At 40.3% G+C, this 526,575-nt stretch overlaps 3 protein-coding genes, 2 non-coding genes and 3 pseudogenes across 10 annotated transcripts; 7 read left to right on the forward strand and 1 right to left on the reverse strand.

The window, feature by feature from the left end:
• Nucleotides 1-49,946: 49,946 nt before the first annotated feature.
• Nucleotides 49,947-446,203, reverse strand: Ophn1 (oligophrenin 1). 4 transcript variants are annotated; one of them, XM_087599762.1, is made up of 27 exons: nt 446,039-446,203; nt 440,541-440,680; nt 439,189-439,293; nt 423,648-423,820; nt 321,293-321,388; nt 301,794-301,855; nt 291,398-291,469; nt 248,241-248,342; nt 240,747-240,857; nt 234,569-234,673; nt 232,837-232,966; nt 224,090-224,190; nt 218,727-218,818; nt 214,758-214,836; nt 211,550-211,583; nt 210,982-211,044; nt 209,512-209,586; nt 157,285-157,369; nt 153,975-154,033; nt 153,084-153,189; nt 131,736-131,895; nt 89,921-90,068; nt 71,663-71,986; nt 60,504-60,669; nt 59,334-59,384; nt 55,292-55,333; nt 49,947-54,102 (listed from the first exon to the last, which is right to left on the reverse strand). In XM_087599762.1, exons 4-26 carry the CDS (start codon nt 423,799-423,801, stop codon nt 55,300-55,302), a joined length of 2,409 nt encoding a protein of 802 aa, XP_087455888.1. In that variant the 5' UTR covers nt 423,802-423,820; nt 439,189-439,293; nt 440,541-440,680; nt 446,039-446,203; the 3' UTR covers nt 49,947-54,102; nt 55,292-55,299.
• Nucleotides 255,615-271,950, forward strand: LOC108349108 (60S ribosomal protein L7 pseudogene; annotated as a pseudogene).
• Nucleotides 326,443-335,310, forward strand: Sp3-ps2 (Sp3 transcription factor, pseudogene 2; annotated as a pseudogene).
• Nucleotides 336,328-340,495, forward strand: LOC134484061 (uncharacterized). Its single transcript, XM_087600982.1, has one exon. It carries the CDS (start codon nt 338,164-338,166, stop codon nt 340,165-340,167), a length of 2,004 nt encoding a protein of 667 aa, XP_087457108.1. The 5' UTR covers nt 336,328-338,163; the 3' UTR covers nt 340,168-340,495.
• On the forward strand, nt 337,521-337,626 carry LOC120099429 (U6 spliceosomal RNA). The gene has a single exon (XR_015647147.1). It is a non-coding gene; the product is annotated as a U6 spliceosomal RNA (small nuclear RNA).
• LOC120099474 (small nucleolar RNA SNORA48) lies at nt 439,162-439,306 on the forward strand. Its single transcript, XR_015647211.1, has one exon. It is a non-coding gene; the product is annotated as a small nucleolar RNA SNORA48 (small nucleolar RNA).
• On the forward strand, nt 442,103-442,918 carry Phb1-ps11 (prohibitin 1, pseudogene 11; annotated as a pseudogene).
• Nucleotides 446,204-489,109: 42,906 nt separating the features above from the next.
• Yipf6 (Yip1 domain family, member 6) lies at nt 489,110-499,579 on the forward strand. 3 transcript variants are annotated; one of them, XM_087600339.1, is made up of 7 exons: nt 489,110-489,283; nt 491,022-491,150; nt 491,360-491,438; nt 491,937-491,979; nt 493,604-493,732; nt 494,282-494,439; nt 495,626-499,579. In XM_087600339.1, the coding sequence occupies exons 3-7, from the start codon at nt 491,360-491,362 to the stop codon at nt 495,739-495,741; spliced, it is 525 nt and encodes a 174-aa protein (XP_087456465.1). In that variant the 5' UTR covers nt 489,110-489,283; nt 491,022-491,150; the 3' UTR covers nt 495,742-499,579. The 3 variants fall into 3 exon arrangements, with proteins under 3 accessions (XP_087456465.1, XP_087456464.1, NP_001020918.1); XM_087600338.1 differs by having other exon boundaries at nt 489,110-489,207; nt 494,371-494,439; NM_001025747.1 differs by having other exon boundaries at nt 489,146-489,207; nt 495,626-497,410.
• The last annotated feature ends 26,996 nt before the right edge of the window (nt 499,580-526,575 follow it).

Raw genomic sequence — 526,575 nt, forward strand, 5'->3', positions numbered from 1 at the left:
ATATATATCTAATAAAAAAAACACCATTAAGAGGTTGGTGTCCTAAAAGTGACCTGCTATTTGTTGAGATGATACTGATGATCCCACGTCCTTTCATTCTGTAGGTTCTACAGTCCATATCCTGAAGCAGTGATCCTGTCAGAACACACATAGAAACACTCAACACTGAGGGCTGAGAAAATGGCTTGGTGGGTAAGAGCATTTGCTCTACATACATAAGAATCTGAATTTAAATCCCCAGCACCCACAATTAACTTAGCATTGTGACTAGGGACAGGCAAATCCCAGAGACTGCCTGACTGAATTGGCTCTGACCTATCCATGAATGCATATGGGCACATGCACCTGCATATTCACATAAGGGCAACCTCCCCACCCAAGAAATGTCCAACCCTTTTCATCCTTGGCTTGTGAGGTAAAGCATCTGGAGAAAGACTGGCTTCAGTGCTCCATGCTAGCTCAGTCTTAATCCTCCACTGTCTGCTGGACATTGGACTTCCTTGTCTGGCTCCCAGCCCTGGAGGACCCAATACTTCCTGCTTCTTGTATATCCCTGTTTCTTCCTTTTTCTGTCCCACTCTCTCCTCCTTCCCCTGCCCCCTTTCCCTCCCATTCCTTCCTTCCTTGCTCCAGGAGAGATTCTCAGGGACACATAGTTTCTGTATCAGATTGATTTTATTTTCACCAGTGTCAAAGCACTGTGTAGTGACTACTGCATCTACACAGTTTGACATTTTCCAGATGCCAGACCTTTGAACGGATTTCTAGTTTGGGTGGCTTGCTCACTCTATTGGCTTTCATCATCACTAGTTGACACAGTGGAGCTGTCTGCACTGCTCTGTTCTGGTCCCATTTCATTGCTAGGCATCACGACGGCGGTAGCGTCCGAATAGTTCTTCACCTTTGGCGGGTTTAGTCTTCTTTGTGGGTGGTGCGGTTTTCTCTGAAGTGTTATTTTCTGGAATTCTTGGCAGGGTTCTCTTGGCCTTCTTTGTCGTCTTCTGCACCTGGAAGTTCAACTGAGTAAAGGGCATTTCAGTCTTAGACAAGCTGGAATAGTGAAGAGAACTGTAGGAGAAGGGCTATGGGCTAAGGGGGTAAATGTCAGGCCAAGAAAGGGTTAGGAGTGCTGGGGGAGGGAAAATCACCAGAGAAAAGACTCTATTTAACTTAGGCCTTCTTACCTTCCCACTACATTTGGAACCGGACTCACGACTCTTCTCTCCAGTTCTGGTTTGGGCTTGACGGCAGTTTTTAGCTTTCTTGGGTTTCGCACTTGAAGTTGATGGCTGGACATCTGGTGTATTATTCTGTGATTTTTTGTTTGCTTTCGCAATGTTGAAAGCTAGCGTGTTCTGGTCCAGAGCTCTCAGAGGCACAGTCTTATGAACCTACCCTGAACAATGGGAGGCCACACCCCTGAGTCCTGATTGGTCAGCAAGTCCCTTCTCAGCTAATCATGGTGGATGAGCTGCTTTGATATTCCAAAGCACCTTGCTGCTGGTGGGAGCAGGCGCTGGGGTGGAGATCACTCTTGTTTGGGGGGATCCTATGAAGGAAATAGTGTCTGGATACAGACCTGAGGCTTTTCTTGAACATCTCCAAGGGACTCGTGCCACCCTTTTTTATATTCCCATCTTTAGTTGTGATAGAACTTTATGTGGCAGAGGGTTTTCCCCCAATCAACTCTTCCATAAACGCCCCTCTCCCCTGCACTCAACGGTTCATTCCATCATGTCTCATACTCCTTAGTTATTAACAATTAGCTAGACTTTTGGCCTATTATACCTTCCAAATTTAATTCCAAATCCTTCCAAAATTATTGAAGTGTCAGTGTTTATGGGAATCACTGTGTAAATGAAAACAAAAAGAATATATTCATGAAGAATATCTTCCTACCTGGTGAATTTGGCATTCAAACCTGACACTTGGTAACATGGTGTGATGGCTAGTTTTTAAAAACTATTTTATTTATTTATGTCTCAAATGTTGTCACCCTTTTCCAGAGTTCCTGACCCAATTCATGTTCCTTTTCCCTCTGAGAGGGTGCTCCCCTCCCCTGTGGCCATCCCCCTTTTCTGGAGCATGAAGTCTTTACAGGCTTAGGCACATCCTCTCCCACTGAGGCCAGACAAGGCATTCAGTCCTCTGCTACATATGTGTCAGGGGCCTCTGACCAGCCAGTGTATGCACTTTGGTTGGTGGCTTAGTCTCTGGGAGCTCCCAGGGGTCCTGGTTAGTTGACACTGTTGGCCTTCTTATGAGTTTGTCATTCCCTTCAGCTCTTCAATCCTTCCCATAACTCTTCCATAGGGTTCCACGATATCAGGCTAATGCTTAGCTGACTATAAATATGTGTATCTGTCTCAATCTGTTGCTGGTAGAATCTCTCAGGGGACAGCCATGCTAGGCCCCTGTTTGCAAGAACAGCATATCATCAGTAATAGTGTCCAGCTGTAGTGTTTCCCTGTGAGATGGATCCTAACTAAATTGGGCCAGTTAGTGGCCCACAATTCCTTTAGTTTCTGATCCATTTTGTCCCTGCATTTCTTTTAGACAAGAACAATTCCAGGTCAAAATTTTGAATGTGGATTGTCGTCCTCCTCCCTCCACTGTATAACCACTGGAAGTGGACTTTTCAGGCCACATCTCCTTACTGTTGGGTATTTTGGCTAAGGTCGCCCACATTGAGTCCTGGGCACCTCTCACGTCCCAGGTCTCTGGGATGTTCTAGAGGTCCCCCCACTGATAGAAGCTGCATATATTCATTTATTCTCCTGCCCCCTCCCCTGGGCTTCTCTTCTCTCCTGTCTCCCCTGTGAAGGTTTGTATATGCTTGGCCCAGGGAGTGCCACTATTAGGAGGTGTGGCCTTGGTGGAGTGTGTGCCACCACATCTGCATCTGGAACATGCTTTGTTCCAGGCTGACCTTGAATTCACAGAGTTGCTTGCCTCAGTCTTTTGGGATTAAAAGCATGTACTACCTTGCCTTGGCCTAATCTTTTCATAGCCACTTAGCCTCAAGGTCACCATGTCAAGATCTGGGTCAGAAGCCTGTGTCTTCCAGCCTCCAGATCTGTATCACAGGTGTGCCCTCCATTTCTGGATTGTAGTTCATTACAGTTGTAGTCAAGTTGACAACTAGGAATAACCATCACACCCCCCATATCTGATCCTGCCCCTATTTCCTCTCCCCTCTCGCACTCCGGTCCCTCCCTCCCTCTGCCTCCCATGATTATTTGATTCCCCATACTAAGTGGGATTCAAGTATCCTCCTTTGGGCCTTCCTTCTTGTTTAACTTCTTTGGGTCTATGGGGTGTATTTTGGGTATTCTGTACTTTATGACTAATATCCACTTACAAGTGAGTATATACCTGGATGTCCTTTTGGGTCTGTGCTACATCACTCAAGGTGATAATTTCTAGTTCTATCCATTTGCCTGATAAATTCATGGTGTTCTTGTTTTTAATAGTTGAATAGTACTCCATTGTGTAAATGAACCACATTTTCTGTATTTCTCTGGTTGAGGGACATCTGGGTTGCATCTAGTTTCTGGCTATTATGAATAAGGCTGCTGCAAACATAGTGGAGCATGTTTCCTTAGAATATGGTGGAGCATCTTTTGGGCATTTGCCCAGGAGTGGTATAGCTGGGTCTTCAGGTAGAACTATTTCCAGTTTTCTGAGGAACTGCCAGATTGATTTGCAAAATGTTTGTACCAGTTTGCAATCCCATCAGTGACGGAGGAATGTTGCTAGTTTTATGATAACTTGGCAAGCTAAAGTCATCTGAGAGGAGGAAACCTCAATTAAGAGAAAGCCTCCATAAGATGTGTCTGTAGACAAGCCTGTAGTGCATTTTCTTAATTAGTGAATGAAGTGAGATGTCCCAACCTATTCTGGGTGGTGGTTCTGAGCTGTATAAGAAAGCCGGCTAAGCAAGTCATGAGAAGCAGGCAGAACCCCTCCATGGCCTCTGCATTAACTCCTGTCTCTAGGTTCCTGCCCTGCTTTAGTTTCTGTCATGACTTCCTTCACTGACAGACTACTGTGTGGAAGTGTAAGCAGAATAAACCCTTTCCACCCCAAGTTGCTATGGTCATGGTTACAGCAATGGTAAGCCTGACTAAGACACATGACTCTCCATTTATAAACAGGGATTGGGGAGAACTGGCCACTCTCAAAGACTGTACATTTGCCTTATTTGTTCTTAGACTCTGGCTAGACTATTATTGAAACTGACACTATTCTTTCTATTTTATTTTAATTTACTGTATTTTATTTTACTTTTTATTGGATATGTTTATATTTACATTTCCCGATTTCCCCTCCATACACTCCCTCATTTGCCCTCCCCCTTCTTCTATGAGAGTGTTCCCCATCAAACCACGCACCCCTTCCTGCCTCCCCACCCTGACATTTCACTACACTGAGGAGTAGTCCAACCTTGGCAGGACCAAGGGCTTCTCCTCCCATTGGTGCCCAAAAAGGCCATCCTCTGCTACATATGCAGTTGGAACTTCCGGTCTGTCCATGTGTACTCTTTGAATGGTGCTTTAGTCCCTGGGAGCAGTGGTTGGTTGGCATTGTTCTTATGGGGTTGCAAGCCCCTTCAGCTCCTTCAATCCTTTCTTTAACTCCTCCAATGGGGACCACATTCTCAGTTCAATCGTTAGCTGCAAGCATCTGCCTCTGTATTTGTCATACTCTGGCAGAGCCTCTTAGAGACAGCTATATCAGACTTCTGTCAGCATACATTTCTTGGCATAAGCAATATTGTCTAGGTTTGGTATATATATGGGTTATTATATATATGGTTTGGTATGTATATGGGCAGGATCCCCAGGTGAGGCAGTCTCTGGGTTGCCTTTCCTTCAGTCTCTGCTCCTAACTTTGTTTCCACATTTCCTCCTATGAATATTTTTGTTCCCCCTTCTAAGAGGCATTTGCACTTTAGCCGTCCTTCTTGACCTTCATGTGGTCTGTGGATTGTATCTTGTGTATTCCAAAAAAGTTTCTCTCCATTTAATTTGATGTTAGCTACTGGTTTGCTGTAGATTTTACTATATTTGTATATGAGCCTTGATTTCCTGACCTTTCCAGGACTTTTATCATGAAGGGGTGTTGAGTTTTGTCATATGCTTTCTCAGCATTTAATGAAAGGATCATGTGGTTCTTATCTTGGAGTTTGTTTATATAATAGATTGCATTGATGGATTTCCATGTATTAAACCATCCCTGCATCCCTGGGATGAGGCCTACTTGATCATGATGGAAGATTGTTTTGATGTGTTCTTGGATTTGGGTTGCAAGAATTTTATTGAGTATTGTTGCATCAGTATTCATATGGGAAATTGTCCTGAAGTTCTCTTTCTTTGTTGGATCTTTGTGTGGTTTAGGTATAAGAGTAATTGTGGCTTCATAGAAGGAATTTGATAGTGCTCTGTCTGTTTCTATTTTGTGGAATAGTTTGGATAGTATTAGTATGAGGTCATCTATGAATGTCTGATAGAATTCTGCACTGAACCCATCTGGACCTGGGCTCTTTTTGGTTGGGAGACTTTTAATAAATGCTTCTATTTCTTTAGGAGTTATAGGGTTGTTTAGATCATTTATTTGTTCCTGGTTTACCTTTGGTACCTGGTATCTGTCTAGAAAATTGTCCATTTCCTCTAGATTTTCCAGTTTTGTTGAATATAGGCTTTTGTAGTAGGACTTGATTTTTTTAATTTCCTCAGACTCTTGTTGTTATGTCTCCCTTTTCCTTTCCTATTTTGTAAAATTGGACACACTCTCTGTGCCCTCTGGTTAGTCTGGCTAAGGGTTTATCTATCTTGTTGATTTTCTCAAAGAACCAGTTCAGTTTTGGAGAAGGTACCATGAGGTGCTGAGAAGAAGGTATATCCTTTTGTTTTAGGATGGAATATTCTATAAATATTTGTTAAATCCATTTGGTTCATAACTTCTGTTAGTTTCTCTATGTCTCTGTTTAATGTCTGTTTCCATGATCTGTTCATTGATGAGAGTGGGGTGTTGAAACCTCCTACTATTATTGTGTGAGGTGCAATGTGTGCTTTGAACTTTAGTAAGGTTTCTTTTATGAATGTAGGTGCCCTTGTATTTGGAGCATAGAAATTCAGGATTGAGAGTTCATCTTGGTGGATTTTTCCTTTGATGAATATGAAGTGTTCTTCCTTATCTTTTTTATTGACTTTGGTTGAAAGTCAATTTTATTTGATATTAGAATGGCAACTCTAGCTTGTTTCTTAGGGCCATTTGCTTGGAAAGTTGTTTTCTAGCCATTTACTCTGAGGTAGTGTCTGTCTTTGTCTCTGAGGTGTGTTTCCTGCATACAACAGAATTCTGGGTTCTCTTTATGTATCCAATCTGTTGGTCTATGTCTTTATATTGGGGAATTGAGTCCGTTGATGTTGAGAGATATTAAGGAATTGTGATTGTTGCTCCCTGTTACTTTTGTTGTTAGAGGTAGAATTATGTTTGTGTGTCTCTCTTATAGTTTCATTGCAAGGAGATTATTTTCTTGCTTTCTATACACTGTAGTTTCTCTCCCGGGTTGGAGTTCTCCATCAATTATCCTTTGTAGGGCTGGATTTATAGAAAGATATTGCATAAGTTTGGTTTTGTCATATAATATCTTGGTTTCTCCAAGTATGTGAATTGAGAGTTTTGCTGGATACAGTAGCTTGGTCTGGCATTTGGTTCTCTTAGGTTCTGAATGACATCATCCAGGATCTTCTGGCTTTCGTGGTGTCTGGTCAGAAGTCTGGTGTAATTCTTATAGATCTGCATTTATATTTCACTTGACCTTTTCCCCTTACTGCTTTTAATATTCTTTCTTTGTTTTGTGCATTTGGTGTTTCAACTATTATATGATGGGAGGAATTTCTCTTCTGGTCCAATCTATTTGGAGTTCTGTAGGCTTCTTTTATGTTTATGGGCAACTCTTTCTTTAGGTTAGGGAAGTTTTCTTCTAAACTTTTGTTGAATATATTTGCTGGCGCATTAAGTTGGGAGTCTTCATTTTCTTCTACACCTATTATCCTTAGGTTTGATCTTCTCATTGTGTCCTGGATTTCCTAGATGTTTTGGGCTAGGAACTTTTTGCATTTTACATTAACTTTGACAGTTGTGTCAATGTTTTCTATGGTTATTTCTGCCCCTGAGATTCTCTCTTCTATCTCTTGTATTCTGTTGGTAATGCTTGTATCTATAGCTCCTTGTCTCTTACTTAGGTTTTCTATATCACGGGTTGTCTCCCTTTTGTGCTTTCTTTATTGTTTCTATTTCCATTTTTAAATGGTTTTGTTTAATTCCTTCACCTGTTTGGTTGTGTTTTCCTGTAATTCTTTCAGGGAATTTGTGAGTTCTTTATGTCCTTCTTAAAATCCTCCATCATTACCATAAAATGTGATTTTAAATCTAAATCTTGCTTTTCTTGTGTGTTTGGATATCCAGTATTTTCTCTGGTGGGAGAACTGGGCTCTGATGTTGCCAGGTAGTCTTGGTTTCTATTGCTTAGGTTCCTGCCCTTGCCTCTAGCCATTGGGTTGTCTCTGGTGTTTGCTTGTCTTGTTGTTTCTGATAGTGTCTTGACCCTCCTGTAGGCCTCTGTGTCAGCACTCCTGTAGAACTGTTTTCCTGTTTTCTTTCAGCCTTTACTAAGAACAGATGCTCTGATTTCAGGAGTGTAGGCGCTCCTGGTGACTGTCTTCCAGCTCTAGGTGCCAGCAGGAACCAAAAAGGTCCTGCCTCTGATTGCTCCTAGGTCCTTGCACCCAGGGGGCACAGTTGCCACTAGGCAATTCCCTCTTGGGTCTGGAATGTGGGCACAGGGTAGTCTCCTCTGACTTCTCAGGAGTGCCCACTTCTGAGAGTCCAGTTCTCTCCCACCACGGGATTTGGGTGTAGGGAGCTGTTTGGCCAGTTCAGTTCAGTCCTGGGTGCAGATCAGAACCACAGGTACTGGTGACTGACTGTTCCTATATTCCTTTGTCCAGAGGCACTGTGCATTTTTCCCTTGAACCAGGGATGTGGGCAGAGGTGTGCAGAAGTGGCAGTCTGTCATGAGGTCTCAGGATGTCTGTACTTCTGGGTGTTTGGCTCTCTTTCCCACTGTGGGATGGTCCTAATGGTGTTTTTTATACCCTACTCTAGATTAAGCAATTTAAAGACTTTCAGAATGGCCAAACACACCAATAAAACAGATCAGTAGTGGCAGTAGTGGCAGCATATGTACCTAGCCTAGCTAGCATGAAACCCTAGATTTGAACTCCAACACTGCATAAACTGTTTGCATATTAGAACCCCAGAAATACACTTGGAAAGTAGAAACAGCAAGACCAAAACAAGTTCCAGGCTAACTTGGATACCTGTCTAAATAAATAAAATACTCAATAGCACCCCCAAAGGAAAATATTAGTGTCTAGAAACAAAAAATATGTGGCACTGATAGCCCAAAACCTTTAAAACTTTGGACTTTGGAGGCAGAGTAAGGCTATGGATTGGTCCACCTCCAATGCTTTCAAAAAAACAAAGAGCATGAACTAGACACTATAGCAAACTTTCAAATACTATACCTGCCCTTTCAAATATCTTTACACTTTAGATTTATTTTTTTCATCCATAGGTGTAGTGTCATCTTAGAAAAAGAAAACAACAAAATGTGCTTGTTTATAAAATGTGTAGTGTTTGATGCATTTTGTCACATGTAGACATTACCTAAACATTAGGTAACATTACCTAAAGAATAAGAGTGAGCATCTTCTTTGAAAAGATAACAGTTTAATTTTAGCAAATTACTTAAATAAATCATAGAACGTCTCAAATATTTATTATTATTTCCACACTATAACTGATGTAGGATAAAGTATAAGTTGCCTATAAAGTTACTAACTGAGAGCATGTGAAAAAACTAAATGCACTCACTTTATAAAGAAAAACTCCATCAGAGTCCCTCTTGATATCCATTGCAAGCACAGTTACCTCCCTTTTCTACTCCTGGAATTTAGGAAACTCTTTTGCTACAATAATTGGGTATTCCAAAAATGTTACCCAAGTGGAACACTTGATTTTTAACCTAACATTAGTCTTTTCACTTAGTACAAGCCCTCTGAGACTCACATATGCTGTATATAGTAGTTATGGGGAAAGAGTATGCATTTTGTTTTTGAGAAGTAGTACAAGGTATCCATATATCACAACTTAATCACTTTTTTATTTGTTGAGACAGACTCAAGTTATATAGCCCAAGACAGCCATAACTTACAATCCTCCTGCCTCAGACACCTAAGATTGGAAGTTTAAGCATATATGAGAACACCCAACCCCATTATTCATTTAAGACACTGGGTGCCTGGAGCTGGTGCTGAGACACAGGTCTCTGTATCTAGATCCTGTGGGTAGAGAGCTTGACTCTCAGAATTATGGACAATCCTGAGAGCACAGGTGAGACCACCACTTCTGTTCACATTCCTGGCCCAAGAGGAAACAACCTAGAACCCCCTGGACACAGGAACTGAGGAGCAGACTGGGACAGGATCCTTTCAGTTTCCAGCTGCACTCAGAACTGATGCTGAAACAGAGCCCTGTGTACCCAGATCTGGCTGAAAGAAAACAGATCTACAGGAGTACTGACACTCAGGCTTACAGGAGGGTCAAGACACTGTTAGAAACAGCTAACTCTAGAGACAAACAGATGATGAGAGGCAAGGACAAGAACCTAAGCAATGGAAACCAAGGCCACTTAGCATCATCACAACCAAGTTCTCCCACCACAACAAGCCCTGGACACCCCAACACACCGGAAAAGCAAGATTTGGATTTAGAATCACAACTTATGATGATGTTAGAGGACTTTAAGAAGGACATAAATAACTCCCTTAAAGAAATACAGGACAACACAGATAAACAGGTAGAAACTCTTAAAGTAGAAACACAAAAATCCCTTAAAGAATTACAGGAAAACACAACCAAACAGGTGAAGGAATTGAACAAAACCATCCAGGATCTAAACAATGGAAATAGAAACAATAAAGAAGTCACAAATGGAAACAGCCCTGAAGACTTTTTAGAATTTGATGAAAATGAAGGCACAACATACCCAAACTTATAGGGCACAATGAAAGTAGTGCTAAGAGGAACACTCATAGCTCTGAGTACCCTCAAAAAGAAACTGGAGTGAGCATTCATTAGCAACTTGACAGAACACCTAAAAGCTCTAGAACAATAAGGAGCAAATACACCAATAGAAGCACACAGCAGGAAATAATCAAACTCTGGGCTGAAATCAACCAAGTAGAAACCAAAAGAACTATACAAAGAATCAAAAAACCACGAATTGTTTCTTTCATAAAATCAACAAGATAGATAAAACCTTGCCAGACTAATCAAAAGGCACACCGAGTATATCCAAATTAACAAAATCAGAAATGAAAAGGGAGACATAACAACAGAAACCAAGGAAATTCAAAACTTCAGCAGATCCTACTACAAAAGCCTATATTCCATAAAACTGGAAAATCTGGAGGAAATGGACAATTTTCTAGACAGATACCAGGTACCAAAATTAAATCAGGATCAAATAAACCATCTAAACAGCCCCATAATTCCTAAGGAAATAGAAGCCCAACCAAAAAAGTCTCCCAACCAAAAAGAGCCCAGGACCAGATGGGTTTAGTGCAGAAATCTATCTGTCCTTCATAGAAGACCTCATACCAATACCCCTCAAACTATTCCACAAAATAGAAGCAGAAGGAACACCACCCAATTCCTTCTATGAAGCCACAATTACTCTTATACCAAAACCACACAGTGACCCAACAAAGAAAGCTTCAGACCAATTTCCCTAATGAACATCGGCATAAAAATAGTCAATAAAATTCTCACCTACCAAATCCAAGTAAACATCAAAATGATCATCCATCATGATCAAGTAGGCTTCATCCTAGGGATAGAGGGTTGGTTTAAGATTCCATCAACATAATTCACTATATAAACAAACTCAAAGAAAGAAACCACATGATCCTCTCATTAGATGTTAAAAAAAAATTGACAAAATTCAACAACCCTTCATGTTAAAAGTCCTGGAAAAATCAGGAAATCAAGGTCCATAACTAAACATAGTAAAACTAATATTCAGCAAACCAGTAGCCAACATCAAACAAATGGAGAGAAAGTTGAAGCCATCCCACTAAAATCAGGCACTAGACAAGACTCTCTCTCTACTTATTCAATATAGTACTCAAAGTCCTAGCAAGAGCAATCAGACAACAAAAGGACATTAAGGGGATAGAAATTGAAAAGGAAGAAGTCACAATATCACCATTTGCAGATGATATGATAGTGTAATGAAGTGACCCCAAAAATTCCACCATAGAACTCCTAAACCAGATAACCAAATTCATCAAAGTGGCTGGATATAAAATTAACTCAAACAAACTGTTAGCCCTCCTCTACTCAAAGGATAAACAGGCTTGGAAAGGAATTAGTGAAACAACACCCTTCGCAATAATCACAAATAATATAAAATACCATGGTGTGACTCTAACCAAGCAAGTGAAAGAACTGTATGACAAGAAAATGTCCCTGAAGAAAAAAATTGAAAAAGATATCAGAAGAAGGAAAGAGCTCCCATGTTCGTGGATTTTCAGAATTAATATTTTAAAAATGGCCATCCTGCCAAAAGCAATCTACAGATTCAATGCAATCCCCTCAAAATTCCAACTCAATTCTTCATAGAGTTAGGAAGAGCAATTCGTAAATTCATTTGGAATACCAAGAATCCCAGGATAGCAAAAACTATCCTTAACTATAAAAGAACTTCTGGGCTAATCACCATCCCTGACCTCAAGCAGTATTACAGAACAATAGTGATAAAAAAATTGTATGATATTGGTACAGGGACAGGCAGGTAAATCAATGGAATAGAATTGAAGACACAGAAATGAACCCACACACCTGTGGTCATTTGATCTTTCACAGAGGAGCTAAAACCATCCAGTGGAAAAAAGATAGCATTTTCAACAAATGTTGCTGGTTCAACTGTTGGGCAGCATGTAGAAGAATGCAAATTGATCCATTCTTATCTCCGTGTACAAAGCTCAAGTCCAAGTGGATAAAGGACCTCCACATCAAACTAGATACACTCAAACTAATAGAATAACAAGTGGGGGAGAGCCTAGAACACATGGGCAGTGGGAAAAATTCCCATCAATGGCTTATGCTCTAAGATCAAGAATCAACAAATGGGACCTCATAAAACTGCAAAACTTCTTTAAGGCAGAGGACACTATCATTAGGACAAAAAGGCAACCAACAGATTGGGGAAAGATCTTTACCAATCCTACATCTGATAGAGGGCTAATATCCAATATATACAAGGAACTCAAGAAAGTAGACTCCAGAGAGCCAAATAACCTTATTAAAAAATGGGGTACAGAGCTAAACAAAGAATTCTCAGTTGAGGAATAGCGAATGGCTGAAAAGCACCTAAAGAAATGTTCGTCATCCTTAGTTATCAGGGAAATGCAAACCAAAACAACCCTGAGATTCCACCTGTACTTTAGCTTTTAAGAAGCACTGCAACCTGGGAATCTATCCCATATACAGTCACCAAAACCAGACACTATTGCTGATGCCAAGGAATCTGATATAACTGTCTCTTGAGAGGCTCTGCCAGAGCATGACAAATACAGAGGCAAATGGTCACAGCCAACCATTGAACTGAGAATGGGGTATTTAAGGAATTGAAGGGGTTTGTAACCCCATAAGAACAACCATACCAGCTAACCGGAGCTCCCAAGGACTAAACCACCATCCAAAGAGTACACATGGACAGACCCATGGCTCCAGCTGCATATGTAGCAGAAGACAGCCTTGTTGGACACCAATGGGAGGAGGAGCTCTTGGTCCTGCCAAGGCTGGACCCCCCAATGTAGGGGAATGTCAGGGTGCAGAGGTGAGAAGGGGCGGGTAGATTAGTGGGAGAACACCCTCATAGAAAAAGTGTGAGGGGAGATGGGATAAGGGGGTTATGGATGGGATGCTGGGAAGGAGGATAACATTTGAAAGGTAAATAAATAAAAAATATATCCAATTTAAAAAAAGAAAATACACAAAAGTGAAAAAAAAAGTCACAGCATTTTTGCTGGCATTCATGGTTTCCAAACCACAATATCTATGTCTTTTGAGTGTGTGTGTGTGTGTGTGTGTGTGTGTGTGTGTGTGTGTGTGTGTTAATTATGGGAGTGAAATATGTGGCCTCATGATGCATGTGCTCTGCCACTGACCTACATGCCAAACCATCAACCAAAAACATATATATGCTGATAGGAGCCTGATATAGCTGTCTTCTGAGAGGCTCTGCCTCTCAGAGGAATGTGTGTGTGTGTGTGTGTGTGTGTGTGTGTGTGTGTGTGTGTGTGTGTGTGTAAAATGTCACCTGTATGTCTAAAACAGGTCTACTGAATTCTGTAAAGTACTTCTGCTGACCAAATTATATAATTATACATATGTACTCCACTGAATATCTATATATTCCATATAGAATGTGTATAGTACACAATAATTAGATATATTATATAAAAATTATATACATAATCCAGTGGTCAGTATTAATTTTTTGTTTGTTCAATGGTCCCTGACTTTGTAAAGCTAAGCTCTCTCTCTATTTTTGAAGAACATAAATATTGCTGTGAACTTATCAGTGTTCTAGACCTATCACCACTCCTCTGAATCTCCTGACAAAGATTTGATAGCTGTTCTTATCAATTAGCAGGTTTTTCTGGCACTTAAGTTTCCCATAGATAATCAATTCTCCATCTTCAGCCTTGTAAAAAGTAGGCTTTCACCTCTCATGTACCAAATATTGAGGTCATTAAAATCCTATAAGCAAAACAGAGCCAAAACTAGATACATCCACTGGGATCAGCATAGCCATGACAATTTTCTCTTTTTGGAAACATGCAAGATTTGTTTACAGAGACTGCATGATTTAATGGAGGAAATCCATTCACAAATGACATAACACTAATTCATGTCTATTACACTAAATTAATTATATATATATATACATATATATATATATATATACATATAATCTCAATACAAGCTGTGCTCCAACAAAATAGTATTCCTCATGTGAATATCAGGTTTCTATCTATATAATATACAATGTTTTTTTTCTATCAGGGGTAATTAGAGATTTCTAGATATCTGAAACTACTGCCCACCTACCTGGTAAATGATGTTTCTATCAAAAATGGCTAGAAGACTCCAAAATAAAATGAGGTCTAATTATTCTAGAAAACTTCCAAGAGGAATAATATTTCTCACATGAGCTCTAACCTCTCAACTGGGCATTATACAACAGAAAAGATGAGTAAGTCAATACTTGTCTCTGTAGCTGAATTCATGAAATTATAATACTCTTTTCTAGAAATCAAGAAACTAGTCTAAATTCATTAACTAGAATTATCATGAACAACTGTATAGCCTTTTATTTTCTCTTAACCAACAAAGAGAAAGTTTGTGCTCTTGTCAACCTTTTGTTGCATTTGTATAAGTAGTGACACCCAGAACAGTCTATAACTAAGATGTCTCCTATATGTCTAAAACAGGCCTACTGAATTCTGTAAAGTACTTCCGCTGCCCAAATTACATAAGCTAGGACTCTGGCTAGGGACTAATAGATGTTTATAATAACTGATTATGTTACAGTTGCCTGATATAACATGTTCATACTCTTAAATACTAAAAATAAACAGTCAAAGTCATGTCTGATGGTCCAAAAGTTCATCCTACAACAGAAGCAAACTTAATGGTGGTTTACCCACAGATGGCAGCCAAAGGGACATTTCTGAGCTCAATAACCAAACTGTTGGCAAATGGTGAAAATCTAGACACTATCACATTGATGTCTTGCAACCTGGATTTATATATCTCTATCCATAGGCAAAACTGAGAAAAATAATCCGTTTCTGACATCCAGAACTCATCTGGCATTTAGATAGACCTCAACACTATTTAAAACTGGTCTGACATCATAACCAGGCCATTTTGTTCTCCTGTTGAGCATAAACAATGTCAAAGAAAACAACCTGAGACAAGGTTACTCTCACAATAAAATGAAACAAAGTAAGAGCACTTAATAATTTCATCTAAGTACAGAATGAAACATGGTCATAAAATTGCCCTTACTTTCTGGCATCATCCAATCTGGATGGAATCCCTACTTCCTTCATCCTTGCAAAAATCACCCAACAAAGCCCTAATCCTGGGGTAGTTTCTTTCTACCACATGTTTCCCTCACACCCTGCTTACCAGTGGTATACATTCTTCTGAACTTGTTTGTGCCAAGATTTGATCCTAGTGAGTTTTTGTATAAAATTGATTTATATCCCATAGTAGATATTGAGTGGATATTCGTTGGGAACTAATGATCTAAAATTTGCTTTCCCTTCTCGCATATAACATTCAAGATGAGTACTGAATTGCCCAGTCTGGTAGCTTTTCCTCATGGTAAATTCCTTTTAATCCATCATATCCTACCACACTGACAGGTAGTAGTACTTCCACTCTTCTCACTATCCATGCTTCTACTCCTTCCTAGTCTTTGTCAGTCCATTCTACATCATTGGAGATTCCCAACATTTTATATTCTTCCTCTGAGGAGTTATTTCACTTATTCTTACGGTTTTGATAAATATAAATATGTGAATGATTCCAATATTTATATTTCCTACTAACATCTTTACTGTCTGTCCATTAATCCCATCCAAGTATTTTCACATTTCTTGATTCTATTCTCAGAGTAGTGCTAAATATTATATGCAGTGCCCTGAGCTATCAATACTACCCTTTGGTCTAGAGGAGAGAAACTATACTTTGGTCCTAGTGTAACCTAGACTCACTAGAATATTATGTTTCAGTTGAGAGGGTTCGGGGGGGGGGGATTTTAAAAAATCTGATTAAGGACCTGATCTCAATTATGCAAGATCCAATGTGATAAAAACCAGAAACATGAGGGCTAGAGAGAAGGCTTAGCAGCTAAGAGTACTGACTGATGTTCCAGAGGTCCTGAGTTCACATCTCAGCAACCACATGGTGGCTCACAAACCATCTGTAATGGGCATCCGATGCCTTCTTCTGGTCGGTATGAAGAGAGCAATGGTGTACTCATATACATAAAATAAATAAATTAATCTTTAAAAAAGAAACATGAAAAATCATGATATTCATCTTGAATTGTATATGTGAGAAAGGAAAGCAGATTGTGGATCAGTAAATAAATATTCATTCAATACCTACAGAGGGAAATACAACAGCGGGAAATCTCAGACATCCAAAGGAATGTTCAATGAAGTCAAAGAATCAATTAAAAAAGAATTCAAATAAATTTCTTGCCGAAATCAGGACATTGCTAATAATGTTATTGAGGAATTCAAGAAATAAAATATTAAAAAATCAATTTAAAATTTTAGAAATGTAAACCTCAATGTCAACCTCGATATTCAAAATTTAAAAACTTTGTAAAACGTCATCAATAAATAAGATCAATTAGAAAACAGAATATCGGAGTCACTCTTCAGGGTGCTGTGAGAGGAGCTCAGAATGCCCGACATGACCCAGTGGGCACTCCTGAGGCTGCAGAGCGGAAGAGACCACCAACACTGCTCACCCCTGCCTACATCCCTGGCCCAAGAGGAAACTGTATGAGGCCTCTGGGCTCCCGTGGGGGAGGGCCCAGGAGCCGCAGGACCCCTGCCTGAGACACCGCCAGAACCTGAGGGAAACAGACCGGATAAACAGTTCTCTGCACCCAAATCCCGTGGGAGGGAGAGCTGAACCTTCAGAGAGGCAGACAAGCCTGGGAAACCAGAAGAGACTGCTCTCTGCACACACAACTCGGACACCAGAGGAAAAAGTCAAAGACCATCTGGAACCCTGGTGCTCTGAAGCTCCCGGAAACGGCAGCACAGGTCTTCCTGGTTGCTGCCACTGCAGAGAGCACGTGGGCAGCACCCCACGAGCGAACTTGAGCCCCGGGAACACAGGTAAGACCAAATTTTCTGCTGCAAGAAAGCTGCCTGGTGAACTCAAGACACAGGCCCACAGGAACAGCTGAAGACCTGTAGAGAGGAAAAAGTACACGCCGGAAAGCAGAACACTCTGTCACCATAACTGACTGAAAGAGAGGAAAACAGGTCTACAGCACTCCTGACACAGAGGCTTATAGGACAGTCTAGCCACTGTCAGAAATAGCAGAACAAAGTAACACTAGAGATAATCTGATGGCGAGAGGCAAGCGCAGGAACCAAAGCAACAGAAACCAAGACTACATGGCAGCATCGGAGCCCAATTCTCCCATCAAAACAAACATGGAATATCCAAACACACCAGAAAAGCAAGATCTAGTTTCAAAATCATTTTTGATCATGATGCTGGAGGACTTCAAGAAAGACGTGAACAACTCCCTTAGAGAACAAGTAGAAGCCTACAGAGAGGAATGGCAAAAATGCCTGAAAGAATCGCAAAAATCCCTGAAAGAATTCCAGGAAAACATAAATAAACAAGTAGAAGCCCATACAGAGGAGACACAAAAATCCCTGAAAGAATTCCAGGAAAACATAAATAAACAAGTAGAAGCCCATAGAGAGGAGACACAAAAATCCCTGAAAGAATTCCAGGAAAACACAATCAAACAGTTGAAGGAATTAAAAATGGAAATAGAAGCAATCAAGGAAGAACACATGGAAACAACCCTGGATATAGAAAACCAAAAGAAGAGACAAGGAGCTGTAGATACAAGCCTCACCAACAGAATACAAGAGATGGAAGAGAGAATCTCAGGAGCAGAAGATTCCATAGAAATCATTGACTCAACTGTCAAAGATAATGTAAAGCGGAAAAAGCTACTGGTCCAAAACATACAGGAAATCCAGGACTCAATGAGAAGATCAAACCTAAGGATAATAGGTATAGAAGAGAGTGAAGACTCCCAGCTCAAAGGACCAGTAAATATCTTCAACAAAATCATAGAAGAAAACTTCCCTAACCTAAAAAAAGAGATACCCATAGACATACAAGAAGCCTACAGAACTCCAAATAGATTGGACCAGAAAAGAAACACCTCCTGTCACATAATTGTCAAAACACCAAACGCACAAAATAAAGAAAGAATATTAAAAGCAGTAAGGGGAAAAGGTCAAGTAACATATAAAGGGAGACCTATCAGAATCACACCAGACTTCTCGCCAGAAACTATGAAGGCCAGAAGATCCTGGACTGATGTCATACAGACCCTAAGAGAACACAAATGCCAGCCCAGGTTACTGTATCCAGCAAAACTCTCAATTAACATTGATGGAGAAACCAAGATATTCCATGACAAAACCAAATTTACACAATATCTTTCTACAAATCCAGCACTACAAAGGATAATAAATGGTAAAGCACAACATAAGGAGGCAAGCTATAACCTAGAAGAAGCAAGAAACTAATCGTCTTGGCAACAAAACAAAGAGAATGAAAGCACACAAACATAACCTCACATCCAAATATGAATATAACGGGAAGCAATAATCACTATTCCTTAATATCTCTCAATATCAATGGCCTCAACTCCCCAATAAAAAGACATAGATTAACAAACTGGATAGGCAACGAGGACCCTGCATTCTGCTGCCTACAGGAAACACACCTCAGAGACAAAGACAGACACTACCTCAGAGTGAAAGGCTGGAAAACAACTTTCCAAGCAAATGGTCAGAAGAAGCAAGCTGGAGTAGCCATTCTAATATCAAATAAAATCAATTTCCAACTAAAAGTCATCAAAAAAGATAAGGAAGGACACTTCATATTCATCAAAGGAAAAATCCACCAAGATGAACTCTCAATCCTAAATATCTATGCCCCAAAAACAATGGCACCTACATACGTAAAAGAAACCTTACTAAAGCTCAAAACACACATTGCACCTCACACAATAATAGTGGGAGATTTCAACACCCCACTCTCATCAATGGACAGATCATGGAAACAGAAATTAAACAGTGATGTCGACAGACTAAGAGAAGTCATGAGCCAAATGGACTTAACGGATATTTATAGAACATTCTATCCTAAAGCAAAAGGATATACCTTCTCCTCAGCTCCTCATGGTACTCTCTCCAAAATTGACCATATAATTGGTCAAAAAACGGGCCTCATCAGGTACAGAAAGATAGAAATAATCCCATGCGTGCTATCGGACCACCACGGCCTAAAACTGGTCTTCAATAACTATAAGGGAAGAATGCCCACATATACGTGGAAATTGAACAATGCTCTACTCAATGATAACTTGGTCAAGGAAGAAATAAAGAAAGAAATTAAAAACTTTTTAGAATTTAATGAAAATGAAAATACAACATACCCAAACTTATGGGACACAATGAAAACTGTGCTAAGAGGAAAACTCATAGCGCTGAGTGCCTGCAGAAAGAAACAGGAAAGAGCATATGTCAGCAGCTTGACAGCACACCTAAAAGCTCTAGAACAAAAAGAAGCAAATACACCCAGGAGGAGTAGAAGGCAGGAAATAATCAAACTCAGAGCTGAAATCAACCAAGTAGAAACAAAAAGGACCATAGAAAGAATCAACAGAACCAAAAGTTGGTTCTTTGAGAAAATCAACAAGATAGATAAACCCTTAGCCAGACTAACGAGAGGACACAGAGAGTGCGTCCAAATTAACAAAATCAGAAATGAAAAGGGAGACATAACTACAGATTCAGAAGAAATTCAAAAAATCATCAGATCTTACTATAAAAACCCATATTCAACAAAACTTGAAAATCTTCAGGAAATGGACAATTTCCTAGACAGATACCAGGTATCGAAGTTAAATCAGGAACAGATAAACCAGCTAAACAACCCCATAACTCCTAAGGAAATAGAAGCAGTCATTAAAGGTCTCCCAACCAAAAAGAGCCCAGGTCCAGACGGGTTTAGTGCAGAATTCTATCAAACCTTCATAGAAGACCTCATACCAATATTATCCAAACTATTCCACAAAATTGAAACAGATGGAGCACTACCGAATTCCTTCTACGAAGCCACAATTACTCTTATACCTAAACCACACAAAGACACAACAAAGAAAGAGAACTTCAGACCAATTTCCCTTATGAATATCGACACAAAAATACTCAACAAAATTCTGGCAAACCGAATCCAAGAGCACATCAAAACAATCATCCACCATGATCAAGTAGGCTTCATCCCAGGCATGCAGGGATGGTTTAATATACGGAAAACCATCAACGTGATCCATTATATAAACAAACTGAAAGAACAGAACCACATGATCATTTCATTAGATGCTGAGAAAGCATTTGACAAAATTCAACACCCCTTCATGATAAAAGTCCTGGAAAGAATAGGAATTCAAGGCCCATGCCTAAACATAGTAAAAGCCATATACAGCAAACCAGGTGCTAACATTAAACTAAATGGAGAGAAACTTGAAGCAATCCCACTAAAATCAGGGACTAGACAAGGCTGCCCACTCTCTCCCTACTTATTCAATATAGTTCTTGAAGTTCTAGCCAGAGCAATCAGACAACAAAAGGAGATCAAGGGGATACAGATCGGAAAAGAAGAGGTCAAAATATCACTATTTGCAGATGACATGATAGTATATTTAAGTGATCCCAAAAGTTCCACCAGAGAACTACTAAAGCTGATAAACAACTTCAGCAAAGTGGCTGGGTATAAAATTAACAAAAATAAATCAGTTGCCTTCCTCTATACAAAAGAGAAACAAGCCGAGAAAGAAATTAGGGAAACGACACCCTTCATAAAGACCCAAATAATATAAAGTACCTCGGTGTGACTTTAACCAAGCAAGTAAAAGATCTGTACAATAAGAACTTCAAGACACTGAGGAAAGAAATTGAAGAAGACCTCAGAAGATGGAAAGATCTCCCATGCTCATGGATTGGCAGGATTAATATAGTAAAAATGGCCATTTTACCAAAAGCGATCTACAGATTCAATGCAATCCCCATCAAAATACCAATCCAATTCTTCAAAGAGTTAGACAGAACAATTTGCAAATTCATCTGGAATAACAAAAAACCCAGGATAGCTAAAGCTATCCTCAACAATAAAAGGACTTCAGGGGGAATCACTATCCCGGAACTCAAGCAGTATTACAGAGCAATAGTGATAAAAACTGCATGGTATTGGTACAGAGACAGACAGATAGACCAATGGAATAGAATTGAAGACCCAGAAATGAACCCACACACCTATGGTCACTTGATTTTTGACAAAGGAGCCAAAACCATCCAATGGAAAAAAGATAGCATTTTCAGCAAATGGTGCTGGTTCAACTGGAGGGCAACATGTAGAAGAATGCAGATCGATCCATCCTTATCACCCTGTACAAAGCTTAAGTCCAAGTGGATCAAGGACCTCCACATCAAACCAGACACACTCAAACTAATAGAAGAAAAACTAGGGAAGCATCTGGAACGCATGGGCACTGGAAAAAATTTCCTGAACAAAACACCAATGGCTTATGCTCTAAGATCAAGAATTGACAAATGGGATCTCATAAAACTGCAAAGCTTCTGTAAGGCAAAGGACACTGTGGTTAGGACAAAACGGCAACCAACAGATTGGGAAAAGATCTTTACCAATCCTACAACAGATAGAGGCCTTATATCCAAAATATACAAAGAACTCAAGAAGTTAGACCGCAGGGAGACAAATAACCCTATTAAAAAATGGGGCTCAGAACTAAACAAAGAATTCACAGCTGAGGAATGCCGAATGGCTGAGAAACACCTAAAAAAATGTTCAACATCTTTAGTCATAAGGGAAATGCAAATCAAAACAACCCTGAGATTTCACCTCACACCAGTGAGAATGGCTAAGATCAAAAACTCAGGTGACAGCAGATGCTGGCGAGGATGTGGAGAAAGAGGAACACTCCTCCATTGTTGGTGGGATTGCAGACTGGTAAAACCATTCTGGAAATCAGTCTGGAGGTTCCTCAGAAAATTGGACATTGAACTGCCTGAGGATCCAGCTATACCTCTCTTGGGCATATACCCAAAAGATGCCTCAACATATAAAAGAGACACATGCTCCACTATGTTCATCGCAGCCTTATTTATAATAGCCAGAAAATGGAAAGAACCCAGATGCCCTTCAACAGAGGAATGGATACAGAAAATGTGGTACATCTACACAATGGAATATTACTCAGCTATCAAAAACAACGAGTTTATGAAATTCGTAGGCAATTGGTTGGAACTGGAAAATATCATCCTGAGTGAGCTAACCCAATCACAGAAAGACATACATGGTATGCACTCATTGATAAGTGGCTATTAGCCCAAATGCTTGAATTACCCTAGATCCCTAGAACAAACAAAACTCAAGACGGATGATCAAAATGTGAATGCTTCACTCCTTCTTTAAATGAGGAAAAAGAATACCCTTGGCAGGGAAGGGAGAGGCAAAGATTAAAACAGAGACTGAAGGAACACCCATTCAGAGCCTGCCCCACATGTGGCCCATACATATACAGCCACCCAATTAGACAAGATGGATGAAGCAAAGAAGTGCAGACCGACAGGAGCCGGATGTAGATCGCTCCTGAGAGACACAGCCAGAATACAGCAAATACAGAGGCGAATGCCAGCAGCAAACCACTGAACTGAGAATAGGTCCCCCGTTGAAGGAATCAGAGAAAGAACTGGAAGAGCTTGAAGGGGCTCGAGACCCCAAAAGTACAATAATGCCAAGCAACCAGAGCTTCCAGGGACTAAGCCACTACCTAAATACTATACATGGACTGACCCTGGACTCTGACCCCATAGGTAGCAATGAATATCCTAGTAAGAGCACCAGTGGAAGGGAAGCCCTGGGTCCTGCTAAGACTGAACCCCCAGTGAACTAGTCTATGGGGGGAGGGCGGCAATGGGGGGAGGGTTGGGAGGGGAACACCCATGAGGAAGGGGAGGGGGGAGGGGGATGTTTGCCCGGAAACCGGGAAAGGGAATAACACTTGAAATGTATATAAGAAATACTCAAGTTAATAAAAAAAATGTAAAAAAAAATTTGTAATTTCACATCACATATCAAATAATACATGTAATAAAAAAGTATATTTGTGGGTATTTAATTTTGGAAGATGAGCTTGAGACAGTGGATGATAAATTCCTATTTCAGGACCCGTAATATAGAGATATGTGCAATCTTTGTTTACAAACTTAAATCATCCCCAAATTGTATAGCTCGTGCCACCATCTGTACCTTGGTGTGTCATGATATAGATCTCAGCAGTTAACATTTCACACAGGGACAAGGATAATAACTATCTTATTAATGCCATTCCTTCTATGAAGAAGACCTGCTGTTTTTCAGAGTCACTTGTATTTATCTTTGCATAAAGTCAATTTTGATTATTACTTTATAAATTTCACTATTTATGCACAGATGCTATATTCCTGTACTTGTTTCTATTCTCCAATGTTTCCCAGGAATTAAGAATTGCCTTCTTTAGCCTAGTAAGAGCACCAGTGGAAGAGGATGACCTTGGTCCTGCCAAGACTGAACCTCCCAGTGAACATGACTGTTGTGGGGAGGGCCGTAATGGGCGGAGGATGGGGAGGGGAGCACCCATATATAAGGGGAGGGGGAGGGGTTAGGGGGATGTTGGTCTTGAACCCGGGAAAGGGAATAACAATCGAAATGTAAATAAGAATTACTCATGTTAATAAAGAAAAAAATTATTCTTTCTTCTAAAGAGAAAAAAAAAAGAAAAAAGAAAACAGAATATCCAGAATTGAAGACATGGTAGATGAACTAGATATTCAAACAATAAAAACAAAAAAAGAATTAACAGAACCTGGGAAATGTATGGGACACCATGAAAGGACTAGGTTCTTTTTATTTTATTTTATTTTGTTTTGTTTTGTTTTATTGAGGGGGATGTGTGAGAAAGGGTTTCTCTGTGTATTGTTGTAGCCTTGGTTGTCTTGCAACTCACTGTAGAACAAGCAAGCCTCAAACTTAGCTATCTAACTGCCTCTGCCTTTCAATAGCTGAAATTTTAGGCATGGGCTACCACCACCAGGTTAGAAAGGACCAATTTTTAAAGCAGAAATATAGAAAAAGGAAAAACACAAAGGGATATTTTACAAATCATAATAGAAAATTTCCCAGAACTAGAGAAAGTGATGGCCAACTAGATATAGGAGACATTTAGATTGCCAAATAGAAAAGACTAGATAAGAACCAGTTCCAATTGATACATCTGCAAAACAGCTCAGGGAACATTGTAGAAGAGGGAGTGGAAAGACTGTAAAAGCCAGAGGATTAGGGAGTTTACTGTGAAACCGTGTCTCCTAGTAATGTCAGAAGCTACATCCAAAAAGTCTTTTCAATATGACTGCCTAAAGATGAGCTGAACAAGGACAACTACAGATATGCCAAAGTGGACAGGAGAAAGCTTATGAGGCTTCAACGGTACATCTAGAACTACAGGCAACTAAGGAGTACTGAGAGTACTCCCTCTTGGGAGGGACACACCAATTGAATATCCAGTACCAAAGGATGAGCCCTGAAAACATGTACATACAAGTAACATTATATAGACTGAGCAGGTTATATTTATGAATATATAGATACATATAACAATGGTTAATTTAAAAAAGTGTCATAAATTTGAAAAGGATCAAAAATGATGTAATTATAATTTCAAAAAGAAAAAGAATAAAAAACTACTGACTTTAAATTGCAGTTAAAACACTGTAAAGCTAAAAGAGAAAAGTATGAAGTCATATACAAAAGCAAACTTATCAAAATAACAGCATATTTCTTAGCAGAAACTTTAAAAATTAAGAGGGCATTAGACAGTTGTACTTAAAAATTCTGAAAGAAAACTGTCAACCCATATTACTGCACTAGGAAAACTATCCTTCATAATTGAAAGAAGTAGAAGAAGAAATATTTTTCATGATAAACAAATTCAAGGAATTTTAACCATGGTACTACATATGGTACTGGAAAGAATTTATGCTCTAAGAAGTACAATAAACACTCACATACACATGCAGTAACAGAAAAGAATAAATGAGGTTAATGTGAATAACTATGTAAGAAAATGTGGATTAGGAAAGTGAAAAATATTTTTAAAGTAACAAAATGACCAGAATTGATACAAACTTTCAAATAATAATAACATTGAATATTGATGGTATAAGTTCACTGATCAAAATATGCAGTTTACTATATTGGGTTAAGAAACAAAAACCATAAACCAAACTACTTATTACCTGCATGAAATTCAACTAGCTGAAAAAATAAACCTTAAATGAAAGGATGGAAAATGCATTCCAAATGAACGGAACTTAAGGCAAGCAGGCATATCTATATTAGCACCTAAAAAAGTATATTTCAATCCAAAACTGGGCAAAAGAGATAAAAGTCAATTCATAATGATTAGTGAACCAATATATGAGGAGGACACTATAATTCTAAACATAAAAATGAGAAACATAATTTCCTAAACAAAGGCTACTTGGTTATGAAGATACAGAGAAAACAACACAATAATAGTGGTTGATTTTACTACCCCATTCTCACTAGCAAACAGGTAATCCAGGTTTTAAAAAAATCAGCAAAGAAATAGCAGAAATAAATAGATCAAAGGGACTTAACAAAACATCAATAGAATATTATACATAAACAAATTCCAGTGCTGGTAATCCAGTGTTGAATGGTGACTGACATGTTAAGGGAACGAGGAGGCAAAAAATAATACATCATGAAATTGAACGAGATGAAAATAAAGCATACCAGAACTTGTGAGGTTCAGTGAAAGTGGTTCTAAAAGGGCAACATGCTCAGAAACAAAGTAACTATCAACAGATACAGAAAAAATGGAATAACTCCCTACCTCCTATCAGACCACCACAGATTAAAGCTGTATATCAACAACAACAGAAAGCTTACCAACTCATGAAAACTGAAAAACTCTCTAATGAATGAAAAGGGGGTCAAGACAGAAATAACAAAAGAGAAATTAAAGACTTGTGAAAATACACTTCTATCTAGAAAATGAATATACAGCATACCCAAACTTATGGGACACAATGAAAATTATTTTAAAAGGCAAGTTTATAGCACTACATGCCTACATAAAGAATTGGGAAAGATCTTATACTAGAACTTACTCTCTAGAACAAAAAGAACTAATCATTCCCAAAAGGAGTAGATGACAAGAAATAATCAAAAAACATAGGGCTAAAAATCAATAAACTAAAACCAAAAAGAATAATACAAAGAATTATTAAACAGAGAATTGGTTCCTAGGTAAAATCAATAAGACAGAGAAATCCTTATTTAAACTAAGTAAAAGATAAAGAGTATCTAAATTAACAATATCAGAAATGAAAAAGTGGTCATAACATCAGATACCAAGGGAACCCAGAAAATCCTAACAACATACTTTAAAAACCTGTATGCCACCAAATTGGAAAATCAGAAAATAAAAGCTGGATTATTTTCTCAATAGGTATCACTTACTAAGTTAAATTAAGACCATATAAACAATTTAAAATAGACTTAAAACCCCTAGTGAAATAGAAGCAGGCATTAAAATTTCCCCATGATCAAGTAGGGTTTATCCCAGAGATACCAGAATGGTTCAATATACAAAAATCAATAAATGTAATCTACCATATAAACATTAGATGCAGAAAAGCCTTTGACAAAAACCAATACACGTTGATGATAAAAGTCCTGGAAAGACTAGGAATACAAAAGACACACCAAAGAAATCTAGAGAATCATATGAACATACTTTAAAAACCTGTATGCCACCAAGTTGGAAAATCGGAAAAAAAAAACCAGAATAATTTTCTCAATGGGTATCAGTTACTAAACTTAAATCAAAAGCATATAAACAGTTAAAAGTAGACTTAAAACCCCTAGTGAAATAGGAACAGGCATTAAAATTCTCCCATCCAAAAAAAGAAAAAAGAGAAAAAGAAACAGAATAAGACAGTTTCTATAAGCCTATAGTCAACATCAAATTAAATGGAGAGAAACTCTAAACAATTCCATTAAAATCAGGAATAAGACAAGGCTGTGTACACTCTCCATGCCTATTCAATAAAGTACTTACAGTCTTAGCTAGAGCAATAAAACAATTTAATGAGATCAAGGGGATAGAAATCAAAAAAGAAGTTACAATATTACTTGCAGGTGATATAATAGTAAATATAAGTCATACTCAAAATTCCGCCATGAAATTACTATGGCTGATAACCTTTCAGCAATGTAGCTGCTTATAATATCAAGTGAGAAAAATCAGTAGCCCTCCTATATTCAAATGACAAACAGCCAGAGAAAGAAATCAGGGAAAGAACACTTTTCATAATACCGTCGAATAACAGAAAATATTTTGAGGTAACTCTAACCAAGCAAGAACTGTATGATTAAAAGCTTCAAGTACTTGAAGAAAGAAATCGAACAAGATTTCAGAAGATGGGAAGGATCTCCCATGCTCATGGATTGGCAGGATTAATATAGTAAAAATGGCCATTTTACACAAAACAATCTGCAGATTCAATGAAATCCCTATTAAGGTTCCAAAATTCTTCTTCACAAACCATGAAATGATTCTCAACTTCATACAGAAAAAACAAAAACTCAAAATAGCTAAAACAATCTTGAATAATAAGCAAAAGAACTGCTGGAGGACTCACCACTCCTTATTTCAAGTTGTACTGCAGATTTATAGCAATGAAAAACACATGATATTGGCGTAAAAACTGACACGTTGATCAGTAGAATTGAATTAAATACCCAGACACAAATTCACACACCTATGGACACCTGATTTTGCTAAAGTCAGAAATACACACTGGAAAAAAAGAGCATTTTCTACAAATTGTGTTTGTAAACAGGTTGTGTGCATGTGTAAGAACATAAATAGATCCACATCTATCACCCAGCACAAAACTCAAGTTCAAGTGGACCAAAGGCATCAACATAAAATTTGATACTGATAGAAGTGAAAGTGAGAATAACCTTCAATGTGTTGGCACAGGAGACAACTCTCTGAACATAACACTAGTAGTACAAGGTACAAACAATGACAATTAATAAATGGGACCTCATGAAACTGAAATGCTTCTCTATGGCAAAGACACCATCAATAGGACACAACAGCAGCCTACAGAATTGGAAAAGATTTTCACCAACTCAGCTACTGATAGAGGATTAATATCCAAAATATATAAAGAACTCAAGAAATTGGATATCAACAAGCAAAATAATTTAATTAAAAAGTGGAGTACAGATCTAAACAAAGAATTGACAATAGAGGAAACTCAAATGGCTAAGAAACCCTTAAGGAAATTTTCAAAATCCTTAGCCATCAGGGAAATGCAGGTCAAAACTACTTTGACATTCCAAATCTTACATCTGTCAGAATGGTTAGATCAATAACACAAGTGACAGCCTACGCTGACAAGGATCTAGAGTAAGGAAAACACTCATCCATTGCTGGTGGGAATTCAAATTTGTACTGCCACTATGGAAACCAATATGGCATTTCCTCAGAGAGTGTACTTGTTTTGCTTCATTTTTATTTCTGTTTTATTTTATCTGAGGTTGTCATTATAATTTATACTTTATGGAGTCATGGACATTTAATTTTTTAAATGTTTTAATAATAACAACGGTATGGTAGTTTCATCATTTTTAAATTATGACATTTTATCCCTCTCCTACACATACTCAAGGTCATGTCATAATGGAATGTGTTCACTCCAACTTTGAAAGTCTCCACAGTAACATTTTCAACATTGTTTAAAAATTAGCTCTAATATGCCTTCTGAGATCTATGTCTATCTCTTAATTTTGAGTCACTAAAACCTAATTAACAAGTTATCTAGTTATCTAAACAATGGTACAAAGTTAACTTTTTTTAATTGCGTATTTATTTATATTTCAAATGTTATTCCCATTCCCAGTTTCTTGTCCATAAGCCCCTAACCTCTCTCTCTTCCCTTCAATAAGGGTGTTCCCCTCCCCATCCAGCCCCCTTAACCACCCTCCAACACACAATCCCCTACACTGGGGGTTCAACCTTGGCAGGACCAAGGGCTTCTCCTTCCATTGGTGCCCAGCAAGGCCATCCTCTGCTACATATGCAGCTGGAGCCATGGGTCAGTCAATGTATAGACTTTGGGTAGTGGTTTAGTCTCTGGAAGCTCTGGTTGGTTGGCATTGTTGTTCTTATGGGGATACAATCCCCTTCAGCTTCTTCAGTCCTTTCTCTGATTCCTTCAACGGGGGTCCCGTTCTCAGTTCAGTGGTTTGCTGCTAACATTCGCCTCTGTATTTGACACATTCTGGTTGTGTTTATCAGGAGAGATCTATATCCAGTTCCTGTCAGCATGCACTTCTCAGCTTCATCAATCTTATCCACTTTTGGTGGCTGTATATATCTATGGGCAACATGTGGGGCAGGCTCTGAATGGCTGTTCCTTCAGTCTCTGTTCTAAACTTTGCCTCCATATCCCATCCTATGGATATTTTTGTTCCCCTTTTCAAGAACTGAAGCATCCACATTTTTGGTCTTCCTTCTTCTTGAGTTTCATGTGGTCCGCGGATTGAATTTTGGGTAATCTGAGATTTTAGGCTAATATCCACTTATCAGTGAGTACATACTATGTGTGTTTTTCTGTGATTGGTTTATCTTACTCAGGATATTTCCTAGTTCATTCCATTTGCCTATGAGTTTCATGAAGTCATTGTTTTTGATAGCTGGGTAGTACTCCATTGTGTATATGTACCACATTTTCTGTATCCTTTCCTCTGTTGAAGGGCATCTGGGTTCTTTCCAACTCCTCGCTATTATAAATAAGGCTGCTATGAACATAGTGGAGCATGTGTCTTTGTTGTATGTTGGAGCATCTTTTGGGTATATGCCCAGGAAAGGTATAGCTGGGTCTTCAAGTAGTGCAATGTCCAATTTTCTGAGGAACCTCCAGACTGTCATTAGGACAAAATGGTAACCAACAGAGTGGGGAAAGATCTTTACCAATCCTACATCTGATAGAGGGCTAATATCCAAAATATACAAAGAACTGAAGAAGTTAGACTCCAGAGACAAAATGATCCTATTAAAAATGGAATACAGAGCTAAACAAATAATTCACAGCTGGGGAATATCAAATGTCAGAGAAGCACCTAAAGAAATGTTCAACATCGTTAGTCATCAGAGAAATGCAGATCAAAACAACCCTGAGATTCTGCCTCACATCAGTTAGAATGGGTAAGATCGAAAATTCAGGTGACAGCAGATGCTGGCGAGGATGTGGAGAAAGAGGAACAGTCCTCCATTGTTGGTGGGATTGCAAACTTGTACAACGTCTCTGCAAAGTTAACATTTCTAATCCAAAAATCAAGGAATTAGAAGTATGATATGGAAAGATGACCACAGAAAGGTTACAGTCAGCAAGGACATCAAATCTTTCTAGACCATGTCTGGTATCTGAGGATTGAGATGGAATCATCTGGGTTCTAACATTAATGAGTAGTTCCCATTCCAGTTTTTTTTTTTTACCTATAATACATGTACTCTCTTTTGTACACCAGTTCAATACCCTCCATGGAACTTTCTTTGGAAGATATTCCACAGACCTAGTAGCTCCAATATCCCGAGTTCTCCATTGCAACATGGGCTTTGCATTCACAACTCCACGCAGTGACACCTTTAGATTAGTCTTGTTGCAATGAATCTGATCTGCCACATTCTGCCTAGGCTCAACAACTTTCTGTGAATGCAGTAGAAACTTCTGTAAAATTGAAACACTTGACATTTGCGTGCTTTCAGAGCCAATATCATATGGACAACACTATCAAGTTCTGCTACTAGCAATTAGGATCCCAGATGGCAATTGGAAGAATGAAGCAGGACTTAAAGCCGTGGGTTACATAGTGAGTTAAAGCCTGGGCTACTTAACATGACCTTGACAGAAAAGAAGAAAAGAAAGGAAGAGAAAAGGAAAACACAATATAGATTATATACATTATGACAAATATTATTAAATAAAGAGTGGTAAATTGTTTCACAGCAATGAAATCACCGTGTTGAAAGCAATTTTCTGGGGCTGGAGAGATTGCTCAGATGTTAAGAGCACACTGACTGCACTTCCAGGGGTCTTGAGTTGAATTCTCAGCAACCACGTGGTGGCTCAAAACCATCTGTAATGGTATCCAGTACCCTTTTCTGGTGTGCCTGAAGAGAGCAACAGTGTATCCACCTGCATAAAATAAATAAATAAAACTTTTTCTTCTTTGTTTTCTTTTTTCTTTTCTTTTTTTCTTTTTTTCGGAGCTGGGGACGGAACCCAGGGCCTTGCGCTTGCTAGGCAAGCGCTCTACCACTGAGTTAAATCCCCAACCCCAATAAAACTTTTAAAAATAATTTTTCGAACAATTTTGGAATTAAAAGATAAGAAGGAACTAATACAAAGAAATAAAGGTGGGGGCAAGGTTCAACCCGAAAGTTGTGCAAAGTGTAGAGAGAAAGAAGACAATAGCTATTTGATGATAAGGAGGAAGGGGAATACAGCTGGAAGAGTATGAATATTATGGAAATAATATGGTCAGATGAGACTGGTAGAAATGATATTTAGAAAGAGGATAGAGGGGTTTTTTTGCAAGGCTTATTAAGGATCGAGATTTCAAGCACAATGGAAACCTCTTACAAGCTTTAAGCAAGGAGGCAGCATGACATGGTTTACATGTTATCAAAAGATCTGCTCTTGCTGCCATCTCTCCTGAGGTGAATTCTTCACAGGATGAGAGAGAATATGCATAGTTAGGGAGCCGTTAGGAATTCAGGCAAGAAATAATGATGGCTTAGAGCTGAGCTTGGTGGCCTATCTGTATAAACCCCAGCACTTGAGAGGGTGATACAGGAGGATTATACATTTGAGGCCTATTTGGGCTGTGTAGTAAGGAGGAAATAAGATTAATAGATGGCCATGGAGAGAGATCAAGTACACATAGCTACATTTTGCAAGTGGAATTGAGAAGGTTTGCTGACCACGAATGTTAACTAAAAGAGAGGGACCCAAATGATACCCAGGAAAATTCTCTCTCTCTCTCTCTCTCTCTCTCTCTCTCTCTCTCTCTCTCTCTCTCTCTCTCTCTCTCTCTCTGTGTGTGTGTGTGTGTGTGTGTGTGTGTGTGCGTGTGTGTGTGTGTGCGTGTGGTGTTTGTATGTGTTTTGCTCTCTTTCTTCTGTCTCTCTGTGTGAATAGTGTGTTTTGTCCATGAGTGTACACAACCTATGCGAAGGTAGTTGTGGATCTGCAGAATTGGAATTCCAGATGGTTCTGAGCTACCTGGTATGTGTGCTGCCAATTTAAGTAGGGTCCTCTGAAAGATAAGAGGCGGTCTTAACTGCTGAACCCTCTCTTCAGCTCCATGCACAGAGATCTTGACATGAACCATAAGACAAAGGTAAAAACAGAGTAGATTTGTACTGTAAAAAAAAAGGAAGAAAAGCTCAGTTTTTACTACACTGAATTTGAGGATTGGAAGAGACAATGGAATAGAAATGTCAAGTAAATAATTGGACAGATAGACATGGAACTCAGACAATGAGACACAAGTGAGAGAGAGGGTTAGATGGAGGGAGAAAATGATTAAGGGAGAGCGAAGGAGAGAGAGAGAGAGAAACAAAGAGAGAGAGAGACAGAGACAGAGACAGAGAGACAGACAGAGAGAGAGACAGAGAGACAGAGAGACAGAGAGACAGAGATGGCAGCAACACAAGAAAGATAGGAGAAAATATTGATGGAGGTAGAATTTGTATTAGCAATCCTGCATAGAAATGGTAGGTTTATAGGCTCCATTAGTTTAGTGTATTTAGGGTGTCAGGTATTGATACAATACTTAATTGGTTTTTCTGTTACAATTTCAGATACTCTCTCTCTGAGCCTACCAGTTCTCCCAGGTGTTATTTTTAGCCATTTCCTAATGGATCAATCTGTCTCCAATATTCTTTTCTTCAAAACATTTTTATTTTTTTTATGTTAGCAGTATTCCAAGTAATACCCATGGTCTTCTTGGACTAGGCAATACTGAGGGTTTTGTGGGGTACTAGATAGAGCATAGAGGAGTTAGAGAGATGACTAGGGATGAAAATAATTAAAATACATTAAGTACACTTATAAAATCGCCAAAAGAATTAAGAAAACATGTTAAAAAGAATGTTCTCCTATTAAACAGTAAATTTATTAATTTTGTTGAATTTCAACCCTTGAATACACAACTAATACTTTGCTCGACACAATGGAGAGAAATGTAGTAATATGTCTCTGCTATACAACAGAGAATGCTGTTGATGCTTTTCATGGGAAAAAAAGACTGAGAGTTCCATATTGAACTAGAGGTTTTTCTTGTGGAGCACATATTTTGAATGGCAGTACTAAGTGACAGATGAACTATAATCATTCAAAACTTGAATATTTGGCAGGTATTTTCTTGCAAATAAATGATGTAATTCTTGTCTTAAGGAAAATAACTGATGATATTTTTGCCAATGATAAAAATTTGCTCTTTCAAGTGAAAATGTTAGAAAAATTTTCTGAGCCTGAAATTTTAAATGAACATAAAATGTTTACATGTGATTTTCCTGATGACTTTGGTGGAGCTATTAACCCACAACTTAGAAAAATTAAAATCATATTATAGAGTAAACATACATTCAATACTGGCATGATTTGGTACCAAATATTTTCTAAATGACAGATCCATGTTGCTGCTAAAGCATGCATAAGTAAAGCACACACACCCTAATGCATGAATAAGTTATGGAAGATTCATTAAAATTAGAAGATAGATAGATTTAATGTGGCAGAATATGCCAAGCCATTAATATGGCTTCTGCTTCCATATGGCAACTAACTTTTAAGAGACTGAAGTTGTTGATCTTGGGTGTAGTCTCAAAGAAGAATATTCACATGCTAGGTATCCCATTTCTTCTAACAAAACCAGATGCTTAAACAGGACACCAGAGAAAGCAGTTATGTTCTATTAATAGAGCCTGACAACGAAAAGGTTTAAAAAATGAAAATTATATTATTCCTTTTCCTTTATTTCCTTTATTTCCTTTATTTATTTTCCTTTATTTCCTTCAAAAAAATCAATTCTACTAATGTGCTACTGATTTGTTTATTTACATTAATTTTAAATGAATCAATCAGTTTTTAAATTCTTGGTTTCAATGAGCAACATGGCAAAAATGAACAGATATAAATTACAGACACAAGAGCTCTTTGAGATTTTTCAACAATTTATTAAGAGTGTAAAAAGTTCCTGAGACAAAAATACGTGATGACAGTTCTTTTGTAACAGTCGTGTCATCTCCCTGGTTATTAGGCTTCAAATGGTCTACACACATTCAGGACTTTTCCCAGACAGACTTAAAGCTTCTCTGTCCAAGTCTGATGTCAGTCACTCCCCTACATGCCCCATATCTGAATCTGTACCAGGTAGCCTGCAGCTTCCTCCCGCTGCCATGCCTACTATGGTGGTTAATCTTCTTGGCCAGCTTGTCTGAATCTAGAATCAACCAAGAGGCATGTGCCTGAGATGCTCCTGTAGATAGTTCCTGGGTGTCTTGCTGCTGAGCTCTGCTGCCACAAATGCTACCATTCGACCCAGCTTCTTTGGCCTTCCAACATGGATGGAAGAGTAGTGGGATTGCTGAGGTACCCACCATTGTGGACAAAGGAAGTACCAGATTCCCAGCCTTCCCAGTGTGAAGGTAGCCATTGATATCCTACCAAGCCCATATAGTGTAAGTCAATCTAATAAAGCCCCCTTTGAATACATATTCATTTTGTGGATTCTATTCTTCTAGAGATCCCTGACTAATCTACACACCCACACTTCTATGTCTAATATATCTAACCCAATCAAATACCATGTTGTGTCTAGAACCTGTTTTTCCACTGCATTTGGATGACCCTTTTCTTTCCTATTTATAATCATCATTATCCTAATTTGCACACGAAGAACCTTTGGGGCAAAGAATAAAAGGAGTTCCACTACAACCTACAGAGTGACAGAGCCAGTGCCTACATTCCTAGAATTCTTTCCATAGTTCCCGCTATAGAAGCTGTGGCAGAGACTCAAATGTGAGAGGGAGTAGAAGGATTAAATTAAACTATGAGGAAAAGACTCTGGAGATGGAGGATGGAGCTCAGTGGTAGAACATTGGTTTAGTATACACAAGGGTCTTGGGTCCAATGCCCATGCCATTCTGTGTTGGAATGGTTTTGAGGAAATAATTCTTGACTTGGTCTTGGTAGAAGGACAGCCTTTGCAAAGATGGACAGAAGATACAAGCAACTTCTAGGTGGTACCCTTGTTCTTTTGTCCTTTGCAAATAGTCATTTCTATTCTACTCCTTGCGAGTCATTATCCTTACTTGGAGCTGCTCTGGAGGCTACAGGTGCTCTAGAGGCCATCGAAAGAGAACTTCTCCCACTAAAAGAAGCCTACTTGAACTAACATTTGTCACAATAGCTCCTCATTTCCACAGCCTTTATTTGACTTCCTAGGCTAGGACAAGTACTCCAAGCAAGGCTTAAAGCACAATTCAGGAATTGGTGGAAAATGTAGCTGCCTGTTTCAAAGCATTGTGGTTTTCCTCTAATTTTTCAAATGGTAAATAGTGGGATTTCTCTTTCGAGGAAAAGTAGTTTAAAAAGCTTTGTTTGGGAAACTACCAAACAATAATTTCTGTGAGGCCTCTGAATAAGACTCATTACATAATATAATGTGCCATAGCATTTGGGCTGCCTGGAAAAGAGGCAGGTGCCTAGAAAATGATGGGCAATTTTATTGTTCCATGCCAAAGCTTTCGGGCACCTTTTAAAAATGTTATTGATTCTTTGTGAATTTCACATCATGCACCCCAATCCCACTCATCTCCCCATCCCTCTACATTCACCCTCTTCCCTTGCAACCTCCTCCCCAAAGAAAACAAGAAATAAAAGCATCAAAATGACAATAAATTAAAAATAATTTTAAAAAACTCACTGTGAAAGCTGTGGTGTATCACAGTGTATCACACAGTATACCCTTTTGTTTACACAATTTTTCTTGCAGTGAGTCATTGCTGTGGTTCTGAGCCTCTGGCTCCTGCTATACTATCAATACTGGATCCTCACCTGGACTCCTCTCAAATACCCTGTGGTTGCCCTGTGTCATGGAGATCTTGAAGCTTTGGATCTGCAGGATGGGCCCCTTCAGGTGCTCCAGCAGTCCGTAGATGGGTACCACTGATTCTGAGAATGTTATGTAAGGATCCAGCTGCTGCTTGGGTCACTATACTGTAGCAGCCCTTCCTTTCTGGAAGGCACTAACAGGCACCCTGCTGAGACATTGCCTCTAGCCAACAGGCTTCTAGGTACCAATATCTCACACCAGACAAGTGAGTTTACATCCAAGGGATATTAGTGGCCACTCATGATGCTATTCCCCACCCTGTTCTCTGCCACCTGCTACAAAAGAACCTGCAGCTACCTTCATGCTGTGAAATCCCCCTTTCCTCAGAGAGCCATAAGAAATAATCTGGAATCTGCCACATGGGCCCTAAATCTACTTCCCAGAATCCTCACCAATCTGTTTGTCTCTGGCGCTGCAGCCTGAATTCTTCTGAGTCTCTGCCATGCTATTAATCTGTCTGTTCACGACATTACTAAGTCTTCTAATAATTACTTACTCCCAACAATCCATGTCATGTCCCTCTTGAACTTATACCTTAGACCCTTCAGTGATCAGTTCTATTATTCAACTGTATTGGCTACACGTGATACAGATTCTGTGCTATGAAATTAGAGCACAGAGTTAAATAAAAACAGGCCCTCTTTGCCTGATAAATGCATAGTCACTTGAGAAAAACAGGAAGATAATAGACTTACAATTAGTATTAGCAATGGTAAAATGAGTATCACTTGGGAAGTAGTGACTAACAAAATGAAAGTTTGCTTTTGGGAGTTGCTGTTCACAGATGATTGCAGGCTGAGGTACTCATATGTGAAAGGTAGTAGCGGAAAATAATCTGCATGTTGATTATTCTGAGGTGATTATTTCTGACACTAGATCCTTTGTCTGCCCATCTTTTCCATATTTTGTGTCCTAGGAAACTGTCTTTGTGAACTATATCAATTAGATATTCATAGCTCTAGTTTTAGACTTGTTTTAAGATTAATGGGTGGAATCACCAGAGAGAGAGAGAGAGAGAGAGAGAGAGAGAGAGAGAGAGAGAGAGAGAGTCATCAGTCCTGGCTTCCCCTTTCCTCCTTTGCTTTGGGACTCATAGCTCTCTACTGACTTGAATATTCCCCGAGTGTGACTCCTACTAGGAAACTCTCCACAAGTTCAGGTCTTATTTGGACATGGGAAAAGTGTTCTATGCCTTTACCCCTCAAAGCTGAGGATTTAATAGCTTCTTACTGCTCATAGATCTTAAGTGTTTCCCTATCCCTTGGTTCACTTTACTGCCTACATGCCTTGAATTGCAGGCTCAGTTTTCATCAAGTCTTACTATAAGTGAGACCATCCATGGATCCATTTTCAGAGAATGTAAGATATGTAAGAGGGGTAAAGAAGGAGGGAGAGGAGCTGAGACAGGAGATACATACCAAAGAGTCTTGTATGGCATTTTGCATGACAAACTGTGCCAGGGGAGCTTGAAGGGCCTATACAAGAAAGATTTTCTTCTTAAAGTTTTACTTTGAGACATCATAGAATAAACTCACATGTCCATATAAAACACTAGAGACATAACCACTGAAAGAAGATAACCTAATCAGAAAGCCTGCAAGCCTGTCAGCTAATGTTGAAGCTGAAGTTGTGGAATTTTGACATGCTGAAAGGAATGGATTAGCATACCTCTCCTGTCTCCTCCTGCTCTCATCCAACAGAATTCATACCGGTCTCCTTACAATCCTTCTCTAGGCTACATCATGTCCTCACAAGACTCTAAAAGCTGCCCTTCCTTCATGCCTTCACCCACCTACCAGTACACAAAAACATGTTCCACAGACATTGGGTCAAACTTGAGGTCTAGGTGAACCCTGGCATAATCAATGGCTGTGATGTCACTCAACATGTGCACGGTTCACTTTACCTTTAGCTGGGGCTCCACCAAGCACTTTAGTGAGAGACTGAAGACATTCAGGCACAAATCTACAACTCCGATACTGCATTCAGTTTTGATGGTGAAAATATCAGCATCTGATATTTTTTTTTTAAGTAATGTCAGTGTTTTCTTATGCACAGGTCAATAGGCTTGTTCATTTATCTCTTTTTTTATTTTTTCCCATCTTTATTGAATTGGGCATTTCTTATTTACATTTCAAATGTTATTCTCTTTCCTGGTTTCCAGGCCAACAACCCCCTCACCCCTACCCCTCCCCTTCTATATGGGTGTTCCCCTTCCCATCCTCTCCCCATTACCGCCCTCCCCACAAGAATCCCATTCACTGGGGATCCAGCCTTGGCAGGACCAAGGGCTTCCCCTTCCACTGGTGCTCTTACTAGGCTATTCATTGCTACCTATGCAGTTGGAGCCCGGGGTCAGTCCATGTATAGTCTTTGGGTAGTGGCTTAGTCCCTGGAAGCTCTGGTTGGTTGGCATTGTTGTTCATATGGGGTCTCAAGCCCCTTCAGCTCTTTCAGTCCTCATTGTCTACCATATAGGTACAAACAGCATGCTCCAGGGTAATGGGAGTGCTAAGGATAGAATTATAGGCTCAACAAGAGTTCTGGAATCCTGGGGGACTTGGTAAATGAAGAACTCCAGCTTACACTTCTTCCCGCCATCAACAGAGAGCTATTCCATTAGCAGGGATGTGAACCCAGAGCTGATTCCCCCACCAAAGCTGTGAAGAATAAGTCCTGAGGATCTATGTACTGGTTAGCTTGTAGGTTTGTCCAATATTAAGCCAATGCTGTCCTATCTAAGGATATATTGTCCACAGCCATAGTTATTAACAACATTCTTGTTACTTTTGATGAGCTCTTCAGGGTAGAAAGCTGGCAGTAGGTACCAATGCAAATTTATTAATAACAGTGGGTTCCAGGACTACAAACACTACTCTGGGCATGTGATTGCCAGCAACTGTCTCAACGAAGGAAGTGTTGAAGGAGTCTTCTTCTTCCTTAATGGTTTTGTCACTTGGCATTTGGCCATCCACCTGGATGCTATATTACAGGCAGAAGAGTCCCAGAAAGCATTGCCAATCTGGATACTGGCTTGGGCAAGTTGAATAGAGATACACTCATATATGGATGGTATAGACTAGGAGGCAAAGGCAACAAAGGCAGACCGATGGTCCTGGTTACTGTACCCAATAGCCTACAAGTGAAGGTAAGTAACTCAATGAGTTTTACAAAACAACTTATTGTTTTATTTTTATTTTTTATTTTTTGCCAAGAGAAGTCTGCTGAAAATTTTGGTGACCTGATGCATGCATGATGTCAGAACACCATGTGTTCCCGTGTATTGCAAGTTTTCTATAGGTCGAAATCTTTGTTTTACAGTATCTTAATGAATCTTCACAACCTCTTAATAAGAGAATGTGTTCATCTGAAAAGTGACAGGGACAGGATATAGTTCAGTTAAGATGGAGATGTCCTAGTCTCAATCCCCAGTATTGCTAAAACAAGCCAAAAATGCAAACCACAAATTTCAGGGGAAACTAACATATTCAGTTGATCACTTGAGTGAAAGAAGAAAGATTTCAACCCATCACTATCTAAGTCATGAACCTAAATGTGTCACTATACTGATTATAATTATGATCCTGAGTTTTAATTGTCAAATTAACTGGATTTAGAATCATTACAGAAACATGGTTCTCGGTCTACTAGGGTTTTCTTTTTTAAAAATTTTCACTGAACAGGGAAGATCTGCCCTGAGTGCAGTGGTTCCATCCCATGGTTATGATCCTTAACTAAGTTAAAAATGGAAGACGACTTGAGCACCAACATCCATAGCCCTCTGATTCCTGGCTGTAGCTGTAATGTGAGCAGCTACTTCATACTTTTGTTATGACGACATGCCTACCATAATCAATTTTACCCTCAAACTGGGAAAAATGAGCCCTTCCTTTCTTAACTCGTTTCTGTCAGGGATTTTGACACAAGTGAGAAAAGTGAGATTGTGAATCAGTCTATATTACCATTTAGGTTATCTTTCAGCTCTACAATTCCATAAATCTCAAGGCAAGCAGGCATTTCAGATTAAGCCCAATGGTTCATCCATTAGTGAAAGGTGATGGTGACAGATTTATGGCCAGAGGGTTCTTTCAGCAGTACATTCAGTGATATAAATAAGATTTCTTTGTTTAGGACAATGTCATCCTTGTTTTCAAATTCTGACCCTCACTCCCCAATGACTGGGTAAAGAGAGAACCTATGGCTAATTCTGATAGATTCCTCTTTTAGAAATGGCAGTACCATAAGCCCTGCCCTGCTGGAAATCTGGCCTCTCAGCAGGTAGGAATGCAGCATTCACAGTCTCAGCCATGTGCACGCACCAAGCACTGGATACACTAGATTAATTTTGAAAACAGTATTAGAAACCAAACTTCAAGAAAATGAAAATCATCAACTTGCAATGCTTCCCAATGATTTAGCACTATAACTCAGAGACGTATGTCATTGCCACTCAAGGAGCTGAAAATGCTACCCCCTTTCTAATTTGAATTAGAAACCCAAAGGTCCTTCTCTTTATTAAGTAGGCATTCATAACTTTATAACTCCTTCTTAGTGAGTCACATAGGAAAATACTTCGCTGTCTTAGCACTTGCCAGGACCTATGAGTACCATTGTGATGGACACATGTAGGGATGCCTCTCAGATTTCTGAAAGGTGTATGTGTATTTATGATTTTCTAGCAGATGGTCATTAAAGCTACTGAGAAGGGAGAATCTTCTCCAAACACAAGGTCAAAGACACCCTGTAGATCTCTCATCCTCAACTTATTTCAAGCACGGATCACACCTTTATTTACTGCTATGGTCCAACCTCCGCAGCACAGAATGCACCAGTAAAAGTTTCTCAATCATAAGTCCAACACTTAGCTTGAGAGGTGCTGGATATTCTGATGGTAGATAGAATCACGGAGAAGAACATCTGGGCATGTCTATGACAGAGTCTCTAGATCAGGCTGAGTAAGGAAGATCTGCCATAACTGTGCATAGCACCCTTGCTTGGACTAGAATCATGGACTGAATGAGGAAGCTCAGCAACTGCGTCCTCACTCCTGATTCTCGAACACAGACACAGGGTGACCTGCCTGAAGCTTCTGCCAATGTGTCTTCTCTATTGTGACGGATTGACTGTACCCCCAAACTCTGAGACAAAATAACCCTTCCTTGAGTTATATATTCTTAAGATATTTTATCACAACAAAAGGAGTTTGCAGCATTGGAAGTCTTTTTTTATAGCCTCTGGAGCCCCATAGGCTTTTATTTCTACTTTGGTTTTCATTATTTACTTACTGTGACTTTGAGCAACTAATGATTTTTATAAATCTCATCTCTTTATGTGAAAAATGGGACTAAACCGAAGCGGCACGATGCTCAAATAAAACTCTCTCTCTCTCTCTCTCTCTCTCTCTCTCTCTCTCTCTCTCTCCCTCTCCCTCTCCCTCTCCCTCTCCCTCTCCCTCTCCCTCTCCCTCTCTCTCTCTTACATGTATGTGTGTATAAAAACAGTATTTTCTTTTACCAACTTACTTTTCTAACTCTAATCCTAGACCACTGTGAAGTCCCAAGGATTTAGGCTTCTCCCACATCATGCTTGTTATATAAGTGGTACTTAATGATATTTGTTTCCTTTAGAGTGTTATTGTTCCTTATAGGTTGTTTAAGTCAAGATTCTGAACAAACTCAGAAGCTCTGAGTCTTACTCTCATCCCTTGTCTCCATGTCAGAGCTAAGACTTGCCCATCCTTTGTCACAAACAGACTGGCATAACTCTTTAGTCTGTCTGTGTCTCTTTCCTAGAGCTTTGAAAATTGATTTAAATTCTATTTAGACTCGCTTCCTAAAGCATTTTTGAGATGTCATCTCCACCTCAGAGAAAATAATGCGATATAGCATAGATAGCCAAGAGTCCAGGGTTAATTTCCAATTATGGAAGAAATGACCTAGTAGTACACCATTTCTCATCTCCTTTCTCCTCTCTTGGACATAGCTAGATCCTTGTTGAGTCATGAACACCACAGAGAAACTGTTATGACAGCAGTAGTGCAAAATGTCAAAAAAGAAAGCAATAGAGCATTGGGGGTTGGGGGTCAGTGTTACTTCCCAGGATATTAGGTGGGATTGTCAAGAGGTTGAAGGTACTCATTGTAGGTTTAATAACTAGTGCCCACTGAAGGGTTATTATGGGGTCCTGCGCTGCCACAGGACTCGGGTCCCTTGGGGAGGTAGGACAGAGAAAGTCACTGGGCAGTGTTGGGCTGAGGGAAGCCACCACCGGGATACCGCTCCAAAGTGGGAAAGCAGGATCTGTGGCATGAGACACAGTTGGAGCTGGCTCAGGGGTCCCTGGGCCTTTTAGGAGGCCGGGGCCATTGGGTTCTCAGGCTCTTGGGCATCCAGGCACCCCTGGGATGCCACAGAAGAACTGAGAACAGAGTGGGGGCCAGATCTAGCCCAGGGCTGAGGAGAAAGAGGGGGAGCTGGTCTGGCAGGGAGAGTCCTTGGCTTGGTGGAGGTGGCAGGCTTGGTGGTAGAGGTGGCTGAGAGTGCAGGGAGGCCCTCTTTGGGAAATTAGACATAAGTTCTGTAGGCGAAGGCTTTCTCTGTGGCTCCTCTCAGCGAATCCCAAATTCCGATGAAAAGAGGTAGTCCTTGGTTTTAAGGTGTTTATTATCATGGCGGGAAGTAGATGAGTAAATTCTTACCTCACTTCTCAGAGTGGGCCTGAGATTAAATACCTTTTGCAGGAAGGAGTGTCTGGGAAGGAAAGGTTTTTGGCTAAGCCTCCAGGCCTTTAGGCACCTCATTATAATTAGAGATCTGTCTTGAGCCTAAGTGACCTGTGTTCTTCTCCTCTACCTGTGGAGGGGTTTGGGGCGTTGCCCTTATGTGACTGATGGCCATAAATCTATGGTGGGCGGAGGGCTGTGGGCTGGTGACAGGCCTGGTTTTCTGGGAGTCAGGCCAAATGTCTGCTATCCCATTCAGGGTCACCAGGATTTCAAATCTCCTCAGCCAGGAACCAGAGTGCCTTTCACAGTTCCTACAACCCATGTCACATCACTAAGAGCTAAGCTATAAAAAAATAAAAAAGAACTCTTGTCAGATTTTTTAAAAACGTAAGAATCTTCAAGGTGTCGTTGTTGGCAAATACACAAGGCCAATTAGGTGGGCCTGAGTTCTAAAAAAGAATTTCTACATGGTAGAAAAGCACAAACTTACTCAGCTATAGGCATGTATAGTTGATACAGCTGGGTGGTACGCACAACTCAGAATAGTCAGTCATGGCTGAAAGACATGAACTTTTCCAGTTGAAGTAAGTTAAAACACATTAAAGAATCAAAAGATTATGTGGTGGTCAGAATTTGGGAATGTCTCTTTGTGTGGTAGAGCTCAATGCTCTGGTCCACGGTAGTTACAGAGAAGACTTCATTCCTAGAAAGTTACTGAAACACCACTGTCACTGCTGATAATGATAATGACTAATACTGAATTCTTATTAATGGCCAACAAAACATTGAGAGGGACTTGCTACAGTGGCAGCTATTAAGCACACAGGCCTGTTACTTTTATTCATACAATAAATTTAGATCATGTTTTCCTCTCCCCCCAACTCCTCCCAGATATTACCCACCTCTCTACCTTCAACTTCTCCCCCTGCCTCTCTCTCTGTCTCAAAAAATCCAACCCAAACATAAATCAAAACAATTCCAAAAATAATACAGAATGAAACCCTACCAAAACAACAATAAAAACAAGCAAACAAAACTATGAAATTTGTTTTGTGTTGGGCCTGCCATAGAGTGGCTGACATACCCAGTGATTTACTGAAAGACTGAAAGAGACTTTGGAATACTGACCTAAATAAGATGTTTATATCAAAGCTCTCCCCTCAAGGCTCAGGGATCTATGTAGAAGAAGTTGAAAGATTGTAAGAGCCAGAGTGATGGATGACTCCAAGAAACACTGTCTTTCAGACATAACAAAAATGATTCACCTTTGAACTAACAGAGACTATGACAGCATTCCTAAAACTGTACAGATTTAAGCCAGACACTATCCCAGCACTGAAATGTGGGAGTAGATATAAAGTCCCATCCCAACCAAGAACCTATTTTGCGATTGATATTTGCTGGGAAAAGGTCTGTTACTCTTAATCATAGAAATCCAGAGAAACATGAATACCGAAGGCAAAGATTATTATCTATGGAGATTGTGTGTGTGTGTGTGTGTGTGTGTGTGTGTGTGTGTGTGTGTGTTTGTATATATGTATGTTACTCATTGCTTCTGGAGTGGGCACATAAACATGAGAGTCTAACTAGTTTAGAAAATAAGTTGAGGAAGTAATAGAGGGACTCAGTATCATATTGAGTCTGGAAGATCTCTGGCCGAGAAATGAAAGAGAATTCTGAATCTTCCATGATAATTGTAAGTTATGGAAGAGATGAGAGACAGTCATGACTGAGATTGGCCATGTCCCACCTATCTCACGTCATGTTGTGTCTGGGATTAGCAGTAGTAGGGTGGTGGCACCTTCCAGGACTTTGTGTAGTAGTAGTTAGGAAAGAAGAAACCAAAGAAATAAATATAGGATTGACAAAACTAGTAGAAAAGGCAGGCATGGAGAAAGAAGAGCCCTGTGTAGCTTTATGAGAGCTAGAAAAACTATTTCATCTTTATTTCTAGGTGAAATTTTGGCAGGGATTCTGAGGGCCTGTGTAGTGAGACTTTCTAGAGTTCAGAGAAATTAAGAGAAACTGGGTATAAGTTCTTTGGATATAGAATGTCTTCCAAAGGCTCACATGTTAAAGGCTATGTTCCCATTATGACACTGTTGGGAAGTGATAGCTACTTTATAAGTGGGTACTAGTGGAAAGTTTCCATATGACTAAGGGTATACTTATGATTGATAAAAGAACGTCTTGAGCATTTTCATATTCTGCCTAATTTGCTGTATAACAATAAGATAGTGGCTTGGCTCTGCCACGTGCTCCCACTTCCCCTATGATGTTTCATTCAAAGCAATAGGTTCAAATGGCCATGGACTGAAAACTCTAAAAGTGAAACAAAACAAAGTTGATTATCTAGTGTTTTCTATCCTGACATACAGCCCATACCAGAATAGGAAGATTCTTTTCTATTCATGGAAAACCTTCAAATGGAGATGCTGCTCAATGACAAATTCCTGGTGCTTTTCCATTTTGACTTTACCAATCACAAACTATCATCACCATTGACGAGAGAGAGAGAGAGAGAGAGAGAGAGAGAGAGAGAGAGAGAGAGAGAGAGAGAGCACCTCCACTCCATAGAAATTTAACAGAAATTTGTATTGGCTGTATTATCAAAATGTAAGGACATAGAACACAAGATTAGAGCATCCTTAAAATCAAATTTGCTTCTACCTCCTTTCTAGAAACTCCAGTTTCCCATGTTTATACATTAGAATTTTCTCAGTAGATAATAAAAAGAATTGTCTAGATTTAATCCTGAATCCACTATATCCTTACTGTGGGAACTTGGATAAAAACTTGGGGTCTATGCCACCTTTTTCTCCTTTATCAAATGGGCTAGTCAAGGGATACCACATAGGAATTATATTAAGACAAATTCAAAGAATTTCCAACACATTTTCATTTAGTAAGAAAAGTGTTACAGCCTATTAGTATGGCAATAGAAAGTATACTTTACCATCTCACATCTTTAGGGAAACTGAAAGGTAGGAATTCTGTAGGTAGTTACTTCATAGTTTTTACAAGAAAATTCCATATACAAAACTGATTTATTACAAAAGAAATATTAAGATACAATTAAAGTTGATATAGATAATAAGATATGGAGAAAATTCTGATTGCACCAGATTCAACAATTGTTTTGAGGTGAACCCTAAACAGAAGAGGCAAAAGGAAGCAAAGGAAAAGCAGAAGTAGAAACAAAAGAAGGATTTGGGTAGCTAGATTAAATATGGAGGAGGTTTTGTCTTGTTACTTTTTATCTTAGTGGGGTTTTTTTTTTGTCTCGTGGGGTTTTTTGAGACAGAGAACATGAAGTTGAGTAGACAGAAAGATGAAGGAGGATCTGGGAGCTGTTGGGTGGAGGAAAAGAATGTGATCAAAATTTTATATGTCAAAAAATAGAACTAAACAAAGAATTCTCAACTAAGGAGTATCGAACAACTGAGAAGCACCTAAAGAAATGTTCGACATCCTTAGTCATCAGGGAAGTGCAAATCAAAACCACCCTGAGATTCCACCTTATGCCAATCAGAATGGCTAAGATCAAAACCTCAGGTGACAACATATGTTGGCAAGGTTGTGGAGAAAAAGGAACACTTTTTCATTGCTGGCGGGATTGCAAACTGGTACAACCACTGTGGAAATCAATGTGGAGGTTCCTCAGAAAATTGGAAATAGATCTACCTAAAGACCCAGCAGTGCCACTCTTAGGAATACACCCAAAAGATGCCCCACCATGCCACAGGGGCACATATTCCACTATGTTCATAGGTTATTTATGATAGCCAGAAGCTGGAAACAACCCAGAAGTCCCACAAAAGAAGAATGGATACAGAAAATGTGGTTCATTCACACAATGGAATACTACTCAGCTATTAAGAATTAAGACATCCTGAGTTTTGCAGGAAAATGGATGAAACTAGAAAAATATCATCCTGAGTGAGGTAACCCAGACCCAAAAGGACATGCATGGTATGTACTCACTAATAAGTGGTTATTAGCCAAAAAAGAAAAAAAAAGTACAGAATACCCAGATACAGTCCACAGAACTCAAAAAATTCAACAAGCTGAAGGGCCCAGGTGAGGATACCTCAGTCTCACATCAGAGGGAGAAGAAAGCAACCACAGGAGGGGAGAGAGGGAGATGGGGGGGCAGGGGAGAATAACATGTCTGGTATTGGGTGGAGGAAAAGGATTGAAGCCCTGAGGGTCAGCAGAAAGAATAGAAACAGGTGACCTCAGGAGGTAAGAGGTTGGTAGGACCCTCCAAAATGGATCAGACCTGGGATGTGAGTGACTCTCAGAACTTAAAGGGGGGGACCCTAGATGAAATGCCTTCCAATGGGGCGGGGGACCTTGTAGAGCTCACCTCCAGCAGAAAGACAGGTCATCAAGTGAGGAATGGGATTGCTATCCCATAGTCAAAACCCTGACCCATAATTGTTCCTGTCTGAAAGAAATGCACGGATGGAAATGGAGAAGAGCCTGAGGAAAAGAAGGTCCAGTGTCAGACCCAAGGTGGGATCCAGCTCAAGGGGAGGCCCCAAGGCCTGACACCATTATTGAGGCTATGGGGCACTCACAAAAATGGACCTATCATGACTGCCCTCCAAAATACCCAACAAGCATCTGAAAGAGTCAGATGCAGATATTTGTACCCAACCAATGAATAGTAGCTGCTGACCCCTGTGGGCAGCTGGAAGAAGTTGAGGAGGGCAGCAATCCTGTAGAAGGACCAGGAGTCTCAATTAACCTGGACCCCTAGTTATCTCAGACACTGGGCCACCAACCAGGCAGCACACACCAGCTGAGATGAGGCCCCCAACACATATAAAGCAGAGGACGGCTGGATCTGGGTTCAATGGGAGAAGATGCACCTAACCCTCAAGAGACTGGAGGCCCCAGGAAGTTTAGAGGTCTGGTGGGGTGAGTAGGGTAGGATATCCTCTTGGAGACAGGGGTGGGCGGGGAGGAGGTATGGGATGTGGAAAAGTTAGAGGGTGGGCCAGGAACAGAATAATATCTGGAGTGCAAAAATAATTTTTTTAAAAAGAAATTTTAAAAAAGTGTAAAGACTTCAGTCTCACTAGAAGAAATTAAATTATGCCAATAACCTTGAATAATCTCAAAAAACTGTGTAGCTCAGAAGGTAACCATTCAAGTAATTGAACCATTATGTGATTAACAGAAACAGTGAGATAACACTATATGGGTAATAGCATGCTAATTTTTTGATAATTAAAAAATTGGGTTGTTTATGCATGTTTGCGAATGTATATGTGCATACCACATGCTTATCTGGTACCCACAGAGGCCAAAAAAGGACAAAATATCCCCTGGAATTGGAGTTACAGTTATCAACTACTCTGTTGCTACAGAGAAATCAATCCAGATCCCCTGGAAAACCAACAAGTGCTCTTAGCCTCTGAGTCGTCTCTCAGCTATAAATCTGTGATAATTGTGAGATAACAGGAAAAGACTAATAAAGCCATATTGCTGCGTTTCAAGTTGCCTGTCTGTCCAAATGTGAAGTACTTTGTCTCCTGAAGTGGCTGTTGTGAGGAAAACTAAAGTAAAGAACCCAAGAGTGTTCCTCTGCAAAACTTTATGTCAGGCAACTGTTATGTACTCCAATATGAAAAGCAACCAGCCTCGTCTGAAACAACGGATCTGAAGTAATTAAGAACTTAGAATTCATGATATTCCCCCAGGAGAAAGCTTAAGGTTCCCTAGAGAAGTAGCACTGCATAGCACTGCATAGGAAAGACTGAAGGCCCACTCCCCTTCCTATGCTGTGATTCCCCCTCTCTGAGCATCAACAAAATGGGAAAATCACACCTTTGATAAGATGATAAGCTATGTGAGACACAAACAAAGCAGTATTTATCTGGCAGAAACAGAAAAAAATCCTGGATGACACGTATGGGAGTTCTCCTCTGTGTGAGTGAGCATTGTTGGAAGCCAGTGTCTAGACTAGACTCTGGCATACAGATTACCCAAGAAAAGTCCTTTATGATGGTACTCTGAATGCCTTGTTTCTATCCTTGGCTATGCTGTGTAGACTTAAGCAAGTAGTTTTCCCTCTCTGAGCTTGTTTCTCTGGCTATAAGAAGTTACCTTGTAGCCAGTGGCTTTCATATTAGACTTTCCAGCATTAGACTCACCTGGAGAGGAAAGGAGCTGATGATGGGGAACAGGAAATTCCCTTTTGTTGATAAGTTCCTCTCTCACCACCAAACCGTCCCCCAAAAGGCCCGAGGCAAGGAATCTTTTTATTAAATCATGCAAGAAAAGCTTTAGCCACAATATGAATCAGTTCATCAAGTACATGGCCTGAAGCAGCTGAATCTCAGTATACTTTGTCATACTTTAATTTGAAAACTAATTTCCAGCCATTTAACTAACCATGCTCCTCCTGGTCTTTTGCAATTTCTGTTAATGCTGCTTTGCTATGATTAAAATTTCCTCCCAATCTTCCCCTTCTTGTGTGAAATGAAGATGCTAAACTGGCCACAGACCAGCAGAGTTGTCCATTTTCATTGTATCAAGGCCTGTGTATAAATGCTGACAGGATCCTTTGAGACAAAAGTAGACATGAATGACGTGCTCAGCATCTCAGAGAGGAAGTGACAAAGCTCAGTCTTGACCATAGAGATCCTGAGAAGAGTTCTAAGGGCCACATGCTGCCTTTCTACTGCTTCCGTTGCAGTCTGACAGCCAAGTAACTTTCAGTCTGTTTATTCCCTAGACTCCCTCTGCTATTCTTAGACATAGAGAAACTTCATTCGCTTGTCAGCAAAGTTACAGGCCACGTGCAAAGCAATGCAAGAAGCAGAAAGTTATGGACTCTCAACAGATTAGATCAGACAAAGCCAAGTGTTTCTCAAAATTTTAATGTGAATAGAAATCTCTTATGGGGTCTTGTTAAAATACAGATTCTTATTTCAGATGTCTAGGGTAGATCCCAAGAATCAGCATTTCTAACAAGCCCCCAGGTAATGTAATGCCAACACTTGTGTTTTCATTAGTCCTATTTCTAAACGTCCTCAGTTTCATTTGGGATTCATTTTCTTTTGAAGATGTATTTATGAATTTGATGTACATGGGTATTTTTGTCTGCAGGTAAAGATGGGGGCATTGAATTCTATGGAGCTACATTTATAGATGGTTATGAGTTGCCATGTGGGCACTGGGAACTGAACTCGGGACCACTGAAAGAGCAACCAGTACTAATTGTCGAGCGATCTCCCTGGCCCTGGGATCCATTGTCATAACTGCTTTGTGACAGTTCGGTAAATGGAAAACTCTCTCTAGTTTTCAATCCTGGATTTTTATCATTTCTAGATTCTGCTCATGGACAACTCATCTTCTGCTCTCTGGGCCTCATGTTTCCTTACGTACATGACAGAATCGCCAGCCTTCATGTACAGATGCTGGGAGGCCTGAGAGAATGACAAAGCTGTGTTGCAAAGTGGAGAGTAAATTAAAACTCGTGGATCCAAAAGAATTTTGTGCTGAGTTCTCTTTAGATATCTTACAAGGCGGTGTAAGTAGTAGGTAGTGGGTGGACCATCATTCCTGATATGTTGAAAGACTATTTCCGTGATGAGACTGCAGAGGGAGGACATTTATACAAGAGACTCTGCACACTTAATTGAAAAGCACATGAATGGGCTCAGGGATCTCATTCTTTTCTCTGATTTCACACACATGGTACATATAGGCAATCTTTTAAGGCCTCTATTAGTGTCCTTGACATAAAATACTGCATTTCCCTATGAAAAATGAAGGCTTTTCTTCATTGAAAATATCTTGTCAAGTTACTTTGCTTCTCAGGATTTTCTGTTGCTGTTGTTTCAAAAGCTTTTGTAGGCTTGGAATGTGTCAAGGCCACTTGTCTGCTGCTACTTTAATAACAGCTTCACTGATCTATGTTCTCTCAAAAGCAATTATTTTACAAGTTGTTGAACTAATTCCTTTATTTTTTTTGTAGTTCTTACAGAATAAAGGAACGTCTTGAAAAGAGAAAGATGTTTCTCTATCGTAGCCCATTATTTCAGAAGCTCTCTGCATGACACTGTTTTACTATTTAAATCAAATGCTTAGTTTTGTCCCATGGTGCTGGATACTCCATAACACCTCTTTTTCATTTTTCAACTTGAAATACAAAAAAAAAATTCAATGAAATTTCTTTTATTAAATGACCTCCTGGTTTTTGCTTTCACTGAAGAAAATCTTTGTAGGGATATGACCCCAGGGCATCCAATTCCACAGAGGCACAGAGAACTTTCCTCTTCAATCTGCATGTTTGCATGCCATCAGCCTTCTGAATGAAACCATGACATACTGGGAAAGCACAGAATCACCTAGGAAAACACTTTCTCTATCAAAAAAAATGACTAAGGCAAAGAATTCACAGCTACTAATGACAGCAAATTCTTCACTTTACAAGGAGAGGTGGCATGATCTTTTAAAATATATTACCAAATGGGTAAACCCAGAGTGAAAAGAAAATCCAAATCTGGAGTATAGTTCAGTCTATATTTTACTACCTTATGAAATGGACTTGTACCATTTTCCCCCAACCCAACTGCTTTCCTTTCCATATTTGTAAGGAACATGGGAATCAACTGTCCATCCACCTCCAGTCATGTGTCCTCTATTTAAATACCTACCTCAGCCCGGCATAGGGAAAATTGCACAGGGTGCAAGGTCAGAGAGGCTTGGATGCAAATCACATCTCTGGTATTTATGTCTGCGTCCTAGACCCAGTAACTTAATGCACCTAGGTACTCTTCTGATCTGGGCAAGACGAGTACTTACATGATTGTTATAGGGATGAAAGAATAGGGCATTTGAAGTACCTAGTCCTTAGTGGGTGATTAATAAGTGCTAGCACTTCTGTTGTTACTGTCTAAGACTTAACAGTTCTCACTTACTTGCCAGGGTTGCTGCTAATTTCTCACAGTTACCACACACACCATCATGTCTTCTGAGTGAGTGCCTATGCATCATGCACAGGTCAAGCCAATCCCATTTCATAAGAGTATGTTTCACCACAGAACGTTGTGCTTTTCCAAGGGAAATGGTTTGTTTCAGTCTTCAAAGAGAGTTAACTGAAGAAGCAGAACTACCCCCACCAACTGCTCCCTGGCCTCCAAAATTGGTGCCCCCACCTTCCCCAGCTGAGTTTTCATTCATGCCCCCACATAATACCGCAATCATAGAGCAAAGTTTCTAGATACTTTTTCGATTGGGATTGCAATGTCTTTCTCTGCCTTTCAATAGTATTCTAATATTTTTAGTGTTTACCATGGTATTTTTCCTCATAAAATCCAGATCCAAACTGTCTTTATAATCATTCATGGATCTAAAGACCTAGTAACCCACTCCTGTGACCAAGTTCTGCCCATATGCTTGCTTTTCACTCATTAACAGAGAGGGAAAAGCTTTAAGAGCAGAGCTCAATAAGAGCCCCGAAAGCCTTGGAGGCTGCAGCCTAGGCATCCGCCCAAAAACAGAAGCATCAGCACTCTGAAAAACAGGGTTCAAAACTGTCTGTTCCTCAGACTCCTTACTTACTGCAGGTACTGCTTTTGCTTTAGTGCACTTTCAATGACTCCAGCAGTAATGAAAGGGACTGGGGCTTGTATCTTGAAATTTTCGACTTGCTGGCAAATATGAGAGGCTCTAGAAAGAGGATAAAAGCCAATACCTCCCAAAAGGGCCATTAAAGCCACCACCTACAAGGCCCCTTCCTAGATAAATGTGGTGTACTAAAAAGAACCTTATGTAGGAGCTCAGACACCTGGGATCTTGTCCTGCTGTGGTCACTAACTTGCTCTTCATGTAAACTAAGCTGTTGTTAGTATAAATGCTTTTGAAAGTTCCTTCTAATCCAACCCTTTATGGGCTGTAAAGAGTCTTTTATCTCAAGGGCTGTGGTTCTTAACCTTTATTGGGTTGCAGTCCCATTTGAAATTCGGTAGAATGTTAGGAACCATCTGCTCAGAAAAGGCATTACCCTCATGGAATTGTATATGTCATCTTGGGGGCATCATGGAGTTCCAGAATCCATAAGCACCTGGTTAAGATCTGGTTTCCTGTGTTTGTGGCTTTGTTTGTTTGCTTGGGTTTATTTTGGTGGTGGGGGGGGGGTGAAAGGGCACGTCATAAGCTAGAGGCAAATGAGAAGCAAGAGCAACAATTCCTTGGACTCAGTCGATCTTAACCATTTTTCCTGACACTTGACCCCCTCCCCTTTTTACAGAAAATGTTTTCTGTTTCGTTTTATTTGTTGATTGCAGGAAAAGAAGCTATTGGGAGAAAGGAAGGAAACTCCAGAGAGGCCCAGGCTTTGACATGCAAAACATGCTTGGCAGATTTGTCCTCAAAGGCAGGAAGCAAAAAGAGAAAAGTCTATTTTCCTAAGCCCATACTGGGGAAGGACTCTGGGTGTGAATCATTCATGCAGTTTAGCCCTTCTGCATTTCAGTAACATGTCACGCTACCAGGGTGCCAAGCTGGAATTAGTCCTTGAAAAGAGACATGACGTAATTCTCCAATATTCACCTAACACCTCTACCCCTTCCAAATAAGGTAAGCAATGGTCCCAACTCAGGTGGGTCTTTAGATCAGGGTAAGAGACCTAAGTACAGTCTTTAGCCCTGAATCGTGCAGAATCCAACGACCTTCGAGGAAACACGCTGTTCAGAGAAGAGTGGGAAACCAGGTTGTACGCTTGGATACAGGTCAGTGGGTCTTTCCCTTCAGTAGAGCTTAGAGCTTCAGAGAATCCAGCCATCCAGTGTCCTAGAAATTGCTCACAATCGAAATTCTGGGGAGATGAAGACAGAATGCAAAGGAGAAACAAACACGTGCCTAAGACATGTGCTCCTTATTTTATAGGTTCCCAGACACCGAGTCTACAAGGCCAGAAAGAGCTGCTCTTCAGCACCAATAGCTCGCAAGGGTTTGAAGGAGACCCTTTTCCCAGCCAGAAAAGGGTCCTACAAGACCAAGTCCTTTCAAACCTAAAAGAAAAAGAAGAAAGTAGGAAGTTAGCTAGGTTTGGGTAACTATTTAGCAGACATTGAGCATTGGGGTGTCTCTACTTACCCTGTAACTGGTACCTATCCTGGAAAAGGGACTTTACTACTTCAGATCCTATGCAACAGGCCTAAGACTGCTGAAATTAGAAGTAGAGACTGCACCTTTGATCCCACCTCCAGTTCCCTAAAAATCTATCAGCAGGGGAAGCAAAATCCTGAGAGGAGAACTTCTGAGGCTACTGGCCTACTCTCTTCCCTTGCACCGTAGCCACTGCCTTTCTGGTCCTTTCTGGTCCTTTCAGTATCTCCAAACTTCCTTTGAGCAGGCCTTCATTTTTTAAGCTGATAAGGAAAGGTTTATCTATCTTGAGGTCATGGAGGACTGGCAGTGACAGGAAACAAGAGAAGGCTAAGGAGCACATGGCAAGCCAAACTCCAGAGACTTGAACTTCATTAATGTGCATATTGGTTCATGTCATGCCAGAGATCTGATAACCAAGCAATCAAAAGTCCTACGCAGAGAAAGACATTTCCCTGACCCCCAAGTCTCCTGTGACCTTAGCAAGTCACTTATCCCCTCTGAACTTCAGTTCCTTTGTTTGTTGATTTAGAACACATAGTATCCTCCTTACTCCTGGCATGTGATGTGGATTAAATGAGATCGTGGATATGAAAGTTCTTTGTGCTAGAAAAATACAAAGGACTTAAAGACGACAGGGTCAAGTAGGAAGGACCGAAATAATGACTTGGTCTAAAGGAATGAAATCCCACTACAGACATCTTGACATTTGTTATACTATCAAAAGGGAAGTCACTAGTTTCTTTATAGACTCAAAGGGTGTCAGAGTAACAAAGTTCCATCTATCTCATTTTACAAACAGAAATTGAGACTAGGGGAAAAAAAAAACGTGCTTGGCCAAAAAGTTACAGCCTGAGACTCCTAATGAATTCTAAAAATAATGTGGCTGAGGAAGAACAGAAGGAAAAGATAACTTTAAATCATATAAAACCTCATGAAGAAGTTAAGTTTAAAGGATATATATAAGGTAGTGGCTGAGGCATGGAGTAAGTTCCCAGCCTCTGGACTTACGTAGTACTCTAGTCTTCAAAATCTTAGATGCCATGAAACAGGCTTATTTGAAGAACATTTTGTAATGTAGAAATAACATACCTGTGGCCTCAACTCTCATCTCCAGGAAGTTTTCCTTGAGAACTGTAGGCAAAAGAAAGATATTTCAATAAAGCTCTGGAAATTTAGGACTTGAAAAGGCTAATGGCAAAACCCAAAAAAGTCACTTGATTAATAAAATTTTCTGATTAGGAAATTATTCTGCTCAGATCTTTTACTACATGCAGTTCCATTCCTCTAAATTGGGCAGATTTTGAGAATTCAGTATTCTAGCCACAAAACCACAATTCAGTCACCAAAACAATTTTTGAGTACTAGAATACGGCTGACTGGATACAAATCAAGAAGTTGGCCTAAGATCATAGTTTACATCCTGTGATTATCATTACTGGTCAGAAGGGCAAGAAGGCAGAAGTACAATGGAAAAGATAAATCCTCTGTCTTAAAAGCCAAATCAGCTCTGTTCAGACTGTTAATGAGTTTAGATCATCCGCAAATTACTTACTCAGCTGAGAACAACTGGGAGAAAGAGACAATTCCAGAGCCTAAAACCCCCAATATGGCCAGAGCATCCACAGCTCTATCCATAGCCTTTTGTTTTTCTCTCATCTCTTGAAACTGCTTAAAACAATTTGCCTAAACTATTTTATTCCTATTTGTGGTTTTAATTACCACCAAATATTAGAACTCATCTTCCAAAGTGTCACTGCTCATATTGCAGTATATATAGATGTCCCACACTAGAGTTCTATAATATTAGTTATACCTAACGGTTCTATTACTGGATCTATATAGGCCCCATCCTGGCAACTACTTTTAAGTTACAGTTACTCTCTGGGGATCTCTACCTGGATATCTTGCAATGTCTTCAAAGTCACCATTTGAAATTGAACACAGCAAACATCTCAGAAAACCTGTTTATGATAATATAGAACCATCTACCAAATTGCCAAAGTTAGACTTTTCTCTCTCCCCACTTCTACAATGTCTCACATTTGAAAAGCCAGCAGGGTCTAATTGAACTGATCTCAAATCTGCCCTTGTATTCCACTCCTACAGCAACACCTTAGGTCAGGACTTTGATCAACTCTTGCCAGCAAGATTTGTTTCCTAATTGGTCTCCTTGCTTCCAATCTTTACCACCAGAGTAATCTTTTTACAACTCAGCTAGCTCAGAATGTGCACCACCACTTAAACATCTTCCATGACCTGCCCCAAGTAGACTATAATACAAAGAGCAAACACGTTAATATGTCATACAAGACCTTTGCAGTCTGGCTCTCATCCATTTTCCTAGTCTTATGGTCAGCTAAGTTTTCTCCTCTCACTCCTACTTTGCAGACAAAGGGGAACACTGATCACTTCTGAAGCTGCACTGCCTTATTCTCTTCTCCCTTCTTTTCCTGACAAATCTCTAGTAAGTTTTCCTTTGAGTGTTTCTTTTTTAATTGTTGACAAGGGTAAGGGAATAATAAACAGATGCTATAGAAATGATAGGATACAACCAAGGATGCAAATGGAAAACTAAAAGGGACAAGACAATAGTTAAACAGCTCAGCACTTTTTATTTTTGATGGTAGAAGTTAGCAGCAATGACCAAATAAAGAATTGGCCATATGACGAGTAACATCTGACTCAGTGGCCAGATAGACATGGTGGGTTCAAGGTGGGAGGAATATTTTTCCTCTGTGGCTCCTAAGAAAGAAGACCCTATAAGTAGTTAGGATAATGTGTTGAAGGCAGGTATATTTACCCACATTGCTTCCAAGGTGTATTCTTAGGGCAGAGAGGATTAAGTCTAGGTTCTACAGGCCCAGATACAGAGTGGATAGAATAGCATAGACTGAAGTGCCTGCTTTGGACAAGGCCTTCAGGGTTTGTGGTTGGTCTAAGTCTGCCCTGAGTACTGGTTGGCAAATCCCAGCCCATTGGCAATGTTATCAATCTTTCCATGTTCTCAAAATCAATTTGGCTAGTAATGAAACTCATTCCACATGAAGAATTTTTCTAGACTTTGTTCAGGCTTCTCAAATATTCCCATCTTAATGCCTTATAAGATACAGATTAACCCTCCGGATTTTGCCGTGTACTTCTATTTCATCAAGCCCCAGCTCATATATTAACTCTTCTCAAAGGCTTTCTTTTCAATATGCTCAATCGTTTCTGTTCATTCTAGTTTATTTTTCTCTGTTTCTTTGGTGTTTATTTCTCAAATCATTTATCCTGGGAAGGGATAACGGATGCTTAGAAGTAGTGCTGCTCATAGGTGGCAACCTTATTAATAATTTCATAATCTTTCTTAATCTATCTATCCCTCTCTCTCTCCCCTCTCTCCCCTCTCTCCCCTCTCTCCTCCCCGCACCTCTCTCTCAACCCCATTCCATAGAACCCAGGGTTGCAAGCATGCTATGAAAATAACTCAGCACTGAGCTACAACCCCAAGGTTTAGATCCAAAACCCTTTCATCTTTTGATACTGGTAAAATAAATCAGTGGCTTGACCTCACTTTCACTGGTTATAGTAGAATTAGTGATAAGTTTTGGTCTAAATCAAATTTGGCTAAGCCCAGAGCTGCCTGTGGCTGCCAAACTACACTTCGGTAACTCATCATATAAAATCACATCTTAGTTAATTAGTTTCCATAGTTTTAGTAAGAGGATGTCAAACCTATCCTGGCACCTTATCAATGGGTAAAGGTGCATTGTTCTGCTTTTAACTGAGCATGTAGAAGAGTTTGCTCTTGTTCTCTGCCAGAAAGCACGAATTTAAAGCTCTCTGATTAGTCACATAGAACAAACTCACAGCAAACACTCTGAAGACTATGCAATCATTCCTCCAGGAGCTTTTGTCCAAATGCTTCCAAATGCCCAGGGCTTGAACAGCTTGTACCAGCATTTGAGAAACTTTAAAAATGAATGTAAGGGTGAACAGAGGAAAACGAAGGAGAGGGGGAACCAGGGAGGGAGGAACAAAAGGAGAGAATAATGACCCTGCTCTAATAATCAATTTTAGTGAATCTAGAGTAGAAGTCAGGAATCTGGGATGATTAATTTTTCTTTTACACATTTTGAAGACATTTAGATGGATAATAGTCAGTGTGATAATCATTGATTAGGCCAACTATTTACACTGACTCCAAATCTACAGATACTAGAATGTTATATTCTATAGGCCATTGTCAGCTGACCTATACATTATGAAGTCTAAATGAGCAAAATAACAAAGACAAAAAGACCTTCACTGGGTGTAAGGTAGCTTGTGATGTGTGCTGGCTAGTTTTGTGTACATTTGACACACAGCAGAGTCATCTGAGAGGAGGGAATATCAAGTGAGAAAAATGCCTCCATAAGGAATATCAGGTGAGAAAAATGCCTCCATAAGAGGCAAGATTGTGAAGTGTTTCCTCAATTAGCAATTGATGGAGGGAGGCCCAGCCCATTGTGGGTGGTGCCATTCTGGGTTGGTGGTTCTCTAGGTTTTATAAGAAAGCAGATTGAGCAAGGCATGAGGAGTAAGCCAGTAAACACCACCCTTCCATAGCCTCTGTATGAGCTCCTGCCTCCAGGTCCCTGTCCTGACTTCCCTTGATGACAAACAGTGACGTGGAAGTGTAAGTCAACTAAACCCTTTCCTCTCCAATTTGTTTTGTTCCTGGTGCTTCATCACAGCAATGGAAACCCTAACTAGGATAGGATATGAGTACATACAACAGTGTTTATATGTGTGAGTGTATGTCTGTGAAAGAGAAACAGAAGAAAAGCAGTGGAAAGTATTAAGAAAGGAGACAATAGATAGGACAAGACATGAGGGAAGAACAATAAGAAGAGTGGCTTAAAGAGAAACAAAACATACAGAAAGAAACTGAGAATGTTAGAGACACAAGTAAGACCAAGGAAGAGAAAGTAGCGGAACACAGATAAGACATAGAAGCTGCTCTATAATAATTGCAGAAGAAGGAAGGGAGAGGAAAAGGGGGAGAGAACAAGAATTATAGAGAAACAGAAAAGGAGATGGGGAGAGCAGAAACAGATGGGATGCTATCAAAAATGCATTTGCTTTCTCTTCTGTCTCCTGTTTCTTTTACCTTCCAGTTTTTCGGGAAGCTGTTTCAAAGAATCTGGTCCTGGATGCCACCCTGCAAATAGAAACCAACCAAGATGATGAGTTGTGGTGAAATGCAAATGAGAACCAAGGGTCAATGGAAAGGTCTTGATACTCTGGACCACATAGGTCACCAACACCGGCCCAAATTTTGTTGGCAAAAAAAGCCAAGGGTTTGAGAAAATAACAGAATGAGAAATGGCTCAGAAGCCATAGGCACCCTGAGGCAACAAATAAGACCCTTTACTTCTTATTGATCCAAATGGTCAGAGTCTGTGGCCCTCTCAGACCTGTCTTAAAAATAAATGAAAACAATCTTTAGTTTCAAAGTGTAGTTTAGGGCACTTTATAAATATGTTTTGCTGATTTAGATGAAGCTGTGAAAGCCTTGTTCTTTCTCTAATTTTACAATTATGGAAAACAAGAGACACTCGAAGAAGGTGGGTCAGGAGGCAAAATGCTAAGAAGGGTCCAGGTCACTGGATATGGCCAAGCAAGGCAGGTCCCTTAGGCCTGCTTCTTCCTTGGCTCCCCAACTTACTGCCAGGCATCAGAAAGGCCTGGATGTCCGCTCAGCTCCTGTCCTGTGAGCCATTTTGGAAGAATTTTGGAAGAATTTTTTTTTTTCGGAGCTGGGGACCGAACCCAGGACCTTGCGCTTCCTAGGCAAGCACTCTACCACTGAGCTAAATCCCCAACCCCTGGAAGAATTTTTTAAACGTACCTTTTCCTGGCAAGAAAGAGAGAGGGGAGGGGGCAGGCCCAAGCACAACTATAATTGGGGGAAAAGGTGTTCATTAAATTACTTGAAAGCCAGTAGCAATAAGACAAAATAAGGCAAAGATTTCTAGAGCAAAAAAAAAAAAAAACTAAAAGTAATTTTTCTACTCTACTGATATCAGGGCAGCTAAAAAAATGAGTCTCCATATAAAAAATTTCAGAGGTCTTTCTCTTTAGTGAAATAGCTCAGCTCTGGGTATTGAGTGGAATACTCCAGATAGGGATGACACGGGATAGTACTCCAGACTATGAAATGAATGATGCTCCAGAGTCATATGCCCTGTATACATAGCAACCAGAGATGGTGATCCTGAAGCCACCATCTAGTGGACAGCCCAGGCCTTAGGCCAAGTTGATAAAACACATTACTCACACTGATGATGGGATTTCCTCTGCATTGCTGGACACTGTTTCTGGCTTTGACTCTGGCTTTTGTGAAGTGCTGGACCGGCAAGGAGGGTCTGGGGGCCTCACTGGAGGACGGATGATTGTTTGCTTTTCTCCTGGGGGCCGGACTTTGCTGAAACAGTCAGTATCTCCTAAAAGAGAAAACAATAACCAGAAGATAAATAGTCAACCAACTAGAACACCGAGCATTATTAGGCACCTTAACTGAGGTTGTCTGGACCATCTTTTCTGAGAGCCATTTCCTCTTGGCTAACAACTGCTCGCTCTTTTTGTCTTAAAATGCTTCTGGCAGCTGCTCCTTCCTAATTCTACATTTGCTTGGCTTTATAACTCAGAGGAGTGACATACCAGTTTCCAGAAATTGAAGAAATTAAGTTAGGAACCAACGTGTCCACTACAGAGCCAGCTACACAATAGTGATTGATGAGAAACTTGAATTCAATAAATTCATCGACACTAAAATTCAGATCCTGAAACTGGAGAAATGGCTTAGCAGTTGAAAGTAAGGACCCAGGTTAGGTCCCCTGTACACGTGTCAAGAGACTCGCAATCATCTGTAACTCCAGATCCAGGTGATCCAACATTCTCTTCTGAACTCTGTGGGCGACCACCCTCATGTGCATCTACATGCATATGCACATAAAATTAAAAACAGAATCTCAAAAAAAAATCCCAGGGAATTTTCAGTATTAAAATACTGTCCTAAATCACCTTCCTACCTGTATTTTTTTTATTTTTTTTATTTTTTTTTCGGAGCTGGGGACCGAACCCAGGGCCTTGTGCTTGCTAGGCAAGCGTTCTACCACTGAGCTAAATCCACAACCCCTGCTGGTGGCACTATAAACTGGCCTATTTTATCCAGATACCCATCAAGTATTCTGGAAAATCTGGATGAAATATAAAATTGTGCATAGGCAATGATTCATACTTGTTTATGCAGTAATCCACTTTGAAGAAAAAGTGCAAAGGAATTCATCCAAGGTAAAAATAAGAAAAACCAATTGGCACAAAACACATACCTTAATAGCAAAATGTTAGACCTAACCACAAAGGCTAAAAATTTGGGCATGGTCAAAACATGTATTGGAGTTCACTTCTGTAACCCCAACACAGGGGAACCTGAAGCAGAAAGATTGACATTAGCTCAAAGCCAACTTGGTCTACATAGTGAGTTCCAGGCCAGCCTAAGCTACAGAGTAAGATTCTGTCTCAACAGTGGTAGTCAAGGCGTGCTTCCCCTTCTCTGAAGAAAAGGGTAGGGGCTAATACGGTGAGGATTTTTAAGGGCAGGACTGAGAAGAGAGAAGAGAAGAAGGATGCGATCAGGATGTGAAGTGAATACAAAGAGAAGTTATTAAAAAAAAAAAAAACAAGAAAAAATCCACAAAAATCACTTATGTCCCAGTGAAGACAAAAATAGCCACATGTGTACCAATGCAAGTGCATTAGTAGATCTTAATATTTGCTTAATGTGAGACTATCTTGAATTTCATTCATTCTGCAAGATGTTTAAAGGAAAAATATATAAGCATTAAATTCCATTTATATTATACTACTATAGGATTTACTGACGTTTACACAGTTTGCCTTTTGTTCAAGTCCTTCTCAGTAGCTCTAAGATGCACAGGATAAAGTTCAACATCCTCAACATAGGTTCAAATCATTGCTACAGTAATCACCACTGGACATTATCTACCAAGTCTACTCTATCAAACTAGTTTCTTCACCACCCCATCAAAACAAGTCTTATTTTTACTTTATGTAATATGCTATAGAAGAAAGTATAGAGGGCCTAGAATTATGAAGCCCTGGATGAGTGGCTTTTCCTGCTAATTCCAAGCACTGGGAACCTGGACAATCCCCTTGACTATCATTTTCTTATCTGGGAAATGGATCTTTAACAATGTCTTTTCACAAGGTTAAGTTAGGAATTAAGTTAGATGGCATATAATGTCCAAGACAAGCAATGGTAAATAAGTGTTAGACATTCTGCTTCCTTCCTTCTATGGATTCTGAGCTCACATCACCGGCCTGTAATATATCTACTCCTTAAGAATGGGTACGAGGGGGAAATGTCACATTAAGAATATTTGAAAAGACCATATGGAGATCTATTTTTTATAAATTTCTTAAATACATGAAATACTTTAATTGGAGTTACCATACACAGGGGATATAGTTCCTCCCAGATGCTATAGGTTACCAACTAAAAGGCTCATCACCAGGTGTGAGATACTTCCTCCTCAGTCTCTTGGTTAGAGGTGTCTTGGAGACTCCAAAACAACACAGTCTATGGCCACTCTTGGCTTTTCACTACAACTGGATGGCAAGACCCTACTGCTGAAGATACCACCCACTTTGGGCACAGAACATGGAGAAATCAAGTTAGTATGTTCTGGAAACCTCCACCCTGATGGCTAGCTTTCATAATATCAGAAGGTTTTATGTAGGCTGCTGGGGGTGACACTTATCAGCAGTCACTACCTAGATATGAATCCTATAGCTAAAATAACAACTGGCCTAGAAAGATAGGCTCTTAGTTGCAATAATAGCCCAAATATTACAGGGCAACCAACTATTTCCTGATTTGATTTAGGGTAACTACAAGAAGAAGCACATGCCTGTTAATGCAAGTATATCCTCGAATCCATGGTTGGGAAGCTCACTGTGTCAAAGGATGAACCTATGAACATAGAATCGAATTGCCCTCTATAGTCTGTCTCTCTATACATATGATTAATGTAGCTCTCAGATATCATCTGAGTAGTTTATTTGCTCAATGGATAACAGTTTATACAGAAACTCAAAATGAATCAAAGTATAGAGAATAGGCACCCATGGTTTCATGTTTCCTCTTCCCAAGGTACAGAGACTATTGCAGAAGAAATAATGGAAAGATTATAAGAGCAGCAAAGTGTCTTCTGGCCATAGAAAGACTGTTGCACTCATGAGCCCACAGCAGCTGTGGTTGTATGCACAAGACTTGCATAAGATCAAGCCAGTCAACATTCCAGGTTAGAAAGAGGAGGGGCATGTAAGCCCACACCTCCCTAAGGAAATACTGACAAACAATGGCTACTAGGGAAGGGAGAGTCAGTTTTCTTTACAGTGAGACCCCTGGTTTGGCAAACATATTCTAGTGGATGGCCCCCAAACTCATGAGTACACATGAAACACAAGTCAGATTCAGTAGATTTTATAAAAACAAAAGAGAGAAATTAAATTTGGAAGGGATGGGAGGATGGCTGGATCTGGAAGAAGTTATAGGGAGAAAGAGGGTAAATGTGATAAAAAATATGGTATGTAGGTGTGAAATTCTCAAAACATTTAATAAAATTATAATTTTGCTTTATGAGATGAAATTTGAACTACATATTAAAAATAATCCTCCACTGAGGAATCTTAGGGGGAAATGTAGGGTAAGTGATTCAAGTGATTAGGATAGTAAAGTAGTATATTAGTGGAAGAATGAGGAAAATTCTATTTCTGGATACAGAGAGAATTTCTATCTCCTCATCTGGGTTCAGCCTTACATTAATGGACATGGTATTCCCTTAGTATCAGGCTGATTTTCTATAACTATATTAGCAAGATAGATAGATAGATAGATAGATAGATAGATAGATAGATAGATAGATAGATAGATGATAGATAGATGATAAATAGATTAAAATTAAATTAAAACTAATCGAGTTTTCCTAACAAATTTTATACTGTTTGAAACATTCACCCATATGATTTCCATAGTAAGCTGAGAAGGAAGGAATACAGACTTCATGCCATTTCTATTTCACAGAGAAGAAAACTGAGGCTCAGAAGAATAAATACACTTTCCCTGTCACCTATATGTTTAGAGATTGTGAGAGAATACTGATTGAAATTCTTATCTTTTGTGTCTATACCTACTCCTTTCCCTGGTGTCTGTTATTAGTAATAGCAATATAAAATTGCAAATAACAGTAAGGAAAATATAAGTAAAGCTATACTTATTATTTATCTTTATTGACCAATTTTGTAGTTCAGGGTTTAATTCCAGCATCTTGCACAGTTCCAGTTCTGACAACTTTTATTATTAAATATATTATTTAGTACTTTTTATACATTTTTCATAGTTAAGATTGGCCATAATTCTGCACAAATGTTATGCCCTTTCCACTGTTGAGAAAGATACTCCAAAAGGAAAAGGACCCTCAAAGGTTTACTACTAACAGATCCATGTGCATGTGCTTTCTGAAATCTATGGAGTTCTAGTTACCAGTGCTGCAGTGGCTTTCAACCCTGGTTACACATTAAAACATGTGAAGACCTTTAAATGTACAGTACCTGGATCCCATCCTCAGAGTGCCTAGTTCAACTAGAGTAGAACTTACTTGCACATGAGTATTCCAATGCTCCCAAGTAATACAATGATGGGCAGTATGAGTTGAAAAGTTGTCAGTCACATGACACTGCTTCTTCACTGCAGGTCACAGATGACCAGAGATGACAGTGATATCCCATTTTTACTAGTTACTGGAGTGCGGAGTCTCATAGGAAGGATATTTTACCTTCAGAGCCAGAAAATGCTTCTACCTGAAGTCATGCCTAGGCTAGGGTTCATTTCTCTTGAAGACTACAACGGATACCATCCTCAAAACAGGAGCCTCATGCATTCCCTTTAAAGCCACATCAAAATGGACATCTAACTAGGGCCTGCAAAGTAAGCACCATTAACTGTTTGTCTGATTAGGCCCTTTGTATGTAACTCCAACTTGATTCGTTACAAGTCATTCTTTGAAGTAGCAGCAAAGAGTTTTCTTGGCTTAAAGACCCCAGTGTTGTTCTTTCTTGCCTCCAATTTGTCTCAGTCACAGTTAAGCCACAATGTCGAATTGGCAAGGCATGGAAAGAAGTCATATAACTAGGAGTCAAGAAACTTGGATTCTCATCTTAATACTAAAACTAGCTTGTGTAAGTCAGCAGTTCACTTCTCTGCCAGTACAATATGAGGACTGGACTGTTTTGCAGATGAATCAGCAGATGGTATCAGTCTATAAACCTTTACCTCTTTTTGCTGACTTTTGTATTTTGCTTTGGGAGTATACCATAGAAGCCTCGATTTCTTCATCTGTCTCTGCCTCCTTCTTTTATTCCACCTTCCTTTTATAGCTCAAGAAATGGATTTCAATTTCCTGATTCCCCTTTGCCGGCAGAAAATACCCAAAATGCTTAAGTTGGCATTTAGTACCCTCTTCCCTTTCAGCAGTCCTTTCTGATCTAGCTTTCTACCATTCTTCTTCACATATGCTACAATCCAGACAAACATCATTATTTATTATTCTGTGTGCATGTCTTGCCATTAATCATCTTCCCAAGATGTTATTTATCCTATTCCCACATGCCCAAATTTGCATCCGCTTAAGTGCCATGTCTCTTAGGAAGCTTAAGATTCTCCAAGTTCCTTTCTGTAGTTCTTAAGGCACTGGTTGTCTTGTACTTTGAATCTTGTTCTTTGGCTCTTTGTTTTCATGACTTTTTCTCCCCTATTAGAATGGGAGCAACTTGAGAGCAAGATCCAGGTGGGAATCATCTCTGTATTCCCCAGAGACCCAAGTAAATTGCTCTGCCTGTAACCGGCAGATATTCAACAAATATTTATTGAGTAAAGAAAAATGCAGTCCGGACTTTTAGGACAACAAAGAAAGCTTTCCCTTTTTAGGCTTCCAACTGAGCTTTGTGTGACACAAAAAAACATAATACTTCCAAGCTTCAAAAGTATTCAGAAACCTAAAGTAAGTATTCGATATACTGGGAATGCTGTGAGGGCATTTGTGTCTCTCAAGGAATGCATACAACTGATCTGATACAGTCCCCGCAGGGTCTTAAAGCCAAACTGGGATGTGAAGTTATAGACATGGGAAGTAAGTGAGAGCATGATGATGAGACTCGGCAGTCACATTAGAGGGCCAAATGTGGGGCTCACAGAAGTGACATATAGAAAAATACCCTGGAGGAGGATGGTCAGACCCATGGACCAAGCTACACTTGAAGATAAAGGAGAGCTAAAAATACCTCTTTCCCCCTTCCCTCCACAATGCTTTTACTTTCTGGATGGTTATCATGTGTATAGATGGGCTAAAGGAAAAAATACAGTTCTAAGCTCTTTCCTTTGTTTGTATTTTAGGTTTGAGATTTCTCCAAGGCTCTAGAATACACAAAGGCAAATGTCCTCTGTCTTACATTCTGCCACTTGATCCACTACTATGTAACTAGGTACTTTATAGACTGCATATACCTTCACACACACACACACACACACACACACACACACACACACCTTGCCTGTAATGGAGGTGCTATACCACACTACTCATAATGGGAGAATAAAAAGTAAAGCTGACCTAATTACAATAGCCTGCTATCAAAACCAAAGAACTACTTCCATTTACAGGATAGTTGGAATGGGACAGGTATACACATGTTATTCTTCCTTGTTATAGCAATCCAATGGGCATAATTATGATCCTCTTATACAAGTGAGATGTTCAGAGAGGTTATGATTTACCTAAATCCCACAGCTAGGAGAGACAGAGTCAAATTTAAGACACATATCAAGGGAGGCAATGGGGTTTTAATTATGAATTTTCTCTAGCCTATGCTATTCAACCAAGTGGCTGTCCTTTTCATTGCTCTTGAATCTTGGTCCAAAACGTGGGTTTCTCTCCAAATCATTTTGTTCTTTCCCATCCTCTGTCAAATGCTGATGGCATGTGATCTTAGCATGTGCAAATGCATGGGGATGCAACAGTCATCTGTTTTTGACTTTTTCAACTTTCTTGTACCTTTCCTTATATCCACCTATACCCAACCTTGGGGTATAGATCTCCCCAAAGTCCTCTAGAATGATTTCTTGCTATGACACTCCTCTATGCCCATCATAGAGCCTTCCTTTTCCCTTAGCCATTAATTATCCTTATGGAACAATTTAAAGTTAGACTCCAGCAAAGGCAGAGTGAAAACCAAACAGTAGATTGCTAAAGCATAATACGTCCAAACAAGAAAATGTGGATAATGGCCAGGAACGCCCATTACTGTAGAAGCAAGTCTGTTCCTAATACTTTTAGAGCAGATATGAATGCCACTTACAGCATTAGTCACCCCAGTGAAGAATTGATGGCTGTGTGACTGAAAAAAGTCTTGCAAGCATCCTTTCCCCAAGTCTAGAACATATCACCAGATAGACGAAAGAAACTAAGCAGGGAATACCACATGTCATGGGGCCCCTATATGTGGCAGGCTACACACTTTAGTGTCAATTCTTCAGGAAGAATGAAGGGTTTCTTACTCCCGTGTGCTTACTGGAATGTTCTCATCACCTGTCAGGAACATCACTGGAACACACATAGTCTATTGGGCCATTCTTACCATGAACATTGTGACAGCACGATCATGGCTTTTTGTCTCCAGTCTTTCCCTTTTCTTAGTGTGATGTCTGTATGAATGTGTAAATGTATGTAAGCAAGAAACATGTATCTCTCCTTCCTCCTCATTCTCCCAAACACACCTGTATCTTTTTGTAGAAATCACACATTGCATTTTGTAAAACCAGAACCGATAAGAGAAAGTACCATTGAGGAAAGACCACATGTTTCTGTTACATACAGAGTCTAGATTTCAACTGATGCGTGTGCAAAGGGAGGGAGTTTATCTATGTACAGGGACACAGAAATAGAAAGTTGGGAGAGCAGAGGAAGAGATCATAAAGGAACTGGTAGCAGAGAAAAGTGGTGGAATAAATGTAATAGGAAAGCAGAAGGGAGGACTAACTGGCAGAAGAATGGAAACCAGTTAGCAGAGGCATAGGGAAGGACAGTAAAGGAGAGGAATGAATGGCAACAAAGTTTAGCACATATACAAGGAGATGCCATGATGAATAGTGGGTATTGCTAAGCTGCTGATGGACATGGAAGTAAGCTACTTAACACGTGCTTCTGACATTTCTAATTGCATTATGGAAAAGATGTGGAGAATGATAAAATCCACTCACATGCTAGATCAGTGAAAGGGCTAAGTATGTGGAGAAGGCAGGACAGTGACACATTTAGAATAATGGAAGCGAAAGGTGAAAAAAGTAACAAGAGTTTGCTGTAGAGGGGCAAGCAGAAAAGACAACTTTCTTCTGAAGCCTGTCTTTCAGGTTGCTCGTTAGCGCATGGGGTTAATCATCAGCTGTAACTCAGGTGAAGAACTATTTGCAGCAACTGATTATCTGATAACACTTCTGGTGTCCAGGAATTTACCACAAACAGCAGAAGTAGGGTGGGAGAGAGGGAAGCAGAGGTGAAATGGTAGGTGGGGAAATTTTAAAGAGGCAACTCTACCAGAGATTTGGCTAGGCTCTACCATGGCCCAACCCATTCCGGTTTTGCCAAGTCTGGAGGCCAGAGGCTTTGAGGAAAACTGTACCACATCAGCTTGTTGATTTAAGGCAGGGGAAAAATTGTCTGGCAATGCTGTAGCTCAGACTGAGAAAGCCTGGATGACTCTGGACAAGTCAGATCATTTCTTAGAGTAACTGATTCCATTAGATCCCAGTTACTGCTGCCAGCAGCCCAAAGGACAGGAGTGTGAGAGAAGCAACAGAAGGGATGGCACTGGGATTGGGTTCTAGATCCAAAGATGTTGGAGGTAGAACCAAAGTGGGAGGCTAAAAGTTACTATGTGTGCTGAGCAGACAAAACCTGTCTTGACACTGGTCAGGGCCAAGTTAACCATGGGGGTAGAAGTGCAGTTACCGAACTTTCTGCTTGATTAATGTGATGATCAGTATATGACTTCTAAACTGAAGCAGATGTCTCCATAGATGTCTGGCCTTTCCTGGCTGCCTCCTACAAGAGGCAAATTGTAGGGAGGTAAGACAGGACAGGGGAGAGAATTAGTAACATATCTCATCTTCTGATTATGAGCCCAGTATTTTGTTATTCTCTTTAATCCTAAAAATTATTGTAGGTGATCCTCTACCCCATTTTAAAGATATAAAATCCAAGATAGAGACATGGAAAATAATGTGAGCTTGCAAATACATTGGAGGGCCAAAGCAGAGAATTAGAAAGTGTCAGTTGTCTGTGGAATCCGGCTGGCCTCCACACAAAACAGCATTTATTAAACCGTTCAAAGACAGTGCTGTCCACATGTACTAAAGCTGTTCCCTGCCACCAACAACACAATGTTTGTCCTTTACTGTATCTGGAAAGGCTTATTTCCCCTCACTGACCCTCTGACTTCATGCATACTATAAAGTATCTACATCTCTCCTCATCTCTCTAGCCCTCTATAGAAGGGAGTCTTTGATGCTAGTCCAGCAAGTCGGAAAGGCCTCATGTACAATTCACACACCAATTCCATCCTTGTGATTTCTCTACTCCCCGGGATTTCCCAGTTCCTTACCCCATACTGCATTTTTTCCTTAACCTGTGCTAAATCACTGTGCTAATAATGGGGAAAAACTTTCTAGCCAGGTGCAGTAGTGCAAGCCTAAAATCCCAGCAGTCTGGAGGCTAAGGCAGGAGGATATAACAAATAAGGTCATAATGGGCTACATGTTGCAGTTCACTATTCATAGAGACAGAAAAACAAGCCTAAAATATGTAGGAAATACAAAAGAACATGGTCAAAACAATTGTAAGCAGAAGGAACACAGCCAGAGAGACATTAGACTACAAAGATGTAGTAATTCAACAGCTACCACCTCTAAAAATGTAAGCAAGCCCTTAGTTATATGCTTTCTTTTATAAGGGTTGCCTTGGTCATGGTGTCTCTTCACAGCAATAGAACAGTGACTAAGGCAGTTTTCAAAGGAAGAATTACAAAGGTCAATTAATGTATTTAAAATGTTTAGCATCTCTATCTTCAGAGATATGTATATTAAAACAACTTTGAAATCCCATCTCAACCAGTGAGAATGGCCACCATCAAGAAAACAATGTGCAGAAAGAGGAACACTTTCATACTGTTGGTGAAAACTGTGGGAGTGCAAACTGGTGAAGCCACTGTGGAAAGTAATGTAGAAGCATCTATAAAACCAAAACTAGAACTCCCTTTCTACCCAGCTATAGCACTTCTGGGCATAAACTCAGAGGACTCTATATCTTGCCACAAATACATTTGCACATCCATGTTCACTGTAGCTCTATTCTTCATAGCTAGTGTTGGTATTAGGAATTGCTTTCACCTCCAGCAGCTACACCACCTGGTCACTGTTGCCATGGCAATGACCATACATTCCCAGCCTACATTTGGCTTAGTTCCCAACTTCATCTGGGAGCAGTTACATCATATTCCGAATAAAAGACAAACATTTTCTGCGCTCTCTCTCTCTCTCTCTCTCTCTCTCTCTCTCTCTCTCTCTCTCTCTCCTTTCTCTTATCTCTCCCCCTTGTCTCTTCCTCCCATTGAACCTCTCCACGTGGAACTGTGTTGGCTCGGTGTGCTTTGTCCGAGCACGAGCAGAGCAGAGATTTAAACCCCAACATTCGTCCTAACAGCTAGGCCCAGATGTCCATCAACAGATGAATGGATAATGAAAATAGGGTATCTATACACAAAGTGATTTTAGTCGGCCATAAAGGAAATCAAATAATTTGCCAGGAAAATAGATGGCAAAGAAAAGTTATTTTAAGTCAGGTAACCCAGACTCAGAAAGACAGCAGCAGTGCATTGTCTCTCATATGCATATGAGACTGTAAAACGCCATCTGCACTGGTGGCAGTAAATGGGAGTAAAGGCCAGGAAATGCCCAGTGACTAGAAAACAAAAGAAATTCTAAGGGAATGAGTAGAGAAGACAACAGAGCAAAAAGAAAGGGAATGCAGAGGGCAAAAAATATACTGTAGGGAAAGGGTGTCAAGGAAATGGGGGAGGGGATGAGAATCAACTAAAATGAAATGTGTATTAGACTCTCATCCTAAAGCTTTCTAACTACTTTGTAAGCTAATTTAAAATTTTTAAATTAAAAAAAAAGCACTGAATAGGAGGAAGTATGATGAGAAGGAGCCAGGAAGGAAGATGACCCCAACCCTAGAAATTTCACAAGCTGTAAAGTAATTTGGTTCAATTCTGCCACCCTTAGGATTCCTAAACATTTACCTTCCTTGTGGTGAACGATTGGTCTGGGAGCTGGTCTCTTTATATGGAAAGAGGAGGTCTTTGTATGTCCAGAGCCTGGAACAGGTCCATTGGAGGCCTTTGGAATAGCCTTGGTCCCTCCATCCTGCAACCTATATACCAGCTTCCCCATATCCGCCTCTAGGCAGGGTTCCGTTTGACAGTCAGAAACAGGTCTGCTTGGGGACTTTCTTCCAGGGTCCATTTCCCCACTTTTCTGCATGGGTAGTTTGAGGTGCTGTAGCTGCTTGGGGGGATCCAGGTTGCTAGCAATTGTACCATTAGGAGTTGGATGGTGAATTTCATCTGAAAAAGTCGATATAAGGAGGAAAGATTAATGATGGCCTTCAAAATTATTCCGTTTTGATGCATGCATACATATTTGTTCTTTAAAAAAATCAGTACACAGTTTCAAAATCGAATTATTAAAATACAAACTGATTATATCCCATGAGAACAGTCTCCACCTTGCCCAATTCGTATGGACTCACAGGTCTCATTCAAATAAAGTTTAATTTAAGAATTTCATATGTCATTCACAAACACAACTAAGTAAACTCTAGTATGCCAAGCTGCTTTATTCAAGGGAATATGTAATTCAAAAAGGACAGAGTGTACAATCAATTGCACAATTTACTCTTTCTAAATAAATACATCAACTAATTCTCAAGTAGTTCTCTTAAAAGCAATTTTTTGAAGGTTTCTCAGATTTCAAGTTAATAGGCCTAACAACTTAACCTCTTTCTCCATCATGTAAAAATATCCTCAAATAGTCAATTTACATTTTTCCTCTAGCCTTTTTTGGTCCATAATTTCCTATGACCATTGGAATAAGCTTTTAAGTGATTCTGAATATAGTTATAGCTTCTGAGAACGCAATAATAGCCAGGGAGAATATTTTTCTAGAAAAATAAGTCCACACAGTGAAATTTTGAAAACTTTAAGTTATTCTCAATCTCCAGAAATAATCAATGAATTACCCAAATTAATAATATCTAATATATGGGAATTGTCACCTTCATTAATAGGAAACATTAGGACAGGTGTAACAGCCTAGTGATAGACCATTTACATAGAATGTGCAAGGCTCCTTTTCCAGCACCACAAAAAATAAATACAAACAGACACATAAATAAAGCTATATTGGAGTTCATTGATTGTTAAAGATACAGTCTCTCTCTTCAGCAAAAGGTGAATATTCATCAGTCATAATACAGAAGCCTTACTTGGAACCTATTTTTTGTAATGAGATAATTAGAAAATTAAACACTGACTAGACAACTGGTCTTAAGGAATTACTAATCTGCTTTTTTTTCATTTAGATCATTTGGAGTTGAACTCTGGCTGTGAATGGGTGGAAGGTATACATGAATCAAATTGTTCAGAAAACCAACAGCTTGGAAGAGTAAATTACTTCATAGTTTGTCTAAGAAAATATTACATGATACAGAACAAGCAGAATATATTTTAAAATGTTAGTTATATATTCATATATACACATTTATGCTCATAATAACATCAGTGAAAAAGGATGCTATGAATTTGAAAGATAGCAAAGAAGGGTATATGGGAGGCCATGAAGGAAGGAAACAGAACAGAGAAATGCTGTAAATACATTATAATTTCAAAAATGAAAAATAATTGTACAAAAAGCAAATACCTTTGAAGAGTAAATAATAAGTTCAGTTTGTCTTGAGCATTTGGATAAAAGATGTGAGTGGCTAGATATGAATCTAAGACAGTGTAGTGCTATTTCATCAAGGCCTAAATATAAAACCTAGGAATGTTAGCTCTGGTAGGCAGAAAGGTAGCACTGTCCAATACATGTCTTTAGAACATCTGCTTGGATTCAGTATGAAAAACAGACTAGAAGTCCGTAGATGAGATGAGAATGCTAATGACAATGACCTAAACTGAAACAGCACTAGTAAAGAATACAGTCTTTTATTTTCAGAAATGGAATATCTGTAAGGTGAGCATACACACTCCTGTAATCCTGACAGACACTCAGGAAGCTCAAGCAGAAGGATTATGAGTTCAGTTCTAACTTAGGTCACATAGCAAGACCCTGTATCAAACAAAACAGATTTAGAATGGCCAAGGATTTGATATAGGGTATCAAAAAATATATGATGATGGGTAAAGGATTTTCTAAAATATTATTTACAAAAAATATAAATGTGGAAATTAAATAATGAGATAGTTGTCAAATAATGGTGTTAAGATCTCCATCTAAACCCTGAGATAAAGCTGTCCCACAACCTTCCACCCGAATCCCTCCAAGAGAGAGCAGGTCTCCCGGGAGTGCTGTCACTCTTAAGATCACAATTGAGACCACACTTTCGTTCCAACAACTGGCCAAAGAGGGACCTGCCAGGAGTGCACAGGGCACAGGAACCACAAAACATCCAGGGACAGGATCCTCTGGTTTCCATCACTGTCCCAGAGCTAACCCTGTGACACAGCTCTCTACACCAAAATCCTTTCTGGAGAGAACTGGTCTCCTAGGAGTGCTGACACACCTAAGATCACACGCTCACAGGCCCACAGGAGGGACAAGATCCAGTCAGAGACCACAAGACCAACAAACACCAGGGATAACCAGATTGTGAGAGGGAAGCACAAGAACCTAAGCAACAGAAACCAAGGTTACTTGGCATTACCAGAACTCAGCTCTCCCACCATAGCAAGGCCTAGATACACCAACACACCTGAAAAGCAAGATTCAGATTTAAAATCACATCTCATGATGATGATAGAGGACATTAACAAGGACATAAAAAACTCCTTTAAAGACACACAGGAGAACACAGATAAACAGGTAAAAGCCCTTAAAGAGGAAACACAAAAATCCCTTAAAGAATTATAGGAAACCACAAGCTAACAGGAAAAAATTGAACAAAAGCATTCAAGATCTAAAAATGGAAACAGAAACAATAAAGAAATCATAAAGGGAGACAACCCTAGAGATAGAAAACCTAGGAAAGAGATCAGGAATTATAGATGCAAGCATCACAAACAGAATACAAGAGATAGAAGAGAAAATCTCAAGTGCAGAAGATACCATGAAAAACACAACACTCAAACAAAATGCAAAATGCATAAAGTTCCTAACTCCAAATATCCAGGAAACCCAGGAGATAATGAGAAGACTAAACCTAAGGATAATGGAAATAGAAGAAAGCAAAGATTCACAACTTAAAGGACCAGTAAATATCTTCAACAAAATCAAGCAAAAAACTTTCCTAACCTAAAGAAAGAGATGTCTATGAACATACAAGAAGTCTACAGAACTCCAAATAGATTGGGCCAGAAAGGAAATTCCTCCCATCACATAATAGTCAAAACACAAAATGCAAAAAAAAACAACAACAAACAAACAAAAAAAGGAAAGAATTTTAAAATCAGTAAGGGAAAAATGTCAAGTGGCATATAAAGGCAGACCTATCAGAATTACACCAGACTTCTCACCATAGATTATGAAAGCCAGAACATCCTAGGCAGATGTCATACAGATCCTAAGAGAACACAAATGCCAGCCCAGACAACTATACCCAGCATAACTCTCAATTAACATAGATGGAAAAACCAAGATGAGAAAACCAAATTTATACAATATAGTTCCACAAATCCAGCCCTACAAAGGAAAATAGATGGAAAACTCCAACACAAAGAGGGAAACTACACACTAGAAAAAGCAAGAAGGGAAGTCCCACACCCGCGGATCCCGGCCCGCAGCAGCTCTCTGCTCCCAGACCCGGTGAGAGAGAGACCCAACCGCCTGGTCAGGTGGGCACTCCTGAGGCTGCAGAGCGGAAGAGACCACCAACACTGCTCACCCCTGCCCACATCCCTGGCCCAAGAGGAAACTGTATAAGGCCTCTGGGCTCCCGTGGGGGAGGGCCCAGGAGCGGCAGGACCCCTGCCAGAGACACCTCCGACCCTGAAGGAAACAGACCGGATAAACAGTTCTCTGCACCCAAATCCCGTGGGAGGGAGAGCTAAACCTTCAGAGAGGCAGACAACCCTGGGAAACCAGAAGAGACTGCTCCCTGCACACACATCTCGGACGCCAGAGGAAAAAGCCAAAGACCATCTGGAACCCTGGTGCACTGAAGCTCCCGGAAGGGGCGGCACAGGTCTTCCTGGTTGCTGCCGCTGCAGAGAGCCCGTGGGCAGCACCCCACGAGCGAACCTGAGCCTCGGGACCACAGGTAAGACCAAATTTTCTGCTGCGGGAGAGCTGCCTGGTGAGCTTGGGACACAGGCCCACAGGAACAGCTGAAGACCTGTAGAGAGGAAAAACTACACGCCCGAAAGCAGAACACTCTGTCCCCAGAACTGACTGAAAGAGAGGAAAACAGGTCTACAGCACTCCTGACACACAGGCTTATAGGACAGTCTAGCCACTGTCAGAAATAGCAGAACAAAGTAACACTAGAGATAATCTGATGGCGAGAGGCAAGCGCAGGAACCCAAGCAACAGAAACCAAGATTACATGCCATCATCAGAGCCCAATTCTCCCACCAAAACAAACATGGAATATCCAAACACACCAGAAAAGCAAGATCTAGTTTCAAAATCATTTTTGATCATGATGCTGGAGGACTTCAAGAAAGACATGAACACAATTAGGGAAACACAGGAAAACATTAATAAACAAGTAGAAGCCTACAGAGAGGAATCGCAAAAATCCCTGAAAGAATTCCAGGAAAACACAATCAAACAGTTGAAGGAATTAAAAATGGAAATAGAAGCAATCAAGAAAGAACACATGGAAACAACCCTGGATATAGAAAACCAAAAGAAGAGACAAGGAGCTGTAGATACAAGCTTCACCAACAGAATACAAGAGATGGAAGAGAGAATCTCAGGAGCAGAAGATTCCATAGAAATCATTGACTCAACTGTCAAAGATAATGTAAAGCGGAAAAAGCTACTGGTCCAAAACATACAGGAAATCCAGGACTCAATGAGAAGATCAAACCTAAGGATAATAGGTATAGAAGAGAGTGAAGACTCCCAGCTCAAAGGACCAGTAAATATCTTCAACAAAATCATAGAAGAAAACTTCCCTAACCTAAAAAAAGAGATACCCATAGACATACAAGAAGCCTACAGAACTCCAAATAGATTGGACGAGAAAAGAAACACCTCCCGTCACATAATTGTCAAAACACCAAACGCACAAAATAAAGAAAGAATATTAAAAGCAGTAAGGGAAAAAGGTCAAGTAACATATAAAGGGAGACCTATCAGAATCACACCAGACTTCTCGCCAGAAACTATGAAGGCCAGAAGATCCTGGACTGATGTTATACAGACCCTAAGAGAACACAAATGCCAGCCCAGGTTACTGTATCCAGCAAAACTCTCAATTAACATTGATGGAGAAACCAAGATATTCCATGACAAAACCAAATTTACACAATATCTTTCTACAATTCCAGCACTACAAAGGATAATAAATGGTAAAGCCCAACATAAGGAGGCAAGCTATACCCTAGAAGAAGCAAGAAACTCATCGTCTTGGCAACAAAACAAAGAGAATGAAAGCACACAAACATAACCTCACATCCAAATATGAATATAACGGGAAGCAATAATCACTATTCCTTAATATCTCTCAATATCAATGGCCTCAACTCCCCAATAAAAAGACATAGATTAACAAACTGGACCCTGCAACGAGGACCCTGCATTCTGCTGCCTACAGGAAACACACCTCAGAGACAAAGACAGACACTACCTCAGAGTGAAAGGCTGGAAAACAACTTTCCAAGCAAATGGTCAGAAGAAGCAAGCTGGAGTAGCCATTCTAATATCAAATAAAATCAATTTTCAATTAAAAGTCATCAAAAAAGATAAGGAAGGACACTTCACATTCATGAAAGGAAAAATCCACCAAGATGAACTCTCAATCCTAAATATCTATGCCCCAAATACAAGGGCACCTACATACGTAAAAGAAACCTTACTAAAGCTCAAAACACACATTGCACCTCACACAATAATAGTGGGAGATTTCAACACCCCACTCTCATCAATGGACAGATCATGGAAACAGAAATTAAACAGTGATGTCGACAGACTAAGAGAAGTCATGAGCCAAATGGACTTAACGGATATTTATAGAACATTCTATCCTAAAGCAAAAGGATATACCTTCTTCTCAGCTCCTCATGCTACTTTCTCCAAAATTGACCATATAATTGGTCAAAAAACGGGCCTCAACAGGTACAGAAAGATAGAAATAATCCCATGTGTGCTATCGGACCACCACGGCCTAAAACTGGTCTTCAATAACAATAAGGGAAGAATGCCCACATATACGTGGAAATTGAACAATGCTCTACTCAATGATAACCTGGTCAAGGAAGAAATAAAGAAAGAAATTAAAAACTTTTTAGAATTTAATGAAAATGAAGATACAACATACTCAAACTTATGGGACACAATGAAAGCTGTGCTAAGAGGAAAACTCATAGCGCTGAGTGCCTGCAGAAAGAAACAGGAAAGAGCATATGTCAGCAGCTTGACAGCACACCTAAAAGCTCTAGAACAAAAAGAAGCAAATACACCCAGGAGGAGTAGAAGGCAGGAAATAATCAAACTCAGAGCTGAAATCAACCAAGTAGAAACAAAAAGGACCATAGAAAGAATCAACAGAACCAAAAGTTGGTTCTTTGAGAAAATCAACAAGATAGATAAACCCTTAGCCAGACTAACGAGAGGAAACAGAGAGTGCGTCCAAATTAACAAAATCAGAAATGAAAAGGGAGACATAACTACAGATTCGGAGGAAATTCAAAAAATCATCAGATCTTACTATAAAAACCTATATTCAACAAAATTTGAAAATCTTCAGGAAATGGACAATTTCCTAGACAGATACCAGGTATCGAAGTTAAATCAGGAACAGATAAACCAGTTAAACAACCCCATAACTCCTAAGGAAATAGAAGCAGTCATTAAAGGTCTCCCAACCAAAAAAAGCCCAGGTCCAGACGGGTTTAGTGCAGAATTCTATCAAACCTTCATAGAAGACCTCATATCAATATTATCCAAACTATTCCACAAAATTGAAACAGATGGAGCCCTACCGAATTCCTTCTACGAAGCCACAATTACTCTTATACCTAAACCACACAAAGACACAACAAAGAAAGAGAACTTCAGACCAATTTCCCTTATGAATATCGACGCAAAAATACTCAATAAAATTCTGGCAAACCGAATTCAAGAGCACATCAAAACAATCATCCACCATGATCAAGTAGGCTTCATCCCAGGCATGCAGGGATGGTTTAATATACGGAAAACCATCAACGTGATCCATTATATAAACAAACTGAAAGAACAGAACCACATGATCATTTCATTAGATGCTGAGAAAGCATTTGACAAAATTCAACACCACTTCATGATAAAAGTCCTGGAAAAAATAGGAATTCAAGGCCCATACCTAAACATAGTAAAAGCCATATACAGCAAACCAGTTGCTAACATTAAACTAAATGGAGAGAAACTTGAAGCAATCCCACTAAAATCAGGGACTAGACAAGGCTGCCCACTCTCTCCCTACTTATTCAATATAGGTCTTGAAGTTCTAGCCAGAGCAATCAGACAACAAAAGGAGATCAAAGGGATACAGATCGGAAAAGAAGAGGTCAAAATATCACTATTTGCAGATGACATGATAGTATATTTAAGTGATCCCAAAAGTTCCACCAGAGCACTACTAAAGCTGATAAACAATTTCAGCAAAGTAGCTGGGTATAAAATTAACTCAAATAAATCAGTTGCCTTCCTCTATACAAAAGAGAAACAAGCCGAGAAAGAAATTAGGGAAACGACACCCTTCATAATAGACCCAAATAATATAAAGTACCTCGGTGTGACTTTAACCAAGCAAGTAAAAGATCTGTACAATAAGAACTTCAAGACACTGAAGAAAGAAATTGAAGAAGACCTCAGAAGATGCAAAGATCTCCCATGCTCATGGATTGGCAGGATCAATATAGTAAAAATGGCCATTTTACCAAAAGTGATCTACAGATTCAATGCAATCCCCATCAAAATACCAATCCAATTCTTCAAAGAGTTAGACAGAACAATTTGCAAATTCATCTGGAATAACAAAAAACCCAGGATAGCTAAAGCTATCCTCAACAATAAAAGGACTTCAGGGGGAATCACTATCCCTGAACTCAAGCAGTATTACAGAGCAATAGTGATAAAAACTGCATGGTATTGGTACAGAGACAGACAGATAGACCAATGGAATAGAATTGAAGACCCAGAAATGAACCCACACACCTATGGTCCCTTGATTTTTGACAAAGGAGCCAAAACCATCCAATGGAAAAAAGATAGCATTTTCAGCAAATGGTGCTGGTTCAACTGGAGGGCAACATGTAGAAGAATGCAGATCGATTCATGCTTATCACCCTGTACAAAGCTTAAGTCCAAGTGGATCAAGGACCTCCACATCAAACCAGACACACTCAAACTAATAGAAGAAAAACTAGGGAAGCATCTGGAACACATGGGCACTGGAAAAAATTTCCTGAACAAAACACCAATGGCTTATGCTCTAAGATCAAGAATCGACAAATGGGATCTCATAAAACTGCAAAGCTTCTGTAAGGCAAAGGACACTGTGGTTAGGACAAAACGGCAAACAACAGATTGGGAAAAGATCTTTACCAATCCTACAACAGATAGAGGCCTTATATCCAAAATATACAAAGAACTCAAGAAGTTAGACCGCAGGGAAACAAATAACCCTATTAAAACATAGGGTTCAGAGCTAAACAAAGAATTCACAGCTGAGGAATGCCGAATGGCTGAGAAACACCTAAAGAAATGTTCAACATCTTTAGTCATAAGGGAAATGCAAATCAAAACAACCCTGAGATTTCACCTCACACCAGTGCGATTGGCTAAGATCAAAAACTCAGGTGACAGCAGATGCTGGCGAGGATGTGGAGAAAGAGGAACACTCCTCCATTGTTGGTGGGGTTGCAGACTGGTAAAACCATTCTGGAAATCAGTCTGGAGGTTCCTCAGAAAATTGGACATTGAACTGCCTGAGGATCCAGCTATACCTCTCTTGGGCATATACCCAAAAGATGACTCAACATATAAAAGAGACACGTGCTCCACTATGTTCATCGCAGCCTTATTTATAATAGCCAGAAAATGGAAAGAACCCAGATGCCCTTCAACAGAGGAATGGATACAGAAAATGTGGTACATCTACACAATGGAATATTACTCAGCTATCAAAAACAACGAGTTTATGAAATTCGTAGGCAAATGGTTGGAACTGGAAAATATCATCCTGAGTGAGCTAACCCAATCACAGAAAGACATACATGGTATGCACTCATTGATAAGTGGCTATTAGCCCAAATGCTTGAATTACCCTAGATCCCTAGAACAAACGAAACTCAAGACGGATGATCAAAATGTGAATGCTTCACTCCTTCTTTAAATGAGGAAAAAGAATACCCTTGGCAGGGAAGGGAGAGGCAAAGATTAAAACAGAGACTGAAGGAACACCCATTCAGAGCCTGCCCCACATGTGGCCCATACATATACAGCCACCCAATTAGACAAGATGGATGAAGCAAAGAAGTGCAGACCGACAGGAGCCGGATGTAGTTCGCTCCTGAGAGACACAGCCAGAATACAGCAAATACAGAGGCGAATGCCAGCAGCAAACCACTGAACTGAGAATAGGTCCCCTATTGAAGGAATCAGAGAAAGAACTGGAAGAGCTTGAAGGGGCTCGAGACCCCAAAAGTACAACAATGCCAAGCAACCAGAGCTTCCAGAGACTAAGCCACTACCTAAAGACTATACATGGACTGACCCTGGACTCTGACCCCATAGGTAGCAATGAGTATCCTAGTAAGAGCACCAGTTGAAGGGGAAGCCCTGGGTCCTGCTAAGACTGAACCCCCAGTGAACTAGTCTATGGGGGGAGGGCGGCAATGGGGGGAGGGTTGGGAGGGGAACACCCATAAGGAAGGGGAGGGGGGAGGGGGATGTTTGCCGGGAAACCGGGAAAGGGAATAACATTCGAAATGTATATAAGAAATACTCAAGTTAATAAAAAAAAAAAGAAAGAAAAAGCAAGAAAGCAATCTTCTTTCAACAAACCCAAATGAAGATTCCCATACAAACACAATTCTACCCCAACAACAAAAATAGCAGGAAGCAACAATAACTATTCCTTAATATCTCTTAACATTAATGGATTCAATTCTCCAGTGAAAAGACATAGACTAAGAGACTGGATACATAAACAGGACCCAGCATTTTACTACATACAGGAAATGCACATTAGTATCAAAAAAGATACTACCTCAGAATAAAAAGCTGGAAAATAATTTTCCAAGCAAATGGTCCCAAGAAACAAGCTGGAGTAGTCATTCTAATATAGAATAAAATTGACTTTCAACCAAAACATCAAAAAAGACAGAGAAGGATGTTTTATACACATTCAAGGAAAAATCTACCAAGATGAACTTTCAATTCTGAACATATATGTTCCAAATGCAAGGGTACCCACATTCATAAAAGAAACATTACTAAAGTTCAAAGCACACATAGCACCTCACACAATAATAATGGGAGACTTCAACACTCCACTCTTATCAATGGACAGATTATGGAAACAGATACTAAACAGAGACATAGTGAAAAGAAATGGATATAACAGGTATCTACAGAACATTTCCTCCTAAAACCAAAAGGATATAACCATCTTCTCAGTACCTCATGGTACCTTCTTCAATATTGACCATATAACTGGTCACAAAACAGGCCTTAACAGATACAAGAAGATTGAAATAATCCCATTTATCATCCTATCAGATCACCATGGACTAAGGCTCGTCTTCAATAACGACAAAAACAACAGAATGCCCACATACACAAGGAATCCAAACATTGCTCTATTCAATGATAACTTGTTCTAGGAAGAAATAAAGAACTTAAAGACTTTTTAGAATTTAATGAAAATGAAGGCACAATATACCAAACTTATGGGACACAATGAAAGCAATGCTAAGAGGAAACTCATAGCTCTGAGTGCCTCCAAAAAGAAACTGGAGAGAACATACACTAACAGCTTAATGACATAACTGAAACCTCTAGAACAAAAAGAAGCAAATCCACCCAAGATGAGTAGAAGGCAGGAAATAATAAAACGCAGGGCTGAAATCAACCAAATAGAAACAAAAAGAACTATGCAAAGAATTGACAAAACCAGGACCTGCTTTTTGAGAAACCAACAACATAGATAAACCCTTAGCCAGACTAACCAGAGGACACAGAGACAACATCCAAATTAACAAAATAAGAAATGAAAAGAGAGACATAACAATAGAAACTGAGGGAATCCAAAAATCATCAGATCCTACTACAAAAGCTTAGGCTCAACAAAACTGGAAAATCTGGAGGTAACAAACAATTTTCTAGAGAGATATCAGGTATCAAAGTTAAATCAGGATCAAATAAGCCATATAAACAGTCCTATAATCCATAAGAAATAGAAGCAGTCTCCCAACAACAACAACAACAAAAAAAAGCTCAGGACCATATGGGTTTAGTGCAGAATTCTATCAGACCTTCAAAGAAGACCAAATACCAATACTCTTCAAACTATTCCACAAAATAGAAACAGAAGAAACACTACCAAATTTGTTCTATAAAGCCAGAATTATGCCTAAACCACACAAGGACCATACAAAGAAAGAGAACTTCAGACCAATTTCCCTATGAATATAGATGTAAAAATACTCAATAAAATTCTAGCAAACTGAATCAAAGAACACATTAAAATGATCATCCACCATGATCAAGTAGGCTTCAACCCAGGGATGCAGGGATGGCTTAATATATGGCTGTCCATCAACATAATCCACTATGTAAATAAATTCAACAGAAGAAACCATATGATCATCTCATTAAATGCTGAGAAGGCTTTTGACAAAATTCAACATCTCTTTATGATAAAAGTCCTGTAAAGATCAGGAATTCGATATAACAATATACAGCTAACCAGCAGCCAACATCAAATTAAATGGAGAGAAACTTGAAGCAATCCTACTAAAATCAGGGACTAGAGAACACTGTCCACTCTCTCCCAATTATTCAATATAGTTCTTGAAGTCCTAGCCAGAGCAATCAGACAACAAAAGAGATCAAAGGGATACAGATTGGAAAAGAAGAAGTCAAAATATCACTATTTGCAGATGATATGATAGTATATTTAAGTGACCCCAAAAGTTCCACCAGAGAACTACTAAACCTGATAAACACCTTCAGCAAAGTGGCTGGGTATAAAATTAACTCAAATAAATCAGTAGCCTTCCTCTACAGAAAAGAGTAACAAGCAGAGAAAGAAACTAGGGAAACGACACCCTTCACAATAGTCACAAATAATATAAAATACCGTGGTGTGACTCTAACCAAGCAAGTGAAAGATCAATATGACAAGAACTTCAAGTCTCTCAAGAAGGAAACTGAAGATCTCAGAAGATGGAAAAATCTTCCACACTCATGGATTGGCAGGATTAATATAGTAAAAATGGCCATCTTTCCAAAAGCAATCTACAAATTCAATGCAATCCTCATCAAAGTCTAACTCAATTCTTTATAGAGTTAGAAATAGCAACTTGCAAATACATTTGGAACAACAAAAAAACCAGGATAATGAAAAACATTCTCAATACTAGAAGAACTTCTGGGGGAATCACCATCCCTGACCTTGAGTTTATTAGAAAGCAATCATGATAAAAACTTCATGGTATTGGCACAGAGACAGGCATGTAGATCAATGGAACAGAATTGAAGACCCATAAATGAACCCACACACCTATGGTCACTTGATCTTTGACAAAGGAGCTAAAATCATACAGTTGAAAAAAGACAGCATTTTCAACAAATGGTGCTGGTTCAATTGGAGGTCAGCATGTAGAAAAATGCACATTGACCCATTCTTATCATCCTGTATAAAGCTTAAGTCCAAGTGGATCAAGGACCTCCATATAAAACCAGATGATTTTAACTAATAAAAGAGAAAGTGCGGCTGGGGATTTAGCTCAGTGGTAGAGCGCTTACCTAGGAAGCGCAAGGCCCTGGGTTCGGTCCCCAGCTCCGAAAAAAAGAACCAAAAAAAAAAAAAGATATGTAGATTTTCAGATTGATAAATACTTTAAAAAAAAAAAAGAGAAAGTGAGGCAGAGTCTCAATCACATGGGCACTAGGGAAATTTTCCTGAACAAAACACCAATGGCTTATGCTCTAAGATCACCAACAGACAAATGGGAACTCATAAAATTGCACAGCTTCTATAAGACAAAGGATGCTGTCAATAGGAAAAAATGCCAACCAACAAATTGGGATAAGATCTTTACTAATCCTACATTTGATAGAGGGCTAATATCCAATATATACAAAGAACTCAAGAAGTTAGATTCCAGAGAACCAAATAACACTATTAAAAATGGGACACAGAACTAAACAAAACATTTTCAACTGAGGACTATTGAACGGCCAAGAAACACCTAAAGAAATGTTCAACATCCTTAGCCATCAGGGAAATGCAAATCATAACAACTGTGAGATTCCACCTCAAACCAGTCCAAATGGTTAAGTTCAAAAACTCAGGTGACAGCAAATGCTGGCGAGAGTGTGGAGAAAGAGGAACACTCCTCCATTGTTGGTGGGATTTAAAACTGGTACAACCATTCTGGAAATCAGTCTGCTGGTTCCTCTGAAAATTAGACATAATACAACCTGATTACCCAGCTATACCAGTCCTGGGCATATACCCAAAATATCCTCCAACATATAAAAAGAACACATGTTCCACTATGTTTATAGCAGCCTTATTTATTATAGCCAGAAGCTGGAAAGAAGCCAGATATGCTTCAACAGAGGAATGAATACAGAAAATGTGTTACATTTACACAATGGAGTACTACTCAGCTATTAAATACAATGACTTCATGAAATTCTTAAGCAAATGGATGGACCTAGAAAATATCATCTTGAGTGAGGCAACCCAGTCACAAAAAAGATACATGGGATGTACTCACTGATAAATACATATTAGCCCAGAAGCTCAGAATATCCATGATATAATTCACAGACCATATGAAGCTCAAGAAGTAAGATCAAAACGTGGAAGGGGGAACAAAATACAGGAGTTAGAGGATGGGAGGAAGACTTGGGAGGAAGAAAGGAGGGGGAAGGGGAAAGGGGGACAGTATCAGGTATGGGAGGAGAGGGGTCAATAATTTGAACAGAGGTGTGTAGTTCTGGGGGATGGGGAACTGGGGGTAGTCACCAGCAAGTCCCAGATCCCAGGAAAGCAAGAGGCTCCCAGGACTCAACAGGGATGAGAGTAGATGAAATGCCCAACAAAGGAGAGGGAGAACCTGTACAGACTATATCCAGAGTTTAGGCAAGGCCCCCCATTGGGGGATGGGGCCACTTACTCATAGTCAAAATTTTAACCAAGAATGGCTCCTGTCTAAAGGAAATATGAGGACAAAGAGTGGAGCAGACACTGAAGGAAAGGCCATCCAGACACTGCCCCACCTGGAGACCCATCCTAGATACAAACACCAAACTCAGACACTATTGTAGATGCCAAGAAGTGCTAGCTGACAGGAGCCCAACATAGCTGTCTCCTGAGAGGCTCAGCCAGAGCACAAAAAGTACAGATGTGGATGCTCACAGCCAACCATTGGACTGAGCACAGGGACCCCAATGGAGGAGTTAGGAGATGGACTGAAGAAGCTGAGGGGCTTGCAACCCCATAGGAAGAACAACAATTTCAACCAACCAGAGCTCCCAGGGACTAAACCACCAACCAACATAGAGGGACCCATGGCTCCAGCCACATATGTACCAGAGGATGGCCTTGTTGGGGGCATCAATGGGAGGAAAGGCCCTTGGTCCTGTGAAGGCTCAATTCTCCAGTAGGATAATGCCATGGTGGTGAAGTGGGAGTTGGTGGGTGTGTGGGAGGGGGAGGACCATCATAGAAACAGGGGGAGGGGGTATGGGATAGGGGGGTTCTGGAGGGGAAACCAGGAGAGGGGATAACATTTGAAATGAAAATACATAAAATGTACAATAAAAAATAAAAAATGGTGTTGAGGTATGTTTTAAGAAGTACCATGGCACATTTAGTAGGCGAATATGATTTGAGATGAAACAGATAGGTACAAATTACTGTCTTCTCCTTTGGTAGTAGTGTTAACTGGACAAATTACTTACCTTGTCTGAGCTACAAATGACTTCTTTATATAATGAATTTCAGCTGTCTACCCCATACTGAAACAATGAGGATTAAATCAGATTATAGGTTTATGGTACTTAATTTGTCCAGAATAAAGATGTCAGCCTATATAACAAACACTGACAAGAATATAGAGAAATTTGAGCCACCATTCATTGCCAGTGAAAAAAAATAAAATTGCACACCAGCTTTGTAAATTAGCATGGTCATTCTCCAAAAGCTTAACTTCGGAGTAAACATATGAGTCAGCAATATACTCAAGATGACTGAAGTGAGACATTTACCAGCCACAGCCATGTCACTATTTCTCGCAGTGTTATTCATAATAGCTAAAACATAAAAACAATTTAAGTTTTCATTCATTGAAGAATGGATAAACAAAATGTAGTATATTCATCCCCTGAAATACTATACAGCAGTACAAAGTATATATACTCCAGAATAACTTGCTAACAATAAAAGACTATACAGAATATGAGTTGATTTATATGACATTTTCAGAATGAGTTAAGTCTCTAGGGATATAAAGTCCTTGCCAGAAGCTGGCAAGAAGGAGGAACAGGAAAGTTTTCTTTTAGGATAATGCAAGTATTTTCAAATAAGGTGGTTGCACAAAATAAACTGTACTGAGATATATAATTGAAAAGGGTAGCTTTTGTGGCCTTGGAACTCTTTACCAATCCAAAAATTAAAAATACCAGTGTGTAGACTGTAATCTCACTGAAAATCTGGCACAAAGCCCTTACCACAGAACAAGGCAAACTGAGCCTCAGATAGGAGAAGTGGCTAATTCAAGCTACTTAACAGGCTAATGACCAAAATAAAATTAGACCTTAGGTCTACTGACCTCCAGCTTATTCATTTAATACACTTGTTAATTGGGCACTTACTATGTAGCAAGGGCTGTGCTGGTGTACAGGATAGAGTCCTAAAAAAACTGTCTACTGGTATAAACTTTGATTAGGGAAAGTTGTAAACAAACTTATTCCATAAAATATGGGGTAACAAAACATTCCATGCCCCTGTTCATTTTCCATTTTCTATTCCTTCTCTATGAAAGTGATCCATTAAGCTAAATAATCCCTTTCTTTTCATACTCCTAATACCTCCATTCATTCACATTATAAACATGTACTAAACATGCACAATGTATAGTAGACATTGTCCTCAGACCAGGCAATAAAAAATACATCTAATATTCTTATGGGAAAAAGAGATATTAAATATGTCATCAAGTAGTAGCAGGTGACATGAGTAAAGGAAAGCAGTGTAAGGGATAGGAAAGAATAACTTTTTAGCTTGGGGGCTCAGAAAAAATCTCTACAAGGAGACGGCATTTGTAAACTCGACACCCATTAGGGATAGCAAGACACATGAAACTAGAAGAGAAAGAGCAAAGGAGACAAAGTACATCAAGGGAGCTCAGATGGATAAGCAGGGGTCACAGAAAATAGCATAAAAACAAATTTTATTCGAAACATGGAGAGGTCACTGAGAGTTTGGAGCCGAGGGAATGAGGTCATGTGTTTCACATTTTTGAAAGGATGTACAATTTACTGACTGCTTTGGAGAATGGATTAGAGGCAGTCAGTCAAGCAGGCCCGAGATGACAGCTGGGAAGAGGGGGAGATGCTCAGTGTGTGTGGTCCAAGGGAAACTAAGGATTTAGCATGTGATGTGCAGCCACAGCCAGAAGGAATCACTGACGGATCTGATGTAAGGGAAAAAGGAAGCGCCGGGAGGAAAAGACCAATGTTCTTGACCCCAGTCTTCAGGTGACTGAAGCTGAAAGCTGTGTAGAAGTGCTCACAAGATTAGAGCCAGAAACAATAAGTACTCAAGCATTATGCTTTGGGCTGAGGAAGAGGTGTGGACAGCTTAGCGACAGAATAATAACCTGTCATTCCTTATACAAAGTCTAGGTTGCAGCCACCACACTAAAATGCAATACAAGTTATGTTCTATTCATCTTGAATTCTAGATCTCAATGCGTCAATCTATGGAGAATTTCAATGAACACTTAGAGATAACAATAAATAGGAGAATGAATCCTGTGTTAAAAAGATCTGGGAGTCACCTGCAGCAATTACATATTTATGTGTTGGAGACTTACAGAGATTGTGTAGAAAAAAGCATAGGGAAGAGGGTTAAGACCTCTGTGTTGTTCAAACCTATCAAAAGCAGAACAAGAAAGAAAACCAGAAGAGGAGGATGAGACGGAAGAAGGAGGAACAAGCCTGGTGTCCTGAGAGCCAAGCTTAGTGCGCTACAGAAGAGAGAGGAGTTGACTGTCACGTGTTGCTCATTAACTCGCAAGAACAGTGGGGTACTTGGTTTGGTCACGTGGACGTCATAGGTAACCTTAATAAAAAGTAGTCTGCGTGAAGTGGTAGGGAACTAAGGCTCACTTAGAATATCTGTAGTCTCTTCATTAACAATCCTTCCATTGGATGGTGGTGTTCGTTTGTTTTTCCATAGCTCTATATTTATCATTTAAGCACCATGAAGGCAGGGGCACACAGCATAATTTCATTTGGCCTCTAGAATATGACTTAGAACATAGCAGTTATTCAAGCCATGGTAGCTGTATTTGAATTACATTCCCAGAACACTTAGCAAGAGACTTTCTCATATATTTCAATGTGCTAGAATAGCTTAAGAATAACGTAGATTTACTGCTAGCCTTGTAAGGACCACGTAACTTCCATTTAAGATTCACCCCTGCCCTGTCAACTTTCAATAATCTAATTTCCTCTTAGAATATGAACTATAAGCCTTGCTTCTCCTGACTACTTACAAGCCAAAGAAGTAAGAAAGGTTCATCATTGTATGGAGCAACTAGCCACACTTCCATCTCTCCCCTTCAATATTTTTTTTGTATGTAATCATAATGCAGAAGCTAACCACTGACCTTCAACGTCATCCAGGGAAGGAGTGTAGAACACTGCCTTTTCTCTCAGCAAGCGCTTCGAGATTGTGATTGGTTTGTGTCTTCTTGCTGTCACTCGAGGTGGAGGCACTGGAGGTACTTGGCTATCTTCAGGTGGCCCTAAATAAATCTGTAGAGAAGAAAGATATCCAGGAGACAATTAGGCAAAGGACTCATGGATGCATTGCATTGGGGTATCTGGTCAACCATGTGAATAATAAAATGGATAAGGGGACTGAGGAAATTTTCTCACTCTAACTACCAGCAAGTATTCCAATGTCTCCTATCACGAAGAGTGCATCTTAGTGGCCCCTCAGTGTGGAAAAGTATGCAAAGAAAAGGCAGCAAAACATCCCTGGATTTTATACTCCCAGCAAGACTTGAGGTTATGTGTCCTCTCTCAATTAGAATATGAGGATAACAGCAACTACCCAATAGGATGTGATAATTAAGTGAATTTAGCTGCTTTATATGGGTAGAGGTGAGGGTAAAGGATATTAAACACACTCGTGGGCTGGAGAAATGGCTCAGCAGTTAAGAGTTCCGACTGCTCTTCCAGAGGTCCTGAGTTCAATTCCCAGCAGCCACATGGTGGCTCACAACCATCTGTAATGAGGTCTGGTGTGTCTGAAGACAGCTACAGTGTACTCGTATACATTAAATAAATAAATAAATAAATCTTTAAACACACTCGTGTGTACATATACATATATGCACTCAATATTTCTGAAAGGACACTTAAGGGATCTGGATCCATTGTTTGTCTGAATGCTGATTAAGGGAGAGAAGAACATTGGTTTTATCTCATATTATTCTGTTCTACAGAAATTTTCATACTATGGCATATTAATTATTTCAAAAATAGAAGTAAAATTAAATTGAAAACCACAAAGTGCCTTGGATGTTATTCAGAAGAGGGGCTGGAGCAGTACAAGTGTAGGTGTGATCGGAACTGTTAATAGGTGGAATGGTTATGTAAATGTGGGAAAATTAATAGGAACATTGTATGTAAATCATAGGTGAATACATATTACACAGTTGAAAGGAAGAGAAAATAAAACAGTAGTGGATGAATAGTAGTAGTAAGTGGTAGTAAGTCGATGAATGTTGAGCCGTATAATTTTAGGTCACATATTTGGTTCTCCTGTCAGTATTACTATTTGAAATAGTTAGGTAGCATTTTTGCAAACTTCTGCCCTAGAATTATAATAGCTACAATCATTCCTTATCATACCTTATACATACCATAACCTGTGTACTGACTGGTCATCGTATGATGAGAACACAGCTGGCTAGCTCGTTCTCTCTCTCTCTCTCTCTCTCTCTCTCTAACTATCCATATAGTTTGCTCACTCCACTTTCCAGAATTCCATTTAAAACACTCTCATGAAGGCCTTCCAACTCAATGAACCTAAACACGGACAACCCTCCCTCCACCCAACACTTCCTATTTCTTTCTTTCCTGACAATTTGCTCATTTTTTGTTGTATTGACTTTAGCATTTCTTATCACTTTTTTATGTATTTTTTTATTAACTTAAGTATTTCTTATTTACATTTCGAATGTTATTCCCTTTACCGGTTTCTGGGCAAACATCCCCCTAATCCCCCGCCTCCCCTTCTTTTTTTTTTTTTTTATTAACTTGAGTATTTCTTATTTACATTTCGAGTGTTATTCCCTTTCCCCATTTCCAGGCAAACATCCCCCTAATTCCTCCCCCTCCCCTTCCATATGGGTGTTCCCCTCCCCACCCTCCCCCCATTGCCGCCCTCCCCCCCAACAATCTAGTTCACTGGGGGTTCAGTCTTAGCAGGACCAAGGGCTTCCCCTTCCACTGGTGCTCTTACTAGGATATTCACTGCTACCTATGAGGTCAGAGTCCAGGGTCAGTCCATGTATAGTCTTTGGGTAGTGGCTTAGTCTCTGGAAGCTCAGGTTGCTTGGTATTGTTGTTCATAAGGGGTCTCGAGCCCCTTCGAGCTCTTCCAGTTCTTACTCTGATTCCTTCAATGGGGGTCCTATTCTCAGTTCAGTGGTTTGCTGCTGGCATTCGCCTCTGTATTTGCTGTATTCTGGCTGTGTCTCTCAGGAGAGATCTACATCCGGTTCCTGTCAGCCTGCCCTTCTTTGCTTCATCCATCTTGTCTAATTGGATGGCTGTATATGTATGGGCCACTTGTGGGGCAGGCTCTGAATGGGTGTTTCTTCTATGTCTGTTTTAATCTTTGCCTCTCTATTCCCTGCCAATGGTATTCTTGTTCCCCTTTTAAAGAAGGAGTGAAGCATTCACATTTTGATCATCCATCTTGAGTTTCATTTGTTCTAGGCATCTAGGGTAATTCAAGCATTTGGGCTAATAGCCACTTATCAATGAGTGCATACCATGTATGTCTTTCTGTGATTGGGTTAGCTCACTCAGGATGATATTTTCCAGTTCTAACCATTTGCCTACGAATTTCATAAAGTCATTGTTTTTGATAGCTGAGTAATATTCCATTGTGTAGATGTACCACATTTTCTCTATCCATTCCTCTGTTGAAGGGCATCTGGGTTCTTTCCAGCTTCTGGCTATTATGAATAAGGCTGCTATGAACATAGTGGAGCACGTGTCTTTGTTATATGTTGGGGCATCTTTTGGGTATATGCCCAAGAGAGGTATAGCTGGATCCTCAGGCAGTTCAATGTCCAATTTTCTGAGGAACCTCCAGACTGATTTCCAGAATGGTTTTACCAGTCTGCAATCCCACCAACAATGGAGGAGTGTTCCTCTTTCTCCGCATCCTCGCCAGCATTTGCTGTCACCTGAGTTTTTGATCTTAGTCATTCTCACTGGTGTGAGGTGAAATCTCAGGGTTGTTTTGATTTGCATTTCCCTTATGACTAAAGATGTTGAACATTTCTTTAGATGTTTCTCAGCTACTCGGCATTCCTCAGCTGTGAATTCTTTGTTTCGTTCTGAACCCCATTTTTAATAGGGTTATTTGTCTCCCGGCGGTCTAACTTCTTGAGTTCTCTGTATATTTAGGATATAAGGCCTCTATCTGTTGTAGGATTGGTAAAGATCTTTTTCCAATCTGTTGGTTGTCGTTTTGTCCTAACCACAGTGTCCTTTGCCTTACAGAATCTTTGCAGTTTTATGAGATCCCATTTGTCGATTCTTGATCTTACAGCATAAGCCATTGGTGTTTTGTTCAGGAAATTTTTTCCAGTGCCCATGTGTTCCAGATGCTGCCCTAGTTTTTCTTCTATTAGTTTGAGTGTGTCTGGTTTGATGTGGAGGTCCTTGATCCACTTGGACTTAAGCTTTGTACAGGGTGATAAGCATGGATCGATCTGCATTCTTCTACATGTTGCCCTCCAGTTGAACCAGCACCATTTGCTGAAAATGCTATCTTTTTCCATTGGATGGTTTTGGCTCCTTTGTCTAAAATCAAGTGCCCATAGGTGTGTGGGTTCATTTCTGGGTCTTCAATTCTGTTCCACTGGTCTATCTGTCTTTCTCTGTACCAATACCATGCAGTTTTTATCACTATTGCTCTGTAATACTGCTTGAGTTCAGGGATAGTGATTCCCCCTGAAGTCCTTTTATTGTTGAGGATAGCTTTAGCTATCCTGGGTTTTTTGTTATTCCAGATGAATTTGCAAATTGTTCTGTCTAACTCTTTGAAGAATTGGATTGATATTTTGATGGGGATTGCATTGAATCTGTAGATCACTTTTGGTAAAATGGCCATTTTTACTATATTAATCCTGCCAATCCATGAGCATGGGAGATCTTTCCATCTTCTGAGGTCTTCTTCAATTTCTTTCTTCAGAGTCTTGAAGTTCTTATTGAACAAATCTTTTACTTGCTTGGTTAAAGTCACACCGAGGTACTTTATATTATTTGGGTCTATTATGAAGGGTGTCATTTCCCTAATTTCTTTCTCGGCTTGTTTCTCTTTTGTGTAGAGGAAGGCTACTGATTTATTTGAGTTAATTTTATACCCAGTCACTTTGCTGAAGTTGTTTATCAGGTTTAGTAGTATTCTGGTGGAACTTTCGGCATCACTTAGATATACTATCATATCATCTGCAAATAGTGATATTTTGACTTCTTCTTTTCCGATCTGTATCCCCTTGACCTCCTTTTGTTGTCTGATTGCTCTGGCTAGAACTTCAAGAACTATATTGAATAAGTAGGGAGAGAGTGGGCAGCCTTGTCTAGTCCCTGATTTTAGTGGGATTGCTTCAAGTTTCTCTCCATTTAGTGTAATGTTAGCAACTGGTTTGCTGTATATGGCTTTTACTATGTTTAGGTATGGGCCTTGAATTACTGTTCTTTCCAGGACTTTTATCATGAAGGGGTGTTGGATTTTGTCAAATGCTTTATCAGCATCTAGTGAAATGACCATGTGGTTTTGTTCTTTCAGTTTGTTTATATAATGGATCACGTTGATGGTTTTCCGTATATTAAACCATCCCTGCATGCCTGGGATGAAGCCTATTTTATCATGGTGGATGATTGTTTTGATGTTTTCTTGGATTCGGTTTGCCAGAATTTTATTGAGTATTTTTGCGTCGATATTCATAAGGGAAATTGGTCTGAATTTCTCTTTCTTTGTTGGGTCTTTGTGTGGTTTAGGTATAAGAGTAATTGTGGCTTCATAGAAGGAATTCGGTAGTGATCCATCTGTTTCAATTTTGTGGAATAGTTTGGATAATATTGGTATGAGGTCTTCTATGAAGGTCTGATAGAATTCTGCACTACACCCGTCTGGACCTGGGCTGTTTTTGGTTGGGAGACCTTTAATGACTGCTTCTATTTCCTTAGGAGTTATGGGGTTGTTTAACTGGTTTATCTGTTTTTAAACATAGCATATATATTCACTTTATTTCATGTCTCTTAGATTATTATTACTGTTGCTGTTATTGTTTTAGTTGTTGTTGAGATTTAGCAAGTTCTCTTATGACATTTTCATATATACTTAAGCTTTTGTTGACTACTCCTCTTTTCCTCTCCCTCATCTCTCTGCACTGCACCCTCACTGATGTCTTATGTAACATTACTATACCCAGCATTCCCCTCCTAATGTTCAGACCACACATGTTCTATTACCCTCCCAGCTCCTCTCTCTTGAAACAACACTTTTGTCTCCTCTCATAGGCCCCTTCTCAGTTTCCTGGAATCTACAAATATTTACTCCCACACAAATTCACATCTTTAAAATTTGCTAGGATCTCTACATGAGGGAGAGTGCACAGTGTTTCTCTTTCTGAAATGGGTTGCCTCGATATCTTTTCTAATTCCATCTATTTCCCTGCAGACTTCATTTTTCTTTATGGTCGAACACAATCCATTGTGTATGTGTATTACATTTTCATTATCCATTCATCCATCGAAGGATATCTAGGCTAGTTCCATTTTCTTGCCATTGTTTACAGAACAGCAGTAAACATGGATGTGTAAGTATCTCTGTGGAATGGTATAGAGTCCTTTGGGTAAATGCTCAGGAATTGGATAGCTGATTCATATAGTAGTTCTATTGTTAGTTTTTGTCCTGGATAGTTTTGTGTCAACTTGACACAGCTATAGTCATCTGAGAGTAAGGAATCTCAGTTGAGAAAATGCATCCATAACATCTAGCAATAAGATATTCTCTCAATTAGTGGTTGATGGGGAGGGCCCAGCCCATTGTGGGTAATATAATCCCTGAGTTCTATAAGAAAACAACCTAAACTCCCTACATATTTGTGGCAAATGTGCAGCTTGTTGTTCTTATAGTTCCCATAAGAAGAATGGGTGCTATCTCAGTCTCTGTCCCCCGACATTGTATCCTCCCCCACACTTGGACTGTCTGGATGGGCTTCAGTGAGAGAAGATGTGCCTAGACCTACTGGAACTAAATTTCCTAGAGTGGGGTGGTACCCAAGGAGGCTCTTCACCTCTCAGGAGAATGGAGGGGAGTAAATAGGGGGGAGGGATTTGTAAGACTGGAACTTGGCAAAAAGGAGGGAGGGGAGCTGTGATTGGGATGTAAAATGAAAAAAAAAAATAAAGCTGAGTATACTATGTAGAGCAAGTCAGTAAACAGTACCCCTCCCATGGCCTCTGCATCAGTTCCTGTGTGTGGGTTCCCACCCTGTGTGACTTGCTGTCCTGGCTTCCATTGATATTGAACTGTGATATCGAAGTATAAGACCAATAAGCCCTTCCCTTCCCATTTTGCCTTTGGTCATGGTGTTTCATTAAACAATAGTAACACTAACACAGGTTCTTTCTTTTCTTAAAAGAGAGCTCCACACCAATTTCCATTATGACTGCACTAGATTCTAAGCTTTATAAAAGCAAATCTACTGTGTTCACCTCTGTCTCAGACACCCATGAGAGTGCCTTGATCTGGTGGTTCAAAAAATCAAGTACATTATCAATAAGACACACAAGGCCAAATGCCCCCCATCTCCAAAAACCACCATTTCAACTATGTCATTCTAAGATATAGCTATAATAGGCCTTCTTTTCTTTCAGTCTCACACAAGAAGGAAAAAAGAAAAGAAAAGAAGAGAAAACTACATAGAAGAAACATATGCACTGATTGTTTCTGAGACATTGAGAATATACCAATGACAACTAGTAGTTTCTGAGGGGTGATGAAACAAACAAGGCCAGCCTTGTGATCACTTTCACACTTGTAAATGGTAGACCATAGCGCCACCACAGACAAGCCTGCATGGAAAACAGCAGCGCCCTTTCTTAGAGGTGGAAAAGAGGTGGGAAAGAGGAAGTAAGAGCCTATGGAGAATACCAGAGAGGGAAAGTTTTCCTAGCTACCAAAATATTCAAAATACTTCAGACTGAATGCAACCCAAGAGAATTAAGTTTTTTGAAAGAAATAAGCTTCTTTGAAGATTTATAGGAAAATACAAAAATCCTAACATATAAACTTATGATAATCAAGACAATGTGCCATTGGTACTGGTATTAGGAAGGACAGATAGGCTACATTAATGGAACATACTAGAACATCTAAATGCAGACTAATAAGTACATAGATGATTAGATTTTTTTTTCTTTTTTCCGGAGCTGGGGACCGAACCCAGGGCCTTGCGCTTGCTAGGCAAGCGCTCTACCACTGAGCTAAATCCCCAACCCCTAGATATTTTTTGAAAGTCAATTCAATACAGTTATTTATTTCCTCCTAGAATGTAAATAAAGAAAATATCCAATAAAAGAAAAAAACTTTAAAAATAAAAACAAAATCTATTATCTTCATAAGATAGGATTTTAGGTCAACATCCTGGCTTTCAGAGGTGTTGGTGTATCCAGGGCTTTCTGTGGTGGAATAACTTGGCTCTGATGATGCACACATATATTGGTTTCTGTTGTGTATGGTCTTGCACTTGCATCTCACCATCTGGTTATCTCTGGTGTTAGCGGGTCTCAGTGTCTCTCCTTGGTGCCTGCCTTTGTGTCCCTAGGTTGTCTCCTGGGAGGCCTGTGACCCTGGCTGCAGCAGACCTCCTGGGAGGCCTTCAGACTACGGGGTCTCCAGAGGAGCATGCGCACTGCTGACCTGTTGCCCTGGCTGCAGTAGATCTCTTAGGCGGCCCTCTTATGGAATGATCTGAATTATTGTCCGAGTAATTATGATGAATACAAAACCCACAGCAAAAGAACAATATCAGACAGCTCCATGTTTCTACTTATTAAAAAAATATAAAAATTAACCTGTGTTGTCAGAAAGTGATCAGGAGTTTCCCAAGGTAGGAAATAGAGGGAAGAATCTTCAAGGAAACCAGAAGTATATGGAAGGACACAAATATGCCCATTCACTTGAAGATGGGGATGAGTTTAGAGACGTGCAGATATGTCAAGACTTACTAAGTTGTATACATATTAAGTATGCTTTATCTTACAGAATTGTAATTCTATATTCCAATAAAGGTGTATAAAATGTAGTATACAATCTACATGATCCACCGATAGCTTTAAGTGCTTTTTTGTTTCATAAACATTTGCTTAGTAAGACTATTTCTGTATTGAGATCTTAAAATATGTTGCCACTATTTTTCTAACTACTGTTTTTCTTCTTTTAACTTTTAGAAAACATATTTCTGTCAAGGTTATTTTGTGTCATATGAGAGAGAGAATTCTAAGATGAGCAAATCAATATAACAGGCAAATTCGCGTATTATATCTCTAGTATAAACCTTAGAACTAATCCAATTATGCTTTCCTGAGCAAAATACAAATGGTAGCTATTATAAAAAATAAATAAGCTAGAAGAAAAGATACCATTAATACATATTAAAGTAAATTATGAGAAAATACAATGAACATAATAGTTAAGGGGTAAATATCAAATGATAAGAAATAAGCAAGTTGCTAAAACAGAAAAATAGACAAAGGCATTTAAAAAGACATAATTAAAAGAAGAAAACACATAGCACAGAAACATGAAATTGTAACAACTTCACAGCTAATCAAAAAATGCATATTAATACATCATGCTTCTCAATTAGCCTAATATATTTCACAGAACTAGAAACTAGCTGGACAAAAGCTATCTTTATAAGCTTTGTTGATAGCATGATTTGTTTTAGCTGTATTTGTATTCACTGAAGCAATGACTATAAGAGTTCTTTTTATTATCAACAATTCTAGGACTCACATTGAGCAAAAGTACTGACATAATTATATGCTGATAACTTCTCTGCAGCATTTTGCTTAAACAAAATTTTAAAAATTGTATAACATAAAGATATCTATGTGAATTATGATTCATCTAGAGATGAGTATTATGTAACTATTAAAAAGTGATGTAGAGGCCACAGCTCCCTGCCCACAAACACCGTGGGAGAGAGAACTCATCACCCAGAAGTGTGGGCAATACAAAGAGTGCAGGGCAGAAGAGACCACCACTCCTGCCCACCTTTGTCCACATCCCTGGCCCAAGAGGAAACTGTATAGGGCCTGTAGAAACAGGAACATAGGGGCACTCAAGCTACAGGTGCCCTGCGGTCCAGACTGTGCCCCAATCGGAAGGAACCTGGTCAAACAGTTCCCTGCACACAAATCCCGTGGGAGGGAGAGGTAGACCTTCAGAGGGGCAGACACACGTGGGAAATCAGAGGAGACTACTCTCTGCCCACATTTCTGACTCTAGAGGAAAATGCCTAGTGCCATCTGGACCCCATGTGAACAGGGACCCCGGCAAGGAGGGGCAGGCCCTTCTGGTTGCTGTCCTCATGGAGAGCTGAAATCCAGAACCGAGGAGCAACTTCAGGCCCAAGACCAGAGGTAGGACCAACTTTTCTGCTCCAAGTGACCTGCAAGGTGGACTCAGGACACATGTCCACAGGAACAGCTGAAGACCAGTAGACAGGAAAGACTACACTCCTGAAAGCAGAACACTCTGATCCCATAACTGGCTGAAAGAAAACAGGAAAACAGGTCTACAGCAGTCCTGACACACAGACCTATAGGACAGTCTAGCCACTGTCAAAAATAGCAGAACAAGGTAACAACAGAGACAACCTGATGGCGAGAGGCAAGCGTAGGAACCCAAGCAACAGAAAAAAAGACTACATCGCATCATCAGAGCCCAATTCTCCCACCAAAGCAAACACTGAATATCCAAACACACCAGAAAAGCAAGATCTAGATTTCAAATCACATTTGATCATGATGATGGAGGACTTTAAGAAAGACATAAAGAACTACTTTAGAGAAATGCAGGAAAACACAAGTAAACAATTAGAATGCCTTAGCGAGGAAACACAAAAATCCTTGAAAGAATTACAGGAAAACACAATCAAACAGGTGAAGGAATTGAAAATGGAAATAGAAACAATAAAGAAAGCACAAAGGGAGACAACCCTGGATGTAGAAAACCAAAGGAAGAGACAAGGAGCTGTAGATACAAGCATCAACAACAGAACACAAGAGATAAAAGAGAGAATCTCAGGAGCAGAAGATTCCATAGAAATCATCGACACAACTGTCAAAGATAATGTAAAACAGAAAAAGCTACTGGCTCAAAACATACAGGAAGAACAGGGCACAATGAGAAGATTAAACCTAAGGATAATGGGAATAGAAGAGAGTGAAGACTCCCAGCTCAAAGGACCAGTAAATATCTTCAACAAAATCATAGAAGAAAACTTCCCTAACCTAAAGAAAGAGTTGCCCATAAATATACAAGAAGCCTACAGAAATCCAAATAGATTGGACCAAAAAAGAAACTCCTCCCATCACATAATAGTCAAAACACCAAATGCACAAAATAAAGAAAGAATATAAAAAGCAGTAAGGGAAAAAGGTCAAGTAACATATAATGACAGACCTATCAGAATTACACAAGACTTCTCACCAAAGGCTATGAGAGCCAGAAGATCCTGGACAGATGTCATACAGAACCTAAGAGAATACAAATGCAAGCCCAAGTTACTGTATCCAGCAAAACGCTCAATTAACATAGGAGAAACCAAGATATTCCATGACAAAATGAAATTTACACAATATCTTTCTACAAATCCAGTCCTACGAATGGTAAAGCCCAACACAAGGACACAAGCTGCACCCTGCAAAAAGGAAGATACTAATCGTTTTGCAATAAAACAAAGAGGAGACAAGAACACAAACATAATCTCACCTCCAAATACAAAGATAACAGGAAACAACAATCACTATTCCTTAATATCTCTCAACACCAATGGACTCAATTCCCCAATAAAAAGACACAGATTAAGAAACTGTATACTTGACCCGGTGAGAGAGAGACCCAACCGCCTGGTCAGGTGGGCACTCCTGAGGCTGCAGAGCGGAAGAGACCACCAACACTGCTCACCCCTGCCCACATCCCTGGCCCAAGAGGAAACTGTATAAGGCCTCTGGGCTCCCGTGGGGGAGGGCCCAGGAGCGGCAGGACCCCTGCCTGAGACACCTCCGGAACCTGAAAGAAACAGACCGGACAAACAGTTCTCTGCACCCAAATCCCGTGGGAGGGAGAGCTAAACCTTCAGAGAGGCAGACAAGCCTGGGAAACCAGAAGAGACTGCTCTCTGCACACACATCTCGGACGCCAGAGGAAAAAGCCAAAGACCATCTGGAACCCTGGTGCACTGAAGCTCCCGGAAGGGGCAGCACAGGTCTTCCTGGTTGCTGCCGCTGCAGAGTGCCCCTGGGCAGCACCCCACGAGCAAACCTGAGCCTCGGGACCACAGGTAAGACCAAATTTTCTGCTGCAAGAAAGCTGCCTGGTAAACTCAAGACACAGGCCCACAGGAACAGCTGAAGACCTGTAGAGAGGAAAAACTACACGCCCGAAAGCAGAACACTCTGTCCCCATAACTGACTGAAAGAGAGGAAAACAGGTCTACAGCACTCCTGACACACAGGCTTATAGGACAGTCTAGCCACTGTCAGAAATAGCAGAACGAAGTAACACTAGAGATAATCTGATGGCGAGAGGCAAGCGCAGGAACCCAAGCAACAGAAACCAAGACTACATGCCATCATCGGAGCCCAATTCTCCCACCAAAACAAACATGGAATATCCAAACACACCAGAAAAGCAAGATCTAGTTTCAAAATCATATTTGATCATGATGCTGGAGGACTTCAAGAAAGACTTGAACACACTTAGGGAAGCACAGGAAAACATTAATAAACAAGTAAAAGCCTACAGAGAGGAATCGCAAAAATCCCTGAAAGAATTCCAGGAAAACACAATCAAACAGTTGAAGGAATTAAAAATGGAAATAGAAGCAATCAAGAAAGAACACATGGAAACAACCCTGGATATAGAAAACCAAAAGAAGAGACAAGGAGCTGTAGATACAAGCTTCACCAACAGAATACAAGAGATGGAAGAGAGAATCTCAGGAGCAGAAGATTCCATAGAAATCATTGACTCAACTGTCAAAGATAATGTAAAGCGGAAAAAGCTACTGGTCCAAAACATACAGGAAATCCAGGACTCAATGAGAAGATCAAACCTAAGGATAATAGGTATAGAAGAGAGTGAAGACTCCCAGCTCAAAGGACCAGTAAATATCTTCAACAAAATCATAGAAGAAAACTTCCCTAACCTAAAAAAAGAGATACCCATAGACATACAAGAAGCCTACAGAACTCCAAATAGATTGGACCAGAAAAGAAACACCTCCCGTCACATAATTGTCAAAACACCAAACGCACAAAATAAAGAAAGAATATTAAAAGCAGTAAGGGAAAAAGGTCAAGTAACATATAAAGGGAGACCTATCAGAATCACACCAGACTTCTCGCCAGAAACTATGAAGGCCAGAAGATCCTGGACGGATGTTATACAGACGCTAAGAGAACACAAATGCCAGCCCAGGTTACTGTATCCAGCAAAACTCTCAATTAACATACATGGAGAAACCAAGATATTCCATGACAAAACCAAATTTACACAATATCTTTCTACAAATCCAGCACTACAAAGGATAATAAATGGTAAAGCCCAACATAAGGAGGCAAGCTATACCCTAGAAGAAGCAAGAAACTCATCGTCTTGGCAACAAAACAAAGAGAATGAAAGCACACAAACATAACCTCACATCCAAATATGAATATAACGGGAAGCAATAATCACTATTCCTTAATATCTCTCAATATCAATGGCCTCAACTCCCCAATAAAAAGACATAGATTAACAAACTGGATACGCAACGAGGACCCTGCATTCTGCTGCCTACAGGAAACACACCTCAGAGACAAAGACAGACACTACCTCAGAGTGAAAGGCTGGAAAACAACTTTCCAAGCAAATGGTCAGAAGAAGCAAGCTGGAGTAGCCATTCTAATATCAAATAAAATCAATTTCCAACTAAAAGTCATCAAAAAAGATAAGGAAGGACACTTCATATTCATCAAAGGAAAAATCAACCAAGATGAACTCTTAATCCTAAATATCTATGCCCCAAATACAAGGGCACCTACATACGTAAAAGAAACCTTACTAAAGCTCAAAACACACATTGCACCTCACACAATAATAGTGGGAGATTTCAACACCCCACTCTCATCAATGGACAGATCATGGAAACAGAAATTAAACAGTGATGTAGACAGACTAAGAGAAGTCATGAGCCAAATGGACTTAACGGATATTTATAGAACATTCTATCCTAAAGCAAAAGGATATACCTTCTTCTCAGCTCCTCATGCTACTTTCTCCAAAATTGACCATATAATTGGTCAAAAAACGGGCCTCAACAGGTACAGAAAGATAGAAATAATCCCATGCGTGCTATCGGACCACCACGGCCTAAAACTGGTCTTCAATAACAATAAGGGAAGAATGCCCACATATACGTGGAAATTGAACAATGCTCTACTCAATGATAATCTGGTCAAGGAAGACATAAAGAAAGAAATTAAAAACTTTTTAGAATTTAATGAAAATGAAGATACAACATACTCAAACTTATGGGACACAATGAAAGCTGTGCTAAGAGGAAAACTCATAGCGCTGAGTGCCTGCAGAAAGAAACAGGAAAGAGCATATGTCAGCAGCTTGACAGGACACCTAAAAGCTCTAGAACAAAGAGAAGCAAATACACCCAGGAGGAGTAGAAGGCAGGAAATAATCAAACTCAGAGCTGAAATCAACCAAGTAGAAACAAAAAGGACCATAGAAAGAATCAACAGAACCAAAAGTTGGTTCTTTGAGAAAATCAACAAGATAGATAAACCCTTAGCCAGACTAATGAGAGGACAGAGAGAATGTGTCCAAATTAACAAAATCAGAAATGAAAAGGGAGACATAACTACAGATTCGGAGGAAATTCAAAAAATCATCAGATCTTACTATAAAAACCTATATTCAACAAAATTTGAAAATCTTCAGGAAATGGACAATTTCCTAGACAGATACCAGGTATCGAAGTTAAATCAGGAACAGATAAACCAGTTAAACAACCCCATAACTCCTAAGGAAATAGAAGCAGTCATTAAAGGTCTCCCAACCAAAAAGAGCCCAGGTCCAGACGGGTTTAGTGCAGAATTCTATCAAACCTTCATAGAAGACCTCATACCAATATTATCCAAACTATTCCACAAAATTGAAACAGATGGAGCCCTACCGAATTCCTTCTACGAAGCCACAATTACTCTTATACCTAAACCACACAAAGACACAACAAAGAAAGAGAACTTCAGACCAATTTCCCTTATGAATATCGACGCAAAAATACTCAATAAAATTCTGGCAAACCGAATTCAAGACCACATCAAAACAATCATCCACCATGATCAAGTAGGCTTCATCCCAGGCATGCAGGGATGGTTTAATATACGGAAAACCATCAACGTGATCCATTATATAAACAAACTGAAAGAACAGAACCACATGATCATTTCATTAGATGCTGAGAAAGCATTTGACAAAATTCAACACCACTTCATGATAAAAGTCCTGGAAAGAATAGGAATTCAAGGCCCATACCTAAACATAGTAAAAGCCATATACAGCAAACCAGTTCCTAACATTAAACTAAATGGAGAGAAACTTGAAGCAATCCCACTAAAATCAGGGACTAGACAAGGCTGCCCAATCTCTCCCTACTTATTCAATATAGTTCTTGAAGTTCTAGCCAGAGCAATCAGACAACAAAAGGAGATCAAAGGGATACATATCGGAAAAGAAGAGGTCAAAATATCACTATTTGCAGATGACATGATAGTATATTTAAGTGATCCCAAAAGTTCCACCAGAGAACTACTAAAGCTGATAAACAACATCAGCAAAGTGGCTGGGTATAAAATTAACTCAAATAAATCAGTTGCCTTCCTCTATACAAAAGAGAAACAAGCCGAGAAAGAAATTAGGGAAACGACACCCTTCATAATAGACCCAAATAATATAAAGTACCTCGGTGTGACTTTAACCAAGCAAGTAAAAGATCTGTACAATAAGAACTTCAAGACATTGAGGAAAGAAATTGAAGAAGACCTCAGAAGATGGAAAGATCTCCCATGCTCATGGATTGGCAGGATTAATATAGTAAAAATGACCATTTTACCAAAAGCAATCTACAGATTCAATGCAATCCCCATCAAAATACCAATCCAATTCTTCAAAGAGTTAGACAGAACAATTTGCAAATTCATCTGGAATAACAAAAAACCCAGGATAGCTAAAGCTATCCTCAACAATAAAAGGACTTCAGGGGGAATCACTATCCCTGAACTCAAGCAGTATTACAGAGCAATTGTGATAAAAACTGCATGGTATTGGTACGGAGACAGACAGATAGACCAATGGAATAGAATTGAAGACCCAGAAATGAACCCACACACCTATGGTCACTTGATTTTTGACAAAGGAGCCAAAACCATCCAATGGAAAAAAGATAGCATTTTCAGCAAATGGTGCTGGTTCAACTGGAGGGCAACATGTACAAGAATGAAGATCGATCCATGCTTATCACCCTGTACAAAGCTTAAGTCCAAGTGGATCAAGGACCTCCACATCAAACCAGACACACTCAAACTAATAGAAGAAAAACTAGGGAAGCATCTGGAACACATGGGCACTGGAAAAAATTTCCTGAACAAAACACCAATGGCTTACGCTCTAAGATCAAGAATCGACAAATGGGATCTCATAAAACTGCAAAGCTTCTGTAAGGCAAAGGACACTGTGGTTAGGAAAAAATGGCAACCAACAGATTGGGAAAAGATCTTTACCAATCCTACAACAGATAGAGGCCTTATATCCAAAATATACAAAGAACTCAAGAAGTGAGACCGCAGGGAAACAAATAACCCTATTAAAAAATGGGGTTCAGAGCTAAACAAAGAATTCACAGCTGAGGAATGCCGAATGGCTGAGAAACACCTAAAGAAATGTTCAACATCTTTAGTCATAAGGGAAATGCAAATCAAAACAACCCTGAGATTTCACCTCACACCAGTGAGAATGGCTAAGATCAAAAACTCAGGTGACAGCAGATGCTGGCGAGGATGTGGAGAAAGAGGAACACTCCTCCATTGTTGGTGGGATTGCAGACTGGTAAAACCATTCTGGAAATCAGTCTGGAGGTTCCTCAGAAAATTGGACATTGAACTGCCTGAGGATCCAGCTATACCTCTCTTGGGCATATACCCAAAAGATGCCTCAACATATAAAAGAGACACGTGCTCCACTATGTTCATCGCAGCCTTATTTATAATAGCCAGAAAATGGAAAGAACCCAGATACCCTTCAACAGAGGAATGGATACAGAAAATGTGGTACATCTACACAATGGAATATTACTCAGTTATCAAAAACAACGAGTTTATGAAATTCGTAGGCAAATGGTTGGAACTGGAAAATATCATCCTGAGTGAGCTAACCCAATCACAGAAAGACATACATGGTATGCACTCATTGATAAGTGGCTATTAGCCCAAATGCTTGAATTACCCTAGATCCCTAGAACAAACAAAACTCAAGACGGATGATCAAAATGTGAATGTTTCACTCCTTCTTTAAATGAGGAAAAAGAATACCCTTGGCAGGGAAGGGAGAGGCAAAGATTAAAACAGAGACTGAAGGAACACCCATTCAGAGCCTGCCCTACATGTGGCCCATACATATACAGCCACCCAATTAGACAAGATGGATGAAGCAAAGAAGTGCAGACCGACAGGAGCCGGATGTAGATCGCTCCTGAGAGACACAGCCAGAATACAGCAAATACAGAGGCGAATGCCAGCAGCAAACCACTGAACTGAGAATAGGTTCCCTATTGAAGGAATCAGAGAAAGAACTGGAAGATCTTGAAGGGGCTCGAGACCCCAAAAGTACAACAATGCCAAGCAACCAGAGCTTCCAGGGACTAAGCCACTACCTAAAGACTATACATGGACTGACCCTGGACTCTGACCCCATAGGTAGCAATGAATATCCTAGTAAGAGCACCAGTGGAAGGGGAAGCCCTGGGTCCTGCTAAGACTGAACCCCCAGTGAACTAGTCTATGGGGGGAGGGCAGCAATGGGGGGAGGGTTGGGAGGGGAACACCCATAAGGAAGGGGAGGGGGGAGGGGGATGTTTGCCCGGAAACCGGGAAAGGGAATATCACTCGAAATGTATATAAGAAATACTCAAGTTAATAAAAAAAAAGTTAAAAAAAAAAGAAAGAAACTGTATACTTAAAGAGGACCCAGCATTTTGCTGCCTACAGGAAACACACCTCAGACTCAAAGACAGACACTACCTCAGAATAAAAGGCTGGAAAACAGCTTTCCAAGCAAATGGTCTGAAGAAGCAAGCTGGCAGAGCCATTCTAATATCGAATAAAATCAATTTTCAACCAAAAGTCATCAAAAAAGATAAGGAAGGACACTTCATATTCATCAACGGAAAAATCCACCAAGATGAACTCTCAATCCTAAATATCTATGCTCCAAATACAAGAGCACTTACATACATAAAAGAAACCTTACTAAAGCTCAAAGCACACATTGCACCTCTCGCAATAATAGTAGGAGATTTCAACACCCCATTCTCATCAATGGACAGATCATGGAAACTGAAATTAAACAGAGACATAGACAGAATAACAGAAGTCATGAATCAAATGAACTTAACAGATATTTATAGAACATTCTATCCTAAAACAAAAGGATATACCTTCTTCTCAGCACCCCATGGTACTTTCTCCAAAACTGACCATATAATTGGTCATAAAACAGGCCTCAATAGATACAGAAAGATAGAAATAATCTGATGCATCCAACAAGAACACCACGGGCTAAAGCTGGTCTTCAATAACAATAAGGAAACAATGCCCACATATACATGGAAGTTGAACAATGCTCTATTTAATGATAACCTACTCAAGGAAGAATTAAAGAAAGAAATTAAAGATTTCTTAGAATTTAATGAAAATGAAGGTACCACATACCCAAACTTATGAGAGAAAATGAAAGCTGTGCTAAGAGGAAAACTCATAGCGCTGAGTGCCTGCAGAAAGAAACAGGAAAGAGCATATGTCAGCAGCTTGACAGCACACCTAAAAGCTCTAGAACAAAAAGAAGTAAACACACCCAGGAGGAGTAGAAAGCAGGAAATAATCAAACTCAGAGCTGAAATCAGCCAAGTACAGACAAAAAGGACTATACAAAGAATCAACAGAACCAAAAGCTGGTTCTTTCAGAAAATCAACAAGATAGATAAACCCTTAGTCAGACTAACCAGAGGACACAGAGAGTGTGTCCAAATTAACAAAATCAGAAATGAAAAGCTCCATAACAGAATCAGAGGAAACTCAAAAAACTCATCAGAGCCTACTACAAAAGCCTATATTCAACAAAACTTGAAAATCTGGAGGAAATGGACACTTTGCTAGACAGATACCAGGTATCGAAGTTAAATCAGGAACAGATAACCATTTAAAAATCACCATAACTCCTAAAGAAATAGAAGCAGTCATTAAAAGTCTCCCAACCAAAAAGAGCCCAGGTCCAGATGGGTTCAGTGCAGAATTCTATCAGACCTTCATAGAAGACCTCATACCAATACTATCCAAACTATTCCACAAAATTGAAACAGATGGCGCACTACCAAATTCCTTCTATGAAGCCACAATTACTCTTATACCTAAACCACACAAAGACCCAACAAAGAAAGAGAACTTCAGACCAATTTCCCTTATGAATATCGACGCAAAAATACTCAATAAAATTCTGGCAAACTGAATCCAAGAGCACATCAAAACAATCATCCACCATGATCAAGTAGGCTTCATCCCAGGTATGCAGGGATAGTTTAATATAAGGAAAATCATCAACATAATCCACTTTATAAACAAACTGAAAGATAAAAACCACATGATCATTTCACTAGATGCTGATAAAGCATTTGACAAAATTCAACACCCCTTCATGATAAAAGTCCTGGAAAGAACAGTAATTCAAGGCCCATACCTAAACATAGTAAAAGCCATATACAGCAAACCAGTAGCTAATATTAAACTAAATGGAGAGAAATTTGAAGCAATCCCACTAAAATCAGGGACTAGACAAGGCTGCCAACTCTCTCCCTACTTATTCAATATAGTTCTCAAAGGCCTAGCCAGAGCAATCAGACAACAAAAAGAGATCAAAGGGATACAGATTGGAAAGGAGGAAGTCAAAATATCACTTTTTGCAGAAGATATGATAATATATTTAAGTGACCCCAATATTTCCACCAGAGAACTACTATACCTGATAAGCACCTTCAGCAAAGTGGCTGGGTATAAAATTAACTCAAATAAATTAGTACCCTTCCTCTACAGAAAAGAGTAACAAGCAGAGAAAGAAATTAGGGAAATGACACCCTTCATTATAGTCCCAAATAATATAAAATACCTCAGTGTGACTTTAACCAAGGAAGTGAAAGATCTGTATGATAAGAACTTCAAGCCTCTGAAGAAAGAAATGAAGAAGATCTCAGAAGATGGAAAGATCTCCCATTCTCATGGATTGACAGGATTAATATAGTAAAAATGGCCATTTTACCAAAAGCGATCTACAGGTTCAATGTAATCCCCATTAAAATTCCAATCCAATTCTTCATAGAGTTAGACAGAACAATTTGCAAATTCATCTGGAATAAGAAAAAACCCAGGATAGCTAAAACTATCCTCAACAATAAAAGGACTTCTGGGGAATCACTATCCCTGAACTCAAGCAGTATTACAGAGCAATAGTGATAAAAACTGCATGGTATTGGTACAGAGACAGACAGATAGACCAGTGGAACAGAATTGAAGACCCAGAAATGAACCCACACACCTATGGGCACTTGATTTTTGACAAAGGAGCCAAAACCATCCAATGGAAAAAAGATAGCATTTTCAGCAAATGGTGCTGGTTCAACTGGAGGTCAGCATGTAGAAGAATGCAGATCGATCCATTATTATCACCCTGTACAAAGCTTAAGTCCAAGAGGATCAAGGACCTCCACATCAAACCAGATACACTCAAACTAATAGAAGAAAAAGTGGGAAAGAATCTTGAACACATGGGCACTGGAGGAAATTTCCTGAACAAAACACTAATGGCTTATGCTGTAAGATCAAGAATCAACAAATGGGATCTCATGAAACTACAAAGCTTCTGTAAGGCAAAGGACACTGTCCTTAGGACAAAAAGGCAACCAACAGATTTGGAAAAGATCTTTACCAATCCTACAACTGATAGAGGGCTTATATCCAAAATATACAAGAACTCAAGAAGTTAGACTGCAGGGAGACAAATAACCCTATTAAAATGGGTTTCAGACTTGGGAGGGAAGAGGGAGGCAAAGTTTAAAACAGAGGCTGAAGGAACACCCATTCAGTGCCTGCCCCACATGTGGCCCATACATATTGAGCCATCAAACTAGATAAGATGGATGAAGCAAAGAAGTGCAGGCTGACAGGAACCAGATGTAGATCTCTCCTGAGAGACAAAGCCAGAATACAGCAAATGCATAGGTGAAGCAGCAAACCACTGAACTGAGAACTGGACCCCCGTTGAAGGAATCAGAGAAAGGACTGAAAGAACTTGAAGGGGCTCGAGACCCCATATGAACAACAATGCCAAGCAACCAGAGCTTCCAGGGACTAAGCCACTACCCAAAGACTATACATGGACTGACCCTGGACTCTAACCTCATAGGTAGCAATGAATATCCTAGTAAGAGCACCAGTGGAAGGGGAAGCCCTTGGTCCTGCCAAGGCTGGACCCCCAGTGAATAGGTTTCTTGTGGGGAGAGTGGTAATGGGTGGAGGATGGGGAGGGGAACACCCATATAGAATGGGAGGGGGAGAGGTTAGGGGGATTTTGTCATGGAAACCAGGAAATGTAAGTAAAAATTCTGAATTTAATAAAAATGGGAAAAAAAAGAAAAAAAAGTGATGTAAATTCATAGGAAATACCATGAAAAGATTTAGTAAATATTTTATAGTAGCTAACAAGGCAGCATAATTTAAATATATTTTTGTACGTATATGTATTTATATTTACTTGCTTTTTAGTGCCATTTAACAAAGAAAATAAATTTTAGGAATGTAACAAGCCTGAGTTCACATCTTAGTTGTATCGTCTGTTACCCAGTCACCTTATGTTTTGGGTTGTGAGCCTAGCCTTTCATGGCTGAGCCATCTCTTCAGCCCCCTAGACATCTTAGGTAAAGCTTCTTAACTTCTCTGGGCCTCAATATGCCAATCTGCCCAACGATATTACACCTATCTTCAAATACAATTATAATGGTTAATGATGAACTGATAAATATAAGTACTTGTATAACATTAATCTCCCCCCTCCCACTCTCTCAAGAGCCTATCTATTTTAAGATGAGAACTTCTCAACTGAGGAAAATTTTGTCTCACAGTGCATCTTTAATGTTACAAATGAAATATTTTGTTGTCACAATTATAGAAAGGGGATTGGTATGTAGTCGATAAAGGCCAGGAATACTGTTAAATATCTCCTTCATGTAATACACAGGACAATCTCCACCACTAAGAACTATTGGCTCAAACTGCTAAAATAAAGTCAAGTTTTAAAATTTATGCTCTATTAAAAGAATAATGGCAGATAATTATTAAAAGTGGATAGGATCCAAGAAAACATTTACCCTGGACTATGTTTCTGAATATACATTGAAAAGTTTCAATACAGTGAAGAAACAATACATACTGTGTTGGTGGGGTTTTTTTTATCATCTATCCATCTATCCAATCACCCACCTGTCCACCCATCCATCAAATACTTCACACATCACGAAATAAGCACAATTCCTGAAGACGTCGTCATCACTGGTACCCTCTTGCTCAGTTAGTTGTAATTATTGCTGAGTATTCATAACACACATGAACATTTTTCCTTCATGTTTGTCTGTGCACTATATGTATGGCATGCCTGAAGATCACACCAGGGCACGGAAACCCCAGGACTGGAGTTACAGATGGTTTTGAGCTTCCATGTAAGCGGTAGAAATTCAACCTGGATCCTCTGGAAGAACAGCAGTTTCTCTTCACTGCTGAGCCATCTCTTTATTATTTACAATAGCCACCACTATCTTATTTGCCAAATCCAAAGGCTAATGTTTTCACCCTCACTTTGACTTTCATCAGTATTGCAACAATTACTTAATCCTTTCCTAGCAATACCTTTCCCATTCCTTTCAATGTTCTGTTTGACTCTGAGCCTTGTCGCATGTCTTTCCCTAATTCCCAATAAATCTCGATATCGTCCAGGACTGTCCTTTTGCTGCTCTTGCACTCTCATGAATGTAGACTCCCCATGGCAGTTCCATCCATTCTCACTTCATACACTCCCAGACTCATCTAGTGTGTTTTTATTGTTGTTGTTGTTTTATACCAATGCATCTGATTTAGTACTCAGTAATGACATGGGCAACCCAGAAGCATCTCAAATATGTCTACAATCATTGCCATGCTTAAATCTTCTATTTTGTTACCTAAAGAAATGGTAATGCCCAAGCCAGAAATTTCTGTATTATCCTAACATGCTCCCTCTGTCTCACATTTCACATCCATTTAGTCAGTAAGTTTTCCCTATTATACCTCCTTATATCTCTCTGATCTCTTTCTTATGCTTATTGCCCCTGCCTTAGCTCAGCGTACCATGCCTGTTACTGACGACTAAACAGCCTCCTACTTGGTCCTTCAGCTTACAGTCACTCCATTCTTAAAGCCATTTACTCTGCTATATGCTGTATGTAGGGTGATCTTTCTTAACTGAAATTTAACTGTACTATGCCTCAGTTTAAAATGTCTCCGTGATCCCTCACTGTTTTGAGGACAAAGTTCCAATAAAAACCCTTAAATAGCAGGGGTTACTCTAAAACCCACCTACCCCACTGCTCATAGTTTCCATTTTCCTGTATTGATCCATTTTCTTCAAACGACCACTGTGCTGAGCTATGATAGCTGTGTATGCTTTTCGCTATTCAGTTCATTGGCTTCACCTTTTTTTTTTTATTATTAACTTGAGTATTTCTTATATACATTTCGAGTGTTATTCCCTTTCCCGGTTTCCGGGCAAACATCCCCCTAATCCCTCCCCCTCCCCTTCTTTATGGGTGTTCCCCTCCCCATCCTCCCCCCATTGCCGCCCTCCCCCCAACAATCACGTTCACTGGGGGTTCAGTCTTAGCAGGACCCAAGGCTTCCCCTACCACTGGTGCTCTTACTAGGATATTTATTGCTACCTATGAGGTCAGAGTCCAGGGTCAGTCCATGTATAGTCTTTAGGTAGTGGCTTAGTCCCTGGAGGCCCTGGTTGCTTGGCATTGTTGTACATATGGGGTCTCGAGCCCCTTCAAGCTCTTCCAGTTCTTTCTCTGATTCCTTCAAAGGGGGTCCTATTCTCAGTTCAGTGGTTTGCTGCTGGCATTCGCCTCTGTATTTGCTGTATTCTGGCTGTGTCTCTCAGGAGAGATCTACATCCGGCTCCTGTCGGTCTGCACTTCTTTGCTTCATCCATCTTGTCTAATTGGATGGCTGTATATGTATGGGCCACATGTGGGGCAGGCTCTGAATGGGTGTTCCTTCTGTGTCTGTTTTAATCTTTGCCTCTCTATTCCCTGCCAAGGGTATTCTTGTTCCCCTTTTAAAGAAGGAGTGAAGCATTCACATTTTGATCATCCGTCTTGAGTTTCATTTGTTCTAGGCATCTATGGCTTCAGCTTTATGCTCTCTCATTCTTATATGTATCCAGGGCTTCTGTGACTGGCAGACCTCATTCCTCCTTGTGGTAGAAGCTACTCATTGCACATCCTAACACTCACCCTCTTGTTCATCCGTATTAGGGGGCACTGTGCTTTAGCTGAGTATCCATGCCTGCATTTCTTAGCCTCTCTTATTCTAAGGTGAGGCCATAAAACTATGGTTTAAGAGTGGAATATAAGCAAAAAATGGTGCATGTGCTGTTACAAAGAAGCTGGATAGGTTCCATTATGCCTCTTTTTCATTTCTCTCAGGATGGGAAAAAAAGACAAATGGAACACTAACTAGAACTTAAGATATTTAATCCATGTAATGAGGATGGTAAGATATCCTATCATGGACTGTATCCTCTACTTTGCTATATAAGATTTAAAAAATGAACTTCTGCCTTCCATGAACCATTGTATTTACAATGCCCCTTTAATATGGGGAGTTTTCTGGTACTTCAATTACTCTATTCTTCAGGATTCTCCTCATGAATTGACTGCTGTGAGAAAAAAACCTGTGGTCAGGTGTGCTGGTGTACTCCAAGCATTTGAGAAGCTAAGGCAGGAGGATCAAAGGATCAGGCTGCCCTGGACCATAGAGCTTCATATTTTACCCAAAGTAAAAGGACTGAAAATAAAGAGGAAGATAAAAATGAATAGGGGGAGAAAGAGATGAAGGAGGTAGAAAGGAAGGTGGTGTTGTGGATGGAGAACTCACCACCATTTCTCTATATACTTCTACTGACTCCAATATACATTCTCATGATGATATTTAACACATTACATCCCAAGTATTCATTGATACAGAATTCCCAGGCTATCTTACTCTGTTGCTGACATCAGAGATCCCCCACTCATCCACTTGTTAATACTGGGACCTAATGGGGCACCAAACAAGAAGGTGCAGTTCAGTAACAGTTGTTGCAATGAATAGATGAACCTTGGCTACCAGGCCCAGCAACACATTAAATAACAGACTCTTTTATCATATGTTCTTTCTCCAAATGGAAAAGGAAAGAGAGAGTTCATGAATCTGGTTCAAGTCAGGCTCAGTTGTGTTGAGGCTTTGCTATTTACTAGCTATGGAACCCTAGGTAAGACATGAGGCTTCAGCTGCAAAACAAATATAATAACTACCTCATAGAGTCATGATCATTGAATGACATTATAAGCATAAACTAACACTGTAGGCTATCAATATATGGCAATGGTTATAATTATTACCAACACTATAAAGAATTTACACCCATGTTTACATGGGTAAAGACAGAGGCAGAAGAAAACAAATGCAGTCAGGGGAAAGATCAAGGGAGGAAGAAATAGTTTGGCTTGAATGACTCGGTGGTACACAGAACAGAGGAAGGATATGGATTCAGGGGCTCTTCAAAGTCCCCACCACATCAAATGATCTTTTATCCCTCTCCTCATTATACAAACCATCTCCATCTCACTGACAACAGCACGTCCTTGAAGCCTGCTTTTCTTTACAAAGCAGGGCCAAGTTGACTGAGACACTGAACAGGAACCTTCTGAGACTCATTCTACCAATATACCAGTAAGCAGGCCTCGGAGAAGGTACATGGTAAGCTTAAAGCTGCATTCTGTTTAAATGAACGAAGTCTAAAGCAAAAGGGCCATATAATTCCTGTTGTGTGACCACTCTGAAATTGAAATGTGGCCTGCATAACCCCAAAGTCATCACAGATTGCAACATCCTTTCCAAAGCTGGTCTGCAGATGTAAACCATAGAGCCAAACTTTAATGTGGAAATTTTGGCAGTTCCTGTGGTAAGAACTGATTTACCTCTTTCAGTTCTGTAGGCCCTCCAAAGACCTTACTTTGTGTATATTTTTCAGTCTTTTGGTTACATTGGGAGACAAGTTTTTATTCTGTAGCCTGGGTTGTCCTGGAACTCACTTTGTATAGCTCAGGCTGGCCTCGAACTTATAGCAGTCCTCTTGCCTCAGCCTCTATAGTATTATAATTAGTCATTCACTGCCTGGCCCACATGTTTTTTAAGTCTTATGAACTGTAGCCTATGTATAACTCTACTGTCTTTGAGAGGAGAAGTAAAGCAAAATGGTTACTTTGCTCATTCTACTGCAGCCACTATAGTATCTTTACTGTTCAACACACCAAACACACCTCCGCCTCGGGGCCCATGTAATTCGTTTTCAGTATTCATATCATAGAACTGCTCATCCCCCTAATATGGTTCATATGCTTACCTCATTTTGATCTCTGTCTAAATTTTCCCCTGTCAAAGGCCTTCTCTCAGTATCTTATAAATATCAAGCTTTATCTGGCTTTGTTTTTTTCCCTCAGTGTTTATTATCATTTGATAAATACTGCTTTTGTCCAGAAAACAAGACTCACTTTCAAAGACTACTGTTTTATTTATAGGAGTATTCCTGTTGTGTGGAATTTTGATTGTTATACAGTCTGAATGTAGTTTTCATTTATGGAATGAATATCAAGAGAACTATAACCTATGGACTTAGGAGATTGAAAAGGAAAACTTTGGGAGGGAGACTCCATAGTTTCTCTTAAGAGAGGGGTAATGAAAGAGGAAAAATGCAAGAGCTCTCTCTTTTATTATTTAGAACCAAGTCTCTTGATTTACTGTTGCAGTCCAAGTTTAACGAGAAACCATTTTTATTTTTATTTTTATTTTTATTTTCATTAGAAAGGGGGAAATGGAGAGGAAGAAGAACCCCAGAATTCTCTGCTGAATCCCACCACTGATTTCTTGACTATCCATGAAAGGACTTAAATCTAAGCCAGTTTTGACAAAGGGCATTATACCATTTAAGGAGAGGAAACAAACCCAAAACTCACAGGATATGAGGCTTTTCTACTGGGTCAGTGATGGAAGATACAGATCCATAGCTCTCTTACACTTTCTGCTATTCTTGTAAAGAAAAGGTGATGGCAATAACAGGGAAAGATAGAACGGCGGTTCTAGATATTAACCATAAAAGTGACTATATGGTACAGCTTTGATAATATAGACTTTCCCCAAGGTCAAGTGATGGATCAGGGTCAGTTTTCATGGAAAACTCTTAGAGCACATTTCTGTGTTAGGCCCAGTTCTAAGTACTTGCATATATTTCCTTATTTAGTGACTCTTTCCAATTTCTTTTTTTCTCCAAAGAAGACTTGAGTGTGAAGCACATGATTAATCAACCACTGCGATATCATCAGCACCGAATTCATCTATCTATCCACCCCTCTGAAGGTATTTAAAGAGTAGAGAATCGTTGGAAATGGAGAGGTAAACAATTACCACTAAAATTTGACAAGGCATTGGTCCTCATTTTCCCTTCTCTGGACTCTGGGGTCTCATGGAACTGGAACAGTAAGTGGACATTCTTAAATAACAGACAGACTAGACCAATTTAGAGAGAGGGCTGGAGAGGGAATTTGAGGCCAAGGCTTGGCTGGGAATAAAAAGTGTGTATTTATTTTCCAAGGCCACCTGATAATAAGTAGCAAATCTGTGTTATGAACTCAGAAGTGTTTGACTTCAAGGATAACACTCTTTCTACTATATAAGAAGGGAACATTTAAGGTTTAATAAGTAATTCTTTGAATGAGAAAGGGTTTGGGTAAAATTTGTTTACATACCCATCAAAACCCAAGAAACCACAAGACTGACTGAATTCCCTCTGCAACCAGGTAAGAAAACATGGGTTCTTGTGGTCACTGAAAGTGGATATTGAAAGCTGATCTCAGAGAGGGGTCAGAATAGAATCTGAGACCAAACTAGTGCTAATTTTTGGACACATGATTAGCACTGAGTGAAATAGCCAGGAGTTGAATGCTCAAGGCTTTGTCTAAAAGAAATCAGTATCCAAGACTCTATTGCCCTCTGATATTAATCGTTTGTCTGAGGTGGGAGGCAGATGTCCATTTCCAGGACATTCCTCTTCTTTCTAATAGGTTCTGAGGATTCAATCTGGCCGATCACAATTGGGTTTTAAGGCACAGTCAAAACTGAATTATCTTAACTGAGATGAGGGTTCATGATTGGCTTGCCTACATTTGGTGATACATTTCTCTTACTGTAGAATTTTTTCTGTTTTGTATTTAGGTGTGAAAAGGACATTTAATAGTGTAAGAAGGTCATTTTCCAATTGTCCAAGATGGAGAGCTCAAACTCAACTCTTGCCCATCTTCACAGAGCTGAACAACTACAAAGACTCACCCCAGATGGGGATTCTGGGTTGCCTAGATCAGATTATACCAGAAAAAAAGTAAGAAAGAAATAAAAATGAAAAAAGAACAGAAAGAAAAGAAAAGAAAAAGACAACAAGAAAACCCTTCCTTGACTTTCTATAAATCAAAGCCATAATAATTGGCCCTGAAGAATGCCAGCTTCCCACTGGTTCTCCATTTAGACTCTGGCTGAAACTAGATTGAGCTTTCTGGGGTCTGTTTGTATTAGCAGAAACTGTATTTTGAACTACATTAAAAACAAAGGTGGCAATGGGGTCAGAAATAATAAGCTCTTAGCATTTGGCACAAACCACTTTAAACATCAAGTATGTCACCAAGTTTGCTTGGAGTATTGTACAGAACTTTGAAAATGTCACGTCTGTTGTAAACAAGAGCCAAGTTTTAAAAAGGGCTGTCATTAAGACTGTCTTTTGTCTCAGCAACACATAGTCTTAAAGATTTTTTAGATACAATATTGGAGAATGCTATCTAGTCCTATTCATACATTGAACTTATAGGAAAACTAATATCCAAAAGGCAGATGTGACTTACCCACAGCTCCAAAACAAGTAGAAGGTAGAATTGTGATCAGAGCCCGAGTTCTAAGACCCAATATGATGCCCTTTTCTTTAAAGTACAGCATCGAGTGTAGAAAATAGCTGTTGCCTTCCATTGACTGTATTTACTAGGTCTGTAATCCATGTTCTGACTATCCATTTCCCTGGTTGGTTGCCTTGGAATGAGAACCCCAAGGGAATACAGGAAGATCCTGCTAAGAATGTTTCTGACTGGAATTGATAATTGTGTGTTTTCTACTAAGAATGGATTGTTAGACATCAAATGGAGTGCTTCTTTTGGACTAATAAAGGGTGATTGAGGCTGTGGAAGTTAAGAGCTTCTTTACCATAAGGAAAGAGAAATAAATAAATACGGGTCTAAGAACCTCTAAGACAAGCTTATTCTACTACAATGAATTAAGAGACAGTAAAGTAAAAGGATTATAGGAGAACGTCACTACTAAGATCAAGTTTGCTTCCTGTTCATACTGTAAAATACTGGTGGGACAGTCATGGAGATGGGCAATGTGCTGTATACAAAGTACCTGACACCTTTATCCTATGGCATCCTCCTAACTCTGAGGTAGGGCTAATCATTAGTCTCCTTTTAAAGAGAAGGCAGAAAAAGGCTCGAGGAGATAAACTGGCTCAAGACCACCCAGCTAGCAAAGGATACAATTAGGACTGCACCCCAGTGCTATCTGGTTCTAACATTACTGTTCCATTCTTTGCATTACATTCTCATTACTAGATATATTTGAAAACCCTACAGAAGTAACCTGGATACTTCCTGGTTTCTTTGTCTTAATCCAAAGAAGTAGCAGTGACCCAAAAATCATCGACCACAAAAATCTAAGAGAACAGAAATAAACTACACAATCTCTCAGTGCTTCTCTACTGATCCCTAGCCTCTAAAACTCCTATTGGCACAATCGCCTGACTGCAGAAAGTCAGTCTGTTCCAAGTCTGGCTGCCAGAGTCGACCATCTGGCCCTCTAGCCTACTGACCCCAGTCTTACTATATCGTCTAGACTTTGACCTGAGACTTCAGAGCACTCCAAAGCAATGGCAGAAGCAGAGATAAATTCTATGAAACAATCCTTGCCTACTGAGAAAAAAGTGGTCTATATGATTTTGGAAATCTTTTTAGATCTTCAAGGGCTAATGATGTAGCTCAGTGGTAGCATGCTTTCCTAGCAGTTCACAGTGCAGGGCCCTGAGTTTTGTGTCCAGAACATTGAACATCAACAATAAGTAAGTAAATAATACCTTTAAAATCTTATTTTTGTTATTTATGTTTCCACCTGGACATGAAAACCAGGTGTGAACAAAAAGATACTTGATTTCAATCTCCCACAACAAACTTAGCATTTCTATGTCTCATTATCTACTAGTAAAATGGGAGAAGACTCAGAGTTGAAGGAAGGACTCAATAGGATATTAAATATTAAAGATCTCGCATATAGTAAGTCCTCATTAAATGCTATCTACTGTTTTTACTGCTGCAATGGATATAGTGGTAGACAGAGAAAAGAAATGGGGAGGAGACTGAACTGTCGTCTTGTGCTGAAACTCAAGGGAACTATCGGGGTGACCAGAATCGACAGAGTGACTCATAATGAGCGTTTCAGGTCATTGCACACTGAGGGCAAACGTCACTCCCAAATGCACCCTGCACTTCACATGCCACCTCATCAGGTTTGGACATGCTGATTCACCCGCAACAAGTCCTAGCCTTGCTCCAAAGCCGAAGAGAGGTAGACTTCTAGAGAACATGTGAAGATTTCAGCTTAGCCAGGGTTGAAATCTCAAAATTGTTTTTAAAGATTCATGATGACTAATGGACACATCTGAAATTTCTCAATCTTAAGAATTCTCTGTTCAAGGATATTTTTTTCTTCAGGTTACACTTTGATCTTAATATTCATACTTAAAGATATTTTTCTGAAGATTCATCTGGAAATGTTTGCCAAATTCTCAGCTAACTACATATTAGATTCTGAAAATGTCCTAACACGTACAAGCTAATAAAAATGTTATTTTTAATAACTTTTAGCTTAACCTTATCATTTCGAAAATTAAATACAATGAAGCACAGACCTGGCTTAATTAGATTCTCTCACCTACTCTGTATACCTATGTTAGACACATGTATGCACACACACACACAGACACAGACACAGAAACACACACACACACACACACACACACACACACACACACACACACACACCACATACTATAAATGAGTATATAGATGAAGATAGGTATATTTTAAAGTATAAAAACAAGTTTAAAAAACAAGTTTTAAGTTAAAATACATAATTTGTATTTACCAATTACATTTAAAGATAATCTGTATGTGTAATTGTGTGTGTGTGTGTGTTCACTCAAAAAGAAGAGTGACAAACACATTTTTCTGCTCTGTTGCTGCCCTCTGGTGGCAGACTTGGATTCATAGAAGCTAATTTTCAAAAAGAAGGAACAGACCCTGTGGTCTGTGTCCTCAGGGCTGCTAGATTGGGTGTCAGAAAAATACATAAATCAAAGTTGTTTTTTCAAAAGAGACTCTTGTTTGCCTCCTCAAATCCATCATGTTGCTACAACATCGATGCAATTTTTTTTCTTGGAGAAGTTCCTATTTGGACATTTGGGAACATAGGCAACACTTGAGTTTGTACAAACTTTGTACTGAAAACAATCCTGCTTTCTCTGGCCAGTTTACAAGACGGATTTGCCCTCAATCATCTGCAACAAGAGCTGTGTCATTCAGCATCCCTGTTCCTTTAACCATGGTTCCCAATGACCTTCATCTTTAGAGATGGTAAAACCCACTGTGGCATATATTAGTAGTAGATTTCCTAATTATCTTGAAAATAAGGTCTTTCCCAGAAAACTATACTAACACTATGAAGCCACATTGTGCACAACTGGAAAGCAATTACCCACTAAATGGGAAATGTCAGACTAGAGCTTTAACTCAGTGTTACAGCAGTCCTAGTGTGTGTGGTGCCCTGTGTTACATTCCCAGTACTAGAAATACAGGTAAAGAAAATGAAAGCATTGTACTACATAGATATCAGCAGTACAGAGAGAACTTAACAACAGTAACAATACCTAAGTCAGTATTGGTGAGGCACAGACAAGCACGACTTAGAACGCTCTTCTTAGCATTTCTCCTAAGAATCAATAGGTACAATTCATTGGGATGAAGCTTTAACCCGATAGAACAAAGTTGTCTGAGTTTTGCCACTTAACACACTCACTTAATCTGTATCTAGAAAATTAATAATATCTGTCATTTCAGAGTCAGAATGAGAACTAGATGACTGAAGAGTACAGTGTACCTCACTGTACCCAGTCCAATTTCGGAATCATTGCACAAAAATCTTAAGTCTGAGGAAGCTGACCAACTGGTTTCTAGCATTCACATGGTGGGATCAGGAGCAACAAAGGAGGAAAGTGTGAGTGCCTGGCAATGTGGCTGACAAAATGCATTGTCAAAGTACCTCCGGATAATAGACAGGCAGGGATTCAAGGCTAGCTACCTGAGAGCCTTTATAAACTCCCCAAGAAGAACTGCAGGGGTGGGCTAGGAGGTGCCAAAAACTAGAAATAGGGATAAAGTTGGAGCAAGGCAGTTTATAAAGAGCTTTATGTGAACTCAAGTGCCTGGGGACAGAAGATCTTTAAAGTCACTTTCTGATTCTGATATTCAAATGGATCCGTCTCCTATTCCGTCTCCTTAAGTGAAATAACATTCTGTCCTCAGAACTAAATCACTAAGAACTGCCTCACAGCTGACCTCCCTTTTTCCCTGTAATTCCCAGCAGCAACCCTAAACAAAATGTTCAGAAATCAAAATCCAACTTCTCTCTGTCAGTCCACATTATGTCTGTATATCAGGCCCCAGCACCCTGATGCACCCTACTTCATGAGCTAAAGAGAGTGAGAACTTCACAATAATTGATAGTGTTGTTCTAAGGGATTGGTGTCAGGGGAGAACTTCCTTTCCCTCACTACTTATCTGCTCTCCCACTTAAAACTTTAGAGATGATTTGAATTATTATAAAAACTAACATTAAGACACATCTAGGAATGGACTTCTTTAAACATCAGCCTTCACAGTACATTTACGTTTTATTTACACACTATCTCCATGGATACCCTTAAAAGAGAGGCTGATAGAGAAACTTAAGCCCATTGTGTTTAAGCCCCTTTCTATGAAAGGACAAGCATAAGTGGAAAAATATTACTGAAATTATAATATATGTCAACTGAAAAGTAATATCCCATTAGCTGAACAACTTGGCAGGAACATATAATCCCCAGTACTTGTAGAGCAGACTCAGCTCTCACATATATTATCTCGTTTAATCCCCACAACTATTCTATGTAGCTACACCTGCATATGGTCCATAATTTCTGAAACAATCTCATACATAATTTTCTCTTTCCCAAAAAGGGCAATTTAATAAGTATATAATGAACAGGAAGTTCATTTTCTATATCCAATAGGATGTCTACCATGAAGTAAATTTATAAGTCAGAAAAAGATTCTTAGATATCGTGTTGCTTTTTGTAAACATAGCCAGTATACATCTTTAAAGGTCATCACAGAAAGATCAAAACTACAATTACTTTATACATATTTATAAGATAGTAAGGTGTGACAACTTCTCTCTGCTGCTGAGCACCAGGAAGCAGAAATAACCTCCTGCTGGAGCCTGTGGACAACAGATAGCCAATACTTATAATTGTTTTTCATATAATGCTACAATATGTAGTTTGGGATCTCGAGCGAACACATAGCACAACACATTTTTATAAAACCCATTGGGATTAAGTCATTCACCAATGAGAATATCTTTTTCATAAAACTAAAGTTGGCCTTTTTTCCTTAAAATTTACAAAGATAAATTTTATAGAAATTTGGGGTTTTGACTGATAAAATACTAAACATTTCATCATTCTTCTATCTGCTCACAAATGAATAAGAACATTTGAAATATAGTAAACCAGGACATACTGAAGCACTTCCATGGCTCCCTTCTGCCTGGAGCTCAACTCTTTATCATTTGACCACCAAACGTCAAAATAGGGATACTGTATTGGTGACTTTTGTTACTGCGATAAAATGCCATGACCAAGGCATCTCGAAGAAGAAAGTGATTATTCAGGCCTATGGTCCCAGAAGAAGGGTTCACAATGGTGAGGATGTAGCAGCAAGACCATATTCCTATCCACTAGCAGGAAACAGAGAGAGTAGAGCAAATTACAAAAGAGGTGAGTGGGACAAAGCTATTAACTTTCAAAACTGACCTTCCTTTAGCAAGAGGTTCCACCTCCTAAAGCTTCAAGAACTTTCCCCCAAGGTGCTATCAACTGGGGACCAAATGTTCAAATTTCTGAACCTATGGGGGACATCCATCCTTCAAACCACCACAGATACATTATAACACAAATATTCACTATGTGGATGGTCCTTTGGCAAGTCTATTCTAAACTATAACCTTGGATTTTTAATCTCTAATGACTATTCCCACCACTTAATGCAAGTACTCATTTTCAAGAACTCAGCAAAGACTCTGAAATAGCCTAGTGTACACTTGAGTTCATGTTAAATCTGAGTTCCCACAGTTGCTCATTTTGTGACCCTATACAAGTCACCTGACTATACCTTCAATTCTCCTAATGTGAACTTAGGTGGAAAATGTCTCCAATAAATCCCTGATATACAGTAGCAATGTGATGTATAAATTAAAATCCCTGAGGAGGTTTCATGTAAACAGCTTTTGTTTCTCTCTGACAAATGCTCAGGAAAGTAAAATATGGGTTCCACAGAGAGAGAGTCCGTGCTTGGTTAATTTTGTTTTAATTAAGAAACTGTGCATCCCCCAGAAGTTCTTTTATTGTTGAGAATAGTTTTCTCTATCCTGGGATTTTTGTTATTCAAAATGAATTTGCAAATTGATCTTTTTAACTCTGTGAAGAATTGACTTGGGATTTTGATGGGGTTTACATTGAATTTGTAGATTGCTTTTGGCAAGATGGCCATTTTTACTATATTAATCCTGCCAATCCATGAGCATGGGAGATCTTTCCATCTTCTGAGATCTTCTTCGATTTCTTTCCTCAGTGTCTTGAAGTTCTTATTGTACAGATCTTTCACTTGTTTGGATAGAGTCATACCAAGGTATTTTATATTATTTGTGGCTAAAGGGTGTCATTCCCTAATTTTTTTCTCAGCCTGTTTATCCATTAAGTAGACAAAGATTTATTTGAGTTAATTTTACATCCAGCCACTTTGCTGAAGTTGTTTATCAGGTTTAGGGGTTCTCTGGTGGAACTTTTGGGGTCACTTAAGCACACTATCATATCATCTACAAAGAGTGATATTTTGACTTCTTCTTTTCCGATCTGTATCCCTTTGACCTCTTTTTGTTAAAAGCTGTATGATATTGGTACAGAGACAGGCAGGTAGCTCAATGGGATAGAATGGAAGACCCAGAAATGAACCCACACACCTATGGTCACTTGATCATTGACAAAGGAGCCAAAACCATCCAGTGGGGGAAAAGACAGCATTCTCAACAAACTGCTGGTCAGCATATAGAAGAATGCAAATTAATCCATTCGTATCGCCCTGAACAAAGCTTGAGTTGAAGTAGATCAAAGACCTCCACATAAAACCAGATACACCGAAACTAATAGAAGAGAAAGTGGGTAAGAGTCTCAAACACATGGGCACAGGGGAAAATTCCTTTAACAGAACACCAATGGCTAATGCTCTAAGATCAAGAACTTCCAAATGGGACCTCATAAAATTGCAAACCTTCTGTTAGGCAAAGGACACATTAGGACAAAATGGCAACCAACAGATTGGGAAAATATCTTTATCAATCCTACATCTGATAGAGGACTAATATCCAATATATACAAAGTACTCAAGAAGATAGACTCCAGAGAATCAAATAACCCTATTAAAAATGTGATAGAGAGCTACACACAGAATTCTCAACTGAGGAATCCCAAGTGGCCAAGAAGCACCTAAAGAAATGTTCAACATCCTTAGTCACCAGAGAAATGCAAATCAAAACAACTCTGAGATTCCACATCATGCCAGTCAGAATGGCTAAGATAAAAAACTCAGGTGACAGCAAATGCTGGCGAGGATGTGGAGAAAGAGGAATACTCCTCCATTGTTGGTGGGATTGCAAGCTGGTATAACCACTCTAGAAATCAGTCTGGAGGTTCCTCAGAAAATTGGATATAGTACTACCAGCTATACCACTCCTGGGAATATACCCAAAAGATGCTCCAACATACAACAAAGACACATGCTCCACTATGTTCATAGCAGCTTTATTTATAATAGCCAGAAGCTGGAAAGAACCCAGATGCCCTTCAACAGAGGAATGGATACAGAAAAATGTGGTACATTTACACAATGGAATATTACTCAGCTATCAAAAACAATGACTTTATGAAATTCATAGGCAAATGGATGGAACTAGAAAATATCATCCTGAGTGAGGTAACCCAAATCACAAAAGAACACACATGGAATGCACTCACTGATACGTGGATATTAGCCCAAAATGTTGGAATACCCAAGATACGATTCACAAACCACATGAAGTTCAAGAAGAAGGAAGACCTAAGTGTGGCTGCTTGAGTCCTTCTTAGAAGGGAGAACAAAAACACACACAGGAGGAAATATGGAGATAAAGTGTGGAACAGAGATTGAAGGAAAGTCCATCTAGAGACTGTCCCACCTGAGGATCCATACCATATACAGACAACAAACCCAGACAATATTGAAGATGCCAAGAAGTCCATGCTGACAGGAGATTGATATAGCTCTCTCCTGAGAAGCTCTCCAGGGCCTGACCAATACAGAGGTGAATGCTCACAGCCAACCATTGGAATGCGAATGGGGCCCCAATAGAGGAGTTAGAGAAAAGACTGAAGGAGCTAAAGGGGTTTGCAACCCCATAAGAAGAAAAACAATATCAACCAACCAGACTGCCCTGAGCTCCCTCCCAGGAACTAAACCACCATCCTAAGAGTACACAGGGATGGACCTATGCCTCCAGCTGTATATGTAGCAGAGGATGACCTTGTCAGGTATCAATGGGAGGAGAGGCCCTTGGTCCTGTCAAGGTTAGATGCCTCCGTGTAGGGGAATGTCAGAGCAGGGAGGTGGGAGGGAATGGGTAGGTTGGGGAGCAGCTTCATAGAAGCAGGACGAGGAGCAGGGGATAGTGGGTTTCTGGAGGGGAAACTGGGAAAGGGCAAGACATTTAAAATGTAAATAAAAAATCCATTAAAGAAGAAAAGAAAGGAAAAGAAAAGAAAAGAAAAGAATCTGTGCATCCATTTTTCAGACAGGCTGTCCTACGTTATAGTCCCATTTGAAATGTATGACATGATTTGAGTTCCTGTGTACCTTCATTGCCATTTTGGATTGTCACTATTTTTTACTTAGCTGTTCTGTTAAGTATATAATATCTCATTTGGATACTAATTCAATTTCCCTAATAGTTATCCTGAGCAACTTTTATTCTCTTCCTTGCCATCTGTACACATAGTTCATGACTTTTACCTAGTTAAATAATTAGAATGTTTGATTCTTTGCATTAGATTTGAGAGTCTTTTATATATTCTAGATATGGATCATTTGCAACTTGTTAGCAATGTTGACAAAAATCCAATCTATTGATATTTTTCATTTCTGAGTTGTATTTCAAGCATCACATCCAAAACTTCTTCAAAAAGAACAAGGGCCTAAAGACTTTCTCCTATGTAGTTTTCAAAACTTCATATGAAACCAAATTTTTTTGGTTTCATTTTTTTGAACTCCACATTTTTTTGCTCTTAATTTTGCTTCCTTTTACTCAAAACATTTTGAGTTGTCTTTTGTACATGATATGAGAATTGAAGTTCATTTTATTACCAATGTATATCCAATTTCTCACAGAATGTATTAAAAACAACAATCTCTCTCTTTAAAAATTGTTTTGCAGTACTTGGAGATTTAACTTGGGGCCAGCGTTACATAAGACAAGGCTAGACCACAGACCTATATCCCCTGCCACTTTCTTACCTTTGTGAAAAATAATTTATCCAAACATTGTAGAACTATTTGCACATTCTTTATATGGTTCCACTGGTCTGTGTCTGTCCATCTGCTCGTTGTATATTGTCTTAGGTTTTGAATAGCATAAACATTAATATTAATAATGAATTTCAAAATTGTGCTAGTTTTCATAGTCCCTTTTATATTCCTCTACTTAGTACAAGCTTGTCATTACCTACAAAAATATCTGATTGAACTTATCAATCAAATAAAGATACAGATCACTTTGGAAAGAAATATCATTATTATGTTGAGTATTCTACTCATTGAACATAGTGTGTTTCTTAATATACCTATATTTTCTGTGAATTCTCTTGTCATCATTCTGTAGTTTTAGCATATAAATGCATTGTTAGGCTTATACTCAACGTTTTCATTTGAGTGGAAATAACCAGCCACTTTTTGAGTGAATGTAAGGCTCAGTCCATGAGATGGTGCCCATATTAAACAACTGAATACCTGAGACTACATAGATAAGTCATGTTTAGGGAAAACCTACTGGTATTTTTCTGTGCTAAAGGAATATACCCATAAAATGACCCTGGTGAAATACCATTAAGCCCACAGAATAGTGCCTCATTTAACTCACATTGGAGAAGCAGTAAATGGGGCTTTAAGCAGAGAGCCACAGCTGGACAATGTGCAGAGAGTAAGAGACTTTGGACTTAATCAGAGCACTGAGAAGGGGAAGTGGACAGAAAGTCTTGTCCACAACCAGGAAGCTATTTGCAATGAATACCTTCTGGGAAAGGGAAAATTAGCTTTCTCCAATGGAGTGTCACTGGGTTTATGAGCCACAATCCAGAGCAGACCAGTTACCCAAACACAAAATGGAATACATTCTTTATAGGCATTTTAAAATTTTTGTTTACCAGCTTTTTGTCTCACTGGTTTCTTGTTTGATTTGAATTCATTTTGTTCTTGTTGAGAGAGAGAGAGAGAGAGAGAGAGAGAGAGAGAGAGAGAGAGAGAGAGAGAGAGAGAGAGAGAAAGAAAAAGAACATGAAATTGGATTGGTTTACATGTCGTGGGAGATCTGGGGAGAATTGGAGGAGGGGAAAATCATGAACAAGATATAGTGTACAACTAAATAAATACATAACAAATAAATAAATATTACTTAAAGAATAAAATGGCCTATAATTAGTGTCCCTACCTATATTTCTGTCCACTATAGCTATTTTTCCTGCATTAGCCAGAACGTCCTAAGAAAAATAAAATTTTCACTTCCCTGCTGAAAATCTAGTTTTTGTAATATTCAGAAAAGACACAGTCTTTTCAGTCAGAATCTAAGTCCTACTACTTCCCTTCTTATCTCTTTGAACCCATCTTCCTCTTTATAGAGTTTTCTATTTCCTACGTCTAAACAAAACCAGCAGGGTGTGTAGACAGATAGATGGATGGATGGATAATCACTAAGTCTTAATGCCTTTGTCTCTCTCTTCTCCCCACTACCCTAACTCAGATTATAAGTTCTTCTTCTTAGATTATGGCACTGCCCCGCCTCTCCTTCCCTCCCTGCATCATGTGTGTGAGTTGTTCTGCAAACTATAGCCTATAGAACACGGACTCCACAGCACTTCCATACTCGGTAAACAATTTTTCCTCATAGTGGCAGGATAAAACATTTCAGACATTCTAAACTCATCAACTAGGCAGTCAATCGTTGTTCAGGCTGATTCCTGTCTACCTCCACTGCTCCTATTTTTACTTCATATTCAAATAAAACATTATCAGGTCTTGGACCTTTGTTCATGATAGGATATATGCTTGAGGAACTTGTTTCCCCTATTTCTCTTTTTGCTCATCTTTAGAATCTATAGTGACAAATTTTAAGCATCAGACAGATTGGATTAAGGAATTTCTAGAGACATTATTGAGAATGAGAGTGAAGGTGTTATCAGGAGGGATTACATGTGAGTTGAAGTAGAGCATATAGAGAAAATCTATTCCTTAATGTGGGCACGGAAATACAGAAGACTAATCTCTGAACCAGAATTTTCTTCTGATGCTTTGCACATCAGGACTGTTAGGCTCATTGATATCTCCACTCCTTTTACACCAGGGTATCACCCACACCAGGGTGCCTTAATCTGTATCCTATCTAAGATGACTTATACTATTGGCCTCCCTGGTACTGAGGCCTCTGGAAATAGACTGAGTCATATTACTTAAATCTCAGGGTCTCTAGCTCACACGTGGCCTGTGCTGCTATTCAATTCCCCTAATAGGTCTTCTCTCTAGCACCTATATATGTAACATACTGGCTCTGCCTCTCTACAAAGTCCTTATTAATACAGTACTTATATAGGTCGTATCAACTTCCTCACAACTTGGTAAATACAAGGCTCCATGTATAGACCCTAAACTGCAACTATACATCATGAACGAAGATGCAGTAGTACACAATTAAGTACTTTGACTGTTAGCCAGAATGTCTTGTTGACACATTTTAGTGGACACAAAATAATTACCCATATATGTAGTATAGTGATATAATTCAATAAGCACACACACATACACATATGTGTGTGATATAATTCAATAAACACATACACATACACACGCATATATATTTATAGTGCATAAGGATTGAATAGTATTTCCACCTCCTTACATATTTATTGTTTCTTTGTGATAGAAACTCACAAATTCTTCTCTTTCAGCATAGCTTATGGGTGATAATTACCCTACTGTGCTATGGAAGTCAGGAACTCACTTCTAATTGTATTCTGAGATCTATTATGTTCTGCCAATTCGTAAAGGAATAACACTGAACATGTGACACATAGGTGGTTATAATCCTCTTTGAATTTCTAATGCCAAGAGCCAGAAAGGTTACGAAAGGTTGTTGAGGTAACACAGGCAATATGTCAGAGAATGATAGTTATTTCCTCATATGCATTCTCCTATTCCATTTGAAATCATAGCTGACAATGTGCTGCTGGTAAAGTGTTTACTTACCTCCCTGAACTAGCACAGTGTCATGTGCCTTTTATACCAGTACTTGGGGGGCTGACCATTTTGGCCTACATAGCAAGACCATAGTTTAAAACAACAACAAAGAATGAATGCATGAAAGGAAGGAAGGAAGAAAAAAGAAAAGAATAAATAGGACTACTGTCTTGCATTTCTTATCAGTGAATATGATTGTGAGGTTGAATTTTAGACAATGAAATGTAATAAAAATTCCATCTAACTCCCAGATCATAATCTGGAAGGTAAGTGTTATAAACTCTCTCTGTCTTTCTTTCTTTTCAACAGCTAGGATGTAGATGATGAATGACCATTATGGAAAATTAGGATATTGGGCTTCTCAGAGCATTAAGAAAGAAAGAACAAGGAAGCCTAATTATATCAAGTCACCTTAGCTGGATTATTTTACAACTAAGAAATAAACAACTCTTATATTACTGCCATAGTATATTTATATTTATATTTATATTCATATTCATATTTATGTGTAGCATCTCATCACTTGTGCTTATATCATACCTAATATAGCTAACAAGTGACCAAAGTTGGACTTGAACTGTGGATAGGCTCAGACTATATCAGCCGCCACAGTCCAAATAGGGTTCTTATTAAGTAATGAGTCTATTAATAGATGAAATGCTAAGTGTTTAGTTTAATGTTAAACTGCACTGTGGCCAAGTTTAGTGGTGCAGACTTGTAATACTTGGGAGGCTGAAGCGGGAGAATCATAACTTCAAGGCTTGCCTGGGCTACAGAGTAAGGTCAAGGGTGATCTGGACATCTTGGTAAGACTCTGCCTCAAAATTAAAAGTGAAGAGGGGGGCTGGAGGATAGGTCAATGCTGGAGTATTTGCTTAGCATATACCAAGCCCTAGTTTCAATCTATAGATCTTCAAAAATGTCAGTGTGTCACAGTGAAATTTCTTGTCACTGTCAAATTGAACCAAATAATAAGATGGACACCATTGTGTCGGTGACCCCAACAGTCTGCAGGCTAAGTCAGAAGGATGACTAATACTGGGCTGATCTACATGACACACAGCACCAAGATAGCCAAACCCTTTTATAGCATATTTTGCTTTAAAAATCTAAAGAACAGAAAGAAGGGAGAGAGAAAAGGAGGGAAGAAAGCAGGTAGATAGAAAAACACAGGTACACAGGACAGGGGGAGATAGTCAGGATAGGGAATGATTACCTTGCCAAAGTGTTCAATCAGGATTTCTACCACAATGTTCTGGAATTTGATGTTCATCATAGCAGCCACAGTGTCCTCTTGAGCTCTCATCAGGGTGGGCCCAAAGATTACCCCCATATTGGAAGGTGTCATAAGATTCTCTTTGCTGTGCTCACACACACTGCCAGAAGAAAAAGAAAACGAAAGTGATTTGTTTTTCTTGTAACCTGGACTATTCTAGGTGCTAAGGGAGATAAGAGACACCCAAAGGTAGGAAAGGAGAGACCTACAGTATATAGGGAAAAAATAAGAAAATGGGAATAACTAACAAGTAACACATTGTATATGAATAGGAGCCAAAGTGAGAGACTGGGAACTGGGCTAACCCCTGAAGGAGTTTGGAGACAGATGTGGAGGTAGTAAAGGGTGTCGGGAGACAGGAGGAAGCCCTGGGTACATGCAAGGCAAGGGGAACATTAGGTCTAAGGAACAGCAAAGGAGATTAAGTGTACCCAGAGGTCTTTCCTAGCACCCTATTTTTATTTCCTAAAGAGTACCAGTGAAAAGGGGGACTACTAGTCATTCTATTGAGAAATCTGGCCATTCTAGTCCCACAGTTTAAGAAAAAAACAAAAACCTCAAAGAGCCAAAAAGGACCTTATGGTTGATCTCCACTTCTTCATCTTATAAAACAAAAGAAGATGGAAAAGTATCTTCCTGGAGTCACAATCGCTGAGCAAGGGAGGAAGGAGGTCCTGCAATCTGATTATTAGATCTCCTCCATTCACTCTGCTTAAAGTCTCATCACTGGCTCCCGATCACTTATAGCAGAAGGCAAGGGGTCTTTAAAGACGACGCTGTTTGCCTGCTATTTCTAATAGCTCTGTATAACCCAGGTTCTACAGCTGACTTCAGTTTGGATCCCAACAGTGCCACTCACAAGCTGTACAACAAGGAGTTTTCACTCCACCCTTTCTGTATAAATTGTGTCTACCTTAGAGTAGTAGAAAATAAATGGTGGGAAATTTCTCCAGCATGGTACTACCCAATGGTCTTACCTTCCTAAGAGTCACCACAATATGCGTTGCTAACCTTTGACAAGCGTCACACCTATCTTCTTAGGTTATCCCTGTCCTTTCCCTTGAGTGCTCCCCAGGCCCATATCTAAAGAATGTCTAATTGTTCTTGGAGATTTACTTAAGGTGACAGATATCTATCCCCTTACAGGTGGCCACAGTTCACAGTCCTCATCTTTTTAAAAATGCCTTTGTTTCCTGAATATGAAGAATAATGATTTTAGAAAGGAAAAGGCAGCATTCTGGAAGACAGCCTTCCTTCTGGGTGAGAAGAAAACAAAGGATTCTTGGTCTCCCTTTCTCCTGCATTCATCCTTAAAAAATCCCTTTTCAATTTTCCATTTTTTAAAAAACAAATAAAACGCAAGTATTCCATTTCCCTCTTCCCTTTCTTTTTTTTTTTTTATTAACTTGAGTATTTCTTATATACATTTCAAGTGTTATTCCCTTTCCCGGTTTCCGGGCAAACATCCCCCTCCGCCCTCCCCTTCCTTATGGGTGTTCCCCTCCCAACCCTCCCCCCATTGCCGCCCTCCCCCCATAGTCTAGTTCACTGGGGGTTCAGTCTTAGCAGGACCCAGGGCTTCCCCTTCCACTGGTGCTCTTACTAGGATATTCATTGCTACCTATGGGGTCAGAGTCCAGGGTCAGTCCATGTATAGTCTTTAGGTAGTGGCTTAGTCCCTGGAAGCTCTGGTTGCTTGACATTGTTGTACTTTTGGGGTCTCGAGCCCCTTCAAGCTCTTCCAGTTCTTTCTCTGGTTCCTTCAACGGGAGACCTATTCTCAGTTCAGTGGTTTGCTGCTGGCATTCGCCTCTGTATTTGCTGTATTCTGGCTGTGTCTCTCAGGAGAGATCTACATCCGGCTCCTGTCGGTCTGCACTTCTTTGCTTCATCCATCTTGTCTAATTGGGTGGCTGTATATGTATGGGCCACATGTGGGGCAGGCTCTGAATGGGTGTTCCTTCAGTCTCTGTTTTTTTTTTTTTATATTAACTTGAGTATTTCTTATATACATTTCGAGTGTTATTCCCTTTCCCGGTTTCCGGGCAAACATCCCCCTCCCCCCTCCCCTTCCTTATGGGTGTTCCCCTCCCATCCCTCCCCCCATTGCCGCCCTCCCCCCATAGACTAGTTCACTGGGGGTTCAGTCTTAGCAGGACCCAGGGCTTCCCCTTCCACTGGTGCTCTTACTAGGATATTCATTGCTACCTATGGGGTCAGAGTCCAGGGTCAGTCCATGTATAGTCTTTAGGTAGTGACTTAGTCCCTGGAAGCTCTGGTTGCTTGGCATTGTTGTACTTTTGGGGTCTCAAGCCCCTTCAAGCTCTTCCAGTTCTTTCTCTGATTCCTTCAATAGGGGACCTATTCTCAGTTCAGTGGTTTGCTGCTGGCATTCGCCTCTGTATTTGCTGTATTCTGGCTGTGTCTCTCAGGAGCGATCTACATCCGGCTCCTGTCGGTCTGCACTTCTTTGCTTCATCCATCTTGTCTAATTGGGTGGCTGTATATGTATGGGCCACATGTGGGGCAGGCTCTGAATGGGTGTTCCTTCAGTCTCTGTTTTAATCTTTGCCTCTCCCTTCCCTGCCAAGGGTATTCTTTTTCCTCATTTAAAGAAGGAGTGAAGCATTCACATTTTGATCATCCGTCTTGAGTTTCGTTTGTTCTAGGGATCTAGGGTAATTCAAGCATTTGGGCTAATAGCCACTTATCAATGAGTGCATACCATGTATGTCTTTCTGTGATTGGGTTAGCTCACTCAGGAAGATATTTTCCAGTTCCAACCATTTGCCTACGAATTTCATAAACTCGTTGTTTTTGATAGCTGAGTAATATTCCATTGTGTAGATGTACCACATTTTCTGTATCCATTCCTCTGTTGAAGGGCATCTGGGTTCTTTCCATTTTCTGGCTATTATAAATAAGGCTGCGATGAACATAGTGGAGCACGTGTCTCTTTTATATGTTGAGGCATCTTTTGGGTATATGCCCAAGAGAGGTATAGCTGGATCCTCAGGCAGTTCAATGTCCAATTTTCTGAGGAACCTCCAGACTGATTTCCAGAATGGTTTTACCAGTCTGCAATCCCACCAACAATGGAGGAGTGTTCCTCTTTCTCCACATCCTCGCCAGCATCTGCTGTCACCTGAGTTTTTGATCTTAGCCATTCTCACTGGTGTGAGGTGAAATCTCAGGGTTGTTTTGATTTGCATTTCCCTTATGACTAAAGATGTTGAACATTTCTTTAGGTGTTTCTCAGCCATTCAGCATTCCTCAGCTGTGAATTCTTTGTTTAGCTCTGAACTCCATTTTTTAATAGGGTTATTTGTCTCCCTGCGGTCTAACTTCTTGAGTTCTTTGTATATTTTGGATATAAGGCCTCTATCTGTTGTAGGATTGGTAAAGATCTTTTCCCAATCTGTTGGTTGCCGTTTTGTCCTAACCACAGTGTCCTTTGCCTTACAGAAGCTTTGCAGTTTTATGAGATCCCATTTGTCGATTCTTGATCTTAGAGCATAAGCCATTGGTGTTTTGTTCAGGAAATTTTTTCCAGTGCCCATGTGTTCCAGATGCTGCCCTAGTTTTTCTTCTATTAGTTTGAGTGTGTCTGGTTTGATGTGGAGGTCCTTGATCCACTTGGACTTAAGCTTTGTACAGGGTGATAAGCATGGATCGATCTGCATTCTTCTACATGTTGCCCTCCAGTTGAACCAGCACCATTTGCTGAAAATGCTATCTTTTTTCCATTGGATGGTTTTGGCTCCTTTGTCAAAAATCAAGGGACCATAGGTGTGTGGGTTCATTTCTGGGTCTTCAATTCTATTCCATTGGTCTATCTGTCTGTCTCTGTACCAAAACCATGCAGTTTTTATCACTATTGCTCTGTAATACTGCTTGAGTTCAGGGATAGTGATTCCCCCTGAAGTCCTTTTATTGTTGAGGATAGCTTTAGCTATCCTGGGTTTTTTGTTATTCCAGATGAATTTGCAAATTGTTCTGTCTAACTCTTTGAAGAATTGGATTGGTATTTTGATGGGGATTGCATTGAATCTGTAGACTGCTTTTTGTAAAATGGCCATTTTTACTATATTAATCCTGCCAATCCATGAATATGGGAGATCTTTCCATCTTCTGAGGTCTTCTTCAATTTCTTTCCTCAGTGTCTTGAAGTTCTTATTGTACAGATCTTTTACTTGCTTGGTTAAAGTCACACCGAGGTACTTTATATTATTTGGGTCTATTATGAAGGGTGTCGTTTCCCTAATTTCTTTCTCGGCTTGTTTCACTTTTGTATAGAGGAAGGCAACTGATTTATTTGAGTTAATTTTATACCCAGCCACTTTGCTGAAGTTGTTTATCAGCTTTAGTAGTTCTCTGGTGGAACTTTTGGGATCACTTAAATATACTATCATGTCATCTACAAATAGTGATATTTTGACCTCTTCTTTTCCGATCTGTATCCCCTTGATCTCCTTCTGTTGTCTGATTGCTCTGGCTAGAACTTCAAGAACTATATTGAATAAGTAGGGAGAGAGTGGGCAGCCTTGTCTAGTCCCTGATTTTAGTGGGATTGCTTCAAGTTTCTCTCCATTTAGTTTAATGTTAGCAACTGGTTTGCTGTATATGGCTTTTACTATGTTTAGGTATGGGCCTTGAATTCCTATTCTTTCCAGGACTTTTATCATGAAGGGGTGTTGAATTTTGTCAAATGCTTTCTCAGCATCTAATGAAATGATCATGTGGTTCTGTTCTTTCAGTTTGTTTATATAATGGATCACGTTGATGGTTTTCCGTATATTAAACCATCCCTGCATGCCTGGGATGAAGCCTACTTGATCATGGTAGATGATTGTTTTGATGTGCTCTTGAATTCGGTTTGCCAGAATTTTATTGAGTATTTTTGCGTCGATATTCATAAGGGAAATTGGTCTGAAGTTCTCTTTCTTTGTTGTGTCTTTGTGTGGTTTAGGTATAAGAGTAATTCTCGTAGAAGGAATTCGGTAGGGCTCCATCTGTTTCAATTTTGTGGAATAGTTTGGATAATATTGGTATGAGGTCTTCTATGAAGGTTTGATAGAATTCTGCACTAAACCTGTCTAGACCTGGGCTCTTTTTGGTTGGGAGACCTTTAATGACTTGCTTCTATTTCCTTAGGAGTTATGGGGTTGTTTAACTGGTTTATCTGTTCCTGATTTAACTTCGATACCTGGTATCTGTCTAGGAAATTGTCCATTTCCTGAAGATTTTCAAGTTTTGTTGAATATAGGTTTTTATAGTAAGATCTGATGATTTTTTGAATTTCCTCTGAATCTGTTGTTATGTCTCCCTTTTCATTTCTGATTTTGTTAATTTGGACGCACTCTCTGTGTCCTCTCGTTAGTCTGGCTAAGGGTTTATCTATCTTGTTGATTTTCTCAAAGAACCAACTTTTGGTTCTGTTGATTCTTTCTATGGTCCTTTTTGTTTCTACTTGGTTGATTTCAGCTCTGAGTTTGATTATTTCCTGCCTTCTACTCCTCCTGGGTGTATTTGCTTCTTTTTGTTCTAGAGCTTTTAGGTGTGCTGTCAAGCTGCTGACATATGCTCTTTCCTGTTTCTTTCTGCAGGCACTCAGCGCTATGAGTTTTCCTCTTAGCACAGCTTTCATTGTGTCCCATAAGTTTGGGTATGTTGTACCTTCATTTTCCTTAAATTCTAAAAAGTTTTTAATTTCTTTATTTCTTCCTTGACCAAGTTATCATTGAGTAGAGCATTGTTCAATTTCCACGTATATGTGGGCATTCTTCTGTTATTGTTATTGAAGACCAGTTTTAGGCCGTGGTGGTCCGATAGCACGCATGGGATTATTTCTATCTTTCTGTACCTGTTGAGGCCCGTTTTTTGACCAATTATATGGTCAATTTTGGAGAAAGTACCATGAGGAGCTGAGAAGAAGGTATATCCTTTTGCTTTAGGATAGAATGTTCTATAAATATCCGTTAAGTCCATTTGGCTCATGACTTCTCTTAGTCTGTCGACATCACTGTTTAATTTCTGTTTCCATGATCTGTCCATTGATGAGAGTGGGGTGTTGAAATCTCCCACTATTATTGTGTGAGGTGCAATGTGTGTTTTGAGCTTTAGTAAGGTTTCTTTTACGTATGTAGGTGCCCTTGTATTTGGGGCATAGATATTTAGGATTGAGAGTTCATCTTGGTGGATTTTTCCTTTGATGAATATGAAGTGTCCTTCCTTATCTTTTTTGATGACTTTTAGTTGGAAATTGATTTTATTTGATATTAGAATGGCTACTCCAGCTTGCTTCTTCTGACCATTTGCTTGGAAAGTTGTTTTCCAGCCTTTCACTCTGAGGTAGTGTCTGTCTTTGTCTCTGAGGTGTGTTTCCTGTAGGCAGCAGAATGCAGGGTCCTCGTTGCGTATCCAGTTTGTTAATCTATGTCTTTTTATTGGGGAGTTTATTGCCATTGATATTGAGAGATATTAAGGAATAGTGATTATTGCTTCCCGTTATATTCATATTTGGATGTGAGGTTATGTTTGTGTGCTTTCATTCTCTTTGTTTTGTTGCCAAGACGATTAGTTTCTTGCTTCTTCTAGGGTATAGCTTGCCTCCTTATGTTGGGCTTTACCATTTATTATCCTTTGTAGTGCTGGATTTGTAGAAAGATATTGTGTAAATTTGGTTTTGTCATGGAATATCTTGGTTTCTCCATGTATGTTAATTGAGAGTTTTGCAGGATACAGTAACCTGGGCTGGCATTTGTGTTCTCTTAGGGTCTGTATGACATCAGTCCAGGATCTTCTGGCCTTCATAGTTTCTGGCGAGAAGTCTGGTGTGATTCTGATAGGTCTGCCTTTATATGTTACTTGACCTTTTTCCCTTACTGCTTTTAAAATTCTTTCTTTATTTTGTGCGTTTGGTGTTTTGACAATTATGTGACGGGAGGTGTTTCTTTTCTGGTCCAATCTATTTGGAGTTCTGTAGGCTTCTTGTATGTCTATGGGTATCTCTTTTTTTAGGTTAGGGAAGATTTCTTCTATGATTTTGTTGAAGATATTTACTGGTCCTTTGAGCTGGGAGTCTTCACTCTCTTCTATACCTATTATCCTTAGGTTTGATCTTCTCATTGAGTCCTGGATTTCCTGTATGTTTTGGACCAGTAGCTTTTTCCGCTTTACATTATCTTTGACAGTTGAGTCAATGATTTCTATGGAATCTTCTGCTCCTGAGATTCTCTCTTCCATCTCTTGTATTCTGTTGGTGAAGCTTGTATCTACAGCTCCTTGTCTCTTCTTTTGGTTTTCTATATCCAGGGTTGTTTCCATCTGTTCTTTCTTGATTGCTTCTATTTCCATTTTTAATTCCTTCAACTGTTTGATTGTGTTTTCCTGGAATTCTTTCAGGGATTTTTGTGTCTCCTCTCTATGGGCTTCTACTTGTTTATTTATGTTTTCCTGGAATTCTTTCAGGGATTTTTGTGTCTCCTCTCTATGGGCTTCTACTTGTTTATTTATGTTTTCCTGGAATTCTTTCAGGCATTTTTGCGATTCCTCTCTGTAGGCTTCTACTTGTTCTCTAAGGGAGTTCTTCACGTCTTTCTTGAAGTCCTCCAGCATCATGATCAAAAATGATTTTGAAACCTGATCTTGCTTTTCTGGTGTGTTTGGATATTCCATGTTTGTTTTGATGGGAGAATTGGGCTCCGATGGTGCCATGTAGTCTTGGTTTCTGTTGCTTGGGTTCCTGTGCTTGCCTCTCGCCATCAGATTATCTCTAGTGTTACTTTGTTCTGCTATTTCTGACAGTGGCTAGACTGTCCTATAAGCCTGTGTGTCAGGAGTGCTGTAGACCTGTTTTCCTGTCTTTCAGTCAGTTATGCGGACAGGGTGTTCTGCTTTCGGGCGTGTAGTTTTTCCTCTCTACAGGTCTTCAGCTGTTCCTGTGGGCCTGTGTCTTGAGTTCACCAGGCAGCTTTCTTGCAGCAGAAAATTTGGTTTTACCTGTGGTCCCGAGGCTCAAGTTCGCTCGTGGGGTGCTGCCCACGGGCTCTCTGCAGCGGCAGCAACCAGGAAGACCTGTGCCGCCCTTTCCGGGAGCTTCAGTGCACCAGGGTTCCAGATGGTCTTTGGCTTTTTCCTCTGGCGTCCGAGATGTGTGTGCAGAGAGCAGTCTCTTCTGGTTTCCCAGGCTTGTCCGCCTCTCTGAAGGTTTAGCTCTCCCTCCCACGGGATTTGGGTGCAGAGAACTGTTTATCCGGTCTGTTTCCTTCAGGTTCCGGTGGTGTCTCAGGCAGGGGTCCTGCCGCTCCTGGGCCCTTCCCCGCGGGAGCCCAGAGGCCTTATACAGTTTCCTCTTGGGCCAGGGATGTAGGCAGGGGTGAGCAGTGTTGGTGGTCTCTTCCGCTCTGCAGTGTCAGGAGTGCCCACCTGACCAGGCGGTTGGGTCTCTCTCTCACGGGGTCTCCCCTCTTCCCTTTCTTTCCATGCCCTGCTTATCCCCTCTTAAATTCTCCTCTTTTTCTTTGATATTTCTTGTTACGTATTAACATATGCATACATTTTTCGTTACAACCTGCTGAGTCTGTTTTGTGTTGCTTGTGTGTATATGAGTTCAGGGCTGAGCACTGTCCTCAACTTCACTGACACCACTGGCACGGAGACTATGTTGCCACTTTCAGTTTAATTATCTGCTTCTTCTACTAGATGGTAAACAACTTCCAACTGTGTTCCTGGCACACAAGAGTTACTAGTTAATTATTTTTACAGGACCTGAACTCTACCAAAGCTCTTTTAAACTACTAGAGGCAGGCAAGTGACAGGCATGCAGCCCTTTGGCCAGTTTGGCCGTGTGGGTGTAGAGGTTAGAATAAGCGCGGGTCAGCTGCCCCCTCAAACTAGGAATACCCCAAACCCACCCAAGCCAAAGGCCCTGAGAGACTGACCCAGTGACAGGCAAGCTCTTGACACTAAGTGGGTAATTAAGGAGAACAGAATTCTTAGACCAATCTTTATAACAAAGTCTCTTAAGCCCTTAACAAAGGCCGGTGCCATTCAGATGGTAATGAGCTGCTAGCATTCAGGCCTTTGATATTTCTGGCTGCTGATCAGTCCTTTTCAACAGTTTAAATACCTCTGCAATTAACCTTTATTCTTTAGTGACAGAATTTCTTCCGTTATTAAAATAGAAAAGAATCCCCATGTTGCCACTGAGTGGTCACAAATGGTTAAACCACTACCTACTCGACAGGAACCTGGACATGAGGTTTGGATACCAGAGCAGTTCACTGAATGTACATAACTGCAAAAAGAAGGGTATTTTATTCTGAGGCCCGGGCTGAAGCACCAAGGGTTTGGATTTGGAAAGGTAGGTGATTCAAACCTGGATTCATTGTTATTCAAGTGTAACCACTTTTTCACTGCATCTTACTGCCTGCTTCTGTAGTTCCACTTGGAAAACAGAAGCTTCTATGGGAGAAGTTTAAGCTGGGTTTACTTCTGCTGCTCTGAGGAAGCTTCCTGCTGTCCCATTAGGATATTTGCCTTTTGTGTCCTTCTAATGAAACCCGGGGAGATTTCTTTGCAAGTGTCATCTCTCTCCTCTTACTACGCACTGTTTTTGGCACAAGGGATGGACATTAGAGCCTCATCCACATTAGACTAGGTATCATTGAGCTATACTGAAGGTCTATACATTTTTCCACGTGTAACCATTTTTAATGCACACAGTTTTCTTTCACTTCAGTTAAAATTCTTTAAGAATTTCATACAATGTATTTTGATTAAAATTACACCCCACTGATTGCTCCACATTCTCTGTGCCCATACAACTTCATGTCCTCTTTTTGTTTTTAAATTTAATAACCCATTTGACTCCAATTTGTGTTGTTCATATACTTCTATGGTGTGGGGCCATCTATTGGGGTGGTTAGTCCTACCTGGAGCCACAACCTTAAAGAAAACCATTTCTCCATCCCCTAGAAGCCATCAACTTTCTACAGCACCAAAGTAGGGGAGTCACTAATGAACTCCTTGTCCCTCCATGTCTCTCCATGCTAGAATGTTGGCTGGATTGATCATGTGCAGTTAGCCAGAACTGCTGTGACTTCCTAAGTGCGGCAGCCCTGCCATGTTTCAAAATTTTCTTGCTCTGTTCTTCCACAACCCTTATCATCTTTCTGCTATGGTTACTGCATCTTGAGGAGGAGGTGGCAATACAGATGTGGGTGGGCACTCTATAGGAATGTATTCTCTGCATTTTGACCAGTTGTGAGTTTCTGTATTAACTATGAAAGGTAAGAGCTGATCACAGTGCCCTAGGTCTGTAGTCCTAGCTATTGGGGGACTTGGGGTAAGAGAATCATTTGAGCACAAAAGTTTGGAGCCAGCCTGCAAAATGTAACAAGACTTTTTATATGCAGAAGTAACGAATGATGTTCAAAATGATAAATGAAAGAAAGTGGTTTGAAGAACGATGATAGATACACGGGGGCGGGGGGGAGGTCAATTTATGTGCCAAAGCACAAAAGAGGTTCCTTGAGTTATGTATATTTTGTGTCTCACTAATCTCACTGCATCATGTTCTGTTTTATTTGGAAAGACTAGAACAAATGGTTACAACTTCAGCATCAGAATTAATGTTTAGCTAAACCGACATAGCATCAGGCTGCCTTCTAAATATGTTTATATCCATGGACAAATACTACTCTCAGCTTTAATTAAAAGAAGCCTCTCACTCTTTCTAGGGAATAGGGGTGAATGCAGAAATTTATGACCACAAGAACTGCTGCAAATTAGTGACAGTTAGGGCTTGATCCCTAAACAAAATATCAATACCATTCCCTCTAAGGCTCATAGACTCTTGAGGAAGAGGGAATGGAAAGAATATAAGACAGAAGACAGGAAAAGAGGGCTGTGAAATGCTATCTTCTGGGCAAGAAACAGCTATTGCAACCAAAAACTTATAACAACTGGGGATGCCTGCTAGGAGTCTGCTCAAGAATGACCTTGTCTCTGTCAGGCAAAAGGGAGGGGATGTCAGGAGGCCCTATATATCACTGATGAACTATTTGCTACTGATATATTTAGGGAGAAAATAGTCATATCATTAGTTATGCACCCGCTAGTGACCCGACAAGCTTCAATGGATAGTCTCAGTCCAATGATTACACATATGGCCCTGGTTAACTACATGGTCCATAAAACAACCCCAAAAGTCATTAATCTGGGAAAGGGACCAGGATGTGGAGGGGGTCAGGAGAGTACAGGCATAAGAAAGAAGGCAAAAGGGAACATGGAGAGCATAATTAAAATGTATTACAAACATGTATAAAATGTCAAAGAACTAATTTAATTAATGAAAATTTCAAAAGAAAAGAATCAGTGTTTGAAGAAGGTGGTGGGATTCTGCATTACATAAAACAGTTGCCTTTCTTCAATGGTTTAGACTTGAAATAAGTTGAAATGACTTGAGAAGCAGAGATGATTTAAACGAGATATATTGGCCTAGAAGTAGTGGCTGATCCCTTTAAACAAGCACACGTTGTCTAAACTACCATGGTAAGATTAAATGATATTTCTTGCTTTATGAATGATCTTCATTAACTCTAATTTAATCACTATGGAAGAGGGACTGGAAAGAGAGTCAGAGCCAGAGGTGATAGGTAACTTTGAGGAAAAAGTCTCCTACTTACATGACAGGCCAGCTGTAAAAATGAACTCACAATGGTTGTGACATCAAGCACAAGACATGTTCAAGCCCAGGATATACCAAATCTCAACACTGATAAGTGAGTTTGGCATAAAACCTCACCCCTCAATGAGGAGATGTTGGCAAGTTGCTAGGAGATGAAGGACTATATTTATGTAAGAGTAAGTTGACCATGCTTCGGTGAAAGGCCACACATGCATGCATATTTGAGCAGCACAAATTAGCCTTGAGATTTAAAAAGTCACAAATTTGAGTGGGTAGGGAAGGAGAGGTGGATATGGAAAGAGTTGGGTGGTTGAATATGATCAAAACATGCTGCATGAAATTCTCAAAGGAGGGACAAACAAAATAGAGAGTACTAGAGTCTCTGATAACTCAGCAATCTGTATCACTTCAAGAGGGAGGCCTTGTCTGGCCTCAGTAGGAGACGATGTGCCTAATCCTGTGGATGCTTGATGCCCTAGGGTGGGGGGATCTGAGGGGGGCCCCTTTCTCAGAGGTGAAGGAGGGGGACATTGGGGATATAAATAAATAAAAATAAATTAATAACAAAAAATTAAAAAGGGGAAAGGAAGAAGGAAGGAGGAAGGAGAAGAAGAAAAGAAAGACAAGGAGGAGAAAAAGAAGAAGGAGAAGGAGAAGGAGAAGGAGGAGGAGGAGGAAGAGGAGGAGGAAGAGGAAGAGGAGGAGGAGGAACAACTACTCAGCTATCCAAGACCTGGTGTGTCCAAAGGTCAAATTGTCTCATTTCCTGAAACTAAGGAATTAATGTGAGTTACTTAAAATTTAAAATTTGGAAGCTAAATCTCTTTCCCCAAAATAGCCTAAGACAAATAAAACATACTTGTACTCGGAATATTATCCTCAGGCTATTCAGTTGAGTGAGACCTCTGGTTTGCAAAGATAGCTGGCAGAAGAACTGGACGCTATTCATGTGAACTTGTCGGTATCATTCAGCTTTAGGGTTCAGCGATTTTAAGAACGCGATGTACTTTGACTCTTAAATAAGGAGGCCACTTCCAATCATATCCCTAGTTCTATTACTAATGTACTATGTGGCTTTGTGCCTATCTTTCCCCCATCCTTAAGAATCTGTTCTGTCATGTGTAAGGTGAAAAAGTTATTAGGTGATAGAAAGTGTATTTTAGTCTGCCAGGAAATGAATCTAAGAAAATCCTGCTCTCAAAAACAATGGGAAAGAGAGAGCCACACATTACGTGTCTCCTAAACCATCAATTATGTATATTCTCCTCATTCTAAACACACATATACAAGTTAAGGGGTAGCTAGAAGGAAAGCAAAGCAAGACTCTATACTCAACTCTCAACTACAAGAAACTTTACAAGACAAATAATTCTTTAACAAATCACAAGAAAAGAGAAAGTTGTACAGAAAACCTATATATTGACTAATACACACACACTATCTATCTATCTATCTATCTATCTATATATATATATATATATATATATATATATATATAGCACACTACATCAGGCCTGGGACTCTTGTGCTTTATAACATTACAGGTGACTCTAATATACAATAAAATTTGAGAAAAAATACTATAGATCAAGAAGTAAAACCAAATCTTACTACCATGTGTTTTTCATAAATAAAGTTGTACTTGAACATAGCTTTTCTATTCATTTAAATATATCCATGGCTACTTCAAATCTATAATTATAAAACTGTGTAGATGTGACACAGGCTGTCCATATAGTTAACAAAGCCTCATATATGTACTACCCAGCCAAAGTCTGCTAGAAGTTAGATGCTTGAAAATCATCTCATCAGACTGCTATGCAGACATTCAAGTTGGACCCTCATCTAAAGAAAGAAACAACATACTTGTAAGCACTACAAATTTGAACACAGAATATTATAGTTAATTTCCTTTCAGCTATCACAATTTTATTATACATGTGCCCAGAAAAATTCTCATCGTTTAAAGGTAAAGTTGAAGCTGAAATACTTAGAAATGAAATAGAGTGCCGTGGATTTATTTCAAAAATTATACAACAGGATGGGGGCAACTGGGGTTATAGATAAAATAAGATATTCTTAATAGCTGACTCTAGGTGATGAGTACACTAGAGTTCTTTGTACTGCTTCCTTCATTTAGTTTTTTTGCATATACATACTAGAAGTCTTGCATAATACAAATTTATTCAAATGGAAAATTCATAACAGAGAGCGTCAGCTCCCAAAAGAACCAGTCCCTCTCCCTGAAAATGGTGCCCTCTTTTAAGGGGAGACAGGTTTAGCCTTCTCCATCAGTAGCATTTTATCTGTAACTTACAAGATATACTTCAACATAGTACAATGTCCTAGACTTCTTCAGTGGCACAATTAAAACCAAACCATTATGTAATGTAGCAATCAGAAAGAAAAACAATTTCCTTGTCAAATCATCATATACTATTTGAAAGCACTTTAAATACAACAATAAACTGAAAATGAATACATCTTAAGGGCATCAGTGACTCTATGCAAATAGAGTAGCCATCAGCAGGTTGATGCATACAGAGAATATGATAATTACAAACAGTAATTTTAATAAACCCATGATTCTAAGATGCTTTCAGAATGTAGATAACTTGAAAAAGAAAAGTACCCTCAGAACCAATGAGAAAAATTTTCCATAGGTTTTCTTTAGTTTGAATGGGTATCCTCTTACATTTGCGATTATATTATTTATAGTCAAGAGTCTATACGTTTATGCTCTAAGAGTTACTAGTTGAATTTAAAAGAGTAACAGAAATTGTTGCCAACACTATCTCCAGTGAACAATGGAAGCTTTGCTAATTACCACAACAATCAATAAAAAGTATTTCTCATGAGCTACAAGTGTACAAGATATAGCTACTGACTGTGACTAACACATGGTTCCACAGCCCTCTGTGAACAGATAGAAGGCTATAGCACTGGATAATGTGAAGATCAAGAAAATAAAGCAAAGCTATGACTCTCTAGATGTGATGAAGCAGAGGTACACACCAATCATCTACTGTTTGCTTTAGCTACAGAGGAGCTCACTTGAATCTATTCAGCCTTTAAAGAGACAAAAAGGACAAAAAAGATAGGTGGGATATATGATGATATAGCTAATATACTTAGACAAACACCTTAAAAGGGCAGTTTTTAATGTCAACTAGGAATGTGTTAATAGAGTCTGGAAAGGCAGAAACTGTAGACGAAAGTAAGTAGATGCCAGGCATGGAGATGTAGAACTTTAATCCCAGAACTCAAGAAACAGAGTAAGAGGACTAAGAGTCTCTAGCCTTCCTCAGTTACATTCATGTCTGTCACAAATACCTAAGACAGTAGAGAGGGAAGCTGAAGAAGACCATAATCTCATATTATTAGCAAATACAGATATGGTTATACATAAACACATCAGCACAAAAGATTTAGAAAAGATATGTGTTAGATTATCAGTGATGATTACGGAGTGCGAGGATAATGTGAGATAATTTTTGTTTTGCTTTTCTGCACTTTCTAATTTCTATAGCCCTGCTTCTGAAAAGGAGTATTATTACAAAAATGAGAATCCAGTAAACATAATAGCCCTGAACCTTCCAAATGGCAGTATAGGCCCAAGACTGTGAACGTCTTACATCTCCTCCATTAAGTCATGGAATTTTAGTGACTGACTGCAATTATACTACTGCGTTTTCTCATTTGCCTCGAGTAAAACTTTCACAAAAGATGTTGTTGTCAAAGCATCAGAAAGTACAGAGAAATGGGACTTCATTTAGTTTATAGAACAGGTTGCACAGCTCCCTTTGTGTCTGCTTACTGATAAACACATATATGAATGGCAGAATTAGGCACAGCATTTTCTTCCGTTGTAGTTTTCCATTAATTGTGAGATTGCTGGAGAGGAAACCATTAGTGACCTCCTATCTTAATGAAAACTACAGGCACAAAAAAAAGAACTAGCTAACTGAGAACCCCAAACTGGTAGAGGTCTATTTATTTTGCCTATTATTAACTTAGAAAATAGACAAGAAGCAAGATATATTACAAAGTTACATATATGATCATCATATACACTATCAAGCAACAGTTGGCATGTGTTTGGAAAGTATGTGAATTTTCTTTTTCCTCGTGTAAGTTTTCTAAACAGTACTAACCCTTTTTTATTTACATTGTCTAAATATATAAAGGTTTTTAAACATCTAAAAATATTGGATATAGTTACTATGATGAATAATCTTGAGTAGCTACTGTTGGAATGAGAAACAGCTAAAATTGGAGAGATCACCTCTGAGTATTTCTGTCAGGTCATTTTCATGGCGTATTAACTAAGTACTAACAACAACACATCCCATAGCCTTAGGACACATGTGGAGTACAGGGGAAAAATAGACAAAGCCCACTAAACTGGTATATTCGTAGTCACACTATGTCCAATCTCTTTCTCTTTCTACTTCCCTCCATCCCTCCCTCTTTCTCTGCCTCTTTTCCTTTCTTAATCCTTACCACTATGATCTGATGTGTGTTGTTTTGCCATGTCCATCCCCTCCCACTCTACTATGATCAAGTGGTAGACCAAAAGAAATATTTTCTCCCAGAGGTCGTTTTGTTCAAGTATTTTGCCACAGTGATGAAAGACTAAGACAAGTAATGTGGACATTTGGTCGGCCTACACTGAATGGAGCTTAAGTAATCAATATTTTGCTGCATTTGCTTTCTCTAGGATTTTTTTTTTGGAAGTACATTGATTAATCCCTAAATTCCCAACATTCATATTCAAAGACCAAGCAAAATTTCCTAGTAGACCATAACAAAATTTTCATGTATAAGAAAATTTGCAATAATTCCATACTGTCTAATATCTATATCATACTCAAATGTTCTCAAGTGTCAAAGGGGGGAAAAAGGCTTTTAACCTGAGTTTTCACATGGAATTAAAAGTTCATGCACTGTATTTGCTTCATAGAATCTCTACCTTTGTTTCCCATGATACTGAGATTTTTTGATAAGTCAAAGCCAATAGTCTTATACAATGTTACATCCTTCTCTATATTTGTAACCTTTTGTCTCTTTGTTTGAACGTGTTACACATTTCATAGTTTATACTTTATACTTCACACTCTTTAAAATTTGGAGGTATGTAGTGGGAACTCACATCATTATTGCTTATGCTAACACTGATTAATGATTTAAGGCAGTATGTGTCCCAGAGCCATATTGGAAAGATGCGCATAGTCCATTTATAATTAGTAAGGATAGGAATGACCTCTCGTCACTCAATATTACTTTTGGTTTTGATCAGTACTTAAAACAGGGCAGTGCAGTTGCAAACTAACGATTTTGCTGTCATTCCCAAATTCATTAGCTGTTGTTCTTCTAAAATAGCCTTTTCTCTCTTTACCAACTTCCACATAACTTTCTGCTTCTTCAATGTGTTGTTAGCTAATATTGATGTTCAAGTTCCCCAGAAGGTCATTAATATCATCACCATTGAGCAAATTCCTTTCTTTGTGCTAAAATTTACCCAGGAATCACGATGTGTTTCCAAACCCCAGATGTGGAATGGCCACTTTTCTAAGCCACTCTGTTCCCTTTTAAATGGGAATACTATTTAGAAACAAAGAACTGGGCACTAGGTGTACTCACTTTTTTTTAAAAGGAAGAATTATTTCAAGGTTGGAAAAGATAGTTTTGTTTTACTTTGCATATTGAATTCAAAGTAAAGGGGAAAGATGTTCCCTTTTAACTTTAATATTGCAAAACTCCTCTCCTCATTTCTAATTTTGTATCCAGTTCTCCTTTTCTTACATCGTGAACCTTCACTTATGTTAAACTTGTGTGTGAACACATATATGTATACACATTTAGCTGTTCCTTCCTTGTAAAATATATCTGTATTTTAGATCATATTTATATGACTACTAATAAACCTATTGGATGATGCTTAAAATGTCTTTGTGGTTCTTCTTGTTTCTAAGGGCTGCTTCATTAGGGATAGGCACAGGCATGTGCTGACACGTTGGCTGCTTTCTCTGGGTGCTTCTATTATTCAGTTGATAGGCATTCATCTGGTTACTCAGCATACTGTTTTAGGGTTCCTAACATTTGCTTTCTTTTCATTTTATTTTTGGACTTGTACAAATTAGTATTGATTTGAAATAAGACATATATCAGGGGTGACTTAAAGGGATCTAAATCTCGCCTCTTAACCCTCCATACCATTAATACCCACCCCCCCGTGTATAGCCACTTTCATAACTCTGTTGAGGGATATCTGCTATAAACTTCACCCATTTGACAGGGTATTTATTGTTCAATGGTTTTTAGTATATTCATAGACTAATGTAACTGTCACCAATGTCTAATTCCAGAAACTTTCATTATCCCATAAAGGACCACCACATCCAATACCAGTGGCTCCTTACTAGTATGCAATATTTTGTCTATCCACTTATATCGTGATGGGTGATTGGTTTATTTCCACCTTTGAATAACTACAGACAGTCCATCATAAATATCTATTTGGTTTTGTATAGACATCTTTTTTTATTTACCATGGGTTTTTTTAATGTAGAAAATAGAATTCCTGAGTCATGCAGAATCCTATAATTAATTTTGGGAATCATTTTTGAGACAGGGGCTCTGTGTAGAGTTGGGTGTCCTGGGATTTGCTCTGTAGACCAGGCTCACCTAGAACTCACAGAGATACACTTGCCTCTGTCTCCAAGGGCTGGGATTAAAGGTATTTCTCAAAATTGGATTGTGCTTCATTTGAAAAATTTTAACGAGTGTGTGTATTCTTATGTTTTTAATTTTCATCTGTTAGGAAAAAACACTAGAATATTATATCCCCTGATTTATGACTTAAGTCTTTTGTTGTTGTTACCTGTTTTATAGCCTAAGACATCTAATGCACCCCAAGGGGAAAAACTGCACAGACAGACATACTCTTTTTTATGACTACAGAATGCTACATGGTTTAATATATTCCTATTCACTCAACAAGTATTCATTGTTGGACATTTGTACTGGGTCTAATTTTTATTATTAAAATTATGCTGTACTGACTAACACTGCGCATATTCTGTTTTGTATTTGTGGAGATGTATCTTTAGAATAGAAACCAAAAGCATGATTGGTAAAGTGCATATTATTATGCATATATGTTAAATAGTTTTGAATCCCCCTTTCTAGGAGCATACTGAACTAATATTGCAATTAATCAGAGTGCTTGTTTCCCCATAATCTTGATAGAAAATGGGAACTGAAATTTGTCAATGAATGAGTAGCTCAGTACAAGTTTAACTTGCATTTAATTACTATGGTGAAATTGAGTATTAAATTCCCACGCATTTAAGTCTTTCCATTTCTATGATTCATCTATATGTTTTTCTTTTGGTTTTAATGATTTTGAAGACCAGGAATGCTGAAGTAAAGCAGGTAGATGGGAAGATGGAGCCAGAAACCTCATCACTCGTTCCCAGCAGGAATGTTGTCATGAGTCCTAGGGCTCTTGTCACACATTAGATTTTCAGAAAGTCACAGCTAAAAGGCTACTTTAAGATCAGCTGATTCATGTCCTTCTAATTCTACATTAACTGAGGGTCAAACAGTGGCAGAACTTATATCAGATCACATAACAAATTAGAGTTAGACCTCAGTTATTTCCTCAGTTAACCCAGTTATTTCCCTAGAGCAATTTCAAATTAATGTGCAAATGATTTCTTTGTTGTTTTTTCTGTTTCACTACGATTATATCAAAGTACATTTTGGAGAGAACATGTCTCTTAATATTCTTTATTAGCCTGTGCTGCGACATCGACAATCAACCAAATTCTAATGTTTGTCATGCATGTGTATTATTTTTAACAGCATCTTCAATATCTACCTGATGTAGAAGTGCAAAATCATCTTAGAATGCACATGCTGATTGAGATTTCTGAGGAAGACTTAAGGTGCAGATAGACTGCTCAAGATACACCACAGAGGAAGCCAAGAAGGCCCTTAGTTTGAAATCTCACTATCAGTAAATGCCTGAATTCTAGGTGTTCAGATTCTCCCTAGATACTGTTCAATATAGCACTGATGAATTTTGGAAGTGTGTTGATAGGCATTTTTGCTAAATATATGTTTAAGATGCATTATATTTCTAAGTATTTTTTACACATTACTGCTTAAAATACCAGGAGATGCCTTGAGAGGGAAAAAACAATCAGATGAGCTAGCAACAGAACTGGAATAAGCACCCCAAGTTTGATAACTTCTGAAAAGCATGCTTTCTGTCTTCGTTTCAATCCAGGAAAAATTAATCTTTGTTCACAAACCTTGAAACTTTTCCATGAAGCATCATCATGGAGCATATCTTAGTTAGGGTTTCATTGCTGTGAAGAGACACCATGACCAAGGCAACTCTTATATTGGGACATTTAATTGGGAATGGTTTACAGGTTCAGAGGTACAGTTCGTTATCATCAAGGTAGCTATCTTGGCTATTTCTGGAACACAGCTTCGTTGTGCTCTCAGAAAATATTTCCCAGAAGATTTCATCTCAGTGATGCTAGTCTCTTTTTAATCACCACTAATTTCTTAGCTCCAACTAACCAGCATCAATTGTCCCAGTAAGTCTCTTCTATTCTTGCCTCTAAAGAATAGAAGCCAGTTGACTAAAGCTGCCAAGTTCTGCTGTTTGCTGGGGCTGGAACATGGCTCCCTTGTTCTAATACATTATCACCAGCTTTCTGTTTTCCAACTCCTTCACTGCCTAAGCTCAGCTGGAACTTGTTCTGTAGATTGACTGTGAACTCAGAGATCTGCGTGGCTGATAAAGGTGTGGACCACCATTCCTCAAGATGTAGATCAAAAGAAGCCTATGTCCTCCATTTCTGGACTGTAGTTCATTCCAGACTAAAAGGCCAAATGAAAGCATCAACCAGATAATAGTAATGCCTAGATAGAACTATTCCTTGTTCAATGGCAAACACAGAAACAATAAGTTTAGCTGAGTAGGATCTTGCCCCAAATTCACCACTCTCTTAATATGTTTGTCTTCTTGAACACAGGGCTTAGCTTCATTGCACTTTCTGGTACCCTTCATAGTCATCAGTATTATCATCATAGAGATGAACACATAGAGGCTCAGAGAGGCTAGCTTGCTACTAGACGGCCAAGTAAGTTGTAGAACTGGAATACACAACTAGGCTTCTCCTACAGTTAAGTCCATGTCTGGTCCTGGTGCACAGCATACTTACCCTAATGTTGCCTTTCAGCTAAGACAGTTCTGGGGCCTGTTGACTCCACTTTTCATAAATGGGTGAAGGCAAAATTGATCTGGCTCAGAGAATATTCAAATGGCCTAAGAAAAAGTTGGGGGGAAAAAAAGAACAAACCAGAGGGGGTTGGGGATTTAGCTCAGTGGCAGAGCGCTTGCCTAGCAAGCGGAAGGCCCTGGGTTCAGTCCCCAGCTCCAGAACAAAAAAAAAAAAAAAGAAAAGAAAAAGTTGGGGGATAGTGCTATATGGGTTGAAAGGCAGTTCCTTAATCATATGATGTGTGTTACACCCTCAACAGAGACTCTTTCGGAAAACCCAGCAGTTACTTACTTTACCAAGTGTTTGATTAGAAGTTCCAGCATCTCGCGGTTCTTTTCTGGTAGCTTATATACTAGGGAGTGAATAGCCCCCAAACGGTAATCCAGGTTGTCAGATTCTGGCAGAGAGAACAAAGAGGGATGGGATAGCTCTCAGGTGACTGGATTAAGGAAACTCACACATGTCTACACAACATACATGCACACACGTGCACACAAGCACACACACACAAGCACACACACACACACACACACACACACACACACACACACACCTGAACACAAAAGAAGGAGAAGGAAAAGAAAAAGAAGAAAGGTGAGCGAAGGAACAGGGGAGAGAGGGAAAGAAAGAATAAAAAAAGGGAAAGAGAGTAAACAGGTAAATGGGCACAGACAGGATAAATGAGAAAAAAAGCAGAAACAAAACCAAACATGGCAAGGAGAAATTAAAGATCAAAAGAAACCAAATATAAGTCTAGAGAGATGAAGGAAAAGTGGGGGATGGGCGGACAAGATAGTCTCTGAGGCAGGCAGAACTGTAGTCACAGCAGGTTGTCTCTAAAGACCCAAGCAGAGTCTCTAGTAAGAAACCTTTCAGCACCTACCACAGCACTATGTGTAAGATACTATGGCTGCTGCCTTCCGAAGTCAATCACAGAGCCCAGAAGCATACATACACCACATGCCTCAATTTAACCAGTTTTCTTAAAACCATGCCCCTAACATTGATTATAAAAATTATCTACCTCTGAAAGCTAGCAAGCAGAAATATTCTCACTTGGCAGTGGGCAAAAATCTACGTTGACTTTGGGAATTTTCCCTCAAATCCGTTTTTCTAGCTTATTGCTATGAAGTTACTAAGAAACCAGGACAACACAATTGATCTAGTAACCCAAATACTTACTGGCAGCAGAGACGAGCTCTTTGTGGAGCTTATAAGTCATGACAGGTTCTGAGAGATTCCTGAAATGGATGGAGATCATCACTTTTTTAGAGGAAGGAGTAACCTTGGACTCAGTTCTAGGAGAAGTAAGGCCCCAACACTTAGCCTGATTTGCACACATTTCATGGAAGCTTTACCAGCGGAATCCAAGTTTAACAGAAGGTCTACAAAAATATAGGCTGATGCTTCTAGCCAAGGTCTCCAGTTAACTCCACAGAGTGACAGGAAATGAAAACCAGTCCTGCTATTTCTCAGATAGACATATTCGAAACATGAACATGTGCTTACAAGCTGATGGATCTGAAGAATTTCCAAGGCGCTGTCGTACCTGTCCTATTTGATCCTTCCATTCATTCTATGAAGTAGAGTGGGATTGAAACTATGTGATGAGTTATAGGATGGAGTCAAAACCTGGGAAATCACTAACCATAAAAGCCGAAGCTTAGACAAGATCATTTGATGAGATGTGGTACACATTTCCAGCCAGGTTTCTATAGAAAATAGTGTACATGACATTTCTACTTCTTTGTCCTGGAATCCCATGGTTTACTCTTAATTCATTAGAATCTGACTCACCCTAAGTGCTCCAAGTAAACTGTTCTACCAATACCACCAGTGACTGACTGCCTTGCTGCTGCACATAAAGGCAACTGTCATTCTTTTCTTTACTTGACCTTGTTGTGGCATCTTTGTGCTTGTTAACAAGCCTCCCTGAGACATACCTCTTGGATTCTGCTGAATCACTTGATTTCGATTTTTCTCTCAACCATTTGGCCTTTCTGGACCTTCTCTGGGAATTCATCATGGCTCCTTCCTCTTTTTACAACACTAGAGGGCTGGAAAACTCAAATAGCTATAGACGCTAGGAAATGTTCATACTGCACACGTGTCATATGTAACTGGCATTTTCATGACAGTGCCTTTATTTTTCTACAGACAGCAGCCACATTGGCTTCTGTAAATAAGCACGTGGGCTCATGAGTCAGATCTTTCCCTTTCTAGAGAAGGAAAATGAATAGTTTTATATGGAATATACTCATTTTTATACTTTGTTTATTGGTTTGACTCTATTTCAGTGGTATCAACCACTGTACAATACAGAGATGTCATAAAACTTTGTGTTGCTCTTTTCCTAACAGTCTGCTATCTTTTCTGGAGCAGGAGGGACATCTGTCCTTGTGGACTTAAGCACCAGCACAATTATGATATCCACTCCTGCCACTGAAAGGCCCATAAAGGTCCCCACATCTAATTTCTTAATAAACATTATTTTTCCATGGCTAATCCAGATGTCCCTATGGTCTAGCACATTCACTTTCTTGCAGATTGATTCCTATTCTGTCTGTTAGCCCTAACTGGATTGCTTTCTCTCTCATGATCACACACTAGTAAAAGAACTCCATGCAAGACTCTTCATACCATTTTTGTCCTGATACAAATCTTTACATAAAGAAAAATAACAATAAATAAGCTTTGCATCTTAACTACGCATACAATGTGACCTCATATTCTTACTGCCACTTCCCTGCAAGGAGCCAAAGTAAATTCTCCTTTGTTGAAAACTAAATTTAAATAAATCAATAGTAATGACAGGCTAGTGTATATCACAGCCCCGACGATGCTCAACTCTTACTAAATGTGCTGCACAGTCAGAGTTTTAGGCTTGACCTTCTGCTGATTAGACTTGCGCTAGAAAAGGTTTAAATTGGAGAAATCCTTTGAAACACATCTTTGAAAATACTAACTCCTTTCAAGGAGGATATGGACAGTACATCAGTTAGTCATCAGCTACTCTCGTTCTTCCAAGTCTTTGAAAATCATTTATATAAGATTGCTCTCTCTTTATTAAACAATCAACGTAGTCCAAAAACATTGAAAACAGGGATGGACAGAGAAACCCCAGGGCAAGTAAATGTCTTAAAGCATAGATTTAAGTTTTAAAAAAAAATACCACCTATAACCACAATCATACTCTGTTGGAGAAGCAGGAACCTCAGTTTCCCAATCTGTAAAACAGAGCATTGCACTGCCTGTGGTACACAAGTACTGGGATAAAAAATACCAATGAAAGTGTCAATAGAAGCAACTAGCATACTGCCTACCACACAGTAAGCCCTCCAACAGCATTTCCTTTTCTCTCATTGGAAGACAGAGTAGACATGTTTCTGAAAAACACATTCCTATTTATATGAAACTAGAACTACATCAAGATGATGCTATACTTGAAGGTAACTCAACAGTAGTGTCATGACCCAACCGTTTGGAATAATGAGAGTTTAAACACCTATCTTGACGCTAAAAGCTCACAAAAACTGAAGGTACTTGGGTCTCAAATAGTTCAGGGCATAAAGAATGGTAATGAAAAACTGAACGGGACACCATGTGTGCTAGCATACGCCTTTAACTTCAGCTATCCAAAGGCAGAGGCAAGTGGATCTCAAGTTGGAGGCTGACCTGGTCCTCATAGGAAGTTTCAGGCCAGGCTACAAAGTGAGACTCTGCCTCAAAAAATTAATAGAATGTATATGCATATAGTATTTGTATAACATATATATGCATTTTCAAATGTATTTTAAATAGCATATAATTATGCCAATATAAAGGACATTAATTTTATTGGCGCTGTATCCCCAAAATTTTCTATTAAATTAATATTTTTCTTACTGCTGTTACTTCACTTATCTCCAACATTGTATTTTCATCTATAATTCAATTTATATGGATTAAAACATGAAGGCACATTATAGCCTTCTTCAATTTCTGGGCTATATCTGATAGTTTAAAGCATAGACTGTTTTTTGAATAACAAATCTGATCTTCATACATTTTATAGTAAATCCTCACATTAAAAAAAGTATGTTTTCTAGATCTTAAGCTGATGGCACATGGCTATAATTCTAGCATTCACAAGGCTGAGCCAGGATGGTTATATCAATTTCTTTCTTTTTTTTATTTGATATTTATTTATTTACATTTCAAATGTTATCCCCATTTCCTGGTTTCCCATCCATAAACCCCCTATCCATCCCACACCCCCTTCTTCTATGAGAGTATTCCCCCACCCAATTTCTATTCCAGCCTGGGCTATATAAATATACTTAAAGATAAACAGACAAACAAACAAACAAAAATCATATATACTTTCTTAGACAAAAATCCTTTTATTTAGCAACCTTTTCCAACTTTCTGAACCCGAGACTACACTCCAATCTTTATCCAGACAAATGTCACCAATGATGAGGAGCAAAATCCCAAATCAAGTAGAGAATACCTGAGGTAGAATTTTAAAGAGCTTGTGATTGTCTTAATATCCCAGTCACTGTTATAGAAGTCGACATCCCCTGGACATTTTGGATCTAAGAGAAAAACAAACAACAACAAGGACAGTTAAATTTCCAAAAAAAAAAAATTGTACCTGTTACCTTCCTTTTACAATGAAATCTATTAATTAGAAGATTGTCACATTGAATCTAATACATTGAATATTTAAGAGTCTAACACTTTGCAAAAAGAAATCTATTGTGCTTTCAAAAATCTCTTGTGTTTTAGCCTAGTATGTAAGAAGTTTGCAAATCATCACTTCCAGATGCCCTATGAGAAAAAAAAATGCCAAAGGAACTGAATGACTCTGCAGATTACCAAAATCCTGCAATGGCAAAGACAACTACCGTTGCCAAAATGTGAAGACAAACAGCCTGTTACAGAGTCAGCACGAGCTGGCAGAAGCTCAAGAGCAGAAACACCATGGAAACCAGTACCAACACAGGAAAAATAATCTGTAAATGGAATAAAAAAATGCTAAGACCCAATATATTTGAGTTTCAGAGGCAAAACTGAGTGCACAAATCCCATTAAGGAACCCTGTGGGTCTGGTTGCTCCTTAATTTTCCATTAAGAATGCTATCTATCAGTTGTCCAGAGTTCAAATCTAAGAGGAAAAAGAAACGAACTAATTCATGATTCTAGTAAAGGTGGAAGAAAAGTGGCCATGGGCCTAGAGCTTTGAGGCCTTAACAGAAACTATTTTACCATACTCTACAGTTTTACCACAGTCTGAATGAACTGGGTAGTTGAAGAAAATATTCAATTCTACACCCAGTCTGTCTCTTCTAAAAAGGGACATCAAAAATAAACTGAGAAGCATTGGGAAAGGTCACAGTCCAGTGGGATAAGGGCACTAGAAGACAAAGAATGGCAAGGGTTGTGGAACACTTCCCCTTCCCTGACCACCACATCAATCAGCCTTCTGCATACTAACAGTACCCATTCTGACTAAAAACATGAGACAGTTTACTAAGCCTCTATGGGAAACCAAAGATAGAGAAAAGTCAAAACCACAAATTTAACCTGAGTCAAACATAAAGTTTCATATTGAAGGGACATGCACCTCCGTTATTTTTATCCATTACATCATGTCTAGCTTACAAAAAGTGAGAAAATAATGTTTAAGGATGAGGAAGAAATGTGAGAACCACACTTTCATATGGATACTTTGAAATATAACTTCGGAATTTGAAACAGCTGTGATTAATATTAAGGGCTATAATACCCAAAAATGGATAGCATAAAAGAAGAGATGGATGAAACAGAAGATAGATACAAAATCCAAGGATCATAAAAACAAGTGCTAAAGATCAAAGCATTGTAATGGGAAGGTAGGATGCCCGTAGGAACTGAACACAGCTGAGAGAAACATCAGTGAGTCTGAAGAAATGCCAATGTGCATTTCCAAAATGGAAAGACAAACAAAACCAGATGAAGAAGGGAAAACAGGATCTAAAGCTATGAAAGTGATCATGTACATGTGATGAGAAGCACCTTGACGAAATGAAAGATAAAAAGATTAAAAAGAGATTTCTGGATGGAGCCTCAGTAGCAGAGTGTTTTTATTGCACGAGTGAGGCCCTGAGTTCAGTTCCCAGGGCGGGGGCATGGGAGGGGGGGGTGCGGGGTGAGAAATGGGAAAGAAAACAAGAGAATAAAGAGCAGAAAAAAAAAGAACTGAACAACTAAGAATTTCCAAAAACTAATGATAAATGGCAAACCACAAATGCAGAAAGGAATCATCAGATAAAACACACACAGAGAGGCGGAAGGGAGAGAGTGTGGAAAGAGAAACTGCTGAGAGGGAGTGAAATACCCAGCCCCAATTAGTCTAACTACGGTACAACCCTTACACAAGGTACCTATTGCTACATGCCAATGTTCAAGTAGTTAAGATTTAGATTTCTAGTATCCTCAACTAATATTGTAAAGCAAAGAACATCTATATCTGTATAATCTACAAAACTCAAATAATCAAATTTCTAACAAAACAAATCTCAGCACATCAAGGCCCTACAAAAGACTACAATTGGCTACTAGCTATCTCTATGACTTTGATTTATAGATTCAAGAAGAGATCGCCTAGAAAACAAATCTCTGCCCAGATGTCAATTTTATCTTACCTCAATCATAATGGAAAAGGTCACAACTGACAGCATAAAATGGAGAGGATGTCAGGGAAAGGGAACCCTCATTCAACGTGGAGGGATCTCAAACTGGTCCAGCCACTATGGAAACCAGTGTACAGAATCCTCCAAAAGCTAACCATATGCTCAGCATACGACTCAGTGGTAACCCGTCGGCCTAGAGCCAAAGGACCCAACACCCTACTCCACAGATACTTACTCAGCCATGCTTATTGCTGCTCTATTCACCACATCTAGGAAATGACAACAATCTAGATGTCCTTAAACTAACAAATGGGTGGTGAAAACATGGTACATATATACTATGGCTACTAGTCAACTATAAAGTAAAAGGAAATTTGCAGGTGAATAGATAGAACTAGAAAAGATAATATTGAGTGATATAATCCAAACCCAGAAAGACAACCATCTCATATTCTCTCTCATCTGAGGTTCCTAGCTCCAAATCTTCGAATGCGAGAGCATAATCTGGAGTAATTTTAAAAACAGGGTAAGTTAAAAAACAAAAATACTGTTACAGGTTTAGGAGCGCTAGGAAGGGGAATAACAAGTTACAAGTAAGTGATATGAAGACGAAGTAGGAGCTTTAATTAGGGAACAGGAAAGATATAAATACAGAAGGAGCGAGGAGGGTAACAAAATAGTAAGGGTATCAGTAATAAGGAATCATACTATTAACTATATACCCAATAATATCTATAACATATAACTCTGTGTACAAATACAAGAGCCATAGACCACTCAATAAAAGTCCTAACACTAGGCATAAGAAGCCCTCTTTTGAGTTGTCCATGAGATGTCTCAAACTATTTTGAGTTGTCCCAAATTACTGGAGGCTACTATTGCAGTACTTGGTTACTACTTGAGTGGGAGGTAAGACCCCAGAGATAAAGGCATCGTGTACATCATACATCAGAGGTCTTGAGCTGGATATGAGACCTGAAATCCTATCTCCCAAACAGGCTTTCATGGTACAAGAAGACAACATGTAAGCTTTCAAAGGAAGGAAGCAACCAATAATACTACCTATGAACCTATGAACCAATGATACTGTCTATGAACTACAACAATGACCAGCATGTCAACATACCTGTAAGGATGCACTAGAAACAAGCAAACCTTAGCAGTAACCAACAGCTCTCTAAAATTTAACACCTGTTCAACAAGATGGAAATCACACCTAATACCAGAAACCTGGTCAGCTGCCCAAGGCTAATAGTCATGAATCTTTTTTTATTGGATTTTTTATTTACATTTCAAATGTTATCCCCTTTCCTAGTTTCCTGTCCATAAACCCCCTATCCCCTCCCTGTCCCCCATCTTCTATGAGGGTGTTCCCCCACCCAACCACCCACCCATTCCCACCTCCCCACCCTGACATTCCCCTACATTGGGGGATCCAGCCTCGGCAGGAACAAGGGCTTTTCCTCCCATTGGTTCCCAACAAGGCCATCCTCTGCTACATATGTAGCTAGAACCATGGGTCTGTCCATGTGTGCTCTCTGCATAGTGGTTTAGTCCCTGGGAGCTCTGGTTGGCTGGCATTGTTGTTCTTATGGGGTTGCAAACCCCCTCAGCTCCTTTAAACCTTTCTCTAACTTTTCCAATGGTGACTCCATTCTGGGTTCAATGGTTCACTGCGAGCATTCACCTCTGTATTTGTCATGCTCTGGCAGAGCCTCTCAGGAGACAGCTATATCAGACTCCTGTCAGCATGCACTCCTTGGTATCAGCAATACTGTCTGAGTTTGGTGGCTATATGTATATGGGCTGAATCCCCAGGTGGGGCAGGCTCTAAATGGCCTTTCTTTCAGTCTCTGCTCCATACTTTGTCTCCATATCTCATCCTATGAATATTCTTGTTCCCCCCTTCTAAAAAGGAGTGAAGCATCTGCACATTAGTCATCCTTTGTCTTGAGCTTCATATGGTCTGTAGATTGTATCTTGGGTAATCCAAGTTTAGGGATAATATCCACTTATCAGTAAGTGCATACCATGTGTGTTTTTCTGTGATTGAGTTACCTCACTCAGGATGATATTTTCCAGTTCCATCCATTTGCCTATGAATTTCATGTAGTCATTGTTTTTGATAGCTTAGTAGTACTCCATTGTGTAGATGTACCACATTTCCTGTATCCATTCTTCTGTTGAAGGGCATCTGGGTTCTTTCCAGCCTCTGGCTATTATCAATAAAGCTGCTATGAACATAGTGGAGCATGTGTCCTTGTTATATGTTGGAGCACCATTTGGGTATATGCCCAGGAGTGGTATAGCTAGGCCCTCAGGTAGTACTAGATCTTGAAGGAGAACCTACAACCACCATTTTACTAGATCAGCATAATCCCTACCTACAGTCAAAATGTTTGGCCTCATGCCCACAGATAACTATGTTCGTACCCCTCCCCTCATCAAGGAAATTTGTCTGTGCAACAGATGGAGAAAAACACAACCAATCAAAATTCAGAGCTGTGGAACCTACTCCCAACTGACATAACACATCTACAATATAACTCCTGCATCTAAGGCTCAGCCAGAGATCAGTTTTGGAGAAGGAGTGAAACAATTGTAAGAGCTAGGAAGTCTGCTGTGAGATTTCATCTCCTTGAAATGTCAAGGCAGTCTTAACAAGGGTATCTAAATAACACTTTAACAAAGAGACACAATAAATGAGCTAATGGCTGAGGGAAAGCTCATAAGGCCTTGACTCATAGACAAAGAACTACTAATGCTCAAAGTGAGAAGAGAACAACAATTGCTTTCCAATATCCAATGATCAGCTCTGAACACATACATACATGTGGCATTATATGGACTGAGAAAGTTAGATTTACATCGTTTGGTTTTGTGTGTGTGTGTGTGTGTGTGTGTGTGTGTGTGTGTAAATATGAACATATGCATGTGATAATAATTTAAGTAAGAGACCATTAATTAGAAAGAGAGCACGGGGGTAAATGAAAGGGATTGTGGTAGGAAAGAACAGCAAGGAATGGTATAATTATAATCTCCATACATTTATATTTGGTTCTACCCTAAGTCTCTTAGTCATCTGGACCTGGGCCATCCAGGCAGTGTTGGGCATAGGCCTCTATCTCATGGCTTCAGCCTCAAGTTACATCTGTCATTGGTTAGCCACTCCTACAAACTCTGAGCTACCATTGCCCCAACACATGCAGGCAGGACAGGTTGTGGGTTGTAGGTTGTGTCTGAGTTGGTGTCCCAATCCCACCTCTGATAGATAGCCTAGCCTGATTACAGAAGTTCACTGGTCCAGGCTCCATATCGTCCATTACTATGAGTACCGGTTAGTTTACATTGTCAACCTGATATATATGAGTATATATGTAAAACAAATAATAAGTGCTCAATTAGAAATGGCACAATTTCCAAAACGCTAGATAAGTTTGTCACTGTTCTTAATACATTCTGCACTCTTGCAGTGATCTTTTTGTTATATCAAAGTTAAATGGTTTTGTTTTCCCAAATTTGTGCATGGGTATGCTGTGTTCTCTTATCTTTTAAAGAGTCACAAACTTTCTGGATAATTTACAGACTTCACTTACAGGTAAATTCCTTTACCCTAGATTAAAACTGGAAAGTCCTCTTTTACTGGGGAGATCTGTGGTCATCACAACAATTCTGGAACTATCAAGTCCACTTCAGTGAACAAGAAGATTTTTTTTATTTTGTCTTTATTTTTTTTCTAGCCAGTGTTGCATTACATCACCCTGGCTGCCCTGGAACTCTCTATGCAGACCAAGCTGACCTCAGACTCAGAGATATGCCTGTATCTGACCCCCAGGTGCTGAGATTAAAGGTGTGCACCACTATCCAACTAACAACAAGAGATTCCAATATCCTTTGAGGTCATACCTTATCTCTCACATATAACCTAACTCTAAGGAGAGCAAATGAACCACCTTTGGCCATCAACCGAAACCTTATAAGCTTATGTGGTAAGTATGTACGGTACTGTCTATGTAGAATAGGAAGCATCTCAGGAAGATGCTCTAGAGCAAGGACTTCAACAATGGTCGGTGATAAAGGAAGATAACTGAATGTGCTTAGGGTGTGGGGGATCAAGACATAGCTAGCAACAACAAAGTAAATCTCTTCAACTAAGGAAAGTATCAGCAAACTCCTATCCAGAGATGACATGACATGGCTCAGGGAGGATATAGTCACTGGCAGAAAGAGTAAACAATGAGCCATGGCCAGGGTCAACTGAGAGTATTTGAAAAGAAAATGCTGGCAAGAGAATTACCATTTATCTTTACACATTGGAAAGCAATCAATAGTTTCTAGGTATAAAATTGGACAGTATGAGAACATGGCCCTGGACAAAGTTACAACATGACACAATTGCTCAGTATTAATTCATTTCATGAACATTTCGGTGTATTCCAAGGTGTTGTCTTGGAGACAAGCTACATGCTAATATAACTTCATGACCAGCCTTGATAAAAGTCTTAGCAAATCAGAATCTGATTGTCTCCCCGTGCAACATATTACATGTTCTATCACAACCAAGACTAGAGGAGGTAGGTGTATCTCAGGTAACTGCCAGGAGATTTATGGAAGCTTGTACCCTCTTTCTTCTGCATTCTACTGCATACACATTTCCTCTTTGCTAATTTTGGTTTGTCTGTTGATCACAGTAAATCATAGCCATGAGCATGACTGTATGCTAAGTCTTGCAATTGTCTCTATTTACCAAACCTGGAGGTAGTTTTGCTGACCTTCAAAGCATATGGGAGACATATTTTTGGGACTTGGTGAGAAAGACATATGACTTCCTTTTTAAACTTTGAGAAACGCAACTAACTAGGCATGTTATAGCATAGACAATGATAACTCAGTGTAATGTACTAAATTCAATACTGAAAGGACAAAGGTATAGGAATCAAATATGAAGAAAGTTTGCACAGACATATAGAGACATTTCAGTTATTAAAAATAACTACAACTTAGCATTAAGTGTTTGGATTTATGAAAATATAACATGAAATCATTGAAAAATCAAATTATAATTAAAGGAAGAAGGAAAATGGTAGAACCCCAAGTTAATTAAGCACAAACTTAGAATTCTGAAGGTTTCATCCTCTCACTGTTGTATCTAAACTGCATTAAGACTAGTCTAACGTCTAGAAATCACAATAAAATTGTGTCCACTGAAAAGAATAACGTCATTATTGACATATTTATTCAGCACATATTAGGTAGTTATTCTGTTCCAAGGACTGTTTCAAGGAGCTAAGAATATACAGTAAATAAAGTAAAATCTTTACCCTCTGGAGGTTCAATACATGAATCATTCCATAACTCAAAACTAAGTGGGCTCAAGGTCAACAGAAAAGCATGAAAGCCTTCATCTTGGCACAAGACATACAATGAATGTGGAACATCATATTTATTAGAAAGGCACAATGCTTTCCAGGGTTTCTAACATAGTGCTGAGATAGCCAGCGGCAAATCTGAGAACAGCCTTCCATGATGAATAGAAGCGGTCAATTGGATTATGAAATAATTAGACCTAATCAGAACAAGATGGAGTCTGTATATGAGTCTATGAATCCACAAGAGGAATAAAAATCTTAATATAAGTATGATAGAAAACAAGGTCGTAAAGAAGTAACTGTAATGTGTATATATTGTCAAGAAGTTATGCAATGATTTTACAAAGGGAAGTAAGTACATAAAGGTTGATGAAAACCAGCTTACATCTTGGTTAGAATCCAGATCACTCATCCTGAACTGCTATTGTATTAATAGCCTCCAGATACATGTGGAATAGATTCCAACCTGTTGACATAAAGACACTTCATTTTCTACCACAGAGAATACTTGCTTCCATAAATAGCAAGGTGGTAAAGATGGCATCTGGGTCAGATTCAATCTATAGACACATCTTGTTTGACTTATGATGGGTGTCTTATCAACCGGTAAAACATTTTCAAACATGAGAAGGAAAACTTAAAGAAAAAACCCATGTGCTAATCATATCTTCATAACCGATTCCTCTCAGACAGTTGTATAAAAAAGTAAAATACTACAATTAAATTGATGCAGTCTAGGCACCAATTCCTTTCTACTCAGAGACAATCAATATCAATAGTTAATAGAAATTTGGTATTTATCATTCCTGTGATGCACTACACATAAACATACACACAAACACACACACACACACAAAATTTTGTTTCAATTCTTTTAACACTACTCAAATGATAATATATGAATCTTTCTGAAACTTGCTTTCACTAGTCAAATTATGTTTCTGAGATTTATACATGTTTTGATATTTCCTACTTAAGTCCAGGGTTGGCAAATTACCACCCTTGAGCTAAGAATCAATTTGATTAAGTTTTATGGCTATCTAAAAAATTAATGTCTTCTATAAATACAATTTCTGTTGCACTTTCCTGGAACCAGAGATCTCTAGGCAACTTGTTGTCTAAATTAGCTCCTATGCTGCTAACTTGAGCAACACCCCTCAGAGTAAGGCAACCCAAAGACCTATTCTCTTTCCTCTGGCTAAAAAAGAAGGGAGGATTGGGGCTATAACTGTAGCTTTAATATAGAGGAAGATTTTAAAGAAGAGTGCCAGAAGATATCCTATGGAAAGGAGAATAGGGAAGTCATTGACTCAAAATGCCAGTGATGGAAGATAAGAACTGGCAATGAGATTTAGGATGTTAATATAGAACAAGGAGATTGGAATTCAGTCATTTGCAGGGAAAAGGGTGGAACTTTTACATCCTCTTAAATGGAATTAAATAACAGTTAAATATGCTTCCTCTTATTTGTGTGGAGAGAGGGGAAACGAGAAGGCAATGGGGGAAAACAAATAATATATGTTTCCTCTCATATTCAGAAAAAATAAATATGCAAAAAATCTATTTGACAGGAAGAACAAGTAACAGTGGGAGGGACAAAGAGAAAAAAAAAGCAATAAGGGGTAATGAAATGATATGCATGCATGAAAACATCCTAATGAAACTCATTATCTGGTATGCCAACTGTTCTCGTGTGCTTTTTATTTGTGTGATAAAGCACCCTGACCAAAAGAAACTTAAGGGGGAAGGGCTTTATGTGACTTGCATTTTCAAGTGACAGTTCATCACTGAGGACATGAACTGAATGAAGCAAGTGTGGAAGCAGAAACCATAGAGGAATGCTGCTTACTAACTTGCTCACTCTACCTTATACTTAGGTACCTTTCTTATACAGCGTAGTCCCACCTGCCTAGAAGTAGTGCCCACCACAGTGGGCTGGGCCCTACAAAGAGAGTAGCAATCAAGAAAATGCCCCCACAGACATGGCTCCTGATCAGTATTACCTAGGCTCTGTCTCAGTTGAGTTTCTCCAGTTTATGTCAAGATGACAATAAAAACTAACCAGTACACTAACTAAAACTACGTAATTGAATATCCAATACAGATGAGAAAGGAAGAATTAGCCACTGACTTGCATACCATCCCACATCTGGTCTCTTTGTCCATACTATCTATAACCGTGTTTTGGGTGCTGGTTATTGTGCCCCATTTGATTTGAGCAGAAAGGATACTGAATGTTACTTTAATTTTTAGCTTATCAGGTTGTTATGTTTCCCAGTGCTGCCAACAGAAATCAAATGATTACAAAACTTAAACATTTAGGTCCCATTTGCCCATGCTTAGCCTAGTTAAAGACCTAGTCCAAGGTTTTTCTTCAGCAAGGAAGAGATCATCAGTAATAATCAACATGTAAGAAGGAAAATGAAAATTAAATCTTGGGCTTCCTGATAAAATGAATGAAAAGAGGTAAATTCATTTAGATCTGCATTATATAAAATAGATATTACAAAACCATTCATTATAAGAGACATCTTATTTTTTTATTTATTTGCTTGTTTGTTTTCTGAGACAGGGTTCCTCTGTGTAACAGTCCTTGCTGTCCTGGAACTCTCATTGTTGACCAGGCTAGCTTTGAACTCACACAGATCTATCTGCCTGCCTTTGCCTCGTGAGTGCTGGGATTAAAGGTGTGTGCTACCATCGCCCAGGTCAGGAGCACCTCATTCTTAAAAATTGACTTAGCTGACCTAAAACTCTTAAAGGAATACACAGTGTGAAATAATATACAGAAATATAAAGCTAATATCCACTGTACACAGTAGAAATAATGTTTAGGTCACCTGATACTTTGTATAGGCTTCCTGTATTTATTTTAAAATTCAAATAAAAGAAAGCTGCCTGGTGAGCTTGGGACACGGAAGCAGAATTTCTCTAGGAGGCACGGTCTGTGTTTACCGGAAGTCCCACACCCGCGGATCCCGGCCCGCAGCAGCTCTCTGCTCCCAGACCCGGTGAGAGAGAGACCCAACCGCCTGGTCAGGTGGGCACTCCTGAGGCTGCAGAGCGGAAGAGACCACCAACACTGCTCACCCCTGCCCACATCCCTGGCCCAAGAGGAAACTGTATAAGGCCTCTGGGCTCCCGTGGGGGAGGGCCCAGGAGCGGCAGGACACCAGCCTGAGACACCGCCGGAACCTGAAAGAAACAGACCGGATAAACAGTTCTCTGCACCCAAATCCCGTGGGAGGGAGAGCTAAACCTTCAGAGAGGCAGACAAGCCTGGGAAACCAGAAGAGACTGCTCCCTGCACACACATCTCGGACGCCAGAGGAAAAAGCCAAAGACCATCTGGAACCCGGGTGCACTGAAGCTCCCGGAAGGGGCGGCACAGGTCTTCCTGGTTGCTGCCGCTGCAGAGAGCCCCTGGACAGCACCCCACGAGCGAACCTGAGCCTCGGGACCACAGGTAAGACCAAATTTTCTGCTGCAAGAAAGCTGCCTGGTGAACTCAAGACACAGGCCCACAGGAACAGCTGAAGACCTATAGAGAGGAAAAACTACACGCCCGAAAGCAAAACACACTGTCCCCATAACTGACTGAAAGAGAGGAAAACAGGTCTACAGCACTCCTGACACACAGGCTTATAGGTCAGTCTAGCCACTGTCAGAAATAGCAGAACAAAGTAACACTAGAGATAATCTGATGGCGAGAGGCAAGCGCAGGAACCCAAGCAACAGAAACCAAGACTGCATGCCATCCTCGGAGCCCAATTCTCCCACCAAAACAAACATGGAATATCCAAACACACCAGAAAAGCAAGATCTAGTTTCAAAATCATATTTGATCATGATGCTGGAGGACTTCAAGAAAGACATGAACACACTTAGGGAAACACAGGAAATCATTAATAAACAAGTAGAAGCCTACAGAGAGGAATGGCAAAAATCCCTGAAAGAATTCCAGGAAAACACAATCAAACAGATGAAGGAATTAAAAATGGAAATAGAAGCAATCAAGAAAGAACACATGGAAACAACCCTGGATATAGAAAAACAAAAGAAGAGACAAGGAGCTGTAGATACAAGCTTCACCAACAGAATACAAGAGATGGAAGAGAGAATCTCAGGAGCAGAAGATTCCATAGAAATCATTGACTCAACTGTCAAAGATAATGTAAAGCGGAAAAAGCTACTGGTCCAAAACATACAGGAAATCCAGGACTCAATGAGAAGATCAAACCTAAGGATAATAGGTATAGAAGAGAGTGAAGACTCCCAGCTCAAAGGACCAGTAAATATCTTCAACAAAATCATAGAAGAAAACTTCCCTAACCTAAAAAAAGAGATACCCATAGGCATACAAGAAGCCTACAGAACTCCAAATAGATTGGACCAGAAAAGAAACACCTCCCGTCACATAATTGTCAAAACACCAAACGCACAAAATAAAGAAAGAATATTAAAAGCAGTAAGGGAAAAAGGTCAAGTAACATATAAAGGGAGACCTATCAGAATCACACCAGACTTCTCGCCAGAAACTATGAAGGCCAGAAGATCCTGGACTGATGTTATACAGACGCTAAGAGAACACAAATGCCAGCCCAGGTTACTGTATCCAGCAAAACTCTCAATTAACATACATGGAGAAACCAAGATATTCCATGACAAAACCAAATTTACACAATATCTTTCTACAAATCCAGCACTACAAAGGATAATAAATGGTAAAGCCCAACATAAGGAGGCAAGCTATACCCTAGAAGAAGCAAGAAACTAATCGTCTTGGCAACAAAACAAAGAGAATGAAAGCACACAAACATAACCTCACATCCAAATATGAATATAACGGGAAGCAATAATCACTATTCCTTAATATCTCTCAATATCAATGGCCTCAACTCCCCAATAAAAAGACATAGATTAACAAACTGGATACGCAACGAGGACCCTGCATTCTGCTGCCTACAGGAAACACACCTCAGAGACAAAGACAGACACTACCTCAGAGTGAAAGGCTGGAAAACAACTTTCCAAGCAAATGGTCAGAAGAAGCAAGCTGGAGTAGCCATTCTAATATCAAATAAAATCAATTTCCAACTAAAAGTCATCAAAAAAGATAAGGAAGGACACTTCATATTCATCAAAGGAAAAATCCACCAAGATGAACTCTCAATCCTAAATATCTATGCCCCAAATACAAGGGCACCTACATACGTAAAAGAAACCTTACTAAAGCTCAAAACACACATTGCACCTCACACAATAATAGTGGGAGATTTCAACACCCCACTCTCATCAATGGACAGATCATGGAATCAGAAATTAAACAGTGATGTCGACAGACTAAGAGAAGTCATGAGCCAAATGGACTTAACGGATATTTATAGAACATTCTATCCTAAAGCAAAAGGATATACCTTCTTCTCAGCTCCTCATGGTACTTTCTCCAAAATTGACCATATAATCGGTCAAAAAACGGGCCTCAACAGGTACAGAAAGATAGAAATAATCCCATGCGTGCTATCGGACCACCACGGCCTAAAACTGGTCTTCAATAACAATAAGGGAAGAATGCCCACATATACGTGGAAATTGATCAATGCTCTACTCAATGATAACCTGGTCAAGGAAGAAATAAAGAAAGAAATTAAAAACTTTTTAGAATTTAATGAAAATGAAGATACAACATACTCAAACTTATGGGACACAATGAAAGCTGTGCTAAGAGGAAAACTCATAGCGCTGAGTGCCTGCAGAAAGAAACAGGAAAGAGCATATGTCAGCAGCTTGACAGCACACCTAAAAGCTCTAGAACAAAAAGAAGCAAATACACCCAGGAGGAGTAGAAGGCAGGAAATAATCAAACTCAGAGCTGAAATCAACCAAGTAGAAACAAAAAGGACCATAGAAAGAATCAACAGGACCAAAAGTTGGTTCTTTGAGAAAATCAACAAGATAGATAAACCCTTAGCCAGACTAACGAGAGGACACAGAGAGTGCGTCCAAATTAACAAAATCAGAAATGAAAAGGGAGACATAACTACAGATTCAGAGGAAATTCAAAAAATCATCAGATCTTACTATAAAAACCTATATTCAACAAAATTTGAAAATCTCCAGGAAATGGACAATTTCCTAGACAGATACCAGGTATCAAAGTTAAATCAGGAACAGATAAACCAGTTAAACAACCCCATAACTCCTAAGGAAATAGAAGCAGTCATTAAAGGTCTCCCAACCAAAAAGAGCCCAGGTCCAGATGGGTTTAGTGCAGAATTCTATCAAACCTTCATAGAAGACCTCATACCAATATTATCCAAACTATTCCACAAAATTGAAACAGATGGAGCCCTACCGAATTCCTTCTACGAATCTACAATTACTCTTATACCTAAACCACACAAAGACACAACAAAGAAAGAGAACTTCAGACCAATTTCCCTTATGAATATCGACGCAAAAATACTCAATAAAATTCTGGCAAACCGAATTCAAGAGCACATCAAAACAATCATCCACCATGATCAAGTAGGCTTCATCCCAGGCATGCAGGGATGGTTTAATATACGGAAAACCATCAACGTGATCCATTATATAAACAAACTGAAAGAACAGAACCACATGATCATTTCATTAGATGCTGAGAAAGCATTTGACAAAATTCAACACCCCTTCATGATAAAAGTCCTGGAAAGAATAGGAATTCAAGGCCCATACCTAAACATAGTAAAAGCCATATACAGCAAACCAGTTGCTAACATTAAACTAAATGGAGAGAAACTTGAAGCAATCCCACTAAAATCAGGGACTAGACAAGGCTGCCCACTCTCTCCCTACTTATTCAATATAGTTCTTGAAGTTCTAGCCAGAGCAATCAGACAACAAAAGGAGATCAAAGGGATACAGATCGGAAAAGAAGAGGTCAAAATATCACTATTTGCAGATGATATGATAGTATATTTAAGTGATCCCAAAAGTTCCACCAGAGAACTACTAAAGCTGATAAACAACTTCAGCAAAGTGGCTGGGTATAAAATTAACTCAAATAAATCAGTTGCCTTCCTCTATACAAAAGAGAAACAAGCCGAGAAAGAAATTAGGGAAACGACACCCTTCATAATAGACCCAAATAATATAAAGTACCTCGGTGTGACTTTAACCAAGCAAGTAAAACATCTGTACAATAAGAACTTCAAGACACTGAAGAAAGAAATTGAAGAAGACCTCAGAAGATGGAAAGATCTCCCATGCTCATGGATTGGCAGGATTAATATAGTAAAAATGGCCATTTTACCAAAAGCAATCTACAGATTCAATGCAATCCCCATCAAAATACCAATCCAATTCTTCAAAGAGTTAGACAGAACAATTTGCAAATTCATCTGGAATAACAAAAAACCCAGGATAGCTAAAGCTATCCTCAACAATAAAAGGACTTCAGGGGGAATCACTATCCCTGAACTCAAGCAGTATTACAGAGCAATAGTGATAAAAACTGCATGGTATTGGTACAGAGACAGACAGATAGACCAATGGAATAGAATTGAAGACCCAGAAATGAACCCACACACCTATGGTCACTTGATTTTTGACAAAGGAGCCAAAACCATCCAATGGAAAAAAGATAGCATTTTCAGCAAATGGTGCTGGTTCAACTGGAGGGCAACATGTAGAAGAATGCAGATCGATCCATGCTTATCACCCTGTACAAAGCTTAAGTCCAAGTGGATCAAGGACCTCCACATCAAACCAGACACACTCAAACTAATAGAAGAAAAACTAGGGAAGCATCTGGAACACATGGGCACTGGAAAAAATTTCCTGAACAAAACACCAATGGCTTATGCTCTAAGATCAAGAATTGACAAATGGGATCTCATAAAACTGCAAAGCTTCTGTAAGGCAAAGGACACTGTGGTTAGGACAAAACGGCAACCAACAGATTGGGAAAAGATCTTTACCAACCCTACAACAGATAGAGGCCTTATATCCAAAATATACAAAGAACTCAAGAAGTTAGACCGCAGGGAAACAAATAACCCTATTAAAAAATGGGGTTCAGAGCTAAACAAAGAATTCACAGCTGAGGAATACCGAATGGCTGAGAAACACCTAAAGAAATGTTCAACATCTTTAGTCATAAGGGAAATGCAAATCAAAACAACCCTGAGATTTCACCTCACACCAGTGCGATTGGCTAAGATCAAAAACTCAGGTGACAGCAGATGCTGGCGAGGTTGTGGAGAAAGAGGAACACTCCTCCATTGTTGGTGGGATTGCAGACTGGTAAAACCATTCTGGAAATCAGTCTGGAGGTTCCTCAGAAAATTGGACATTGAACTGCCTGAGGATCCAGCTATACCTCTCTTGGGCATATACCCAAAAGATGCCTCAACATATAAAAGAGACACGTGCTCCACTATGTTCATCGCAGCCTTATTTATAATAGCCAGAAAATGGAAAGAACCCAGATGCCCTTCAACAGAGGAATGGATACAGAAAATGTGGTACATCTACACAATGGAATACTACTCAGCTATCAAAAACAACGAGTTTATGAAATTCGTAGGCAAATGGTTGGAACTGGAAAATATCATCCTGAGTGAACTAACCCAATCACAGAAAGACATACATGGTATGCACTCATTGATAAGTGGCTATTAGCCCAAATGCTTGAATTACCCTAGATCCCTAGAACAAACGAAACTCAAGACGGATGATCAAAATGTGAATGCTTCACTCCTTCTTTAAATGAGGAAAAAGAATACCCTTGGCAGGGAAGGGAGAGGCAAAGATTAAAACAGAGACTGAAGGAACACCCATTCAGAGCCTGCCCCACATTTGGCCCATACATATACAGCCACCCAATTGGACTAGATGGATGAAGCAAAGAAGTGCAGACCGACAGGAGCCGGATGTAGATCGCTCCTGAGAGACACAGCCAGAATACAGCAAATACAGAGGCGAATGCCAGCAGCAAACCACTGAACTGAGAATAGGTCCCCTATTGAAGGAATCAGAGAAAGAACTGGAAGAGCTTGAAGGGGCTCGAGACCCCAAAAGTACAACAATGCCAAGCAACCAGAGCTTCCAGGGAATAAACCACTACCTAAAGACTATACATGGACTGACCCTGGACTCTGACCCCATAGGTAGCAATGAATATCCTAGTAAGAGCACCAGTGGAAGGGGAAGCCCTGGGTCCTGCTAAGACTGAACCCCCAGTGAACTAGTCTATGGGGGGAGGGCGGCAATGGTGGGAGGGTTGGGAGGGGAACACCCATAAGGAAGGGGAGGGGGGAGGGGGATGTTTGCCTGGAAACCGGGAAAGGGAATAACACTCGAAATGTATATAAGAAATACTCAAGTTAATAAAAATAAAAAAAAAAAAATGTTACACTGCTAATTCTGGATCCCTTTTTTTTCCCCATCAAGAAGTTGGGACTAGCTACTCTAAGCAATAAAAAAAAAAAAAAAAAATTCAAATAAAATAGGAATACACTACAACTTATACAATGATCATATCTAACTGAATGCAAACATAAATTCAAATTTTTAATATTTCTAGAAGTGATTGGAATATTTTTATAGAAGAAATTTTGTAATGAAACAATGAAATGTCTCAAACATTAAGCACAATGAGGCCCTGCGGCTACTTGGCACATTTCTCAAATTCAGGAATACTATTGTGAAGAATAACAAAGCCATAGTTGAGAATTGTAATCTAAAGGCTCTGCCAAAATCACTCCAGTAAATCACTCCTCACACCTGCAGCTTCAGACTTAAAATTCATACACTTTAAATAATTGATTCAGGAAAAAAATAACATACATACATTAACCTTTCCAAATCCCTTGTAAATAGTCAAAATAACTATCATTATATTTTGAGTGGCAGGCTTTAATGAGCATGGTTAAATCCAATTTATGAGATGTTTGCCAAAGTTTTAAGCAGTGTGCATTAAATTAACAATCAGGTACACTGTTCACAGTAGTATGAAGCCATTAACCTTAGGGTTCAGATTTTTCTAGCGATATGATTTTTCTGACGATAATAGTCTTTCATTTATATCCTACCTCTTAACTTTATCATGGAAAAATGTAAACTTGGAGAATAATGGAGAGAAAATATACAAATGGCTAATAAGCAAATCACAAGATGATCAAAATCATGGACACACTCCCACAACAGCTTCAAGCAAAATAAAATATCGAGGAATAAACTCCACTAAGAAAGTAAAAGTCTTCTATAATGAAAACTTTAAATCTCTAAAGCAAGAGATTGAGAAAGGCATGAAAATATGGATATCCATGCCCATTACTGAAATTGATATTATGAAAATGACCATTGTACCAAAAGCAATTTTTAGATTTAATGACATCCTAACCACAATATCAACAACATTCTTTAAAGAAATAGAAAAAAAAGTCTCCTAAAATAACAAAGGGCTTCAGATAGCCAGCTCAATCTTGAGTAACAAAGACAGTAATCCTAGAGGATTACTGTCATTACAGATTTCCAAAAACATGATAAAGCTATAGTAATAAAATAGTGTGAGACTGGCATAAAATCAGACATGTAGACCAAAGGAAGAAAGGCAGAAGACCCAAACATGAGTAGCCATGACTATAGACATCTGGTATTTAGCAAAGATACCAAAAACAAACACAGGCAAAAAGATGTCATCTTCAACAAATGGTGCTGGGGAAAATTAATGTCTATACAGAAAAGAATAAAATTAGTTCTATGTCTAACACACACACACACACACACACACATACATACATACATGCATGCACACACATACACACATACACACACACACACACACACACACAAACACACACACACACACCTCCAAGTGGATCAAACACCTCAATATGAAACCTGAAACACTGAAACTGTTAAGGAAAAAATAGATTGAATGCTACAAGATACAGGTTTAGGAAAGACTTCCTGAATAGGATCTATTTGCTCAGGAATGAAGGCCAAGGACTGACAGTTGGGGCCTTATAAAACTAAATGATTCTGCACAGCTAAGGAAACAATCATTAAAGCAAAAGGAAGCCAGGGGAATGGGAGAGAATCTTTGACAGCTATATATCTGACTGAAGAGTAACATACAGACTCTATGAAGAACTCAACAAATGAAGAGTCACGAAAACAAATAACCCAATTAAGAGTAGGCTATGAATCTTAGAGAAACTCAAATGAAAACATTTCTCACACATGAGGATAGAATCCAGAAAATTAGTTAACACATAAAATTCTTCAGCTACTATACAAAAACACTAGCAAGTCATTTAAAAAGCAAAATACAGAGGTAACGCGATCCTGCAATTCAGTTCCTAGACACATGATGGAAGGGGGAAGGATAGCTAAATAGTAATAATGCTTGCTGCAAAAGCATGAAAATCTAAGTTCAACCCCCAAGAACCCACATAAAATACCAGGTTTAAACATGTGTGCCTGTAACCCCAGAACCATGGGCAGTGAACAGACACAGGTAGATTTCTGGGCCATGTGTTCACACACTCATACAAATGTAAACATTTATCTCACACATATACCACCTACATACAATAATGGAATTTTATACGAAGTGCAAACTAGGATTCAAGTGAGTGCACGCATTCACGTTTACAGTAGCACTAGTCACAAGCATGGAAAGGAATAAATTAGCTTGCGTTCATCATGGATATATGTGTAAAGATAAAACTACAACCTTCACCTCAAAAGAAAGAATAGTTTTTTCCTTCTGGGGTCAAATACAAGTGACTATGGACCAAGAATATAAGCTATTGGTTACCTTAAACACCATGGTAACAGTTTTATAAGGTTATGGTTAATACAACAGAGAAAGACACAAATCTTCACAGTTTCAAATACACTGGAGAAAGCATCAGGTGGGTGCATTGTACCAAAGTAGGGAAATCTTGTACAGGCTTCACATGCTATCTGGTCGCATTCTCAGCTTTTGAATTGGTGGAAGTTAACAGTCTACTATGAGTACAGTTTAAAGGTTTTGGTAGTCGCAAAGAAAATAGGTTAAATATAGGGGTGCACAATGACTTTCAAAGAAACTAAAAATAGCCTAACGTAATCTGGCTTTGGTCTGCAACACTTTTAATTTTCCATGATCATGAAGTTCAATCATTTGGCCGTGTAGAATTTTCATAGTATACCCAGACATCATTAGATCAGTCATAAAACATAACATGAAATGCTGAGAATGGTTATAAGTACATGAAAGTCATAAGTTATATTCAAAGTGAAAGAAAATTCTTATATATAAAGTACCCACTATTGTATAATTATGTCTACATAAATCATCAAGATCTAGAATATTGAGTAAAGAGAAACCCACAAAGGCAGAAACAGGGCAAGCTTTATAACTTATATCCACATTTCTAGCACTTGGTTGGCTGAGGCAGAAGAACTGCCATGAATTCAAGGCAAGCCTGGGCTACATAGTGAAACCCTACCTAAAAACAATAAAAAAAAAGATACTGAAAAATAAAGGTTCTCAGGGAAAGGGAATGAGTGCACTGCTCAACTGGTATGGCACTCACTTTCAAGAGCAATGACAAGGTTGTGAAAAAGATAGAAGTGGTGGCTGTATAACATTGAAGTTATACTAAACACTAAACTGCTTATTTAAAAAATGATGTTATACTAAGTGCTACTCAACTACCTATTAAAACATGGGAATTCTCTTTCAATAAGAAAGAATTCAATATTAAAACATGGTAGTCATTTTATACTTATTTTAAAGAGGTTAAGTCTAGACATAATGGTATCACAAGTATAACTTAACATTTCATTTAGAGTTTACTAATGAAAGTAAATTGGGGCCTAGAGGGACCTGAGCTAGAACTGAACTGAAATCCTCTCCTCCGAGGACTAGTTTTCATGGTACCATAAGGTACTCCCACAAGCTTCCAAAGAAGGGAACCAACTAAATAGTCCTAGCGTGATATGACTCATATGAACCACAGAAATGACCGGCATAGCACAATAACCCTCAGGGTGCAACAGCGGCACACATGCCTTGGCGGTAACCAACAGTTCTCTAATGGACTTAAGCCCCACTTAATAAGGAAACCATGCCCAGTACTGGAAACTCAGAGCCAGTGAAGTCATGAATGTTGGAGGAGACTCTAAAACCACCACTTTACTAAACCAATAATCCCTAACTACATTTTAGATATTGGTCATTATACCCATGAATACATGTAGGTCTCATCCATGAGCAAAGAAATTTCTATTTGCAACAAATGAAGACTATTACAGAAAACCAGAGCCAATTGAAATGCAGAGTTTGGGACTCCAGTCTCAATGGATTCATCTACAACTACAACTCCTGCTGCTAGGACTCAAGGATTATTGTGGAAAAGAGGACAAAAACATTTTTAAGAACCTGATAACCAGAGCGTTTGTTGTGAGACATCACCTAGTAATGTCAGAAGCTACACCCGAAAAGTTTTACCAACATGACTACTAAACATGAACTGAACAAGGACAACATAGGCATGTTAAAGTACACAGGGGAAAAATGATAAGGTCTCAAACCTAGACAAAAATATATAGGTAAATAAGGAATGTTGAGAGCAGAAAAAAAATACTCTTCCACAAAAAGCATACAAACTGGTTATTCAATACCAGTCAGCTCTGGAAACACACACACACACACACACACACACACACACACACACACACACACACACACACACCACGCATGCATATAACAATTGCTAAAACAAAAGTAATAAATTTGAAAGCGAGTAAAGGGAATCACATGAAAGGGATTGGAGAGAAGAAAGGGAAGGTAGAAATGTTAGAATTGTATTACAATCTCAACAATAAAAGAAATATTAATTCAAAAGTAAATTGTTTGGCAGCAAAAGTTTGCTCATTTGTTAATTTTGAGGACAACAGTAACAAGTGAGCCTTTACCAAGGAGTTCCAAAGAAGAAACAAAGAGAGTCTAGGGGAACTTGAACTAGAATTTGTTTCCTTCCAACCAAAGTGGATGCAAAGCATAAATAGTCTGATGTGTGTATTTTAACTAGTCAGGTATTGATTAATGAAATGGATTCATAAATGTAGTTAAGCTTGGGACATCAGCTAAGTTAAAAAATCTACAATTTTAAAGAATGGCTATGATAAAGCATTTTTAAAGTAATTTTTTCCTAAGCATTTCTTCAAGGTGACCCCAAAAATTGACAATATAAAGAATTTGAAGTTAAAATTTTTGATCTTAGTCCTATGATTTCAAAGACCCGTTAAAGTTAAGAAAAATCCAAAGAATTCCTACTGTGATGGTTAGCATGATATAGAAATCATATAAAATTGAATATACACAATTACTTTTATTACTTTAGATTTTCTTTGGGACAGCCTTATGTGTGTAAGGTTTGCCTTTGCCTATATAAGCTATCTAACCAAGAATGGCCTTGAACCTGTGGTTCTCTTGCTTCTACCTTCCAAGTGTTAGGAGTATATGCATTTCATTGCTAGATAGCACTCAACACAATATTTTTCACATAGAATTCGCTGTAGAACCCAGAGTTACCTCAAGATCATGGTCCTCCCGTCTCAGACTCTCAAATTCTAGGATAACAAGAATATGCTAAAGTATTCAGAACACATATTTGTTCTGAGGATACATTGTGGACATTATGATCACTTTTCCTTAAATATTTTAGTGTTCATTTCTTAGGAAAAGTAATTATTCTTTCATATAATCCAAGCACTAAAATGAGAAAAACTGGTATTTTAATTTGATATCATACTACTAGTCTACATTCAATGTGTTATTCTTCACTCAAACACCCCTAATACTTCCTTCTCTCATCAGTGTCCAGGTTAGTATTATGCAAGTGCATCATAACACTCCCTAGTTAATAGTTTTACATAGTTAGAAAGCATATTGAAATTGAATATATAGCCATTATTATAATCAGTGTTCTACTACTTTGAGGAGACATGATGATCACAACTCTTACAAGGAAAGCATAAAGAATCGATCTACCATAAGACTCAGCTACACCACTCCTGAGCATATATCCACTCCTGAGCATATATCCACTCCTGAGCATATATCCACTCCTGAGCATATATCCACTCCTGAGCATATATCCACTCCTGAGCATATATCCACTCCTGAGCATATATCCACTCCTGAGCATATATCCACTCCTGAGCATATATCCACTCCTGAGCATATATCCACTCCTGAGCATATATCCACTCCTGAGCATATATCCACTCCTGAGCATATATCCAAAGGATGTTCCACCATCCCACAAAGACACTTGCCCAACTCTGTTGATAGAAGCTTCTTTATTCCTAATAGCCAGAAACTGAAAACAATCTAGATGTCTCTGAACGGAATGGTGGATAAAGAGGATGTACTACATTTAAACAATGGAGTATTACTTAGCTGTAAAAAAACATTATGAAATTTGCAGGCAAATGGATAGAACTATAAAAGAACAATCCTGAATGAGGTAACCCAGACTCAGAAAGACAAACATAGTATGTATAAGTGGACATTAGCTGTAAAATATAGAATAATCATAGTGTAATTCACAGACCCAAAAGGCTAAGTAACAAAGAAGACTCAAGAGGAGACTTGTGGATCTCCCTGGGAAGGGGAAATATAACAGATTTTGTGGGTGGACTGGGGGTGGATGAGGGTGAGACCAGAAGGAATCAGGTGAGGGGAGGAATGGAGGGAGAGTACTGAGAAAGACAACTGAAACTGGGAAGCATTTGCGAGGTAAGGTGGAAACCTAGTGCAGTGAAAACTCCCTGGAATTACAAGCGTAAACCTAGCAAAGACTTGTAGTAATATGGGCTATGGAGCCTGAACCAGTCATCTCCTACAACTAGGCAAGGCTTCTAGTCATGGGATTGGGACACCAACCTGGCCACAAAACCTTCCACCTACAATTTGTTCTGCCTACAAGATGTGCTGGGGTAAAGGTGGAACAGAACTTGTAGGAGTGGCCAACCAATGACTGATGCAACTTGAGCCCTATGCCATGAGAGGGAGCCTGTGCCCAACACTTCCTGAATAGCCATAAACCAAAGGCTGGACAGCCCTGAGATCTAGAACAGAACCAAACAAATTTGCACAATAAAAGTTAATGAAATTATCCCTAATAATATTCTGTTATACTCATAGACTGGTATTTAGCCCAGTTGTCATCAGAGAGATTTCATCCAGCAACTGATAGAAGCAAAGGTAGAGACACACAGACAAATACTCAGAGGAGCTTGAGGAATCCTGCAGAAGATGGGTAGGAGCCAGAAGAGTCAAGGACACAAGGAGAAAAAAGCCCATGGGACACAGAATCAACTAACCAGGCCTCATAAGAGCTCACAGAGACTGAATCAACAATCATGGAGACAGTATGGGTCTGACCTAGGTCCTCTGCATGCATATATACACACGTATATACATACATACATACATACATACATACATACATACATACATACATGCATACATACATACATGCATACATACATACATACGTGTGTGTGTGTGTGTGTGTGTGTGTGTGTTAAAGATGTGTAGCTTGGTGTTCTTGTGGAACTGCTAACAGTGGGAGTGGAGGGTATCCCTGACTCTTTTTCCCTGTTCTTGGGACCCTTTTCATCCTACTGGGTTGCTTTGTCCAGCTTTGATATGAGTATTTGTACCTAATCTTATTGTAACTTGTTATGCTATGGTCGGTTGAGGCCTGTTCTTTTCTGAAGGGTAAAATAAAGGAGGAACGATTTGAGGAAAAGTAGAGGTCAGAGTTCGGGGCATATGGGAGAAGTGGAGGGATGGTAAGTGCTGACAGGATGTAATATGTGAAAGAAAGAAAGAAAGAAAGAAAGAAAGAAAGAAAGAAAGAAAGAAAGAAAGAAAGAAAGAAAGAAAGAAAGAAAGAAAGAAAGGAAGGAAGGAAGGAAGGAAGGAAGGAAGGAAGGATAGATAAATAAATAAATAAATAAATAAATAAATAAATAAATGGGAAGTATTTAATTGGGGCTTGCTTACAGAAGTTTAGTCATCAAGGCAGGACAGCACACAGGCAGACATGGTACTGGAGAAGTGGCTGAGAGTTCTATATCCAGAGCCGCAGGCAGCAGGAAGAAAAAGACTCTGGGCCAAGCACGGTCTTCTGGAACCTCAAAGCCTACCCCCAGTAACATACTTCCTCCACCAAGGCCACACCTACTGCTCCATCAAGGCCATATCTCCTAATTCCTCCCAAAGAGTGCCACTCCATGATGACCAAATGTATGACCCTATGAGGGCCATTCTTATTCAAAACACTACATGCATGTACACAGTTGTCTCTATCCATGGGTTCAATGTGGACTCAACCCAATCTGGTCAGAAATAGTCATTGCAATTGCACTTGTATTGAACTTGAATACACTTTTTTCTTGTCATTGTTTGCTAAACAGTACAATGGAACTACTAGAGAACTTAAACTATATTATGTATTATAAGTATTCTACAGGTGATTTAAAGTATAAGCAAAGGCACGCATAGGTTTATGTGAATACATTGCTATCATATACAAGGAATATCAATATCTGTAGACTTTGGAATCCATGGGAGACAGGAGTCAGCCACATGTAGATAATAATGATTGACCATATACATATATGCATGCATATGTATAATTTTGTTAACATAGGAATGCAATGCACATAAATTATATGTAAATAAGGATAAGATATCAGAAATATAAAATTATCACACTAAGTACTTGTGCCTTCAGGTTCAGATACCTGTCAGCAGACAGAAAGATCAAGCTACTGAAGACAAAGAGGATTTACCTCTATGTGGAACATGCTGTAGAGAGTACAATAGGGCAGGTACAATCCTGTTTAGTCACAGAATACAAAGACTACATTTCAACATAAGAGATAAAGGCAGCTAAGTACCATTATGATACTTGCCTATCATTATAACAGTAAAGTAGCAATGGCATATCATATACAGAACAATTAAATACCTTAGTAATACAAGAACTAAAAAGGTTAGTTCAAAGTATGATGTCACCACACGTGTGTACATTTGTTTGTTTGGTTTTTTTTCTCTTTTTAATTGGGTATTTCTTATCTACATTTCAAATGTTATTCCCTTCCCTGATTTAGTGTCCATCAGTCCCCTAACCCCTCTCCTTCCCTTTCTATAAGGGTGTTTCCCCTCCCCATCTACCTCCTCTTACCTCCCCCTGCCCCCAACCATCCCCTACCCTGGGGGGTCCAACTTGTGTACATTTGTAATGCGGACACTTGGGAATAAAGGCTGGAAGGTTGGGGATTTAAGGTCATTCTCTAATATTTAGCGAGCTCAAGACCAGACTGGGCCACGTGAGACCCTATTAAGAAATATGAATTGCAATCTAAGATCTACTTAGCAGGAGTGGAGTAGTTGTCAAGAAACTGTGTGGATACAAACATATCTAAGATTGCAATGGACAGGCTTTAAGTATATTTTTAAAGTTGGATACCTATGACTATAATAGGAGGCTGCCATCACTCAATAAAAGGAAAGAAATGTCAGACCCTTCAGTAAACAGTCTCCACTTCTCTCCCATTACCCTAGACTAACACTAGTCTACATTCCCTGTTATTAGCCAAATAAAGAAAGTTCATACAAATACAAGAAAGCCTACATCATTTGATACATTTTTGTGGTGCTGGGATCAAACCCAGAGCTTCATGCACAGTAGGCAAGTAATCGATAACTGAGCTATGGTCGTATGCCACCATCAGATATTTTATCACTTTTTTTTCCCGTTGGTATAATATTTTCAAAATTCTTCCATATGTTGCATGTTACACTTTTACTTCAGAATACTACTATATTGGATACAGCAAAGTCCTTATTTTAGTGAAACATCTCATAAAACTAGTGACAACGAGATGTTCTTTTTCTGAAGCAGGCAAAAATTAGAATGTGCTACTCTCAGCAGACAATTCCACAGAGTCCCAGGCTTGTTGATCCACAATAATTATGAACATAGGGAGTTACTATAAGGACCCAAGAAATTTAGAGCACATAGAATACATAGGAAAATGGCATCAATACTAACATTAACTTAATGAATATAAATAAAAATATAAATAAAACCTTTTCTTACTCTCAAACATGGGCTCTATAGGCCATCATTTGCTTATGTTGAGTCTGCCCACCTTTCTGAGTGAAAAGTCTAACATCCACTTTGTTTCCTCTGCCTCTTTCTTTCGGATGGTAACTAGAACTTACGTATTTTTTCTGGTACTTTGGGCTTTATCATGCTTTCTCTAAAGCTCCCCTGCTTGCTTGTGGCTTATTGTCTGCCATGTGGCTGACCTCCATGTTGGCTGAAAAGAGCAGAGCATTTTTCCATTCTTCATTCTCCTCCTCCCGGCAGCTGCTGAGATTTACAACTTGTCTGTCTTAAGAGTTTTTCTTTAAAACTCTAATAAAATGTTCCTCTTTGAATAAACTTTGGCATTCATGAATCTAAAGAGATTAAAAATAAATAAATAAGCTTTGAAAGAATCCCATGCCAAGGCAGGTAGATGGTTCTCTGAAACAATGCTATTAAAGTAGCCATAGTCACATTTGAGGATTTTAATTTAAATTAATATTTTTTAAAAGATGGCTGTACTAGCCATTATTTCAGATTTGATGGCTTCAATAACCCAGTCCCTATCATATTGGAGAACATGGATAAAAATATTTCCATCTTTGTAGAAAACCCTTTTGTACAGCTCTGGTCTCCAGGTCCATAAAATTGTCAGAGCCTAACCCATTTACTCATTCTAAAAATATTTATTAAAAGTCTACTACGTGCCCTGTGGGTATCACTCAATAGTAGAATATGTGGTTAGCATGGATGAGGTCCTAGCTTCCATAATTATCAAGCGAATGCACAAAGATGGGTGGAAAGAAAGTATCAGTTGTGTGCAGGGCACTAAGTGGCTCTAGGAATCCCACAACTCACAAACCTGTGGAGCCTTAAGTGCTAGTGACACAGAAGGAAGGATAAACAAATGAGCAAAGTGGATGGCATTGAGTTAGTGGTGATAAAACAGATGAGGAGGGGTTGTTCTTAAAATAGTGAACTGGGTCTCTGTGATGAAAGTGTTCCAAAGGGATGTAAAGATGGGAAGAAATATGTACTGAATCAGTGGAACTATAAGATTGGAAAATGAGCATATAAAAAGAAAACAGCTAATGCAAAGGGCATATGGCAAGCAGAACCTGGGTGTGATGGAATGCTTTGATGCTGCTTGTTTTCAAGTATTAAATTCTGTATCCCTAGACCTGGTTGCTCCCAGATGAGCAGATCCTCAGGTATACCAGCTTTTGTTGTATAAACCTTACCCCCAAGTTAGCCATGATGGGTTAATAAAGATGTCTACAGCCTATAGCTGGGCAGAAGAGAGGTAGGCAGGGCTGTGGTTACCAGGCTTGAGGTCTGAGGCAGGGACCACAAGGAGGAACAAGAGAGAGGAGGAAGAAGGAAGAAGTTGCCATAGGGTAGGTGATTCTTAAGAACACGGCCAGGAGGACCAGCCCGTTGGGAATAGGAGCAACCCAGGTGGATGACAGCAAGTGATATCTTGGGGTTATTAACAGGAAAGTAAACAAAATAGCATAGAGGGTTGTTATCTGTTTAAGGCTTATTATAAATATTAAGGTTTTGTGTCTTTTATTTGGGAACTAAATGATCTAAGGTGGGGTAAAAAAACCTCCAAATAATATTTACAGAAACACTTAGGTATACTCCAAACACTGTGCACCTACAACGATGACACATGCATGAGTAAAAGGAAAAGCTATGTAATTGTGCAAGAAACACAGATTGTGAAGAAAAAAATCTTACTTACTGTCATTTGGAAAGATGGTTAAACTATTGCAGAGTATGTTTATATCAAAAACTCACCTAATTAAAAGAGAGATTTCTGAAATAGTGATACCAAGAGCTTTATGAATCATTTACTGCACAACCCAATCTATTCTGGAGAAGATTATTTTTAAAGCAGGGAGGAAAAACTGGAAGATCACTAGGAAAAGTTAAAGGGTAGTAGCAATAGATAGATATGCTCTAAACGCCTTGTACAAATGTATAACATTTTCAAAGGATAAAAATATTTAAAGATAAAATTTTGAAAAGAAATATAATTAGATGTTCTGCTGTAGGAAGGAGTAGCAGGGTGAAAGGTGCTATCATTTCGACTTAGTTCAACTATGCATCATGTACATGTTACAGTTATTCGAACACTTTATATATTTAATACCACCCAAGTTGATAAAAGAAACACTACCAACACTCTGCCTGCAGCTGACTGAGACAATGCAAATGCTCACAATCAAGCACTAGACAGGAGTCAAGGACCTCTGTGGAAGAGTTACGGGAAGAACTGAAGGAACTGGTGTGGATAGCAACCCCACAGGAAGACCAGCAGTGCCAACTAACCTGGACCTCTGGGTACTCCCAGAGACTGAAACACCAACCAAAGAGCATACATGGGCTGGTCCAAATCCCCTGGCGCATATGTAGCAGAGGGTTGCATTGTCTGGCGTTGATAAGAGAGGATGAACCTAATCTTGTAGACTTGATGCTCCAGGGTTGAGGGGACCCTGGTGGGACACCCACTCCGAGACAAAGGGGAGGGTGGATGGGGGAAGAACTTTGTAAGAGGGGACAGAGAAGAGGGAAACATTTGGGGTGTAAACAAAATAATTCATTAATAATAAATAAACACCACTACAGCTAAAATAATATATTGATCCATAGGCGGTGATAGAGGAAGCCGTCAATACCCTCTCTCAACAATAGACAGGTCCTCAACACAAGAATTAAACAAAGAAATTCTGGACTTAAATAATGCAATAAATCAAATTGACCTAGCAGACATCTATAGAACATTCCATCCAATCACCAAAAATATATACTTGCTTCTCAGTGGCCCATAGAATTTTCTCAAAAAATGACCACATATTAGAGCACAAAGCAAGTGTCAACAGATATAAAAAATGAAATAACATATTGCAATCTTTATGACTACCATGGATTAAAGCTGGCTACCAATAAGAGCAACTAGAGAAAAAATGGCAGAAAATATGCAAAATCAGGGAGCTTAACAACCACAAATCAATGAAAGAAGAGAGAAATCAAGAAAAGATAAAAATGTTTTAGGATTTAATAAAAATGAAAAGATAATATACCCAAACCTAAATGAAGGCATTTCAAAGAGGCAATCATTTATAACTTAACAACATACTTGGAAGCTCTGGAAAACGTAAGAAACAATTCCCGTGGACAATAGATGGGAAGAAATAAACTCAGAGCTGAAATCAGTGAAATAAAAACAAACCAAAATAATATAAAAAAAACAAGATAGGAAGAACTGATTCTTTGAGAATATCAATGATACAGATAAATCGTTACAAAGTTAACCAAAGGATGCAAAGAATATCCAAATTAATAAAATTAGAGATGAAAAGGCAGATTTTACAACAGAAACTAAGGAAATTTAGAGAATCATAAAAACATACTTTTAAGATCTATATTCCACCAGACTAGCAAAACCTAAAGGTATGGATGAATCTTGATGTATACAATCTACCAAAGTTAAATCTAGATCTAATAAGCATTTTAAACAGGCCCATAATCCCCAGCGAAATAAAAGCAGAAGCAGTAACCCATCCCCAGAAAAGCCAAGGGTCAGATGAATTCAGAGCAGAATCATACCAGACCTTCAAAGAACTAAAGTCTAACCTCCTCAAATTTTTCACAAACTGAAATCTGAGGAAACATTTCCTAATTATTTTTTATAAAGCCACTATTGCCCTGATACCAAAACCACACAAAGACCAAACCAAAATGATGATGATGATGATGACGATGATGACGATGACGACGATGACGATGATGACAACAACGATGACGATGACGACAGTAAAGGAAAATGACAGATCAATATGCTTTAAGAACTTAGATGCAACAACTCAAAAAAATTTTGCAAACCAAATCCAAGAATTATGTCAAAAAGATTATCCACCACGATCAAGTTGGTTTCATCCCAGAGATGCAGGGATGGCTCCACATACATAAATCAATTAATGCAATCTACCATATAAACAGACAAAAATACAAATATCACATGATCATCTGATTAGATGCAGAAAAAAACATTTGATAACATCCAGCATACCTTTATAATAAAAGTCCAAGACAGACCACAGATACAATGGACATACTTCAACATAACAAAGGCAGATTATTACATGTCCACAATATTAACCTACATGTACAGAAACTGAAAGCACTTCTGCTAAAATTAGTAGGAAAAAGACAAGGATTGCTACTCTCTCCATCAATACTATTCAATATAGTATGTCAAGTCTTAGCTAGAGCTGAAGGAGATCAAGGGACAGAAATACAAAGAGAAGTCAATATATATTTATTTTCAGATAATATGAATTATTCCATAAAAGACTCTAAGTACTACTGAAAATGTCTACAGATAATAAATACTTTCATCAAAGGGGCAGGATACAAAACCCAGTAGTCTTCCTATATGCAAATGACAAACTGAGAAAGAAAGGGATACAGTATCTTTCATAAGAGCCTCAAAATCTCTTTCAATGACTCTAAAGAAGCTAGTGAAAGACTAGTAAAATAAAAAAATTAAAACCCTGAAGAAATAAATTGAAGAAGACATCAGAAGATGGAAATGCCTCCTGTGCTTGCTCATGGATCAGCAGAATAAATATTATGAAAATGGCCATCCTACCAAAAGCAATCTACAGATTCAAAAAATTCCCATTAAAAACTCCAACACACGCACACACACACATGTACACACACACACACACACACACACACACACACACACACACACACATGCACGCACGCACAAACTCCAACACAATTTATCATAGAAATTGAAAAAACAATTATTAACTTCATAGGACAACATAAAAAATTAGGTTAGCTAAAACAGTCTTGAATAATAATAAAAAGAATTGCTAGAGGTACCACCTTGGCAGACTTCAAGTTTTATTACCGAGTTATAGTAACAAAAACTGAACTGCATTGCCCTAAATATAGGCAGGGTAATCAGTGTAGTAAAATTGAAGACCAAGACATAAGCACACACACATATGGACACCTTTTGGACACCTGATTTTTTGACAAAAAAATCCAAAAGTATACACTAGAGACAAAGCAGTGTATTTGAAATATGGTGTCAGTCAAACTGGATGGTTGTATTAAGAGTAACATACATACAGCTGAGAACAGGTTCTTATGTATCAGCCCACACAAACCCCAACTTCAAATGGATGAAGAAAAGCAACATAAAACCTAAACTGTGTACTTTCTCTTTATCAGGTTAACACTGGGCCTGTCTCATTGGCATAGGAAAGAAGTTTCTGAACAGGACACCAATAGTAGATCTAAGCCCAATAATTAATAGGTCAAGAAAACAACCTAATGAAAAAATGGAATATAGGGAACAGCTACATCAGGCTCCTGTCAGCAAGCCCTTCTTGGCATCTGCAATAGTGACTGGGGTTGGTGTCTGCAAATGGGATGGATCCCCAGGTGGGGCAGTCTCTGGATGGCCTTTCCTTCAGTCTCTGCTCTACTCTTTGTCCCTGTATTTCCTTTAGACAGGAGCAATTCTGGATTCATATTTTTGAGATGAGCGGGTGGCCCCATCCCCCAACCAGGGACCTTGTCTTACCTCTGTATATGGTCTCTACGGGTTCTCTCTCCCCTTTGTCAGGTATTTCAGCTACTGCTATCCCTGCTGGGTCCTGGGAGACTCTTGGGTACCTGGCATCTAGGACTTTCTAGTGGCAACCCCCAGTTTCCCTCCCCCACTGCTACAGGCCAGGGCCTGACCAATACAGATGTGGATGTACGCAGCCAAACATCAGACTGAGCGCAGGAACCACAATGGAAAAGTTAGGGCAAGGACTACAGGAGCTGAAGGGATTTGCAACCCCATAGGAAGAACAACAATATCAAACAACCAGACCCCCCAAAGCTCCCTGGGACTAAACCACCATCCAAAGAGTGCATACATAGTGGGAACCCATGGCTCCAGCTGCATATGTAGTAGAGGACTGCCTTATCTGGCATCAATGGGAAGGGAGCCCCTTGGTCCTGTGGAGGCTTGATGAGGATGACTCAGGGTAGGAGAATGCTAGGGCACTGAGGCAGGAATGGGTGGGCAGGTGGAGAAGCACCCTCATAGCGGCAGGGAGATGGGGGATAGGGGGCTTGTGGAAGGAATACTAGGAAATGACATAACATTTGAAATGTAAATGAACAAAATAATAAAAAATGGAAAAAATAAAAATGGAATATAGAAATAAATGAAGTTCTCAAAAGATGAGGCACGAATAGCTAAGAAACACTTAAAAGTTTTCAACATATTATTTTAGGATTTCAACTTACCCTGGTCGGAATGATCAAATCAATAGAACATGATAACACGTGCAGGTGAGGATGCTTGGAAAGTAGAACACTCACTCATTGCTGGTATGAGTGCAAAATATAAGCTATAAGACTATTAGACCCAAAACAAAGGAATAAAACATATTACACAATAATATCAGAAAGAACATGTGTGGGACAGGGAGACATATGTAGTTGGAATCTATAGGAGGAAATGAAAAGAATTAGAAAAACTAAATGGAAACTTTAATATAGCACATTTTATAAATATATACTTGCTCTCCACTCTTCAGTTTTTTCAGATGTAAAAATCATATGAATTAATATAATTATAACAATGTAGTTTATATTTATAATATTGTTGAATACAGATAACAAAAATAGCACCCAAAAAAGAAAAAAAACTGGAAAGAAAATGGGGGAAGAAAGTAGCTCTTGAGTACATTACTGACACAATATTTAAACAGATTGTGGGAGAAGTTTTAACTTTTAGAGTAGAAACTAAGAAAATAAAATGCATATATGCAGTGAAAATTTGTAAATTAAATGTTATGGGAAACTATATTTACTTAATGAAAAAAAAAACAGATGAGTAAAAATAAATGACTAATGTGGGCCGGGGCTTATTGGCCCATGCCTGGGATCGCTGAAGCTTATTCACCGTCGTTAGAACTGCAAACTTGTGCAGGCCTTCTGGAGATCTGTTTGGAGAACTCGCAAAATGTTAAAAATAAATATCATATGTTCTAGAACCACTCCTTAGCATCTGCCCAAAGGACTTAACATCCTGCTCCACAGAATACGTGCCCAGCCACATCCACTGCTGCGCTACTCACAACAGCAAGGAAATGGAAACAACCTGCACGTCCTATAAGTGACAGTGGATAATGACAATGTGGTACATAAACATACTAGACTCGTACTCAGCTTTTTAAAAACGAAATCATGAAATTTGCAGATGAATAGATGGAAAGAGAAAAGAACATATTGGGTAATGACAAACATCCCATGTTGTTGCCTAAATCGTCAAATGTGAATAGACCACCTAGAGTAATAGTGGAAAGTAGCGAGGAAAAGGAACTGTTAGAAAGGGGCACTAGAGAGGGGGGATGGCAGAATATAAGTGACATGGAGGGAGAAATGGAAAAACGGGTGTCAGGAGTAACTAGGCAGGAGAGAGAAAGGTAAACCGAGAAGGAGGAGAGGGGAAAAACTAATGTTTTTGAAAAAGCCATAAGGGATCATCTTTATTTACATAAAACTACATATAATGCATCGTGTGTGTGTATGTGTGCGTGCGTGCGTGTGTGTATCCCAAAACAGTAAAAGCTATTATTGTTGCACGTGATTGCCTCCCAGAGACTAAAGCTAACTTCTTATTGCTCAAGACACTTTGGACAAAGTACTTGAAGGATCTGAGAAGTCCTGACCTAAAAAGGCTCCAACCTAAGTATTAGCTTTTCTATTACAAGAAGGTACTGTACAAGATGTCAAGGGACAGAAGCAACCAGTAGTCCTAACCAGCTGTGACACCTAGGAACCACAATATCTAGCATGGCAAAATATCCCTAGAATTGCAATAGTGGCATTCATATTTTGGCAGTAACTAATGGAGGTATAACTGTGATTTATACACCAATCAATAGGGCAGAAACCATGCCTTGAAGTGTAAACCCACCCCACTTCTAAGAGCTAATGAGGTTATACTTTACTAGATCAGCATAATTCCTTTCTGATTTTTTAAATGCATATCCTTATTCCCACAGATAATCAGAGCTCCCATCCCTCATCAAAGAAGCTACTCTTTGAAATATCATAATAAAATACCATGACTGGTCAATCTCCAGAGATCAACTGATTATGGGGTGTCCAGCCCCAACAGACACACCTGTAGCACAACTATTGCCCTAAGGCACAGGTAACGTGAGAGAAGAGGAGAAAGACTGTAAATGCCAGAGGAACAAGAAGTATGTGCTGTGAGATTATCTCCTGCAAATGACAAGAGAGCTACATCCATGGGACCTCAACAATATGGCTGCAAAACCAGAACCTGAGCACCACCACCACCAATAGACATGCTCTCATGGAAGGCTGTTATCAAAGCATCCCACCCTAGACAAAAAAACCTTAGGCAACTAAGCATTTCTGAGAGAAAGAAAATTAGTCATCTCCAGGAATGAGAACCAGAATTGGTTATCCAATTCCAAGTGATTATCCCTGGAATCATGTGCATATAAACAACAGTAAATGGACTCATCAGATCTCATCAGGTTTTGTGTGTGTGTGTGTGTGTGTGTGTGTGTGTGTGTGTGTGTGTGTGTGTATTACATATATAACCTGTAACCTGTATCAAAGCCACAAACAGAAAAACACGGTAAGAGGATGTTGAATAGCATATGATCCCCTCTTTTGGTCTCTATGGGTACCCACACATGTAGCAGTTACATACACATCAGTGAAGATAAATCTCTAAAAAGTATACATTAATAATTTAGAAGGAACTAAAAGGATTATAAAGAAATATTATGAGCAAATACACACCAACAAATTATATTCCAACAAGATGGAAAGAATCTTGTTCCTAAAAATCTTCCTAAAAAGAATTATACTAAAACATATACAGACATATAGAGCTAAATGAGTCCTAGAACATTTTTAATCAGCCATTTAAAATCTTGCCATGAGGAAAAGTCCAGGCCCAGAAATTTTTACTTTTCTTTTTTTATTTTATTGTTAAAAAAGTCAATGCCAATAATCAAGTTATTCTAAACAATAGGATGCACACTCTTTGTCCACTCATCCTACAAAGACAGCATCATAGCAAAGCCAAAAAAAATTACCACCACTAAAAAGAAGTATAGAGCAATATGTATTCTAAATATAAATGCAAGTATTTGCAGCAAAATATTAGGAAATAAATCCGAAAGATATAAAAGAGTTTAATGTGGCCACCTAGGATTTATCCAGCTATACAAGACTGGTTTAATATCTGAAAATTCAATAATGCAATAAAGCATATTCATAAAATAAATGACAAAACCATAATACCACAATCCACTTGACATAATTCAATGTTGGTTTATAATAACAAAAAAATCTAACAGACATAAATTAGAAGAGAACTTTCTCACCTAATAAATGACAGGAGAAGGAAGAAATGTTTTCTAAGAGTGAAGAAAAGATAAAGATGCCCAGTCTTTTCTATTTTAATTGTGCATTGTTTTATTTTCTTTTATAAAGCATTTTATGAATGTATGCACATGTTTATACATGAATATATGTACTTATGTATGCACAGGTTCATGCACAAAGGCAAAAAACAAGGTGTCATGGTTTATCACTGTCCATGTATTCCTTTGAGGAAAATTTCTCCCTGACTCTGACGTCATACCTTTTCAACTAGGCTGGAATTCAGTTAAGGTGATCCTCCTGTCTCTGCCACACTTAGTGCTGAGGTTACAATCATTTGTGAAGATAACCAGCTTATCGAATGGATACTGGGATCTAAACTCCATTCCTTAGGTTTGTGTGATAAGCACTCTTGATTATGGAGCTATCTCCCAAGTCCTTTAAGATTTATTTCCTAATGACATGGTTCCATACATAAATAATCCTAAAAACTCCTCTTACTCAAATTATCAGACCTAATAAAAAAGTTCAATAAGATTATGGGACACAAGGTCAATACACAAAACTCAATTGTTAGGTTTATATTCAGTCATAGAGTACTTGCCTAACATGTATAACACTACACTGGACAAATGCAACTGCATTTCTACATATGATTAATGAATAATATTAAAAAGAATTAATATAGAAACTTCCTGCACTATATAATAAAAAGAATGAGATATCTCAAAGTAAATTTTTTGTATAGAGAAAACTTTGTAAAAGGAAATTAAATGTGTCCTCATTTCATTTGAAAGGGTCAAGATGGCAATTTTCCCCAATATTAATTTGCATATCCAATACAATTTCCATAAAAATTCTAACAAGCTGTTTCATAGCAATTGACAAGAACATTAAATTAAACAGAAATGCAAAACACATGCAACAGTAAAACCAATTTTGCAAAGGTAGAAAGAAAGCTGAAAGGACTTTCATTTTCTGATTTCTACAACTATTTATGTGAAGATGAATATATAAATCAGAGAATGGAACTGAGAGGCTAGAAAAATTCTTATATTCATAATTAATTAAATTTTCCCAAAGGTAAAATTCAGTAGAGAAAGTAAGTCTGATATTATTATGCTACTGAGATATTTGATCATTTAAATTTTTTAAAAAGCCTTCAAGCAAGTTGTGGTGGCAAATAAATATAACCCTGGCTCTTGGGAGTCTGAGGCAGCAAGACAGGGAGTTTCATAACAGGGTTACATGGCAAAATTTTGTCCCCCTAAAATAAACAAACCAAAGTGCTATAACGGTATCAGAGTAACTGCCTAGCATCCTATACAAATCCCTGGGTTCAATACCTGAGTATTGGGGAGAGGGGGAGAACCTGGACCTTCAATACATGCCATATACAAAAAAAATCTAGAGATAAATCAAATAAAGGAAATTAAGTGTTATTTTTTTCTTTATAAACATATCCAGAGAAGCCTGGCTTCTTGATTGCAAAGTGAGCCAGGAAGTGTACAAAATACCCCTTGCCTGGAGAGAGGGTCCCAGTGTATACAAAGGAGGGAACAGAGAGGAAAAGGGGTTTGGAGGCTCATTGTTCATGGAAAAACTCTCTGAGGGGATATGGAGGCAAAGTTTGGAGCAGAGACTGAAGGAACAGTCATTCAGAGCCTGCCCCACATGTGGCCCATATATATACGGCCACCAAAACTAGATAAGATGGATGAAGCTAAGAAGAGCATGCTAACAGAAACCTGATATAGCTGTCTCCTGAGAGGCTCTGCCAGAGCATGACAAATACAGAGACGAATGCTAGTAGCAAACCATTGAACTGAGAACGCGACCCCTGCTAGAGGAATTAGAGAAAGGATTGAAGGAGCTGAAGGGGCTCCCATATGAACAACAATGCCAAGCAACCAGAGCTTCCAGGGACTAAGCCACTACCCAAAGACTATACATGGACTGACCCTGGGCTCCAACTTAATAGGTAGCAGAGGATGGTCTTATTGGGCACCAGTGGAAGGATAAGCCCTTGGTCTTGCCAAGGTTGGACCCCCAGGGTAGGGAAATGTTGGGGAGGCTGGAAGGGGGGATAGCAGAGGAGGGGAACACCCTTATAGAAGAAGGGGAGGAGGATGGGATAGGGGGCTTATGTCCGGGAAACTGGGAGAGGGAATAGCATTTAAAATGTAAATAAAAATATCCAATAAAAATAAATTAAAAAAGAAAAACTCTCAAGGAATAATGTGTAGTCTCATCAGTAAAGTATTGTCAATGCAAAGTGAAGTCACTAAGACAGGAAGTTGGATGGTAGAGGGTGGCGGGCTGAGGTGGTGAGGAATCTATTATTGGCACTTTTCTAGAGTAGCATAATGGAAAGATTATAAAAGTCAGAGGAACAATAATTCTTCTGTATGATTATATGTCCTAGAAATGTCAGGAGACCTACATCCATGGTATCTCAACAATATGGCTGCCTAACCAGGACCTAAGCAAGACAACACCTAGTCATGCTATCATGGAAGGAGGAAATCTCTCAAGGTTGTTAGTAGGAAAAGAACTGCAGGTAAATAGTGACGTGATGGCTTGAAACAGGGAGAATTCATCTTCCCAAGGGATGAATCTCACAGTTAGTTATTCAATACCAAGTGGTCAGCCCTGAAATCATATGAACATGAAAAGGACTGAACAGACTCAGCAGGCTGTATTTATATAGGTATATATGTAACAATAATAATCAAACAACAAAGAGGTCATGAATTTGAGAGGCAGGGGCATGAGATGGGTTGGAGGGAAGAAAGTAAAGGAGAAAATGACACAATTATATTTTAATTAAAAGTTTATTTAAAAAGTAAAACAAACGTGTAACAACAGGTTGTGAATAATGATCTAATTAAAAAAAAACAATTCTTAACAGAGGGCTGATAGCTCAATGAAGGTAAGTGATCAAACTATATGGGGTAGGAACTAGAAAGTCCCAGACTCCAGGGAAGCAAGAGGCTTCCCAGGAGCCAATGGAAATGACTTTAGCCAAAATACTCAACAAAGGGGAGATCACAACCTATAGAGACCACCTCCAGTAGATAAGCAGGGTCCTGGTTGAGGGATGGGGTCACCCACCCATCTCAAAAAATTTAACCCAGAAATGTTCCTGCCAAAATGAAATATGGAGACAAAATGTGGAGCAGAGACTGAAGGAAAGGCCATTCAGAGTCTGGCCCACCTGGGGATCCATAAACAGCCACCAAACCCAGACATCATTGCTGATACCAACAAGTACATGCTGATAGGAGCCTGATATAGCTGTCTCCTAAGAGGCTCACCCAAAGCCTGACTAAGACAGATGCAGATGCTCGCAGCTCACCACTGAACTGAGAACAGGGTCACCAATGGAGGGGTTAGAGAAAGGATTGAAGAAGGAGCTGAAGGAGTTTGCAACCCCATAAGAACAACAATACCAACCAAGCAGAGTTCCCAGGAAATAAACCACTACCCAAATACTACACATGGACAAACCCATGGTTCCAGCTGCATATGTAGCAGAAGATGGCTATGTGACATCAATGGGAGAGGAGGAAGGCTTGATGCCTTAGCATAAGGGGAATACTAGAGTGGTGAGGTGGTAGTAGGTAAATGGGGGGGGGGGGCAGCCTCATAGAGGCAAACGAGAGAGGGGAGAGGGGGGATGGATGGGGATTTGTTGGGGGGTAACCAGGAAGGGGGACATCATTTGAAATATAAATAAAGTGATTAATAAAAATTAAAAAATTGAAAACAAAAATATATAGTCAGACATTCATCAAGTAAGTTACATAGATGGCTAAAGAATACACGGACAGTGCTCAGTACTATCAGCCATAAAGGCAAATGAAAGCCATGGCGGAATAGCACTTCAGACTCTTGTAAAGTCTTATAAATATATGACAGGCAATAGTAAATGTCAGTGAAGAAGTGGAGAAACAAGAACCCTAAGGCACAAGGGGGTAGAAACGGTTATCAGTGCAGCTACTTTGGAACATATTTTCATGTCTCCTCAAAAAGCTAAAACATCAATTTACTCTTCAACCCAGTAATTTCACCCTCAGGTATCTATCCAATAAAAATAAAGATATACACCCACACCACGACTAAGACACAAACATTTACTCAAAATAGTTCCAAACTGGAAATCGTTCAAATGATCATTAATCCGGAAACACAGTAATGTGTGCAGCAACCTAGACCAGCGAATTCTATCCAGCAGCAGAAAGGGAAGAACTAGAGAAGCATTTGTTTACTATCACTGATGTCTTAGAAAATAGCATGCTAAGTGAAAGAGGCCATACAAAGATCAATTTTATGAATATTCAGAAAAGGTAAATATACTACCAGAAACTAAGTAGAACACTAGAGGTAGATACTAATGGGGTTATGGAAATTTTCTACAACAGGATTATAGAACGAGTGGATTGCTCGATGATAATGTTAATGAAAAACTTTCAATTATACATTTCAAATCAGCAGTTTTATGATCTGTAAAAAATATCTCAATAAAAAATTGTTTCTACACCTAAACACATGAATATTCTATGAACCAGAAATTCTCCTTCTAAGTGAATTGGCAACAGACATCCATGCACATGTTAACTTAAAGGCATGTTCACTTAGCCAAGGCATACTTGGGTGGCACAGTCCTTTAATCCAAGCACTCAGTGGGCAGAGGCAGGTGATCTCTGAGTTTGAGGCCAGCTTAGCTTACAGTGTGAGTTCTAGGACAGCCAGGGCTACACAGGGAAACCCTGTCTCAAAAAATGAAAGATGTTTATTTAATGATGTGTACTAGAACATTCATAGCAATGATATTTTAATAGGCTTATAACTTTATAATGAAGTCATATAACTTTGTTTTCTCAGATTCTATTTTGAACATTTAACCTTCTTATGCTTGAAGCAGGGCTTAGTACTTTACCTTCAACATAACTTCCAGTTCTACATGTTTAGCAAGCTCCTGAGTGTGGTGATCCAACTACCAATATTCCTACCATATATCAGACATGACCTACCCTTTCATTCTGTGCCCCTGCACAGACTGCTCTTATATACCAGTGTCAACTTTCCACCCACACTGAAACCACATAGATTTTGCGCCTGGTTGCTTTAAACCCATCATTTGAAATTCTCTATGGAAAACCTGCTTGGCTATTTCCCTGGACCCAAATTAAAGAACTCATCCTATAGGCCAAACTGACTTTTATCTGAAGTGTAAGCGCATTGTCCCCACAATCAATGAGACACACCCCTACCCCTGCCCCCACCGCCGCCAAGTATCCATTTTTGTTTTCTACGCAGGATTTGTTTTGTACCCAGGATTGTTATTTCATGGTTTATATTCTAATGCCTCTTCTGTCTCAGCAGAATGGCACACCCATACTTAACTTTAATCCAGTTAAGGCTCCCATAGAGAGTGGCTATGCTGGCAGGAATAAACTGGACAGACAAAAGCCACGGGTCATGTGCCAGTACAAACGAGTTTCCTGTGACTGAGACATCTGATCAAAGCTCAGACAACTAGCTATTAAAGTCTCTTCCAGGATAAAGAAGAAGCAGGGTTAGAGATGATTATGTGTAAGAGTTTTCAACTGTAAAACTGTAGTTTCGGGCACAAGTTTTATATTGTAAACGTAATAAATATGATTTCTAAGTACGTCTTTAAAAGTCCCTTCTGAGTCACACAGCATTGTTTTGGAAAACTAGGAATAATCTGAGCACACAGTGTTTACAGTGTATTTAATTGGAAAAATGAGTCGTGGAGTAACTAAAAAAAGAAAAGTAACTCTTTAACCAAAACAGGATTCTTTCCCTATTTAAACATGTAAATAGGAAAACAACAAATCACTGTTACGGTGTGTTCAACGTTCAGGCAAAGCAAAGAAAGTTGACTTCAATATAGCAAGTCGTTGAACTTTGCCTGAACCCCGTGTCCCAAGGAAACATTCACAATGACTGGGAGATCCCCTTTGCCTTTGTGATCTGAAAAACAAATAATTTCAAAGAATCACTCCACCCTTCCATATAGGAGACATGTCCACCCTTCTTCATGACTCATATAAACCTCACAATGACTCCCTTGATTGCCTGCCTCTATAAAATCTCAAATTTACTTCTTCTTGAGAAATTCCTCAACAATGAAAATTCCCCCTGCCGCAAGAGGGGAACAAAAATATCCTTTTAATTATCCAGTGCATCTTGTCTTTAACAAAGCTGGAAGAACCAAAACAGTGTACACGCACAGCAGTACAATAAAGAAGACTTCAAACGAAACTCTCACAAGTATGCTGAGATTATTTTAACAAGGGCATAAGGACCATTTAGTGGGGGTTGGAAAAGGCAGTGCTTTAACAAATGACATTATCTACAAACAAAAGAATAAAGCTGGACCTGTCCAATACACTGTCTACAAAAATGAACTCAAAAAGGATTGGTCTATTACAGACACCCATATAACTAATGAAAAGAAGAAAAAAGTTGGGAGGCTACAGCAGGAAAAGAACTGGGTACTCAAAGCCAGCATTTGGATATGCAATTTTAAAACCACAATAAGATACTCTTGCATGCCCTTTAGCTCAGTGGTTTTCAACCTGTAGGAAGCAATCATTTCACAGGGGATCACCTAAGACCATCAGAAAACAGATATTTTATTAGGATTCATAAGTAGTGGAGTTAGATATGCAGTAGCAACGAAAGTGAACATCACATATTAGCTTACAATTGTCTATAACTCCAATTCTTAGGGAACCACCACCCTCTTCTGGCCTCTTCAAGCACTGCATATAAATGATTAACATACACATAGGCAAAACACTCGTACGCACTAAATAAAAATAAAGAAACTCTTAAAAAAATAAAGAAGTGGTGCTATAGAAAACTGTGGTTTCTCAAAAGAAATCCCACAAAAATAGAATTACCATAGGATTCAACAATTCCATATCTGGTTATATAGTCAAAGACATAAAAGTAGAATCTTGATGGGATGGATATTTATACATTTATTTTTATATCACCATTATTCATAACAGCTAAAAGGTTGAATCAACTCAACTCTCTATCAACAGATAAATAAACACTCAGAATGTGGAACATATAGCACAGATAATGAAATGTTATTCAACATTAAAAGGGCTAAAATTTTAGATATATAATACAATATTAAGTGACTCTTCACTAGATAATTCCAAGTAAAATAAGCAAGCAATACACAAACTGGTGTTAAGTGTTCCACATATATGAGGTCCCCTGACTCTTGGGAAGTCAAATTCACAAACGGAAAGTAGACTTACACTTCCACGAGTTAAGGGAAAGTAAAGATGGAAGGTCGTTCCTTAATTGTGTAGATTTTTGGTTGTATATGGTGAAAAAAGCTCTAGATATTAGTTGTACAATATATTTAACATTGCCAAACACTAGTTAACACAATTTTATTACATACGCTTTACCACAATTCAAAGTAAAAAGCAATTTTTTTTAAAAGTAGATAACCCTCAGTGGTGGCTTGAATAATTCTACGGGAAATTTAATATACAGGCACAGCTAGATGATCCTGTTTGTTGCCCATAAAATAGGTTTATATTTTCTTCAGAGATGCTATGCTAATTTATTGGTAACCTACACATTATTTTTCCTATCTTTAAATAAAATGAAAGGGCTACTAAGTTTCAAGGACATGCATAGTTGATAAGCTGGGTGGATTACTTACTTAATAAATGCAAGTGTTAGATACCTCTGCATTAGAGACACCATAGAAAATTAGTGAGACTAAAACTACATTCAAATGAAAAGTTTGAAAGGCATCTTGGGCTGAAAAATAAGCACTAAAATAAAAACTTAATAAACCAGAGGCAACCATACAATTTACCGTCTTGAATAGTATGAGTTTATGTTTTAATTCTCTACATTAACTTGAATTACTATTCCAGGAAATTCCTTCTAGTACATAGAAGTTGCAAACAGCTTCATTTCAGAAACTTCCTGGAAATCCATTTATCTGAACAACAAGCTATCAAGTAGCTCTCATCTGGATAAACAGTGACTTCTTAGAACAGCTGGAAAACGAGCATGTTGAATGCCTATTTACTTTTTAAAGTTTCTTTCAAAGCCCTTTAAGACATAAGTCACAAGCTGTGATATAATGTTAATATAAAAATCAGATCATTAACTTTATCCGATTTTAAGCATTCAGATCCCAACGACGACTTGCTGAAACCAGATTATAAAAGCACTATAAATATGTACCCCGACCTTTGATCCTCCTAAGAGGTTATGGGGACAGTGTTGTCATGGTAGTGGCTTTACTCTGTGCTCTAAATAACAAACCTGGATTCATTTGATTAGCAGTCTATTGTAGTAGGGCTTAGGGGATCATCAAGTTATCAGGATGCAAATCTAATTCATAAAACACTTCTGGGGCTTGACACTGTTGTTATTTTAAATAGAAAAATCTTTGCCCAGGAGGACTAGATACAATCCTGTAGAACAGGGCGCCAGATTGATAGCCACATAAAATTTAAAATGACCAATTAAGTTGAATTTCACAAAAACAATAGCTTTTGTCATGCATCTGTAAGTCTGTTTAATGAGAATTTTAATTGTAACAAAAGCCTTGTATTTTGACTTACAAAAGCTGGCAATGGTCCTCCACCATTTTTTTAGGAACATAACTTCACTTAAAGCTCAATTCTGAAAACAAACCTATGGAGTTAAAAAAAAAATCCCCTATCTAGAACCCAAATCAGAAGCCTGGTGGCTGCAGCCTTTATAGCAGGGATTTCATCCAGGCAAGAAGGAATTCAACTGTCAAACTGAGTAACTGGGGGAATCTTGAAGACAGCAGGTGTGGATCCACAAGGTTAATAGGTACAACATGGGCATTAGAATGAAGAACAGACAGGACCGTACTAGTGATTTGTTTGATAAAGTCTTAGGACTAACTTGGAAGGTTTGTATTAGCTTCCTTCTGTAGGATTGCACATTCCTATGCTCAGAGCACCACCACACCTACAAATACACACTGAGCTGGCCCCCACCTAAGGACTGAAGGATCATGGAGAGACCTGAGGCAAGAGACTGCAAGGGAAAGAGGTATCTATGGGGGAAATAGTGAATGGGAGGAGGATAAAAGGGAGGTACAGGGAGAAATAAGGGATTGAGGAAAAGTGAGAGAGAATGCAGAGAGGCATGGCCACATAGAACAGGAAAGAGAACCACATTTTTATTTGACTTCGTCAAAATCTAAAAGACATAAGCAGTTAGTGTACATAAGAGAGACAGCGATACTAGCACATATATGGCATTTTAAAGAAGACTATATCATGTAATGGCTAGCCCATAGGCTTCCTTGGTAGGACTGAAGTTAATTCTAAAAACAGAGACCTCACCTTAAAAGTTTTGCTGCTTCTTCTGTTTATGAAGAACTCCTAAAGATCGCTCAGGTAATTTGATGGCAATAGTTTCTGACTCAAATTGAGAATTTTCTAAGTATTTCAGAGAGCAGTGGAGGGTATAATTGTCCACAGTCACATTCCATTACATTAAAATCCTGCACGCCACAACTATGAGTGTATGTGTGATTTGCAAGCAAGATTAAGAATTGGTTCCTTTCTTTGAGAATCAGGAAAAACACCCTTTCCATGGTGAAACAGTACAAAAATAAAACCCCAAATGTTTATATTACACTAGGATATTCACAATAAGAGAGAGAAAAGTACAAAATTAGTGAAAAATAAGTGCTTAACTGTGTGGTTGTAAATGAGGCTGTAAGGGTGACTGTGGAGATAATTCTGTGGATAATGGCCTTGCTGTGCAAACATGAGAACCTGAGTTTGGATCTCCGGCATTCATGTAAAATGGTGGGCATGGCAGCATGTGTGTGTCTGAAACTCAGCCCTGGACATTGCACGAGGTATCAGCACATCCTTGGAATCTCTAGCCAGGCAATTTAGCTAACACAGTGACCTCCAGGTCCTCTGTGAGACCCTGTCTCAATAATAATGGAAGGGGAGAGACAACTCAGTGATTAAGAGCACTTGTTATTCCTGCAGAAGACCTGGGTTCAATTCCCAGCACCCATGTCAGAAAGCTCAGAACTGTCTGCAACTCCAGATCCAGGGGACCAGATACCCACGTTTGGACTCTACTGGTACCCACATGTGTGTAATATGCATTCATAGACTCAGGCACACACATGCATAAAATAACTAAATCCTAAGTAAGGTAGAGAGGAAGATTTTGAGGTCAGTCTCTGGCCTCTAGGAGAACTTGCACAGGCAAGCACACTAGCACACACATACCCACACTTTAACATCTCACACACACACACACACACACACACACACACACACACACACACGCGCGCGCGCGCGCGCGCGCGCGCATAAACTTTCACTTCGTAAGCTACTGTGCTACTGAAGAATAGAACATGACAGTCTAAATGAGAATCAGGGTGCAACTAAAAGCAATTATGACAAGCAAAAACACTAGGGGGAAAAACTCAGTGACAGAGCACTTGTCCAGCAAGTGTGAGACCATGGGTTCAAACACCAGCACCCCCCCCCAAAAAAAAAGAACAAGCAAACAAAGACAAGCAGTAGCAGATACTGCAGCAAGGTCCTACACCCTCACTGCATTTATAAAAGCATGACATGGATTTACAGGTAAAAGAATTCCACTTCCACTCTACCAAAGAAAACAAAGGGTAACGACTGCCTGGCCACAGCTTAGACCTTGTCAGCCAGAACACAGTGCCAGAGGAATGAACAAGGTCTACCAACAACCTTGTCACAAGTCTTGTCCCTAATCTCAAAGCCCTTTCATTCTGCCTTGTCATTTTTCTGAAAATTGTTGAAGTTGTTGCATAGGCTATAACTCAAGGGAAAAAAAAAGAACGCTCTTTGACAACTAGTCATTTAGTCATTTCTTTCCCTTATAATATCAAAACAGAACTTTAGGTATTAGCAGAATTCCCAAGTACACAGATATAGAGGAATAACAAAACTGTCTGACTTCATAGATGACATTTTTTTTTCTTATCTAAGGTGGCAATTGCTCCACTAAAGGGATACCGTAGCATGAAATAATTAAAAAAAACCAGAAATCTGAATAAGGGTTGGAAAATAATGAACCCTGAACTAAGCAGGAAAGAGCAGTTATGCTCAAGGAAAACCACATGCATTTAGCAAGCAAATGAACAATGTCACTTGAAGACAGGGAGGGGATTGATGCTGTGATGGTCTGAATATGCGTGGACCAGGGAGTGGCATTATTACAAGGTGTGGCCTAGTAGGAAGAAGTGTGTCACCATAGGGGTAGGCTTTGAGACCCTCCTCCTAGCTATGAGAACAGTCTTCTCCTAGTGGCATTCAGATGAATACGTAGAACACTCAGTTCCTCCTGCACCAGGCCTGCCTGAATGTGGCCATGCTCACTCCTGGATAATAATGGACTGAACCTCTGAACCTGTAAGCCAGCCCTAATGAAATGCTATATTCTTTATAAGTGTTGCCTTGGTTATGGTGTCTGTTCACAGCAGTAAAACCCTAACTAAGAATGAGTTGGTACTGGGACTGGGGTATTGCCATGATAGGCCTGACCATGTTTTTGTTTGGAGGAATATAGACTTTGGGACTTTGGATTTGAGAAACAGTGGAATGTTTTAAGTGGGGCTTAATGAGCCATCCTAGTAGGAATATAGAAGACCATGGTGCTCAGGGTGATTTGAACTATGTAGGCCTGCTGGCCTGAGAGTTTTCAATGGAGAAAAATGTTAGTATGTGGCTAAGAGACTGTTTTTGTGGTATTTTGGTGAAGAATGTGGCTGCTATTTGGCCTTGTCTGAACAGTCTACCTGAGGCTAAGTTAAAAAGATTAATATTAATTCCATTGACAAAGAAAGTCTCAAAAAAAAAAAAAGCCCAGGAGAGACTTTGTTCTCTGGTTTAATCTTATGAAGAGTGTTTTAATGAAAAGTAGCAAGCTGAGAAAGGAAAAATATAAAATCTATGGTCAAATAATAAAGGGGCATCAGGAAGTGAAATGGAACTGAATCCTATGTTTGAGGAGATAACAGATTAAGGGAGTTGTGATCTCAGGGCAACATGGTCCAAACATGGTGGTACACATCTTTAATCCCAGGAGAGAGAGGCAAGCAGATCTCTGGGTTCAAGGACAGCCTGGTATAAAGCAAGCTACAATTAGAGAAAATATTAAATTCAGGCATGGTGGTCCATGCCTTTAATCCCAGCATTCAGGAGACAGGGCCATGCAAATCTGAGTTCAAGGTCAATGTACAGAGGCAAGCTTTTGGAAACATCTGTGAGGTATTTTCCTGGTTACGTGAACTGAACTGGGAAGATCCATGCTGACTGCAAGTAGCACTTTCTAGCTGTGGGCCAGATATGAGGGGGCTGCAGGGAGGTTGGGCCCCTTTGCTTTACATCATGTTGGCAAGTTGTTTCACCTTGTTACTGCCACTGCCATCATTCACTGCCATCAGAATCCAATGTCTTCCCCTCCCTTACAGGGACTGAAGCTACAAGTTTATTATAACCACACTGGCAATTGCTCGTTCTCTACTATAGCAAAGTTTTAAATTAGTCTATTCCCTGGCAACATCGAGATGTCTCAAACATGTCTAATGAGTGATGTAATTCAATCTCTCTTACCCTGAAAAAACACGTTTCTTTCCCTATTCCAATATTTAAGCTAGACAATTTCACAGATTGAAGTCCTTAGAACAGAGGGGGGAAAGCCATGGAACAAGTCCAGTTTTCTAGGACAGAGTCCTATGATGCAATGTCACTCCTAGCCTCAGGTTACAGAACAATATGTCATACCATGGAGTTCCAGTTGCCAGGAAACCAACTGTTATAAAATAACCAGCATTGACTTTTTTTTCCAGACCTAAGTTGGTACCCAATAGGGGGCAAAATGGTCCCCATTATGCGTTACTGAAAATTTTTATCTCAACATTTCTTTTAAATGTATGACATGCAAATATATGTTTACACACTGTGCTAGAGCAAAGCTCACTGCAAGACTCTGCCCAACCACACACATATTTCCTATTCTGTGGAGAAATAAAGCAGGATGACATTTTCATTTTTACGAAGCAGTGATTAGGGTCAGCGGACTAAGAAAAAGAGGGTATAATGGTTGCTGTACGTCCCAATAATTTCAGGCAGCTTAGCTGATTACATCAGAAAATTGATTTGAGGCTAGAGCAGTTTTACAAACATCGTGCTGTGAAAAATCATAAATAATGGTTATAATGAGAGCCCATGAGAATAAAGTCAACAAATTAAGTGGGAAAGATCTCCTAAAGACAGAATGAATAAATGGAGCTAACAGGGAATTGTAGCAGCGCTACACCTCTCCTGGAGAGGAAACTTAATTCCTTGGCTTCTGGGGTTTCTTTTTCAGCTCTTTTTCTTCCAGAAGCACTGGGCTGTATCCCCATGTGCTCTCTCTCCTGGACTCTTTTTTTCTGAATTCCTCCCCCGCATTAAAGCACCTCGGGATTGCACTAAGCCTTCCAGGATAACCAGGGAATCTTCCATGTCAAGGTCACCTGATAGACAACCTCGATTCTACTTGTGTCCTCCATTCTCCTTTGTCATATTGAAAGAAAATATAAAAACTGTGCACTTTATCTAGGCTTTGGCTTTCCACACAATTCGTTCTGTGACACTGTCAAAATTAGCTTCTCAGATACCTCACCACCAGTCTCAAAAGGAAGATGATGGCTTGCAGTGAAGAAAAAAACAGTTTCATGTTACTCACGGAAAATGCACGTACCTTTGGGCCATCTACACAAAGAGTGTATGCAGAGTGTCTAGTGTTGATTCCTTGAGCTTTACAGCTTACTGCCTTGGTTATCCCTAGTGTGCTACACAGACACAAATGATGATAGTCTGCACACACTCCCATGTGTGCCAGGACCAAAGGAAGGCTGAGAAGGGCAGGCTTAATTGGCAGCATACACACAGATGTCAGGAATGGCAATTCTGAGACTTCAGCACATAAATGCTAGTATCGAACACACAGAGGGATTTTTTTTCACTCCCAGATATAGCGGGGCAACTGGATCAAGACTTACTAGTGCAGGACTGTGGCTGACAAAACAGACACAGAGAGACACAGAAAGGAAAACCTTACCATCACCACAGCTTGCTATCTGAAAATACTTTTTGGATAACAAATTGAGTTAGGACCCAAGCTAAAGTCTTGGTCAACTGAAGAGATCAAACAAACAAACTTCTGGAAAGCTTAGCTAGCTAGAATTTCCAAGCCACAGCCTAAGGATACACCTCAGTGGAAGACAGTTCTTCAGGAATGCATAACAAACCGACTTCCATCCCTAACGCCACAGGAAGAAAAATGTACCTAGCACAGTGACTAAGAAGAAGGAGCTTAGGTAGACAAAGCAGTGGCCAAAACCTAGGCATCCTCTTGAGTCAGCTGCTAAATACAAAGCTGTACATAAATGAGAACGCCAGAGAGAACTCCACAAGCCAGGCAAAAGAAGAACATAAAGTTAAACAATGGGGCGTTATGCTGAAAAATGCCAGGAGTTCCAGAGCAAGCAGACATTTATGTTGTCTTTTGAATGTATCTGTATAATCTGTATATAATGTGTCTGTTTGGTTTTGTGTACCTGTTTGCGCCTGCCTGAGTGTAGGACTGAGTGTCACGGCTCTCATGTGGAGGTCAGGACACCCACCCTCTCAGGTGCTGTTCCTCACAAGCTAAACTTTTTGAGATAATCTCTTCTTCACTGTGTCAGATTTGCTGGTCCACAAGCTTCCAGGAATTCTCCTGTCTCCACTATTCATTTTGCCTCAGGTGCACTGGTGTTACCTTATTTGGCTTCTATGAGTTCTGAGGAACCAGATTTGGGCCCTCATGCTTGCATGGTATGTGATTTACCCCACTAAGCCATCTCCCCAGCCCCAAATTTTCATTCTAATAAGTAAGAATGAAGACACAGAGACATCAAAACTTACTAGCAGGTCTAAACAAACCAGTAGAGAATACTTTATGTCTAGCCTAACAAACTTCCAAAAACATTTGAATAGATACCCTACAAAAACAATCACACACACACACACACATACACACACACACACACACACACACACACACACACACACACAAATCCAACAGCAACAACAACCCTACCTCAATGGTCTTTGACTTCATGAAAATAAGACATTCCATAAATCATAACAGCATCCAAAGAAGATTACAAGACACACATATACACATAGCCATGTACAGATACTTGTGCGCATGAGTGTGCGCTCATACACACACACACACACACAGACACACACACGCGCACGCGCGCACACACGAGGCCATACTGTTTAAAAGAAAAATGTAACCCATATCCAGGATAAATATCACCCAGTAAAGGAAAAAGTAAGAGTGCCCAAGACAGAACTCTGGAAAATATCTTTAAAACTTTATAAGGTGGGGGGAAGGGAATCCAGGAAGGGTTACTGATGAACGAGTAATACAAAGTTAAATGAATGAGGAGAGTATTGGATCGTGGGAGTCAAGTAAGGAGATAGTTCCCACAAGGAGAATGTGTTCAAGCCAGAGAGCAAAGAAAGCAGAGAGAAGAGTGCTGCTTGGATTTGGTAGAAGTGCGCATGCGTGCAATGATCATGGCCAGAGAAATTTGAGCAGAGGTGTGGTGGCAGAGCTGGCTTTTTTGGGCCTGAGGAATGAACAGGATAAGAGAATGAGAGGTGACAGACATATATTCAATGAAAGATGGTCTCTTACTCTTAAGTATGTAAAATATTTGTCGGGTTCACCTCTAAAAATATTTCTTAATTTTCTACAGGCTAGGTATGGTGCTACTTGGGAGGTTGAGGCGGGATGATTACTTGAGTATAAACATTTGGGACTAGCCTGAACAACAGAACAAGACCACAACTCAAATTTAAAATGTTCTTCAACCTTCCAGAGAAATGTGTCTTTCTCTTTCAGTCACACTAGTTTCTGTATAAACTAACCCCATTTTTAAAAAAAAATGTAAATTTGTTACCAAAAAAGGCATTGAGCAGCTTCTGAACCTGGATGTTGCTGCCCACAGTGCGGTACAACCCTTCTGTCTTGATCCCTAGGAAAGGAAAACCAGGTTATCTTATTAGTATTGCTCCAGTGTTCAAGGTCCCCAAGGCAGAAAAAGGAAGCTTTGTACACTGATGTTAGTTCACAGACAACAGAGAGGCTCTTCCTTCTCTCTTCTAGTTCTCCAGCCCTCTCCTGTCACAGAGGAACAATCCTACAGTCATTATCATACATCCAAAGATCTGTCACGGTTCCATTTGATTGTTCCTACCCACCCGCCCCACCCCACCCCCAGTTTATCTAACACACTCTACAGTAAATAGGCATGTGCTTCAATGAGTTGCCACAGGTAGCTGGGGGACAGTCTTCCAGGTCAGAAGGGAGCTAGCGATTGAAATATACAGAGGTGATATCCATCCCCAAGCTGTTCTTGGGCTATGATTAGAAAGGAGAGGATTGGAAGACAGCAAAAGTGAAGTAAAAGGCCACTTTTCCACTGAGAAAGGCTGATGCAATGCTTCAAAGAAAACAACGATTTATACACCACAGCCACCTGCATTCTAAATAGCCTCAGAAGGAAACAAGGTCGTTTAAAGGTCAGTGGAGAAGTGCGCTAATTCTACATGTCCCTGAGTTTAGATGTGAACCCATCAATTTTTAAACTGATATTAAAACAATATGTGGGAGAAGATGAGTTCTCGATTGTTTGAGATGGGACTGTCAGTGGAATGCTTGAGGGACAGTAGGTGCTAATTCAGAATGCATTCTACACCACTCCAAGGCTTTGCTCTCTAAAAGAGAAAACCACAAATTATGCATCTATGGTTGGATGAGGAACGCTATAATGGAAGCCAGTTTAGAACTGGCTGAAATCTTAAAATTTGTGTCCAGTGTACAAGCTATCAAAACACAGTCCAAGAATGGACTTGTGCAAGGGAAATTCTGGGTGCTTGTGAGAAAGCTCCAAGAAAACAAGAGTCCTGTGACACCTGTTTCTTCAAAAACCTGGAATTGTTCTTGGAAGGTATCTTTGTGCAGCTCTAGTGGATAGGAGGGAGTTTACTTCATCAAAACTGGGTACCACTATTTCTTTATATGCTTCTATGGAAATACGTGATTTTCCACATGAGGTTTGTTCTTGTGATTGTACACTTTCCTTGTGTGACTCTTCTTAACCCTTACAATATAAATTGTCTGGGGCTCTGAATAAAACTGGCTATTGCAGGAGACTTTAGTCTATGCCATGTTTAGGCTCCATTCTCCCAAGGCCAAAGACCAATTCAAGTGGTAAACACAAGCCTTATACAAAGCTGCCATTCTGATGATGGGTACGGAGCATCAGATAACACGATTCTTACTTTAGAGAAAGTTCCTTAGTGTAAAAGCAGAGGTGTTGAGGGGGAGTGCAAATTCAACACTTTCAAAGTGTTGTTTTCAATCTTACCTTTGGTCTCAATAAAATTGATGCACTTCCTAACAAACTTGAACCCCACTTCATTCAGCTCCACTGTTTAAAGGAAAGGAAAGTAGAGTCAGTTCATTGCATAATACGCAGTTTCTACCCAAGATTCAAGAGGCTCGGGAAGGAACTTCAGTGAGAACCAGGAGGGCAGGTGTACATCTCCACTCACTGTGAGACTGAATGATGCCATTCTCAGGGTAGGTTTAGACAGTTATAACACAAAGTGCTTCTGCTTAACCCTTTATATCACATCTACCCTAAACATGAGCAATGCCAAATAGGAAATGCTACTGTGGAAGTCCACAGAATTTTGACCATCTGTCTACAACAAGGAGGAGATAATGTATTTCTCTGGATCAACAGTAGCAGTCACACCATTAGTTTCAATGGTGTAACTTCCTTACTTCAATCAATATGCAATTCCAAATCAAGGCTAGGTTTCATTTTACAGTTTTGCTTGAATGGGGCATGTCATCAATGCCAGCGTTTGCTGCCAATGGGACAGCTTTGAGCTTATGATGTCCATAGGGTAAAAATTGGGATGACTTACTTTCTTCCTGTTTTGTTATAGGACTGTGGTAGATCTACAAAAGAAGAAAAACCAACAAAGACTAGGTTATTGTGACTCACTATTGTGACTCACTCACTCAAAAAGGATGCCAGTTCATTCCCTAGATAGGCTATCAAAATCATTAGAGATGCTAGACCTGTAACAAGAAAAGGAGGTGAGACAGAGTTATCTTTACCCAGATCTCTAGAAAATGCAACACCTAAAAGTTGTACTGAATGTTCACATGGTTCACACAGCTGAAGCTGCAGCTGATTCACCTTAGACATAATTTAAGTAAAGCTTAGGGCAGGTTTTTTTTGGGGGGGGAGCAAAAATACATTTTAAAAAGAGAAGTGGTTCTTGCTATCTTGCCTTCTTGCTCTTGCTCTGTCCCCTTGCTCCTTAACCCCCCTCTCTCTGTCTCTCTCTCCCCCCATTCCCCTCCCCCACCTCCACGTGCTCATGGTCATCCTCTACTCCTCTCTCTCTCTCTCTCTCTCTCTCTCTCTCTCTCTCTCTCTCTCTCTCTCTCTCTCTCCTCCATCCTTCCCTCTCTCTCTGTCTTTCTCTGTCTCTATTCCCTCAACTCCCCTTCCCATGCCCTGAATAAACTATTCTATACTAAAAAAAGGTAGAAAAGGAAGTGGTCTTCTTAAGGACACCCAGGTAATGGGCATTAACACTAAAATGGTTGATACCATTCCAAATATATGAATATTACATATAGAACACAGGCAGATCCTATTTCACAAAACAAATACCATTAGGTATAAAAGTCACAGATTAACCCAAACACAGTAATACTGAAAGATTTCAATACCCTACTCTCACCATCATGAAGATCAATTGAACAAAAAAGCAAGACAAAACAAAAAGTAACAGAACCATTGAAAGTAAATGGCATCGTAGATAGATGAAATGAAAATGTACAGAACACTCCATCCAAATTCTACAGACCATACATACTTAACCCATCGAATTTCGCTTTGAAATGGATTGTATACTAAAATACAAAGAGATGCTTATTCAAAAACAATGCCATGAAGCTAGGATCAACAGCAAGAGAAATCATAGAAAATATACAAGTTCATGGGGATTAAACAACTATCTAATGATAAATCCACCAATGAAGAAATAAAAAGAAAATCAAAAGATTCCTAAAATTTAATAAAAATCAAAATGCAATGCATCAAAACATGGGACACTGTTAGACGGTCCTAAAGTGGAAGTTTTTAGCCCTGATTACCTACATTAAAAAACCAGATCAGGGTTGGGGATTTATCTCAGTGGTAGAGCACTCGCCTAGCAAGCAGAAGAGCACAAGGCCCTGAGTTCGGTCCCCAGCTCAAAAAAAAAAAAAAAAAACCAAAAAACAAAAAACAAAAAACAAAAAACAACAACAACAAAAACAGATCAATTTTGAATAACTTAATAACATAATGAGGCATCTTAAGACATTGGGGGGAAAAGAGCCAACCACAAAATAGCTCCCATTAATAGTAAAATGGTGAACTGATACACTTAAAGTAAAAAAAGTACACATGGCTCATATGATCAGTGGTTTTGGTGTTTAAGAAAACAGTAACACCAGGTGAGGCTGGAAGAACTAAGCCCAGTCCCTCCTTTTCAAAGGAAAAAGTACTGCATATCTAAGTCCTCAGAATTATTTCAGGGAGAGGCATTTCTTCATTGAATAGCATTTGCTGTGACTTTTATAAACAAGGGCTCAGTGGGGTCAGCCACAGTCAAGCTGGGGAGGATACATGTTCAGAGGATCTATATTTTAGCATCATTCTCCACAATTAGCCTCTAATATATTCTGATATTCACGCAGCTAAGGGTAGGGCATGTGTAAGAGAGGGATGGACATAGAAGCGCCTTGCTCCTTGCTTGCCAAGCTTCAAGTCTCTGGGAAGTACACCTTACTCCACTTCTAGCAGCAATGCAATCTCAGAGCTGGCTACTACACTCTTAATTTCTTTTACATATAGTTTTATTTGTGTTAGGGGAGGGGTGTGCATGTCACAATACATGTGATGGTCAAAGGACAACTTGTGGGAGTCAGTTCCCTCCTTCCATCACATAGGTTCTAGGTAACTGGACTCGTGAAATCCCAAGCTTGAGAGCAAGCACCTTCCCACTAAGCCATCTATCTCACTAGTACTGATTATGCTTCTTTAAGCCACAGAGAACCGAGGAAACAAGGGAAAACTATGCTTCCCCATAGGCTAGGGTTTCGCTTAAAGAGAGCCAGGAGGGGGCTGGAGAGATGGCTCAGCCATTAAAGGCTAGGCTCACAACCAAAAATATAGAGAGCCAGGAGGTAATGCCATATTCAAAGACTATAGTAGTCCTACAGTTAGTTATCTGTCAAACCAGAGAAGAAGACCCAAAACTAATACAGCACTCTGGTGTGTATAGGGTGGTTTTCACCTAGTTGTGCAAGGTATGTAGAACAGAAAGCCTTAAAACCATTCCATTGAGAGGAAGAAAACTGAATGATACCAAAATAGCTTAAGTCATCGCCATGTAACAGTAAAACCAGGGCCAGGCATTTGTAACTCCAACACCACTAAGCTCATGTTATGTCATGTGCCACCAAAAGAAACTACTAGAAAGCTATTGAAAAGACAATGCTTTCTAATGACTTCTGCTTTAATTGTTCTAAATTTAGAACTAATCTGACTCTTCTAAAGGATTTTTTTTCCTCTCTATCTGCCTAAACAGTGAAGGATAGCAGCTCTTGTCTCCTCTCCCATGAAAGAGAACAAATTGAGTTTGTAGGGCAAAAAAGTTAGAAAAAAACATTTTTAAAGGAAAGATAAACAAAGGCTTACTTACATCCATGACAATGATTTTCCCACCCTTCTCTATGAACAAGTCAATTTTATACCATGGAAAGGATTAGTTTTCATTCTTAAAAACTTGTAGGAATAGTTATGAAGTCTAATATTGCAGCAGTCAGCTTTAGTGCCTTCTCTGGAGGATGTCCTATACAATTTTACAGAAGACCCTCACGTCTGGAACTCAAGCTGGATTAAAGAAGAGTTGAAAAAGAGACAATTCCTTCTAGCTCAGCTTCTGCTGAACAATCTATGACCACTTCCCCACTGCCACCACTAGAGGGCACTCAGACACTGGCCTATACTGTTGAGGTTCCTTCCGCACCCTTCTCTTCAACCCTACTCCAGTGTTTGGAATAACTTACAGGTTCTTTCCCATCCATAGCTTCCATCCATAGCCTTCTATTGGCTTCTGAAGGTGCTTGCAGAGTGATGGTTCCTGTTCTGGGGTGGAAAAACAACAAGTTGAAGTCAGAAAATTCACCTGAGAGAATGGTATCTGGTATCATCGTTTTTTAGCATACAGTGTCAATTAATGGATATTCATTGTACAAAATGATGCGTTTTATTGAAACATTTCCATACATGTATGTAGTGCACTTCAAAAACAGGATTCTTAACCACTATACTAAATGGCCTCTTGTCTATATGGCTATTGCTCCAAGCTTTGTTTGATTCTATTTCCTTTTCGGCATTCGGCTATGGTTTGAAAATATAAACAAGCACCCACACACCCCCTCCAAAACCTCCTTATATTGAAATGTAATCGCCGATACGAGAATAATAAGTTGAGTCTTTGGGAAGTGACAAAGCACCTTTATAAAAAGGTTTGAAGTGGTGAGTCCATTCCCTCCTCTCCCTTCTTCCACTCGAGAACAAGGAGCATGTGCTTTCTGGAGGATGAAGAGGCAAAACACTATCTTGGGAAACAAAGATTCCCAGACGCCAAACCTGCTAGCACACTGATCTTGGCCTTTCCACCTCAGAACCCTGAGAAATAAATTTCTGCTACTCATGTACAACCCATTCTCAGGCCTAAAAGCAATGAACTGGATGAAGACACCGTTTTTTATCCAGAGACACTAAAGACTGATAGGCCTATTCTAATTTATCTAGACCCTCAGAACCAAACAGGACACTTGGCAATGAGCAAATTCCTGCAGGCATGAAGTCATGGTAGAGTCTCCAGCCAGCAATGAAAAGCTCACTTACCTCACACCTTTCTACACCACACAGCCTCACTCTGAGTTAGAGAATGCAAGCGCAGTAACAAGAACACTCAAAGATGCTGGGCTAATCACTTTGCCTCCCTGAATGGTCACTTCCTCATCTCTTAAGAGTGCTGAAACACACACTCTGGGAAGTACTGCCCAGTGTAACCTCAGGGGATTCCTGTCAAACCCCTTCTTACCTGGAGGGTGAAATGCTCTTTAAGATAAAATTAACCAAAAGCTAGCACTTGGCTCTAAAAATCTAAACTCTCCCCCATTTACCTTTCTCTAAGAACCTCCTCCTTTGGAATACGTCTTGCAGGACTGGGAAGCCTGGTGCCCTCTATAAAGACAGCTATCAACCAATTCACAAAGCTAAAAGGAGGCGCACAAGCTAATGGAAAACAGTCGTGAACATAACTAAGCAGTTTGATGAGGGAGCTGCTCATCGAGCCCAGCTGGCCCACCTGTCAGCTCACTTCTGATCTCAGAAGCTACAGGAGTAAATGTCTGACTCTCAGGGAAGCACTTGGAGATTCTTTAGTGCTACAGATGGTCAAAGTCAAAGACTATTAAGGACTAGAGACTGGGAAAAGGACTATGGAGTAGTTCAGAGTCCTTCGCGTAGGATTCATTATAACTTTAGATGAATTGTTTGCCCTCCTGGAGTTCTGCTTGCCCATCTGGAACCTATAGGCAATGGGTGGCATATATTCAGTAGAGAGCACTGGTTAAGAAGGCTTCCTTAGAGATTCTAACACCTGGACTTGAGCCCTGGCTCCACCATTTAGTAGCGGTGTTATTCAAATTGGCAACTTTTCTTTTGCCTCTTTATCTTCTTTTGTGAACTTCAGGTAACAGCAAACTCTGCTCTTTGTGAAGACTAAAGTTCATTTAAAGAGCTGAGCAGGGCCTGACAGGCAGGAGTCACATGGAACGCAATAGCCCTCTGTGGTGATATAAGTCTAGGATTTCAAATACTGGTATGAACATAAATATTTCCTGAACTAGCAAAAAGGGAGTAAGAGACCTCTACTTGGCCCTCCAGAGAATGCGAGCCAATGTGTGTAATCCCTGCTGGGAAGCCTGGCTCTAAGATCAAATGGACAAGAGAAGGAAGTAGCTGCCACAGCCTGACAAGGTCCCACGTGAAGGGTGCATCAGCCTCTGTGTATGATGCTATTGACTATCCTGATCAATAATGGAATAAGACAACAAAGGCAATGACCGTGGGGGACCACAGCTCAGGGCTCTGTCTTACGGCACAGACAGTTCATGAATTTTTCATCTTGGTATTTTCACATTTAAAATGGGGTGAAGGGATAGGTAAGCCAATGGTTTTTAACATGTAAATAAAAGGGTAAGTATTCACAGGTGAACCATAATCTTAGTTCCTGGGTTCTACTCTAAAAATTCCTCAGAATTCTGGAAGGGAAACGAACATATCTAAAAATCAACACCAAACTTACCACCTACAAAGAGCCAAGCACAGCAGCACACTATGCAAGAAATATAAAAAATAAGTCATGCAGTGTCTTGCCCAGAGCCAAACTATTTGCAATTGCTTTGAGTTGTGGGTATTAGTTACAGGTAGCTGGCAAGTTTAAGCTAAAACCGGAATTAACATGGAGTCCAACATCACTTTTAAGCTCTTTGATGCTGCAGAACCAGAGGTGCTTACAGGGTCACATAGGAAGTCAGAGCCCACAGCTCTTTTTCTTATCCTCCAGGCCTGATATTATTAGGACAATGGGTGCCAGTCACAGTTACTGATAACACTGTTTACTGTCGTAGTCCTTTGGATGGGAATCATCTAGTTTTTTTAAGAGAGATGTCATAGAGACCCATAAACCAAAATTATGAGTGTCCAAAGATATCCCGGTTTTTAAATAAGGCTAATAGGGAAAATGTTCTAATCTCCTTAGTCTATCTGATCTCAATCCATAATAATTTTTTCTGTGATATTATAACTTCTTAGTTAAGGTCATTTCGAGCAATTTAATTATTTTGCTAAATTCTTCTCTAGTACTCAGTGCCCGATATATAGAAATAATGGATGAGAATAAAATCAGGTAACATACACAATCACTGACGTCTGGGGAAACTTCTTAACCAGCAAGCATGACTATCACCCAAAATAATGTCAAATACTTTCACTTCAAAGGATAGAGGTGCCTTTTGTTTATATGTTATGGTTTCCAATTTTGTATTTTTATAGGATTTCCGTTTACTAATGTGTGTGTTCTGAGGCTATATGTACTTCTTGTGCTTTTTCTTTGGCTATTTGGTTTTCTTGTTCGTTTGTTTGTCTTTTCCTATTCAGGTTTGTTTGTTTGTATTTTACCTTATATTTTCTAGACGTCTGCAGGTTTTCTAATGAGAGAGAGCAAGAAAAGATGTGTGTGTGATTGGGAGAGTGAGGAGGTGGGAAGGGTCTGGGAGGAGTTTGAGGAAGAAACCATAATCAGAATATATTGTATGAAAAAAAACTATTTTCAACTTTTTAAAGAACAAACAAAGGTGTAATTAACCTTTTTTTAGCTGGAGGCAGAGGGGGAAAGAGGAATAGAAGGCACTGGAAAGAAACAATATAACGATGCCCCAAATTTGCAAGCAATGGCTCAAATATTTGGGAGTCAATAAATTATTCTAATTCACATGCATATCTTCAAAGTAGGAGATGCTTGGATCATTTTACAGTAAGTGGGGGAAACTCCCCACTACTACCTCTACCCTTCACCTTCTCTTCCAAATTGTGTCACTCTACTTCCTGCGTCACACTTAAGAGAGTTGTCTTGAAAAGAACAAGCATTGTTATTCTGTCAGCTTTTCAGCACTTTGAAAAAAATCAAAGCTTTGCATATATGACGGCAAATTAGATTCTAGGAGATATGTTGTTTTTTTTTTTTTCTGCCAGAGCCAATGAGGTAAATGTGGCTGAGAGATATACAGGAAACAAAATGAAACCAAACCATATGGAAACGCTCTGATCTGGTCTAACAGGGACCCTAGTGAAGGGCAGATTGAAAGGCAGGATCAAGAGACAGGGGAGGAAATAAAAGAGCCACCTAGATTCATGGGTGGTACACAGTGACCGTGTCAATTCACAGCATCCCAACTTACCTTTCATTAGCTTCAATATCAAAACAGAATCTCTTGTCAATTGACTCTGTCTTCCTTCTCACACAGTACTTCAAAGTTAAGTCCACAGGTCCCTGATAAGAGAGAAGCATTTCCTTAAAATCCAGAAGTTTCTTCCCTCATCTATACTGTCCTCAGGGTCATTTGAATGGGATCAACCAAGACAGAAGGAGCAATGGGCTGACTCACTAAGAACCTTCACCTTCAAATCTTGGAATTACATGGTCGATGGCTTCTCCCTGTTCTAAGTATCAGTGGTCAAGACCATGTGAAAATGAAAATGCTCGGGGCAGGCCAGTGCCCTTTCCCAAGCACAGTGGATACAATAGAAGCTCACTACACATCACCAGGGCAGTGCAGGAGAAATGGAGTGCCCAAATGCCATTAAGTACACGTAATAAATTTTTCATGAGGTTTCTGAGTAGGAAGTTGCAACGAGGAAATTAGCTATCTGAAACCATCCACAGAATGTTCGAGAAAAAGTAAGCATTAAAGCCCTACTGGATGTGGCAGTAAACACCTTCAAGATGAAAAAAAAGGCATAAAAATGGTCTCTCCAGAGGTAGGAAAAAAGCAAGGAGACAAGACTTGTTTACTAATCAAAGCAACATTTTTACATTTGATACATGTGGGGTAGTATGGTTCATAATATTCCCGTGGGAACACAAATCTGCCAAAGCCCTTGGTGGCCACAAACTCCCTGATTCTTCATTGTTTGCTTTCCTCTAGTATCTCAAATGGGGACAATGTGGCACCGAAAGAGAGATAAGACTTAGATAACACAATGAACTATATACTGTTATTTTTAATACAAGGTATTTTTAATTCATTGGTGGTTTATTATTTTCTGAAGTTGTATAACACAAACTTCCCTCACCCTTAGAGGTGAATGTGAGAGGTAAAATTTATTAATGATATGCAAGTTGGTAAGGTCCAAGTAGCATTACAGTAGGAAGGTTAAGATTTGGGATATTGCTTCACGTATGCCATTTACTAGCTATGTGACCCTGGCAAGGCAATGGCTCCGAGTCCTAACTTCAGAATGTATTAAATAAGAGCAATATTGGCCTATGGTCTCAAACTCAGAAGCCCTGCATATACTCCAGGCCTGTACTTATGACACTATTCCATTCAAAACAACGTGCATCATTGGCGAATTTACTCAGTTTTGACCAATTTACTCGGTTGAAAAGTAAACAGATCACAGAGCTAAGATTTATAGCCAGAGCAGACATGATAAGATATGCACATCTGTAATCCTCAAACTCCAACCTGAGGGAGATAGATAACAAATTCAAGGCTAGTCTGGATTACATGGTCAGATTCTGTCTAAAAATTTTAAATGTAGAAATAAACAAATACATAAAAATCAATATATAAATAATCTCAAATCACGATGTTCTTCAGCTAACTACTGGACGTGCCTCTCACAACAAGTTTGGGCATTCATGGGCCAATCATTTCTGCTCTTCTTCTACTACACGAACTCAAACTTCCATTAACCTTTCAAAGTGCAGTTCTTATCCCAACACTTGGGATGTCATGTACAAGTTCCTCAAGGAAGGTGGCGGGGTCACGTAGGCAATCTCCCTCTTTCGTCTTCACACCATTTAGCAGCAGCAGTGTAGCAAGCGACTTAGGATCCTAGGCCCCATCTACACCACTCCAGCTGCAGCTCCAGACACCACCAAAAATTTTGTGTCCCATGGTTACAAACCACTTCACACACAAGTCACGCTCTTTAATGACCCCGTGCCATTGCATGTACTGTGCTCTGCACCCAAAGGGACTCTTGGTCTGAATACATTACTACTTGCTCGATAAATCACACTTCAACTTTCCTCCAAACTCCACACAGCCTGCTCCTCACTGTGTACTTTATATGAAATGCCCTGTCGCCAGTGCCACACTTGATGGAGAAATCCTTACATACATGGAAGATGTCTTATTCACCTATACATCTCCAGTCCTTAGTCAGTAGGGCTGGGAAGAATTTATGAACCCAATCACCATCCCTTCTACTTTTCTGAGGAGGAAGATAAGCCTGAGTAACATTAAATAATTAACTTGAGGTCAAATGCAAGTTATGAATGGAATTAGGGTTTAAACCCAGTTCTTTCATATATCGGGGAGTTGGGAGGGTGGGGACAGCACATGAAGTGCACACTTGGCAGCAAGTGCCCTGACATAGTGAGCCATATCACCAGTCCCATAAACACAATTATTTAAACTCAAAATCAACCACTCTTACTCTTTTCCATTATGTCTAGCATGGAGAGGTAAAATTCTGATAAAGTAAATATTACTTTGGAGGAAACTGGTAAACAGAGTATATGACATAAGTAAGACTTTGCAGGTTGAGCTATTAGGGGACACTGGTAAGTGTCACAGTAAGGAAGAAGGCAAATTCATCTATCTCCAAATCGGGTTCGTGGTATATGCTCCATAGTGCTACTGAAAGAGGAAATAAGGGTAGGTGGTAGAAAATGTCCTTGGAAGACAACTGGCATTTAAGAAAAGGTGGTTCTTATCTACTGCTGCTGCTGCTGCTATTAGCAACATAGCATCATTTATTTATATTAATTGCGTTTCGGAAGCATGAAGTATGACTAGGAATGGTGTCAGAAGACTAACAAGAAAAAATATTTTCGAATACAAATTGGGTGAACTCAATAACTACTACTTCTTCTACTCCATCTGTTGGTTTACCTGCTAGAGTCCTCCCAGAGATCCAGCAAAAGATTGTCATCGCCAGGACTGCTGCCAGGTGCAGGTGGCTGGCAGCATATAAGAGGACTGCTTGCTACCACAGCTCACTCACGTATATATATACGATTTCTCTCTCCCTTGCTGCCCCCTCCCTCCTCCTCCCGCCTCCCTCCCTCCCTCCCCCTTCCTCTCTCTCTCTCTCTCTCTCTCTCTCTCTCTCTCTCTCTCTCTCTCTCTCCTCTCACCCTGTTCTCAAGTGTTCCTAGCTAGCCTCTCTCTCCCCATTTCTGTCCATCTTTCTGTCCTTCTCTGTTCCCCTTCTATGATTTCATGGTTCTAGTCCCATCTTTCTGCTCCTACCCCTTTTCCAGACCCACACTCTCTGTATTCCCCCTAAATAACTCCCTTTATATCAGGTCTATCATACGGTGTGATTTCTCAGGGTGATATCTTGGCATGGGCCAACCAGGTACTCCATTACTCCACCTACTGCCACATTATATTTTCTAACACTACTTTTGAAATGGAAAACTGAGTTGTTCTTTTTTCAGTCCCTTAAGGGATTCTACATTAAAATTGCTTAGGCTCAAGGCCAGGCACATGTGGCATCCCAACTTTCAGGATCGAGAGGCAAGTGGATCTCTGTCAGTTCAAGGCCAGCTTGGTCCACATAGTGAGTTCCAGGACAGCCAGAGCTTCACAGAGAGACTCCATCTCGTAAAACAAAACCCTGCTTAGGCTCCTACGATTGCAGTTTTGCAAGCACCACTCAATGAAACAAGGAGGTAAGAAAAATTAAATTGCTCTCATATGCTAAGGGGATATAAAAGAATTTTCTACTGATTTTGGCCTGGACAAAATGTTCTTTTGAACAGGAATAAAAAAACTCTAAAAGATATTACTCTGAGAGTAAAGCTAGTGTCTAACCTCCAGATAATAATTTGTGTAGAATTAAAAACAATGGGGTCTTAGAAATTAGCCCAGTTATAAGTAGCTCAAACTCCTGGGTTTATTTCCAGTACCACATAAATCAGTCATGGAGACATATACTGATAATTTCAGAAATCAGGAAATAAGGCAGGAGGATTAAAAAGTTCAAGGTCATGCTTTATATTATAATGACTTTAAAGCCATCCTAAGCTCCTCAAAGACCCATCTCAACAACCACCCTGCCTAACATGAAATAGAAAAAGAAAAAGACTGCAGCCAGTGTTAGACTGTAGCCAGTGTTAGACTGCAGCCAGTGTTAGACTGCAGCCAGTGTTAGACTGTAGCCAGTGTTAGACTGTAGCCAGTGTTAGACTGCAGCCAGTGTTAGACTGCAGCCAGTGTTAGACTGTAGCCAGTGTTAGACTGTAGCCAGTGTTAGACTGCAGCCAGTGTTAGACTGCAGCCAGTGTTAGACTGTAGCCAGTGTTAGACTGTAGCCAGTGTTAGACTGCAGCCAGTGTTAGACTGCAGCCAGTGTTGTACATAAGCACTCGATGCTCATAGCCCATGGTGAACTTGATGAAACCTGATGACACATTACCTAAGAGTGTACCCCAGCTTAAACATATATTTGAGGTACAATAGTAGGCTCTGTGCTTAAAAACCAATGTAAAAAGTAGGGGTTGTGGATTTAGCTCAGTGGTAGAGCGCTTGCCTAGCAAGCGCAAGGCTCTGGGTTCAGTCCCCAGCTCCGAAAAAAAAGAAAAGTAGTTTTCAACAGTCTGTAGTCAAAACTCTCCCCTCTAGTTTTCGGTGTCCACAGAAAATGCTGTTAATAGAAATTGGCAGTTTTCGGTCCCCAGCTCCGAAAAAAAAAAAAAAAAGAAAGAAAGAAATTGGCAGTTTTCTCCAAACTCCTGAATACCTTAACTGGGCCTTCGTCTATGTACTTAAAGCTTCCAGCAATATGTAAATATCTCAAAGGTTCACAGTGACAGCATGTAGGCGAGCAAGTGAAGGGGATACTTCCAGAAAATGAATGATGTGATGATCACTTTTTACCTTAGAAACATCCCTGCATGGAAAGGATCAGGTCCTTTCAGGGATTAAACATATATATATATATATATATGTATGTATGTATATATATATATGTGTGTGTGTATGTATATATATACATATATATATATGTGTGTGTGTATGTATATATGTATGCATGTATGTATGTATATATGTGTATATATATGCCATATATGCCTTTATTAGATGCATATATTAAATGCTAATCTTAGGATATATATGCTTTTAATAAAGGCATACTAGAAAGTAATTCATATTTTAAGAACTCACTACTCAAAAGAACCATTCATATTTTGGATATGTTCTTTGTATAAATACGGGCAATTGTTATACTAAATAGGCTGGGAAGGTAAAGACACCATTATGATGGTAGGAGCTGCATATGATATAACACACCTGTTAATCCCAATGCTCAGGAGTCTGAGGCAGGAGACTTGCTATAAGTTCAAGGCATAGGTCTGTGCTATACAATGAGTTCCAGGCCAGCCTTTTCTCTAAAACCAAACCACGTTTTAATATTATATGACAGTGCTAGACTTGATTGCTTGACACTGTGTCAATATATATTCTTCTCTGACATACCATCACACCGATGAGCTCAAAATCTAGCAGTAACCAAAACTGACCTGCTTAGCACCGGGCTTCTGTTCCGTCGGTGTCATGGTGAGTGTCCTGGTCTCTTTCTCATACCGACAGTAGTATTTTACCCAGGATATCCCCAGAGCCCCTACGAGACAGGAGAAAGGGAACAAGCAGATTATTTCACCTCCCCAAAGCAGAAGCTGCTTTCTGTTTGCTTTTTTCCTCCAGTGCCTGAGATTGAATACAAGGCCTCTACACGGTATGCCCATTCCCAGCTATTGCTTATTCTCGGCTGACAGACCCTAGGTCAATCTCTGTTCTTTGCCTGTGTACCATCTTTACCTACCTACTGCACCACAGAGATGCTAACCGTCACCAATTCCTTCCCATATCCATGGCTGGCTCGTTCCAAACCCACTTACTCCTCCTGCAACAGTTCTTGGGAATAGAGACACCTATGCATCCAGAAGCTTGAAAATCCTGCCAATTTGCTCTTTCCTGAAACCTCTCATTTAACTAACACTGAATTGTGTCCATTCTATTCCATACATGGCTCTTCTTCAAGTATTTCTGCTTCTTTTAACCCTTTAGCAATGAGTTAAAGGATGTTACATCATCTTGTTTTCATAATACTTATAACATTTCCAATAAAATACAAATGTACTTTTTTTCTCTCATCAATCATTTCAAGCAGGCTTCTCGCATTTCCCCATCTCTGATTTGCTCCTATCCTACCCTTCTTCACCATTTTGCTAGGATGTTACTTTAAAAGGTCTTTCTATTGATGTCACCTCCCTTGTTGTAAATCATGCATGGCTTTCCTAATCTCTCCAAACAATTTAGTCTACGTTCAAAGCCCTGCATAATTTGATCAAATTGACCTTTCTGGCCTTGTCACTGGGTACCCTCACCTCTATGCTCCTGTGTCAGTGAATTCTTTTCAGATGCCAAATACTTAGGTGGCCATGTAGTTTGTCCTGCTAACTCAGCATGTAGTTGAGAAAGGATACACCATAAACTTAAGAATGAGTAATTACATCAGGACAACATGGGTTATGCTCAACAAACTAAGACCTAAGCATGAAGTATGTTCTCCAACACTCCTATGCCTCTAATACAGTAGCACCCACATGAAGTTCTCTACCCACCCTTATCCCATTTTTAAGCCTGTCACTCTTTCACTGAACATTTAAGTTCTAAGTCAAACATCACTTCCTCAGAGAAGCTCTTAGATATATACCCCCAAAGAGTGTGCTCCAAATGCTTTACAAATATACTTTCCTATCCGTCCTGTCAATCTGAGAATTGCTTGGAGAATAAAAAGTGTGAGATTCATTTCGTTCTTGTACTCTCAGTGTGTTGCATACCATTTGGTCAAAATGCGGCTTGGCAAGCATTCATTTAACTAAGTGGCAGCCATTTGTGACAGCTTAGAAAACTGAGGCCCAGAAACACCCTGTACTATGAAGCAGAGGTTCTCGACTAGGGGCAGTCTGACCTCACTGTAGACAGTTTAGATTGTCATATATGAGCAGTCCTACTAACACAAGGTGGAGAGAAAACCAGGATGTGGCTCGCCACTTTACATTGTGAAGCAATGGTTCTCCACCTTCTTACTGCTCTGACCCTTTAACAGTTCCTCAGATGGTGATGACCCCAGCCATACAACTATTTTTTTGCTACTCCATAACTGTAACTTTGCTACTGTTATAAATCATTTAAAAAATGTGTCTTTCAATGGTCTTAAGTGGCCCCTGTGAAAAGATCATTTGAATCCCCAAAGGGGTCACAACCCACAAGTTGAGAGCTACTGCTGGACAAGCTCTGGAGGTAGTGAATGGGATAAAGTACACTGGAAAGGATATCAAGGTTGGTACAGGATACCTCTGAAGTTAACCTTTGATCTAGTGACTGTTCGAAGCCTCAATGGTTTCAAGTGTAACCTAAGCATAATGTGGAATCAAAGGTTAAATGGGATGAGGCTTTTAAGTACAGTAAATATAATCGACTTGAAATGTAAATACGTAAATATCCAAGAAAAATAAAATTAAAAACCAAATCTTTAAAAAAATAAAAAATAGGCGGATCCCGGCCCGCAGCAGCTCTCTGCTCCCAGACCCGGTGGGAGAGAGACCCAACCGCCTGGTCAGGTGGGCACTCCTGAGGCTGCAGAGCAGAAGAGACCACCAACACTGCTCACCCCTGCCCACATCCCTGGCCCAAGAGGAAACTGTATAAGGCCTCTGGGCTCTCGTGGGGGAGGGCCCAGGAGTGGCAGGACTTCTGCGCCTGAGACACCGCCGGATCCTGAAAGAAACAGACCGGATAAACAGTTCTCTGCACCCAAATCCCGTGGGAGGGAGAGCTAAACCTTCAGAGAGGCAGACAAGCCTGGGAAACCAGAAGAGACTGCTCCCTGCACACACATCTCGGACGCCAGAGGAAAAAGCCAAAGACCATCTGGAACCCTGGTGCACTGAAGCTCCCGGAAGGGGCGGCACAGGTCTTCCTGGTTGCTGCCGCTGCAGAGAGCCCCTGGGCAGCACCCCACGAGCGAACCTGAGCCTCGGGACCACAGGTAAGACCAAATTTTCTGCTGCAAGAAAGCTGCCTGGTGAACTCAAGACACAGGCCCACAGGAACAGCTGAAGACCTGTAGAGAGGAAAAACTACACGCCCGAAAGCAGAACACACTGTCCCCATAACTGACTGAAAGAGAGGAAAACAGGTCTACAGCACTCCTGACACACAGGCTTATAGGTCAGTCTACCCACTGTCAGAAATAGCAGAACAAAGTAACACTAGAGATAATCTGATGGCGAGAGGCAAGCGCAGGAACCCAAGCAACAGAAACCAAGACTGCATGCCATCATCGGAGCCCAATTCTCCCACCAAAACAAACATGGAATATCCAAACACACCAGAAAAGCAAGATCTAGTTTCAAAATCATATTTGATCATGATGCTGGAGGACTTCAAGAAAGACATGAACACACTTAGGGAAACACAGGAAATCATTAATAAACAAGTAGAAGCCTACAAAGAGGAATGGCAAAAATCCCTGAAAGAATTCCAGGAAAACACAATCAAACAGATGAAGGAATTAAAAATGGAAATAGAAGCAATCAAGAAAGAACACATGGAAACAACCCTGGATATAGAAAACCAAAAGAAGAGACAAGGAGCTGTAGATACAAGCTTCACCAACAGAATACAAGAGATGGAAGAGAGAATCTCAGGAGCAGAAGATTCCATAGAAATCATTGACTCAACTGTCAAAGATAATGTAAAGTGGAAAAAGCTACTGGTCCAAAACATACAGGAAATCCAGGACTCAATGAGAAGATCAAACCTAAGGATAATAGGTATAGAAGAGAGTGAAGACTCCCAGCTCAAAGGACCAGTAAATATCTTCAACAAAATCATAGAAGAAAACTTCCCTAACCTAAAAAAAGAGATACCCATAGGCATACAAGAAGCCTACAGAACTCCAAATAGATTGGACCAGAAAAGAAACACCTCCCGTCACATAATTGTCAAAACACCAAACGCACAAAATAAAGAAAGAATATTAAAAGCAGTAAGGGAAAAAGGTCAAGTAACATATAAAGGGAGACCTATCAGAATCACACCAGACTTCTCGCCAGAAACTATGAAGGCCAGAAGATCCTGGACTGATGTCATACAGACCCTAAGAGAACACAAATGCCAGCCCAGGTTACTGTATCCAGCAAAACTCTCAATTAACATTGATGGAGAAACCAAGATATTCCATGACAAAACCAAATTTACACAATATGTTTCTACAAATCCAGCACTACAAAGGATAATAAATGGTAAAGCCCAACATAAGGAGGCAAGCTATACCCTAGAAGAAGCAAGAAACTAATCGTCTTGGCAACAAAACAAAGAGAATGAAAGCACACAAACATAACCTTACATCCAAATATGAATATAACGGGAAGCAATAATCACTATTCCTTAATATCTCTCAATATCAATGGCCTCAACTCCCCAATAAAAAGACATAGATTAACAAACTGGATACGCAACGAGGACCCTGCATTCTGCTGCCTACAGGAAACACACCTCAGAGACAAAGACAGACACTACCTCAGAGTGAAAGGCTGGAAAACAACTTTCCAAGCAAATGGTCAGAAGAAGCAAGCTGGAGTAGCCATTCTAATATCAAATAAAATCAATTTCCAACTAAAAGTCATCAAAAAAGATAAGGAAGGACACTTCATATTCATCAAAGGAAAAATCCACCAAGATGAACTCTCAATCCTAAATATCTATGCCCCAAATACAAGGGCACCTACATACGTAAAAGAAACCTTACTAAAGCTCAAAACACACATTGCACCTCACACAATAATAGTGGGAGATTTTAACACCCCACTCTCATCAATGGACAGATCATGGAAACAGAAATTAAACAGTGATGTCGACAGACTAAGAGAAGTCATGAGCCAAATGGACTTAACGGATATTTATAGAACATTCTATCCTAAAGCAAAAGGATATACCTTCTTCTCAGCTCCTCATGGTACTTTCTCCAAAATTGACCATATAATTGGTCAAAAAACGGGCCTCAACAGGTACAAAAAGATAGAAATAATCCCATGCGTGCTATCAGACCACCACGGCCTAAAACTGGTCTTCAATAACAATAAGGGAAGAATGCCCACATATACGTGGAAATTGAACAATGCTCTACTCAATGATAACCTGGTCAAGGAAGAAATAAAGAAAGAAATTAAAAACTTTTTAGAATTTAATGAAAATGAGGATACAACATACTCAAACTTATGGGACACAATGAAAGCTGTGCTAAGAGGAAAACTCATAGCGCTGAGTGCCTGCAGAAAGAAACAGGAAAGAGCATATGTCAGCAGCTTGACAGCACACCTAAAAGCTCTAGAACAAAAAGAAACAAATACACCCAGGAGGAGTAGAAGGCAGGAAATAATCAAACTCAGAGCTGAAATCAACCAAGTAGAAACAAAAAGGGCCATAGAAAGAATCAACAGGACCAAAAGTTGGTTCTTTGAGAAAATCAACAAGATAGATAAACCCTTAGCCAGACTAACGAGAGGACACAGAGAGTGCGTCCAAATTAACAAAATCAGAAATGAAAAGGGAGACATAACTACAGATTCAGAGGAAATTCAAAAAATCATCAGATCTTACTATAAAAACCTATATTCAACAAAATTTGAAAATCTTCAGGAAATGGACAATTTCCTAGACAGATACCAGGTATCAAAGTTAAATCAGGAACAGATAAACCAGTTAAACAACCCCATAACTCCTAAGGAAATAGAAGCAGTCATTAAAGGTCTCCCAACCAAAAAGAGCCCAGGTCCAGATGGGTTTAGTGCAGAATTCTATCAAACCTTCATAGAAGACCTCATACCAATATTATCCAAACTATTCCACAAAATTGAAACAGATGGAGCCCTACCAAATTCCTTCTACGAAGCTACAATTACTCTTATACCTAAACCACACAAAGACACAACAAAGAAAGAGAACTTCAGACCAATTTCCCTTATGAATATCGACGCAAAAATACTCAATAAAATTCTGGCAAACCGAATTCAAGAGCACATCAAAACAATCATCCACCATGATCAAGTAGGCTTCATCCCAGGCATGCAGGGATGGTTTAATATACGGAAAACCATCAACGTGATCCATTATATAAACAAACTGAAAGAACAGAACCACATGATCATTTCATTAGATGCTGAGAAAGCATTTGACAAAATTCAGCACCCCTTCATGATAAAAGTCCTGGAAAGAATAGGAATTCAAGGCCCATACCTAAACATAGTAAAAGCCATATACAGCAAACCAGTTGCTAACATTAAACTAAATGGAGAGAAACTTGAAGCAATCCCACTAAAATCAGGGACTAGACAAGGCTGCCCACTCTCTCCCTACTTATTCAATATAGTTCTTGAAGTTCTAGCCAGAGCAATCAGACAACAAAAGGAGATCAAAGGGATACAGATCGGAAAAGAAGAGGTCAAAATATCACTATTTGCAGATGATATGATAGTATATTTAAGTGATCCCAAAAGTTCCACCAGAGAACTACTAAAGCTGATAAACAACTTCAGCAAAGTGGCTGGGTATAAAATTAACTCAAATAAATCAGTTGCCTTCCTCTATACAAAAGAGAAACAAGCCGAGAAAGAAATTAGGGAAACGACACCCTTCATAATAGACCCAAATAATATGAAGTACCTCGGTGTGACTTTAACCAAGCAAGTAAAAGATCTGTACAATAAGAACTTCAAGACACTGAAGAAACAAATTGAAGAAGACCTCAGAAGATGGAAAGATCTCCCATGCTCATGGATTGGCAGGATTAATATAGTAAAAATGGCCATTTTACCAATGGCGATCTGCAGATTCAATGCAATCCCCATCAAAATACCAATCCAATTCTTCAAAGAGTTAGACAGAACAATTTGCAAATTCATCTGGAATAACAAAAAACCCAGGATAGCTAAAACTATCCTCAACAATAAAAGGACTTCAGGGGGAATCACTATCCCTGAACTCAAGCAGTATTACAGAGCAATGGTGATAAAAACTGCATGGTATTGGTACAGAGACAGACAGACAGACCAATGGAATAGAATTGAAGACCCAGAAATGAACCCACACACCTATGGTCACTTGATTTTTGACAAGGGAGCCAGAGCCATCCATTGGAAAAAAGATGGCATTTTCAGCAGATGGTGCTGGTTCAACTGGAGGGCAACATGTAGAAGAATGCAGATCGATCCATGCTTATCACCCTGTGCAAAGCTTAAGTCCAGGTGGATCAAGGACCTCCACATCAAACCAGACACACTCAAACTAATAGAAGAAAAACTAGGGAAGCATCTGGAACACATGGGCACTGGAAAAAATTTCCTGAACAAAACACCAATGGCTTATGCTCTGGGATCGGGAATTGACAAATGGGATCTCATAAAACTGCAAAGCTTCTGTAAGGCAAAGGACACTGTGGTTAGGACAAAACGGCAACCAACAGATTGGGAAAAGATCTTTACCAACCCTACAACAGATAGAGGCCTTATATCCAAAATATACAAAGAACTCAAGAAGTTAGACCGCAGGGAAACAAATAACCCTATTAAAAAATGGGGTTCAGAGCTAAACAAAGAATTCACAGCTGAGGAATGCCGAATGGCTGAGAAACACCTAAAGAAATGTTCAACATCTTTAGTCATAAGGGAAATGCAAATCAAAACAACCCTGAGATTTCACCTCACACCAGTGCGATTGGCTAAGATCAAAAACTCAGGTGACAGCAGATGCTGGCGAGGATGTGGAGAAAGAGGAACACTCCTCCATTGTTGGTGGGACTGCAGACTGGTAAAACCATTCTGGAAATCAGTCTGGAGGTTCCTCAGAAAATTGGACATTGAACTGCCTGAGGATCCAGCTATACCTCTCTTGGGCAGATACCCAAAAGATGCCTCAACATATAAAAGAGACACGTGCTCCACTATGTTCATTGCAGCCTTATTTATAATAGCCAGAAAATGGAAAGAACCCAGATGCCCTTCAACAGAGGAATGGATACAGAAAATGTGGTACATCTACACAATGGAATATTACTCAGCTATCAAAAACAACGAGTTTATGAAATTCGTAGGCAAATGGTTGGAACTGGAAAATATCATCCTGAGTGAACTAACCCAATCACAGAAAGACATACATGGTATGCACTCATTGATAAGTGGCTATTAGCCCAAATGCTTGAATTACCCTAGATCGCTAGAACAAACGAAACTCAAGACGGATGATCAAAATGTGAATGCTTCACTCCTTCTTTAAATGAGGAAAAAGAATACCCTTGGCAGGGAAGGCAGAGGCAAAGATTAAAACAGAGACTGAAGGAACACCCATTCAGAGCCTGTCCCACATTTGGCCCATACATATACAGCCACCCAATTGGACTAGATGGATGAAGCAAAGTAGTGCAGACCGACAGGAGCCGGATGTAGATCGCTCCTGAGAGACACAGCCAGAATACAGCAAATACAGAGGCGAATGCCAGCAGCAAACCACTGAACTGAGAATAGGTCCCCTATTGAAGGAATCAGAGAAAGAACTGGAAGAGCTTGAAGGGGCTCGAGACCCCAAAAGTACAACAATGCCAAGCAACCAGAGCCTCCAGGGACTAAGCCACTACCTAAAGACTATACATGGACTGACCCTGGGCTCTGACCCCATAGGTAGCAATGAATATACTAGTAAGAGCACCAGTGGAAGGGGAAGCCCTGGGTCCTGCTAAGACTGAACCCCCAGTGAACTAGTCTATGGGGGGAGGGCGGCAATGGTGGGAGGGTTGGGAGGGGAACACCCATAAGGAAGGGGAGGGGGGAGGGGGATGTTTGCCCGGAAACCGGGAAAGGGAATAACACTCGAAATGTATATAAGAAATACTCAAGTTAATAAAAAAAAAAAAATAAAAAATAAAAAATATGATTTACTTCCTTTTTCCTACCTATTTTTTGACCCAAAGTTCAGCATACGCAATTAACATTCCTCGACTTGAATCTCAGAGAAAAAATTGGAGACATAGTACTCATAATTTAAACATGCCCCTAAAGTTTCTTTTGCATTTTTTACTATTCCTACCCTGCCCTCCAAAGAGTTCTATCCGACATGGATCTATGAACAACACATGGGTCTCAGAATTCAGAAAGGTAAAGCAGCAAGGCCCCAGGGAACCAGAGGGTGGCGCTGCATGCCCACACACATTTCTCCTGTGTGTAGAGGTAGCCTTCGATGGTTGGCTGTCCCGGAAGCTTGCATGTCTGAGGGGCCTCTTTCATCCTCTTCTTAAGTTCCTCCATCTCCTCCCGGGTACTGGAGAAGTGATTCCTTGTCTGTCAAGAAATCATCATGATCATTGTGATAATTGTCATCAACGGGACTGTGTCAATCCATCATAGATATAGTACAGAGATTTCTCTGCTCACAGCATGTGCTAGCACATATAGAAAACTGAATAGTAGTGACTAGAAAATAATTCTAGAGTTTAATGGTACTAGAAAGGAAGCATAAACACAGATATCACAAGAAGCAAGAGCTTTTACCTAGTGGGATTAATTCAAGCTTCAGGTAAATAGGAATCTGAAATCTCTGACATTAGACTGACCCTTACTTTACAATAAGGGCAACTATAGAGAAGGTTCCCAAAAATAGTTATCATGGCCATTTCTTTATGTTAGTGAAGAAGATGTGGACTACACTAACAACAAGTCAGCCATGAGTACACATGCAAACGCTTGGTATTAGCTCACATTTGTCAAGTGACACATGGCAGAGGAGTCAACTTGATTGTAGAAAGATTTTGTAAGGCAGCAGAAAATAGGTACTCTCACGTTCAGGTAAAGGAGAGGACCCAGAAGGAAGGAATAAATGCAGAAAGAAAAAAGTAGGTAAAACTGTACATCACAATCCCCCTCAGCAAGCATCTTATCGGCAGTTTTTAATTTAAAAATACATCTATGAATGTCATGCAATGTAGCACACCCAGTCCAATGTCACCTGATCTTAATCACACCTTCTACTGACTACCAATTGTTAACATTCTCTATGCTCCTTTAAAAATGCTGGTTTGGGGCTGGAGAGATGGCTCAGTGGTTAAGAGCACTGGTTCTTCTTCCAGAGGTCCTGAGTTCAATTCCCAGCAACCTCATGGTGGCTCACAACCATCTGTAATAAGATCTGATGCCCTCTTCTGGCACACAAGTGTACAAGCAGATACAGTATTCATATACATTAAATAAGTAAATTGTTTTGATGCTGGTTTGGTTCTATATAACAAGTAGCTTAAGAGATACCTGCTTTATCTATCTACTCTAGAAGGCATATGATCCTGCAAGACAGACAAACCTTGGTGCCTCGTTCTGGTGTACTAGAGACTTTTCACACTGTCTCAAATAGGATATATTTTCATGGTATCCATAAATACTTATCAAATGATAATTAGTAAATTCTCATGTCTCAAAACATTAAATATGCTATGTCTATGGTCATTTGTAAGAACTAGCATGTGCATGAAGTTGGAGACGTCCTTTAAAATTCATTAACTCTAAGTGATAAGAGAAGGAAGAAGAGATACCCATAATAAGAAAGCACGTGGCTTAACTGACTTGGGAACTAGCCTAATGCCTAAGCTTCCCATTTAAATAAGCCTACGGCTGGACTAGGATGTGGAAGCGATACCGTAAAGTAACAATGCTTAATAAATCCCGGCTAGATAAAGCTATCCCTGAATAGACAATGGGTTTGAGAAGGAGCAAACCTCAAAGACAGGGAAGAGTCAAAACTGAAAAAGCAAGAACATGTCGACATGCTGAAAATGTTTGTACGCTACACCTAATAAACTGGCAGTGGTGAAATGGCAGGCAGTTCCAAAGTTAAGATCACTGGGACTCAAATCCCGAAGGAAAGGCAGGTGAAGACATCCACCTACAACTCACATTCTGCAAGCTGAGCTGCAGCTGCTGTTTGTATGGGAGGAAATCCTGTGTGAGCTCCACCGTCAAGCTGTTAGAAATGAAGAGGCTGTGAAGGAAGGCTAAGACCTAGGGAAACAGACAGAAAAACCAACTTTAGAAACGTAACATTATCTACGACCAGCACGCCCCCCCCCCCCGATCAAATAAAGGACCCAGGAATTTAGGGAAGAAAATCATGAGCGTTTACCAAGTACACCATTATAAGCAGTCGTGGCAGGACAAGCAGACACACAGGTAAGTGTTCTCATATTAGGTGAAATATTTCACCTGCATTCAGTCTCAGAAATAGCAAATGTGGATCCTTTTTAACCTGCATCCGAAGCCACTCAGGAATTACATACTACAGGAAATGACTATGCCTCTTTTCTAAACGAGTTCAGCATTTATCATCCAAAAATAACACAAGCCAAAAATTTAGATGTAATACCAAACCCCCCCAAAAAATTAAAAAAATTGTACACTTAACCTCATGTAATAGGCCTCATATACACTGAAGAAAATGTAAGCACACTAAAAATATTGTATAAAATCTTTGGGTAATGAGTATAACGTATATAAGAAATATAAACAAACTTTGTGTTTAAACTGGAGACTCATTTAAGATATTTCAGTATGTAAATTAAATTTTTTTTTCAAAAATCTCAACCACTTCTGGTTGCAAGCATTTTTGGTAGCAGTTATTCAAATAAATATCCTCAGGATTAGCCCATAATAGGTGCTTCTAGCAGAAGATGACATAGAAATGATGAAGAGTCCACTCTTTAATTTTCAAAACATTCAAGCCATGACCAGTGAGTTTGCTCAATGGGTAGAGACTTGCTGTATATGTCTGACAACCTGTGGACACTCCTCAACTCACATAAAGCTGAAAGGACAGGACTGACTCCATGGAGTTACCATTTCATGCCTACATACTTGACATAGCACGCATACCCTCATAAAATATATTTCATTCAATTTTATTAAAAACAAATGAGAGAAAATATAATTCTTGCTTAACATTTATAAACATTTAAAAGTTCAATGTTCATAAAGTATAAAAGGTAGACATAGACACAGATCCATTTGTTGTAGGAAACAAATAGATGAAATATAGAAACGTGTGAACATATATTTAAAAAAACATAAAAATAAAACAATACACACATATATGGTAGAAAGATATGTCAAACTCATTGACACTCATATCCACAAGCCTTCCTGGTGTTCTCCTAAAATTCAGAACAGGAAATGTCATCAGCGCTCCCCAGTTATTCAAACCAAGAACTACAGAATCAGCCTTATCTCTCTTTAACTCACACTTAAGTCCAATTCAACAGACCCTTCGGCTAGTGTTTCCTCCAAGATACCATTTTTGATGCTAGAAATAGAACCTAAGACCTTGCACAGGTAAGGCAAACTTTCTACCACTGAGTTATATCCCCAAACCTCCAAACTATTGTGCTAAGCTATCTATCCTTTACTGATTCTGCTTCTGCAACACCAACTCAAGTGAATAGGTCTTCTTACCTAGAACACTATAGCATTTCCTTATTTAATTTGTATCCCAGGAAGATCTCAAATTCATGATTCTCTGCCTCCACTTCCTGGTGCAGACATTACTAGTGTGTGCCACCTCATCCAGCCTATAATAGCTTCTTCACTGCTTTCCTAGTGCTCTGTCAAGCCACTTCCTACACAATAAAATTGTCCTGACAGGGCTACTGAGGCTGACGTTCAAATCATACCGCATGACAATGGGTCCCAATGGGTCTCAGTCAAACATCACTTCCTATAATTTCCCTTTTCTTCTACCAGTTATCCCAGGACACATAACTTCTTTTCATTCTTTGAGAATGTCTAAACATTCCTCACTCTCATGAAGAAAAGCTGGATTTCTGTCAAAGAAAGAAATCTTTCTGCATCTATTAGGATGATTATGTGATTTTTATCTTTAAGTCCATTTATGTGATTTATTACATCATTACCTTTCATATGTTAACCATCCCTGTATCTGTGAGATAAAGTCAACTTGGCCATGGTGGATGATCACTGTGATGATATATCCTTGTATTCAACTTAGACCTAGTTTACTGAGGTTGGTGAATCTATGTTCACCAAACAAACATAATTTGTTTCTTTCATAACTTTAATCACAACTTACAACTGTTTTAATAATGTACATACTTTCATGCATTCTTTCTACCTCACGAAAGTACAGTATTCATAAAGAAAGAAACTGTCATTCTGGTTTACTACAATATACCCAGTGCCTGGAATCCAGCAAAATCTTGATGCTTCTTAATAAATGAATGAATACTTGTTTTCATATAGTACATATAAAATTAGAAAAATGTGGGCATCAACACATGTATACTCCAGTCTACTCTCATGTGCCATATATGTAGACACATTCACACTTAATAGTACATATCATACACATACAAAGAGATATAATATATATACAAACAATTCAGGAGGGAAAATACTATACAACCAATACCTATTCTTTTCTTATAGAGGATTTTTTTGATCATCCAAATGCACTATTTTAAACTTCTCTGTGATGAATCCCCTATGTAGTTTATCAAAAGTCAGCATATTTTCCAATCAAAATACAGTTTTATAATAAATTAAATGTAATTTAGTAGGAACAATTATGCAAGGTAGTAAAACGGTAGAATAGGAAGTAGAACAGGAAGGGATTAAATGTAAGGGCCGTGAGTTCTTAGCACAAGCTGAAGCATATAGTACATAGTTTTTTTTTTTTAAATTGGATATTTTTTATTTACATTTCAAATTTTGTCCCCTTCCCTGGTTTTCCCTCTGGAAACCCCCTATCCCATCCACTACCCCTGCTTCTATGAGGGTGATCCCTCCTCAACCGACTCCCTCCTGCCTCCCCACCCTGCCATTCCCCTACTCTGGGGGCATTGAGCCTTCACAGGACCAACAAAGCCCAACAAAGCCATCCTCTGCTATACATGCGGCTGGGAGCCATAGGTCCCTCCCTGTGTAATTTTGGTTGGTGGTTTAGTCCCTGGGACCTCTGGGTGGGGGTCTGGTTGGTTGTTGTTCTTCCTATGGGGTTGCAAACCCTTTCAGCTCCTTCACTTCTTTCTCTAACTCCTCCATTGGGGACCCTGTTCTCAGTTCAATGAGAGCATCCGCCTCTGCATTTGTCAGGTATATAGTTTTAAAAGCTTTCTGAAAGCATTAAGGGAAGAAAGCCAAAACATCCAGGCCCAGATGTATTCACAGCAGAATAATATAAGGCTTTCAAAAGACATCAACAAAGAATATTTAACTTCTTCAAAATAAAAACAAAACAGAAAGAGAAACACAAGAAGCTCTTCTAAACTCCTTTTACAAAGCTAGTATTATTGTTTAATAGCAAAACCAGGTAAAGACACAACCACCAAACCAACAGGCTGGATGAACATAAAGGCAAAAATCCTTAATAAAATCCTTCTAAACTGTGTATAGGCACATATCCAAAACATTACCTATCGTGACCAAGTTGGCTTTACCCAGAGATATGGGTTCAACATACATAAACCAATAGATGTAATAAATCATATAAATAAACAAAGACAAAGTTCATATGATCATCTCAATAGATGAAGAAAAAGCCTTTGACAAAATCCAATATGTCTTCATGGTAAGTGTCCTAGAGAAAGTAGGAGTGGAGGAAACAAATATCAACATATAAAGGCCGTATATTGCATACTCACATCCAACATCAGCCTAAATGGAGAAAAAGCTCAAAGAAAGTTCCACTGAAATCAGAAATGAGACAGGGCTGTCCACTGTCTCCACTACTTTCAAATATAGTGCTCAAAACACTAGCTGGAACAACAGAAGAAAATAAAATTCAATGGATATGATATGATATTATATTATACTGATATGATATTATACTTAAAAGATCACAAAAAGTCCACCAGAAAACGAGAAATGGTCAACAATTTCAACAAAACGGTAGGATAACTTACAAAACTCAGTAACAATTTCCATATATTAACAGAAAACACATTGAAGAAGAGATCATGAATGCATTTCCACTCACAATAGCCTCAAAAAATACCTAGGACTTAACCAACCAGAGAAGAAAAAAAAGAATAGACTTCTACCATAAAAACTTTAAATCTCTGAAGAAAGAGATTAAAAAGACACTAGAAAATTGAAACACCTTCCATGCCCACAGGTTGGTAGATTGTTTTGACAATGACCATTCTACCAAAATTAGTTACAGATTTAATAAAATACCAATCAAAATACCATAGTCAAAGAAATGGCAAAACCTCCTAAGCTTTCAATGGAACTACAAAAGACACTGGATAGTCAAAGCAATCCTGCATAAAAAGGAAAATACTAATAGGATTCACATTCCAGATCTCAAAATTTATCACAGGGCTACAGGGGTAAAAACAGCATGGTGCTTGCACAAAATTTAACTTGTAGGCAAAGAGAACAAGACAGAAAATAAATGCAGCAACAGCCATTGAACATTTGACAAAAATACCAAAACTCTTTGCAGAAATCGCATTATAGTGCTGGGATAACTGAATGTCTACATGTAGAAGACTAAAATTAGGCCTATGTCTGTCACTCTACCTAAAATTAACTCCAAAGAAACTGAATATCTTAGCCTGAAACTCTGAAACTACTAGAAGAAAACATGGGCAATATCCTTCCAGGTTTAGGTGCAGGAAAGGGCTCCATTTGCCCAGGATTAGGACAACAATGACAAGTAGAGTCACATAAAACTAAAAACCTACACAGCTAAGGATAAATCCATTGAGTAGAGAGAGGAAGCCCAAAAAGAAGCAATATCATTCATAGATAGATAGATAGATAGATAGATAGATAGATAGATAGATAGATAGATGGATGGATGGATGGATGGATGGATGGATGGATGGATGGATGGATGGATGGATGGGTGGGTGGACGGACGGACGGACGGACGGACAGACAGACAGACAGACAGACAATCTCCCTAAAGGAGGTAATTTATACCTGGCAGTATTAATTTAGCCTGCTACCTGTGGCTGGTGAGGCCCTGCTACCTAGAGGAGAACTTGTTCCTGCCATTTTCCTAAACCAGCCTAATCTGTAACTGCATTTGAAATACTCATCCTTACCACTTATTTTTGGAGTAGAGAATATTACAGAAAGCCACAACTGGTCAGAATTTAGAAATAAATTGATAGTAGAGCCCCTGCCTCCAACCAATACATTTAGAACACAACCCCTAACCTTAAGGGAACATCTGGGAACACCACAGAAAAGGGGACAAAAATATTGTTAAGAAGCAGGAAAGCTATTGTGAAATAGTCTTTTCTTCAAAAGAGGTGGGGTACAGTGAACTAGACTGTTGGGGGGAGGGCGGCAATGGGGGGAGGGTTGGGAGGGGAACACCCATAAGGAAGGGGAGGGGGAGGGGGATGTTTGCCCGGAAACCGGGAAAGGGAATAACACTCGAAATGTATATAAGAAATACTCAAGTTAATAAAAAAAAAACAAAAAACATACAACAAAAAAACCCAAAACAAACAAACAAACAACCCCCCCCAAAAAAAGAAGTGGGGTATGAGTGTGAGTCTGGGAGGGATTAAAAGAAGGAGTGTGGTGAATATGATCAAGACACATTGTATCAATTTTTCTAATAATTAATAAAATATTAATTTTAAAAGTGAAAAATAAGTATGACATAGGAATTAGGGGAGGGATTAAATCAAGGGAAAAGAAAATGGTCATAAATGAAGAGTAAAATACTGTAAACGTAGTAAGGAAGAGGATGAACATTTCTTCTTTTTAATTTATTAGTACATTGTTGCTCTCAGGTCTCATTACAGATGGTTGTGAGCCACCATGTGGTTGCTGGGATTTGAACTCAGGACGTCTGGAAGAGCAGTCGGTGCTCTTAACCGCTGAGCCATCTCTCCAGCCCAGGATGAACATTTCTAACAGAAGGAAAAACATGCTGTGTGCTGACATTCTTGACATATATTATTCAGCATGAGCATGAATTGATGATTTTATTCTCTGAGCTTCCAATTTTATGACCAAAGTTCTCCACATTTCACTTGGGCAATTGATACATATGTATAATACATTACATGTGTTAGAATATTCACCAACAGACAGAACTTACTGGCTCCACGATATTGAACTTCTTAGACTCCTGGACTTCCTGAATTTGATAAACATAGTCAAGAGATGATTCAAAGAAATTGTGTCTTTCCTTATCCACCTGGAGGTCTGCCTGTAGAAAGAAGGCAAAAAATGTCACAAAGGGGCATGGTCGGTTTTGAAAATCAGGAATGAGAGAATCAATTAGATTCTATAGCTAAAGAGGTGTTGAGTTACCTGCAAATATCCTATTTCTATTGTTTCTTTATTTCCAGTTTACAGACGCGGGATATGAGAGCAAGAGAGTAAAAAGACTCAAGACCTCCTAATTCTAGTCCAGCATGAAGGAAGCCTGGGAGCCATAAAACAGATTTTCAGATCAAGGAAAAAGCAGAACAAGTTGGAAAAGCTTTCTTCTTAAATGCAACAGAAAATGAAAATCATAGGGAAAAAAACTAGAGTATAGGTGAATGGAGAGAAGCAGAGCTCATAAGAACAGACACCTAGGAGTAAAAGGCACTCAATGCTGAGATGATCACAACCCTTACTGAAGAACTACAGCCGTTTTTAGAATAAATTGCTGAACAAATTCCAGAGAAAACACGGGATTCAAAGGAACTCCATCAAGAACAAATGAAGGCCAAGCCAAGTCCCAGCGAAATAAGCATGAAACCTCACACTAAGCACTTACTTCAGTTTCTTTAGCCAAATATTCTCCCTGCCTTTTAAGCAGAGAGGCAAAAAGGAAAAAAAAAACCACAATCTGAAGCAAAAGCATCAGAAATGGACTAAGAGAAGGCAGATCCTGTGTAGAATGATAAGGCCATGGATTTTAAACAACCAGGGGAAAATGCAAAGGGTTCTAATGGAAGGAGAGAACGACGTGCAATTAGAAGACAGATGAAAGGAAAGGACAGAAATCTAAAATATTGTAACAGCAATGGAGCCCGCTGTATTGGGCTCACCGCCAGCATGAACAAGGCTGAGGAAAAAATGTCTAGGTCTAGGGCTAAGCACTTATGGGCCCTTGACTAAGTAAGAGTCCTGACAAACTGAGGCAGGGTGCTGAGCAAGCTTGAATGCATATGAATTCGAAGGTCAAAACAAAGAGAATAAATGACATAAAGTAAAACATCTGAGAACTTCTAGACAAAATGTGTAGCATGTGTGTCCTTGGGCTACAAGTGAGGGATGAACCTGAATGGAACAGAGAAACATTTTCAATGATACTAACAGCGCTCAGCAAAAGTAACCAGCCACACAGCTCCTATATACACCAGAAGGACTCTACGTCAGCACACTACAGAAACACTTGCACATCCATGTTTATTATTACACTATTCAAAATATGAACCAACCTAGATGCCTACCAACAGATGGGACAGATTTTAAAAATGAGAGGCATAAACACATTGAGCACTAAGGAAAAACAAAGTTATATAATTATCAGATTACTGAAATAAGGTAAAGTTGGGAAAACAATAGCACAGCACTCTTCTCACTCAGAATCTGGGCTGAATTTATGTGGATTGTGGTTTTGTAGGACAGAGAAGTATGAAAGCATTAGGAGTGAGCAGAATGTCTAAGGGGTTTTTCATTTTGTACTGATATACTGAAACTTTTCAACTGTTCTCTTGACAATGAATATTTCACTTTTTCTCTTAAAAAAGAAATATAATGAGACATGCTCCTCAGTATTACAGAGTTAATAAGATTTTACACAAACAGTAACCACTCAGTGAGATAGTCAAGCTTTATAAACATGTTATATGATCAGAATTATATTGGACACTGTATGTAATGAGATTTCTTATTTAAAGGTAAGATTTTCTAAATAATTAAGGCATAAAGGGAAAGGTTGGAACTCATGGGCATACCCTTAGGAACTATTTTATCCAGAGTTATAGGCACATGAAATACTTTAAACAAACAATGCTTTCAGAAAGTTAAAACTTACAGTAAAATATGATGTGATCTTAACCTAATTATAGCACACTGAAATCCTGAACACAATGTAATATACTTTCAGACTTTAGTGCACAGTATAAAATTAAATAATTTAAGATCTTAGTGATTCATAAATATCTTTATAAATATAAACATTCATACATTGTTGTAGATGTGGGACACTGAAATGAATCAGTACTGGCAAATGCCCCAGTTGTAGAAATCAAATTGCCATGTATTTTAGCTGACTAATTGGTAGCATGAATCTTTTCTCCCTAGTTCTCTTACAGTGTGTATTTTATTTATAAATATATATCACTTATCAGAGTCTATCTCTTCAAATGATTTATTTTCCCATCACTTTATGTCCCCAGATTATTAGTTCCTATAGGGCTGGGACACTGTTCTTCATGGTTTTCAGTTCTGCTGTTTCTGAATAAGTGTTAGTTATGATTAATTAAATCAGATGCATGGAGATTTTGGGACGATTGGGAATTTCACAACTCTTTGTGTTGAATTGGAATATAATTCAATATATAACTTTGAAAAACAATGCTGAAGGTGTAAAAGTAAAACTGTCTATATCTTAGTGTAAATATCAGCCCTGCTCTTGTGGGAGCCTGGCCATGTGTACTTGGACCCACCAGAACATACAGAGATAATGAGGGATGCATAGGATGGGAAAAGGAATCTGTGACTCTCAGAAAGTTAAAGATCTGTTGCTTAGGTGTTGGTCATCTAGGTCATCTGTATTCCTCTAAGATGGACCTTTCTACTGGGGTCAAGTTGTTACATTTCAAAAAGGAGTTGGAAATTGCACTGTGAAGTGTTTCTCTAAGGTGTCTTTCATATGAATTCTTTTTGTCTATTTGAAAAAGGAATATGGAAAAGGATAGCTAACCTCCAGTTTGAAAGAAAGGACCTCTGGGAAGGTGTGGCTGTGTCTTGACATAAATAACTTCTACATTTAAATTTTATTTATAATGTATTATTGCTATCCATCCCCAGTTTCTGAGCAAGGTAACGAGTGAAGTAGTTTTCTTCTTCTGGTCTCTATGTTACATATATTGAAATATCTGTATTGTAAAATTAAAAAAATTGGAGCATAGCTGGATCTTTATTTTCTGTAGTACCAACTTATTCATACCAGAGGCAGGTGTGGAGTGGCAGAATGGGCTGAGGAAGAGAAAAATCCTGCTAAGATGCATGTTCATACTGTGTTCCAGTTTTCCACTGTATAGTTTAATGGAAGAAAAGGTCTCACAAAATCTATTGAAGAATAATGAATTAGGCCTGTTTTAGTTGTTGTTGTGTAAGTTCACAAATTCTCCTATACAATACATCTTTCTCTGACAAATTTTCTCTTCTGGTATATTTTGATATGTGGCTAGGTTTATAAATTTCTTAAAAGGTAGCATCCTTTTATTCTAGTAATCGCAGGGATTAACTTGATAACAATTAAGTCTAGACTTTGGATGAAATGTTTAGAAGATAGGGTATATTAAAATTTGTTGTGGAAATTAAAAAAAAGAAAGGATCATGGAATGTATGTTATGAAAGCTGAAGTGGGCACTAGTGGAGAAAGAAGAGAATCAGCAATGGGAGGATGGAGGACTGGGTAGAGCAAATAAAAATATAATAATGACATATATGTATGAAAATGTCACAGTGAAATATATTCATTTGCATACTAAAAATTTTAATTTTTAGTTTTATTTTTTTAATTTTTTCACTATCCACATCGGCACGTCAAATGATGTTATAATTGTGCCAGTCTTGTCAAGTAACTATTTTGGTGAGATTTCACGGATGCCGTTCCCCGCATCAAATCTAGGGGACACTATGTTAAAACTCCTAGGAGATGATGTCAGAGAAAATCTGGCCACACATGATGATATTAACACATATGACAGTACTTAAGAGTCTGATCAGCAAAACACAAGGTTGAGATCACCGTGAGCTGTTACAAAACAGGACGAGGGAGCAGAAGATCTACATGACTTTAGGCTGACAGGGCTTTTAAATATATCGAAAGCATGGTTGGTTGAAAATATAGATATGCAAAATGTCATTAAACTAAAAGTGTGTGCTGTACCAAAGGCACTGTTAAAAGAATAACCTAGATATGTGCCTGGAGCACTGTAAAGCTTGTATCTGATACTGGGTTGGCACCTAACATCATAGAGAGAGCTCTTTTAAAAGACAAAATATCTGATCAGACATTTCACCAGAGAAGGCAGGTGGCAGCTAAGGATATAGGAGGATGCTCAATATTGCATGACATTGGTAAATTTCAAATGACAAGAGAAATGGAATACCACTGCACACCTATTTTTACTGGCTAACAGTAAAAACCCTGAGAACACCAAATGCTGATAAGGATATCAAGCAAAATAAAGTCTCAGAGCTGGTCAGAAAGAAGAAGGGTTACGTGTTGGGAAATAGCAGGCTCTTACAAAATAAAACATAGGCTTACAATGCCACCCGCCTTTCTTTGTACTCCACACGATTTACCAAAAGAACCTCAATAGAATCTTCCCACAAATATTTACCATGTTCATATTAATAACTGCTAAAATTCAGAAGAAAAATTCTTTCATAGGATATAGGATACATACATGGTACAGGCATTAACAACAACTCTAAAAAGAAATGAGCTATTGAGTCTTAAAAAGTGCCAGCAATTGATACATATTGCTAAACAAAAGAACCCAACATGAAAAGGCTCCATACTGTAGGATTCTAATGACATGATATTACAGAAATGACAAAAAATATGAAGTCCACAGAAAGAGAAATGGCTGCCTGGGATTTGAGGTTAAGTGAGAGTGGAGTCGATAGAATTTCAGAAGAGTAAAGTTATTCTCCAAGACAGTACACAAGACATGAATCATTATATACTTGTCATATCCAACAGAATGGGAAAAAAGAGGTATAACTCAGCGTCACCATGCCTGCCTAGCAATGTGCAGGATTCCATAGCCCACCAGAACATAAGACCCATTGGCTCACCAATTGTAATAAATGAACACAAGATCTTGTGATAGTGAAAATATGTGCCAGGAATCTTTATCTTTGTACTTCCCATTCGTCTTTTTTCAGTTTTCTTTTCTTTCTTTTTTCTTTTGGTACATAAAACCTCTTTGCATTATTTGTTATAACCACATGTGAATTTATAATTATCAAATACAAAGGTAAAGAGGAAAAATCTTGTGTAGGGCCATAGCCCAGTGCATATTCCTCTTCGCCCACTCAAAAAAAAAAAAAAAAGCCTAGCGCTATCCTATGTAGGGTTTCCTGACCTCTTTCACACCATTCTAAGAGAGAAGGTAATGTAACAAAGGTAATGCAACAATAAAACTGAAAATGATTTAACAATGATATGGTTCTTTGTTTCCTTCTGGGGTACAGGATGTCATGTAACCTAGACTGGCTCCACACCCTGTATGGAGCCAAGGATCACCTCAAATTCATGAGTTCCAACAGCAGCCTTCTCACTCTCTCTTCCTCCTTCTATCTCTTCAGCCCTTCTTATCTTTCCTTCATTTCTAAGGCAGACTCTCACTATAAAAATAATTATTATGTAGCCCAGAGTGCCCTCACATTCACAGTACTCCTCCTGCCTCAGGCTCTTGAGTGTTGGGATTATAACCACTACCCACCACACCTAGCTAAATAAAATACCTCTAAAAATAAAAGCTCTTTGTTTAGAAAAAGTGACTGACACAAGTTCTCTTATTTCACTTTTCAATAAACAGTATAAGGGCTGCAGCCTTGCTAATCAGAAATGTCAACAAAGGCTGACTGTGGTGGCTCAAGCCTACCAGCCCAGCCTGTGGCAGTGGCAGGGAGACTTCTGGGGATCTCAGGACATTCTGAGGGAGATCCTATTTGAAAGAATCAAAATTTCCAAAGTGTCAACAAGGACACCTACCCAGCATATAAAATGGTCAGAATATTTAAAACGCCTTCACAGAAACAAAACAAAACAAACAACAAAAACCTTCAAACTATGTAATATATTCCTCCCATGGGTCCTTAAGACTAGTCCCAGATTTCGTAGTCACTTATAGGACTCACAGGACTGGGCATGAAGCATACGGTCATAATCCCAGATGGCATTTATTTTAGTGAAAGGATACAAAGAAAAATCATCGCAGAGGAAAGGTGTGAGGACCCCATCTACAAGAAACTGTATGTAACCCTCCAAGAGATTCCTTAGTAGTTTCACAAAGGATGCATAAAATTCCTTTGGGTAAGTTTTAACAACCCGCAAAAATAGCTGCCGGGGGAGGTTCTTTAGAGACTGATGATCCTTAGGTTTTCATTGGTAAAATAGACACTCCCTGCCTAACATGTGCTATAATTCTAGACTGATTTGAGAAAAGCCACACTGTCTGCACAGGCAACTTGTGCACAGAGAGCCACTATTATCATTTAGGGAACCATTTACAGAAATATGGGAAACCAGTTGGGTTCCCAGCTACTAAGCAAGGACGAACCCTTATTTTATGGCCTCTCTAAAATGTCCTCACCCTTCTTGTGTTCGGACAGCATCACTTTGGAAATCATCCCTGTGCTCTCATTGCCTGCTGCAGGTAATAAATTTTTCTCCATGTTCTGACGTCTTGGCTATATTTTCTTTTCCTTTGTTGTTGTTTTTGTTGGACCAGTCAAGATGGGAGCCCGCTGCATTTGATTACTCTATCTCATCTCTCACTAGTCTGTTAGGGTAATACCAATTCTCAACAAATCACTTCTCAAAACTATCTCATGCCTTTCTGCCTTGAGGCTTAAACTAGCCTCTTTCTAGGGCAATTCTCCATTTCTGTTTGTCATTTTTTTTATCTTTTTTTCAAATGATTATCTCAAATCGGAAAGGCAAGTTTCTTCCACAAAAGGATTTCCTCCATCCAGTCATTAGTCTTCACCTCCACATTCCCCCGGTCCCTTAAGACAATTATATAAGCATGCATTTTATAATGCAGAAAGAGCCTTGTGCTATGAGATTCGTGCACATTTTTATATTAGAATCCCAACTAGAAGGACTACGACATTGAATTAGTGTCCCTCTAGCCTTGTTCCACCCAGCATAATGATTTGGTAGATATCTATTAAATAGTGGCTTGGAGGAACTGGAGCCACTGCTGGTCTCACAGAAGCAGTAGCCCTAGTGCAGTATCCCCTATTCCCACCAAAACAATCAGTGGAATACCACACGGGGTACTTCTCATATACCAAATAAAATATTACCTTTTCTCTATCCCAACATAGAATCTAGAACCACAGACTTGGAAACTCAGAATTGAAAGTAACACCCAAGATCCTTGAGTACCATTCTTCCACACAGTGGGACTGAAGCCAGGAATAAAGTTCCTTACTAAAGGAAGTTAGTGGAGGGGCTGGTGTAATACTCAGAAAGCCTGGGACATAGGCCTCATGTATTCTCTGTGAATGTTTCTATGGCTCCTGTTAAGCCATCTTATGGAAAAATCTCACAACCAGAAATAACTAGTTTTTAAGGCCCAGCACAAGAAGGGAGTGGATTAGACTTGGTGAACGTACGTACCTCTAGCAACTGAGACTCTTTCTTTTTGGATGACAGATGTAAGTGCCGGTCCAGTAGGGAGTAAAACCTCTCACCATCCTTCTCAAATTTCTTCTTCCTCTCCTAGACATAGAAGAGAAGCTTTGCATTAAATCTCTATCATTTAATACTATGGACTTAGAAATGAGAATGAAAGGTACAATTTCAGGTTTCATATAGTCAGTTCCCACAGCTCATTGGAAGGAAAAAAAACACTACAGTCAGTGCAGAATATGCTGTTTTGCACGGGTCTCGGGTAGGTTTGATCTCCTCAAATATAACCCGAAATCATTCTACCTGTGCCAAAGACAGGTCCTACGGGTAGAGCTGAAGCCACTGCAAGCTCTTGCTCCAAAAATGCCACTCAAAGGGGGCCTCTGTTGCTAAAACACTGGTGCTTCCCTTCTGCGTTTTTCACATATGAGTAGCATTCATTTGATCTTTTAAAAAGAAAAAAAAGGAAATGCAAATGTGAAATAAATATACCCAGAACAGTGAATCTGTATGCTGTATGAATTCAAACAACCTCAAACAGCCTGTGATCCAAGACAATAGGAATCCAGGGCTACCTCTTCGAATGAATTCTTTAGGATTATTGAAGGATCCACGGAATCATATTAAAAGCTGGCACGAGTGGAATCCTGGAAGATTTAGATAGGAAACAACACTTTATAGCTAGCTTTATGGCAGGTGGAGAACCCAGCCCTTCACTCTCCTTGGGGATGAAATGTAATTAACTTCTCTGCTGCTCAGCACAAGTCTAAGTCACAAAGCTCCTAAAGAAACACTGACAATACACAGTTGTCAAAGAGTCATTGTTGTGATTTTTTCTCAGCTTAACAGGATCTCGGGTTATTTGGGAAGGGGATCCTCAGTTGAGAAAATGCCTTCATCAGACTGCCTGTCAACATGTCTGTGTGGCATTTCCTTGATGCATGGTTGACGTAGGAGGGCCTATCATAGTGTTGAGTGGTGCCACCCATGGAAGTGGTCCTGGAATGTCTATGAAAGCAGTACTGGACAGGCTATGAAGAGCAAGTAAGTAAGCAGCATTCCTCTATGGCTTCTACCTCAGCCACTGCCTCCAGGTTCCTGCCTTGAGTTCCACCTTGGCTTCCCTGAGTGATAGACTGTAATCTGTAAGCCAAAGAAACCATTTTGCTTTTGGTCATGGTGTGTCATTACAACAGTAGAAACCCTAAGGACAGTCCTGAACATGTTTTGGGGAGGATTGTGTAAGAACTTTAGAAACTTTGGGCTAGAAAACCCACTAAGTGTTCGAGCTTAATGAACTATTGTGGTAATTTAGAAGAAGTGCTGACAGGGATGCCCTCTAAGACTGTTTTTACTATGCTGACTTTGAGGAGTTACCAATACAAAAAAAGTATTTCTTTGCTTATATATTTTATTAGATATTTATTTATTTTTATTTTTATTTACATTTCAAATGTTATTCCCTTACCTGGTTTCTCGGACATAAGCCTCCTATATCCCATCCCCTCTCCTTCTTCTATAAGGGTGTTCCACCTCCCCCACGACCCCTCTCCCTACCTCCCCATCCTGACATTCCCTTAAACTGGGAGGTCCACCTTTGGCAGGACCAAGGGCTTCTCCTCCCATTGGTGCCCAACAAGGCCATCCTCTGCTACATATGCAGCTAAAGCCATGGGTCCCTCCATGTGTACTCCTTGGGTAGTGGTTTAGTCCCTGGGAGCTCTGGTTGGTTAGCATTGTTGTTCTTATAGGGTTGCAAGCCACTTTAGCTCCTTCAATCCTTTCTCTAAATCTTCCAATAGGAAGAGTATTTGTCACAGTCAGGCTGAGCCTCTCAGTAGACAGCTGTATCCCCAGGTGGGGCAGGCTCTGAATGACAATTCCTTCAGTCTCTGCTCCCAACTTTGTCTCCATATCTCCTCTATGAATATTTTTGTTCCGCCTTTTAAGAAGGACTGAAGCATTCACACTTTGATAGTCCTTCTTCTTGAGCATCACATGGTCTGTGGATTGTATCTTGGGTAATTCAAGCTTTTGGGCTAATATCCACTTAACAGTGAGTGCATACCATGTGTGTTCTTTTGTGACTGGGTTACCTCAGGATGATATTTTCTAGGTCCATCATTTGCCTATGAATTTCATGAAGTCATTGTTTTTGATAGCTGAGTAGTATTCCATTGTGTATATGTACCACATTTTCTGAATCCATTCCTCTGTTTAAGGGCATCTGGGTTCTTTCCAACTTCTGACTCTTATAAATAAAGCTGCTATGAACATAGTGGAACATGTGTCTTTGTTATATATTGGAGCATCTTTTGGGTGTATGCCAAGAATGGTATAGCTTGGTCCTCAGGTAGAATTATGTCCAATTTTTTGAGGAACTTCCAGACTGATTTCCAGAGTGGTTGTACCAGCTTCTAATCCCACCAACAATGGAGGAGTGTTCCTCTTTCTCCACATCCTTGCCAGCATCTGCTGTCACCTGAGTTTTTTATCTTAAATTATTTCTTGCTGATAAGAATTCTTTCTTTATAAGGTTGACTATTGGTGAACTCTGACTTTCAAATGAATGCTAGGATAAAAATCAAACTAAATTTTAATTTAAAGATTAATTTGAGTTGAATTAACATGTATAAAATATTAAGGCAAAGGATTTGATAGCATGAAACATAAAAATGCATTTAGATTTTTCCATACCATTACTAGAGTTTACTTTTTCTTCATTGTGATCTTAACTATTCCTGCTAAAAATGTCTTCTCCATATTTTAAAATATTTATTAAAAATACAGAAGGTCTCAATACTTATATTGGTTAAATATGGCAAATACAGAAAATAATATTGACTTTTTAATTAATGATGCATAATTGACATGCTGTCAAATTTTCATATAAGGTCAGTTTGGATTGTATTATTAATGATAATATTCTCATTAAGTGGTTACATCATCTGAAAAACATAGCAATTTATATATTTCTTACAAAATTGACACATCACTTAATTTCCATTCTTAGAGCATCAGCCAGGCCTTGCAGAATCTGATTAAACACTACTATGGAAATGGGTACCCTTATCATCTTCCTCATGTAAGAAATACATATTTAGAGTTGTAGAGTTTCTCTACTAAAGTATACTTATTGTGCAATCATTACTAAACTAATGAATTCCTTTTCCATTCTAGATTTATTAAGATAAATACATGATTTTTTTCCTTTATACTAATCATGAATGGAATTCCAATGCTTGACTTCTGAGGATGATTTTGAGAGAGGGGTATAAGGTAAGTACTAGCTAATGGTGATATACTTTTTAAGATTTATTTTTAATATTTTTAAATTTTTGTGTGTGTGAGGGGGTATATATGTGCATGGGTACAGATGCCTGCAGAGTCCAGAGGCATTGGATCCTTTGGAGTTGGAGTCATGGGCAGTTGTGAGCCACCTGACGTGGGTGCTAGGAACTGAACTTGGGTCCTCTGGAAGAGCATTAAGCACTCTTGACCACTGAACCAACAAACCAGGTCCCTCATGATACATTTTTATTACTGTTAGATTAAGATAACTAACATTTTTTACTTAGGAATTTTGCATTTATGCTCATAAAAGTAATTTGTTTTCATTCTGATAGTTTACTTATCTTATTATTGTACCTTTATAAGACATACTAGATAGTACTATTGTTTTATAAATGAAAACACCAAACAAGAGATATTAAGTCTCTTATCCAAGGAAACCCTGCCATTATGAAGTAGAACTACTTAAAATCTCTTTCCTTAAAGCAAGCATTGACTAAAGGATTCAATTTGTATACCCTGAGAGAGAAGGTGTCTTAGCTAGGGTTTCTATTACTACAATAAAAAACCATGACCAAAAAGCAAATTGGGGAGGAATGGGTTTATTTGGCTTATACTTCCAATAACTGTTCATCATCAAAGGGAGTCAGGACAGGAACTCAAGAAGGGCAGGAACCTGGAGACAGGAACTGATACAAAGGCCATGGAGGAGGGATGCTTACTAGCTTGCTTCCCCTAGCTTGCTCAGCCTGTTTTTTTATAGAATCCATGACCACCAGTCCAAGGTAGAACTACCCACAATGTGCTGGGTGCTCCCTGATCTTATGGGGGCATTTTCTTAATTCAAGTTGTGTCCTTTCTGATGACTTTAGCTTGTATCATGTTGTCCCAGATGCCAGGATAGCAAGAGGCTCCCAAGACCCAACATTGATGACATCAGCTGAAATACCCAACAAAGGGGAGAGAGACCATATCCAGAGGTTAGGCATGACCCCCAGTTGAGGGATGGGGCCACCTGCCCATCTCAAAAATATTAACACAAAATTGTCCCTGTCTAAAGGAAATACAGGAAGACAAAGAGAGGAGCGGAGACTGAAGGAAATGCCATCCAGAGACTGTCCCACCGGAGAACCCATCCCATATGCAGACACCAAACCCAGACACTTTTGCTGATGACAAGTGCTTGCTGACAGGAGCCTGATATAGCTGTCTCCTGAGAGGCTCTGCCAGCTCCTGACCAATACAGATACAGATGTTTGTAGCCAACCCCAATGGAAGAGTTGGGGAAGGATTGAAGTAGCTGAAGGGGTTTGCAACCCCATAGTAAGAACAACAGTATCAACCAACAAAATACCCCCCAGAGCAACCAGGGTCTAAACCACCAACAGAAGAACTACCTGGCTCCAGCTGCCTATGTAGCAGAAGATGGCCTTATCTGGCATCAATGGGAGAGGAGGCCCTTGGTCCTGTAAAGGCTCAATGGCCCAGTGTAGGGGAATGCTAGAGCATTGAGGTGGGAGTGGGTGGGTGGGTTGGGGAGCACCCTCATAGAAGCAAGGGGGAGGATGGGATATAGGGGTGTTGTGGAGGGGAAATCAGGAAAGCGGATAACATTCGAAACGTAAATAAATAACCAAAAAAAAAAATATCTAGCATATCTGGTGACAGCTATCTGTGTACAATGTATGCTCTCCATTTCCCATTTTCTTCCTTTTACTTCACTGGCCAACTACAACTCAGCCTTCAAGACCCTATTCCTATATGTCAATGGAGTCTATGTCTTGCTCGATTCTGCTATATCCTACTTGGAGCTTAGGAGTCTCTCCTCTAATCCCTCAGCATTATATACATAAAGTAATAACTTAAATCTGGTATGGTGGTACATAATTCTAACCCTAGCATTTAGGAGACAGAACCAGAAAGATATAAGCCAGTATGGGCTATGTAAAATACTGTCTCACAAAACAAAAAAAAAAGTGAGCATGTGAAAAAGAATGGAAAAATTGAAAAAAAGTCAAAATGGATAAGTAGAAGGAAAAGAAGATGGGGTAAAAATAATTAACATAAGTAGTATTGTGGAATTATATGCATTAAGTTAATATTTCATTCATTCTGGAAAATCTAGGAATAAGGAACTCTGTTGCACTGTCATGTGTGCGTGAGAAAAACATTTAACATGCACAAAAACTGCTACACGAACCATAAGGAAAACAAATTATCAAAGTGTGAGAGATATGGGCAAATTATAACTTCTCTTTTACATTGATATTTTGCTTTGTAAACATAAATTCAGCATTCTAGTTACACAAATTCTTTTGTGTGTGTTAGACAAAATATACCCAATAAGTTTGTGTCAAGCACGGTCATAGTTCTGAGGGAATTTAGATAAGGCAAGGCCATTGGAGCCCGCTCTCAAGGCCCTCATACTCCATCAAGGACTAGAAATAAACTATAAAAGCCCATTTTCCTTTCACTTTATAAAAATGGATGCTGATATTAAGCTGACAACATCCTTCATAAACAGTCAGAATAAATAAAACACAAATCACCTATGGAAAGTGCTCTTTCTTCTGTATTGTATTGTATCTAGCTCAGATGGGCCTTAAATTCCTCCTTCCTCAATCACCAGAGTGCTTGGATTATAAGTATGAAGTACCACATCTGGTAGATGTGGTTTCTTATATTATTATAACGTTCTATCCTTTTCAGTCATTTGTTGGTTTATGTACCAAAGTGAATGCTGAAAGTGTCTGACAAAACATGTGAGAGTCATGCACAGAGAATCTGCTCTAAAGAAGCAGCTGGGTGAGACACTTCAGGAGCAGGACAAATGGACGTGGATTGCTTTTGGAACACCATGTCCAAGCAGGCAGAGCCAGTCAACTTCTGTCCTCACTGGAGGAAGAACTGCTAAAGATTTTAAGACATTGGTTCTGATTCAGCAAACCTCTCATGGACTGGGGAGACTCAATTTCTAGCCAGATGAAGTTGGGATCACTTGAGTTGACCAGACCAGCTGCGGAGCTGACAGCTGTTTTTCTCTCTCTCTCTCTCTCTCTCTCTCTCTCTCTCTCTCTCTCTCTCTCTCTCTCTCTCTCTCTCTCTCTCTCCCTCCCTCCCTCCCTCCCTCCCTCCTACTTGGCAGAGGACTGAAGCTTACGTTACCTGCCCCACCCACTTGAACTAGTGTCTGAGTTCCCAGCATGCAGTACAAGTGTGCAGGCAAGATATTAACCACTCTTTTTTACAGGATGTCAATGCTGCTCTAAGGCAGGAAATAAGACCTTTGCACACAGCAACATATGAGGGACCTTCACAAGAAAATAAAGAAAAGATTTACTATGCTGCTTTATTAAAAAGTGATGACCTCAAAAATTAGAAAACAGGAAACAATAACTCAGGGTTTTCTTTTGTGGTGGAAGTGATGGCAATGCTAGGTTTGCTTACCGCACAGCTGCATGTATATGCCCGACAGTATCTACTGCTGTGATAAACACCAGGACCATAAGCAACTTGGGAGAAAAGGGTTTATTTCAGATTATAGTTCCATGTCAGAGTCTATCACTGAGGTAAACCAGAGCAGGAACCTAGAGGCAGGAGCTAATACGGAAGTCATGAAGGAGAAAAGTTTACTCTTCTTTTTATAGCATCCATGACCACCAATCCAGGAGCAGTACCACACACAGTGAGCTGGGCCCTCACACACAAATAATCAATCAAGAAAATGAACCACAAATTTGCCAGTCTAGCATGGGATCATTTTCTTAATTGAGGCACCCATTTCCAATATGACTCTAGCGTGTGTCAAGTTGACACAAAACTTGCCAGCACACAAGCCAAATGCCCTATGTTCTACCACTAAGATACCCCCCAGACCCTCCGTAATACTTTATGGTAAGGATAAAAATAACATAGTTCAGCAGTTTGACAGAGGGCAATGACATCTAATAGGCACCTAAATATGAAAAACTGCATGGAGAGAAGTTGTCTCTTTGCTTAGGTCCTTGGACCAGACAGAGAAAGCAATATGAACATGGTCTTGAAGCACAACAAAGAATAACAACACTGGGAATGGTGGCACTGAAGAGACTGAAGAATAAGTATGGTGAGTTCCAGAGTAGCCCAAGCTGTCACAGCAAGATCATTGCTCGAAAACTCCAAAACTAAATAAATGATGGCAAGACATAAATCTAAAGTTTATAAATCTTATAAGGTTGAATTCGTTGTTTTTTGTTGCTGTGATAAAATACCATGGTCAAAAGCAATCCATGGAAGACCCATTTTATTTTGGCTTAGGTTTCCAGAGGGATAAAAGTCCATGATGACAGCAGATATGTGGCAGCAGGCAGCTGATGCAGGAAGCTGAGGAAATTATATCTTCAAAGGCAAATGTGAAGCAGAAATATGAAGGGGGGTGTCATAAACCCTCAAAGCCTACCCCCTACGATGTATTTCCTAATAATCAAGGCTGCACCGTCTTCGGGTAACATTCTCTCCCCCAAAGTATCTACCAACTGGAGGACAAGTGTTCAGATATTTAAGTTTTATTGAAAATGAGCCTATAAGGGGTTTTCATTTAAAGCATTGCAAACTTACAATGCAGACGTTAAAGAGGAATGTATACAGTTTAAAGTTTAAAAATTGTTTACATACAGTTTAAACTTGAAAGTTTCACATTAATGCATCACAGGAAAGGCACGAACATTTGAGCATCAAGCACATTTTATATATGATCTCACATTGTCCTTACAACATGGACACAATTAATACCCGTGCATTATAGTCAAAATAAAGGCTGACAAAGGCAAAATGGTTCCATGTCGTGGAAGCAGCGAGTAGAAACTGAGTCTGGTCCCTTGTCCTAGTGTGCTGGGACACTCCCAAACAGCTGCACAGTATACGAGACTCGGGAGATAGGTCCCTTCTCTATGCCTTAGGTTTGAGCTATTAATATGTGCCAATCTGTGAAACAGCAATAAGCGACTCTTACCTCAAATTGAATATTACATGAGCATCTTAAGAATATGTGAACATACGTATGTGCTTATAATATTGCAAAGTTAGAAGAGCCCACAATTCATATCTAGCTTCTTTTCCAGGAATAACCTAAATTAAGGTATCAAATGGCAACAGATGCCTCTTTGAAAGATCTCAGAGAAGGGAGGGGGAGGGCACAGTGCTATCAACTTCTTCCCCTTATAGCATAGAATTGTTAAAAACATAATTGCACAGAGCAAATACTTCCTCGATTTGAACTTCCACCCTTCCTGGCAGGATTTTGGTCTATTTCTCTTCCTTCAGATCTTTCAGGAAATGGGAAACAGATGAGCATGGCAATGTGGGTAACCGAATTGGAGAATAATTGTTAACCTCAGGAGAATCATGAAGTGAGAACCTCCCCCACCTCCAAATATTTCCCCTTCTGTGACAAATGTCTAGTAGGCAAAAAAGACCTCAAGATTCTAGTCTTAGTTCTGTTACTAACTACCTGAGAAAACTTTACCTAATTCCCCAAGTGAAAATAGCCAGGGGTGGTTGAGTACGTCTTTAACCCCAGAACTCCAGGAGTCGGGAGCATGAGGTTCTCTCCTGAGTTTGAGGCCATCCAGGTTTACATAGTGAGCTGCAGCCCAGTCACTGATGCACAGTAAGACCCTGTTTCACAGGCAAACTAAAAACAGAGCAGAACATAAAGTGCTAATAATTCGATGATGAGATCATACAAATACTAGATGCTAAAGTCTGTAGAGTAAATAACTTTCTCAACCTGAGAGGAAACAAGTCAAGGTTAAGATCCTGGGATACAGTTGAACTCTAGAGTACTTGCCTAGCATGTGTGAGTCCCATCTCTCTGCAGTGACAAAAGAAAAAATCAGACCTTCTAAGTGTCAGTCCCTAAATTCTACCCAAGTATCGTCAAGGAAATTAAAGAAAAGGGGACTATCAATTTGGAGGCAGGGGCTTCAGGGAAGGTATCTGGGAGGGACTTTAAGGAGAAAAAGACAGGAGGAAGATGGCATAATTTTATTTCAATTAAAAAAATTTGAAAGGAAAAGAGAAAGAAAGAATAGTTAAGAGGTGAGAGACCCCTTAGTCCCTATTCTCTTCCAATTAGACCTCTAGGTTTCCATCAGAAATATTTTCCCATGACACATTATTTTCCCGAGCATGCATCTAGTTTGTACAGTGTTTGCTTAGCATGTAAGAGACCCGGGGTTTCATCTCCAGCACTGAACAAGCTGGGCAAAGTGCTGCATGCCTGTAATCCCAGCATTCAGTAGAGCCAAGAAATCAGAACTTCAAAGTCATTCTCAACAACATAGTGTATTAGAGGCTGATCTGGTATACATGAGACATTGTCTTAAAAAGAAATTCCAAGTTGGTTCTCTTGCTCCTCATTATCACTTTCAGCCAGAACACAGTTGACTGATGGACAAATCCCCACAATTCCCACTGCCCATAGTCATGTACTTTGCCATGTGATACTGCAACGCCTTTCACTAAAGGCAGAATGCACGTCACTTCAATGTTTAGCTTGTCCACTTGACTAAATTTAGACCCTGAATTTGTGAAGAAGTGACAGTGTAGCAGCTTTGTGTCTTGCCTTAAAATATCTCATTTCTCTGCTCAAGGACCATGGGCATTGCTGCTAGTATCATAAGAAGAGTAAGAACACACGGCCACTGTCTTTTACAGGAAGAGTATAAATGCATGGAGCAAACAAAAAGAAAGCCCCTGGTCAGTGGAGCCATTCTAGCCAATATACAGATGAGCGAGAATAAATGCTTACTGATAGGTAACACTGAGTTTTAAGGTCCTTATCATGTAGTTTTATAATAGGTAACCAATATGTGAGGTGTGATGTGTCTACTACAAAAGTATTTTGGGACCATGATAGATGTCTAAAAGCACTGAAAATTGTAGTCCAAATTAAATTTCATACACACTATCAAGTGATTTGACACATGAACCAACCTTTCTAATATAGGGGCTTATCATTGAGCTTAAACACCCGCATTCTTTAAAAGCTCATCTCCCAGCCTCAGTTCATTTCAAGAATAATACTTCTATCACAGGGTTGTCGCAAGCTCAAAAGAAATGATGCATGATAAATACTTAAGAAATGTATTGCATAAGTGATAAGGACAAGGATGAAACGTGGTAACTTCTATGATACTGTTAAAGAGGGGGAGGAAAAATATTTTGAAAATACTAACATTAAAATATTCCCCTTTGATTAAAAAAAATTCTGTTTGGTAGGGTGTGGGGTTTATCTCAGTGGAAGGTCATATGCGATCTATGATTCTCTACATGCAGCTGCCAGCTCCCAAATCTAAAGTCGGAATGGGGTTAAAAGCTCTTTATTCTCCCTTACTAATAAATAATAACTCTTCTTTAATTGTCAAAGCATATAAGAAACCTATAAGGAACTAAGTACATCACAGCTCAAACACACAAAAGCAATACAAACTAATGTAAAATACAACTCTGTTTTTCCAGGAGGGGTAATGCACTCTAGAGCTTCAGAGTGCATTAGGAAGATCATGAACTCAAAAATAGCCTGGCACACATAGTAAGACCCAGTCTCACAAACAACACGATCTTTGCTCATGCTCTCCCGGGGAGTATACATGTCTCTGTCAGCAGAATTTAGTTTCCTGGAGGAGATTCTCTCAGAGGAAGCCAGCCTTTGAAAAACTGGATGTCTTCCAGGATTGTTGTGCCTGGTGGGACTGACAACACATTGCCCGCTAAGAGACAGAACACACAAGTATCTGCTTTGTTTAAAACTTGGGCAAATAAATAAGACATTATATTAGCTAAGTTATCTAGATAGATATTTGGCTTACAGTATCCTGTAAACATAAAAATGTATCCCTTGGCTTTTGAGATGGCAGTTTAAAGACCTAGCCAAGTTCTAGTCTTGGCCTGCATTAGACACGGAACTTTAAAAATCCATAAAGTATACAACTCCATCCCTCACTTACCCTGTCTTTCTGCTGGAGGTGGGCTGCTATCCCACAGTCAAAGCTCTGACCCGTAACTGTTCCTGTCTCAAAGAACTGCAGGGATGGAAATGGAGAAGAGCCTGAGGAACAGAAGGTCCAGCGTCAGGCCCAGAGTGGGATCCAGCTCAAGGGGAGGCCCCAAGACCTGACACTATTACTGAGGCTATGGGACATTCACAAAAAGGGACCTATCATGGCTGCCCTCCGAATGACCCAACAAGCAGCTGAAAGAGTCAGATGCAGACATGTACACCCAACCAATGAACAGAAGCCACTGACCCTCTTGGTGAATTAGGGAAAAACTAGAGGAAGCTGAGGAGGAGGGCGACCCTGTAGGAGGACCAGCAGTCTCAACCTGGACCCCTGAGATCTCTGAGATCTCCAACCAGCTGAGATGAGGTTCCCAACACTTATACAGCAGAGGACTGCCAGGTCTGGGTTCAGTCACAGAAGATGCACCTAACGCTCAAGAGACTGGAGGCCCCAGGGAGTTTAGAGGTCTGGTGGGGTGTGTGGGGTGGGGATATCCTCATGAAGACAGGGGATGGAGGAGGTATGGGATGTGGAACAGTTGGACGGTGGGCCAGGAGAGGATAAAGTCTGGAGTGTAAAAAAAAAGAAGACGAAGAAAAAGGCACCCAGCTCCCTCCTCTCATCATTTTCAGATAAAGAAAATGAATCTGATCTATTACTACTCATTTAGATTGTGGTTATTTTTAATAGCAGTAAGGAGCTTTACTACTTATTATTTAGGCCATTTTCAGATGAGGTAACTGACCCTTGCAAAGGCTGGGTTACAGGACAAAATGGGACCGGAGCATAGAGCAGGGGTATCTGATTCTGTCTGAAAGAAAATGGCCAGTGATAAGATATCATTATGTGAAAGTAATAACTCTGGGTCTAAAAGGTTATTGCAGCGCTATTGGGCTACATGAAGTCTCAAGTCTTCTCACAGGAGTCTACGTTTTCTCAATGCAACTAGAACCATACCTAAAACACCATAACCAGGGAGACAGCTTAGAAGGAAAAGTGTGATTACCTCTGACAAGTAGTAATATAATACAAAGTAAATTGGTAGCAATAGATCATATTCCGTTATGGTTTTTTAAAACTAGAGATCACAATAAGTATATGTATCTAGGCAGGTATTGTGTAGTAGTTTCCTCCAAGATTAAACCCTTTCATCTTGGAGGGAAGTTCTTTAAGGTAAAGGAAGTTTACAAGGATATGAGATAATAGTATTGTCAGGAAAGATGAAACATTTCATAACGTAGAGAAGCTGGTTAAACCTGGAAGTTTACAACTCAAAAGAGTTGCACGAGGTCCCTGATACTAACATGGTCCATCAGGCCCTTCCCTCCCTAAGAGTATATAAGCAGTAAGGACTGCTGAGTGACACACTCAGACCAGACTGAGCAGCCCAGAAGAATCAGAGATCAACCAAACAACCTTGAGGAAGCCAAACTTCCTTAAATTGACAGAGACCAGTCATGCTCAGACCAATTGAGCCACTAGGAAAATACACTCACTTTCCAACCCATTGAGCTGCCTGGAGCTTGTGCAATATGCTCTATTCCCAGTTTTGTGATCTGTCACCCATCCTGGGGTAGATTTTGGTAATACAGTTGTTTTTTGAGTGATTTCTGCTCCTGTAAGTAACCCTTCACCCATATTTCTGTAAGTAACCCCAATAAAACTCATTGGTTCACCAAGTTGGATTTTGGCAATATCCAAAACTTTGGTTCCAGGTCAGTTCCTTATTTGGGTTGAACAGACAGTTTTTTCATATCTCCCCAGAAATAGTGTCACACAACAGCGGGAACCTTCCATATAAGCTCTTAATAGACTTACAAAATTCTCGGTCATTAAATCTGATCCAAAAGAAAGAAGGGAGGAGTCAGATATAGGACCTATTCCTGCCACCCATTTTCTGTGCACCTTGATGGGGGTCCATTTCCCTGGATGAGTCTTAAATACATTCTATACATTGAATACATTTATAAAAGATAGGAAATAAGAAAAAACTCTTGAGCAGCTCTCTGCTCCCAGACCCTGTGGGAAAGAGACCTCACCGCCTGATCAGGTAGGCACTCCTGAGGCTGCAGAGCAGAAGAGACCACCAACACTGCCCACCCCTGCCCACATCCCTGGCCCAAGAGGAAACTGTATAAGGCCTCTGGGCTCCCGTGGGGGAGGGCCCAGGAGCAGCAGGACCCCTGCCTGAGACACCGCCGGAACCTGAAGGAAACAGACCAGATAAACAGTTCTTTGCACCCAAATCCCGTGGGAGGGAGAGCTAAACCTTCAGAGAGGCAGACAAGCCTGGGAAACCAGAAGAGACTGCTCTCTGCACACACATCTCGGACACCAGAGGAAAACACCAAAGGCCATCTGGAACCCTGGTGCACTGAAGCTCGCGGAAGGGGCGGCACAGGTCTTCCTGGTTGCTGCCGCTGCAGAGAGCCCGTGGGCAGCACCCCACGAGCGAACTTGAGCCTCGGGACCACAGGTAAGACCAACTTTTCTGCTGCAAGAAAGCTGCCTGGTGAACTCAAGACACAGGCCACAGGAACAGCTGAAGACCTGTAGAGAGGAAAAATTACACGCCCGAAAGCAGAACACTCTGTCCCCATAACTGACTGAAAGAGAGGAAAACAGGTCTACAGCACTCCTGACACACAGGCTTATAGGACACTCTAGCCACTGTCAGAAATAGCAGAACAAAGTAACACTAGAGATAATCTGATGGCGAGAGGCAAGCACAGGAACCCAAGCAACAGAAACCAAGACTACATGGCATCATCGGAGCCCTATTCTCCCACCAAAACAAACATGGAATATCCAAACACACCAGAAAAGCAAGATCTAGTTTCAAAATCATATTTGATCATGATGCTGGAGGACTTCAAGAAAGACGTGAAGAACTAACTCCCTTAGGGAAACACAGGAAAACATTAATAAACAAGTAGAAGCCTTCAGAGAGGAATCGCAAAAATCCCTGAAAGAATCGCAGAAATCCCTGAAAGAATTCCAGGAAAACACAATCAAACAATTGAAGGAATTAAAAATGGAAATAGAAGCAATCAAGAAAGAACACATGGAAACAACCCTGGATATAGAAAACCAAAAGAAGAGACAAGGAGCTGTAGATACAAGCCTCACCAACAGAATTCAAGAGATGGAAGAGAGAATCTCAGGAGCAGAAGATTCCACAGAAATCATTGACACAACTGTCAAGGATAATGTAAAGCGGAAAAAGCTACTGGTCCAAAACATACAGGAAATCCAGGACTCAATGAGAAGATCAAACCTAAGGATAATAGGTATAGAAGAGAGTGAAGACTCCCAGCTCAAAGGACCAGTAAATATCTTCAACAAAATCATAGAAGAAAACTTCCCTAACCTAAAAAAAAGAGATACCCATAGGCATACAAGATGCCTACAGAACTCCAAATAGATTGGACCAGAAAAGAAACACCTCCCTTCACATAATAGTCAAAACACCAAAAGCACAAAATAAAGAAAGAATATTAAAAGCAGTAAGGGAAAAAGGTCAAGTAACATATAAAGGCAGACCTATCAGAATCACACCAGACTTCTCGCCAGAAACTATGAAGGCCAGAAGATCCTGGACTGATGTCATACAGACCCTAAGAGAACACAAATGACAGCCCAGGTTACTGTATCCTGCAAAACTCTCAATTAACATACATGGAGAAACCAAGATATTCCATGACAAAACCAAATTTACACAATATCTTTCCACAAATCCAGCACTACAAAGGATAATAAATGGTAAAGCCCAACATAAGGAGGCAAGCTATACCCTAGAAGAAGCAAGAAACTAATCGTCTTGGCAACAAAACAAAGAGAAAGAAAGCACACAAACATAACCTCACATCCAAATATGAATAAAATGGGAAGCAATAATCACTATTCCTTAATATCTCTCAACATCAATCGGCTCAACTCCCCAATAAAAAGAAATAGATTAACAAACTGGATACGCAACAAGGACCCTGCATTCTGCTGCCTACAGGAAACACACCTCAGAGACAAAGACAGACACTACCTCAGAGTGAAAGGCTGGAAAACAACTTTCCAAGCAAATGGTCAGAAGAAGCAAGCTGGAGTAGCCATTCTAATATCAAATAAAATCAATTTTCAACTAAAAGTCATCAAAAAAGATAAGGAAGGACACTTAATATTCATCAAAGGAAAAATCCACCAAGATGAACTCTCAATCCTAAATATCTATGCCCCAAATACAAGGGCACCTACATATGTAAAAGAAACCTTACTAAAGCTCAAAACACACATTGGACCTCACACAATAATAGTGGGACATTTCAACACCCCACTCTCATCAATGGACAGATCATGGAAACAGAAATTAAACAGTGATGTCGACAGACTAAGAGAAGTCATGAGCCAAATGGACTTAACGGATATTTATAGAACATTCTATCCTAAAGCAAAAGGATATACCTTCTTCTCAGCTCCTCATGGTACGTTCTCCAAAATTGACCATATAATTGGTCAAAAAATGGGCCTCAACAGGTACAGAAAGATAGAAATAATCCCATGCCTGCTATCGGACCACCACGGCCTAAAACTGGTCTTCAATAACAATCAAGGAAGAATGTCCACATATACTTGGAAATTGAACAATGCTCTACTCAATGATAACCTGGTCAAGGAAGAAATAAAGAAAGAAATTAAAAACTTTTAGAATTTAATGAAAATGAAGATACAACATACCCAATCTTATGGGACACAATGAAAGCTGTGCTAAGAGGAAAACTCATAGCGCTGAGTGCCTGCAGAAAGAAACAGGAAAGAGCATATGTCAGCAGCTTGACAGCACACCTAAAAGCTCTAGAACAAAAAGAAGCAAATACACCCAGGAGGAGTAGAAGGCAGGAAATAATCAAACTCAGAGCTGAAATCAACCAAGTAGAAACAAAAAGGACCATAGAAAGAATCAACAGAACCAAAAGTTGGTTCTTTGAGAAAATCAACAAGATAGATAAACCCTTAGCCAGACTAACGAGAGGACACAGAGAGTGCGTCCAAATTAACAAAATCAGAAATGAAAAGGGAGACATAACAACAGATTCAGAGGAAATTCAAAAAATCATCAGATCTTACTATAAAAACCTATATTCAACAAAACTTGAAAATCTTCAGGAAATGGACAATTTCCTAGACAGATACCAGGTACCGAAGTTAAATCAGGAACAGATAAACCAGTTAAACAACCCCATAACTCCTAAGGAAATAGAAGCAGTCATTAAAGGTCTCCCAACCAAAAAGAGCCCAGGTCCAGACGGGTTTAGTGCAGAATTCTATCAAACCTTCATAGAAGACCTCATACCAATATTATCCAAACTATTCCACAGAATTGAAACAGATGGATCACTACCGAATACCTTCTACGAAGCCACAATTACTCTTATACCTAAACCACACAAAGACACAACAAAGAAAGAGAACTTCAGACCAATTTCCCTTATGAATATCGACGCAAAAATACTCAACAAAATTCTGGCAAACCGAATCCAAGAGCACATCAAAACAATCATCCACCATGACCAAGTAGGCTTCATCCCAGGCATGCAGGGATGGTTTAATATACGGAAAACCATCAACGTGATCCATTATATAAACAAACTGAAAGAACAAAACCACATGATCATTTCATTAGACGCTGAGAAAGCATTTGACAAAATTCAACACCCCTTCATGATAAAAGCCCTGGAAAGAATAGGAATTCAAGACCCATACCTGAACATAGTAAAAGCCATATACAGCAAACCAGTTGCTAACATTAATCTAAATGGAGAGAAACTTGAAGCAATCCCACTAAAATCAGGGACTAGACAAGGCTGCCCACTCTCTCCCTACTTATTCAATATAGTTCTTGAAGTTCTAGCCAGAGCAATCAGACAACAAAAGGAGGTCAAGGGGATACAGATCGGAAAAGAAGAAGTCAAAATATCACTATTTGCAGATGATATGATAGTATATTTAAGTGATCCCAAAAGTTCCACCAGAGAACTACTAAAGCTGATAAACAACTTTAGCAAAGTGGCTGGGTATAAAATTAACTCAAATAAATCAGTTGCCTTCCTCTATACAAAAGAGAAACAAGCCGAGAAAGAAATTAGGGAAACGACACCCTTCATAATAGACCCAAATAATATAAAGTACCTCGGAGTGACTTTAACAAAGCAAGTAAAAGATCTGTACAATAAGAACTTCAAGACACTGAAGAAGGAAATTGAAGAAGACCTCAGAAGATGGAAAGATCTCCCATGCTCATGGATTGGCAGGATTAATATAGTAAAAATGGCCATTTTACCAAAAGCGATCTACAGATTCAATGCAATCCCCATCAAAATACCAATCCAATTCTTCAAAGAGTTAGACAGAACAATTTGCAAATTCATCTGGAATAACAAAAAACCCAGGATAGCTAAAGCTATCCTCAACAATAAAAGGACTGCAGGGGGAATCACTATCCCTGAACTCAAGCAGTATTACAGAGCAATAGTGATAAAAACTGCATGGTATTGGTACAGAGACAGACAGATAGACCAATGGAATAGAATTGAAGACTCAGAAATGTACCCACACACCTATGGTCACTTGATTTTTGACAAAGGAGCCAAAACCATCCAATGGAAAAAAGATAGCATTTTCAGCAAATGGTGCTGGTTCAACTGGAGGGCAACATGTAGAAGAATGCAGATCGATCCATGCTTATCACCCTGTACAAAGCTTAAGTCCAAGTGGATCAAGGACCTCCACATCAAAGCAGACACACTCAAACTAATAGAAGAAAAACTAGGGAAGCATCTGGAACACATGGGCACTGGAAAAAATTTCCTGAACAAAACACCAATGGCTTATGGTCTAAGATCAAGAATCGACAAATGGGATCTCATAAAACTGCAAAGCTTCTGTAAGGCAAAGGACACTGTGGTTAGGACAAAACGGCAACCAACAGATTGGGAAAAGATCTTTACCAATCCTACAACAGATAGAGGCCTTATATCCAAAATATACAAAGAACTCAAGAAGTTAGACCGCAGGGAAACAAATAACCCTATTAAAAAATGGGGCTCAGAGCTAAACAAAGAATTCACAGCTGAGGAATGCCGAATGGCGGAGAAACACCTAAAGAAATGTTCAACATCTTTAGTCATAAGGGAAATGCAAATCAAAACAACCCTGAGATTTCACCTCACACCAGTGAGAATGGCTAAGATCAAAAACTCAGGGGACAACAGATGCTGGCGAGGATGTGGAGAAAGAGGAACATTCCTCCATTGTTGGTGGGATTGCAAACTGGTACAACCATTCTGGAAATCAGTCTGGAGGATCCTCAGAAAATTGGACATTGAACTGCCTGAGGATCCAGCTATACCTCTCTTGGGCATATACTCACAAGATGCCCCAACATATAAAAAAGACACGTGCTCCACTATGTTCATTGCAGCCTTATTTATAATACCCAGAAGCTGGAAAGAACCCAGATGCCCTTCAACAGAGGAATGGATACAGAAAATGTGGTACATCTACACAATGGAATATTACTCAGCTATCAAAAACAACGACTTTATGAAATTCGTAGGCAAATGGTTGGAACTGGAAAATATCATCCTGAGTGAGCTAACCCAATCACAGAAAGACATACATGGTATGCACTCACTGATAAGTGGCTATTAGCCCAAATGCTTGAATTACCCTAGATGCCTAGAACAAATGAAACTCAAGACAGATGATCAAAATGTGAATGCTTCACTCCTTCATTAAAAGGGGAACAAGAATACCCTTGGCAGGGAATAGAGAGGCAAAGATTAAAACAGACACAGAAGGAACACCCATTCAGAGCCTGCCCCACATGTGGCCCATACATATACAGCCATCCAATTAGACAAGATGAATGCAGCAAAGAAGTGCAGGCCAACAGGAGCCGGATGTATATCGCTCCTGAGAGACACAGCCAGAATACAGCAAATACAGGGGCGAATGCCAGCAGCAAACCACTGAACTGAGAAAGGGACCCCTGTTGAAGGAATCGGAGAGAGAACTCGAAGAGCTTGAGGGAGCTCGATACCCCTTATGAACGGCAGTGCCAATCTACCAGAGCTTCCAGGGACTAAGCCACTACCTAAAGACTATACATGGACTGACCCTGGACTCTGACCTCATAAGTAGCAATGAATATTCTAGTAAGATCACCAGTGGAAGGGGAAGCCCTTGGTCCTGCTAAGACTGAACCTCCAGTGAACGTGATTGTTGGGGGGAGGGCAGTAATGGGGGGAGGATGGGGAGGGGAACACCCATAAAGAAGGGGAGGGGGAGGGATTAGGGGGATGTTTGCCTGGAAACCGGGAAAGGGAATAACACTCGAAATGTAAATAAGAAACACTCAATTAATAAAAAAAAAATAATAAAAAAAATCACCTGGGGCTTATGAATTATGTTTGCTTTTGAGATGTGTTTTGTTGCATTTCCTCTATTTGGATTTAAATTCCTATTCTTATTAAATGTGATGCATTCTATTTTTCATAAAGAAATGTTTCCGATCATTGCAGGTTTATATGCAGGTAATTAAAAAAAAAGAAAAAAGAAAAAACTCTTTAGTGTTTATTAAAATGGCACAGATAATTTTTTCTCTTCCCGGCCTTTTGAGTATGCTCTAAAAGTTCCCGGTTAACTTATAACATCTCTGCTCCTAAAAGTCCATGATTAACAGTCAGAATTCCTAGCCAGCCTAACAGTCTTCCTCCTTCCTATTTCTTTAGCTATCAAGCAGGCAAACACCATTCTCCGGGCAAGGAGAGCCAGTTTCCTAAGCCAAGGGGAGTATTATTATTCCCATTTGTCCTTGCCAATTACTGACCTAAGAGCTGGCCCACAACTTAGCCCATGAAATATAAGGAAAAGTCTGCTGGCAGATTTTAGAAGACATTTGTCTCTGTAGACAAAAGAATAAAAATGGCATATTAATGGAGCCCTTCTTTCTTACTGAAAAATGACAATGTAATATATTAACCTGTGGCATCTATGACCTTGAAGTAACATCTAAGAGAATTGTTGTATGAAGAACTGGAAGTAGCTTAGGGAAACCTGGAGCCTTCTACCCGCCAGAGCTCTTAACAACAAGTGTTGTCATTGTATTGGGTAATTTTATGCATTGACGTGGCTAGGCCATGTTGTCCAAATATCTGGTCAACCACTACTAGTCCAAGGATTGCTCTTAAGGTACTTTGTAAACAAGTAACACTGAGTCAGTGCACTTTGAACAAACCATATTATCTAGCACAATGAGTGTGAGACTCATCTAATACAAAGACTTTAGGAAATAAAAGTTTTCAAATCAACAAAGGAAGATATCTTCATACAAGAATTGCAATTTAGTCTCTTATCTAGGTTTCTAACTTGTTAACTCCTTCAATCATTCCCTTAACCCTCTACTCCCCACACTAGCCCCCACACACTTCTGAACTTATGAATGAATGGGTTATGTCCTGATAAATCCATCATAAGCTAAAAAAAAATGTAAGTCAGAAATGTATCAACTACACTTAACTTTCTGAATATCAAAGACAGAGCCAGGCATGGTGGCAAATGCATTTAATAACAAAACCTGGAAGTCTGAGATCAGAAGTTTGAGGCCAAAAGCTTGGATTACCCAAGATACAGTTGACAGACCACATGAAGCTTAAGAAGAAGGAAGACCAAAGTGTGGATGCTTCAGTCTTCTTAAAAGGGTGAACACAAATATTCTTAGGAGGAGATATGGAGACAAAGTTTGGGGCAGAGACTGAAGGAATGGCCATTCAGAGCCTGCCCAACCTGGGGATCCATCCCATATTCATACAGTCACCAAACCCAGATAATATTGCTGATGCCAAGAAGTGCATGCTGACAGAAGCCTGATATAGCTGCCTCCTGAGAGGCTCTGCCAGAGCATGATAAATACAGATGTGGATGCTCACAGCCAATCATTGAACTGAGAATGGGGTCCCCAGTGAAGGAGTTAGAAAAAGGACTGAAGGAGCTGAATGGGTCTGCAACCCCATAAGAACAACAATACCAACAACCAGAGCTCCCAGTGACTAGACCACCATCCAAAGAGTACACATCGGGGGAGACCCATGGCTCCAGCTGCATATGTAGCAGAGGATGGCTTTATTGGGCACTGATGGAAGGAGAAGCCCTTGGTCCTGCCAAGGCTGGACCACCCCCCCAGTGTAGGAGAATGTCAGGGTGGATAGGCGGGAAGGGGTAGGTGGTTGGGTGGGGGGACATAATCATAGAAGAAGGGGAGATGAGATAGGGGGTTTATGGATGGGAAATTGGGAAAAAGGACAACATTTAAAATGTAAATTAAAATTATCCAATTTAAAAAAACTTTTCAGTGATAAACTATTTTAAATAATATATTTTAATATATTCTTAAGAATATTAAGACTATATTAAAAACATAGTTTAAATATTTTTGAATATCTATGATAAAATGTCATATCTATGAAGGCTTAATAAATTTACAATATGGGGGAAAAAGAAGTTTGATACCAATCTGGACAATTTAACAAGACCTTGGCACAACCAACAAGTAAGGGGGGAAAAGTTTGTTTTTGTGACCATGTAGCCAACTTGGAACTCTGGCTTACTGCCACCACCGAACATCACAACAAGGCATTATACTACATTTGGTCAGTCTGAGAAATGTTAAAGTTCAAATTTTAAGTATGCTTTTTACTGAATGCATATTGCTTTAGCAACATAGTATAGGAAAATAATTATAAAGTAAAGCTATCATATACCAGAGAGCATATTTACTCACGTCTTGTTAATTCTATTCTTTAGAGAATCCTAAAACATGATCTAATCCTGCATTAGGAATAACTTGGGGGCAAGTGACTCATTCCATCACTTTTATCCTGGATACTCAGTATTTCTCATACCGTCCTAAACATTACCAAAATCCTAGGAGATAAACTAGAATTTCCACAGCTCCACCTACTAATGAGAGCTAACAGTTAATAATTCAGAATTAATTGTGCTAAGTAATTTAATTTTATGCTTCTCTGGTGTAAAGAAAGATCTCTCCTGAGAGACACAGCCAGAACATGTCAAATACAGAGGTGAATGCTAGCAGCAAACCACTGAACTGAGAACAGGACCCCCTTGGGGGGAATTAGAGGAAGGATTGAAAGAGCTGAAGGAGCTTGCTACCCCATAAGAACAATGCCAACCAACCAGAGCTTCCAGGGACTAAACCACTACCCAAAGACTGAACCAGGGCTCCAACTGCATATGTAGCAGAGGATGGACTTGCTGGGCATCAATGGAAGAAGAAGCCCTTGGTCCTGCCAAGGTTGGACCCCCAGTGTAGGGGATTGTTGGGGTGGGAGAGGGTAAGGGGAGATGGATGGAGTGGAAAACACCCTTATAGAAGGGGACAGGGGGCTTATGGACAGGAAATCAGGAAAGGGAATAACATTTGAAATGTAAATAAATATCCAATAAAAAAATAAAAATAAAAAAGAATAAAAACAAAACAAAAACAAAAACAAAAACTCTCCTTTACCAGCTAGAACCAAGGAGGCTGTACCAGAGAAGAAAAATAAGGCTGCTGCTACGCCAGGAACCCTTAAGAAAAAGCGAAGGAATTTCAGAGTTGAGGGTGAAGCGCCTGAGGAAGAAGTTTGCCCTGAAGACACTGCGAAAGGCAAGGAGGAAGCTCATCTAGGAGAAGGCAAAGCACTATCACAAGGAGTGCAGACAGACGTACCGGACTGAGATTCACATGGCTAGGACGGCAAGGAGAGCTGGGAACTCCTATGCGCCCGCAGAACCAAAATTGGCCTTTGTCATCAGAATCAATGGAGTAAGCCCAAAGGTGCGCAAGGTGCTGCAGCTGCTTCGTCTCCGGCAGATCCTCCATGGCACCTTTGTGAAGCTCAGCAAGGCTTCAGTGAACATGCGGAGGATCGTGGAACCGTACCTTGCCTGGGGTACCCCAGCCTGAAGTCAGTAAATGAGCTCATCTACAAGCGAGGCTATGGCAAAATCAATAAAAAGCGCATTGCCTTGACAGATCACTCCTTGACTGCACTACCTCTTGGTAAATTTGGCATCATCTGCATGGAGGATCTAATTCATGAGATCTATACAGTTGGAAAACGCTTTAAGGAAGCAAATAACTTCCTATGGCCCTTCAAACTATCTTCCCCACCAGGTGGAATGAAGAAAAAGACAACTCACTCTGTAGAAGGTGGAGACGCTGGCAACAGGGAAGGCCAGATAAACAGGCTTATTAGACGATGAACTATGGTATTGCCTGTGGTATTTTTATAATCTGGTCGGTTAATAAACAGTCACAGCTTGGCAAAAAAGAAAGAAAAAAGAAAAAAAAGAACTAAGTAGAAGAAAAGAATCCTTCTGGATATAGACTTTGCAGTTGCATCCTGGCTCTGCCATTTCGTAGACCATATGACCTTGAATAAGTTCTTATCGTCTCAGAGCCTTTGCTGCCTCACTGGTAAAATAACAAATACTGTCTTCATGGGGTAGCATGAGAATGCTATGTTCCTGCTACACATCACAGCCTCACGCACAGTAAGAACCAAATGAACACTATCTCCTACAGGTTTTTTTTTCTACATAACAATATAAAAATTTTACTTGACCTTTATAGTAACCATTAGCTATGCAGAGTGATGGCTAATGGGATTAGAATGAAGTAAAACCTAAAATCCTGTTCCTGGGTCACACTAGATCACAAGAGCAGCAGCTAGCACTTGTGACATTTGATATTTCCTCTGGTGTAGGAAGGGGAAGAATATCCTAATGACCATCTAAAGCAAAAAGTGATTGCTCTCATGCAGCACCTCTCATTGTCCTTGAGCAGTAATGCTGAGATCAGCCGATGCTAACAGCAAACAAGCAAGATCGGGCAGCCCCTGTTCACCCAAGAAAGGTGACTCACAAACTATAAAACGTTGTGAAGGTGGGTTGAAATGGGAAGGGCACTGCGAAGGTTAAGGTAGACATAGCAGGCTCGTTTTGATTGTGTAAGAGAAGAAAACTGTTGGTGACTTTGTTCTATGGCACAATTCCTCACCGCTGCAGGATGGCCAAAGAGATGGAAAGCAAATGTGACGTTTTTGCTAGATCAAGTTCTACTTTCTATCATGTATTATGAGGATGGTATTCTCTTTTTACTCTGCTCTTCAGGCTCGCCATCATTCTTTTCCTGTGTTGCAGGGATAGGACACCTTGTAAAAGATATTTGCAAGGCACCTACTCTGAGCCAGGTACTTCCCATTTGTGGTGATATTTGGTGTTAAGTACATTTGTCCACTCAAGGGACTGCCTTCTTCTATATACAAAGAGTTTATAAACACTGGATAAACCAAATTCTCGTGCATTTTTTTCTAAATTAGGATATATTTTTCTAGAAAGTAACACAAAGCTCTGTTATATTGATGGTGGCAAGGGATGGTAAAATCTACTAAACCCACCCAGGGATCATCTGATACTAGCTCCAGTAAACATGCATCCATCCTACAATGCAGATAGATATGAATATGAGAGAGAAAGATCTTGAAAAGCATTTCAAATACACATGAGAAGACATATTAAGCGATATTTAGGGCAATATTTTGTACTCATAAGCATGAAAACAATTATCAATGAACAAAACAAGTTAAAGATGCCATAGCGCGTTATGTTCTCTCTCATTTGTGGATTATAGCTCTGAATCTTCAGATAACAATGGAGTAACTTTAGCTACCAGGAGAGTAAATATGAACTGTGGTAGCAAAGCCCTAAAGGAGGAAATTAGGACATAGATGCTATGAAGGGGGAAAGAGAAAAATGGAGGAGGGTAGTTACCTGAAGAGGGAGGGAAGGCAACGCAAAGGAAGAGGAAAGAAGGGTTAAGTAACACTAAGGATGTTTCAAACAGCCATTGGGGATCATATTATTTTACTTTAACTGAAAATTACGGGTATGTACATATGTACTGGTGTATGTACGTATGTGTGTATATGTAAATACATGCTTCTAAAGGAAGTTAGGCAATTTGGAGTGACACTGTTCCCCTCAAAATCATAAACTATCTAAAGAAAACCTCAGTGCTTCATTCCAAGATATTGGTCAGGGGAGCCAAAGAGATGCCCCAAACAATACAGGCTATTGCTATTGCCCTCTGTTGCCTCTGAAAAGTTGAAATTAAGACTCTATTGCTGAATTCACATCCAACTTTAGACACAGGACTTGGAGGTGTCCAACTGGAATTTACCTGGAAGCCTCCTCCATGAGGTCTAACTCTCATAGTATCTATCAGAAGGACCTATGCAAGCTGCCAAGGGAGGAAATTCATAAATAATCTTACCTAACTGTGATGCCTATGAACCATGAAGATCAAAACAGCAAGATGTCTTCAAAGGTTCAGTAATAGAAATTATTTATATCTAGGGGCTAACAAATAGCTATCAAATTTGATGTAAGGCCCATGCAATAGAACAGAATTCATGCATAGTACTAGAAACCTAGCCAAGTCTTGTGTCTGGTGAAGCCATGGATCCAGAGGAGAATCTACTATTGTCACTTTCCTAAAACACTATAGTTTCTAACTGCATTTTAAATACTTATCATTATACCAATACATGTGCAGAGCTGTCAGCTCTCATCAAAGAAGCTTGTTTTGTAGCAGATGGGAGACTATTACAGAAATTCACAACTGGACAAAACAGAGAAGAACTGACCCTGGGGTACTCAGCTCTGAGGTGAGACAGCTACAGCACAACCCTACACTTAAAACACCACAGAAGAGGGCTAGAAAGATTGTAAAAGTTGGAGAACTAAGTAAGATCTGAACAATGACAGTACCAGTCGACATGCTCATGTGGATGATATTTAAATAATGAGAAATTGATGGCTGACAAGAGAGTAGGAGTTAGTCTTCTCCAAGGACAAGGCCCCTTTTACATTACTCAATCCCAAGTGACCAAAGCCAAATCCATATGAACAACGCTAAGAGGACTCCGTAGGCTGTATTTATATATGTAATCTACACTGTCACTTTTTTTGAGCTCTGTAGAAATAGCATGTAGTGTTTAACACCACTTTATTTTTACTCCAGCATGTATGTGTCATAGTCATCCATGCGATGGCATACAACAGAACTAGTTCATTTGTTCTCACAACTGTAAAGTAATAAAATTTGTCACAATGGATTTCTTAACTCAGCTACTCCTTAGCGTCATCAACCACTTTATCTGACTTCTCACAGCAACTCCAGAAGGCTAAGCTCAAAGTTCAGTGACTGTGGTATACTAGAATGTTCTCCTTTAAGGCACAGTATGATTGCTCCCCACCACCATTGCTATCTTCCAATAGAAACAACTTATCCAGGTAGAAATAACGAACCACTGCAATGATAGCCAAGCCTATGGTAATAGAACTAGAGCTATTGAAATACTCTAATAAAGGGATGGATAAAGGGCCACAGTACTCTCACTTAGGAAGCCAGCTATTATTCTGCCTTGTCCTACTCCAGCAGCAAGTCATCTTAGGTGATGTTAGAGCATACATAATATACAAAGGAAAACAAAGTGGAAACAGGCTGGAGAGATGGCTCAGTGGTTGAGAGCCCTAGCTGCTCTTCCAGAGGTCCCAAGTTCAATTCTTACCAACCACATGGTGGTTCATAACCACCTGTAATGGGATCTGATGCCCCCTTCTACTGTGTCTGAAGACAGTGACAGTGTACTCATATACATAAATAAATAAATCTTAAAAAATAAAGTGGAGAAGGGAGACTCGATGAGTTAGCTCTCATAAAGTTGTCATTCATGACATAATGAGACTTTAGGGTGAGGCAGCTGTTAGGAGTCACGCACATTCCTGTGAATAAGACCTTAATTGTATTCTGTTAAAATTCCCCGGTTTGTTAAGTTGGCTTTAACGAAATCGTTAGTTTGCTGCCATCTACAAGCTAAGATAAAAAGATGGTTGGTTGTGTCTCCCCAGGATAAATGAACACAGCAGACAGAAAGAGAGAGGTCCCTGAAGTATAGAAAATCTGATTGATGCTTTCTATTTTTAATAGCTATGTATCTTCAAACATGTTATATTGTCACGATGTATCTTGATTTCTTCATCTGTAGGCTATAGCCCTACTAAACAGTAATTATTAAATCATGAGGCTTATAAAGTATTTGATGTTGATTTCTAAATCATTTATAGACAACCTTCACATAAGTTTAGCTCTTAGAAACCTTATGTGATGGTTTGTATATGCTTGGCCCCAGGGAGTGGCACTATTAGAAGGTGTGGCCCTGTTGGAGTTCGTGCCCCTGTAGGTATGGGCTTTGAGACCCTTATTCTAGCTGCCTGGAAGTCAGTATTCTCCAAGCAGCCTTCTGATGAAGATGTAAAACTCTCAGCTTCTTCTGCACTATGCCTGCCTGGATGTTGCCATGCTCCTGCCTTAATGGTAATGGACTAAACTTCTGAGCCTGTAAGCCAGCTCCAAACAAATTTTGTCCTTTATAAGACTTGCACTAGTCATGGTGTCTGTTCACAACAGTAAAAGACTAAGACACCTTGGCTACTTGACTTTCCCTTCTAATGCATTCTAGTAGCCACCAGCTCCAAAATGTGCAAGAACATCTGAAATGCAAATTCTTAAAAGCTATTGATGGCTGCTTTCTTTTCTCTCTCTCCAAGAGCATGCAGTGGCCTTTGGAGCGAGAGCCAGCACTAATAACCTTTGGCTTTATTTGCTCAGAGTGCTAGCTTCATTTTTTCTATCATTTGAATTTTCTCAGCCTCATCTACCACCAGAACAGCCTTTTCTTGAAACTATTTCTATAAACTCTTGTTCATGAAGAAGAAACAGAAAGAAGAGTAACAAACTCGGGTCCTGCTATCAGTGGCCTCTTGCCTGCCATCCATTGAAGGAGAACACACTGTATCATTGCTTCTATGCCAGGTTTAACTCTCAGAGAGGGTTAAAGGCATACTCAGATGTCTTAGTCAGAAGGTTTGGCCCTGGTCTCAGCAGAAATCTAAACAAAAGCCTCATTCAGGATCTGATCCTCTCTGGCAAGAGGATCCTTAAGAATGAAAACATCATACTGTGGGCAACTCTGACAAGACTCAAAAAATATGAATCAAAGGGTACAAATACTCTCCCTGTCATGTGTCTAGAAGGGATCACTGAATCTTTATTCTGCCATCTCTAATGGACAGTCCAGCATTCTACACTGCAGGATGAAAAGACTCATTATGTATGAACAGAGCTAAACTAAGCCATATTTGTCACCCTTGATCTTGGGTCAGGGGATGGGGAAGTTACATTACAGGGGTGAGAGATTATGTTAAGCAGAGTTTTCTTCAACATGCGATAGCTGAGATGTACAAATGGGGTTGGAGGAAACTCCAAAATCTGGTATACAGTGGGCCTTTTTAGAAATGGGAGAAAAAGAGTTTACCCAATGAATGTCCAGAGCAAGGAAGATATTGAACATACACTTTTATTGCCTGTTCTTGAGATGCTGACGCTGATGCAGGAAGATCATAAGTCAAGGACAGCCTGGGTTGTATGTCAAATACCAAGCCAGTGATATACACAGCAAGATGCTGTTGTTTTAAAAAGTGAAATAACAAAAGGTAGGTAGACAAGGTCAATGACTCAGACCAATAAACAAGAAACTGGGGGTGGGGGGAGGATAGGTAAACACCTTTATTTTTGTTTCATTAAACAGAGTCTCTTGGAGCACAGACTTGCCCCAAACTTGCTATGTAGAGAAAATGACTTTGAACTTTTGACCCTGCCCTGCCTCCAACCTCTGAGTGCTGGGATTATAGGAATGTACCAACATATGAAGTTTATAAGATGCTGGAGATTGAGTCCAGGTCGTCATGCATGCTCAGCAAGATTCTACCAACTGAACAAATCCTCACCAAGACAATTCTTGGTATTTCCTAGCTATAAGAAACTAACCTATATAAACCCAATATAAAACATAGAAAAAGAAACATGGGTGAAGATTTGCATTTATTTAACAACTGTCTTTGGTCACTGTAAAATAAATGATAAGCTATCATATGGTTTATTTTACAGGAAGATTTCACTAATAGATCCAGACTAATGTAAGGATATACAATCAATCCTAAACTAGAAAACGAAGGTATCACTGTCAAAACATTGTGGGTGATATAGAGGGACAGGAATACACTGATATCTTAACCTCACAAAGCTACAGTCAAAAGGCAACAAACGGAGCTGTAGTTCAATAGCAGAGCTGTTGCCAAGCATGTGTGAGATTCAATACCTAGCACAGAAAATTCCGTGAAAAATAAGAGTTTAACCCTTAGCCAAGTACACCAAATAAAAGACATGAAAATTAATAAAATTGGAGATGAGAAAGGGAATAAAATCCAGAACATCATTAGGAAATATGTTGAAAACCTACATTCTCAAAAAAAAGCTGCAAAATAGAGAAATGGATAATGCTAGACATGTATGAGAATGTTATGGAGGTAAACAACTCCTTTCTGGTTGAATTGAAGGTCTGTGCTACAGAAGAAAACACATGCCTGACACTGTACTGGCCATAATCTATGGTTGGAGAGCTAGGCCTCGGGAGTGAATCTACTATTATTATTCTGCTAAATGAACATAGTTTCAAACTGCTCTCTAAATTTGTGTCTCTATTCATAAATCAATGCAGCTTTGAGACCTCATTTGAGAAGCTTTTTTGTTCAGTGGGTGGCAGTTAGCAAAGAAATTCTCAGCTTGTCAAACTGCATAGATTGTCAGGGGAGTGCTCAGCCACAAAAGGGAGATCTACAATCATGTCCCCCTTCCCAAGACTAAGGTACCATTCACAGAAGAGAGGGACAGAAAGACTGTAATAGCCAGCCATCAGAGAGGACCAGAGTGAAACAGTGTCCTGTAGGCATGGTAGGTCCACTGCACTCATGAACTCATAGCATCTGTGGTGGCCTGCACAAGATCAAGCCGTCAACACTCTAGAATTGAAGCCTATGAGACCTCACCCCTAACTTAGGATCTATTTATTAACAGTTGATGTTTCTGCTGTTCTGATGTTGTCAATTTCCTTTAAAGCTTTGGCTTCCAGTATGTCTACCACACTCTAGTGGATGTTCCTATACCAAGGGGGGATATAAACAGCATAAATTTGGGTTGATAGGTTATTCAATTTTAAAAAAGAGGATATAAAGTTGGGGGTAGGAATGTCTTGGCTAGTGTTTTGTCAACATGACACCAGCTAGAATCATTTGGGAAATGTCTGTATTAAGAAAATATCCCACTATATGGGCAAGGCTGATATGACTATTGACAAGCACAGAACAGAGGTTATTGTATGAACTCTAAAATGCTTGACCTAGTAGTCTTGACAATAGAATACCATGATAGTGCTGTGAGTACACTACATCAGAAATGGATGAACATATCTGTGTCCTTCCACATTGTCAGAATGCATTGGATGACAACAAACTTATAAGACACAGCTGTTTCAGTGACAACAATTTGCTTTTTGTGATTGCTATGCTGAGCCCAACACAGGCCTTTTAATTCCATTTTTAATTTCTAACATTGACTCTCAGATCACACATTGCATACAGAGACACATATACATATATACACATACATGTACACACACCAGAATAAGTGTAAAGAGTTAAAGAGGGAAAGACTTTTACAAGTTTCAAAATAACTTAAGAAGGAAAGCCAAGAAACTTACAGAAATGAAAGAGATTTTGTATTTGATAAGATAATGAATTGAACCATGCTACAGAGGTTAGAAAACTGCTATGGGTGCAAGCTGCTGGTTGTTAGCCTTAGAACTAGACATGAAAATTAATAAAATTGGAGATGAGAAAGGGAATAAAATCCAGAGCATCATTAGGAAATACGTTGAAAACTTACATTCTCAAAAAAAGGCTGCAAAATAGAGAAATGGATAATGCTAGACATGTATGAGAATGTTATGGAGGTAAACAACTCCTTTCTGGTTGAATTGAAGGTCTGTGCTACAGAAGAAAACACATGCCTGACATTGTACTGGCCATAATCTATGTTTGGTAGTGGTCTTCAAGACAAGCTGTATACTTGGGTCCAGATACAAAGGCAAAAGAGTATTACAAGTTCCTGATGAAGAAATGGGCTGATGAGTGGGCAAGACAGGAGATCCAGGTAAGCAAACGTGGGGCTAGATAAGTGTCAATCCAAGTAAGCCACATCAACGGGTAAGACCTAGCCATGTTTAAGTCCCTGGAACAGATGGGAGTTATCTGCATGTCAGTCATAAACGTACATACTTCATGTCCAGAAGACAGATGGTAGGGGCTGTTACCTACCATCACAATGGAGGATGTCTACCTCACTATGGGGTCCAGGTGAGTGACTCATACCTTCTATTGTCTGTTATGTGTCATAAGTTTTGGTATATGGCTCCCCAAACATGATTTTCATATACCATGTGCCTCTATGGTCTTAATTCATTATGATCAGATTTATAAGGTTATCACACTTTCTACTCCCCCAAAACCATGAATCATTTACCATTCTGTGCTGAATGGGTTGGACCAGATGGTGTTATTCACACATTTACTCAAGTACAGAATCATCTCTCTTCCTCAACCTGAAGTCTAAAACTGTAAAATGGAGACTCTCAGTAAGAGGCAGTTTGAAAAACCACTCTTCTACACAGCGTGGAATAAAAGTTAAGCACAGCACAGCCTGATCCTCAACAATTTTCACTTTTCCCCAGATACAAAATAGTTCTGGGAAAGCTGCTAGAGTATATGGGAGGTAAACAGTCAACAGAAGGCAGGATCCCAATAATGCAGCCCCCACACAATCATCACTAATTTGTATCTGGGAACTTATCCATGCTGAAGCTTTCATGAGTTCTCACCCATGGTAAAGAGGGATCATTTCATAATATACTTACCTTTGAATGATCCTATTTCTATACGTAACCCCTTAAGCATTCTCTTTTAAGTAAGTCCAGTAAACTCATTGGTTTACATAGCTTGGCATACATAGACATGTTATTTTCACCTGTCATTGCTGCCATATCTGAAGTGTACAGACATTTGTTCACATGTCCCTGGGAACATTAACCCATTACATCTGCAGTTCATCGTCCTCACTAGACAAATGAGAGAAGTATACAAAGTGAAATGAGCCTTACACTTACAGCTAGGAAACCTGAACTCGATTCCCAGCAATGCCACTCCTGGTTGAGTGACCTTAGATAGCATATCTTGCTGAACCTCAGTGTTCTACTCATTGAATGGAGAACAACAGCCTCTATTATCCACAATCATTCAAAGGCTCTCAGGAGAGAGAGAGAGAGAGAGAGAGAGAGAGAGAGAGAGAGAGAGAGAGAGAGAGAGAGTGTTTTAGCAGGGCACAACACTAAGGAAAGATAGAAAGGCAGAGAAAATTAAGGAGTCATGAGATGGAAAAGCATTCATCACCCTGGGATACCAGAATCCCAGGATCTAGTTTTTCCTGCTGACTCAGTGTCAAGAAACTTCAAAACAACCTACAAAAGCCAAGCAGTGTATGTTTTCCTAAAAACATCGCAATAGGAATATTAAAAGCCATAAATGAATGATGCTTACTTAGGACTAGAATGTTTGTAAACTTTAGTTTTACCTATTAGCCATCGTCTCTTATCTCTAATGCTAGACAATATATCTGAAAAAATTGACATCATTCCATTGAGAAAAGAAATCTCACTAAGAAATGTAAATGCACTAGCTCAAATGTTTTACATACATTTTAAACTTTCCTTTGCTCAATCTGAAAACCTTGCTGTAAACCACATCCTTTGAGTAAGGGAATTTTATGTTCTACTATAATATAATTACATTTCCCTTCCCCATTCCATTTCCTTCTTTCAAATGTTCCCAAGGTCACATAAATTTAAGGAATCTAAGCATGACAATCTCTAAAGAAGGCCACTCCCTGTTTTAGGATCATAATCTATCTTATTCCTATATATTTCTCTATATAAATACTTTCCTGTAGGCAGCAAAATGTTAGGTCCTCATTGTGTATCCAGTTTGTTAATCTGTGTCTTCTTATTGGGGAATTGAGTACATTGATGTTGAGAGATATTAAGGAATAGTGATTGTTGCTTTTGTTATCTTCGTATTTGGATGTGAGATTATGTTTGTGTGCTTTTCTTCTCTTTGTTTTATTGTAAAACGATTAGTTTCTGGCTTTTTCTAGGGTGTAGCTTGCCTCCTTGTGTTGGGCTTTACCATTTATTATCCTTTGTAGGGCTGGATTTGTAGAAAGATATTGTGTAAATTTGGTTTTGTCATGGAATATCTTGGTTTCTCCATCTATGTTAATTGAGAGTTTTGCTGGATACAGTAACCAGAAAGAACTCATGAAATTAAACTGCACGGAGACAAATAACCCTATTAAAAATGGGGTTCAGAGCTAAACAAAGAATTCATAGCTGAGGAATGTTGAATGGCTGAGAAGCACCTAAAGAAATGTTCAACATCTTTAGTCATAAGGGAAATGCAAATCAAAACAACCCTGAGATTCCCCTTCACACAAGTCAGAATGGCTAAGACCAAAAACTCTGGCAACAGCAGATGCTGGTGAAGATGTGGTGAAAGAGGAACACTCCTCTATTGTTGGTGGGATTGCAGACTAGTACAACCATTCTGGAAATCAGTCTGGAGGTTCATCAGAAAATTGGACATTGAACTACCTGAGGACCCAGCTATACCTCTCTTGGGCATATACCCAAAAGATGCCCCAACATATAACAAAGACACATGCTCTACTATGTTCATAGCAGCCTTATTTATAATAGCCAGAAGCTGGAAAGAACCCAGATGCCCTTCAACAGAGGAATGCATACAGAAAATGTGGTACATCTACACAATGGGATACTACTCAGCTATCAAAAACAATGACTTTATGAAATTCATAGGCAAATGGATGGAACTGGAAAATATCATCCTGAGTGAGGTAACCCAATCAGAGAAAAACACACATGGTATGCACTCATTGATAAGTGGATATTAGCCCAAATGCTTGAATTCCCCTAGATGCACAGAACACATGAAACTCAAGAGGGATGGCCAAAATGCAAACGCTTCACTCCTTCTTTAAAAGGGGAACAAGAATACCCTTGGCAGGGAATAGGGAGGCAAAGTTTAGAACAGAGGCAGAAGGAACGCCCATTCAGAGCCTGATTCACATGTGGCCCATACATATACAGCCACCAAACTAGATAAGATGGATGAAGCAAAGAAGTGCAGACTGACAGGAACCGGATGTAGATCTCTCCTGAGAGACACAGTCAGAAAACAGCAAATACATAGGCGAAGGCCAGCAGCAAACCACTGAACTGAGAAAGGGACCACCGTTGAAGGAATCAGAGAAAAGACTGGAAGAGCTTGAAGGGGCTTGAGACCCCATATGAACAACAATGCCAACCAACCAGAGCTTCCAGGGACTAAGCCACTACCCAAAGACTATACATGGACTGACCTTTGACTCCAACCTCATAGGTAGCAATGAATAACCTAGTAAGAGCACCAGTGGAAGGGGAAGAAGCCCTTGATCCTGCCAATACTGGATCCCTGGTGAACATGATTGTTGGGGGGAGGGTGGTAATGGGAGAAGGATGAGTAGGAGAACACCCATATAGAAGGAGAGGGGGAGGGAGAGGGGGGATGTTGGCCTGTAAACCGGGAAAGGGACTAACAATTGAAATGTAAATAAGAAATACCCAATTTAATAAAGATGAAGGAAAAAAATACTTTCAAATTCACTAATGTTGATTTATAACAATTAATCCTGAGTTTCCTTTCTGTACCATAGTCAAAAATCTGTCTGTACCTGAATAGAAGTCCGTAAGTGGGAAGGGACCTCCTCTGGCTCCTTGTGGTAAACGCAACACTGGCTGTGTTTCTCTGTCACTAGTGATAGTACCTAGCAACTCTTAAGGAAGTCACAAATCCGGCTAGCAGCAAAGCTTTGTGTACTCAGTTTTAGTCCAATCAGGATACAGAATATACTACCAAGAAGTATTAGAACAAGACAGGCCTGGAGGTCAAACCCTGTATTTCCAGGTACTTTAGAGGCTAGAGATTGGGGACAGGGGCAGGATCACAAGCTTTAGTCGTCCTTAGACTCAAGAGTGAACTCAAGGCCAGCAATTTCTTGAGAAACTGTCTCAAAAGAAAGCAAAACAAAACAAAACACACAAAAAGCTAAAAACAAGCAATACTTTTTAAAGGGAATATAGTTCAGTCGTAGTGCATTTGCCCATCGTGTACAACATTCTAGATTCTAGTCCCAGCCATACAAGAGGGAAATCATTCCAACAGAGCATCTATACAATTAATGCACATTTTATATGGTTCCCATAAGGCTAAAAATTTAAATACTCAAGACAAAACTAAATCAGGATTAGACCTCACTTGGAACATGGTTATATAACCATCTGGTTAGAAATGAATTCAGATTGTTTGACTTGGTGGTTTATACTCACTAGATAAGAGGAACTCATCTCTCCAGAGATAAACAGCACACAGTTTGTGGGACGGGGGTGCCAAGCTGAAGGTGAGCTTCACAGGGCTTATCTGTCTCAATGGGAATCCCCTAAACACAAACTATATGAAAGCCCAGCAAGGACACCTGATGCACTGTACTAATGTTTCATCATCAGACAGGCCCCATGATGTGTGGGGATGATGAACTACAAGGGAAAGTTGGGATGAATCACGAATGTGGGGGGCCTTTCAAAGTTGATATACCTGCAGAATATTATTAAAGGACAGAAAGCTTCAAGGTCAAGTGATAAGTTATCACCACTATAAAGGCACGGTGAATTTGGAAAAGAATGATATTTACCAGTTCCAAATATTTGCCTATAAATTTCATAAAGTCATTGTTTTTGATAGCTGAGTAATATTCCATTGTGTAGATGTACCACATTTTCTGTATCCATTCCTCTGTTGAAGGGCATCTGGGTTCTTTCCGGCTTCTGACTATTATAAATAAGGCTGCTATGAACATAGTGGAGCAGGTATCCTTGTTAAATGTTGGGGCATCTTTTGGGTATATGCCCAAGAGAGGTATAGCTGGATCCTCAGGTAGTTCAATGTCCAATTTTCTGAGGAACCTCCAGACTGATTTCCAGAATGGTTGTACTAGTCTGCAATCCCACCAACAATGGAGGAGTGTTCCTCTTTCTCCACATCCTCACCAGCATTTGCTGTCACCTAAGTTTTTGATCTTAGCCATTCTCACTGGTGTGAGGTGAAATCTCAGGGTTGTTTTGATTTGCATTTCCCTTATGACTAAAGGTGTTGAACATTTCTTTAGGTGTTTCTCCGCCATTTGGCATTCCTCAGCTGTGAATTCTTTGTTTAGCTCTGAACCCCATTTTTTAATAGGGTTATTTGTCTCCCTGCGGTCTAACTTCTTGAGTTCTTTGTATATTTTGGATATAAGGCCTCTATCTGTTGTAGGATTGGTAAAGATCTTTTCCCAATCTGTTGGTTGCCGTTTTGTCCTAACCACAGTGTCCTTTGCCTTACAGAAGCTTTGCAGTTTTATGAGATCCCATTTGTCGATTCTTGATCTTAGAGCATAAGCCATTGGTGTTTTGTTCAGGAAATTTTTTCCAGTGTCCATGTGTTCGAGATGCTGCCCTAGTTTTTCTTCTATTAGTTTGAGTGTATCTGGTTTGATGTGGAGGTCCTTGATCCACTTGGCCTTAAGCTTTGTACAGGGTGATAAGCATGGATCGATCAGTTAAGTGTAATATCCTCTAGCCTAAATTTCGCTGTCAGGATAATTCCAAGTAGTCTACTTGAGACATAACTCTGACAATAAGTGGGTCAAAGCTAGACCAACTGATCTTTAGATCCTTAGGATTTGAGAAAGACTGGTGGGTATTCTAACCTTTCAGAGTCTCAATCTCTTCACTAGGGCAATACATTTTTAAGTCCTACCTCACAAGTTTGCAGTGAGAAGACAGAAGTGATAAAATCACCAAACCAGTAGGCCTAGTACACATAAAATATACCATGGAATTTCCCTTTCTGCAAGATACAGTCAACCACTAAAGGATTATCCTTACATTTGTCTTCTAGCCTCGGCCAAGATTGAAAGTAAGTAAATATGTGGGTTTCGAAACACAAGACCACTTCGACCCTTTTGGGTGGTAGATAGTAACTGTCCTGTAATTTAGCAAATGGCAAATGTTTTTCAATTACTTTTTTTAGATAAGAACCTTTTCAACTGTTATAATATTACAGAAAATTAAACACTTTCTATTACATTTATAATTTCAAAGTTTCTTCTGTCATTTAATTCTACCCTTCCAAAATTAAACATTAATACTAATTAGATGCCAAACGAAACTAGTAGAATATAGTATTTCTGGGCTATCTAGACTATTCCCCATGCTTGAATGCCCATATCACCTTCACTCATGATACCAAACACTAGGCGTGCATCCACGTATTATTTTGCCCCTCCTTTTCCTTTTCCTTTTCATGTGAGAGGTGAGCATAGAAGCCAGGACTTCACATATGCTGGGCAAGCACTATACTACTGAGCTATAACCTCAGCTTCCCATTTCATAGTGGTAGTTTCTAATTGACCTGGCAATAAATCTCTTTCCTGCTACGCTTATATTCTTTATCTGACCCAATTGGCATGGCATTCTAATAATAGCCACTGTAAGGTGTATTCTTATTCCAAACATTAGGACTGGATGCTTGTTCAAGATGACACATTTTAACATATATAAGAGAAGATACTTCGGTTACATGCTGGACATAACACTGGGAATGGATTTGTACACTAGGATGAAAAAAAATAAGCTAAAAATATTCATATGAGTTTTTGACATATTAATAAAAGAGATCCATGGATACTGAAGCTGAAATCATCTGGTATGATATTGTGCAACAAACCTTTCAATGATGATGGACAGGGACTATGTATAAGCATTCCAACTAAATAATTACTATCTACCTGTGACTACTAAGGATTTAAAAAGGGGCCGACAACCCTGAGGACTTGAGACTTAAATGTCTGGTGGTTTTCATAATGGTAAGCCAAATAAGATGTAGTTGCACATACCTGTAAGCTCAGCTCAAGATTCTAAGGCAGGAGAATCATGAATAGGAGACAAGCCTAGAGTCCGGCACAGGTCTAGACAGCAGAGCTTAACAGAAATATGTAGTTGGACATGGTAGTACACACCAGTAAATGGGGAGGCTGACGAAGGAGGAAGAGAAAGACATTCCAGGCCAGCTTGGACTTGACGGTGAGAGCCTACCTTGAAAAGGAGTAAATCTTGAAGGGGCTCGAGACCCCATATGTACAACAATGCTAAGCAACCAGAGCTTCCAGGGACTAAGCCACTACCTAAAGACTATACATGGACTGACCCTGGACTCTGACCTCATAGGTAGCAATGAATATCCTAGTAAGAGCACCAGTGGAAGGGGAAGCCCTGGGTCCTGCTAAGACTGAACCCCCAGTGAACTAGACTGGTGGGGGGAGGGCGGCAATGGGGGGAGGGTCGGGAGGGGAACACCCATAAGGAAGGGGAGGGGGAGGGGGATGTTTGCCCGGATACCGGGAAAGGGAATAACACTCGAAATGTATATAAGAAATACTCAAGTTAATAATAAAAAAAAAAAAAGAAAAAAGAAAAGGAGTAAAATCTGAAGCTTAAAAGACCCTTGTGTCCCAACCCAGGCTATTGTTACTAATGCTATAGCTTCTATCATTGTATTTGTCTTGTATAAGTGTCATATGCCTCTGTCAGATGCTCACAAGGATTGCTGTGGAAATAAAAAAACAAAATGCAAAACCACTTAGCCCACTGATGGCGATTGTTTTCATGTGCCTTGTTTTCTAAATGAAGTAACTGAAATCCTAAAAGGAAACTGAAATATTTATAGAGTTTAGGATTTCTATATCTGAAATTAGGGAGACACATTCTACCCATCCGTGTCCTCACTAACTTCACTCCTCTCTCACAGGCAAAGTGGAGCCACTCCATCCCAACAACTTCAAAAGTCAATATATTCCAGAATCACTTCAAACGTTTAAGGTTCAAATTTAGCCCACACATTTTATGACTCAACTTAGATGTGGTTGGTGGCTGATAGACAATTAGCTGTGGGCCTCTGATAGCAACCAACTGACACACTTCTAAACAGACAGGTATGGGCATAAGACAGGCATCCCCATTCCAGAAGACAAAATGTAACAGAAGGAAGGAGCAGTGGACGCCAGGTAAGTTGGAAATCATTCAAAATCTTTGAGCACTTGAGGTCTCAGAAAAATCCTCCTTGGTTGAGTGATGTGGTTTCTAGCCCCTAAGGAGATAAAATCACCCTTACCTTTCTTTTTTTTTTTTAAGCTGAGTAATCATGTCTGTCTTTTAATTAGATATTTTTAGATATTTTTATTTACATTTCAAATGTTATTCCCTTTCCTGGCTTCCTGTCCATAAGCCCCCTATCCCCTCTCCTCCCCTTCTTCTATAAGGGTATTCCCCTCTCCATCCAGCCCCCCTTCCCGCCCCCCCCGACATTTCCTTACACTGGGGGTCCAACCTTGGCAGGACCAAGGGCTTCTCCTTCCATTGGTCCCCAACAAGGCCATCCTCTGGTACATATACAGCTGGAGTCATGGTTCAGTCCATGTATATATAGTCTTTGGGAGCTCTGGTTGGCTGGAATTGTTGTTCTTATAGAGTCACAAGCCCCTTCAGCTCTTTCAATCCTTTCTCTAATTCCTCCAATGGGGGTCCCATTCTCAGTTCTATAGTTTGCTGCTAGCATTTGCCTCTGTATTTGACATGGTCTGGCTGTGTCTCTCAGGAGAGATCTATATCCGGTTCCTGTCAGCATGTGTATGTGTGTGTGTGTGTATGTGTGTGTGTGTGTGTGTGTGTGTGTGTGTGTGTATGTGTGTGTGTGTGTGTGTGTGTGTGTGTGTGTGTGTATTTCTCCTTACATTTCTAAAGCTTGGCCCTAAGCAATATTCATTATGATAGCAGCTGCAGAGGAGGGGAGACCTACAATGCCTTCTGCAGTGGCCCATCTTTGGAAGACCTGCTATAGGGCCACCCTAGTGTAAACTACCTCAAAAATCAGTATTATATTTAAACTGAGAAGGAACTAACTCTGCCCCTAGGACCTATAATGGGAATGGGAACTGTAATCAGTTTTGAATTATCTTTGGGATACTTCTCTTGAAGAACAGCCTATTTTAAAGACTCTAATTTGTTTCCTTTTAATCTCTGGTGGTAATGTTGGTATAATCTCTATTTGTACAGTCCTTCATTGACAGTTAATTAGGTCCTCGGTTCACAGCCATGGTAATCTTTCTTTGGATGATTCCATTTTAGTATTTTCAAATTATTTATATCGTGTGAGGTATATATTTGTGTGCATGTTAGTGCAGGTGTCCAGCAAGTCCAGATGAGCGCGTTCTATCCTCTAGAACTAGAGTTACAGGGAACTTTGAGTGCAGGATAGTTGCAGACAACCCAACTGTGCTTTTCCACAAGAGCAACACTCAAACTTTCAACTACTGAGTCATCTCCAGCCCCAGCCATAAGAATCTCCACAACTTCTCCTCAGAACCTGCTTTCTTGTTTTTTTTTAATAAAAATACACTGATCCAATTATTTAAAAGTTACAGATAATTTTTTAAGAGTCCTTCAAAAAAAGTCCTTCAATTTTTCTCTTCTTGACTTTACTACTAGTAGACAGAAGAAAATTAGGTTTTAAAAAAAAAGCCTTCCCAGCTAGAAGAAGTGTAGGCTGCTCATGCCCGAGTAGGGAGTCATACACCCAAGTACATAAAACACAGATTTGGGTGGTTATTAGTAATAAAACAGGACATGATGCCGGGAGGGTGATCAGGTGGAAACACCAGGGGAAGTTGGGAAGGAAGATATTGGTAGAAGGAAGTGATCAATATACACTGTAAAGTTGCACAAATTTTTCTAATTAATTAAAATTTATTAAAAGTACATATCCCCAGCTTCAAACAAGTACTAGCCTTCTAAAAGTTACTTGAATACAAATACAAATCCACCAAGTTCTTGGCCACTTCAGAGCAATAACTGTCTTTTCCCAAATGATCAATAATATCCTCCTCGTTTCTATTGGATTTTATCAGAATCACCCTTATTGCCCACATTCCTCACAACACTACATAACCAATAGTCTATAATCTAGACAGTGGGACTTTTCTCTATCACTCTCCTCATTTATTCCTGAATCCTCACCAGACATAAAAGCCATTCCACCACAATGTCAGGTCTCCCTAGTATGTGCCTCAAAACTCTCACAGCCCACCAAGGATTTAGTTCTGGTGGTGCATTCACACTTTTAGATATAATTATATGTTGCATAAGGACACTTGACATTTTTCAACAACAGACTGTGGACATGTCAGTGTTCCCAAAAGATCATTAAGAGAATTGTGTGTGGTGGGGCAAGCCTGAAAGTCCAGCATTTAGGGCCTTAAAAGAACTAAGATTGGTGATTTGAGTCTACCCTGGGCTACACTAATATTTTGTCTGAAAAAGTGAAGAAAACAAAGGAGGAGGGAGAGATGTACAGAAGGGGAAGGGAGTAAATAGAGGAAGAGAGGAGATATGGAAAAGAAAGAGGAGGGAGATCATAAAAGGGCAGAAATTTTTCTGGCACTCCCATGCCCTTATAGCCAAACTAGCATCATAGTATCAGGCATCACTTATGTCTGAGATGCTTTGTACTGTGCTCCCAATAACACAAACACTGTAGCACAAACACTTGTGTACCTCATGTGTGAAAAGAAAAATAACTATGTCACTAGGTTATATGTTTACTATTCCACACTTGTATCATTATTTTCGAGTATAAGCCTTATAAAACATACATAAACAGTATGCTAAACATCATGTTAAACAGTACGCTATATCATGCTGGCATAGCTTCAAATATCTCATGCTGATTGCATTTCTTAATTGTATCAAGAAACTCCATTGAGTGATCTACACTATCTAGTTCTGTATTCTCTACAATGTTCACATAAGGAAGCAGTCAGCTACAGATACAGTTCTCAGAATGTATTCCCATGCCCATACATGATTCTGTTAGTTACAGCAGCAGCACACTTCCTATTACTAATTTCTGTTTTAGTTAGAGAGTGAGATCAAGAGTTAAAATAAGAAAGAGTGAGACATCAAGAGAAAGCACCCAGGGGCGGGAATTTATTCTAAGGTGCTGACTCATAAGATTAAAAGCTAAGACTGCTATGCTTATGATATGCTACATGGAAACTGTAAGAAATACCAGTAGGGTAGTGGGAAGGTTCAAGAGTCAGAGAGTTATTGCTGTGCATTTAATCTGGGTTTGAATCCCTAAGAAACAGTAATAGTGAGAGCCAAGGCTCCAAGCCTCAAGTCATGTGGCCAAGGATTCAATTCAACCTTTCACTAGTCCTTGTTCTACTCACATTCTCAATAGATTACATGGCACCCACCCACAAGGATTGGGGCAGTCAAGCAATTTAAGTGTCAATTTCTTTTGGAAACACCCAGAGAGATAAATTGCAAACTAATGTAACCAGTTTTGTGGGATATCTGAGCATCTTCTGGCCTTATATACTTACTCACTATATCATTGCAGAATGATGAGTGGAAGTCCCAACAACTACTCAATTACTACTAAATTGGACATTATCATTTAATACAAAAAATATACCTTTGTGAAACCTATTTGTTCCTTCCGAAAAGTTTCCAGGGGTTTGATCAGCAAGTCACTGGCATTTTGTACCTAAAGTGGAAAATAAAACAATATTTAGGTTAAAAGGCTCCTAGAATTCAAAGAAAATGAAGGCACGAAGATGGACAAGTAATAAATGGGACCTTATGAAAATTCTGTAAGGCAGAAGACACTATCATCCATAAACAGTGACAGCCTAACAGAATAGGAAAATATTTTTACCAACTACACATCTGATGGAGGACTAATATCCAAATAAATATACAAAGAACCCAAAAATCTAAAATTGAGAAAACAAATAATCCAAATAAAAATGGGATACAGATTTTTTAAAAAAATTTTCAAAAGAGGAACTGCAAATGGCTAAGAAACATTTAAATTGTTTGGCATCCTTAGTAATCAAGAATATGAAAATCAAAACTACATTGGAATTTTTATTTTACACCTGTCAGAATGTCTACGATGAATAAAATAAATGACAGCTCATGCTGATGCAGATGTGGAGAAAGAGGGACAGTCCTCCATCACTGGAGAGAGTGCGAGCTGGCACAACCACTGTGGAAAGTAGTTTTGATTGGCATTTCCCTGCTGGCTAAGGATACAGAACATGTCCTTAAGTGTTTCTCAGCTATTTGAGTGCCGTCTATTGAGAATTCTATTTATGACAGTATTACACATTTTAATTATTTTTCTTGATGTTCAATTTTTGAGCTCTTTATATATTTTGAGCATTAACCCTCTTTTGTATGTATATGTGGTAAGAATCATTTTTTCCATTTTGTAGATTGCTGCTTTGTCTGATGATGATGTCCTTTGCTTTTCTATTTAATGAGGTCCCACTTATTAATGTTTGTTCTTACTGTCTGTGCTATCAGTATTTGGTGCAAAAAGGCTTTTTCCTGTGTCAATAAGTTGAAGATTGTCTTCTACCAGATTCAGGGTATCCGGCCTTATGTTGATTTTTTGATCCATTTGCAGTTATGTTTTATGCAGGGTAACAAATATTGACCTATTCAGATTCTTCTACATACAGCGGTCCACTTTGACTAACACCATTTTTTTTGAAAACTGTCTTTTTTCTGATATGTATATGTGGTTCCTTTGTAAACTATCAGGTGTGTTGATAAGTGTTTGGAATTATGTCTTCAAATAGACTTCATTTATCAACATGGCTGCTTTTATGCCAGCACCATGCTGTTTTTATTACTATAACTCTGTAGTGCAATTTGAGGTCAGGGCTGGTGAGACCGTGGCAAGCACTTCTTTCATTATTCAGGAGTGTTTTAGTTATTTGGGTTTTTTTGTGTCTCCACACTAAGCTGAAAATTATCCTTTCAATTTCTGTGAATTGTGTCAGAATTGTCATGGGAATTGCATTGGATATGTAGATTGCTTTTGGCAGAATGGCGATTTTTACTCTACTAATCATATTAATCCATAAGCATGGGAGATCATCCCATCTTCAGAGATCCTCAGTTCATTACTTCAATGTCTTAATGTTTTTATTATCCAAATCTTTTACTTGCTTAGAGTTTCCCCAAGATATTTTTTTTCATCTTTATTAACTTGGGTATTTCTTATTTACATTTCGATTGTTATTCCCTTTCTCGGTTTCCAGGCCAACATCTCCCTAACCCCTCCCCCTCCCCTTCCCTATGGGTGTTCCCCTCCCCATCCTCCCCCCATTACCATCCTCCCTCCAACAATCCCATTCACTGGGGGTTCAGTCTTGGCAGGATCAAGGGCTTCCCCTTCCACTGGTGCTCTTACTAGGCTATTCATTGCTACCTATGAGGTCAGAGTCCAGGGTCAGTCCATGTATAGTCTTTAGGTAGTGGCTTAGTCCCTGGAAGCTCTGGTTGCTTGGCATTGTTGTTCATATGGAGTCTCGAGCCCCTTCAAGCTCTTCCAGTTCTTTCTCTGATTCCCTCAACGGGGGTCCTATTCTCAGTTCAGTGGTTTGCTGCTGGCATTCGCCTCTGTATTTGCTGTATTCTGGCTGTGTCTCTCAGAAGCGATCTACATCCGGCTCCTGTCGGTCTGCACTTCTTTGCTTCATCCATCTTGTCTAATTGGGTGGCTGTATATGTATGGGCCACATGTGGGGCAGGCTCTGAATGGGTGTTCCTTCTGCCTCTGTTCTAAACTTTGCCTCTCTATTCCCTACCAAGTGTATTCTTGTTCCCCTTTTAAAGAAGGAGTGAAGCATTCACATTTTGGTCATCCTTCTTGATTTTCATGTGTTCTGTGCATCTAGAGTAATTCGAGCATTTTCCCCAAGATATATTTGAGCCTTCTGTAAAGGGTATTTTTTCCTTGATTTTTCTCAGTCTGTTTCTCCTTTGAATATAAAAAGGCTACTTACTGATTTTTCGTGAGTTAACCTTATATTTTAACTTGCTGAGACCATATATCAGCTGTAGCAGTTTCCTGGTGGCATTTTAGGATCATTTACATATACAATTATATCATCTGCAGGTGAAGCTACTGTGACAGCTTCCCTTCCTTATTGTATCCCATTGATCTCCTTCAGTTTTCTTTTAGCTCTAGCTAAGAGATCAAGTACTATGCTGAATAGACAGAGGGGGTGGACAACCTTGTCTGGATCCAAGTTTTAATGGAAATGCCTAAAGTTTCCCTCCATTTAAGTGGATTTTGGCTGTAGGCTTGATGAAAATTGCTTTTATTATGTTGAGGTATCCCTAGTGTCTCCAGAACTTTTATTATGAAGGGGTGTTGGAAATCGCCAAAGGCCTCTTCTGCATCTAATTAGATGATCATGTAGTTTTTGTCTTTCAGTCTGTTTGTATGGTAGATTACATTATTGATTTATGTAAACTGAACCATTCTTGCATCTCTGAGATGAAACCTACTAGATTGTGGTGGGTGAACATTTTAATGTGTTCTTGGGTTTGGTTTGCAAGAATTTTTTTCGAGAATTTTTACATCTATGTTCATAAGGGAAACTGGTCTGTAATTTTCTTTCATTGGTTTTTATGTGGTTTATGTATTGGGGAAAATGTGACCTCATAAAAAGAAGTAGGCAGTAATCCTTCTGTTTCTCCTTTCTGGGATACTTCCAGGACTATTAGGTTAATTCTTCTTTGACGTTTTGAGAGAATAACTAGCTGAAGCCATCTGCCTTTGGGATTTGGGGAGGTGGGAGACTTAATTATTGCTTTCATTTCACTGAGGGTAATAGGTATGTTTAAATTACTCATTTGATCGTAATTTAACTTTGGAGGTGACTATATAAAGAAATTTATTAATTTCTTTTAGATTTTCCAATTTGATATGGTAGATATTTTTAAAGTGCGTCCTTATGGTTATCTGTATTTTCCTGGTGCCTGTTGTTACATACCACATCTCTAATTTTGTTACTTTGGATCTCTTCTCTCTGCTTTTTAGTTAATTTGGCTAAAGATTTATCAACCTAATTTTTCTCAAAGAAACAACCCTTTTGTTTCATTGATTCTTTGTACCATTTTGTTCATTTGTCTCTGTTTTATGGATTTCAGCTCTGAGTTTATTTCTTACCATTTACTTCTGTTGGGTGTGATTTGTTTATTTGTTTGTCTGTTTGTTTTCCTCAGGGCAAATTTGATCTTCACCGTCAGGAAACCTAATTTCTTCCTGTTGTTTCTTTGTTGCATGTGACTACTTAACAAACCAACCAAAACTAGTCAACAACCCACCATGCCTCTCGGGGCCCTAGCATTTATGTACCATCTGAAGAGTTCCCCGAGTTCCAAATGTCACATAATCGCAGAAACTATGTGCAGCTGGCAAAACCGTGCCTCTGCTAAAGTAAGAAGCAAATCATAGTCAGCTGCTGGGACAATCTGAAGTAGCCCCACGTCCCACATGTAGGATTAAAATAAAAACATATTCCCATAATATTTTTGTGTTTTTTAAAAAGAAACCAACATTCGTGTGTGTGTGTGTGTGTGTGTGTGTGTGTGTGTGTGTGTGTGTGTGTGTGTAAAAATTATAATTAAAGAAAAAGAGGCAGGGGAGGATGTGTGGAAATTATGTAAATATTCATGTATGTATTTAACAAAATAAAAATTTCAATTAAAAATCCTAAAAGAAATATTTCTTACCTTTGCTGCCTCTTATAAAAACAGATGTCTTACCTATATGTTCTCCCAGATCCTCTGTGATTCTTAATTCTTATCACATCTCTACTGATATACTAGATCACTGAAACCTCTTTCCAGATCCTCTGTGGTCCTCCTCAGAAAAATACCCCTCCCCTAGTATGACACTTAACATCCATGTATCTAACTGTATTTATCAGCCAATGGAAATCAGCCATATATTCACTTGCATGATTCCTCCCTCTTTGGACTTTTTTTCTGCAGAGGTCCATAATTCATGCCAAAACTCACACTCATTTCATCCAATGAAAATTATACAAGGAATTTTCTTGTCCACCACATTCTATACCTCACCGAATTGTGGGTTATGAAGAATATTGGTTTTTGTTTACTCATTTGGAGAAAATTAAGAACTATTTTTTTATTATTGTAGCAATATTAAAATGTGATCTTATTACAACATACCTACCACTGAAAGATGAGACCTCAGACCCCAGCCCCTAAATGTGTTGGGGCTTGTTACTATTTTCAACCAATCAGCCAGAGATGACACTAAGTGACTTCTAAGTTTATGTCACAATTGTCCACCAGAGGCTACCCAGTTATCTTGGAAGTCTCACTCTGCACACTTCTTACGCAAAACACCAGTCAGTATTGCAAAATAAAAGGTTGAGTAGCCCTGATACCAAAAGTTATAAAGGCCCAAGGCAGACATTCCAGTCAATGTCTCCTACAAGCCAGAACACCGTTTCAAACTGTTAAAACAAGCCATGTGTTCAGTGAGTGTTACTACATGACAAAGAGAGACTCAGTGACTTCTGCCTAATAAATTGCCTATAATGAAGTAATTTCACTATAAGCCATTAAGTCTTAGAATAGGTTTTCATAAAGCAACAGATGATATTAAAAAATTAGCTACAATTTCACAGAACTAACATGTAAAATGTGACTGTGAAACACTAAGGAAGTCTTGACTTTGAAAAGGAAGTAGACATACCACTCATAGCAATATTTGTACATGTGCCCAGTTGGGCCCTGGAGGGCACAGTTGTCAGATTTTCATGTTCAAGGAGGACTGCTCTGAAGGAGCAAGTATATAAGCAATTTCTAACAGACAATCCAAGCTAACTGTATTTGCATATGATTCACTAAAAGTAAATTGGCAACAACGCCTAGTTTCCCACAGGACAACTGATAAGGTGAACCTTGCCACCCAGTTTTTATAATACTATTTTCTGCTAGAAAAAAAATTCTGGGACTATGGGAACAAAACATGCTGAATCCTTATTCCTTTTATTCTTTCACTGTTTAACCTTACATTTCTTAGAAGCTCAGCAACCAGCCAAAGAATCCCTTTTAAGTGAGCTTTATCTTTATTTGCCTTTCTGACCACTGCGTTAAGTTTTGTGAGCTTGCTATGAAAACCAACAACAACAACTCCGTATCCAGATGGAAACACAACCTCGAAAAACCCCAACCTAAACTCACAAAGAGTTGAGACAATCGGGTTCCAAGGGAGTAATGACAAAACTAAAGCTGAATAATGTCTAGCTAACAGAGATAGTTTCCACTCAAATCACAGAATCACAGAACATCAAGTATCACTGATGTCAAACAAGCTACCAAAAGAGGCTTCAACAAATACATTGTTTGCAGTGCTATGGGCCTCTTGATGTTATTTTCGTCATTCCTCAAACTTAAGGCTTTGTACTTACCCTTCTGAGTAAGAAAAACATACAGACAGGCTTCCTTATTATACAGGAAGTCTGCGATCCAGACGCTTACACACCACTTCTGAGATACTAGGGCTACCCACAACTACTTTGAAGAGCACCACAGCTGGTGTTTTCTCTTTACAGCTCCTGCCACAATCTACATTTATGGAGATGACCAAACAAGAACCATTGTTATGTTCTCGGGCCATGAACTTCCTTATTTTTTGTTATCACAAATTCATTTTGGATTCTAATTTTAGAAAGGATGTAAAGCTGTGAAACACAAAAGTGTGACAGAGAACCAGGAGGAAGAGTAATGAAAACAACATCTCAAGAGATGATTCCTGTTCCTGCAGCGTAAGCTTTGTGTACTGGCTAGTTTTGTGTCAGCGTGACGCAAGCTAGGGTCTACAGAGAGAAAGGAGCCTGAGTTGGTGAAAGTGCAGCCCAGTGGTAACAGAGAACCTCGGCCATTTGATCACGGTGCAACATCACAGCAATAGAAACCCTAAGACATTTTGCTATCAAGAAAATGAAAGCGATGAGGATGCTGCAATGCCTCTTGAGGTCAATGCCTCTGAGAACCACATGGACAGTGGGCCAAGGACGTTCTGTCATTACAGAATACCCAATTAAACCTGCCTGAGCCACTAAGCCATCTATGAGGCTTGAGTGAAAGAACTCATATCTGTCTCTCACTACTGTCTTTAGAAGCAAATTTCATAAACTCAAAACATTACTGTCGTTTCTTATGAGCAACAGGAGATCACTAAGAACAATACTTATATTAATGTCTTTTATATTTATGAAACATTCCCATGTTGTTATGTCTTTAAGGGTGCTTCATAACAATTAGAGGAATGGCAATTGTTTTCCTTACTTTAGAAGAGCATAAAGGAAGGACAAAAAAGAAAACAAACTGATTAGTACAGAGTCAAGAAGTGAGCTAGTGGCTGAGTCAGATTCAAATGCTAAGTACCCTACCCTCAAAGCCTATCTTCAACCACACTTCTCTACAAGCCGAGAAAATAGTAGCACTACTCCAAGAAGCTATTACCACAGTGCTGGAAGGGGGCAGTGCAATATGAAATTTACATGGAAATAGCTCTTTAACAAAATTTAGATGCCAATAAAAATACCTCCCGTGAGAGATGGGGGAATAAAGACCACTTTACTATATTATACTGAGTTCCCACCAAACACACAAGCCACTAAAAATGAAAATCATTCAAACCCATCTATATTTCCAGATTTAGGTACCAAGTAAGTCTGGGTTGGAGCCATGAATAACGTCCCAAGAAGATCAGTTGCTGCTTATCTAGGGACCACACAAAACATTTTCTCTGTTTGTGGTGGTTTGATCAACTGGCTGCTTGGTTGGTGTTGGTTTGGTTTTTTTTTTTTTTTTTTTTTTTTTTTTTTTTTGGTTTCTTTTTTTAAAACAAGCTGGCCTCAAATTCTCCATGAAGGCAAATATTGCCTTGAATTTCTGGAGGTCCTGCTTCAACAACTTTCCTGGGATCTGGAAATACAGGCTTGTTTGTATTTCCACACTAAGGTCAAGATTACCTTTAAACCCATTAAAATGATTAGAATCTGAAACAGAAAATTGTCTTAGGCACATTTCTAGAAACATATGTGAAGGACCTTTATAAATAAGATATAAAACATTGATGAAATGCATCAAGTAAGATTAGTAAACAGAAAGATGACCCATCTCCAGACACAAAGAGTCACCATTTTTTTTTATTAACTTGAGTATTTCTTATATACATTTCGAGTGTTATTCCCTTTCCCGGTATCCGGGCAAACATCCCCCTCCCCCCTCCCCTTCCTTATGGGTGTTCCCCTCCCAACCCTCCCCCCATTGCCGCCCTCCCCCCACCAGTCTAGTTCACTGGGGGTTCAGTCTTAGCAGGACCCAGGGCTTCCCCTTCCACTGGTGCTCTTACTAGGATATTCATTGCTACCTATGGGGTCAGAGTCCAGGGTCAGTCCATGTATAGTCTTTAGGTAGTGGCTTAGTCCCTGGAAGCTCTGGTTGCTTGGCATTGTTGTACATATGGGGTCTCGAGCCCCTTCAAGCTCTTCCAGTTCTTTCTCTGATTCCTTCAACAGGGGACCTATTCTCAGTTCAGTGGTTTGCTGCTGGCATTCGCCTCTGTATTTGCTGTATTCTGGCTGTGTCTCTCAGGAGCGATATACATCCGGCTCCTGTCAGTCTGCACTTCTTTGCTTCATCCATCTTGTCTAATTGGGTGGCTGTATATGTATGGGCCACATGTGGGGCAGGCTCTGAATGGGTGTTCCTTCAGTCTCTGTTTTAATCTTTGCCTCTCTATTCCCTGCCAAGGGTATTCTTGTTCCCCTTTTAAAGAAGGAGTGAAGCATTCACATTTTGATCATCAGTCTTGAGTTTCATGTGTTCTAGGCATCTAGGGTAATTCAAACATTTGGGCTAATAGCCACTTATCAATGAGTGCATACCATGTATGTCTTTCTGTGATTGGGTTAGCTCACTCAGGATGATATTTTCCAGTTCCAACCATTTGCCTACGAATTTCATAAAGGCATTGTTTTTGATAGCTGAGTAATATTCCATTGTGTAGATGTACCACATTTTCTGTATCCATTCCTCTGTTGAAGGGCATCTGGGTTCTTTCCAGCTTCTGGCTATTATAAATAAGGCTGCTATGAACATAGTGGAGCACGTGTCTTTTTTATATGTTGGGGCATCTTTTGGGTATATGCCCAAGAGAGGTATAGCTGGATCCTCAGGCAGTTCAATGTCCAATTTTCTGAGGATCCTCCAGACTGATTTCCAGAATGGTTGTACCAGTATGCAATCCTACCAACAATGGAGGAGTGTTCCTCTTTCTCCACATCCTCGCCAGCATCTGTTGTCCCCTGAGTTTTTGATCTTAGCCATTCTCACTGGTGTGAGGTGAAATCTCAGGGTTGTTTTGATTTGCATTTCCCTTATGACTAAAGATGTTGAACATTTCTTTAGGTGTTTCTCAGCCATTCGGCATTCCTCAGCTGTGAATTCTGGGCATACAAGAAGCCTACAAAGAGTCACCATTTTTAAGATAACAGTTTCCCCAGCTGCATCTATAAATTCAGTGTCATCCCAATGAAGATGTTACCCAACTTACTTTGGGAACATTAGCAAACTGATTCTAAGCCTATTTTCAAGACTTACCCCAAAGTTATAGTAATGAAGACAATGCAGAATTAGAGAAAAAATAAAAGAATTTATCCACTAAACAGAAATAGAAGAAACAAAAATGGGAGTTTTTGCATTGGGAAAGAATATCAACCAACCAGGGCTTCCAGGGACTAAACCACTACCGAAAGACTATACATGGACTGACCCTGGCTCCAACTGCATATGTAGCAGAGGACAGCCTTGTTGGGCACCAGTGGAAGGGGAAGCCCTTGATCCTGCTAAGGTTGGAACCCCCCAGTGCAGGGGAATATGGGGGGAGGCAACAAGGGGGGTGTATAGGCAAATACCCGTATGGGGGAGGGGGGAGGGGGAATGGGGGCTTATGGACAGGAAACCAGGAAGGGGAATAACATTTGAAATGTAAAGAAATATATCTAATAAAAATTTTTTAAAAAAGAATAATCTTTTAAGAAATGGTGAGGGAGTAAAACACCACAAAGCCTCAGTCCTAGACAAAGAATTATAGGTAGTTAGTGAACACCAAGGATAGGAAAATAGTTTTCATCAGGAAAGAGCAAACCAACTGGTACCAAATGGTCAGAGATGTAAACATGTACACAAGTAACATTATAAAACTTAGCAGTTACACACATACACACACACACACACACACACACACACACACACACACACACACACACGGTGAGTTACAACCAATATGTAAGTTCAGTTCCAGGAGATCCTTCTTCTGGCCTCTGCAGGTATCTGACAGGCATATGAAGCACAAACATATATGCAAGCAAAACAGCCACATACAAAAAAATTACAAACATTAAAAGAAAGAATGACAAGTTGAGGGAGAATCAATAAAATTTTAGTTCTGTTGGGATAAAGACACTTATTATGGTTAATTTGCTTGTCTATGTGATTGGATCTGGAATCCAACAAGATAAAGAATGACCCCAGGAGGGTTTGTCACAGTACTTTATGAAAGGACCAACTGAACACAGGAAGGCCATCCCCAAAAGTGGTGATCTATACATAAAGAAGTCTCAGGGAAAAGTAGTGGTGTGTTTTGTCTGTTCAACTTTCACTGCCTGCTGGTAAACACCTCTACCCTATGGCTGCTGTGGCTGCAACCCTTTGGTGATATTGGAATCCAGCTTCTTGGCTATCTAACAAAGGATTAAAGACTAAAGACATTTCAGGAATCCTTCAATGCTATATTGAGATTTCTGAGGCATCTAGCCTTACTGATTGAGCAGCTATTAGGTTCCCAACTTCTCCAATGAACAGAGCCATTGTGAATCAGGCATCCATATACCGTTCAATATATACACATCCAAAGGATTCTGTTGCTTTACAGAACCCTTGCCAATACAGTGACCTACCATCATCATCCTCTCGTTTTCTACTTCATTGAGCAATTCAGCAAATTCCTTGAATGATTCCGCTGGTAAAAGAAGAAAAGATAATGCAAATTAGTACGAGTACTGCTGTGCCATGAAACTTTCATGAACCCCAAAAAGACCACCAAGGAGCAGAATCCAATGCAATTGCCTTAGGGTCTCTTTATTGAAGCTTGAGCTTGGGCCACATCACCATCTCTAATGCCGGAGAATGGGAGGGGACCCAGAGTCCAGTTTTAGGCAAACATTTATAGAGGCAAGGGGGTATCTAGCCTGGCACACATCTGATGGGGGCGGTCATTATGGCCTTAAAATAATTGGCTAGTACTGGGAGCCAAACCATAAACTTAACTTCTGCCTTTTTTCCTGATTGGTAGTTGTTAGGAAATGAAGTGTCAGGGGCAGGCTTGTAACCTGGAGGTGCAGATTTGTGGGAGAATAACCTGGAAATTGGTGCTAGAGACCTGCCTGTTAGATAACTTGAGTTCACCCTTAGGTCAGGTTCTCTAAAATGGAGTCTGAACCCAAAAGATTTGGTCTCTCAGTACATATTGATGAGTAGGCAAAGATCTGTAAGGGGACCTAGGGACCTAGGGATCAGTGCCTTAATTTCACAGAGTTGCTAGATAATGACATCAGATCTACAGTATGCAGGAGGACAGGTTCAGTATCTTCTTTGTCTTTCCTTTGTTGCTAATCCCCAACTAAAGAGTTATTTCACAGACAATATTGTATTTAATCCTCATCGTCAACCTAAAACTATCAGGGGCTTCTCTCATGGTATGAACAAACAAAACTGTGTTAGGATCATAAGCTCAAGGAGACCCTTGGCTACACAGTGAGAACAATGCTAACCTGGGCTACCAGGTATCCATGTGTCTCAGAAAACAAGTTATAAAAGTTCCTTCCTTATATCTTAACCCTAAACCTATCTCCTTTCATTATGTTTTTAAGTATTTCTACTGATTTTACAATATCATAGATAAGCAAGGAACATATGTATTAGAAAAAACAACAGATAGGGTATTAGATGAAAAGGATTTTAGTTTAGTGAGCACTATAGAGAAAGAGAAGAAAGATAAATTTTAGAGAAAAGTAGGCCTGGATTGGAGGTTTTGTCCTATCACTTTCTTCCTCGGTGACTTTGTGTAAATGACTAGACCTCTAAGGTTCAGCTGCCTTACTTATCAAGAGCCATGATCATCTAGTTTAGGGCCTAGTTCTCTATAACAACCAAATTATGCTGCAAATGTGGAGTATGCATACGAAGTAGCTAATACTAACATTTCTCCCCTTCTAGAGTCAATTCTGCCACTTACTGGCAGGGTGACAGCAATTCACTCCTCCACCCTGGGTTTCATTTTCATGCATACAAGATAAACTAAATAGATTTTATTGTGTCTTCAAATTCCCCGACTTCCCACCACAAGCAGCAAGAACATTCTCAACTGGAATCTCAATTGCAGAAAACATGGAAGCCTGGGCAAACAAATGTGTCCAGATATTTGTTTATTTGGTTGGTGGGTTTGTTTCACCATATGTAGCTGGGACCGGCCTCTGTAAGGCTTTTGAGTGCTAGCATTACAAGCCTTCAATAAAATATCCAGCCCTTAGTGCTTCTTAAGGAAAAAGACTTCTGGTAGATTCCTTCCTTAATCTAATAATTTTTTTGGTATGTACCATTTAATTTTCACAAACTTGTACATTTCAAAACTTGCTAATATTACTTCCTAATCAACTTCGCTCAGAAAACATTTTTTTATTGTTTGCATTTATTGAAGCCTATTTTTTTTGATCTAACAAAGAGTCACTTGAATATTCCACGTACACTTGAAAAGAGAATCCTCTACACTTCTTAGATGAAGAACAGACGAGGACATGGAACTCCTGGATTAGAACAGGAGTTGCAGATGGTTGTAAGACACCATGTGGCCAATAGTAATGGAACCTGGATCCTCTGGGAGAACAGCAAGCATTCTTAATCACTGAGCCATCTGCCAAGCCCTGAGGTCACTTTTTTTTTTTACTGTCCACCACTCCCACATTTCTCTAATTGTATTTCACACAATCAAACAAGAAATGTTGTGGTTTGAATAGGAATGACCCCTATAGACTCGTGTGTGTGAATGGTTGGCCCATAGGGAGTGGTCCTATTAGGAGGTGTGGCCTTAATGGAGTAGCTATGGCCTTGTTGGAGGAAGTATGTCACTAATGGAGGTGGGCTTTGAGGTCTCACATAGACATTCAAGTTCCCCCTAGTGTGGAAGCCAGTCTTCTGACTGCCTTTGGATCAAGATGTAGAACTCTGAACTCCTTCTCCAGCACCATGTGTGAATGAACACTGCCATGCTTCCCACCATGATGATGATGGACTGAACCTCTGAAACTGCAAGTCAGCCCCAATTAAATGGTGTCCTTTGTAAGAGTTGTCTTGGTCATGCTATCTCTTCACAGCAATGAAACTAACTAAGAATCAAATCACTTTTTAATCCATAATATAGTAATTTCTTCAAGTCTTCAAATGGGTGCCTTCAATTATTTTCCTTTCTTTACTCCTTGGTTTTGTTGATCCTTCCTATTCACTGTAAAATAAGATATTCAGCCATTGTGGTGAATTTAATTTATTGTACTGTCAAAATGCAAATATTTAGCTGTTTCCTTCTAAAAAGTATTTTTAGCCTTTATATTGACTTTATTTTGTGAGAAATTCATTCATTCCTTCAGGTTTTTTTTAATGTGGTTTACTGTAATTAATTTAATTAATTTAAAATAGGTTTTAATTAATTTAAAATAGCCAATTAAAAGTATTTGTCAAAGAAATCAATGTTGGAGATCCTCAGGAACAGTTTCTGATAATTTCATTTACCTCCTGTGTTAGTGGATTACTTTTTTGCAATTTCACCCTACATAGATTTTGATGAAAAATAAATATTTTAAGTAATGTAATGTGGCAATTATAAAAATCAGAATTCCTTTCCTGGTTTTGCTGATCTTGTCATGCTCTTTATATAATGGTTTCATAAAGACTGTACTCTGTCATATTAAGTCACTAAAATCTGTGTCCAAGAAAGAAAATTCATTCTTCCTTTCCTTTCCAATATTAGAGATTAAATTTAAAGCTTCATGCATCCTAGGCAAGTGATATACCCTTGATTGAGCTATATCCTCAAACCTCATTTGGCTTTAAGAAAAATATGGACCACACTAAGTAGGCCAGACTGGATTTTAATTCACTCTATAACCCAGGCAGGCCTTGAACGTGTAATCTGCCTAAGCAGCTTCAACCAGGCCTATATCACCAGAACTAGGAAAGATTCCTTTAAACAGTTTGAACCAATAAGCATTGGTGCCTGTGATGGCTAGTCTTATGTCAATTTGGTACACACAGTTATATGAAAGGAGGATTCCTCAATGTAAAGAGCCCCTATAAGATCCAGCTGTAAAGCATTTTCTTAACAAGCAATTGATGAGGGAAAGCCCAGCCCATTGTGGGTAGAACCATTCATGGGCTTGTGGTCCTGGTTTCTATAAGAAAGCAGCTGAGTGGGTTGGGGATTTAGCTCAGTGGTAGAGCGCTTGCCTAGCAAGCGCAAGGCCCTGGGTTCGGTCCCCAGCTCTGAAAAAAAGAAAAAAGAAAAAAAGAAAGCAGCTGAGTAAGCCAGGAGGACAAGTCAGTAAACAGCACCTCTCCATGGTCTGCCTCCCAGTTCCTGTTGTTTGAATTCCTGTCCTGGCTTCCTTCCCCGAGGAACTGCAATGTGGAAATAAACCCTTTCCTCTGCTTTTTGGTCGAGGTGTTTCACTGAAGCAATAGAAAATTAGTACCATGGACTGGGGTATTGCTGTGATTGGCCTAACCACAAGGAGGACTATGGAACACTTTGGGGCTTTGGACTAGAAGAGCAACTGGACACTTTAAGCAGGGTTTACTGGGCCATGCTAGTAGTATGTATGGAAGAGTGGTGCTGAGAATGTTGTGAATTATGGGGGTCCGGCTCAAGAAGATTCAGAGGAGATTGTTGTTGTTGTGATATTTTTTTTAAAAAAAAATGTCTGCTTTCTGCCCTTGTCAAAAATGTCTACCTGAGGATAAATTGAAGAGCTCTTGATTAACAGCTTTGGCACAGATTTGCAGAAGCCTAGTATTGACCGTGTTGCTTTGCTATTAGTAGCCCTGCTTATAAAAATCTAAAATTAAAAGAAGCTAAGCAAGGAAAAATACAAAATGCACAGTTTGGGGAGAGAGGGAGCACCAGGAAGTGTGAACAGATTAAATAAAAGGCTGGTGCTAAATGAAATAAAGGGAGTGGTGACCTCAGAGCAAGACTTGACACACCTAAGCTTCCAATTTATTGGAGGGGGTGGAGGGGGAGGGGAGAGGAGTTAAGGAACCACTTAACAGTGGGTGAGGTGGTGTGTCTTTTAATCCCAGCACTCCAGGGACAGAGGTAGGCAGATCTCAGAGTTCAAGGCCAACCTAATCTATAGAACAAATCCCAGGACATGCAAGCTTAGGCAGAAAAGGAAACCATCAAAAACAAAAATCTAGCAGAAACTTATTTAAACAAGGGGTCCATGTTCTAGCCCCAGAAAGCAGGAGAACTTGGCAACTTTGGCCACATGGTTCTGGCTTTCGAGTCAACAATACAAGAAAGGCATTATGGAATCTCCCTTGTCACCTAAGAAAAGCCACTGAAGTCATGCATGTGTCGGAGGTGTGAAGTGGAAACTTAAGAGGTCTTCAGAAAGTCTGTTGGGGCTGGAGAGGTGGCTCAGCAATTAAGAGCACTGACTGCCCTTCCAGAGGTTGAGTTCAATTCCCAGCAACCACATGGTGGCTCACAACCATCTATAATGGGATCAGATGCCCTCTTCTGGTGTGTCTGAAGACAGCTACAGTGTACTCACATACACAAAATAAATCTTTAAAAAAAAGAAGGTTGGATGGTGGTGTTTTGCTGGGGCAAACACATGAGGGAACGTTTCGTTAGTGGGCATAGATGTGAAAGGCTAAGGCAGACTCGTGAAGGAAGGTTTCACTGAAGCAGACACAGAAGAGAGGGTGTTCTGCTAATGCAAGCATGTGAAAGGACACCTGAAGTGATGAAGGATTCGTTGCTAAGGACACACATGTATTGATCTGCCATATATTGTGTAGTTAAGCTGAATTTGTTGGGGCTCCACAGAGAGAAATGCACTAAGAACCTTCTGGTGGTGTGTGCAGTTTGTTGCCATTTCCAAGGACTCAGGCTGATTGGATGCACAGGCTGAGGCAAGACACATGCTGAAACAGGGCACATGGAGGACACGTAATGCATGGAGAGAGAAAGAGGATTCCATGGAGTGACAAGGCTGAGATGGGCTTGCTGGTACAGTTACTATGTATGCTTGTGGGTCTCGCATTTTTGCTGATCTTCACTTCCCTGAAAGAGGCACAGCAAGAGCTACTCCTGCTCACTTGAGGCTGAGGCTGTGTCTGCTAGGTCATGTCACTACTGTCACTAACCCAACTCTACTGAACTGAACTGCTGCTGTGTCCATGAAGTGTTCGTGAGTGGATCGAGTAAGTTGCTGCTGCCTGCCAAGCTATGAACTGAACTGAAGATTTCCAGTCAGCACAGATGGGAGTTGCTCCAAAGAACCTTCCTAAACAGGTCCACTTCCCTCCACCCCTATATCCTTTCCTTTCCACTACCTTTGGGTGGGTGGCAGGCTACAAGGGAGGTTAAAGCATTTAAGGTTTGAAAGAAAAGTTACAAAAGTGTCTCTGTATGGAGGCCTAGAGCGCTGAATGCATGAAGCTGTAATTAGTGGAGCCTGGATCGCCTTAGAGACCTGAGATGTTGGAGATGCCAGAGCTGGAGGATACTGCCAAAGAAAGCTGCTAACAGAGAATGGAACCAGCCCAAGGGAAAGAAGTTTGTGCAGTCCACAAAGCTGAAAGGAACTGCGGACCTAAACACTTTGACGCCAGACATGGAAGTATAGTGTTTGGAGGTTGCCTAGTTTTTCAGTCTTGCTTTGGCCAGGTATTTTCTCACTATGCTCCCTTATCTCCATTTTGGAATGGTAATGTATATTCTCTGCCATTGTATGTTGGAAGTATGTGATGTGATTTCTTCTTTTAAATTCACAGAGGGTCGCACTTAAGATATTGTGCAAGTCTCAGGAGAGACTTGGAAATTTGGATGTTTAAAGAGTGCTGATACTGTGATAGATTGTGGCCACTTTTAACATGGGATTAAATGTATTTTGCATTATGATAGGAGCCTATGGGAGCAGGGGAGTGGACTGTGGTGATCTGAATGAAAATAGCTTCAGTTGGACCATAACAAGGGGCACTATTAGGAGATGTGGCCTTGTTGCAAGAACTGTTTCACTTGAGAATGGTCTTTGAGGTTTCAGAAGCTCAAGTCAGTCCTAGTGGTTCACTTCCTCGTCCTTTTGCCTGACAATTCAGATGTAAAACTCTGGACTCCTTCTCCAGCACCAAGTCGGCCTGCACACTGCCAATATTCCCCCCTAATGGACTAGGACTCTAAAAATGTAAGCTAGCCCCAATTAAATGTTGTCCTTATTAAGAGTTGTCTTGGTCATGGTGCCTCTTCCCAGCGATAAAATCCCTACGCGACACAGCCTTTGTTGAACTGCTCTGTATTTGTCTGAGGGTGTGCTTTCGGCTTGTAGCCAGGCAATTTACAATTCTGTTCCAGCCCTCACTTGCTCCTTGTTCAGGAACTCAAATCATCGAAAAGTGGTAGAAGAGGGCTTTCCCAGTTCTTTTCTACTTAACACTGGGCATGCACAAAGCTCTATACATGCACATGACCAAGAGTTCCAAAAATATGCCATAGCTTTCCAGAGCTCTCAAAGGTGCTTATTCTCCTTTTACTTTCTATGATTACTGTCCAGCAATTTATTTTCTATTTTTTCTTTCTGCTGCCTGTAGTAACTGCAATTCCAAACCATTCCCATTGAGTATATCCTTTATATATTTTTTAAAATTAATAAAATATGTTTTGATCATGTTCATTCCCTCCACCAATTCCTCCCAGATCCCCAGCCTCCCTAGCCACCCAATTTTATTTTTAAAATGTTCAGGAAAGAGAAAACTTGGAAACAAGTAAGCTCTGCATCATTTCAAATAAGACAAGTTGTAGAAGCCATAATTCCCAGAACTCGGGGAAGTGAAAAGTCATTCTGCTTTCTCGAATGGCTACAAAAATCATGGTTTTCACATGTTCTAGGATTACGCAATTAGTTTTCAAAGTTACCACACAGCATTTTTTAAGGCAGTAGGAACACACACCAAGATAAAATGCCACGAAGCTCATTGCTCTTCCAAATGCTAACCCATTTTTCAAACTGAATACACTTTCTTTGTTGCTGCACTCATTTAGATAAAGTTCTGAGTTAAAAAAAAAAAGGTTAAGGATGAGAATGTTTCCCAGTGCTTTTGCTGCTTTTATAGATGATCATGTTTTGAAGGTGACTTCTCCACCATTGCTGACACATTATCAGTTGTTTTGTTTTAAAGACGAAAACAGAACCTGGGTTTTATATAAAACACTACCACTGAGTGGGCTACATCCTCTACTGATCTTTTATTTACTTTTTTGATTCGTTGGTTTTGTATTTGCTGAAGCCTAAAACTTGATGTAATCCTTCTGTGTTGCTCTGACAAGTACTTGGATTACAAGCATATGGTTGCATATCCAGCTTGAGCCTTCTCTAGGACAGTGGTGGGGGCTGGGGTCTCAGGTCTCCTATGCTGGCCTTGAACTCATTATGCAAACAAGGGTAGCCTTCAACTCCTGATCTTCCTGCCTCCATATCCCAAGGGCTAGCTTTATAGGCATGCATTTATCACACCAGTCTCTTGATCCTTTCAATTACTGAGGTCTTCAGTTAATTGTTCAAATAATTTAGAGTTAAGTTACTGAGTCAAGAAGAACCTAACTGGGCATGGTGACGCAGGGGAGGCAGGATTGCAATTTTGAGGTTAGTGTAAGCTATGTGAGCAAAAGCTCCCAGAAAGACAACTGTGCCTTCAATTGAACTTTCTGAAAGGCTGATTCACTGATGGTGCAAGAATTAACACTCCATGGAAATTTTCAAGAAGGAAATAACAAAAAGCTAAAACAGGTGAAGAAAATGCCATGCCATATACTTATACATATATATACATCATGTCTAATATCATTCTTATCACTGTAGTGATGAGAAAACTTGCAATAAGACTAAGCAAGCATTTTACAATGTTAAAGTAAACAATGTACTCCAAAAAGTGTCATAATCTTTCCGTAATGCTGTCAATATTGATCAGATGGCTTACAACTGTCTGCACTCTTTTACCTACAAAACCCATTCGGAAAGCAAGCCTAAAAAGAACCCAGACCACAGGAGAAAAAGCCTTTAGAGTCAATGTAGGCACTCAGTATTATTAATGATGGTGAACAGCTAAAAACAATTAAAATGTCTAAAAAGTATCTAAGAAATGATTGCGTGTATCTACTTAATGGTCTAATTTTATAGCTTCTTTAAAAGAACATTACATAAAATTTTATGAACTCAGTAAAATGTCTGTGACATCATATTATGTGATAGAAGCAGAATACAAAAGTTTTTAAGTCTGACACACAAACTAAAAATAGTTTTTCCTAGGATTTTGAAAGAAAACCATGAAGTGGATAGGTGCTGAGGTTAAGTGAAAAATATCAAAATATACTGCAAGAAATTTTTGAAATATATTTTAATTGTGTATATGAAGTAAAGTGTATATGTATAATCACAATAACTATAGGAAATTATGCTGAGACAAACAAGACAAAAGGAGTACTCAAAGGTGGTTCTTTACATGTATATAAATTTATGAGTCAAGATTAATTGATTTAAAATCCCACTTAAGGGGGTTGGGGATTTAGCTCAGTGGTAGAGCACTTGCCTAGCAAGCACAAGGCCCTGGGTTCAATCCCCAGCTCCGGAAAAAAAAAAGACAAAAAAAAAATAAAATCCCACTTAAGCAAGACAGGAAAAGAAAAGAAGCTAGACCAACAGTTTGGTGATGCCCACACTTTTAATCCCAGCACTATGGAGTGAGAGGCAGGGGGATGCTTGAGTTCTAGGTCACCCTCGTCTATATAATGAGTTCTCGGCTAGCCAAAACTAGATAGTGAGGCCCTGTCTCAAAAAATAAAATCCCAGCACATATTGTAGGCATGATAAATTGGAGAGTAAATTTTTATGGCTTGGTTGGTGTCCCATTTGCTGCATTGGGATTCTTGCCAAATCATAGATGGCCAATTCAGGTTCCTTATCCCCCACTGCTAGGAGTCTTAGCTAGGGTCACCCTTATAGATTCCTGGGAGCTTCCATTGGACTAAATTTCTAGCTCATCCCAGAGATATCTCCTTCCCAGACTGCAATTGTCTCTTCCAGAACTCTCTTCATCCTCCTCCCCCTGACATACCACTTGGGGTGGGGGAAGGACCCAGAGGCTGTATAACCCAAAGATCTAATATAGAATATGATTCCTGATGATATTCTGATATACTCATAGATTGGGACCGAGCCTAATTGTCGTAAGAGAGGCTTTCTCCAGCATCTGATTGAAACTGATAACCAATGTGGAAACCCACAGCCAAACATTAGGTAGAGTTTGGGAAATCCTGTAGAAGAAGGGGAGGAAGGATTGTAGGAACCAGGGGTAGGGGGTTGGGGATTTAGCTCAGTGGTAGAGCACTTGCCTAGGAATCGCAAGGCCCTGGGTTCAAAAAAAAAGAACCAAAAAAAAAAAAAAAGGAACCAGAGGTAGGTCAAAGATACAAGAAAACCCACAGAATATACTAACCTGGGCTCATAAGAGCTCACAGTGACCAAACAACCAACCAGTGAACCTGCATAGGAGAGATCTAGACCCTCTACATATATGTTACAGTTGTGTAGCTTTGTCTTCTTGTTTATGGGACTCCTAACAGTGGGAAGAGGGGTTATCTCTGATTTTGTTGCCTGCTTTAGGGATTCTTTTCCTCCAACTGGGTTGCCTAATCTAGCCTAGAGAGATGTCTCAGTGGTTAAGAGCACTGGCTGCTCTTCCAGAGGTCCTGAGTTCAATTCCCAGCAACCACGTGGTGGCTCACAACCATCTGTAATGAGATCTTTAAAAAAAAAAAAAGAACATTAGCACCCAGGAGGCAGAGGTAGATGGATTTCTGAGCTTAAGGCCAGCTTGGTCCACAGAGTGAGTTCCAGGACAGTCATAGCTACACAGGGAAACTCTGGCTTGAAAAACCAAACCTAATCTAGCCTAAATAGGTACCTAGTCTTACTACATGCTATGTTTGGTTGATCTCCATGGGAGGCCTGCCCTTTTCAGAAAAGAAACAGAGGAGGAATGAATGGGGACGTGGAGAGGTGTGGGAAAGAGTGGGAGAGAGAGGAGAAAAGGAAACATGCAGTTAAGACTTAAAAAAAAGTGTGTGTGTGTGTGTGTGTGTGTGTGTGTGTGTGTGTGTGTGTGTGTGTGTGTATGTGTGTGTTGGTTTGAATATGCTTGGCCCAGAGAGTGGTACTATTAAGAGATAAGGTTTTGATGGAGGAGGTGTGGCCCTATTGGAGAAAGTGCTTCACTGTGTGGGTGGGCTTTGAGACTCTCTTGCTACCTACCTGAGGACAGCCTTCTCCTGGTTGCCTTCAGAACAAGATGTAGAGCTCTCAGCTCCTCCAGCTCCATGTCTGCCTAGATGGTGCCATGCCTCCCACCATGATGATAATGGACTGAACCTCAGAACCTAGAAGCTAGCCCCAATTAAATGGTGTCCTTTATAAGAGTTGCCTTGGTCATGGTGTCTCTCCACAGCAATGAAAATCCTAAGACAATATCCCAATACTGCAAGCTAGGCACAATGAGGCTTGCCTGTAATCTCAGCATTTGGAATGCTAAAATCTGGGGGATGTGAAACTGAGGCCAGCCTTGCCTTGATGGTAGAGTGGGAACTTGTCAAAAGGTAGAATGGAAAAGGAGCGGTGGCTAGCCTCACTAGTCTCACTAATCATTTTTAAAAGTGGAAGACTGGATAAAATATCATTTTAAGAATAAAATCATGGGCCAGGAGAGAGTGGCTCATCACTTAAGAATACTTCCCACTCTTTCCGAGGGCTAGATTTCAGTTCTTAGTACCCACCTCCATTTATTGTGGCTCAGCTAACAACTGCCCTTGACTCCAGTTCCAAGGGTTGGCTACCTTCTTCTGGTCTCTTGGAGCAACCACACTCAAGTATTCCCCTCAGCATACAATTTTTAAAATTAAAATATATCATTTTAAAAATATAACAGCCCGATGGCTCCACTTGGGGTTGTAGCAAAAATTTAAGACACAAATGAAACTTATGGACTATTATGAGGGGTCCTAAAGTTTAAGAAGAAAGAAAAAAACCAGAAGTGGTGCAGAACACAGGCAATCTCAGCATTTGAGTGGTAGAAGCAAGAGCCCCATCCTAATCAGCTACAGTGAGTTTCAGAGCTTGTCTTCACTACGTGAAAACCTGGCTTTAAAAGAAAAAGGCTCTAACAGCTTTTTCCTCTTGTGGTCTGGGTTACTCTGGGTTATTTTTAGACTTGCTTTCCAAATAGATAACAGAGTGTAAGCAGTTCTACAGATCTAATAGTTTACACTAAAGGAACTGGTCAACATAACTTTAACAGGACATGCAGCATGTTCTCTGTCTCTCTTTCTCTGTGTCTGTCTCTGTCTCTTTCTCTGTCTCTGTCTGCCTACATCTCTTTTTTTAAATAGGATCTGTGCACTACAGACTAGCCTCAAACTAGCTATGTAAACTTCTAACCTTTCTGTCTCTATCTCACAGTGCCAGGATTAGGGGTAGTCACCGGCCCCTACATTTTCTATTTTAATTCTTTTTTTATTTTCTTTCCTTTGAAAGTGGCACTCTTCTCTGTTTATTTGTATGTTTTGTGACTTTTTGTTGAAAGTAGGGGCCGGTGACTACCCCTAATCCTGGCACTGTGAGATAGAGACAGAAAAGTTAGAAGTTTAATGTTATCCTTGTTTACATAGCTAGTTTGAGGCTAGTCTGTAGTGCACAGATCCTATTTAAAAAAAGAGATGTAAGCAGACAGAGACAGAGAAAGAGACAGAGACAGACACAGAGAAATAGAGACAGAGAACATGCTGCATGTCCTTCAGATCCTCTTCCTCACTTTCTTTAGTAATGGCTAATTATTGTTTATCGTTGCAGGTAATCTTTAAGCCAAAAATCAGCATGTAATAGAAACATACACTTAGATCTTTTCTAGATGAACCTGAGGTTTTTCCTGGGCATATGACCTTACTCTCACATTTCCCCCATATTTGCTGTCTCCTTTTTAAAAATGTTCTACAGGACTTGTAGCTCTCTCAGTCTTACAGTTAGGGATAATGATTATTTAGTAAAGTGGTTGTAGGTTCACATCTAAGATCTACCATTCTACTAACCCTGAGTCACTGGCTAGGTTTCTAGCATCAGGTACAACATCCCTCTTGTTTAGCCTGCCTTAAGTTCAATTAGAGAGAGGTTGGTTACTGCCAAGATATGGATGTCACTACTGCATCCTTAGGGTTACATGCATGCTGATCTTTGTTGTGGTCCATAGGCATTATAGATAGGGAGAACTATTGATCCTATTTCCTCCTTTGCAAGCTAACATGGTACCTTAGGGTACCATGACGAGGCTTTCTGGTTAGTTCCAGCTCAAAGCCTCCAGGCCCTTTGTCTAAAGTGCACAGTGTCTTAAGCAATAGGACTTAACTTAAACCTCTGAGAGTAGCTCCAGCGACCAAATAGACCTCAATTTAGGTAAAGGTATGCTCTAACAGATATCTGCTGCTTCCAATTTAAAGTGTAGAAGTAGATAGCTATTGTCACATGTCCCTGAATAGCTGAAAGACCTCCTCCTCAAAAGTAACTTCTATAAGATTTGAAGGTTCAGGAATCTTTTTATTTCATTCAGTTCCTTTTTCTCTTTTGGGTAGCGTCCATTAAAAACTGAATCACGGGAGAGAAAGGGAGAGAGGATCTGGAAGCAGTTAGAGTGAGTAGTGCAGGGTAAGTGTGATCAAAATACATTGTGTGCATGTGTGAAAATTCATAGACTATAAATATACGTTTCTTTACTCCATCCACGTTAGCATGCCTATTGTTATTGTCCTTATATGGATTCAAAATATAAATAGCTGTTTTCTTTGAACCTGGGGGGATGGAAGATGCTAAGGAACCAAGAAAGTGGTTTAAAAGAGCCCAAGGCCTGCCGTGAAGCTCTGAATGCTTACTGATATCATCATTACTGTGGAAATTAGAGCCCTGAGTACTACAACCAAAATTTCTGTTCTTTTGGACTAGGACCATGAGACTACAAATCAATAAGATTCTCAAATGATTCCAATGCACAGCTATGTTAGAAATAAACAAGCCAGATACCATTTCAGGCTCCACGTAGCAATGACATTTGTATGAATCTACAGATTCCTTGTTATTTGGGGAATCCAATTTTAAGCCAATATTATTTTCCCACACATTAGGTTCTCCAAAATTCCTAACAGGATCAATAAGAGCTCTCAGTTATTGACCAGCAGCTACACGCCAGACACCAGTCTAAATGATTTGTATATAGTCTGATCTGCATGGATTTATTCCACATAACCTTATGAAGTATATTATACTCTATAGTTCACAGAAGAGAATCATGGAAGCTCAACGTGTTCAAGTCCCATTGCTAACATCCCACAGCTAATAAACAAAACTCAAATGTGAGACAGACAAAAGACTCCAAAAACCTTGGCTTCTGCGATGGTTAGTATGTTCAATTTTATAGGATTAGAAAAATGCAAGAGAGAAGCTTCAGAACATACTTGGAAAGTATTAACTAGATTAGGTTAGTATCTAAGAATATCTGTGAGGAATTATTGAGATTAGAAAAACTGAGTTGGAAGACTCACTCTAAACATGGACAGCATCACTGCATGGGCTTGAGTCTGATACTTTGAAAGAACTTGAACTCTGTATTCATGTACATTTCTTTCTGCTTCCTGTGGATACAATGTGACCAGGTGCCTCAAGCTCTGGCTATCATTCATTCCACCCCCACCATGATGATGTGGACTGTCAAATGGTGAGAGACTAAACCTTCTTGTCAGGTGTTTTGTCACAGTAATGACAAACATTGACTAAAACATCTAATGAGCCACAATAGCCAAGAAAAGGCCAATATAAAATGAGGGTTTAAATGTATTATTCTATAAACAAATTTGCATATACTCTGATTTGCATGGATTGTTTAATTTATTCCTCTAACCTTATGAGGTATATTATACTCTATAATTTGAGAAACAACTTCTAGAAACAAATGTCATTCTTTGGCCTTAGACTTTCCCCACTGAACATAAACTATTCAGAGTAATGCCTAGAGCTGAACACCAAGCAATCCTGTAGGGAAGTCTTGGGTTTTATGAGCTCCAGAATTATTTTCCATCGCTCTTAGTGTCCTAGTTACTTTTCTATCCCTGTATAAGATACCATGACCAAGGTAACTTATAGGAAGAAAATGTCTACTTGGGGCTCTCATCTACTGACTGCTTGTTCACTGTCATGTTCCACACCATGGTTATAGATTGACCCTCTGAGTTGTAAGCCCTAAGTGGCACACCTCCTCTCACAAGGCCATATTTGTTGGAGTTTGAGTCTCAGCTCTCGTCCAAACAGACCACACCAAACCAACATGGTTCCATGTGGAAAGATTTAATGAGAGAAGAGTAAAATAGGAGAGGAATAGAGGCCAGCCATGAGCATGTGAAGGGAAGGGGGAAGGGGAATGGGGAGAGAAGGGACGAAGGGGATGAGGGCAAGAGAACAGAGAAGAGAAGAGAGGAGAAGAGAGTGGAGGGGGCAAGCAGCCCCTTATATAGTGTCAGGTAAAACTGGCTGTTGCAGGTAGCTGTGGGGTGAAGCTTAGACAGAATACTAACAGTATTTCTTACTCTCAAACATTTCCACAAACTGGGAAGCAGGAATTTAAATACATGAGCCCAAGATGGAGAGCAGGGGAGGGGGTAATTCTCAGTCAAACCACAACACCTAGGTAACTGCTACCCACTATGAGCAAATGTATGTAGTTGCCTTTCAAAGTCACATTACTGGAAATTTGGGCCCTCTGTATGTATATTCGATGCAAAATCTAACATTCTAACTCTGCATTCCATCCTCACTGACTTGTACAAATTTTTCCAGTAAAACAGGATATACAACGCAAGGCCAGTAGGACATAGCGCACATTGCTATGGCAGCTTCTAGAGCAAGTATTCCTTTCCCAAAGTAGACTTCCACCAAGACCCAAAGACTTTTGTCTCCAAACCATCAAGCTGTATCAGTCCCAGATGCTGAAGCACTGCCACTTCCTCCTCACACTAACATAAATCTCAGCTTAGAAAATGACAAATGCAAAAAGAACAGTGGCCACAATAAGCCAATGAAGTCTCAAAATCAGTCTCCTGCCTCCTTTAATCATTTCTGTAGATATAGCCAACTCATGGTCTGCAGCTTGTAAGTACCCACAGGGTAGCTATGAGTCAAGCAGAAATACAAAATTGTGAATTTGCTTAATTGTTTTCAATTCAGTTGTGCATTTTGTAGATGACAATGTTGAATTACAATGTAAAAAAGGTTGGACATATCTGCTACAGCAATAGTCAAAGAGTATCTAGGAAGATTCTGGAGTTGCCAGGGAAATAGCAGCTAAGTAAAAGAGCTATCATAAGTCACACATCAAGATGTCACAGCCAAAAGCTATCAGGGAGACCATAGATGCCCACAGGCATCCAGCAGTGCCAGGAAGTCCTTCTTTCTTTGCTTGTAAGTTATGCTACATGCCCATTTCTTCCAGGGCACTAGTTAACGTTTCTGGTGACTTTCAGAAGAAGGCAGAAACAATGATAGTGAACCATTCTCAGCTCTCTTCGTTGGTGGTGAGGTTAATGGGCACAATGCCAAGTCATCCTAACAGAAATGAATTACATATCACATTCATCCAACTCTTTAATAAATAATAGAGAGAAATAAATTAGATTTTGATATTAACAATAACTTTTACATTGCTAACATTTATTGAGGCACTGTGCATACCTTTCTTCAAATATCTCACCCTCCCTATCAGGGTTAATCTTCATTATCAACGTGATAGGATTTAGAATAGTGCAGTGGGCACACCTGGATTTCACTGAGTCTCCAACGAGGTTCACCTGAGGATAGATAGAAGCCCCCCCCACTCCCAAGTATGTACAGCAACATTCAGTGATCTAGTGTCCTGGCCTAAATAAAAATGAGGAATGCAGAGAACCAAATGAACACAGGTGAAGTGGAAATTTCTGGTTTCTTTGGTAACCATGTTTTGCTGGGTCATACAGATGAAAGGATATTTTGCTGAAGCAGACACAGGTGAGAAGATGTTTTGCTAAAGCAGACAGGTGATGTCTAGACAGAATATAAATATGACCGCAGACAGTGGGACAAGGTTAGTACTTTGGTTCACCTTGCACTGTATTGTTGACCTTCGCTTACTATGACTTCGTAAAGAGTAACTCAACAAAGAACTTCTCCTGATATGCCAGCAGCTTTTGCCACTTCCACAGTCTCGAGCCAATGGAGAGAGGCCTCACAGTTCAGGTTTATTCTGGACCAAGCTGCCCCTGTTGCTTCATGTGTGGCGTCTGTTGAGTGCACTGAACTACAGAGGCTGATTTGGGTGTGGTGGTTTGCTACACTATCCTGACAAAGAAAATTGGAATTGCCCCAAAGAACAATTTCTAAACAGATCTACTTCCCGCATATTAATAACCTTTAAGTTACTTAAGGGTGGTGGGCTAGAAGGGAGGTTAAAGTATTTAAGAACCATTATTAAAAGTCAGTTTTGAAAAATCCATGACTAAACAGCAGCATTCTCTTCTCCTCTCCCTCTCCCTTCCCCCTGCTTCTCTCCCCCTGCCCCTCCCCCCTCTCTCTCTCTCTGCCTAATTGTTGCTGCAATTTTTACTATTGCTATGAGTCCCCTGTCTCAAAGACTGTACGTCCTCAAACACTGGGCCAAAATAAGCCCTGCTTTCCTTAACTTGGTCACAGCAATAAAAAATTAATTCATGTGTCCATTCTACAGATGAAAAATTATATTCAAAGAGGTGAGATTGGTTGCCCAAGTAACACACCAAATAACCTGAGATCTTCAAGTCAATCTTAGGCTGTTTATCACCAGAGCTATTGATAAGTTTAGTAAGTCATGCTCTTAGAGCAGGACAGACCTATATATGTAGGATGAAATCCAATCATATTGGAAATAACTCAAATATAAATACCTATCTCACTAGGTACACAAGAACATTTAATGAAAATACCCCAATGGTATTAACACAAAGGTTTCTATAACACTAATGAAAATAGTAAAAACTATAAAGCAGGTGAATCCTCAAAAGTAGCTAAATAGAAAATAAATTATAACTATATCAAAATCTATGTAAATGAAATATAAGAATGAGAACATTTATTATTATCATTTAGTAAACACGGGTTCAGCATCACTGTATGCCTAGCATTCCTTTATGTGTTAATGAATAACAGTGAATGAAACAATGTCCTTGCTGTCTTCTGAAACTTAGGAATTGTAACAATATGGAAACTTTCTTATATAAAATTTTAAGTGAAAAAAAATATAAAATGTTACTATTTGACCCTACTCAAAAAAATTTGTATACACATTTAATTTGAAACAGGACTTACACAGCCCAGGCTGGATTCAAAGTTGGTATGCAGCGAAGGGTAAATCTGAACTTCTGCTGTTCCACTCCCGCCTTACAAATGCTGAGATTCTAGGTGTGTGCAACCACACGCCATTTTTTTTGCAGTGCTGTAAATCAAATCTGGAGTTTCTGCCATACCTGACAAGTACTCTCCAAACTGAGACATATCCCTAAAATTTATTATTTATTATGAAGTAATTTCCATGCAAAGAAAATGGATATACGAGCCAGTCATGGTTATATATGCCTGCAATCCCAGCACTTATGAAGCTGAAACAGGACAATCAAGGGTTCAAAGCCAGGAACTAGAGAGGGTGATGGTTCAGCAGTTAAGACCATGCCCCGTTCTTGAGAAGGACCCCAGGACCTGTGTCAGGAATGCTCACAACTGCCTCCAGCTGCAGATTATCTGGCTCTCTGGCCCCTTACAGCACCATACTCACACACCCATATCTAAATACAGACATACAGAAATATGTAAGTAAATATATAAATAAAAATAAAATGAACCTTTAAAAGAGTAGTTCACCTCCAGCCTGAAACACACAGTGAGACCTTGTCTCAAGAAAAGAAAGAGAATAAAATTTTAAAGAAAATAGAAGTATATAAGAAAATATTCAAAGGTTAATATACCAGGATGGCCACTATGCTGCTAACTATGCATGGATAGTATCATCAGTAATTGCATCCTTTATATATTAATATATCATTCAAATTAGCTGCAATGAGGTTTAATAATAATGTTCTATGTTTTAATCCTGGGGATTATAAATGTAACAGCACACATCATGTCTTTTCAATAACAGTGTATCACTCATAACAGCTTATGGTTCAGGGTCCTCATACTCCCTTTTTATAAACACAGAGTCTCACTCTCTAGCCTTGGCTGCCCTGGAGCTCACTATGTAGACAAAGCTTGCATTGAACGCAAAGAACTCCATGTGCTTCTGTTCTGGATGCTGAAATTAAGGGTACGCACCACCATGGTCAACCTAGCAAATACTTTATACAGAACTTTTAACTCAAGAGCCAAGCAGACTTTTTCAATCTAGTCAGAAAGTCTGTATCTTACATTTTGAGAGCTATTGGTCCCTGTTACTATCCAAAGCCGCTCTGCCAAACAAAACACCCATTAGATAAAGGGTGCCTAAGTCCCAATAACACTTCATACAAAAGAGATAGGGAAATGCATTTGGCACAAGAGCCATAGTTTGCTGGTCCTTTCTTCCCTTTTTTAATTTTTTTTTTACTTTAATCAGAATAAAAATAAGCACAAAGGTCCTTCTACTTCCACTGTTCAATCTCTTCTGCAATGACTTCCAGAGGGAGATTAGCCCTATTTTGCAGAAGAATGAGACTCCAAGAAGGGAAATACATTGTCCAACATTATATGATTAACTTAGATGATTTAAAGGAAACTCTGCCTTCAGCCTAACCAATGGCCCCAGTGGAGCCATCTTCAATGCTTCTGTAAGAGAGAGACGATAATATATGGGATGTTTTCTTAACACTCTTAAGCAGTCTCATTAGACAGGAAGTGATGAGGAGATAGATCCCTATGCTGCTTTTGTATCCAAAATGGAAGGAATTCAGGTAGGGACTGAAGGCTTCTAAGAGTTGTACGCACACATGCTCCTGAAGACTTACCAATATTAATCTCATCGTCGGTCAGCGTGTCTCCAATGAAATCAAACTGAAACGACTGGAGTGTCTGGGAAAATTTCTGAACCGCAGAAGAGTAACCTGCAAAGGAAGAGGACAGTAGAGATGGTCAGCCCAGCTATCCTCTCAGCAAGTCCCTCCTCCCAGTTACACCACACAGGGGAAACATGAAGGGACATCATCGCACAAGCGGCAGCAGCTCTGCCAGGAAGTTAGGGGATTATAATCAGTATTTCAGAAGACAAAGGACACAGCCATTTAAAGGAGTAGAACTTTTTGCAGTTATTTTCAGTCCCAGTTCCTCTCCTCTTTTACTTGAAACAAAGGTAAGGGTTGCAGCAGCTTCTCTAGCTGCACTCCTTTTTATAGTGGTCTAAGGAGGAAACACCAGAACTCGAAGATTGTTTTTTCTTTTTTTACTTTTTGTTTTTGTTTTTTTTTTTGTTTTATTTTAATTTTGAGGCAGGTTTTACATGACATATTCACTGATCTCTAGAGGGAACTTAAGAGGTCTCCCCATCATGTGCTCACAACATTGGCCTGTTAACAAAGGGAGCTACCAGCGTGACGCTTACAATGACCCAGGAATAAGTAGTGGGAAAACACAGATCCCAACTGGGAGGGACTCAAAATGATAAGTGGCCAGGTGGTGGACAAGCTGTTGTCAGTGGACAGTTGCTATGGCCACAGCAGAATCACTGCTGGAAAAGAGGCTAGAGATTCAGGCTCTGCTGGGTCTTAACGCCTGCTATTTCTGCTTGGTATATTCAGACCCATCTTCCTCTAAGAACATTTTGCTCCGCCACCAGTACATTAAACCTGCTTTGTCCCACATTAGTCAGCTTTTATCTCTGCCCCATGGCACACATGGTACACTAGGTGCCTTTGCTTTTACCATTCAGTTACCAAAAAAAGGGGTGGGGGGTTAAGAATATCTCACCTGAACTCTTTTAGATGTCAGATTTTATTGTTATTTATTTTTACTTATTCACTTTACATCCCTATCACTGCCCCCTCCCAATCACCCCCTCCCACAATCCTTCCCCACATTCCCCCCTTCTCCTTCTCCTCTGAGAGGGTGGAGGCCCTCCTAGGTATCACCCCACCCTGGCATATCAAGTCTCTGTGAGGCTAGGCACTTCCTCTCCCACAGGGGCCAGACAAGGCAGCCCAGCTAGAGAAACATATCCCACAGACAGGCAACAGCTTTTGGGATAACCCCCATTACAGTTGTTTGGGACCCACACGAAGGTCAAACTGCACATCTGCTACATATGAAAGGGAGTTAGGTCCAGCCCTTGTGTAATCTTTAGTTGGTGGTTCAGTCTCTGAGAGCCCCAAGAGTCTAAGTTAGTTGACTCTGTTGGTCTTCTTCTGGAGTTCCTATCCCTTTAGAGGTCTCAATACTTCCTCTTGTTCTTTGATAAAAGTTCCCAAGCTCCATTCACTGTTTCTCTGTGGTATCTACATCTGAGTCAGCTGCTGGGTGAAGCCTCTAAAAGGCAGCCTTGTTAGACTCCTGTTTATAAACATAACAGAGTATCATTAATTGTGTCAGAGACTGGTGCTTGCTCGTGGGAAGGGCCTCAAGTTGGGCCAGTTATTGGTTCACCATTCCCCCCAATCTCTGGCTCCATCTAAGATCCCTGCATTTCTTGTAGACAGAAAAAATTTTGAGTTGAAAGTTTTGTGGGTGGGTTGGTATCTCTAGCGCACCAGAAGAGTGATGAGAAAAAGGTACATTCTTTTGTGTTTGGTTGAAATATTCTATAGATAGATGTTAGGTCCATTTGATTGAGAATGTCTGTTTTGTTATTTCTCTGTTTAGTGTTTGTCTGTGTGACCTGTCAATTGGTCTGAGTGGGGTGTTAAAAGTCTCCCACTATTAATGTGTGGGGTGCAATATGTGATTTAAGCTTTAGCAATGTTTCTTTTACAAATGTGGGTGCCCTTGTATTTGGGGCATAGGTGTTCAGATTCAGGTATCATCTTTGATGAGTATGAAGTGTCCTTCTCTATTGATCAATTTTTCTTGAAAGTCTATTTTACTAGACACTAGAATGGCTACTCCATCTTTCTTTTTGGGCCCCTTTGCTTGGAAAAGTTTTCTAGCCCTTCACGCTGAGGTAACATCTATCTTTACTGCAGAGGTGCATTTCTTGTATGCAGCAGAATAATTAATCCTGTTTTCGCATACAGCTAGCCTGTGTCTTTTTATTGGGGAATTGAGTTTACTCTTGTTAAAATATTAGTGATCAGTGATTGTTAATTCCTGTTATTTTGATGTTGGTGTTTGTGTGTGTGTGTGTGTGTGTGTGTGTGTGTGTGTGTGTGTGTGTGTTCGTGAGTGGTGAGTGCATGTGCACTCACAAGCACCACGCACTAGTGATGTTTATGCTGGTATTGAATTACTTATTTTCTGTGGGGTTTTTTTTGGGGGGGACAGGGTGGATTTAGTTAACCTCCTTTGGTTGGAGTTTTTCTTCTAGTATTTTCTGCAGGACTAGATTTGTGGATAGTTTGAATTGGATTTGTCTTGAAATATGTTGTTTTCTCCCTCTATAGTTATTGAGAGTTGGGGGATGGTGAGCATCCGTGGTTTTTAAGAGGTTGCAAGATATCAGTCCAGACCCTTCTAGTGTTTAGAGCCTCTGTTGAGAAGTCAGGTGTAATTCTGATAGGTCTGCCTTTTTATGCTACCAGGCCATTTTCTTTGCTGCTTTTAATATTCTTTGTTCTCAAGCAGGAGGATTTTCTTTTCTGGCCCAGCCTAATTGGTGTTTTATAAGCTTCTTGTATATTTATAAGCATCTCCTTCTTTAGGTTGGGAAAGTTTTCATCTATGTTTTGTTGAGAATATTTTCTGGCCCTTGGAGCTGGGACTCTTCCTCTTCTATTCCTGTTCTTCTTCATTTTGTCTTTTCATAGTGTCCCAGATTTTCTGGATGATATGTGTCAGAAATTTTTAGACTTAACATTTTCTTCGATGTATCAATTTCTACTGTATCTTCTATGCCTGAGATTGTCTCTTCCATCTTCCGAATCTGTTGGTGATGCTTGAATCTGTTGTTACTGTTCTCTTCCATGGGTTTTCCATCTCCATGATCCCCTCAGTTTGTGTTTTCTTTATAGCTTCTATTTCTACTTTCAGGCCTTGCACAGTTTTATTTCCTTCACCTCTTTAGTTGTATTTCTCTGCATCTGTATATATTTCCAGGATTTATTTGTTTCCTCTTTAAAGACCTCTACCTGTTTGATTGTATTTTTTCCTTGTTTCTTCAAGAAATTTATTCATTTCGTCTTTAAAGGCTTCTATCTTTTTTTCATACATTTTTAATTGGGTATTTTTTATTTACATTTCAAATGTTGTCCCCTTTCCCAGTTTCCCCTGCCCCCTTCTTCTATGAGGGTGCTCCCCTACCAATCTACCCACCCCTTCCCATATCCCCCCTTGACATTCCCCTACATTGGGGGGTCCAGCCTTGGCAGGACCAAGGACTTTTCCTCCCATTAGTGCCCAACAAGGCATCCTCTGCTACATATGCAGCTGGAGCCATGGGTCTGTCCATGTGTACACTTTAGATGGTGGTTTAGTCCCTGAGAGCTCTGTTTGGTTGGCATTGCTGTTCTTATGGGGCTGAAACTGGTTCAGTTCCTTCAATCCTTTCTCTAACTCCTCCAATGGGGACCTCACTCTCAGTCCAATGGTTGGCTTTCAGCATTCGCCTCTGTATTTGTCATACTCTGGTACAACCTCTCAGGAAACAGCTATATCAGGCTCCTGTCAGCATGTACTTCTTGACATCAGCAATATTATCTCGGTTTAGTGGCTGTATGTATATGGGCTGGATCCCCAAGTGGGGCAGTCTCTGGATGGCCTTTCCTTCAATCTCTGCTCCAAACTATGTCTCCATATCTCCTCCTATGAATATTTTTGTTCCCTCTTCTAAGAAGGACTAAAGCATCCACACGTTTGTCATCCTTCTTCTTGAGCTTCATGTGGTCAGTGGATTGTATCTTGGGTAATCTGAGGTTTTCAGCTAATATCCACTTATCAGTGAGTACATACCTTGTATGGATTTTTTGTGATTGACTTACCTCATTCAGGATGATATATTTTAGTTCCATCCATTTGTCTATGAATTTAATGAAATCATTGTTTTTGATAGCTGAGTAATATTCCATTGTGTAGATGTACCATATTTTCTGTATCCATTCCTCTGTTGAAGGGCATCTGGGTTCTTTCCAGCTTCTGGCTATTATAAATAAGGCTTCTATGAACATAGTGGAGCATGTGTCTTTGTTATATGTTGGGGCATCTTTTGGGTATATGCCCAAGAGAGATATAGCTGGGTCCTCAGGTAGTTCAATGTCCAATTTTCTGAGGAACCTCCAGACTGATTTCCAGAATGGTTGTACCAGTCTGCAATCCCACCAACAATGGAGGAGTGTTCCTCTTTCTCCACATCCTCGCCAGCATTTGTTGTCACTTCTGTTTTTTATCTTAGCAATTCTGACTGGAGTAAGGTGGAATCTCAGGGTTGTTTTGATTTGTATTTCCCTAATGACTAAGGATGTTGACCATTTCTTTAGAATGGCTTCTCAGCCATTTGATAGTCTTCAGCTGAGAATTTTTGTTAGCTCTGTCTCCCATTTTTAACAGGGTTATTTGGCTCTCTGGAGTCTAACTTCTTGAGTGCTTTGTATATATTGGATGTTAGCCCTCTATGGAATGTAGGATTGATAAAGACCTTTTCCCAATCTGTTGGTTGCCACTTTGTCCTAATGACAGTGTCCTTTGCCTTACAGAAGCTTTGTAATTTTATGAGGTCCCATTTGTCAATTCTTGATCTTAGAGCATAAGCCATTGGTATTCTGTTCAGAAAATTTTCCCCAGTGCCCTTGTGTTTGAGGCTCTTCCCCACTTTTTCTTCTCTTGGTTTCAGTGTATCTAGTTTAACTTTATTTCTTAATTTTCCTACAAGATTATAATAAAGGAGATCAAACATCTGACTTCTGAACTTATGCTTGCCAATAAAAGATGCCTCAAGTTCTTGAGCCAAAGAATAGCCTTACAACTTATGATGGGCAATGATGACCTGATGATGATGATGATGATGACGACGATGACGACGATGATGATGACGATGATGATGATGATCAGCCTTGCTAATGTCTATGACAAAGTCTGTCAATGGTTTTTCATTTGCTTTTCTTCTCTGTTGTCTTCCTAGATAATGGCAAAACTTTCACAAATATTTTAACCTAAGATCTAAGCAAGCATTATAGTAGTACGAACAGTCTGGCCTTTTTCTATGCTATAGATACTCCCTCATTCACATAGTACACTCCAAGTTTGCACTCTGTCATCACATGGCTGTTTTATGTCTGTATCTTTGCCATCTGTTAGGTTTAATCATGCATGACCTATAAACTTTCCTCTGAGGGACTCCTTTTAATCACCCTCTTTGACAGCGTGGAAGCAATTAGAATGGTCTGCACCCCAAAAACCCTAACAGCAGTTAGATGATCACTGAGAGGAGTTAGACAGATTCTATGATAGGCACTCAGATAGGAAAAGGAGCCATGACTAGGTAATAAAAATGAACTTCTAAGATAGCTAACTGAGACAAAACAATGGCCTAGTGGGTTTTTCTCCTGCAAGCAGGGTACATTGCTGCTGATGGACAGATGATGAATAACACAAGGCGAAACAGATGCCACAGCTGCGGGCAATCAGTCATCCTGGCTTTGTTCAAAGTGATCCACCTTCTATTAGAGGGGAAAGACCTAGCTCTGGCTAAATGTAGTAGCCCATGCCTTTAATCCCTGCACTCACGAGGCAGAGGCAGGCAGATCTCTGTGACTTTAAGGCTAGCATGGTCTACAGAGAAAGTTTCAGGATAGCCAAGGCTACAGCACAGTGAGAACCTCTCTCCAAAATAGGCCCAAACAAGAGACTGGAGTTTTGGGGCTCCCAAGTGCCCTTCCATTACCTTGCTGGGTATGTCTTTGCTTACCCCAGATTGCTAACTAGTCACTCCCTGTCCGGCTGTTGGTCTAGCTTACACTACCCTTGGGCTGTCACTTCACCCTGTACAGATACTGGGGGACCTTTGAAAAAGTAGGAGGGCTTTCCCAATGGAATCTAGTGATCATCTTTTGGTAAAATTGTGTAAAACTCAGTCCTCCCCAACATTTTCCCTAGGAACCTGAAGCCTACTTCACAAAGCCCCATAATAGGCTCCCCTTCCCAATGTCCAATCTTGTCAGTTCTCTCCAGCTTTACTAATGCAACCTTGCTATCGCTACCTCTGGTGACTCTCTGAGCCACTTCATCCCAGACGGCCCTCCTGGCACTATACTCCTAACTGGTCTTCCATTTTCCATCTGATTTAGTCTCCAGCTATTTCCCAATATTGCTAAGGATGAGGAGAAATATATGACTTTCCTGCTCTAGGGAAAGCCTTTCACATGTCCACCACCTTCCCTATTCACAGTTAAATTGGCCATTACCTGTCAGGTTTTCCTTGATATCAATACCTTTCAGCTGGTGAATGGGCCATCCAACATATCACTCTTCTGGCCACTGTGGCCATTCTTTCAGGACTTAGACAAGGAACAATAGGAGTGAGGGTTTCTTTGCATCAGTTATCCTCTCTGTCTAACCAGCTCTCAGAAAGTCTTACAGAAATTTCAGATCAGCTTGACACCATTAGGGACCACCTAGATGCCCTGGTCAAAGAGATACTCCAAAATCGAAGACAGGTAGATCTCTTGATTGCTATAAAGGGAGCAAACTATGCCTTCCACCACACACAGTGCTGTTTCTATGAACAAATCGAGGCTAGTTGAAGATAGTGTCCAAAGACATAGGAACCAGGCTCAGAATTCAACAACAAGCTCCTCCTCCTGGCTTCCCCCACACCCCTACACACACACACACACACACACACACACACACACACACACACACACACACACACAACCTCCCTCCTTACTGGCCTCTATGCTTTACCCTGTCTTTTCAACATTTTACAGTTCTTCCTGGATCAAATCACTGCCATTACTCACACAGAAGACAATAAAAATATTTCTTCTGTAGTCACTCCAGACTCCAACCAAACTACAAACTCTAAAACAATACCCACTCCACCAGCAAGAAGTAGCCAGACAGAAAATTACTCCCTCTGCTCTTTGTATGTGCAGGGTCTGGAATAAAGAAAAATCCTCTCCCCAAAAGGATGGCCATAAAAACAGGCCAAAGTTCTCAAGAGATTTGCCCCCATGAAGTTGGGGAAAGCGGCCAACCCCCATGGCATGCCCTGGAGCTCAGAGATTACAAAACCAGACAATCTGACTTTTCCCCACCCTGCAGTTTCAAAATTCAGTTTATACCAAAAGCAGCTTCTGGGTTTGGCAAAGGCGGTCCCTGCCTGCTCACTGCTCTCAACTGTAAAATCTGATTCTCAGAACCTGCATGGTGGGCACACTCTCCAATTCTCAGGAGGTTTGGGGTGGGGGAGGTAATCAACCTCTTAGACTAATAAAAATGTACTCTCACTGTTTGAGGACAAACTGAGTCTTTGGCCTTTCATTTCTCTCTGCTGGCTCATTTCTTATTATATCTTTTGCAAATACATAAGAAAAGGCTTGAGTGTTATTTATTCAAGGAAAAAAAATGGAATCTCATTTGTGGTACACACAAAATTTATCCTAGGAAATCCATCATCTTCTCATTTTGCAGCAATACTGGAAACAGCATAACAACTGCAATAACTGTGAACCCAGAGCTTGGAAGCTCAAGTGGGAGCAAAATAGACCTAGAGCTTTTTAAGTCCTAACTCGTCTTTTCTCTATTTATCCAGTTTGATGGATCCTGAGAGCGCCATTGCCCAACTTGAAGCTAATTCTGCCTAAAAGACAGTACGGAGAGTGCCAAAAACAATCAGCCGCAATTGTTTCAAATTGCAGTAGCATGAAGCAGCTTAGCAAACTGGTTTAGTAGAGTGCACTCAAAATACTTGCTTAAAAAAATGAAGAACTGAGTAGAAAATTGCATGATCACTGGTTGCTTTGAAAAGCCCCAAGCTTTTACTAAAAATATAGAAAGATATTTTTGCATTCAAACAGGCACGTGCCTTGAGGTGTGTGAATGCCCAAGATAGACTTGAGACCCTGATCATCTATGACTGACTAAGCATGCGCAAGCCAAAAGAAACACATAAGGTAAACTAACATCAAATTATAAACCTTCTGGCTGAGCACTAAAGACATATCCAAGAACACATATGGCATGCTGTGACAAACATTTGTTTATTTAGTCAAATTGTTGCCCAAACATTAGGTGGCCAATGACTTCAGTAGGTTCACAAAAAAAGTATACCCGCTTTACAGAATTTCTAAATCTAAAATGTCAATAAATAAGCAAACGGTGAACCTTGTCAGCAAACTCTGGAGGTAAGAAATGATTTAATTTTATGAATGGACAAGTTTTATTATTTTGAAATACTTTCAAAAGATTCTATTTCTATTTTATGCATATATATTGCCCTCATACATGTCTATACACCATATGAAGTGCCTGTTGAGAATTAGCTGTGGGATCCTCTGGAAAGGTAGTCATAGTTGATTGTGAGCTGGCATATTGGTAATAGGAACTGAACCCAGGTTCTCTACAAGAGCAACAAGTACTCTTAAACGCAACCATCCTTTTAACCCCTGTACACTTCTTAATTATACTTTGTACACACAGGCATCAGAGGACAACTTCCAGGGTCACTTCCCTCCCTTCTACCATATCGGTTCCAGAGATCAAACACAGGTTGTCATATGCCATTACTTACCAAGCCAATGCATAGGCCCAATGTTTAGGTCTTAAGAAAACATGAGACAGACACAGAAACAGTAGACAGTTCATGTACAAAACCAGTATGTATTTAATGCAAATTATCTCCTGAAATTTACCATGAAATTAGTAACAAAATGGGAGGTGGTTTCAAAATAATTTTTTTTACACAAAACCCTGCCTATCGTTTCATCACTTGAAAGGTACTGGGAGAAGAATTTGTAATTCAATGCTAACCTTGGTTACATAGCCAGTTCAAGGACACCCTGGGCCACATGAGATCCTGTCTTTTAAAACATAAACAAAACAGGACGGAAGCTATGGCTCAGTGATTAAAGGTACCTCCTGCTAGATCCATCCCCGTGGCAGACTACTTGCTGTCCTCCCCTTCTGCCTCTATTCCCTTGAAACTGTGCAGAACTCTCTAGGATGCAGTCTTCCTTCCACACCCCATCACTGTGTGTCACCTACCAATATCTAGATGTCCTCTCTCTACTTGAGACCTCTGACACTGGCAACCTGAAAACTAGTAGGTGTTCTTTACTTTCCTTGCTGTCCTGCATTTGAAATTACCCAGTCTCATCCACAGTCCTGGAACAGACTCCACCCACTAGGGATTCTACCTAATCTCAAGGCCTCTCTCAGTCCCAGCCCCACTTCAAGTCCATCTTTATTCCTGTCAGTCCCCCCCCCCCCCCCGAGGCCACATCTAAAAAGAACTCAGAAGTACTCCCTACCAGGCAAGCCATAGCCACTTTGTTTTTCTAATATCCAGAGAGGGCAACAGAAACGGAGAAACTTAACCCCCACCCAAGGACAAACAGATATCAACACTGAGAATCACAAGCATCTCAAACCCAGATGCCTAGACACCAGCACAAAAACACAATCATGAGCACCCAACACAATATGACTCCACCAAAACCCAGTACCGCTACTACAGTAGCCCTGAGAAATGCAATATATCTGAAGCACAAGACAAGGCCTTCACAATAGCTACCAGGAATATATTCAGTGACCTTTATGAAGATATGAATAAATCCACTAAGGAAGTCTGTGAAAACACAAACAAGCAGTGGAATGAAATGATGACGACAGTTCAAGACAGCAAGGTAGAAAACCCCCAATTGGTGCAAAACTGGGAATGAAAACTTCAGGAAGTCAAACAACGGTAAGTCTCACCAACAGAAAATCTCAGGCACTAAAGATACATTAAAAGAAATGTATACCTCAGTCAAAGAAAATAGTGAACAAAACATGAGGAAATCTGGGACACTATAAAAAGATAAAATCTACAAAAATAATGGAAATAGAAGAAGGAGAAGAGACCCAGGTTAGAATTACAGAAAACAACAACAACAAAAACAGAAGAAAATTTTACAAACCTAAAGAAAGAGTGGCATACCCGGGGAGGCCCCAACCTCTCAGAGGCAAAAAAGGGGAGGGACTCTGAGGGGAGACCAGGAGGTGGGACAATGTTTGGGATGTAAATAAAAACAACAACAAAAGAGACACATTTGAAAACAGGATCCATCCTTCTGTTGTATCCAAGAAACACACTTTACATCACCACAGGGTAAAAGGATGGGAAAAGATGTGCCAAACAAATGGACCCAAGAAGGAAGCAGAGTAGCCATTTTTATTATCTGACAAAATAGACTTCAAGCCTAAACTAATCAGAAGAGACAGGGAAGAGTACTGCATACTCCACAGAAAAATCCATCTAAAGGACAGTGCAATTTTTAACATCTGTGCATCAAACACTAGGGCATCCAAATTTGTAAAAGAAGTACATCTGCCTCTTAAATCATATACTGACCCTCATACACTAATACTTGGTGACTTCAATATCCCATTCCCACCAAACTAAAAACTAGAATGTTTCAGGAACTAACTGATATTGTAAACCAACTAACTTTATAGATATTTGCAAAGCACTTCACCCGAACACAAAAGACTATATCTTCTAAGCACCTCATGGAACTTTCTACAAAACTGATTACACTGCTCAGAAAGCAAGGGTCAACAGATAAAAGAAAATTGAAATACCCTATATCCTATTCTGACCATCACAGATTAAAGCTAAATATTAATAGAAACAGAAAGTTTACAGACTTATGGATACTGAACTACTAAATGAAAAATCTGTCAAGGTAGGTACTAATAATAGTTAAAACTTTTAAATATTGAATGAAAATGAAAACACAATATACCCAAACTTATAAGACACCATGAATGTGTTTCCAAGAGCCAAGTTCATAGCACTATGTGCCTTTATAAAATAATTGGAGAGGTCTCATATTAGCAACTTAAATGGCAAAACTGAAAGCTTCAGAAGAAAAAGAATGAACGACATCCAAAAGGAGTAGACAACAAGAAATAACCTGACTCAGGACTGAGATAAAATATAGACAAAAATGATACAAAGACTCAGTGAAACTGAAGAGTTGGCTCTTTGAGAAAACCAGGAAAATTGATAAAACCTTGACCAAATTAAAGATCCAAATTAACAATAAGGAAACAACCCAATTGAAAACAGTAGTAAGATGATCTAGGCTCATACCTATCATCATATGCTAGTGGGGATATGGAAGATTACCACTCTTATTACTGGTGAGAATTAAAAATGGTGCAGCAGGTTGGGAAGACAATTCAGCCCATTGTAAAACTAAACAATAACCTGACATGGTGGGCCAAACCTACAATTCCAGCTGTTAGGAAGCTCATGCAAGAAGATCTTCAATTTGAGGCCAGTCTAAGCTACATAGTGAGTTCCAGACCAGTGTGGTCTGCATAGGAAGACCTTATCTGAAAATAGTAATAATATTTTAAATCTACCTAAATAAAACAAATCATAGTAATCACAGTCCTTGCTATTTTACCACATAAAAAACATATTACCAGGTCACCCTCTTCCCTCCTTTTGGGCTGGAGGCCCCACATTTTATGTTTTCCGCACAGTCAATCAAAATAGGAAAAAAAAATCCCAGGACCTCTCTGGCCTTGGCCGCTGCTTCCCACATCCTCTCGTGCTGCTGCCTTTGCTTCTCACCATATGGAAGGCAGCAGGAAACCCCACCTGAGGTCCTAAACAACACTATGACTGACAGGTGATTTGGCTTCTGCACAGTTAGGAGCACTAAACTGATGGGAGGTTTTGTCAGCTACACCTACAACTATAAAAGATGGAGCCCGTAATCTAGTACAGATTCCAGGTGCTGCTACTTCAAGTGGGCAGTATGTCCTTCCCCTTCAGAATTTGCAGAATCAACAAATATTTTCAGTTGTACCAGGATCAGATTCATCAAATAATACAGTGTCCAAACGTTCAATATCAAGTAATACCACAGATTCAGTCAACAGATGCTCAGCAGGTTCAGATTGGCTTCAAAGGCTCCTCAGATAATGGGGGTATAAATCAAGAAAGCAGCCAAATTCAAATCATTCCTGGCTCTAATCAAACCTTACTTGCCTCTGGACCACCTCCTGCTAATATCCAGAATCTTGTACCACAGACTGGTCAAGTCCAGGTTCGGGGAGTTGCCAATTGGTGGCTCATCATTTCTTGGCCAAACTCAAGTAGTTCTCAATGTGCCTCTTGGTCTGCCAGGAAATACTACCTTTGTACCAATCAATAGTGTCAATCTAGATTCTTTGGGACTCTCGGGAAGTTCTCAGACAATGACTGCAGGCATTAATGCTGATGGACATTTGATAAACACAGGACAAGCTATGGATAATTCAGACAATTCAGGAAGGACTGGTGAGCGGGTTTCTCCTGATATTAATGAAACTAATGCAGATACAGATTTATTTGTGCCAACATCCTCTTCCTCACAGTTGCCTGTTACAATAGATAGTACAGGTATATTACAGCAAAACACAAATAGCTTGACTACTACTAGTGGACAAGTCCATTCCTCAGATCTTCAGGGAAATTATATCCAGTCGCCTGTTTCTGAAGAGACACAGGCTCAGAATATTCATGTTTCTACAGCACAGCCTGTTGTACAGCATCTACAATTAGAAGATTCTTGACAGCCAACCAGTCGAGCCCAAATTGTGCAAGGTGTTACACCACAGACAATCCATGTGTGTAAGCCAGTGGTCAAAATATATCACAACAGGCTTTGCAAAACCTTCAGTTGCAGTTGAATCCTGGAACTTTTTAAATTCAGGTACAGTGACCCCGCTTCTGGACAGATAACCTGGCAAACATTTCAAGTGCAAGGGGTCCAGAACTTACAGAATTTGCAAATACATAATACCACCGCCCAACAAATTACTTTGACGACTGTTCAGACACTCCCGCTTGGTCAAGTTGCAGCAGGTGGAGCAGTTGACTTCAACTCCAGGTAGTCTAAGCACTGGTCAGTTGCCAAATCTACAGACAGTTACAGTAAATTCTATAGATTCTATATATCCAGGAGAGAATGCTGACAGTCCTGCAGATATTAGGACCAAGGAGGAAGAGCCTGATCCTGAAGAGTGGCAGCACAGTGGTGATTCTACACTGAATACCAATGACCTAACACACGAGTACAAGTGGTAGTTGAAGAAGGGGACCAACAACATCAAGAAGGAAAAAGACTTTGGAGGGTAGCGTGCACCTGTCACAACTGTAAAGAAGATGGTGGGAGAGGTACCAATCTTGGGAAAAAGAAGCAACACATTTGTCATATACCAACATGTGGTAAAGTCTATGGGAAGACCTCACATCTGAGAGCACATTTATGTTGGCACATCTGGGGGAGCACCCTTTTATTTGTAACTGGATGTTTGTGGTAAAAGATTTACACTGAGTGACGAATTACAGAGGCACATAAGAACACATACAGGTGAGAAGAAATTTGTTTGTCCAGAATATTCAAAACCCTTCATGAGAAGTGACCTCCTTGCCAAACATATTAAAACACATCAGAATAAAAAAGTCATTCACTCTAGCTGTACAGTGCTAGCATCTGTGGAAGCTGGGAGAGATGATACCTTGATTACTGCAGGAGGAACAACACTTATCCTTGCAAATATTCAACAGGGGTCTGTGTCAGGGATAGGAACTGTCAATGCTTCTGTCACCAGCAATCAAGACATCCTTACCAACACTGAAATACCTTTACAGCTTGTCACAGTTTCTGGAAATGAGACAATGGAGTAAATACACAAATAGTTATTCCTTGTGGTTAACTTTATACAGTAGTAAGAATATTGTTTCTAAAAAAAAATAGTGGTTCCTCTTACACTTCCCTAGTGTTTGTCTTGGACTTGAACCAGATTCTAAGTTTTTGTCATGATACATGAGCGTCTGCCAAAGGTATATTGCTTTATAATTTGGTTTCCAATGTGATATTCTTAAGAGATGGCATGGCTTTTAAGAGGCAGAACATAATGGAAGCCAGTGAAAACTTTAGCCTCAGTAGGTAATAAGGGAGTTTTCAGGGACCCTCAGATATTTTAAGTGCAAGTTGTTATAAAAAGTCTAGTCCTTCCACATTTTCTCTTTGGCTTCCTTCCATCATGTAATCTCTCCCTCTCATGCACACTCCCACAATGGTGCCATCTCACCATCTCCCGTGATCTTATGTAGCTACAGGGGTAGATGCCAAAGAGAGAATCAATGCAACTGTATGATATTGGGCTGTGAGTTGTTTGACTGTGATTTAAGTAAACCCTTCATAAAACATAATCTCACTTGTTTTTTGAGGACAAGAGAAAATGTACAAGTATGCAGGTTTGCTCTAGTCAGTCTTCTCACCACACCAGATGTCATCATTTACTATTACAATTTACCACCAGTTCCTAAACTTGGAGACAAGGTGACTTTATATGTCTCTTTATAACATTGTAGGGGAACTTTAATTTTCAATATCCCAATATCTGTGGTTAGTTTTTATATCAGTATGATGTCTATTTCTTCATTTATAAAACAATGATAATAATATTGATCTCAGAATATTATTTAGAATTAATTGAAGTGTTTCGGATGTGTTACCAAACAGAATGCATGGTATGTAATGGAAGTGTATTAAAAATATTAATTATCAGAAAAATTCTTAAGATGCCTTTTTATTGATGTGCAAAAATTTTTTGGATTGACAGTAACTTGGTTATACATGACACTGAAATGCCTTTGTATGATATCCCATGGTACATTAAAAATGGTAAAATTTGTGTGGGCTTTGTAGATACTTTTGGAATCTAGAAGAAATGAAATTTTTACCAAGTTATATAAAGAGAACATTGAATTTAACAATGCAAACGGTAGTCTAACCAAATGCATCAATACTGTGTAATTTAGTGTAAAAATGAGAAACTGTTGGTATTTGTTTATTGTAAGATAAAAACGTTGGTGGGTAAAAGAAATCATGGTATAAATTTTTGTAATTTTCTTGATTGCAGGAATTTTTTTATAAATAAATGACAAACCAAGTTTCCAAGCAAATGTTACATAGAGTAGGTTTTACTTAGCTTATCAATTTGTCATTTTGAACCTAATTATTTTAATTAGGTTAGCTGTATAATATTTTAAGTATTGCTCTTATAAGATTTTGAAAACTACATTTTAACATGGACCTTTAGGGACAGTCACCTTTTAAATCCTGTTGAAAAGCCATGTTTAAGATTTAATTTGCCAAAATAATGTCTTGTTAATATTCATTCAATAATGAGGTTGGGCAATATAACCGATATTTTAAAAAAGTCAAAAATGTGTAGGTTGAAGCATTTGGGTGGTAAAATGTTCTAGTGAATTACCCCTTTTCCTGAAGTTTGGAGGACCAAAAAAAATAATAATAATAAGGTGCAGTGTGTCTTAGCCAAGATTTTTTTTTTAAATTCAATCTTGTTTCCAAAACTATGTCTGCTAGGGCCTTAAATGCCATTGTTGTAAACTACCAATGAAGTATAACATATGAAAACATAACAAAATCACTTCCACAGTGACGATATACTCCAACTGTATGGATACTAGTCATATAAACTGGAGACTTTATGATATTTAAGTTTTTTTTTAATCTAGGTAGTCTGCACTTAAATATCAACCATTTTCCTTTGTTGTTTCCTCCCTTAAAATGTGTATGTATCTAATACATTTAAGAAATTTATGTTTTATTGTGCTGTGTTTTTAATTACTGTTTATACTTTCAATTAAAAATGTACAAAATAAAATTACCTTGCTGTTAAGAGCTCTACAATTTTCCTACATATATGTATAACTACAGCAGTTCATCTATTTCAGGAAGTTGGATTCTGTTCATTTGTTATCTTGAAGACCTCCTCAGATTTAAAGGCTATTTACTGTATTTTAAAGTGTATTATAACAGTGTAGTTGTTAATAAAACAATTTTTTCTAAAAAAAAAATATTCCCAGTGGTCACTTTGTTGGCACATATACTAAAGTTGAAATGATATGGAAAATTCTAGCATGCCACTGCACAAGGATGGCAGGCACATTTGTAAAGCAGTTATACTTTTGTAAAATATGTGCTATGTGTAAGTGAATATCTTATTTTTTTATTTTTTAATGTTTTTATACAAATTTTTAGTTGAAATTTTCTAGGCAACAAAAACAGTCAAAATTCATAAAATATGTCTACACAAAAATCTGCTCAAAGACATTTATAACGTTGTTATTCATGAGTTATAAAACTTGGAAGCAACAAAATGTCTTCAATTTAGATGTGTAGGTAAGTAAACAAATGTGATGCCTATGGACAGAGAACGAGAACCATGAGGAAAAGAGATGAGCTTTTTTCAACCACTGTTTTCTTGAGTAGAGAAATGGTTGTGTTACTTTTCACTATCAGTTGTGTTCTCTCACTATCAGTTGTTTAAGTATGCATGTGAGAAAGTAGAGCGGATTATAAATAAGAATCATTGGAAATGGGGAAAACAGGAAACAGAAGCCAGACTAGCCCCCCTCCCCCCCGGAAAGGCTGTTAACAGTCGGGTTATATCCTATGAACCGGAAGTACCTCCTGTTGAACGGACTACCTATTGTCTGGAGCCCCAGATGAAACACAATTTAGCTGCGGGCAATAGGATCTTCCACAGCAGCACCAAAAAGTCTATCAATCTTCAGGTGAGCCAATACCTGCCTTTCCCTAAGGCCTCTCTTTTTCTAAGACCACCAAATCCAAAGACTAGTTTTCAAATGCTTACTAGAAGCTCAGCAAAAATGTTCCACCTCTCCATGGCAAAGACCGAGGACTCCATTCGCGCAGGCGCGGAGATAGCCAGTCCTAGACGCTCAGTTAAGAAAAGGAAACAGGTGGCTGACTTCAAGACTAAGAACCAAAAAAGACTCAGGGAAGATAAGCAGGGTCATCGGGACATGCCAACCCAGAAAGAAGACACAGAGGTATCCAATGGGGCTTTTCTGGCCCTCGGAGAGAAAGCAGAAACCTCTAGAAATCCACAAATAAACCTACAAGCCTCTGACCTAAAGACCGTAGCCATGACAACACGCTTGGCCGCTGCCAGAAAGACACAGTCTTTGTGTGACCCAGTGACCACAGCCATGGTCAAACGCAAGTCCATTCACACAAAGAGCCAGTTGAAGCCTGGTTCTGCGACTACATCCATGTCCATGGGATCAGGCATTGCCAAAAAGAGGCCATCTTCAGTAGGCCTAATGACCAGAGCCGTGAGTACACGCTTGGCCATTGCCAAAAAAGGTCAGTCCTTGTCTGGCCTGGTGACCAAAGCCATCGCCACATGCTCGGCTGGTGACATAAAATGTCCCAAAGCCATGGTCACGCCATCAGCCACAACCAGAAAAAATGAATTTCCATCAAGCCTGGTACTTGCTGAAAATGGTCTGACTTTATCTGACCTAGTGACCACAGCCAAGTCAACAGACTTGACTGTTACCAGAAAGAGTCGACTGCTATCTGGTCAAATAACTGCCCCCGTTGCCATGCATTTGGTGGCTGCCCAAAAAAGCCAGTCTCTGTCTGGCCCAGTGATAACTGCTACATCCACTCAGTTGGCTGTTGCTAGCAGAAGTCACTCTTCATTTTTCCATGAGACTACAGACTTAGACACACCTTTAACAACTGCTACTACAGGACGATCTCCATCTTGGGATACAACTAACAAGAAACAACCAGTTACAGAAACAACTAACATGGAGAAGCTAGTCTCAGAGGAGATAGCCAAGAAATGGCAACCTACCTGCAAGAAAATTGCTCCTGAAAATCAGCTGCGTTTCAGTGTAAGGCTGACAGAGAGTTCCTCCAGATTCAAAGATATTGTGGTAAAGAAGCAAGATGGCTTCACCCACATTTTTTTATCCACAAAATCATCGGAAAATAACTCACTTAACCTAGAAGTGATGAAAGAAGTTCAGATTGCTCTGGCCAAAGCTGCTGATGATGACAGCAAGCTGGTATTGCTCAGTGCCATTGGCAGTGTCTTCTGTTTTGGCCTTGATTTTGCTTCTTTTATACACTGTCTCATCAGGAACAAGAAAAGAGAAAGCACTAAGATGGCAGGAGCGGTCAAAAAATTTGTGAATACTTTCATTCAGTTTAAGAAGCCTATTATTGCTGCCGTCAATGGCCCAGCCATGGGACTGGGAGCATCTATATTACCTCTTTGTGATATGGTTTGGACAAATGAAAAGGCTTGGTTTCAAACCCCCTATACCATCTTTGGACAGAGTCCAGATGGCTGTTCCAGCTTCACATTTCCCAAGATTATGGGAGAAGCTTCTGCAAATGAAATGTTACTCGGTGGGCGGAAGCTAACAGCACAGGAAGCATGTGATAAGGGCCTGGTCTCCCAGGTATTTTGGCCACAGACCTTCAACCAAGAAGTCATGATTAGAATCAAGGAGCTCGCCTCCTGTAATACAGCTGTCCTGGAGGAGTCAAAAGCCTTACTGCGCTTTAACACTAAGTTGGAGTTGGAGCAGGTCAATGAGAGGGAGTGCACAGTGCTGAAGAAAATTTGGGGCTCTGCAGAGGGGATAGATGCCATATTAAAATACTTGCAGAAGAAAATGGAGTACTGATTGACTGGACTGCCACAGACGACACTGGAGCTGATTTAAGTAGAACTGGTTTAAACACTATGACACTCCTGGCTCCTAGTTATGGATACTTACTCTTAAAAGTTTGAAACAAGTTCACCTGTACCTCATGCATAGAAGTAGGAATGTATCACCTAACCTCTTACCAAAGAGTGTTAAAGAACTGTGACTTTAAAATAACTAACTGCAAAGTACCTTTAATCAAACATCCTTATCTTACATCCATATACAGAAATTATGAAAAGACAATGGTGAGCACCAGTTTGACTAATACTATGTTATTAAAATGTGTGAGTATATCTGAAAAATATATAAAACGTCTGATGTGATTTTTGTTTTCATTTCTTTTCCTTTGGACATGAAATTTGTTTTCGTATTTTCCTTCCAGAACAAAGAATCTAAATGATATTAGCCAGAATCGCATACCTTTCTAAATAGACAGTCATAAAGATCAGAGTCATTTATTTGTCTCCAAGAAGAGAGACTAAACCCTAAGAATGGGAAATTCAAAAACAATAAAAAGGGGAATAAAAGCTTGTAGGAAAAAATATTGCTGGTGAAAAATCTCAACATGCACTTAGGGTTTATGTTAAAATATCAGCTGCTTCTCTCTTTGTTATGGATGTCCAGCTTATAATCAGTTAATATGAAGAGACCTCTGTCTCTGGAAGAACATTTGAGCTGTAGCATCAGTGTGTGACTGAGTAGCTTAAGTATGAATGGTAAAGTTAAATTAACAGCTTCTTGTTGCTGGGTGAAAAGTATTCCTATATACAAATCTTGGTTTGCTGTTTGCATATCAGATTGGTATGTTGCACCGATAAAAAAAAATAAGTTTATAGAGTATAATTTTAGGTTCACTTAAGGTATATTTTATCTAATAAGGTAAAAATTACTTCTGCATGTTATTAACTACAGTGAAAATATTACTTTATATACAGCTTTGACTTGTATACAAATAAGATTGATGTATTGCACCAGAAACTCTTTATATTTATAAAGTATAACTTCAGTTTCACTTGGAGTAAATTTTATTTCGTAAGGTAAAATTCTTTTGATACTATTATACAACTTTTAAAATTACTTTGTACTTGACATTTAATGTTCACAGTATTAGCTGTAATATATCTACTAAAAACTAAGTACTACGTCTAAAAGTTCCCTGTGAAAGTAGACAGGTTCGTTCCTTTCAGAAATGGAGATTGATTTTCCCAACTCTGGAAAATTATTGTTAGGCTACTAAAATTGCATAACTTTTTAATTTTCTGACAAGCCTCATTTTTAAAAAAAAAAAATCCTAAGGTTTTAAACTTAGAAATGGCCATCTTCTGACCAGTGAGAAAGCTGTACAGTATGGAAATATGATGTTAGTTTGGATTGACTGGTAACCACAACTTTAAAAACGTTTTCTTTAGATTTATGATTTTATGTGTAGGGATGTTTTGTCAGCATGTTATATATGTCTATGCAACACAAGCATGCCTGATGCCTGAGGTAAGAAGAGGGCACTGCATACCCTGGGAGTGAATACAGATGGATGTGAGCTACAGGGTGTATGCTGGAAATCAGAGCTGGGGCTTCTGTAGCAAGTACCATCTTCTCCAGCCCCAAGGTACCACACTCTTATGACTAAAGCCTACTTTTCCATTCTGTAGTGCAAACTATATAAACGTAGTTAATCTGTCAAGTTTTATGGAATGAATGTTCAGCTGTGAAAACTGGTTACAACTAAAATATCTTCTGCTTTTTTGTTTTGAGACAAGATCTCATATAGCCTAGGATGACCTCCAACTCATTATGAGCCATGACTGGCCTTCAACTCCTGATCTCCCTGTCCCTTCTTCTGCTGTGCTAGGATTACAGGCCTGGACCACCACACCCAGCTCTGCAATCTATACATATAAAGTGGTACAAAATGTCATGTACCCATTACTAATATGAATTTCCTGTTCATAATTTACTTATAACGTCCTTAAGATTTTTCATATAGTTAGCTTCAAGTAGCATTGTTTATGTGAACTATAACTATTACTACTAAATTACTTTTAGGTATGAATTCATTTTAAATTATAGCAGCAAAACAATTATATACCAATATTAATAATTAATGAGGATAAATTTCTTTTATAAAATGAGAAGTACATTAAGAATTGTAATTATGTTGCAATTTTGCAGATCTGTTTAACATCTGACATAATGAAATACCTAGACTATCATGTGTGCTCGTGAATATGTTGAGATTCACTTAGGTTGTTTGTTTTGCCTTTTTATTATTTGCATGAGGATATACGAAGTATTTAGTTGGAAAAGGAAAAAAGCAAAACCTTTCAGATAATTATAGCGATCTTTGTTGCTGCCACATTTTATTGTTACATCACCACCTAGGTTTGGGAAATGTGTAAGGAAAGAGGGTTTGTTCAGCTTACCATTCGAGGAGCTGTAGTCTATAATTAAGATGCCTCATCTGTTCAGCTTCTAGTAAGGGCATTCTGGCAATAGGACAACATAGAAGCATGGTAGCATGGTAGGAATATTATGCAAGAGGAATGGAGCTGTTACATGGAAAGACAGGAAGCCAACAGTTTCAGGGTAATACTCTAATGAAAAAAATCACTATCAGTCCTGAGAGTTTCATAATGCCTAGTAAAGGCAATGCTACCAGCACCTAATTGCCTTCTATTCAGACCATCTCTTAAATATTCCATAGCCTCTGAATATAGCCAGACTACTATACCAAGCTTCCAGCACATAAACTTCTAAGAGACACATTCAAATTGTAGGCAAAGCATAAAGCCAACTAAAATCTTACAAAGAATAGTTTCTCAAAGATTAGTGGCAATGTGTAAATCCAAAACTGTGTCAGTAACCTTTTCATATTTCTAGCCCCAAACTGATCTTGGATTTTTAATGGATCTCAACCCATGAGTGAATCTTCTGCATATGTATAATTTTATAGCAGCATGCATTAGAAATGCCAGAATGGGATAATTGTGGCATTTAGGGTTGGAGAGATGGCACAATGGTTAAGAGCCCCCAAACCATTTCCAAACACCCATGTCAGACAGCTCACAACTGCATATAACTCCAGTGCCAGGGAGATGAAAAGCCTCAGGCCTCCAAGGACATCTACAAATAAATATGCACACCCACACAGAGACACAGTTAAAATAATATGGTAAATCTTTAAAAGCATATGAGGCCTCCCTAGAAAATGCATTTATGTACATATGCTTAATATTGTTTTGATCATATTTACCCCATTATCACATCTTGCCCCATCCAACCCCTGCTTAATCTTCTCTGCAAATATGCCCCCTTATAATTTTAGAACATTTCTATGTGTATTGACCCAGTGAGCTTAAGTAGGGTTTTCTGTAGGAGCGTGGCCATTTTCGCGGTAGTGCCACCACTGAAGAAAATATTTTCACATTCTTCATAAACTGTTAACTGTTTAGAATTCCTCAGAAACTGAGCAGCATCATGAGCCCCTCCCACTTACAAAACTGGGTGTTGATGGGTCCAGTTCTTACCCAAGGAATCACAGTTGCTGTGAGTTCAAGAGGACAACAGCCATAACATCCATAACATATAATACGCCTAAAGTTGTTGTTCCACATCTCTCCCCACCTCCGTCCTCCAGCTCTCAGATTCTCTAGCCCCTCCTGTGATGCTTCCACAGCATGAATGGTTTGGAAAAACTGTCTCATTTATGGTGGGGCATTCAACAGTCATGTGTTCTCAGTAATTTAATGAGTTATGACTCCCTGCACTAATATATAAAGGAGCTTTGTTGAGCAAACCTGCCAGCAGCACTATTCTATAGTCGTGAACATAGTTACCTAACAAGACAATTTGACAAGCATATTGAATTACCTAAATGATGGTCACACTTAGTTAAGACAAAAGCAGTAGCTTCCCCAATAGGAACTATGATACCCCCCAGCCATGGGCTTTGTGTAGGTTTGCAGTACTGGACATAAATTCTTTTGTGTGGAATGGCAACAAAGACAATCAGACAATGGTTGGTCACTGCATTACAGATTTGTCACTAGTATAGAAGTGGATCGTCCTGCCTGGTGCTCAGTATTATTGCAAATAAGGTCAACAGCGGAGTTAAGACTATTGAGAACAATTTTTCTACTTCTACTCAACCCAGTATTGAAAGTTCTTGGCAAGTAAAAGAAAAAAGAGCCATTCATAATACAAAGGAAGAAGGAAAACTGTATCCACCAAAGATACAAACTTGTATATAGAAAGTTGCAGAGGTTAATAAAAGTATTAGAATTAATAAGTTTAGCAAATAAAAGCATGAGAACAATTTGAAAAGGAAGTTGAGAAAATAGTTCCATTTAGAATAGTCTAAAATACAAAATACTTTGGAAGAAAGTTAAATAAGGCAAAACATTTGTACATATACAACTACAAAATACTGACAAAATTAAGGACATGAATAAATGCAAAACATAAGTGTTTATAGATTGTTTATGGTGTTAAAATGTAATAACATTAAGACAAATATATTTTTGAAAGCAACTTACAGATTCATTGCAAACCATATGAAAATCCAATAGTGTATTTTACAGGAATATAAAACTCCATCCTAAAATCAAAATGTAATCTCAAAGAACTCAAAATAAACAAAATCTTTAAAATTTCATATTTATTTAAGTACTAATAGGGCATGCACACACCACAGGACATATGTGGCAGTCAGAGGACAACTTTTAGGAGTCAGTTCTCTCCTTCTACAGTGTGGTCCTGGGAAGAGAGCTCAGGTTACTTGGTAACAAATACTTACCTGCTGAGATATCATCGGTAAGAAATAAAGTTGTCAGTGTCATAGTTACTGATTTCAAAACTTATAGCAAAAACATTATGATTAAACCAATACAGAAGAAGCATCAAGGACATTCATTTAGAGCCATTTAAAAGAATTCAGTGGCCAAATGAGAAAGCCTAAAATTTATGGTCAACTGAATTTCACCAAGCGTGCCAAGAATTATTTTTTGTAGCCTGGCTTAGAGCTTGCTTTGTAGACTGGGATGGCATTAAAGTGATCCACACACCTTTACCTCTGGAGTACTGGCATTAAATTCATGTACTACAATAGCTGACCAAGACTATTTAGTATAGAAACATCTTATAAACAAAATATGCAGAGTAAGCCATGATAAATTATACCATGATACCAAATTTTAAAGCTGAACTCATTTCTGAAAAATTCACACAAATTAACTGAAAATGAAATCAAACCTCTACCACAAGAGCTAAAACTACAAAATGCTGAAACTGTACGGGAAATATCCATGCCAATGGAATCGACAATTATTTCTTCAGATATAGCACCAAAAGGAAAAAGCACAAAGGAAAAATATGCAAACTTAATCTGTCAATAAAAAAACATACACAAAATGATAAACCAAGACATTGAAAAGACAGTCCCCAATAGGAGTGTGAAGACAATTATTTTTATCATATAATTCTGTATACCTTTAGCTTTTAATAAAAGAGTTACTAATAAGTAATTCGCATAGCCTATTTTTCCATTTCCATGGTTTAATAGTTTTAAGTACATATTCATAGCTGCACTAAAATCCACTGCACTGTACAAATGTGCATTAATTATAACAGTGCTCATGATAACAATAAGCAAGAGGCTATTCTCTGTGGCTCCTGTGCTCTTTCCAAGGCAGAAACTATTTTTTTTTTCAATTTTCCTACAAATGTGTGGCAGCTAAGCATTCTGCCAGGGTAAGGAAAAAGGAAGAAAAGCCAAAGAAAGTATAAAACCATTGCACTCAACTAGTACCTGGTGTGCCAGAGCTTACTGTGACTTTAGGAGCTTGCCCTCGATTCCAAGTTGAGCGTGATGACCTCTGAGACAATGCCACTTTTGTGATATTTTCTTAATTATTATCAAAAGTCAGAATCTGGCCACAGCCAAGGGAAAGATGATATTACTTGGGCATTTAATCTGCCCACCAGACTGCAGAGCTTCCTGGGTCCAGTGTATACTTAATAACATCTGATTTATTTTCTTCTGATTGTCTGAGTATAGGTCTTCTGTGATGCCCAAGAGAATATTCCAGCACTCCTTGGCACTACACGTCTATAATAAAAAATTCAGCCTTTAACAAAATGGGAACTATGGGCCCACAAAATACAGAAGGGAAAAATGACCAAACATTTCTGCCACTCGTGTTACCTCTATGCTGTCATTGTAGAACTTAAAAAGGAAATAAAGAGGAGCGTGAAGCCTTCAAATACTGAGAATAGAGGTTGCCCTGGGCCAATATACAGATCTTAAGGAAAGGAAGCTAACAGACTCTTATGCTTACACAAACTCTTGTTTACTTACAGCAGTACATCTTCCTTGGAAACAACTTCATTTCTTTAACCATAGGAAAATACTTTCAAATACTACTACATTGCTAGCTAGCCTCTGTGTTTAAAAAAATACAGAGAAGGGTAACTGGGGCTACATAATAATAATAAAATATAAATAATATAATAAAATATAATAAATAATAAAATAAAATAATAATATAACAAAAACAGCATGGTATGAGCATAAAAACAGAATCACTCATTGATGGAATAGAGTGGAGGGCCCCCATATAAACCCATACTTCCTGATTTTTAATGAAGACGCTAACACTGGAACAATCAACATTTGTAACAAATGATGCTGCTAAAACTGGATGACTGCACGTAGAAGAATGAAACTATAGCCTTATTTCTCAGCCCCCATAAAACTGAACTAATGGATCAGAGACCTCAAATATGTCCTGATAATTTGAATCTGCTAGAGAAGAAGTTAGGGTGTACACTTGAATTCACTGACATAGGAAGAGAGTTTAATGTGACTCTGATGATACAGAAATTAAGACCAACAGTTAATACCTGGGACCTGAAAAAACTAAAGGGTTTCGGTAGAGCAAAGAACATTATCACTCAAGTGAAGAGGCAGCTTAGAGAATGGGGAAAAGTTTTACCACTGATATACCTGGGAGAATATTATAATCTTTAATATTTAAAGAACTCAAAATATTAATCAAGAAAATAAATAATTCACATTTTAAAAGGACAGAGAACCAAACAGAGAGCTTCAAAGATAAAATACTAACAGCTGAGAGACATTTTACATTTTTTTCAACATCTTTAGCCACCAGGAAAGTAAAAATTGAAACTACCTTAAAATTTCATCTCACCCCAGTGAGAATGTCAAATACTAAAAAGGAAATAATGGCATGAACGTGGGCAAAAGGGAACACTAATACACTGCTGGTGGGAATATAGAGCTGGGCAGCCACTGTGGATATCAATACAGAAGGTTTTCAGAAAGGTCGGTGTAGATACACCATATGATCCAGCTATATACCTCTCTTTAAGTATATATCTAAAGAACTCCATGCCATAATCTAGAGATACCCGCTCGTCCATGCTCATTGATTCTCTATACACAATAGCCAGGAAGAAGAAAGAGCCTACATGTCTATCAGGTGATGGATCATGAAATGATCTACACAATGGGGTATTATTTAGCTATTCAGAAACATGATATTGTTAAGTGCAGAAAAGTATATTTGATAGTAAATGTATAAAATCCAGTGTGAGGCTTCCACAGCTTCTGTTCTGAATGAATGACTGGTCGAACTATGTAGAAATTCATTGACTTTATTTCCAATGTTCTTATAAGAAAGTCTAAAACTTTCTTAAAGTGAAATTATAACTAAATTAATTATAACTAAATTAAAACTAAACTTAAAGTGAAATTATAAAACTCACAAATAAATGGATGACACTAGAAACATTCATTCTAAATAAGATAACTCAGACCCAGAAAGACAAATGCTACATTTCCTTCCATTGGTGGATGTTAGCTTTGAATCTTAAGAAATGTGTTTCCTTCCTGGTTGCTGCCGCTGCAGAGAGCCCCTGGGCAGCACCCCACGAGCGAACCTGAGCCTCGGGACCACAGGTAAGACCAAATTTTCTGCTGCAAGAAAGCTGCCTGGTGAGCTTGGGACACACGGAAGCAGAATTTCTCTAGAACCGGGCACGTTCTGTGTTTACCGGAAGTTCCACACCCGCGGATCCCGGCCCGCAGCAGCTCTCTGCTCCCAGACCCGGTGAGAGAGAGACCCAACCGCCTGGTCAGGTGGGCACTCCTGAGGCTGCAGAGCGGAAGAGACCACCAACACTGCTCACCCCTGCCCACATCCCTGGCCCAAGAGGAAACTGTATAAGGCCTCTGGGCGCCCGTGGGGGAGCGGCAGGACCCCTGCCGGAGACACCGCAGGACCCTGAAGGAAACAGACCGGATAAACAGTTCTCTGCACCCAAATCCCGTGGGAGGGAGAGCTAAACCTTCAGAGAGGCAGACAAGCCGGGGAAACCAGAAGAGACTGCTCCCTGCACACACATCTCGGACGCCAGAGGAAAAAGCCAAAGACCATGTGGAACCCTGGTGCACTGAAGCTCCCGGAAGGGGCAGCACAGGTCTTCCTGGTTGCTGCCGCTGCAGAGAGCCCCTGGACAGCACCCCACGAGCGAACTTGAGCCTCGGGACCACAGGTAAGACCAAATTTTCTGCTGCAAGAAAGCTGCCTGGTGAACTCAAGACACAGGCCCACAGGAACAGCTGAAGACCTGTAGAGAGGAAAAACTACACGCCCGAAAGCAGAACACTCTGTCCCCATAACTGACTGAAAGAGAGGAAAACAGGTCTACAGCACTCCTGACACACAGGCTTATAGGACAGTCTAGCCACTGTCAGAAATAGCAGAACAAAGAGTAACACTAGAGATAATCTGATGGCGAGAGGCAAGCGCAGGAACCCAAGCAACAGAAACCAAGACTACATGCCATCATCGGAGCCCAATTCTCCCACCAAAACAAACATGGAATATCCAAACACACCAGAAAAGCAAGATCTAGTTTCAAAATCATATTTGATCATGATGCTGGAGGACTTCAGGAAAGACCTGAACACACTTAGGGAAGCACAGGAAAACATTAATAAACAAGTAAAGGCCTACAGAGAGGAATCGCAAAAATCCCTGAAAGAATTCCAGGAAAACACAATCAAACAGTTGAAGGAATTAAAAATGGAAATAGAAGCAATCAAGAAAGAACACATGGAAACAACCCTGGATATAGAAAACCAAAAGAAGAGACAAGGAGCTGTAGATACAAGCTTCACCAACAGAATACAAGAGATGGAAGAGAGAATCTCAGGAGCAGAAGATTCCATAGAAATCATTGACTCAACTGTCAAAGATAATGTAAAGCGGAAAAAGCTACTGGTCCAAAACATACAGGAAATCCAGGACTCAATGAGAAGATCAAACCTAAGGATAATAGGTATAGAAGAGAGTGAAGACTCCCAGCTCAAAGGACCAGTAAATATCTTCAACAAAATCATAGAAGAAAACTTCCCTAACCTAAAAAAAGAGATACCCATAGACATACAGGAAGCCTACAGAACTCCAAATAGATTGGACCAGAAAAGAAACACCTCCCATCACATAATTGTCAAAACACCAAACGCACAAAATAAAGAAAGAATATTAAAAGCAGTAAGGGAAAAAGGTCAAGTAACATATAAAGGCAGACCTATCAGAATCACACCAGACTTCTCGCCAGGAACTATGAAGGCCAGAAGATCCTGGACTGATGTTATACAGACCCTAAGAGAACACAAATGCCAGCCCAGATTACTGTATCCAGCAAAACTCTCAATTAACATTGATGGAGAAACCAAGATATTCCATGACAAAACCAAATTTACACAATATCTTTCTACAAATCCAGCACTACAAAGGATAATAAATGGTAAAGCCCAACATAAGGAGGCAAGCTATACCCTAGAAGAAGCAAGAAACTAATCGTCTTGGCAACAAAACAAAGAGAATGAAAGCACACAAACATAACCTCACATCAAATATGAATATAACGGGAAGCAATAATCACTATTCCTTAATATCTCTCAATATCAATGGCCTCAACTCCCCAATAAAAAGACATAGATTAACAAACTGGATACGCAACGAGGACCCTGCATTCTGCTGCCTACAGGAAACACACCTCAGAGACAAAGACAGACACTACCTCAGAGTGAAAGGCTGGAAAACAACTTTCCAAGCAAATGGTCAGAAGAAGCAAGCTGGAGTAGCCATTCTAATATCAAATAAAATCAATTTCCAACTAAAAGTCATCAAAAAAGATAAGGAAGGACACTTCATATTCATCAAAGGAAAAATCAACCAAGATGAACTCTCAATCCTAAATATCTATGCCCCAAATACAAGGGCACCTACATACGTAAAAGAAACCTTACTAAAGCTCAAAACACACATTGCACCTCACACAATAATAGTGGGAGATTTCAACACCCCACTCTCATCAATGGACAGATCATGGAAACAGAAATTAAACAGGATGTAGACAGACTAAGAGAAGTCATGAGCCAAATGGACTTAACGGATATTTATAGAACATTCTATCCTAAAGCAAAAGGATATACCTTCTTCTCAGCTCCTCATGGTACTTTCTCCAAAATTGACCATATAATTGGTCAAAAAACGGGCCTCAACAGGTACAGAAAGATAGAAATAATCCCATGCGTGCTATCGGACCACCACGGCCTAAAACTGGTCTTCAATAACAATAAGGGAAGAATGCCCACATATACGTGGAAATTGAACAATGCTCTACTCAATGATAACCTGGTCAAGGAAGAAATAAAGAAAGAAATTAAAAACTTTTTAGAATTTAATGAAAATGAAGATACAACATACTCAAACTTATGGGACACAATGAAAGCTGTGCTAAGAGGAAAACTCATAGCGCTGAGTGCCTGCAGAAAGAAACAGGAAAGAGCATATGTCAGCAGCTTGACAGCACACCTAAAAGCTCTAGAACAAAAAGAAGCAAATACACCCAGGAGGAGTAGAAGGCAGGAAATAATCAAACTCAGAGCTGAAATCAACCAAGTAGAAACAAAAAGGACCATAGAAAGAATCAACAGAACCAAAAGTTGGTTCTTTGAGAAAATCAACAAGATAGATAAACCCTTAGCCAGACTAACGAGAGGACACAGAGAGTGTGTCCAAATTAACAAAATCAGAAATGAAAAGGGAGACATAACTACAGATTCGGAGGAAATTCAAAAAATCATCAGATCTTACTATAAAAACCTATATTCAACAAAATTTGAAAATCTTCAGGAAATGGACAATTTCCTAGACAGATACCAGGTATCGAAGTTAAATCAGGAACAGATAAACCAGTTAAACAACCCCATAACTCCTAAGGAAATAGAAGCAGTCATTAAAGGTCTCCCAACCAAAAAGAGCCCAGGTCCAGACGGGTTTAGTGCAGAATTCTATCAAACCTTCATAGAAGACCTCATACCAATATTATCCAAACTATTCCACAAAATTGAAACAGATGGAGCCCTACCGAATTCCTTCTACGAAGCCACAATTACTCTTATACCTAAACCACACAAAGACACAACAAAGAAAGAGAACTTCAGACCAATTTCCCTTATGAATATCGACGCAAAAATACTCAATAAACTTCTGGCAAACCGAATCCAAGAGCACATCAAAACAATCATCCACCATGATCAAGTAGGCTTCATCCCAGGCATGCAGGGATGGTTTAATATACGGAAAACCATCAACGTGATCCATTATATAAACAAACTGAAAGAACAGAACCACATGATCATTTCATTAGATGCTGAGAAAGCATTTGACAAAATTCAACACCCCTTCATGATAAAAGTCCTGGAAAGAATAGGAATTCAAGGCCCATACCTAAACATAGTAAAAGCCATATACAGCAAACCAGTTGCTAACATTAAACTAAATGGAGAGAAACTTGAAGCAATCCCACTAAAATCAGGGACTAGACAAGGCTGCCCACTCTCTCCCTACTTATTCAATATAGTTCTTGAAGTTCTAGCCAGAGCAATCAGACAACAAAAGGAGATCAAAGGGATACAGATCGGAAAAGAAGAGGTCAAAATATCACTATTTGCAGATGACATGATAGTATATTTAAGTGATCCCAAAAGTTCCACCAGAGCACTACTAAAGCTGATAAACAACTTCAGCAAAGTGGCTGGGTATAAAATTAACTCAAATAAATCAGTTGCCTTCCTCTATACAAAAGAGAAACAAGCCGAGAAAGAAATTAGGGAAACGACACCCTTCATAATAGACCCAAATAATATAAAGTACCTCGGTGTGACTTTAACCAAGCAAGTAAAAGATCTGTACAATAAGAACTTCAAGACACTGAGGAAAGAAATTGAAGAAGACCTCAGAAGATGGAAAGATCTCCCATGCTCATGGATTGGCAGGATTAATATGGTAAAAATGGCCATTTTACCAAAAGCAATCTACAGATTCAATGCAATCCCCATCAAAATACCAATCCAATTCTTCAAAGAGTTAGACAGAACAATTTGCAAATTCATCTGGAATAACAAAAAACCCAGGATAGCTAAAGCTATCCTCAACAATGAAAGGACTTCAGGGGGAATCACTATCCCTGAACTCAAGCAGTATTACAGAGCAATAGTGATAAAAACTGCATGGTATTGGTACAGAGACAGACAGATAGACCAATGGAATAGAATTGAAGACCCAGAAATGAACCCACACACCTATGGTCACTTGATTTTTGACAAAGGAGCCAAAACCATCCAATGGAAAAAAGATAGCATTTTCAGCAAATGGTGCTGGTTCAACTGGAGGGCAACATGTAGAAGAATGCAGATCGATCCATCCTTATCACCCTGTACAAAGCTTAAGTCCAAGTGGATCAAGGACCTCCACATCAAACCAGACACACTCAAACTAATAGAAGAAAAACTAGGGAAGCATCTGGAACACATGGGCACTGGAAAAAATTTCCTGAACAAAACACCAATGGCTTATGCTCTAAGATCAAGAATCGACAAATGGGATCTCATAAAACTGCAAAGCTTCTGTAAGGCAAAGGACACTGTGGTTAGGACAAAACGGCAACCAACAGATTGGGAAAAGATCTTTACCAATCCTACAACAGATAGAGGCCTTATTTCCAAAATATACAAAGAACTCAAGAAGTTAGACCGCAGGGAAACAAATAACCCTATTAAAAAATGGGGTTCAGAGCTAAACAAAGAATTCACAGCTGAGGAATGCCGAATGGCTGAGAAACACCTAAAGAAATGTTCAACATCTTTAGTCATAAGGGAAATGCAAATCAAAACAACCCTGAGATTTCACCTCACACCAGTGCGATTGGCTAAGATCAAAAACTCAGGTGACAGCAGATGCTGGCGAGGATGTGGAGAAAGAGGAACACTCCTCCATTGTTGGTGGGATTGCAGACTGGTAAAACCATTCTGGAAATCAGTCTGGAGGTTCCTCAGAAAATTGGACATTGAACTGCCTGAGGATCCAGCTATACCTCTCTTGGGCATATACCCAAAAGATGCCTCAACATATAAAAGAGACACGTGCTCCACTATGTTCATCGCAGCCTTATTTATAATAGCCAGAAAATGGAAAGAACCCAGATGCCCTTCAACAGAGGAATGGATACAGAAAATGTGGTACATCTACACAATGGAATATTACTCAGCTATCAAAAACAACGAGTTTATGAAATTCGTAGGCAAATGGTTGGAACTGGAAAATATCATCCTGAGTGAGCTAACCCAATCACAGAAAGACATACATGGTATGCACTCATTGATAAGTGGCTATTAGCCCAAATGCTTGAATTACCCTAGATCCCTAGAACAAACGAAACTCAAGACGGATGATCAAAATGTGAATGCTTCACTCCTTCTTTAAATGAGGAAAAAGAATACCCTTGGCAGGGAAGGGAGAGGCAAAGATTAAAACAGAGACTGAAGGAACACCCATTCAGAGCCTGCCCCACATGTGGCCCATACATATACAGCCACCCAATTAGACAAGATGGATGAAGCAAAGAAGTGCAGACCGACAGGAGCCGGATGTAGATCGCTCCTGAGAGACACAGCCAGAATACAGCAAATACAGAGGCGAATGCCAGCAGCAAACCACTGAACTGAGAATAGGTCCCCTATTGAAGGAATCAGAGAAAGAACTGGAAGAGCTTGAAGGGGCTCGAGACCCCAAAAGTACAACAATGCCAAGCAACCAGAGCTTCCAGGGACTAAGCCACTACCTAAAGACTATACATGGACTGACCCTGGACTCTGACCCCATAGGTAGCAATGAATATCCTAGTAAGAGCACCAGTGGAAGGGGAAGCCCTGGGTCCTGCTAAGACTGAACCCCCAGTGAACTAGTCTATGGGGGGAGGGCGGCAATGGGGGGAGGGTTGGGAGGGGAACACCCATAAGGAAGGGGAGGGGGGAGGGGGATGTTTGCCCGGAAACCGGGAAAGGGAATAACACTCGAAATGTATATAAGAAATACTCAAGTTAATAAAAAAAAAAAAGAATACTATTAAAAGGCATATTATATAAGAAAAAAAATGTGTTTCATTTGGGATATCCATAAACATCAGAAAACTACTAAGGACTATCTTAGTCTGTGCTCTGTTGCTATAAAGAGACACCATGACCACACTAACTTTTATAAGAGAAAGCATTTAATCGGCCTGGCTTACAATTTCAGAGGTTTATTCCATTATCATCATGGAGGGAAGCAATGGCAGCACACAGGCAGACGTGGTGCTGGAAAGGTAGCCAAGAACGCTACACCCAAATGCACAGGCAGCAGGAAGAGTAACATTGGGCCTGGCTTGAACTTTTGGAACTGCAAGGCCTGCCCTCCAGTAACACACTTCCTCTAACAAGGGCACCACTCTCCCAACAAACAAGGTCACACTTCCTAATCCTTCTCAAGTAGTACCATTCCCTATGGCTAAGCATTCAAATATATGGAGCCTATGGGTGTCCATTCATATTGAAACCACCACATTCTATTCCCTGTCCCACATAGACTTACAGCCAAATCATAATGCAAAAAGATGAATTCAGTCTAACTTCGCAAGTTCCCATAGTCCGTTACAATCTAAAAACTCTATAAAAGTAAAAGATTCTAAATCTTTGAGAATCATAGCATTCTCTTAACTTAAATTAAAACTCAAGGGGTTGGGGATTTAGCTCAGCGGTAGAGCACTTGCCTAGCAAGCGCAAGGCCCTGGGTTCGGTCCCCAGCTCCGAAAAAAAGAAAAAAAAATAAAACTCAAAATCAGAAAGCAGCTCACATACTTCCAACAAACAATGAAACAGAACATATATAAGCATTCCAAAAGGAAAGACTGGAGGCATAGTGAAGAAAAAGTCAATCAAAGCAGAACTGAAAACCAGCAGGGAAAACTCCAAATTCTACATCTCTGTCTAACAAACATTCTTCAGACCTGCAACTCCTTTCAACTTTTTGACTACAACACACTTCTTTCTCTTAGGCTGTTTCCTCTCCCTGTTAGCAGCTCTCCTCAGCAGGTATCCCACAGCTCTGACATTTCCAGCATCTTTGGGTCTTCAACACAATCCGGGCTTCACCTTCACAGCTTCACGTAATGACTCTATAGACTGCCATACATGGACATCCTGATACATGCCTGACCTCATGGCTTTGCTTAGTTGTGAGGGGAGATTCCACAACCCCTTTCTTTTTTTTATTTTTTTTTATTTTTTTATTATTTTTTTTTATTAACTTGAGTATTTCTTATATACATTTCGAGTGTTATTCCCTTTCCCGGTTTCCGGGCAAACATCCCCCTCCCCCCTCCCCTTCCTTATGGGTGTTCCCCTCCCAACCCTCCCCCCATTGCCGCCCTCCCCCCATAGACTAGTTCACTGGGGGTTCAGTCTTAGCAGGACCCAGGGCTTCCCCTTCCACTGGTGCTCTTACTAGGATATTCATTGCTACCTATGGGGTCAGAGTCCAGGGTCAGTCCATGTATAGTCTTTAGGTAGTGGCTTAGTCCCTGGAAGCTCTGGTTGCTTGGCATTGTTGTACTTTTGGGGTCTCGAGCCCCTTCAAGCTCTTCCAGTTCTTTCTCTGATTCCTTCAATAGGGGACCTATTCTCAGTTCAGTGGTTTGCTGCTGGCATTCGCCTCTGTATTTGCTGTATTCTGGCTGTGTCTCTCAGGAGCGATCTACATCCGGCTCCTGTCGGTCTGCACTTCTTTGCTTCATCCATCTTGTCTAATTGGGTGGCTGTATATGTATGGGCCACATGTGGGGCAGGCTCTGAATGGGTGTTCCTTCAGTCTCTGTTTTAATCTTTGCCTCTCCCTTCCCTGCCAAGGGTATTCTTTTTCCTCATTTAAAGAAGGAGTGAAGCATTCACATTTTGTCATCCGTCTTGAGTTTCGTTTGTTCTAGGGATCTAGGGTAATTCAAGCATTTGGGCTAATAGCCACTTATCAATGAGTGCATACCATGTATGTCTTTCTGTGATTGGGTTAGCTCACTCAGGATGATATTTTCCAGTTCCAACCATTTGCCTACGAATTTCATAAACTCGTTGTTTTTGATAGCTGAGTAATATTCCATTGTGTAGATGTACCACATTTTCTGTATCCATTCCTCTGTTGAAGGGCATCTGGGTTCTTCACAACCCCTTTCTTGAATCCTTGACTCTAAAGCTACTAAGTTCTGCTGCTTGCTGAGATAGAACTTGTCCCCCTCCTTCAATTAAATCTGCATCAGATTTCTGTTGTTGATTTCCTTCACTGCTTAAGCTTTCCTCTAATCCCTTTCCACAAGTTGGAAACTTATCTGGGTGAGCTTTGGTCCTGATGTCACTACTCCCTTCATTCCATTTAGCATCAGGCTTTTCTTCAAACTTTGCCTCACCTTGAGCACTGGACATAGCTCCATTACTCCCCCTAGTGCTCCTTGTCTCCTCAAACTGTACATTTTGTATTTCTCCTTACCCAGCTTGCTCCTTTCCTTTTATAGATCTGCATAAGAGTGGCCACTAATAACCAAGCAAAACAGTCAATACTAGGCTATCTTGAAATATCCTCTGCCATTGCAATTAAATCAAAACTCTTCAATTTTGCCTCAGCAAATTTTTAGGACAGAGGCAGAAAGAGTTTGTTTTTTGTTTTTTTGTTTTTTTTTTTTTGTTGTTTTTGTTTTTGTTTTTTTTTTTTGCCAAACTATCACAAGGATAGCCTCTAGGCCAGTTAGCCATATTTTTCCCTCTGACTTTCTTATCTGGCCCCCACAGTTCACATGACTCTCAGCAGTGTCTTCCATGTTCCTATTAGGATGATCCATTATGCCCCACTTAAAGTATTCAAGTGCTTCCCTAATCCAAAATAATTCTGCCAATAAGCAGCATGGTCAGGCCTATTACATCACTACCCTACTCCCTGGTATGAACTTCTGTCTTAGCCATTGTTCTATTACTGTGAAGAGACACAATGACCAAGACCACTCGCATGAAAGAAAACATTTAATTGGATTGGCTTGCAGTTTCAGACATTTAGTCCATTATCACCATGGCAGGGAGCATGGTAGTACACAAGCAGACATGGCACTGGAGAAGTCGCTGAAAGTCCTACATCTAGATCCATAGGCAGCAGGAAGAGAGGTGCAATAGGCCCAGGCTTTTGGAAACTCAAAGCTAATCGTCCTCAAATAGTGCTAATACCCAATGGCTAAGCATTCAAATTATATGAGCCTTTGAGGGACATTCTTATTCAAACCAGTGCAAGGGCCAAGGGGAAAGACTTTCATGTCCACTCCTGCAATAATGGCATGAACATCATGGGAGAAACCAATAATTATCTGGTTGGATTTAAGTCCCATTCAACAAGATGAAACCCATACCTAGGCATCATTGTTGGGCCAGGAACAAGCCTACGGCTAGACAGGCTATAAGCCTTAGGAGAGAACCTACCACTATCATTCTGCTAAATCCACATAGTATTAAATCAAGTCCTAATGGCTGATTGATACTCCCATAGATCAATGCATCTTTCACCCCTCATCTGAGAAGCTTCCACTTGCAGTAGATTATGATTACACCCACAATTGGCCAAGGCACAGAGAATACGAGACTGAAAATTCTGAACTCTAAATGGAACATACATACATAACCACACTCTCGCCCTTCCAAAGCTTGGGAATCATTGTAGAAGGAAAGATTGTAACAGCCGGGGGCAGAGGACTATAAGAAAACATATCAACTCACAGTGCTTGTTACCCAGCACTCACAGACAGGAAGACTATGAGCTACTTAACAAAATCATCTCAAAAACTAGTAGGTTTGCCAAGTATGAATAACCATATTTATTGCAGAACTATTCGAAATAGTCAAATTATGAAGTGATATTATGGAGTGATCTTATGGAGTTTTATTCATCTATTAAACGAACAAAATCTATCATTGGCACAAAGGATGAAATTCTGCCATTTTCAGGAAAACTGGCATAAATGGAGATCATTACATTTCCTGGATCTAACACAGCCTCATGATGCCTGCCAAATAAATGTTGAATCAAACTGACCATCCAGAAATAAAATCACTTATTGGAGATGGTTAAGCTTAGGGGTTTTCCCCAAAATATATTGATACCATCCCTTAAAGACAATCCATATTTAAGAAGATTAAGTAGGTATCACTTTAAAAGAAATTTTAAGTCAGGTACTTACTTGCTTTATAACCTAGGTTGTCTCAAACTCATAATTGTCTTTCAGTATTTTTGAATGCTTGAACTAGAAGCATACATACACTTAGATCAGACAAACACCCTGGAAGGTCATTAGCACATATAAATTACCAAAAGTGGGAGAGAAGTTAAGCTTCTATTGGCAGCTGTTTGAGATTGACACAGTTTAGAGTGTAATGGTTTGGGGACTTCATCTTTTTCTTGTGCAAACAACACCATTTACAAGATACAGACAGAATTTGAGAACGCATCTGAGGTTGATGGTAAGAGTTCTGGCCTGGGATTAAAGTTCAATAAGGCCATGTGCCCTTTCTTAGCTTCAGTAGACTGATTCCTGCTCTGTGTTTTCTATGTTGACCTGCTAATTTCAAAGGGCACATTTAGCATCCTTCTGAGACAACCATTTGTCCCAGTCCTTTCCCATTCCCAGAGCAGCTTCCCTTCTCTCCTTCCTGATGGCCTACCTCTGGACAAGCTCTCCACAGCTGAGCCACGTCCCCAGCTCTAGTCAGATTGTTTATTGTGAGGACTGACGGGCCTGCTGTTGTTTCCATTATGCAGATGTCTTAGATTTCTCTTCCATGTCACTGCTGTTTCTCTGCTAGTTCATTTCTCAGTGGACTCTATTGTTCTTTGATCCAGCGTCCTAGTAATAGAGTTTTGTCTTCCCAGCCACCTCCCTCCCTAGCTCATCATTTCTGAGAACTGTGCTTTTTTATTCAGTGCTCAGAGAACTCTGCTCCTATTTTTATTTCATCTGGAATGCCTCCAAATTTAACAGTGCATGGACACGATGAACATAACATGTTGCATGTTATCCTGCCTCTTGTGCCTTTACTGGTTTTGGTCTGTGTGGCTTCCTTAAGAAGAATAGTTATTTACTACTAAAACATCCTTAGAGCTGTTAACAAAAATAGCATCATGAAATTTGCAGGCAAATTGATGGAACTAGAAAGAAAGGTAACTCAGACTCAGAAAGACAAACATGCTATTTGCTCACTTATAAGTGGACATTAGCTGTTGAGTAAAGGAAAACCATGTTACAATCCACAGACCCAAAGAGGCTAAGTAACGAGGAGAGCTCAAAGGGGGAACATAAGGATCTGTCTGGGAAGGTGAATTAATAGATTTATGAGGGTAGAATGGAAGTGGGTGGGAATGGAATGGGGAGGAATTAGGCAGAGATAGGGGGAGAGACAGAGAAAGAGTACCAGGGGAGACATCTGGAATTGGGAGGCATTTGGGGAGTGATATAGAAACCTAGTACAGTGCAAACTCCCTAGAATCATCTTAAGTGACCCTAATGAAGTCTTCTGGTAATAGGGGATATGGAGCCCAAACTGGCCTTATTCTATAACCAGGCAAGACTCTTAATAGTGGGACTGGGATATCAACCCAGCCACAAAACCTTTATCCTCCCTGCAAAAGCTATGGTGGCACAGAATTTGGGGGCATTGGCCAACCCATGCTGGGTCCAACTTATGGCCAGGAGAGGGAGCCCATAGAATACTGCTGGATGGCCAGGAACTAGAGGTTTGATAGCTCAGGACAGACCAAACAAAACTGGGGGTGGGGGTCAATAAAATGATTCCTAATGATATTCTCCTATACTCATAGGCTGGTGTCTAACCAAAGTGTTATCAGAATAGTGTCAACTGATGGGAATAGATACAGAGACCCACAGCCAAACACTAGGTGGAGCCAAGGGAAGTCCACAAAAGTGGGGGAGGAAGGATTGTAGGATGCAGAGGGGTCAAGGACACCATGAAAACACTGGTCACAGACTCAACTAAGCAGAGCCCATTAGAGCTCACAGAAACTGAAGCCACGAACATGGACCATGTCTAGGTCTGAGCTTTGCCTTGTGGTCTGCATATAGTTGTGTGGCTTGGTGTGTTTGTGGGACTCCCAACAATAGGAATGGAAGGTGTCTCAGATTCTTTTGCCTATTCTTGGGACCCTTTTCCTCCTACCAGGTTGCCATATCCAGCTGTGATATGAGGGTTTGTGCCCAGTCTTTGTATCTTGTTAGGACATGCTCAGTGGATATACCTAGGAGGCCTGCTTTTGTTTTCTGAAGGGAAACACGGGTGGAGGGAGTTGATATGAGGGAGACAGGAAGTACTTGAAGAAACTGGAAGGGAGAAAGGGAAGGAGAGAGGGAGGGAGGGAGAGAGGGAGGGAGGGAGAGAGGGAGGGAGGGAGAGAGGGAGAAAGGGAGGGAGGAAAAACTACAGTCAGAATATAAGAGCAGAAAATAAAATTTTCTTAAAAAAAAAAACCTTTCTTGTAAGATTTAAAAATTCCCACCACACCCTGTTACCTCAGTTTCTTAAGTCAGGGATTTTCTATGTAGTCCAGGCTAACCTCAAATGTATGATCTATGACCTTAAGTCTCTCAAACTCAGAAGTCACAGGTATGCACCAATATACCCAGCAAAGTTTTATGAAAATGTTAATTATTAGTACATAACCATTGTACTAAATGATGGGATTTATTATGATACAGTCATACATCCAAAGTGTGTACCTTGCTCTAGTTATCCCCTCCCTGTTACCCTCTCTCGGCATTCTCTTCCCCATCCTATTGGTTCTCTTTCTACTCTCAAATTAGTCCAGTTTACTTTCATGACATATATACAAATATAAAAAACTGTATTCTTTATATAAAAAATGTAATAATTACATTTGAGTTGATTGGGCTTGTATTCACTTTAACTACTCATAAAATGTCACAGGTTCCCAAAGGTACACATATATAAAAAGCCACCAGGCATCTGAAAGATGTCACTTTATAGAAGCAATAAGTACTCTTGTAGCAATAAAATTGTGGACTTATATTGGGGCTGGACCCAGAACCACTACCCCCCCCCAAAGAAAGAGTGCTAAACTTTTGCTGTGCATTAGTAAATGTAGAGTTAATATGGACTTAGAGGTTTAGATAGAGGCTCTGTGGCCATGGAACAGCTACATGTAAACAAAGTACCGAAATGTGCCACTGAACTTACAGGGCTCATGGTGAGATTAACCCACCCATGAACAACTCCAGACACACTGTGATGGTCCTCATTCATAAGCCAGAAAAAAAATAGGGAAAAAAGACTAAAGAAAAAGGAATCCATAAAAAATAATGTGTATTAGGAAATATTTATATACCACAAAATCAACTCATTTAAAAAATAAATATAAACCTGTTGTTTCTGTTACCTGCTCATATATAATGTTTTTAATTTATTTTGTTTTGTTTTGAGAGGATGCTTAATCCTAACCACTAGCCCACCAGGAAATGTTGTTTTATTTTGGGAAAAGATCTTGATACATGATCTTTGAAAGTTGTCTCAAACTTATGACCCTCCTGCCTCAGCCTCCTGAATACTGGGGTTAGAGTGATTCATCACTACACACATTAAACACAAGTACACATATACGCAAATCTTTAAAACACTGAAACATGATAATATCCACTAATGTAGAAGTTATAATTCCTTGCAATTCCTTCTCACAGTTAATTACCACTAAGATTCCATTGTAGTTTTTAAGATTCTTTATAAAGCTTCACTATTGAAAGGTCTGTTTTTAACACACTCAATACAGTTATATGAGGCAACTCTTTTTCTTGCTAACATATACTCTTATAAAAATTGTTAAAATAGGTAGGTATAATTCAACATCTTCTTTTATTACACAGTCATGCAAGGTCACACATTTAATGTACTTTGAACACATCCCCACCCCCACCCCTCTGTCTCCCTTCTCTTCAGTTTCACTTCTATTTTCATCTTATCAGTACCTATATGTACCCATAACTTCTAGGACCCAGTAATGAGAGAACACGTGATTGTTTTCTTTTGAGACTGAATTAATACACACCTAATGCTATTATCTCTAGGTGCATCACACATGATATAACAAGCAATCATTCCAAAGCACAGTGATTGAAAATCAGCAAAGTAGATGTTGAAGACCAAAAAGTTAGCAGGCAAGATGACACCCTTCTGACACTCAGGAGCCTGAGACAGGAGGATCACAAGTTGGAGAGCAGCTACATAGCACAGTCCTCCATAACTAACAAACAAACATACAAGTTTATAAAATTAATAATGAAATTACATAATTTCAAAGCCTTGGGTTTCTTTCTGATTCACTGGTATACATTTTAAATCCAGCATAATTCAAATAAAGCCAATATACCAGTTTAATAAATAGCACTACAATGACTTAAGCACTCAACACCTGTATGCAAGGCAGGATTAACTAAAGCTTCAAAGCCACAATGAGGTTAGAGCACCAAGTGTCAATTTCAAATTCAGACCAAAACAAAACCAAAACCAAAACAAACTCCATGCTGTCCTTAAATTCTTAATATTTCCTAGCTCTAATAAACCATTCTCTCAAAATAAGGGCACATAATTATGAGTCTAGCCTGAACAGCCTGACCTTGTCTACATACCTGTTCTTTGGCCCAGGGGGTGAATCTGTCACAGGAATCACACTAAAGCATTTGAGAGAGTACACTTCCCCTGTGGATTATGGACACCTCCCCCTGTGGATTATGGACACTCCCCCTGTGGATTATGGACACTCCCCCTGTGGATTATGGACACTCCCCCTGTGGATTATGGACACTTCCCTTTATGGATTATTCAGCCTGTATCTATCCAAGCTCTGCAGAATTCCACCCGAACTCTACAAAGTTTAAATCTTACACTGCAGTGACTAGAAAAAGTTTCTTGTGAAGTGGAAAAACACTCTAACTGCATCTGAAAATCTGGCAACTGCATCTGGGATCTGTAAGAATATGAATTCACTTTAAGAAGCCAGAAGTGGAAACTGCATAGGACAGAGGCAGGTTAAGGAACTGTTCATATAGTATTACTGCTGTCCAGTGTGGAAGATGAATGTCTGCTATGGAATGCAGACCAATAAAATCTGAACACGATCCTGACATTCAACTACTTGAGTTCCTAGCTGATAAGTGTAGCTTAACCTCTCATTCCTCCTGTTCGTATTTGGTTGTAAGCTATCTATGGCAAAAACAAGGGGCCAAATACTTTCAAGATGAAGTACTTTTCTATTTCAATAATGTGGAAAGGTGAGTGAGAGCTTGCCTGGAGTTTGAAATTTTGCCGACCATTTCATCAAACCCTAAGGCTTGTTCTCTAAAAGGAGAATGTAAGAAACAGGGGGATGTTGTTAGATAAAAAAAATGAAAAAGGACAATGAAAAGAGAGGGAGAAGGAGGAGAGAGATGGGGGAGGGAGGGAGGGGAGAGGGAGGGAGGGAGGGAGGGAGGGAGGGAGGGAGGGAGGGAGGGAGGGAGGGAGGTACAGATGGAAGGACTGACTGGCCACTAATTGAACAGTTTCTTCTTGTTGGTGTAGCAAAATGCTCTAAGATTATAATGATGGTTGTGAATATACTAAAAAGCCATGGAACTTCTGAATTTAGAGCTAGGCTAGTGGCCATCACGACCCAGCAACCCTCCTGTCTGCACACCACATTCCTCTGCACACACCTGCCTTTTCCCATGGATTCTTTGGATTTGAACTCAGGTTTTCCTCTTTGCACAGCAATCGCTATTACCTGCTGAACCATTTCCTCCACTCAAAGGGTTTCACGGTTTTTCCTAAGGTTTAATTTAAACACATCTGTGATAGCCAGCCTGGGTTGGCAACTTCACTGCATTTAGAATTATGCAGGACCCAGGCTGCTAGGCACTCCTGTGAGGGCTATTCTTAATCATATTATGTGAAGGAAGACCCTCCCTAAATCCGGGCACACCTTCCGGTGGCAGCCCACACAAAGGGGCATGAAAGAGGAGAGTTTTGCTTTGTCTGTTTGCCCTCACTCTCACTGGCAAGTCCGCCTCTCTTGTTGCTGCCAATTTCTTCAGGATTCCAAAGTCACTAAAGACTAGCAGCTCTCCAGGAATCCTCCCAGACGCCATTGCCAGAAGAGACATCTAGCCTCATGGACTAAACGACTCAGATTCTCACCCTTCCTGCCCTTGAAACAGCCATTGTTGGGTTTCTTGGATATCCTATAAACCAGTCTAAGAAATCGCATTTTAAAAATCCAATTAGTTCAGTTCCTTAAAGAACCGTGACTAACACAACATTTCTGGTTCTAAAAAGGTAAACTGAGTTACCCTTTCTGTTCAGCAATGGTTACCTTCTCGGGTATAATCATTTTCCATGTCCTGCCAAGTCTTTGAACCTTATCCTAAAATTACAGTTGTTTAAACCAAGCAAAAATGCATATGAAGTGCTGTTTGATTCTTTAATTTGAAAATTGTGCTAACAGTGCAATCCTATGAAAGTGTCAAGTACTGCTGCTGCCACCTTCGTTATAGTAGCTGCAGTCCTCCAGAGCTTACACTTCCTAGAGGTCCTACTGCTTTAGCAGCATAGCTAGAAGAAGAAATGACTGGGATTTAGTATTTTTAAGGAAGTACAAGAAACCTCACAATGGAAATATAATGGCTGACCCTGGGGCACGAGCCTCCTGGAACATTTTGCTACCCTGATAGCACTCATCATAACGGTATTCCTGTGGGTATTAAATGAGTTAGCATGGATTAAGTGATTACAGCAATGTCTGCAATTTCTATGAACATAAATACATTAAACACCCCAATGTGACAAACTGGTCAGTAACATTAGGTAAGTCAACTCAATGCCCTTAAAATAAGTGACCCGGGGACTATAAAAGATGGGAAAACATTGCAGGGTAGAAAATTAGTCTGCTTTACTGGAATTACAAGTATACACTGGCAATCCTAGCACTTGAAATATTGAAACAGGACAATTATGAGTTCAAGACCACATTGATCTATCTATACATTAAGACCCTGTCAGAGAGACAGAGAGAGAACACCAATAGGCCACATGAATATAAGTGCAAAAATCACTAGCAAAATAAAAATATTAGTAGCTGGATCAAACAAAGTATGAAACAAATTACTTATCATAATCAAGTAGGCTATGTCAGGTATGTACAGTTGGTTTACCAATTAAAACAATCAATGCAAACCCTCCTGTAAATAAGCTGAAGAATAAGGCATATGATTCTATCAAGAGAATCAATCGGACTAGAAAGAATACATATGGAGAACTCCCTCAACTTAATAAAGAACAATATAAAACCCACAGCTAAATGATGAAACCTAGTCAGTTTCCCACGTTCACTGGAAAACAGACAAGTATCTCCCCATCTCCCATATAGAACATTTACTTTTCTATAACTGGAGCCTAAAGAAGGTACAGAGAGACAAAAGGAGTCTAAAATTATGGATGGCCTTGTAGGGTGACTTAAGATCTCCAGCTGTTTTCTTTCCTAGCCTGGCAAATAAAATGCTATGTCTGCTGACGAGTTTTCAATGAGGAAAAACAAACTACCCAAATATCCAGCATCCTTCTAAGATGCCTTGCCCTAAAGTGGCAGGTAGGATACCAGATGCAAAAGGGCTTAGCAACCCAAGAGACAGAACTCCCATATCAAAGCCTCAGATGCCCCCTCTTCCCCTCCCTACATACCATTTCCTCTTCCTTTCTCTCTCTGAAATGAAGTCTTCAGGCCAAGCTGGCCTCCAACTTGACCATCACCTTCATCATTGATAGGATAGAGCATTGGGTGAATCTTAAAGTCACAGAGAGTACAGTGAGCTTTCTACTTGATAGTGGGACCACTTACTGTATTCTTACCTCACATTCTGGACAATTGGCCTTCAGCCCTTCTCAGATACCTGTGACCAATTATTTCACTCTACCTTTATGCTGGCTATGGAATGGTTTATTTAAGTATACTTTATTAGGAATCACTGGATGTTCTCTCCCTTTATTGGACAAAAACCTATTGACAAAACTAAGAACCAAAATTAGCTTCGAACTTCCAAACATATCACATATGAATGGCCATAACCATCTGTGCTTGGGACAGTAATTCAGCCTTTACAGGCCTGTCTACTAACTCCCACGTATGGACATACACATGTTAAATAAGGTGATAAGTACCTCAACGATAATCTCGCATGCTTTTCCTAATCACAATATTTTCTCTATCCTGAAGCCCCAGTCTACTTCAATCCTTAATCTGTAAAATCTTTTCCTATGGTCTTTTCAATTCATACAGCCACCCGCCCCCCAAGAAAGATGGACTGTGTTCATCAGACCCAAAATCTGTTACCCTTCATGAGGAAACTCCTCTTACTCGGAAGGCAATGCTGCCAGCAGCCCCCCTTAGAGCTTGTGTAGACCCTCATTCAGCTCGCAGCTCTTCTGAGAGACTTTATGGATGTCCTTTTCCATATTCATATCTGATCCAAGACGAGCAAACACAATCGCTAGGACAATTTGCCCCTATACTCAATGAATCTGAGAAGGTTATCAGAGATTATGGGTTACAAAGAGCCTAATCCATTAGGAAAAGGAGATAGACTTTTTTAACACTGTATGTAAGTACACTATTGTTGTCTTCAGACACACCAGAAGAGGGCATCAGATCTCATTACAGATGGTTGTGAGCCACCGTGTGGTTGCTGGGAATTGAACTCAGGACCTCTGGAAGAGCAGTCGGTGCTCTTAACCTCTGGGCCATCTCTCCAGCCCTAGACCTGTTTTCTAACAGACACTAATTAAAAGATGCCTCCTCCATGACCCTCCCCAATTAATTACTAATTTTAAAAATGTCCTACAGCCAGATCTTATGGGGACATTTTCTCAGTTGAGGTTCCCTCCTCTCAAATGCTCTAGTTTGTGTCAAGTTCACATAAAACTAGGCAAAACAACTGTCTGTAACTTCAGTTCCAGGAGCTCTGACACTCTCTTCCGGCCTCCACAGGTACCAGGTATGTACACGGTGTACATACATACATACAAGCAAACCACTCATACAAATAAAAATAAATATTTTTTAAAGTATGTGAGCATTAAATTACAAGAACATAAAGGTTCCTTCTGAGCCCAAGTTTCTTTGGCTTTAGAGACTGATGCACAAGCAGCTGATAGTCTACTGTATGGAGGCATGGAGGCCTCCATAATTAATGAAAATGGCTTGGATCTAGTAGCAGAAGACATTCCTGATATATTTAAGAGCAGGCATTCAACTTCTATCAGAAAAAGAAAGCCAATTATAAATTATCTTTTATTAATCTCTAACATCCACTCACAAAACAACTGTCGCAGGACTCCCTGACATGTTAATAGTCGCTTTGGCCACTGAGTGCTTTTGTGCTCCATGACTTTAGTTAAATAGCAAATTTCTTCAATGAGATGTTTCCAGACTGTAATATCTCTATGGTTTTAAACTACCTTTGTAATAGTTTATAATAGCTGTGTCTTAGACACAGCAATAATACTTTCCCTTCCATAGTTTACCAAAAATCTCTGTCATCTTTTATTATGGAATATTTGATTTTAAAAATGACAACGGGCACTGATTCCATTCAACTTTTCTAATATCTATTACCGTATCAAATCTAAACTGTCTTTGGAAAAGTTGATCTGGGGACCCAGAGTGGTGATTCAACTGTCGGAGGACATACTGCTTTCAGAAGACCAGAGGTTTCCAGCACACACATGGCAGCTCACGACTGTGTGAAAATAGTTTCCAAGGGATCTGACTCCCTTCTCTGGCTTCCTCAGGCACCAGGCACACATGTGTCACTCTTTTTTTTTTTTAAGTGAGGCCTTGATTTTTTTATTGGTTATTTTTTTATTTACATTTCAAATGTTGTCCCCCTTCCTGGTCTCCCCTCTGCAAACCCTCCATCCCATCCTCCTCCCCTTTGCCTCTAAGAGGGTGCTCCCCCACTCATCCACACACTCCTGCCTCACCGCTCTAACATCCCCTTTACTGGGACATAGAGCATCCACAGGACCAAGGGCCTCCCCTCCCACCTATGCCAGATAAGGCAAATCTCTGCCACATATGTAGCTGGAGCCACGGACCCATCCATGTGTACTCTTTAGCACATGTGTCACTCTCATATACATGGCACGCAGCCAAAGCACTCCTGAACATGAAATAAAAATAAATTAATATTTTTAAAAGAAAGAGTTGAAGATTTACTTGTTTTATTTGGGGGTGTGGGGGTTCTCGATGTGCAGTCCAGGCTGACCTTGAACTCACATTACCCCTTCTATTTCTGCCTCCTAATTGCTGGGATTACAGGCCCTGCATCACCATGCCCAGATAAGAGTTCATTTTGCTGTTTCCATCAAGATGAATTTTAGATTCTCTAACTACATGAAATTCAATTTTTACCTAAATCTGCCTTCATAAGCAGTAAGCTGAAAGAGCGTACCCCTAAACAGGGGACGTGTCTCTCGCTCCAATCGTGGGATGGGGTGCCCCCAGGAATCACGAGTAGCCATTCTTTTTTTTTTTTTTTTGGTTCTTTTTTTCGGAGCTGGGGACCGAACCCAGGGCCTTGCGCTTCCTAGGCAAGCGCTCTACCACTGAGCCAAATCCCCAACCCCAACGAGTAGCCATTCTTGATGTAACAGCAGGAGGTAGCTTTATTAACGAGATCCCGGGTCTTAGTGGGATCCCGGGTCAACACGTATCTCACACAGGAGACAGAGGAATCGGCCCCGAGCCTCTTCAGGCAGGGGTTTATATAGGAGAAGCCAGGGGGTTTTGCGTGGTTATCAGCAAGGGAAATGGGTACAAGGTCTCATCTGCAAGCAGTACATGCGGGCTGGGGTGTTCTCAATATAGGAGAACATCTTATCTTTATCTGTAGAGCAGGGAGTCATCCGTCCGTCCGGATGGCCCCCGACTCAGAGGAGATGGTGGCTGTTAGTTTCTGGAACAATCTCTCTTATCTTTATCTGTAGAGCAGGGAGTCATCTGTCCGGATGGCCCCCGACTCAGAGGAGATGGTGGCTGCCAGTCCCTGGAACAATCCCTCGACCTTGCTTTTAGGCTTGGCCGGGCACATCTCAGGCCAGCTCTGTCCTGCCCCCTTATCTGCTGTTCTTTTGCAGTTTTTATGAAGTTTTTATTTTAACTCTTCAGCTCCAAATGGTCCGGCAAGCCCTATAGTCTCCCTTAGGTAGTCCGGACCTTGTTTATGACTAACTTTTTGAAATTTAACTCTTCAAAGCCCACAACCTAATTTAGTATGGAAACAACCTGTAACCTAAGTTTTATTTTTATAACAGGCAGTTGAGTTTTAGCCAACCACAACAGCTAAGCTTCAGTCAGTCACAGGTTGCAAACTGATCAGACCAGTCCACCTAAAGCCTCCCTCATGTCCTCAAGCAACCAGCTGTTTCTGTAATGTCACTTCTTTGTTTCTTTCTGTAAACATTGTCTGCCCACATTGCTGGGTGGAGCTCTCTGAACCTCTCCTAGTTAAGCAACGCCTGATTATGAATCATTCCTTGCTCAAATAAACTCCCAAATTAAGCTTACCTGAAGTTTCTCATGTAACAAAGGTTAAGTGGTAGAATAAGACCAGTTGAGAGATCAATTGACTTAAAAAGTCAAGAGAGAATCCCTAGGCTTCTGTTTCAGGGCGGGAGAATGGTTTTCTATATGCGGTTCCTTTTTTTAATGTTTTAAAAGATTTATTTATGAATGTGGGTACACTGTCGCTGTCTTCAGACACATCAAAAGAAGGCATCAGAACCCATTACAGTTGGTTGTGAGCCACCATGTGGTTGCTGGGAATTGAACTCAGGACCACTGGAAGAGCAGTCAGTGCTCTCAACCACTGAGCCATCTCCCCAGACCCCTGTATGCAGTTCCTTAAACAGAAATTCGTTAATATTAAAAAGTCACTTCTTCAGTCATATTAGCCCCATTTCAAGAGCTAAAGAATCACTCTGCTAATGGGAACACACAGAAACATTTCCACAATTACCAGAAGTTCTCTGGGTCTATACCATAGTAGGAATTCAGAAGAACTTTCTACTCCAGGCTTCTTGACTACCCAACATTGATTTACCTACCCTCTCTCTAGCCTCCACCTCAGAAATTTGTTGAGTATGATGATTAGTGAGATTATACATCCCATAATGGAGTTCAGCTGTCAGTACTTCTCCATGGGCAAGGATTTTACATTACAGAAAAATATTACAAAGAATAAATCAATGCACCCACTTCACTAACCACTGCCCTCAAATGACCATATTCTCTAATAGAGGAAAACAGTATTTAAACTAAATTATAATGTGCTCTTTCAAAGATAGGACTACTTCCGTGTGCTGAAGGGTCACCCACAAGGCCTTACAAGAGAGTGACATGTGAGCAGAGATTTAAAGGCTGTGTCCACATTTTCCAGATATGGGAATGAAGAAAACATTCCAGGCAGAGAGAAATGATAAAACTTAATTTGGAGAAGCACTAAAGAGTCTAGCATGTTGCAAAAGGGTGGATCAAATGAGCAGGGGCATGTGTGCTACAGTCTGAAGAACACGGCAGCAAGAAGCAAGCTTCTCAGGATGCATGCTGACATGAAGCTATTGCTGTCTTCATTTCTCACCAACAGCTTTCCAGTCAGCATCAGGAATGGCCCCCTGGAGAATTACAGCTGCCAGCTGCTACCTTTTCCCTCGGTTACAAACTCACCCCAAACACCAATATTGTTCTAATTTTATACACCATAATTATATGCAAGGTTTGAGCTGAGAAAGGAGAAAATTGGTGGACCTATTTCTGTACCATCCCCAAAACAAGTAAAAAAAAAAAGAGGCTGCCTAAGTGACTCGGCAGGCAGACTCTTAGACCTAAGCCCGGTGACCTGAGTTTGATTCCCAGAATCCATGTGGTCTAAGAGAGATCCAGCAAGTTCACTTTTGACATACACCACACAACATACACATAAACATAATAAAAATAAAGTAGAAAAAGTAATATTTGATGCAAGTCTCTCACATGCTATGTGCATATCACTATACTTAGATAATATTTCATACTGTAAAAAAATCTATGAAATAAAGTTATTTCCACTTACTATATTTCTACAGCTGTTCTGCACAGAGAATTAAAATGTAATAAAATTTTAAATATAAAAGGAGTATTTGGTGTAACTCTACCATGTATCTGTCACTCACTACATTTAGATAGGATAGTATTTAATATGCTAAAACAGCTTGATGGAATAAAAATTACTATTTTTTACTTCTAAAACTATTCTGATCAGAGAATTAAAATGACTTCCCAAGGTCTTATGGCAAGAAAGTGACAAACTGACTTTGAATCCTAGAGTGACCCAATTCATCCTACCAGATTTTAATAAGATTTTCTTCAAAAAGTAAAAATGAAAAGAGTCAAGGGACAGGGTATAGTTCACTGTTAGAACATTTACTTAGCATGTGCTAGGCCTTGGTTTGGTCCCCGGCACCAGCAAAATGTAAACAAAATAGCACAAGTACACACACACACACACACACACACACACACACACACACACACACACAGGCTCAATATTTCTTTTCTTTCTACTGAGAGCACATTGCTAGCACGTATCTAAGACATGCGGCTCTGAGAACTTAGCAAGACAATATTTGCAAGGCAAACCACTCTACTGGAAAGACAACCAGGCCCCTGATATCACAAACATCAGGGACATTGATTCAAAATTCCATTATAGTATAGTTTCCTGTACATCTATAAGGAAGTCATTTGCCCACTCTGAGTGCTGGGTGCTCTGAAAGCAAAACAGAAAGCCTGAAACTAGATGATGAAACCACAGTATTTTTACATTTTAACATTTCTAAAATCATGACCCCTCACACTATCATGAACGTCACACTGCATAGCAGACCTTGGCATGTGGTATTTAGTAGTAGTCTATACAACTACGGCATAATGCATTACTGGATACTTAACTCATGGAATGGTCTGTTATAAATGGGGTAGAAAGATTGTTATTTCTTGCTATTGCCCTCAAAAACAGATGCTGTTTACATTAGAGAAAAAATAAATAAATAGCTACTCCAAGACTACAGAGCTAGTAACTAGTTGATGCACAATTCAACATTAGACAATCTAAACTTACAAAGGGGTCAAAGACGCTGGAGAGCTGACTCTGCTTAAGAGCATGGGCTGTACTGCAGGGAACCTGAAGGTCATGTCCTAGTGCCTGTATGGCAGCTCATAACCCTCTATAATTCCAGGTCCAAGGGATCCAACGCCCTCTCTCCGGCTCCTCAAATACCAGGCACACACACACGGTGCACAGACATTCATACAGGCAACATCAATACACACAAATGATAAATATTTTACAGTGTTTAAAAAGACAAATGATCTAAGTGACATGTGATACAAGAAGTAAAAGCAGAAGGAAGGAAGGAAGGAAGGGACCGGCAAGATTAAGTCTGGGGTTAATAGGCGAGGATGGTGGCAGAGGGGCAAGAATACAGCTAACTGACCAGCAGAAAGCACCAGAATGAAATCTGTAACTTTGCATGCTAACTTTTAAACTTACAAAATAAAAACATGGAAATTTCTGGTTTTAAACTGTAGTCAGGGTAACAGTAAGAAAAGGAGAGAGAAGACAGTTCCCACCCCCAACAGAAACATGAAAATAAAGCAGAAACAGTTTTAAAGGGACATGATCATCAGAGCTCTGGGATGTAGGCAAAGGTTCACAATGACCAACCAAAAACTGAAGGCAGAATGTATTTTTTTAAAGGCACCCTCAGTGTAGAAGGGTTTTGTGTCATTTTTACATCTTTGGCCTATGACCCTTGGCTTACTGAAAGTGGCATTTTCATGTTTTTAAAGTTGTTCTTTCTGTATCCTAGCATGCGCACTGGGCTCTAGTTCCACTTTTCAAACCAATTTGAGAGGCTACATGAAGGACTGAAGCCAGGCACTTGTGGCAATTTCACCTAATACTGACCTCAGGCTAGAAAATCTAGTTTTTGAAAACTAAACTAGCAGAGTGTGGTGGCATACCTTAGGATCCCAGTTTATTCATTAGGGATAGCAAACTTAAGCCCTTCTTGGGCAAAAATAGTAAGATATTGTCCCCAAAAATGAAAGAAACAAGGGAGGACTAGAGAGATGACTCAGTGATCAAACACATGCCTAGTCTGCATAAAACCAACCAGAGGTTAAATCGAACAGAGGTAAACAGAGCGTGAGCATAAGGGTTTAGACTAGAGTCATCTGCAAAGACTAGTAACAGTTTGTTGCTGTCGATGATGGCGGGTGGTAGCGGTCATGGTGGTATCATCTTTGTAATCTGCTGCCATTAATGGAAAGAGTATATGTCAAACTGTTACTTAACACCAACTAAGACAGGTGACCACACAGGATGAAGAATAAACTCTTTGCAAATATACTTGGTGAGAAAAATAATCACTACACCAGAGCACTATTTGAACTTTAGTAATCAAAAGAATGAATGGCTAACTCTAAAATGAAAGCAAATATGATTTCCAAAATTATCACACTATATTTATTCAAGTGTTCAGTTTCTAACAACAAAAATTACAAGTTACATTTTCTACCTGGTATTCCCAGTGGCCACACTTGACCTGGACTCAGGTCAATGTCTTGCTCAGGCATCACCAAAGAAGCTTCCTCCTGCAGTAGATGGGAACTAAGACAGAGACCCACAACTGGACAATGTACAGAGTGAGAAACCTTGGAACAGTCCTAATTGGGATGTCTTCTGAAACTCTTCAGGGCTCAAGAACTGTTCAGAAGAGCGAGCAGAAAGACTGTAAGAGCCAGAGGGATGAGAGGACACCAAGGAAACTGTCTTTTCAGACACAAAAGGACAGACACATATAAACTCAGACACTGTGGCCGCATGTACAGGTTCAAGCCAGACAGGGTCACAGTGCTGAGAGGGGACATAGATACCAGCCCCCATCCCTAACCAAAAGATGTCTGCAACTGATACCCACTCTCACAGGGTAGACAAACTGTCCTTAATAACAGGCCCCATGCCCAGCAGTAAATGACCAACACAAACCGGAGTCAAAGATAATTTTGAAGCTTTTTGTTTTATCTCATATTGCTTAGTTGAAGCTATTTTTTTTACCTTACTGATCTTTTTGCTTGTAAATTGTGGTTTCTAAGTCTGTGGTTTTACTGAGTGTATTAGTTGAGGTTCTTTAGAGGAACAGAACTTACTGTTCTTCCATAGAGTCCAAATCACTTCCCAGCACAACTGCCTGTAACTCCAGCTCTAGGGGTTCTCTCTTTACACTTGCACATCACCTACATGTGCAAGCAGACACCGATCATGCATATGCATACATGCATGTATATGAACACCCTTATGTCAGACATAGTTTGCAAAGCAGAAAGACAGAAGTAAATTATTTCCAAGGATTCTTCATTAACAGCCATTTCCCCATCAGAATCCATAGAGTCCAAAAGAGAGTGGAATTACATAAATTGCTAAGACTTAAAAAGTTAAACTCTCCCCCATGTATTCTATCCAGCAGTCATGTGAGTACAACTGTCTAATGCTGACACTCACAGGGTAATGGATTCAGTATTATATGTTCTGGGCCAACATATATATATATATATATATATATATATATATATATATATAGTAAATATATATGTGTTATATATATATATATATATTATATCTATAGTAAGTCTCTGTCAAACAAAAGGAACATAAAGGCCAGGTCTACTGGTATATATCTCTAAGACCAGCATTCAGGAGGAACAAGCATGTGAATCTTCTCTGCCATTTTGAGGCCAGCCTGGTCCACATAGCAATTTCCAGAGCTATACAGTGAGGTACCAGCTCTTGAAACAGGAATAACAGAACACAGAGGATATAATGAGGGGAATAGGAGGAGGGCTTTAACTGGAAAAAAGAGAGGAAGGACAATACAGAGGGAGAGAAAGGGAAGAAGGATAAGAAAACTAAGTACATTTGAAAAGCTAAAGGGAATCTTATTTTATAGTTTATCTAAAATTACATATAATTACACATAAATGAAATTATGCCAAATAGGGTGATAATGTTTTCATTAGAGCCATAGACCTTCTAACAAAAATGTCAGAACCAGGCATGAAAAACATCTTTTCAAGTTTTTAGTCAGAAACTCTCAAATTAATATGAGGTAGTGCCAATGCCCTTCCAGAATTTGAAGGTAGGTCTCTATTATGGAAGACACCATGCTCTTCAGACAAAGGACTCTGAGCAAACAGGATCTGACCTGAAAGCTTCCTCTAGGAGGGCTAGCTTTCATAGTGCCAGAAGGTGCTATGCAAGCTGTCAATAGAGAGAAGCAATTAACAGTCCTACCTAGTAGTAAAGTGTGTGAATCACAATGACCAGTATGGCAAGATAGCCCTAAAGGTGCAATAGTGGCCCTCATATGTTGGCAATTACCCCCAGCTGTCTACTTGACAATAAGGCTCACTCAACAGAGGGAAAAATCCTAACTGGTACTTCAAACCTAGCCAACTTAGCCGTGACTGGTGATGGCATAAATCTTAGAGGAAAGCCTAAACTACTGCCATTTTGCTAAACCAGAAAATACCTAGCTGCATTGTAAATACTAATCCTTATACACAGAGATACCTGTAGCTCTCACCCCTCAAAGAAACTCCTTTTTGTAACAGATAGAGAAAATTATAGAAAGCCACACAACTGGTCAAAATGCAGAGAGCAAGTGACTGTGCGGTGCCCTGAGCCAGCACATCTACACAAAAAGCTCAGGGAACATTATGGACGAGAAGGTAGAAAGATTCTGCAGGCCTGACAACCTAGATGTCAGCAATGAGATTGTGTCCTCTATATAAATCAGGGAGGTTTCACCCAGGAAAATTCAACAATATGACTGTCAAAACAAGACTTGAATGATGACGATATCAAGTTGACATGTAAACATGGGTGGGGGAAATCCCATGCGGCATCAACCATATATATGAACAGATATACTCAATCTATGGCATGGTCAGCCCTAAAGACATACACACTAAATGGGTTCAAAACTTTCATAAGAAGTTAAGACTCCAGAAGATCAAATAACCCTATTAAAAATGGGGAACAGAGCTAAACAAAGGACTCTCAACTAAGGAATATCAAATGGCCAAGAAGCACCTAAAGAAATGCTCAACATCCTTAGTCATCAGAGAAATGCAAATCAAAACAACCCTGAGATGTTCTGACACCAGTCAGAATGGCTAAGATCAAAAATACAGGAGACAACAGATGCTGGCAAGGATGTGGAGGAGGAGGAACAGTCCTCCATTGTTGGTGGGATTGCAAACTGGTACAACCATTCTGGAAATCAGTCTGGAGGATCCTCAGAAAATTGGACATTGAACTGCCTGAGAATCCAGCTATACCTCTCTTGGGCATATACCCAAAAGATGCCTCAACATATAAAAGAGACACGTGCTCCATTATGTTCATCGCAGCCTTATTTATAATAGCCAGAAGCTGGAAAGAACCCAGATGCCCTTCAACAGAGGAATGGATACAGAGAATGTGGTACATCTACACAATGGAATATTACTCAGCTATCAAAAACAATGACTTTATGATATTCATAGGCAAATGATGGAACTAGAAAATATCATCCTGAGTGATATAACAAAGTCACAAAAGAACACACACGGTATGCACTCACTGATAAGTGGGCATGAGCCCAAAAGCTCGGAATACCCAAGACACAATCTATAGACCACATGAAGATCAAGAAGAAGGACGACCAAAGTGTGGATGCTTCAGTCCTTCTTAGAAGGGGGAACAAAATACTCATGAGGGGAAATACAGGGACAAAGAATAGAGCAGAGACTGAAGGAAAGGCCATTCAGAAAATGCCCCACCTGGTGATCCATCTAACATACAGCCACCAAACCCAGACACTATTGCAGATGCCAAGAAGTGCATGCTGACAGGAGCCTGATATGAATGTCTCCTGAGAGGCTCTGCCAGAGCCTGAAAAATACAGATGAGGATGCTTGCAGCCAACCATTGGACTGAGTACAGGGTCCCCAATGAAGGAGTTAAAAGGATGAAAGGAGTTGCAGGGGGTTGCAACCTCATAGGAAAAAACTACATCAACCGACCAGATGTCCCAGAGCTTCCAGGGACAAAACCACCATCACAAGAGTACACATAGAGGGTTGGGGATTTAGCTCAGTGGTAGAGCGCTTGCCTAGGAAGCGCAAGGCCCTGGGTTCGGTCCCCAGCTCCGAAAAAAAGAACCAAAAAAAAAAAAAACTTGTTTTTAAACATGATAATTTGTAAGAGAGATGTTTTGTGAAGACAAAAACAACATAGAACTTTTGGCTGGGGATTTAGCTCAGTGGTAGAGCGCTTACCTAGGAAGCGCAAGGCCCTGGGTTCGATCCCCAGCTCCGAAAAAAAAAAAAAAGAACCAAAAAAAAGAGTACACATAGAGTGACCCATGGCTCCAGCAGCATCTGTAACAGAGGATGGCCTTGTTGGGCATCAATCAGAGGGGAGGCCCTTGGTCCTGTGAAGACTTGATACCCCAGTGTAGGGGAATGCCATGATGGGGAGGCCAGAGGGAGTGGGTGGGTAGGTAGGGGAGCACCCTTACAGAAGGGATGGGGGATGGGATAGTGGGTTTCCAGAGGGGAAACCAGGGAAAGGAAACCATTCAAAATATAAATAAAGAAAATATCTAATAAAAAAAGAAAAAATAAACAGGAAAAAAAAGCTGTATTTGTACATTCCTGTGTGTGTGCGCGCGCGCGTGCATGCATGAATTTGAGGGGAAACATTGGGGCATGGTGTGGGAGAACTTGGAACAGAGGGAGAGGAAAAAATGATGTGAATAGAGTAGGCATAATGTGAAAAAATTTAACTTTAATAAAAAATGAAATTTAGCACAGTAAAAATGTAAGAAGAGAGGAGAAAAAGAGGGGAGGGGAAAAGGAGAAAAGAGAAAGTGCAAAGAGCACTTGCCTAGCATGCATAAAGACGTAAACTTCAACCTCTTTTTATGTAGGCATAATTTTTTTGCAACCTACTTTAATAAGGGTTCAACCTCTCCTCTAGCCCACCATCCAGCCGAGGTAGTGGAGGAGAAAAAGTTATTAGGATATGAGGGAAGCGGACCTGTTCAGCAATAGTTCTTTGGGGGATGAGCTTGATCTTTTTGGGCAGCAGTTCAGTCCTGTAGCAAACACCAAATACGATTCAGCAGCAGCAGAACAGTCCTCTGGGAAGGCAGACACCTGGCATGAACTGGCAGTTACAGTCCAGTCCTTTCAGCAAGCAGACACCAGGCAGCTATACTGTAGTTCAATCCTGAAGAAACCACCAGGCTCACCAACCAGCCTAAGGCTGGGCTGCAGAAGCAGCAAGCTGCCACAGAACATCACAAGTACTTCTTTGGTGAGTTTCTCTCGATGGCAGTGTTTCCACAAGTTGAGCTCAACAACATTATATAAGGCAAATACATGTGTGTCATTAGAGAAGAATAGGGAGATGGAACAAACCTAGAGCTCAGAGTTTGTCTCCACTGTCTGTGGGGTCATATTTATTTATACTCCGTCATCAAGCATCCTTTCACATGTCTACTACTTCCAAACATCCCTTCACCTGTGTCTGCTTCAGGAAAACATTCTTTCACGTATTTGCTTTAGCAAGACAACCTTTCACCTGGGTGCCCCAGCAAAACATCATTTGGCATAACTGACTTTTCAAAGAACTAGAAGTTTCCACTTGACCAAGTATTTTTGAAAAAGGAAAGGCAGAGCATAGTAGTGCACACCTTTAATCCCAACATTCAGGAGGCAGACCCAGGATTTATGTGTCTTTAACATAGATTTGGTATACACAGAGTTTTAGGGAAGACAGGACTATAAAAAGGGTGCAGGGGAAGGAAGGGGAAGAGACAAAAGAAAAACATGGAATGGCCTTTTACATACATATTACAACATGGACAGCTGTAGAAAATATTACTTTAACTTTATTAGCTATCTAGGATTAACAGTCACACAAACAGGTTTATAGATTTGAGGTTACCAGAATCTGCAAGGAAAGGGGATGGGGAATTATTTAATAATTTATAGTTTCCCTTGGGGATAATGAAAACATTTCAGAAACAGTAGTGATGATTTTATAGTCTAGATGCAAATAATGTTGTGAGTGGCATCCTTACACATTGAGAAAATCCCAAATTCACATCATATACATTTAACCCCACAATTTCAGATATACTCAGTCTCTTTACAGTCAGTCCTATCAACCACGATGTACGGCATCACAGCACCGTCAAGCTCTACCTGATAGCTTATATATAGCATGGGTAATAAATAATTCCTGTCCTAATGCTCTCATTCTTGTTCTCAGATCAAATAACGAAAGATGACAGACCTTTCTAATATGCAACATGTTGAAGTCACGTGTCATTATTTTCTTGGACGTTCACATATAAACACCACATTGTTTTATTTCCTCAGTCCTACCCAGTAAAATGCTTTGGTTTTGTTGTGCCTCTTAGCTGAAGGATCTTTTTACTTACAGGAACAGTTTCTGGTAATGTCAGTCCATATGGGTAAAAACATTTCACTTGTTAAACAAAGAGTTTTGCTTAAACAGCTTATGGCTTCCAGTTAACAGCGAGTCCTTACACTGTATTATGAACACGTGGACACAAAAGATTTATTCAGGTAAGCTGGCAAAACACTGGACAAAGAGAAAAGGAAAACAACATTGCGGCTGCCAGTTCTTGCTCTGAGGAAGCAAGAAGAGTTTCCAGGGAGCCTACTTCGCACAAAGTGCCAGAAAGCATGGTGAGGATCAAAACAGTGGCTGTGGCATCCAGCCTTTGAAATGGCTCCCAGACAAGACCTACCACAGACACACTCAGCTTCCGGACAGGGCTCTTCAGCCTTTTCACCCTGCTCAGAAGGAAGTATTAGAAAGCTTCCCAACAGGGGTGTCCTGCACATTGCCAGGCTGCTGTCAGGAAGGCACATACAGCAAAAACACATCTTAGCCTGACTCCCTTAGGAGAACAAAAGGTAGGCGCTTCAAACACTAATCATAGCTATGAAAGGGATTTTGAAGGAAAATTGCCCAGCCAATCACTTTACACACAGTAGCAGTCAATAAAAGGGGGCTTGACACCCAGTTTCTCCTCAGTCACAGTCCTGAACTATGTTGCTTTTATTCCTTTGTTCAATGACATCTGACTTCCTTTTCCATTTTGCTTTGGACAACACATTCTTGCCTTGGATTGACTTCTCTGTGGGCTCAGTTACACTAACTAGAAACTGCTATCTCTTCCTGCTGATAAGTGGACTCCAACTGCCAGGCTCCGACCTCAGCACTGGCCTATATGTCCCAAAGACTTTGGAAGGGGTGAAAAAGGACAACATAGTATATCTTACCAAGCTTTACAAATTACAAAGTCAAACCTCAAACTTTGAACTGTAAAACACAATGACTACTAAGAGCTAAGTGGGGAATTCTCACCCCAACCTAAAGAGGCAGATCCTGCCATCATTTCATTTTGGTGTTTATTGAGACAAGGTTTCCAACTATAGCTCAAACTGGCCTCAAACTCTTGGCCTTCTTTTGACTTAGGATTTTGAGGAGCTGAGACCACAGATATACTGCTCAGTCCGGCTTATCCCCATCACAGAGAGGATAAAAGTGAGGTCAATGAAGGTTTAAGTGACTAAAAAAAATCCTCCCATTTAAATCTCAGTGTTGGCAAATTAGTCAACTCAACATAAATAGCAATTTTAAATGAAAAATCTAAATCTATAAAATTCTAGACGAAAGTTGGCGCTTCCTTGGCATGCATGTGTGAGGTCCTGGAACTGAACATGAGCATAGGAACTTAGAGATAGCATCTGTCGCTGTGACCTACAGCTGGGTGAAGTATCCTTAGACACAGCTTCAGAAACACAATCCAATAATGGGAAGAAAAACAAACTGCGTTCATCAAAGCTGCAAATCTGGAGCAAAAGAGATGGTTCCATTACCCAATTCATTCTACGAAGCCACAATTATGCTTATACCTAAACCACACAAAGACCCAACAAAGAAAGAAAACACTTCAGACCAATTTCCCTTATGAACATCCATGCAAAAATACTCAATAAAATTCTTGCAAACCGAATCCAAGAACACATCAAGATGATCATTCACCATGATCAAGTAAGTAGGCTGCATCCCAGGGACACAGGGATGGTTCACTATACAGAAATCCATCAATGTAATCCACTAAATAAACAAACTCAAAGAAAAAAAACACATGGTCATATCATTAGATGCTGAGAAAGCATTTGACAAAATTCAACACCCCTTCCTGTTAAAAGTCTTGGAAAGATCAGGAATTCAAGGCCCTAACTAAACATAATAAAAGCAACATACAGCAAACCAGTAGCCAACATCAAACTTAAGGGAGAGAACCTTCAAACAATTCTACTAAAATCAGAAAATAGACAAGGCTGCCCATTCTCTCCCTACTTATTCAATATAGTACTCAAAATCCTAGCCAGAGCAATCAGAAATCTAAAGGAGGTCAAAGGGATACAAATTGGAAAGGAAGAAGTCAAAATATCACTATTTGCAGATGATATGATAGTATACTTAAGTGACCCCAAAAGTTCCACCTGAGAACTACTAAGCCTGATAAACAACTTCAACAAAGTGTCTGGGAATAAAATTAACTCAAACAAAGCAGTAGCCTTCCTCTACTCAAAGGATAAACAGGCTGAGAAAGAAATTAGGGAAATGACACCCTTCACAAGAGTCACAAATAACGTAAAATACCTTGGTGTGACTTCAACGAAGCAAGTGAAAGATCTGTATGATAAGAACTTCAAGTCTCTGAAGAAAGAAATCAAAGAAGACCTCAGAAGATGGAAAGATCGCCCATGCTCAAGGATTGGCAGGATTAATATAGTAAAAATGGTCATTTTGCCAAAAGCAATCTACAAATTCAATGCAATCCCATCAAAATTCCAACTCAATTTTTCATACAGTTGGAAAGAGCAATTTGCTAATTCATTTGGAATAACAACAACAACAAAAAAAAAACCCACGAAAGTGAAAACTATTCTCAAAAATAAAAGAACTGCTGGGGGAATCACCATCCCTGAACTCAAGCAGTATTACAGAGCAATAGTCATAAAAACTGTATGGTATTGGTACAGAGACAGGCAGATAGACTAGTGGAATAGAATTGAAGACCCAGAAATGAACCCACATACCTATGTTCACTTGATCTTTGACAAAGGAACTAAAACCATTCAGTGGAATAAAGACAGCATTTTCAACAAATAGTGGTGGTTAAACTGGCAGTCAGCATGTAGAAGAATGCAAATCGATTGATTCTTATCACCTTGTATAATGCTCAAGTCCAAGTGGATCTAGGACCTCCACATAAAAACAGATACAGTGAAACTAACAGAAAAGAAATTGGGGAAGAGCCTCAAACACATAGGTACAGGGGAAATTTTCCTGACCAGAACACCAATGGCTTATGCTCTAAGATCAAGAATGGACAAATGGAACCTCATAAAATTGCAAAGTTTCTGTAAGGCAAAGGACATTGTCATTAGGACAAAATGGCAACCAAAAGATTGGTGAAAGATCTTTACCATTTCTATATCCGATAGAAGACTAATATCCAATATATACAAAGAACTCAAGAAGTTAGACTCCAGAGAATCAAATAACCTTATTAAAAAATGAGGGACAGAGCTGAACAAAGAATTCTCAACTGACGAATGCCAAATGGCTGAGAAGCACCTAAAGAAATGTTCAACATCCTTAGTCATCAGGGAAATGCAAATCAAAACAACCCTGAGATGCTACCTCACACCAGTCAGAATGGCTAAGATCAAAAACACAGGAGACAACAGATGCTGGTGAAGATGTGGAGAAGGAGGAACACTCCTCCATTGTTGGTGGGATTGCAAGCTGGTACAACCATTCTGGAAATCAGTCTGGAGGTTCCTCAGAAAATTGGACATTCCACTACCTGAGGACCCAGCTATACCTCTCCTGGGCATATACCCAAAAGATGCTCCAATATATAACAAGGACACATGCTCCACTATGTTCATAGCAGCCTTATTTATTATAGCCAGAAGATGGAAAGAACCCAGATGTCCCTCAACAGAGGAATGGATACAGAAAATATGGTACATCTACACAATGGAATATTACTCAGCTATCAAAACCAATGACTTTATGAAATTCATAGGCAAATGGTTGGAACTGGAAAATATCATCCTGAGTGAGGTAACCCAGTCATAAAAGAACACACATGGTATGCACTCATTGATAAGTGGACATCAGTCCAAAAGCTTGGAATACCCAAGATACAATCCACAGACTACATGAAGCTCAAGAAGTTGGAAGACCAAAGAATGAATGTTACATTTCTTCTTAGAAGGAAGAACAAAATATTCACAGAAGGAAATTCGGAGATAAAATGTGTAGCAGAGACTGATGGAAAGGCCATCCAGAGACTGCAACACATGGAGATCCATCCCATATACAGTCACCAAACCCAGACACTATTGTGGATATCAAAAAGTACATGCTAACAGGAGCCTGATATAACTGTCTCCTGAGAGGCTCTGCCAGAGACTGAGAATTACAGAGTCAGATGCTCTCAACCAACCATTGGACTGAAAACGGGGTTCCCAATGGAGGAGTTAGAAAAAGGACTGAAGGAGCTGAAGGGATTTGCAACCCCATAGGAAGAACAGCAATATCAACCAACCAGATCCCCCACCCCCACCCCAAGCTCCCAGGGACTAAACCACCAACCAAAGAGTACACATGGAGGGACCCATGGCCAGCACTTATTTAGCAGAGGATGGCCTTCATGGCCAGCACTTATTTAGCAGATGATGGCCTTATCGGGCATCAAAGAGAGGAGAGGCCTTTGGCCCTGTGAAGGCTCAATACAGCAGTGTAGGGGAATGCCAGGGCAGGGAGATGGGACAGAGTGGGTGGATGGGAGGGAGTAGGTGGGTTGGTGGGGAACACTCTCATAGAGGCAGGGAGAGGGGGGGAGGGTTAGGAGGATTCCAGAGGGGAAATCGGGAAAGGTGATAACATTTGAAATGTAAGTAAAGAAAATATCCAATAAGAGGGAGAGAGACAGAGACAGAGACAGAGAGACAGAGACAGAGAGAGGGTTCCAAAGTTAAGAGCATGGCCTGCTCTTACTTTGCACCCAGGTTTGGTTCCTAGCCCAACATGGTGGCTTACAATGGTCTGTAACTCCGTTTCCAAGAGCTCTGACTTCCTTTTCTGACCTCCATGGGCACCATACATGATGTATATACATATATGCAGGCAAAGCACTGATAACAAATAAAGTAAAACAAAAAAATTGCAAGTGTTTTTTCTCTGTGAAATATCCCATTGAAAGAATTTTTTTTTGAAAGATAAGCTGTTATGAAATACTGCCAAGTCATATGTTTGACTCATATGTATTCGGGATACATAAAGCATTCACTAAACTCTAAAGTAATAAAACAACTCAACTATAGAATGGGCAAAATACTTTATCAAATATACAGATAGAAACTACCCCAATGCATCAAACTAAGGCTTAGCTACTACTCCACTCACTAAACACTAACTAGCATGACTGAAATAGCGTACAGTGCCAATGTGCAGAGACACAGAAAAATTTTAACTCTTATGCACCACTAAGAGGAACATATGACTATTACACTTTGGACAAAAGTTTGGTAGTTTCTAGTTAAATTAAACACATGTGTATTAGCTGAGACTCCAGTCGCAAGATGACAGCTGCATTTGTAATTACAAAAAAAGCCAAACCTTTAATTAATCTAAATATCCTTCAACTGGGGTACGGGTAAACAAACGGGCACAAACACTCGAGGGACTATTATTAAGCAATAAAAAGGAATGAACTCTTGACATATTTACATGGGTCATAAGGGAATTATGCTGAGTGGGAAAAATTATCTCAAAAGGTCACATATTGCATGATTGCATTTATAGAACATTTTAGAGAAGCCAAAATTAGAGAGATTGAGAACAGCTGAGCGATTGCCAAGAGCAAAAGTCTGCAAACGTCTGCAAAAAATATTGAATAAAAGCACCAGGATCCAAACATCCAGCGTTGATGGGAGGTGCTGTTTTGTTTTGCTTTTCTAATCTGGAGTAAGCACACTGTGAGTTATTAGGAGCTGTGAAACAAACTCTTAGAAGACATACTAATAGGATGCATGACTAAAATATCAAGCTAAGTCATCAGGAAAATATTTTAAACCAAGACAGAAAAGATTCTTGAAGGCAGTAGACACCCACTTTTATTCTTCCTCTTGGCGGGGAGAGGGAGAGAGCTAAGGGGAAGGAAGAATAAGAAACAGCAATGGGGGAAAGAAAGACAATATATAGCATGCATATGTCTATATGTGTAAGTCAGGAAAAGCATAAGCGGGGGAGGGGAGGAATTCCGAGGGAGGGATGATGGGAGGATGAAGGAAACCATGTGAACAATGCAACAATGTGTGTAAGAAAATGTCAGTGAACCCATTTCTCTTTACCCTAACTAAAAATTAAGGAATATCTACAAGCAAGTTAGAATAGAATGAAGAAATAAAAAAGTAAGAAAGAAAATGAAAAGAAAAAAGAAAAATGTAAGTCTTTCCACAAAGGTAAATTATACATAATATTTTCCCATAGTTTATAGACTCCACAAAGTTCACTTTTATTTTTGGGATAAGCAAGATATTGCAGCATTTGCACCACCCTGGAGGGGGGTAAGCGTCATCTTGCTAACCCTGGGGCTTGTGTTAAAAATGATATTACGTGGGACTAGGGGTGAAGGGAGAGAAAAGCTGATTACCTCTCATTTCAAACCCAGCACACCATGCCTAGGTCTGCTCAAAACACGTGCTGGCACAATCAAAAAGGAATTCAACAGGCAGTGCTGGAAGAGAATCCTCTAAGGGAAACTCAACGTGAAAAACAAGACAAATAACGGAAAAAAAAAAAAACAAGCTGTCCTAAAGAAAGCAAATCCCCAGGGATCCTGAGAAAGAGGGGAGGGGAGGGGAGAGGGAGGGAGGGAAGGAGAGTGAGAGAGAGAGAGAGAGAGAGAGAGAGAGAGAGAGAGAGAGAGAGAGAGAGAGAGAGAGAATGCTCCAACTCGTTCTCTCAAGCTTTTTCTCATCCGTGAGAGAGCTAATCACATTTGCTGATCTCAGGCAGAGGCCCAGTGGCACAAAGTTCCCTGTTTACTCCTTTCCCTCAGCCTTGCAGGGCCTAGGTTCAGAATGATTTCCCTAGGGACAAATCTGCCAGGCACCACCCACACGGACCAACCCTAACTGAGGCAAAATGTCTATGGCAATCTGCAACTATTGGGAAGAGTAACAATGAAAAATTTTAAAAGGAGGTGATTTACTTTACTCCTAGTGAACATTCTCTGGGGCAGTTAGAAAAAAAATGGGTTGTGAAGATTTCATTGCATTTCAGCTTACTGTAACACCACCCTCTACATCAGTGCTTCTCAACCTTCCTAGTGCTGTGACCCGTTAATACAGTTCCTCATGTTGTGGTGACCCCCAACCATAACATTATTCCATTGCTACTTCATAACTGTAATTTTGCTACTATTATGAATCATAATGTAAACATCTGATATTCAGGATATCTGACATGGGATCTCTGTGAAAGGGTCATTTGAAACCCAAAGAGGTTGAGACCCACAGGTTGAGAATGAGATCTTAGCTCCATAAGTAATTTCAAACCTATCACCATCCCTTTTTATATAGTCTTTCTAAATAATGGATTCCTATAGTACCAGTAATCTGGCAATTAAGGCCGAAGATTTACTGTAAGCTAAAGTACTGTATCAGTTGTCTAGTGAGTTAGGCTAAGTTCAGACATTGTTTGAAAACAAAAGTATCAAATAAAATTTAAGGCAGCCTAAAAATTGAACCATTTTCCCCACACTGTCAGTATATGTAGTAAATTTCCTGAATTAATAAAATTAAGAGTATATTATTCAGGTTGTAAGGGTGGAGAATAGGTACAAAGGGACAGGGTGATGAGTGGTATTGGGGTACATGATTTAAAATTCACAAAGAACCAATAAAAAGGTTTTCTTTAACCACATAGTCTATTCAACAGCATAGAGAAGCTTATCTAAAATAGATCATGTGCTGGGATATAAAACAAACTTAACAAATGCAGAAGAACTGAAATAATCCCATGTATCCTATCCTACCACGACTTAATGAAATTTAAAGTCAACAAAAAAGGAAGTATATTATACTTTACTTAAATTCCGCATTCTACCATTTGGCCATTTTTATGCCTAGCCAACTCCTTCCCATTAGTAAAGATCACAGAAATCTTGACTACTGCATTGGACTTCAACATTTCAATGGGCCCCTCAAAATATATTTCAATAACTGGCACTAAAGTTAAACTCAAGCTGTGTAATTCTGAGTGGGCCCCTCTAAGTCTGCAATTTTTATTCTGAAATTTGAGAGGTTCAAACGAGATCAGAATTTCTCAAACTCAATGCATTACTGCTCCTTGCCCATGTGTAGACAACTCCTGGTGCTGATTACAGTGTAGATAAAAACATCTAGGAACACAGGATAAATAGCAATGTTCAGAACAATCACAAGGAGGACATATCTCCCTCTGTCTAATGCCAAGATCATATTACTTTTGCTCTCTCTGGAGAAAAAAACTGAATGAAATCATTAAGATCTCATTAAGCCCTACAAATTTTTATCTTAGGCTAATAAACAAAAGCACCGTTATGCTTTGTCTTATTAAATCTAAACATGAGCGCTAGAGGTGTGGCTCAGTGGTAGAGGATATACAAAGTCCTACATTTAAAAAGAAATAAGCAGCATTAGAGCCAGGCACTGTGGGACATACTTGTAGTCCCAGCACTTAGGAAGTGGAACAGACAGGAGAAATGCATTCAAAAATAGCTCCAACCAAAGGGGAAGACCTTGGCGGAGGGGAAGAAAGAGAGATAATTTGCATTGCAAATGAAGAGAAGATAATAAAGGAAAAAGAAAGGAATTATGTACTTCTTCCCTAAAAATTTCTGATTGAGAAAATCACTTAGCAAGGTATGGTGGCACACCGCTTTCGTCTCAGCATTGCCGAGGCAGAGAGGTGGATCTCTGAGTTCGAGGCCAGCCTGGTCTACAGAGCAAGTTCCAGAACAGCCAAGGATACACAGAGAAACCCTGTCTCAAAAAAAAAAAAAAGAAAGGAAGGGAGGGAGGGAGGGAGGGAGGGAGGGAGGGAGGGAGGGAGGGAAAGAAGCAAGAAAGGAAAGAGAAAATCTCTTCTAGAACTCTGCACATTGCGACTAAGACCTTGATCTTAATCTGCCATGGAACCTTACTACTTAAGAATCTCTCTCTCTCTCTCTCTCTCTCTCTCTCTCTCTCTCTCTCTCTCTCTCTCTCTTCCCCACCCTCCCCACACACACACTCAGAGAGGGAGAATTTTTACAACTGCAACCAGATGTTCCTTAATAACTATTCATTTAAAAATCTGCAAACAGTAAATTCCACTAGACTCTGTTGCTCACATTTGAAATCCAAGGAAAACTGAGTCGGGAAGCATAAGAAAAGGTTGGGAAAGTGTAATACTGTCCCCTCTGCAGATACCAATAAAAGAACATGTGTAGATGTTCATCGGCTTCATCCCAGGAGTCAAGAGGGTGGAGTGGAGAAAGGCTTGCTTATTAAATTCATTTACTATTTTTAATGCCTGCCTGTAATTCTCTGTAAAAATCCCAGGATGAACTCTGTTGTAAGATTAGAAACAATGAGGTCTCTGTTTCTGCTACTTGTCAACCTGAAGGTAAATCAGTTAAAATATAGACCCTACTTCCAAGGAGTTAACTACAAAATGCAGTGTCTATGACAATGTCCAGCATCTGCATCGAGGCTTAAAGGGGATGGCGCTATGGAAAATCGGGTTTAGTGATTTTTCAGGGCACAAATATTGATGACACAATCCAAAACCATTGCTAACCAAAGCCAATGTTAACCCCTTCCTGAAATTGAGAGATTCAGTGAATAAACCAATTCCTTTAAGGATGTGTTTCGAAAGCCAGTCATTTTATGGCCAAAAAGGCAAGCCTCTGTGGCCAGCCCCACCTTGGCAGCAGTCTCCCAGAATATAGCGTGAAGTTCCAGAAATTTAAAAATCCTGAATCTGCACTAGTGATTGTTGCCAGTGGCCTCACTGGGCTGGTATCCAAACTCTATGGTCTATTATTTCAAAAGAAGGCCAAACCCAAAATTGCACAATCCTCCTTATTGTTTATCAGTGTTTTATTTCTAATAATCTTTTGCTACCAGTAAATTCTCATACATGCCGGAGGAACTAATATCCATATTGACTCTGACAAAGCCATTATATTCCCTACCACCCACCTGCTGACTTCTTCCAGCTAAAGTTTCTACAACTGTTACTGACTTTCATGAATCTCCCTAACCCTTGTTTGAATCCACTAGTATGAGGCGGGTAAATATAATCGAGCATACTATATACACATAAGAAAATGTCGCCATCAAGCACATTGCTTTATGTACTTAAGGTATGCTAATAAATAAGTAAAGATATTTCATAAACTCAGTAAGAAAGAAGAGAAAAGCCCTTGGTTCTTTCTAGCACATCAAAGAAACCGACGGTGCTGGAAGTGTGGCACGGCGAGCTTCCCAGATGTGAACAAATTCACGTACCATGGATCTTGAAGAATAAGCAAAGTTTCCTGACTTGGAAAATACATGAAGGGGCTGGGGATATGGCAGAGTGCTTAACTACAGTGAACAACAGCCTAAATTGGATCCTCAGCGCCACATAAACCAGATATAATAGGCCAGGCCTTTACAATCCCAGCACCTGGAGGTGGTAGCAGGAAAATCAAGAGCTTGAGTTCATCCACAGCCACAGAGCAAGTTTGAGGCCAGCCGAGGCTACAGAGTAGGTGCAAACCTGTCCAGGGCTATGTAGTGAAACACTGTCTCAAAGGAGAAAACAAATACTTTGGAATTAGGGATTAGATGGGTAGCTCATTGATAAAATGCTTACCTGCCATCACCAAGGCCCTACACAAAAAATTAATAATGGTAAATTTTAACATTTAATATTCTTACAGACAATGTGGATATGAGATGATGAATCGTCACTGTCAACGCACTAGATTTAGAATTACCTAGGAGACCAATATCTGGATATGTCTGGGAAGGTGTTTCCAGAGAGGTTTAACTGAAGTGTAACTGCCCATCCTGAATGTGGATGATACTATTTTCTGGACTTTATTTAAAAAGAGAAAGTGACATGAACCCCAGCAGTCATCTCTATCCCCTGCCTATGGATGCAATGTGCCCAGCTTCCTGCTGCTCCTAAGGCCACAGCCAAGAACTGCTCTTGCCAATACGCCTTCTCCACCATGATGGATTTTACCCTCAAACAGTGAGCCAAAATAAACTCTTCGTGGGTTGTTTTCTCGAGTGTTCTGTGACGGCAACAAGAAAGCTAACTAATATGAGGGGGTCAAGTGCATTTTCAGTAGAGAGGTAAAGAGACTTCTCCATCAGAATACATCTGCTGTTTGACCAGGTTTACCTTTAGGAAAATGAGCTAAGCAGCAAAGGCCTAAGAACCAGGCACACTGTTATAAAATGTATTCTGTCATAGGCAGGAAGATTGTTAGCCCTGCTGGGGGAACAAAGAAAAACAAAGAGTGCAATGAAGTTCTAAAGGAACAAGAGAGGGGCCACGTGATTTAGAAAGCTGCTACAAATTCATTTGGGAGAACTTTAAAACCCCATAGATTCCTGGCCCCACCCTAGAACTAATGAATCTAAATGTCTCAGGATGGAAGTCATTAATTCACTGTTTTCAAGTGATTTACTCCGAAAACAACACAAGTTCACAGGAACAATTCAAAGGCTGTGTTGAAATAGTCCCTCCCCACTTTGCTGCAGCAACAACTGCCACCACCCATTACCACCTTGCCTCCAGTCTCATTGCTCCAAAGGGGCCATCATTTCCAAATTCTACAGGTAATGAGAATTGTCTAGGAACGCAATAGAGGGAAAGAAGTGAGAAGGTGAGTGGAGAAGAGATGGCTCGGTGGTTACCACTGGCTGTTCTTGCAGAGGACCTGTGTTAGATTCCCACATGGTAGCTCACAACCATCTGAGTCCAATTTTAGAGGATCGGATGCCCTCTTACGACCTCTGAGGGTACAAGACGTGTACCTGGTGCACAGACATAAATGCAGGCAAAACACCTATTCAGATAAAATAATCATTGAAATAAAACACATGGGTGACATAATTTTCAATAGTGAACACTTGGAAGTTTTGGCTCTCAAGGTTAAGAATAACACCAGAACGTCTGCTCCCTTTTGACTATTCCACATATAGTTATAGACAGAGCAATAAAAGAACTTGAAAATCATCTCTGTATATAAGTAATGATGTTTTTATCAAAAAAGACCTCTAAAGATCCTCTACTAGAAAACAGCACAGCTAATAAATTCAGCAAAACTGCAAGACACAAAATCTACATGTAAAAATCAGTTGCAATTCTCTATATCAATGACAAGCAATCTAAAAAGATAAATGTTAGCTAGAGCCACAACCACTTTGGAAATCTTCCCTGTTTTGTTCGAAGCATGATAATTCCCAAACTATAGCAATCTGAGTCCCAGAACTAGAGTAACTTATTTTTTCAGAGCTGAAGTAGCTACTTACAGTTAAGAATGTCCAGGACTCCTGCTGAGGAGTCTGTCAGGTAGGGCCCTATCAGCTACATGGCTGCTCACAACCATATGTAACTCCATTAAGGGGATTTGAATCTGTCTTTCGGGCTTCAGAGGCTCCAGTCAAGCACGAAGCACACAGACATGCAAACATTCATACACATAAAATAAAAAGTAAACTAATCATGACGTAACTTGGTTTTCTTTCCATATCCTTGCCCTTCCAATGCTCCCAGCTATTTCAAAGACAGCCTGATTCCAAACGCACACAATAGACTACTCATCAATCGCATGGCATAGTACTACCCTGCTTTCTCTGACACATGTAAGGGACCTCTCTCTTCCACATGGGCACCATGCTGCTCTCTACCTGTCTGTGGCATTAGGGACTCTTCTAATAAATCTCTTACCCAAGAGAACAATCAGCCTCAGTGTCCACATTGAATTCCAAACCTGAAACATTTTAGTAATAAAGAAAATAATTTCGCTTAATACAGACTTAAAAACAAGCAAATTTAAAATAGGACGTAAAAATTTGTTTAAGAAAAAAAGCACAAAACATTGCTTTGAGTAATTAAGGATATGGTGCACTTTAAAAAACTAAAGATTAGAAATACTGTTGGAGGACAACACCCAGCACAATCCTGATTCAATACAAGCTCTAAGTGCTTTTCTCAGAAATAGGAAAAGTTCTAAACTTCACATGTAATCTCAAAAGACACACTAACTAAACAAAACAACCTTGGAAAAGAAGAACAAAATTGGAGGAATCACACTTCTGGTTTCAAAACTTACTAAAAGGCCATGTTAATCAGAACAATGTGGTGCTGGCATAATGACAGACACATAAACAAATGAAACAAACCATAGAATATGGTTAATTAATTCTCAAAAAATAGCCCAAGATCATTCTATGGGGAAAAGGCAATCTTCCCAAAACATGGTACTGGAAAAACTGGCCATCCGTGTGCCAAGGAATGAAAATGAAGCCTTACCATATGCAAAAATAATAATAACAACTCAGATGGTTCAAAGGTGCTGGCACTACAGCTCATGGGTAGAGCATTTGCCTAGCATGTGTGAAACTCTGCATTTGATCCTCAGCACTGCTGAAAGAAAGATGATCAAAGACATAAGAGCTAAAACTGTAATGGGCTTGGAGGGGAGATGGCGATGGCGGTGGTGTCACACGTGCCCAGCAGATTGTTGTAGTGGAGCTATTTGACTTCGTATGTGACATGACCAGCAGCCAGCATGAAGCAGAATGACTGTGGTGACCTATAAAATACACTGTCTCAGAGTCATGACAATGAAACAAGCAGAGAATACAGTGAAAGATAGGTCCCTGGTAAAAGAATTACCATTTTTGCCTAGAAGGAGAACATGCTGAGGGACCAGACTCTCACCTGAGAGTCACCACTCCCTGCTGGCCCCAGCTGCAGTGGTTCTGGAGAGAATATAAAGGTGGATAGAATAAATTCCTTGGAGTTACTCAGGTTCTTGTAAACAACCTTACACATACTCCTAGGAATAATAAATTCATTGGTACGCCAAGCTGGACTTGGGTGAAATCTTTCTTTGATCTGTTGATGCTCTCTTGGCCTGGAGCGAACAACTACATCTCTATAAATCTTCATGAAAAGCATCAAACAGCACAGGAAAGACTAAAGCAAGGTAAAAACACAGGAAAGTTTGGGGGGAAAGTAGCCACTCACTTAAGAGCCTCGTTGAAGCCCAGCACCAGCTGAGAAGCAAGAATTCCAACAGAAGGAGGTCAGGGAATGAAGGTGAATTAGTCGAGCAATTCTCTAGCATGTAAGAAGCCATGGGTTTGATCATCAGCACTGTAAAACTGGGTAAGCTGATGTCAAGGATCCAGATTTAGTGGAGTGGAGGTCCCTAAAACCTAAGGGAACCCCTTAGGCTGGTGGCGACTGTGCTGGGCTCAATCTTCTACTGCACCACCCCTGATGAAGCATTCTACCACTGACTTACACTCTTACAAACACTCATTATCCCTGCTAATGATAGATTATGTCCAATTATGCTTTCTCCAGTCCAAGTGAGGTCATCAACTCTGATTATTTTCCAAAATGTCTCTCAATGTTTCCACAGTGGCCAAAATTAGTCACTATCATACCATTGCTATAATTTAATACTATAAAAAATCGATTTCAGAGCTATGAGTGAATCTCAGTGACAGAGTTCTTGTCTAGCCTCCACCAGGCCTTGGACTTGGTCCCCGAAAGTACACACATATGTGAACAAATACATTTAATCGAAAGTACGTATAAATTAAATGATAGGGTATCTGAGAACTGCTTCGAATTAATCCAAACCCAAGGGGAAGGCACTAGGTAATAGCTATCAACAAAGCAAGCCAGCCATAAAGTAGCTCATTGTTGGCATTGTATATGGGCACACACAGGTTAATTTTCATCTTCTCTCCAACTTTTAGCATATTCAAAATTTTCAAGTATAACTGCAAAGGCAGCGGGACTTATCGTGGAAAACCACAAAACTGGGGCAACTGTTTTCCTGAAGAAGGCCATGGCGTGAGGAGTAGTGGAGTAGTCCTGGGGGTTGGTCACTGAGCACTTCATCTACAGGTTCATCACACGAACTAAAGGGGGAAAATAGTAGGGAACTACTATTTTTTCAGATAAAAATGTAAGCAGGGTTGGAAAAGCAGCAGGAGACAAGTGGGTAAGAGAAAAAGTGCAGTAATTGCAAAAGACACACTACTGAAGGGAAACCTCACAGATGTGGCCTTCTACTGTGTGAGAGGTCAGGGCAAAAGACAGGAAGGAAGTTGGGAGGGACAGAAGACGGGAAGACAAATGAACAGGCTGTCTTTGAAGTTTCATGTCTGGCTAGCAATACCAGAAACCAAAATAAGGAAGTCAGTGGGATGTGAGGAAAATGCTTAGCTGGGTTTTTACTCAAAGCGAAGCAAAGGAAATGACTAAATGCCAGAGTGAGTGTAATAATTAAAACCCAAGTGTAAACAAATCCTGTCACATATCTTCTGTGGAAAGGCTTTGTGGTCTGTTCTCATTCGACAGCCCAGGAAGACTCACAGGTGGGACTGCGTATCGCACAGCACATGCTAATCAAAGCAACAAACAAGAAATAAGTCTGGCACAATGTTCAGAGGTATGCTGACGCCAAGTTTCAAATGATTCCATTCATTTTCATAATAAAAGGGGTCGAGACAGATTCCACACATGATCAGGAGGACTTTTAAAACTGATAATTGAACACCCATGCTATATACACTTCCTCTGTGATAAAGCAACAAAAGCAGCTAATCATAAATTACAGAATATCCTAGTAAAGAACTACAATTGTACAGGAGCATCAGGAGCAACTTGCCTGCAAAGAAAGGCAGTGTCCCAGAGGACTGAAATTTTCCAAAGCCTCCACAAATGGAAGACAGTGAGGTGAGAAGACAATGGAAAAACTAAAAGCTAAAGACGCAGGGCCAGGTGCCAAGCATGGCTGTGCGCTCTGGAGAAAAGAAACCTAGTTCCAAAGGGTTCATGTCCGCACACTTCAGCAGACGTCTCTATTTTGGAATCTATGCTCTGCAGGTCTGCTTTTGAAAGTCTTCAGACCACAAGCCTCAGAATCCAGATACAGAACCCAAGAAGCGCACAGAATCATCCTTAAAGAAAGAAGAGAGGCACATTGAAAAGTCAAATGAAACACCCTCGAATAGAGCTCCAGATAGACCACCTCACTGATACGGTGCTGCTCATCAAGCCTGCAGGAGGCCCTGAATTCCATCCCCAGTATTGAGAGCAAATAAATTGCCCTGCCATGCATAGTGGCAAGGCAGGAGGCAGAGACAGGAGGATTTCTATAAAATTCAAGATAGTATGGGAGATATATATATATAGAGATAGATAGATAGATAGATAGATAGATAGATAGATAGATAGATAGATACTGCTAATAAAATAAAATCAAGGAGACAAAACTCCCAGTAAGAAACATTCTTAGGGACTGAACCCCCAGTGAACTAGACTGGTGGGGGGAGGGCGGCAATGGGGGGAGGGTCGGGAGGGGAACACCCATAAGGAAGGGGAGGGGGGAGGGGGATGTTTGCCCGGATACCGGGAAAGGGAATAACACTCGAAATGTATATAAGAAATACTCAAGTTAATAAAAATAAATAAATAAATAAATAACTTAATCTCTTTAAAAAAAAAAGAAAAAAGAAACATTCTTAGGGAACTGCAGTGCTTATTAGAGTTGAATGTGAGCCTTTATAAAATTACTACTCTTTCCTCCAGATCAGCAATGTTTTGCACATGTGAGCATGTTTTCTTTTCAAAGGTATTGATGTTGAAATGATAACCCATTTCCAATGTGCAGAAATCCAGGCAGGGTCCAAGAAGCACCTAATTTAGTAACCGAATCAAGAGAAACTATGCCTTTCAACTTAAAACAAATAAATAAACTGAACTCAGTACCCCGAATGTGACCAGGAGCTCCATTAGTTTAGGACCAGCTCGGGCTTACATTAGTAAGACCTTATTGCAGATCTAAATAAATAAATACTTTTTTAATAAAGATGTCTCTGTCACCGATGTACTGCTGTGGACACTCGCAGAACAGTACCAACTGACTGTTTCTTGTATGCCTGGTGTGTGATCCTGAGCTCAGCAAAACAAGTCAAAGGAGCAATGATTAATCCCAACAGAGGCAGCATTCTGAAGTCTAAGGCTCTGGGTACTGATGTAACACACTTGGTGGGCCAGGAAGGTCCTGAGCAAATGGGACAGTACCACCAAGGTTCATGGAAAATGCCTATGTTCCCCAGAACCTCACTTTTCAGTAGTTTCAATGAGCTGAGCATCGCAACACGAGGCAGCACCCAGTTGGCACCATTTTGTGAGTTCCCACAGCAGTTTGTCTAGAGTAAAGAACACTGTCATCATTAAGCTTTTGTACAGATAAAGAAGCCAAATGACTTACTTATCATGTAAGTAACAAATCATCGACTTTAAAAAAAAAAATTGTCCTGAGGTGTCAAAATTGTGCAGCGATTATGGAAAATAGTATCGTGTTTACTTAAAAATTTTAAATACAACTATTAGGTAATCCACTTCAGGTTATATAGGCAATGGAATTTGAACCTAAACTTCAGAGATGTATTTGCATATCAATGTTCATTGTAGCATGAATCCAGTCGCAAACACTAAAAGGTAGAAACAACCCAGATGGCCCACTGATGAACAAGCCAATAAGCAAAAGATATATGCAGCCTTTAAATTGAGTGAGATTTTCACATGCACTAAAACATGAATGAACTTTGATGGCTTTATGCTAAGCAGCATAAGCCAGTAACAAAAGGGCAACTATTGTATTCTACTCAGGTAAAGTAAATTAAAGGGCAAAACCAGTATCAATGGAAAGTAGAAAGAAGCTTTCAAAGGCTTGGGGGAAAGAAGAATTAGCGTTAGGAGGGAAAACATTTCAGTACTGCAAAATGCAAATGGTGTGGGGCCTAAGTAAGTTTACATAACACTGCTGAACTGTACACTTAAAAACAGTCAAGGTACGAAATTTACAGTGGCTTTGCCATCATTAAAAACATATGGGTGGGGCTAGAGAGACAGCTCAGTGGTGATGAGTGTGTGCTGCTCTTGTAGAGGACCTGAGTTAAATTTGAAGCACGTGCACAGAGTGGCTCACAATTCCCTATGACTCCACTTCTAGAGAATGAACTTTTCTGGCCTCCACAAGCATCAGCACTCACACATGCACAAATGCGCATGCACACACATTCACACACACACACACACACACACACACACACACACACACACACAGAATCTTAGTCAGGGTTGCTGTTCCTATAATAAAACACCATGATCAAAAGCAAGTTGGGTGGGGAGGGCAGGGTTTGTTTGGCTTATGCTTCCACTTCACTGTTCATCACTAAAGGAAGTCAGGACAGGAATTAGAGCAGGGCAGGAACCTGGAGGCAGGAGCTGAGGCCGAGGCCATGGAGGGATACTACTTACTGGTTTGCTCATTGTGGCTTGGTAAGCCTGCTTACTTATAGAATCCTGAACCACCCATAATGATCTGAGTCCTCCCCCATCAGTCAGAAATTAGGAAAATTCCCTATAGGCTTGCCTACAGTCTGATCATATGGAGGCATTTTCTCAATTGGGGCTCCTTCTTCTCTGATGACTTTAGCTTGTGTCTAGTTGATATTAAGACTAGCCAGACACACCTACACACACAATTAAAAATAAAATAAAAGGAATTCATGCAGGGAACATTATCATAGAGCAGATACACACTATTTACCCTGAAATGACAAAATGCTACATAAATATAAGAACTTGTTTACCCATCATGTAGCCCATTATCCCATGTGAAATGTTTTTTCTCCTGTGCTGGCCATCAATGTCCCTTGAACTAGTCACCTAATATTTTCCCTTGTATTAATTGATATGGTAAAATGGGGATAAGAGGTGATGATGTCTATATGCTCTAGCTGCTTCCAGAACTGTTCCAAAATACAAGGATAAATGATGGTACCCATATGGAAGACCGGAGAAAACAAAAGCTTTAGAGCAGCGGTTTTCAACCTGTGGGCCGTGACCCCTTTGGGGGTTGCATATCAGATATTTACATTACAATTCATAACAGTTGCAAAATTAGTTATAAAGGAGCAACGAAAATAATTTTATGGTTAGGGGTTGTTTGATATTCATGCCTCTCAAATGGCAGGAAAGGCTTTCCCTGCTGTGGGTCCCCTTTGTAAACTCTGTCTACTTTGTAAACTTTATATACTTTGTAAACGCTGTAGGCGCTCAAGGCAGGAAAGTGGCCAGGTGCCCGCCGAAGGACCTCCAGCAGCCCCACCCCCAGACCTCAGCAGCCCCTCCCCTAGACCTCCCTAACTGTCATAACTGTCACAAATGTCATTTCCAACACCTCAACAGGACCCTCCCCAGATTATGCTAATTTTAGGTGAAAAGTCGGGGAAAAAAGCCATCAATTCCTGAATAGGAAAACCCACCAATCCCTGAACTTTCCACAGAAACCCACCAATCCCTGAACAGGAAAACCTACCAATCCCTGAGCTCCCACAAGCTCAGGACTTGACATTCAGCCAATCTTCACCCTGGAAATCTCCACCCTAGAAAGCTCCACCCCCAAGAACTCCTATATAAGCACTGCATTTTGACCAATTCCCTGCTTCTCTCCGCTCCCTCCTGGGAGCCTTCATTTCCCTGAACTCAGATCTCTTTTATGAGATTTTGCTGGTTGGTGCGACTCACCAGAAGAAGACAAAAAGCAATGAAGAGAAGGGAAGAAGAGAGGAATGGGGCTAAGGCTGCACCACCCCTCCTGAGGAGGCTTCCTCTGAGAACTATGTGGTTCCTGGGCTCCCATGTCTTGGGATGCCTTTCCATTGGGACAAAGTTCCACCTCAGAGCTGTGTAGTTCCTAGGCTTCTGAGCCCAGGACACCTTCCCATCTGAGCAGAAAGGCTAACAGGTCAACACAACATGAACTGTATTAAAGGGATGCAGCGTTAGAATGGTTGAGAACTGCTGCTTTAGAACCAAAAGATCTATTGTAGATTTAAATCCATTGCCTTTTACCTACATCAATATATTGCTCATTGATCCTGTCATAAGCCTCAGTATTTCCATCTATAAATGGGAGCAAAAATACTTTGTCTCACTGTATATATGATGAAACAAAATACAGGAAAGACCTGTAGAATTTATAGATTTCTAAGGCTGGTGATGCGGTTCTCTGGTACAGTGCTTTCCTAGAATGTACTAGGCCCTGGGTTCAATCCCCAGCACCGAAAATAAGATACACATGCATATAGTCATAAAAATGTCTTGCTTGGTGACATAACAGAAAAGGTCAGAAACAGGTATTAATCTCCAAATGACATTACAAATTTGGCAAACAGTACCTTGTCTATGACATCTTACCTGTAAATTACACATAAAATATAAAACTATCTAATGGCAAAACAGTAACAATCCTTTGGAATTATACTAATGAAAAATGCCCTTTTGCTCTGGATTATCAGATAATTTATGTTAATTTCCAGTTTAAATAAATGTTATGCCTTTAAACACTGAAAATGTTAGACTTCAACTGTTCAAGTATTAAGTAGATAACATATTTAAGATTTTTCTGGGGCTGGAGAGATGGCTCAGCAGTTAAGAGCACTGACTGCTCTTCCAGACGTCTTGGGTACAATTCCCAGCAACCACATGGTAGCTCACAACTGTCTATAATGAGATATGGCTCCCTCTTCTGGCATGCAAGTATACACACAGATGGAGCATTCCTACATAAAATATATCTTTAAAAAATGTCCTGCGTGCCTTCTTAGATTGTTGAAGATGATCCAGTCCCATTACTCCATCAAATGTCTCAGGCTATCATATATAAGTGTGCAATGTTCAGGAACACAGTACTCTTGACCCCTACATAAAATGGCTCCAACGTCCCATGCTTTGCGGATCTTAAATCAGCTTTTATCCCCAGAGATGTACAGGTTCCTTTCCTATTTCAGATTATCTCGATTGTCACTTCCTTATCCAAATTTTGTTTTGCTAACAACACACATGTATCGGTCTGCCTTACATTGCTTAGTTGAGCTGCACATGATCTGGGTACTCTCCCTACTAAGTCATAGCCTCATCCTAGATGATCTCCATGAGTGTAATACAGTATCCCCTGAGAACATCTGATTATCTGCAAACCAGGAAAAGAGATATAGACTGATTCTAAACAGTAGAGGTGCAGCAAAATGACAACCATCATTAGGTAGAGTATTATAAAGTTTATAGATGTGACAATAATATCCTGGAATGCTCAGGAAAATGTCCAGAATGTCCTGAGACAACAGAAGGTATTTCAGGAAGACAAAAAAATGTCCAGATGGGGCAGGAGAGGTGGCTCAGGAGTTAAGAGCACTGGCTGCTCTTCCAGAGGACCTGGGTTCAATTCTTGGCACCCACATAACAGCTCACAACCGCTTGTAACTTCAGTCACACCTTGGTCACTGCATCCAGCCACTAGAAAGGGTTGCTGCAGTAATTCTAAGCCAAACAAGTAACAAAGGGAAAGACAAGTGAAACAGTCTTCAGTCACGGTGAAGTTCTTCCTCTCTAGCTTGTTGAGGTCTAATGCATAGAAGATTCTACGTGAATCTCCTCTGGGTGTTTTAAATGACATCTTTAACAACTGGGGCATAGTAAAAGGTTCAAAACGTAGCCAGCTTTCTAGAGACAGTGTCCATCTATTCTTTGAGAGTTCTCTGAACATCGCACTAAGTGTTTACTAGCTCAGTAAAAGAAAAGGCAATTGCAAGATTACCAATATGACACCCTTGGAGGGAATACATACATACATACATACATACATACATACATACATACATTCAAAGACTCCGTGCTAGGGAAGGTTTCATCCTCGCTACACCCACAGCACACACTAACACGAATATGCTCTTTCTTCTAATCTACCCGGCCTGTTTGGAAAACCCACCCTACATCTGTCTATCCTTCTCTGCCCACACCCAGGCACTTTGGTCCAACCTCAGGTCTGCTGCAGTAGGCAAATTTTTTATGTGACTTCTGTCCTTTCTTTGCTACATGCCATTCCTAGTTCACTTTTAAGCCAATCTCACTATTTTAGAGGAAGCAGACCATCAGCTGATAAGGGGGAAGGAAGTCCCTCTTATGAAGTGACAGGAACAAAAGCCTAGAAAAAGGAAGGATGGTGGGTAAGAAGCAAAGCAGAAAACCCTATCCTGTTATCATCATGGCCACTGTCTCTGTGAATCCTTTCAAAAAGTCACTGTTTAGGGGTCTCAGTTCATAGCCTAGAAAAAGATTCACTACTGCATTCAAATCAAATAAAGAATGCTGTGGACCAGGAACTGTGTTAGGAATTTTGTCAACAAGGTTGTCCCCTTCCTCAGTACTAGCACATTACAAATGGTGGGAGGGGGGCGTGCTTCAGGGAAAAGGGCATATCACTATCTTGTGTGAGAATGTGGCTGCTCAGATGTGGTACCCTAGGAAGGCTCTCTCATCAGTTCCTACTTTACTGTACCTCAAGTACCCATAAGGCCCTATGGCAGGATGACATTTACATGCATGTTCCTTTGCTTGTCACTTCCTGAAAGGTACTCTGGAATTTTCAAAGAAAGATGTAAATATAACTCCAGCCAAGTTACCGTTATTACCCATTTAAGTTTATCACATAAATACTACCATAAATATATGGGTAAGTACTTAAATAGTTTAAGAATTTTTAACTCTGAAGATACAGTTTAACACTTGCCTAGCATGTGCACAGCCCTGGATTCAGTCCCCAGCACTGGAGACATGCATGGTGTGGGGGGGTGGATATTTTCAACTACATTAGTTTATCCATATATTCAGTGACCGAAATTGGCACTGAAATCTCCCTATAGTTGAGAAAACTGAGACTTTAAGAAAGTGATAGAGAATAGGAAGGTATTCTAGTGGATAAAGTGCTTACCATGCAAACATGTAAACCCAACTTTGCATGCCCAGTACCCATGTAAAGCCTAGGCATAGTGGCACACGTCTTTGTTCACAGTGCTGGGGGAGGGGGAGAGCAGCTAGCCTACCCAAATATATGAGGCTGCATCCTCGTCCTCAGCCAGGTCCAGGCACACCCGGCATGTATTAGCCTCTGTCTCAAGACAGCAAAACAAGAGTTAACTCCAAGCCAATCTCCAGGGTCAAAGAAAGACATTGTCTCAAAACAAACAAACAAACAACAACAACAACAACAAAACCAAGGTGAGAAACAACTGAGGGAGACTCTTGCCATCCACAAACCTACACACACACACACACACACACACACACACACACACACACACGACAAGCCTAAAGCCCAGGTCTACCAGCCTTCAAAGGAAATCTTAATTTCTGCAAGGCCATGCCATTATGTTAACCTATGCCACTCCTTGCCGATAAGCTTAATTTCCTTAGATAGCAAATAGGCCAAAATTGAAGATTAGAAGGTCAAGTTCAGCCAATCCTATTTCTTCAACTATTTCCATCCTGAATGTCCTATAAATTCGTGAGATTACAAAAGTAGAAGGCTTACATAAAGCCTTGAGGTTAGAGATTCCCAAATAGTTTCTGGTGCTCTCCAAATACAGAAAAAATTCACAAGGCAACAATCTAATCGTGTGTCTTCTCCAACTCTCAAGCAGGAGAAAGGCTTGAGCTCTCTGAACCTCTTCTAAACATCAGTTTTCCATTCTCTCTGGCCTGCTCACAAAGGAGAACCTGTGATTATTCTCTCTAGCTAGACTTTAGAGTCCAGATCACTCCATCTTGGTAAAGTAACCATAAATCACAAGCTGCCACACACTTCAAGTAAAAAAAAATAATCCTCATCAGATCACCCCAAAATAACACCATTAAAATAAAGGACTATATAGAAACTGAAAGGTTATCCACACCATTCCTTTTCTTTAGGCTTCAGTGAAATATTATCTGGCCAGTTGCAAACAGCTTGCCTGGGCAGTGTGCCCTGTGGTGACTTCTGTGGTTCTTGTCCCATCTCCTTCACTGCTTAGTATATTACATCATTGTTGTCTCTAAAGGGAGCTGCTGTTTGGCCCCTTTAAGAAACCAGAAATTCCCAAACTTATCAAAGAGAGAAATGAGCCCCTGTTACCTTACGACAAAGAGAGAACGTAACATTGAAACCTTGCCTAGCTGAGAGCAGAGCTGCAGATGCTTCTTAATTGAACAGTTCATCTCAGAGCTCAGAGTTCCAAAGCAATAATAGATACACACAAAAGCACCTCCATAAATGGTCCCAAAGGCCCAAAGACAGAACATAATAAGAGGCAAGAGGACTGAAAATTTGAGATGAGCCTGAACATTACGGAACCATGTCCAAACTGAAAGGGAGGAGGAAGATGAAGAAGAAAATGATGATGATGAGAAAGAAAGAAAAAGGGAAGGAAAGAAAGAAGGAAGGAAGGAAGCTGAAAGAAGGGAAGAAGGAAGGAAGGAAGGAAGCTGAAGGAAGGGAAGAAGGAAGGAAGGAAGGAAACAAGCAAGCAAGCAGCTTGATACTAGAAAACCATTAAACCATTGTGATTTTGAGTGGGCATTTGGGAAAGCCAAACACCTGAGTTAGAACTGAGAACTGACACTCTGTTATGCCCCACGGTGGGAACTAAGAAAACATTGCTTAGGGGCAACACTTTGCCAGGGCAAGTCACCTCGAAGTGCCATCTGGATAGCAAGCATTCATGCAGGATGAGGAAGTAGGCTATTTCCAGAAGCACTTCCTTGCACACCTCACTACACTAGCCCAGCCAACACCAGACACTGTCAAGGAATGAGACACCCTGCCAGAGCCAACCATGGCAAATCAACATTGCTCTGTTTATTCCAGCCTTCTGAGTGCTACTGTTTCCCCGATTCAATGAACGAATTCTGCCATCTGCCACACCAACCATTGAATATATCAAGTCAAAGGGGTGGGCATTAAAAATTCTGTCCTAAAACAATAGATATTTATAAAAAATGAGTGTTGGGTAAGATTTGGCCACATGTCATATAGTATGCTGACCCCTGCTTTAGTACAAAGCGAGACAAAAGACCTCCAGAAAAGAAAATGACTCTTTACCCCCTCTCCTTTATTTCTAAGACTTTCAACAAAGAGCAAACAAATGCAAAACTACAGAGTTTCCCCCCACCAATTACCCTCAAAGAGAAACTTTACAGAACATCTCAAAGCTAACTACAGTGCCGCATTCAATTTCTCATCAACAAGAAAACCAGAACCTTTACAGGCTCAGTGGGCAGAACAGGGCTACATTTCTCCTTTTTTGCCAAGAAGATGAGAGAATTTTTTTTATTAAACAATTTTTTCTAGTTTTTTTTTATTGTTTAGGGACACAGTCTCACTACATAGCACTGGTTGAACTGGAACTTACTATGTAGCCCAGACTGTCCTCCAACTTGCAGCAATCCTCTGGCCTCTCTGGTGCTAGAACTATAGGCACCAAACCGGGCTTTGGAGTACCAGGATATTAAGAAAATTGCATGCAATGGTTCAAGCATAAAAGAGGAAGTGTCATCATTTGTGAGAAAATTAAAGGAACTGGAGGACAGTATACTGCATGAAATAAGTCATGCACAGAAAGATGAACACAGCAGGTTGTGGTTTATCTGTGAAAGCTAAGAAGTTTACCTCAAACTGAAGGGGGCAGAATACTAAGTTCTAGAGATTGAAAGGGGATGAGGGGAAGGAAAATGGAGGGAAATCAAATGATGGGCATCAAAATATAGACAAGGGTGACTAAAGTTCACAATGTTATTACATGTTATAAAGAACTCCAAGGGGGTTGGGGATTTAGCTCAGCAGTAGAGCACTTGCCTAGCAAGCGCAAGGCCCTGGATTCGGTCCCCACCTCCGAAAAAAAGAAAAAAGAAAAAAGAAAAAAAAGAAAAAAAAAAAAGAACTCCAAGAATCAGTGTCTCCAAATATCAAACACTGTAAGACAATGAAACTTACCAGTATTTGATCAGTGTGTATTGTATCTATGGAATGAGGTATCACACTGAAGCCCATGAATAGTTACTACATGTTAATTAAAAAGAAAAAAATGTTATGTTATTAACTCTTGCTTGGCTCATAAACTCAGATGCACGTCTTGAGTAACCTGAGTGACGCAACTGATCAGAAGTTTCCAGAATAGCCAGAGGCTACTGGAGGTCCACACATTACCAACAAGAGTTAACTCCTTAAACGTCTCACACACACACACACACACACACACACACACACACACACACACACACTTACTTCAAAATTCTCCCTGGAAAGAAGGCCAAGCAAGCAAGTGCTGCCTTGCCCATTGGGCAACTGAATGCTTTAATCAGTCAGATCTTGCTGGACTTGTTAGACCTGACCCAAAAGCAACAATTGCTTCAGTAATGATGCCAGGCATAGGCTAGCTAGCACAAAGCTGCCTATTGCACTGGAAATCCCTATAATGGACCACTGCTACAAAACCATGCCAATTATCCCCCTACTGCCAAGGAAGCAGGAACTGATTAAAGGCACATGGGTAAGAGGGAGCAAAGGAATAGCCCCAAAGCCCTCTATCCTTGCAGCTACTTATGACCTCTTTGAATGGAAGCTGCCTGTCCTGTGATCTAAAAGACTGGCTTGAAATCACTCTTTGAAGTGGAGTAGATAAATTGTTGGTTGGCTAAGAGAGCAAATGAAAAACCAAAGCACAGTAAGGCAAGGCACCTGAAAGGGCTTCCTAGAGTCTTGCAGCAAGGGGGAGCTGACAGCATAAGACCCTGATGGGACTGCTGGAAGTGCAGAAGCCAAGTAAGGAGACGGTATGAGGTATGACGGTATGATGGTATGACAAGTCTGGGCAGGAGAAGCAAAATACTGAGTGTGAAGGAAGGTCAGAGAGACCTGGGAGAATCAAGCAACTGTAATAAGAACTTGTATTATACAAGGCAGAGACAAAGATTTCACAGATTCTAACAAGACATGACAGCTGACTCCTAACACTGGGTGACCTAGCAGGAAAAAAAATTAAAGTCTTCCGAATTCAGATTAGAGTTTACAGCCCAGACTGCTGCCTTGAGTAACTCTGAACAAATGACTAAACTTCAATTTCATCAACAATAAAACGGGGCCTTTTTCGTGGTCTGGGTTACTTTACCTGTGCAACAACATAATGTCCTGCCTGATTAACTCATGGGGTTGTGAGATGGCAGGTGAAACTCCACTAAACTGAAAAATACTATAAAGAAAGTAAGCTTTGTGTGGTGCTGGTGAAAACACGCAGGGCCTCATGCAGGCTAGGCATGTGCTCCAACACCGAGCTACATTCCAACATCATGATGTTCTTATTTTTATTGTTATATGTGGCATCAGTACAGCCACAAGTCCATCTAAAGATATAACTGATTTCAACTAATATATGTTAGCCCCAAACACTTAACAGTTTGTACACTGTGGAAATGAAAAAAAAAAAAAAAAAAAAAACCAACCAACCCAATACTGACTAATGCAGCAATCCTAAAAGCACACTAAAGTTCGTAAAGCATTGGCTTCCCCATCAATGAAGTGCAGGTACTAACACTTCCTTCACAGATTAAGTAAAAGAATACATGTGAAATGAACTTAGTAGGAAGAAGTTTGCTTCCGTAGGTAAGAAGTAGGAAAGGATCTGGGAGGACTTGGGGGCAAAGAAAAGAATGTTAAAATACACTGTATGAAATTCTCAAGGAATAAATAAAACATCACTTAGAGAAAAAGACCTTGAATATTATAAAGTACTTTGCAAATGGTAGTTTACACTCTGATCTACATCAAAACTCACATGCAGGATCACACACACACACACACACACACACACACAGAGAGAGACAGACAGACAGACAGACAGACAGACAAACACACCCCCTTAGCTTGTTACCCAAAACAAACATTGTTATACTTAAAGTCTAACTGGACTACATTAGAATTATTTACTCCTCCTTTACAGATCGAGGGTGGTCAGAGAAGCTCTCTTGATCATCTACTGCACCAGGTTCTGCCATGCAAAAAATCAACAACAAAATTAAAACAAAAACAAACAAACAAAACTACAGCGTTAATCTTATCAGAATTAATAAACCTTCCCCTACTCCATTTCAGAAGATCTGTAAAATGTATGGTTGTATGCAGGCCCACACTGGGGGTGAATTCATGGCTAGAAGCACCGAAGAGACTCTCACAAGGTGAAAATAATTCTGAAAGTAAAAAGCAGCTCAGCAAACAGAGGTTGGTGAGGAACAGACACTTGCGCTGTGGACGGTGGTATACAGAGCATAGCAACGGGACAAATAGTAGGTTCAGTACTGAGTCTGTGCTTAACTGGCTCTAGGATATGTGTTGACCCTCCATTTCTTCACTTGAAATATGCAAGAGTTTAGTGAAATATCACAAAAGCCCTTTGCACTATATGAGTCTATTCTGGCAAGACACTGCCCATTGGTGAAAAACTAGGGAAGGGGGGCATGGGGATGCAGGCCTGTAATAGCAGAAGAATCATGAGTTGGTTACCCAGTAAGACACCGTCAGTAAAGGAGGGGAAGGAAAGGGAAGGGAAGGAAGGGAAAGAAAGGGAAGGGAGGGGAGGGACTCAGGTGCAATGGGCCCCTACATCCCAGCTATTAGGATGCTCCTCGGGTGAAAGGATTACTGGAGATCAGCCTGGACAGCTGAGGTCCTCATTTCGAAAGAATAAAAAGGAAAGAATGAAAGTGGTTAAACACCATCTGTTTTTCAGAAAGGAAAGGCAAACAAAATGCCAAGAAACCCCAGCTTTCTCTCCCCGTCCTTTCTACCAGGGAAACTGCAAGCCCGGCTGAGCTGCCTGTCACTTAGCACACCATTCCCCCTTCTTTCCCATCTAGTACCATTCACAATCATCCCTCCCTCCCGCAGAGCTGGGGAACTCAGGCATGCACTTCTGGAGACAGTCTCACCAGATCACCTGAATAGGAGGCGGCCATACTGGTGTTTCAAGGACAAGAGAAAATCAACATGTCAACTCTGCAGATTCGCCTTACCAACTCTCCTGTTTCTGATTTTTCTGCTCTAAAGAAAATTGTTAAGAGGCAACTGCAAAGCACTTTTTTTTTTTTTGGTTCTTTTTTTCGGAGCTGGGGACAGAACCCAGGGCCTTGCGCTTCCTAGGCAAGCGCTCTACCACTGAGCTAAATCCCCAACCCCTGCAAAGCCCTTCTACAGGACTGTTCATCACTGTCCTCTCCCATTTAACAAATCGGGGATGGGTGAATTCAGCATCAGTCTCCAACTGTCCATTACCACGTGCATAGTACATACATGTCCACTCACACAGAAAGGCATTTCCACAACAACCTGGCTCTGGAAAGAGATTGGGAAGCTGAAGTGTGGCCTTCCTGCTTCTGGGTAGCCCTTAATGAAAACCTTTCCCCAAAGAACTGCCTTTTGTGAAGTTCCTAATATGGTATCGTACTGTTGGCCCTACTGCTGGCCACTTGTGAGAAATTCCACGCTGCCCTAGGACAAAAATAATGTAGGGAGGGGAGAGAAATTTGTCACCCATGAGTAATGCCACACATTTCCCAGTGTATACTACCCGCCACTCAAAAAGCAGCTGTTTGCATTAAGTCGATAGTTGAGCAGAGAAGCTGGGACTCCCCTAGAACTGCCCAACCAGCTGCTCTAGACTCCTAGGGAAGGGACAAAAAAAGGCATGTAGCATGCCACTAGGATATATTACCATTCTTCTATAACAAGGAAAGAAAACACAGCAGATGCTAATTAGGGTGGAGTGAGACTGCTCAACAGGGTAAACACCTGATCTCAGTCATGATACAGGCAAAGAATAAAGGAGAACTTTCCACTAATACAGTATCACCCTTCCAACTGGTCATTTCAAATAAACACACTCCTGGCCCCAACAAAGGGCACCCAGACAGATTGAGGCAAAGTACCAGCTTCAAAGTCTGCAGAGTGTGCCTGGAATTGGAAACCAGAGAATCCCATGCTAATCCCAAATTGGGCTTCAGTTCCTGGTCACTGATGGAGAATTTTCTCTCTTAACTTCCTTTCCCTGGATATACAGTCAATGCTACAGATGTGAATCTTTCAAATCAAACATTCAAGTCTAATACAAGGGAGCGCTGAAGGCAGGTCTAAGTTCGATATAGAGAACCACTTCTGTTTTTCCAAACACAATGTCAGTGTATATTTTACACACAGCACAAAGATACTACTTATGTACCCTAAAATCCACCCAATGTATAACTAGGTGGGTTTTAGCATACTCACAGAGCTGTACAACCACCATCATACTGTAATTAAGAAACACTCACCACTCCAAACAAGATATTCCTCACCCACTGGCAATCACAATACATTTTAACCCTCCAACCCTGAGTCAATACTAACGTGCTAATACTCTAGTAGATCGGCTTTCTGTATATTTCATATGAAAGGAATCATAAGCAATATGTAGTCTTTCATAAATGGCTTTCCACTGTATACTTATCCACCTCTCAGTTGATGGACATTTAGGTTATCTTCCACGTTTGGTAATTATAGATGATAATTCGTGTGTGTGTGTGTGTGTGTGTGTGTGTGTGTGTGTGTGTGGTGTAGATACAGATAAATAGGTAATAGAATAAAATAGTTCATTTATGGGGCAGTTGCTTAACCATCTTTGAAGAACTGACAAAGACAGCAGCTAAACTTTCCAAGTAGCTAAAACATGCTAGATATCCAACAATACATGAGGGTTGCAAATTCTCCCATAATGTTTTGTCTTGTTATGATAGCCATCCTAGTGAATGAGGTGGGATATCTTATTGTGGATTTTACTTCCATTTCCCCCAAGGAATGATTTTAAGCCAAGCCCAAGGGTGCAAAAGTAACAGAGCAGTAGATTCTTTCCTTCCACTCTGTGGGTTCCAGAGATGCAATGCAGGTCGTCTTGACAACAAGCACCCTTTCCTACTGAGCCATGTCACTACTCTCAACTGCTCATACTGTTTGCCTTTGTTACCATTTGTTTCCATTTTTATTATTTGTCTGTTTGTTTGTTTATGTGTGTGTATGCCTGGGTGCAGAGGAATCTTAAAGGACTCTGTTCTCTCCTTTCCCAACATGGCTCCTGGAGATGGAAATCCAGTAGTTAAGCTTAATGTTAAGTTCCTTCACCTCTTGCCTGCCACGATTTTGTTTGTATTGCCATTGTTACTGTTATTGTTCTTTCGTTTTGTTTTAGATGATAGAATCTCAAATAACCGAGCAGCCTTGAATGAACTACGTGGCTGAGAATGACCCTGAGCTCTTGCCCTCCAGCGTCAACCTCCAGAGTCCAGGTGGGCACCGCCCTGCTTTGCTACTTCCATTGTTTCTAACTGGATTGGTTGTTGTTGCTGTTGTTGTTGTTGTTGTTGCCGCCATACAAATATTTTCCTTTTCCTAGCCCAGTGGTGGTGGCACGCCTTTACTCCCAGCACTTGGGAGGCAGAGGCAGACAGATCTCTGAGTCTGAGGCCAGCCTGATGTACAAAGTGAGTTCCAGGAATGATAGGGCTACACAGAGCAACCTTGTCTTAGAAAACGGAAAAATAAAGAGAAAGGCAGACAGACAGGCAGACACAGACAGGCAGAAAGAAAGAAAGGAGCAGTGTCTTTTTTTAAATAGAAAACAACTTTTCTTTTACAAATCTATTCTGATAATGTTGCCCCCCAACTCCTCCCAGATCCTTCGCCACCACCCCAAATCCACACCCATTCTTTCTATCATTAGAAAACAAAGTCATCTAAAAGGAATAAGAAAATAAAATACAAAAAAAAGAAACCAGAAAAGGACAAAACAAAACAAACTGGGGGGGAGGGGGAGAAGAGCCAAAGAAAAAGCATAAGAAACACAGGCAGATGGTAAGACACACACACACACGCACACATACACACACACACATACACACACATACACACACACACACACACACATACACACACACACATACACACACATACACACACACGCACACATACACACACACACATACACACACATACACACACACACACACACATACACACACACATACACACACATACACACACACACATACACACACACATACACACACATACACACACACACGCACACATACACACACACACATACACACACATACACACACACACACACACACACACACACACACACGGTAAAAACAAAATCAGAATCCATAATATATATAAGCAAAAAATCTGTAAAGTAAAAGAATAAAAAGTAAGAATAAAACAGCACGTACAAAGCACTGTGACACAGTTACCACTGAATCTGTTTTGTGTTGGCCCTGTACTGTGGTCACTGGACCTGTCCTTAGCTATGGTTTGTATGCCCAGTGATACTCCAGCAGAGAAAACCAATTTTTCCTTCCAAACAGTTATTAATTGGAAATAGCTTCTGGTTTAAGGACAGGGGTGTGTGTCTATTTCTCCTCCTGGCACTGGGCTCCTATGTGGCTTAGCTTTGTGCATGCTGGAGTCTCTGAGTTCATACATGCATCAGATCTGTTGTCTAGAGCCATGTTTCCTTCATATCTTCCATCTCAAACTAGTCTTTAATCTAAGACCTTGGAATCTTCCCCTTCAGTAGATCTTTAATCTCTTTCAGTGATGTTTGCAGGGGTGGGAATGGAAATCAAACCCAGAGCCTTGTTCATGATAGGCTAGCCCTCTTACTGATTTACTTTATCCACAGCTCTCAATGATGTTTTGTAATTTTCAGAGTAAAGGGGCTATAATTTTTTTAAAAGATATTTGTAATTAAGCCAGCAAACACAGATACTTATATTATGATTCTTAACAGTAGCACAATGACAGTTATGAAGTAGCAATGAAAATAATGTTATGGTTGGGGGTCAGCACAACATGAGGAACTGTAGTAAATGGTTGCAGCATTAGGAAAGTTGAGAACCCCTGCTGTACAGAGACTCAGCCTATGATAAGATAGATAGTTTTAGCACTTCTCCCATCTGCATCCTTATTTACATTCCCTGCCCCACTGCCCTGTCTAATTAGAATAATGATACAGCATATCATACAGGTTGGAACTCCCAATTATTGCTTTCATGTTTTGGGTCAAGCACTGCCTTGCCCAGACTAACACAGAAGTCTCAGGTAGCTGGGGCGTTAACACCCTGTAAATAGTGCTGTTCTTAGCAAGGCAACTATGCTAGATGCAGCCTTAAGCAGCCCCAGGAATGAACCTTTTCTAGTGGACTGTCTTCAAAGGTAATTAAACATGGCAACGTTCTGGGCATGAGACTTTTTGAGGAGCCAAAATCCCCTTTTACCCTGTAAGATGCTGCAGGGCTACAACTGTCAGTAAGCTTTCGTTTTCAACATTACCAAATCTGAGGAGGAGCAATGGGGGCTGCAACACAGCTGTTAGAGAAATTCGGCAGCTTTTCTTCAACAAACCACCACACACTATTTTTGCCTTCAATAGATTTCTATGGTTCTGATTTTTTTTTTATTTGACCTTGTCTGTGCAAGGAGAGTGTCCTTGCTTTTAGGCAGGGTCTACGGTCCACCCGGGGGCAACTTTCTTTAGATAAGCTGGGATCTTACTATGTAGCCTAGGTTGGCCTCAAACTTAACAGTCCCCAAGTGCTGAGATGACAGGCATACACCCTGATGCCTCATCTCACCCAGATATAGTAGAGAAGAAAGCTTATCCTAGGGAGACCAATGCTTTCCTGTAATAGAACCCACTCCTAAGGAAGAAGAAATTGAAAGAAGTTCTGAAGTAGAGTCCTCTTTTAAAGGACAGACAAATTATCATCACTGCTTGCCTCTAGGGTGAAAAAATGGGGAAGTACAACACAGAAGGAGGAAAAGGAGGGCATGGTGGCACAGGCTATGGCAGCATAGATTTGCAATCTCAACACTTTAGAATCTGAAGCAAGAGAAACAGAAGTTGGAGGCCAAGGACTACAGAGATGTCTCTTTTATTAAAGTGCCAGTCGCATAGGCACTCACATAGAAAGCTAGGTGCGGCAGCATGCATCTGAAGGGTCAGAGACAGAAAGACCCCCTCAAAGTCATCAGCCAGGCAGCCTAGAAAAAAATTGGTGAGCATCAAGTCCAGTGGGAGAGCCTATCTCAAAAACTCAAGGTGGGGGCTAGTGAGACGGCTCAGTGAATGCTCACTAGCGGCCAGGAATGATGATCTGAGTTCTGCCATCAGGCCCCACATGGTGGGAAGAGAAAAACGGACTCCTGAAATTGTCATAGTCACATGGCACTGTGGCCTGCTCACGCTCACACACAGTCACACATACACACCAAATAAATTAAACTGTAATCATTTAAAAGAACAAGGTATATACACACACAAACAAGTGTATAACACATGTGCATGTGCACATACATACACATATACACACATACACACAGAAAAGCAAAAGAAAAAATATTTTAAAAGTTGACCGCCAGCCTGGTCTATATAGTCTGACTTTGTCTCAAAACACCAAAAGGGGAAAAAAAAGAATTAATGATGGCTTGCTCACTGCCAAGGCTGTTACCAAAGTGGTGAAACACAGGTCTGCTTGACGTGGGTACTCTTTCTCTTCATTTCTTCTTCTTGCCAATAGATAATACATTATCATAGTCAACTTCCTTTTCCTTCCACCACAAATCTGAACCTCAAAAGATACAACAGACTATATTTTACCTAGAAGCTCCTCATTGTTCCCCTTTCTCAAAACTCTAACAAAATAGATAGCCAGAAATTTAGTGGGTGCTCCAAGAGACCATAATCTATAGCAGCCTTATTGACCACTATAGCCCTAATCGCTAGGGCATTACTGGTACACAGTAGGTTACTAGTAAGTCTTTGTTGAATCAAATTGAATTGCTTCTACATTGCCCAAAGTCTAGGACTTGATGTAAGCCGTATAAACAAAGCTCTGGCTGTCTAGGGAAAAAAAATCAGCTTGAAGTTTCTGGGGGAGTCCCCTGGAAAACTGTGTATCTTTCCAGATCCTCGTGAGCTTTTAGGAAAATTCTGTGGTGCTGATTAGAGAAACAGATGTCAGATTAAACAAATGGTTTGGGCTATGTTGGAAAATAATTTTCCTTCACCATCCTGAAGCCCAATTGGAAATTTTTCCTTAATAGGCAAATCAAGGTAAAATCTTTAGTACCCTACGGCAGCATATTTCCCCAACCCTGATAACATCATCTCTCAGAAACTGTCCCACTTGCCATCATAGTTCCCACAATACCTCAGTCCAGCTGCTCTGCAATGTAGGCTTCTAAGGAACTCTTCAAAGGCTTCTAAGGAACACAGTAATATAGCTGCGTTGAATCCCACTGAGCACGGCTTCACATCCACTAAAAGCAGTCCCAAATCACACAGCAGTAACCTGACCAATTTACTCTGGGGGTCTAAAACATCTCTGTATGCTCAATGGCACTGAGTATAATGACAGGTGACTTTCTGACTAAGAACATATATTGTATCACCCTCCCCGTGTATCATAACCTCCATAGAGACTCCCTTATCATAGTTATTCTGGGCAGAATTCCCCTCACAAAAAAAAAAAAAATCCAACAAGTTCACAGTCAAACAAGCCAGTGCGATTCAAGTTGTCTCTCCATGAGAGATGCGTTAGTTTTTGTTTTTCAATGACCTACTCTCTTAGGGTCAAGATGAATTTGCTCGATTTTGACAGAATCACTAAATACCTAGCAATAGTAATCAGAAAACAGAATGTTAAACCCACAAGGAACCCTCCTGGTCACTGAGTAGACTCCTTAATTCTATAAATGAGAAAATTCATCTCAAAAGTCAAAGATTTATTTGCTCAAGATCACACAGATAGCTAGTAGCAGGGAAGCAATCCATAGACAGGCACAAAGCTGCTAAATCATAAACTGAAAAGGTACCAGAAGGTGACCTTGGTGTAAACATGTAAAATGTCTGTCTTTAAATGTACATGAAAAAACAAAACAGTTATAATTAACACTCTCTCTCTCTCTCTCTCTCTCTCTCTCTCTCTCTCTCTCTCTCTCTCTCTTTTTTTTTTCCAGAGCTGGGGACCAAACCCAGGCCCAGCAAGCGCTCTACCACTGAGCTAAATCCCCAACCCCCTATAATTAACTCTCAAAACAAAAGAAAAGCATAGACTGTGAGAAAAAAGTTTTCTTTTAAAATATTAAGGCTACAATATCAAAATTATACAAATTATACTACAATCATTCTACCAACTTCATGAACATATTTGGTACAGAATGTAACTGTGCTGGTCAGTGTTCACTGCCAACTTGAAGGAATCTAGAATCCCTGGGAGATGGACTTCTGGCATGCCTGTAGTGAGTTATCTTGATTCCATTAAGTGGTTCAGAAAGATTCATCTCAATTGTAGGCAGAAGCATCCGTGTGTGGGGGATCCAGGACTGTATAGCTGGAGAAAAGGAAATGAACAGCAGCAAGCATTCCTCAGTCTGTTTCTGACTATGAATGCAATGCGACCTGCTACTTCAAGTTCCTGATGCCTTGACTTGCCCACCAGGATGGATTGCACCATAGCTAGAAGGAACTCATTGTCTTTTAGGCTAATTTGGCCAACATATTTTATCACAGCAACATGAAAGGATTAACACAGCATCTTTGAATTTTTTTTTCTTGAGACAGGGTCTCATGCAACCTAGGTGGGCCTCATATTATGCATAGCCAAGGATGACCGTGAACTCTTTATATGCCTGCCTCCACCTCAGGTGTACTGAGATTATATATTTGTACCACCACCCCAGGCTAGATTCATTCATTTATGTATTTTTTCTAAGACAGGGATGCATGGATCACGGGCTGGCCTCAAACTCACCACATACCTGAGGGTGATCTTGAACTCCTGATTCTCCTGCCACCCACTTCTCTGAGTGTTGGGATCACAGGTATAAGCAACCATATCCAGCTATTTTGGATCCTTTAAAACATGACTTCTATTAATCCAAAACAACACATGCATGATGGTTATGTGTGTGTCCTGGCATCTCTTTTATACATATATGTTATTATTCTTAGTTTTGAAACACTAAATTTTGTTTTTGTGTGTGTGTGTGTGTGTGTTTAAATACTGTCGTGTACACTAAAATATTTTGGTGAAAATTGATGTGCATATGAATTCCATAATTAGTCTTCTGAAATTGTTACGCTATAGTACATAATGGAATTTTAGAAGTAAAAGCTACATAGCTATACAGTTATATAGAAGCTCTACTCTTCCGCATTTGTACTGACCACATCATACCCAAGTATCTGGGTGCTTTGACTAGGATCCTTTGCCATTAAACTGTAATCCTCCCAGTGTCTGGTCCTTGAAAACCTTCCTCCCTGAAGATGGCCATGTTCCACTTCCCTAGCATATAAGAGACCAAGACTTTTTGGCTAATTAATCTAGATGATTTTGCTCAGACACTACAATCCATTCAATCCAGCCTACAAAGAGCATTTGATTGTGCTGGAGACATAGCTCAGTGGCAAAGCAATTCTCTAGCATGTGTGAGGCCCTAGGTTCAATTTGTAATGCTGAAAAAAAGAGAAAAAAAGCATTTTTGTAAGTTAAAGACAGTATACATGGGTGTTATAGCACATACCTATCATCCCAAAATTTAGGAGGCTACAGCAAGAAAATAGCTACAACTTCAAAGCCAGCATGGGTTATATAGCAAGATTCTGTCACACGCACACACGCACGCACGCACGCACGCGCACACGTATACAAACAGAAAAATGAACATTCAAAAACAATTAACTAAGGGTATAAATGTGGTCTTTTGAAGGTGGAGAGACTGTTAGATTTCCCCCAGACATAATTTATAGCACAGCAAAAGAAAATTATTTACTAGTAAACGTGAGCTATGTCATTCCAGCCTACCAATAATTCCATTTGCTGCGTTGCCAGTAAAAGTCTACTTAATTGAAATGGTTTCACCAACAGTCTGCAAACTGCAGCTGGTAAAACAAGCCCAGCTTACTATTTTTATATGTCACCCTCCCCCAGAAGCACTAAAAATTGTTTTCATATTTTTAGGGAGGTTCTCTTTTGATATTGTTTTAGGCACAGGATCTGTGGGTTACAGCTCAGGATCCCCTATGATCCACTGTTGTCTCAGGTTGGCTTTGAACTCTCCACTCTCCTGCCTGCATGTACATCCAGAGTGCCAGGTCAGAGGTACATGCCACCACTACCTACCTACCTACATTTGTAATGCCTGAGAACATTCTAAGGAATAAAGTACCATGATGTGTGAAAAAGGTTTGAAAACCACACTTCAATGTTAATGAGGTTTCCCAGAATGCTTGGTTCACTGACTCTTGCTCTACCGTTGCTTCAGCAGAGTAGACTGTGAATGAATGCGTGGCCTTGAAGCCTAAAATATGCATAATACTTTACACCAAAGGTTTATTGATCCTGAACTATATATAAGAAATAGAGATGGGGATGATGGGATGGCGATGCAGGCCTATTATTCCAGCACTCAGGAGGCTGAGGTGGGGGAATTTTGAGCCTGAGCTCTGCCTGAGCTGCACAGATCATCTCTAAAATTGGATGTGATTGCTCATTCCTGTGTACCCAGCACTCAGGAAACCGAAGCAGGAAGATTATCAAGTTTGAAGTCAGCCTGGGCTACTTAGCATGTTCCAGGCAAGCCTGGGCTACAGAATGAAATCCTGTCGAGAGAGAGAGAGAGAGAGAGAGAGAGAGAAGCAAAGCATGTTAAATGTCACGAATACAGTGGAGTCTGGCGACACACCCCTGTAATCATAGCCCTAGAGCCACTAACAAAGAAAGATAATGAAGTCAAGGCCAGTCTGAGATACATAGTAGATTCAAAGTAAACCTGAGTTGAGTTACATACTGAGACCCTGTCTAAAAATAAAAAGTCACAAACACCTGTGTGAGGGTGCTAACTCCTTATTCTTGATAATGTCTCAGTGAATCTTCGAAAAAGACAGCTAAAACTACATCTCACCTAGCAAAAGCTTTCTTTTGGCATAGACTGTTCATCAAGTATAACATCTAAAAAGAATTTTTAATTACGGAATCACCAGTATACAAGAAGAGCTTAGTAAGTCAAATCGCTGTTAATTCTGGCAAGCTCCGACACTATTTCCTCCTTTGATTCCTCTGTCCTCCACCAAGAAATGAGCTCTCTCTCTAAAGTCACATCCAGTCATGACCACCACCCACCTCTAAAGCTGTGAACTTTACTACCTTATGAAGCAGTAATTTCTCCTCTCCACCTCTCCCCTACTAGTCTTGGAACTTCTTAAGGTCAATATCCATCTGTGACTCACTCTGTGTACACAACAGCCATGTGAAGAAAGATCAGAACATAATATATGCACAGGTATTCACTGACTGAACAGCATGTGGTTCATGAGCTATATATAGTCTACATTAAGTGTCTCAGGTTTCTGGGGGCTATAAGCAATGAGCCATATCATTTTCACTGAACAATGCCTAGAGCAAATATGCAGTAACATCAAAAAGACTAAAACTGCCAACATGAAAAAAATAAAAATAAAAAAGGAAGAGACATGAGGATATAGATTAGTAATAGGAAGGCTTGCTCAGCATGCACAAGAAACCTGTATTCTCCACTCAGCACATGTGCATGCACACATTCCAACACACACACGCACGCACACACACACACACACACACACACACACACACAGAGAGAGAGAGAGAGAGAGAGAGAGAGAGAGAGAGAGAGAGAGAAAGAGAGAGAGAGAGATACAGACAGAAAGAGAGCATGCCAGTCAAGGCCCATAGAAAAGCAAGCAGTACTGTTGTAATCTGTCACAGTATGGTGCTTTACTTTCTATTAGCTTATCACTGTCATATGCTCAAAAATTATAAATACATCACTTTGGGGGGGATCAAGCACTCATCAAAAGAGAATGGTTGGCTCTCTTTGGAACATCACTTACCTGTGAGTACTGACTTAAACGAACCTAATTATTTGTTTTAGGTTTGCTTTCTGATGCTAACCAGAACAACTTGAGGAAGAAAGACTATTTCTGCTTACAATTCCCAGGCACAATCCACCACTGAGGGTAGGAACTCCAGACAGAAGCCTGGAGGCAGGAACTGAAGCAAAGGATAAGGAAGGCTGCTTTTATTTTCCTCCACCGGTACCAACTGCCCAGAAGTGTCACTTAGGCTGGGGCCTCCTATATATCAATCAAGAAAATATTGCCACAAACCTGCCTACGGACAATCTTCGGGAGGCAATCCCTCAATTGGTTTTCCCTCTTCCTACACAATTCTTGCTGTGTCCGGTTCACAAAAAAAAAAAAAAAAAAAAGGCACGGTGTTCAAACAGGACCATATTGAATGCACTAACAGACACACATGTTTATTGCTTTAAGCCTTATCCAGAGCTCTGTGCAAAACCACAGTAGGATAAAGTATTAACATCGAGTTTCACCTGGGGTTACAACTTCAAGGAAAATTATAGCTGAGTTTTGCAGCTCAGTGTGCCATGTCTCAGCTTTGGCAGGAACGCTAGCCATGTGATGTGATACCCAAATTAATTGTCAATCATTGTCCTGCCTTTTATTGCCAGGTTCCAGATCCTAAGATGGGTCCATGAGCATGAATACAAATCTCATTGCTGAACTGTGCCCAGATGAGCGACCTTTTCATGCAAGGTAACGAGGAAAAGGCGTGCTTCCAACCACTTCTATTTACGTATTTCCTTTCTGAACCTTACTGAAATTATACATTCATCAGCAGATAGATGTATCAGTAACCAAAAGATATACTGCCATAATGCACTTTTTTTTGGCATTTCCATTAATTCTCTTGAGCCTCACAACTACCCTATGAAGTGAATATAATTGCTACCATTAATAAGGCAATTTTAAACATTCCAATATTGTAGATGGAATATAGGGGCCTTGTACAGATAAACATTTTACTACTGAGCTACAATGCCCAGCCCACCAACAATTTAATATTGTACAAATCTATTATTGTACATTACCATAAAGTTATCTGTGTTTACTAAATTGGGACAGTTTAACATTTCTCTCTCACAGATTTTTTTTTCTTAATTTGTGAATAACATTTCATGGTTGAAATGGTTTGTGCCAGATCTCAAAATGGGAAAGTCATGGCTGCGGTCCAGGTCTTTAAATCCAATCCCAGTGTGATCATCTCTCCTTTCCTTCACTCAGGAGGAGTACACCTGGGTTTTTTCACCCACCCTACCTACCCTGAAAACAAAGTCACTGAGCTGTCACAGTGTGAAGGAGCAGAGGGTGGAGGACAAACATTACCAAGGTAAAATTCGTAGGAAACATTCCATCTCTGCCTCTAGCTACTCAAGTGTTTAGAACCTGTGCAGCTTAAAGAAAAGCAATGAGGCAAGGGTTAGTTGTGCTGCTTTTAATACCTCCCCATCTTATACTGAGCTACACTGACCCTGAAATAAAAAAGAAATCACTACAAATATCAAAGAGTACCCTATCCTAGAAGAGCTTTCAGACCTGCAACCCGTGTGCAAAGATTTGAGCCTCAGAGCTAACTCTTTCTACTCATAGTCTCAACAGAAAACCCACTACTTTACCTTACAGAACCTTTGCTCTTCCAGCATGCTTGTAAGCCATCACTTGGGATGTGAAGGCAGAAAGATCAGCAGTTCAAGGCCACCCCAACCTTCTTCACTTAAAGACCCTGTTTCCAAAAACCAAGACCTGTCTGTGTAGCTAGCATATGCAAAGACCTGAATTAAGTCCCCTTCATTGGGGGTGGGGTGCATTTTGCCTTTCCCAAAAATGTTTAATTGAACTGAATGTTTTCTTACACAACTTAATCACCTGGATATGACTTAGCTGACGATTTTAAGCATACTTTTACCTTGCCATACATGTCACAAAGCCACCTCCTAACTAGCACTTGCATAATGAGCTCTCTTTGCTGGCAAATACTACGAGCAGTTTGCAGTAAGGAGGAATCCACAACCGAAACAGTTGCCCCTTTCCTTTCGCAGAGTCCTTAAGTTTCTATTTCTGTGACACAACCTCCATATTCTCAACCTCTCAGTGAACTCTATTAAGAGGAGACACACCCAAAAGCCTAGCCTACAAGTCGGCAAGGGTCAGCATTTTAAATATTCCATCTAACGTAAGTGTACTCTTGACCAGGTGACAAGACAACCAAACATTAAATGATCCAACTCAACTGAAGAACTTGGAGGAACTTGAGCAGTTTATGGATTCTGACCAAAAGAGGCCAGACACCAGCAAATTACACAACCACAAACTACAACTGTTCCATGGCAAGTACTGGCTTACAGAGGGTCTCAAAGCACCAAAGCTTCTAAGTCTCCCTCCACTCTTGCTCGGCTGTAGCAGCCTGGCACAAGGGACAACACAACCTAGACATAGGATGAAGTGAGGGCGAATCCACTTAAAACAAAGTTCAAAACATAGAGAAGCTCCGTCACAGTGACTTTACCTTTCACAGTTATCTTTCATTTCAGCCAAGGAGAGAAAACTTAATTAATCCTCGCTCTACTTAATCGTTACCCTCCATTCTTTTGGGTATGAATTTTGGCACAGGGGGTTGACTTGCTTATACTCTCGTTGGGGATGTTCACTATTTTTTCTTTTTCTTTGAGCCTCCTGAAAACCAGTAGAAATAAAAACATACACACAGAAGGGAAAACAGTCGAACAAGTGAGGAAGCTCTGACCACAGAAAAGCAAAGCTAGGTAATGTCCTTTCCAGGCAGCAGTCCCACACCCTAGGCCCTGTATTTTATACACAGGGGACCTGGGCCCCTGGGTCCATGAACTAGACACGCCTTTGTTCCACACTGAAGTGGAATTCAGTAGTATGTGAAGCCAATCAATTACCCTTAGAAAATGATTTGGGAATGGTACATTTTTATTGCCCCTTACTTTTCTTCAACAACCAGAGCGTAGGACAAAAATCATTATACTGGAGTTCTTAGCCTTCGTTCCCAACTCTTCAGGGGGTGCTGGGGTTGTTCCTTGGTAAGCACGGAAGTCAGCTTGTGCTGCACAGGGTGTTGTTCATGTCTGACAGGTTGGGCAGACTGTCTGGTTCAATAAGAATCTGCTAAGAACGATTAACTCCACAGCTAGAGGGTCTCGTCTCCGTCCCGGCCACAGATTAAGTCTTACAAGGTCAGGGCCACTAAAGGGAAAGGCCCAGAGTTCTACTTGCCTTCACCACTTTCCATTTCTACATACCCCACTGCAAATGTTCAGAAATCCACCAGACTCAGATCTGGGTTGGGAGTCACTGCAGATCTTCCTCTCCCCCTCCACCCCGCCCCCCATCTCCCCGTGGTATGGAAAGGTTTAAAGGCCAGAACCACCTACTGAGACAAACAGCTCACGGAAGCCTTCCACTTACTTCTCATAGCGCTGATAAGCGCGCTGCCGTCTTTGATCACATCTTTGATGAATTTATTGGTCCTCTCCAGCTCCTGTTCATAACACTTGAGCCTCTCACGGAAATCGGGGCTGTCGAGGTAGCAGTCGCTGAACTCCAGCGGGGGATGCCCCATGATTACAATAGTGGAGGGGCTAGGAATTAGAGACAAAGAGCGAGAGCATCAGTGGCATAATCAGCAGAATAGACCCAGTGGCTTGTGTTCAAGATCCACTTTTAGGCGACTCTTATTCCCACTCTCTTTGGAGGACAGGTACCTGTTCCAATGAAACTCTTGGGAGCGCCCGCTGGTGTGTGGCTGGAGCGCTTAGTCCGGTGGTGGCTGAGGGTGACCAGGAGTGCTTATCAACGCCTTCTGATGCCAGCAGGGTGCAGCCTAGGGAGCAGCACGCCCCCTGGTCATCGTCTCCCCCAAAGCACAGCGCTGTGTCCCGGGCGTCCCAGGGTGGAGGCGGGGAGAGCACGGGCGCGGGGGCCGCCTCTTTGCGCTCCCAAGCCAGCTGAGGCTTCCTTCCTCGGCTCCCCAAGAGAGGCAGATTGTGCCTCCCCTCCCCCTTCTTAAAGCCAATGCCACCGTTTCACACTGGCCGAGCCCTAACTCCGAGACCGAACGAGAGCACGGGCTCCCTTCGGATGTCTTCCTCCGGTCTTCGGGGCTCTTCGCCCACAACTCAGCAACTGCAGAGACCGCCTACTGGTTCCTGGGAGCCATCGTGATGTGGGGTTTGGCACTTAGAGAGTTAAGCCCAGCGGCAAGGAAACGTAGCTTTCCTCCAACAACACGACAGCAGGCAGCGGGAAGAGGAGGGCGACAGCGCTACACACAATAGCTGTGGTAGCCCGGCGCTTCCCTACGGAAACTGGGGAGCAGTCAGCGCCCTAGGACTCCATCTGGAAAGCGTGGCGGCCTGGGATATGTAGTCTTTCCGTTCGCTCGTCCCATGACTCCACCCTGCGGTCTCCCACCACCCCTCCAGGGTGGCTGCTCTCCTAGTCCTACTTCCCTAAACCTGCCTCAGGCACAACAATCCTAGAAGGGCAGGTGTACCGCCCCCGTCCCCCGAGGGTGCGTGCAAAGTTTCCATAAATGTAACAAAACCTAAAAGGCTGGATAATGGAAGGCTGTCTCTCACCAGTACTAGGTTGGACTGTCTTTTTTTTTTTTTTCTTTTCTTTCCTCTTTAAACCTTCCTCTGACCCACCAATTGTTTTCCTCCTTTTCCTGTGTCTCCTAGTACAAGACACTAATTCTCTTGAGGTTTGGTGCCTACTGTAGGATCTCTGCTAGGCCCCTAATGAAGAAACAGAGGCTATAACTAGATTTGACTAGGGCCTCGGAGAATGGTTTCTGTGACCCAAGTCAATGCATAGGCTAATAACTAAAGCATGTGATTTGCAGTCTGTTGATGGAGAACCTAAAAGGAAGTTACTATAAATTGTCTATCTGTTTATCCAAAAGGCATGTTGTCCACTGTCTAATATAGGGGAACCTGGCTTCCTTATAAAGACAGCTCACAAATTAAGAGTGGCTACAGTTAGAAAAGCTGTAAAATAGCCTACACTTGGGCAAAAAAAAATCTGCTTTGATTATGCAGCAGTGTTTACATTAAATTATATCAATAAAAGCCAGAACCAAAAAATGGGAAATACAGTAATAATAGCTAACCTACCTGTATTGATATCTGATTGCTTCTGCAACAGATTAGTACCAACTCGGTGGCTTAAATTGACACAAATATATTATTTTAAGACGCAGGCGTGAGAATTGGAAATGAACACCACAAAGCTAAAATCAAGATGTCAGAATGGCTATGTTCTTCTGAGCTCCAAGTAAAAATTCATTTCCTTGCTTCCTGTAGCTTCTAAAAGCTGCCCTCAAACCTTTTGTCAATCTTTGAAGTCAACCATGGTTTGCCAGGTCCTTTCTCGTGCCACATTAATGTTTCCCTGACTCTCCTGCCTTCCCTTTTCCTTCCTGAACTTTCCAAATTACATTAGATTCATAGGATAAACCAGGATCATCACTTTATTACATGATTTTTAATTTAACCATGTCTACATAGTCCTTGTTGTCATTTAAGACAACATATTCACAAGTTCTAAGGATTTAAATATCCTGAAGGGCCATTTGTTTACCTTACAATAAATTGATGTGTAATCCTATAAACCATCATACAAGTGGCTAGAGGTAATGGTGCAACTCTCTGACCCCAAAATCAAGAGACAGAGGCAGGCTGACCTTTGAGTTTGAGGTCAGACTGCTCTAAATATCAAGTTCCAGTCCAGCCAGGGGATATACAAAATTAAAACAACAATGACAACAAAACACCTCACAAGTTTTCAAAACAGCCTCATGTGGTTGGAATTGTTACACCCAGGTTTGGTTAGAGAAATTAAGCCAAAGAGAAGTTGATCTGCCCCAGGACACATAGCTAATTGACAGTGCTAGAACTGCCTTGCCTGGCTGGTTTTCTAGAAATGATGTTCACAATCACTAATATTTCACAGAATGAGGAGTCCAGGAAGAGATCTTCCTTTGAAAATCAAGGAAAGGTCAAATCGCAGAGTAGATCTGGAAGAGCAACCATCCTAAAGGGTGGTGGGGAGACCACAAGGTGGAATCATGGGATCTACAAAATGAAAGACTACATCTCCTAGGCTGCCACACATTCCAACTGGAGTCCTAGAGCACTGAATGCTCCCCAGTTTGTTTTGCAGTACCCGAGTGAAAGCTAGAATCTTGCTAATGCAAGGCAAGAGTTCTATGAATGGATCTACATCCCCAGCCTTATTACCTACTTTTATTATTTCAAAGTTTAACAAATACTGGGGATGTGAGTTGATTTGTAGATCACACACCTCAAATGACCCAGACTCTGGTTTATTAGGTGTTTGCTGGATTTTTAAAGAGATTGAATATCACTATATAGCCCAGATGGCCTCAAATTCATGATAATTTTTCTGCCTCTGTGTCCTTAGTGCTGCAATTATAGATATGTGCCACCATTCTGAGTCTGATCTCCAATACTGCAAAGCAAAGATAGAAATTGAAAAGGTTATCTTTTCTGAGAAAATACCCAAGGTAGACTTTAAATTTACTGTGAGTGCATTCAAAGCAAAACAAAATACAAATTCTCCCATGATGCTGAAATTTTTTACATTGTTCTACCATTTGATTTTAATTTGACACTGTATATTACATATTCCTCAAAGAATTTTGCCTGCCCATAATATATTTTATACTTAAAAGTCTGCAGTTGATTACCATGTTGAATTTATTCCCAATAAAAATATCGTGAAAAAATAGAAATTAAATTGTTTCCTTGTGATAGCTGTAAGGTTCCTATATGAAGTCTCTTGATTTGAGTTATAATTGCAATAATGCATATAAATTTCTAATATATCATAATCACCACTACTATTACCACCGCTGCCGCCGCCGCCACCGCCACCGCCGCCGCCGCCGCCGCCCGCAGCCACCACCACCACCACCACCACCACCACTACTACTACACAAAATGATGAGACACGTAAATCCTATAAGAAAGATAGGGAAAGTGTAGGCTAAAGGACCTTGAGTTAAACAAGATTCCTTTAAAATGATAAACAAAACAAAACAAAGATCCAGGGTCCATCATTTTTTTTTCTTTTCTTTTTTTCGGAGCTGGGGACCGAACCCAGGGCCTTTCGCTTGCTAGGCAAGCGCTCTACCACTGAGCTAAATCCCCAACCCCAGGGGTCCATCTTTTTTAAACTCAGTATTTGAAATACTAGTTGGTCCATTTAACCCTAAGACTTTTGCACACGAGCAGTTGGTAAGTTTGTAACCCCTCCTTTTGAGGGGTCTAGAAAGGGAGGTAGAAAAGAAAGCAGGAGAGATCTTAGGGAAGTCGCCTCTGAAGGAATTTGAGGGCTTGTAAATCGGTTCCCTTTCAGCTATAGTGATGCCATAGTCCTTGAAGGGGGTGCTTCGCTGTGGAAAGAGTATGTGCAGCTCTCAAAATTCATATTGTTAGGCACTAGGCACGCATTGTCAGGGACAATCACTTCTGTTTGTAAAATTAAAAGCTACTTTTTCTTTAAGGATAAAACAGCCTCTGAAGTTGTTTTCTGTTGCTAATAAAACCCATCAGAGAAACTTGCCCAGAACCAGCCAAAATGGCCAAACCCGCCTGCCCCTTTCCTCTTCTTGCTTGGTTTGATCCGGAAGGCACTGCCTTGGTAATTATCCCCAATGCTCTTGTACTTGTTGCTGTAACAATAAATAAACTATTCTCCACTCTCTTCTTGTTTTACTTATGGACTTTGCACCCACCAAGCCATGAACCCATGATATTCTGTTATAATGTGTTAAAATACTAACCTCCAATTGATGGTATTAAGAAGTAGGGAGTCTGGGATATGGTTAGGTCATAAGACAAGATTCCTTATGAATGGGATGAATAAGTGTCCTTTTCCTTTCCACGACATAAGAACACGGGTGGTGGAGGGTGGAGAAAAATAAAAACAGTAGTCTCTAAACCAGAAAATGGCCTACAGCATACACTATGGCTGCCAATGTCTTAGTACGGGCTTCTTGGCATCCAGAACCAGGCAAAATACATTTATATTGGTTAGGAGGCACTCCATTTATATGATATGTTGTGATAGCCACCCACGTGGACTGATACATATAGGCATACTCAGGATAGAGGCAACAAGCCAATGATTGTATGAGGAACGGGATGCTCCAAAGATCTCAATTGTCCAGTCCCTGACAGGCAGTAGGGCTTAATCTAGCTCCACTAGGTACAAGTGATAGAAATCTGTGGCAACAAAATGAATACCAGTGTGTACACACATGGGAAGAGGATTTGCCATCATTTGACAAAGGATGCAAAATGCATCCCTCCCACCTTTTTCTGTTTTGGAGTGTTTTTATTGTTTGGTTGGTTGGTTGGTTTTGGTTATTTGAAACAGGATCTCACTTTTGGTACCTTCCGGATTCCACTTTCCAAATGCTAAGTTTATAAGTATATGCCACCAGGCACAGCTGTATTTTACTTTGAAATGAATCAAAGATGTTAGAGAAATATATGAAATAAAGGCTTTCAGTGTTTCTATATGGTTGAAATTTTTCATAATTAAACATCAGAGGATAAAAATTAACATTTCTCTCCAGATATGGTGGGATATGTCTATAATCCCAGTATCTGGGAAATAGGAGACTGAGACAGGAGGATGGATACTTTGATATTAGCCAGGGATACATAGAGAGGTTTTTGTGAATTTTTTTTAAATCTTATTCTGATTGTATCTAAGAAACACCCTGCCCATGGTTTTAATAGAAGCTGGTGTGTTTCCTAAATCTATTGCAGCTCCAAGAGTGTGGACAGAACCCAGTTTATAGCAATACAGGCTAAAAATCAAGCGGCACTCCATCCTTATATAGTTTTGACATCTAACCACCTAATTTTGAGCAATTCTTCCTTCAAAAATTTCTAAGAAATGTTATGCACAAAGCCCTCTCAGAAGCGCGCGCGCGCACACACACACACACACTCACACTCACACACACACACACTCACACACACACACAAAGTTCTAATGGCTTAAAGTGACTCATCAATATTAAAAGCACATATTCCCCTTGTAGAAGACCAGACTTTGGTTCACAGTACCCACATAGGACAATTCACAACTGCCTGAAATGCTAATTCTAGGGGGATCTGATGCTTCTGGCCTCCTTGAGTACCTGGACTCACACGCAAATACACACGTGCGCGCGCGTGAGCACACACACACACATTATATATATATATATATATATATATATATATATTCCTTTTTAAGTATTTATTTATTTAATGTATATGAGTATAGTGTAGCTGTCTTCAAACACACCAGAAAAAAAGGCATCCAATTCCATCACAAATGATTGTGAGCCACCATGTGTGGTTGCTGGGAATTGAACTCAGGACCTCTGGAAGAGCAGGCAGTGCTCTTAACCACTGAGCCATCTCTCCAGCCCAATAAATCCTTATTAATTTTAAGGATTAAATTATAATAATGTATGTACACATAGCTAGTACACAAACATTCCTTCTTATGGGTTATATCTAAGTACTCTTCCATGCTTCTTGTTGATAAATAGCATTAAAGGAAGAAAGCCATCAGATCATCAGACCATCAGTCATAATGATAGTCTTAGGAAAACATTCCTAAAGAACACACACACACACACACACACACACACACACACACACACACACACACAGTGACACCTGTTCGTTGTCAGTATAGGACAATAAATGCCCTTCAGTATTCTCCAGAAAAAATGTACATTATGACTCAAATAAAAACTCTAGTCTCAGAGTTATATCACTGGTAGAGGGTTGCCTGGCATGATCAAGGCTACGGGTTCGATTCCCAGCAATCCACTGTTCAATTTCCTTGTTTGTGCTGGTTTAATATGGTCTCTCAACTTCCTGGATGTTCCTAGTCTGTGAAGTCACTATCCCCTCTGGGGTTTAAGAACCAGAACCTTAAACCCTGGAGTCATTCAAAGTAGCAGACCACTCTAATGTGGAGTTCCAGGATGTCAGCAAGGCTTCGTGCCCTTCGACCTGGTTTATCCAGCTGGGTGCTTGATGTTTATCAGTTTGTGTGTCCTTCTGTGTGTCTGTCATTTATGCTGGAATCAGAACCAAACCCTTTGACTTAATGAAGCAGTCATCTGGGTCAGGATCAGTCTCTTGCCATTGCACAATAGTTTGACAACTTGAAAGAAACAGAAACAAGGAAACCAGATGTTGAGCTTGCTATGGTGGCTTGTGAACACAAGCACACGTCTTTTTTGTTGTTGTTATTGTTATTGGTATTGGTATTGTTAAATTTTTATTTTTATTTATTTTCTTTCTTTTTGTATTGAAAACAGATTTTTTTTCTCATATGGTGCATTCTGAACACGGATTCCAGTCCCTCATCTACTCCCACTTCCCCACCCACCCAACTCCATGCCTTCTTTCCCTCTCTTTAGAAAACAAACAGGCAAATAAAGAAAAGAAAAAGAAAAAAAGGCAAGGAAAGAACATAAATGTACAAACACACATATACATACTCAGAGTGGGGGGGAGAACACTTTTGGGATGTAATATATGAGAGAAGAATAAAGTAAAAATAAGAATGCAAAGTCAGAAACCATAATACACAAGCAAAAAGAATAGTAAAGTTAAAAAGAGCCCGACAAAGCATTATGAGATAAACATATCCCAAAATAACACTGAATTCCTTTTTTTGGAGTTGTCTATCTACTACTGGGCATGGGGCTTACCCTTAAGTATGGGTTAAATGAAACTCTGTTGGAGAAAAGTAATCTTTTCTTTGCTAGTGGTTATGAGTTGAAGATAGCTGATGGGTTATGAAGAAGAATGGGGCTTATGTCCTCCTCTCAGGACTGGGATGCCATCTGGAAGGCACACAATAGTGCTAGCCTCTGTGAGTTTATATAGGTGTCGGTCCTGCTGTATCTAGAAGGCCTTGTTTCCTTAATGGCATCCATCCCCACTGGCTCTAACATTCTTCTACCTTCTCTTTGGCAACATTCCCTGAGACCCGAGGGGAGAGGTTTGATGGAGACATCCCATTTAGGATTGAATGTTTGAAGATGTTTTATTCTCTGCACATTGTCCAGGTGTAGGTCTCTGTATCTTTTTTCCCATTTACTGCAGGTAAGTTTTTCTGATGATGGCTGAACAAGACATTGATTATGGGGATAATAGAATGTCATTAGGAGTCAATATATTATGACATTTTTTTCTTATTTCTTTTTTTCGGAGCTGGGGACCGAACCCAGGGCATTGCGCTTGCTAGGCAAGCGCTCTACCACTGAGCTAAATCCCCAACCCCTATTGTGACATTTCTTTATCAGAACAATACTATTTAGTTTTTTGCCTAGGTTCACGTTCTACTTAATCTCAGGTTCCTGACTAGCAGAGCAGTATCCAATCAGATGGTGGTTAGATCCGACAACTTTTGTGCCAATATGGTACCAGCATATCATGTAAGCAGGTAGCCATTGTAGATTGAAGGGTGCTCATGTGTTTACCTTCCTTTTCTGGTAATTTGGTAATTCCATTTAGATTTATTTCATACGTGTATTATTGTCTATATGTTAAATGTATATATTCTTAACATGTATATGTTAAGAACTTTCTATAGTAGTAGGTTTCTATATGACCCCTCAGATGGCTCTTAGTTTGAGCTGTGTACCCCCCCACCCCCGTATTCCCTCTCTTACGTCCCTCTTTCCTCCTTCTCCTCCTCCTCTCCATTTAACCCTCCTGTTTCAGCTTCCTCCCACTCTACCGCCATCTCTCTGTAACTACTCCTGCGTCCTAAGTAAAGCCTCCTCTTTCCTCCTAGTCCTTACTCTACACCTAACCTTTATGGTTATATGCATTGCCTATCAAAGGACAAAAATACTTCTAATCTCTGCACTCACTCCAGATGTTGGAGCAGGAGGATCACAAACTCCAGGCCAGTTGAATCTACCTAGATCATTTCTTTAAAACACAAACAAACAACAAAACCAACACCCCCGCCCAGAAGCTATAAGGCTTTAGGAAAGAAACATTGCTTTTCCTAAGAAAGCCAAACCATGTTAACTTCCTATGTCAGCTTCTCTTTCATTTCTCCATCTGGGACTGTGGTTAGCTTCATTAAAATATTTCTTTAAAATCCTTGTTGATGGTTTCCTGTTCTCTAGATATAAAAAGTTCATTTTTATTTTTAAAAAAATCGTGTGGGACTCTGGAATAAAAGATAATTTTCCAAATTACATTTTTTCTGTTTCAGTAATATTATTAAGTATGGTTTAAAAGAATGTATCCTGGACATATAAAATAATACTTTCCTTTCTCTATACTTCAAGAATCTAAAAGTCTGTGTCCTGGAATATTCAAGCCCTCATTCAGAAGCTAGTAAAGTAGCTAAGAATGCCATCTGGTCTGCATTGAGTTTATATGTAACAAAACTGATGGGAAAACTTAAGTGATGAGGGAAAAAAAGGCTGACAAAGACTGAGGCCTTGTGTCAAGTACTTTAGGAAAGATGATCTAATTTTCTTTGTACAACAATTATATGAAGAAGGTCTTGTCAATTTCATTTTACATACAAGCACCTGAAATTCAGGAATTAAACTAGTCGGCACAGATTACCAGCGAATAACCTAGGCTTGAAGAATCTGAAGCCATTTTTCTTTTTGCCATCGTAATTCAGACTAATGCATAAGCATTTAATCTCCAACCCCTTGTGTTTGGGGGATGGGCACATATGGAACCTCAATACAGGGAAAAAAGTAAGTTTTGCTCACTTGCTAGTAACTATAGCAAATGAATTAAATTTATCCAAGGTTGAGGATTAACAAGGCCGAAGATCTGGATGACAGACTGGTTCCCATGACCACATGTTCAACTGTAGAATTTCCAGACCGAAGAGAGCAGGTCATAAAACACTGGGCCTAACTGCTTGCTGCCTCACAACCACACTGGAGCCTAGCCTTGCCCTTAGTTTCAGCCTGGCCTAAAGCCTTTACTACCATTGGCACCATTCCCAGTCCAGTCCTGGCGCTTGCCTGGTCCCTGCCCTGACTTGAGTTGGCCTAGTTTCTTTCCTTAGCTAAAGCCAAGACTTAAAAACTTTTAGGAGCCTAGATGCAGCAAAAATTCCAAGGAAGGAAATATTCTTTCCAAAAATTGTGCGCATGCAAGTCCCCACTTATTCCCTTATCCACACCCCCTTCAGCGTTTCTTGATGGAAAAGAAAAAGCTTTCTGCCTATAGCTTTAACATGTGCCTATTTTATGAGGAGGCTGAGGCAGGAAGTTCACTTGAGCCCAGGAGTCCAAGATAAGCCTGGGCAGCATAGTAAGTCCCTGCACTTATAAACTCTTGTTAATACAAAGTCACCAAAACTCGGTGGTGGGGGCGATTGGGGTGTGTGTATGTGTGTGTGTGTGTGTGTGTGTGTGTGTGTGTGTGTGTGTGTGTGTGTGTGTATGTTGCTTTATTCTTTGTGGTTTCGGGGACTAACCCCAGTCCTTGCACGTGCCAGGTAAATACCATTACGCACCAATTTTTAAACTTTTTTGATTCCTCATTTTTCAGTACACGCTCACTTCAGCAGAGCCATGCCAAAACTACTTATTGGGGGCTGGAGAGATGGCTCAGCAGTTAAGAGCACTGACTGCTCTTCCAGAGGTCCTGCAACCACATGGTGGCTCACAACCAACTGTAATGTGATTTCATGCCCTTTTCTGGTGTGTCTGAAGACAGCTACAGTGTACTCATTATAAGTAAAATAAATAAATAAATCTTTAAAAAAAATACCTGAACCTATTTATTGGTTTATTTATTTATTTATCTGTGTTCAGTTTCTTTCTCAGCAACAGTTTAAAGGGAGAGGGAGGCTGCATTGGTTCTAAGTTTAATGGGTATAATAAAAGCACAGTTATAATACTTTTGACATTTTTTAAAATTTTCAACCTGAAGAAGGTATCATCACCTACCATTTCAACAAAGCCCAATGCTATGTCAGAACGTCGAGTGAGACGCAGTGGTACACATCCACAATTCCACTAGTAGAAAGGTTGAGACAGGAAGATCGGCATTTTGAACCTGGCTTGCAGGACACAATAAGACTCTTTCAAAAATGAGGAAAAGATGGAGAAGCGGGATATCTGTAGACGGACTACAGACTTTCCCACAGTTCCCCGAGATTCCTGCTGAACTGCACAAGCTACGTTTTAATGTTCCACTTCATTTTATATTTGGCGTTTGCTGGGATGGATGCACACTCTAATGTTGTTTGAGCTACAGGCTTGGCCCTGAGAATAATGACGGCTAATTCAATGGGAGGCTACTGGCGCGTGCCTGGAGCATACAATTCCAGCTATGCCAGAGCAGGAAGCAGGAGGGTCACAAGTTACAGGCCAGTCTGGGCAATTTATGGAAAAGAGAGAGACAGGGAGGGAAAGAAGGGGAAATGGGAAGGGAAGAAAGGGGAAGGGAGAGGAGAGGAGAGGAGAGGAGAGGAGAGGAGAGGAGAGGAGAGGAGAGGAGAGGAGAGGAGAGGAGAGGAGAGGAGAGGAGAGACACCAGTTTGTAGGCAGGGGATAGAGAAACCAGTGTATTGACAGGGAACTTCTGGGGAAAGACTCAGAAAATCTGAATTTTTATTTAATCTATTTTTTCTTGCATTGCCAGGGATGGAAGGAACCCAGAACTTTATGCATGCCAAGCAAGTACTCAAACACTGAGCTACATCCCCAACCCCAAATGATTACTTTTTCACTAAGTCCCACCAGTGATTCTAATAGAAGACTCCACAATACCAGCACCCAAATTCACATATTAAGATAGGCTTTTATCAGCTAACAACTTGTTGAGACATTACAGTCCTCACCCAACAATGGTTTTCATTAGTGACTTGAGTGACAACTTCCATTTCCCATTTTCGCTTGCTTGCTTCCTTCCTTCCTTCCTTCCTCTCTTTCTTTAATATATGTGAATATACTGTAACTATCTTCAGACACACCAGAAGAGGGCATCTGATTCTATTACAGATGGTATGTGGTTGCTGGGAATTGAACTCAGGACCTCTGGAAAAGCAGTCAGTGCTCTTAACCACTGAGCTATCATCTCTCCAGTCCCTAGCTTTCTTATTTTCACACTAGTTTCATCTTTTGTCTGATTTAAGGCTAATAATGGAATGAATTGTAATTTAATAACTAGCATTTACACAATGCTGTATATGAGGCCATTTTCATTCATGTCATAGAATCATTAGAAAGATGACATCAGAAAAATAACTGAACTGTTCTCCGACAGCTTTCTAATTCTAATTCCCTTCCTTTTACAATAATAAGGACAAATGCACAAAATAATATGTCCCTGGCTACAAACTAAAGCACAGTCATACTTATAGTAAAATCCTAAGATATGAAATTTAAAAGCATGGTGGTGCCAGCCCACATCCTAGCCATTCAGAAGGCCAAGGTAGGAGGATCCCAAGTCCAGGAGCAGACTAAGTAGCTTATGGACACCATATCTCAATAGCCCTGAGGGTAGGAATCTGTCTCAGTGGCAGAGAGAGCTTGATCCTCAGAACCAGAATTTTTAAATGAAATAAAAAGTTGGGTATAGGGGTTGGGGATTTAGCTCAGTGGTAGAGCGCTTGCCTAACAAGCGCAAGGCCCTGGGTTCGGTCCCCAGCTCCGAAAAAAAGAAAAAAGAAAAAAAAAGTTGGGTATAATAGCTGCTGAGTGAAATCCTAGCCCATAGAAGGCTAAAGTATGAGGCATTGTGGGATACATATTGAGTTCAAGACAGGCTTAAGCTACTAAGAGAGACCTGGTTTCAAAAGAACCTTCTTAACATACGATTCTGAGGCAGTATTAACAGATCTTTAGAAGTTTTATGCCAGAAATTTTATAAGATAACACTCTAAATAAGTCAGTAGAAACACAGCATACAGGCAGTGAACACACAATACATACACAGTGTAAACATAACACATAGGTGGTGAACATGCACAATGGATAAACCCCACATAGTGCACCCACGACACACAGATAGTCTACATACAATGCCGTGTACTCACTCCAAGTATGAAGTGAAGACACAAAACATAATGAACAACACATAATACACAGGCAGGGGACACACACCGCACAGGGGCTGGACACAGGCAAGATTTTCGAAAGAAGAGACAGGCAAAGGGCCCCACTCAGTGGCAGGGTGGCTGCCAATAGTCATGAGGTCTGGGCGACTTCAAAAGCACAACAAAGCTGGGAAAGGAACACCAAGGTGTCCTTGCAAAGACTCAAAATATGCCTGTCATGCTTTCCCTGTCACATTATGGTACTGACACTAACCACAGGAAGGAAACTAGTTTCACACAGACTTGCTAAGACCGTCAGAGAGCTCGATTAGGCCACCAAATTGGGCTGCTTATTTTTAGATTTCTTTGGGTCAATTTTGAGCAGCAGAGGAGGGTTGCCACAAACTTGAGATTAGCTTGATCTACGTCATGAGCTCCAGGCTGGCCTCTGCTCTATAGAGAGACCCTGTCTCCAAACACATTGAACTTCAAGTTAGTAATGTTAAATACTACATGGAAACCAGATCCCAACGTTAACATTGGCTATGTCAGAGTCATCTGCCTGGTCCCTGAAACCACAAGGATGCACTTATATCATTCTTCTCCACATGAGGAAACTGAAGCTCAGAAAAGTGAAATGGCGTATCTAAAGTGCACTTAGAGTCCACCACGATCACTCCGAGCAAGAGTTATCTTTTTAGACAGGGTCTCACAATGTAGCTGTCTTGGAACTCACTGTATAGACCAGGCTGGCCTTGAACTCACAGAGGTCTTCCTATCTCTACCTCACAAGTGCTATGACTAAAAGCATGAATACCTGACTTTTAAGAAATTCTTGAAAGCTGACGTCCACAGAAAAACTACAGTTTCTCAAAGCCTGTAGAACTATACAATAATGTGACTATCATCGCTTCTCGACCTTTTGGCTAAGATCAAGTGAATAATGTGACTATCTCCATGCCCTGCTGTCTCTCTATTTTATGCCCCCTTTCTCAGCCTTGTACCATAGAACCATCCAGACTGTGTACTGTACTAGGGTACCTGCTTGGTAGTAAATTTGTTCACTTAATTCATTTTTTGGTTGTTTTGGGCTTTTAGAAGACAAGGTCTTGTTACCTAGCCCAGGCTGACCTCAAACTTGGGGCAAAGTTCTTGCCTCAGCCTCCCAAGTCCTGGAATTGCAGGTATGTTCCACTGTGTCCATATGTGCACTGTGTTTGTTTTTGTAAGATGTGAGGGGTGAGGGGTGAGGAGTATACATGTGTGCACATGACTATGGAGGCCAAAGGTCAACCTCAAATGCCATTTCTCAGCCACTATATACTTTTTTTTTGTAAACAGCATCTCTCGACAGCCAGGGGTCATTGGTTAGGCTAGACTGGCACGTCAGCAATCTCTAGTAATTGCCTCTTCTTCCCCTCTCCAGACCTGGGATTACAAGCACACATCACCACTCCTAACATTTCGACATGGGTTCTGGCATTTACAGATTGAACCACCTCTCTAGTCAGTTTTATTTTTTGTTTGGGGAGTATTTGTCTGTTTGCTTGTTTGTTTTGTTGTAATTGTTGTTGTTGCTATGGGGTAATCTCAACTGTGTAGCTCAGACTGGCTATGAACTAACTCATAGCCACCCTCCTGCCTGGTCCTCCTGAGTGCTGGTATCACAAATGTGAAAAATCCCCTCTCCTCTCTCCTTTTCTCCCTCTCTCCCTCTGCCTCTTTTCCCCCCTTTCCCAACCGTGTGTGTGCGTGTGTGTGTGTGTGTGTGTGTGTGTGTGTGTGTGTGTGTGTATAAATAGCCTATAAAAATTCTGCACAACCTGGAGACTAGGGAGACAGCTCAGTGTGTGTGTGTGTGTGTGTGTGTGCACGCGTGTGTGTGTGTGTGTGTGTGTGTGTGTGTGTATAAATAGCCTATAAAAATTCTGCACAACCTGGAGACTAGGGAGACAGCTCAGTGTGTGTGTGTGTGTGTGTGTGTGTGTGTGTGTGTGTATAAATAGCCTATAAAAATTCTGCACAACCTGGAGACTAGGGAGACAGTTCAGTGTGTGTGTGTGTGTGTGTGTGTGTGTGTATACAAAAATAGCCTATAAAAAGTTCTGCACAACATGGAGGCTGGGGAGACAGCTCAGTTGGTGAAGTACTTGTTACATAAAATGGAGAGCCTGAGTTCCAATCCCTAGTGCCCACGTAAAGGTCGAGTATGCTGGCAGGCCCTTGGAATCCCAGCACTGGACTGAGGTAGTGGAAACAGACAGTTCCACTCACTACCCAGCCAGGGGAGCTAGGTTCAGTGAAAGACTTTGTCTCAAAAATGAATACATAAATTAATTAATTAATTAATAAAAGGTGAGGGGGCTAGAGAGATGGTTCAGCTGGTAAGAGCACTGGCTGCTTTTCAAGAGGTCCTGAGTTCAATTCCCAGCAACCATATGGTGACTCTCAACCATCTGTAATGGGATCCAATCCCTATTTTTGGAGTTCCTAAAGACAGAGCACCCATGTACATAAAAGACATAAATAAATACATTCTTAAAATATAAGGCAAGAGAAGCAATTTAATTAGACATTCTGAGGTCAAGCTCAGGCCTCCACACACAATTGCCCACAAGAACACCTACACAGACACATATGTACATACGAAAATCCCACTGAGCCCAAAGATGCAGGGAGAGTTGACTGACCACGAAGTCTATGAAGAAGCACTAGACTATTTAATGAAGAGCCCTGTTTAATATATATTCACAAAATTTAATCCACATAATTAGTCAACTATCACCACAATAAATTTTACAGTAATTTATCACTTAAAAAAACTGACACACACCCCTGTCCCCAGCCATGGGCCAAGAGATACCTTGTTGGCAGTGTCGATTCTTATATCAGTCAGGGGCAGAGCAGATGGCAGTTATACGTTCATCCTAACTTGATGCCTGGTTTGGTGGCCAAAGTTGTTTTATGCCTAGGACACATTAAAAAAAAATCAAATCAAATGAAATCCAATGCAGGCAGCACAGCAAGGGAGGGAGGAAGAAGACAGAGACCTGTGTTCCTCCATGCCACACAGTAGGAGCTGAGAAAGACACCCATAGATGTGGTCTTGGTCCCACAGCACAGGGGGGACCCATCACCCAGGGGCCCAATATTGCGTGACCAGCCTGCAGCAGGAGCCACCACAATGCCACAATGTACAAGTCTGTTGTGGGCAGGCGGTGGAGAAAGGGAAGTGGAGCTGCTTGAGCTGGAGACTGTGGGGTAGAGAGGAGTAGTCTGTTCTAAGTGGCCAGCCCTGCCTCCTGGGTGAAGTCCCAACCTGAGCTGCAACTGAGGGCCATGTCTGAGTCTGTGGCTAGTCAGAGGCTGGGCTTTGTGTGGATGTTTGTGACTCATATTACTACCAGAGAACACGGGGATGCCCCTGGTCTGGGTAGTTGCCAGGGCCCATAGGGATGTCCAGGGACCGTGCAGAACTGGCCCTGCTCCTCACTGGATGCAGTGGCTCAGGAGAGCTGGCCCCACCTCCCCCACCTCTCACCAGCTGCAGGCTGCAGCACTCGAGTGGGCCCTGGGCACTGTGGAGTTGCACCTGGGTAAGGATGGGGACGGGGAGGAGTGAGCCGGCCTGGAGGGCGTGAGCATGTGAGAGGTGATTCAGGCAGTGGAGAGGCCTGCCTATTGGGTCTTGTGCTCTGGAGAACTAGCTCTGTGCTTCACCAGCTGCAGGACTCAAGAGAGCAGGCCCTGCACTTCACCTGGACAACACAGCAGAACTGACCCTGGTGGTGGTGGTACAGTTGAGTGGGCCCAAAGGTGAGAGCACAGGAGAACTGACCTCACCACACATCTGCTATGAAGTGACCCGACTGCAGGGGTGGTGCCCTCCCACCCATTGTCACCTGCTGTGGTAGTGCCCAGAAAACTGGTCCCTAGAGCATGAGATCAGGAGAGATAGCCCTGCATGTGCACTCACTGTAGCACTCAGGAGAGTGGGTCCTGCCCCTCACCTGGGCAACACAGGCAAAAGCCACTGCTGAGCCAGCCCCAAAGGTATGACAGAGAGTATGGGAGCTGGAGAACTGGCCCACTCCCTACAGGCTGCAGCACTTGGGAGAGTGGGTCCTGTGCCTTGACTAGACAGCACAGTGGAACTGTCCTAGAGGTGTGGATGCAGGGGAGCCAGTGGGAGGGCATGAGAGTAGGAGAGCTGACCTTGCCTCCTGCAGATGGTGGCTCTGGGTGGCCCAGTCAAAACAGTGCTGAAGAGCTTGCTCTGGTGGTGTAGATGAAGGTGAGCCAGCATGACAAGCTCAGCTGCCTTCCAGGCCCAGATGCAGGTAACTCTGTATCACCTGTGAACAGTTGGGACATGTGAAAGGGCAATCAGACCCTGCTGATCCAAAACTGCCGGATCCCCATGACACAGGATAACCAAGAGGAGCCCTGGTGAGGATCCAATATTGATGGTGTCACAGAAGCCAGAGATCTCAAACCAGACCAATGACTCTTTGCAATGAGCATTTGCAAGTGAAAATATGTGGACAGAGGGATATACTGTGGGCCACACTGTGACATACATGAAATAATTTTTCTATACTTTGTGTTGTCGTTGGTGTTGTTGTTGTTGGTGGTGGTGGTGGTGGTGTGTATCTTTATTGGGAGGAGAGATTGCAAGAGCAAAGGGTAGATATGAGGGGACAGGGAGAAGAGTGGGACTGGGATACATGATTGAAACCTACAAAGAATCGAGAAGAAGAAGAAGAGGAGGAGGAGGAAGAGGAAGAAGAAGAGGAAGAAGAGGCAGAAGAGTAATAAGAGGCAGAAGAGGAATAAGAGGGAGAAGAGGAAGAAGAGGCAGAAGAGGAAGAAGAGGCAGAAGAGGAAGAGGAGGGAAGACTGAACAAGCCATAGGGAGCAAGCCAGTAAAGAGCACTCCTCCATGCCCTCTGTTTCAGTTGCTGCCTCCAAGTTCCTGCCTTGAGTTTCTTTCCTGAATTTCCTCAGTGATAAATTGTGACATGAGAGTTATAAGATGAGATGCCCTCCCACCCCGGCTCCCCCAAAAACAGGACAAGGTGGCCCACTTCTATATTGTCTGCATTTATAATGAAGAGGAGGGAAGATTAGGAGTTCAATGCCACCCTCAACTACATAGCAAGTTTGAGACCAGATAGGGCTAAATGAGTTCCCGTCAGAAACCAGTTGAAGTAAGACAGAGTCAGAAACATGATAACGTGCATTTTATTTTATATGAGGAAACTAATTTTAAAATTGTGTGTATGCGTGTGTGTGTGTGTGTGTGTGTGTGTGTGTGTGTGTGTGTGTGTGTAGGTTACAGGACTAGAAAGGAGATCATGAGAGGATGAAGAAATGGGAGGTGGGAACTAGAGAGGGGAGTGGACAGCATGAGATAAGGAAACAGGACTAATGGAGAAGAGTGGGGATGCCCTAGAGGGGTGTGGTAAGCACCTGGTGAAGAAGGAATTGGGGTAGACGAGGAAGCATGATGAGACTGCCAGGATAAAATCCATCACTTACTAAAGGAAAAGCAAACAAAAGCACAAGCCAGGCAGGGTGGCATACATCTGTCATCTGAGCACTTGGGAAGCTAAGGCAGAAATATTATGAGTTGAAAGCCAAAGAGGCTTACATAGAACCAGAGCAGCCAGGCCTATATATCAAGACTGTCTCAAAAAAAAAAAAAAACATCTGAAGAGGGGAATTCATGTGGAGGTCAGAGTGCAAGCAGGTGTGAGTGGGCAACAGAAGGAGTCATGGCTGCCAAAGTGTTTGAGTTCATCGGAAAGTTCAGCCAGTTGCAGGGAGCGTGGTGAACTCTGCTTTATATAATGTGGATGCTGGACACAGAGCTGTCATCTTTGACCAATTCTGTGGCCTACAGGACATTGTGGTAGAGGAAGGGACTCATTTTCTCATCCCTTGGGTACAGAAGCCAATTTATCTTTGACAGCCACTCTCGACCACGGAATGTATCTGTTATCACTGGTAGCAAAGACTTGCAGAATGTCAGGATCACACTATGCATTCTCTTCCGGCCAGTGGCCAGCCAGCTTCCTTGTATCTACACCAGCATTGGCCAGGACTACTATGAGTGGGTGCTACCATCTATCACCACAGAAATCCTCAAGTCGGTGGTAGCTCGATTTGATGCTGGAGAGTTGATTACCCAGGGAGCGCTGGTCTCCAGGCAGGTGAGCCATGACCTCATGGAGCCTGCAGCAACATTCAGGCTCATCCTGGATGACGTGTCCCTGACACATCTGACCTTCTGGAAGGAGTTCACAGAGGCGGTGGAAGCCAAACAGGTGGCTCAGCAGGAAGCAGAGAAAGCCAGATTTGTGGTGGAAAAGGCTGAGCAGCAGAAGAAGGTAGCCATCATCTCTGTTGAGGGGAACTCCAAGGTGGCTAAGCTAATCGCCAACTCACTAGCCACCGCCGGTGATGGCCTGATGGAGCTGCGAAAGCTGCAAGCTGCTGAGGACATTGCTTACCAGCTCTCCCGTTCTAGCTCACTCTGTAGACCAGGGGGGCCTCAGACTCACAGAGATCCCCCAGCCTCTGCCTCCTGAGTGCTGGGATTAAAGATTCCCACCACTCACTACCTTCTGGGTACCCTCTCACTGTTGTATTTAATTCTACCTCAGCTGTACTTGGTCTCTGCATGCCCCAGAGTATATAGAGAAGACAGAGGGTTCACTGAAGCAACTCTGTCTGTGTAGCTATGGGAAAGTCATCTATGCGGACGTGAAAGTTTTGGAAATGCATCTGTTTTGGGGTCACGCATGTGTTTGTTCATAACATAAGCCAATAAACTCATTGAATTGGCTAGAGAGTCTTGGGTGGGATAGCTATTTTATATATATATATATATATATATATATATATATATATATATGTATATATATATATATTAACTATCATCAGAGCTTAATCCGATAGATTTTTGTTCACATCTACCAGGAAAAGTTCATATAACACATGCACGGTTAATTTATTAAGATTGTAAAACCATACAATGATAATACAAGGACATGGAAAGTATCGGCTCAATTTACTAATAACTGTGAATACAAAAGGTCCACCAAATTTTTTAAAAATACATTTTTAAAAATATTTTTAAGAAAATTATATAGCCACAAAGCTGGTCTGGCAGTCAATGGTGGAGTGTATTGACATGCCGGTGGCGCCAGGGTAACGTCCAGCATGACCAAACATTGGAGAATATGTGTATGCTCATTGTAGAATGAGCATTTTCAAAAAAGTAGGATAGTTCAGTATCATCAAACCTAAGTATGTAATTTAACACTTTAATAGTATAAACAGGAAAAATTATGTATATTGATAAACTATCTGGCAAACTTCTATGGTAATTAATGATTTCATTTATAACAAACAAGGAGTAATGAAGGCAACCTGGGCTATTAGGGAAACCATCTCAAAAAGAAATCAAAAAATTTAAAGGACTGGGACTATTGTTCAATGGTAGAGTACCTACCTGGTATGCATGAAGTTGTAGATTTAATCCCCAACACTATAGAGAGGGAAGGATAGAAAGAGATTGAGAGGGAGGGTAGGAAGGAGGGAACGACAAAGGGAGAAAACAGTGTGGTGGTGAGACTGATAAGATATAACATTATGGGGAGGGGAGCTGGGGTTTAAACCAAAGCATTGTCCATGTTAAAGCTGTACCCTGACCTACACTGCTCATAGGACTATAGCTATTTAAAAGCAAGGCTAATGTAAAGACTGTATTCCAAAGAAAGAGCAGCACACATCCATAAAGAGATTGGTGGAACAGCAGCAAAGCACCGAGAAACAGAAGCACAATTCCAGTGAAAGAAGTTACCAGTAAAACACACCCCAGCACCACCCAAATCCCTATTCTACCCTCCTTTTCTGAACCATTCTACTCCAGGAATGCAAGCATACATGCGTATGAGAAAATCCTCCAATAACACCACATTGCTAGAATAAAACAAGAAAGTCATGAGATTGTCTAAATAAATACAAGATAACTGGAAAGGATTCAATATCTTCTATTGACCAAAAACCCTTAGTAAACTGAGTGAGGTAGTAACCATCTGTATCCTTCCCCACTATTGAGGCTGAGCTGGGAGGAGCCCTCAAGGCTAGAAATGTAAAACAGACAACAACTAATACATAATTACATTTACTAAATAAAAATAAAATGCAAAGAGATGGAACAAAGTCATTTACAAATAAAAACCATGGATACAGGAACTCAATATTACAATAAACATATTGCTATTAATCAAAAGAAAAAAGTACATTTTTTTTGCTTGTTGTTTGGAGACATCATCTACTCTTTAGCCCAGGCTGACCTCAAACTTAGGGAAATCCTTCTGTGCCAGTGTCCTAAGTGCTGGAGTTGCAAGTTGGTGCCATGAATTCCAGCCATAAAGTGGAATTTTTTAGGAAAAAAACTGAAAAGCATTGGCTCATGTATGAAAAGAAAATTAGAATTAGAGCCAAGCTTGTGTACAAATCTATAACCCCAGCACTCTGGAGGGTAAGGCAGTATTGCAAATTCAAGTCCTTACCGAGCTATATTGTTAGACCCTGCCTCAAAAAGAAAACATATTTTAGGAAGCTAAGACTGTAACTTAGCAAACAGCTCGTCTAGCCAAAACAAGTTCAGAAAGAAAAAGCCCTGGATTCCATCCCCGATGCTGTAGAGTTGCACAAATGTTGAGAAAAATATGGGTATTGTTTGAAACATCATAAAGACTTTATAAGCTAGTGAGAAATCGTCAGGTCCCTGTGTATGGCATGCTCCTCCCAAAGGCAACACTCCCTCCAAATTGAAACAGTTGCCCTTGGAAGGGAGGGGAGGCTCACTGGCCTCAGAAGTAAGCAGGAGGTAAGCATATGGTCACATATCTGCAAAGAATAGATGCTTGGACGATTCTGGAGGGACCCTAGGAACAGGAGAAAGGAAGTCACAGTTGTGGAGGCTCTGACCAGCACAACTGCAGAAAGACCAATCAATGTTCAAATCCAGGGGCTTCAGTTTCCAGGAGTCCTCTCACCTGGGTTAGAGTGGGCTTCAATGCAGCTGCTGCTTCTGGTTAAGCTGCCCCACACCAAGTCTCCTGTTAGTCATCCCAACCAAAACCCCACTGCTTCCACAAATTGGTCACTGATGAAATCCTTATTTTGGTCTCTTGTGGGCTCCCTTTCTGTAGCAGCACGCGCGCGCACACACACACACACACACACACACAGAGAGAGAGACAGAGAGACAGAGAGACAGAGACAGAGACAGAGAGACAGAGTCAGAGACAGAGACAGAGAGAGAGAGAGACAGAGACAGACAGAGACAGAGAGAAACAGAGAGAGAAGGAGAGGGAGAGGGAGAGGGAAAAGGAGGGAGTGAGTGAGTTGGTCTTCATCAAGAAAAGTCTGTCACACAACACCCAGAGGTCTGATATTTGTAAACTGCCTGCTTTATATACAGAAGGCCTAGGTCTGCTGCCCAACACCAAAATAAAGAAATAAACTTCTAAAAAACTCCAACAGCATTAAATATTAAGATCTGTACTCAGAAATCATTTTTTTAACCACTGAAAAAGAATTTTTTCAAAAGAGAGAGAAAAAAAAGAAATGTTCCCGATCCCTTGGGGTGTATTCTAAAGAACTAGCGCAAAATTGAGCATGGTGACACTTGCCTGTATCCAAGTATTTGAGAGGTGGAGGCAGGAGTTTAAGTGTTACAGCTCTGAGGGGAAAGGTTTCCCCCAATACAAGTGTTGCAGCTCCTGGCATCCTGGTAGTTGGGAGCCAAGAAATACCACAAAGTCACACTGTACAACAAACCTCACACAAGAAGCAGCAAAGAACTGAGCAGGAGTGAGGCTTTATGTAGGGGTTTGGGGGAGGGCAAAGGCTTTCCATTGTGGCCTGGGATTGGTGGAATTTCATGGCCTGATTTTGCCCCCCCCCCCCGCCCCGTAGGGTGGAGCATGGCTGCCCGCATATTAAGGGACTGGAAATTGGTGTAAAAGCAGTAAGAGTAGTCTGTGGCATAGGACCTGGTGGACCTGTGGCATAGAGAGCACTTTAAGGGGTTAAGCCATCCTGAACGGTTAGAGTGATCTTGAGGCAGGGCCAAACCACTCCCAACCCTCAAGGAACCCATGGAGGAAGAGTACCTCCTTCAGCTTAATTTAGAGAGTCTAAAGGTTGACCTTGTGGATAAGTATCAGGTGGCCCTGATGTGGCAAGAATTAGAATTAACTTCTTTTTGTAAAGAGCTTTTTAAAGATTTTTTTGGTAATTTTTGTATGTGTATGTGTTTTGCCTGCATGTTGGTCGTTATACCACATGTATGCAGTTTCTTTGGAAACACATAGAAATTGTCAGCCCCCAGGGAGTTTGAGCTATGGACAGTTGATTGTTTGCTGCCGTGTGGGTACAGGGAATTCAAATTGGGTTCTTTGTAACAACAGCCAATGCTCTTAATTACTGAGCCATCACTCCAGCCCCTGGAATATACATATCTTTTTAATTTATATGGGGTCACTCGTTCTGCCTTGACTAATTTTCTTGGACCACTTTCTAACTTACCCTTGATCTGTCTCCCTAGAAATGAAAGGCAACCTTAGCAAGGTGCTTCACACTACTTCTGGGATGCTCCCTAGAACAACACATCTTTACATATCCACTCCTAGAATTAATGATTCTAGCCCACTCACAGGGAGTAGCATGTTGTCAAAACTCAGCTCTACCATTAATGACAAAACTGCAGGCTCAATACTCCACAGGCACTTGCTCGCCCTCCATACTCAGGCGCATCTGAACACAGATCCATCTATTGTTCAGTAAGCCCCCCCCCCCCAGGCATGGAGTATGTCACTTCCTGGATCATCACACTCCAGCCCCTCCACAAGAATTTTTTTACTCTCAAAGACCACCCCAGTTCCTTTCCTGGGCACTTATATTCCCTGAAGTCTGAATCCCAGAACTGATGATAACCTCTCATTCATAAGTTTGTGATCCATGGACTACTGATCCCATTGTCCACATTAATAGCCAGGAACCTAGTGCCATTTACCAACTGGTACCATGCCTATAGCCAATGAGGATCGCCTTGTTGTACAAAACCCCTATCATCTGAGGACAAATTACAAGACAGTCCTAGACCTAAAGGATACTTTGATCCACGCTTTGTAACTCTCAGTTCCTTTGCCTTTGAGTGCTGAGACCCTGACTTACAGTTTGGTCAACAATTAATTTGGATTCTCCTGCCCCAGGCGTTCCAAAGAAGCCCCCATCTGTTTGGCCAGGTCTTGTATAATGACCTTTCACCTTTACAGTTACTTGCCAGTACTGTCTTCTTCAATATGTAGATAACTTATCTGCCGCCCAGACAATGAAACTTCCATACAGAATGGTTTCTTGTGGTGCCATAGAGGTACAAATATATTCTGTAAAGTACTAATCCTTAAGACACGTGCTAACTCTAGGCACCCAACACACACACACACACACACACACACACACACACACACACACACACACACACACTAATTCTAGACTGCTGGGCCCAAGCTCCTCTCCATACCTTCAGCACTCCTGCCTAGAAATCTTAGGTCTAGACTGTAATGACAGGTTGGACTGTCTGAACACCACTTTCTGGGTTCCTGGGGCCACGTGGTTCAGTGGTGGCAGTAGTTATATCCTGGACCTAGGTTTTCAGATATTCAATTATCATCTTTATATAAGTCATTAAATCTGACCCCATGCCCAGGCAGCACCATGTAAGCACAAAAATGAAACAAATAAACAAAACTGAACTTATCCCCTTCACTTATACCATTCAGTTAGGGACAAATAAGAGACTCAATAGCTATACCAACGCAGCCTATGTCTTCCATGTGGTTCATGCCAATGCTCACATTTAAGAAAAAATGGTGTACTGTACTAATTAATATAGGATCTCAATGAGAGAGAAAAATAGGCATTGAGCATATGGGAACTTTTAGTACAATCTACCAAAATTTTCTATAAACCTAACATTGTTATAAAATATATGTATATTTCAAAAATATATCTGCAATCTGATCAAAATCATCCATCACAGAAGAAATAGGGAAAATAAATTTAGTGGCCATGAATGTAAATTAATTGTGGATCAGTGGACCATGAGAGGTAGTGTGGTCCTCAGCTGAGATAAAGGCTTTGAAGCCAGAGATCCTCAAGGGATGGTAAAAGCTTTGCCTGCTCCCAGGCACCAGGCCCCTGCCACTTAGCCCCTCCCCCATAGATTTGTGGCCATCAGTCACATAAGGGCAACACCCCAAAGCCCTTCCACATGTAAATGAGGCATCCTTAACATCTCAGACCAAGACAATAGGAAAAGAGATGTGACCTGTGGTCACTTAGGCTCAAGACAGAGATCTCCATGCTAATGAGGTACCTAGAGGTCTGGAGTGCTTAGCCAATAAGCTTCCTTTCCCAGACATTCCTCCCTACAAAAAGTATTTAATCTCAGGCCTATCCTGAGAAGTGGGGTATGGTTTTATGCTTCCACTTTCTGCCATGACAATCAATTATTTGGAACCATGGACTGGCTCTTTTCATTGGGATCCACCATTGGGAGCCATAGGAAAGCCTTTGCCTACAGAGCGGCTGCCTCAACTCCTCTCTGTACTCCCAGCCACAACCACCACCAAGCCTGGTGCCACCTGCCAAGTCAAGGATCCTCCCCGTGGGACTAGCTAGAGCTCCCCTATTCCTCCTCGCCCCAGGCTAGATCCAGCTCACGGGCCCAAATTCTGTTCTAAGCTCTTCCCCAACTCCCGGCAGCTCCTGGATGTCCAAGAGTCTGAGAACTCTATGGCCCCAGCCTTGTGGCATGCTCAGGGTCCCACACACTTCCCCACGCCTCAGACTATGTTTCCCCACCCCCAAGAGTGTAAACTCCCCACATCCCACCTTCCTAAGTGGCCATGCCCAGTAGTGGAGCAGACTTGGGATGCATGACAGACCCTACAATTAATAAAGCTTGTGGTAGATGTAAGAAAGCTCATTCGGCTGGGGTATGGTGGTGCACACCTTTAATATCAGCACTCAGGAGGCAAAGGCAGGCAGTTCGAGGCCAGCTTGGTCTACAGAGTGAGTTCCAGGACAGCCAGGGCTACACAGGGAACAAAACAAAAAGCTTATTCTCTCTTTTCTTTCCTTGTATACACTAGACATTTTCCATGATGAACACTAAAAACAAGACATGCCAAATTTGAAAGACAGGTCCAAATAGAACAAAAAGTACTAACTTAAATTAGCACCGCAAGGATTTCTGCCCTACTACTTCATTTAAGTCTCCCATTTATTTCCCTACTCCACCCACCACATTCCATTTTCTACATTTCCTTCCAGAGTAATTTGATCCAAAGGCATTAAGATTGGCAAAGAATGGTAGGTTTCAGGGTGACCCAAGGCAGGGTTTCTGACCCCCATCTGGGTGACGGTGACTAGGTTGTGGACTGTCACATAGTGTCAACTGTGTTCAGTGCAAAAGCATGAGGCTCAGGGTTTGAGTCCCAGATCTCAGAACTGTGTAAATTATCTAGCTCTGTGCACTGGGATGACTGAGAGGACTGATACCTCTTTTCAGCTTCCAAATAGCATAAAAAGATGCAGGAATCCAAGGTAAATAGGGGATCCTGCAGCTGATACAGGGAAGATAGAACTACAGAATGTGTCTTATTCCAGGAAGCAAAAATTAATCAAATAATGAAGGAACCCGGTTAAAAGGTCCCAGTGGGCTGGGAGTATAGCTAAGTGGGTATCACTTGCTCAGACTCCATGAGACCCAGGTTTTGAACCCTAGTGTCATGAACTAATAAAAATAGGAGAGGACCCAGGCCACCACTAGCCGAGTCTAGCAGAATCTAATTATTAAAAAAAAAGATAAAGAATAGAACCCCATTGGGTGAAACTGGAAAGTATAATATCAAATTTATATTCATGAACTGAAATTCTCTGAGGAAACTGCATCTAAGTTAAACATTATAATTGTGGATAGATAGGAGGTTTTAGGTCAAAATATGTTAAACTCTAACTTTATTTTTTTTAAAGAGAAGATGTGCTACGCAGTTCAAACTGTCCTACAACTCATGACCTTTCTGCCTCATCCTCCTTAGTACTGGGATTGCAATTCCTGCACCTCCACGCCCAGCCTTCAGACATTTTTAACCGTCACAGCCTATCAACATTGGAATGTGGCCTCAGGTCCATTTTTAGACAAAGTTCCTGCAGATGTATCACTTAGCTTGAAGCATCTCTAGTCAGTGCTAAACTTAGAATCAAGGATGTGATAAGGACAACTTCCACATATCATAAATTCCCCAAGCTGCTTAGCCCAGTTCCTGCCGTGACTCTACCTAAGAATTTGGTAAGCACATTGCTATGTCGATTTCTTTTCTGTGCACATTGAAGTTTACATAACATTTTTCAATAAGTGTAAGGTGGCGTCCACTGTAGCACCATTTTTCCCCTGGGCCATGGCTACACAGTTGGAGCCCAGAATGTGCTGGTTTCTTATCTCCTTTAAGCAAAAGTTTTTGTGGTCCAGATTATTATTGTACATGGTCATACTGCAAAAGTAAACTGAACTTTAATAAGTGATGTGATATTTATACAATATGTCCTAACAAAAACCCATCCCTTACAAAAGACGATGAAGAATTTACAATGGAAAACCCTGCCAGACTCTGATAGGGTTTCTTGTTGAGAACTTAATCCCAAGTAGATCAGAAAAAGCTTTGAACTACACACTTTTTTTTTCAAGACTGGGTCCCACTATGTAGCTTTGACTGGTCAGAAACTTGCTATGTAGAGCAGGCCTGGTAAGAATACAAGGAGATCCACCCACCTCTGCCTCAAAAGTCCTGGACTAAAGGCTTGTGCAAACACCTGGCTGCATTGAACTTTTTTTTTTATTTTTTTAAATTAACTTGAGTATTTCTTATTTACATTTCGAATGTTATTCCCTTTCCCGGTTTCCCGGCAAACATCCCCCTAATCCCTCCCCCTACCCTTCTTTATGGGTGTTCCCCTCCCCATCCTCCCCCCATTACTGCCCTCCCCCCAACAATCACGTTCACTGGAGGTTCAGTCTTAGCAGGACCAAGGGCTTCCCCTTCCACTGGTGATCTTACTAGAATACTCATTGCTACCTATGAGGTCAGAGTCCAGGGTCAGTCCATGTATAGTCTTTAGGTAGCGGCTTAGTCCCTGGAAGCTCTGGTTGCTTGGCATTGTTGTTCATAAGGGGTCTAGAGCCCCTTCAAGCTCTTCCAGTTCTTTCTCTGATTCCTTCAACGGGGGTCCTATTCTCAGTTCAGTGGTTTGCTGCTGGCATTCGCCTCTGTATTTGCTGTATTCTGGCTGTGTCTCTCGGGAGAGATCTACATCCGGCTCCTGTCGGTCTGCACTTCTTTGCTTCATCCATCTTGTCTAATTGGGTGAATGTATATGTATGGGCCACATGTGGGGCAGGCTCTGAATGGGTGTTCCTTCTGTGTCTGTTTTAATCTTTGCCTCCCTATTCCCTCCCAAGGGTATTCTTGTTCCCCTTTTAAAGAAGGAGTGAAGCATTCACATTTTGATCATCCGTCTTGAGTTTCATGTGTTCTAGGCATCTAGGGTAATTCAAGCCTTTGGGCTAATAGCCACTTATCAATGAGTGCATACCATGTGTGTTTTTCTGTGATTGGGTTACCTCACTCAGGATGATATTTTCCAGTTCCAACCATTTGTCTATGAATTTCATAAAGTCATTGTTTTTGATAGCTGAGTAATATTCCATTGTGTAGATGTACCACATTTTCTGTATCCATTCCTCTGTTGAAGGGCATCTGGGTTCTTTCCAGCTTCTGGCTATTATAAATAAGGCTGCGATGAACATAGTGGAGCACGTGTCTCTTTTATATGTTGGGGCATCTTGTGGGTATATGCCCAAGAGAGGTATAGCTGGATCCTCAGGTAGTTCAATGTTCAATTTTCTGAGGAACCTCCACACTGATTTCCAGAATGGTTTTACCAGTCTGCAATCCCACCAACAATGGAGGAGTGTTCCTCTTTCTCCACATCCTTGCCAGCATTTGTTGTCACCTGAGCTTTTGATCTTAGCCATTCTCACTGGTGTAAGGTGAAATCTCAGGGTTGTTTTGATTTGCATTTCCCTTATGACTAAAGATGTTGAACATTTCTTTAGGTGTTTCTCAGCCATTCGGCATTCCTCAGCTGTGAATTCTTTGTTTAGTTCTGAACCCCATTTTTAATGGGTTATTTGTCTCCCTGCGGTCTAACTTCTTGAGTTCTTTGTATATTTTGGATATAAGGCCTCTATCTGTTGTAGGATTGGTAAAGATCTTTTCCCAATCTGTTGGTTGCCATTATGTCCTAAACACAGTGTCCTTTGCCTTACAGAAGCTTTGCAGTTTTATGAGATCCCATTTGTCGATTCTTGATCTTAGAGCATAAGCCATTGGTGTTTTGTTCAGGAAAGTTTTTCCAGTGCCCATGTGTTCCAGATGCTTCCCTAGTTTTTCTTCTATTAGTTTGAGTGTGTCTGGTTTGATGTGGAGGTCCTTGATCCACTTGGACTTAAGCTTTGTACAGGGTGATAAGCATGGATCGATCTGCATTCTTCTACATGTTGACCTCCAGTTGAACCATCACCATTTGCTGAAAATGCTATCTTTTTTTCCATTGGATGGTTTTGGCTCCTTTGTCAAAAATCAAGTGCCCATAGGTGTGTGGGTTCATTTCTGGGTCTTCAATTCTGTTCCATTGGTCTATCTGTCTGTCTCTGTACCAATACCATGCAGTTTTTATCACTATTGCTCTGTAATACTGCTTGAGTTCAGGGATAGTGATTCCCCCTGAAGTCCTTTTATTGTTGAGAATAGTTTTAGCTATCCTGGGTTTTTTGTTATTCCAAATGAATTTGCAAATTGTTCTGTCTAACTCTTTGAAGAATTGGATTGGTATTTTGATGGGGATTGCATTGAATCTGTAGATCGCTTTTGGTAGAATGGCCATTTTTACTATATTAATCCTGCCAATCCATGAGCATGGGAGATCTTTCCATCTTCTGAGGTCTTCTTCAATTTCTTTCTTCAGTGTCTTGAAGTTCTTATTGTACAGATCTTTTACTTGCTTGGTTAAAGTCACACCGAGGTACTTTATATTGTTTGGGTCTATTATGAAAGGTGTCGTTTCCCTAATTTCTTTCTCGGCTTGTTTCTCTTTTGTGTAGAGGAAGGCTACTGATTTATTTGAGTTAATTTTATACCGAGCCACGTTGCTGAAGTTGTTTATCAGCTTTAGTAGTTCTCTGGTGGAACTTTTGGGATCACTTATATATACTATCATATCATCTGCAAACAGTGATATTTTGACTTCTTCCTTTCCCATCTGTATCCCCTTGATCTCCTTTTGTTGTCTGATTGCTCTGGTTCCTGCGCTTGCCTCTTGCCATCAGATTATCTCTAGTGTTACTTTGTTCTGCTATTTCTGACAGTGGCTAGACTGTCCTATAAGCCTGTGTGTCAGGAGTGCTGTAGACCTGTTTTCCTGTTTTCTTTCAACCAGTTATGGGGACAGAGTGTTCTGCTTTCGGGCGTGTAGTTTTTCCTCTCTACAGGTCTTCAGCTGTTCCTGTGGGCCTGTGTGTTGAGTTCACCAGGCAGGTCACTTGCAGCAGAAAAGTTGGTCTTACCTGTGGTCCCGAGGCTCAAGTTTGCTCGTGGGGTGCTGCCTACGAGCTCTCCTCGGGGGCAGCAACCAGGAAGATCTGGGCCGCCCTTTCCAGGAGCTTCCGTGCACCAGGGTTCCAGATGGCGTTTGGTGTTTTCCTCTGGCGTCCGAGATGTGTGTGCAGAGTGCAGTCTCTTCTGGTTTCCCAGGCGTGTCTGCCTCTCTGAAGGTTTAGCTCTCCCTCCCACGGGATTTGGGTGCCTGCATTGAACTTTTAATGTTTATATAGTCTTGAGACTATTTTGAACTAAAAAAATAAAGAGGATAAAGAAAATAACTTGCCAGATTCACACACATCTGTCATCTCAGCACTAAGGAGGCTGAGTCAGGAGGAATGCCAAGAAGTTGAGGCCAGCCTGAACTATAGAGTGGGTATCAGGCATGTCAGTGCTATATAACAAGAGTGAGTATCAAAATTCCAAAAAAAAATGGGGGCGGGGGCGGTGCTTACAAGATAACTGTATCCCTAAAGTAGAGAAATATCAAAGAAAGAAGGTAAGACATGCTGTAGAAGAAAAAGAGACTCTCCCCATACTGCTTAAAGGTTCAGTCTTGGGGGAAATGCAGACAATAGATAAATCAACAGGAGAGCAACATACAAATGTAATAGATACGCACATGCACACAAGTCTCCCAAAACAGGAAGCTTCAAAAGAATCCAAATGTTTGAGGCTTAAAGAGCATTCTGAGCTACAAAATGAAAGAGTGGCAGGAAATTTGAGGTGGGTAGATGACAGAGACAAGCTCTGAGAAGGCAAGGGAGAGCAGACACCCAGGAAGCAAAAGGTAATTTGCTCTCCAGTAAGTCCTCATAGTAAGTGGCTGCTTGTGGTCTTTTATTATGTTTTCCTGTGAGTTTGTCTTTCCTGTTCTGTATGTGAGCAGGCTGGTCATAACAATTGTATTTCTTCCTTTTCTTTTAATTCTTTGTTTATGTTAGTCCACAACGAAGTGAATTGCACTGCGCCTTCCTTTTCTCCTCCCCCTCTTTAAATATTTAAGCTTTTGTTCATGTTTATTGCATTTGAGCTCTCCTTCATATATTCCCTTTTCTCACTTCCTTTCCATGAGTCCCCTCCGTTTTCACAGTTTTATTTCCATTTTCCTGACACATACATATATACATGTATACACATATATACATATATACACATACACATGTATACATGACTATGTTAGACTATGTTATCTGTGTGATACTTGTGTTTCTGAGAACAGCTTAATGTACTTATTATGATTATTTCAAGTTGGATCTATTTACTATAAATAAGTCATTTCTCTTTAATGGCTGCAAAAAAAATCCTATGTCCATATTTTTCTAATCCATCCCTCTACTGGTAGTTACTTTGATTGGTTCCATAGCTATTGTGAACAGTGCAGCAGTAAACATTGATGCTCAGGCTTTGGGAAATAAATATTCAGGGATGGCTTTTCTGGATCAAATGAAATATCTCCCTTTAACTTTTTTTTCCTTTTTTTTCCCTTTAACTTTTAAAGAAACCATCATGTTTCTTTGAGCTGAACTACTAGAAGGTTCTGCTGGGTCCACTAACCTTTCTGAGTTCTGACTCCGAAAGGCATAACTTTTTTTTTTTTTCGTTTCTTATGTCTTTTACTTTCGGCCGGAGCTTACATATGGTTTGTAACTCCCTAAGATGTTGGGCTTCCTCTGGGTCCTGCTAAGACTGAACCCCCAGTGAACTAGACTATGTGGGGAGGGTGGCAATGGGGGGAGGTTTGGGAGGGGAACACCCACAAGGAAGGGGAGGGGGGAGGGTGATGTCTGTCCGGAAACCGGGAAAGGGAATAACACTTGAAATGTATATAAGAAATACTCAAGATAATAATAAAAAAAAAAAAAAAGATATTGGGCTTCCTTATGAGTGACTGACTTAAGAGTGCATGATCTCCTTACGCCTCCTTCTGGCCGCTGTGAGACTTGCAGCTTGCGGGAGCCTCCTTTTGAAAGGGTGAGCTTACAAAAGAAACCCTCACATGGACTTCTGTAGTGGCTGAACTCGGTCACTTTCTTGCTAGTAGTATATAAGGGTTCCGTCTGCATTTTCACCAGCACTTCTTCCTAAGTGTTTTCTTAATAATTGACTGCAGTAAAACAGAACTGAAATTTTACTGCAAACTTCAGTAAACTTCGACAATGTTCTAAGGTAGTTCTTGGGTAGTAAGGTTCTTGAGGTCCCTCAGGACTGAAGAGCAAGTCCAGATATAGACAATGGCGCTCAGGGGACTGTGGGCAACTTACCTCTGCAGGCCGTGTCCCAGACATACCAACTGGGATGGCGTGCAGATCCGACTGGGATAGCATTAGTGGAGTAGGGTTCCAAGCTGGTTAGTTTTGGGGCCCACAAAGGTTTCCACAGGGAAGCAGTACACTCTTGTGGTCCCACAAGGACTGAGGAGTGAGTTCAGAGCTTGACCATGGGGCTCCGGGAAACATGCACAACTCATCCCTGCAGGCTGTGTCTCGGGTGGGTCTGGCTGGGAGTAAATGACTTTGGTTTTTACTAGCGTTACTGTCATCTTTCCTTTCACGGAAGAGGAAACAGCATCTGACCCTTGGAGGAGACAGCTAGCTGCCTATGGAACCAAGACTTTGGCTTCTCATAACCTTCTGCCTCAAGCCAGGGCTGCAAATCACCTTTTTCATTGAAGGTTTTTCATACAATAGATTTCGATCATGATTTCTCCTTCCCCATCCTCCTTACCTGCCTCCCCTGCAACTTAATTCTCTTTCTCCTCTTTCTCCCACTCTCCCTCTTGAAAAAAGACAAAAACAAAAAAGAACAATAAATACACACATGCAAGCACACAAAAATGGAAGACAAAGTATACACAGGACCAATAAAACAAACAAACAAAAATGCCCAAACAAAGCAATATGAAACCATAAAAATCTACAAAAATACCGTTTATTTTGTGCTGGCCTGGACATAGCTCCTCTCTCAAGGTGTGGTGAACATATCCAGAGAGACTCCATGTTTCCTTTGCCAGCTGGCATCAGTTGCAGACAATTTCTTTGTTAGGGGTAGGAGCACATGTCCACTTCCCCACTTTGGTGCTAGGATGCCCTCTGGCTTGACCCTTTGGAGGCTTTCTGTGTGTTGTCAATTTCTGAGGTCCTGTGTGCATTAGCCCTGTGTTGTCTGGAAGACACTGTTTCCTAGGTGCAATCCACCACCCCTGCCTCTTACAATCTTCTCACTTCTTCTTCTTCATCATTTCTTATTCCCTGAAGGGAAGGGATTGACAAAGACCTCCCATTTGCTACTGAGTGCCTTGGAATAAATCATTGGGAGCAGTAATTTTTATCACATTTTAGAGTATTTTCATAATACTTTGAAGATGACATCTAAGTCTAAATAAAAAACATTTGTTTCTCATAGCTTGAAGGTAATTTTCCATAACGTTTTAGCATGCCTGTGTTTTGACTGCAGCCCATCACAAGATCTGATGCGGATGCTCGAACACAGGTGTCAGACGTGTAGCACTTTCGGATCTGGAGCTTAAGGTTAGGTATTCTCCACCTGTAGCATAAGTGCCAACTTACAATAGCTGTCAGTAGATGTCAACAGACTTCTATGTTGAAGTGAGACATGCTTTAATTTACTAAATAACTTTATCACCCAATCGAGTGGAGCCTTGCGGAGCCCTTCCAAAGCCGCAGAAGTTTCCAGATGATTTATGTCTACTCGTACAGCCCGTTTTACTCCTTTGATCATTTTTTTTAATCATTTAGCTTTTGCAATGTTTTCTTGAAGTTTTTGTTTCTTCTTTCACTCCTTCTCTCTGGCGTCAATCATCCTGGCTACCTTTCAGGATAGAGCAGCACTAGCTAGGAACGGTAGAGTGAGAGACAAAATATCTGAAGTAAGGATGCCATAGGGTCCTTTGCTTCCCTCTCTACAACATACTCAGCCCAAGCTCTATGTCAAGCATCTTATACTGTAGTAATGACTTTTCATTTCTCTCCAGGGATCATCAGTGAGCCAATCACAATTCAGATGACCTTTGGTTGTCTTTAATTCTACCACACACTTTTTTTTTTTTGGTTCTTTTTTTTTTTTTTTCGGAGCTGGGGACCGAACCCAGGGCCTTGCGCTTCCTAGGTAAGCGCTCTACCACTGAGCTAAATCCTCAGCCCCTCTACCACACACTTTGAAGAGGCTTAAATTCTCCAGTGCAGAAGCAGAAAAGCTATATGTATATTTCCTTTAAAAAAATCTCTATTGTAATACACGTCCACTGTAAATACCTTTTGTGAGGCAGAGTAGGTATCTTGCCAAGGGGAGCATTTAACGCTCAATTACTTAGTTTTTTGAGTATTGTGATTACAGAAATGAATCGTTGTGTTCAACTGTTATTATGAATATTAAACATTAAAATGTAATTCATTTAGATATCACAGAACTCTGCAAGTTAGGTATTATTGTTATGCCCATTTACACAAATGATAAAACCAAGACATTTGTAAGTACAGTGACTTGGTGAAAATTGCATAATTTACTAATGATTTGAGTTTTTTTAATCCAGATGGTCTGATTGGAGAACTTTATGCCTAATCACTTCTTTAGGCTGTTTCTCTTTTTGTTAATGTAAATATAAACATTAAAGTGGTGCTAGAAATATATCTCAGTCAAAAAGTGTATGCCCACCATGAATAAGGCCTTGGGTTTGATCCTCACAGCACACAAAAATAACAGTTCTTGGGCTGGAGAGATGGCTCAGTGGTTAAGAGCACTGACTGCTCTTCCAGAGGTCCTGAGTTCAATTCCCAGCAACCACATGGTGGCTCACAACTATCTTTAATTCCACTTCTGAGAATGTGACTCCCTTTCCTGCCCTCTATGGGCACTGCATGCATGTGGATCCAGACATATATGCAGGCAAAGCATTCATATACTTAGAACATGATGGTTTTAAAACCCAAAATTTTAAAAAGGGAAAGATGATAAGACAAAGGCAATGAATCTGAATGTCTGTACAACAGTGACACGAGTTCACAACCTTTTATATCCTTTATGGAGATTTATACTGGTCAGTCTTCCATACTGCAACAAAATACTTAAGGCAATCAACTTAATAGGAAGGAATGTTTACCTGACGAATTGGCTTTGGTGGTGTTGAAGCTAGAATCCAGGGCCTTGTATAGACTGATCAAGTAACCTACCAATGAGTTACATCCCAGGCCCTTCTTTTCTAACTTTTTAATGTTTTCTTTTTCAAGACAGGGTCTCACTATGTTGCCCTGGCTAGCCTAGAATTCTCTGTGTAGACAAGACTGGCTTGAACTCAGAGAGATCCACCTGCTTCTGCCTTCTGAGTGCTGGCATCATATGTGCCACCACCACACCTGGTCCTTTTATTTTATTATCATTTTTTATTTTTATTTTGAGGCATGTTCTAAGTTGCTCAGGCAGGTTTTGCACTAGCATCATTCTGCTTCAGCCTTTGTAGCAAGTGCGATTACAGGTTGTTGCATTGTTTGGGGGCCTGCAGCGAAGCAGTATGTCACAGTGGAGGTACATGGCTGAGGAAAGTACTCACCTCATGGCAGCAGAAAATGAAAGATGAGTTACAGTTCAGATGGAAAGGTATCCTGGCAATCAGGAGCCAAGGAATACCACAGAATCACACAGTGTGCGCGCGCACACACACACACACACACACACACACACACACACACACACAATCCTCATGCAAGAGATTTATTGGGAGGAAAAATCCCAAGAGGATGGCTGCCGGGGTGGTGGACAGGGGAAGCAGCAGAAAACTTGGCAGAACACCAGGTTTTATATAGGAGTTTGTTGTGGGTGGAGCTTTCCAGGGTGGTCTGGGATTGAAGTAATTCTGTGGCCTAATCTTGGGGCAAGTGTAGGAACTGGTGGTTATTTTTCCTGTAGAGTAGGGCCTGGCCACTCCCCCCACCTCGGTCAGGGAAATGCCATTACAGCTATTGAGAAAGGCCATTGGAGCCATTAGGGAAATCTGGGGGCAGGGCCTGGCCATGTGTGTGCTGAGAAGGTTTACAGGGTTTATAAAGTATACGAGTTTACAAAGGGAGTATGTGCCCACAGCAGGAAAGGCTGCTGCTGACCTGAATAGTCAACAAGAGAGAAACAAAGGGGTAGGCCCCAAGCCTCACTTCAAATCATATCTCCAATGACATTGCTTTTTAAAAATTTATTCTTAGACAATTTCATGTATATATAGTGTATTTTGATCAAATTCATCCCCATTTCCTCCTCTTTTCCTCCCTTACACCCTCTCTGGTACTCTTATTTGGTTTGTATGTGCATGGCTGTAGGGCTATGGATTGCATTGTGGTCAACTTACCAGTAAAGAAAAATATACTACTACTACTACTACTCCAACAGCCATTAACTGATTGAAGAGAAATGATTCCTCCAACATCCATTAACTGAAGAAAAATTGAAAAATTACCCAAAAAAAAACCACTCCCCTCCCCCAATAGCCATTAACTGCCACTTCATCTAGAGCTGGTACCTCAAGAGCTCCTCAAAAATGGATGGAATGTTGAAGGATCCAATTTTGTTCCGGTCTTGCGTAGATAACCACAGGTGTGGTGAGTTTATGAGTGCAATGGCCATGCCCTGCCCAGAAGATAATGTTCTCACTCTATCTCCAATCTTGGCCCTCACACTTTTCCCACACCTCTTTCAAATGTTCCCTGAGCCTTGGAGGGCTGATATGTGTGCCACACTTAGGACCAAGTATTCAGCAGTCACTTATTCTCAACATTTCAATCAGTTATGAGTTTCTGTATTAACAATGGCCCACTACCAGAAGAAATTTCTCTGGCCCAAGTTGAGAGTAGTAGTAATCTACAGGTATAAATGTAAAGTACTCAGATGATGGTGTGACAACATATAACCAACTATCAAGATAAAATAGTACGCTCTACCCCTAAAGCCTATGTCTTTGCCAGTCATGGCCTTTTGACAAGATTAGGAGGAACAGACATGAATTCTGTCCTGTGAAGCAGGTCTCAAATCTAATCTGAAAGTGGCTAATTATCTGCAGAATATCCAGGCCACTATTTCACGGGTGAACAGACACATCTTGACTGACAGTTGGTATTGCAACATTCGGGGTCCACCACTGGATAAGAGCATTGATATCTTTTGTCTCCTGGCAGCCTGCAGGGTGTCTTCCAGCAATGTTAAACCTAGCCAGTAGTGAGGACGTTTTCTGCTTACTTCCAGTTTGAGTTCTCTTTGTTATACAACCAAAGTATATAGTGTCTTCAGCAATACGGTCTTGTCATCTAGCTGTGGTGGGCAACCGAGAGCACTGGCAAGAACTTGTACTGATTTGAGGATCTCTGGGACCCTTATGACTAACAACTTATATAGAAATATCCCAGGAGAAAATTTCCTGAACAAAACACCAATCACTTATGCTCTAAGATCAAGAATCGACAAATGGGATCTCATAAAACTGCAAATCTTCTGTAAGACAAAGGACACTGTTGTTAGGACAAAACAGTAACCAATGGATTGGGAAAAGATCTTTACCAATCCTACAACTGATAGAAGGCTTATATACAAAATATACAAAGAACTCAAAAAGTTAGACCGCAGGGAGACAAATAACCCTATTAAAAAATGGGGTTCACCCCAGTGAACTAGATTGGTGGGGGGAGGGCTGCAAGGGGGGGAGGATGGGGAGGGGAACACCCATAAAGAAGGGGAGGGGGAGGGGGATGTTTGCCCGGAAACCGGGAAAGGGAATAACACTCGAAATGTATATAAGAAATACTCAAGTTAATAAAAAAAATGGGGTACAGAGCTAAACAAAGAATTCACAGCTGAGGAATGTCGAATGGCTAAGAAGCACCTAAAGAAATGTCCAACACCTTTAGTCCATAAGGGAAATGCAAATAAAAACAACCCTGAGATTTCACCTCACACCAGTGAGAATGGCTAAGATCAAAAACTCAGGTGACAGCAAATGCTGGCAAGGATGTGGAGAAAGAGGAACACTCCTCCATTGTTGGAGGGATTGCAGACTGGTAAAACCATTCTGGAAGTCATTCTGGAGGTTCCTCAGAAAATTGGACATTGAACTGCCTGAGGACCCAGCTATACCTCTCTTGGGCATATACCCACAAGATGCCCCAACATATAACAAAGACACATGCTCCACTATGTTCATAGCAGCCTTATTTATAATAGCCAGAAGCTGGAAAGAACCCAGATGCCCTTCAACAGAGGAATGGATACAGAAAATGTGGTACGTCTACACAATGGAATACTACTCAGCTATCAAAAACAATGACTTTATGAAATTCATAGGCAAATGGAGGGAAATGGAAAATATCATCCTGAGTGAGGTAACCCAATCACAGAAAAACACACATGGTATGCACTCATTCATAAGTGGCTATTAGCCCAAATGCTTGAATTACCCTAGATGCACAGAACACATGAAACTCAAGACGGATGATCAAAATGTGAATGCTTCACTCCTTCTTTAAAAGGGGAACAAGAATACCCTTGGCAGGGAGTAGGGAGGCAAAGATTAAAACAGAGGCAGAAGGAACACCCACCCATTCAGAGCCTGACCCATATGTGGCCCATACATATACAGCCACCCAATTAGACAAGATGGATGAAGCAAAGAAGTGCAGGCCGACAGGAACCAGATGTAGATCTCTCCTGAGAGACACAGCCAGAATACAGCAAATACATAGGCGAATGCCAGCAGCAAACCACTGAACTGAGAATAGGACCCCCATTGAAGGAATCAGAGTAAGAACTGGAAGAGCTCGAAGGGGCTCGAGACCCCTTATGAACAACAATGTCAAGCAACCAGAGCTTCCAGGAACTAAGCCACTACCTAAAGACTATACATGGACTGACCCTGGACTCTGACCTCATAGGTAGCAATGAATATCCTAGTAAGAGCACCAGTGGAAGGGGAAGCCCTGGGTCCTGCTAAGACTGAACCCCCAGTGAACGTGATTGTTGGGGGGAGGGCGGCAATGGGGGAGGGTGGGGAGGGGAACACCCATAAAGAAGGGGAGGGGGAGGGGCTCGGGGGATATTGGCCTGGAAACCGGGAAGGGGAATAACAATCGAAATGTAAATAAGAAATACCCAAGTTAATAAAGATGAAAAAAATAAAGTTAAATATTCTTAAAAATAAAAAAAAGAAATGACCCATACTTGTTCCTGGGCTGATGATGATGATGATGACGACGACGACGACGACGACGACGACGACGACGATGATGATTATCATCAGTGGCTTTCTGGAAGCACCCTTATCTACCCAAGCAGGATAACTCCATTTAGGCTGCTTTTAAAATTAAGTTTACAGATTAATGGATTTTCATAAGACTTTTCATACATTATGTTGGCTTTTTTCCAACCTCTACACACCCACCGTCACAAATAACAATAAAGAAAACATGACAGTTTTTGGTTTGTTTGTTTTTTGAATCGGGGTTTCTTGGTGTGGCCCTGGCTGTCCTGGAACTCACTCTGTAGACCAGGCCTCAAATTCACAAAGGTTCTCCTGCCTCTGTCTCCGGAGTGCTGGGAATAAAGGCGTGCACCATAATTGCCAGGCTCCACATGCCAGTTCATGTTATGTTCTTGCATGTCTTTTCCATCCTTTTACCTTTGGATGGTGTCTTAGTCAGGGTTTCTATTCCTGCACAAACATCATGACCAAGAAGCAGTTGGGGAGGAACGGGTTTATTCAGTTTACACTGTCCACATTGCTGTTCATCACCAAAGGAAGTCAGGACTGGAACTCAAGCAGGTCAGGAAGCAGGAGCTGCTGCAGAGGCCATGGAGAGATGTTACTGGCTTGCTTCCCCTGGTTTGTTCAGCTTGCTGTCTTATAGAACCCAGAACTACCAGCCCAGGGACGGCACCACCCACAATGGGCTGGGCCCTCTCCCCTTGATCACTAATTGAGAAAATGCCTTACAGCTGGGTCTCATGCAGGCATTTCCTCAAGGGAAGCTCCTTTCTCTGTGATAACTCCAGCTTGTGTCAAGTTGACACACAAAACCAGCCAGTGCAGATGGACTTCGAAGTTTATGTGGAATGCCAATGTGAAATGAAGCACTTACCTTCACCTCCTATGTGTATCGAGCCCTGCTGGTTGAACAGAGGACAGTGTGTGTAGTCTGAAAGAATACCAAGGTAACTGAAATCCGGACTGCATCTGCAAGGGCTTTATCACTGGACCTCCTCCTAGCCCAAAGCCAAGGCAATCTTGAGTCAGAAATTGTTAGGAAGTCCAGGGATGGCATGGATCATGGAGGGGTTAGGAAGACAACTGACTGTGGAGATTGGTATGGAAATAAGAGTTATAAAGCCGGTGGGAGGGAGAGCTAAACCTTCAGAGAGGCAGACACGCCTGGGAAAGCAGAAGAGACTACACTCTGCCCACATCTCTGACTCCAGAGGAAAACACCAAACGCCATCTGGAACCCTGGTGCACGGAAGCTCCCAGAAAGTGCGGCACAGATCTTCCTGCTTGCTACCCCCGCAGAGAGCTCGTAGGCAGCACCCCACGAGCAAACTTGAGCCTTGGGACCACAGGTAAGACAAACCTTCCAGCTCCAAGCGACCTGCCTGGTGAGCTCAAGACACAGGCCCACAAGAACAGCTGAACACCTATAGATAGGAAAAACTACACGCCCGAAAGCAGAACACTCTGTTCCCATAACTGGCTGAAAGAAAACAGGAAAACAGGTCTACAGCACCCCTGACACACAGGCTTATAGGACAGTGTAGCCACTATCAGAAATAAAAGAACAAAGTAACACTAGAGATAATCTGATGGCGAGAGGCAAACGCAGGAATCCAAGCAACAGAAACTAAGACTACATGGCATCATCGGAGCCCAATCCTCCCACCAAAGCAAACACGGAATATCTAAACACACCAGAAAAGCAAGATCAGTTTCAAAATCATATTTGATCATGATGCTGGAGGACTTCAAGAAAGACATGAAGAACTCCCTTAGAGAAACACAGGAAAACATAAATAAACAAGTAGAAGCCTACAGAGAGGAATCACAAAAATCCCTGAAAGAATTCCAGGAAAACATAAATAAACACGTAGAAGCCCATAGAGAGGAGTCACAAAAATCCCTGAAAGAATTCCAGGAAAACACAATCAAACAATTGAAGGAATTAAAAATGGAAATAGAAGCAATCAAGAAAGAACACATGGAAACAACCCTGGATATAGAAAACCAAAAGAAGAGACAAGGAGCTGTAGATACGAGCTACACCAACAGAATACAAGAGATGGAAGAGAGAATCTCAGGAGCAGAAGATTCCATAGAAATCATCGACTCAACTGTCAAAGATAATGTAAAGCAGAAAAAGCTACTGGTCCAAAACATACAGGAAATCCAGGACTGAATGAGAAGATCAAACCTAAGGATAATAGGTATAGAAGAGAGTGAAGACTCCCAGCTCAAAGGACCAGTAAATATCTTCAACAAAATCATAGAAGAAAACTTCCCTAACCTAAAGAAAGAGATACCCATAAGCATACAAGAAGCCTACAGAACTCCAAATAGATTGGACCAGAAAAGAAACTCCTCCCATCACATAATAGTCAAAACACCAAACGCACAAAATAAAGAAAGAATATTAAAAGCAGTAAGGGAAAAAGGTTGAAAGACCCCCTCCCAGAAAGGGAATTGTACAAGCCCAAGGCCCTCAACTATAGAAGTAAAAAGTAAGTTTTTAGATACACAGACTCAGAACTAAAATAAGCCTGGAAAAGTTCAGATGTGTCCAAGCTTTGTGGGACAAGCTGACCCATCATTTAGACGAAACAGACCATAAAAGAAAACAAAATACAGAAACCAGACTAAATTATGGACATTGCTCCATGGGCCACCTGGCAGGAAAAAGAAACAGTCTCTGACTCCCCAGAAGCCCTGACCACCATGTACTTTTTGCTATCTCACTGTTATGATTATAGCCAAAATAGGTAACATACACGTATGCCTCATTTACTCCACGAATCACATCCCTGTAACCATGCATCTGCTTCTGTAAGCCTGCTTCTGCTCCCCAATGCCCTATAAAAACCCGTCCCTGGTTCTGCTAGGCGCGCCAGTCTTCCAAATTGACTGGGACGCCCACAGGTACCTGTGTATCCTGATCAATAAAAATCCTCTTGCAGATTGCAGCCTGTGGACTCGGACTGGTCATTGGGCTCGAGGATCTCCCTCCTGAGGGAAGATTCTCTCTGAGAGTCTTACATTATGGGGGCTCGTCCGGGATCGGAGATCCTCTGCCTAGAGACCGCTGACCACCCACCGGGAGGTAAGCTGGCCAGTGTTTGTCTTGTCTTGTCTTATCTTGCTTTGTGACTTGTTCTGTAAATGCTTAGTTACTTGGCTTGGGTCTAGACCGTTTGTATTTGGGCGGGCCAGAGAAGGAGCTGAGGAGCTCGGACTTCTCCCCCAAAGCCCTGGAAGACGTTCCAAGTGTGTTTGGAGTCCAGTTTTTCGGGGCTCAGCCTGTATCGGAAGGATACGTGGTTTTGGGTTGGAGGAGAGAGGAGAGAGCTGGATCCACTGAAGGATCCGGACCCTCGTCGCCTCTGTCTGAATTTTTGGTTTCAGTTTGACACCGAAGCCGCGCAGTGTGTCTGTCTGTCTGACTGTTGGAATTGTTTGTCTTCTTTGTGTCTTAATTTTCTTTGAACATCTGTGGAAATTGGTTATAGGATTCTTTGTCTTGGTCTTATTTGTCTGGGTTGTTTTCTGTGGTATTGTCCAATGTCTTTTTGACTTTTGTTTCGTTTTTGGACTTTGGATAGACGACTGTGTTTAAAATCTTGGACTGACGACTGTGTTTAAAATCATGAAACTGTTTGCTTTGTTTGTCAAGGAGTTTTACTTGGTCCTCTTGGTGCTTAACTTGGAAATAATTTGCTTGAGAAAAATTGTTTTCTGCCAGGGAGTTTTATCTTTCTCTCTTGAGCCTCCTCCCCAAGGAGAGATGCCCCTCCCTTTGCTCCCCTTGTCCAGTCTAGCTGCTATTAACAGTTGTGTATGAAGGACTCCAGGTTAGCGAGTGACCCTGTCTGAAGCAAGCATTAACAAGAGCCTGAAAGCTTTACCTTAGATCCTGAAGAAAAATTCTCCCTGTTGCTTAAACATTCACAGCTTCTAAGGAAGGGACAGCACAGAGTAGAGAAATGTAGGGGCTGAGGGTGGTGAGCATACAGGCCTGCTAGCAAGCTGCAGGCTGTGCGTGGGCAGTGGCGCAGCTCTGGCCAAGTCAGCGTAAGAGGAGTTTCAAGGTGATGAGGCCGGCTGGGGTTGACGCTTTGACAACAAAAAGATAGCGTAGAGTTAGTGGTTGTTTTATGAGACTTTTGGCCCTGAAAAAAAAAATAATTCCAGTTGCTGCTTTCAGTGGCCAGACGTTCAACACTTGCTCACAGAAGGAGAGCGTTCATTAAGAGAAGTTCTTTAAGGGAGCCTGCCTTATCTGCTGGCCCTATTCCAAGAGAGGAGTTGGTCTCCAACATTAAGTAACCTTCCCTGTTAGTCATCATTGACATGGAGAGTGCCTTTGATCCTATCCCCACAGCAGCCAGTTCCTGCCCCTGTGGTCAAAATGCCCCAGGTTGGGGGACAGAGAAGCCCCTGAGATAGTTTCGGAGGGAATCTGCAACAAACTGTTAAGAACTTTGTTTTGCCAGTCAAAATTTAGAATTCAGGCTTTGGCTGTGGCCAAGGTCAGGATTAATGTTTTCTTTTCCATGGGCCTTTAGCCCACTGAGACAGTTTGGTAAAGGGCTGCTACTGAGGTCCTGAAAGTCCCAGGTGAACTGGCTACAATTCTTTTGTCAGCCACTTGGCATCTAGCACCCATGTCCTAACCATCTCTCCATCCTTTTGTTATTAGTTCTTAAGTCCAGAGAGATAGTCGGTAACAGATCAGCTCCCTCTCTGCTTGCCGTTCTGTTTCACAGACACAAAGCTTGTGCTTATTTTTACAATGGCCTTTTTGTCCCAAAAAGTCCTCCTGGTTTAGCTGTGTGACTAAATGCTATTTGTCCTCTTCAGTGGACCTCTATTCTCTAGATTCTCTTGTTTTCCCACCATCCCATCTGAGATGCTTGTTAGTAACTGTTACAGGTCTTCTTCACCACTGAGGAAAGACGGAATCCTACTAGAGGCCAGAAAGAATGTTCCAGACATGGATGGAAGACCCTCACTCCTGACTGTTGACTTGAATACCCCTGAAGGTAGGGAGTGCTCAGGGTCTGCCACCAGGCTCCAAGGGTGGGTCTCCGAGGGGCTGGAAAATGCCCCACCAATCTGGCTAAGATAAGGAAAAGATATAGAGAAAGTTACAGAAATTTAAAGGGTTAAGCTAAGTTGCTGAGAGTTAGTGTAAGTTGCAGAGAAAGTAAAGTTGAAGTGTAGTTACATAAGTGGACAGCATCTAATAGCTGTAGAGGAAGATGCAGAAGATATGAGAGCGACTGAGGAAGAGAAAGAGGAAAGAAGTTAGCAGGAAGCTAAGAAAGAAAAGAGACAAAAAGTAGTTGGAGAGTTAAAGAGGGATAGAAGACAGGAGAGGAATATATACTGGCCACAGTAGTTAGGGAACCTAGGAAGACAGTACCTGGCAACAGAAGAGAATTCCTAGCTAAAGATCAGTGTGCCTATCGCAAGGAAAAAGGACACTGGGTGAGGGACTGCCCCAGGAAGAACAAGAGGGGCCTCTCCAGCAGCCTGGAAGGCAAGCCTTTTGGTCCTAGAGTACTGGCTATGCGCTAAGATAGAAGGGAAGCCCGCCCAGTTGTTTTGTGAATACGGGGGCCCAACACTCTGTGCTCCTACGCCCAAATGGGCTAGTGTCCAGCAAAAGACCTTGAGTACAGGGGACTACCGGCAACAAATGATACTCATGGACTACCCGAAGAACGGTGGACCTTGGTGTGGGCCGGGTATCCCACTTGTTCCTTGTGATTCCAGACTGCCCCTACGAGTCTAAACCCTGCAACCCTGCTCCCGGACCCTGACCTAGACACCCCCCTTCATGACTGTCAGCAGGAGCTCACTAAAGCACAGGAGTGGCATAAAGATCTGACTGACCAGCCACCAAAGGGGGTAGATGCCATCTGGCTCATAGATGGGAGCAGCTTCTTAGAGAAGGAAAAAAGATGGACTGGGGCAGCAGTGGTTGATGGAAACAGAGTCATATGGGTTCAGGCCCTACCAGAAGGCACCACTACTCAGAGAGTAGAGCTTGCTCCCCTCACCAAAGCCCTTGAGCTGAGAAGGAGACTTAACATCTATGTAGACAGCACGTATGCCTTTGCTACAGCCCATCAGCAGAGGGGCCTGCTGACATCTGAGGGCAAGAAAAAAAAAGAAGGGCCCTCCATGACCCAGCCAGGCCGAGGAAGAGACTCTGGTACACCTCAACGAGAAAGAAGATCCTGCTACAATTTTTACAGACAGAGGCCATGGTAAAACAAATGCATCAATAGACTCACTTAGGGGTAAGCAAACTCATCCAGACATTTTCAAAAACTAAATATTATGTCACAGGTCTCAAGTATCTCGTGGAACAGATAGTGCACTGATATATACCATGCCAAAAGGTAACTGTTTTCAGGAAAGTTGACTGTGGTAGGAGGCTCTGTGGGGAACGGCCTGGATACTACTGAGAAGTGGACGGGAGATAAAACCAGGAAAATATGGTTATAAATGTCTCCTAGTGTTTATAGATATCTTTTCAGGAATAGATAGAAGCTTTCCCCACCAAGCAAGAGACGGCCTCAAGAAGATACTGGAAGAAATCTTCTCCCTGTTTGGAGTGCCCAAGGTAATTGGGTCAGACAACAGCCCTACTTTCGTTGCCAAGGTAAGCCAGGGTGTGGCCAGGTATTTAGAGGTTGATTGAAAATTACGTTGTATTTACAGACCTCAAAGTTCAGGACAGGTAGAGTAAATAAATAAAATTTTAAAAGAGACCCTGACCAAATTGACCATGGAGACTGGCACAGACTGGGTGACACTCCTTCCCTCTTGCTCTCTTCAGAGCAAGAAATATCCCTTCCAGATTCAGCCTTATCCCCTTTGAGATCTTATATGGGGCCTCAGCTCCCCTGACTGTATTAGATGATGTTACTGAACCAACATGTCATAGTAATAATGATTTGTATGCCAGGCTAAAAGACCTACAGGTGATACAGAAAGAAATCTGCTCGAGGGCCCAGGAGCGGCAGGACCCCTGCCACAGACACCGCCGGACCCTGAAGGAAACAGACCGGATAAACAGTTCTCTGCACCCAAATCCCGTGGGAGGGAGAGCTAAACCTTCAGAGAGGCAGACAGGCCTGGGAAACCAGAAGAGACTGCTCCCTGCACACACATCTCGGACGCCAGAGGAAAAAGCCAAAGACCATCTGGAACCCTGGTGCACTGAAGCTCCCGGAAGGGGCGGCACAGGTCTTCCTGGTTGCTGCCGCTGCAGAGAGCCCCTGGACAGCACCCCAGAGCAAACCTGAGCCTCGGGACCACAGGTAAGACCAAATTTTCTGCTGCAAGAAAGCTGCCTGGTGAACTCAAGACACAGGCCCACAGGAACAGCTGAAGACCTGTAGAGAGGAAAAACTACACGCCCGAAAGCAGAACACTCTGTCCCCATAACTGACTGAAAGAGAGGAAAACAGGTCTACAGCACTCCTGACACACAGGCTTATAGGACAGTCTAGCCACTGTCAGAAATAGCAGAACAAAGTAACACTAGAGATAATCTGATGGCGAGAGGCAAGCGCAGGAACCCAAGCAACAGAAACCAAGACTACATGCCATCATCGGAGCCCAATTCTCCCACCAAAACAAACATGGAATATCCAAACACACCAGAAAAGCAAGATCTAGTTTCAAAATCATATTTGATCATGATGCTGGAGGACTTCAGGAAAGACCTGAACACACTTAGGGAAGCACAGGAAAACATTAATAAACAAGTAAAAGCCTACAGAGAGGAATCGCAAAAATCCCTGAAAGAATTCCAGGAAAACACAATCAAACAGTTGAAGGAATTAAAAATGGAAATAGAAGCAATCAAGAAAGAACACATGGAAACAACCCTGGATATAGAAAACCAAAAGAAGAGACAAGGAGCTGTAGATACAAGCTTCACCAACAGAATACAAGAGATGGAAGAGAGAATCTCAGGAGCAGAAGATTCCATAGAAATCATTGACTCAACTGTCAAAGATAATGTAAAGCGGAAAAAGCTACTGGTCCAAAACATACAGGAAATACAGGACTCAATGAGAAGATCAAACCTAAGGATAATAGGTATAGAAGAGAGTGAAGACTCCCAGCTCAAAGGACCAGTAAATATCTTCAACAAAATCATAGAAGAAAACTTCCCTAACCTAAAAAAAGAGATACCCATAGACATACAGGAAGCCTACAGAACTCCAAATAGATTGGACCAGAAAAGAAACACCTCCCGTCACATAATTGTCAAAACACCAAACGCACAAAATAAAGAAAGAATATTAAAAGCAGTAAGGGAAAAAGGTCAAGTAACATATAAAGGGAGACCTATCAGAATCACACCAGACTTCTCGCCAGAAACTATGAAGGCCAGAAGATCCTGGACTGATGTTATACAGACCCTAAGAGAACACAAATGCCAGCCCAGATTACTGTATCCAGCAAAACTCTCAATTAACATTGATGGAGAAACCAAGATATTCCATGACAAAACCAAATTTACACAATATCTTTCTACAAATCCAGCACTACAAAGGATAATAAATGGTAAAGCCCAACATAAGGAGGCAAGCTATACCCTAGAAGAAGCAAGAAACTAATCGTCTTGGCAACAAAACAAAGAGAATGAAAGCACACAAACATAACCTCACATCAAATATGAATATAACGGGAAGCAATAATCACTATTCCTTAATATCTCTCAATATCAATGGCCTCAACTCCCCAATAAAAAGACATAGATTAACAAACTGGATACGCAACGAGGACCCTGCATTCTGCTGCCTACAGGAAACACACCTCAGAGACAAAGACAGACACTACCTCAGAGTGAAAGGCTGGAAAACAACTTTCCAAGCAAATGGTCAGAAGAAGCAAGCTGGAGTAGCCATTCTAATATCAAATAAAATCAATTTCCAACTAAAAGTCATCAAAAAAGATAAGGAAGGACACTTCATATTCATCAAAGGAAAAATCAACCAAGATGAACTCTCAATCCTAAATATCTATGCCCCAAATACAAGGGCACCTACATATGTAAAAGAAACCTTACTAAAGCTCAAAACACACATTGCACCTCACACAATAATAGTGGGAGATTTCAACACCCCACTCTCATCAATGGACAGATCATGGAAACAGAAATTAAACAGTGATGTAGACAGACTAAGAGAAGTCATGAGCCAAATGGACTTAACGGATATTTATAGAACATTCTATCCTAAAGCAAAAGGATATACCTTCTTCTCAGCTCCTCATGGTACTTTCTCCAAAATTGACCATATAATTGGTCAAAAAACGGGCCTCAACAGGTACAGAAAGATAGAAATAATCCCATGCGTGCTATCGGACCACCACGGCCTAAAACTGGTCTTCAATAACAATAAGGGAAGAATGCCCACATATACGTGGAAATTGAACAATGCTCTACTCAATGATAACCTGGTCAAGGAAGAAATAAAGAAAGAAATTAAAAACTTTTTAGAATTTAATGAAAATGAAGATACAACATACTCAAACTTATGCGACACAATGAAAGCTGTGCTAAGAGGAAAACTCATAGCGCTGAGTGCCTGCAGAAAGAAACAGGAAAGAGCATATGTCAGCAGCTTGACAGCACACCTAAAAGCTCTAGAACAAAAAGAAGCAAATACACCCAGGAGGAGTAGAAGGCAGGAAATAATCAAACTCAGAGCTGAAATCAACCAAGTAGAAACAAAAAGGACCATAGAAAGAATCAACAGAACCAAAAGTTGGTTCTTTGAGAAAATCAACAAGATAGATAAACCCTTAGCCAGACTAACGAGAGGACACAGAGAGTGCGTCCAAATTAACAAAATCAGAAATGAAAAGGGAGACATAACTACAGATTCGGAGGAAATTCAAAAAATCATCAGATCTTACTATAAAAACCTATATTCAACAAAATTTGAAAATCTTCAGGAAATGGACAATTTCCTAGACAGATACCAGGTATCGAAGTTAAATCAGGAACAGATAAACCAGTTAAACAACCCCATAACTCCTAAGGAAATAGAAGCAGTCATTAAAGGTCTCCCAACCAAAAAGAGCCCAGGTCCAGACGGGTTTAGTGCAGAATTCTATCAGACCTTCATAGAAGACCTCATACCAATATTATCCAAACTATTCCACAAAATTGAAACAGATGGAGCCCTACCGAATTCCTTCTATGAAGCCACAATTACTCTTATACCTAAACCACACAAAGACACAACAAAGAAAGAGAACTTCAGACCAATTTCCCTTATGAATATCGATGCAAAAATACTCAATAAAATTCTGGCAAACCGAATTCAAGAGCACATCAAAACAATCATCCACCATGATCAAGTAGGCTTCATCCCAGGCATGCAGGGATGGTTTAATATACGGAAAACCATCAACGTGATCCATTATATAAACAAACTGAAAGAACAGAACCACATGATCATTTCATTAGATGCTGAGAAAGCATTTGACAAAATTCAACACCCCTTCATGATAAAAGTCCTGGAAAGAATAGGAATTCAAGGCCCATACCTAAACATAGTAAAAGCCATATACAGCAAACCAGTTGCTAACATTAAACTAAATGGAGAGAAACTTGAAGCAATCCCACTAAAATCAGGGACTAGACAAGGCTGCCCACTCTCTCCCTACTTATTCAATATAGTTCTTGAAGTTCTAGCCAGAGCAATCAGACAACAAAAGGAGATCAAAGGGATACAGATCGGAAAAGAAGAGGTCAAAATATCACTATTTGCAGATGACATGATAGTATATTTAAGTGATCCCAAAAGTTCCACCAGAGAACTACTAAAGCTGATAAACAACTTCAGCAAAGTGGCTGGGTATAAAATTAACTCAAATAAATCAATTGCCTTCCTCTATACAAAAGAGAAACAAGCTGAGAAAGAAATTAGGGAAACGACACCCTTCATAATAGACCCAAATAATATAAAGTACCTCGGTGTGACTTTAACCAAGCAAGTAAAAGATCTGTACAATAAGAACTTCAAGACACTGAGGAAAGAAATTGAAGAAGACCTCAGAAGATGGAAAGATCTCCCATGCTCATGGATTGGCAGGATTAATATAGTAAAAATGGCCATTTTACCAAAAGCAATCTACAGATTCAATGCAATCCCCATCAAAATACCAATCCAATTCTTCAAAGAGTTAGACAGAACAATTTGCAAATTCATCTGGAATAACAAAAACCCAGGATAGCTAAAGCTATCCTCAACAATAAAAGGACTTCAGGGGGAATCACTATCCCTGAACTCAAGCAGTATTACAGAGCAATAGTGATAAAAACTGCATGGTATTGGTACAGAGACAGACAGATAGACCAATGGAATAGAATTGAAGACCCAGAAATGAACCCACACACCTATGGTCACTTGATTTTTGACAAAGGAGCCAAAACCATCCAATGGAAAAAAGATAGCATTTTCAGCAAATGGTGCTGGTTCAACTGGAGGGCAACATGTAGAAGAATGCAGATCGATCCATCCTTATCACCCTGTACAAAGCTTAAGTCCAAGTGGATCAAGGACCTCCACATCAAACCAGACACACTCAAACTAATAGAAGAAAAACTAGGGAAGCATCTGGAACACATGGGCACTGGAAAAAATTTCCTGAACAAAACACCAATGGCTTATGCTCTAAGATCAAGAATCGACAAATGGGATCTCATAAAACTGCAAAGCTTCTGTAAGGCAAAGGACACTGTGGTTAGGACAAAACGGCAACCAACAGATTGGGAAAAGATCTTTACCAATCCTACAACAGATAGAGGCCTTATTTCCAAAATATACAAAGAACTCAAGAAGTTAGACCGCAGGGAAACAAATAACCCTATTAAAAAATGGGGTTCAGAGCTAAACAAAGAATTCACAGCTGAGGAATGCCGAATGGCTGAGAAACACCTAAAGAAATGTTCAACATCTTTAGTCATAAGGGAAATGCAAATCAAAACAACCCTGAGATTTCACCTCACACCAGTGCGATTGGCTAAGATCAAAAACTCAGGTGACAGCAGATGCTGGCGAGGATGTGGAGAAAGAGGAACACTCCTCCATTGTTGGTGGGATTGCAGACTGGTAAAACCATTCTGGAAATCAGTCTGGAGGTTCCTCAGAAAATTGGACATTGAACTGCCTGAGGATCCAGCTATACCTCTCTTGGGCATATACCCAAAAGATGCCTCAACATATAAAAGAGACACGTGCTCCACTATGTTCATCGCAGCCTTATTTATAATAGCCAGAAACTGGAAAGAACCCAGATGCCCTTCAACAGAGGAATGGATACAGAAAATGTGGTACATCTACACAATGGAATATTACTCAGCTATCAAAAACAACGAGTTTATGAAATTCGTAGGCAAATGGTTGGAACTGGAAAATATCATCCTGAGTGAGCTAACCCACTCACAGAAAGACATACATGGTATGCACTCATTGATAAGTGGCTATTAGCCCAAATGCTTGAATTACCCTAGATCCCTAGAACAAACGAAACTCAAGATGGATGATCAAAATGTGAATGCTTCACTCCTTCTTTAAATGAGGAAAAAGAATACCCTTGGCAGGGAAGGGAGAGGCAAAGATTAAAACAGAGACTGAAGGAACACCCATTCAGAGCCTGCCCCACATGTGGCCCATACATATACAGCCACCCAATTAGACAAGATGGATGAAGCAAAGAAGTGCAGACCGACAGGAGCCGGATGTAGATCGCTCCTGAGAGACACAGCCAGAATACAGCAAATATAGAGGCGAATGCCAGCAGCAAACCACTGAACTGAGAATAGGTCCCCTATTGAAGGAATCAGAGAAAGAACTGGAAGAGCTTGAAGGTGCTCGAGACCCCAAAAGTACAACAATGCCAAGCAACCAGAGCTTCCAGGGACTAAGCCACTACCTAAAGACTATACATGGACTGACCCTGGACTCTGACCCCATAGGTAGCAATGAATATCCTAGTAAGAGCACCAGTGGAAGGGGAAGCCCTGGGTCCTGCTAAGACTGAACCCACAGTGAACTAGTCTATGGGGGGAGGGCGGCAATGGGGGGAGGGTTGGGAGGGGAACACCCATAAGGAAGGGGAGGGGGGAGGGGGATGTTTGCCCGGAAACCGGGAAAGGGAATAACACTCGAAATGTATATAAGAAATACTCAAGTTAATAAAAAAAAAAAAAAAAAAAAAAAAAAAAAAAAAAAGAATCCACGCTGTACCTTTACAGGTTGTTATGAATGTTCTTAAGGAATGGATGTGTACTGGGCTTTGTATGTTTAGGTGGGCAATTATATCTTACCAATTGGATCAAAAAAAAAAAAAAGAAATCTGCTCACAGATGACAGCAGCCTATACCCCAGAGACCCCTGAGACATTTGATCAGTTCCAGGTCGGAGACTACAGCTACATACAATGACACGGAGCCTAGACACTCGAGCCTCGATGGAAAGGACTGTACCTGGTGCTGCTGACCACCCTGACAGCCGTCAATTCTCAGCCCTCACCAGCCACATACTAGCTGTTGGGGCTGGGAGCTGGGACCTAGAGGGACACTCAGCATGTTTGCCCTGGGTTCCATCAAGATAGGTGTAGAAATAGGCTTGATTTCTATTACAAATGATGTAACATTACATATGTTAGTACTCCTAACACTTCTTGGGACTGTGCCTCAGGGATCACAACCTATATAAGTTTAGAAGTTCTAAAAGATCTTGGTGTATAGGTTCAGATAGTGTCCAGATTAGAATCCTGATGCTAAAGACTTAATAAGACACAAAAGAGAGTTAAAAATTATTTAAGGCTATCTAGGTGCTACAAGGGCAGCACAAGGACATCTGCTGTTGCCCTACAATGCAAGGCTTATAGAGAATTAGGAACTGCCATTGACTCAGATATAAAAAGAGTAAAAAAGACTTTTTAGCTGACCTCCAAGAATACCTAACCTCCCTCTCAGAGGTAGTCCTTCAAAATAGGAAAAGATTAGACCTGATATTGCTTAAAGAAAGAGTCTGTGTGCTACACTAAAAGAAAAATGTTGTTTCTATACAGATCAGACAGGAATAGTAAGAGATACAGACTTTCAGTCATTCAAACTTTTGTGCTGAGACAACAGTATCAGATGGTGAAACAAACAAAAAAAAAAAAACAAGAAACAAAAAAACAGAGGTACCTTAACCAAGTTGAGTGGAAGATTCCACTCAAGGACAAAAAGAAAATGGGGGAATGAAAGACCCCCTCCAAGAAAGGGAATTGTACAAGCCCAAGGCCCTCAACTATAGAAGTAAAAAGTAAGTTTTTAGATACACAGACTCAGAACTAAAATAAGCCTGGGAAAGTTCAGATGTGTTCAAGCTTTGTGGGACAAGCTGACCCATCATTTAGACGAAACAGACCATAAAAGAAAACAAAATACAGAAACCAGACTAAATTATGGACATTGCTCCATGGGCCACCTGGCAGGAAAAAGAAACAGTCTCTGACTCCCCAGAAGCCCTGACCACCATGTACTTTTTGCTAACTCACTGTTATGATTATAGCCAAAATAGGTAACATACACGTATGCCTCATTTACTCCACGAATCACATCCCTGTAACCATGCATCTGCTTCTGTAAGCCTGCTTCTGCTCCCCAATGCCCTATAAAAACCCGTCCCTGGTTCTGCTAGGCGCGCCAGTCTTCCAAATTGACTGGGACGCCCACAGGTACCTGTGTATCCTGATCAATAAAAATCCTCTTGCAGATTGCAGCCTGTGGACTCAGACTGGTCATTGGGCTCGAGGATCTCCCTCCTGAGGGAAGATTCTCTCTGAGAATCTTACAAGGTCAAGTAACATATAAAGGCAGACATATCAGAATCACACCAGACTTTTCGCCAGAGACTGTGAAAGCCAGAAGATCCTGGACAGATGTCATGCAGACCCTAAGAGAACACAAATGCCTCCCTGGTTACTGTATCCTGCAAAACTCTCAATTAACACAGATGGAGAAACCAAGATATTCCATGACAAAACCAAATTTACACAATATCTTTCTACAAATCCGGCACTACAAAGGATAATAAACGGCAAAGCCCAACATAAGGAGGCAAGCTACACTCTAGAAAAAGCAAGAAACTAATTGTCTTGGCAACAATACAAAGAGAAGAAAAGCACACAAACATAACCTCACATCCAAATATGAATAGAACAGGAAGCAATAGTCACTATTCCTTAATATCTCTCAACATCAATGGCCTCAACTCCCCAATAAAAAGACATAGATTAACAAACTGGATACGAAACGAGGACCCTGCATTCTGCTGCCTACAGGAAACACACCTCAGAGACAAAGACACACAGTACCTCAGATTGAAAGGCTGGAAAACAACTTTCCAAGCAAATGGTCGGAAGAAGCAAGCTGGAGCAGCCATTCTAATATCAAATAAAATCAATTTTCAACTAAAAGTCATCAAAAAAGATAAGGAGGGGGTTGGGGATTTGGCTCAGTGGCAGAGCGCTTGCCTAGGAAGCACAAGGCCCTGGGTTCGGTCCCCAGCTCCGAAAAAAAAAAAAGATAAGGACACTTCATATTCATCAAAGGAAAAATCCACCAAGATGAACTCTCAATCCTAAATATCCATGCCCCAAATACAGCCACCTACATATGTAAAAGAAACCTTACTAAAGCTCAAAACACACATTGCACCTCACACAATAATAGTAGGAGATTTCAACACCCCACTCTCATCAATGGACAGATATGGAAGCAGAAATTAAACAGAGACGTAGACAGACTAAGAGAAGTCATGAGCCAAATGGACTTAACAGATATTTATAGAACATTCTATCCTAAAGCAAAAGGATATACCTTCTTCTCAGCTCCTCATGGTACTTTCTCCAAAATTGACCATATAATTGGTCAAAAAACGGGCCTCAACAGGTGCAGAAAGATAGAAATAATCCCATGCGTGCTATCAGACCACCACGGCCTAAAGCTGGTCTTCAATAACAATAAGGGAAGAATGCCCACATATACGTGGAAATTGAACAATGCTCTACTCAATGATAACCTGGTCAAGGAAGAAATAGAGAAAGAAATTAAAGACTTTTTAGAATTTAATGAAAATGAAGGTACAACATACCCAAACTTATGCGACACAATGAAAGCTGTGCTAAGAGGAAAACTCATAGCTCTGAGTGCCTGCAGAAAGAAACAGGAGAGAGCATATGTCACCAGCTTGACAGCACACCTAAAAGCTCTAGAACAAAAAGAAGCAAATACACCCAGGAGGAGTAGAAGGCAGGAAATAATCAATCTCAGACCTGAAATCAACCAAGTAGAAACAAAAAGGACCATAGAAAGAATCAACAGAACCAAAAGTTGGTTCTTTTAGAAAATCAACAAGATAGATAAACCCTTAGCCAGACTAACGAGAGGACACAGAGAGTGTGTCCAAATAAACAAAATCAGAAATGAAAAGGGAGACATAACTACAGATTCAGAGGAAATTCAAAAAATCATCAGATCTTACTACAAAAGCCTATATTCAACAAAACTAGAAAATCTGCAGGAAATGGACAATTTCCTAGACAGATACCAGGTACCGAAGTTAAATCAGGAACAGATAAACCAGTTAAACAACCCCATAACTCCTAAAGAAATAGAAGCAGTCATTAAAGGTCTCCCAACCAAAAAGAACCCAGGTCCAGACGGGTTTAGTGCAGAATTCTATCAGACCTTCATAGAAGACCTCATACCAATATTATCCAAACTATTCCACAAAATTGAAACAGATGGATCACTACCGAATTCCTTCTACGAAGCCACAATTACTCTTATACCTAAACCACACAAAGACCCAACAAAGAAAGAGAACTTCAGACCAATTTACCTTATGAATATCGACGCAAAAATACTCAATAAAATTCTGGCAAACCGAATCCAAGAGCACATCAAAACAATCATCCACCATGATCAAGTAGGCTTCATCCCAGGCATGCAGGGATGGTTTAATATACGGAAAACCATCAACGTGATCCATTATATAAACAAACTGAAAGAACAAAACCACATGATCATTTCATTAGATGCTGAGAAAGCATTTGACAAAATTCAACACCCCTTCATGATAAAAGTCCTGGAAAGAATAGGAATTCAAGGCCCATACCTAAACATAGTAAAAACCATATAGAGCATTCCAGTTGCTAACATTAAACTAAATGGAGAGAAACTTGAAGCAATCCCACTAAAATCAGGGACTAGACAAGGCTGCCCACTCTCTCCCTACTTATTCAATATAGTTCTTGAAGTTCTAGCCAGAGCAATCAGACAACAAAAGTAGGTCAAGGGGATACAGATCGGAAAAGAAGAAGTCAAAATATCACTATTTGCAGATGATATGATAGTATATTTAAGTGATCCCAAAAGTTCCACCAGAGAACTACTAAAGCTGATAAACAACTTCAGCAAAGTGGCTGGGTATAAAATTAACTCAAATAAATCAGTAGCCTTCCTCTACACAAAAGAGAAACAAGCCAAGAAAGAAATTAGTGAAACGACACCTTTCATAATAGACCCAAACAATATAAAGTACCTCGGTGTGACTTTAACCAAGCAAGTAAAAGATCTGTACAATAAGAACTTCAAGACTCTGAAGAAAGAAATTGAAGAAGACCTCAGAAAATGGAAAGATCTCCCATGCTCATGGATTGGCAGGATTAATATAGTAAAAATGGCCATTTTACCAAAAGCGATCTACAGATTCAATGCAATCCCCATCAAAATACCAATCCAATTCTTCAAAGAGTTAGACAGAACAATTTGCAAATTCATCTGGAATAACAAAAAACCCAGGATAGCTAAAACTATCCTCAACAATAAAAGGACTTCAAGGGGGAATCACTATCCCTGAACTCAAGCAGTATTACAGAGCAATAGTGATAAAAACTGCATGGTATTGGTACAGAGACAGACAGAGACACCAATGGAACAGAATTGAAGACCCAGAAATGAACCCACACACCTATGGGCACTTGATTTTTGACAAAGGAGCCAAAACCATCCAATGGAAAAAAGATAGCATTTTCAGCAAATGGTGATGGTTCAACTGGAGGTCAACATGTAGAAGAATGCAGATCGATCCATGCTTATCACCCTGTACAAAGCTTAAGTCCAAGTGGATCAAGGACCTCCACATCAAACCAGATACACTCAACCTAATAGAAGAAAAACTAGGGCAGCATCTGGAACACCTGGGCACTGGAAAAACTTTCCTGAACAAAACACCAATGGCTTATGCTCCAAGATCAAGAATCGACAAATGGGATCTCATAAAACTGCAAAGCTTCTGTAAGGCAAAGGACACTGTGGTTAGGACAAAACGGCAACCAACAGATTGGGAAAAGATCTTTACCAGTCCTACAATAGAGGCCTTATATCCAAAATATACAAAGAACTCAAGAAGTTAGACCGCAGGGAGACAAATAACCCTATTAAAAGATGGGGTTCAGCCCCAGTGAACTAGACTGTTGGGGGGAGGGCGGCAATGGGGGGAGGGTGGGGAGGGGAATACCCATAAGGAAGGGGAGGGGGAGGGGGATGTTTGCCCGGAAACAGGGAAAGGGAATAACACTCGAAATGTATATAAGAAATACTCAAGTTAATAATAATAATAATAATAATAATAATAGAAACACACGGCAGAAAAAAAACAAAAAAACAAAAAAAAACAACAAAAAAAAATAAGTGAGCAGATCTGAGGTCATTGTTCAATGATAGAATACCTGCCAAGCATGAATGGGGCTCTGTACTTGAACTTCTGTACTGCAAAGCAAACACAAAAACAAAGAATAGAAAACACTAATAATCTTTAAAAAAAATGGGGTTCAGAGCTAAACAAAGAATTCACAGCTGAGGAATGCCGAATGGCTGAGAAACACCTAAAGAAATGTTCAACATCTTTAGTCATAAGGGAAATGCAAATCAAAACAACACTGAGATTTCACCTCACAGCAGTGAGAATGGCTAAGATCAAAAACTCAGGGGACAGCAAATGCTGGCGAGGATGCGGAGAAAGAGGAACACTCCTCCATTGTTGGTGGGATTACAGACTGGTACAACCATTCTGGAAATCACTCTGGAGGTTCCTCAGAAAATTGGACATTGAACTACCTGAGGATCCAGCTATACCTCTCTTGGGCATATACCCAAAAGATGCCCCAACATATAAAAAAGACACATGCTCCACTATGTTCATAGCAGCCTTATTTATAATAGCCAGAAGCTGGAAAGAACCCAGACGCCCTTCAACAGAGGAATGGATACAGAGAATGTGGTACATCTACACAATGGAATACTACTCAGCTATCAAAAACAATGCCTTTATGAAATTCATAGGCAAATGGTTGGAACTGGAAAATATTATCCTGAGTGAGGTAACCCAATCACAGAAAAACACAAATGGTATGCACTCATTGATAAGTGGCTATTAGCCCAAATGCTTGAATTACCCTAGATGCCTAGAACAAATGAAACTCAAGAAGGATGACCAACATGTGAATGCTTCACTCCTTCTTTAAAAGGGGAACAAAATACCTTTGGCAGGGAATAGATAGGCAAAGATTAAAACAGACACAGAAGGAACACCCATTCAGAGCCTGCCCCACATGTGGCCCATACATATACAGCCACCCAATTAGACAAGATGGATGAAGCAAAGAAGTGCAGACCGACAGGAGCCGGATGTAGATCTCTCCTGAGAGACACAGCCAGAATACAGCAAATACAGAGGAGAATGCCAGCAGCAAACCACTGAACTGAGAATAGAACCCCCGTTGAAGGAATCAGAGAAAGAACTGGAAGAGCTCGAAGGGGCTCGAGACCCCTTATGAACAACAATGCCAAGCAACCAGAGCTTCCAGGGACTAAGCCACTACCTAAAGACTATACATGGACTGACCCTGGACTCTGACCTCATAGGTAGCAATGAATATCCTAGTAAGAGCACCAGTGGAAGGGGAAGCCCTGGGTCCTGCTAAGACTGAACCCCTAGTGAACTAGATTGTTGGGGGGAGGGCAGCAATGGGGGGAGAATGGGGAGGGGAACACCCATAAAGTAGGGGAGGGGGAGGGGTTAGGGGGATTTTTGCCCAGAAACCGGGAAAGGGAATAACACTCGAAATGTAAATAAGAAATACTCAAGTTAATAAAAAAAATAAAAAAATTAAAAAAGAAGCAAATAAAAAAAAGAGTTATAAAGCCTCAAAGAAGTGGGTTCAGATCTGGCTGAACCACAGCATGAATGAAGGGGAAAGAAATGGAGGCAAATAGACAGGTTATGTAGGAGAGAAGAAAAGAAAACTTCTCTGACTAAAGCTGAAACAGCACTTGTTTGTAGACATAAGCATAGGTGTATAGAAGAAGGAGGGTTTTTTTGGGCACAATAAATTTATTTACCAAAATAATGGTTGGAAGTACTCAAAGGTTCCAGACATTGAGAAAGATTACTGGGAAGGAAAGACTTTATTGGAATAGTTACCAACCCAATGAAAGACAGGCAAGACCATGGTAAGGGGCTCTGAGGAGAGAGAATTCTGGTTCCAGCACCAGAGACAACATGGCAAGGCCTCTGAAGAGAGGAATGAGAGCTGGCATGGCAGATGTGGGATACCCTTTTTACCTTTTTTGAGGATGGGGTCAGTTTCAGGCCTGCACTTCAGCTGCCCGATTCCCAAGCAGAGGTAGGGAACAGGGTGGAAGCAGGATGTGTGGACACCAGCTTCTTTCCTGTAAACTCCCTTTCCCTGGAGACAAATCCTGATCCTAGTCTGCTAGGGAGCTCACAATACCTTAGTTGCCTGTCCATATCTGTGAGGAGGAAACAGCTGCTGAGGATATTAGGGTCTGAACAGTGGCTGCATATTAATGTTATGTTCTTATAGTCCAGCCTTTTTTCTAAGTTTTTTAAAAGTAAAGCAATGATTTTATAGGTTAAGGAAGAAACCCAATGGACAGTGGGTATCAGCTGGGTTTAGCTTCTAAGCTAGTCAGGGATGAAAGTGGGGATGGGGCTGCCTGATCTATGGCTGGGTTTTAAAATTACATCTTTTCAAGATCCCCTCCAAGGCCTATGCCCTACCTGTTGGGCATGTTTCTGGGGTTTAAGATACCAGGCAAGACTTCTCTCCTGCAGGGCAGGCCTCAAATCCAATCAGCAAGCAATCAGTTATCCTCCTAACAGTCATTAGTGGGCCCATCCTGCCTGGCAGCTCCATAGTGCATATTCTTTATTAAAATGCATGTATTATTTCTAGTCTGGAAAATGCTTTGATGTCTGTGCCTTTGGTCCTTAACTTCCAGCTTGACAATACGTTGTGATAACAGGCATTTCCTACTTGTTTGGGGCTTTCCTGTGGAAGCCAGGTATACCGTGATGTTGGTTTTCCTTTGGAGACAGATCCTTTGTTATGTTCAATTCCTGTTCCTGGTGTATCAATGGACTTGTTCCCAGGAAAAAGAGTGCCAAAGATGCAACTAGGTGGTACATCACTTGCCTAGAATTCATAAAGCCCTGGATTTAATCCCCAGCATAAGAAAAAAAAAACCCTAGCATTTTTGAGCATCAAGGTAATGAGTTTTTTTCCTTTGACCTACTAAAGGATCATGTATTACTACTGCATTTCCTACTTCTGAGCTCTTTTTATATTTATGAGAAAAAACTTCTATCTGGACCTGGGGAGAAGTTCCTGTTGCACAAGCACAGGGACTTTAGTGTGGATCCCCCAGCACTATGCAAAAGCAAGCTTCAATGTCCAAATCTATAATCCCATGGTTGGGCCAGGGACAGGTGGATCCCTGGAACTCATTCCCCAGTCAAGTGAGCTCAGGGTCTGATAAGATACCCTTTCTCGACTATACATGGACTGACCCTGGGCTCCAACCTCATAGGTAGCAATGAATAGCCTAGTAAGAGCACCAGTGGAAGGGGAAGCCCTTGGTCCTGACAAGACTGAACCCCCAGTGAACGTGATTGTTGGGGAGAGGGCAGTAATGGGGGAGGATGGGGAGGGGGAACCGGGAAGGGGAATAACAATCGAAATGTAAATAAGAAATACTCAAGTTAATAAAGAAAAAAAGATACCCTTTCTCAAAGAAAGGTGGAGAGAGCTTGAGGAAAACACCTACATTGACTTCTTGCCTCAATACACACACACACACACACACACACACACACACACACACACACACACACACACAAACTCTAAACAGGGCATTAATTTATTTTTTGGCAGTTTCCAAAAACAAAATCTCATATGCATGTATCATAAAGAATTTCAGACTGGCTAAATGCTATGTTCCATCCCTGTGGTTCTAGCATTCAGAAGGCTAAAGTTTGAGGTCAGTCTGATCCTGTTTGAAGAAAGGAAGAGGAGGAAGAGGGAAAGAAAGAAGAGAAAGAAAGGAGGAAGAGAAAGAAAGGAGGAAAAAAGAGAGAAAGAGAAAGAAAAAAAGAAGGAAATAAAGAACCAAACTCCATTCAAGATCACATAATAAATAGTCAGTCCTACAGGCCTACACTCAACTAGTCCTCCACTTACTCTCCCTAGAGGCAGTTACGGTTTCTGTCTATTCATGAATATTGAAGTATATGGATATATAAATATAATATAAATATCTACAGCATGTACTTTCTCACCCACATGGTATTATACAATACAAGCTATGTATCTTGCCTTTTATATTTTTTTGTTCTAATAAAATTTCCCATTATCTTTCTGAATCAATTTTACTGCCCCTCCCCCACCAGACTATCTCATTATGTTGCCCAGACTGGCCTCCTGTCTTCGTGTCTCAAGTGTTAGGCTTTCAGAAATGTACATACTAATCCATAACTTTGATCTCTTTGTTCACAACCTTTCTTTTGTCAGCTCAAAGCATCACACCAGCCAGTACCACTTGGTTAACTGAGAACAGGGAGCACTGAGAGTCTGAAATACTTCTTAGGCATCCTGAAAACGTCTTGGCTTGTTTTACTGCCTTTCCTGCTCTTAACTCAGCATCAATGACATTTTGAAAGAGTGGTAAAGAAGCTAAGAGTTGAGGTTAGAGATGAAAACTGGGTTGCAGTAGTGAGGGGGGATAACTAATGTTGGAGGCTGGCAGGGAATTAGAAGGAGTTGTCAATGGAAGTAGGAAGAAATTTGAGTGATTGGTTAAGTGTGGGAGATAGGGTAGAGAGATAGCGGGAGGAAGGATTAAGATGCAGGGCCAAGGCTGTCTTGGAAGCAGTTGTATAAGACATTTTGCTGTTGTTATGATTGGTTTGTAAGACAAGTCACTGTGTACCCCAGGATGATCCTGATCTTCCTGCCACTCACCCTTAGTGATGTGACTCCTAGCTGCCTTGAGTTGCCATGCCTTGCATACCGTAGTCTCTTGTAATTCAAACGAGTTTGTATCAACTAGTCTAAAAGATTTAAGACAAGGTCTTGTCAAGTAGCCGTGACTAGCCTGAAGTTTTCTATGTAGACTAGACTGGCTTCAAAGTAACAACAGCCTTCCTGCGTTTGGGATTACAAGGAAGCACCACCGCCCTGGCAAAGCCTAAGTTCGGTTATCACTTCCACAAGTATTTGTTTTAAGTACTGAAAATGTACTTGGTTTGAAGGAGAATTATTGTACTAATATTTTTTTCTTTTTTTATTAATTAATTTATTTATTTATTACGTATACAGCATTCCACATGCATGTATACCTGCAGGCCAGAAGAGGGCATCAGATCCCATTACAGATGGTTGTGAGCCACCATGTGGTTGCTGGGAATTGAACTCAGGACTTTTGGAAGAGCAGACAGTGCTCTTAACCACTGAGCCATTTCTCCAGCCCCTGTACTAATATTTAAATAAAACAAATAACAGCCATCCCCGAAGCTTATACTTGGAAGTCTGGCTTTTCATATTCTACCTATCTCCTCCATCTGTTACTCGGGTTCCTTTCTGAATATTCAAATATATAAAGCAGTGAATTTTACTCATTTTCTACCTCTCTTAGTTAAAATACCTAACTTTTTTACAGGCTCAGAAGGCAACCGCCGCATAGGGGAAACGGTGATGGCGTGGACAATGGCCCTTTTGTTTGACCTCACTTAAGCCTGGGCCAAGAGGTGAGCCAGAGCAACCAGGAGTCAGAAACATCTAGGATTTGTCAGGATGAGGTAGGGGTGAAAGTTGGTCCTGGAAAGGGCGGGTATTTTTGGTTTTAAACGTTTTTTTAGGTTACAGTAGCTAACCCCTACCCATTCCCCACCCACTACCCACTCCAGAAGCCGCTACCTATCAAGGACATTTTGAGTACTTGCCCCCATGTAGCTTAGCAACTTCAAAGTTTAGTGGTGTTGGGAAGTTAGTCTAGTGAAGCTCTCCCACTTCAGGAGATGAAGGGGAGAATGATATTGCAGGGAGACAATACAAAGGTTTAAGGACTTAAAGAGATGGAAAGTGGCTAAGAAGCTCAGGAGAACTGGTAAGGAAAGTAGAGTGAGTAGCGGAACTTGAAGTCGAAGGCCTTTTTCTTTTTCCCTAGAAGAGAGCCCTGCTGAGGACGTGGGAAATGTCACTTCAGAGCCACATCCAGTGAACTCGCCCTGGTAAGCGCTGCTAGTCTCAGCTGCTTTCAGCTGGTCCTAGGTGGGTGCGTCTGGGTTCAGTTGTGTCCCTCTAGAATCCACTGGGTGCCGCCCTGCTCCGCAGCGGCGCTGGTGGTAGGATAGCCCACTTTCAGCGGGGTGCTGCTAGGTTCGGTTGGGATCGACTGGGCGCCACTGGACTCAGCAGCGCTCGGCTGAACGCTAATGCGTTTGACTTCGTTCATCTAGGCTCGGTTAGGTCCGGCTGTGCTGCCAAGGCTGCATTCAGCTAGGTTCTTTGGTATGCTGCTGGGCTCGGCTACGTTCGGCTACTTTCGGCTGTGAACCGACAATGTTCGGCGGTGCGCTGCTGGGCTCAGCTGCATCGTCTGTGTTCGGCTAGGTTCGGCTGTGCACTTCTGGGCTCTGCTACATTTGGCTGGGAGCCTCTGGGCTCGATTGTGTTTGGCTGTGCACTATTGAGTTCCGTTAATGTTTGGCTGTGCGTCGCTGGGCTTGGCTAAACGCTACCGGGCCACACTAAGTTTGGCTGGAGCCTCTGGGCTCGATTGGGCTCGGCTGCATTCGGCTAGGTTCGGCTATGCGCAGACTAGGTTCAGCTGTGGATCTCTGGGCTCAGCTACATTTGGCTGAGAGCCTCTGGGCTCGATTGTGTTTGGCTGTGCACCGCTAGGTTCGGCTGTGCTTCGCCGAGCTTGGCTGAATGCCACTAGCCTCGGCTAAGTTCGGCTGGAGTCTCTGGGCTCGATTGGGTTCGGCTGTGTGCCGCGGGGCTCGGCTAGTTTGGCTGGCGCCGGAGGCTCCGCTGAGCGTTTCGGGGAGTCTAGCCTACGCTCTTAGTGGGCGTGAAAGGCGGAGCGCCACCTAACGATACCGGGCTCCCAAAAGAGAGCAGAGAGGAGCTCGGTGTCAAGCTCAAAGGCTACCGGACCACCGGAACCGGCTGAGCGCTGCAGCATCCAGCCTCAGGCGCCTGTGGTGACGCGGTCTCCACGCGACAGCGCGCTGACCAGCCTTGGTCTCCACGTCTCAGGTTTCGCAAAGACGCATGGGAGGGGAACAGACGGAGGTTTACCAAGATGGCGGAAGCGGAGGACTCTCCTGGAGAGCAGGAGGCAACGTCATCTAAGCCCCTGGTGAGTTAGAGCATTGTGACAGAAGAGGCTGAGGGTGAGGCAGAGCTCCCGGCAAGGAAGTCCGGAACGCGTCGAGGTCAGAGAGCTGGAGCTTCTTGCTCCTGCAGCCCCTTGCTTTTACAACCAGTTAACGCTACACCTGTTCTTTTAGTTATCTGCCTTTCCCTTCAGTTCGCTGTCCTGTGTCTTTTTGTGAATCTCTGCTGCCGCTCTAGCATTGTGTTAAATGCTGAGCTTGGAGTGGTTTCTGAAGTATCTGACATCACTGTCAACACTTGTCCACAGTCATTGTGAAGTACTTAACAGAAGTAATGAAACTGCTTCCCACCGTTGTCATTTATTGGTTGTAACCTTAATCTTTACTTGTTCAGTGACTCTTCTAGGCTAATTATTATTTCCAGGTGCTTGCTATATCCCCTTCATCACACACACACACACACACACACACATACACACACATACACACATACACACATACACACATACACACACACACATACACACATACACACATACACACATACACACACACATACACACACACATACACACACACATACACACACATACACAAATACACACACACACACACACACACATATATATGTGTGTGTGTGTGTGTGTGTGTGTGTTACTAAGAGCCACCGCAATACTGCTTAAGATCACAGGCTTTACAGTTAAACTTATGTGAGCTAGAGTCCATTCACACTGACTCTTCTGTGAGTTTGAGCACTTCATTTCAATGAAGGGTGTTTTTGTCTCTCAAACTGAAATGAAGATACTTGCCTTTAAGAGTTTTAAGAAAGATAAAATGGCATAACTTATGTGAAGTGCCTAATACAGTCCTGAGTGGAGGAGTATAAGGAAGCCATTGTTGTGCTCTGAAGTTCTTCCTCCCAAACACTATTTGCTTATACAGTGTTTGCTCAATAAATGATTCCGTTTCTTTTGTTTTAAATTGGCAGCATAACAGAAGAGAACTGAACTGAGAGGCAAGGGAACCTGATTCAAGTCCCACCTCTGCTGCTTACTGGCTCTATTTGTTCATCTCTTCGGCAAAAATATTTACTGAGCGTCTAGAATGTTCGAAGCAATCTTTTAGTCACCAGGAACGAAACTGTAAAGGGGTGTATTGAGTCTGGGAATGTAGCTCAGTGGTAAAGTGATTGCTTTGCATATGTAAGACCCTTTAGGTCCAATCCCCAGTACTGAAGGGAGAAGGTAATTTGGGTCATCTTATGGATCAGTTGTGACCCTGAGTAAAATCTCTCGAAATGCAAGTTTAGTCTTTTGGAAAATGATGAAGCCCATCACAGAATAGTGAAAAGTACATAAACTAATGCAAACATTATGCCTACTGTGACATAGTTGCAGGCAACGAGCTATAGAAGAAATATATTAAAAATCAAAGAGCCAAACAAAAATATTTATTTTCTCTTGCCTCCAGACTGTTCCCCCTTCTGTGACGTGTATGATGTGTATAAGTATGTATGCATATTTATATGCATGTATATATGTATATGTATGTATGTATGTGTTAACAAGGCTGGCCTGGAACTCAGGCTGGAAAGAAACTAAATATTTGAAGGCAGGTGTTTAGCATTTCCTGTCAGTATTTTTTTTTTCATTCCACCCCCTTTAATTGAAAGGAGTGTTTGAGAATTAGCTGTATTGCCTAATGTCTGTTGAGCTAACATTTACTTTTAGCTACTATGCAAAACCCTAAATATCCAGGCTCAACTCTAGAAAATGGTGATGATTCTGAGACATTTTGCAGCTACAAGCTTAATTTTCTTTCCCCCATCTTTTCTCAGTTTGCAGGGTTATCTGATGTGTCAATTTCACAGGACATTCCCATAGAAGGAGAGATTACCATCCCCTCAGGAACTCGTGCTCAAGAATGTGACAGCTCCACACTAAATGAATCCATTCGTCGGACCATCGTAAGTTAGACTAGTTGAGAGACCATTTCGGTGTTATGGGAGTAAATAGGCACTAATACTGTGAAATATCTTTGTTTGGGTCTTTGATTTTTAATATATTCTACTGCAGTTTTCAAAATTCACTACGAGTTGTTAGTCTTCTTTGCAAACAGAGGGGACTTCCTGGTACGTTTGATTATCACAGTACATGGGTTATTTTTGTCTTTCAGATGCGAGATCTAAAAGCTGTGGGAAGGAAGTTTATGCACGTTTTATATCCAAGGAAAAGTAATACCCTGTTAAGAGATTGTGAGTATATGAGGTCTCTGAAGATTTGTTTGAAACCATTGATACTTTGCCATTTCAGCTTTCCAAAGCAAAGGCAAAAGTAATAAAGCCGATGCTGTTTTACAGGAACAAACAGTTTGATAAATGAATATTTTGGCAGAAATTTAGAACAGAATTTCAGAAGTTGAAAGACCTGGCTCATTATATTAAGTTCACCAATAAATATGAACACAGTTGAATTTGGTGATGGGATTTGGCTACAGTTAGGAATTGGAGGCCCTGAGGTCACAGGCAGAATATCTTACTTGAATATTATATCCATGTGGGGAACAGATTGTCCATAGCTCTTAATATGTTGGAATGGGGCTTAGGAAATTAAGTCAGGGAGGGAAACAGAAGGTTTGGAAGGCTTAGGTAAAGCTTACTGCTGGTATTCTGAGTGGAAGGTAAGTAATTAGGATAAAGCTAGAAAATATGGCATATTGGTTTCTTAGCATCCTGTCTTTCCTTTCATTGTAGGGGACTTGTGGGGCCCGTTGATTCTTTGTGTGTCACTTGCATTGTAAGTATGCTTCCTTCCTCATTTGAGCTACCTTTTTTAATGGAGTTCCAGAATTAAGTAAAAAATTGACTAGGCCTTTAGGACCTCTTTTATTTTTTTATTGAGAAAAGATAAGAGCTGTACTATATACTATCCTGGAACTTTCTGTGTAGCTCAGGCTGGCCTCAAACTTGTGCTTCTCCTGCTCTGACTCCTGAGTTCTAGTGTTTCAAGTATGCACCACTACACCATAACTTTTAAAATTTAAATTTATCATATGCTTATTTAGATCATAATGTAGTATTTAGTAATCATTTCAAGGAAACTGGTTCTGTGCTTTGAAATGATAGGTGTTAAGAGCTCTTGAAAAAATATATGTTGATAAGTTTTAAAAGATTAACCTTAGAGCTTATGTAGTTTGACTACACTTATTTGCAGAGGCAACTGTAGGCCTAAAATGAACTCAGGCGACATGTCTAGTGATAGACAAGCATCAGTGTTGGGTCCCCTGCCTCCCAGATTGGTTAATATTCTTTCTACCCGACCATACTCAAGTGATAGGGATTCCAGACAACAGAGAATGCCAGCACGCTCTTTGCACCTGACACTTAGGATTTGGAGTAGAATATACACAGCCATAGAACATAAACTCCTCATGTACTAGCAGGCAGCATAACCAGATAAGACAATATATAACTTCTTTATCCTATGTAATATGAGGTTATGGACTTTTACGAAGACTATTCCCACTATTGAGCATATGCTCAAACCTTAATGCAAGAATTACAATTTATAGCTGAACATGATGCCTATAATCCTGACACTCAAGAAGCTGAGGCAAGAAAATGACAGTTTGGAAGCCTAACCTAGGCCACACAACTAGAGCATGTTTAGAAAACAAGCAAGCAAACAGACCATCATTCAGATTTGTGAGCAGCTAGAAAAGTAACCTAAGCCTGCAGGGTACTGATCTGATAACTGGAAAGCCCTTACTGCCCTGCCAGCTACACCTGATGCTATTGTTGGAATGGAGGGCAGGTGTGAAAAAAATCTCACTTTTCACATAAATGCAGGTCCCTTTTTGTTTTGCTTGGGAATGTAACCTAGGGCCTCATACATGCTACATAGACACATTACCACTGAGCTAATCCTCACCAGATAAGTACATTCTTTTCTCTTAGCTCAAGAATTTTCTGACTCCATCTTCCCAGTGTTGGGATTATGATACACACCACCAAAACCATCTTCAGAAATGCATAGTCTTAGGTGAAACACTCCAACCTAAAAAGACTGTCAAAGTTAAAGCTATTTTACCTGTTTTATGAACAACAACAAAATTAATGCTTGTGAGCTATGTTTGGCCCTTAAGTTCAATAACTTATGGTTGGACAAAGCAGCTTTTAGTAAGCCAGTTAAACATTCTAGAAAGGTCAAAGTACAGCACTCCTTATAGTCCTCAGGCATTTGGATTTTTAAATAAGGAAACATTGCCAGATTCTGTTAGTGTTTTCCTTATACAAAGTATATATTACAGTACAGATGAAGTATTGATGTTCAAATGAGATAGACTACAGCAATCTGGTGAAAATGCATGCCTTTGTCGCTTTGTATAAAAAATTATGTAATTTTCATGCTGTTTTCTTAGGATGCTACAGAAAAGTTCTGTAGAAGGGAAGAGGGATGGCGGAAGCCCAGAGTTTGCAGAAGTGTTCGTTATCATCTGGTTTGGAGCAGTTACCATCACACTAAATTCCAAACTTCTTGGTGGAAACATGTGGGTATCCTGTGAACTGTTTTCCTGTTTACTAGGTAGCACATGGTAGATTTTAGAAAGACAGTACTGTTTCGCTTTTTTTTTTTTTTTAAGAAAAATTGACTTAAGAACCAAATAAAAAGTTCTCTTAAAACCCAATTGAAATAAGTTTTGAAGTTCACTGATAAACTTCAAATTTTCTCTTTAAATTTTGAACTTGTAGGCAAAATTATTCTAAGAAGAGACATACTTTTGGGGGTGGGGTGGGGAACCAATGGTACAACACATTCTCAAATTGATCTCTTAACTAGAATAGATTTAGAGGGTCAATGGGATACCTCTAGGAATTAGAGTAGATTATTTGATATTAGAAAATTGACTCTTAAGGGGCCTAAGATGGGAACAGGAAGAGTATAGAGAAAGTGAAAGTATATGATACAGGAGACTAGGGTAAAGGTATAGATAGGACAGCAGGAAGGGGGCAGTAGTGCATAAAGTGTAAGACATCTGTACAATAAGCTATCTTGATACTATTCAACAACACTTATGATTATGGATGTGTGTTTGTAGTTCTTTTTTTCAGAGTCTCTGTGTATTAGGATACTGTGTACTTCCTTTGAACATTGCAATGCTGATCTGCCGCCTCCTGCTTTTGGCAGGGCAGGGACCAATAAACTTCATGATTCGACTTTTTGTCGTGTTGGTGATGTTCGCTTGGTCTGTGATAGGTGAGTAACAGAACAAAAGCAACCAAGATGAAACCATGGGTTAAAGATAAAGAGCCGATTATGAACAATGAAATTTTGCTGTGTATGGATATAAAATCCTCTGTTCTAAGTTAAATATTAAATATAAGGCTGTCCGTGTTTTGTGAGCTGGCTATCTGAACTTCTAAGCTACTTTGGAGACTAAGGTAAGAAGATTGCAAGTTCAAGGCCAACCTGGACACTTAGCAAAACCCTGTCTTAAAAGGAAAATTTTACAGCAAGGCTGGGAATATAGTGGTCTTCATAGTACAGCGCTTACGTAGCATTCGTGGGCCCTGGCCTAAACCTCTGTACCAAAGAATAAAACAAAATAAACATGAGGATGTATATAAGCACATTTTTGGGACAGAATCTCTGTCACTCAGATTGGCCTTGAACTCATGATCTTCCTGCCTTTGCCTCCCAATTTGTTGGGATTACTGCACCACTCTGTCCAGCATATGAGGTATTCTTACTGAGTAAGAAGATGAACAGGCTTTTATTGGATGGATAGAATGATAGCACTTTAAAGAAAGCTGATAGGTTGCAGGCTTGTAGTCCGACTGGAGAGGTCACAGCAGGAGCATTATGAGTTCAAAGTCAACTTTGGCTACATGGTATGTTAAAGCCAGTGGATGAAGCATCAAGACCTTGTTTGAAAAAGGAATGCCAATATCGGCAGTAATAAACAGTCCCTTCTCCCCAACTAACTCACAACAACAAAAGAAGCAGTATGAGACATTTAGCATAGGAACAATTGACCTTACTCCTATTTAAGCCTGCTAAGCATCATTCACTGTCTTTGTAGAATAGGTTAAGAAACTGCTTAAGAAGGATTTGTTTCCAAAGTAGCCAAAACCTTTTGAAGCATTAGTATATGAAAGAAGATGCCTTAGGCTGTTGAAGATGACAGATAAGTGAACTCTGCTTATATGTGTTGTTACAGATGGAACCTAGGACCTTGTCCATGCTAAGCAAGTGCTCTACCACCGAGCCACATGCTCCTTCCCTACAACTGAACTTGTATTATTCTCTGAGGAGCCACAAATAAAACTGAACATTTAATGTACTTCTATAATCTAAATTATGCCAATCACACTGGAGTTCAGTAAATATTAGTAGTTCTGATAAGATGACTATACTAACTATTCCTTTTTGTTTTCTTTAGCATCTACAGCATTCCTTGCTGACTGCCAGCCTCCAAACCGAAAAGCCCTGGCAGTGTATCCCGTCTTTTTATTCTACTTTGTTGTCAGTTGGATGATACTCACATTCACTCCATAAATCCGGATACACACATTCAATACCAATGAACTGCAAGCCCACCTGAGAAAGATAATGGTTACCAAGACAACTTCCCCTACTCTCGTTCAATTGTTGGGGTATTAAAGGGGAGCCACATACCACTGTTGTCATTTATATAGAAACTGATATTCGCAAGGCTGTCCTTTTCCTCTTAATATTACTATTTTCAAATACTTGTACATACCATGCATAGTAATGCCTCCTTAAGGCATGATGAAGCTATTTGTGTGACAACCAGTGACTTGAGCAAGCGGATCCACTCTACAAATTACAAAAGAGTTGGTGACCATCTTCAGCTTAGAGAATATTTGTTCAGGTGCAGCTCTTAAACACATTGCCTTATGACTATTAGAATATGCCTCTTTTCATAAATAACATTCTGTATCCATTTATTTTCTTCTCACCCCCAAACTGGAGAAGGTAACAACAAGAGGTTAGGAACAAGGTTTGTAGATGTGGGAAGAAAAACCATGTTAACCAATTTTCAGATTTTGATCAGAGGTACTGCTATACTTGGTTTTTCATTTGTTTTTAAGCAAATAACATCTAAAGAATCAACTTTTAAAGTATTTTCGTATAGTTACCTTTCTGTCATGTGTAACAGTACCTCAGCTAACATTCTAGTTTTTAATCTTTCATACAATGACAGCAGTCAAACATGCAACTTCTCTTTGACTGGCGTTCTTGATGGTTTAATGTTTGAGCTTTTCTAAGTAGTAGAAGACCTCAGAAATCTAGGTTTATGGTTTGTAATGCATATTGTCATGTGGACACCTTCCTTTAAGGCATAGCTTATATATTGGATATCTAAAAGAGCCTATTTTGTATGACCCAGCCTCACACTAGAAAGGAAAGCTACATCAGAAGCATGCATTTAACCAAGTGGACATAGAGATCTAGTGTTCTGAAGGCCGGATAATGGAAGGATGCTTACACACATGATGAAGGGTTAGTTATGTTTACAGCCGCTGCCTTTCCATAGTGGGCTCAGCACAGTTTGTTTGTTTTCATTATATATTATGGAGGGGTTTTTTTTGGATAGAAGGCTAAGGAATAGCAATTTGTTTTATGTGTTTTAGATTTTTTGTAAAGGTAATTAGCTTCCCTTTAGATATGTACATTTTGCACATGTGCATCTACCTATACTCTCAGATATTTATGCGCAAGAGTGAAGGCTTTTCAGGGAACAAAACATCTAAGGCAGGCTGATTTTCAGCTAAAGAGGACTCCTGTAAGGTAGTAAGAACTGATACCTTCTATATGGTTCACACTGAAGAATGCTAATTGATGACTAGGAGTCAGAAGACATTCGTTGTAAATATGCAGTAACCTGTAAAGATAGCAATTTCTTATTCCATGTGTTTTATCCTAGAATTTAAATATTTATTGATTTTTGTATTTAAAGACTACCTTCATATAAATATATGATTCTAAAACCATAATTTTTCTCCTTCTCAGAGTAACCAAGTGAGCGACACTAGGCCAAATGGGTTCATGGGATGAGTTACAAAGCATTACTGAGTTTATCCTCTGTCCTGACGTTGTCTAATTGTTTAGGAGTATATATTTGAGTTCATTGTAATTTATCTTTTAAATTACAAATTGTGAAGATAAATCTGTGCTTCAATCTTAAAAACTTTAAAACTAACCCTAGTATTTGAAATTTGTCATAAAATAGCATTTCTTTCTAGTATCTGAGAAGTTTAAACATCCCATTCAAATATATTTCCTAAGTTGTTTTGTAATCTGCCCAAGTAATTATAATAATGAAATAATCATACTTCTCAAATTTAGTCTTTGCTGGATTTTACTCAGGTGAACCATTTACTCTGAAATTCCTAAGGCCACAAACCCTAAGGGTTTTGGAGGGTTAAACACATTGGGTATGAGGCAGCTTGATGCCTGTGTGTTAATCTGTTGCTCTTGGGTGAGTTAATGAATGGTTTTTCTACAGCTTAAAATGGGAATGTAGGACCGAGGCTGTAGTTCAGTGATAGAGCATTAGCCTGGCATGCACAGTACTCTGGGCTCAATCGTTGCCATTGCCAAAAAAGGTGGATAAACTGGAGGCCTAATTACTTTTTCCTGGAATTAAATGATTAGAGGATATAAATATTTTTAATATATGCAAACGATCTGTTGCTTTCTGTGACAAGTGACATTCTGACTCTGGAAGTTGTAATATAGCTTTTCCTGTTTTGCTGCAAAGGCGCATGGTTGATTGTAGAAATGAGAACTGGAAGGGCAGAAGCATCCAGGAAAGGAACTCCTGTTCTAAGATGGCAAAGTTTCATGCTTCTGGTGATTTTCAAGCTTTTGAGTATCCCTGCAGGATGTACATGGGTATCATTGCCAACTTGGATGATCACCTGCTGCTTCTACACCTGAGACCATGACACTGGTTTACATGTCTTAGTTATAGGAAGAGTAAAGACTTGATTTTATTGGGGTTCAGATTACAAAACTGTAATGATGACAATGTATTTGAATGTTCTATGTTCCTTAAAAGTCATCGAATACTGAGGGTTTGTGTGTGTGTGTGTGTTTTGTTTGGTCTTGGCTTCAAAGTTATGTAAGTTGAATTTGATCTTTTCATTATGGGATCTTTCTTTAGTTGGTCAAAGTTCATAGCATGAGACTGATAAGCATTTCACTGTTGACTCTGTCTTTTATAAATAGTACCCTCAAAAATGTGATTAGAAGGCTAATAGGCCTATGCTTGGAGATATAATATAATCTGTTGACTTACTACATTTGAGCTGGCTGCTTATTTCTGGAGATGAAAATGAAAATTTGTTAGTTGATATTTCTGGGTATCACCAAGTCGTGCTAGTATGGTTTGAGCACTGAAGTGATCCCTGACTAAACTGTCAGTTTCTACGATGGATGGAAATAACTATGAATGTTGATCAAGCCACATATGTACATTAGAGATACTTCTCTAGATTGTGTGTGACAGGGAGAGTAATTTATGATTATTAATAACGATTATTGGACATTTAATGTACACCAATTTACTATTCTAAGTTTAAAAGAATTTTTGGAAAAGCTTTATTAAAGTATACTTTACCGTGAAAATCCATCCTTTTAAAGTGTACAATTCAGCAGTCCTTACTATCTTCACAGAATTACCCAACCATCATCACTGTCTAATTTGAGAATGTCTGTCTTTATCACTCTGCAGAGAAAGAAGTCACTCCAGTTCTTAATTCACCTTTAGTTCCCATCAACTACTAGTCTACTCTTATCTGTCTGGCCAGGCTTAAGCTTGCTGTCTCCTCCACTCTTCAACATGAAGTGCTATAATTCTCATTTTACAGTAGAAAATTTAGGCACAGAAATGTAACTGCCCAAGGTCATGTATTAATAATGCATGCAAGTGAATTGATGGTAAGAAAGCATTAGATGAAATGCAGTATGTATTGCACTGTTAGGCACACAGAAGGAACATTTCCTTCCCAGGGTATGTCCCCTCTTACTGACCTTTGCACCTTAGAACTGACTGGAGGTAGATATGTCTTGTTTTTTTTTTTTCTCAGAGTAATGAACTCTGGCATTTGAGCACACAAAGCAGGCAGACTTAGAAAGACATAGGTTTGCTGCCCATACTCCTTGAACCCCTTTCCTCTTTTCGCACACACATAATCTATTTTTCTTTAAGCTTGAAGAATCAAACTACTACTGAAAATTTTTTCCATTTCACATATACCACATAGGGTACTGAGTCTATTTGTAAGACTTAAGATTAAAGTCATTCAAGAACTGAATGCCTTTCTATTTGGATAGATGTGAGAATAAAGATTTTTGCCTTAATAAAGCTTGTTCATTTCTGGTCTTCTTTGGTACTCTGCTTTAATCCTGATCTTTACTATGAACAATAAATCTGTGCAAAGAAACCTGTAAAATGGTTTGTGGATGTTATATGTGCCAATGAGTACATTAGAAAGGGGTGCGTTTGTGTCTGCCTTTGTACTGCAGGCACAAATATGCACTACATTCATGGTAGGTGATAGACGTCAAATGTGTAGAATTGTGTGGAAGAAGTGTAAAAGGAAAACCAAATTTACTGAGCAAATATGGTATGCCAAGCTCTGTATTGATCTTTAATACATTGTATCTCCTCTGTTCACAACATTTTTTATTATAAATACACTGTAGCTGTCTTCAGATACACCAGAAGAGGGCATCGGATCTCTTTACAGATGGTTGTGAGCCACCATGTAGTTGCTGGGAATTGAACTCATGACCTCTGGAAGAGCAGTCGGTGCTCTTAACCGCTGAGCCATCTCTCCAGCCCCACAACATTTTTGTAATCAAATGCAGTGTCAAGCCCGTAAGAACAACTGAGACATCAAAGAGTGAAGAAACATTTCTTGTAGCAAATAGTGATTGGAAACTAAGGTTGTATACAGGTAGAGTTCACTGTGCTGGGAAGTAGAGTGCCTTCAGTCGAGTATCTTGCTGAAAGTGGCTTTAAAGCAATATATGAGGAAATGGAGATTAATTGGAATGAAAGGACAGTAGGGGTAGGGAGGGGGTCCCTGTGTTTATAATTTGGAAGCCTGGAACCTAGAAGACTGCATGCTTCAGAGAACAACTGAGGAGGTGCTGCCTCTGGCTATCAAAGTGGTATTTTGGACGAGTGCAGATACAAACCTGCAGGGTAGGATAGTCCTAGCTTACAGGTGTCTGTTGAGGGACATGGTATCTGGACCGTCTTGACGAGAGCAATTGCTAAAGGGCAAGAGTGGAGAACTAGAAATATAAATGATAAATGAAATTTAAAGTATGGGTTTCCTGTATTCGTCTATTTCCCTAAGGATATTACCATCTTACAGTGCTGTGGGTCACACCCAGGGCTTTACGCATGCTCGGCAAGTGCTATACCGCTGAGTTACATCCCCAGTCCTTGGCTTTCTGAGGCAGGATCTTACCATATAACAGACTAGCATTCTTTGGCCTCCTGAGTATTGGGATTGCAAGGTATGTACACCACAAAGTTCAACTCATAAGGAGGATGTTCTGATTCAAGCTGTTGCCTATAGTAAAAGACGGGTCAATAGATACAATTAAGTATATTGTTGACACTTAAAAGTCACGATGGCTGGAGCCCAGAGAAGAGACACTTTTGTTATTAATTGTAAAAGTATCCCATGAAACTAGGTATTCTGCAGTCTCTGGAAAGAAGGAAGCCTTATGGTGACAATGGAGAGACTGTGCTGCACATTTCATGTATGCTTTCATGGAGCACTGCATATTAGGCCAAAAATACAATACAATTACTATATGACTTCATTTCTGGGTATATACATGTAGTCATGAGTAGCTCACATACATGATTATAGCACTGCTCTCCATATACCCAAGTTATAGAATCAACCTAGGAGCATATCAATGCATGAGTGGAATGGAGACAACTGGAAGTCCTATTTAACAAAATAATTCAGGTGAAAAAAGAAATAACTCATCTCTCTCACTTATGAGCCCTAGAATTCTTTATAGATAGATAAAACCATTTATGAATATGAAATAATGAAGGCAGAAAGACGAGACTAAGGGAAGGGAGGAAACCAGCAGGAAGAGAGAAGTGGGGGAGGGTTTAAAGGAAAGAACGGGAGAGGGTGCACATGATACACTTGAAAGAAATTGTCTCTATGAAACCCAACACTTCGTACAATGAATATACACCTATAAAATACTGAAGAAAAAACATGTCATTAAACAAGTGTGGGGCTATACACCTGTAATGCTAGCTAGGTACTGGGGAAGCTGAGGCAGAAGGATCACATTAGTATGAGGCTAGCCTGGGCTACAAAGCAAAACCCTATGTATAAACAAATTAACCCTTGCATTTCACAATACATTTATTGAAGCATCGTATTTTCCTGATAGTTTTTCACATTTAATGCTTTTATATATTGTTAAAATGTATTTGTAAAGGACTTATAGTAAATTATTTTTTGTCAGATTTGCAAGAATTGTGCTATTGCGGTATTGATATCTTTGGATTTTTTTTCCCCTTGTAAGTTAAGATTCGACATATACCCAGTAATTTTGGAAAGTATCCTGAACATTTTAAATAAAATTATTTCCTCTTTAAACTTTAAGGAGAGTGTTTGTGGGTTTTGTTTGGGCAGGTAGGTTCTGACCGGCAAGTGGGCTGCAGTCTCCGGGACCATTGTTTTCAACAGCAGAAAAAGTTCATAGCTGCCCAGGTTGGCGCCACCCAGTGGCCAATGTGAGACTTTGCAGTGTTCTTTTCTTTCCAATCGTGCCAGACAACAAAACGCAAGTAACACATGTTCTTTCATATGTGAAAACTCAAAAAGTACACTTGAAATATTACTAACGACTGAAAGGGTACAGGGTAGGGCAAAGACGGAGAAATAGACGTTGAATTGGTTAGCATATACTGTATGCATGGCAACATCACATTCAACCCACCATAGTATTTTTAATATTAGTCTTAATAGGTATTAATGAAAAAAAATCTGTTTGTCGTAGTTTGAGTCAAATCCATGCACATTCTGCCTGAAGCATATAAGTAAGGGTCCATGACCACCTTTAAAGATCTCCCCTTAAGCTTCCTGACACGTTCTTTTCAGGAGTACTCGGGCTGCTTCAGCCAGAATGCAGGGACCACGGGAAGCTTGTTCTGCCATCTTTAGATATCATGAAACCGCTCACATTTTATCTAAGTCACATGAAGACAAAGTGAGGTAAAAATGCCACTGGCACTTGTGGGGCCATGGCAGTCCCATCTGGAGATGAATTCGTTTCTTCCTCCAGGGTTTTCCTTTGCATCCTAAGGGATAAGGGTGCTGCTCCTGGCACTGATGCACAGGGCTGCACGGGATCTGGGGTACCAGGGAATGAGAAAGCAAAAAGAAGAAAACAAGAGAAGTGATTAGAAAACGTTCACACTCCCTTCAGTGCATTAAGAAACCCCCCTTTTCAGCTCCTCGTATGGGAATCAGAGGGCTTCACCAGGCAGCCTCTAGAACTGATGCTACCTTTAGATGTGGCACCCGACTGAATCCGAGCTGGATTCAGAGCACGGCCCTGAAAAGAGTAGACTCGCCAGTGGTGAGTACTTTGAATTCCAGTCTTTCCTAATCCTCCCACTACTCTGCTTTCCCAGAATCTTCAAATCTCTGAGATTTCAGAACTGTACTCAGTGAGACAGCAGACTGGGATTCCTGATTGTTATTGTTACATACATTTATTTATTTATTTATTTATTTATTTATTTATTTATTTATTTATTTTTGTTTATTTTTAAAGATTCATTTATTTTGTGAGTACACTGAAGCTGTCTTCAGACACAGAGAAGAGGGCATCAGACCCCATTACAGATGGTTGTGAGCCACCATGTGGGTGTTGGGAATTAGAGTCAGGACCTCTGGAAGAGCAGTCAGTGCGCTTAACCACTGAGCCATCTCTCCAGACCCCTATTGTTACATTTATTGATTGAATGATTTGCTGGGAATACCAGGGATTGAACTAGGACCTTCTGCACACTAGGCCAGCTTCTGTACTATAGAATACTGCCCCTGCCACCTACCGTATTACTGTCATTTCAAAAAAAAAAGGATTACTAAGGATTACTCAGTTGTGGAGTGCTCACTGAGCTCATGTAAGTCCCAGGGCTTCATTTCCAGTAACACACACACACACACACACACACACACACACACACACACACACACTCCTGAAGATTATTGGCATTTGGGCTGGAGTTGGCTCAGTGGTTAAGAGCACTGACTGCTCTTCTAGAGGTCCTGAGTTCAATTCCCGACCGCATGGTGGCTCACAACCATACGTAATGGGGTCTGGTGTGTCTGAAGACAGTTATGCTCGTATACATAAAATAAATAAATCTTAAAAAAAGATTATTGGTGGTCATCTCAGAAATAAACACAACAGTGGTCTCATGGTCACAAGTGCAGCCTTTTTCCATTACTGACAATATGACATCTGGATTATTTCCTGAATACCTAGTCATGTTCCCTTGGCAAATCTCTAGGATAGTTCAATGCAGAGATGAGTGAGCTATGAACACAAGGTTGTTAAAAGTCTGAGGGCAAGACGCTTGTCTTTCACCTCTTTTTAAAACTAAGCCATGGAAGTCCCACACCGGCGGATCCCGGACCGCAGCAGCTCTCTGCTCCCAAACCCCGTGGGAGAGAGACCTCACCGCCTGATCAGGTGGGCACTCCTGAGGCTGCAGAGCGGAGGAGACCACCAACACTGCCCACCCCTGCCCACATCCCTGGCCCAAGAGGCAACTGTATAAGGCCTCTGGGTTCCCGTAGGGGAGGGCCCGGGAGCGGCAGGACCCCTGCGCCTGAGACACTGCCGGAACCTGAAGGAAACAGACCGGATAAACAGTTCTCTGCACCCAAATCCCGTGGGAGGGAGAGCTGAACCTTCAGAGAGGCGGACACGCCTGGGAAACCAGAAGAGACTGCACTCTGTGCACATCCAGGCGCCAGAGGAAAACACCAAACGTCATCTGAAACCCTGGTGCACAGAGGCTCCCGGAAGGAGCGGCACAGATTTTCCCGGTTGCTGCCACAGCGGAGAGGACTTAGGCAGTACCCCACGAGCAAACTTGAGCCTTGGAACCACAGGTAGGACCAATTTTTCCCCTGCAAGAAACCTGCCTGGTGAACTCAAGACACAGGCCCACAGGAACAGCTGAAGACCTGTAGAGAGGAAAAACTACACGCCCGAAAGCAGAACACTCTGTCCCCATAACTGGCTGAAAGAAAACAGGAAAACAGGTCTACAGCACTCCTGACACACAGGTTATAGGACAGTCTAGCCACTGTCAGAAATAGCAGAACAAAGTAACACTAGAGATAATCTGATGGCGAGAGGCAAGCACAGGAACCCAAGCAACAGAAACCAAGACTACATGGCATCATCAGAGCCCAATTCTCCCACCAAAGCAAACACGGAATATCCAAACACACCAGAAAAGCAAGACCTAGTTTCAAAATCATATTTGATCATGATGCTGGAGGACTTCAAGAAAGACATAAAGAACTCCCTTAGAGAACAAGTAGAAGCCTACAGAGAGGAATCGCAAAAATCCCTGAAAGAATTCCAGGAAAACACAATCAAACAGTTGAAGGAATTAAAAATGGAAATAGAAGCAATCAAGAAAGAACACATGGAAACAACCCTGGACATAGAAAATCAAAAGAAAAGACAAGGAGCTGTAGATACAAGCTTCACCAACAGAATTCAAGAGATGGAAGAGAGAATCTCGGGAGCAGAAGATTCCATAGAAATCATTGACTCAACTGTCAAAGATAATGTAAAGCGGAAAAAGCTACTGGTCCAAAACATACAGGAAATCCAGGACTCAATGAGAAGATCAAACCTAAGGATAATAGGTATAGAAGAGAGTGAAGACTCCCAGCTCAAAGGACCAGTAAATATCTTCAACAAAATCATAGAAGAAAACTTCCCTAACCTAAAAAAAGAGATACCCATAGGCATACAAGAAGCCTACAGAACTCCAAATAGATTGGACCAGAAAAGAAACACCTCCCGTCACATAATTGTCAAAACACCAAACGCACAAAATAAAGAAAGAATATTAAAAGCAGTAAGGGAAAAAGGTCAAGTAACATATAAAGGGAGACCTATCAGAATCACACCAGACTTTTCGCCAGAAACTATGAAGGCCAGAAGATCCTGGACAGATGTCATACAGACCCTAAGAGAACACAAATGCCAGCCCAGGTTACTGTATCCTGCAAAACTCTCAATTAACATAGATGGAGAAACCAAGATATTCCATGACAAAACCAAATTTACACAATATCTTTCTACAAGTCCAGCACTACAAAGGATAATAAAGGCTAAAGCCCAACATAAGGAGGCAAGCTATACCCTAGAAGCAAGAAACTAATCATCTTGGCAACAAAACAAAGAGAAGAAAAGCACACAAACATAACCTCACTTCCAAATATGAATACAACGGGAAGCAATAATCACTATTCCTTAATATCTCTCAATATCAATGGCCTCAACTCCCCAATAAAAAGACATAGATTAACAAACTGGATACGCAACGAGGACCCTGCATTCTGCTGCCTACAGGAAACACACCTCAGAGACAAAGACAGACATTACCTCAGAGTGAAAGGCTGGAAAACAATTTTCCAAGCAAATGGTCAGAAGAAGCAAGCTGGAGTAGCCATTCTAATATCAAATAAAATCAATTTTCAACTAAAAGTCATCAAAAAAGATAAGGAAGGACACTTCATATTCATCGAAGGAAAAATCCACCAGATGAAGTCTCAATCCTAAATATCTATGCCCCAAATACAAGGGCACCTACATATGTAAAAGAAACCTTACTAAAGCTCAAAACACACATTGCACCTCACACAATAATAGTGGGAGATTTCAACACCCCACTCTCATCAATGGACAGATCATGGAAACAGAAATTAAACAGAGACGTAGACAGACTAAGAGAAGTCATGAGCCAAATGGACTTAACGGATATTTATAGAACATTCTATCCTAAAGCAAAAGGATATACCTTCTTCTCAGCTCCTCATGGTACTTTCTCCAAAATTGACCATATAATTGGTCAAAAAACGGGCCTCAACAGGTACAGAAAGATAGAAATAATCCCATGCGTGCTATCGGACCACCACGGCCTAAAACTGGTCTTCAATAACAATAAGGGAAGAATGCCCACATATACGTGGAAATTGAACAATGCTCTACTCAATGATAACCTGGTCAAGGAAGAAATAAAGAAAGAAATTAAAAACTTTTTAGAATTTAATGAAAATGAAGGTACAACATACCCAAACTTATGGGACACAATGAAAGCTGTGCTAAGAGGAAAACTCATAGCACTGAGTGCCTGCAGAAAGAAACAGGAAAGAGCATATGTCAGCAGCTTGACAGCACACCTAAAAGCTCTAGAACAAAAAGAAGCAAATACACCCAGGAGGAGTAGAAGGCAGGAAATAATCAAACTCAGAGGTGAAATCAACCAAGTAGAAACAAAAAGGACCATAGAAAGAATCAACAGAACCAAAAGTTGGTTCTTTGAGAAAATCAACAAGATAGATAAACCCTTAGCCAGACTAACGAGAGGACACAGAGAGTGCGTCCAAATTAACAAAATCAAAAATGAAAAGGGAGACATAACTACAGATTCAGAGGAAATTCAAAAAATCATCAGATCTTACTATAAAAACCTATATTCAACAAAACTTGAAAATCTTCAGGAAATGGACAATTTCCTAGACAGATATCAGGTATCGAAGTTAAATCAGGAACAGATAAACCAGTTAAACAACCCCATAACTCCTAAAGAAATAGAAGCAGTCATTAAAGGTCTCCCAACCAAAAAGAGCCCAGGTCCAGACGGGTTTAGTGCAGAATTCTATCAAACCTTCATAGAAGACCTTATACCAATATTATCCAAACTATTCCACAAAATTGAAACAGATGGAGCCCTACCGAATTCCTTCTATGAAGCCACAATTACTCTTATACCTAAACCACACAAAGACCCAACAAAGAAAGAGAACTTCAGACCAATTTCCCTTATGAATATCGACGCAAAAATACTCAATAAAATTCTGGCAAACCGAATTCAAGAGCACATCAAAACAATCATCCACCATGATCAAGTAGGCTTCATCCCAGGCATGCAGGGATGGTTTAATATACGGAAAACCATCAACGTGATCCATTATATAAACAAACTGAAAGAACAAAACCACATGATCATTTCATTAGATGCTGAGAAAGCATTTGACAAAATTCAACACCCCTTCATGATAAAAGTCCTGGAAAGAATAGGTATTCAAGGCCCATACCTAAACATAGTAAAAGCCATATACAGCAAACCAGTTGCTAACATTAAACTAAATGGAGAGAAACTTGAAGCAATCCCACTAAAATCAGGGACTAGACAAGGCTGCCCACTCTCTCCCTACTTATTCAATATAGTTCTTGAAGTTCTAGCCAGAGCAATCAGACAACAAAAGGAGATCAAGGGGATACAGATCGGAAAAGAAGAAGTCAAAATATCACTATTTGCAGACGACATGATAGTATATTTAAGTGATCCCAAAAGTTCCACCAGAGAACTACTAAAGCTGATAAACAACTTCAGCAAAGTGGCTGGGTATAAAATTAACTCAAATAAATCAGTTGCCTTCCTCTATACAAAAGAGAAACAAGCCGAGAAAGAAATTAGGGAAACGACACCCTTCATAATAGACCCAAATAATATAAAGTACCTCGGTGTGACTTTAACCAAGCAAGTAAAAGATCTGTACAATAAGAACTTCAAGACACTGAGGAAAGAAATTGAAGAAGACCTCAGAAGATGGAAAGATCTCCCATGCTCATGGATTGGCAGGATTAATATAGTAAAAATGGCCATTTTACCAAAAGCAATCTACAGATTCAATGCAATCCCCATCAAAATACCAATCCAATTCTTCAAAGAGTTAGACAGAACAATTTGCAAATTCATCTGGAATAACAAAAAACCCAGGATAGCTAAAACTATCCTCAACAATAAGAGGACTTCAGGGGGAATCACTATCCCTGAACTCAAGCAGTATTACAGAGCAATAGTGATAAAAACTGCATGGTATTGGTACAGAGACAGACAGATAGACCAATGGCATAGAATTGAAGACCCAGAAATGAACCCACACACCTATGGTCACTTGATTTTTGACAAAGGAGCCAAAACCATCCAATGGAAAAAAGATAGCATTTTCAGCAAATGGTGCTGGTTCAACTGGAGGGCAACATGTAGAAGAATGCAGATCGATCCATGCTTATCACCCTGTACAAAGCTTAAGTCCAAGTGGATCAAGGACCTCCACATCAAACCAGACACACTCAAACTAATAGAAGAAAAACTAGGGAAGCATCTGGAACACATGGGCACTGGAAAAAATTTCCTGAACAAAACACCAATGGCTTATGCTCTAAGATCAAGAATCGACAAATGGGATCTCATAAAACTGCAAAGCTTCTGTAAGACAAAGGACACTGTGGTTAGGACAAAACGGCAACCAACAGATTGGGAAAAGATCTTTACCAATCCTATAACAGATAGAGGCCTTATATCCAAAATATACAAAGAACTCAAGAAGTTAGACCGCAGGGAAACAAATAACCCTATTAAAAAATGGGGTTCAGAGCTAAACAAAGAATTCACAGCTGAGGAATGCCGAATGGCTGAGAAACACCTAAAGAAATGTTCAACATCTTTAGTCATAAGGGAAATGCAAATCAAAACAACCCTGAGATTTCACCTCACACCAGTGAGAATGGCTAAGATCAAAAACTCAGGTGACAGCAGATGCTGGCGAGGATGTGGAGAAAGAGGAACACTCCTCCATTGTTGGTGGGATTGCAGACTGGTAAAACCATTCTGGAAATCAGTCTGGAGGTTCCTCAGAAAATTGGACATTGAACTGCCTGAGGATCCAGCTATACCTCTCTTGGGCATATACCCAAAAGATGCCTCAACATATAAAAGAGACACGTGCTCCACTATGTTCATCGCAGCCTTATTTATAATAGCCAGAAACTGGAAAGAACCCAGATGCCCTTCAACAGAGGAATGGATACAGAAAATGTGGTACATCTACACAATGGAATATTACTCAGCTATCAAAAACAACGAGTTTATGAAATTCGTAGGCAAATGGTTGGAACTGGAAAATATCATCCTGAGTGAGCTAACCCACTCACAGAAAGACATACATGGTATGCACTCATTGATAAGTGGCTATTAGCCCAAATGCTTGAATTACCCTAGATCCCTAGAACAAAGGAAACTCAAGACGGATGATCAAAATGTGAATGCTTCACTCCTTCTTTAAATGAGGAAAAAGAATACCCTTGGCAGGGAAGGGAGAGGCAAAGATTAAAACAGAGACTGAAGGAACACCCATTCAGAGCCTGCCCCACAGGTGGCCCATACATATACAGCCACCCAATTAGACAAGATGGATGAAGCAAAGAAGTGCAGACCGACAGGAGCCGGATGTAGATCGCTCCTGAGAGACACAGCCAGAATACAGCAAATACAGAGGCGAATGCCAGCAGCAAACCACTGAACTGAGAATAGGTCCCCCGTTGAAGGAATCAGAGAAAGAACTGGAAGAGCTTGAAGGTGCTCGAGACCCCAAAAGTACAACAATGTCAAGCAACCAGAGCTTCCAGGGACTAAGCCACTACCTAAAGACTATACATGGACTGACCCTGGACTCTGACCCAATAGGTAGCAATGAATATCCTAGTAAGAGCACCAGTGGAAGGGGAAGCCCTGGGTCCTGCTAAGACTGAACCCCCAGTGAACTAGACTATGTGGGGAGGGTGGCAATGGGGGGAGGTTTGGGAGGGGAACACCCATAAGGAAGGGGAGGGGGGAGGGTGATGTTTGTCCGGAAACCGGGAAAGGGAATAACACTTGAAATGTATATAAGAAATACTCAAGTTAATAAAAAAAAAAAGGGGGGTGGTGCAAACAGTACTATATTAAAAAAAAAAAAAAACTAAGCCATTCTGGATTCAACTGAACTCCTGGGAAGAAGCTCAATATATCCCTCTAGATGCATAGAGGTGCAGCTCTGGTTAAGGGAGGTTAACACCTGCCAATGCTCTATTAATCACCAGGTCTATTTTGAACTCATGAAAGCTCACTGGTGTGCCGTTGCATCTTTAAAATGTGTTTCTAAGGGTAGGCTGGTGACATGGTTCAGTGGGTAAAGTTATCTGATGTCCAAGCCTCAAATTTGATCCCTGGGCCCCACATGATAGAGGGAGACAACTGATTCCTGAAAGTTATCATCTGACCTCCACATGCTGGACATGGCACAGGCATCCCACACAAATACATGTGCATACCAACAAAATAAATGTAAAAATAAATTTAAGTTAGGAGGGATAGATGGGGGGGGATCAGAGAACTTGGAGGGGTAAAAATTGTGTGTGTGTGTGTGTGTGTGTGTGTGTGTGTGTGTGTGTGTGTGTGTGTATACAGGTAGCTGAGAGTTCTACATCCAGATCCACAGAGAGCAAAACCCATCCCGCAAAGGCACACTTCCCCCAGCAAGGCCCCATTTCCAATAATATCAGTCCCTATGAGTTTATGGGGGCCATTTTCCTTTGGATCACTATACTTCTTTTGAGTCATACTTTTCATACATATGAAAACAACTGCAAATGGGTACAACCATTCTGGAAATGGGAAATAGAGCTACCTGAAGACTCAGCTATACCACTCTTGGGCATTTACCCAAAAGATGCCTCACCATGCCACAGGGGCACATGCTCCACTATGTTCATTGTGGCCTTATCTGTGATAGTCAGAAGCTGGAAACAACCCAGATGTTCCAAAATAGAAGAATGGATACAGAAAATGTGGTGGGTTGGGGATTTAGCTCAGTGGTAGAGTGCTTGCCTAGCAAGCGCAAGGCCCTGGGTTCGGTCCCCAGCTCCGAAAAAAAAAAAAAAAGAAAAGAAAAAAATTTAAAGCAAAAAAGAAAATGTGGTACATTTGCACAATGGAACACTATTCAGCTATTAAGAATGAGGGCATCCTGAATTTTGCAGGCAAATGGATGGAATGAGAAAATATCATTCTGAGACCCAAAAGGATATGCACTGTATGCATCCACTAATAAGTGGATATTAGCCAAAAAATGTACAGAATACCCAGGATATAGTCCACAGAATTCAAGAAGGTTAAAAAGCAGAAGGGCCCAAGTGAGGATGGAGGGAGGGAGGGAAAAGAAAGCAATGGGGGGGGGCAGAGGGAGGGAGGGACCAGGGTGGGAGAGGGGAGGGGGAGAGCAAAGGGGAACATGATCAGATATTGGGAGAGACAGGAGAGAAGCCCCGAGGGCCAGCAGAATGAATGAAAATATGCAACCTCGGGGGAGGGTGGGAGGTGTGGGGACCCTCTAGAATGTACCAGGGACCCTGGAGGTGAGAGACTCTCGGGACTCAAAGGGGGCACCTTAAATGAAATGCCCTACAGTGGGGAGAGGGAACTTGTAGAGGCCACCTCAGGTAGAAACACGGGGCATCAAGTGAGGGATGAAGTTGCCATTCCAGAGTCAAAAACTCTGACCCAGAATTAATTGTTCCTGTCTAAAAGAACTGCAGGGACAAAAAATGGAGAAGAGACTGGGGGAAGGCGGTCCAGTGACTGGCCCAACTTGGAATCCATCTCAAGGGGAGACTCTAAGGCCTGACACTATTACTGATGTGTACTTACAGACAGGAGCCTAGCATGGCTGTCTTCCAAGAGTCCCAACAAGCAGCTGACTGAGACAATATACTCACACCCGAATACACCCAACCAACGGACTGAAGTCGGAGACCCCTGTGGTTGAATTAGGGAAAGGCTGGAAGAAACTGAGGAGGGCGACTCCATAGGCGACCACTAACCTGGACCCCTGCGATCTCTCAGACACATTTATTGTATTTGCATTTTGGAGCCATCTCCTCCATTTTACACAGTAATGGTAAGAGAGAGCTACCTGGAAGTGGGCTGTTATAATACTGAACAACTAAAATAAACGAAAATAGCCTAGGAATTAGGCAGTTGGCAGAAGCTGGGATGACGAGTGGTTATATTTTCATGAACATATTGTGTAGTAGCAGTCTGAGCTTTGAGGAGACTGCCAATAAGGGTACAAATATAAGGGGAAGACTAGTTGTTGGAAAGCAAAGAATGCTGTGCTACTTAGTGTCCGATAGTTTAACAATATCGTTAGCTGAAACTTTTTGAAAAGTAGGAACTGTGTCTGACGAGATGGGTCATCCAGCAAGAGAAATGTCTGCCAACTGTGTACAAGATGCTGCCTGGTTTCTTCTCACTGCAGATAGCAAACTGTGCAAGGACAGAGAGAACATGAATGGAGGACCGTTAAACTGGGGGTCTAGATACACTGGCCCTGAAGATTCATTCCTAGATCCTTCACGTGGTGAACAGTGCTAAAATAAGAAATGGCTTTGAAACAAACATCAGATCCAGAGCACTCTCAGGAAGGTGTGGTCTAACACTAAAGCCAAAGGTCTCACTGTAAAATCTTTACCACTAAAACCATAAGCGGATCCAAGGTTGTGACTCTAAGACTCAAGTCATTCCGGTACTTAAGAAGCTTAAGGGTACTTATTCCTCAGCCGTCTCTGTGAAAGCCCCAGGCTAGAAGGGACTTAGCTCAAAGATATTTTTTTCTGTGAAGCTTTGGTGTAATGGAAGAAACCTTAATGTGATTCACAGAGTTTTCAAGACAACTATTCTTAGAAAATTGTTCCAGCATAGACTAAAGCGGATAGAGACTGTATAAAACAAGAGACCTTGGGCTGCTCTAACTGGTGAGACTAGAGCTGACAGAACTGCGTGCTGCTGCACACACTGATGCCCTCTTGCTTGGAAAGGAAAGATGAGCCAGAGGATGTACCCGAGAGCCCAGGGGCCAGAATTAGGAGCCATGGGTAATTATTTCCAGGCAGGAAGAGAAGCACAACCTGATCCAGGACCTCTCCATATTTTCCCAGGGAGTGTTCAGAATCATTTCTGCAACAGTGGCTCCTTTTAAAAAGTACTTTATTATGTTCATGTGTGAATATGCTTGCCGCATATGTCTGGGTGTCCACAGAAGCCAGAGGAGGCATCAGATCCTCCAGAATTGGACTCATGGGCAGTTCAAAGCCATCTGATGTGAGTGGTGGAGTGAAGTCAGGTACTCCGCAAGAGCAACAATAGCTCTTGTTTGCAGCCACACACTGGCTTTTTTTTTTTTTTTTTGCCTGACCCATCATTTGGGGATAGTCAAGGTGAAGTCCATGGTTTTATACATTCTAGGCAACTGAACTATATCCCCAGTCCTTTTTCTAAGGCAAGATCTCACCATATAATTCTGGTTGACCTTTAACTCAAGGCCATCCTCCCTGATGCTAGGATTACAGGTGTGTTCCTCTATGCCAAGCTCCCCATCCCCTTTTGGTTCAATAATATCCCATGAAGTTATTCTCTTCCCACTTTCCCATGCTGGGCATGGCTTGGAGCCAGTAAATTGTTCATAGGTCATCAGGTTGAGATTTCTACTTAAAATTTACTGTCTTGCTGTCTTGTGTCTGTCTTGCTGGAGATGAGGAAAATCTGAGCTTTGAACCGCTTTTGTGATGGGAGGACAGCAGCAGTTTACAAACATGTTCTCACTTTCCTTCCTATTTCTTCCTTCATAAGGCAATGCTGATTTCTTCCCACTTGGAAGTGAGACGTGAAATATCTTGCTTCTGATGAATGTGCTAAAGACGGACTTAGTGACCTTTCTAACTGTGGTTTCAGAGAACAGATCATAAAGACTGCCGTGTAGGGGCTCCCGGAAAGGGCAGCGCAGGTCCTCCTGGGTGCTGCCCGCGAGGAGAGCTCATAAGAAACACCCCACGAGCAAACTTGAGCCTCGGGACCACAGGTAAGACCAACTTTTCTGCTGCAAGCGACCTGACGGGTAGTCTTTTTTAGCGGGAATCCCAATCTCGCGCTCCCTGCCTCCAGCTCACTGCTCCCAAACACCATGGGAGAGAGAGCTCACCACCTAGACAGGTGGGCACTCCTGAGACTGCAGAGCGGAAGAGACCACCAACACTGCCCACCCCTGCCCACGTCCCTGGCCCAAGAGGAAACTGTATACGGCCTCTGGGTTCCCATAGATAAAGGCACAGGAGCAGCAGGTCCACTGCCTATGAGACACCACCGGAACCTGAAGGGACCGACTGGATAAACAGTTCTCTGCACCCAAATCCCGTGGGAGGGAGAGCTAAACCTTCAGAGAGGCAGACACGCCTGGGAAACCAGAAGAGACTGCACTCTGCCCACATCTCTGACTCCAGAGGAAAACACCAAACGCCATCTGGGACTCTGGTGCACGGGGGCTCCCAGAAAGTGCGGCGCAGGTCCTCCTGGTTGCAGCCCCCGAGGAGAGCTCATAAGCAACACCCCACGAGCAACCTTGAGCCTCGGGACCACAGGTAAGACCAACTTTTCTGCTCCAAGCGACCTCCCTGGTGAACTCATGGCACAGGCCCACAGGAACAGCTGAACACCTATAGATAGGAAAAACTACACGCCCGAAAGCAGAACACTCTGTTCCCATAACTGCTGAAAGAAAACAGGAAAACAGGTCTACAGCACCCCTGACACACAGGCTTATAGGACAGTCTAGCCACTGTCAGAAATAGCAGAACAAAGTAACACTAGAGATAATCTGATGGTGAGAGGCAAGCGCAGGAACCCAAGCAACAGAAACCAAGACTACATGGCATCATCGGAGCCCAATTCTCCCACCAAAGCAAACACGGAATACCCAAACACACCAGAAAAGCAAGATCTAGTTTCAAAATCATATTTGATCATGATGCTAGAGGACTTCAAGAAAGACATGAAGAACTCCCTTAGAGAAATGCAGGAAAACATAAATAAACAAGTAGAAGCCTACAGAGAGGAATCACAAAATCCCTGAAAGAATTCCAGGAAAACACAATCAAACAGTTGAAGGAATTAAAAATGGAAATAGAAGCAATCAAGAAAGAACACATGGAAACAACCCTGGATATAGAAAACCAAAGGAAGGGACAAGGAGCCGTAGATAAAAGCATCACCAACAGAATACAAGAGATAGAAGAGAGAATCTCAGGAGCAGAAGATTCCATAGAAATCATCGACTCAACTGTCAAAGATAATGTAAAGTGGAAAAAGCTACTGGTCCAAAACATACAGGAAATCCAGGACTCAATGAGAAGATCAAACCTAAGGATAATAGGTATAGGAGAGAGTGAAGACTCCCAGCTCAAAGGACCAGTAAATATCTTCAACAAAATCATAGAAGAAAACTTCCCTAACCTAAAGAAAGAGATACCCATAAGCATACAAGAAGCCTACAGAACTCCAAATAGATTGGACCAGAAAAGAAACACCTCCCGACACATAATAGTCAAAACACCAAATGCACAAAATAAAGAAAGAATATTAAAAGCAGTAAGGGAAAAAGGTCAAGTAATATATAAAGGCAGACCTATCAGAATCACACCAGACTTTTCGCCAGAGACTGTGAAAGCCAGAAGATCCTGGACAGATGTCATACAGACCCTAAGAGAACACAAATGCCAGCCCAGGTTACTGTATCCTGCAAAACTCTCAATTAACATAGATGGAGAAACCAAGATATTCCATGACAAAACCAAATTTACACAATATCTTTCTACAAGTCCAGCACTACAAAGGATAATAAATGGTAAAGCCCAACATAAGGAGGCAAGCTACACCCTAGAAAAAGCAAGAAACTAATTGTCTTGGCAACAAAACAAAGAGAAGAAAAGCACACAAACATAGCCTCACATTCAAATATAAATATAACAGGAAGCAATAATCACTATTCCTTAATACCTCTCAACATCAATAGTCTCAACTCCCCAATAAAAAGACATAGATTAACAAACTGGATACGCAATGAGGACCCTGCATTCTACTGCCTACAGGAAACACACCTCAGAGACAAAGACAGAAACTACCTCAGAGTGAAAGGCTGGAAAACAAATTTCCAAGCAAATGGTTGGAAGAACCAAGCTGGAGTAGCCATTCTAATATCAAATAAAATCAATTTTCAACTAAAAGTCAACAAAAAAGATAAGGAAGGACACTTCATATTCATCAAAAGAAAAATCCATCAAGATGAACTCTCAATCCTAAATATCTATGCCCCAAATACAAGGGCACCTACATACGTAAAAGAAACCTTACTAAAGCTCAAAACACACATTGCACCTTACACAATAATAGTAGGAGATTTCAACACCCCACTCTCATCAATGGAGAGATCATGGAAACAGAAATTAAACAGAGACGTAGACAGACTAAGAGAAGTCATGAGCCAAATGGACTTAACAGATATTTGTAGAACATTCTATCCTAAAGCAAAAGGATATACCTTCTTCTCAGTTCCTCATGGTACTTTCTCCGAAATTGACCATATAATTGGTCAAAAAACGGGCCTCAACAGGTACAGAAAGATAGAAATAATCCCATGCGTGCTATCAGACCAGCACGGCCTAAAGCTGGTCTTCAATAACAATAAGGGAAGAACGCCCATATATACGTGGAAGTTGAACAATGCTCTACTCAATGATAACCTGGTCAAGGAAGAAATAAAGAAAGAAATTAAAGACTTCTTAGAATTTAATGAAAATGAAGGTACAACATACCCAAACTTATGGGACACAATGAAAGCTGTGCTAAGAGGAAAACTCATAGCTCTGAGTGCCTGCAGAAAGAAACAGGAGAGAGCATATGTCACCAGCTTGACAGCACACCTAAAAGCCCTAGAACAAAAAGAAGCAAATACACCCAGGAGGAGTAGAAGGCAGGAAATAATCAAACTCAGAGCTGAAAACAACCAAGTAGAAACAAAAAGGACCATAGAAAGAATCAACAGAACCAAAAGTTGGTTCTTTGAGAAAATCAACAAGATAGATAAACCCTTAGCCAGACTAACGAGAGGACACAGAGAGTGTGTCCAAATTAACAAAATCAGAAATGAAAAGGGAGACATAACTACAGATTCAGAGGAAATTCAAAAAATCATCAGATCTTACTATAAAAGCCTATATTCAACAAAACTAGAAAATCTGGAGGAAATGGACAATTTCCTAGACAGATACCAGGTACCAAAGTTAAATCAGGAAGAGATAAACCAGTTAAACAACCCCATAACTCCTAAGGAAATAGAAGCAGTCATTAAAGGTCTCCCAACCAAAAAGAGCCCAGGTCCAGACGGGTTTAGTGCAGAATTCTACCAGACCTTCATAGAAGACCTCATACCAATATTATCCAAACTATTCCACAAAATTGAAACAGATGGATCACTCCCGAATTCTTTCTATGAAGCCACAATTACTCTTATACCTAAACCACACAAAGACCCAAGAAAGAAAGAGTACTTCAGACCAATTTCCCTTATGAATATCGACGCAAAAATACTTAATAAAATTCTGGCAAACCGAATCCAAGAGCACATCAAAACAATCATCCACCATGATCAAGTAGGCTTCATCCCAGGCATGCAGGGATGGTTTAATATACAGAAAACCATCAACGTGATCCATTATATAAACAAACTGAAAGAACAAAACCACATGATCATTTCATTAGATGCTGAGAAAGCATTTGACAAAATTCAACACCCCTTCATGATGAAAGTCCTGAAAAGAATAGGAATTCAAGGTCCATACCTAAACATAGTAAAAGCCATATACAGCAAACCAGTTGCTAACATTAAACTAAATGGAGAGAAACTTGAAGCAATCCCACTAAAATCAGGGACTGGACAAGGCTGCCCCCTCTCTCCCTATTTATTCAATATAGTTCTTGAAGTTCTAGCCAGAGCAATCAGACAACAAAAGTAGGTCAAGGGGATACAGATCAGAAAAGAAGAAGTCAAAATATCACTATTTGCAGATGATATGATAGTATATTTAAGTGATCCCAAAAGTTCCACCAGAGAACTATTAAAGCTGATAAACAACTTCAGCAAAGTGGCTGGGTATAAAATTAACTCAAATAAATCAGTAGCCTTCCTCTACACAAAAGAGAAACAAGCCGAGAAAGAAATTAGGGAAATGACACCCTTCATAATAGACCCAAAGAATATAAAGTACCTCGGTGTGACTTTAACCAAGCAAGTAAAAGATCTGTACAATAAGAACTTCAAGACTCTGAAGAAAGAAATTGAAGAAGACCCCAGAAGATGGAAAGATCTCCCATGCTCATGGATTGGCAGGATTAATATAGTAAAAATGGCCATTTTACCAAAAGGGATCTACAGATTCAATGCAATCCCCATCAAAATACCAATCCAATTCTTCAAAGAGTTAGACAGAACAATTTGCAAATTCATCTGGAATAACAAAAAACCCAGGATAGCTAAAACTATCCTCAACAATAAAACGACTTCAGGGGGAATCACTATCCCTGAACTCAAGCAGTATTACAGAGCAATAGTGGTAAAAACTGCATGGTATTGGTACAGAGACAGACAGATAGACCAATGGAACAGAATTGAAGAGCCAGAAATGAACCCACACACCTATGGGCACTTGATTTTTGACAAAGGAGCCAAAACCATCCAATGGAAAAAAGATAGCATTTTCAGCAAATGGTGCTGTTTCAACTGGAGGTCAACATGTAGAAGAATGCAGATTGATCCATGCTTATCACCCTGTACAAAGCTTAAGTCCAAGTGGATCAAGGACCTCCACATCAAACAAGACACACTCAAATTAATAGAAGAAAAACTAGGGCAGCCTCTCGAACACATGGGTACTGGAAAAACTTTCCTGAACAAAACACCAATGGCTTATGCTCTAAGATCAAGAATCGACAAATGGGATCTCATAAAACTGCAAAGCTTCTGTAAGGCAAAGGACACTGTGGTTAGGACAAAATGGCAACCAACAGATTGGGAAAAGATCTTTACCAATCCTACAACAGATAGAGGCCTTATATCCAAAATATACAAAGAACTCAAGAAGTTAGACCGCAGGGAGACAAATAACCCTATTAAAAATGGGGTTCAGAGCTAAACAAAGAATTCACAGCTGAGGAATGCCAAATGGCTGAGAAATACCTAAAGAAATGTTCAACATCTTTAGTCATAAGGGAAATGCAAATCAAAACAACCCTGAGATTTCACCTCACACCAGTGAGAATGGCTAAGATCAAAAACTCAGGTGACAGCAAATGCTGGCGAGGATGTGGAGAAAGAGGAACACTCCTCCATTGTTGGTGGGATTGCAGACTGGTACAACCGTTCTGGAAATCAGTCTGGAGGTTCCTCAGAAAATTGGACATTGAACTACCTGAGGGTCCAGCTATACCTCTCTTGGGCATATACCCACAAGATGCCCCAACATATAACAAAGACACGTGCTCCACTATGTTCATAGCAGCCTTATTTATAATAGCCAGAAGCTGGAAAGAACCCAGATGCCCTTCAATAGAGGAATAGATACAGAAAATGTGGTACATCTACACAACGGAATATTACTCAGCTATCAAAAACAATGCCTTTATGAAATTCATAGGCAAATGTTCGGAACTGAAAATATCATCCTGAGTGAGGTAACCCAATCACAGAAAAACACACATGGTATGCACTCATTGCTAAGTGGCTATTAGCCCAAATGCTTGAATTACCCTAGATGCCTAGAACACATGAAACTCAAGAAGGATGATCAAAATGTGAATGCTTTACTCCTTCTTTAAAAGGGGGAACAAGAATACCCTTGGCAGGGAAGAGAGAGGCAAAGATTAAAACAGAGACAGAAGGAACACCCATTCAGAGCCTGCCCCACATGTGGCCCATACATATACAGTCACCCAATTAGACAAGATGGATGAAGCAAAGAAGTGCAGGCTGACAGGAACCGGATGTAGATCTCTCCTGAGAGACACAGCCAGAATACAGCAAATACAGAGGCGAATGCCAGCAGCAAACCACTGAACTGAGAATAGGACCCCCGTGGAAGGAATCAGAGAAAGGACTGGAAGAGCTTGAAGGGGCTCGAGACCCCTTATGAACAACAATGCCCAGCAACCACAGCCTCCAGGGACTAAGCCACTACCTAAAGACTATACATGGACTGACCCTGGACTCTGACCTCATAGGTAGCAATGAATAGCCTAGTAAGAGCACCCGTGGAAGGGGAAGTCCTTGGTCCTGCTAAGACTGAACCCCCAGTGAACTAGACTGTTGGGGGGAGGGCGGCAATGGGGGGAGGGTGGGGAGGGGAACACCCATAAAGAAGGGGAGGGGGAGGGGCTAGGGGGATGTTTGCCTGGAAACCGGGAAAGGGAATAACAGTCGAAATGTAAATAAGAAATACTCAAGTTAATAAAAAAAATAAAATAAAATAAATACTCCTATGTTGCAATATACTGAAAAATTCTGATATCTGCTATTTAAGTTTATAATAAAAATACAAAGTGTGAAGGGAAATGAAGTTGACATGAACGAATAAACATTAGATTTCTCTTTAAAAAAAAAAGAAATACTTAAGTTAATAAAAAAAAAAGAAAAGAAAAGACAAAAAAAAAGACTGCCGTGTAGGCTGCTCTGTACTCTGCATTAGATGTTTCATCCCAGGATAAGTTGTTCTTGGTCGTGGTGGCAGGGTTTTATTCTGTAACCCAGGCTGCTATAGAATTCTTGATATTTCTGCCACTACCTTCCAAAACACTTGCTATCACAGCTTGGGACAAGACTTTTACTATGCCATAATGACATTTGAATAACTTGTGGATGTCCACATTTTGAAGGGCCGAGGTTTCCTGGCAACATCTATATGGCTGGGCCATCATGAAAGCAGATCCTCCAATCCCATTCAAGCCTTTAAGTGCTCATAGCTCTTGCCAAAATCCTCATTCCGGCATGCAGGTAGCTTGAGTCATAACTTCTCAGCTAAGCTGCTCCTGATTTTTAACCCAGAAAATGGTTTGTAAAGATATTTTGATTTAGGGGGTCATTTGGTTGTTACCCAGTAATACACACGGAGTATGGTTGAGACGGAATCAAAGGGACACTTGGCTACCTTGCTGCATCTGTGCCGGCAGATGGCAGATCCCTTCTTCTTCCCAGTGCCCTGGTATCTCTGTTGCTATGCCCAAATGGTTTTGGAAGAAGTAGTCTTTGTCACCTGGTTGAAAAGCTCTACAGACAACAGAACTGAACATTCTTAGAGGGGATCAACTAGGTGATGAAAGATGTTTGCTAGGTAAGAATTCCCTTTAGGCAGGTTGGCCTTCTTTTCTTTTCTTTCTCTTTCTTTTCTCATCTGTTCTTTGATCCCATTTCAGCTAGGCATGAGATCTCCACCACTATATATCATTTTCGAGACTGTAGATGCTGTCCCTGAGGTACAGGAGTCATGATCTGACATTGACTTCTGTCCTTTTCCTCCCTGATAAACAAGTTTGATATTTTATACACTTCTACTTAGAGCTTTTACCCATCAGTAACAACAGATGCTATCTCAGTTTCTTGCCTGCCCCAGTCACTGCTTCAGCATTGTGAACTCCCAGCTGTCCGATTCTCTCTACTAATAAATACTGCTCGCTGGGGATCAGGAAGGATTGCTATCCACGTGAGAACCTGCTATGGGGAGGTGATCAGGCTTCCTTTCTGCATCACAGTCTGCCTTAGTTTCTCAAAAGTATCCTTGATGCAGACTAGTGAGCTTGTCCCTGGCACTATTCCACATCTTCACAATAAAGAACCTCTCAATACCTCCATGGTGGCTAGAGAGGATATAAGGATTCTTTTAGCTCCTGACAGACACACAGACTGGAGATCATGTGGATGATGTGTCCAGTGGTCACAAGTGACAAAATTATTCTAAGTGATATAAGCAAGTCACAGATAGATTAGACAATACAGCAGAATTACACTTAACATGAGTCATCTGTAATGAGATGCCCAAGTCATCTTAGCAAGAAATAGGACAGCAGGTGCAGGACAGAGAATAGGGAACTGTAGAGTTATTTCTCAATAGGTATAGAGTTGTCTTAGTTAAGGTTTTCATTGATGTGAAGAGACAACATGACCAGGGCAACTCAACTCTTATAAAGGCAAATTGGGGCTGCCTTACAGTTTCAGGGGTTCAGTCCATTATCATCATGGCAGGAAACATGGCAGCATCCAGGCAGGCATGGTGTGGGAGGAGCCGAGAGTTCTACATCTTGATTTAAAGGTAGCCAGTTAACCAGTAGGAGACAGTGTGCCAACCTTGGTGTAGGAAACCTCGAAGTGACTTATTTCCTACAAGGCCACACCTCCTAATAGTGCCACCCCCTCTGAGCCAAGTATTAAACACAAGTCTATAGAAGGTCATACCTATTTAAACCATCACATTCCACTCCTTGGCCCCCATAGGCTTGTAGCCATAACATAACACAAAATGCATTTAATTCAACTTCAAAATTTCCCGTAGTCTATCACAGTCCCAACGATGTTTAAAAGTCTAAAGTTCAAAGTCTCTTCTGAGATTCATGCAATCTCTTAACTATAATCCCCTATACAACCAAAATCAAAACACAGATCATATACTTTGAGCGCATAATGGCACAGGTTATACATTACTGTTCCAAAGTGAGCAGATTGAAGAAATACTGGAACAAAGCAAGAACAGAAACCTGCTGGGCAAACTCCAAACTCTGTAAGTCCATGTCTAATGTCAAAATACTCTTCAGATCTCCAAGTCTCTTCAGCTTTGTTGATTGCAACACAGTTCTTCCCCCTGGGCTGGTTCCATTTCCTGTTAGCAGCTTTACTCAGCAGATATCTAATGGCTCTGGCATCTCGAACCTCTTAGCGTCTCCAAGGCAACCCAAGCCTCACCTTCACAGTTTCATGCAGTGGCCTCTCTGGGCCTTCATACAGGAACACGCCTGCCACACAGGAAGGAGATTTCATAAGCCCTTCTCCTATTCTTGACTCTAAAGTCAGGGCGATGTAGCCAAAGCTGACAAGTTCTGCTGCTTGCTGGAGCTGGAGCATGGCCCCTTGTTCAATTACATCTTCACTAGCTTTCTGTTTTCCACGGTACCCTTCACTGCCTAAGCTCGACTGTCCTGGAACTTGCTCGGTAGACTGACCTAGAATTAGGCCTGTGTCTCCAAAGTGCTTGGATTAAAGGCAAGTAGTACCATGGTAGATCCAAGCTTTTCTTTAAGTCCTTTTCATTATAGATCTTTATAAGCATGGCCACTATGCCTCAAGATCTAGGTTAAAGGTATGTCGGATCAAAGGCAAGCTCATACATGTAAAATAAAAATAAATATGTTTTTGGAAAGGAAAATAATAATCTCATGTCAAGTGTTCTTATCACTTAGATACATGTTTCTGCACACACACACACACACACACACACACACACACACACACACATGCACGCACATGCACAGACACAGGTACGCTTCTGTGTATGCATGCAACAAAAGGACAAAAGAAAACTACGGGAGCTATTTGATACATTTATTACCTTGATTGCATTGATGATGCCACGCATGTTTGCAAACTTCTCAAATTGTATACATTGAATATATACAGCTTTTGTATATCAATTGAACTTCAACAAAGCTGGTTTTAGAAAAGCAGAGTATGGAGATTGTGAGAAAAAGAGTGGTTTCTGGTTTAGGTAGAGTGGTGAGGGAAGGTCCTCTAACATTCTTGGTTGGTTGGTTGTCTGAAAAGGATCTTGCAAATATCCCAGACTGTCCTCCAGCTCCTGATCCTTCTGCCTTAGTCCCCTGAGTGCTAAGATGACAGATGTGTGTCAGCACAGATAAGAGGCAGGCATTTGAATGAAGGCCTGACTACAGTGAAATAGTGACCATGGAGAAGGGGCTTAAAGGGGAAAAGAACATGGACATATTGAAGCGCTTCTGCCATGAACGACCAGTGTGCTTGAGGAATAGGGGGAAGGCCAGAGCACTCAGACCCACTCTATAAAATGATCAGAGCAGATTATCATATATCATACCATATATTCTTGATTCTCTGCGGTACCACAGGAAGTCTAACCTTTTTATTACTTTATGAGCCATTACTTTTCCTCGGCTCTAAATGTCTCCTTATCTACCTTTCTCTCCTTTGCTTCTGGAAATGACTTCCTTATTTGGTGTTCAAAAAGAAACAGTCTGAAAGAGAAGTGGCCCATCTCTCCACTACCAAACCCATCACTCTACCAGCATCTATCCTCACCCTCTCTGCCTTTTCTAATACAAAGGATGAGCCCACTCCGTGCTTAGCATGGCTTCATCTCTCACTGTGCACTGGACTTCATATCCTACTGTCAAGTCAAAGACTTCGTTCCTACAAACAAACTCTCCCATTCTTGTGCAATCATAATACTTTTCCTGTCTGCTTGATTACATCTCTACGCTTCTTCATGCCACAGGTCAACTGCCGAGAACTCCCCAGCTGGCTGCTATACTCTTTTCTTATAACTCCCACAGATTGATTTTCTAAAGAAATGCACCAAAGGACAAGTGGGCCACAGAAATATGGAATGAAAAAATAAACAGAAATGTAAACTGTGCTTATTAATTTCTTTGTAATCACAAACCAGTACAAAACACAATCAAGGCTATATCTATCCCCTTGGAGAGAGGTGATGCTGGCCAATGCTGGGGGACAGCTACGAAGATGGAGGGACCATGCTAACTCTACCCTGTACAAAACACAATCAAGATTGGAAGCAGGAGTCTCACTTATCAAGGCTGAGGTGTCCATCTCTGATATTTGGATGTTAGGCTGCAGTCTCTGTTTCTGGATGGATCAGGGGGTGTTTGACACACTCCGTGATTTTAAGTGCCTATGAACAGAAGAATGGCCATGTGGTCCAGCTAGAGGAAGATGAAATGCTTTGGTTATATGTGTCATACAATTACTGAAGTTTCACCTCAGCATACAGAGCCAGGCAGGTGAGGCTGTCAAAGGGGCCACAGCTCCTTTCTATACTAGATTTTTTTCCAAAGCCTGAGTAGCACACTGTACTGAGTCCTGTTGCATTGCTTTGGCATTTTGATCACCATGGAAAGTGGGCTCTCCACCTGCTACAGTTGGGGGTCGCATGCTGGCTCCCCTCAGCCTGGAAGACAGATACCATTGCTACTGAAGCCCTCACTCATCTAACCCATTATTTTAAAAAAAAATTCATTAATTCCTTGAGAAATTCATGCAATGTATTCTGATCCTATTCACCCCAGCTCCTCATTTTAACTCCTCCCAGACTTGCCTCCACTTCCTTACCCCCTAACTTCATGTTCTTTTTAAAACTTAAATAACTTTATGGACGCCAATTTGTGCTTCAATCTGTGGGTGTGGGGACATCCACCGAAGCCTGGTTCTTGGGACTCTTAACAAAACAGGAGAAGAAAAGTTCTAAAGCAACTTTGAATTCTTTTTTCCCTCAAACTGCACAGGCAATCCATAAGCCAAGCCTGTCGACTCTGCTTCAGATGATGCCCATGATCTGAGTTAGCATAGTCCCTCCATCTTCGCAGCTGTCCCCCAGCATTGGCCAGCATCACCTCTCTTCAAGGGGATAGATATAGTCTCTGGCCAGATCCTAGTAAGAGCCTGGAGGTGGGGGACTATGAGAAACTAAGTGGCCTCTATTTCTTTTCTAGATTCCACCTCATTCCAAAAGGAATTTGAGCTGGATAGCACATTGAAACCCCCATACCTTCTGTCCTGGCTCGTTTTATGTCAACTTGACACAAGCAAAAGTCATCTAAAAGAAGGGAATTTCAGTTGCGAAAATGCCTTCATCCCAGCCGCAGGAGGCAGAAACAGGCAGATCTCTGAGTCTGAGGCCAGCTTGGTCTACAGAGTGAGTTCCAGGAAAGATAGGACTACACAGGGAAACCCTGTCAAATAAAAACATTTTTTTACACAGTATATTCTGATTATAGTTCCCCTTCCTGAACTCCTCCCTGATATTTCCTACTACCCCACCCAACCAAATCCACACAATTCCTTTCTCCCTCCCATTAAACTACAAAATAAATCAAAATATTAATAAGATAAAATAAAAACAAACAAACCAGATCAGAACAAAACAAATAGAAAAAAGAACCAATAGAAAAATAAAAAAAAAAACAAACCCATAACACTAAGACACACACATTGCATACAAACAAAATCCATTGAAAAAAATTTAAAA

This window comes from Rattus norvegicus, chromosome X (assembly GCF_021556685.1).
Source record: "Rattus norvegicus strain SHRSP/BbbUtx chromosome X, alternate assembly SHRSP_T2T, whole genome shotgun sequence".
NCBI lineage: Eukaryota > Metazoa > Chordata > Mammalia > Rodentia > Muridae > Rattus > Rattus norvegicus.

What these genes read in the sequence shown, in the direction of transcription:
- Ophn1 (XM_087599762.1), bottom strand. Translation starts at nt 423,801, where the DNA reads ATGGGGCATCCCCCGCTGGAGTTCAGCGACTGCTACCTCGACAGCCCC. An exon ending in AACAAATAGGTTTCACAAAG is followed by an intron (nt 248,343 to 291,397) that starts GTATATTTTTTG and finishes TTCTATGTCTAG; the next exon opens with GAGAGGAAGAAGAAATTTGA. An exon ending in TATAACAAAACAGGAAGAAA is followed by an intron (nt 211,045 to 211,549) that starts GTAAGTCATCCC and finishes TCCTTTAAACAG; the next exon opens with TGGAGCTGAATGAAGTGGGG.
- Yipf6 (NM_001025747.1), top strand. Translation starts at nt 489,151, where the DNA reads ATGGCGGAAGCGGAGGACTCTCCTGGAGAGCAGGAGGCAACGTCATCT. An exon ending in CAACGTCATCTAAGCCCCTG is followed by an intron (nt 489,208 to 491,021) that starts GTGAGTTAGAGC and finishes ATCTTTTCTCAG; the next exon opens with TTTGCAGGGTTATCTGATGT. An exon ending in AAACTTCTTGGTGGAAACAT is followed by an intron (nt 493,733 to 494,281) that starts GTGGGTATCCTG and finishes GTGTGTTTGTAG; the next exon opens with TTCTTTTTTTCAGAGTCTCT.
- LOC134484061 (XM_087600982.1), top strand. Translation starts at nt 338,164, where the DNA reads ATGAAACACAATTTAGCTGCGGGCAATAGGATCTTCCACAGCAGCACC.